Source organism: Podarcis tiliguerta, assembly GCF_965153285.1.
Source record: "Podarcis tiliguerta genome assembly, chromosome: 5".
In the NCBI taxonomy this organism is placed as follows: Eukaryota; Metazoa; Chordata; class Lepidosauria; order Squamata; family Lacertidae; genus Podarcis; species Podarcis tiliguerta.
Genome location: NC_139538.1, coordinates 74,804,101 through 75,261,080, shown reverse-complemented (window position 1 = coordinate 75,261,080; position 456,980 = coordinate 74,804,101). Strand labels below are relative to the sequence as shown.

The 456,980-nt window shown below is 43.4% G+C and overlaps 9 protein-coding genes and 2 long non-coding RNA genes across 77 annotated transcripts; 4 read left to right on the top strand and 7 right to left on the bottom strand.

Annotated features, from left to right (window-relative positions):
- The first annotated feature begins 21,541 nt into the window (after window positions 1–21,541).
- On the top strand, window positions 21,542–43,252 carry LOC310677299 (synaptotagmin-15-like). 2 transcript variants are annotated; one of them, XM_083440102.1, is made up of 12 exons: window positions 21,542–22,406; window positions 23,266–23,344; window positions 25,612–27,419; window positions 27,598–27,776; window positions 33,894–34,071; window positions 36,547–36,689; window positions 37,101–37,396; window positions 37,870–38,040; window positions 39,672–39,792; window positions 40,631–40,810; window positions 40,911–41,050; window positions 42,794–43,252. In XM_083440102.1, exons 4-11 carry the CDS (start codon window positions 27,770–27,772, stop codon window positions 41,042–41,044), a joined length of 1,230 nt encoding a protein of 409 aa, XP_083296228.1. In that variant the 5' UTR covers window positions 21,542–22,406; window positions 23,266–23,344; window positions 25,612–27,419; window positions 27,598–27,769; the 3' UTR covers window positions 41,045–41,050; window positions 42,794–43,252. The 2 variants fall into 2 exon arrangements, with proteins under 2 accessions (XP_083296228.1, XP_083296229.1); XM_083440103.1 differs by lacking the exons at window positions 21,542–22,406; window positions 23,266–23,344; window positions 25,612–27,419; window positions 33,894–34,071 and having other exon boundaries at window positions 27,426–27,776.
- Window positions 43,253–44,235: 983 nt separating this feature from the next.
- Window positions 44,236–75,266, bottom strand: SHLD2 (shieldin complex subunit 2). 13 transcript variants are annotated; one of them, XM_083439966.1, is made up of 13 exons: window positions 74,008–74,360; window positions 72,565–72,876; window positions 71,279–71,354; window positions 67,518–67,615; window positions 59,212–59,397; window positions 57,230–58,999; window positions 56,102–56,209; window positions 54,297–54,491; window positions 53,456–53,590; window positions 51,164–51,370; window positions 50,415–50,649; window positions 46,106–46,221; window positions 44,236–44,722 (listed from the first exon to the last, which is right to left on the bottom strand). In XM_083439966.1, exons 6-13 carry the CDS (start codon window positions 58,665–58,667, stop codon window positions 44,550–44,552), a joined length of 2,607 nt encoding a protein of 868 aa, XP_083296092.1. In that variant the 5' UTR covers window positions 58,668–58,999; window positions 59,212–59,397; window positions 67,518–67,615; window positions 71,279–71,354; window positions 72,565–72,876; window positions 74,008–74,360; the 3' UTR covers window positions 44,236–44,549. The 13 variants fall into 13 exon arrangements, 12 of the variants coding, with proteins under 12 accessions (XP_083296092.1, XP_083296096.1, XP_083296099.1 ...); XM_083439970.1 differs by having other exon boundaries at window positions 57,230–59,397; window positions 72,828–72,876; XR_014511019.1 differs by lacking the exon at window positions 71,279–71,354 and having other exon boundaries at window positions 50,415–50,527; window positions 57,230–59,397; window positions 72,425–72,876.
- Window positions 74,937–109,182, top strand: GLUD1 (glutamate dehydrogenase 1; the record flags this gene model as incomplete). Its single annotated transcript, XM_083440078.1, has 13 exons — window positions 74,937–75,384; window positions 87,898–87,978; window positions 89,059–89,114; window positions 89,762–89,825; window positions 93,025–93,119; window positions 97,219–97,398; window positions 100,079–100,216; window positions 101,945–102,082; window positions 102,216–102,296; window positions 104,621–104,744; window positions 105,381–105,472; window positions 106,955–107,017; window positions 107,790–109,182. The coding sequence occupies 13 exons, from the start codon at window positions 74,937–74,939 to the stop codon at window positions 107,907–107,909; spliced, it is 1,680 nt and encodes a 559-aa protein (XP_083296204.1). The 3' UTR covers window positions 107,910–109,182.
- Window positions 109,183–109,980: 798 nt separating this feature from the next.
- On the bottom strand, window positions 109,981–113,606 carry LOC310677319 (uncharacterized protein). Its single transcript, XM_083440151.1, has 3 exons — window positions 113,336–113,606; window positions 111,159–111,221; window positions 109,981–110,244 (listed from the first exon to the last, which is right to left on the bottom strand). The coding sequence occupies exons 1-3, from the start codon at window positions 113,397–113,399 to the stop codon at window positions 110,117–110,119; spliced, it is 255 nt and encodes an 84-aa protein (XP_083296277.1). The 5' UTR covers window positions 113,400–113,606; the 3' UTR covers window positions 109,981–110,116.
- Window positions 113,607–120,104: 6,498 nt separating this feature from the next.
- Window positions 120,105–125,355, bottom strand: LOC310677325. The gene is made up of 3 exons (XR_014511064.1): window positions 125,155–125,355; window positions 122,312–122,374; window positions 120,105–121,821 (listed from the first exon to the last, which is right to left on the bottom strand). It is a non-coding gene; the product is annotated as an uncharacterized lncRNA (long non-coding RNA).
- Window positions 124,537–126,960, top strand: LOC310677351. 2 transcript variants are annotated; one of them, XR_014511114.1, is made up of 3 exons: window positions 124,537–125,043; window positions 125,465–125,657; window positions 126,817–126,960. It is a non-coding gene; the product is annotated as an uncharacterized lncRNA (long non-coding RNA). The 2 variants fall into 2 exon arrangements; XR_014511115.1 differs by having other exon boundaries at window positions 126,814–126,960.
- A 2,548-nt stretch (window positions 126,961–129,508) lies between these two features.
- On the bottom strand, window positions 129,509–149,322 carry SNCG (synuclein gamma). Its single transcript, XM_083440145.1, has 5 exons — window positions 148,966–149,322; window positions 139,760–139,801; window positions 139,166–139,293; window positions 134,119–134,211; window positions 129,509–129,950 (listed from the first exon to the last, which is right to left on the bottom strand). The coding sequence occupies exons 1-5, from the start codon at window positions 149,084–149,086 to the stop codon at window positions 129,930–129,932; spliced, it is 405 nt and encodes a 134-aa protein (XP_083296271.1). The 5' UTR covers window positions 149,087–149,322; the 3' UTR covers window positions 129,509–129,929.
- A 10,595-nt stretch (window positions 149,323–159,917) lies between these two features.
- MMRN2 (multimerin 2) lies at window positions 159,918–184,362 on the top strand. Its single transcript, XM_083439951.1, has 7 exons — window positions 159,918–160,505; window positions 173,278–173,400; window positions 174,531–174,637; window positions 176,275–176,349; window positions 177,519–177,671; window positions 179,182–181,056; window positions 183,280–184,362. Exons 1-7 carry the CDS (start codon window positions 160,243–160,245, stop codon window positions 183,657–183,659), a joined length of 2,976 nt encoding a protein of 991 aa, XP_083296077.1. The 5' UTR covers window positions 159,918–160,242; the 3' UTR covers window positions 183,660–184,362.
- A 948-nt stretch (window positions 184,363–185,310) lies between these two features.
- BMPR1A (bone morphogenetic protein receptor type 1A) lies at window positions 185,311–247,787 on the bottom strand. Its single transcript, XM_083440080.1, has 13 exons — window positions 246,956–247,787; window positions 216,872–216,992; window positions 205,928–206,141; window positions 203,624–203,786; window positions 201,266–201,368; window positions 200,563–200,662; window positions 198,612–198,711; window positions 196,704–196,848; window positions 194,971–195,163; window positions 194,012–194,309; window positions 192,234–192,409; window positions 191,161–191,291; window positions 185,311–190,499 (listed from the first exon to the last, which is right to left on the bottom strand). The coding sequence occupies exons 3-13, from the start codon at window positions 205,992–205,994 to the stop codon at window positions 190,374–190,376; spliced, it is 1,602 nt and encodes a 533-aa protein (XP_083296206.1). The 5' UTR covers window positions 205,995–206,141; window positions 216,872–216,992; window positions 246,956–247,787; the 3' UTR covers window positions 185,311–190,373.
- Window positions 247,788–256,046: 8,259 nt separating this feature from the next.
- On the bottom strand, window positions 256,047–408,507 carry LDB3 (LIM domain binding 3). 50 transcript variants are annotated; one of them, XR_014511020.1, is made up of 19 exons: window positions 408,357–408,407; window positions 393,231–393,358; window positions 348,012–348,163; window positions 337,495–337,570; window positions 326,276–326,298; window positions 324,125–324,328; window positions 317,972–318,163; window positions 309,626–309,662; window positions 291,370–291,405; window positions 288,850–289,056; window positions 282,419–282,589; window positions 279,347–279,394; window positions 276,845–276,984; window positions 267,390–267,711; window positions 263,985–264,165; window positions 262,353–262,473; window positions 261,864–261,979; window positions 257,271–260,959; window positions 256,047–257,207 (listed from the first exon to the last, which is right to left on the bottom strand). XR_014511020.1 is itself a non-coding variant. In XM_083440026.1 (19 exons), exons 2-19 carry the CDS (start codon window positions 393,321–393,323, stop codon window positions 260,870–260,872), a joined length of 2,202 nt encoding a protein of 733 aa, XP_083296152.1. In that variant the 5' UTR covers window positions 393,324–393,358; window positions 408,357–408,506; the 3' UTR covers window positions 256,047–260,869. The 50 variants fall into 50 exon arrangements, 46 of the variants coding, with proteins under 46 accessions (XP_083296152.1, XP_083296151.1, XP_083296120.1 ...); XR_014511022.1 differs by lacking the exon at window positions 408,357–408,407 and adding an exon at window positions 393,489–393,534; XM_083440026.1 differs by adding an exon at window positions 323,065–323,079 and having other exon boundaries at window positions 256,047–260,959; window positions 317,972–318,141; window positions 408,357–408,506.
- A 7,609-nt stretch (window positions 408,508–416,116) lies between these two features.
- Window positions 416,117–455,424, bottom strand: OPN4 (opsin 4). 4 transcript variants are annotated; one of them, XM_083440073.1, is made up of 12 exons: window positions 455,033–455,424; window positions 444,749–444,891; window positions 440,602–440,735; window positions 439,765–439,968; window positions 436,621–436,792; window positions 434,874–435,035; window positions 433,221–433,328; window positions 431,749–431,926; window positions 425,974–426,129; window positions 423,043–423,078; window positions 421,098–421,136; window positions 416,117–419,252 (listed from the first exon to the last, which is right to left on the bottom strand). In XM_083440073.1, exons 1-12 carry the CDS (start codon window positions 455,165–455,167, stop codon window positions 418,968–418,970), a joined length of 1,752 nt encoding a protein of 583 aa, XP_083296199.1. In that variant the 5' UTR covers window positions 455,168–455,424; the 3' UTR covers window positions 416,117–418,967. The 4 variants fall into 4 exon arrangements, 3 of the variants coding, with proteins under 3 accessions (XP_083296199.1, XP_083296200.1, XP_083296201.1); XR_014511030.1 differs by lacking the exon at window positions 423,043–423,078 and adding an exon at window positions 423,129–423,175 and having other exon boundaries at window positions 419,182–419,252; window positions 455,033–455,404; XM_083440074.1 differs by lacking the exon at window positions 423,043–423,078 and having other exon boundaries at window positions 455,033–455,404.
- Window positions 455,425–456,980: the final 1,556 nt, after the last annotated feature.

The window sequence follows — 456,980 nt, the reverse complement described above, 5'->3', positions numbered from 1 at the left end:
GCTTTTTTCATGGTTACAAATTAGTCTGAAAGCCACCCTGACAGCTTTCTAAGTCAAAAGGTAGGATATAATCCCTTAAATTTATTAAGGTGGAACTTTCCTGCCATGGAGGCAACATGATAGGAGAATATTCACTTAGGAGTAAGATTAAATGTGTGTGTGTGTGTACGCCTGTGTGGAGACTACATTTAGTTCCATGGCTGACAGGTTCACAACCAATCGCAGTGTTATGAAACCAGTTTCCAAGCAAAAAAAATAATATTAACATTGAATTCACTCTTAATATGGTACTTATGTTTGGAAATCTGCAACAAATCTGTATTTGGGCACAGCAAACAGGAAACATGCAATTTGAAGTGGACATGTTATGACTTATGAGTACCAAAACATTAGACAAGCAGAAGAAGGATTAGGATAGAAATGGAATTAACATCCACTATTTTTGGCTTAGCTTCAGAAGCGGATCTGAAATGCGTTTGCTAATTGCACTGAACTGCTTTGCTTGAAACCAACAAATGCATGTGTGCTACTCTATGAGTTATGATTAAAGCAGTGACCTATTTAATGTACTAGTAAATATAGAATCTGAATTATTATTAGATTTTCTGTTTTGATTGCTGATGTTGATCTGGTGGCAAATTACTGAAATCCCTGGACAATCTTGTAAAAAAAAAGAAGAAGTTTTTTTTTATAGGAACTCTGAATAACCTGCAGGGTATGAATTGCAATTTGGAAAATGGAAAGTAGGTAGATGAAATACATAAGGATTTAATTAAATTATGGAGAATTGGGAGGAGATTTTTTAGAGCATGTGTTGCTGTCGACAAAGAGCTTAGAAAAGCCTAGCAATGCACCAGTGCTAATCTTTTATTCAAGAGTAAGCACTGGCAAAGTTCATCTTTAAAGAATTAAACTAAAAGTTGTATTTGACTGACGCTTCAGATTAAGAGCCAAGTTTTCCATCTTGACAAAAAAGATTAAACACAGTGGAACAAAAACAATATCCAGACAGCAGAAACCAATAAAAAACCCTTTTTTATTTTTAAGAAATAAATTTGCTGTATACTTTATAAAGTGTATAGCAGGGATTGGAACCTGCTGGTCTGGCTTCCAGGCGTTCAACTCCAACTCCAGTATCAACTTCATTCCAGCATGGCCAATAGAGAGGGATGGGGAGAACTGTAGACCAGCAACACCTGACAGGCCACCATCCATTCTTCGCCCCCGTTGTGTAAAGGCTTAGGAAATTTCATAGATAGGCCAAAGTGTTGGGTGGTGATGCCAGAAAGGGTAATAGACACCCATCTTCTCCTTGCCTTCTCTTCCTCCGACCCTGCCTTCCTTGCTTCAGCTTCTCCTCTACACAGCATCCCCCTCCATGCTAAATAATAATAATAATAATAATATGCTGCCAATCTGGCTGGGTTGCCCCAGCCACTCTGCGCAGCTTCCAACACATACAAAAACACAATAAAACATCAAACATTCAAAACTTCCCATACAGGGCTGCCTTCAGATGCCTTCTAAAAGTTGTATAGTTATTTATCTCCTTGACATCTGGTGGGAGAGCATTCCACAGGGAGGGCGCCACTGCCGAGAAGGCCCTTGTTATGTACTGAAGTTCTCACCCTGGGCCAGCAGGGGGAAACTGTAGATAGTTTCCATTCAGGTCCACATATGCAAATAAGGCCCGCTTCCCTGGTTCCCTATCCTATTCACAAGGACAGTTCATCCATCCTGATGCATTTCACACCCAGCTTAGAAGCTGGCTTTGGTAGAGAAGGCTTTGGGCTTGCCCACATCTGAGCATTTTTCAGCTGTTAATCCACTTTCCCTACATTCAAACAAGACCTGAATACTCCACACCTGTACATATTTGAATTCATATGTGATTAAAAAAAAATTAACAGCCTGTTTTATTTTTGAAACAGAGTGTGTGTACAACAATAAGTACAAACAACCCACAAAGCATTTGAGAGATGCACATAAAAAACAACAACACGTGGCTAATCTTTTGAGGTTCAGCCTGTAAGAACAGCAGATTGATCAAACTGCAAAGTCGTTGCTTTTTGAATACGTGCAAAGTCAGGCCAACAGGCTACAGACATTGGAGAGCTGGTTGCACAAAGGGAGTTACTTTGTTCTCTACGTTCCTTAGTCTTACCTCCCAAGCAGATAGACTGGCCTTAGTGCAGAATCTCCATGACCATCCCTATAGGATAGTACTTCCCTCTGTATATTGCATGGCACCACAGTAGTAAAATAGGCAAGAGGTCAGAGGCTGGTACAGATATTTAGGACAGAGCTTGGCAGGTCTCAAGAGTTCCCCCTCGTCCCAAGTTCAAGTAACTTGCTGCAAGTGTTGTTGCTTTATTCTGGAAAGGTAGGAGGGTTTACTATGGCTTCTCTAAAGTTATTTTTCTCTAAGCATGAGTTTCTTTTAGTCTTGGGAGCCCCACTGGCAGGGACTGGCAGGAGGACACTGACAAGTGTGCCATGGGGGGAAAGGGAGCCGGAGTCTGACTCACTAGAGGGGGGCAATGGCTTGTGGGGAGTCTATACCAGCCAAGAGGCAAGAATCAGAAGCATGGGACATGTCAGGGCTGGAGGAAGAAGAGACAGGCACACAAGTGAAGGGCTAGGTGCTTCCTCACCCTCCCCTGCACCACTGCCTCCCAGAGCCAAGAGAGAACTGAAGGGGGAAGAGCAGAGGCAGCTTCCATGTAGGCTTAGTCTCCGGCTACATGCGTGCAGCCCATTGGGGGAAGGTATATAAACCAGAGGAGGGGGAGTGGTCCCCAGTTGCTGCAACTGCTCCATAGAGCATGGACCTGGGAATAGCTGTCTAGCCATAAGACTACATACCCTCCAACATTCCTCGGATGAGAATGTCTTTTGGCGCCACACTCGTGTGAGAGCACAGCACCACTGCAAGCACTGGCTCATCTCCTCAAGCTCAGAGTGGGGAAATGGGACATTATGGGATCAAATCGGAAGCTGGGATGGCTTCTGTAATTCCGGGATGTCCCAGGAAAATCGGGATTGAGATGGGGATTGGTGTGTGTAGATATCCAAAGCTGCAGAAGCGACTGCAAGTCTTATCTTTGACAATAAATCGTTAACTATCTGCCATGTGCAGTGCTTTTGCTGAGAAGCACCCCTGACACCCACAAACAGAAACACTTGAGCTCTGAAATCTGGTTTCCCATCAAACTCTATGCCAAAGCTTCTGGGCTCCATCCAACAAAATGATCCCATTAGCTCAAGTTCTCCTGTGGGGTTTGGGAGTGAGTATCACTTAGCTGCCCCAAGCAACTGGTAGAAGATTGTGGCTTTAAATGCTGGGAAGCCCTCCAAATTTCAACCAATTGGAAATAAAATTTCCCCATTCCATATGAACCGAAAAAGTGTGGGAAACTCAGGTAAACAAAATGGTGGGCAAAGCCTGCTAGAAGTCAAGAAACCAGTACAGTGGTACCTCGGGTTACATACGCTTCAGGTTACAGACTCCGCTAACCCAGAAATAGTGCTTCAGGTTAAGAACTTTGCTTCAGGATGAGAACAGAAATTGTGCTCCGGCGGCATGGCAGCAGCAGGAGGCCCCGTTAGTTAAAGTGGTGCTTCAGGTTAAGAACAGTTTCAGGTTAAGAACGGACCTCCGGAACGAATTAAGTACACTGTAGTACCATTTTCAGCATCCACAGAGGATTCACAGGAACCTATTTGCCTTCCACATCTAAGGAGACTACTGAGACCTCCTTCCAGAAACCATTACTGACTTTATAACAGCAGTGTCCATGAGACAGAAATAATAGAGGGCAAGGAGCTCTACTTTTAACACCAAGGCAACCACATGCCTCGTTTTACACCAAGAAGGGCAGTGTGATTTTAATTTACTTATAAGATTGACTCTCGTAGAAGGCTGCTGTATCTAGGTTCTTATCTGTTCGTAAGCTCATTACAGACACCCTGATTACAACCAGCAACTTCTGGGAAGCATGGCTTGTGAAGAAAGAAGGGTGCAAAAGAATCCACAATTTGCGAACTGCACCGAAATCTCTCGATTATGCAAAACATCAGTTTCACCACTACTTAAATTATACATGGCGGTAGCAAACCATCTCTTCCAACACAAGTATCGGGGGGACAAGTATTTCTTGTGCTCTGGATCTGAAAATAAGAAAGTCTGCTCGACATGTATGGGGATTTAAAAACTTTCTAGAAACTACAAAGGGGGTGGGGAGGGAGAGAAGAGCCATGAAGTCCATTGGGTGGTGATTCCGTTCAGTTTCTGTAGGTCACAAATTGTACGTGCAGGGAATAGGGGCTAAGTCACACCCCACTGGTGTCAAAAACCAATTTAATAGCTTGTCCAGACTTCTATGCAGCATATTTACAGTCTGGACAAACTACTGAGAAGGGATAAACCATCAACAATATCATTTCAAGCCCTCAATTTAAAAATTATGAAACATGCCTCCTTCCCCACAAAAATCTGAATAATAAAACAGAAATTTAGTCTATTTTAAAACTGATCAGTACTTCACTACAGGTAACTTGCACCTTCTGGGCATTTAACTTGCGCACATTCAGCTATTTGCACTTGGCAAAAGAAATTGGAAAGGGGGGAAGGTACCTGGAGGAAGAAACTTTGGCAATCCTATATAATAATAATGATGATAATGATGATGATGATGATGATAATAATAATAATAATAATAATAATAATAATAATAATAATAATAATAATTTATTATTTATACCCCTCCCATCTGGCTGAGTTTTCCCAGCCACTCTGGGTGGCTCCCAATCAAGTGTTAAAAAGAATAAAGCATTAAATATTAAAAACTTCCCTAAACAGGGCTGCTTTCAGATGTCTTTTAAAAATAGGATAGCTGATTATTTCCTTGACATCTGATGGGAGGGCATTCCACTACTGAGAAGGCCCTTTGTCTGGTTCCCTGTAACCTCACTTCTTGCAATGAGGGAACTGCCAGAAGGCCCTTGGCGCTGGGTCACAGTGTCCGGGCTGCCAGTGAACCCAATGCACTTTGTCTGTACACAATTTTGGCTCCAGGTGCCATCTCCGGAAGGTAACCCCAGTATAAGTTGAGAGCCACCTGTGTACGACTTTGAAGGCTCCTTAATCTAATTGTGATTCTGTTTACTTAATCACAATAAGGGGATAAGATTTCCCACCCATCCACCCCAAGGTTTAATTCGTGTTTGCAAAGCATTCCCAATATCTTTCTTGGAATGTTATGTTTATACAGCGCATTAAGACAAGGCTGGAGGGTGGGGAGGGGTGATCTCTGACTAAAATCAAAGATAAATTCCCCTCCTGCTCCTGCCACAAGCTAATACAATAATTTCATCCTTCCGTGTTCATAATGAGATTTGGGCGACACGACACGCACAAAAAACTATTTGAGTTTTTGTTTTGTTTCATCAGCTATTGCCAGCTGCATATCAGCATATGGGAATCAGCCATCTTTTCTCCTTCCCTGTTCCTGACGTGTCAGGTGGGGTGGCTAATCCTGAGGATTTCGTACACGTAACCGAAAGGATTACTCAAGTGTTTTGTTTTTCTGACAGGTAATATAGTTTCTCTAATTTAAAAATGAAAAACAAAAATGACCTGCAATTTTGTCTCCAAATGCAGCTGCCTTTAAAATGTCCTTCCTTCCAGATGGTAAATTGCTACTAATCAAATCACTGCGCTAGGTTTTATTTAATGCTCAGACTGACCTTCCTCTTACTTCTAGCTGCACTTGAAATAATCTTGTTCGAGCAAATAAACCAAAGGCAATGTGTGTTTAAATGTAGGTCAGCAAGAATATTTGCCCGTATCCTATTTCAGAGCTTGCAGGCTTGTTTTTTTTAAAACGGCAGAACAAGCTTTAAACTGGAGGTTCCCAAATTGTGGTCCACAAGCTCCATTCAGGTGGGCTGCTGACAGGCTGGAGAGCAGCTGAGAACATTTGCACTTGGTTAAATTTTTCCCATTGACAGATATTGAGGCCGTTTTGGACAGGGCTGGGTTATCGGACAGGTCATCAAGGGCCCAGACTTGGCCCCGTAATTTTCATAACACAGCACACTGATTCTGCCCCCCCCCAAAAAAACCAGTTAAAGGTGACTGATGAACCTGACTTGACTTTCACCTCTGAAAACCCAGCCATATGCATCACACTAGATATAGTGTGTATAGGTATAAAGTGTACTAGGTATAAAGGCTGTAATTCAGAACTTTCCAAACGGTGTGTCGTGACACGTTAGTGTTTTGGCTGCAATGAGTAGGTGTGTCGCACGAACGCTCCCTGTGCTCCCCCCGAGGCTGGAAAGGGAGCGGGCAGCCTCCCCCCCCCCCCCCCCGGTTTGCTAGTAAAACTGAATTACTGTGTCGCGAAATGATACATGTCTAAAAAGTGTGTCCACAACATGAAAAGTTTGAAAAGCTCTGCTATAATTGTTAAAATATGGGTTATGTGTTCGATTTCTTAAACAAAACTGTTAACCAAGACCTCTAGTAACTACTCCATGAAAAAAGGGAAGAGAGACTTTGGCCTAAAGTTTTTGTTACACCTGGGCATCTCTGTTTGATTTAAAAAATTTGATTTAACACATGCTTCCTTCTTGTCCCTGCATATCATACTGTGTAAGAGACTGTAAACTGGGTATAACATGCATATAAGAGTTTCCTTCGGTAGAGCATGAGACTTAATCTCAGGGTTGTGGGTTTGAGCCCCACGTTGGGTAAAAGATTGCCTGCATTCTCTTCCAACGCTATAATTCTGTAAACATAATGTGACTGTATTATATCACACCACATGAAGCTGTTAAAATACATGTATTAGCTAATCTTGCCATATTATGCAAAGTGAGAAGGAAGTTTTGGAAAAAGTCAATTATGCAATGAGGGTCATTGTAAATAAACATAACAAAACACGAAAGGGTTTCAGCCATTATGGTTTGAACTAGAATTCCAACAGTTTCCCAAATCATGGGCATGATTAATGGAGATTCCTCTCCTTTTAAATGTATGTCGTATTACTTAAATCCTCTGAAGAGCTCTTTATTTTATTATTTTATTTATTATTTACTGAATTTATATACCACTCTATAACCAGAGGATGCGGGTGGCGCTGTGGTCTAAATCACCGAGCCTAGGGCTTGCCAATCAGAAGGCTAGCGGTTCGAATCCCCGCAATGGGGTGAGCTCCCATTGCTCGGTCCCACCTCCTGCCAGCCTAGCAGTTCAAATCCATGTCAAAGTGCAAGTAGATAAATAGGTACCACTCCGGCGGGAAGGTAAACGGCACTTCACAGAACAAAATCAAAATATAAAACCACAATATATATGATCAAAATAAACAACAACCCAATAACATTCCCCCCCCCAAAAAAATCCCCAAATCAACCATATTTTATTTTATTTATTAAATTTATATACCGCTCTTTCTGCTCACAAACTGAGGAATGGAGCATTCAGAATGAGAATGCAGGCTATTTTTTCTAGCCTAAACAAGCATTCTTGTTGGAATACAGGATGAACAGCCAGGGGTGGAGGGCGCAAAGTCCCATTTATAAACACAAATCTACCATGCTTGGCAAATTCTACTTTTAGAGGAGTTATTGGTGCATGTTAGAGGATATCTACGCTTTGTTGACTGGGAAGGCTGTGGGAAAGTTGTTAATTAAAGAACAGACAGTGAGCAGACGCTTACAAATATCAAGCCTCAGTTTTCATTTATCAGAACCTTTGGGGATTCAGAATGACCTAATAAAATACCGTATTCACTCAAGTCTAATGTGCCATCAAATTTAATGTGCACCTCAATTTTCAGAACCTTGAAACCAAAGGAAGTATTTGCTGGCGGATGTAAATGTGCCATTGAATCTAATGCGGTAAATGGCTCCTTAATCTGGGATAGCCCTCTTTTATGTTCGGACACTTTGTTGCATAAATTTAGCACCTGTACTAAAAAAGAAAAAGGAAAAAAGCTGTTTACTCGTGGTAAGATTCTCAATATTTTGAAGATGAGTATTATGAGTCAATTATTGGCTTATTTTTTTTGAAAGGCAAAATGTTTTGTTTGGGATCCTTTTTGGATGAAGAGTGAAGTACAAATACTATAAATAAAGAAAATAAGACTAAAGGTACCCTAGTAATTACTAGGCCAATAAGTTTTCTTGGCGGTTCTTTCAAAACTTTACCTGGACTTCTTGCTGAATAATCTGGAAGTTTAGATCAAGTTTAATATACTGTAATTTCAGAAGAACAGATAAGTTTAAGATGTGGGGAAAGGTTGACTGACCTTATATTCTCAGTTGCCATATGATTAAATATTCTGAGAGCAAAGGGAGCTTTTTATACAGCACTTGCTGAGCTTGAGGCAACTTCTGATAGGATTAATCTTCACAGATTATGCTGAAAGCTTTGGAACACAAATATTGACAGGTGGTTATTTATTCTTTTGGAAGCCTTGAGAGTGAGAAAGAAACAAAAGTTAACTGAGTTAATCCCCTCTTCAAGGTGTCAATGCCAGGGTTTTGCTTATTTTTAGATCTATATCTAAAGGGTGCTTTTCCTTTTTTAAACAATGCAATCCTATACATTTGCTCTGGTTGCAATGCGCTCCCACCGCTGGTTTTTGGATCTGTGTACACACATTACCCAGAATGCAGAGTTAGCCTGTGGTTTCTCATGAAATACTGCCGTTTGATGCATTTCCCCCAAGCCAGCTTTGATCCAACTTGAGAACTGCAGCAGAAAACTAACTAGGCAATTCACACTAGGGAGGCAGTGTGAGATGAGGGCTGCATGGGCTCCATCTCACCAGATTGGCCGCTACCGATTCATGTTTCTTTCAAGAAGGGTCATAACTGCAGATGACTGGTACTAAATGGTTGCAATTAAAGGAGGGGGGAGGGGCTTCATGCTGAAGCACCTGCAATGCTTGCATAGGGTCGCGTGTATGGTCTAATTGTGTGAGCCTACAGTCTCCAACGTGGCATCCACAGGCACCATAGTGCCCTCAAACATACACCTTGGTGCCCACCAAGGCCCCTGCCCAATTTTTTTTTTCATGGGGGCTTTTTTGGCGGCAGCGGGGGGATGTCATTGTTGGGTGTTGCCTGTTTTTTTTTTTAATGTTTCATTTGTTCTGAGATACGCGTGTTTTGCTTGGTTTCTCTTTTTTTATGACTGAGCATCACCAGCTTCTCTTCTGTGAAATGGGTATATTCTGGTGTCCACATCAGTTTCTTAGATTTGTGTATGTGTCCCCTGGGCCCCCAAAAGTTAGGGACCCTGGGGTAAGCAGTATAAACATCCAACCAGGATACTCATGCAATAATCATTGCCTGTGGAGCATAATGTGCTTTGGACACCCTAACACAACTTCAATGACAATTGTAACAGTCAACACAAGCTAGGGGACAAACTGCTTCTGTGGATGATGCTCCATCCAACTGTGGTCTTACATTTCCCTCCAAGTCAAACAAATTTGGGCATATTGTTCCCCTTAGCCCTGATGTTTTCAAATCCCCACCCCACCCTTGTCACCCCATTGTGAAATATTAGACTGCAGATATTTCAGTGCCCCTCCCTTCTGCTTACGCTACTCTGTAAAACACATTGTAGACTGCTGAAGGAAGTAAACAATTGGTGATGCCAGGTGAGGGGAAAGTCTGCTAACAAGAAGCCCTTTGAATGGGGTATATATCTATATAAACCCTGCTCCTTGCCACCCTAAGGAAGTCCACTGCACAAGAGAGAAATGACATTTAAGGGCTATAACTGACTGCTGATGCTGCCTCAGTGGAAAGGGAAAAGCCAACTGACAGAACCAACTTCTAGCGTCAGAGCAAAACAAAAAACAAAACACTGCCAACTTTCACTAGCCCTGTAAGAACGGGACACAGCAGCGGACCACAGGCAGGGGATCTTAAGAGATATTTCAAGCAGCCTATACCTCCAGAAAGTCAGTTGCACCGATATAGAATGTTAAGCGTCATGACCCAACAGCAATAATGAAAAAGACTCTGCTATCCATTGTTTGTAATCATGCAGGGAGGTAGAAGCGAAGCTGTGGGCGCTGGCTTGCTGTAGACAGCTAAGAATTAAATCAAAGTGCCAGGTATGCAGGGAGAACTGAGTTAGGATTGGTTGGAGAGAAGTGGTGGCTGTGGCAGTGAGAAATGCCATTTCCCCCACATCTATTCACCTGGCACCACTACTGCTTGTGGACGTTAAAATTGCCGATTGAAAAAGAGTAGAGATAGGAAGGGAAACCACAGATAAAGAAGAGCTTCAGTGTTGCTTAACATTGAGATCAATAAAGTCTGAATGTGCACGCACTTGGGTTGTTGTTGCTTCAAAAAAGAGAGACCTGCTAGCGTGCCGTTGAAGGGGAACACCTGCAGCCACATGAAAGACCTCTTCATCAAACTGTAATCTTTTTGTGAAGTTGTCTAGTTAATCCCTTGTGCAATTAGAAAAGTGGAACAGGAACAGGCTGAGTGTAAATTAAATTGACACCAGCTGCTGTCCAAGGCATATGAAGTGGTGTTCCGTAGCTACAATGAAAAGGGGCTGTGACTACAACTGTACAAAAGGTCTCTTAAATTGGATTAACAACTTTGTCAGTACTGGTGAAGTAGCATTAAGTTATATGATATATCTGGTTCTTTACTACTTGTGTTAAACCTATACTTTTGTACGACAAGGCTAAAGCTGCAGTCTAAACCCTGGCCAGAGAGCAAGGAGGGCACCACTGCGTCCATAGCCCTGCCAATCATGCTGGTTGGGGTGGAGGGGGCCAGTGGGTGGGGTGGAGCATGGAGTTGGTGCAATGACCAGACCCAGATCAGGCCCAATGACATCTCACTATGCCAGTGGGGCCAGCTCAGGATTCAGTGTACTCTGGGCTGCTGCAACCCCCTCCTGTACCTGTTTGGGGGTTTTCTATGGGCTGCTGCCAGTAGGAGTCCCACTGGAAACTCCAGGCCAGCAGAGTGACACCGGCGTCACTTTGCAGGTGGAAACTCTGAGGACACCTCTGCCCAATCCACACACACACACACCCCAACCTGCACAAAGGGGTTTTGGCATGCACTGCCCAGCCATTTTGCTGGGCTAACGTGAATTGGCAAGAATAGGTACTATCTATTAAGGAGGAGAGAACTGACAGAGACTTAATGGAAAGGCTAATAAATCTACACTGGAGACTTAAAACTGGTTTAACATTAACCCTTCTTCAAACGAACCTGTGGAAATTGTACAGTGGTACCTCGCAAGACGAATGCCTCGGAAGACGAAAAACTCGCAAGACAAAAGAGTTTTTCGTTTTCTGAGTTGCTTCGCAAGACGGATTTCCCTATGGGCTTGCTTCGCGAGATGAAACGTCTTGCGCCTTTTTTTTAAAACCGCCAATGCATTCCCATGGGAAACCGTCAATACGCAGTGGTGCTTCGCAAGACGAAAAAACTCGTAGAACGAAAAAACTCGCAGAACGAATTAATTTCGTCTTGCGAGGCACCACTGTACTTCTAAGGGATATCTGTCAGAATCCAACAACAATTCTTAGGATTCTTTGAGGGCAGGGGGCAGCATGTGTTCAACTTATATAAAACCAATCCAATTTTATTGTGTAGCCTTTGTTCTCAAAATAGTAAGTGAGACAGGACCTCCAGCTGGAGAAGTGGTTCAACCTCAGCCTTCTTTCAAATTTCAGCGGCCCCCTGTGTGAGGATAAAAGTTGATGCCCTCCCCACCTATTGCCTTATGCTCTGCACATGCACAACATCCTGGTTGCAGTGGCCCCTTCAGTGTGCGGGAACGGGTCATGCTGTTCTATATCCGCCCCTGCTTCCTGACTTTTCCTAAACTCTTCCCCATTTTCCCATCATTTCTACCAAATAAACGAAGTTTAGCAGATGCCCTTGTCTGAAATGCATGTGATAACTGAGTTTAAGCTCTGTGGATCACTGGTTTCAATATCCATGTGACATGCCGGTGTTGGCATTGGTTAAGGAAGCTGGTTTAGAGCAAAGGTGGGCAACCTTTTTCAGCCTGTGGGCTGCGTTTCCTCGTGGGCTTCTTTTCTGGGCACCACATGCCACTGGTGGGTGTGGCAGCCAGAGGCAAATGTGGATGGAACAGTGGGAGGCGACTGTTACTTTTACTTCCATAACAGGCCACTAACCAGCTATGCAGGCACCAGTAGTTTCTACACACTTAAACTCTCCATCTTCCACTTGGGCAAAAGCACTTGAGGAGGGTGTGTGCAGAGCTTGTGAAACATGAATTATGAAACCTGATTAAGTATTCAAGTACAAGTCTCTTATACTTGAATGCAGATGTTATTGTCCGGTGCTTAGAATGAAAAGGAGGAATGGTGAAAGTAACCCAGTGGGGAACCCCCAAGGGAAGAAGGCTCAGTGCTTAGGGATTGGTGGTGGGGCAACAATGAGAGGTCAGAGGGAGAAGAGAGAGAAGACTGGGAGGAGGAGGTATCAGAAGTTGAAGGGGTAACCTGGCTTAGTGAGCTGGGAGAGTCTGTGGCAGAGAGAAGTCCAGAATTAGGGGCAGAAGCTGAAGCAGGAGTGTGGAATTAGAAAGGCCAAGATGCAGACATGAGTCAGGCTGGTGAAGAGTCACAGGTGTTCCTTTTTGGACAAGGTTAACTAGAATTATAACATTCTCCTGTTTAAAACTAACTTTTCAAGCCCCGGTACTGTCAGATGAAGTGTGACTTTTTAGCAAAAGGGGTTTGACACTTGATTTTCACATGCAGCACAATCACGTGGTGAATGGACTGTGCTATTCAAAGTGCAGGTAGCAATTGCATATTTAAGTGCTTCCCCACAAAAAACGAACCACCAACGTCCAACATTCTGAACATAGAAAACTAGCATATCGTGGAGCATAGTTCTAGGCTGGCCTTCTCCCTGGTGCCCTAGCTTTCTATATACAGATATTCCCACCACAATAGTATAGTTAGGTGGTTGGAAACTATGTGACCTGGGACTCTGCTACATTAGTCAACCAACAACGTTTTGAATGTGTTATAAACATGCAACACCAGATGGCGGGGAGAGCAAAAAAAAAAAAATTGATGTGATTTTTACATAACGTTTTTTTATTTTGTTATAACAATTTAATTTCTGAATTTTTAATAGTGTCCCCCCCGCCCCCCGGTGTGTAGATTCATCCCTGATCCTGCTGCATGCACAGATCAGCTTTTAGCTGGTATCCAGACACACCGATTCTACTTAAACAATAGCTGTGCCCATATTAATTCCCACTAGTCCAGCACAGCAGTTGATGGGACCAATGTCAGTGTGGAAAACCCCACACAATTTGCAAACATTACTTCACTGTATTTCTGGATTAGCACTAATTTACTGATCCAGTGAAGTTAGAAACTCTTGTATGGGCATGGCTACAGTATGGAATTAGTAAGTTAAATGCTGTACTTATTAAACTTGGCAGGTAGGGCATTTAGGGCTTTGTAGTATGTTGTGTGGCATATGTCTTCCCACACAGCTGATCCCTGCAGTCCACATAGTTTAGAAACAATGTCCACACAGGTGACTGCAAGACCCTCGTAGGCTCTACAGCCTTGCCATCAATTTGTTTCTGATTGATTTTATGGTGAAAAGTTTTTAGAATGTTGGATTGTTTTTATTGTTGTTAGCCGCCCTGAGCCCGGCTTTGGCTGGGGAGGGCGGGGTATAAATAAAATTTATTATTATTATTATTATTCATAGTGTTAGCATTGGGAAATCTTTTAAATTCCTTCTCCTGCACTGCTAGGAAGGATGTGCACTAAAGCACTGCATTGCTTAGCCTTACTTTTAGACTTGGTGCAGGTGTGCACTTGAATACCATATGCGTGATGACTGGAAGTTGGATGTGTGCGCTGACTACGCTACCAAGTGTTATCTGAGACAATACGAAGGCTCAGTCTGCCGTGCTAGTGGCCTATTGACAGATCCAAGCCAATGAGTATAGCTGTCAAGAGTTGAGCGTGTATGTACTACCCCTTACTAGGGTGAGTCCAATACATTTTGGCACCTGAGGCAAACCACAAAATGGTGCTTTCCCCCTGCCAGGGAAGAAGGAGTAAGCGAACATGGGGAAGAATAAAGATCAACATTGGGAGCAAGAGGGTGAGTGAAGAAACAAGGGGAAGGGGAATCACGTCAATATTACCCAATGGTTGAAGTGGGGATCAAAGGCCATTGTGGTGGGAAAGGGGCCTGCTCTGAATCATGCCAGGCGGATGCAGAGCCTAGAAGACCCCCAAAGGGCAGCCTTCCACCATTTCTTCTCTAGGGGTGGGAGACCAGCAGAGCCTCCTATTTGCAAAGAAGCTGCTATAGAGGTGGCATGGGGGGAGGGGGCTGCCAAAGATGTGGCTGATCCAACCTCCAAGGGGCACACCAAAGCTATTGCAGTGGCAGCAGTGGCAGTAGCGGCAGCAGGCAATTCATTTATTGGAGGCTGGATCTGTTGGCCCTCTGGATCCTGGGCCTGAGGGAGTCGCCTCACCTTGACTCATGCATGAGCCGGCCCTGTCTCTTAACCACCATTATGGAGAAGATAGATATATACCATTGTTAAAATTAAAAGCAAGCCTCTTGTTTAAATTGACATTAGGTACAGCATCTTAAAAAGAGGAGACATCACCTTGCCAACAAAGGTCCATATAGTTCAAGCTATGGTTTTCCCAGTAGTGATGTATGGAAGTGAGAGCTGGACCATAAAGAAGGCTGATCGCCGAAGAATTGATGCTTTTGAATTATGGTGCTGGAGGAGACTCTTGAGAATCCCATGGACTGCAAGAAGATCAAACCTATTCATTCTTCAGGAAATCAGCCCTGAGTGCTCACTGGAAGGACAGATCGTGAAGCTGAGGCTCCAATACTTTGGCCACCTCATGAGAAGAGAAGACTCCCTGGAAAAGACCCTGATGTTGGGAAAGATTGAAGGCACAAGGAGAAGGGGACGACAGAGGATGAGATGGCTGGACAGTTTTCTTGAAACTACCAGCATGAGTTTGAACAAACTGCAGGAGGCAGTGGAAGACAGGAGTGCCTGGCATGCTCTGGTCCATGGGGTCACGAAGAGTCGGACACGACTAAACAACATCTATCTATCTATCTATCTATCTATCTATCTATCTATATCTATCATCTATCTATCATATATTAGCCAGAATGATATTCCAGCAAAGTTATAATGGAAGCATTGGAAAATAAAAAAGTTACTTTTTGCAAGCTGCTGTCAGGAAACCACATAACCACCACAATCCTCACTAGGATGCCCAAATGCAAAAGAAGAAGCCTCCTGTACCTTTAGTAGTTGTATAGAGAGGAGAAATTTTGGTGGCACAGCTCTTTTCACCTCTGAGCATTAAGCTGCATCTGCTGGAATTCTGCTATTAAAGGTGGCATGGAGAGTCCTGTCTTTCTTTGCATCTGGCCTCTCTAAACCCCAGTGGAATACTAATTGCCACCATCTTCTTAAAAATAATATCTATTTCCTGGAAATAAAAAAATGTATAGAATATACGTATTAAAAGTAGCATTTTTAAAAAATATGAAAAAATGATAATTCTGGCAGGGGGAGCATGATATTGCTTCAATCTTGACTTATTACAGGATTTTGAATACAGTGGTACCTCAGGTTAAGTACTTAATTCGTTCTGGAGGTCCGTACTTAACCTGAAACTGTTCTTAACCTGAAGCACCACTTTAGCTAATGGGGCCTTCCGCTGCCGCTGCTCCGCCGGAGCACGATTTCTGTTCTCATCCTGAAGCAAAGTTCTTAACCCGAAGTACTATTTCTGGGTTAGCTGAGTCTGTAACCTGAAGTGTATGTAACCCAAGGTACCACTGTATGTTCCACAGTGCAAGCTGAGTAAATACGCATATAATTTTGTTGTAATGGTAGCCCTTTTTCCACTTTTATATATGGCTTTCACTTCCAAGATGCCTCCTTAACTATCTGTTAAAGTACAGTTTGGGTGTCTTTATTATGTACTCAGTTATACAGCTGCAAATACAACATTTTAAGTGTGTTTTAAATGCATTATACAAATGTGACACTAGATGGTGCTGATAAACTAATGGCAAATTCCATATATACTTTACGTTTTTTAAAAAAAGGCATTTTCACAGCATTTTTTAAAAAAAATCTGTGTAGATTCAGCCTATTAGGCACAAAACAGCTGTAAGATTTGACCTAAAAATCCATTGGTTACTAATACAGGTATCTTTTGGAAAGTTGTCCTGTATGTTTTCCTAACGCACAAGCCTGTTGCATTCAGCAACGACTCTTTCCTATAATTTAACATTTCAAAGGTGCAATTTTCCTAAAGAAAACGTGTTTGACTTTTCTCCTGCAGTTCTCTAGTGAGCACAACACAAACTGCAAAATCTTGCAGTATTGCACCTTTTGGAGCAACGAGTGTGTGTGCATGCAGTGTATTCAAGAGCAAACTGCATGTAGGGTTGCCAACATTTTTACCAGCTCTGTGTTTGCAGCCAGATTAAGCAGATATGCTCTCTCCCACCATATGCTTTCTATGCTGGGAAAGCTCTGCTTGCTAAATCTCTGCAAACCACACTGCCCTTAAAAGCAGAGGAGCCAATGCTGGGCCCCAGAGGGATTCTCCTCCTGCTCCCAGATAACCAGTTCACACCCCCAACCCCCATTGTTGGACCCATGTATTTACAAAGAAAAGCATTTCACACATATTCACGCATCATGCATGCTGCTCTTTCTGAGCCCTCCCAATATTGTTTTTTTTCCTGGTTCCAGCAATTAAGCCAAAGCTGGTTAAAGAAACACACAGGGCAGTAACTGAATGCACACCTCCTGCCAGTGCACAATCAATACATTTTCCCAACTATAGTATCTGCCGTCATAGACTACATTTCCCCACCAGCAAAAGAACTCTCTCTCATTTAAAGTCAACAATACAAAGATCTCAGAGGTCCATCTCCAGATTGCCGTTTTAAAAAAGCACCAAAACTTTAGTGAATTCCATCTAAGGAAGAAACAATCTGGAAGTGTCAATTTTATTCCAGAAGGGGGCGTCACAAAATGTACAGCACTAATATTTGCACAGTGAATAGGTGCCAAGTCCCTGAGGCCCTGGGTGTCCTAGAACCACAAATTTCCCCATGAAGGAACCAGGCACCCACAAATTCTGGTGCCAGGGCCATGCACGCTGCACAGCACCCACGGCCCTGGGCACCCCCGATCGTGGGGCCACATTGGCACTCCTGGCACAGTGTATCTCTTGATTATAATTCTGGGGTGATTCAAAGGTTATTGGTTGCGACCTCATAGCAAAAAAGGGGAGTGCTTGTTCCCTCCCATTTCACACAGACCACACTCAACAGCAATAATTCAACATCCTATGCCCTTTTAAAATGTGCTTTTTGTGGTGGGTGCCTAGTGGGTTGTTATTGTTATCATGTATTTTGTGGTTTTATATCTTGGTCTTATTCTATGAACCACCCTGAGACCCTGGGGTACAGAGTGGTATATAAAGTCAATTAATAATAATAATAATAATAATAATAATAATAATAATAATAATAAACAAATAGAACAGGTAGAGCATATAACCCCCAGCGCCCCAGCTGAGCATCCCTAAAACATTAAAGAATGGAAACAAAATCACTATACAACACAAGCACAGCAGAGACTTGACTCCGGCCACATGGCCCAGCACCAGAGGGGTGTTAACTCAGTCCCACAACCTGTGTTTTCTGGAACCCTCAAAAGCAGACGTGGGTGCCCCTAAGCATGTGCAAAGTACACCCCCCCCCCCCGCCACAGTGGCCTAAGCTGGGACGAAGATAAGGACAAGAGGGGGACAAGTTGAAACGCACAAATCAAACTTTGGAAATCCTCCACGGGACGAAAGGGATAGTTAAGCAAAAGCTGGCACACATCTGGCAAGGGGGGTCGAGAAAAGACACTTGTGAATCCGCGTTGAATCCGGCGAGTTTCCTTACTGGCGTCTTAAGGGGCTCTTTTTTCCCGCCACCGCTGGGAAAAGGAAGCCCATCATGGCTAACGCAGTCACTGCTAGGTTTCCCTGGGAAAACCTCGACAGCCCCTTTTCACGCGCACGCTTTGTGTGATTCGTAAAAAAAAGAAGAGAGGTTTCTCCGACGAGGTTTCTCCCTCTTTGATAGAGGGCAGAGGGAAACAAGCGCCGGCCTCCGCAGACCTTACCTTTCCCTCCCAAGTCACGGAGGTTTCACATCCAGGCCGCAGACGCCTCCAGCTCTTGGGGGATTCCCACGAAGGATGAGGATGCTCGATAGGCGAAGAGAGAGAGGACCGGAATGGCGCGCGATCTCTTGCTCGAAGTCTCCCTTTGGGAACGGCCACCAGGGGATGAGGCTGAGGGAAGGCAGCAAAACAGCCCTCGAATCGAGGAGGGAAGAGGGCGCGCGGGAGGGGGGGGCGGATAAAATAATAATAATAAATAGTCCGAGGTGTTGTGTGTGTGTTTCCCCCCTCTTCACATCTCCAGGTGAGCCACTTTGGGAGTGCCTGCCACCCCAAAGGCTGTGAGGAAACAAAATGGAGACCGGCAGCCGAGGGACTAGAGATAATCCGGTTGCCTCATCTGATTACTGGGCCTGTGCAAGCCGAGGGGAGGAGAGAGGGAGGAAGGCAGGGAGGAAGAAAAGGGTCAGGGAAAGGATAAAGGGGCACATATTTGTATGTATATATGCATATATATAAAAGAAGAAAGGGGGTGTGTTTGTGTGTACGGAGGAAGCGGCACAGACAGGACCGGCTCTACCGTTAAGCAGAGGGAAAGGGCCGCCTCAGGGAGCTGATTTGGGGCCTCACCCAAGGGCAAGGACCTGCTTCGTTCTTTTATGTATTATCGCCTTTTACCGCCACCAAAGGGGAAGCCTCGTGCAGGAAAAATGTTCGATGCCGGCTCTAGGGATAATGAGAAGTGTTCCTTGAGAGACAGCCTTGTCCATATTCTCAGGAGGTCGCTGTGTTTTGCAGGAGAGCTCTTCTTTCAGGCCCCTAAAATATCGGAAGCCCGCTCCGTGGCAGGGCTTTTAGTCAGGGCGCCCATGCTCACAGAGTGGCAGCATCTCTGTGAAAAGGCAATGGGCACCCACGATCCCGTACTTTCTGGAAAGAGTCGAAGACTTTTTTTTGTTTTGACTAGCTTTTCCAGCCGGGTGGAAAGTTCTCTCCCATATGCAGTGCTTTTTTCTGGGGGGACGCAGGGGTACACATACCCCTAAACATTTTGTGAATCTGACCTCACTGAGGGGGCAGTATTTCAATATGAATAGGAAAATGAGAGTACCCCTAAACATTTTTTAAGGAAAAAAGCACTGGCTTTAGGTTTAAAAACAGCACAAAATGAGCAGCTGTCTTTAGATGGTTTTTTGCACCCTTTTAAAAACTATTCTTAGCCTTAGATATATTTGTAAATTGACTTGAGGTGCATGTAAAAGGCAATTCAAAATAATAATAATAATAATAATCGGGTCAATTCAGAATATATTCGGGTGGCTGGCTGCAAAGGACGTTGGCGTTTCATATTTGTGCAGAAGAGGCAGTTTGAAGGGCTGAGAGAAAAAGCAGGCCTCTCCTGAAGTTCCCTCTCCCATGCAATGCTGAAAGTTACACCTTCTTGTCTTCCTCCTTGTCTTTTCAGCCTCAGGGGATAGGTGGGAGGAAAGAAAATATTACAGTAGAGCAGAACTGAATTTGAAGGTGGAGGTAATTTATTTTATTGCATCGTACTCTTCTGCACACAGAGCAGCTAACAACGTTTGTAAAACCACGTTAAAAGCAAAATTTCCTAAACCACAGTTCACCATAAAATATGACAACTGCAAGTCATGGGGACACTCCTGCCATGCCCCAAAGGCTTGCAGAAAAGCCTCAATTAAGATAAAGTGAAGGACAGCTGGATCTGTAATGTCATATTCTCTTAATCTGAATCCTTCTCTTCATTCCCAGCCATAGGTGCTGTTGGAGTGAGGCATTTGTTAGTCTAAAACGCATGCCATAAAAGCAGGACTCTGTTATTTAGTTAAGACTATGGTGAAAATTCCCTAAAAATAAGGAACTGGGAAGAAAGAATATATAAATGAATAAATAGGCATTTTAAACTGGAAAAACCAGAATAATCAGGAATGGTAAAATGAATGAAAAGAGTTCACATGGTTATAGGGACGAAGGAGTCCAATGAGAAATATTTTAAAAACACCATTAAATTTTGGATTAGCTGCAGCCTTAATAGATGTGAGAGCATACCCACAGTTAGTTTCCCTAATCTAGTCATGCCATCCTTGTATGGTAGGTGGCTTTTCACTTTATCCCTCATTATTGGGGTAGCTTTGGGAGCTGCTGTATCACTGGGAACCAGAGCCACGCTGCTCCTGTAACCTAGGAAATGACTTTAGAGCTGAGCTACCTGATCTGCAGATTCACATGATGCATCTTGATTCTGGACAGTAAGTACCACTTCAGAATGTGAATGGGGGATGAAAAGTTTAAAAGTTCGTTTATGCAATGTACAGATACATGCAAAACCAGCACGATATGGAAAAGGCTAGCCTGCATCCTGTTTCCAAACATGCTAGTTTTGAGTGTGCACATTACACAGAAGCATTTTGACATGAGGCTTCTCCCCCACCCCCACCCTGACACCCGATAAAAAACTCCCCTCCAGTCTGAATAGTACATTCCAGTAATAATTTCACTATGTGATTCTTCTGCATGTGCAGATTGTTTTATTGTGATGGTTTAATTCTTGGCCTCACTTTGAAAAGGGACTACTTTCATCCCATTGATTGCCACCTGATCTTTGAATTTAATGGCCTTTGTACTCCAGCGTCTTCCCCTTGCATGCACTCTGGGTAAGCAGAAAACTTACTACCTGGTTGTCTCTTGCAAAGGTCATAGCAGTCATGGCCCTGCTTGTGTGCTGGCTCATGATGGCCCCAGGCTCTGTGATCTGAAGAGCACGGGAAAGCTTCTACCATTCACATTAGAGCCCAAACCCATTTAAGCTGGTAGAATTGCACTTGCACCACTTAACGTTCGCCTTGAGGCAGGCTTGGTGTGTTTTTAAAAAGTCTGGTTTATAAAGTGAAAATAATGTCGGCTTCCAGAAAAAAAAGAGATGCCATTTTGTGGGCAACATTGCTTGCTTGCTTGAATTCCACCTGCCACGATTAATTTTAATCAACTCCAGGAGGCATATTGAAAGTGTTTTAATGTTATTGTCAAAAGGCTCTGTTGCTAATTTTAACTTTATACACTTTGGAACATCTAGGTCCATTAATATTGCCTTGAGAACATCAGCCACACTGAACCACCACCACCCTATAGCCACAAGCCAAATGGGGACCCTGCTGGTTCTCATGCTAAATTTTGCACTGATAGGTCTGGGCTCTAATTGCAAGTGGTTAGGGCTACCATACATCCTGGGCGTAGCTGTGATTTGACCATTGGAAACTGTCTGGACGAAAATTGCTGAAATGTCTGGGAAAATCTGGATGTATGACAGCCCATGTCAGGAGTGTAGATTTTGGTGAATTTCCTTTAAAATACCTCAAAAGCTTCATGAGTCATAGCTCAGCGGGTCTGCATTGCATTCAGGAGGTCCCATATTCAATTCCCAGCATCCCCAGGTTAGAATCGTAGAATGGTAGAGTTGGAAGGGATCCCGAGGGTCAACCCCATGCAATGCAGGAATCTCAATTAAAGCTTCCATGACCGATGACCATAACAACCTCTGCTTAAAAACCTGCAGGGAAGGAGTGTCCATCACCTTCTGAGGGAGTCTGTTCAACTGTCAAACAGCTCTAACTGTTAGGCTGTAAAATACTCCTGCCCCCAAACCCTCAAGAGCCACAGCCAGGCTGTGGGAGGTAATATTGAGCTACATGAACTATTGGTCTCATTCTGTACAAGGCCGGTTCAGTTGAATAGAAATCCTGTGCTAGTTGGTGCCTTAAGGTTGCCAGGTTACACCAGGGAATAGCAGACAGAATTATTGGGGGTGGGGAGAGGAGACGCATAAAAACTGTAGCTGCCCCATCTCCTGATTCAGTAAGAGGCTGAAAGGTACAGGGGGAATTGAAGGTTGCAATTTGGCAACCGTAAATCCGTAGGCTGCATCTGTGTTAGTGCTCCTACACAAAAACCAGGCTGCCATCTGGACACACCCTAATGCACAAAGGGTCACACACACTGCATCAGATCAGATTTGAATGTTACTCCATGTAACTGAGTCATTCTCTTCCAAGGTCAAGTCTGCTACGTGTAAAATGGGACTACTCATTCAATAACTCCTAGAGACACTGTGAGGATGAAGCTGGTGAATTTTTTTTTAATGAAAGCACATTGTACTAAATAATAATAACAAAACAAATACAGTAGTAAAAAAAAAAAAAAAATTGTCGTAAATGATTAGCACAGCACTGCCACCCTGTGGATATGCAGAGCACAATCCAGCCAGACTTAGTCACACAAAAAACGCTCGGGGGGGGGGGGGGAGCACTAGGGTTTCATTGTGAATTAGGACCAAACTATGCATTAAAAGTGCAATTGCAATTACATGCCTTTTTTAAAGAAAAAATAACCTAGCATATTGGGGAGCGCAGTGCATAGGGAGGAGCAGGGAATTAACACACACACGCTATGGCCCCCTGGAAACTGCTATTTCCTCCAGAAGGGAGGAAAAATAATCAGCGCAAACAGTAGCTTCTGGAGAGGAATTTCCACTGGGACCATGGCACAGAGGAACAGGTTAATTTCAGCTTTACTCCTGTTACAATATTGATGTAGATCTGTGTACATTCATAGGAACCAATTTAAGTTCAGCATTTATTTGCCTTATTATACCTTTATATTTAACCATAATAAATAAATAGGTACCATAATACTCACCTTTAATTTTTGCAGAATCTTACCACAAGTAAATTGCCTTTTCTCTCTCGTGCAGGTGCAAAATTTGTGCAACGAAGTGCCTGAAGCAACATTTGAGGGCTATTGTAGATCCTTACATTTCGGGGATTTTTAATTTCAGAATCGATTTCTTTAACTGAAACCTTCAGTCCCATTGATTTCAATGGGATGTGTTTGTACATTATATTTTCTCGATGAGCAATTAAGATTAGTTCTTTTAAAAAATATGTTCACTTAAAAACTTAATGTGTGTCTTTATTTATTTACAGTATTTAAAAGTCCTGCCTGTCTTTGAAGAGTGGAGGAATGAACATGTCGCCCATCTTAGTCCCACAACAACCCTGGGAGGTAGGTCAGTCCAAGAGAGAATGGCTGACATCAATATTTTCCAGTGAGTTTTGTGGCTGATTGGGGTTTTATTCAATATACATCACTTCAATTAACCACACCTCTCTATGCAGCAGGGGTGAGAAACCTCAGGTCCCTGGAGTTGAATATGCCCTTCTGTGCCTTTCCTATCAGTGGCCTGGGGAGAGGAGTAATGGCCTGGAGAAAGTTCCAAGGGTTAGACAGAGACGAAATTGTCAGTTTGCATTTCTTAGTACAGAAAGTATTGATCTGGTGTGTAGAGATCTTTCCTGTTCTGCTTAGTTCAAGAGGGTTCTGGAAGGTTTCTTTCTATGTGAAAGAAGCAAGCAGAAGGTTCTTGTTTGGGTTATTCCTTCTGGGAAGCTGAGTACAGCTGGTTTAAATTGGTTCTGTTATACTTTGTGTCAAGGTCATGCTGACTTTAAGAGTCAGACCAGGAGGACCCTGGGTTTCGCACTTACTCTTTCTAACTCTTTGTTCTGGTGTGGTGTTCTGTTCTGTATGCTATAGTGTTAAGGTTTAGTCTTATTATAAGTTCTTGTTAAGTTTAAGATAAGTCTGATGCAACTGGATTTCTTATGGACAGTAGCAATCCTGAATGTATTGGATTTGTGACCGTTATGCTCATTTGCCTTCAGTGGCAGTAAAGCTCTGCCAGATGAAATACAATTGCCTCTGGTCTATCTTTTGGGAATCCTGCAATGTGTTTAAGCTTTCCTCTGCACAACAGAAATGACCTCTCTGGGTAAAGCATCTTCAACAGGGCACAGGTTGGTGCTAAATATTTTGAAGCATAACCTGCCTGTATCCCCAATAATACCAGTTCCAGGGTGGTATTATGCCACAACCGCCAGTGTGCCTCATCTTGACCATACATTTGCTGGTCAGTCATTTAGAGGTAAGAATGTTTCTTCACATTACAATGTGATCTGGGACTGCAAGCTGACCCTGGCCTGTGATAATCTGCAGGGTTGCCTCTGTAGCAGATTGAAGCGCAGTTAACTGCATTTATGCAAGCAAATCTTGCTTTAATCTATCAGTTTTATATAACCTCCCCTTACAATCATAACAGAGATTAATACATGATTATTATTTTTTAAAACATGTCTCTGTTCTCCTTTTGTAAGCAACGTCCCTCAGCTGAGAACTGAAATTCTTTGGCATGGGTGGAAGAAGAATAAAAATGAAAGTTATTGTGTTAAGGAGTGGACATCTCATCTTATCTCTGATGAAAAGGAAACTGGACACAATTGGCTAAAATTCAATTGGGCCATTATAAACCATCATGACCTAGATTCCACCTACTAAAGGAACTCAGAATTTGTCTATTATTTGACAGCTTTAGGTTTATTTGTATTTCTTTTTAAAGGTATTTCTGGAAGCAAGGCAATTTCCTTAATAAATACCTTATTATTGTTTAAGATAGATGATTTATGTCAGTGGCCCTTTGTAGTTTACTGTGACTGCACTCTCCTCTCACCATGCAACCTGACGAGGACATTTTCCACGTTCGTACAGCACCAAGCACTCTCCAGCTGGCCAGTGGTCAGGGTTGGCATGGTACTGAAGAGCCAGTTTGGTGTGGTGGTTAGAGGGTTGTACTAGGGCCAGGAAGACCAGAGTTCAAATCCCTGTTCATCCACAAAGCTCACTGGATGACTTTGGGCCAGTCTTTCTCTTCTGTTCTCTCTCAGTCACTCTCCCTACACCTACCTCACCTTGAGCTCCTGGAATAAAAAGGTGGACCATAAATGCAATAATAAATTATAGTCTAAGGTAAAGGTGACCCCTGACCATTAGGTCCAGTCATCACCGATTCTGGGGTTGCGGCGCTCATCTCGCTTTATTGGCCGAGGGAGCCAATAAAGTTTCCGGGTCATGTGCCCAGCATGACTAAGCCGCTTCTGGCAAACCAGAGCAGCACACAGAAATGCCATTTACCTTCCTGCCAGAGCGGTACCTATTTATCTACTTGCATTTTGACGTGCTTTCAAACAGCTAGGTTGGCAGGAGCAGGGACCGAGCAACGGGAGCTCACCCCGTCGCGGGAATTCGAACCACCGACCTTCTGATCGGCAAGTCCTAGGCTCTGTGGTTTAACCCACAGTGCCACCCGCGTCCCTTATAGTCTAGCAACATTTAAAATATAAACTCCCCACCACCAACTCTCTCTCTTTCTGTGTGTGTTTCCCTTGCTGCCTCCTTCCTTTTTAACCAGGGAGTCTCTGTTCTTGCTCCCACCACAGATTCTCCAAGCTCACAGCAATTTTGGAAGAACAGGAACATATATGCAAGCAGAGGAGGGAATAGCATCAAGGGAATAGGCAGGGAAAGGTCCCAGAAGAAAAGCAGGCACAGACTGAGCCTGGAAGAAGCTCACAGAACAATTGTTCAGCCCAGTGTTTCAAGAATGCCTTTTCTTAAATAATAGTTTTATTGACAGTAGCAATATCCTGATGCAGATTCCTAGCTGGCTATTTGTTAGGATCTGGCGGAGGAAAAACTGCCTGCTCCGTATTTGTTTGTTTGCTTGTTTTAACCCTCATTTTTGGGTGGGTGCAATATTTCAGAACGACACGAGGTGGTGCTGTTGGTACGTCTTCTGTACAAATGCCACTGTAAGGAGATGACTGTCAAGCTTTAAAACTTTACGAGGCTCTCCCAACGCTGGATTTTCCGCTGTGGATGCCTGATGTAAAAGACTCAGAGGAATTGCTCTTCCGTGGCCCTAGTCAGCAAGCCATTTTACTGGAGGGCCGCTTTGAGAAGGGAATGGGGGCAGCGGCAGGCCAAGGCGACAACTTCCGCCCAACTCCTTTTGGAGCAGGTGCTTCTCATTGGCCACACATCCCTTTTGCCTCAAAGGTTGGCAGTGGAGAGCACAGTTTGGCCCAAGCGCCACCAGCTGCCGATTTATAGGGTTAACAGTTGCCGGAGCCAGCCATGGAAGCCAAGCCATGCTCAGCTCCACACTTGGCTTCCACTATCCCTTGATTGTTTGAAACATTTGGGGGGGCTGCCCCCCCAAAAAAATTGGAGGGGAGCAACGTAGCCCCTGGTGTAGCATATATGACCTGCTGCCCTTAGGAAAGCCCAGCTGGGTCAAGTCAAAGGCCCATCTAGTCCAGTATCCTGTTCTTATAGTAGCTAACAAGAAGGCTTCAGAAAGGACTTGATTGCAACAGTGCTCTCTCTCCAATTTCAGTTCCCAGGAACTGGCATTCAAAGGCACACTGCCTCCAACAGTGGAGGTAGAACATAGCCGTAGAAGATGCTGTCCTGTCATCAGTGGATGTGATTGGCTTCTGCATGTAGAAGGCAGTGGAGAGATCAGAAGGTCAGTAGTTTGAATCCCCGCGATGGGGTGAGCTCCCATTCCTCTGTCCCAGCACCTGCCAACCTAGCAGTTCGAAAGCACGCCAAAAAGTGCAAGTAGATAAATAGGAACCACTGCAGTGGGAAGGTAAACAGTCTTTCCATGCGCTCTGGTTTCCAACACGGTGTCCTGTTGCTGGCCACATGACCCAGAAAGCTGTCTGCGGATAAACGCTGGCTCCCTTGGCCTGAAAGCGAGATGAGCACCGCAACCCCATAGTCGTCTTTGACAGGACTTAACTGTCCAGGGGTCCTTTACTATGGAGAAAGGGCATGGGAGGAAATCCTGCTTCCATTCCGCTTAGCCTTTAATTGGATCAAGGTTACGTCAAACCATCAAAGAAATCTCTTATTTTCCACTTACTTGAGAAAAACCAAACAGCATATCCCAAAAAGGCCTCGGGGGCTTTGTTTCAAAATACAAGGCAAGGCAAGTTACGCTTCTGGCAGTTGGCCCCTCCGTGCCAATGTTTTTTGTCAGGATGCTCTGAGGACGCCAACCCTGCGCTTTCCAGGAAGGAAGGGGTGGCTGCTGGCAGGGCCCACTTGCATTGTCCCTCTCTTAGATTCCTTAGACTTGCCAGGTCTCAGCAGCCTTTGAAATCTCAAGGAGCAACTTGGTGACCAGGAGGAGGAGCTGTTTATTTATTCAACATCCACAGGGAGACTAGGAGGAGAGGTAAGGAGCTGTGCAGCGCAACGCAGCCAGTCCTTGCTGCCTCCCTCCCTCTAACCTCAGGTGATCCAGATCCATGTGGGAAAAAGTTATCAGCTGGCACCTGAGGTTGTCAGGGAAGGAGAGACGTTGGGGGTTTGCTTGGGCTTTTATTTTATTTTTTATTTGCTGTTACTGCCAGCCCCAACCCAGATGCAACTACCCCAGAGAAGAGGGAGAAAAGAACAGCTGCTAGGAAGAAAGGGCTCCGAGAGTTGAAACCTCTGTTGGGTAGATGGGAATGATGAAGCTCTGGGCTGCACAGCTGGAACACCAGTGAGAGAGAGAGTATCGCTTCTGTATTCCTAGGACCCATGTCTGGTAAGTAGCAGCACGTGGAGCTGTGGTGCACAACTGGGGCAGTTTTGCAATTGGAGAAGGGGGGAAGGAAGAGGAGAGCGCAGTGCAACTTTCATAGAATTGTGGAGCTGCAAGGGACCCCAAGGTTCCTTCATTTGGAGTCATGAAAGTGTCACTGGCTTGGGCAATGCTGTGTTGCAGGGCTAGCAGGGGAGATCTGTATTTGCCTGTGCTTAGGAAATGCCTGGAATTTCAGCCAAGACAACCTCTTGGAGGTGCCAATGTCTCCCTGGTGGAATGCCAGCAGCCAGGTTTAATCTCCCTGTGCAACGATTAAGCTGCCGATCCGCTTTAATATGGTATGATATTGTTTCATTAAAGCAGGCACTTCTCGGTTGTCAGATGCTTTGAGAGCTCTTTGGCAGAAAACCGCCGCAATAACAAATACTAAAAGTTGCACGCCATGCGCTTTTCGTCTCTGTGGCCAGGCGCAACTTGCAAGGGAGGTGAGGGCTCCTGTATCACAGAGAGGTATGCAGAAGCAGGAAACTGATCAGAAGCATCTCTCCCCCCCCCCCCAAAAAAAAAACCATGACAAGCTGCACCTGCTGAAATTCCTGCTTCTCTACACCTACAGGAGATAGAGGCAATGGACCACTGGACTTTGTGCTTTGGAATTTTGTAACCCAGCTGTTACAGCCACAGTATTTCAGAGCAGCCTTGACAGATACATTCCGAACCCACCCGCTTCACCTGCCTAGGGTCTGGAGCATCCTATTTCAAGAAACCTGGCCAATGGACAGGGGTGATAGGAATTGTGGTGTAATGCCTTCTGGAGAGCCACAGGTCACCTACCCTTGGGTTAGAAGGAGAGAACCCCAGAACCTTTGCTGTCATTTTTGTCTATCAGGATGTTGCATCTGTATTTGAATTCTTGCATTGCTTTTATGTACACCGTTCTGGGAACATGCCTGAAGGGTGGACTAAAACACCCCTTTGATAACGTAGAACAAATAAAGCCTGTGCAGCTGCTGTAGTTTTCAATGCTACCTGTCCTTCTCCTTTGCATCATGGGCTGCCAGTGCTTTTTTTTTTCCAAGAAGAAAAGGTGCCAGAACTCACCTCAAATAGACCTTTGCACTACTAGTATAGGTGACTCCCCATTTACGTGGGGGTTCCGTTCCGGGCCCCTGGGTGCATACACAAAATCACTTATAATGGGCAGCACCCTGGAGAGTCCTAGTGGCTCACAAGGAGACCCCCCCCCCCAAGCCCAAAGAGGAGGAGAGAAGGGTCTCCTTGCCAGCCAGAGGCTTGTTGAGGCTGGAGATGCTTTTCTTGGGAGTGGGGAAGTGGGAAGGAAATCGTTTTTGGGTGGGGGAACTCTGCAGGATCCCACCCTTCATTCTGTAGGGAACCCATGTTTCACTCATTTCAGTGCTAAGACAATCATTTGTTTGTTAAGTTAAAGATATGCTTTAAAATGTCCTTGTCATTAGCAACGGCTTCAAAGCAGAGCTGTTAGGCAGAGTGAGATGGTTGCTCATGCAGCTGATTTCAGGTGTCATGACGAGGCAGCAAATTGTCAATGAGCTTGAGACTATGCAAACTTCAATTTATAGGAGTTTGGGATGAGAGACCAAAGCAGATAAATGAATACACAATAGATATAAAATTGTGGTGTGGATCATCCCAAAGTCCATGGCAAGGGTATTGCCGCAGGGCAAGAAACTGTGCAAACAAAATGGACCCTTTAAAATTAAAACAACAACAACAACACGTATTACCTAACAATTGCCTGGAACGGAGCAGAAACAGAAATACAGTATGCGTGCAAATTCATCCATAGAACTGCTAGCACCTTTGCAAAGCTAAGCAGGGTCTGGTATGGCTGCAGATTGGATGAGGGACCATATGTTGAAATTCCTGCATTGCAGGGGGATGGATGACCCTCGGGGTCCCTTCCAACTCTACAATTCTATGAAGTAACACACTATACACTAACAGTACAACCCTATATATGTCAACACAGACGTAACCAACTTCATGTTCAAGGGGATTTATTCCCAGGAAAGCGGGTATAGGGTTTCAGCCTAAATCAAGTGTGAAGGACCACTAGGGACCACCCCTCCTTACCTTACATTTCCTACCTACTCGGATTCAAATTCAGCTCTGGGTTCCACGGGATTGCTGGCAGAGACTCCGGTAGAGTAAGATGCAGCTGCACAAATTGGCATTAAAATGTCTTGCATCCTTTGATAAAACGATCTCTTGATGAAGGGGAAAGAGATGGCAACAGAGGGGCAAGTTGGAGCTCCTATCAAGCCAGAGATGGATGGAGAGGACTCCTGGAGGAGGAACCTGGAGGAGGAGTGACCTCTAGCCTTTGTGTGATGGAAAGAGGCATCCTGAGCCCATGAAGGGGTTAAGGACAAACAGGGAAGCAGATCTCAACCCCTTTACCTAAACCTTTGCTTACCTGCAAACATGGGACGGTCCAGGAAGGGAACATCAAGAGGCTTTCCACCTTCTTCATGCCTCCCTGAGAAAACGGCTGAGTCAGAGCTGCTAGGAAAGGGATGGCCGTGCCTGAACAAGTGAGGACTGCACTTACTATTTGCAGGAGAGCTTTTGAGAGGGTTCCCTGGCATGGACTGGGGTATTTAAAGTGTGCTTTAACACCTAATGCCTGATAAAAGCCGTTGAGCATTCCCAATTATTGTGTCCATTTGTATAGAGGAAGAGGAGAGTGGCGGGAACGGAAGAAGTCCCTTTGACATGCCCTGCCGTTGGGTGCCCAACATTAACCATTAAAACGTTTCGAACAGCTAGCATCCTGGATTACGAAGCGAGATGTTACGAACAGCTGTTAAGTGATCATATTTTATTTAAGCGAATTGCTTGCTGGTGCTTAATGATGTTTTCTCAATATCTGGAAAACAGCCCATTGTTCTTAATAGCTCATTAAGGTTGAAAACTGCTATCCGCCAGGAAACATCTCCCATGCATGGTGGCATTGAAGCTAGAATTCAGCAGGATGTGATAGGATAAAGTGGCAGTTTGGAGCTGAAAAGTGGTTTTTGACAGAATGGCCGTGCAGGTGAGCATTGCTTGAGGCATGAGCCTTGGTCAGGGACTCAGCCTTCCTCTGAGATTTAGGAGGAACACATTCTTCCCATGGACAGTATAAGACAGTTGTAGACAGATTTGCCTATGCTCCCCCATTTATGAAGACTTCTGATTGGTTGCTTGCTTTGTGACAGGTACAAAGTTACTTCCCCTCCCTTGGCTGGAACAATGGTGGAGGAGAAATTGGCACCAAATAAAGCACATTTTTTAAAAATCCAAACATTTAAACAGGACTTGCCAGGGGCCTGAAAACCCAGATATGATTTGAAATCAGATATGAGTGTTATTACAAGAGTGGAAGCATTGGCTTTGGTTGTTCGGTCAATCAGTATGCACACTTCTGTGTGTTCTAGTTGGTTTTGGAGGATTTGTGATCAGTGGTTTAGTGGAGCAGGAGGGGCAGGTGCAGAATTATTATTATTTTCACATTGCAAGACTGGTAATTGCCAGTGCTGTGACCTTGGGGCAGGGGAAAGGAAAGGAAAGGAAAGGAAAGGAAAGGAAAGGAAAGGAAAGGAAAGGAAAGGCAGGCACACAGTCCCTTGGTTAGGCAGGCTTAGACCAGTGGTTCTCAAAAGGTGTGGCAGGAGAGAATGGCAAGTGTGGCAGGAAGATTCAAGAACAATCAATATTATATCTTAGGAAAGAGTCATGTTCTTATGTAGCTGCATTGTTTCATACTTTCCAAATGTCCCATGATCATATTATAAAGCAGTTGTGTTCTATGTTATGAATCAAGCACTGCTAGGAGTTGTGTCTTTTTGTTTTGCAACGTATTTCTATTCAATAAAAAGTTCGGTGTGGTGTGAGCAAATCTTTATTCTGAAAGCGTGGCCCAGAGAAAAACGATCGGCTTAGACGGTGAGCGGGCCAAGCTCAGCCAGTGAAATTGATGGTTGATTTGGAGTGTGACCCCTGACATCCTTAAACACTATATACCAGCTCGTGCACATTTTTACTCTCCTTGGGGGTATAGCAATGGACTCTCACAGGAGAAGCTATACCAAGTTGGTCCATTGGTTCATTGAGCTCAGAACTGTCCATACTGCCTGGCAGAGGCTCTCCAGGGTTTTAGACAGGGCATGTTCCCAGCCCCCTTGGATATTCCAGGGATTGAACCTAGGACCTTCTCCATGCAAAGCATATGAGCTGTGAAGCCCTTCAGATGTTGTTGGACTGCAACTCCCATCATCCTCGACCATTGATGGTGCTTGCTGGGGCAGATGGGAAATGTAGTCCCACGACATCCAGAAACTGATGTTCTGCTGAAGGCTGCTGCTGCCTGTCTGCTCCTCCATGCCCAGTGCGCATATTTGCAAATAAACAGATGTTGCCAAATATTTTAGAATTCCCATTCAGAAGGAAAACGCAGCAATGCTCTTAGAACGTCGCTTTGCTTGGGGAAATACGCAGTGAATAATAAAACAATGCACTGTTTCTCAACAACATGCGGGTTTTAAAAAGAAGTCATGCCCATTTTCCTCTGCACAGAAGTTCCCACATCATATTTTAGTGCTAGCTGCCTTCCTGATTTATTTCCTGATTTGTATCGCCTCATTCTTGGATCAGATAGGGCAAGCCTGCTCTTAAAAACCAGCGAGCCGAATGCTGCTTCCATTGCCAGTGGCATAAATCCTAAGCACCTCTGTTTGGACTCCGCAAATTTACTCCGGAATTGCACCACCGTGAATGAAAGTGCAGCTTGGCCTTGAGCCACATGGGTGGGTCAGATATGTTTAAGGATATGATTAAGCTGTGGGCAAAGAATTGGTCACGTCACACTTGCGTAAATGTCAAGTTCTGAACCTCTTCAAGCGCACACAGTGCAGGCTGTATTATGCTGTACTGTCACAGATATTGTAGCTAATGGTACAGGCAGAGGAATTATTCCACTGCTCATTCTGTCTACCAGACACCTTATTACTGGTGTGTGGACTCTGATTTATATTTGGGCCCTCGCCTCCACCTGGAAAAGAAGACAGAGCACACATTTGCACGTGGCACAAAGTGTATGCAAATCTTACGTGAATTTGTGTCTTCTTTTGCAAGTGGCTAAAAAAATACTATGTAAAACTTGAAATTTGGCCATTGAGAGGCCTAAACAGTATCTTATTATTGTACATCAATCTACGCTCTCTGCTGGCATCTCCGAGTGGAAGTATACCTTACAAAGTTCTCTTATGCTCCTCCTTGATCACCATGCCCCTGAGGTTCAGCTGGCTTTCATGAGGGACTGAGCCTTTAGTGTGGCAGGCTGTGCCTTATGGGAACTCCCTGCAAGTAGGTGTCCATCATTAAACCACCCAGACATTTGTACTATGCATGGAAGGTGAACTGATTCTGCTACTGCACTGTTGTAGCTGGGGTTAAAGGTAAAGGGACCCCTGACCATTAGGTCCAGTTGTGACCGACTCTGGGGTTGCGGCGCTCATCTCGCTTTATTGGCCGAGGGAGCCGGCATACAGCTTCTGGGTCATGTGGCCAGCATGACTAAGCTGCTTCTGGCGAACCAGAGCAACACACGGAAACACTGTGTACCTTCCCGCCGGAGCAGTACCTATTTATCTACTTGTACTTTGACGTGCTCTCTAACTGCTAGGTTGGCAGGAGCAGGGACCGAGCAACGGGAGCTCACCCCATCGCGGGGATTTGAACCGCCGACCTTCTCATTGGCAAGTCCTAGGCTCTGTGGTTTAACCCACAGTGCTATCCGCGTCCCGTAGCTGGGGTTGGGGCCTTGCAAACAAGAGAACGAGCCAATTCCTGTGACTCTACTGCCATGCACCAGCCTGCTGCTCATTCACATTAAACCATAATTTGGTACTCTCACCACACAAGAAATGTTAACCAACTTTAATTATGCAGTCTGAATCTCCTGGCTTGTGAATGAGTCCCACCTGAAAATAGTGACAGTCTGGAAGTTCCATGTTCCAAGCTTTCATTGTAAAATGAACATCTGAAATCTTTTGCTCACTGAAGTGTTGGTGTGTGTGTGTTTTGCTCAATCAGAACAAGTAGCTGCTGTTGCTGGAGGTGTGGTCGGAGGCATCCTTCTATTGCTCCTTCTTGGGATAGCAGTATACCTCTTTTGGAAGAATGTGTACTTCAAGGCTTCTTATGAAGAACTTACTAATCCCGCTTCCCCAGTCCAGGCCCCAGTTCGCCTGCAGGAGCCAAATGTTGCAAGGTAAATAGTGTATTTTATTTTACAGTGGTACCTCTGGTTACAAACTTAATTTGTTCTGGAGGTCCGTTCTTAAGCTGAAACAGCTCTTATCCTAAGGCACGCTTTCGCTAATGGGGCCTTCTGCTGAGCGGCCGCCTCTGGCGCTTGATTTTCGTTCACATCCTGGGGCAAAGTTCGCAACCAGGAGCAGCTACTTCCAGGTTAGTGGAGCTCATAACCTGAAGCGTTCGTAACCTGAAGCCTTTGTCACCAGAAGCGTTCGTAACCAGAGGTACCATGGTACTTTATTTTTACGTCTGTTGTCAGTTATCAGATTCTAAACCATGGGGCAGAACATGCGACAAGAGACCCAGATTGTCAGTGGCTAACCCATTCCAGTGATCCACTGTTTATAGATCCCATGAACCAACGATCTTTCCCACTGGTTGTGTAGAACCAAATGGTGAAAATGTGTACCTTTTGATGTGCTTTATTTATTGTTTATGACTTTTGCTAAGTTGGTAATTATGTAAATCTTGTCATGCTGTAAGCCACCTTGAGCATTGTTTTTACTATGGAAAATAATGATGATGATGATGATGAAAATGTTCCGGAAGGCCTGCAAACGCCATTTTGGCTGTCAAGATAACCCTGAAACTACCATAATTGATATCAAAGCAAGTGAATAAATAAATATATGTAAGCTCATTCTTACATATATTGGAAAGAATATTTGAAATATTTGAAAGAATGAGCTTACATATATTTATTCACTTGCTTTGATATGTGCTTTGGCCTGCTTTGATGCCCTGCTTATCTGTGGATTTGGGAAGCTTGGCGATTGGCCTAGGGACAGGAGCTAGTCGTGAGATTTGGATACCTGCCACCTATGCCCTCATCAGCAGGTGAACTGATGGGAGGTTCTGGCCAAATTGACATAGGCTGTTTTTGTGCAAGGTAATGATGCATAGATGCTTTCTTCGGCAAGCTGTTACAACCTCTTGCTGCTTTGGTGTCTATCCTGATTCTGTGCTGTAAGTGCACTCCTTCTCCTAATAAAGCACTGGAATTGAGCACTTTGACATTTTATTTTATTTTATTTATTTTATATACCACCCTATACCCGCAGGTCTCAGGGTATAAATCAGAATAAATCAAAATGTAAAACCACAAAATACATAATCAAAATAAGAGTAGCAACCACCCAATAACACACACCCACACCCATTATTCCACTGCTCTTGGCATGACAATCCTACTTTCAATAAAACAGCAACATACATTTTTTAATGTGCTAAGTTGCATCTCAGTGTTTCACATTTGCCCATATAAGATGAAAGAGAGTAATTTATTAAGTGACTAATTCTTCTACTTGGGGTGGGGGGAAATACTACACTGACAGAACACGTGGATGTTGTTTCCTACTATTGCTAGTAGAAAAACAAACTAATACAAGAAACTTTTTTTTTTTAATGTGAACGCAAAATTAACAGGAAACTAACCAAAATATGTTTTATATAGAATTAAGACTAGAAGAGAAATAGGGATGTGTAAAGACATATTTTGTTTGAAACTAAACTGCCATGAGAGTTTATGAGGCTTCTCAAATGTAATTAAATGCTGTTATGAGTTGCTCATAAAGGCTGCTATGAGTTGACATCCTTTATGACATCCTGCTTTGGTATCCCTGCACCTCACTCACACAGGACCTCCTTTGGGCCTGTGGATCAGGACATTAGTCCCACCTCTGGCTCCAGCATCACTCGGGTAACAATAAGTGGATTCTTGCAGTGTGGTCCGCCTCCATTCCATTCCCCCCTCCCCTCAGGTTTCCATTCTTTCTTCCAACAGTCAGTTAGCATCCTGTCCTGAGCATGATCAGTCTTCATCAGGCTCTTCTTTGTGTGGGGTGGGGTCTTGCCCCCTCTTAGGTTCCCCCCCCCAAAATACTTTTGTTACTTCTGTACACATCAGACTTTCTCCAAGTATTCTCTTTTTTATGAGGGCGCTGTTTTCGCTGCACAAGAGCTAACATTTGAAGATCTAAAATGATAGATAGATAGATAGATAGATAGATAGAGTTCAAATTCTAAATGAAAGGTATTGTTTATGTGGGGAAATACCTGCTTGTCTCCCACTCCCTTTAAAAATTATTCTGATTTAGGGTAGAAGGGTTGCATAACTTACTGTGTTAACTGTTTTTCTTTTTAATTAAAAAAATAATTCCTTAAAACCAAGGAACTTTTTTTTATTTTAAAAACATTAAATTTGTTTACCATATTCTTTGCACTTCCACTAGATGTGTTCATGTGTATAAATGATAATGCAGCCGTAGAAAATGTCTAGAAAACAATGGTCACGTTCCATCTGAAACCAAGATCGTCTACCAATTTCAGCGGAGGAATTTAAGCGCACGTTTAAATCGAACAATGGGTTTATTTTACACCTTTTTTGCTAGCTTGATATGACTGACTCTGCTAGTTGTCTTTTCTGCAGGACGAAAAGCGTCCCCTTCATCGTCCCACCAAAATTTCACAGGCAAGCTTGGATTGATATGATAAATGGAGAACAAATTCAGGAGGATAGTGACCTCTATGTCACCCCTGACTCTGGGCCTCGATCTTCTTTCCATTCCTTAGGTAGGTTGATATTATTTGAATGAGTAAAGTGAATGAGTAAACTGGACTACAGAGTGTTAGAAATCTGGAAGCAGAATTGGAATTTGTCTGAACTACAGATGGGGTCTGTTGTGGGACCAGTGCAGGTTGTGGAGGCTGTATACTGTTGGTGGAAGGAATCATGCATAAAAGCCATCAAGTTTCCCCCTTATGAACCTAGTGTTGTTACAGTTTGAATCTAGACCGTTGTGCCAAAAGGTCAACACATAGTCTTACTCATGTAATTAATAATAATAATAATAATAATAATAATAATAATACATTCACTGTAGTTTCACAGTTTGCAGAGGTGTACAGGTTTGTACAGGAACATTCCATTTTGTAGATCTGATATTCTTAACTCAAAGGATCTGTTTCTTCCTCTCTGTGAAGCTGGCGCATACCTAGTCGGAGCCATCAACCCAGAGCTGTACAGATTTCCCGAAGACAAGAGCGAAACAGACTTCCCAGAGGGTAACATTGGTCGGCTTTGGTTCTCAGTGGAATACGAACAAGAATCGGAAAGGCTCCTCGTCTCCTTGATCAAAGCCAGGAAGTTGCAGTCTCCTTCCAGCTCCTGCAACCCTTTGGTGAAAATCTACCTGCTGCCCGACGAGAGGCGCTATCTGCAGTCTAAGACCAAGCGCAAAAATCTCAACCCCCAGTTTGATGAGAATTTTGTTTTCCAAGTAAGCTTTCATGTCAGTGGAATATCACATTGATGCTGGCCCGGCCCTCCCATGAGGCAAAGTGTGGCAACTGCCTCAGGTGGCAAATTCTGAGGGGCAGAGCATGGCTAGAACTGTGTGTTATGTTGTCTGTCCTACAACCCCCAAGCTAGCTTTCTACCCTACAGTGTGGTGGAGGACTTTGTTCCTTCAACCAGTGCTGAAGTAAAATGCAGCTACCAGTCTTGTCAGATTTTCACAAAATGGGGACTGCACCATCTTGTCCTTTGCCTCAGGCAGCAAAATAGCTTGCACTGCTCCTGTTTTGATGTGATGTTGTAGATTCTTGCCTCCCATACACCTGATAACTGAGATCCAAACTACACATTACTGTACACATACACTTCTCTCGCAGTGGTCAACTGGGAGAGTATTTACTGGGGGAAATGAGACCGTTTAACCTCATTTACAATGTTCTGTTTGCTACTATCCAGATTTCCAGTAGCGCCTTATACCAAAGGACACTGAAGTTTTGTGTCTACCATGTTGACAAACAGAAGAAACACATTCTCTTAGGCCAAGTAATATTCCCTTTGAAAAATGAATCCTTTACCGGTGATGGCAAAGTGATCGTCTGGAGAGATCTGGAAGCCGATACCCTTGAGGTAGGTGATTCATTAAAGCTTAAATCATTATCCTACCTTGAGTGTAGATAGGGGTGTTCTAGAAAACTCAGCACACACTAAACTGTCAGATGGGATGAGCTAAGAAAATGTAAAAACACAGGGCAATCCTACACATATGTACTTCCCATTGAGTTCAGTGGTACTTTCTCCCATGTAAGGAAGATTGCCACCTTGTGATTCCTGTATAGCCTGATTTGTGTATCTTAAGGGTACAGTTCCAAATGCAGATATTGCAATTGTCATTTGGCATGATCTGGCCAAGAAATGAGAAGTGTTTTATGGTCCCACCCAAGGTTCAGTTCCATCGAAGTCAACAGGATGGAACTGTTTCCTGGCTCACCCCTAGATAACCAGCCCTCACATGAATTCACATGGTAACTAAGCCCTTTCTGTGCTGCAAATTTAATCAGTCAGAATTAAAGTGAGAGCAGCCCCCTCCCCATAAATGAAAGCAATAACCTGAGAATAAGCTTTCAGGAAGCCAGAGATCCTGGTAGAAATATTTTTTCTTGTGCTTTTGAGGTTGAACAGCTCTATTATGAGTGGAGAGATTGTTCCTTAATAAATTTGAAATGGCAGTAGAGAGTGGGAGAAAAGGCTAGAATAAATGTACATTGTACAGTTTTGGAGCACAGGGAAATAAAAACACACCCTCTAAGGGAAAGAGATCTGCACAGATTTCCTTCCTGGATTGGGAGCTGTGTGCACAGTTTTCTGGAGCAATATTCAGATGCCCATCCAAAGCTGATACAGATCTGGTGTGAATCCATTTGCACTACCTACCTGATGTTATGAGTCCTCAGGGGCTGTAGGGGCTAGAACCCCAAACTTTTCTTTAAAAGCTCCAGATCAGGTGTGGGCAACTTTTGGCTCTCCAGATGTTGCTCAACTCCAATTCCCATTAGTCTTAGTAAGCATGGTCCGTGGCTAGAAGTGGTTGAAATATTTCAGCAACATCTGGAAGGCCAAAGGTTCTCCCCCCCACCTGTTCCAGATCAACTAGTATCCTTAATGCCCTTTCCTACTGGGAGCGCATCAGACTTTTCCTTTCTGCACGTGCTCAGTCTGTGCATAAACCTGCCCCTTGACAGGGAAAGCAAGGTGAGGAAGGGAACCAAACTCCTGGTGCCAATGACAAGCACTACATATTCCTTCTGCATTTGTAAATGATCGGGCATGGATGGCAAACCTCTTCGCCTTTTCCTAAGGTATCTCTAATATCTATTGGGCACTGTTGCATATCACTGCTCACATCCACAACATCCTCCTCCCTCTTCGCTCAGGAGGCTTTGCGGGGCTATCCTGAAGCCAGGAGAGCAAAAGGGATTGGTGCGCACCGATCCCTCTTGCTCTCCTGGCTTCAGCAATAGCTGCGCAGCCTGCATTCGCTCCATGAGATGCACACACATTTCCCCTTACTTTTTAGGAGGGGGTAAGTATGTCTTATAGAGCGAAAAATACGGTATGTGGTGTCAATATCCATGGTGTGGGAGAATAACCCTGCTCTTAAACTTAGTGGAGTAAGGAAAAGATTCGCTTCTTAATATTAAATTCTTGATAAAGTGCAGTTTTTACAATGCAGCTGACCAATATTCTTCTCCACTCCAAAGCTGCCTTCTGAACATGGTGACCTCCAGTTTTCTCTCAGCTACAATGACTATCTGGGCCGTCTCACGGTGGTAGTCCTGAGAGCTAAGGGCTTGAAGCTCCAGAATGAAAGACATGCTGTCGGTAAGAAACACAAAGCTTAATTGGGTTTTGTAGGAAATTAACCCTATTTACAGCACATTACTTGGGTCTCCAGCTGTTTTTGGACTACAATTCCCATCATCCCTGACCACTGGCCCTACTGGCTAGGGGTGATGGGAGTTGTAGTCCAAAAACAGCTGGAGACCCAAGTTTTGGAAACCCAAGACTGAATATTTGTGATATCAACACAGTTCCACTGTCAGGGACTGGGCAGAGGAGGAATGGTGGAGACCGCCTCTCCAGCCTGACCCTTCCAGAGAAGATTAAGACAGTTCAGAATTACAACAGGGGTTTGAGTGAAGTCACAGCTCAGAGGCAGATGAGGGGAAAAGCTGGGAAATAATGGGAAAGAAGGAACAAGAAGCACCAGCTTATGGACATAGTGTCTTTAGAAAGCATTCCAGACCTGCCCCCTCTCCCAGAACCCAGCAAGCACTGAAAGCAGGAGAGCAGAGAGCTCAAAGGCAGAGGGCACTTTTCAGCACCCGTAATGATGACGCATGGTGAGAGGGAAGGGGTGGAGACTCACTCGGGGCAATGCCATTATTCCACGAGGCTGCATTTCCAAGCTTCTCCCTGTGAATATTGAATAAAAAGCAGTTGGTAAGAACCTTTCCTTGTCTCATCCATTCCTGGCAACCTGCCTTGGGGATTGGCTCCTCTGCCGCCTGACATCCACTGAGATAACGAAGGTTGCATTCCAAACTGTAGTTCCTTGAGGTGTAACACTTGGAGAAGGGGGTGTGGGTTGTGGATTTGTGTTCCTCTGAATGCTTCCAACCTATATCAAGTGGTTTACAGCCTCATCCCCTCATTCCAGGTGTATTTGTCAAAGTGTCACTAATGAAGCATAATCAATTCATCAAAAGCAAAAAGACCACGGTTGTTCCTGCATCCTCGGATCCATTGTACAATGAGACTTTCAGCTTCAAGGTGGACCAGCAGGAGCTGGATACAGCAAGCCTGAGCCTGTCTGTGCTCCAGGATTCAGAGGGAGAAGGTAAGGAGCTGTTTTCCACTACTGCCATCTGGTTACCTGCATACTATTCTTGCATAGCAACGAATCTGGTGACTTTTCTTCTTTCTCCTTCCTGTTTTAGAAACTTCACTCGGCCGTGTGGTTGTTGGCCCTTTCATGTACACCAGGGGCAAGGAACTGGAGCACTGGAATGAAATGATCAGTAAGCCCAAGGAGTTGGTGAAGAGGTGGCATGCTCTGTCTCTTAGCACCTGAAAGGTGGTAAGCACTCTTGCAAGGGATATCTGTAGCAAAGAGCTTTCTGCTGTGCTGTCTCCGGAACAGGTTCTTCAGATGTATCCTCAGCTTATGCCCATCACAGATGTTGGGTGACCTAGTTATCAAGACAGTTGACAACGTTGCTAAAAGCGCTAGATTTCACCTCGGATCTGCTCAGTTGCAAAGTGGAATTTGATCCTTAAAATTAGGAGAGCTCCCAAATCAGCGCGAGAGTGTTGGCCACATATACCATAGAGCACTGAAATTTCATAGAATTGCAGAGTTGGAAGCGACCCTGAGGGTCATCTAGTCCAACCCCCCGCACTGCAGGAATCTCAACTAGATTCTGCATGACAGATGACTATCCAACCTCTGCTTAAAAAACTCCAAGAAAGGAGAGTCCACCACCTCTTGTGGAAGTCTGTGCCACTGTCGAACAGCTGTTACTGTCCGAAAACTCTTCCTGATGCTTAGTCAGAATCTCCTTCCTTGTAAATTGAACCCATTGGTTCAGATCCTAGCCTCTGGAGCAGGAGAAAACAAGTTGCATCCTATGTGACAGCCCTTTAAATGTTTGGAGATGGCTATCCTATCTCCTCTCAGTCTCCCCTTTCCCAAACTAAACATACCCAATTCCCTCATCCGTTCCTCATAAGGCTTGGTTTCCAGACCCTTTATCATCTTGGTCCCCCTCCTCTGTACACATTCCAGCTTGTCAATATCCTTCTTAACTTTTGGTGTCCAGAAATGGACACAGTACTCCAGATCTGACCAAGGCAGAATAGGGCAAGAACGTAAGATTCTGCTGGCTTGATCCCTGTATTTTAAACCCTTGGTTAGGAAGCACTGTGCCATTAAGAGTTTCCTTAGCAATATCAATTAATCAAATGTATTAGGAGGTACCGTAAGTGCATTAAGGATATAATTGAGCACAGAAGGCATGTTATGAAAGCTAGTTGGAGGCACCACATCTGCAGCGTTCTGGCTTTGGAATCTCTGGCCTCATTTATTAGAGCCATTTCCATTATCTCACTGGTCTGAGGCAGGTGGACAAAGCTTCTGTGCTGTTCCCTCTCTCTGAGAAGATGGATTCTGCTTCAGGTTGACTAAAGCATTGTTTCATCAGTCACAGGCAGAATGATAATGGATTATACTAGTGCGGGCTTCCTAAATCACCAGGCTGTGTGCATGTGTTGTGCTAATGCAAAATGGTGAAAAGGGGGGGGAAATGGAAGCATTATCCAAAGTTCCTGTTTGAGTCTAGTCTTTCTGTTTAGGTCAGGGGGGAAAAAATTCAAGCTGTGACCATTTGTTATGTTCTCCTAAAGTCGTGCGCAAGCCACTTTTTAAAAAATCAGAAAAGGTAATTTAATTTCAGTAACTCACTCGAGAGTTCAGCTCGTGATATTTTCTAATCATTAAATTATTCTTCAGTGAAGGAAAAAAAGAAAATGAGGAAATGAAACAGGCTTCCCTTTGAAGCAGGATGCAGTGTTAATTAATGTGAAGCATGAAAGCACCAGACTTCAATCTTGGTTTCCATTGTAATTCTGAGTTGTATCTGCCAGTCATACTTGGGATGTGTGCACATTGCAGCCAGACAATTTATTTTTTCACTTTGTTTTGAAGCTGGTTTTGGGGGGAAACACATCACATATATATATATTGTTGATTAAAACAGTGAACTAACAAAAACAATTAAAGAGGAGAGAAAATGAATAATAAAACTTTTTTAAAAAATTACAGACTCCATATATGAATGTGACCTCTACTGTTGGCAGCAAAATGCCTCTGAATACCAGTTCCTGGGAATCACAGGTGGAAAATGGGGTGTTGTGCTCAAGTCCTACTTTTGGGCATCTGGGTTGGCCATTGTGAGAACAGAATGCTGGACTAGATGGGTCATTCGCCAGATTCAACAGAGCTCTTACATTCTTACAAAGGAAGTGAAAATCAAGTTTATTTATGTGCTGTTCTTACCGACAGAGCAAGCTGAGAGCAGTTACTTGGTTTTTGCTTGAAATGAAGCACCGTCATGTCTTGGGGTCAGTTATGCTTTGGTTATTAGTCTGTAACGTTTTGCATTATGTTAAAACAAGTGCTGTGAAGCCTTAGAAACAATGCATTTCCCTTGTCCCTTTCCTGTGTCTATCTCTTGTTATATATAAAAATACATTTTATGTGATTAAAAACAATTTGAACCAATGTGTTATTCTGGTAACTGTAGTCTGCTTCTCATAAGATGCTAGGCTGTTTAGTGAGTTGGTGTCAGTTTAGGGCTGCTTCCTGCTGGTTCCTTATCATAGGACTGAGTTTGCCCTTAAGCACTGGCCTATTGCAACACAATTAATTGTGAGACCCACACCCACACCTTTGAGCGTTTTGAAAGCTGCCTCATGATGGATAGGAAGAATCCAATCAGAGACGTTTAAAGGAAACTCCTTGTATATTCAGGGAAACCACTCAGATGGCAAAAATTGCACGCCAAGTGGTTAACAGCAGCAAATAATTGCTTCTGATTGTGGTGATAAAGCTTCTCAGAATCTCGCTCTGCATTTTTCCTCAAGTTACAACACACACTCAAGGGAGTCATGAGACAGAGCCATTCAGTGTGTGAGAAAAGGTCTCTAGCTTAGCCCATGCTGACTTCTTGTTGCTTCAGTGGTGCGCATTTGTTCTCATGTGACTGAAATGTCGGTGGGCCACTACAAACCATCCAAAGTTCACAACAACTAGAGGTTCAAGGATATACTGGGGAGAGGAAATGATTGTTAAAGCAATTTAAGGCTCACTGGGGAGAGGAAATGATTGTTAAAGCAATTTAAGGCTGTAGTTTAGACATTGATCCCCCTGCCCCACAAAGAACAAGCCTAATAAACAGATCAGCTTTTGTGGTGGTGGTAGCAGCATGTGTTCATAAGATTTCTATTAAATGAAATATAATTTAAATTGTTTTCTTTCTTTCTCTGAATGTCACTATAGAAACAAGTGTTTGCTCTGGAACACGTCTGCAATTCTGTAGTGACATTTAACTTCAATCCAGGAAATGAGAGATTTCTGGTATGAATGCAGAAGTGTTAGTCAACAGTGTTATTTGATTTGTTAAAAAATAGCTGAAGTCACAATCTGCAAGTCCATGAAAGGCTCTTCAGAGGAATAAAGAAAGATCAGACTCTGAAGTATACATCTACTTTCAAAAGTGAATTTTATTATAAATATCACTGTACAATGGTAAAAAATGGTAAGAAAATTGGGGTTCATATGGAAGGGTGGAGTAGGGAAAAGTAGTTTCTTAGGTAAGACATTTAAAATGTTGACTGGATGTTTTCATAATGGCAAGAGCAATATTAGTCACAAAAGCTAGTTTCATAATAATTACCAGAAGGATCTTGCACAGAAATAATTGCTGCTCATAAATAATACAAAGGGTATCTATAAAAATCCAAAACCTGGGATATTTTATAAATCATTAAAAATAAATATTTCATTTCAGTATATATATTCAGAGATCAAGATGAAAATCCAGCAAATTAAAAGTCTTCTCCAAAGGGTAGCTATTTTCATCCAGTACAAAATGGCTCCTGATTTCCAAAATATAGGATGCTTGTGTGTCTGTGAGCAGCGAATGACACAGATCTGCTACTATCATGCCGTATGTAGTCTCTAAAGAAGGCGCTGCAAGAAACAATGAATGGTTCAAACATTATTATCACACGACTCCTTTCCAGTTTACACTCAAGATAAGCTATTCTCCCTGGACAAGCCTCCTCATACAAGAACAGGAAAAATGGGCCCTAACAGGGCTCCCCAATAATCTTGCCTTTAGAACAATATGAAGCATTTTGTGACTTTCAGTAAAGCAGGGTAATCCATTCACAACTATCTAAAATTTAAAAATATAAGTGTTCAAAAAGAGTGAAGCCTGCTACTGACATTGGATTCTTGGTCAGTACAGTGGCACCTCAGGTTACATACGCTTCAAGTTACAGACTCCGCTAACCCAGAAATACTGCTTCAGGATAAGAACAGAAATCGTGCTACGGCGGCGGGGCGGCGGCAGGAGGCCCCATTAGCTAAAGTGGTGCTTCAGGTTAAGAACAGTTTCAGGTTAAGAACGGACCTCCGGAACAAATTAAGTACTTAACCCGAGGTACCACTGTACTGAGGAAACCCCATGACTGTACAAGGGGGCACAGTGGATGTCTGCAGAATACTCACAGAAGCACCACCCCTCTCTCCTGTGGTTCTCTAAAGTAGAAGGGCTGATACACTGTTCAATGGCATTCAGAAGATGCAAAACTGTAGTTAACAATTCACTTAGCGAAGTAATCTACAGCCTGGTTAACACATAACATCAAACCATTGCTTGGACTATGGTTTGGTGCTTGTGAGTGCTTTACTCCTTCCTCATTTGTGACCACACCTCAAGGCCAAAGCTGGTTTGTGTGCTTTTGTTATAAAAGCAAGCCAAAGTAAAACAAGATAGCAGGGGTGCAAAGGGGTAAAAGGCAAATGTTGTTTTATACCATTTTTTCTCATGCTAGAGCCAATATCTGCCTACCAAGATATTGTGAAAAGCAAAGGAAAGAGGCCTGAGACAGGGATAAGCACAAGATAAGGGCTCTAAGATTGTCAGGCTGCAATATATTTAGAAAAGGGAGTAACATTCCCAATGGCCCAGTTTACCCTCCCAGACCACATAACCCTCAACTTACCTACCCATGACACCTGTGTTTGCATGTTGCAACAAGCCAGGCTGGTTTGTTTTCCCCCACACATGGCAGAGCCAGGAGCAGCAAACTACGGTTTAATGGAGCATGCAAACCAGGCCTCTGCCCCCAGGGTGGAAAAAGTTCCCAGAACAGTTGGTATGTCTGTCGGAGAAGCACCTGAATAAACCTCTCCCAGTTTAAGTTTAATGAGGATTTTTTTTAAAGGACTGGCATTAGGGAGAACTCCCACTTCACATAAGTAGAAGTTGAATAGCCACAAACGTTTGACCACTACGTTTTATCTGCTTTTTTTATTCAGTTACACAAATAATTCACAGTGTATTACCTATAGCCTTGTTCAGCCACTCTGCTGGAATATTGAGGAACATTTTCTCCATTAGTTCTGACGCCACTTGAACGGACACATCACATTTCCCATCCTCTACAGTCATCAGTGCAGGTCTAAAGGAGGAAACAGGAAAAGTGCTGTCAGTGCTAAGTCAAGTCAATATTTATTACGGCAAACAGTCAGCATATTAAACCAGATTTTCTGCATCATTTTCTACATAAACAATAAAAAATATCAATATGGGGTTTAACAATCAATATACTAATTAAGCGTACTTAAAATACGTGTCCTGTCAGTGCTTGTGCTTAATGGCTTAATTTTTCATGACACCTAATTATCACATTCAGTCACATACTGTTATCCATATGACAAGTTCTTTTTTCTTGCATTATCTTGCTTTAATGATTCGGTAAGGTACCTTGATTGAACAAGCAGGCAAAATTTGCCTCTACACAATATGCTAGTGTATTGCTTCAGTAGCCTTTCCTTGTATTTTAAAGTGGTATTTACAAGACACTTTAGAAGCGGAATACTTACAGCCAGAGTGACTGCAACACTCTATTCGGATATTCCAGACATGAGCAAGAGGGGAAACTATGATTAAGTGAAGAATTTTTAATTCCTTCTAGAACTCATGTACTTGAATATCAGGGATTTGGGCATTTTAAATCATAAAATACGTATTAAGAAGAACAGTGTTAAATTTCTAAAAAGAAAAGCCTCTGTTCAAAAGGTTGCCACGAAATTATAAGCTCATATTTTCAAGCCCTTGTAATTCCGGATGAACAAGGATCTGTAGGCACAAGCTCAACTGCATTGTTGCTTAGAGAGAAGATCTCTATACTGGAAGAATCTTTGGGGAAATGCAATTAATACCTTTGTTCTTTTGACTCAGCCTCTTGTATAGGGAGGGGAGTACATATATCTGGTTATTCTGAGGTATTATAAATTAACCACAATAAAATACAGTTTGGGGAGCTTATCGATTGCAACTGCCTTGCTCTAGAGAAGGCTTCCTCAACCTCGGCCTTCCAGATGTTTTGAGACTACAATTCCCATCATCCCTGACCAGTGGTCCTGCTAGCTAGGGATCATGGGAGTTATAGGCCAAAAACATCTGGAGGGCTGAGGTTGAGGAAGCCTGCTCTTGGGAATCCTCCAACCACACACTTGAGCGCTTATTGGGGGCTGCAGCGGGGAGAAGTTATGGGGCAGTTATACTGTTAGTTTTTAAGCTGTATTTAAATGAAACAGTTTAACTGTAGTGCAGTTAAAATCTTGAAAATGTCAAAGGACAGGCATCTGAAACTTGCTATGAATCTTGTTCTCTACCCTATAACTGAAAACTGAAATGATGATCTTGGAGACCATCCAGTGTCAAAGAGGGCTGTGCCTAAAGACAACGTCTTAAATTTCCCAAAGAAAATAGTATCACTCATTTATGAAGCTCTATACTTATGAACACCTCCATTTGTTGTTCAAATCCACAAAGGCAGAGTCGGGGGGGGGGGGGAGCAGAGCAATAAGACTAAGCTTTTTAAAATAAATAAAAAATAAATACATGTTTGCAGCTGACCCTTCAAACAGGTCATGTGATTCAGAATAAATTCAAGGAGGGGGGGAAGTATACTCAAGCATATCTAACTTTTGGCTTCTTGAGTCAAGGACATTCTCAGCTTTGAAGTTCCAAACACTTGACTAATGGTGGTGCTTAATCAGTTCGCTCTCTGTATGCAAGCAATTAAGGTGAACCAAATCGGTTGGCAGCTGAGCAGCTATTTCAGTCCCCCACTAATACTTTTAATCAACTACAAATAAATTGCAATTTCAAAGAGAAGCAGGTTGAGATGCTTAATTTTGAAATATACTAAATAATTAACACAGGACACTGGCTTCTAACTACAGCATTATCAGTTCCTGATAAGGTCACTGGGAAAGATTTCACCAAAAGTCATGCTCTTATAAAGTCAAAACCACTACAGGAAATTAAAGGCTTGTAGATGTAACTATTTGGATGCGGGTGGCGCTGTGAGTTAAACCACAGAGCCTAGGACTTGCCGATCAGAAGGTCGGAGGTTCAAATCCCCGCAACGGGGTGAGCTCCCATTGCTCGGTCCATGCTCCTGCCAACCTAGCAGTTTGAAAGCACGTCAAAGTGCAAGTAGATAAATAGGTACTGCTCTGGTGGGAAGGTAAACAGCGTTTCCGTGCGCTGCTCTGGTTCACCAGAAGCGGCTTAGTTATGCTGGCCACATGACCCGGAAGCTGTACGCTGGCTCCCTCAGCGCCGCAACCCCAGAGTTGGTCACGACTGGACCTAGTGGTCAGGGGTCCCTTTACCTTTAGATGTAACTATTATTTGGTTTTACTACAACAATCAGATTTTAACTATTATAATATTTTAAATTCCATTTTTGGGAGGAGGGAGGCGGAAGGCAGGATGTAAATTCACATACCCACACCTGAAATAGAAACTTGACATTAATCTACATACAGGGAGAGAAAGAGAGATGCAAGGCACACTTTCACATTCTGAACTGCCCGCCCTGCCATTATTTTCAATCGTTGCTGCAGAGTTTAAAATAAGCTGTAGAAACCCAAGCAGCAATTAAGTGGACCAGGAAAGAGAAATGTCATGTTAATTTAATTGTTTTATGCAGTTCCTTAAACCAGACAAGAATCCATAATCATAAATGCAAATCCGATCCAGTATTTGCCTTTCAACAAATCTAATAGGCAAAAGAAATATCGGTAGGTGATAAATTCATTTAAGAAACCCTTTCAAATAGGATTTTCATAATAGGCTTTCTATACTTCTCTTGCAGACAAGTACAAAATTATGTTGTACAAATTCAGTGTATAAGACTATGACAAACCTGCCATTTGCCTCGCTCTACAGTGAACTGTCTCCATGTGAATGCTAACTGCAGAGTTGCTACAAAGCCCTTAACATTTCTGAAAGAGACCACCTCAAATATCAGCTATTGCTATATATAACAAAGTCTGATGCAACTGTGGATTTTGTGGGGCGGGGGTTTCCCACCTGCATAAACTATCCACTACTGCCACCTAGTGTTTGTTGTGAGCTTTCTCTTCCAACAGAAGTTGCTGAATTATTTCAGCAAGGTAATTGGCTTCTTAAAACATGATGCTTTTTCTAGTTTTTAATGAATTGCTGCTCCAACAGTTTTCCAGGGGTCTCTGTGTTACACTGGTACCCATAAACCTTTTGGACTTCAGCCTCAAGCTCTGTCAGCAACTTTTATTACCATGGGAATCACCAAAACAGATAGATAAATATAGAGATTTCTATACAATGAAATCATCCTGTTTGTATATCCTGTTTCTGCCTGTGCAATGGAACTTCCCCACTCCTCCCCCTGCATGTATACCAAAGCTGTACTTGGGGGTTCCCTTTGGAAGAGAGGAGTGGAAGGGGAAGTTCTGTTGCACAAGCTGAAGTCCTTGTGTGACTGGGATGGACTTTGGTTGAAACAACCCAAAAATCACACTTTGTAATGAAGTAATAGCAATTTATACAAATATATGCATTAACACTTAGTTCTGTAATACTGACCAAACACAGTTTCTGTTAGACTGAGGCGTCTTTATCCTGTTGCACCACAACATTGTTTGCTTGGTAAGGTACTACGAGGGTGGAACCCCTTCAAGAAAAATATGGAAGGACATAAAAACTAAACTAATACTTTAAATGGGAACTTGATGGTCTTTTGGGTTTATACACCATAAACACGTTCAGTATTTAAATGGTGTAAACAATGCTTATATTAAAAGGTTGCATTTATAACCTGCCCTGCTAACCTCGTAATTCCCAGAAAGGGGTGTGAGACACTTGGCTCCTCCACAAGGTGCCCATTGCTATGGGCTGCAACAGGATAGGGATGCCAAGGCACACAGCTGTACATTTGACCTTCCATAGGATTTGTCTTCACCTACCAGAAGAATCTACTTACCCTTCAACCCTCTGTGAAAAACTCACATAAAGTATTATCAGTTTTTCTACTACCCATTCATACCAAAGCAGTAAGAGTAGGGTGACAGAAAACCACAAGCCTAGTGAATGTAATTGACTCAATCTGACCCTGGGAGCATTTCACCAGACTGGATTGATTCCCTTTAAAATAATGTTATGGAGAGAATGTAGAAGTATAAATAAAACATATCCCCTTTTACAATAATACTCCTGCGGGCCAGATTTATATGTTAACATGGCAGCTACCGTAAAGTGATTCTCATTCACTCTCACACATTCATTCATATATTCATTATATACACACTTTTTTACCTGTAGAATATCTTCACTTTATTAGAGGGTAAGCAGCTAACACACTGTCTGTAGATCTTGTTATCATCTATCTGTAGTTCAAGTCCACATTTTGCACAGCCCGCATAGGTGATCTGAGTAAGAGAAGCGAATATCTGCTGCAGTGAAGTTTTATAATCAAAGACAAGTTGTCCATGTGGAGAAGAGGCAACAGCAAACTTCAACTCTGAGATGCAGGCTTTCACTTGGATCATTCCTACGGAAACATAAAGGAGTTGTCTAGTCTCTTCTGCTGCCAAGAAAACAGGTAAATCATTATTGCCAATTGAATAATGGTAGCTACTTGAACTATCATGTAAACTAATTTTAATCTTGTTCTAATCTTAATCTTAGTCTACAGTAAACCCCATTGAGTTCAATTGGATTGTTTTTAAGGTGTGTTAGATTGCAGCCTAAACAGCTCTTCTTCACTGAACCAAATTAGACCAACAAGGACACAGGGAGTGACACTTGGCGTTCTCTTTTCCTAATGGTCCATATACTTCTTGAAAGAGCATTAAACATATTTCCCTTTGGGTTGGCATTCAATCACCAGGACTGCACAAATGTGGGACAACTCTAATTTAATTAGATACTTGGCATTGTGTGCTCCTTTTTTATTTTTAATTGCTGTCATTTGCCCTCTCAAAGCTCTTCAGTACAATTTAATAAAGGAGCAAGAGAATCCCACTCCCCTAAAAAGAGGGAAGAAAAAAGAATGAAAATCTCACCAGAACATTTCTCCTCCAGAAGTGCAGCAAGAGTAGTTATACCCATCAGTGATCTGACATCCTTATGAAACTTCTCTTTGAACTCAATAGCTCTTCTATCATCATCGAAGAGGCACTCCAAAGATGTCCATGGTGTTGTATGCAATTCGAGTTCACCAGAGATAGGACTGTGTTTTACAAATAGGTATTTGAATTCCCATATGTGGTCTAAGAAGAAAAGAATAACTCCACTTAGAATTTTAGATTCTAATTCCTTGTTAATAGCCACAGAAAACTTTGGATGGAATAGTGCACTTTCAGAGATGATGAAAAAGAGGAATACCTTCAATGCTGTGTGCAAAAAATAGATAGATAGCATTTTGAGTGTTTACAAACCAGATAAATTTGCCTAGTTTACACAAACATCTTGCTTGGGAGATGCTATGAGTGGTGGAGGAAGTCACATCAGGACCAACCCATCCTACTCACCAAATGCATCTGTCCCATGTATGAATGCAAAGCAGGGGTGGAGAAGCTGTGGCCCTCCAGATGCTGCTAGACCCTAACTTGCATCAGTCCCAGCCAGCACGGCCAATGACAGGGATGCTAGGAGCTGTAGTCAAGCAACATCTGGAGGGCCACAGGTTCCTCAGCCAATGAAAGTTTGCACAGGGCCAATGCCTTTAGAATGTTTGCACGGGGCCAATGCCTTTAGAATCCAAATCACATAGACCAGGGGTCAGCAAACTTTTTCAGCAGGGGGCCGGACTATATTTTGAAAAAAAATAATAATGAACGAATTCCTATGCCCCACAAATAACCCAGAGATACAATTTAAATAGAAGCACACATTCTACTCATGTAAAAACACCAGGCAGGACCCACAAATAACCCAGAGATGCATTTTAAATAAAAGCATACATTCTACTCATGTAAAAACATGCTGATTCCCGGACCATCCACGGGCTGGATTTAGAAGGTGATTGGGCCGGTTCCGGGCTTTAGTTTGCCTACCCATCACCATAGCTTTTCCCTTTTCTTGAGAGGAATCCTATTTGGAATAAGGGAATTTCCCTTAAAAAAAGGAAAAAGTTGACAGCTATGCCAATGACATAGACACATATCATATGGTCAATTCCCACACAGGTCACGTATTGCATGGTTTGCGATTGCTTCTATTGGATGACTATTTCATTATAATCAAGCTGAGAGAAGGCAACCGCTAAAGGTCTCCTATCCCAGTGTATTCATAGCTGGGAAGAGATTTCAATTTTCTGGCTTACAGATCATGACCAAAACTGCTGCCCAACATCTCTTTACAATCCTTGCAACAAAAGATAGTGGTATTTCAATTTCAATACATATGAACACTTCTTTATATTCAGAATAAATGTTACTGTATCTTCTGAGGAACGTGCTCAAGATTACACTCTCACATACTTAATATATTTATAATGAAATAATGGCTTGTAAATACTTTGATTTCCAACAGAAATGACCTCTGTATGCTGATCTATTTTCCTATGCTCAGTAGTACTATGAATGACCACCACGTGCTGCTCTATGGTGAGTTAGTCATAATGCTCAGTTGTCATGACCTACAGCCCTGGTTGGCATGAAGTGAACTCCTGATCCTGGTAGTCTTGATAGGAACATTTAGGATTTTTCAACAGAGATAGATATTTGGACAGTTAAGAACACAAGTCTTATCTTACCTTCCAGATATAGTCCTTTAATGATTAAACACAAATTGTTTGAAATTTCAAATTACTCACAAAACTAACTGTAGACTAAATTGCAAGGTTGAATGACAAAGAAGGGCACAATGCTAGATTTCTTTGCCTTAATTTAACAAAGCAGAGCTTGAAATAAATGCTATAAAAAGCAGTCAGCTACCTGCAGTTGTTTAAAGAGCAGAAATCTTAATATTTTTGCACAGGGACACACAAGATGAACCTGCAATATACATGGACATATATCACATAACGATAGGCAGTTTGCTAGTTCTAACGTAAGTCAAGACTACTGTGTGAATTTGTGTTGCTTAACACAAAAGCCTTTAACTAGTTAGTAACTATTTGGAAACAAACTGAAACAGTTACAAAAGTGATTGATATTGCTATTTCAGAAGTAAGAAATCAGCCATATATTTGGCAGGCATTTGTATTATACAGTATGAGATAGCCATTTCAAACAAAAAGGAGATTAGGGTCAAATGATAACATACTGTTTGCTCCCTTCTGTTGCCCTATGTCAATGGATTACACAAAGAATTCCACAAATATTGCATTAAACCAAGTAGTGACTTTTTACCTCTTTTCCTTTGAAGCTGAGGACAGTGAGCCGATAGAGCGCCCCATAACACCAAGCCATAATGCTGGTCCTTCATCTGTTCCACTGTTAAAATAATTTTTCTTTTTGTTTCTCCTTTGTAACTGTATGTAGATTCTAAAGATAAAATATTGCAAACGCAAACATGATTTATATAGAAGTTGAGGGGGGAGTAGTTGAGGGTGCTGATGTTAAGTCAAGCAGAATTTTGACACCTAAAATTATATGCAAGAGGGGAAAACTAACAATTCAGCTGAACGTGCACCAGGTGAAAGCTGGTTAACTACACCATATTAAACAATCATATTTTCAGAAACTATTATGAACCACAATTAGGAAATGGTACAAGTTAATGGTTGATCAACATTTCCTGAAAATCTTTTCCCAAACATTGAGTGACCTGGCCCCATCAAATATATTGTATTTATATGCTGTTTTAGACTACAATACAATGAACTACTTTTGGTTTTGACCTTCCCCCTTTGAACAGCAGATTTCCATGCCAGATCACAAGCTATGTACTTTCAAAGTCCCCTTGGTTTTGAAAGAACATGAAGGGATGTTTTTTAAAAACAAGTCTTTGGGCACATGGAATAAGCCATATAGTACTCTGCATCCTGGACATAAAAGCTTCCTTTCAAATATTTGTATTAACATGCTTAGTGGCTGTTTTCTCTCAGACAGGTAAATCGGAGGGAGGTATCTTTTCAAGTCGACTCTTAGGTTTTTAAAATCTGTAGCTAGGGAACTACCATGTCCACCTTATTCTTTTCAATCTTAAAATACAGCCCCAGTGAAATATAGGATTAAAAAGTCAACTCACCTGATAGCACAGTGATGTTGATAATTTTCACTATTGTGTGCACCAATCTATCTGGTTTGAGCTGATCTAGTTGAATATGTTGTATATTGTTCAAAGTCTGGGTCTGCCTTTGGGGGAGAGCTTGAAGATAGGCTTGCTTGGAAGACACATATGCCAGCAAATCCTGGAGAATATTAACATCCACTATATGCGAGACTAGAAAAGAAGATATATAAAATTTTTAAAATATCTCTAATTTTTGGGCAGGGGGGCTGTATGTTTCACCTTTGGTAATCCCAGACCAAAATATCACTTGCAAGCATAACTAGCAATGTTCTTAATTCAGAAATAATAATTTAAAAATTATGTACTACTTAATGCCAAAATAAGCTTCTAAGCAGTTAGAAATAAATTTAAAAGATATATATTAAATGCAAATACAATCTCAGAAGTGATAGTTAACCAAGTTTTACTCAGGGTAAGCCCATTGAAATTAATGGACCTTAGTCATGTTCGTGAATTTCAGCGGCTCTACTGAGTAAAACTTAGTTTAATACCACTCAGAAGGCACTCATAAGGGCACAATTTGTACATCAGGGAACTAAAACATAGTTTTGTTCCTCTCCACTAACCAGTGGGAGCAACAATCCATGTTGTTGTATCCAAGCTTATACCATAGCTTGTTTCATCCAAACAAACCTTGATTAGTAAACCAAACACAAACCTTGATAACACCATGGCTTGTTTGCTGTGGAAAAAATCATGATTCTCCAGGGATCATGGTTTGCTGCTACTGTTGGCTAGAGGGAAGGAATGAAAGAGCCTTCTGCACATCTGCCATGTGGTTTACCATGATGTGTGAATGTGTTTAAAAAAGGCATCATTTATCTGATGAGTACGGTGTGTTTATTCAGGATTTTTTTAAAATCACATTGGCCCTGTTCAATTTCTTTCTATGAGAGCATCCTCAGCTCTACTCAGCAGCAGACAGAAATTGATGCTCAATCACATCACCTGCACCCATGCCTTCCCTGAACCCAATGTCTGAATATAGATTGAAATTCAGGTAGATATTGGGATACAGAAGTATTATTGGGGACAGCAGGATAGGGAAGAAAGTAAGTGGACATGCATATAACATGCACATTTCATGTAGAAAAATGTTTGATTGAGCCATAGGTATGCCACACACATTCTAGTGCTCCTCGTGCATTCAATATTTGGATTAAATTTGTCTGAAGGGTATGAACTTTAGTAAAAGAAGTGATATTGTCAGGGAACTGCCATCAGAAGAGGGGCGGGAAACAGAGGGGCAGTTGTGTTACAGGGAGCCTCCGAAAATCTTGCGAAGCAGTTCCTCTTCCGGTGATGAGGAAAGCCCCACCTCCAGTGGGGAAGAGGTGAAAGGACCAGAGGATGCTGGTGGGAGCCTCAGTACCGCTCCTGGCCAAGCCGGCCAGGAAGGAAGCATGCCCCTTCCGTCACCCACCCTGCGCAGAAGTCTAAAGTGCAAAGAAGGAAGGAAATGGCTGGGCGTAATGAGACTTTTATGTTGGGGGAGGTCCAGGAAACAAGCACTCCCGGATTCTGCTAGCGATTGAGGTAGACATGAACTTGTGGCTCTGTACTGTAAATAGTTTGTACTAAAATAAAACCTGTAAAAGACAGGTCTGAGTCCTGCCTAGTTACTCACGAGCAACCACCACTGCCATCTGACAGATATTATGCAACCATTTCAAGAAAGTTTGGGAAATACTAGATTTAAATTATTAAGGAAATCATGAATTGGGACAAGAGTTCACTGTATGCAAAGTATTAAAGCTCACATTTGTTCGGATTAATAGTCGAGCAGCTTCCAAGATTCAATAACCGACTAGTGAACGTTGACTGCAGCAATATTTCCCCATTCCAGCGATTCTCATTTATAATCACATCTGCAATGAAGAGAAGAAACCTCAGTCCAGGTTACCGGGGGGCGGGGATGGACAACGATGACACAGACATATCCCACTTCAAATCTACAAACTGGACTAGCCCCTGTTCAAAAACTGAAAGCCACCACCAAGTTGTTCAAGCTTTGCATGACTTTTTATATATTTAGTCTGTCTGAACTGGGCAAAGATATGGTAATATTAAAAGTCCAGCTTTGAATCCAATTTTTGGCTTCAAAACACATTATGGAGAACCCTTCACCACTGCCAGTTTCTGTTAGGGTGACAGTAAATACAGTTCTGATGGGGAAAAATAATGATTTTTCAAAGTTGAGTCTTCGGAGATAGCGTAAGAGTTTTGCCAAGCCTCCAATCCATGTTTTTATGAATTGAGCCACCAACTGTTTTCTTTCTCCTCCATCATTGTGGCAAACACTGATCAGCACTTGACCTCCCAACAAAAATCAGAAACTCACTTCAAACCCTTTCTTTGGAGGGCAAACACTAAACGTTTTTCAATTCCAGTGCAACAGCAAATCATGCTTATCGTTAAGCTGCAAACTGACAGTGATGCCACATGCAAGGGAAGGAGAAGTGAGTGCAAAGGTTGTTTCTGATCAAACTGAGCAGATGCATGTTGAGAAAAGAAAAATCCCTTATTTAATTGTGCTCCAATTCAGTTGCTGCCTTGAATTGAGGCAGTATTAAAAACAAATGCGGGGAGCGGAGGGAAATAGATTATGCATTGTCATGATATTGTTTGATAGAGGTTTCTTGGATGTTCCTAACAGCTAGGAAACATTAATTGTAGGGTGGGGCTGGAGAGCAACTCCTCTACCACATCTTATAGCTGTAGTGTAATTTTTATAAATGTGCTTACAATAGGAAATTTGTTTCAGGAGACACTTAACATTGTACCCGAGACTCAGCAGAAAGGTATATACCATCAACCAGTTCACTATCTAAAATACTTCCTACGGAAAATGTCATAAATGAACTGATAAGCACCATTTTAACCCTCACCTGTGAATAGTACGATATCGCCAGGAAACATTGTAAGTGACCAAAATGCTGCTGCTCTCCACAATGCAATCTTTCGTTGTACTTCAGACTGATCAAAAACTACGACTGTGGCTAGGGGGACTCTTGAGGACAGTTTAGATCCTGGCTTTGTTTGTATTTCTTTAATATGGCAAGGATGTAGAACTGTGACTAAGACGGTGTACTTCTGACCTTTGCATAAACAGTCTTTAAGCAGGGATGGCTGTTTCAAAACTTTCTTAAACCCTGAAATTCTCAGTTGCTCTATTTGTGGAACTGCACAAACTGGAGAACAAATCAATTTGGCTTTCTTTGATTGCTGTTGGTCTCCAAGTGTAATGTAAGTTGCCGGTGAAATATCTTCAGATGTTTGAGATCTTTTAGCAGACTGGCTGACTTGAGAACACAATATTCCTTTCTTCCATGGTTCAATATAATGCTCCTCTTTCTTAGGTTTATCATCAGATGAACACAAATGGTCTGTAGGCATATCAGCATTTTCTTGAAAGCTATTTTCTCTCAAATACGAGTTGCTTTTCACGGTACTATCAAAGTCAAACAGTTCAAGAGAGCTATCTGTATCAGTGATATTTGCACACAAACCACCATTTTCATTTAACTGAATATGCAGTCCTGTGGATGCTTCATCTTCCCTACAAAGTCCATCCAATTCTGTTCCACTCACCTTTGTAGATTTGCTTTGTGTTTCATTTTGTCCTACAGCATGCCCTCCTGAAAGCAGAGCAACTTGGCTTGAAGTCAGAACACTAAGGAATTCAGTGTCTGTTGAAACTGGAAGATTTGAACACACATTTAGTGGCTTTCCAGTCTTTGATTCTTTCATTACTTGTGGGAAACATCCTTCCAAGTATTGATTCAAGAGCTGGTAATGAGCACACTGAACATCTGGTGGTTTATCATCCTGTCCTATAGACTCCAGACCTCTGCTAAACTTTTCGGTACTAGAAGCCAAGGGAGGAATAGGAAGGTTATGCATCTTACTGGTACCTTCTTCAGCATCTTCAGATTGCTTGCTTGGTTCACCTGTTTTTATATCTGTGAGAAGCTGCTGATATGCAAGGTGCTTAGCTTCATTGCTGAGTAATTTTACTCTTCCAGCACCAGCTCTACAGTCTGTCAAAATAACATCAGCCAACCCATATTCTTTTCCACCATCTGGGGGAAAGTCATCTTTGGACTGAGCAGTCAATTCTGTACCATTCGGTGTCCGATGATCTACATGTTCAAGACATATACATTTTCTAGTACAAAGTTTAAAAGTGTCCTTAGGAAACGAAAAGTAGAGTTTCTGCCATTTTTCAGCAGTAGAGGCTGAAAACCTCTCTTCTTTAGAAGTCTTTAATGAGGCTGGGAGGCTAGGTGCACCAAAGAAAATATGAATTTGAGGTGCTGCAGACATGCTGTTCTTTCAGTTTTTTGATTATGAAGAAAATTTTAATAAATATAATAGTTCATTTAACACACGGTGCTTAAAATGTGACTTATAATCTTCATTTTTCAAATAATTCATTAAAGGGTAGCAATATTAATATTTCATATAAATAACCCAAATAAAAAATTCCATCCTAATGATTTGGGAAGGTTGTTTAGTATCCCTAATAAAACATTACAAACTGAGATGTATCATACAACTGAAAGACTTAATAATAATGGTACAGTTTGTGTTTTAAAGAGCCCAGAACACTATGATGTCCAACAGCCATTTCTTACATGTGACTTTTATGGGATGTTCTTTATTACTTTTTGGTCCTCAGCGAAGAGTCACAGTGAACCTGGGAAACATGCTTCAACTGCATCAGATTTCTTAAGGGATACGGTACTATTGTCTCTAAAGCTGAGCTGCTTTTGTTAACTTTTAGTTAAATATCCAGGTTTATTAAAAGGCATGAAGACAAGGAGATGACAACATCACCAATGAAGTTTTTCCAGTCATGTTTCTATGCTGAAATATTATGATTTTCATATTATTCAAATCTGGATCTTCACTGCTACTTGGCACTTTGGACACCAGCTTCTGCTCACATCTGGCACTTTTTCTGAAGTGATGGCAAAACACGCACAATCATGAATGCGTCCACTTGAAATCAGGAGCCCAAGATCTCTGATACGTATTCCAGATTTTTGATCTCCTGTAAAATATTTTTAAAAAACAAGCACAACGCTCAATAAAATTATTAAGCATTTATTACTTAACACATAAAACAATTATTTATATTCTATTTTCCTTCTTAAAGAGGAACCCAGAGCAGGTTACAATAAGAAACATTTCCCTCTCATTTAACCCATATTCTTAGTTGCCAATCAGAGGTCACCAAATCCTTAGAAAACTATGAGTAGACTCTACATTGTAGCATGACTATATGAGGCGTACACACACACACACACACACACACACACTTACTTTATAATCAATCCAGTTCTGGAGCAATATTAAACCTACCCTAACATATTTATTTACTCTCTGCCCTAGTATAGACAAGTGTTTTATTTCAAGTGGAATCTAAAACTGAGATTCCTTTTTTTATGAAATAATTTTTTTATTAGATTTCAATTACATTCCAATAATAGCCTTTATAATAATAATAGCATTCATAACAATACCAATTTATATCCCAGCATCAAAGCCCCAAAATCAGGTAAAGGTACCCCTGCCCGTACGGGCCAGTCTTGCCAGACTCTAGGGTTGTGCGCCCATCTCACTTAAGAGGCCAGGGGCCAGCGCTGTCCGGAGACACTTCCGGGTCACGTGGCCAGCGTGACGAAGCTGCTCTGGCGAGCCAGCACCAGCGCAGCACACGGAAACGCCGTTTACCTTCCCGCTATAAAGCGGTACCTATTTATCTACTTGCACTTAAGGGTGCTTTCGAACTGCTAGGTAGGCAGGACAAAAATCAGGAGCTCACTCTAATTACCAAAGCAGTTCAGTTTAGGAAGAATCAGAACAAAGGGACACACCAAAAGTGAAAGGGGACTCTGAGATGCAGTGGGCAGGATCAATTGGGTATGGGTGCTTTAGGCACACATTATTTATTGTGGCTTCATGGAACTTGTGGATGAGCAACTGTCCACATTACACTTTAAAACAGTTCCAAGTTCAACAGCACAGTGAAGAACATGGGTTGATGACATCCAGCTGAAACAAAAAGAATAACCCAGTATTTATAGGTAATTTATAAAGAGAAAATAATGGCAAGGATGAAGTAGACAGAAGGTAAACAAAGAGAAATTGAGAACACTGTTTAGTGTTGCCTAATCCAAGGCTAAGGTTTTCAAATAACAGCTGTAGGATTAAAATGGGTCTGGTAAAAGAAAAAGATCAGCCAAGGTCATCATGAACCACAAACTCTGAGAAAGATGCAATACTGCTGGAAACAGCAGTGCCAAAGCAGAGATTAAAGGTTATGCAGTGTTTGACAAAAGGCATGATGAAACTTTAGGCACTGGCCTACTATCAACAGGATGGAGTTTGCTACCTCTGAGTTGTAGAGTTCAAAAGTGACAGAGGAATGACAAGAGTAAATAATTTGTTTAGGTCAACCCCACAGAGCATAGGTTTGAGACCACTTGCCCCATTTGTTCATTGGTATTACATTTAACTAACTTCTGTTATAATTTTATCCAGCCCTTCTTCCCATAGGGCAGTGTACACATTGTAAAAAAAAATCAAATCAATCATTTAAACATTTAAAACCAATAGCCATATAGAAGTACTATCAGTACAAGAGTTTAAATATACAATGAATTGTAGTTGGAAGGGATCCCAAGGCTCATCTATCCAAATGCCTGCATGAATTGCAACTACATCATACATGACAGATAGCCATCCAACCTCTGCTTTGTCTTACCCATAAAGAGAAAGTAAAATATACAAGTGGGAACTGCAACAAAATGTTGCAGTGTTTAGTACTACTATTCAGGGTTCTAGTCATCCAACAATGTCTCCTTTTGGGATTCTCCATTCAATTCCTCATCCAACTTTACAATTCTATGATTCTATGATCTCCTCTTGTTTTTGGCCTCCCAGACAACATACATGTAGCCTCCTATGGCTGCGGGGTGGCAGAGGGGGGGTGTTCCTAAAGCTTTCCCCTATAACTTTTACAAACCTAGGGGTTCCTCTAAACATGTTGATACCTTCTTCTTTCTCAGTGGCACCATTTAGATTACACAGCCATCATAACTCAGCACTTGAGAATACTATTAGTATATATAGCACTTCAATTCTTTGCTCATTCCTCCTAACTTAAAGAACTTCCTGAAAGTAGAAAACAAAATACCACAAACAATTTGAGATAGAGCCTCTAGAGCATTAACAACTCTGGAGAAGCTGTATTGTGCTTGATTCTGGAAGAAATTCATTCCCCCCAAATAGTAGGGTTATCATTATATTGAGGCACTACCTAAAGCATACTAACAAAAACAGGAGGAGCTGTACTACACACCGAGAGAGATATACTAAGCTACTTTCTGTAAACAGCAGGGAATGTTTCCCACTAAATTAAGTTCCTGCAAAGGTCAATTCAGAAATAGATCACCTAAGTAAAAAAAGCACTCCATGCTTGACCTGACAAAATCATCATAATCTCAGATTTCATTAAAACACACTGGTTTAATTTAATCTCTGATTTAAATTTTAAAAACCAAACCCTTTCAATGAAGGAACAGGAAAGGGGGAGAAAGAAGAACGCTGGATTCACTCAGCATTCCTAGAGGTTGATACCACCGATGGGAACAAACTTCTTCAGTGGGAGCACTCCAAATCACTGCTGACAGATGTTCATTCAGACTGCAATCTCTGAATATCAATGCCAAGATTGTGGGGCTCTCTCTCACATTAACTACCTGGGCTGAGGTTCATGCAATCCTTGCTATGTAGAAGCAGGCTACAAAAAATTCACCCACTCCCAAGCCATGTCTACTTTCAATGAGATTTTGTATAATCAGAGGGGAACTTTACATTATTTATAGCTTTGCATCTTCTACACAAAGACTGTAGCTAAATCTATACAATAATAAAAAGAAAAACTGTTGCTTTGGAATTAAATGTTTACAATCTGGGGATACAATCTTGCATCTAATGCTATGCTTTTAAACTAGGTGAGCACAGCAGAACTAAGTGTGTACAGTGGTACCTTGGTTCTCAAACTTAATCTGCTCTGAGAGTCCGTTCAACTCCCAAAATCATTAAAAAACCAAGGTGCGGCTTCCGATTGGCTGTGGAGTTTCTTGCACTCAAGCGGAAGCCGCGTTGGACATTTGGCTTCTAAAAAACATTTGCAAACCAGAACACTTACTTCTGGGTTTGCGGCATTCGGGAGCCAATTTATTCAACAATTAAGCCGTTCAAGAACCAAGGTACCACTGTATACCTGAATCCAAATAACTGGATTCATCCAAGAGACTGTTGATCCACCTGAGCATCTTGCCCAAAGATGATGAATTTGACACTGCACTATAATTGCCTAGATTAGAAGGAACAATAGTTGGTTTTTAATCAGACCTGCAAGTACTCACTCGTTCAGATTAGCAAGAACAGTTGAGTTTAGAAGTAACATTAAACCACAAGACATAAGAACAAACCATAGTTAATTTAAAACAGGAAACAATGCTTGAACATGTGACCATGCAGGAGGAAGAAAGAGGAGGGAGGTGCGTATGAGCTTGATGCTCACAGAGGCTCATTCCCATAATGCTAAGCAATGCTTTGTGTTTCATCTCATGGAGGCCTATGAGGCATTCATTGACCCTTGTTATAAAATCAGAAAGGACAAGTGTCAAGCAGGCACATCATGGCACTGACCCAGTCAAGCACCTTGCCCACACCCTCAGCTGAAATCGTCCGATATCCATCTAATCACCTGCAACAAGCAGAACTTAAGCTGCCTTTTGGTATAAACCCCAATATATAGCCAAGCCAATAACAATGCAAGTTACTTTATCTGAAAAATGCATTTTTAAGACAGGAATTATTTATGGAGCAATCCTAAAATTATTTGCTCAAATGCTTGTAAAGCCTTAAACACATTTCACCTTTCATTTGCTTTTAATATCTAATACACAGAAGAATATGGGATAGCAATTTTAAAATTATGGAAGAAGAGAATGCTACAGTAAGGCTGTTAATAAATGTCAATTGCCCTGCATTTCTATAGTGACATACGGCAATCAGTTTTTTGTATTACATTTAGATGCTGTACTAAAGTAAAAAAGAGAGATAAAACCTGCAACTGACATATACTGGTTAGAACTAAAAGGCCCATTTCCATTACCTTTGTTAATTATTACACCATTTCTTAATCTGTTCCACTATAAGTGGCCAATAGAACATTAGCTTTTTATCTCTGAGGTGGTCAGAGTCTTACTGATGGGTCAATGATCTCTTAAAATGTGACTAACCACATCAGCAAGTTTGAGCTTTGCTACGAGCTGCAACTGATTGTTGTAACTACACAATTAGTAGCCATGAAAGAAAAAAAGGGCTTGCACAAGCAACATAACAAGATAGAAAGTATTTTGACACAAAGCACTGCTATAATGTCTCTTTCTCTCTCTCGCACACACATGATAATCTGTGGGGGGTTCTATTTTGTCTAGCAAATTATCTTTCGTCACTTCAACGACCAAATTAGAGATCAATGTTATAGTTACTTCTTAGCAAAACAATTAAAAGCCTAATTCTATGCAGAGTTAGGCACACCTAAACTTAGGGAGGCCTAACTGGCTGTTAGGGGTTACTTATATAACGCTTACTGTTGTACACAGAAGAACAGCTAGAATGAAAATGTAGTATGTGCACAACCCACACATTTAAAATCACAATTTGAGGACAAGAGAAACACTTGGGATTTCAAGCTGAAAACTATTCAAGGCCTTATTTAAATTTGCATTCCGGGGGAGAAAGCAAGTGGGGTGGAAAGAGGACACGTGATTCAGTCTCCAAAATGAATTGATTTCTCCTAACCTATTTCTACTCCCAGCGAAACAACTGTCCCACCACATGTGCCAGTAAGTGCCAATCTCCTGGCAGTCCCTCCAGCACGTGAGGAAGGAGCTCAATGACATATGAGCCATCCAATTTGGTGTCAGGTACCATTAACATGCTAATACCTCCCTCACATTTGCCAACATAGAATGATGTTTGTCTTGTACCACAAGGTCATCCAATCCTGCGCTTCAAGGGTCAGCTGCAATTCTGTTCCCACCATATAGTTATGCCATATATATACACTTTTATTCCTAGGCATCAATCATGGGTGTGATTAGGTGCCTTGCAAGTAGTAGCAAAGATATGGACAACCTGAGCTGTCCAATATAAAGGCAGAAACTGAAAACCTTGGGCATTCCAGTTCATGGCTGAAAATTATTGCAGGTGTTCTCATATCAGGGGATACCAGCCTTTTCAGCCACTGACATTTTTGGACCCATCGGCACATTTGCAAACTGGACAATCTGTCATGGGCATCACAAACACACCATAACCTATCCTTCTCTCTCCTCGCCTGAAATAAGACTTCACAACCCAAATTTATAATTACCCCTTTGCTTTAGTTTCCAGCAAAGGTATATATTAGTGACTCACAGGAAACTGGTCAGGAAGAAACAGTTTTGCATTTCCAAGAATTCAGTGATGTGGAACACTCGATCTAAAATGTGAATAGACATCTTTGGTACAATCAGAAATGTTTACAGTTATACAATGTCAAGTGTTCTTGGTTAAAGTGTAATGCACAGTCAACTTACGCAATGGAAGTGCATTCTACTCAAGATAGATTTGGGACAGAGTTGTGCCCAGATGTGTTTTGGGAACAAACAATGGATAAAGATTACAGCATTTTGAATGTCAAGCCGATTGCTGTACTTGGGGTCATGAAATATTTTGCTCTAACAAAAAAATATTTTCCAATTTTAAGAGATGTTACATCCAGCATGCAGCATGTGTGAACACATAAACGTCCATATCTGTATGTGCTGCTAAGCTTATGTGCACAGGCTCCTCCCTTGGGAAGCATTTACTGCTTAGTGGCACCAGTTTTATTATGGGGCCAGCTACGTACAAATAAATTGTTTGTAGAGCAAAATACACTGGCTCCAACACCACTATCTAGAGAACAGAGTGGACCCCAAGAATACAGAATGGGGCTAAATGTTCCCTGAGGCAAGAACAGTGGTATCTCGGGTTAAGAACTTAATTCGTTCTGAAGGTCCGTTCTTAACCTGAAACTGTTCTCAACCTGAGGTACCACTTTGGCTAATGGGGACTCCCACTGCCGCCGCGTCACCACCATGCAATTTATGTTCTCATCCTGAAGCAAAGTTCTTAACCCGAGGTACTATTTCTGGGTTAGCAGAGTCTGTAACCTGAAGCGTCTGTAACCTGAAGCCTCTGTATCCCGAGGTACCACTGTACTTTCTTGACAGATTTTGTAACACTGTAATCTACATTTACTTGCTTAGCTTTTCTTTTTGCTGAATTCCAAATGTGGGTGGAAGGTCTCACTAGCTATTGACCTCTGAGATCTTCTTAAAATGAAGAGGTGTTTTGTTTCATTCTTTCTGTAACAACTTACTTATGAAAAAATCCATGCAGAATGTATTTGAGCTTCCCCTAGAATCGTAGCTTAAAGTACTCACTCACATTTAAATGTGAGGCAAATCTATGGAATACAAGGAATAAAGTTGGAATTGACTGCATTAATAGTTCTGAACAATATTTTTAAAGTTAGCTTGATATGTAGCTAATTTTCTACAATTTTAATGGACAATAAGCTTCATTGAACAGAATGGCTCACTTTAAAGTGAATACAGGCAACTCCCAATTTACATAGGGGTTACTTTCCAGGACACCATACATTTAAGTGAAATCACATATATTTGAAACACCATTGAAAAAGCCTGCAAACACCCCATTCTGCCCCCACCCGTTTTTGTGATGTTTTGGGGACACTTCTGGGTTCAACGCGATGTGCATATGAGGAGTTGCACACATATTGAACATGCTTAAAGGTGAAATTGTCTGTGTGTAGGGACAGCATATTTATTTACTTCATTATAGCCCGATTTTCCTCACAGGATGGACCCAAAGTAAGTTACAACTTCATAGAAGAACTCAAAAGTAAATCAATAACCAAAATTACCATAAAATTAATATTTTTTTATACTGTTTTGAAAATATTTTCTAACCCTTCCCCCCAAACGCCCTGATGTTAGTTTTCCTAAAACGATTCCAATTGAACCAACTGAGTCTTGTGAGCCAGATTCACAACTGAAGTGTCAGAAGAGGTTCTGAGGTTCACAGCCAGTCATCAGCTTGACTTCTAATACTGATGACATAAGGAGTAAGACCTCACCAAAAGGTGTGAAGCAGGCATTCCCATTTATATTTCAATCTCTATATCTACTTCTAGCCAAGGTTTTGATTGCTTCCAGACAACCTGTTTATTGAGGGTTCATTTTGATGTTTGCCAGGTTAGACAATGCTGTGCCAAGCAAGCACTATTCTACACTTTCCTGTACATTTTCCTGTCACCTTCCTTATCGCCACTGATATTCAACAACAACAACAATCTTTATTACGGTCCAGAGACCCAACAAATTGTTACAAAGCAATACACAATTCATACAGCCTACCTCCATGTTAAACAAGCATTTTGTTCAGAATATAGGGATCATTGGTTCTTGCAACCACCAATAAAAACTTTGCCACTGCTAATGTTCTAGCATTTGTCTGGTCTTCCAATAGGAACCTGACACAGCGAGCCTCTGATTTTCCCGGGAAAGGTACCAACAAGGGTAGTATCAGTTCAGCCCTGGCTTGCTCATATTTTGCACAGTGCAACAAAATATGTTTTATGGAATCGATGTCTTGAGCACACGAGCAAAGTCTGTCCTGGTAGGGAACAGCTCTCAACCTGCCATCCAACACTGCAGAAGGAAAGACACTTAGTCTGGCTTTGGTGAAAAGCCTTCGATAGTTTGGTACTGTCAGGTTTTTAATGTAAGATGTTAACTTAAAGACATGCCCATATTGTACTCCTACTGCCAGCGGACTACAGACTGCGTGTGATCGAGATACTCTGGTTTCTCTTCAGATCGTATAAATCTTTCACCGCTGATATTCTTGGAAGTAGTTTTGCCGCACAAGTCCTCCAAATCAGCTTTAATGGTGAAACCTGAATTTGCCAGCATGTGATTTAATCCTACCCACAATCTTGTGACAGTCTTGAAGCATCTCCCCCCTGCCCCAACTCACCTCACAGAAAGTTGAATACAATTCAGTAGTCACTGCAGCTTAACTCAGATCAATTCACAGGATCATACTGTTAAATCTTTTTCAAAAAGCCATTTTCACTGTAAACAAAAAATAAAGAACTTGGTTATCTACTTGCTTGTTATCGGCATGTGAATGTTAGCAGTTTCAACAAAATGTTCTCTGTTTATATAAACAGTTCTGCTAATTGTTCATTTTAAATAGGAAAGAAACCAGTCCACCACTACTGACTTCAGGCTGTTTCTAGCTCAAATGCCACTTATCTATAAGACATTTGGAATCAGCAAGAGCAATGTTGATTTCTAGAGCTGTTTAACTTTAAGGAAAAAATAATACATTATGTAGCCCTTCTCAGAGACATTTTTTACCATTCAAGTATTTCATGCTTTGGGTGACCCCTCATCTATGACACAACTGTGAAAATTAGCAATGTTATTTTCCAAGATGTAAAAGACCAGAACTACATTTTAAAAAAGAGTCAGCTATCATAACGCTTTAAATTCTTCGTTGGGTGGGCAGGGGGAATGGGACAAATGCATACTTAAGGCTTGCAGATTGAATATTCAGTGTAGGGTGAGGGAACCAGCATACCTATGTGCATGTCAGTACCTGGCAGCCCTGCTGACCTTGAGGCCTGCGAGTTTCCTCAGCTGGGGATGAAATATGTTAAGTTACTCAAAAGCCAGAGAGAGAGAATCTGTTGGCACATAGTGGGGCCCTCGTTGTATGAGAGACAAAGAGGAAGAGAGTGTGTTGCCGTGAGTAAAATAGAGTGGTACCTCGGGTTAAGAACTTAATTCGTTCTGGAGGTCCATTCTTAACCTGAAACTGTTCTTAACCTGAAGCACCACTTTAGCTAATGGGGCCTCCTGCTGCTGCCGTGCCACCGGAGCACGATTTCTGTTCTCATCCTGAAGCAAATTTCTTAACCTGAGGTACTTTTTCTGGGTTAGCGGAGTCTGTAACCTGAAGCGTCTGTAACCTGTAGTGTCTGTAACCCGAGGTACCACTGTATGGGTTGGGAACTATTGCTAATACCGTTGGTTGTTTAATTAGTTTAAATGTTTTGCTTGTTTTTACGTACATATTTGGTTAAACTTAAAATGTTAATTTTTGTTGCTGTAGTTTTGCTTGTTTAACTTATGATAGCATTGTTTATTGGTCCTGTTTATAATATTTTGTAATTTTTCTATATTGTTTTTCACCATTTATTTTTATTACTTTGTTCCCCACAGTGGGATTGAAAACACAACTAAGAGTGGGCTATAAATACTATAAATAAAAAATATAAATAAATAAATAACCCACACACCATCAGCAAACCTAGTAATAAGAGAACTAAGCAGATGGATCTTCTACACAGGCAGCATTACAGAAGAAAGAAAATGAATTCTAGGGGCTTATGGAGCTTAGCAGCTACTCACACAACAACCAGCTGTACCAATAAGCAAGTAAACAACTTGCTTCTTTATCTTGGTTAATAGAAAAACCCTGTCTCAGCTGCAGTTATCAAGTGCAATATTGTGCTGGTAAATTGTGCTCCAAAATTATCAACTCCCATTTTTTTTTTTTTTTTTGCAGAGAATAGTCAGTAGTTTTAACTGGAATTCAGCAAGCATCACAAGTAATAGTGCCTTTTAATATTTGCTTGAAGATACCAAATGACTCTGTACACACTCCAAAAATATATACTTCAATTACGTTTTTTTAGATATGTTCCAAAGGCCAGAACTAAAATCTAGTCAGTGCAGATTGTGTTAAGAAAAGCAGAAACAGATCCCTGGTTTTCATTAAGGATTGCTGCCATCTGAGGGCTGTTGCCTGCCTGCATACCATGTCCTTGAACTAGGGAGTCCTGTTGCAGTGACATCAGCACATAGTTAAAGTTAACTATGATCGCCCTTCTAATCATGGCTTGTGGTGGGTTCACAAACTATGCTTAAAACAAACCATGGGGGGCAGGGGGCAATGTCCCTTTGCAAACCATGTCCCATTATGTCTGAAACAGATTGAGATGGTAGAAAAAGAAGCAGTTTAGTTATTCAGTTTTGTTGTTATAGCAGCTCTTGCCTTTAAACCCCCTGTGTTCCTTTAAGTGAAAAGATACATTTTACAAAGTTTTTCTTGCTTGGGATTTGCAAGATGACTCATGGTGGAAGATGTGGTTTACTCATGCTTCAGTCAAATTGGCTTCTCTCATAAACACAGACTTCATTTGAAGATGCTTCCTCTGCAGAATCCACATGCCTTTAAGAACTCCCCACTGAACTATGGAAAATCGCTCTTACAGTGGAGAATATATAACGGTCAAGAAAAATATGGTCAAGAAATAAAACCATAGAGTGAGAGAAGACTTTGTCAGAACTAGGCAATATGAAGCTCCCTTTCATCTGGAAAATGTATGCAACACGCTTAAATCCACACATAACCAGAAAGTTGTAATGCCAAAAACTCCAGTTAGCATAACACAAAAAGAAAAATGTGTGTACTCCAACAACTCAGTCCAAAACACTCTTGAAGACAAATACTAAAAGGGCAAAGCAGCTACCGTATTTTTCGTCCTATAGGGCGCACCGGCCCATAGGACGCACCTCGTTTTTTTGGGGGGGAAATGAATAAAAAAAAATTATTTCCCCCCCTCAGCTGCGGCTGCCGCCCCAAGCCTTGCGGACACCCGCCAGAAGCAAGGGGAGCCCTCTGGAGGGCTCCCCGTGCTTTGGGCGGGAGGCTGCCGCCCCAAGCCTCGCGCGCTCGGCGGGACCTCCCGTCGGGCGCGCAAGGCTTGCGGACACGCCCCCGAAGCACGGGGAGTCCTCCGGAGGGCTCCCCGTGCTTCGGGCGGGAGGCTGCCGCCCCAAGCCTCGCGCGCTCGGCGGGACCTCCCGTCGGGCGCGCAAGGCTTGCGGACACGCCCCCGAAGCACGGGGAGTCCTCCGGAGGGCTCCCCGTGCTTCGGGCGGGAGGCTGCCGCCCCAAGCCTCGCGCGCTCGGCGGGACCTCCCGTCGGGCGCGCAAGGCTTGCGGACACGCCCCTGAAGCACGGGGAGTCCTCCGGAGGGCTCCCCGTGCTTCGGGCGGGAGGCTGCCGCCCCAAGCCTCGCGCGCTCGGCGGGACCTCCCGTCGGGCACGCAAGGCTTGCGGACACGCCCCCGAAGCACGGGGAGTCCTCCGGAGGGCTCCCCGTGCTTCGGGCGGGAGGCTGCCGCCCCAAGCCTCGCGCGCTCGGCGGGACCTCCCGTCGGGCGCGCAAGGCTTGCGGACACGCCCCCGAAGCACGGGGAGTCCTCCGGAGGGTTCCCCGTGCTTCGGGCGGCAGGCTGCTGCCCGCAAGCCTTGTGAGCCTGTGGGAACTCCCACAGGGCTTGCAAGGCTTGCGGATAGCTTCCTGAAGCCTGGAGAGCGAGAGGGGTCGGTGCGCACCGATGCCTCTCGCTCTCCCGGCTTCAGCGAAAGCCTGCATTCGCCCCATAGGACGCACACACATTTCCCCTTCATTTTTGGAGGGGAAAAAGTGCGTCCTATGGGGCGAAAAATACGGTACTTGCTTATATAACTGGCTCAGCCACATTATGGTTTGCATCAACCTATAGCAAGTAACATTATTTCAAAGGAGATTATTATGCATTGCACAAAAATATGGCCATTCATGCGTCATTGTGCTTCTATAGTTGTATAGTGCCTGAATATTTTACATGAATTGGTGAAATGTAAATGTGGTTATAAAAGGAAAGTTAAGATGTACCTTTTGTCACATAAGTTACTGACACATAAAACTGCACCCTAATATTTGTCAGTGGGAACTGCCAACATAATGTAACCTACATAACAAAATGGAGAACAGCAAACAACAAACTATAAAAACTCCAGCCATTAAATCACCCTGAACACATCATCCCACTCCTCTTTCTACGTACCAAGAGACAACTATACTTACTTTTTGAAATACAAGGCAATAGTCTAAGGATGCTACAGCCAACGTGTTGCTAATATTGCTTCAAAAGTATTTCCCATTGCTAAAAAGGTTATTTGTTTTTCATAAAATTGGTTAGAACAATCTCCCTACAATCATAAACTAATTTAAATGTGCACTGTTCTTTCCACTTCATATGTATTCCCAGCCCTGTAACCTTAGTTGATGTTGCAATATCCAGGCACCTGATAAAGAACTTTAAGGAAAAATATTTATGTAAAAGGCCATAGCAAGCAAGAAGCAGTAAGGGAGTACAGAGTGCATGAAACCAGTTTATGCTGGCCAACAGATCATATAAGCAACACAAGTTTAATGCAAGGGCAGTGTTTCAAACTGCCAGGTACAACATGTTGAGATTGATATTATGAGCTAAAATATAGGCCTGTAAAAGTCAGGGCTAAAGCATTTTATAATGGTCTAATGTTTACACATTACCCAATTGACAGAACTTTATTATAAATATAGTAAGAAAAACTAGTGCAGTGCTGATGGAGTTAGATTTGGAGAACTAAATTTAAATTCCATGGGTCAATTCTCTGGTTATGGCCAAGTTATTATTTCTCAAACTCTGGGACACGTGCGTAAAATGTAGGTCTTTCAGAACCAGGGTTATATGGTCCTGGCGGCTGCTCTAGTCATCAGTTTAGATGCTGCATTCTGGATTAGTTATAGTTTCAGAGTCACCTTCAAAGATAGCCCCATGTATAGCATGTCACAGTAGTCCAAGTGGGAGATAACCTTACACACACAGGGCTGTGTGCACAGTACAGCCTGTCATTCATAGAATTGATGTAAATAAGGCATCATTCTTATCTCCAATGTGGGCTACATTTTGCAGAACTGATATGGTGTCTCACACAGGAAACAATAATATTAAATTATATGGCAAACTCAAGAAATGTGGTTAATTCCAGTTACCCACTGAACAAAAGCAGTCACACATTCCTGCTTTTCCCAGGAAATGTGCTATGAATGGATGAAACACTCCTGGCAGCTTTCTTGTTGACATCTCTGAATAGGGCACTACTTCTGGAGTTCGCTGGTGGAAAGCAAATTACCTGATTGAAGAGGTACTTATTTCCCTTGGAACATTCCTTGTGCTGTTATTGTTTCAGTCTAACAGCAGGCTGGTAGGCTTCATCCTGTCCACTAGTAGGTGCCCCAGTCTGAAAACTGAAGCTCTTCCTATATTTGAACCACACATGAGACAGGATTCCAGCTTGCTGTTTCACGGCTAGATCCCTTCCTTTCAAGCCTTGGCAAGCAAACTCTAGCTAAGTCAGCAGTTGGAATGTCCAGGAGGCTGGCAAAAATTACTTACTGTCATTGCCCTCCCCTGCATCTCTCTTTTTTTCTGCTGTTTGTCTTCTCTGGAAGAGAAACAAGAAAGCCAGCTGTAAGTTATCTAACCTAGTGAGACAATCTTTCTATACTGTATTTAAGCTAGGCTGCTAAGGCTCCTTGACAGACAAAAAGCAACACCAGCAGCTGGAACTTTATTGTATATTTTCTTTTTGCTTGCTGAATTATTGATTTCATTTTCTTTGAATTTATTCCGTAAACTGCTTTCTCCACTGACCTCAACCTCTGTGTTTTGTATTTAATACTAAGTGGATTTTTCTTGTAAGCTGCTTTGGGCAAACTCAATGTAGAAAGGCAACATATAAATAATGTATTAATTTATTATCCATCAAAAGACCTATTGGTTCTAAGTAAGCATGCCAATCAGCTGTTTACTTGTAAAAATAATCTGCTACTCTCTTTGTGTGCACCATAAGCAAACATCACACCATAAGCCATCTGCCAAGGTATGGAGGAGGAAAAATAACCATTTCTTAGACTAGAAGCAGCTCCAAGAGAACACACAGTCTTAAAGGTGCACTGTCACCAATTTTGGTCATTTGCACCACAGGAAAACAGCGATTCTAGTCTATTTTCCCAAGGGAAGAATTTTTCCAGGATTGTTCCAGGCCTTCTCAGTAGTCATCTGAAGACAGCCCTGTTCTGATATTTTAATGTATTTTTAATCTTCTGTTGGAAGCCGCCCAGAGTGGCTGGGGAAATGGGTGGGGTATAAGTAATAAATTATTTATTATTATTATTATTATTATAGTCGAGCGTACACTGTGATATGCCCTCTCGTAGGATGTCAAAAAAATAAAGTACTCTGACTTTTAGAAGACATCTGAAGGCAGTCTTGTACAGTATAGGGAAGTTTTAAATGCTTGATGTTTTAAGTTAATAAGTTTCAGCAAAATTGAGTAAGAAGTACTCTGGATCAAAAAGAAAAGGGTCACTTGCAGTGGTTCTTTTGAGCAGGAACTCTGGGGAACGGAGTCCCTTTACTTTTTTAAAATTAATTATTATTATTTGTCGGGGGGCGGGGCTGGAACATGCACCCAATGCCTGAGCCAAAAATCCACCTGCACCCGTAATCAATTAAACTGTGGTTATTCCTAATCCAGATCATGGTCTGTTTGAGTTGATTAATCACATCTTACATTTTGCCACTGCCTCGCCCTGCGACTGGGCCCGCAATAAACAAAGCAAACTTCCTGGCGAGTTTCCCCCTACTTCCTTCCCCCCGATAAAAATCAAGAAAGCAGCGCTGGTCACTCATGGATGCGGTGTGCGAAGTGTGAGGCAAGACATTTCCAGGAGAGCCTGAGGGAAGCCACCGCCGAGCAGCGCAATACGGGGGAAGGCCTAAGCCCGGGAGGAGAGGAATGCAAGGCGGCCCTCGGTGCCTGTCAGAAGGACCGAGAGGCCAGCGAGGCCTTCCTTTATTTACTAAAGCGGGGAGCCTCACGGCAGCTACCCTCCCGCGCCCACCGGCTTCGCCCGGAGACAGCCGACTTACCACCCCCGAACATACACCCCAACGGTTAAAATACAACCTCCGCTGCGCGCGCTTTGCTAAAAAGGAGGCGGGACAAACCGGAATCCCTCACCCAATCAAAAAGCTCTCTCTTACCTCAGACCCGCTTTCCCTCCGCCGCCGCACCGCGCAGGCGCGCTTCCAAAAAAAAAAAAAAAGCGCCGCCCGAGAACACGGGCTCCTCCCACAGCCGCCGAAGGAGGTGGCGGTTAATGGAATGGGTGCGCCTGCGCAATGGCAGGAGGTATTACCACGACCCCTTCCCTTCCCCACCCTTTGGGCCCGCCCCCTGTTTGCCTCCCGCGGAGGGGCCCATTTAAAGGCAGCGGCGGGGGCCCGCTTGCGCTTGTTGTCGAGCCATAGGGCAGCAGCTTCCCTCCTCCTCCTCCCTTTGCTCCTCCCACCCCTTTTTCCCCGCCCTGCCGCGTCGACGCCCTTCAGTTTTCCCCCCTCTCAGAGCGGCGAGCGCCAGCCCAGCGTCTCCCTTGCCCTTTTGCCGCCGCTGAGGTAAACCGCCGGCCGCCCCCCGAGACCCTTTTCGCCGCCGCTACCATGTACCGCTGCCTCGGGGAGCTCCTGGCGCCCGTCCGCGCCGCGGGCTCGCCGGCTCTGTCCGGCGCGGAGCCGTGCGCGGCTGCCCTGCTGGCGGGGAGCGGTCCGGGGAGGAGGAGGGCGACGACGACGAGTCGGGACGACGGCGGGCGCCGCCAATACAGCCAAGCGGTGTCGGCGTCGGAGGACGACCCCAACTTCTTCAAGATGGTGGAGGGCTTCTTCGACCGGGGCGCCGGCATCGTGGAGGACAAGCTGGTGGAAGGGCTGCGCACCCGCGAGAGCCCCGAGGAGAAGCGGCACCGCGTCCGCGGCATCCTGCGCATCATCAAGCCCTGCAACCACGTGCTCAGCGTCTCCTTCCCCATCAAGCGGGAAAACGGCGAGTGGGAGGTGGTCGAGGGCTACCGGGCGCAGCACAGCCAGCACCGCACCCCCTGCAAGGGAGGTGAGCCTCGCCTCCCCGAATACCCACCTCCTCCTTCGCTTATTTCCGTGCGCGGCGTCATGTTTTCTCAAAACTTGGGTTCTTGTAGGACTACAGCTCCCATCGTCCCTGACCACTGGTCCTGCTAGCCCTAGGGATGATGGGAGTTGTAGTCCGACAAGAGCCGAGAACCTAAGTTTGAGAAACGCCAGCAGTGTGTTGTAATATGGCCTGGGGGACCAGAGTTCGAATGAGCCACGAACCTCGCTGGGTGGCCTTGCGTTTAACTGCTTCTTTGGGGATCACTCCTAGCAGAGTAGAATTGTCTTCCATAAACACGGTTTTTACAGCGAGTCCTACCTCACAGGGTTGTTGGAAGGAGAGGAACCGTGCACACCGCATTGAGCTCCATGGAAGAAGTGGTGGTGTACTGTATAAATAATAAAAACCACCTCGCCAAGCTGCTTGGTTTTCTTCCTCCCGAGTTGATTGATGCGCCTCCCTCTCTGAATGGCTCTACCTGAGCCCCAATGCAGAAAAAAAAGGCCATCTCAAAGCCTGTTCATTAAAACCAAAGAAAACAAGAGGGGGTGGGGAACCCTGAGTCACAATGAATGGGAAACAGCATAGTCCCAGCCAAGATAACTAGCGCTGTATTCTGTGTCCCAGCCAAAATGACTGTGTATCCATTGTGGCTTGGAAAGTGCACAGTGTTTGAAGTGGTGCATGACTCTTAGCTTTTTTTTCCCCCAGCAGTGGACCACTGAAGGGGGTAGCCCAGAGATGAGTTTTCCTCATCAGTAACTTTAGCAAAGTAAATGCCTTCCTACCCTCTTCCCCATCAACATAGTCTGGAGTTACCATATGCATTGGGTGTGTGTACACGATGTACTTTGCTACTGAATTAAACAGGTCTGCTGAGTGGGTTGGCTGTAATGTAGTCATTGCCCTCTTGAGAGCTTTCCCTTCTAATATGACTATTGTGGTTTCAACAGCTTAAAAAAAGATAACTAATCTTTTGTGCCTGTTTACTTAGGAGTAAGTCCCGTGTAACCCAAAAGAACTTTAGAGTAAACCTGCATATAAGATGAGGCTTCTTGGATTAGGTCACTTGCACATACGTGCTCAGCACTTAATTTACCACAATCAATTATTGTACCTGGGATGATTCCATTAGAAAGTATAGTTGTTAACAGGAAGTATCATAGTACTGAATTTGTATGTAACCTACCTTCCTGTGGTGTATGTGATCAGGGATTCCACTTATTTTTAGCTTTGTAACAGTATGTTAAAGTAGTTTGGGATGAGAGAGACTGACCCATGATCACCTGGTGAGGTGTGTGTGTTTTTGTGTCTCAGATTCTCTCATTCTAAATGTGTGATGTCTTCTTTGCATCTGCCAAGAAATGACTTGCAGAAGTCATCAGAAGCTGAAAGTGAAAGTGGGAGCAATCTCTTAACTGGTGAAGTTGGCACAGAACAAAGATGTGAAAAGCTCGCCTGCTAAATTTCTGCCGACCAGGCAGTTTTACACATGCAAAGAATAAAATACATGGCAACTAACTATTTTGTGCAGGCAAATGTGTGGCTAGCCTGGCTGCCATGTTGGCATCACTGGCATCATGAAGGGAATCTGCACCGCAAGCAGAAGGTCCGAGGTTCAATCCCAGGCATTTCAAAATAGGGTTGGGAGAAACTTCTACCTAAAATCCTGGAGGGCCACTACCTCTATAAGGCAGCTTCCTATGTTCCTATTTTCCACAGTGCCTTGGATCTTGCACTGTTTGGGGGTATTGTGGAAGAGAAATGGCACCCACCACAAAAAATAGTTAAGAATATTCGGAGAAACCTCTGCAGTGGGCTCTTTCTAAGCAGTGAAGGGAGGAAATATAAAAAAAAATCCCTTTAAAAGCTGAGAAATTCAGCTTTGCTGTAATAGTACATACCAAGAGTACATACCTTCTCCAGTTTTGAAACTCTCATTCTAGGCTCATTTTGCTACAATTTCATTACCCTGAGCAATTTCTGAATTCTGGGCACAGTACTACACCTAAGATTTCAGATTAAAAGTAGGAGGAAAGGAGGACCTTTTTCTGCCTCTCCACTTCCAACTACTCTCTGAAGACTGAAGAAGAGACCCTCTTAAGAATATTAGGGAGGTTGGCAGGAGAAGGACTAGACCAGGGGTCAGCAAGGTTACCTCGCCTGAACTGGTACACTCCAGCCAAGATCCCTCCGTGGGCCGGATCGCGTGAGCGCCTGTGCCAATGATGTCCTGTGTCTGTGCAGATGTCTTTTCCGGCATCTACGTGTGCGCAGACGCACAGGTGCAATTTTTGGTGCAGCGGAAGCATGTTCCTGCCCCGTGCTGTGCTGGTTTAGCGCTGCGTGCGGGGACTTGCCGAGCGGGCGGCTCAGTTCGGGGGTGGCTTGTGGGCCAGTTAAACAACCCCACTTGTGGCCCATGGGCCTTAGGTTGCCAACACCTGGACTAGACTATGTGAGAAATGAACATAATATTTTAGCTCCAGTTCATTCATTTTCAGCTTTGTATTCTTGTTATAAAAAAAGCACGCCTAGACATTCCGTTGTTGCGCCCATAACCTAGGTTTAAGGTGCCATTTAGCTCCTAGCTTTCATATCTCAGTTTCTAACACTGTTCTTCTTTCATACACTTCTTACAGAAATTGTTTTCTAGTTTGCTAACTACATAAAGTGTAGAATTCTTATGTGCTTTTCCATAATTGTTTCCATACCACCTATATAGTTTAAGTAATTACGATTTAAAAATTGCTCCTTCGGGAGTAGTTATATGTTGTATAGTAGGCAGTCTCTCCTGCAGAAGAACTCGTCTATGATTTACATACTCCAGCACCATATCTATATCCATGACACTGGGAGTAAATGTGCCTTGAGGGTATGTAAGATGGAAGTAATTGTTTGTGCCTTGGGAGGCAACACTTAATTTCTTTGGAGGAGGAAATGGAGGAGGAAATACTGTTTCCAAAGGCAAACTGTTGAGTAATCCTGTAGGGATTATTCAGTATTAGGTGCCTCACTCCACACATGAGAACATACGCTCATAGAAGACAGAGGAGTAGAGCTTTGGCATTTATCATTAAGTTAAATAAGTGCCTTTTAATTTTTTTGTCTGCTTGCTTGTGTGATCAGGGTAGAACTATAATGCAATCATATACATGTTTACTCAGAAGTAAGACTTTCAGCATGGCTTATTCTTGTGACATCTCATATGTTCCATGCAGATTAGCTGAGGAAGCCAAGGATCAGAAAGGGGACAATTTGCATCCTCCTGAGGAGGCTTTGTGGAGAGGTTTAAACGTGTCTGCCCAGTACTGAAACTACTTTAATAAGAAAAAAAAGATATTTGGGCTGCTGTAGCTAGAAAAACGTAATTGGGGTGGGGGGCAGATTAGACCATAATGCATGTGGCAGTCAGTTGCCTAAGGGCAAATCCTGCAAAAACTTAAGAACTCTAAAAACATCCTTTCTATGGTATTCTGTGCTCCTGATGAGGTTACATTGGTAAGGTTGTTACAAAGGCTGTTAAGGTGCATTTTGGCAATCAGAGAATTTAATCTCTTGTTCCGAAAGAAAATCATTTCAACATTTTCCCTCATCTCAGCCCTATGACAACTGAACTTCCTCCAAATTCTTGCAGCAGCTCACCACAAACTTCTTTCCTGTTGAGTTTTATAAAAAGATCCTTTGTGGAGTAGAGGAACTTAGTGTACAAAGTTTCAAAGAAGCTGGTTATTTATTGGGATTGTCCTCCTTGAAGCTCCTGTGATTTTTGCTTAATCTACAGTGGCTGTATCAGCCTCAGATACAAGTACAAGAGCTGTTTGGTATGCCAAAATCATGCTCTAAGTTTGGTAATACAGAACAGTATGTATGTATGTTCTTCAGACGGTGGAGTTTACAAAAGAAATTGAAACATCCAGATAAATGCTCAGTAAATCTGAATAACAAATGGAAAGGAAGTCCTATAATACAGCATATAAATACTAGCAGAACCATATCTAACGTAAATCTTTTCCAAAATTGGTTAACATCACATGATTGTACGAATAATAGTGAGTAAAATAACTACTCCTTTGGAAGGGAACTGATTTATCCTTTAGTGACCAGATATTATGGTGAAGATAACCTAAGAGATGCACAAAGCAACTGCTGTATTCTGCTTGCAGCTCCTATATCTTGCTGACATAGTAGTTTTGCAATATTAACTTTTATCAGTGTTTTATTGAGTAGCACCTAGTTACCAATAGAGCATACAGTATTGCACAAGAAGCTCGGTTAGGTTGGATTGGCTTATGTGTAAATGCAACTGAGATCCTAAAATCCCCATTCTACACTTTAGTGACCTGCTCCATACTCAAGTTTCCCCGGAGTTGGGAAGTCACAATTCCTATGATTTTCATGCATTAGTTCAACAATTTCTATGTAGAGAAAACAGTATTAGTGGTAGAAAGTCAGCTGAGAAGTAGTGATGTTGCATATATGTAGCTTTGTAGTGACTGCTGGAGGTGGTAACCAAATTTATATCATCCCCTGGGTAAGTTTAAGTCATGCCCCTAGCTCCCTTTCCCTCCAACTCTTTGTCTGCTTCATTTGTTACTTATTTGCAATTATTAAAAACTTAGTAAGTTTAAATTTAAAAAGTATATGGAAGGAGTGGGATAGTGAGCTATGTAGTGAGTATGACAAAAAGCACAAATCCAGTTGTTTGTGCCACCCATACAGCTGCCTCTTGAGATGCGTAGTTTTCCCGAGTTAGTAAACTAAGCTCCAGATGTCCATAATGTGCCCTAGAGTGGGAAGTACCTAATACATTTGATAGGCTTGCTATGAAAGCTTGTTGCTGCTGGTTGACTCCTTGAAAAATAAAATCTTGCATCCCAGAGGAGACCTCTTTTGTAATAGGATCCAGACAGATCCTTTAGGGGCTTCCAAAAGTTTGTGTGCATTCAGGGAGATTTGGGACAGCTGTGAATATCTGACCCTTTCCCCACATCAATACTACTTTTTAAGAAAAAATAATAGTGTGGGGTTTACTAGTAGAAAAACCCATGCCCAAATAAATCCTCACTCTGTTCAGCTAGGGATGGGGTTCACATCCTGTCTGGACACCTTACTGCAGAAGTCTGACCGTTATATCCTAGTACTTGGAAAAGCTAGAAGCAAAGCTTTTTATAACTTCACTGCTGTATACTGACAGATGTTCTTATACTGATTCTTGATACAGCATTGATAATTTAAGGAAGATTTACTTAGAAACACCAGTATTGGGGCCTACTTATGATTTTAAAAAATAAACATGCTCGATCCTTTGGGGTAGATAGGATAAAGTAAATGTTTGAGCTTCAAGTAGATGCTTGGATACTAAACAAAATTTGGCTTTGGCTGTTTGCTGTCAGCATAGCTGAAAGAAATCATTAATCTAGGACGGAACAACTACTAAGCTGAAAGATAAGACCTGCTGTTTACCAGGATCAGTGTTAAATACTCAGAAGATTAAAGTCAAAAGGTCAAAAGTGGTGGATTTTTTAAAGGTTTGCATACATTGAAATGTTAATCAGTCAAAGGATTTTGAATTATTTTTGTTCTTTACTAAGGTTATGATGTCACACGTTCGGTGAAATTTAGAGTGCTTCACTTGTTAATTTTTCTAAAAACAAAGGTTTTTTCAGCTACTTGAGGCCCTGTAATTGGAGATTCAAGGCCACTGAATTTGGAACATTCTGCATGCAAAGCATGTGATCTACCATAGAACTGTTGCTCTTTTAAGTAGCTCATACTGAGCATTTATGTAGTGCTTCTAGGGAAGCAGTTTTGAAGCTCTCTTTTGTTGTTGACAGCTTGGTAGTCTTGGTGGACCACTTTATAAACATTTTTCTTTCATACCAACATCATTACAACCAGTGCTGTAGTATGAAAATTACAGCTTGGACCAAGCTGCTGAGAAGGTCCCCTTCTGGTAATTATTATTTTTTGTTTGGCAGAAAGTAGTAAACTGCATCAAAGGAAAATCATAAGCTCTAGGGGAGGGATAAGCAACCTAAGGCCCAATTGCCTTCTCAGTCCGGCCCACAGACAGTTCGGGAATCGGCGTGTTTTTACATGAGTAGAATGTGTGCTTTTATTTAAAATGCATTATTTGTGGAGCATAGGAATTCATTTTTCTTTTCTTTTCCAAAATATAGTCTGGCCCACTACATGGTCTGAGAGATGGTGGACTGGTCCATGGCTGAAAAAGGTTGCTGACCACTGCTCTAGGGGCTACAGTGCCTTGTTTGCTTATTGGATAAATTTGTCCCTAGACACCCTGCTCTACCATACTTGTGGTGGGAAGCAGACAGAAACTGCTGGGTTCTTTTTTAATTCATAGTACTGCTTACCTGCAGGATAAGGGAAATGCTCTATATAAGTGACTAATAAAAGAAATCCTGTTTGATGTAACACTTGGCACATAATGTAATTCATTAATACAAATAATATAATTTATATAAAAAGTCATCATTTATATAAAGAAATGCAAAAATTTCCCAATATCTCACACTGCCTGTTTGACTGCGTGCTTCGAGGCGGTGCTTAACGGGAAACTACAGCTGTTCTTGTTAATCATATAGACAGCTGCCTAGAGAACTAAATGTATCCACTACAGGAAGTAGAAGTTAGCAATGTGCAACAAACTTCTGACTCTGTCTGTACTTCTCATAGCAAAAGCTTGTTAGACCAACAGATTTTGGGCCTGAAAGTAACTCTTGATCCTATAGTGATGAACAAATCTGTGCTGATTCTTGTGTCAGCAAAAGTAGATGATTGACTTCGGATCCTGTTCAAACAGGGGATCTTAAATCCTGTCAGCCTTACATATTGGTATGTAATATATTTAAAGTCGTAGCAGTTTTAACCAATACTAGATTAATAACTGCAAGTGTCTCTGTTGGATCACAACATAAAAATTAAACTACCTATGGTTACTGGTTTCTAACTACATAATTTTATATCACTTGCTACCTTTTGAATTACTGCTGATATTTAAATTTCAAATGCTGTTTGTTTACTCAGTGAACCATATATTCTTTATAGTGTGCATAAAACAAAACAAATTTGGAAATACTAGTATAAAGGTCCTCCCATGAATCTGCTCAACAACTAAATCCTATAGATTTCTAGTATGGGCCCTAGCATTGTGAACTTTTTGCCTTCTCATCCATTCTTAAATTGAATTTGGCCACAATAAAGTGATGCCCGTGTATGTTGGCAGTCATGTACTTTTCATATTGCACTATACAGGTTTTTTAAAAAAATGTATATAATAGGGAAACTCTAAAGACAATTTCAGATTGGCAGACTCCAGTGTGATTCTTTAATTCACTGATGACACGACTTGTCCTTATGTGCTGTGGGGTATTTTAATGCCATTTCTTACCTGTTGCCTAACAAGATGTTGGCTGTCCCTTCCCTAAGGCTGTGTAGAGGCTGCTGCAATGGACAATAGTGATCTGACACTGCGTTAGCTTCATACAATTAGTTTCATATGGTTATGAGTGGTAGTGGTACTTACGGAACATGAGTCATAAATTAGTGATAAGTGTACATGGGACTTTCTGTATGAAAAAAACAAGTCCAAGAAAGATTCATCTTTTGAGACCTTGAAGAGCTGTTGCCAGTCAGAGTAGATAGTGCTGTGCTAGATGGTGCATTCGTCTGACTTTGTATGTGGCAACTTCATTTGCTTATGTCATAAACATAAGCAGAATGGCCCTGCTGGATCAGGTTGAAAACCCAACTAGTCCAACATCTAGTTCTCACTAGCCAGATGCCTATGGAAATCCCACAAGCAGAAACAAATTGGCCAACTTGTTTTGTCCTTTGTTCATACTTAGAAGGTTCTTATTGTCAATGCAACCATCTTCACTTTTCCTTTCAATTAAGATTTTATTAAGATTTTATTACTAAAAAATGCCTAATGTGTATATATCTAGCAATGTCTAAATAGTATTAAATCCAGATCACTCAAGTGTGGCTTGGTGTTGTATAGGGAAACCAAATACAGTGGTACCTCAGGTTAAGTACTTAATTCGTTCCGGAGGTCCGTACTTAACCTGAAACTGTTCTTAACCTGAAGCACCACTTTAGCTAATGGAGCCTCCTGCTGCCACCATTATGTCCCCATCATTGCCATTTATTGTCACTTAAACTTGGTTACCTTTTAAATGAGCCCTCTTTCTCTACTTTCTTATGTCTGTGATGTGTGTAGCAATATATGTTACTTTTAAAAAAATCTTTTCCTTTTGAGAGTAGCTAACCTAGTTTGGGTGTGTTGATATGGAGACAGCCATAGGGGGGAAAATATGTGAAATATATATTTTAAAACTCTATAGTTTATTCTTCCTTTCATAAGCAGAAGTCACAGGATTGCTCTCAAGTTTGCTGATGATTCCAGAGTAACTTTCACTACTGTTCCATTGCAAAGGAGATGAATCAGTTGTTAATAAATCACAATGTCTTTCTTGCATTTTTGGGTGTGCCAGGGAAGGAAAATCCCTAAACAAATAAGATTCTTTGCTGGTTCAAGTGGAAAGTATTTTGCATAGCTATGAGTCATTTAAGTCTTTTACAGAATAGCATCTTGTCTCCTCTTCTTTGAGTTTTAGGAGTTATAACAGTATTGTGCACAACCAAATAAGAAATGTTAACTTTGCTGTGTAACTTCCATGTAGGGGCCTTACCCCTGCCCTTCAGCACTTTTCCAATGGAGCTCTTTGTTTAGCTTCATGAAACAGTGGGTAGTTTTCATAGCTTACTTGATTAAAAACAAAGTATCAGTGAGCTATCAGTAACAAAGATCCTCCTGCCATTTAGTTTATTTCTTTTTAGTCTTCTGGTGTTCCGTCAAACAGATACTGCCAAGATACAACATTTTAACCTTTTTGGTATGCTGATGCAACAAATTGGGCTGTTTAAAATTACATGTCATGTTGATAAACCTAGATGCATTGCCAAATGCATACAATATAGTTATTTCCCTTCTTTGCTGATCGGGAACAAAGACTGATACCTTCACCAGTGATTTGACTGAGAGGTTATTTGAACCACTGTCTCCCCTAGTCCCAGCTTGACTTACAGGTGATAATTTTGCAGGTACTTTGAGATGGTGTTGCAGAGCTAAGCTGCTCATTGGCGCACACGTTCTTTGTGGCCCATCATGGTCTCTTGTCAAACTAGTGTGCAGTTTTCAAATGGGAGTTGAGAAAAGCCATAGCAAGCTCCTAGCAGTTGTTACCACTACAATCTACGGGGGTGGCGGTTTGCTGTGGAATCTTACTCAGTAGCTGAGTTGAATGGGTGAGTAGTGATGATGATGATGATTTATATACCACTCTATGCCCACAGGCCTCAGGGTGATTCACAAAATAAAATTGCAATATAAAAACATAGACTACATAATCCTAATAAAAACAGAAACCAAATAACGCCCCCCCCCCCATTTTTTAAGGGCATCGGATGACAATCAACCAAAGGCCTGGTTAAAGAGGAATGTTTTTGCCTGGCACCTAAAAGTGTATAATGTAGGCACCAAGCGAACCTCCCTGGGGAGAGTATTCCACTGCAAACAAAGGCCCGTTCTCATGTTGCCACCCTCCGCACCTCTCAAGGAGGAGGCACACGAAGAAGGGCTTCAGAAAATTATCTCAGTGTCCGGGTAGGTTCATATGGAAAGAGGTGGTCCTTGCGGTATTGCAGTTATGAACAACTAGCTTCCTTGCACTGAATACCTGAAGCAGTTTTCTAGGCTCTTTTAAGTACAGTAAAGTCTATACTTGCTGATATTTATACATCCACAGCACTTTAAACATAAAGATATGTGGCTACTTAACTCCTACATATCAATGCCGCGCCATTTCATTATTTATTGTCCATTTCCATTTTTGCTATATGCACTACAGCTGCATCATATTCAATAATATTTTATTCGTTTTACTTAGAGATGGAATTGATTGCACAGAAGCTGCTTGCACTCTGGACTAGTCAAATTCACCACTCCACTAACTTGGGAATATGACTCCAATTGCTAATAATGGTCTTTACCTTCATGCACTACATCTGTAACCTACTATTGCTGAATTAGCTCCAGTTCCATAGTAGGGTGTAACAAGAGTAGCTGCCAGACAGACATTACATACAGTCTTATTCTATTGAAGATTAGTTGTGTTCTGTATTATGTAGTGCACCTAATTGCAGATGGTCCAAAGCTGAATGGATTTTGTCTCAAATTGCAATTTATGAAACTCCTTCATTTATTGAAGTTTGGTCATTTAAAATAAATGAGATAGTTCATGTAAGTACTGTATACTTATTTGAGAATTAATTTTAATAGGCTCTAGCAATCCTGAAGAATCCCTGATATTAAGTTGTCTAAATACCAAAGAAATTGAAGGATCCCCTCCCCCAGGTCTTTAAAGGATTATCAACTAAACATCTGATTCTAGCACCAAGCAGCTGGAAATATTCCAGCCTTAATTGTGATTCAGGAGAGCTACATGTACAAGAGGGCTTGCACTAGTTCAGCGGGTTTAGAAAAGTTTTTTAATGTGGGGTTGGGGGTGGGTGAATGCTCTACCTCTTGGAAATGTCTTTTGAGCTCACATACTACTCCCATAGTTCTTTGGGTCCTAGTCTTTGGTTCCAGTCAAACTGGAAAGAATAATAAGTTGACTGAAAACTAAGACTGAAACTTTATCACTATACTCAAATTAATATGTATATCCTTATCTAGGGTGCCCAGGTATTGAGTGATTCTAGTGCATATACAGTGTAGTTTGGGTTCTCAAGTATTGAATTTCTGCTTATGCTTTCTAAAGGTGTTGGTGGCATTTTCAGTACAAAGCAGTACAGTATCTCGCTTAAAAAAAAAAAGTGCCTTGTGGATCCAACGTGGTAAATTTCTAACTGCTGGAATGAACTTGTCGTGACAGTTACTGAACTTGCTGCCTTGCTCAGGGGATTGGGCAACCCTAAGCGTGCTAGCAGACAGCAGGCATGCCTCCGATTAATGTGCTTCCGAAAGACTGAAATGATGAAATGTTGACTCCAGCTAGAACAAACACTGCAATACTGTATGCCCTTGTACATTCCAGGCATGTTACCATTAAAAAGTGGTTCATCTCTTTCCTCCATATGCAGTTACTAGCTTGGCTTCAGAAATGAAGGCGAATGTAAACTGAAACATTTCTGCTCCAGCAAATGATACCAGAGTTGTCAAGGGAATACCCATATTCAGAATGCAGCAACTACACAGAACAGTGTGGATGGCTCTTGTTTCATTGTACTGTCTCAACTAGCAATGGTCCTGCACTTATATTTTCTTAATGGCAACAACATCACAACTTATGGTTCAAGTAGTTCCTTGAGAAAGGCAGCATGTCCTGTCTTAACACTAATTTTTCATGTATTATAGTTAAACAATTAGTTTACATTCTAGATTCAGAATTGAAAGAGGAATCATTTGAGCTGATTTTGTGTTTCTTAAATACAAATGGAGTTGCTAGAAGCCACTTTTGTACAGAATTGAAATCTCATTTAGCTGACCTTTCTTTGCAGACTTTTTCTAGAAATATATATATTGGCTAAAGTGACACCTTCCAATTGTTTGTTTCTCCCAGAGCAAGTGTATATCAAGAGGAAGTAATTCATAGGTCATTGCTCAGCCCCTTTCACAAAAGGCAAAGGATAATATATATATATATTTTTAAGATTCTGTTAAGTCACTGTAATATCAAAATGAAGGGGGATAATTCTTTTTCTTTAAAGTAGAAATTATTCATATTGTGGCTTCAGGTATTCCAAGCAAACAAAACTCGCCTCTTGAGCAACAGCTTCCTGCATATGGTAGTAATTTCCAAACCACACACTAACAACCAAATGTGAAGACAGCATTTTGCTCCAGTGCATAAGGGCTAGAATTGGAGTATACCAGTTCTTTGCCTGCAACACTGCAAAACAATGGCAGAATTGCAGGGGTGTTAACCAATAATAATAATTTTATTACTTACATGCTGCCCATCTGACTGGGTTGCTCAGCCACTCTGGGCAGCATCTAGCAAAATACTCTAAACAGTCAAACATTAAAAACTTCCTTAGCGTGGGTATGTATTCTAGCGCAAACATTCAGGACAGATTGTGTCAGTAAGTTTCTTGGCATATTTATTAATTGCTACTAATCAAGGAAGGGTATTCAGTTTTAGTCCTTGAATACACACACAGCTTTATTGTGGTCCATAGACCCAAAGTTTGTAGTATTTTAGTTCTTGGATACCTTTGCTGCATACAAATTTGGGGTGTTTTTTGTCTGTCTCCAGAGAACTGAAAAATTGCTTGTGTGGGACTTTTTCACAGTGATTCTTTTGCAATGCTTCTTGTGCAAATGGCACTTAATTATTAGCCTTTGAGGCTTGTTTCTACTTGACTATGAAAACTTAAGTTGGCTTATTGTTTTCCTTACAGGTATTCGGTACAGTACAGAAGTGAGTGTCGATGAAGTGAAAGCTTTGGCTTCTCTAATGACATACAAATGTGCCGTAGTGGGTAAGTGATGTTTGTAAAGGTCCATGTACGTTCAGTCATTGCCAATGCTATTTAAGAATCTTGAGGCCATGTCAAACTTAAATCTCAAGCATTACATTAGAATATGAGATGGGCTACTTACGTATTTATTATATATAAAATATTTAATTCCAACTGTTCTTCATTTGATGTTTTCAGTGAAGCAGTTATCTGCTTAAAATGAGAAGGGATTTAGGTTTAGCATTGAATTAGCATAGCCTTTATTTAAGCACTTGCCTGTTAGCCATGGGCAACAAAGAGTTGCATGCAGCTAGCGAAATTGGCTTGTGGAGAGAAGATGGATCACTTCAACCCTTTTCTGTGCCCAGCATGGAAACCAAGCTGACTGCCAGAGAATAAAAGCTACCTTCACACCCAACCTAGAAATATAGCTGCTGCAGGAATGACAGAACTCATCCCTTCTCTGCCATATCCCAGCAGTCTAGTAAACATTATTTGCCAGTTATTAACTTTTGTGAACTTTCTAACAGGGCTAAATTAGTGGGATGTGTTGGCAGCAGAGAGTGTTTATATGGGGAATAACCATATTTACTGATTAACAGGATTTGGGAACACACCAAATCAACCTACAATTTATATAGTGTTAAAGCTGCCTGTTAAGCCCCACTAATTCATAAATCAGACTTAATTCATTGTTTTAAAACACACACATAGGCCAGTTTAGGTGTTCCCTTCTTAAAGAGGGATTAGGATTATACCTCAGGGTCCTGTAGTCTTTCCCCTGCTTTCTTTCCCAGCTTCGAAATGTTTGGGAATTTGGGCTCAGCAAAATTCTTCAGTTTCTATGATTTATCTCCATATATATGTGATTTAGTGCCAGTAATAATCTGCATTGCTTGTAAATGCTTTTTATGTTGCTGTACGCCACCCTGATGTTCTGCAAGGGGGGGTATATATATTATTTTGTTAATCAATAAAAATAGAAAATGCCAATACTCATCACCAGTAGTGGCAGGTTCTGTTTTCCCCATCACTTACCCCTACTCTTATTTTGCAAGTTTTATATTCTTGTTTAACTTAAGCACAAACATTTGTTTTCAGACGTGCCGTTTGGTGGTGCAAAGGCTGGTGTAAAGATCAATCCTAGAAATTATACAGTAAGTTCCAATCTGACAGAAATCTTTTAATCAGCATGTTTAGGTTGGGTAAGTTTGAGCAATTACTCTGCTATAGTAGGGCTATTGTGACAGTGGGGTGGAAATCTTGCATTCTGTAGCATGTTGAGGAATGAAACATAGGCAATGTATTCGCAATTTAAGGTTTTAAAACAAGTAAGGTGTTTCAGAATCTCCTATGTAAAAGGTTACATTGCTTAAATTTATTTACAGGGGTCCACAGATTTTGGCTGACCTTGTTAGCCAACCAAACATTTAAACTCACCAAGACACTGCTCCCCCCCCCCAAGAGCTGGATGTTTTCACTGTTCCTCAAATTCATTGCAAAGTTGGGGTCAATCCCATGTCTCCTTCCTGCTGTTCCAAGTTTAGATCCAGAGATTGGATTAAGAGGTTACTCCTGTAGTTGCACTGCATTTACAAGGTGCTTGGAATGTTTCAAGCACAATGTAACTGAGGGGAGCACAGTTGTAACTGGAGGGGGGAGCAGAGTTGTTGTAGTATGACTAAGAGCACATAAGCAATGGAAGCACAAGTATTGTTGAATGTTTTTCTTGATAAAATCTTTAACATATGACATTAATGGTTGATGTCTTGCGACCTGGACCTTCACTGCTTTTTTGTTATAGGATAATGAATTGGAAAAAATCACAAGACGGTTTACCATAGAACTCGCAAAGAAGGGCTTTATCGGTATGTTATGCAGCAGCTGCTGTAACAATTGCTATGTGAAAGATGGCTCAGCAGCATTTTCTGCCTTTATCTCTCCAGAAAGTTTTTAGCAGTTGCTTAGCATGCTTTGAGTAACTCATGCACCACAGTGTAATTGTTGCATTTATCACCTCTAGGTACATGCAAAGTGCTTTGTTTCTTTATTCCAACCAATCTATCAAGTTAGACTGTGTCTGGGCTGCACCACTTCTGATTGCAGACTCTTGTGACTGAATGCTGAGAAGAGTTTTAGCTTCTCTTTGACCTGCTGGTTCCCTACGCACAAAGAGTTACTGTTTATGGAAGTGTACCCAGCCATGCCAATTCCCCCATATGGTTTGAAGTGATACAGCCCAGACACAGGTTTACTTCCCCAGTGAGAATTGAGTGACTTGCCAGATAACACCTTCCATCCAGTCACTGAGTAGAGCTCCCATATTTATAATACAGTGCAGTTTTATTTAGTAACCTGTCCAATATTGGGGCTCTCCTTTATCATGTGGGATGGAGGAAAGGGCATGCTGGAAAAAGGGAGGATGGGAATCTTTCGTTCCATTAACTTACTTTCAGATTTAACCCATTATCTGTTCCTTTTGAAACACCCCTTGCCTCTTTTTTCTCTAAGCTTAAGCCACTTGGTCTTTACTTAAAACAGCGATTGCCAATATCTGAATCCAAGAGGTTGACTTTATACTTTAGCCCAAGGTCCATAGTATATTGCACTGACATACACACATCTTCTGACCCACTCATAGGCGATCAGATTGTACCATAAGAGCAACATAACTTTTCTAGTAAGGGCTTTGCCGTGTGATATTTGGGTAAAAATTTACTGAACCTTGATTAAATTTTAGTGGTGCCAGTTGCAAAACTGCTTTATGGCTCAGAACTAGTTGCTGTTGGTCATCTCTACTTGAAAAGAAAGATGTTGGCATACTCCAGAGTATTTACCGTATTTTTTGCTCTATAGGACGCACTTTTTCCCCTTCAAAAATGAAGCGGAAATGTGTGTGTGTCCTATGGAGCGAAGACGCTATAGCCCCGCGACCCTCTCCCAGCTGGAGAGGTGACACGCAGCTATGGCAGGAGCCTCTATAGTCGCGTGTCACCTCTCCAGCCGGGAGAGCACTCGCGGGGATAAAGCAGCCCCCCGCGACCCTCTCCCGGCTGGAGAGGTGACACGCGGCTATGGCAGGAGCCTCTTTAGCTGTGCGTCACCTCTCGGGAGAGCGCGCGCGGGGCTAAAGCGGGCTTTTGCGAGAGGTGAGGGAATTCCCCCACCTCCCAGGAAAGCCAAGAGAAGCCGTGCAGCCCTTTTAAAGTGCGCGCGGCTTCTGCTGGTTTTGCGGGAGGTGGGGGAATTCCCCCACCTCCCAGGAAAACCAAGAGAAGCCGTGCAGCCCTTTTAAAGTGCACGCGGCTTCTGCCAGTTTTGCGGGAGGTGGGGGAATTCTCCCACTTCCCAGGAAAGCCAGGAGAAGCCGCGATCTCTTTAAAGGGGTTGCGCGGCTTCTGCGGGCTTTTGGGAGAGGTGAGGGAATCCCCCCACCTCCCAGTAAAGCCAGGAAAGCCCTGCGCAGCGTCTCCTGGCAAGGAGAGGTTGCGCTGGGCTAAAGAGGAAGCCAAAACAGAGAGCGGGATCCATCCCGCTCTCTGCCTTGGCTTCCTCCATAGCTGTGCGCAACCCCTCCGGCAAGGAGAGGCTGCACAGGGCTATGGATTCTTTAGCCCCACGCAGCCTCTCCCGGGAGGGAGAGGCTGCACGGGGCTAAAGGGGAAGCCAAAACAGAGAGCGGGATCCATCCCGCTCTCTGCCTTGGCTTCCTCCATAGCCGCGCGCAACCCCTCCAGCAGGGAGAGGTTGTGCGCAGCCTGTACGCTGCTCTTTGGGGCTGGGGGGGGGGAAATATTTTTTTTCTTGATTTCCCCCCCTAAAAACTGGGTGCACCCTATGGTCCGGTGCGCCCTATGGTGCGAAAAATACGGTAGTTGCTTTTGTATATTTAGTTGCTTTTTGTATATCAACCTTTTTGATGTGGTTGTGGCCAGGGTTGCACATGTTCGCATGTAGATGTAGCATAGACTTGTTCAGCAGCTGTCACTTATTTTTGCTTTCTTTCCTAATAATTCTGAACACTGTATTTGCTTTGTGCAGAGTTAATGCTTTCGTTCTGTGGTCCCAGAATTTCACCTGAGTAGCTAACAGCTGTGCAAACGTAGCAAAATAGCTCTTCTTAACCTGGCCAGTTTGCTATTCAGAGCAATTTTGTTACTGTTAGCTTTTTCACGCTGGTCGAAGTTGTGCCAGTTTTAAAGGAAGTTGAGGAAGGAAATTGAAGCTCCACCTTGTAGCAACCAAAAAACAAGGCTTTGTCATAGCATTCCAAAATAACCCGATGGTTTCAGAATGATTATCTTCTACTGTGTTTTCCAGCCTTTACTAATGTCCCTTATAAGTTGCACTAGTGCGTGAATTGTTCTGTTTCCAGTGTTTAGATGTGAATCCCCCCCCCATAAAATTTGGAATGGCTTCTCATAATCAGACATAACTCTGTAAAAAGGGGCTTGTCCCTACATGAGGAATACTGCAAAGAACTGAACTGCTTCTGGTCTAACAGGAAAATACTTCTGGAAATGAATTATTGTTATCTTTGCCTTGTTTTCCTGCTTAAAGATATTTCTTAAAAAAAAACTCTGTACAGTGATTCTAGGCTGCCATTAATCCTAAATGCACTTTCACGCCAAAACCATGAAGAAAATTAGACGAAAGCATTAAATACTTTTTCCCAGAGTAAACCGAGTAACACAAACTTGTTCCTGAGTCATATTAACTTGAGAGACAAACATCTCAGTAATGAGGAGCACGTGAAAAGCCAGGAATGGTTCCACTTTCCCTTAACCTCACACGTGGCTCTAGTATACAGTGCTGCTGCATTGGTGTATAGATGATGATGATGATAATCATCTGATCCAGAAGTCTTCCAAGCAGCCTCCAAAATGTGGGTGCATCATAAGAAATATTGATTCATTGTTTATAAAGCACAAACCAGTACTGTACTGTACTGTAGTTCACAAAACAGTATAAGAGTTGCTATGATATTGATCACTTAAGGTTGGCTGTAAATTGATACAATTGAGACTGGTGTTTGAATTGTGTTGATGGTTTTAATCTTGCCTGCAGGGCCTGGTGTTGATGTGCCTGCTCCTGACATGAGCACAGGTGAGAGGGAGATGTCCTGGATTGCAGACACCTATGCCAATACCATAGGACACTATGTAAGTTCTGAGTGAAGGCACACGCTTTAATCTAGGTAGAATTAGTCAACCCATTTTGCCAATTGTGCAACATTTACCATTTCTATAACCTTAAGCACTATGACTAACAGATATGTGATACTTCACATGTGCAAAACAATGCAGAAGGCTTGTATCACTTTTTAACAAGCCGGCACCACAGTCATTTGTATTGCTGCTTGAGTCCTATTCCTGATAGAATTTTAGCGTTAATTTTGAATGTACAAAACTAGTAAAAGCTGTTATAGCAGTTGCTTGATGCTTTTATACATTGCAGAGTAAAACAATTGTAATTTCCTCTGTTTCAGTACATCTTTGGGCTGTTTAATTCTAAATTGGTGGTGTTTAAAAAAATTGGGTAGCTTCACACATTGATGAAGTTAGTGTGGCTACATTCTATGAACCATAATGTTCCCATAATATACATCCATACTTGAGTTTTTCTATTGCATGTACACATGAGAAGCTTAAGGCCCGTTGCAGCCCCAGGAACTTGTACATACGGTAGTAGAACCTGTTCCCCCAATCTTAATTCTTGCATTATAGAGTCATATACCTAATGTTACTCTAATGCAGTGCCTTCCAGATGTTGTTGAACTATAACACTCATAATCTCTGGTGAAATTATGTCCCATGCTAGTGGGACTGATGGGAGTTCTGAGCCTAACAAGGGCACCCAGTTGTCTACCTCTTCGGTAATGTACAAACCAAGGAAAAAACATGCTAAGAAAAGGCTGGGTCAAATCCTGTTCTGTTGTATACTAGTTCTGTGTGTTAGGGAGCCTCTTGAATATTGCTGTTCAGGCCTATTCATAAAATGAGATTCAGGCCTCTGAGCTACTCATACCTGCAACCACCAACTGGAACCAGTCAGACAATAGTAGCTGGGGGTCACACAGGGAATCTTGATTATTGGGATGAAATCATTGTAGTGATGGGGAAGGCCTATTCCTGAGATTTTGTCCAGCTGCCGCAAGTTGGAGTAGTACTGGCCAGTGGTCAAATTCACTCTAAAGCTGTCTATACAGTGGTACCCTGAGTTATAAACTCTTCAGGTTACGAACTCTGCTAACCTGGAAGAGCTACCTTGAGTTGGAAACTTTGCCCCAGAATGAGAATGGAAATCGTGTGCCGGCGGCGCAGTGGCAGCAAGAGGCCCCATTAGCAAAAGCACGCCTCTAGTTAAGAACAGTTTCAGGTTAAGAACAGACCTCCGGAATGAATTAAGTTCATAACTAGAGGTACCACTGTATATTTTTATTCATTGTAGTATAACTAGAGGTAGACCTTAGTCTCTTAATAGAAAAATAATTGTGGTGGTTATACGTCCTGGCTTTGTTTTGCCTCTTTCCATTTAACACTTGCTCATCTCTGAATAACAAGGCACGAGAAAACAGAAGTATGCCTCTTGGTAAAGCTGTTTGAATTCCCTGTCAGAATTTAGACCGCAACAGGAAAAGTGTTTCTTTTTCAGGATACAACAGGCTGGCCTTTGAGAGTTCTTAATTATTCATGCATGAGAAAGCTTTTGAATTATTCCACAGCTCCTTTGGCTAGATTGCTGTGAGTTAGCATTTTGCTTGTTCAAGGTGGCTATGGAAACAAGTTTCTGGAGCAGCTTCTTCATTTGACCTGTTACATTCAATTTATACTTTGTTTGCAAGTTGAGTGGCAAAACAATAAAGATTCTAATAAACACAAAGTAGAAAGCAATGAGAAGTGTTAAGACTTAAAATCTTTCTTGGCCCACAAGCAGGTTGCTGTGATTAAATTCTACTGTAGCAAACTCTTTAGTATTCAGGGCAGTAGACCAGTGTCCCTGTACAGTTTTTGTTTTCCTCTTTTATCTTGTGATTCAAGGCACTACTTCTAAGAGATTTTTTGTCCCTGGGAATGTTTGCATGTTAGTTCTGGGCATCAGATGCCTAAAAACAGGCAAAACATAAGCATTGGTGTAACTTAGTTAATAATTCTCTGCAAACCTGCAGGTTTTAAGTGTCAGTTGAAAATCTCTAGCTCAGTAATTGTTTCATGCAATGTGTTGCCCTAGGAATTAGTTTGAGACTTGGTATTTCAAGGTTAGTCAAATTGAATTGTAAACCCAGTTCATTTTCAGTTCAAGTATTGCCTAACTTTTTGAAGCAACAGTGTAGCATGCCTCACGTGCATTTAAAGTGAAAAAGCTTAGTTCTGTAGTCTTGTATGAACTTCTGCTTTCAAAAGTGCATAGATAGGCATGCATGAAAGTGTTTCGTGGGGTCCAAAAGCTTGCAATAAGTAGGAGTTGGCAGAGTTGTTCATTGTATATTCAAGAAGAGTAACTTCCCATTCCCAAAAGCATGAGTGACATCTTAGCTGTAAGACAATCTAGTTGACTTTCTATAAAACATTCTGATGGTGATCCTCAGATGTTTCCTGCTGTAAAATCACAGTCCTTTCCCAATTCAGCACAGACACCTGAATCTTGACAAGCTAGAAATGGCCAAGCTGCTCTGCAGCACCCATTGATTCTGTTGTAGGTGCAGCAGCTCCCAACCAAAGTGTTGGGTGTCAACCTGCCTATGATGCCACAGCTGCTTCCAGACCAGTTGAGCCATGCAGTATCTTGTCCCTGTTCATGCCCTGCACTCTAGGTGTGCCAAGCACAACACTCCACACTGTTTATGGACTGGGTCCTGTGGTTGTGGGATTGTAATCCCAGATGCACTTGCAATGAGAAAAAACACTAATGCTCACTTGTGAATGAAGCAATTCTTATATGAGTCATCAGCAAAAGAAAATAGTTTTATGCTGTGAGTCAGATGTTGTTCTAAGGCGTAGCAAGAAGAAGAATGCTGCCGAGAGTTTTAAGGGGCTCCTGCAAAAAGTAAATTTAGAGATAAAGAGGCAGTTGAAAAATGGAAGGAAATGGAAGTTTGTTAAGGAAGTTCAAATTTTCCAGAACGTTGGTAATATGGGGAATAAGCTTTCCATCTGTCATTTGTGGGAGGTGTTCCCTCCAGTGGCAGCCCTGTGTTATGGAAGCACACAGTGAACTTGACACCAGACTGCCAGCTTTTCGTGGTGGTCCTCATGTTTAACTCACCCTTTGTGTAATGAATACACATGTGCTAAACTACAAATTAACCAGCCAGCCCCTCTCTGCTTTGTTTTCATTGAGGGAGCAGTGAAACATGCTTCAGCTGTTTTTAAGGAGTCTGAAAAAAAAGAAGATGAAACCAAAAAAGTGCAGAAAGAACTATATAATTGGAAGAGTTACCCTGCTATGCATAGGCTCGGATATCTGCCTGGGCTTTTAACAAATTAAAGGATTATGCTAATAGTTTTCTAATAATTGTATTTTATGTTCCCGTTGCCAGATTATTTTAAAGGTGATTAAACAGCTTTGGCTGATTTAGTTGTAAACTGCCCATAGAAGGTTCAGATCCTCTTATGTGCTATTGCAAAGTCGACAAAGTCTACCCAAAGTGGATAATATTTTAAGCATAGTTTAATTGGGGTTTCTTATAAGCTTGTTTTAATATAGCAGGGTAGCAAAGCTAGACTAACATGCTTTTTAAGATACATTGAATCAATAAGTGAACTATGAGGAAGCTGTTCCGTTACCTAAAGGGTGCAAATGACATTTATGAACCATTCAAAACTTGGGTGTACCCATTCACAGAAATCACTGGTGTGTGTCATTACTTGTCAGGAAACCCTGCTGTGAACCAAATCCACCCCTTGAGCAAATGCACACTGATGTAAAATCTAATTAAAAAGCTGTTTAAAAATATGTCAAGGTGATCTTGAGTATCTGTTCTTTCTGGCAATTACATTAATATTTCTGCTAAATTTACTACATGGCACTTTGCTGGGCAGTAAGCAGATCCTCAAGGCATCCTATGTCATGCAAATGCCTTTAAATTGGTGAAAGTACAGTATTGTGATAAACTGATTTGTTTGCAGGAGCAACAACGAGATATGTTGACTTCAGTGAAGCTAAAACTCATTAGACATCATTAACACATAAAAATTCAGATGTTTTGACAGATGTTTCCCATGGGAATGAGCCTAACTAAATTTTTTTATTACTTTTTAGGACATTAACGCCCATGCTTGTGTCACGGGAAAGCCAATAAGCCAAGGTGGTATACATGGTCGTATCTCTGCCACAGGCCGTGGAGTCTTCCATGGAATTGAGAACTTCATTAATGAAGCATCCTATATGAGTCTGTTGGGAATGACTCCAGGATTTGGGGATAAGACATTTGCTATCCAGGTAATTTTGTCTAGAATAGTAACCACACTGGAGAGAAAACCTTTCAATGATAATATGCATCTCATGGGATATTGCTAGAACCTTAAAGACCAGATGTGGCACACAGTATGACATTCAGATTCTGCTAAACCAGACACTGTACTTGACATTGGTAAAGAGGTCTCACTCCTTTTCTTTTTGCCTTTTGTATTGTGTCAGATCATAAGCCTGTAGGAACTGACTTCATAAAAAATCTTTGTGTAATGCTTAGAAAAAATTGTGTGCATTATATATCAATCATGTCGGAAGTAGTATCTTCTGTAGATAGGCCCTTTTTGGTAAAGCAACCTCCAGTGTATGGGGGTTTCATGAACATGGAGTAGCTGCTGTACTGCATTCTAGGTCCTGTGCCACCTGCGTAGTCTGAAAGTAGACTACTTTTTATTCATTTATTAAAAGCATTTATAGCCTACCCTTCATCTCAGTGGATTCCAGGGTGCAGGACAAGCTAGTTTCCATCAAATTTCATGAACAGCTAAGCATAATAACATAACAATAAGAGCAACTAAAAACATGGAGCTGGGTAAATGCCACAAATAGTACTTCTCTTTCTAATATGATTGTATCAGAGTTTTGAATTTTACAGTTACCTAGAGTTCAGAAACTTGTATTGCTTGCTAGAATCCTTTATTTAGAGCTACGTAGAATCAAATTTTAGATTGGTTAAAAAGGAAAGTTGCCCTTACTAAATATGGGGTTGTACTAATGAGTTACTGTATTTTTGCCAATTAATAAGCGAGAGGGGAATTCTGACCTGTGAAAACAGAGGGATGCCAACACTGCCGCTCTGGAATGCTTGTGTTGGCAGAGCTGAAATGGGGTGTGCCTGTGCCCAAACAAACAGGGAAATAATAAGGGGGAAAATGGAGACAGGCAAGCTTTGTCCTTGAATAAAGCTGGAAGTAGGTTGCATCCTTTTCTTTCTGAAGTAACTGATTTAAAAATTAGCTGAAACAGCCTGCACAGACTGCTAAACTGTCAGGGCTGGTCAGCAAAAAAACAATAAATCAACTGAAGACAGTGAAATTATTTATTCAAGGAAACCAACCACAGCTCTAGCCTACTGGTCTCTGAAACGCTTTCTAGGAGGTCTTGCCCCGATGAAGCAGTTGCGAGGACTGAAGGTCCCCACCTTCCCAGTGCCCACTAGGGCGGCTCCTCTCCAGGGTCTTTCCTACGCTGTCTTGGGCTGCATCTGCACACAACCACCCTCTGCTCTGTTCGTCTCATTTCTCTGTGGGTTATAAAGACCAGGTGGGAGGGAAGCTTGTCGGAGCAAGAGCGGAATACTCACTGGCTTCTGCCTTGGAGTCTGAAATGTGCCCTGCAGCAGCCTCTTCCTGTGCACTAGACCCTGTCACCTCTTCTGCTTCTGACACCGCCTCCCAGTCTGCCCCTTCTCCCTCTGACCACTCATCGTTGTTCCACTAGGCTCCGATCCTTCTTCCCCGGGGGATTCCTTAAGGGTTCCCCATTTGGTGCCTCCCAACACTCCTCCGCATCCAGCCAGGGCATGGCATATGCTAGTGCAAATTTACTTGCATCCTAAGTAGTCATTCTAGTGCAAACATCTAGGATTGGGTTCCAAAGCCATATGAATTTTCCTCTAGGAGGATCCAAACCTCCTTTTCTCCAGCTTAAAGAGTTTAGCATCAGCATTCCAAACTACTGGGAAGAGGAAGAAATATTCTTGAAACTGAGTATCTTTCAGTGTAACCTTTGTGAAAACTAAACACATTGCTTTAATGGGTGATGGTGAAATCTTTCATGGACTTTCAGCTAATTTCTTATATCCCCAGTAACAAACATGGCATCCCCTGAAATGTGAATACCATACCTGACCATAAGACGCACCTAGTTTTTAGAGGAGGAAAACAAGAAAAATAATAATCTGAATCACAGCCTCCTCGGGAGGAGCGCAATCCCTGCAGAGGCTTGGGACACTTGGGGGGAAGCTGCGCATCCACCAGCCATATGGTTGATGGGGCGCAGCTTCCATCCTAAGCCTCTGCAGGGATCGCTCTCCTCCTGCAGAGGCTTGGGAGCCTTTCCTTCTCCCCACTTTTTTCTCCCTCCCCAAGCAGCACAGCCCCCTTTTCCAGCCTCCTCCTCTCCATCCCTTTCGCCCAAACTCCTCAGGCAACGTCTGCAATTTCTCCCCTTTGCTGCTGCCTCTCCTTTGCCCTCTACCATGACTCTCCACTCGCTTCTCAGTCCCCCTCCTCTCTGTCCTATTTCTCCCCTCTCTTGGCAACTGCCTCTTCCCACCATCGTCCAGCCAACATCCCTGGAGCTATCAGGGGAAAGGGGAGGCAGTCGGCAAAGCCTCTCTCAAAGAGAGAAGCCCAGGAGCGCAAGGCAATGTCGCACAGCTTGCCTGCCTCTCCCAAACCTTCCTGGGGTTTCAGGGGAAAGGGAAGGTTGCCGGCAGCCTGGGAGGGTGGGGCAACAGCACGCATCACACTCAGGTGATTTGGCTCCAGGGACCACACATCCACTCCATAAGACGCACAGACACTTCCCCTTTTTAGGAGGAAAAAAGTGCATCTTATGGAGTGAAAAATGCGGTAGCAAAGGTTTTGAGATCTCCCGTTTATTTGTACAGTCATCTTGAGCCTAAATATACTTATCTTCTTAACAGGGATTTGGCAATGTAGGATTGCATTCTATGAGGTATCTTCATCGTTACGGTGCAAAATGTGTTGCCATTGGAGAAAAAGATGGTGCAATTTGGAATCCTGATGGACTTGACCCAAAGGAGTTGGAAGATTACAAATTGGTATGAAAAACTGGTTCTTGATTTCATTGCAAATTTGTACAGCAAAATTAAACAACATATTGGCAATGGAGAAGGTACACTGAGTATTTTGATCAATAAAACAGGGAAAAAAGTGTTCCATAAATTTGTGATAGGACTACTCGATATACAGAATTTAACCGTAGATTTGTATTTGGAAAGTATATCTGCTGACTTTACCATTAAGGAAATTTCCTTAGAGATCCATATAGCATCGATCCGACTGCTCTACTGATGTATTTCTGACTGGAAAGTATATTCTCTGTCTAGTGGGTGTTTAAATCTCCAGGCATCAATTAAATTTAAATTTTCAATCATTGCAAAGAAGGTTTGTGGTAATTTCCCTTCTTTTGACTCTGATTTCCTTATTGTTCTGACCATCTCTAAAGAAAATACTCCATTCATATCTCCTAACATAATAATATTTTGGTTCATGTACTCCATTAGCCTGTTTTCCAAATCTTAAAAAAAATCAGCCTTCTTTTCCTTCGGGACGTATATTCCTACAATTACAACCTTTCCCCCTGTATTGTAATTTGTGTCACAATCACTCTTCCCAATTCATCTTTAAATAATATACAAAGCTACTCCTCATTGCTTGGTGCTGTCTGATGATACAAATTCCAAACAAAGTCCTTTGTTTATCAGTAATCTATGTCTTTTAGCAATATGTGTTTCTTGTAAACAAATTACAGTGGTGCCTCGCAAGACGAAAAAAATCCGTTCCGTGTGTCTCTTCGTCTAGCGGTTTTTTCGTCTTGCGAAGCAACCCTATTAGCGGTTTAGCTGCTATTAGCGGCTATTAAAGGCTTAAGGGATTAGCGGATTAGCTGCTAAAAGGCTATTAGCAGCTTAGTGCCTTAGAAAAAGGGGGTGGGGAGCGAAAAAAAATCGCAGGAACATTTTCGTCTTGCGAAGCAAGCCCATAGGAAATTCGTTTTGCGAAGCACCTCCAAAACGGAAAACCCTTTCGTCTAGCGGGTTTTCCGTCTTGCGAGGCATTCGTCTTGCGGGGCACCACTGTATATCTAAATTTTGTTTCTTTAAAATATGTGCTAATTTATTTCCTTTTACTTTTCAATTCAATCCATTTACATGCCAGCTTAATATTTTCATATCTGCCATATTGGTTAGGTTTCAAAGTCTTGTCTTGTCTTTTTTACTTTTCTTTTTCTTCCAATTTTTATCTTCTTCCTCCTCCTGACTGTCTACACTATCCTCTGATTGTTCTGGGTCCTGTCCTCCTACTGCACCTTCCAGAGCGGGGTCTGTACCTCTAAAATCTTTATGATACTTCCTACAGAATTTCTCTACTTCCTTTTCATCTCTGATTCTATGTTTATAAGTTAAAGAGTTACCTTCTGGGTACTCCCAGCGGTACCTGGTGTCATTTCTTCTGAGAGTACCTGCAAGGTCTTTAAATGGGGCCCTTTTTTTAAGGAGACGGGGAAGGACTTCTTTATATAAAATAGTTTCTCTCCCCCCAATTTTGAATTTATTATTATGAGTCTGCCATATTTTGTCTTCTATCCACCCCAAATTTAGGTGTATCAGGCAGTCTCCAGGCCATTTTTGGCCCTTGCTTGTTTGGATCTAATTCTATACCTAATTCTATGGAATTTGATATAGAAGCAGATTGGATTATTGAAACTTCTGTTCTATTTGAATTCACTGGAATGAGCCATTGACTTCCCTTTTGTATCCAAACAGCAACATGGATCGATTCTCACCTACCCAAAGGCACAGCCCCTGGACTGCCACATTCTTGAAGCAGACTGTGACATCCTCATCCCAGCTGCCAGTGAAAAACAGTTAACAAAGGCCAATGCCCACAAGGTCAAAGCAAAAGTAAGAGGAGCCTGCAGAATAAATGCTTGATAATGGATCCAGAAGTTGTGATCCTCTTGCTATGGAAAAATTGTGTTATTTTTGATCACAAGTTTTTCTATATTCAGCTGTAATATTTTATTTTATTTTCCAGATAATTGCTGAAGGTGCTAACGGACCCACAACTCCCGAGGCAGATAAAATCTTCCTGGAAAGGAATATCATGGTTATTCCGGTAAGGTATATAATACCTCCATGCCAAAATTAGCATATTTTTTTTTAAAAAAACCATACCTGATTTACATGCCAGATATCTTCTGGGAATATAAAACTTGCCAGTAAAAAAATGTGCTATCGTTTTGAAGCGCATTGAAATTTTTAGCAAAGTTCCCAGTGATTTTAATGGAGCTGGATTTGTACCCTATGAATTTCCATTTTCTCTATGGCAAGGATGGTAAGGAATGTTCATTTGGTACAGGGGAATACATCACAACTTGATGCATAACTTTGTAAATTGATAGTTAAAAAAGAAAACCACAGAGTTATAAAATTACTCAAGGACTCAAGTTGAAAATGAATTTTGGGCAAGGGATCCATCCTGGTTGAAGATTAATTGTATCCCACACAAATAAGCCTACTAACACTGATCAGATTTATCTTTCCTTTCACTTCTGTATTTCCAAGCTGTTACTCATAACAGAACGGGGTGTTTGAAGGCTTTTTCAGTGGTGTTTCAAAATATACACGATTTCACTTAAACGCGTGATGCCTTCGAATGTAACCCCAGTGTAGGGGGGGGGGGTGCCTGTACTGTCATTTAGCCTAGTGGGAATGTAAAGGGAAAGAAGTGCAGGCTTTTAGTGCAACACCCCATTTCTCATCACTCACAGCCACATTCTCACAAGCCCCTAGTCCGCATCCAAAGGTATGGGGTGCATCTATGCTGCTCCTCCTCCTCACTGTGGCTTAACTTGGAGCAGTGAGGGAGCACTTCTTGGACAGTGCCAGCCAACCTTAAAGTCCCACAGGCAGATGATATATATGCTAGCCCTCTATTCCCTCCCACAACACACACAACACTATCAAACCTATAGTTACGTAAATCCAACTAACAATAACACCCACAACGTGACTGGCTGTGTTTTAACTATGTGAATTTTTTGTACATCACATAAACATACCTCTTTCCACATTATCAAATTAAGTAGAAGCCATTAAAGACTCAACATTTTGAACAGAAAATACAAATAGATCAGTTCTTATATACGTAATGTCCAAATAGAAGCTTTTTTGTGTTCCACGTATGTCTTTACGAATACAGATGTCAGACGCGACAACTTAAAGAAGCAGTACTTGCAGAAAATGAACTTGTTGTTTGTAATGTTCCACATATGCCTTTGCAAAATATAGTTGCTGTATGCAGGTATCAGACGAAAGAACTTAAGACAAGGATTCCCGGAATAATACCTTGTTTTGTTCTGCCGGGCTTCGTCAGCCATGCATACTCTAAATAATTGCTTCTACTTAATTTGATAATGTGAAAAAGAGGTATGTTTATATGATGTATAAAGAATTCATATAGTTAAACCCTCTCACAACCCGGCAAGAATTCTGGCCTTTGCTGGCCTTTGCCTAGGTAGCAAAGGCATAGCTCCTGATTGACTCTACTTAAGTCACTGCATTCCAGTTGTTAAGACAACTAACAACTTGCTTTATCACCTTGGGGTTTCCATCTGCTGTTGGTATCTTTTTGGCTTCCAGTACATCAAACATTGCACAGCTGCAGGAGGTATGCCTGAACAATCGTCTTGATTTTAGGAGTAGGGGGGAAATCCCCATGAGGGGTAGTACAGGTGGCAATGTCATGGAAGGGAAAGCTCACATCTGAAAATCCATTATGAGAGAGTCCAGCAATGGGGTGCAAGAAACCACCTTGGGGTTTTTTTGGTGGGGGGCACTTAACCACCATCTGGCACTGCCTGTGCCCGTAGCATGTTAGCAGCCAGTGCAAAGATGTTATACCCTCCAAGGTCTGCTTCTGACTGCTGCCTCCTCAGCTCCCTCTGCTTCAACCCCCCACCCCAATTTAAATGCAGTCAAGATGAGATGGAAGAAGCTGCAAAGGTGACACCCAGCAACTGAACCCAATATGAAGTGTGTTATGCTCAATGAGTGTTGGTATCTGTAATAGCAGCTAAACTGGATTTTTCAACCAGCTTTATTTTTCATTTTACAAAGTGGTACTAGAGTTCATGATATTAACAATTTCTGTCTGTTGCAGTGGCGTAGCGTGGGTTGTCAGCACCCAGGGCAAGGCAAGTAATTTGCGCCCCCTAACCCGGTAGGGGCAGAGAGCTGCGAGTGCGAGCGCGCCTCCCCAGATGTTGCGCCCGGTGCAGCCGGCCCCCCCTGCACCCCCCACGCTACGCCACTGGTCTGTTGCAAAGCGTACCTTTCCAAATTACCATATTTTGCAGTTTTGAAGTAGACTTTACATTGCCTACAATGCATTTTCTTACCAAAAACACACACAAAACCTTTCAATCTTGTCCTATTCAGGATCTCTATTTAAATGCTGGTGGTGTAACTGTGTCTTACTTTGAGTGGCTGAAGAACCTGAACCACGTCAGCTATGGTCGCTTGACTTTTAAATATGAAAGGGACTCAAACTACCACTTGCTAAGTAAGTATAACAAGTACTGCACACTTTATGCAGATTCAGTAATAAATTATATCATCCCATCTACTAATAACAAACTCACTTTCTTTAGAAGATTTCAAGTTTTGTGAATTAGTTTATGATACATTCTGACAGAACCTTTTAGCAGAACTTGTTTTTGTATGGCATAATGCAATACATAGAATAATATTGCCAAAAAAACCCCTATGTAAATACAAATTAATAATACTGGAGAATCAGATTTTCTGTTCTATAGTGAAAGTTTATAGATTAGTGTCTGGCAATACTGAAAAGCAAATTTCATCTTAAAAGTGGAAGTAGATACATTTTGCATTAATCTAGAAGTCTCGTCACCCAGCTGTCTGTCTTTGAATTGCTTCAGAGTTCTGTCTTCCTGCAGCAGAATTGCTTCAGTTGAAATATAGGAAACTTAGAAGTAGCAAAGCAAGTGCTTCTGAGTGAGACTACTGAAACTTGCCTTCTGAGTCAGCCAGGGCTGCACACTCATTGAATACAGCAGGATTTACTTCTGAATAAGCAGGCATAGAATTGGATTGTAACTGTCTGGACTGAAACTTGCTTCATTTAAGAATCATGCATAGGAAAGCAGCATGACTTATTTATTTCTCCCTCCTTCAGTGTCTGTCCAGGAAAGCTTGGAAAGAAAGTTTGGGAAACATGGTGGAAGTATTCCAGTTGTGCCTACTGCAGAATTCCAGGATAGAATATCTGTAAGTAGCTGCTGCAAGATTTTGCTCATTGCATACCTGATGAATGTCTATTGCAAAAAAGAGAGAAACCAATCTGTGGGCACAACAGACTAGAGTAAAATACCTCACTACTTATAGTATGAAGGACATAATATGTGTTTTGTTTAGCTTCTTTCAGTGGGTTATAGTTCCAGATGTTGCTGAATTTTGGAGGGGAAATGCAGTTTTTTTTATACCTACCCACAATCTTTGTTAGTCCATGGCAGCTCATGTTGAACATGTCGTGCTGTAACAAGCCCCAGCTGGGTACTAGAGGTGGGAGCTGGCAGACTCCCTAGATTGAAACAACTTAAAAGTCAGACCACATCAGTATGGCTGCTGTTGGTGGGTTACCAGTAGGTTGACCCTAAAATGGGTCTCTACTTTGGAGGGGGCGGGTCACACAAGTGTAAGGCACTACCTCTTGATGCTTTCCTTTTGGTACCAGCCCAGATGAATGTATTCTGACTAGTGTGGAGGAAAGGCAAGGAAGATATTGAACACAGTATGGGGTGGGAGGACTGCACTTTCTAGGTGAGAGATAGAGTGGGGGCCCTGAACGTTTGACAAAGTGCTGACACAGAGATGCAGCAAGATGCTCTTGTGCTTATCGACTCTGTGTACTTTGTTATGCTTGAATTGATACCATGGTACTGTGTGCCTTGGCAAAGTTTCCATTGGGGAACAGGAAAGAGTGTGAGTGCCCCATTCCAGTGATCACAGGCAATGGGACAGTTGGCAAAAGTGTATGGGGGTCACTGTGGGAGATGAGACTATGGATACCTGCGTCCCATGCCCCATAGCAAACTTCTCCCCTGTCCACAAGTTCCTGGTAGTTGTTTCACTGTGCCTTCTGACTTTGTAGTGCTGTTAATTAATGCTAGTGATTTATCCATGATTTTTTTGTGGATGAATGGGCTGACCTGGGATGTATTGTGGAGACCTTGGAGGGTGGGGTCGGCAGAGTAGATCTGACTCCGATTTGTCCTCCTGGATACTCTGTGCAGCATCCACATAGACTGGGGAACCGTCTTGCTCACCACGAAGGTGCGTTTCCTTTTAATGGTCCTGGAAGGCCTGCAGCTGGGACATAGAGACAGGCTGGGAATTTGCAGCTTCCCATAATTGTTGTCCAACTTTGAATATTTACTGACACAGTACTCTGAAGTGTACTGAATTACATGCATGTTATATACATCCGGGATAATTTATTGCTTGGCTTCCTAAATAGAAATTCCAGAGGGAATAGCCTTGTTAGTATGTCAACTGAATATAAACTGTTAAATTAAACACATTTAGGTTGGTTTGGCTTTGGCTAGTTTCCCTTTCTATCCAGGAGTTAAAGGGGAATACAAAAAGTGGCATAATATATCAATCCCTTAAGCACTAATATTAAAAAAAATACAAAATGGGGTCTGTGGCTGGTTTCAGACTGACTACTCATTGCAATTCTTTTCAATATAGGGTGCATCTGAAAAAGACATTGTCCATTCTGGTTTGGCCTACACCATGGAGCGTTCTGCTAGGGTATGTATTATGTAACGTGGAAGCTTTAACTTGTGTTGACACCTTATCTCCAGAGGTAAATTGTAGAGACACATAATAGGGTGAAATTGTTCCTCCTCGCTCCAGTTTCTGGGTTGCATTGATCAGCATTGGGTAACCTACACAGAACATTAAATGAACTCTATTATTTTTCTAACTTGCTGATTAGCAAAAAAAATATTCTACCTATAAATATAGCAACAAGTAGTGGAGTCTGTTCTGCCTGGTGAAGTACCTGATTAGTGTTGCCTTAGGCTGCCCTGTTCCCTGTTGTAAGCTCAATAGTAAGCCCTTTTGAGCAGAGTGTGTACATGCATATGATTGCACTGTCTGTCTCAGCTAAACCAGAGTGAATACACTGAGGCAGCTCCTCATTTCTACCATCTGTCTGGAACGGCAGCTGACTTAAAACGGTTTGCTCTGTCATCAGTTCTGTGGTGTGCCTCTCAGCCTCTTCCAGGATCAGAGTAGCTGAATGTCAATGCCCCAACATTTAGAAAGAATGGGTAGGTCCCTGTGCTTAATAAATTGTAGAAGTATTCAGTTACCACTTTATTGGCTACCTTGTGCCATTTAGAAAATGAATATGAAGCCCCAACTAATTAAGGAGCATTATATTCCTTGTTCAGTATCAGATCAATATTAGCATTGTATGTGCTAATATAAGTCAGATCAATATTAGCATTGTATGTGTATTCAATAAGAGCTCAGTAAATATTTTGTACTCACATTGTAACATCTTTGTATTCTCTAGCAAATCATGCGTACTGCTATGAAGTACAATCTAGGTCTAGACTTGAGAACAGCTGCCTACGTCAATGCAATTGAGAAAGTCTTCAAGGTGTACAATGAAGCTGGCGTGACCTTCACATAAACGGATAGTCATCTGCCAAGGTCTGGCACCCTGTTGCATACCCTCTTCAGAAAGCGTATTTCAAGTTTACATATAACCACAGAAACCCCTCTTTTCTCACTTAACTATAGCGGATATGATTCTCTGTTGGCTTCAGTTTGAGTTAGTCTTTCATCATTAAAGAAATAAATAAATCTGGGGGTTAGTGCTTCATGCCGAAAGATATCTAAAGATAACCAGTTCATATGCACTTGTTTTGGGGGAAGGGGGGAGGTTCTAAGTATTCTTTGCCATGAAACTTTAAAAAAGGTACCTTTTTATTGTATGAACCTGTGGTCTAGCCACAATAAGCAACCTAGCAAAGCTTCAGATCACACGAGTGTGTGCTATTGGAGCAAATAGCCAACTATTCATGCACTTTGGTTTTCAAACAATAACTCCCCCAGCTTTGGCACTTTGAATAAAGGCCTTGGATGATCAATGCGGTGGCATTATCAGCGACAGAACGGGCCTCCTGCAGGGAATATCTTTGATAGGATTCTCATTTTTACACTTAGCAGCATCATATACCTGGTTCCCCTTAGGCAATGTGTGTTTCTTTTTATAATCTGTGCTCCTGTTACAGGGATGCCTTTAAATCATGTACTCATCCTCTACTCAAGCACTGCAAGGTGCACGTAAAAAGATGGGTTCCGGGAGCTAGTATTTTTATAAGCTGAAGCAGTATCATTGTTGTACAGGCACCCAGCGAAATTATCTCTTGTGTTTAATCTTATCGCAGCATATTCATTAAAATTGTTTTTTAAAATAAGAATTGACATGTACTTGAGCATAATCTTAGGTAGTCCAAAGAACTTGTGTAGCCTCTTACTCAGTTGTGTTTTATTGTCTGAGAGCTTTTAGCGTTAGCTATTGCCTCAATGAACAATTAAATCATTGGCAACAAGGAGGCAAGCTGCTACTACAAACTTTGTGTAGTGTCCTAACATGCTGACTTTGTTCTCTTTTTTTTTGGCGGTTTGCATATTCTGAACATAAATAGTTTAATACAGAGAGGGCCTTGAAGCCAGGACTCGATCACAGTTTTGAGGATTCTTGAGGATTCTTGATAGGTATTTTGTCCAGAGGAGTCCTATAAAAGTGCCAGGTGTATTTATGTAATGAATATGAATGTTTTTTTTAAAAAAAACCAAACCCAAGCCTTCCCAGAACTCATGCTTTTTTCTAGCGACTTTGTAACTCATGACATAACATGGTAACAAAAGCAATTATTAAAAGTTGACCTTTCCAAACATATGCTGGTTTGTGTTTTTCATAGCTTTTCGCAACATCACGAGAGCTGAAACGTTCAGTGTAAATAGAATGAAGCTGGATTTGGAATTAGACAGAGAACTTTTCATGCATCTTTCATAGTACTGGTAATCAAATTTGTACAATGTGTAAACGTTCCTTGGTTTGAATTGGGATGCTACAAAGGAGTTACTGATGCATTTTATTCCTGACGGCTGTTCAGCGTATGCAAACTATTTTTGGTGTTATAGATATCAAATGTTGAGCAGACGTGTGTGAACAGTCCCTTGAGTTTTCTGAACTGTCCCTTTCCTTAAACTTTGCATTTCGTCCTGAACCCTTTCCTCCCCCTTAATGTTTCAGTTCTTATACCCTTTCCACTTCAAACTGCTACATTTCTTGCCAGTGACCAACAGTTCCCTAGTTCGTCCAGCCAAAACTCTTACAGCTGTGTGGCATAATCATGCTAATACATAGTTTCCCTCAAAACTTTGAAGTTTTTCTAAATAGTTTTAATGAACTGGAGTTTCATCTGAGCTTTGCACACAGGATCTTCACAGTGGGGTGGGGAGGGTCCCCCACTCACATAGAATGTTGTGTGGGACCTGAGGAGTATTTAGTTAGATGATGCATAGTTAAAGCCACATATTACATTTTATGTGTGTGCCTACATGCTTATGTGTGCACTCGAGTCTCGCATAAAATGTATATGCCCACTTAACACGCCCTAGCACCTTCTGCGAAACCAATCTCATGAACACTTCTCAATACAGTCATATTGAACCACCATGTAAAAAAAATGCACCTTGTTAAAGATTAATTTAATGAAATGTATAGGGATTTATAGCTTCACTTTTAATGAAGGTGTAAAGAATATATGCCAAACACCTGAATAATTTTGGTCCATTAAATATATAATAAGAGAAAACAGTATAGGTTTAAGTTGAAACGTTCTTCTGTTCTTCGCTTTGTCCAAAGGCTTTGCCCCAGGCAGTTACCTGGCTTGTTAGGCTTTGTGCAGCCTTTTCTCCAGTATCCTGTGCAGCCTTGCAGGTGTCGTCTACCACTTCAAAACAAAAAGGGAAACAATTTAAGGAGGTGAGAGACAATGGCTGACTACATATGTGGTTTGCTTTTTCCATAAGATGTAGGACTGTATTGGAAGTGCAAGTGTGCATGTGGGAAGGAAAGTCTACATGCTGTTTAAGGAACCCGTTCACCAGATGAAGAAGCTGGCTTGCAGCAGTTCAGATCTAGTTCACTATTGTCTGCGCTTGACTGACAGTGGCTCTGCAGGGTCTCCACCAATGGCATTTCTGATTACGTTGGTACATGAACCTTTTTTTTAAGCTAGATTTGCCAAGGGTTACACTTGACATCTGCATGCAAAGTGTGTGCTTTTCTGACTGAGCTTGGAAAGGAGCTACAGAATGCTTTTTGTGTAGGCTGCTAACTTGAACACTAGCCACCTGGGCAGGCTCAAGGTAATATTTAGCACAGTGGAAAAGAGCTAAATTGGATTTTTGAGTTTTCGGTCTCCTGATACATAGAGTTGTCATATTTAAAGAGGTAAAAATCTGGACACAAAAACTTGTAGAGCGTTTTTTAGGGCAATCGCCCGATAGCCCCTCTGCCGCCCAGGTCGCCCGAGTATGAACCAGAGCAGTCCGCACACACAAACCCCCTCCCAAACCCAGGACATTTGTTTAAAAATGTAAAATTTCCCCCAGATGGGTATGTAGGACCCCTGAAGGACATGTCAAGAAATTCCTGGATGTATGGCAACCCTATAATACCAGTTACTTGAACACAGATTTACTATTTGGAACAGAAAAACTGTTCCCCACTTAAGTCTGTACTGGAGGGGTGGGGGAAATCTGAATTTAGAAGGTATACACCAAGTCTTTTCTACATGTATAAGCCATCCAGGTACCACACATTTTGAGAATTGCCCAGGTTATTAGAAGGATGCCTCCTTACCTTTCTGACCAGCTTCTGTAGCCTGGTCCAGTGCTTTCTGCACAGCCTGACCTGCTGAATTAACTACAAGTAAAAAATAAGAATAAATCACAGAAATAGAAAATTTACAATTCTCTGAATTGTACCGAGCACGTGAATGGTGTATCTTACATATTAATACCAAACTCATAGTTGGTTCTTACATAGCCAAAAAGCATTACCCCATCACACAATGGAGGTATCAGCAAGCCTTTATGGACTCCCAAGGTTTGCAGAAGGTAAAAAATATATAGGAAAAACCTAGAAGAGTGGAGGAGGACCCCAGTAAAAACTGAGCATGCTTAATGGGTCAACATGCTGGCTTTGCTGTCGGAGGACGGAAATAGAAATCCAGAGGGAAAGACTATATAGAACAGAATCCTGGAAGACACACTGGCTGGCTAAAATCCGTAACAGGAGCAGTTCACAATGCAACATTTTGTTGTTGATCCCACATGTTGTCGTAAATCATTTTCAGGAAGAGAAACATAGCTTATTACACAAGGTCTGCTGAGAGATTTATTTGCTTTTGGTTCTTCTGTATCTCACCTGGCAGTGGCTATTTCATCAGTCTATCAGAACTGTTCCTATCCTAGCTGGTCACTCTTAATTGTAACTTGATGAGCTGATGTCTGAGATCATTAACATTTTAAGATGCATTTCAGTTTTGCATTTCTGTGGTAGTGAAAACACACTGTTCAAGGAACTTGCATAAATCCTCCATGTTGCCCCGGGTCAGAAGATTTGCCAACTGCTTTTTGACCAAAGCAGAAAAATCTCAGCTGAAGCATTTCCTGGCAGGTTGGGAAAACTCCGTTTATGGAATTTCTGTTGGCCACAGCAGTCCAGCTCAAGAAAAGAAAAGAAAAGCGAATCCAGCATTTCGGAGAGAAAAAGCAATTTACGGTCTCCATCCAAACTCTTTAGAAAGACTGCCAGTTTTTCAAGCAAGCCATTGCAATAGCTTGAACAGAAGCTGGATTTCTAGACAATAGCTGGTGATATTTCGCCACATACTGCAGAAAGTGTTGCCTATTGGTTTTTTGCCGGCCAGGCTGTTTTTGGGTCAGTTGGCAAACCCTGTTGTTTATATAATGAGTTTTATTTTGGAATCCTAAAATGACGTTTTGTGCCTTGATTACAAGCCCTGGCATAAACACTTGCATGGAAAACCTGAGCAATTATGAAACAGAGGGGTCTTTGTTTGGCTTTCTAGACCCATGCCCTTCCATAACTTTTATTTAAAGGTCAGGATAATTACTGTAGGCGGTACATTTCTTGACAGAAAAATCAAACCTTTTTTTGTATCTATAAATAATAAATCCAATTTGAGGTATTTTGAATTATATTCACACATTTTTGTTAAAGCTCTACAATGCCAGAAAATATTTTTCCTCCATTGTTTCCATTTTCAATTGTAAAATAAATATGGGCGTAGGCAGGGAGGGGCAGCTTCCCCCCTTAAATCAATAGAAATCAATAAAAATACATATCTAACTGAGGTTCTGCCCCCCCGCAAATCCTTGCTAAACTCATGTGGGCATTGCTGTATGGTACACCCCCCATCCCCCCTTGTAGGGAAAATACAGACATTAATTTTGTGGGGAGGGGTATTTTCTCAGAAAGGCAAGATCCAAAGTGCCTTCTCATGAAATCCAAGTTATTCATGCTTGGTTTTTACCCCACCGTATTCCAAAGAGGCTTACTAAGGCAGAAGAAGAAAGTTGAACATATATGGTAACAAAAATAAAAATAGGTCCCAGGGTGCTTTGCTAACATACCAAGAAAAAAATGACCCGATCTGCTCTTGTGCAATTAATACCCTTGCAGCCTTTTTTCCTATTACACTGGAGCATGATCAGCAGGTAAAATAATTGAAAGTTGTCTTACATGAGATCAGACTACTTTGTCATCAAGCCTAGTGCATTTCTGGACTCCTGTGACTCAAGGGTTTCAGACAGAGGTCGTTCACCTCAAAGCTATTAACAGCATAGAGAATAAATTGATAGTAATACCTGCACATCAAGTTGCTGTTAAGACAACAACCCACCCCAAGTCTGATGTTGGCGTTACTTAAGGATAGATCTTTCTGTGACTGAAAAAGTAGAATATAGACTGGTGGTTTTACAAGAACAAAGACATAACCTCAGTGTCTTTACCTGCAACCTGGGAAGCCATCCCGGTCAGTCCTTTTCCTTCATCTTCAAGATTCAGCTTAAACATTTTTGCTTTTGTGTGGATGAGATTTCCTGCTCCCTGATTTGTAGATCCCCAATCGGTTGACGGACTGTCACTTTCTCAAATGCAGTCCAGCCCTGTTTTGTTGCTTCCCAAAGAGTTGGCTCTTATAGACAGGCAAACTCCTCCCAGCTAGGATCCAGAAAAACCCACAGAGCTCTGTTAGTCACCAAACTCCTGACTTCAAAGGAAGTGGAGGGATGTTTGGAATTACTGTATTCTTCCTCGCAAGGGAGAGGGTGGGGTTTGGCACTTTTAAAATCTTTTTTAAACCAAAGTAGTTTTCCACAGCTGCAAAACAAGAGTGGTTGTGGACTGGACTGGCCAGCCTGCTGTTATGAAACGTTTCCATAATGATGGCTTTCAGAAGAGCCGGAGGTTTTATAAGGCCGAATAACGGTAAATTTCAATGTATGGGAAGGGAGAAATGACACCAGTCCAAAGATACTAATTACTGTGTTTGAAAGCACATAAACTTGAAATCAAAAACCTGTGACCAAACTGGATGCAGCTGTGCAGGAGATTAATTCAGCCTTCTGTTTTTTTGTGGCACACCTGAGAGTGCAAAAATGGCACCAGGCAAGCCTCTGATCTGTGACCGACAAAACCATGTTCAGTCTGGTGGATCACAAAGTGTGCCGACCTGCTTGAATTTTGCCTTTCTGGAAAATGCCCTCAGTTGGGTTCGTCGGATGGAAGGACTCCTCCAGGGAAGGAAAGAGATCACTCTGCGTTAGACAATATTTTGCTTTCAGAAGGTTCTCCGCTGAGGACCAGGTAACAGCAGGTGTGCACAACCTCTTGGTGGGGAGCCGCTGCCAGTCAGAGTAGACAAGACTGGGCCAATAGTCTCGACTCTGGTGTTCACATAAGGCAGCTTCCTATGTTCCTGTGCTGAGGCTCATTGTATGGCAGATGGATTCTGCCTTTGCAAATGAGTGGCTTCACACAATCCACCATTGTGACAATGCTATGTGATGAACTTCTCGCCTCCATTCTAGTCAAGGGTACCACTTGTGTGATGGGAGAGTTGGGACTGTGACAGGTGATACCTGTTGGAAGATGGTGCTGAAAAAAAGATGATGAGCATTATGTATAAGAGGATGGGCAATGACTCATTGCAGTTATGCCACTGTTCCAGAGTTCTTGAACTACTTTGGTTGCATTAAGTCTCACCATTCACAAACTGGCCCATGGGGGTAGCCAGTTGAAGTCTATGGACTTTTCCATCTCTAACTCTTGGTTGTTTCTGACAGCAACAGCCAGCTGGCAGAAACAGTTACCAGGATACCTCACCCTTTTCCTGCTCCAGACACAAAGCTGCAGGCATAGAATGGAAAGTGCTCCATAGTCAGTGAATCACTTCCTGCCTGCCTGCCAATTCTCAGTTTCTGGTGCATTGGTTTTTAGTGCCAGGGCTTAAGCCAAACAAATGGTTTTTAGCATAGAAGCCTTATTTCTGAATCTGTTGTTCTCAGGTGCTCAGAGGGCAGAATTAGAGAGCTAATGGGTGGGAAATGAAAGGAAGCATATTTCAGGTAAATGTTAAGCTTCCTAAAGGTAAAAACTATTCAGCAGTTTAATGTTCAGTCCAGAGTAGTATCCATTTATTTTTCCTTCCGCTGATGTTTTCCCAATGTTCAATCCGGGCATCTTGGGCTCATACCTTTTTCTTTCTATCCAAGAAGTCAAAAAGAGGTTATCCAATTATACCAAATCTATTATTTGGGTTGGTGGGCTGCACATCAATCAAAGATTGATTATTCCAGTAGTACCACCATCTCCCCCCCCCCGTTTTCAGATATAGAAGAACCCAATTGTTAAGGGGTTGTTCAGGTGGGGACATTGGCTGAGGGGTTGGGGAACAATAGCCAATACATGTGGTAAAATGTATCTTACGTTTCACACTGGGAAGCTATTTTTGTCTCCTGAACACCTTACATTCTATGCACATGCATTCCTCCGGCAAGTCTTGGATTTGAGACAGGGGAAAAGACTAGAAATCTCAATAACATTAAAAATACCTATGAGAAGGTAGGCATTTTGTTCTCAGAACCCAAAGTTTCATTGCTCTTTATTGATGCTTGCTTTCTATGTTGCTTTCTATGGTGTCCAAGGTACACTTTTAGGCAATGTTAGGTATGCGTACCAGCCAGCCAGACAACATGCCATATCACTAAAACAACAGCTTATGCTTTTTTAAGAGTCCTTGAGGTAGGCTGACGGGCAAGACAGCCTCTTAACCTTTTCCAGTTTTTCTAGTTTTATGTGTACTGCCAGATGGCAATCGGATGCCCTGAGAGTGACAAAATGCACATTTCATACCTAAAGACAAAAATGGGGAGGAGAAGAGAAGAAAACCCCCCCATACTTCCACAGTTTCAAAATTCAGCATTCATTAACAGTGCACTCCTAATACAGAAATAATATACTGTATTTTTTGCTACATAGGGCACATAGGGCGCACCTAGTTTTTAGGGGGGGATAAAGAAAAAAGAATTATCCCCCCCCCAGCCCCAAAGAGCAAAGAAGCCAGGACAGCGAGCGGGATGGATCCTGCTCGCTGTCTTGGCTTCGTTTTAAGCCGCGGGACTGGGGCGGGGGAAGCCCGAGCTTTCCCCGAACCCAGTCCCCAGAACAGGTCCAGGAGCAGCGGCAAGGTTGCATGCAGCCTTGCCGCCACTCCTGGAGCATGCGGGGCTGGGCACACACTCCTAAGGCTTGCGGATAGCTGCCTGAAGCCCGGGGAGCGCAGTGGGAGTTGACGCTGCACTCCCCGGGCTTCAGGCTGCAGGCTGCTATCCGCAAGCCTTTGGAGTGTGGGGGCAACTCCTGCTGCACTCCGAAGGCTTGCGGAGAGCTGCCTGAAGCCTGGAGAGCGAGAGGGGTTGGTGTGCACCGACCCCCTCGCTCTCCAGGCTTCAGCGAAAGCAACACGAAGCCTCTGGCTTCGGAGGCTTCCTGTTGCTATCGCTGAAGCCAAGGAGCCTGCATTCGCTCCATAGGACGCACACACATTTCCCCTTCATTTTTGGAGGGGAAAAAGTGCATCCTATAGAGCGAAAAATACGGTACTCAGAAATAAGATCTAATGAGGCTTTTTCCCCCAGCCAAAACTCACTGGAACTCAGTTCCAGCACCTCTCAGGTGGGCGCCATTGCCATTAAAAGAAAACAAGGGAGGTGCTCATGGTGAGTTTTCTAGAAAAATAGCCCTACTCACTCCCCAAAAGAGCAATTCTCCCAGTCTCTTAAGGTGGCAGTTGACAAGCATCAGTAATTATTTCTACAGTTTTGGATGAAGAGAAGAGTTTTATTTCGTGTTTACAATGCATATTGGACAGCATATCTGCTCAGCTTGGTATGGGATGTGGTGATAAGGGCCTTTTAAGTGTTAAAAAAAAGGGAGAATTTTGACAAGTGTCATTTCTCTCAGTGCCTGCCGCTGTATGGGATGAAGCATCACAGAACAGCTAATACAGTGGTACCTCAGGTTAAGTACTTAATTCGTTCTGGAGGTCCGTACTTAACCTGAAACTGTTCTTAACCTGAAGCACCACTTTAGCTAATGGGGCCTCCTGCTGCCGCCGCACCACCGGAGCACGATTTTTGTTCTCATCCTGAAGCAAAGTTCTTAACCTGAAGTACTATTTCTGGGTTAGTGGTGTCTGTAACCTGAGTCGTATGTAACCTGAGGTACCACTGTACAGCAGAATGTTGTGTGGGTGATCCAAAATAAGCCCACCACTCATGCACTATTATTATGTCAATGACATGTTGTGTCGTGCACTATTATTGAAACAATGACATCCCCTGCCCCCCCCAAAACCCTAAAAGCATTCTGAAGTAGGCACCTAGCTGCTGTCTTCTGTGGTGATGCTGGGACCCAGTCCGACCATTAGGCAAAATGAGTGCTCCCAGACATGATTCTGGGTGTCATGAGAGGGCAAACAATAGTTATTTGATTTTTCACCACTCTCTTTTTACTGTCAGGGAAGCGAGAGCTACTTGCTTGGTTTTTGGGCTCTGCTAGCTGCCCAAATATCTTGCCTTGGTTCAGATACAGTAGTACCTCGGTTTACGAATAATTTGGTTTACGAACTTTACCTCAGTCTACAAACGGAAACCGAAGGGTGGAAGGGCACTGGCGACGGGAGGCCTCATTAGGGAAAGTGCGCCTCGGTTTAAGAATGGACTTCCGGAACAGATTAAGTTAATAAACTGAGGTAACACCGTACTTTGCACCTTGATTTGGGAATAGGAATAGAGGAATCTGTCCATTTTACTTCTCTCAATTTCTCTTTTTTCTCATCTTAAATTCAGTTTTCCACATTTCTGCACCGATTTACGGATTTTGAAAAATGGAAATTCACCAGTGTTTTACTACAGATTTATCCTAATGCATGTTTATATGCAGTTTTGACTAATGTACACATTTTCTGAAGGAGCTTTCCCTACTACAACGCATGATTTTCAGTAATACACATATTTTTATTCACTCCCCCCCCCCCAAATATATACATTTTTGTAAGCATTGCTTGGGTGGAGAACTGCACTGCAAAATTGAGTTGTGTTAATTTTGAAGGATCGTTGTGTTTTGGTTCTTGTATTGTTTTGGGAAGCACGGATTAGGTATGTTTGCCTTTCTATTCAAACTGAATTGTACTCTTCCCGCTTCCCTATTTAGGAAGGGAGGAACTGCCATTTACTGCTCTACCTAGCAGAATGCCTTGGGCTGACTGTGCACTTAGAAAACACATTCTACTGTGGTCAGTTGTCTTGTTCCTACATGTGCCTTAATCTCTCACATCAGCATGCACTGCTTCACAAGCTGTGGAAAGAAAACACGGCAAACCCTGAGAATTATATTCTTAGGCTTCTACTCCACACCGTGGCTGGAAAGAGAAACTGCAGTAACACTGACATGTTATGCGAAAATGTGCATCAGTGTTGCTTAACCTGAGGCTGTTTGTGGAATCTGCAGGGCATCATCACACACACGATGATCTGGTCAAAGAGTGAGAAATTGACATGGGTGAACTTCTCCTCAGTGGCTTTGTATACCACACAGAGGGGGGAAATTGGGTCTGTTACAATCGGGGCTATTTGTCCTGGGCATTACAAAATAATAACCTGTCTAAAAGTATCTCAAAATTTTGCACCACAATAAATGATGCAGATTTACCATTTTGGGTGTGTGCTGTGGCTCTCTGGCCTTCCCTTGTCACAGCTTAGTCTTTTAACCTCTAACCCAAAACTTGCCTCTGAAAAGAATTGATCTCTCCGTCACTCACACCAATCCTCCAATCCCTGCACTGGGTCCCCATCGCATCATGCATCCAGCTCAAACTCCATCCTTGGCTTTAAGGCCCTGCCCAGGTTGTCCCACTCTTTGCTATTTGTACGCCAGCATCCCCACCTGCAGTGGGGCAAATATCAGATTGGGGAGTCCTTAGATGGACAAAATGTTGCAAAGGGAAAATGTTGACGCTCCATCTCCCTTTCTCTGATCAGAATGGTGACTCGCCAGGGCTGCTTTGAAGGTGTTTTTGATTGATTGATTGATTGATTGATTCAAAGAAAAACACATACACCAAAAGACTGGCAGATCTAAGGGCCTACCTTTGGCATACAAGGTGTCATGAACTGGCAGGACAACAGGGAGGTGGAAGAGGATCCTGGCGAGGGGTGTAGCCGGGACTGGGACATACCAGGGCAAGCTGGGGATGGGGAAGGAGAGGTTCATGTAGGAAGTACTCACAGGGTGATGGAGGATGATGAGAGGATGTGAGCCAGTGCACAGGAACCAGAGCAGCAGGACCCATCACCAGAGCCAGAGAGGCCCCTGTCTCCATGAACACGGTGGGCTCTGAGGCATAGGGAGCAGCAGCACTCTAGGAGGCTGAGGCAGGCCAGGGCCCCAAACCCAGCTTCCTCACTGGCCAGGTGAGGCTCGCTAGCTCTCAGTGTGTGATTCCTTAGTTGGAGTAGGCTTGGAACAGGTGAGGGTCATATGCCTCGTCAAGCCCAGATGCTGCAATCAGCATGCAAAAAGAGAAGCAAAGCTGAGGGGCTGTGTCTGCTCAACTGACCATGTTGATAGACCTCAGCTTGGATGCTCCAGGATTTTTGTGGGACTGTGCTTCGGACACGTGGATTGACCCTGGACTGACTTGCTGCCAGGTAGGCCAGGGGTTCAGGATGGAAGGGTTGCTTTGCATACAGAAGGGCCCAAGCGCAACCCCTTGCTTCTTTAGGTAACTGCTCAGGGAGTAGGTGATGGGTGAGATCTCTGCTGGAGACCCTGGAGAGCTGCTGGCAGTAAAAGTAAATGATTCTGGGCAAAATTGCTCAGTATAATTCAGCTAGCTAGATCCATAAGAAGCTATATCTTGATAGTGGATCTCCTGCGCCGTGCCGAATTTATTTTATTTATTAAATTTATATACTGCCCTATAACCCGGAGTTGAATGGCTGAAGTGTGGTTTAAATAAAACCAGGGACTTCCTTGCTCCATGCCACATGATGCCCAGTCTCAAAGTGCCCCTACAGTGAAAGGAGGTAGGCATGGAGGGTTGGGTGGCTTGGACAACCACTTATTCACCTGTGATTTTATCCTTGCAAGTTACTGTCAACTCCCATAGTGGGGAGATGCAGCATAGAGCTCAGTCACATGTAAGCACCCAAAGAATTCAAATTGTCATGCATATTTATTATTAACATTCAAGTCAAGAAAAGGAAAGACATGAAAGGTAAAACAACAAATAGTACTTCTGCATTAACAATTATGCTTTATGAGTATTGCTATGACCTGTTGGTTGGTTGATTGTGTTTGCTTGGAAGAGAGCGAACAACACAGTGTTCCATTGCTATCCTGCACCCTCCTCAATAAACTTTGCAGTTTTGCAAAAGTTGCCATTGACTGCCTTAAGAGCCATTCTTATGACTGCCTTAACATTGCGTCACTGCAGAGTTTTCAATACAATTACAGACTACTCTGCTAAAGAAAGCAGTCTGTTTCAACTAAAAATAGTGCAGCCTGGAAGTGCACAGTACAATTGTTGAGATCTCAAAAACTGATCCCAGGTGGCAATGGGTTTTTCTGCACATTTGTGATAATGCGTATCAGAAATGGTGGTAGTTCCTCTGATTGTTTGATCCTGCTTGGAGAACTCACAATGCAGTGTTGCACTGTCAGGTTGCACACCTCTAGCTCCGTGGTGGAGCAAACTAACACAGCATTAGAAACCATTCCACCTACTGTGTTTTAAACTATATATAGATGAAGCCCATTTCTCAGATAACGACCAAGAAAGGAGTTGATCTATTTCAAAATACATCCACCAGAAAACCTTCACAGGTTTAGTGGTAAAAGACATTATGTGCAGAAGTGCACACGAGGTGCAGGTTGGCTATGCACAGTGCAGTTGTTCAGATCTCAGGAAGACAAGCAAAGTTGCACATTGATTGTTATTTGTTCAGTAGTGATGGCAAATTGCAGTTTATTTGTGGTCCTATAGGGTGGAGGGCTAACAGTGCAGTGCTGTATTGCCAACCCACATTTTCTTGCAATGGGAAACATTCCAAGAAATGCACTACATGGCAGGCTCCTGGAGCCCAACAATTTTTTGGACAGGGAAAATCAATATGAATAACTTTGGAAAATAAATCCCTTCTCTTCTGGGTCAACAACTAGTGTTGCCAGAGGGGGACCACTTTAACAAGAGAGTAGAAGCATGGCACAAAGCTTCACACCTTAACTACCGAAATGGCTTCCTGCCAAAATCCCTCTGTCACTGATGCTGCTCATTTCCATTCCTCTTTCGCCTCTAGGATTGGAAATTAGGAGGGTCATAAACGTACTGCTTAATTTGGCCCAGGGGCAGGCAGTTGACAGCTATTTTTTGAGAAAGCAGACAAAAGGTGAGTTAATTCCATCCTTGGAATGACTCCTGATATACTGGTGGTAGTATGATGTCTTGTCTTTACAAGAATGAGGCGTGAGACTGGCAGGGGATATAAAAATCTTATCTCGGGGGCAGCCCTCTTTTTTCATGCCATATGACAATCACAGGTGCCAAAATGCCTCGGACTAGGCAGTTAGACGATTCAGTTGTCCAAATCTGGCACGTTTTTCCTTCTGAAGGAAGGTGGCGATATGATCCTTTTCTTTCATTTCTTTGGACTGCAAATCTACAAATCAGAAAAGGGGGCGTGGAGAGAATATATTTCATGCTTTCCGTAAGGATAAATATTACGACAGAATGGAAGAGGGAAGTGTGAATCTGAGGATGCCAAACATTCTTTGGTCTGATTTCAATATCACGATGGCCATCATTTCTTGAGTCCAATTTTTTTCTCGAGGTCGGTCACACCATCTTGAGCTGCCTTGTACACTTGGTCCACAGCTGTAAAAAGGGAAGGAAGGATGTTACTAATTGGGGTTTCCCAAGCACTTGGTTCCTAATGTGTAGCTTCAATGTGCTGCCCAGTCTGAACAACCACTGCCTGTAAAAGCAGAATAGCCCACTTAATATTCATTGACTTCTCATGCCCCAGCTTCCCCTTTCCCTAGCCAGTCAGAGATTAGGGATGGGATCTTGCTTTGAGGTCAGTTGTGATGTTGCTGCGTTTTCCCTGCACTTGGCAGAATTCCAGTGTGCGCGCCTTCCTCATTGGGATGACACTGGCAAAGACTGAGTCAGCTGCCGTTTTCACAGAGCTATAATTTTCAGAGTTCCCCTGGGAAAAGGCGTTATGTTTACAAAGCAGATGCTTGGCTACCGCTGACCTTATGCAACCTACCAAGGGTTGTATACCCATATCATAAATGGAACAGGCACAGATCATTCTGAATTGACAATCTGCTTTTAAGCTAGTAGCAATTTTGAGTCCTACCTTTCTGACCCGCCTGAGTAGCTTGGTCCACAACTTGCTGCGTGGCCTGTCCCACCTTGTTTACTGCAAGAAAGAGGAAAAAACAGATTTATTTAATAGTAAAAAAATCAGTTGTACAAAGGAAAGGGACTAGGAAAATCAAAGGGCAATATTTATTTTATTTTTATTTACATCATAGGTTTCTTTCAGGATGTATTCTTCTCCCAGAGCAGTTTATAATAAAACCTGTGCAAACTGTAGGGGTGAGAAAATCTGTAAATTTGGGTTCTTTCAGTTGCTAATTTTTCCCATCTTCAGTTCATTTGTAAAAATTTGTAGAAATTTTGAGATCAGTTTGCAATTTTTTTTAAAGTCCTCATGATAATTCACCATTTTAGTGTGATTTCGCCTAATGTACACATTCTTCGAATGCAATTTTGCTTAATATGCATATTTTCACAAGCAGTCCCCCTTATATAACATTTTTGTGCATTATTTTCACCAATGCATATATTATTTGTACACTTTACAATCGCATAGGCATTTTTGTACATATTGCTTGACCGGAGAACTGTGTTGCAAAATTTGAAGAAGTGGCAAATTTTGAAGGATGGCTGCATTTCGGTTCGTGTATTGTTTCAGGAAGTGCAAATCAGTTTGGCTCACCTTTTAATCTGATCTGAATCACATTTCTCCCCCGCCCCTAGCAAAGTGTAACCCCCACCAAGCTGAAAACATCAGCAATACTCGAGGATCATCTGGTATCCATGGTGTGTTTTTGCAGCCCCATGCATGCATGCAGAAGCCCCCAAAGGGTTTTAATGAATCCCTGGCACATTTTCCGTTTGTAGTTGATGGGTTGTGAGATGCTCTTGGTGGGTCCACAAGCTGTGTGGTCCTGCATCATGAGGTTAGACTCGTGGTTCAGATTGATAACTTTATCAGACACGCATCAGCAGACAATAACAAGATGTTCTTTGAGTGCACGCTGAGTACATAGATATCATAGGAAAAACAAGATCTTCCTTATCACAGCACCTGGGTGAATGGCTGTGACCTAGCAGATCAGTGGCATCTGAGGACATGAATGTACATGTTTTTCAGAATTGCGTTGTTTTTAGGAGAGAGGAAAGCAGTGACATCACAAGTAATGGGGCGAGCAGGAAAGGCTATTTAACTTTGGTACAGAAAAGAAATCTCATCATTCCTCTGAGCGTACTACAGTGATGGCTGGCTCACACCACTCCCCTAACTGATGTTGGGAAAGATTGAGGGCACAAGGAGAAGGGGATGACAGCTGACGAGATGGTTGGACAGTGTTCCCAAAGCTACTAACATAAGTTTGATCAAACTGCGTGAGGCAGTGGAAGACAGAAGTGCCTGGCGTGCTCTGGTCCATGGGGTCATGAAGAATCGGACACAACTAAACAACAACAACAACAAACAAACATTGATGCTTGCATTGCCATTCCATCTCTCAGCCTGATCTATCTTACAGCGTAGCATAAGAGCCAACTCCTAGGGGCTGAGGTTCTTTCGGGGGCCTCCATAAAATATTTGAGGGCCTCCCCCCCAAAAAAAATTGATGGGCATTGCCATTCAAATGGTTTGCGTGTGCCACTTCATGTGATCATTTATGTGGGGTGGGGCTCACTTGCCCCCCCCCCCCAATTTTAGTCAACTTGGCACCCCTGCAGCATAGTCATGAGGATAAAATCGAGAGTGGGGCACATTGTTCTGAGCTCTCCAGAGGAAAGGCAAGAGACAATGCAATAAACGTAATAAAAGTAGGCTGCATCCACTTTAACGCTCAGGACTATTAAGCAGACCGTATAATGTCAATCAAGAAATGCCATTGTTAGATCCCTGTTGCTGAAGGGCTAACCCTTCTTTGGTGAAGCTCTTCCTCGACTATTCCACTTCAGACTGCACATGGGTGGGGGTTTTTTTTTAAATGAAATTCAGCCTCCTTCAAGCATTTAAAAACAACAACAGCTTGTTTATAGAAGTCTAAGGCTGCATTCAGCAGCACAACCTTCATCTGCCCCAGCTGCAACAAAGCATGTCTCTCCTGTATCGGTCTCTACAGCCACAGCAGGCACTGTAACCTTCCAATATTTTGGCATCACCCCCAAAGACGCACTCCTCCATTGTCTCCCAAGACAGACGGATACCAACAATCCTAATTATAATACTAGCACTTCTACCCCAGATTTTAATGTTTCTTTTATACTGCCTCCCCTGTTGCATTATGGAACTGTGGCTTGTTGCTCAATATACCACCATGTCGTGCTAAATTTGATATGGTAGAAAAAACTGTATGCTTGAATACTGCCTGAAATTTCTTCACCGGAGACTACAACACAGAACTCCTGCAATTTGCTGAGTTAACTGGTTGTAAAATTGCCCCCCCCCCCCCCCCCGGAGCCAAATAACCTGGAAATGTACACTAAACTTCTGCTAGATTTCGCTGTTTTTGCAGAAGTGGCTTTTACATTGTGGGAAAGATTGCATAAAGTGTGGAAATTATCAGATAAGGAAACTTTGTGAAAATGGAATAAAAAGCTGTGTGGATGCAGCCTAACTTGCTATGCCAAAGAGTTGTAGAATCATAGAGTTAGAAGAGTTGGTTCCTAGAGTCATAGAATCATAGAGTTGGAAGTGTCTTCAATCTTCAAGACACTTTTTCAGAGGGGTGCATTCTGGTTTACAAGAAGCAGAGACCAGGACGGAAGCTTGATGCTACTGAGAATGTATAAACCAGCCCTGAGAACAAAACTCCTTTTCATTGGGCATCTGAAGTGAAACCAAGATAGATGATAGATAGATAGATAGATAGATAGATAGATGATAGAGTTTCTTACCAGCATCCTGCACAGTCCCTTCAGCTTGTTGAGTGAAGCCCTTAAAACATGGTTGCTTTCCAGACATGGTTGTTTTCAACAGCTTCCGTCCTTAACCAAATTTAAAACATCAGCCTTCTAAACATTCTGCTGTAGTGTCTCCAGCCTATGCTGGTTTTATATACAAACCAAGACACCCCCCCCCCCCACCTTGATGCTCACTGGGCAAATATTTTCAATAGGTGGAGCATTCAGGTGGCTTAGCATTTTAAGACCAGATAAACGAAACTGAAGGCACGTGTCAAAATGCCAAATTCTTTGCCTTTCTCAGGTGGGAGGTGTGTCTCAGCAAGCGTTTTCTTTCTGCATCAGTGGGAATAATGCTCATCCCTTCTGAATAGAATCTCGGTGGAAAATAACTGAGCAAATGGCGTGCACGTCAGCACAGAGCAACACAGAGGCAGTTGTGTGAGACAGGCACCAATGTCCGTTCGTATCTGGGCCTGTGTATCCACAATACTGAGGTAATCAATGTGGTGCCCCCCCTTCCAATGTTGTTGAACCACAACTCCCCTTCACCCCCGACTATTTGTCATGTTGGATAGAGTACACCACATTATACACCAAAGTACACCACATTGGCTACTCCTGCCTTTGCAGAAGTGTCCTCAAAGGTTGCGTTCTGATTTTTTGCTCTGGCATATGGATTTCATTTCTATTGCACTAAACATTTATTTACAAAGTACCATCCTTCGAAAAAGGGTATAGGAAACCAAGGCCCTTCCTCCTTGTCCTAGGCCTCCAAGAACACAACATACTGGTGCTCAGATGTCTCTGTGCAGGCCCCTTATCCTCCTTTGTGCACCATTCATGGGATAGATGCAGTATCTTAAATGGCATAGGTAAAGGTAAAGGTACCCCTGCCCGTACGAGCCAGTCTTGCCAGACTCTAGGGTTGTGCGCTCATCTCACTCTATAGGCCGGGGGCCAGCGCTGTCTGAAGACACTTCCGGGTCACGTGGCCAGCGTGACAAGCTGCATCTGGCGAGCCAGCGCAGCACACGGAACGCCGTTTACCTTCCCGCTGGTAAGCGGTCCCTATTTATCTACTTGCACCTGAAGCTGCTTTCAAACTGCTAGGTTGGCAGGCGCTGGGACCGAACGACGAGAGCGCACCCCGCCACGGGGATTCGAACTGCCGACCTTTCGATCGGCAAGTCCTAGGCGCTGAGGCTTTAACCCACAGCGCCACCCGCGTCCCTAAATGGCATAGGTTTGGTTAATTCATTTAAGTCTTAACAGTCTTTTGTATGTACACCCTCTTTAGGCAATTTGTGCATATTACTTTACTTGCTTCCAAACTTGTTCCTTTTTATTGATTTATTTAACAGAATTGGTACACCATGAAATGCAAGAAACTACTAAAAACCACTAAGCCATCTTTCCCCGTTCTGGTATGGTGGTGAGCCGAGCTTTATTTAGTGGTTCTTCTAATCCAGTCATGCAGCCAGCAGAGTTTGTGTCAATACTTACCGTTCGCGGGATCACCGGTATTGACTCTAGCAATCGTATTGCCAAACTAGTGTGTTTTAGTAAATGAGGCGTGTTTTGCTCACCATTTAATGCAGCGTTGGACAGGCCATTAATGTCTCTCATCTCTTGACTCGGAATTTTAAAAAGCAGAGAGAGCAAACAGCCACCTGAAGCCAGCAAACAAATATGAAGTACAGTCCAGATGTGTCAGGTGGCGAGGAAAGGAAAGAACCCGTCAGGCGATGCATGGACTTCTGAGAACAGAAGACAACAGAAACAGCTTGCTGCTGGCTTAATAAAACACACAGATGGGGTGTTAAGGCACCATTGAGGCAGCTGTCTTTTGTGTTGACCTTGAGCTGAGAGGTTCCTTGGAAGCTAAAACAAGGCCTGGCTTTGGGACATTTGCCCACTTTGGAACTTGGGGAGACATGAGGTGATGAAGCAGTTATATGGTAGGGAGGAGCCGTGTCTTAGCAGCTGAGCACATATTTTGCATGGAAAAAACACCAGGTTCAAACACTGGCATGTCAAGGTAGGGTTGGCAGTGACTCCTGTCTGTCTATACAGTTGATACTGAGCTAGACAGACCAGTGGTCTGACTTAGGCCACATCTGCCCCATTTATTTGAAGCAATGCTAAAGCATTTTAACAGTCATGGCTTCCCCCAAAGACTCCTGGGAACTGTCGTTTGTTAAGGGTGCTGAGAGTTTTTAGGAGACTCAATTCCCCTTCCAGAGCTATAGTTCCCAGAGTGTTTTAACCATCAATTCCTCTTCCCGGGGAATAGTAGATATGTGAGGGGAATAGGAGTGTCCTAACAGCTTTCAGCACTTTTAATGAAGTTCAGTTCCCAGGATTCCTTGGAGGAAGCCATCATGTGGTATAATTGTGCATGCACATCACACATACAAAGAATTCTGTGAACCATAGGCTGGCCTCAACCAGAGCCAGGGCTTTTTTGGCTGTGGCTCCGTTCTGGTGGAATGCTCTGTCACAAGAGACTAGGGCCCTCCAGGACTTGACATCTTTCTGCAGGGCCTGCAAGACAGAGCTGTTTCACCAGGCCTTTGGCCAGGGCACAGACTGACTCCCTCCTTTGGCAATCTTCACAGAACTCTAGCCCAATGCTTGCCATTAATTTGATTTGAATTAATTTTATAATGAAATGATTTTAGAATGTTGTATTATTTTATTGTTGTTAGCCACCCTGAGCCTGGCTTCAGGTGGGGAGGGCGGGATATAAATAAAATATTATTATTATTATTACTACTACTACTATGGGTGCTGGGACGCGGGTGGCGCTGTGGGTTAAAGCCTCAGCGCCTAGGGCTTGCCGATCGAAAGGTCGGCGGTTCGAATCCCCGCGGCGGGGTGCGCTCCCGTTGTTCGGTCCCAGCGCCTGCCAACCTAGCAGTTCGAAAGCACTCTCGGGTGCAAGTAGATAAATAGGGACCACTTACTAGCGGGAAGGTAAACGGCGTTTCCGTGTGCGGCTCTGGCTCGCCAGAGCAGCGTTGTCACACTGGCCACGTGACCCGGAAGTGTCTTCGGACAGCGCTGGCCCCCGGGCTCTTTGCGTGAGATGGGCGCACAACCCTAGAGTCTGTCAAGACTGGCCCGTACGGGCAGGGGTACCTTTACCTTTACCTTTTTACTATGGGTGCTGGGAATGGTTGTCCTGTTAGGGACAAACTATAATTCCCAAGATTCTTGTGTTTTGAATTTATAGTGTGTACACACTCTTAGTATATGGCAGCTTCCTGTGTTTTGGATCTGTGTTGAGCACCATACCATGTGTCAGTGGGGTTTCATTGTCCTGGCAAAGATGGTGGGACAGTACACAGAGACCAGGCAAAGAAATGCCTGAGGAACCCTAATTTATGTTGCCACACCCAGAGGCTTTTCTTTTGCAAGAAACACCACCAGGCACACACATCTGGCTCAAGGATTATTTAGAAGTGTGCTTGTTTTTAAGTTGCAAATGAGAGGAAATATATGACTCATACTGCTTGTTCTGGATGGTCTGTTTTGTTTTAATCCTTGGCTCCACCCAAGAGCTACTGAGCAAATCACATCAAATCAACTGTGAGTGGTCCCTGTTAAGAGATGAACACTCCCCTGGCTCTGCTCTTGCTGATTTGCAAAGGGAAGAAACATTTCGCAGAAGCCTCTGCCAGGAACATGGTGACTTGTGCTTATCTCAGGGATGTAAGGAAAAGACAATGGATCCAAATGACATCTTTGCATCCTCTTCGAAGTTTGCCTTCTATATTCTACCTGCATAGATAGCTTCCTGGATGCCACTGGAAATCCCTTCTCTGCCAGTCTGAGGATTGCAAAATATATGAAAGAGGCCCTCCCCACTTCCTCAGCTGTATCACAAGCAAGGCCAGCCAGTGTTTGCATTTGGCCTAGACCTCAAGTTCAAAGGGGGCCTCAAACGCAGACAATTGTTAGTTGTTTGGCAAGCTCAGCATTATTATTATACAGTATTTATATGCACCAGACCACAATCTGATACACTTGTCTTACAGCTGCAAATTTAAGCAAATTTGAGATACGATTTGGAGGAAGGCATACTGATATAGATTTTGTCATATTCAAGAGTTTAAAGCATTCATAGATATTAATGAAAAGGGATCAGCTCTGGCGGCACAAGATTAGACTGTGATGCATGTGTCCTCTTCGATCAGCTGATAATGTAAACCAACCACTCACTCATTTCCCCCCATCTCTCTATTTTTTTTAATGCTGGTATGGTATGCCTCTTATTAACTATTATAACCAACAAGACTCACAGTCAGAAAGATGAATAAACTGAGAAGGTGCAAACGAAGACTTAGTTGAAACAAGTTGTTTTATTTTGTCTCTCTTTTTTTCTTAAAAAAAAAAAGTCCACCATTTTTAGGGATCTCAAGTGCTGATGCTAATGGGCAGAAGACATTAACCAGCAATTCCAACCACGACTGTGCTATATCACGGCTACCAAACCACACGCTCAGAAGGCTTTGAAGATGGGGAAGGAAGGAAGCCACAAAGGAGATGGGGGGGACGGGGACAGACAGAGCTCTGCTGCACACAGTTTCCCTAAAACAGATGGTCAAGAGTCTGCTAGACATCTATGATATGTCGGTATGAGGCAAGTGAAAGACTGTAGTGCTGAATGAAGTTAGCCTAGGGGATGAGTGATTTCCCTGCTCTGGTGGCAGCTAACATTTCTGCATTTACTCCTGGGATTCCCACTTTTCACACTAGGAGGGTTAATTTCCTTCATTTTCGCCCTGGGAAGAAGAGAAACAAGAAAACAGGTTAATTTGCCCCCCACCAAAATCCAAGTCGACTCCGAAGCCAGAGGGGAAAGCAAGATCTCTATACACATGCAGAAAGTTTTGAAAAGGAGCAGTAAACATGCCTCTGAATGAGCGGTCATCAAATGCAATGAGTAAGTAGACCGTAGGAGGGGTTCCCCACTCTGCCAGGCAACATACATGTTGATATTTATGATCAGGCATGTAAGTGGTTATTTTAGTGGCGCCATAGGAATAAACAAACAATAAAGTGTGCTGAGTAGACACCCTCCTCAGCAAAAGTCCCAATGTCAGAAAAGAGATATTTCACCCTTTGCATCAACGAGAAAGAATATATTTGTTATGCAGAAAAATGAAAATGTGGAATGACCCTGAGAAATCTGGAGGTGCATGTGTGTGTGTGTGTATATATTTATATGTTACCGTGTGTGCCTGAAATTTGCTGAATGCGGACATCCTAGATACATTTCCTCTAGGGTAGCTTGGCTCTTCCATTGAGCAATTGCCTCAGACAACAGATGCTGTTCCTCCTGAACTCCTAGGCAATCCACCTTGTATGAGGACAGGGCTGGGTGCATCACACAGCTTGTCCTGTACCCCTTACACTAGCTTGCTGCCCCCAGGTGTGCTAGAGCAGGGGTTGGGAACCTAAGGCCCTTGGGCCACAAGTGGCCCATGGGGGGGTCATTTAACCAGTCCCCGAACCGAGCCACCCGCTTAGCAAGTCCCAGTGCGCTGCGCTAAACCGACGCAGCGCAGGGACTTGCTTCCGCAGTGCCAGAAATTTCGTCTGCGCAGATGCGCACCCGATCCAGCCCACAGAGTGGTCTCCCCTGGAGTGAATCAGCCCAGGCGAGGTCAACCTTGCCAACCCCTGTGCTAGGGCAAGGCGAGCAGTATGGCTGCACAGCCGAGGAGGGCACCTTCTCAAAGTCTGGTAAGTACCGTATTTTTCGCTCTATAGGACGCACTTTTTCCCCTTCAAAAATGAAGGGGAAATGTGTGTGCATCCTATGGAGCGAAGACGCCATAGCCCCACGACCCTCTCCCGGCTGGAGAGGTGACGCGCGACTATGGCAGGAGCCTCTCTGCTGTGCCTTTCTGCTGCTCCCTGACCTGCTCTTTGGGGCTGGTGGTGGGCTTCCCCCCACCAGTCCCAAAAAGCAGGTCGAAAGTAACCTGAAGCCTGGAGAGCGAGAGGGGTCAGTGCACACTGACCCCTCTCGCTCTCCAGGCTTCCAAGGTAGCCGCCTGAACGCACCTTAAACGGCACCTTGTTTTAGAGCGGGAAAACAAGAGGGGGAAAGTTCTCCCCCTCTCTGTGCAGCGCCTCCCCCCTCTAAAACAAAGTGCGTCCTATTGTCCGGTGCGTCCTATGGTGCGAAAAATACGGTACTTGCTTGGCTGCAGGAAGGAGTTGTGAGAGCTCCGACAGGATCCTAGAATCCTTCTGCCTCCTTCCCAAAGCTGGGCAAGCACTTACCAGACTTTGAGAAGGATGAAGGAGGCCTCTAGGACCCTGTCAGAGCCTCACACTTCCTTCTCAAAGCCTGACTTAAGCCAGAGCCAAGAGAGCTGGGGAAGGAAGTCAAATGCTGGCCTTTCACAGGGTGGCGTATTTCCAACCATGTTTTCTATTGCCAGTATTGAAGGATGCTTCAAATGCCATTCCTGTCAGGTTTTTGTAAATGGAATGGGTGGGGTCAGGGGAAGGGCATGTTGTCCTTTGCCTCAGGCAGCAGAATGTCTTAGGTCTGCCCTGGTGTTGACTCACGGGATGCGTCAGTCGGGAGTCGGGGCCAACAGTGGGTGGGACAGAGTAACAGCGTCGTATAACTTTCTTTGGAAATCTGGCGTTGAAGTTGGAGGCTCCTGCTTAGGCAGAATGTGTTTCTAAATGAATGATCAGTGAAGAATCACAGAGCCATTCAGCTACCGTTCAGCGGATACAATTCCCTTGTAAACAATTCAGTTTGCAAATTAACTTTGTTTGAGGGTTCTGTAGATGTAGACTGGCTCTGCACCACCATCAGCAACTAGTCCCTGCTCTGCAGCAGCTGGTTGTCTTATGCTCTGCTACTCACTTGCTCTGAGCTATAGCAGTGAGCGGAGGGCAGCTGCTGGAATCTCCTCTGATGATTGGCTGGCAGACAAGGCACCTACCCACATTCCTGGTTTATTTCTCTTCTTTCCTTTTTGTATTTATGGGATTCTCCACTGTCCTCCTTCCTATTGGGTTGGGGTGTCAAATGGAAATCACCTTCATCTGTCTCTCCAACCTGGAAGGACACCATCGGCGGGGTCCCCAGCTGAGGACTAACATGAGGACTTGGTGTGCTATCACTAAGCAAGCTCTTGGGAAGAAGGGCACACACAGAGACACACCCAAAAACCCACCTTAATTGGTGGCACAGGATGAGAAGAAGAAGAAGAGGAGGAGGAGGAGGAGGAAGAGTTTGGATTTGATACCCCGCTTTATCACTACCCTAAGGAGTCTCAAAGCGGCTAACAACCTCCTTTTCCCTTCCTCCCCCACAACAAACACTCTGTGAGGTGAGTGAGGCTGAGAGACTTCAGAGAAGTGTGACTAGCCCAAGGTCACCCAGCAGCTGCATGTGAAGGAGCGGGGAAGCAAACCCTGTTCACCAGATTACGTGTCTATCACTCTTAACCACTACACCACACTGGCGGCACTACCTGATCAAGAAATGGTGTGGCAAAACAATGGGGACAAGCTGCAGTAAGCACCCGAGATACCTGAGTTCATTTGCTTTATTCAGTCACGGAAGGGGGAAAGCTGGCAGTTCAGATATTGTTGGACTCCAACTCCCATCGTTTCTGGCCATCAGCCATGATGACCGGGACGGATGGGAAATGGAGTCCAACAAATCCAAAGAACGCCACACTAACTTTTCCTGAGATGTACCATTCCCCAAAATGTGCTGAAGGTACCTTCTGAGCTTTGCATCAGCTAACGTTATTGGCTTGTACTAGGGATCCTATGAGCTAGCCATTTTCCCTCTGGTTAACCTTCTAGGTTTTGTTCTCCTGGAACTTAGGTCCACCAGAATGTGACTCAGTTAGTTTTATAGGCTATAATGAACCTGAATTACAAATTTTCCTTCCTTGCAAAGTATTTCTTCTAACACCCTTTTTGGTTAAAGTGATAGATTTGGTATATTCATATAGGATTCGAATGGAGTTATGAATTATATCTGGAATTTCTTACCTGCCCATGGATGAATGATTTATATTGTGTGTGTTTGTAGTTTGGAAAAAAGTTGCATTTGAAACTTAATTTTAAAAAATGGTTTTAAAAAATGAAATAGTGAAAAAAGTTGATATATGCTAAGATTTAATATATGCACAAACAAATACGCCCAGTGCATTATCAAGGGGTCACTTGGTCCAGAAAAAATGCTCCATCAAAGTCAGCTCTTAAGCTACAAACTACTCATTCTAGAATCATCCCAGTAAGTAGTTTGAGGTTAGTAAGCAAAGACTGGAAACAGATAGTCGTTCTTTTTTGACCCCACCCCAAGCTGCAGGCAGTTTGTGCTATGTACACTGTTCTACTCTTAAATTTGATAGAAAAGTTAGGGTTTTGCATCATTTGAGAAATCTGTAAAACCCATTTGCCGAGATGCAGCACTGGGGCTGCATACACACCATGCATTTAAAGCACGTGAGTTTCCCTGCAAAGGATCCTGGGAACTGTAGTTTGATAAGAATGCTGGGAATGGTTGCAGTATGAGAAGTAAACTACAGTTCCCAGGATTGGGGGGGGGGGTATGTTTTCACAGCCTGGGACAAAGTAAATGTGCATGTATGCAATGGGGAGAAAATCTGACCCACTTCCAACTATTGGACAGGGCATTATTTTTATTTTATTTTATTTTGATGACAACTATCTGCTTCCAGCCAGACAGGCCAGGAATGGGCTTGTAGCTGGAAAGACAAACGAAAGGGGAGTATTTTTGGCATTATGATCAGCAGAGAAAAGATCTGAAATCACCTGTATGCAGAAAAGAAATGGAAACCAGCTCAGCACAGAGAAAGTAAGGAAAGAGCAATAGATGGCGAGAAAAACCCCAGACCAGCCAAGGATTCTGGGGTTAGCTGGGCTGTGGCTGTGCTTTACCTCTGCACTGATTTCTGTGGCTTCCACTGGGGCGTCATCTTCAGCAGTGGCAGCAGGTGGCTCTTCAAATTCCACTGGGTGCTCTAAGTCCTCCTGTGGGACGTAAACCACAAGGCAAAGCATTAGGAGGGCAAGAGCAGACCCTCCAACATTTCTCCGGTGAATCCATAATAATGATAATTTATACCTCATCCATCTGACTGGGTTGCCCCAGCCACTCTGGGCAGCTTCCAACATATATAAAAACACAATAAAACATTAAACATTTAAAAAAAAAAACCTTCCCTATACAGGGCTGCCTTCAGATGTCTTCTAAAGTTTGTATAGTTACTTATTTCATTGGCTTGGTGGGTCACATAACTCTATACCCTCCAACATTTATCCGGTGAAAATAAGGACGTCCTAAGGAAAAGCAGAACCTTCCGGGATCAAATCAGAAACCGGGACGGCTTCTGTAAACCCGAGACTATCCCTAGAAAATAGGAACATACTGCAGAAGCATATTGAGGAACTATTGCAGAGTTGTTTGTTTTTTTATCAGCAGGGAAAAAAGGCTGAAGTGAGACTTCTCTGGATCCAGATCTCAAAAGATCTCTGCCCACTTGGCCTCACTGTCTCTCCTTAGCAGGGTTATTGCTGAATCCCTTTCAAGGTTATGCAACGTTCTTGCGACAAAAATGAAGTCTGGCAGCTTTCCAACCAGCTTCCACCATCTTGCTGTGCAGACATCAGCCAGGCAAACTGTTTACCTCCCCACAGTGTCACCTGCTGATTTCTGAATGCCAAGCTGTTCAGTGTTCAAGAGCAAGCCAGTCCATTATGGCGGCAGCGGGGGGGGGGGGAGCAGGGGGGAGTTGGCAACCTCAAAGGAAAATCAGGCTGGCAATGGAAGGCATTGAACCAGCTCCCCATGACCAGACCCCCAGGCAGCAGCAGACCTGGCTAGCTGGGCTCACATACCCATTTCCTCTTCCTGCTTGGATGCATATTCATTCTTTTACCTCCGGCGAAGGGGCACTTTGGTGACTAGCAAGAACAGATGCTCTGTTCAGCTTGGTCAGAGAGATGACATAATAACTACAGGAATTTGGACTGTTCTAGAAGGTTTCTGATGGCGCTCGAGTGGGGTGTTAGGGGCAGGGGAATGGATATTTGCCAAACAGAAACTGTTAGAGCCTGTGTTACAATCCTAGATTAGTTCCATCTAGTTCTCACAGCCCCTATAAATAATGGTCGCTGTCCCCATGGTGTTTTCCCCTTCCTCAAGCCAGTAGGTCAGTATATTTATTGTTTTGAGAGTAGGTCATCGCCAGTTGTTGAGCCACCAGGGGGAAGCTTGGCTATTGTGCCTGCTTCCTCCTTCCTCCCCTGCTGCTCCTTCCTAGCACATCCTCCTCGTCCTGTTCTGTTGCAGCTCCTATATCTCTATATATACATAGGTAGATCTGAGACACAGGCAGACTAACACACCACAGGGAGGGTCAATGGAACCACTCGCAATTGCATTGACATTCCTCTTTGGCTCCTGAGACGTGCCACACATTCTGGTCAATTCTATGGCCTTTTAAATGTGTGTGGAGTGTGTGGCTTCTTCTTCTTCTTCTTCTTCTTCTTATTATTATTATTATTATTATTAGCATTTTGTTCCTTTATGTTGTAACCCCCCTCCCGTGATGTTTGGGTGAAGGGCAGTATATTGATTGATTGCTCAAATACTACGAAGCCTATGAATCAGGGATGGGGAATTTGTGGCCCTCCAAATGTCGCTGGCCTACAATTCCCATCAACCTTGTCCGCTGGTCATGCTGGCTGGGGCTCATGGCAACTGACGTTCCGTCTGGAGGGCCACAGCTTTCCCATTCCTGCAATGGAACTTTAGTTTTCAAAATTAAAATGGGGGTTTATCGAGAAGCCGGGTCCCAGTATCCCATTCTGTGCTTTTTCTGGCGGTTGCCTACAATTGTGTACTGCATACATAATTTCCCTCTAACTGGACCTTGTATGTTTACTGTTGAATTTTTGAAACGTATGGTTTGTGGTGGGTTTGTGGTGGTGATAATATGTATTCAAGTAAAGAACTAGATAGATAGATAGAACCCGAAATATTCAGGTTCAGAAATGAAACATGCACACTGATAAATTGCCTCATTTGGAATTTCAAATTTGAATCTGAACACAAATTTGAAGGCTGGTGAGGACTAGACTGAGGACACTGAGGCTGAGGATCAGTAAGAAATGTCACTCTCTGACAGGGCTAAGCTGGGTACGTTGGGCAACTGCGTATTTTAAGCATTCATTCCTCTGTAAAGCCAAGGGGGTTTGAAATGCATTTGAAAAGAAGGAGCATGTGCTGGTGGAAGAAGAGGAGCAAAACCCATCCTATGTCTCCTTAATGTGCTTTTAAGCTGTTTTCCCCAGATAGTACTAGTGAGCTGGGAAGAGAGGGAATTGCTTAAATCTATGGAGCACAGCAAGGTAAGGAAAGGTTTTATACTTTTCTCTTACATGCTCCTTTTGGGGAAATCTCTCTCTCTCTCTCTCTCTCACACACACACCCCCCCCACACCCACACACACCCTTCTTTATATGGGAACAGGACAAGTGTGTGTTTAAAATGTCCCGTTACTGGGTGAAACCCATAATGCAATGGCACATGTTAGAGCCTCCTCTGTAGTGGCCCCTCTTCTATGGAACCCCCTTCTTTGGATGTGCAGCTGACACGATTTCCATCAGGCTTTTGAACCTCTCTCTTCCATCCAGGCCTTTGATTCAATAAGGCTAGTGAAATTAGCCAATGTCCATGTACGGTTCTTGATTTTTTTCAAATACGTTTTACACAAGTTGGGGCATTTTGTGGTTTCAGTTCATCAACCTTTGGTATGGTAAACCACCCTTGGGAACAGGGTTCATGGAGAACGGCTTAAAAAATCAAATTAACATATAACTAATTAATCAGATGCCTGCGATTGCCCAGCATGCTCAGCTCGTATCTAATGATGAGTGACGTGCTTGAGAATCTTCTTCTGTTTGTTTCTCAGGCCGCATTCCGCACACCATGATTTTACTTCTCTGACTCACCAATCTATTTTTAACCAGGCAGGAACAAGCCTCTTGAGATTTTCTCTTTCTCTGAACTGGAACAGTAGCGTCCGACACATTTCCAGGATGAAGGAGTGTCAGCTTGCATAATATATATTTAATTTAATTCCTCTCTCTCCTCTCTTCTCTTATAACTTCACAAGTTTTCCCCGGTTAGAAGCACAAACTCCGAACACGACAGGGCAGTGCCTATGGTTGTATCAAACAGGAGCCTTTCCATCATTCCTTTATCTTCACATGCCCTCCCAATATTTTGCACTGGCTGTCTGCAGACTGTCACTATTTTGCGAGAGGGATTCAGGCATATACCAAAAACTTAGGGCTGTGGAAGTGTGGCTGCCGATTTGCTGCATCCTGTGTGGGCATGCTTTTCATGTTGTCCTCATCCAAGTGGGAGCCAGCACTTCAGTTGTATCTCAAAAATAAAATACAAAATTGGCCACGTCCACAGGTAAAAAGGATACCTGAATGCGTGCCCATGATGGACCTCAGTTTTCTGAGACTTGGTGAGACCACACGTGTAATTTTTAAACATTAATCCACTGTTTTGTTCAAGTCTGGTTTGGTGGAAAACTTGTGTCTCAAAAATTGTCCACACACACTAATACCAGAGCTCATGCCCACAGTGGAACTTCCAGAAGTGGCAGAGGATGGGGGCAGCCACAATACACACACATTTTTAATCCACTGAAGAGTGGCATTTTTGAAGATGGTGAGAATATGTTCCTTTGCCTCTGATGTTGCTATCTTTACACAGGCAATAAGATAAGATAGTTGTCTTTGCTCTATGTCTGCCACTGCCTGCACCATGTGACTTTTAAATGCGATCCATAGCTTTCAATGCTCTGCGAGGAAAAACTCCAGCCAGTTTTGTTTCAGGGCTATGTCACAGAGAATCTACTGAATCAATTGTTCTTAAATTGTATTTTAGGATATATATGTGTTATCGCCGGGTGTGTTGTGATTTTATCACCTATTTTTTGACGTGTTCTGGTCTTTGGCTTGAGCCTTAATAAAACTGTAATGGAACTGAGGCGATGCAGCAAAACAAGGCCAAGCATCTGCTGTCTGCCTAATTGGTCCAGCGTCCGCTGCTCAGTTACAAATTGAGCAAGCATTGGCTGGTGAATGCGTGGTCGGTGCCTGCATTGCAGCAAGCAAGCTTTGTGCCGCATCATCTGAATGGAAAAGTTGATCCCCGTTCTGAGACGAGAACAGTTAAATGGAGGTTGTTTGGCACTGAAATTCACACATGCCAGGGCAGGAAAGAAAGGCTTTGTGTTTTCCCTGAAGCACAAACATCTTCTCTGTCAAGATGCTAGGCAGAAAATGAAGACTCTGTAAGAGGAGTGTGTAAGAACTCTGGGCAATGATGGTGCTCTCCTGCCCCCCCCCCCCAAGAAGATGCATATAGCCATCCTGGGACTGAGAACACCTGTTCTTTTCCCCCATGTCATCTAAAGCTGCTTACACACTAAACCTTCAAAGCACATCTGAAGGACTTTTTCCTCCCTCAAAGAATTCTGGGTACTGTAGTTTGTTAAGGGTTGCCAGGAATTGTAACTCTGTGAAGGATAAACTACAGTGCCCAGAATTCCTTGAGAGGAAGAATGTGCTTTAAACTATAGTGTACACAGCCCAAGGACATTTCCCAGAGTGCTAACTATCTATACCAACCTTCCTCAGCCTGGTTTTTGACTACAACTCCTATCAGCTCCACCCAGACTGACCAGTGGTCAGGGACAATGGTAGATGTTGTGTGAAGTATGTGGAGTTCACCAGGTTTATTTCTCAGATGACTGGAGGATGAGAGGCGAGGTTGTTAGCGGTGAGGAGTTCTTCATCCATCTGGCCTGCTTACTTTCCCCTACAAATACCCCACCATGGGCTTTACCTGGCAAGCCCAGTATGGGGAACATGTGTTTGTGATGCTTAAGTTCTGGCCTACCTTTTGTACAACCCCAGTGGTGGTGACAATGGTCTCTGCTCCTTCTACGGTCTGCTTTGCCACAGTGTTGACACTGGCCACTACAGATTCCCCCACCAGGTTGGCTTGTTCTTTGGTCTTCTCAGCAACTAAACATAAAATAGAAATAGGCAGATCTGATGAGCTACAGTGCAAACTATTCTCCCATTAGGGGGAGACCTAATTATAAACTTTTGGTAAAAGTCTTGCCACTTCTACTGAAGCAAAAGTAAGTGGCTTGTTGATATGGTTGTTGGTGCTGCCTTTTTTCAAAATAGTGGCTTGCTCCAAAAGTGGCGATGTTTTCTGTCAGCTCTCACAGAATCTTATAGAAACATAGAGTTGGAAGGGACCCTGAGGATCATCTAGTCCAACCCCCTGCAATGCAGGAATATGCAGCTGTCCCTTATGGGGATCGAACCTGCAACCTTGCCATTCTGTTGGGAACAAGTGTAGTCAAAGAGTGTAAGTGTAGTCACAGGTATAAGAAAAAAAGCCACTCATGGAAGTGAACCGAAGGCATAAAATGGAAGCTGCTAATTCAATACATAACGTGGAAATTTGCAATGATCTTACCTGAAGTGACACTCTGCACTACGCCCTCTTTGGTTTTGGTCCCTGTAAAATGGAGGAAAAGGTATTTTCAGGCTTGTTTTCAGTGATCCTTGTGCTTTTCTTTTTGTAAAAAAACAAACGGGGGGGGGGGGGCGAGCCCCTTCAATTGACATTCACAGTAGCATGACAGTATGTACAGCAAAGGCATACTTAGGCAAAGTGCAGATGAGTCATTCATCCCCACACAAAGGGATCAGAGATTCCTGAATCCAAGACAATAAGGCACTTCAGATAAGTGGCATGGTGAGAGCCCGTACAAATGTACAACACAAAAGCCTTTTAGAGGGCATTTTTTTCCGTGTGGGGAGGTGGGAATAGAGAGGAGAAAGGGTTTTGGGGGGGGGGGGGAGGCGTTTCTAGACAGTTGCTATTTTGTAGGGAGGATTCGATCGCATTCCAGAAAATTGCGGTTGCCTAATTAAAATGGATTTGGCCCACTTGCACAACAAACCCACCACCACCCACCTCTTCACCTAAGCTGGACATTTTGTTCTTTGGACTTGACTTCGGGTAGTTTTGCATAAGAGGTTGGTACCTCCTAAATCAGCTAAGTCTGCATCCACGCTAGGGAAAGTGGAAAAGCTTGGTTCAGTTTGCATTTTGGGGCAAACTTACTTTGCACCTTCTGAAATAATACAAGAACTGAAACACAGCCATCCATCAAAATGCACACCTATTCTGAATTTTGTGGTGCACATAAGCCAAATAATGTTGACATACATCCACACGCTGAGGTAAAAGCGTCCATAAAAATGCATCAATATTTGTGAAGATAAGATACAAAAACACACCAATTTAGGGAATTTGCTTTGTTAAAATGTGTGTATTAGGCAAAACAGCATATGAGGGGAAATTCACATTCAAATACTGGTGAATTTTCGTGAGGGCTTTTTAAAAAAAAATCACAGAAATTTGGAGAACTGAACTTAAGAATGGAAAAATGAGAAAAGGAGAGAAACTGAAATGGACAGATTCACCCACCTCTAGTTCACACTAGGGGATTCAATCAATCAATCTTGATTATGATTATGATCACAGATCAGTTGCTATCAAATAATTCTGCATATCATGTTGCATATCAGTATGTATTGCAACAAACTAGGTCTAATGTAGCATGAACATTTTTTTTTTTTTTTAGCAAACAAACAACTACTGGGAGTGTGCCTCAAACAGCCAGCTCATTTGGAACTGATCCTCAAATCTTTGTTGTTGTTTTGTAATTATGTTTTCAAGTGACCTGTTTCGCCAGAATTCCAAATATCCCTTGATTTGTTAGGTAGAGGCCAGTAAAACTTGAAAATAGGTATTTGTGGGAGAGGGTTGCTGTGTATCTGTGTGGCGTAACTGAAAGTGTGGACTTTCAAGTTTATCCACGTATTAAATAAAAGGAGTCTTTGGACTGTATGAAAGTGGTATGGTGTTAGTTTTTAAAATAATAATAATGGAGGGGAGTATGAATACTATCCACAGAGTGGTATGAAATCTTCCACCACAGATTTGCTTGGTTGTGTTAACACAAGCATAGTGTGATTTCCTCCCACTGCAACTACACATTTAAATGCAGAGGTAGCCCTTCAAACATTGGTCAGCTATAGACAAGCTCAAACTTAAGGTATACTGTTGTTGTTTTTCAAAAAGAGGTAGTGCTGGGGATTTGAATTTGCTGCCAGTTGACCGCAAAGCCAAAAATCATCTGGCCAGGCAATTTTTTTCTCCTTGTGCCCAGGGTGGGTACGTGTCTTTGCGCATGCGTGCCAGAAGTGAGGTGAGGAACGGAGGAAGCCCAGCCTGCCCAGCTCTTGATGCCTCTGGACAGCTGTTGCATCCTCATGCCAGGCTCCCTGAGTGGCTTTGTGAAGCTCGGATCTGAGGAGGGTGGCATGGAGAAGGGCATATTAGCCATGTACCTCTTGATCCCAGCCTTGCCACCTTGTGTGGCCGGGGTCAAAGGGCATGTGGCTGCTGCATCCTTCTCAGGCCGCCCTCCCTGAGGTACTTTGCAAAGCTGAGATCTAATCAGATCCCAGCTTCGCAAAGCAGTGAAAGGCTGGCTCAGGGAGGGCGGTGGGAGCAGTGGCACCCCCCCCCAAAAAAATGCACCCAGAGCATTTGCCCCAGCAGCCCTCCCCACACTGTGCCCCTGAGTTGACAACAAAGCTGCACCCGTGATTTCTCCTCCACGTTGCAACCTAATTCTGGGGTCGTTAATTTAATGAAGGGCAGGCTAGAAATGGAAATGACAAATAAATAAAGTGGGAAGGGGTGGTGCGTGGATAAAGCTAGCTCAGCCCTCAAGGAGAAGCAGACCACTCACCCCCCCCCCCGTGCTTTTTTTTTTTTTTTGTAAGCCTGGAAGGGAAACTAAGCCTGTAGGAATAACAAAGGAGCATAACTAGCCCTAGCCTGTCTGGTGAGTTGACTGAAAACGGCATTGTGAATCTGTGTGCATCATTTGATTCTCTTTGAAGGTTTTAAAGAGCATCTAAAGGTTAGCACAGCCACACATGAATGCCGCAGCCTCGATCCCCTGCCATCCATAGGAATTTAAACCCTTGATGAATGCCACGGCCAAACGAGCGCTGTGCGTAGCCTTTTAAAGGGTCCAGCAGGGCTGGTCCACCCATGAGGCAAGGTCAGGCAACCGCAGGGGCCGTGGATCTGGCCTCCAAGCAATGCCTTGCCCCATGCGTCTTGCATTTTGAAACAATGCACCAGAGCCAGAGTAAATGGTATTGTGTACATGGCCTTACTGGCACCATCATCTTCAGATGGGGACTAGCAGCAGCAGTGATTAAGGAGTCTCACACAGTTACCGAGTTGAAAGTCCCTGCAAAAGCCAGGAGAAGGCAGCTCTGGTGTTGCTATTCTGAGCTTGTTTGGTCTGCTCTGTGTTCTTTAAGGACCACACCCAGTGAGTCAGGCTTCACGCTCGCCTTATGCATGGCATGAAACCCGACCTGCCAGCACAAAGCTTTGCCAGCCAAGTACAGCTGTTGCCAACCAAAGACAAAATGGGTGTTGTTCCAGCAGCTTAAACTTTTGCCTGCAGCTTGGGTGTATAAGGTTACAAAGTCAACCCATTCCCCGCCACAGCTGGCTGTCAGAAAGCATGTTCTCTCTTCTTTCTTTTTTTCATAAATGAACTTGGGGGGGGGGGGATGCAAAACATCACACGTGCAGAGTGGAGCCATTTTTGTGTGTGCTAGGCCCGAAAACCTTAGGCAGCTGACAGCCATTTTGATTTCCCATAATGCTGCTGGTATAGCGCTGATCTGGGGCATTGTGGGAAAATTTAAGAGTAGGCCCAAGCCACCTGGTGCCCATTGCAGCTTACATAAATGGATAAGCACACAGGATCTCAGTGATACAGGAAGGCTCCCCCACAGAATGGTACTTGGCAGAGATCAGACTCAAACCTGGAGCCACCCCTCAAAGAGATCCTCAGAATGGGTCGAAACCAGGGTCTATTGATGAAGGAGAATGAGGGCTGTTCCCACATAACTTTACCCTGTGGTAGCATTTCTGCTCTCATCTTCACTGTATTATTTCTCAGTCTGGAATTTCTTAGTCCTTGCTAGCTCTCCTTTTCCAGAGATTCTCTTCAAATTTGGCCCAGGCCAAAAATTCAGCTCTCAGCTCTCCCCATTGTGCAATCAGTTAAGTTGTGGGTAGACATGGCAGACGACACAGCGATTTCTCCAAAGCTGCTCTTTATTTTGTAAGCTGGAACAGAACTGAACAGCAAACAGCTCAGCCGGCCTGCTTTTATAGGCAGCCGGCTGTCAACAATGTAGCAACAACAAACCCAGGGTTTCCCGCCTAAAATAACTGACGTGGACCTGAGTGAAAACTATCTACAGTATCCCCCTGCTGGCCCAGGGTGAGAACTTCAGTACATAACACAATCTGTCTATAAAACTTTGCTCTTCCATCTTTATATTTTTGTTATGATGAGTTTTGGTCTCTGTGAGTCCCTTGCTCTGCAATTGAGATGTCCTAAAATATAGCATGGGTGGAGAAAGGGGTCTCAAGAGCCTTAATGGTCCACAGGAGAGGCATCTCTTAATCCATGCTTTAAACTCTCTGTTTCTGCTCACCAGGTAGGAACATCATTTGGCTGACTAGTCTCTGGTGGTTAAGGAACAGAGCATGACAATAGCAAGTACATGCTGCCACTGAGGGGAGATATCCTGGCTACATTATCTGAATTGTTCCTATTGGATATTATAATCATAAAGTTGTAGAGTTGGAAGGGACCATGAGGGTCATCTAGCCCAACCCCATGCAATGCAGGAATCTTTTGCCCAGTGTAGGGCTTGAACCCATGACCCTGAGATTAAGAGCCTCACATACTCTCCAACATTTCCCAGATGAAAATAGGGACATCCTCTTCTTCTTCTATTATTATTATTATTATTATTATTATTATTATTATTAACATTAAACATTTAAAAAATCCCTATACAGGGCTGCCTTCAGATGGCTCGAGGGTCGGATAACTCCATACCCTCCAACATTTCTCCAATGAAAATAGAGACGTCCTACCATACCCTCCAACATTGTGAAAATAGGGATATCCTAGGAAGAATCGAGGCATTCCAGGATCAAATCAGAAACTGGAATGGCTTCTGTAAATCCAGGACTGTCCCTGGAAAATAGGGACACTCTGGGGAGGCTCTGGTCTCATGCTCTAACAACTTCCAGAGCCTATCAGGTGAGCCACTTACCACTTGGCAGAACGAAAAAGGCCAAGGCCTTGTAAACAGCACCACAACTCAAGCTGCAGTGCAGTCAGATTTGTGTTAACCATGTGAAGCAAAAGCAACTCAGCTTTGCGTGTGTGCCCTAGGGGCGGAGGATGCAAGTTAGGCAGAGAGATGCTGTGTCCTCCTGCAGCAGCAGCAGCAGCCTTTGCTAGACCAGCGGCTGCTCTTCTCCATCTCTGCAGTGACTCATCAGTATTGCTACTTGTGCATAGTCAATAGGGATCTTGAGGGATATGCCAGAAATCCCTTTCAGTGCAGCAAAAAACTGGCTGCTAATAATCGGCATGATTTGATGCCAAGGCCAAGAATATCTCCAGGCAAGGGACTGGTTTGCTAAGATCCCAAGGAAAAGAGGGACCTTTCCCTCAGATTGGATCAAAGAGCTTCTCCAGGTTAGGATGCAAACCCCACTCCCAGTTTGCAATTCTTCAGTGTCTCAATGGAAGTATGTTGTGCTAAAATTTTCATAGATGTGGCAACTTCCAAGGTCAGACTTAGCTAGTTAAGATTAAATCAGAAAGAAGCAGCATATTTTAAAAGCACTAGTTTTGCGGCTGTTAAAACGTGCAGTTAAATGTTATCTGCACAGATTAAAGTCACCTTTTTTTTAACGCAAAAGTATTTGCACCCTTTGGCTACTACATGGGCCTGTTTGTTTGGTTCACAGGAGCCACTGGTACAATTTCTCCCATTTACTTTAATGTTTGATGTTTTATTAGGTTTTTGTATTTGCAGCCACGCCATGCTCATAACAGCAAATGAGGGGAGCCAGGCAGGAGAAGCCAGAGATGCCTTATTTCCTCCTTTAGAGGGAGATTTAAAAGTCTGTGGCCTGAATCCCTGAACTGTCCACCTCCATTGTCGGAGGCAGGTTGCTCTCAAATGCCAGATGCTGGGAATCACAAGTGAGGCGAGGGCTCTTGTGTGCAGGTCTTGCTTGCTGGTTTCCCACAGGCCTCCGGTGGGCCCCTGTGAGAACAGGATGCTGGACTAGATGGGCCATGGGCCTGATCCAGCCAGCTCTTCTTATGTTCTTAACCCTACAGCCAGTGATATATAGCCTGACACACAGCAGGAGGCTTGTACTGCTTTCCTTAAAAGATGCCCCTGGCCTAAATGCAGGGCTTTGTCATGGTCATTAAAAAAACCCAAATACTAAGCATTGGATAGGCAGATGAATCTTTGTCATGTTGGGAAGTCAGCTAGATCCAGAAGCATCCAGAGTTCCTTCATGCACCTTCAAAAGTTGTGCAGCAGCAGGAAATTTGTTAGGTCATGCAAGGCTGAGGAGAGCTGCCCCTGTTAAAAATCCCCTTGTATAAAGTTGTGAAATATACAGAAAAAAATTTGCCAGCATCTGAAGGCAGCCCTGTATTAGGAAGTTTTTTAAATGTTTGACGTTTTATACTGTTTTTATATGTGTTGGAAGCCGCCCAGAGTGGCTGGATGGGTGGGTTATAAATAATAAAAATAATATTGTAGGTTTGAGAAAAGACCATGCTTTTGGGTTACCCCTGCCAGACACATAGCTGACAAGAAAGGCGATGCGGACAACAGTGTGGTGACCACTGCAGTTCTGATAGGATAGCTGATATTGCAGAATCGGAATCTTAACACATGCGTCTAGGCTGGCCCTAGCATTACACAGAGTGAGTCAGCTGCCTCTGGCAACAGATTATGGGTGTCATGAAAGGGCAATGCATTGTTAAGCGATTCTGTTCGTTGTTATTGTACTTTTCCTCCCAGGGGGAGGTGCTTGTGGGGTTTCCTGCCTCAGGTGCCAAATAACTTGGCTGGTTTTGAAGAATACTATGCATCTTGATGGGGTGTGTGGGTGTGGGTGTGTGGGTGTGGTGTGGGTTTGCTGCTCCATCTTAGGATGCAAAATGTCCTGGGCCAGCCCTTATTGAAACCAAACCACAGTAAGGATGCACCACCACTGATCAAGTCTGATGCTTTTGCTCAGAAGGATGCAATTACCATGGCTGAGCAGGGAGGATATAGAGCGCCTGTAATCAGAAAAGGCAGCCTACTGTGCCCAAGAGGTCTGGAAAATGCTTGATAATCTACCGCTGACAATCTTGTTTTAAGCTTCCTGATGCAGCTTCAACATCTCTCACAGCTCTTCGCTCTTTCTCCTCCAATAGCCCCTCTCTGGCACTTTTTAGTACTGAAAAGCTTCAGTTACGAATTACTGTTCTTTGTATTTAAAACGGACCATTTCCACCCGCAACAATGCATCACTCAGGAGCAGCTTTCAGAACTGGTGGCAGAGCTCTATCTCTAAAGGCCACGCCAGATCACTGCAGATCTGAAGGGCAGAGATGGCAAACTTCAGAAGCAAAGCTGGGAATACAAGCCTTTTCCATCCTCGTGAAATTTTCAGCCTGAATCTGCAGAGCTGAACGGAGAGGCTTCACCTGGGCATTGGTTTTCAGCTGTTGTTTCTTGACCTACAATGTGACCATCTCCCTCCCATTCCACATGACTGTAATGAAGCAAATGTGTTTGCCAAGGTGATGAATGGGCACTTCCGCTCTAAGAGGATGAAGAGGGGAGACGAGAGAGGGGACCAAAACAGAGAAAGGAAGATGGATGCCTGGGCGTCCAGAGAGGGGAGTTGAACCATAATATCTAGATTGACAGCTTTCATTTAAACCAGCACTTGTACATCCTGAGATACGAAGCAAAATGCACACACACTGTTCCTCTTGTTTTGTGTGTGAAAAACTAGCTTGCTCTCTTTTGGTGTTCAAATTTTTCCCTCCCCCACTGGAAAAATTTTTTGTGGACACCCAAGGAAGAAGAATGGAGATGCCTCAAATATAAAAAAGTGGATCTTGGGAGCATGTGACTGAAGTGATTGAGGACTACAGTACTAGAGTAAAATCACCAGCAGCACTGAGAATTTGAGAGGAGCCTTTCATGTCATTTTTCAAAGTGTTCTGTGAAGTCTTTAAGGAGGATGTTGTAGCCTTAACATTTTGCTTTTGAGCTGGGTGACCTTATTTTCTATTTTGCTTTGAAATGGAAGGAGCCAGCTCTGATAAGCTATTGACTACCTTTCCAACTCTAGCCATTGGAGATCCTGGGAAATCTGCTGCTATCAGAATTACAAGTGGTTCCAGCTGAGTTTCAGAATACTGGTTTGTCGCAGTTTCTATGTGCTTTCAGACATGCTCATGGCTTTTGGAGGGTGAATGCTTCTATGACAGAGAATAACACCCTGCACCCTTCTGGGGAGCATCGTAAAAACTCCCTGTGGAATGGGAAACATTGAAGGAACTTACAGTGCAAACTCATGCATGTCTAGTCAGAAGTCAATTCTGTTGAGGTCAAAGTGGCTTACTCCCACAGTGATGAGGTTGCAGCCTTAAACAAGGTTACAAAAATGGAAAACAAATCCCTCATCTAGTCTCAGACTGTGGCCATGTTCACAAATGCTTCTCCACCGTGTGCCTGGCTTCAAGGGCAACTTGGCTATCTTCCTTGCAGGGCAAATTGAAGCCAAATTCCACTGAGTTTCTAGAAAGAACAAGAACTTCTGCAGCCCTTAATTGATAACACAAGCCACTACTTTGTTGTCAGCCAATTAAATGCATCAGAGCAGCTCCTTTTGCTGGGAAAATGATACACAACTAAATGCAAAAACCAAGGCAAGGCTGAAAAGCACTTAAAAAAAATAAAATACAAAGCACCCACCACCCACCGTGGCAGCCAATTGACCCTGGCAAATCTTCCTAATTGCAATTTCAAGTGTATCCTTATCGTGTTTTATGACTTCCTTGATATTGTATGTGGGCTGGAACTGGTCTGACCAAAATAATAAATTCATTAATTCATTCATACCCCTTCCAAATCTTTGGGAAGACCGGTGCATCATGAAAGGGATGACCTATAATGACTTAAATGCTGAATCATAAATGATCTACCTCAGGTTTGCCACCCGTTTTCCTACCTCTGCTCCTAGAGCAGAGGAGTAGCAGGCGAAGCTTTCTCCTGGAGCGGAGCTTTGCTTGCCTGCCCCTCCATCCTTTGCAGAGGTACCCAGAAATAAGTCCTGCTCCCTGGATGTACTCCAAAGGAAGTGCATACAGAAAACCGCAGCCTTTACATCAGTGCATTTCAAAGCCTTGCTAAAAGCACAGGTCCAGGGGAGGTTGGCATCACTCTCACCATGCCATGTGCTTTGTATTTCCAAAACTAGTTCATATTATGGGACACCTTCACTTTACCCTCTTTGAAATATGACTACCTGCCCCTGGGGTATGGAAAAGGTAGCATCATTCCCCAAGGTCACCCAGCAAATGTGGATTTCTCTCTCCCCCCCCCCCCGTTGCATTGCAGCAACAGCCGCTCCTAATAGGAAGAGATCTCTTAGTAATAGGAAGAGACTCTTACCTACATACATCACCCCTTCTTTGGTCTTCTCTGCAGCTTCGGTCACTCCCTGCTTGGTCTTTTCGGCGGCCGCCACCACACCCTCTTTCGCAATGGAAAACCCTTTCTTAAAGACATCCATGCCGGGCTGCTCTTGCGGTACCTGCCGAGAGGTTCCCCGTAGAAAAGCTTTGGGAGATGGAGTGGTACTCTGCCGGCTCTCTGCAGCGCCACTCTCGTGCTCACTTTCTCTAGCTAGAGCCTCCTCCTGCTCTTATCCCTCTGCTAGACGAAAAGAATGCCTGGTGGACTGTATCGTCCTTGCCAGCTCTTATTGATGAGCTACGTTGCAGCGTAGCCAATGCCTGCGAAGTGGCTGGTGCTGAAATATTAATGATATGGATTTGCCTGGTAAGGTTTTAGAGTGGTGTTGGGGGTGGGGGGAAAGAAGGATGCCGAGGTAAGTGAGAGACTTTTTGGAAAGCATCCAGATCATCGCCTTTAAAGATCTGCTGCAGTGCTCACTCAAGGACACTCTGTAGATGCTTTTCAGCTGGAGAGGGGGGGTTATTTATTTATTTCTGCAGCCACGCTCCCGGGAACCAGACTTTTTTTTTAAAAAAAAGCAAAGATCTTGAGGGGCTTAGCATGTGTAGCAAATAGGAGATGCAGAGAGTGCCTGGATTCACAGCAAGCAAGCAATCTGTCTCATCTTTCAATCAGGGTTGTATCTGAGCCAGGGATGGCCAGGGCTTTTAGCTGCAGAATTTTATCATAGTGCCCAAAGCTTGGGAAGGCTCTACTGAAAGGCTCATAGCCTGCTATCAGCCCAACTTCGGATTAGGGGCGAATGAGGATTTCCAGATCACAGAGCAAGGCCTCCAAGCAGGCCTGGCCCACTTCTCGATTCAGAAGCTGAATGCTGCTCTTAGCACCTGACAGGTCCCCTTGCCTCTCTAGCCTCTTCCCTCCATGCTGGCCCCACATCCTCAGCCTTTGCACATTGGACAGATAAGTCTGGAGTCGTAGAGGAGGGGGCATTTTCATGCATTTGCTGAATACACATAGAATTTTCCCAACAATCAGGAACCCTCGTTGCAGGGAGATTTACAAGTGCATTCAGCCCAACTTGCAGAATAATCTCCCTTTGGATCTTCGCCCCAATATGTGACAGTCTGGGGCTGCAGCTAGCATGGATAAGGGCAAGGGAAGCAGGGCACCACTCAGCTGATTGTGTTTGTGCGCCCCATTTGTGCAAAATTAGCACACTTGAATCAACATAATGGACGTCAGGGATGAAGACAAAGGTGATGGGAACAAGCAGACAAGATCTTCCGCTGGGCTCTTTTGGGGGAGGAAGGGAGGGATATTGATTGAAATAAATAACTAAACAGCAATTGCATGCATGTGTTGGCTAATGGGGTCAGCTTTAGATGGGGGAAATTTGTATTCCTTCTAAATCAGGCTTCCTCAGACTTGGCCTTCCAGATGTTTTTGGCTTACAACTCCCATGATCCCTAGCTAGCAGGACCAGTGGTCAGGGATGATGGGAATTGTAGTCTCAAAACATCTGGAGGGCCGAGTTTGAGGAAGCCTGTTCTAGACCCAAGCCCTTCGACCCGACAAAAGACTGGATAGCTCTGGTGTTTCAGTGACATATTGATATGGGAGCCAAAATGGTCCAAGAGGAAGCTAAAATGGTTGGAGGAGAAAACTCATCCAGACTCCTCCTCTAGCGTGTGTGTGTGTGTGTGTGTGTGTGTGAGAGAGAGAGAGAGAGAGAGAGAGAGAGAGAGAGAGAGAGACCTGGTTCATGCACAATGTTGAACCATAGTTTGCAATAAACTATGGTTTAATGTGCACAAGTGCTTTGATGCTACCCAGCTGATGCCCACCCTTTAGCAGTGGTACTGCTGTCAATCACTCGCTGTAGTTGCTGCTGTTGGTGCACGCTCTGAGTGAGGAAGCAAGCAACAAGAGGAGCAGAAACCTGAGCACATCTGGTTGTATCTCCAGAAGATGATCCAACTGGGAGAGGGAGAGCCAAGCAAGTAGGCAGCAGCAACTGTGTGAAGGAGGAGAAGGTCCCACTGTGAGCATCTTGATCAAGGGCCCACTCCCAAGGCAAATCTAAAAAAAGCTAGTATAAGCACTGATAACTGGGAAACACTGGCCTGCAAGTGCTCCAACTGGAGAGCTGCCTTGACCAAAGGTGTCTTGGACTTTGAAGAAGCACGAACTCAGGACGAAAGGGAAAAACATGCTAAGAGGAAGGCATGCTTGGCAAACCTTCATCGTGATCAACTCCTGCCCGGAAACCTATGTCCCCACTGTGGGAGGACGTGTGGATCCAGAATTGGTCCCTATAGTCACTTACAGACTTACTGTTAAGACCATGTTCATGGAAGACAATCTTACTCGGATACGAGTGATTGCCAATGAAGAAGAAGACTAGGACCCACTGGAAGATGAACCAGTGCTGCTTGAAAAACACTTCACGTTTCAATTCAGGTGAAATTCACTCTGTGTGCAGAGGAACACACTCTGTGTCTGAGAAGCTTTATTTTGGGCCACCTTGAAATTCCTCAAACATTCTGCCTGAAAAGGAACACCCTCCCTCAAGCAATTGCCAGAGTCCCAGTGGTGCAGACCCTCTGCCTCCCTTTTGAAAAAGTGACTGGGTACAGGAGCAGCCATTTAAATTTCCCATAATGCTCCAGAGTGATGCTTCATAGGAGTCATTGTGGGAAATTTAAAGGGTGGCTCCTGGACCCAGTTTGGTGCTGCCACAAGGTAAGCCAGAGGAGACCCACTGTCACTGAAGCAGGGGTACTTCTCAAGCTCTCTGTTCATTAGGGCTTCTGCGTGAAATAAAATTGAACAACAGGAGGTATAGCAATAACTACCGTACTTTTCCATGTATAAGACTAGGTTTTTTTCTTTTAAAAATATGCTAAAAAGTGGGGGTTGTCTTATACATGGATAGTGCATAGGGTGGACGTTTGATTGGTGGCTGCCGTGGCTGTCAGCGGCTATTGGGCGTCTTATTGGTTGCTGCGTCAATGGCTGGTGTTGATTGGCTGACGCTGCGGCAATTGGGCGGGTGATTGTGTACAGATGAGAGGCGGATTTTTGGACGCGTGTGGGTGAGCGATTTTCGGCAATCCAAGCTCAAAAACTCTGGCAATCCTCCCCTTAAAAAGCTCAAAAACTCTGTCATCTCCCACCATTTTCTTGAGACGGAAAAGTGCGGCAATCTCTTTTTTATTATTAGGCTTCCTTAGGTGCAGAATAAATAATTGGGTCCTTGAAAATGTGGCTTCTCAGAACTGGACAAAACTGGAAGTGTTAGCAGAGAGGCCTGCTAAGGAATAGAGAATATGCCGCAGTATCATGAAGAATAATGACCCATAAATCACTTGCGCAATAAACACGTAATAGGAGTTTGACTTCCCGGATAGCTATGAATTCAATCTTTTGCTGCATCTCAACAGGAGTCTAAATGAAAAATGACACACACACAGAGAGACGACTCTCATGCCTATGCTGTATGAGCGATATTCCCCTCTCTCATATGAACAGGTTGAGCAGGGTAATATATTAATGGACAATGGCATCTTGTACAATGATGGAACTCTCTCCTTCTCTAGTGACCTTAAGGAATTTGAAAGCAGAAGTCCTGGAAGGAGACCTGTGGTGAGAGGCCCACTTCTAAAGGTCTGTCAGAAAGACTGTGGCTCATCGGAAGAGCTTCTGTTTTGCAGGTTCAATCTTCACCGTCTCCAGTCAGGACTGAGAATACACCCTGGCTGAAACCCTGGGCTAGATAGACCAATGATTTCATAGAATTGTAGTGTTGGAAGGGGCCTTTAGGATCATCTAGTCCAACCCTCTGCAATGCAGGAAGATGCAGCTGTCCCATATTGGGATCGAACCTACAACCTTGGCATTATCAACCAAATGAGCTGGATGGAGAGCTCTACAGAAGCTTCTTTTGTTCCTAAAGGAATCTTTTTGCAGAACTTAGGCCAGTTCGTTAACTCAACGGAACATAAGCTGAATTGACTTGGTCTGGATCCAAACCAAGTTTGTGGACACATTATTCCAACAGGTCAAATTCTGTGGTTTCCAACTACAAGATAGAATTTGGAAGTTTGGTCCTGAATACGCATATGCATTTTTGCATTTGAAAATCCCTCCTCTTTCAAAACACTAAGGAGGAAATGAGCTGAACATTATATTCTGGACACCAGGCAAAGAGTCCTCTGTGATAAGCACAGAGAGAGATGAATAAATAAAATATTGATCCAAGTTGAGATTAGAGCTGCAGTCCACTAATCGACATATTGTTACTGACACAATTAGTTTAAAAGGGTTTCCCTTTCCTTAATAGTCTTTTCTCCTTTTGACCTTCACTGGCTCCTTAGAAAAAGTCATTTGAGTTTTCAGGCATGGTGTGCAGTTTTCTCAGGAGCTAATAACCGAGAGAAAAATCTGAGTGTATCAGCAAAGCAAAGATTTCAGAAAACACTTCTGAAAGCCACCCCTGAATTCTCACTATCAATGTTACACCCAAAGCAGAGACTCACAGGGGAGTCTGTAGGAACCCAACTTCTGCCCTGTTGGGTTTGCCCATTATGCAGTGACTTCTATAAACAGAGGCTGTGGAGGCAAGGCAGATTACCTGGTTTCTGCTTACGTTGGTGCTGCTGGAAGAAGGGACAAAATACCAGATGGGTCACGTGAATCAGCCCAAAGATCTTACATGCAAGATCCATGTGCTTGGGGGGATCTTGGAGCACATGTTGACAACAAATGTTAGACGTGTTGATTCAGAAAAACAAATGGTCTTGCATGAGTTGGACATCCGAGTTGACACAGGTTAAATGACTTCTATGACATTTGCTGCCTGAGTACAATCAGCCTTGCGCATGGAGGTTTAATAGTAATGTTTAGCATTTGCGAGTGGGAACTGCAATGAAATGTTGCAGTGTGGAGTGCTTCTCTCCAGCGTTCTAGCAACTCCATTCCATTTTCCCCTTCACTTGTCCCAGACTGCCTCCAACAGTGGAGTTAGGACAAAGCCATCGTGGCTAGTAGCCCTTGATAGACTCCATGAATCTGTCTCATCCTCTTTTAAAGCCATCTCTCCCTCTTTGGGGAGTGGATTCAGTCATGTAACCATGCACTGTGGGAAGAGCTTCTTTCTCCTGTCTGAAATCTCCCAACTTCCAGCTTTGTTGGGTGGCCACGATTTCTAGTATTATGAAAGGACGGAAAAACTTCTCTCAATCCACTTACTCTACACCAGGACTTTGCTTCTCATTTCCACCTCTGTCTGCTGTTTACCTGGACCAAGCATAGGAGCCAACTCCTAGGGGCTGAGGAGTCTTCACCCCCCCCAATAAAATATTTGTGGGGGCCGCCACCTCCAAGTTGATGGGCATTGCCACTCAAATGGTGTGTGTGCACCACATCATGTGATCAATTATGTGGGGTAGGGCTTACCTGCCCCCCCCCATTTTATTCAAGTTGGAAACCCTAGGACCAAGCCTGAGATTATTTTATATGGCGATTCTGTAGACAGAAGTTGGGATTTTCTGCATGCAATCTATTGCTCTACCAATGAGCTATGTACCTAGTCCAGGTCATAAGGTAATGGGACCCCTGATCGTTAAGTCCAGTCGCGGACGACTCTGGGGTTGCGGTGCTCATCTCGCTTTAGTGGCCGAGGGAGTCGGTGTTTGTCCGCAGACAGCTTCCAAGTCATGTGGCCAGGTTGACTAAGCCGCTTCTGGCGAACCGGAGCAGTGCACGGAAACACCATTTACCTTCCCACTGGAGTACCTATTTATCTACTTGCACTTTGTGCTTTCGAACTGCTAGGTTGGCAGGAGCAGGGACTGAACAACAGGAGCTCACTCCATCGCAGGGATTCGAACCGCCAACCTTCTGATCGGCAAGTCCTAGGCTCTGTGGTTTAGACCACAGCGCCACCCGCATCCAGCTCATACCCTTCACCAAAGGTGGAGACTATGTGGTCCTCCAGATGATTATTAGTCTTCAACTCCAGTCCTTCACTGGCCATGCTGGCTGGCACTGACCATCTGCCCTGGACCATCCTTGGTCTGAAATGGATCCAGATCTGCAGACAACAAAATGGCATTCCTCACAGACATCTTCCCTCCTGTGCCTGAGTTCCTGGAAGCTTTGCAGAGAATTTTTATCCATGCGCTGATGACTGCCACTGGGGCTCAATTGATTTTTGGAGATGGGTGAAGGAGGATTCTTGCTAATGCAACTTCCATTGGATTTGCGATAAAGGCTAATTACAGGTCTTCATGCTTGCATATTCCTGTCATTTGCTTGGTACATAAGAGAGCCAAGAGTTTTTTAAAGAGAACTGACCTGCTGCACTTAGCACAGTTGTTGAGTTGAAGTCTTGGACTCTGTTTGGCCATCTAAATCAGTGGTAATGAAACCATGCTACTTAAGGAGGGGGAAGCAAACATGTTCTGCTCTGAAGAATATTGAAATTATGCACCTAGGCAGTCCAAATTCTGCCCCAAGAAAGCAGGATTCTGTGAACAGTAAGAAATATGCCTATTGAGCACATCTGCATAATTCTCTTTCTTTGGATAATTTTTATTTTATTTTATTTTTGCTGTTTGCTTTGTGATGCATCATAGCTGCTGGGAAATGTTATATGCTTACAGCTTCTGAGATTTCTCTACACACTTTCAAGCTCATTTCCACACTAAAAGGACTAGAAACTTAAATTAATATTAAGCAATGGATACCCAGATTCTTAGAAAGCTGAATTCTGAAGCCAGTCCTGCATTCTGCTCACCCAGTGGATGGTGTTTTGTGACCCCTTTCTTTGATGGATCCCTTTCTTTAAAAGTCTAGATTGCACTTTACAGGGCATACAAGCTGGAAAGTTAAAACAGTAATACCTATTGTTTATACAGGAGTTTCCCTAAGTGCTAGGGATCGTCACATAGACTTCCTTGAACTATCTTTACAACAATTTAGTAAATTGTTGTAGCAGGTGTGGGGTCAGAGCTGTGAAAACGTGCTGTTTAAGGGTACCCAGACATGCCATATCCTGAGGTGAAATTTGGACCAATGACTTTAAAGCTCATTCTTTCAACCATTAGACTACATGCAGCAAGTGGTGTGCTGTTGAGCAAGATCTCAGCCAGCAATCTTCCCCAGCCCTGCTACCTGAGACTATTTGAGTTCAAATTATCTACAGCATACATTTAAAGTACATTACCAGACCCTCCAAGTGTCCCTATTTTCCAGGGACGTCCCTGATTTAGAGAAGCCATCCTGGTTTCTGATTTGATTCTGGAATGTCCCGCTTTCCTTAAGATGTCCCCGTTTTCATTGGAGAAATGTTGGAGGGTATGGAGTTATCCAACCCCCTGAGCCTTCTGAAGACAATCGTGTATAGAGAAGTTTATTTAATGCTTAATGTTTTATTATGTTTTTTTATATGTTGGAAGCTGCCCCAAGTGACTAGGGCAACCCAGTAAGATTTGTGGGGTATAAATAGTAAAATTTTCATTATGGAATGGGATGAACCTATTTTCATCAGAGAAATGTTAGAGGGTATGCCCTCCTTCAAAGAGTCCAGTAGTTTCTTAAGGGTGCTGGGAATTGGGGGGCTCTGTGAGGGGTATTCCCTCAGGATTCTTTGGAGGAAGTCAGGTGATTTAAATATGCTTAAAGTGGATGTTAGTGAGTGAGTGGGAAGGAAGGAAGGAAGGAAGGAAGGAAGGAAGGAAGGAGAGAGAGAGAGAGAGAGAGAGAGAGAGAGAGAGAGAAGAGAGAGAGAGAGAGAGGCAGGCAGGCAGGCAGGCAGGCAGAATGAGTCCACACTTTCTAATTTGGGTGTATAGGTGGTAAATCCACACAACATTCCTATATATTCACCGAGAACAGCCGAATCCTTGTTCCAGTTCTGTGAGCATAAAACTCCTTTAAATTATTCAAACTATATGCAGAGAAATTGTGACCCTGAGGAATTGCCATCAAAAATATGTCCTAAAAAGATTCTGGCTGGTAGGGCTTTTTGGGGGGGCGTTTTTACATCTTTTTCTCCCTGACCTTATTAGCAACAGCGATGTAATAACATCCTTTGTGTATAAAGAACTTGCCATGCTTTAGCTTGTTATAATCCTTACATCATCAGCCCTGCATGGCAAATCGGTATCATTCCCCGCACCCATTTCACAGACAGAGGAGACTGAGGCTGAGAGAAAGACTTTCCTAAGGTTATTGAACTAATGTTCAAAATTGTATTTTTTTATGTCGTTGTAACCTGCCCTGCAATCTTCTGGTGGGAAACTCTATAAACAAAAAGCAAGCAAAATTTAAATGGGGGGGGGGGAGTACTAGCCATGATGCCATACCTCCACTATCAAAGGAAGTTCACCTCTGCAGACTAACTGCTGAGATGCACAAGTGGGAAGAATGCTGTTGTGCTCAGATTTAGCTTGTGGGCTTCCCCTGAGCATCTGGCTGCAGTGGCGTAGCAAGGTCAGCTGGTACCCGGTGCAGAAAATTTCTTGTCACTCCCCCCCCCACCACATTGAAATTATTAAAATAAGGAAAGATACAGTTGCAAGTGTTATTTTATGGTTTATTTACTTGTGAACACAAGCACTTAAAACCTTTCCCCCCCCCCACGATAATAATTTCTTATTTTAAAAACACATATTTTTGCCATTTTGTCACCCCCCCCCTCCCCAGTGATGACACCTGGGGCGGCCCGCACCCCCCTTCCTATGTCACTGTCTGGTTGGCCACTGTGAGAACAGGATGCTGGACTAGATGGTTGAATCCTAGGTTGGAGAGCAATGAACCAGGGATGGTAGTGTCTGAGAGAGAGTTGTGACTGGGCTGGAAGCTGGAGACACAGGCAGCCTTGACTTTGTCTGTGGACTGAATCCCAAAGCTATGGCTTTGGTGGCGGTGAAGTCTTCACTGGAAACCTAATGCGGAAGCGAGATCTGTTGGAGTCTTAATGCCGGGAGCTCATCCATCCTGCACTCAGGTTAAAATAAAACCATACACCCAAAAGACAACATAGGCTCCATGGACCTTCATTCCAAGGAACTGAACCCTGGAGTGGGGAGCATGCAACATGTCAGTTGGAGTTGCCCTGTTCCTGGTATCCACTTCCTGTTCCTGGTATCCACTCCCTCTCCCAGGCAGGGCTCCAGAAATCCTGGAAGGAGGAGGATGCATTTCAGTTTCTAAGTGTGTTAAAAAATGCGGGCTCAGGGTGGCCACTAAGACATGACATAATGCACACAGTGCATCATTTCCCAAAGAACAGCTGATCAGGTTAGTGTTGAACAGTTGTCACGGAAGGAAACACTATTTAGGAAGCTAGATAAGAACCTTGAAGTCTCTCTCTACAGACAGAAGAGCAACAGAAAACTCCTGTGTCTAACCAGATACAACTAAGTCCAGCGCTGCCTAGTGGCCAAACTATGTAATGGCATCTACACTAGGATGGTGGCAATTTTTAAAATTTTATTTATTTATTTTTATTGAACAGAAGGAACTTAGGCAGACATAGGGTGGTAAATGAGATGAAGCAAAATATCAAGCACGAGAAAGCAGCAGCATCCGTACAGAGAACTGTATAATAGTTGACAACGCAATGCAAATTGAGGGATGTAAAGTATAGCTTGCAATAAACAGAAGATGGTGGATTATTCCTGGAGAGATTCATTTGTCCCAAATGTCTTGTGAAACTGGGGGGTGGCAATTTTATCCTAACAACTTCAAATCCCCAATCTTTCTAGCTTCTATATCAGTGTGAGCCAGACTACTTTAGAGTAAATGAACAGTGCAGCAGGACGAAGAGAGTTTTGTCAATGTGATAGTATGGATGGGCAGCTCAGGGAATAATCTTTCCTGTGAGAATGGCATGTTTTAAATGTGCAAGAGTTTTCATCTTTGAAATACTGAAGGTTGTAAGATGGTCCTGCGATCAGCGCCAGATGTAGGGCAGTGTGGGTGGTTCCCCCATACAGGGCCCCTAGTTGAAGGAGAACAAATTATTAGTAAAAATAATAAAACCTACATTTATATGGTTACTTGCTCAAAGTTAGGGGGCGGATGCCAAATTTTGTCCTCTCTCAGGGCGCCATATTGGTCTGTATTTGGCATCAAAATCTTGAAGCATTCAAGCCATAATGAGGCCACCATCTTGCTAAAGCTAAGCAGGTGTGGGTCTGGTCAGCCACCCTGGATGGGAGACAGCCTGAGAACTACATGTAGGTTGCCTTGGGTTGCATGATGAAAGAAATGTAGGATATATAAGGTAAGGAGATAAAGAAATAAATTGTGGTATTTGCTGTAACCAGCTTGTACTAGTCTTTAAACAAGGCTGTGTGTCCCCACTGGAGTTCAGAAAAGGAGCAGAGAATATGGCAATGGCCACAGAATTCAGTTTTCTGAAAATGTCAGCCTTCGCTTCTAAAAAAAAAAGCAAGTTACTAGACCTCATGACTACAAAGATATAGCCAAAAATATGTAAGCAATAGCAGCTGGATGATTTTGACTATCTGCTGTGGGATTTCAATGCCCTGCATAGCTCCTTGCTCCTTCCCATGAATAGCAAAAACAGAAAGCATTATGCAAAACCGTATTATGTATACAGGCTTCAGGATCTCGGGTCCTGTTTTCTTGGTGCAGAATTTGGACATCCTGGGCACAGGATGTTAATATGGTTGAGTGCAAAGTAAATGCAGCCCTGCTTTTATGTCACAGCAATTTCCAGCCTGTTCTGTGGCTGCATCGGGCTGCTTAGTGTGTGGCATGCAGCTTGGGAAAACTGCTCCATCACTAAATATTTTCTTTTCCTTGCCTCCTCATGAAAGCTAACATCCTTTTCCTGCTCCCCAGCAAGAAGGCAGCTGATAAAAGATCCAGTTCTTGTCTGTTGATAGTTTCAGAAGCTAGTAAGGAAAACACACCGAAGTCCCCGTCCCCCCGCCCTTAAATCAACCACAACCACCCCCTGCCTCTCTCCTACACACAAACTCACACACCACCTCCCCGACTGAGGTCTTCAGGGCCCCCCACAGGAACCCACATTGTCTGATGACCTTTAACATTTCCACTGTAGCTGGGAGGGCCGATAGCGTTGCTTCCGTTCTTTGTTACGTGCCATTCCTTTTTCCAAGCTTGAGCTTAAGGAATGGTGCAAAGGGGATTGCAGGAGCAATTTGATTTGAAGTGCAGGGAAGTGTAAGAGCACCAAGGAAGGAGCCCATGATGATAGCTAAGGTCTTCTTCCTCTGTGGCACCCTAGTGCTGGCGGAGTCAGACCTGCATTCAAGATACCCTGGGCATCCAGATCACAAGCAGTGGCCCCAGGACCGCAAGATGCTAACAGACCCACAGCCATCTTCTTGGCCAGAGGAATATTGGGGGGAGGAACACATCAGTGAAGAAGTCCTCCACCCGGCTGCCACCATTGTGACCGATGATGTGAAGGATTATGATGATGCCAGAGAACATCAACCTCGTCATGAGTAAGTATCGGCCAAAAAGACTTTCTGTGACATCTATGTTGCACCCCATTCATGAGTAGACACATAGAAGGTCAGCTTCACTCAAAATAAGTCACATTCACCAGGGTAAGCGTGTATAGGATTGTATTCATAAGGAAATAATTGTGGAATTAGAAGGATAGTTGGAGATTCTAGATATACATTCTAGGAGGGGGTGAAGTTTATTATAGAACGTCACTGGACCACACAGCCACGGAAGCATCCCATATTTTTCATTATTCTTTTCATTTTGTAAGCCTATTAGCAACTGAAAGCAAACAAATGGGTATTAATGGTAGCAAGGGAACAAGATGGTTTGTTTCTGTTCAATGTTTTGACCTAACTCATGCAAACACGTTAATTTTTACAGCCATTCACCTACAGTTTAAACAAACACACACAAAACTAATGACTTGAAGAGCTAGCCTTGCTATTATTTGTAATATTTAGTGAAACTGGAAATGTATTTGTTATAGTAATTTATATTTCACCTTTTACTCGAGGTGGCTCACCATTTGAAAATAGAAGCAATCAAATTCGGAATAAAGCAAACAAGAAATTATTAAACAGTGTCAGTGTAAAACAGGGGCAGAAGAGGCAATGCTTCAATTAAATGTGCAGTAGGACCTGGAGCGTTGTTCAGCTAGAATCAATTACTGATATGTCTTTCATGTTGACTTATTCATCAAAATCAATGGGATGTGCCATGTAATCCTATACATGTCTACTCAGAAGTAAGCCCCTTGGAGTTCAACGGGATTTACTTCCAGACGGGGTTGGTCCACCCATAAAGTGAAATCCCATGGGGCTGCACCCGTATAGGAGCCCTGCCACTGCCACAGAAGGAGAAGCTGCTGCGGCAGCTCCTGGCAAGGTCTCGTGAAATCTCAGGGCTCCCCAGTACATTTCAGAGATGTCCAGAGCATGTAAAGAGGTCCTTGGCTGATGAGATATAAAAGCCAATGTAGAAAGCTTAATGAATTTTTCATTGCAATACCTCTTAGTGCAGAGCTGTGCCTGCAGCAGCAGCCGCAGCAACAACAACCCAACTCTTTATATTTACAACTCTGTGCTGCTAATGTTTGGCTCCTTTGCTTTGAAAGTCTCAGTTACCATAGGTAAGCACCCACCTTAGCTGACAAATGTGGAAAGGGATGTGTGTTTGTGTCTCTTACCATCTTAGCTTACTGGATCTCCAAAAAACGTGGTCTCCATATTGTGTTCATTGTGCTCCATTGTGCTCTCTTCCTTCTGAGGTATGTTCAACATGGTGCCCCTTCTGTGTTTGCTGAGGGTTTAAGGGTTCTCAGAACATGGGCTCATGGGAGAGGGTCGATAGGACATGGGACTCTTAATCTCAGGGTTGTGGGTTCCAGTCCCATGTTGGGTGAAAGATGGGGGGGGTGGGTTTAGAGATGACTCTTGTGGTCCCGTCTGTTGAAATGTACGGCAGCCCATATGAAGCACTCGGGAGTCAAGCTGCATTTTAAGCAGGGCTTTATTCCAGTTGCTGTCTTGCATTATCATAAAGCAGTCTTCTTACATCCAGGAATCAGCATACACAGGTGGGATTACATACAGGGGAGAAGTCAACCATACCTTTTTATACTAGCTGGCTATAAACCAGTTAGGCAACACCCCGTGTCTCCTGAGGCCGACCCATCACACGATACTGAGTCAGCATTTCCACTTAGCACAGCGTGTTAACTCCTTGATATTCACTCCAACACTCCAACTATGATTCTACGAAGAGGCACAATGCAGCCACTGGTGTGCAGAGAATAAGCGTGCCAAGTTCTGAAGGAGAAATTTAGCGCGTGTGCACACAATCCACACATAGGCTGTGTCCGCACATCATATTAAGCCATAAACTATCGCTTAGCGTGCATGAGTGAAGCGCACCTACTTCATTCCTCCCCGCTCATTCTGAAAGGAAACAAACCAAGATTTCTGTCTTGGCAGAGATTGTGGTTTGCTTTGGGTCATCTCATCCCATTGATGAAACGCTGGGGTGTTGGGAGTAAAAGCAACAAAGTTTGTAGTTGTTTACCTGAACTAGGATGGGTCTATAGACAGGCAACCTGTTTTTCCTCCTGTTGGTTCCTTCTTTGGTAGCTACTTGTTGGCATGTACATTACTTCTTTTCAGGCTTATACTTCCTCCTCCTTCTCTAGTCAGTCTTTCTTAGCTTGTCCTAGTGTTCCCTTAACCTCATGACTCCATAGTGGACACACATGAGCTTGTGCCCAGGATGACGTTTGCAGGAGTTAATAGAAGTTAACTTCCTTTTATTCATTCAGGTAGCAGTCTTACCAGACTACTTTCTGCACACAGCTGCAGTATATTTACCAAACTCCAACGAATGATACACACAATGTTTTTTCAAGTTGGTTGGCCAGGGGTGCCTCAGGACTTAAAAGAAATCCAATTGGAAATCCATAACAATATAAAGCTACCTATTGGTTCATCCCACTGAGCTATTCCAAATGGCAGAGTAGATCTAAGCCTCCAAGGCACCAGGTAGATATTTCTGGTCCTACTACCTGATATATTTTTACCCGAGAAGCTGAGGGATGAAATGCAGAAGTCTGTGTGCAAAGCATGTACTCTATTGCTGACCAAAGCCCCTTCCTCAAGAACTGCAGCACCAACCTGACTTTCGTTTCCTCTGATGATGTAATGCATGTTACATGCTGCGGTTGTGTTGGTGCTGCAAACCAGAATTATTTTGATGACATTTTGCTTGTTCATGCATGTGATGAGCTGTGAATCATATTGGCTGCTGATCTTTGTTTATCTTCACGGCATGATGAACAGGGCAGTTAGCTGCGTTGACATCTAAGTTACCCTGACGGAGCATTTGAGACACTCCCTTCTTAATGCGCCCGGAGTGGCTGACACCTGAGGACTGCAGGGCAGATTCCTTGTGGGGAGATCAGAATCAGTTAACCTCAACTGTAAGGACTCAGCTTCTTCCTTCAACCCATCCACAACTACAACAGAGAAGCCACTTTTTAAAGAGATGCCAGTACCCAGTGTCATGAAACTAGCGCAGACTCAACCCTGAAGGTGCAATTGTTTGTTGAGGCCAAATACTTGGTGACGTGTGACACATGGTTTGAGCTGTTCCTAATTGTTTTATGACAAGTTTCCTTGCACATGCCGGTGCGCACACACTCCCTAATCAGAAATGCCCAGGGCATTCTTGGGTTGAAGACTGAAATCGAGAAGGCAGCCAAAGGGGGAAATGTCATAGTAATGAGTGATTTATGTAACTCTCACATAAACTGGCTACATGCCTGTTCTGGTTACCTCTGGTAACATTTATATGCACTCCTAAGTACTGTGCCCTGGAACAATTGGTCATGGAACCAATCAGAAGGGAGGCAGCCCTGGGCTAGATAACCCTCATTGTCTCTTCCAGCTCTACAGTTCTATGAGTCTAACACTGGACTTAATCTTACCTGGTGGCACATGTAAGCATTGTTGAACTGGTTGGAAACAGTGAAAAGAGACCAAATATCTAGACCTTACTCACAAACTAAAAATGAACAAATCACTGGGTCCAAGTGGTGTCTACCCAAGAGTTCTTAAAAAACTCAAAAGCGAAATTCTCAACCTTCCAAGCAAACCGCACGACTTCTCCCTAAAATTGGCTTCTGCATCTGATGACTAGAAAGTGGACATCAGTTTTTGAAAAGGGATTTGAGAGGGGATCTGGAAAACTACAGACTGGATAGCTTAACGTCTCCTCTGAGAAAACTGGCCGTAAACACTGGACTCCAACTCCCATGAGCCACCATGGACCAAGGTCAAGGATGATGGGAGCTGTCCCGAACCTTTGGCCTGACCTGACGGCAAGTCAGTATGTCAAGTCCCCAGTCCAGAGTCAATCCACGTGTCCAAAGGAAGCACAGTCCCACAGAGATCCTGGAGCAGTTGAACAGACGCAGAACCTCAGCCCTGTTGCCCTTTTATACTTTGAATGCTGATTGCAGCATCTGGGCTTGACGAGGCATGTGGCCCTCACCTGCTCCAAGCCTACTCCAGCTGAGGAATCACAACCCAGAGCTAGCACGCCCCACCTGGCCAGCTAGGGAGCTGGGCTGTGGGCCCTGGCTTGCCTCAGTCCCCTAGGGTGCTGCTGCTCCCTATGCCTCAGAGTCCACTGTGTTAATGGAGACAGGCCCCTCTGGCTCTGGTGATGGGTCCTGCTGCTCTGGCTCCTGTGCACTGACCCCCATCCCCTGTCATCATCTGTCACCCTGTGAGTACTTCCTACATGAACCTCTCCTTCCCCATGAACAGCTTACCCCAGTGTGTCCCAGTCCTGACTACACAACCTGCTGGCATCCTCTTCCTCCTCTCTGTTGTGCTGCCAGTTCATGGCGGGAACTATCATCTAGCAATATCTGGAGGGCAACAGTTTCCAGTTCAGTAGGAAAGAGAGGGCTCTTGTGCCACTCTAAAAACTGGGACCACCAGACAGTGGTGTCTTTGAGGGTGATAGAGAATGGCCATCCTTCACTTCTATGGGGAGAAATTAAGTGCTGCTCTAGGAAATAGCACTGAATTGTGGGGGGGAACATGCCCTGTGTTCTGTAATGAACTTGCTTCTGTGTTTACCATATTTTCTGTTCTGGGATTGATTTTGTATTTCCCTGCCCCTCCTTGCTCTTCCAATTTAGTTCTACTAATTGGAATTCATTGCTTTGATAATTTGTCACAGAAGTGGGAGGCGGTATATAAATTCTCTAAATAAATAAAAGGTACGCACGCGTTCCCTCACGTACGCATGCGGCGGTTGTGATGCTCTCCGTGTGGCTTTTGCACATTTTCTAAGTTGAAAGGGCTTTCCATGTTGGAAATGCGCCGTGTCTGAAAAGGCCTCAAGTGTAGGCGTGAGAGGAAACCATTTCAGTTGCCAGATGGAGACATCCGTCGGCTATATATAAATCTATCCCGGCCTTTGGATGTTTTCCCACACAAGGTCATATACAATGTTATACTGTCGGCTCATGTCTCACAACAGGTGGTTGGTTCAATGTATGTCTGGAGGAGGAGAATCTGCTATTTCAATACATTTTCCGGTATTTTGCGATGGCTTTGTCTAGTTACAAAGAAGATATGGAAAGGAAGTTTGGTGATGTGACCGGATACAAGTTCTAAGATCAGGAAATTTTGGAACTCCCCCCCCCCCCTCTTTTCCTCTAAATCAGAAATGGCTGTGCAGGCCCCAGACGAGTGTCTAGACACAGCGGTGGGCTGGATGGGAACTAATAAACTGAGCCTGTATCCTGGTGAGGTGGCATCTCCGTGGGTGAGAGGGTCGCAGGTCTGGGAGGTCATGAAATTGCCTCTCTTGAATGGGGCCACACTCTTCCTGAAGGAACTGGTGCGGAGTCTGGGGGTGTTCCTAGATGCAGCACTATCACAGTGTGGCCAATGGTCAGGAATGATGGGAGCTGCAGTTCAACAGCATCTGAGAGGCCACCAGTTCCCCATCTCTGGAGGTTGGCTCTTGCTCAAAAGAGCAAAATGCTGGAATTGTGTCTTACGATGGTGCATTCTGATGAATTCTGGTGTCATTCATTATTTGTATCTTGGGTCTTATCCAGATGATACATTTTTCAGTTGTGGAAGCTGCATACTTCCTGAAAGACAATGCATTTTGTCACTGGACCGTTGTGGTTTCCGGGATGAGCAATCCTGACATACTTTCACTCTGTTACCTTATTTGGCCCGACTCTTGTCATCAATAGAAACAGGGGCTAGCAGGCAGAGGCTGGAACTGGGCAGTGAAAATCGTTGTATTAACCTGAGAATCACATCTAGAAGAAATTTTGCCTGTTCCTTAGAGCCACAGAAGGGGCTGTGCTGGGGGTGATAGCATTCTGAGAAACGATGTGGTGTCAAGAGAAAACCATCTCTAAGCTTTTGTTCACAGTCTTCCCAGGTGTTTCAACAATGGGGAATAATGGGTTGTAATATGTGCGCTCAAAGGCTTTGGATAGCTGACGATTACTTGTTGGCATCCATCTGTCTCAGGAGACAATGGAGGTGATTTCAAGTAGCACCAAAGTGACCTCTCCGGGGTGCAAACTTGGGCAGTGTGGATGGAGGTCCTGGGCTGCCCAGATGACAAGACTTCACTCTTGGCCTCTGCGGTGTGGTCCAAGGAAAAGCAGAGCAATACGTTTGGCACCAGCTTGGCTGCAGGAGTTGCTGGAAAGAGATGTACCAGGCACCATCCAACCGTTTTAGGGAATCCACTCTGAATTTGTGCGGGGTTTACTCCTCAGCCTTTTCTTCTCCCAAAGATGTCCTCCAAGCCAGAGGAGGTTTAGGATCAGTTTTCCTTCTCCTAGACAGGCTACCTTCCCAGGTTGATGAGCCCTGATGATTATGAGGTACCAGCATATCTCACCTGCTTGGGAGAGGGGAGATAAACAGCTGGGGAGTTGGTTCTGAGTCTGAATTTTTATAGCTGATGCCACTTTATAAACTAGCATTGGCAGGTTGGTAGCCTGTCCCCTACTGCAGCTGTGACAGGCCAGGGAGAACATGAACAAATGTGTTTTCATTTTCTCTCTTCTCTCCCCCAGTACAGTAAAATTCCTTGGGAGGGGGGTGGAATATTACAATGCTATAGGGGTTTTGAGGGACACAGGTGGCGCTGTGGTCTAAACCACAGAGCCTAGGGCTTGCCGATTGGAAGGTCGGTGGTTCAAATCCCCGCAACGGGGTGAGCTCCCATTATTCGGTCCCAGCTCCTGCCCACCTAGCAGTTCGAAAGCACACCAAAAAGTGCAAGTAGATAAATAGGTACTGCTCCGGTGGGAAGGTAAATGGCGTTTCAATGCACTGCTCTGGTTTGCCAGAAGTGGCTTAGTCATGCCGGCCACATGACCTGGAATCTGTCTGCAGACAAACGTCAGCTCCCTCGGCCTATAGAGCGAGATGAGTGCCACAACCCCAGAGTTGTCTGTGACTGGACTTAACTGTCAGGGGTCCTTTACCTTTTTATAGGGGTTTTGACAGTGGGTTTTTCAGTTTTATGTTTGTTGGCCTACACATCCTTGGGCTCAATTTGAATATTGAAAATTGCATAACTGCAGAGCTAGGCTAGGAATGGCTACAGGTCTCCAATAAAGTCACCTCATAGGAAATGGACCTTGGTGTGACCATGAGTGCTTGTCACTGAGGAGGGAAGTAAGAAGCCATGAAGCAAGATTTATTTCAGGTGCGGCGTTGTTATCACACACTTGCACACAGGCTTCCCTGCTTTCGATAGGCTGGCCAGATCTTTAATATAAGCAGCTTCTCATTTCCGACTGTCGTGTTTGGGTGATAAATGGGGGGCCGCAGGAACTCTCCTAAGTGCTGGAAGCAGATAAAAGCAGTGCGAAAATCCCCACTGCTCTCCTTCTAGGGAAGCCAGAACAATGCTCAGGCTTAATTGCTTGTTTGCTTTGCTTGGTTGTACCGGAAAACATTTGTAGTTCTAATCAGGCCCCTTTTTCAAACCGTCAAGTTTGCACCAAAAGTGCTAAAAAAAAACCAAACCAAACAAACCCCACCCCTGTCTCAGGTAGAAAAAAAACACACCACAGACACTGTGATCTATGTAATCTATCTGTCTGTTGTTATTTTTTAAAAATCTTGCAACATTTAGAGGAAGAAAACCCATCTGGCATTGAGTCCCTTGAACTTCAGCAGGGAATGACTACAAGTCAGAATAAGGCCCAATGCTGTGATGGGGTGAGGGGTGGGGTGCAATTGAGGCATGGCTTTTTTCAGCCAGAACTCAGTTCCTGCACCTTTCAGGTGGGCTTCGCCATTACAGTGGTACCTCGGGTTAAGTACTTAATTTGTTCCAGAGGTCCGTACTTAACCTGAAACTGTTCTTAACCTGAAGCACCACTTTAGCTAATGGGGCCTCCCGTTGCCGCCATGCTGCCGGAGCCCGATTTTTGTTCTTATCCTGAAGCAAAGTTCTTAACCTGAAGCACTATTTAGCGGAGTCTGTAACCTGAAGCGTATGTAACCTGAAGCGGATGTAACCCGAGGTACCACTGTATAAGAGAAAAAGGGCGGTGTTCATGGTGAGTTCTGGCACCTCTTTCTAGAAAAATAGCAATGGGTTCAGGGAATGGTGGGCCACTTGAAATAGCTCTGTGGGCCTGATCCAGTTTATAGGCCGTGGGGTTCCTTACTCCTGGAGTAGGCGGAAATCATCTCCACCTGGAGACAGACAAGGGAGAACTTGAGAAGAAAAGCCAAACTGCTGCCATTCCATGGGGTATCGGCAGGTATAACATTGCATGAAACAGGGGTAGCCACACTAAAAGCCCAGCTCTGAGTTGCTGTGGAAATTTGGGGGACACTGAGGAGAAATTCTCTTGCAGAACATATGTAAGGGATAAGCAACCTGGTCCTTATATGTTTGTTCTGAAACCTTGAACTTGGCTTGGTAACAGATTGTCTACAGGATCTGCCAAAGTGTAGCAGTTTTTCTCCAGAAGTAGCCCCTGTCTTTTGGACGAAAACATACTTAAACAACTGAAGACCTCCTCCTCCTCCTCCTCCTCCTCCTCCTCCTCCTCCTCCTCCTCCTACTTCTCCTCCTCCTTCTTCTTCTTCTTCCTCTTCCTCTTCCTCTTCCTCTTCCTCTTCTTCGTCTTCACAACTGCCTTCCAAAGCTAAGATTATTTGGCCCTTTGAGATTTATGTTGATTTGGCAAAGGGGCATCATTGATTGGTGTGATCCCTGAAGGGATGGTTTCAGCCAAGTCATAGAAAGAACAAGCTCTGATGACAGTGGTTTAGAAGGAAACATGGAGTTGTTCAATTATTCTAGACAATGGCTTTGGACTTGCCTGCACAGGGTAGCTAATGTAAGGGAAATCTGAAATCTAAGCTGCAGTTACTACAGCGGACGATCCCTTCGCGTAAAGACGAAACCAAAATGCAAACCACTTTCTGAATTGGCTGTACCTCTTCTGTTGCGGTGGCGATAATGTGAATTAAGTAGGAACAAAAGATGCTTTCAGAAGAGAGAAAACATTTTATCATTGCATTAATCTAGTGCAGGGAAAGTCTTGGAAACATCTCAGAGGATCAAAAATCCATTTTCAGCCTGCCATCTTCTGACCTCGGCTTCCCGTAATGCTTCTGAATTGGCGCCTTTGGACTTTGGTCTAATGAGAACGTTTCCCATTAGGAGACGGTGTCATAAAATGGGTGATCTCATCCAACTACACTTTCGTAGTAGAGAAACCCCATGAAACCATCACCCCTCGGGCTGCCCAAGGCAAAGGACAAAACGGAGTCCACCGCCAATCCTGTATCTCACACGCATTTAAAGCCATAGAAAACCTCAAACTCAAGAACTTGAGAGAGCATCTTCTCCCCTATCTACCTCCCCATCTCCCTAGATCAGCAAAGGAAGACCTCATAATGGTCCACGTGTTGGATGAGATATGAGGTGTGGGTCCCTGGGAAAGGGACTTTTCTGTGGTGGCTCCATGTCTATGAAAGTCTCCTGGCCCAATTCATTCTTTTAGACAAAAGGAAAATATGTACCTCTTCCACCAAGTCTATGGAAGTGGAGCAAGGAGGGTGTATGTGTGTGTGTGTGTATTTGGGTTTTCCATGTATACACCCACTAACAATATTTCTCTAACAATTTTCCATATTCCCCCCCCCCTCCTCCCCTGGACTTCCCTCATATTCCCATTTTGTTTTATTTCCAGATTACCCTGTGTGTTTCCCCCCAAAATTTTCCCAATACATATAATCTTACTTTTTGTTATATACAATTGTGTTTGTTTATTCTAACCTGGAGGGTTAGGATCAATGTTATGAGTTTCCCCTTGATGTACTGTTGTTTTATAAGGTCTTAAAATCAATTTGGTATAGTTTTCCTTAAGTTTGTACTCCTTTTGCTTCTGTATACTGCCCTATGACTGTAGGATAAATCAGGACTCATATAAATCTGTGAATAAATGGAGGTTTGCCTGACGCCTTCAGTATACACTTTCAGGTGCCAGACTGAAACGTTTCTCTTCAATCAGGCTTTGGGCTGACAAACATCCTATGTCCTTCTATGTTTGTGGGGGGGGGGCATTGTTTTGCTTTGCTATTATTCTTGTTTTCATCATGTGTTTTGCGTTTTTACCTTGTGTTTTTATGCTGTGAACCACCCTGAGATCTACAGATGAAGGGCTCTGTACACATTTAGTAACTAATAATAAAATAATGAATAAAATAATGCAGGTGCCAGGCAAACCTTTCTGGGGAGCACATTCCACAACCAAAGTGCCACCACAAAGAAGACCCTTTCCTGTGTTACCACTTGCCTCTCTCTCTCTCTCTCTCTCTCTCTCTCTCTCTCTCTGTGTGTGTGTGTGATTTATTAAATTTATTAAAAATTCTGTTTTACAGTTTAAAATACTCATTTTACATCCTTAAGATATCAATGACTTCCCTTCTCTTTCCGTGGTTCATTTTACATATCATAAATCCCTGCACATTTTACAAAAACTATACCATTCAGTATTCCATTATTGCATCCATCAAAACTTATTTACACTGTTGAACTCATCTTAATGCAGCCAGAGTTTTCAGCTGTGCACAATTATTTCCCATATATTCAATAAACATTTTCCAATTTTCTCTAAACGTACGCTCTTCTTGTTCTCTTACTCTGTGTGTTAAGTCTGCAAGTTGAGCATATTCTGTCAACTTAAGTTGCCATTCTTCTTTGGTTGGGACCTCACTCGTTTTCCATTTTGGGGCTAACAAAACACAGGCCGCAGTTGTAGCATACATAAACAACCTTTTCTGACGCCTGGGAATTTCAGTCTGAATTATCCCCAAAAGAAAGGACTCTGGGTTTTTTGGGAAGAAAGTACTTTTAAATGTGCTTCACTTTTGGCTGGATTGCGACCCTTGTTTTCAGGGCTTGCTTTCCTTGGTTTCCTGCCTCGGTGTACTGGTTGCTAAGTTCCCGCTCCTGCAAGTAGTGACCTCAGCCTCCGTTCTCCTGCTTTACGCACTTTCCCATTGTTTCTGCCACTCTGCCTTACAGCAAAAACTTTCCCATGTATGGCGATTATCAGAGATCAGTTCCCACTGGAAGATATAAAACTGCAGCTAAGTCCAGCCATTATTTCGTAGGTGTGAGCTCTCTCCACGCCAACAGAAAGCCGCCCAGTTTCAATGCAAATCTGACTACAACAGCTGAGGGGAAAGGTCTCCTGACCTTTCTGAATTGCCTGCATGGCGCTGGTGGCATTGTGTGGAAACGTTACGTTTTGTGTTGTTGTCTGCTGGCCTGCGTACTTCTCGGGAGAGAGAGGGATATTTATATCAGCACAATGTCGTTTCTCAAGAGAGCTCATTCGCAACCTGCGTGCCAGCACAGTTCTATGTGCAACAAGATGGGAGGCCCCTCAGCAAACAGCATTTTGCAACATTGCACAGGCAAAGGGCAGCCTTTTCCATGTTTGTAAAAACGCCAAAGCATAGTCTGCCAACTGTTAGTTTCAAGAAGGTGAGCTTTGGGACCAGATCACAACGCAGTCTTCACCAACTCCAGATGTTGTTGAACTACAACTCCCATCATTCCTGACCATTAAACCATGCTGGTTGGGGATGATGGGAGTTGGAGTCCAGAACTTCTGAAGCGCACCAGGTTTTGAAAGGCTGACCTGTGGATAGAAGAGGAGAGGAGGAGTTTGGATTTGATATCCTGCTTTATCACTACCCTAAGGAGTCTCAAAGCAGCTAACAATCTCCTTTCCCTTCCTCCCCCACAACAAACACTCTGTGAGGTGAGTGAGGCTGAGAGACTTCAGAGAAGTGTGACTGGCCCAAGGTCACCCAGCAGCTGCATGTGGAGGAGCGGAAACACAAACCCGGTTCCCCAGATCACGAGTCTACCGCTCTTAACCCCACTACACCACACTGGCGCAGGGTAACCAGAAGCAAACCAGGACAGGGGTTTTGTGACTTTAACAGTGCCTTTGAAGAGAGGATTTTTTGCCACGACACACGGGAGACAGAAACCAGAGGAGGAAGCATTTGGTTAGAAGGATGATGCACTGATTGGAAAAGCTCCCCCTGTGAAATTCTGCCTGCTGTGCACTCATGAAAGGCACATAGTGGAGGGAATGTGGACCACTGGTACCAAAATGTAGGAGAAACCGACCTATTAGCAAGGGGACAAGCAAAGGAGGATGCCTTCAGCCCGGTGTGGCTAGCCTTTATTACGAATACAGCACAACAACACAATGACCTACTCCCCCACCCCAGCATATGACTCAATATGGTTAATCTGATTCAACAATCTCCCCCCCCCCCGCTCCACATTCAAGCAAACCAACCAAGCCGAATGGACCCCCCAATCTTTCGCAATACCAACAAATTATATATATATATCCAGCCCTGTGATGCTGTCAGACAAACCCTGCACAAGCACTACGCAATAGAATGAAAGATCAATACCCCCCATCACTCTCCCCCTCCTCTTTCCACCCCCCCCCCAATTATATAATGCCTATGACAACAATGTCTCATACCAAATGTAAACAAATTGTGAATGAGAATCTGTGAAGGTGATATATGTACTTTCCTTTGTTTGTTGCACAATACAATCTTTAATAAAAACTGTTATGTTTGCCTGATATAGCATGTTGCCAATGGTAGCTGTTCTCACAATTCCTGCCTGCATTTCTCTCTTCTCCTCTAGGAACTGGTGCTCGTTTCCGCAGTCCCGCCTGGTCACGTATATTGCTGTTTGCAAGACAGAGAAATACATAATTAAGTCTCAGCAACCATGTCCAAATGGGACTCCAGATTGCCAGAAGATCATGTAAGGATGACAGCCTCTTTAATGGGGTTTCGTGATAACTTTAAGGCCTTGCCTGCACTATGAATATCCTGGAACTGGGAGACCCCTGTTCCCCTCACATTGCTATAGTGCCCAGGTTATTTGCTTCTAGAGGTGACTAGAGGGCAGAGAAAGGGCAGGTTGCAAGCTGGATGCGATTCTTAGCCCAAGCCACTTGCACTTCCCTCTTGATGTGCAGAGGCTGCTAGGATGCTCCTAGAAAAATATCCCAACACTCCTATGAGTCATAAAGAGATCGTTCAAGTTATCTAGAAAGAGCTCGGAAGTGGGACCTCTCCTCTTGCGTGCATTCCTGAATGCTATGCTTTGCTGCATGCCAGCTCCCACGAGGATGAGGCATTTTCTACCAGGTTTCTCATGGAAGTCCCCCCCCCACCACCACCACCATAGGCTAGGTTGGTGTCATGGACTGGTTGGATGCAGAGGAATGGCGGGAGGAAGCAGCTGGGGAACTACCAAATGAAGGATCAGAGCCCGAGGACGAGTTGTGGGACAATGGTGAGGGGTCAAAGGGAGAAGACAAGACTGGGAAGAGGTGTCAGAAGCTGGAGGGGCAACAGGGCTTAGTGAGCTGGGAGAGGCTGTGGCAGAGAGAAGTCAAGAATCGCAGGTAGAAGCTGACGCAGGTGAGGTGGAGGAGGGGAGGCCAAGATGAGTCATGGGTGTCTCCCCCTCCTGTTGTGATAAGCTCCCCTCCTCCAATCTCCAAGAACCAGAAGAGGGCTGAAATGGGCAGAGCAGCAACAGATTGCATGCAGGCACAGTCTCCAATTGCTTTGGGAAAGCCCTGGAGAGGAGGGGACTTAGATGGCTATGGGGAGGCAGGGCGTTTCAGTCTCAGCAACTGTTTACATGGAAGAAGACCGACAGGGACTGAATCGCAGTGCTCATTAGGCCTGACGCTCAGCTAAGTCAGTAGTGGTCATGTTTTTGCTAATAAAGCATTGAATTCTGAATTGCGGTTGATTTACCAACTGGTACGCTCTGTGACAGTCGGCATATTTCTCTATTAAGAAGCCAGTATACCCAATTTCATCATCTGAAATTTTGTTTGCCTGCTATCTCTCAAGTGTTTGCTTTCCTACCTCTAGGTACAGAGCAGCTTTGAAGCCCATTTACCAGGTTAAACAAAAAGTCAAGAACATTTTGCATTGGAAGTGCTGCCCGGGCTACTTTGGCAAGAACTGTGAACATCACGGTAAGCAAAGCCCTAAGGTGAATAAATGTTAAGGCTGGACACAGCTGTAGTGATATCTCATAAAATATACGGGGCACTTTATAGGATGCATCTAGTTTGTGCTGGGCATGCGCTGGGCTTGTTCAGTCGGCGTGGGATGCGGGTGGCGCTGTGGTCTAAACCGCTGAGCCTCGTGGGCTTGCCGATCAGAAGGTCAGCGGTTCAAATCCCTGCAACAGGGTGAGCTCCTGTTGCTCTATACCAGCTCCTGCCAACCTAGCAATTCAAAAGCATACTAGTCCATGTAGACAATTAGGTGCCACTGTGGCGGGAAGGTAAATGGCGTTTCCGTGTGCTCTGGCTTCCATCACAGTGTCCCGTTGCACCAGAAGCAGTTTGGTCATGCTGGCCACATGACCCAGAAAAGCTGTCTGTGGACAAACGCTGGCTCCCTTGGCCTGAAAGTGAGATGAGCACCACAACCCCATAGTCACCTTTGACTGGACTTAGGTAAAGGACCCCTGGACGGTTTTTACCTTTTTTATCCCAAGGCCCCTTGGGTCACCCCCCCTTGCAATGTGGAAGTCACTGCAGTGCAGTCTGCTCCTTGCTGCACTGCAAAGGTAACAGCAGTGAGTCTTGTTCAGATGGGAGAAGGAAAGGGATGGGCAGAGAATCATAAAATTGGAAGGGACCCCAAGGGTCATCTAGTCCAACCCCCTGCAATGCAGGAATCTCAACTAGATCATCCATGACAGGTGGCCATCCAGCCTCTGCTTAAAGACCTCCGAGGAAGGAGAGTCTACTACTTCCCAAAGGAGTCTCTTACCACCAGAAAGTTCTTCCTAATGTTTAGTCACAATCTCCTTTCTTGTAACTCGAAGCCATTGGTTCGAGTCCTACCCTCCAGGGCAGGAGAAAGCAAGCTTGCTCCATGTTCCATGTGGCAGCCCTTTAGATATTTGAAGATGGCTATCATATCTCCTCTCAGTCTCCTCTTTACCAGGCTAGTATTACCCATTTTGGTTTTTTTCCATTTTTCAAATTCAGTTTTGTTGGTGGTGTTAGCAAGAAAAATAATAAAAATTATCAGCATTTGGTGCAAATTTCTCCTAATAAACACATTTTATGTTGACTAATATACATGTTTTCAAGCCATTACCCCTGATAGAATGCGTATTTTTATGTGATTTCCCCACAAAATATGTGCATTTTCATACGCACTTTTCTTTTTGCATTTTTGTCTTCTTCTGGTAGAGTAGGGGGATGAGATTGGCAGAGGTTGGAGAAGTTGGTAAAGTTCCTATTTTATTTTATTTTTATTTTATTGCATTGACCTTAGCCTATGTGCTTTGGTCTCACTCTGCCCCAACTGCTGCAATATGGGGATAATATTGGCCAACCTTACAGGGCTGTCGTAAGGATTCTCAGAATGATTGTGAAGTGCTCTGAATACTCATAAAGTACTATACCAATGGTAATTATGTTTAGTTATATATTAGGTGCTATAATTCCAATTCACCAGCATGTCTGGAAGCAAGAGATTAATGTTAGGGATGCTTTATGAATCCAGACTCTACCTAAATGAAAAGAAGACCCTCCCCCACAGTCCTGAACTGCAATAAGAAAATCACTGACTTGGCAAATTTAATTTGCAGATCCTAATTTTCTTCCGGTGTCCACCAATCAGCCGGAAAGCTGGGAGGAAGAACGAGAAGAGTTCTCCAGCCAGAGTACGTTTTAATTCAATATATTGTTTCACCATTAGAATAATGCATCCCTTAAACCATTTATCCGTCTGCATGACATTTCTTCATAGGACAGAATATTTTTGCATTGTATGGTGTTGGTCTAGGGGACACGGGTGGCGCTGTGGGTAAAACCTCAGCGCCTAGGACTTGCCGATCGCATGGTCAGCGGTTCGAATCCCCGCAGCGGGGTGCGCTCCCATTGCTCGGTCCCAGCGCCTGCCAACCTAGCAGTTCGAAAGCACCCCCAGGTGCAAGTAGATAAATAGGGACTGTTTACTAGCGGGAAGGTAAACGGCGTTTCCGTGTGCGGCTCTGGCTCTCCAGAGCAGTGATGTCACGCTGGCCACGTGACCTGGAAGTGTCTCCGGACAGCACTGGCCCCCGGCCTCTTGAGTGAGATGGGCGCACAACCCTAGAGTCTGTCAAGACTGGCCCGTACGGGCAGGGGTACCTCTACCTTTATATGGTGTTGGTCTATTCAAGCAAAGCATAGCTGCCTGAATAATAATAATAATAATAATAATAATAATAATAATAATAATACAGTGCAATCATGTGTGTCTTACTTAGAAGTTAACTTCACTGAGTTCAGTGAGACTTACTCCTAGGTAAGTAAGCATAGGGTTGCAGCCTAACAGAGCTTTGCAAATGGATGAGAAACTAATGGCCCAAATCTCCCTTAAGTTAGTCATACGTCTTGTTACATTAGGTTCAGGTTACATTCTTTCAGGATACATACCACGATGACCCGGAAGTAACGGGTTACTTCCGGGTTTCGCCACTCGCGCATGCGCAGACGCTCAAAATGACGTCACGCGCATGCGCAGAAGCGGCGAATCACAATCCGCGGGCGCACAGGCGCGGTTTGCATTCTGCTCAGATTGCGAACGCGGCTCCGGAACGGATCCCGTCCGCAACCCGAGGTACCACTGTACTTGAACAATGGGTGTTGTAATGGTTCTCCCTGACATTTTCCCTGGTCTATAGGGCTGGGGGTGGGGCAGGGGGCAGAGTGGAGCAGGCAGCTGTTAGCTGTGTGCAAGGGTGCTCTGCAGTGTTTTCTAATGCTTTCCTCCAAGTAATGCTACCTTCCAGGCTGAGGTACGTTGTAAATGGTTTCATTTGTTTCTCCCCATTGTTTTTGGGATCAGGAGATATCGCAGAAGCCCAAGAAAGCCACGAAGCCCTGCTGGAAGATCTGCAGAACGATATTCACCAGGCCACGAGCAACTTGGGAGTCTTACAGAAGGTGCTTCATTATAACGGCAGCAGCACAAGGCGAGCAGCAAGCCACAACCAATCAGGTGAGAGCACAGCCACCAAAGGGTGGGCAGAGTTGGGTGCACAAGTCATTGATGGGCAGGACTCTTGACAAACCGGAGTGTGAGTAAATGAGGGCACGTTGGAGATCTGGAAGCCAAGCCCCATGTAGAATGGTTGGAAGTGTTGTGCGTTTAGCTTGGAGAGGTTTAAGAGAAGGCATTTGTATTTTCAAGTTTTGACATACCTCTTGCACTCATAGTCCTGGCTCCAGCCCAGAACCAGATAACGGGTGTGTTTACTTGTACGTAAAGAAGTATACTTTAAGTAGAGCAGCCTAAATGTACGAACTCAGCAGCTGGAAAAAGAGCAGGGTATAGTCAAGATGTTCTTGCAAGGCAAAGGAGCTGCAACAATAAATCCAGTCTGAGAGCAAGCGCCAAGGTTCAGGAGTCTGAGAATAGCAGCAAGGGTTCAAAGACTGCACGGGAGCTGTGAAGTCGTTCCAGCAAGTTTTGCACCTTGCCACATAGTCTCTTCCTCCCCTTCTGAATCCTTGTCCTTAAGTGCCTTCCGCTCCTGGTCTGAATCAAGGGTGCTCAGAGGGAACCATGACACAAAATTACTGGCCGTAAAAATCTGCTTCAAAATCTCCTTCCCCAGATCAGTCATCAAGCTCACTGTCTGAGCTTGGATCAGCCCGTTTTTATGGGTTACTGTGATGATAAAATGGGTGTGTCGAGCACTCAAGTCACTCTGAGCTCACCGAAGGAAGGGTGGCAATTAATTGTATTACATAATAATTCATGTGCTGCTTGCCCTGCCCTAAGTATATTTGCCCTAAGTATATTGGCCTGAGCATTCAGGATTGGTTGAGCTATGATTCCATCATCGGCATCTAATGATTATTATTAATTGTATTTATGAGTCACTTTTTCACAAAAAAAGTGGCCCAAGGTGATGTACAAAATAGTATAAGCATTAAAACCAGTTATAAGAAACTAGAACAGAATAAAAACCTAGAATCACATACATCCCATCCAAGTAAGAGGCCACAGATATCTAAAACCCTCCAACTTAGGGGTTGAGGGCCTGGTTTAAAAGAAATGTTTTGCCTGGTGGCTGAAACTAAAGATGGCACCCTGTGTGCTTCCCTTGGGAGAGCATTCCACAAGCAAGGAGTCACCACTGAAAAGGCCCGTTCTCATGCCTCCTCCTTCAAACGAGGCATGGGCAGAAGGGTCTCAGATAATGACCACAGAATCTGATATGGTTCATGTAGGGAGAGGTGGCCCTTGAGCTATTGGGGTTCCTCAGTGGCATACGGTTTTATAGGTCCAAACCAGCACTTTTGAGTTGCCTTGGGCTAATTGGTACCCAATGCAGTTGTGCCACAATAAAGTGTTATCTTCTTGCACTGTCTTGCTCCAGCCAGCAGTGCGGCCATTGAATTCTGCACCAGCTGCAGTTTCCAAATTGACGTCAAAGGCAGCCGCACAATTCTAAAGGAATAACTGCCCATGTTACCTTATATTGTTTTTATTTGTGTTTCAGAAGTACAGGAGCAATTCCTCCAGCAAACACTCTTTCCCCATGTGCAGAGTTTCTTGAAGGAACATTTCGACCCAGTCTGGGCAAGCTTCAATAAAAGTCTACAGGATCTTTCTGCTGCCGTGAAAAATCTCTCAAAGAATGTCGAGGCCAATCGGAAAAGTATAGAGAGGTTCCAAGAAAGCACTGTGCCCAAGAAAGATTTTCAGGAGTTGGGAACGAAGTTTGAATCCAAGGTTCAAGCCAACATTTTGAGAGTGGACCATGTGAAGAGAGAAATAGAGAGTCATTTACACTCCCAGCAGACAGCCTTACACTACAATCTCACCATGATCAAAGCAGACACTGATCTGAAGCTCAAGAGACACCAAAAGACACAACACTTCTATTTGTCAGCCTTAAACAGCAGCCTGACAGACATGAGACAACAGCAACACAAGCTTGAAGATGAGCTCAAGACTCTGAATAGAAATTTAGCAGTATACCCAATACAATTTGGCAGCCAAAATGAGGCATTTATTGAGAGGGACATTCAGATCCTCAATGAGACCCTGGCAGCACATGCACAGCAGCTGACCAAAATTTTTGATGAGTCTGATGAGGACTACACAGAACTAACCGATTCCATTGCGAACTTGAAAGCCACCTTGAAGCACGACCTGGAGGAGTTCAGAGTTGATTTAATAGAGAAGAGTCTTATAATAGAGGAATACAGGGATGATCTGGAAAGGAAGATTCTTGCTCTCAACGACACTCTGTCCAGTATTGAAGACAGCCACTGGGATTTAGAGAGGTCTCTGAAAGCATGTCATTGCGAAACACCATCTTCACATGTTGTTACAGAAGATCTAGTGAACATCACTCAGGTCAACAGAGAAGAAATAAAGCAACTTGAGGCACGCTTAAAGGATCTTAATGCAGCTTTCCCTATTATACATCAGGTTCTGGAAAGCCAACAGAAGCAGAGTCAAAAGCTGGAAGGTGGCATGTCCCTCCTCAATTCTCATGCAGAAAAGCTGTCTGACAATATTGGCATCCTGGAAAAAAATGATGAGAAGATGCACGGGCATATCAAATATCTCAACAGCTCTTTTAACTCTTTGTTGTTTGATGCAATGAGACATGAGCTAGCACTAAAGGCCTTGCTTGGAGAAGAAAACATGGAGATCTTGTTGGAAGAGGACTCAAGTCCTGTAGAATTATCCATAGAGCAGCTTCAAAAGACTATCAGGCTAATCTCTGACGAACTCAAGGAGCAAAATTATACACTGGAATATCTTATGAAGACAATTCACTCTTTGGAGATGATGGACCATGGAGACAACCCCAATGTCCATATATCTCTTAAACATCCTATGTTGGAAAGGAAAACAGAGGACACAGCGCAGGAGGTTACCACCCAACGCAGTGGAGTGGAACACATGGAGCCAAACCATGAAGCTGCCATGGAGGATGCTCTGGATAACCCAGCATATCACGATATCATGACTCTGAAGAAAGAGATTGGGCACCTCAGCAGGGAGATGCATAAATATAAGTTGCAGAGGGATGGTGCCAATTTCTGCTGTAATTACACCATAGCCAGCCTAGTGGAACCACTCAGTGGCTCAGTGGAGAATTTGAGGGAGGACCTTGCCTCAGCCCAGCAAATCCTTGAAGAGCACCTGCAGATCTTTCAAAAGCTGTTTGGAAGCAACAAGGAGTTAGCCGCTGCAAATGTAAGCTTGGATGTCACAAAGATTCAGTCGCTGGTGGGCAGGAGGATGAGGAAGCAGCTTCAAGAGGGGCAAAAAATGAGAGACAAGAAAGAAGCCAGCAGTCGTAGGGAAGGTACCTTAAACGGAAGAAACAAGATACATGCAGAGATCCTGGAGACAGGTACGTTTCTTCCATCAACCCCCTATAATAACCTCATCATGATTTACCCACCTGAGGCTCTCTAGATGTTTTGGACATCAGGCCCAGCCAGCTTGGGGAAGTTTATTATATTTCAAATATTTCTTAACCACCCTTCATCAAAATGTTCCAGGGTGATGCAAAAGAAGTGTAAATATTTCATTGACAGTGGTACTTAGGTTGTCGAACGGCTTGGCTCCCAAACAAATCGGCTACCAAACGCCGCAAACCTGGAAGGAAGTGTTCCGGTTTGCAAACACTTTTTGGAAGCCAAACTTCCAATTGAGTGCAGGAAGCTCCTGCAGCCAATCGGAAGCCGCGTCTTGGTTTTCGAATGGTTCTGGGAGTCGGACTCCCGGAATGGATTAAGTTCAACAACCAAGGTCCCACTGTACTTATAAAAGTATTTATATACTGCCCTCTCACAAAACATCAGGGTGGTGCAGAAAGGAAGTCTCCAAGAGATGCCTGCCGAATCTCTGCTGGGTGTTCTACAGCATGGGAAGCCCTGGTTAGAAAAGAACTAGTTCACACCCATGAACAGTTGCTGCCAGGCAAGAGTAGGCAGTTGTGGGCTTGGGCAGGGAGTCCTGGGACCCTCCATATGCTGCTGGACTCCAGCTCCCATCAGCCCCAGCCAGCATGGCCAATGGTCAGGAATGATGAGAGTTGGAGTCTAGCAACATACTAGGCCAAAGATTTCCCCATCCCTGGCAGACAAATAACCTGACCTAGCATAAGGCAACTTCTTAAATTTCAATTGCATTAAAGCATATGATATTGTTGTTGATTATGATGATAATACCCCACCCATCTGGCTGAGTTGCCCCAGCCACTTTGGGCAGCTTCATGTCCACAGGAACATCTAGATCTATTTCATATTTCCTCTCGGCAAACTCCACTCTTATTCTGAACTATTGATCAGGAAGCTTCTGGACTCCATCAAGCCAGTCCTGTCAATAAGTGCAGAAGAGAACATTTAGTCCGCTACACTCTGAATTTTGACGGAACACATCCTAACAAAGGCACAAGAGCCATTATGATGCCAGCACTTTCTGAAGCTTAGCATCAAATGAGCATTTTCAATTTAAGCCAGAGTTTGCTTGGAGCGTGAAAAGTAGGTAATCCATTGCACAGAAAGAAAATAAGTATTTAAAAGTTGTTGAAATTCCCTCTTCTATAAGAGTGCCACTTTTGCCATGCCATATGCTGGCAAAACTCTGTGATAAAATTCAGTGAGATTTATAAATGGCTTACAGGGGTGGGTTTGCATGGAACAAAAGGGCACATAAGATATTGTAAGTTTCACAAATGGGGGGCAAGGATAATACTGAGTATTTTAAAGTCTTATCCTATCCAAACGAACCTTAGTTTCCACTTGAATTGTTTTGAACTACTGTATTTCCTGAAAGGGCGGCACGGGTGCCGTGAGACGGCCAATTATGTAAAACGGTGAAGAGAATAACTCAGGGAGTTTGCGCTAAAGAGGCACAGAACTCAACAGTGGTTTCTTGAATTAGTTTGCTCATTGAATTACAGTGTAGCTCCATCTCCTGGCAGAACAGTGCTTTTGTTTTGTTTTCTCTGAGCTGTAGTCTAGAAAGGTGTGTTTCAACATTTTGACAACTGGGAAAACCCATGCAAATTTCCAGAGCCAACCTGCAGATTTGGTATGATGGTCTCGCCACCCCACTGCCCCCCCCAACATCCCCTCCCTTCTCTTTACCTAGTGGTAGCTATAACAAATGTACACTAAGAGGTCCCCCCCCCCAAACCATTATCCTGTCATAGTTGCCAACAGTGTGCCATGGAATATGTAGTTTTTCCCATTACAGAAGCCCTTAGAGCAACTACCGCTCCCGTAAGCCCAAACAGCTAGTCACGGAGGGAAAGAAAAATACCTCTTGCCACCCCAAACGTTCCCCTCTTGCCTCATCCGAGTACCTGGCAAAGGGGGAATGTGGGGCAGGGGTGGCTTTGTAATGTGAGACAGTGACAAATCCAGGAATTCTGCAGCTGTACTCAATATCCAAGCAGGGAGGAATTTGGGGAAATGGAAGACTTACCTCGTTTTTGAGATGGAAGCTCACCTCAGCGCCTGGCCTGGGAGACACTTGAAAGCATCTTGCCTGGTAAATTGGAAATGTTCTGGGACTTTGGATAATTTTACCCACTGTATGTAAACTCTCCCTCTCCCCCATCTAGGTACCTATGTGGCCTTTTATGTGAAGTATTCGGAAGCCAGAGGAGAGCTGAGCCTCAACGGAACATATCTTAATTACGGAGGGGGTTATTTCCCTGAACACGGCTACTTCAAGTCTCCTCATACTGGGGTTTACCTTGTTGCCATCAGCGTGGAGCTTGCGCCAGGACCTGCTTTGGGGCAACTGGTCTTCAGCAACCGGCAAAGAATGACGCTCATCGACACCAAAAAGAGAAAGGCAAGTGGAGGCTCTCTGGCTACTTTTGCACTTGTGGAGCTCAAGAAGGGTGAGCTCATGTGGTTTGAACTGGTGCAGGGCACTGGAGCGAAGCAGAACCCAGCTGGATTAAGCATGGCTGGATTTCTGATATTCAAAACTTGAAAAATAAAAGGTCCCAAATGATACTTTGCTATACACACACGGCTAACCTGTACTAGCCCAAAGACGGCGAGTTTTGCTGTGTGCACTTTTAAATGTAGTCCCAGCCCTTGATTCGCCTCAGTGCTGCTTCCTAGAAATAGTTCAGTCGTTGCTTAGCGGTGTCACAAATGAGGAAGAAATGGAGTTTGTATGTTGCAAAGGCTTTGTGAAAGACATTAGAGCAAGGATGGGTCACTTGTGGCCTTCAGCTGCTGCTGGATTCCCAACTCTTCTTGGCCCTAGCCATGATCAGTCAGGGATTATGGGAAATATCAGGAAGCCCCAGGTTTCCCCCACTCCATCCCTTTGATACTTTATCATGCATTTGATTCTATTCTTCCTCAGACTAAAAATGCTCCCCTTGTCTTATTTATAAGAACATTGTTCATTCTTCACCGGATATAAGTTTCCAGTGGAAAATCATTCATTTCAAGATTTATTTTTTTATATAAAAAAAATCCAGGACAGGCCCTCCTACTTAAAAAAAAACTGGCATGGTGTCATTCTCTGTCATGCTAGCAATATCAGAAAACACACAGGAGGGACTTTCAGATGAACAAAATGAGGCATTTCTATTCCTAAAGTGTTACGAAATTATGGTGTCTATACTTACGAGGACTGTATCACTTTGCATACATTCTCAATAAATACTCTTTGTTTTGTACACCTGGCTGTAGTTTTGCTTTGCACATTTTAATAGTTCAAGTGCAGGAATCATAAAACTTCCACTGATAAGCATTTAACCCAGTTTCATGTAGATGTGCAAATACTGGACATCAAATGATTATTTCAAGGCCAAATTATTGTGAATAAAACTCCTCATATGCATGATTCCAGCTAAGTTCCAAAACTGCAGAAAGATAACTGTGAATATACATTATCTGTATGTACTTTGATAAAACTAAACTATGTGTGTGGTTTGTTTTATAAATGCTACAGAAAAAGGTTCAGCAGACAGGGGAATCCTAAGGTTCATATGCATATGCTATGTACAACTTGAGGTAAGCTGTTTCACATGCTACAGGGGAGATGGAAGAACAAAACAGAAGGGGTAACATTTTTAACAGCAGCCTGATGCTGTGTATGAAGTATAATTCTGCACCCAGATTCAACAGATTTTTCTTGTAGAATGGTGGAGGGAAACTTCTCACAAGGTATTTTGGACCTTGGTTTGAACACATGGGAGTGCACATTGTTGGAATTATGAATGGCCTGTTTTACTTTAAAAATACACAGAACCAGTGAATGATCAATGCCTGGGGCTCCACTTTTGGTGCATCTGAAAAGTTACCAGGAAAGACTGAAGTAAGGAAGCAATTCGTACCTTGGATTCCGAACGCCACAAACCAGGAAGTGAGTGTTCCGGTTTGCAAATGTTCTTTGGAGCCTGAACATCTGATGGAGCTTCCACAGCTTCCGATTGGCTGCAGGAATCAGAAGCCGTGCTTTGGTTTCAAACGTTTTGGAAGTCGAATGGACTCCGTTTGACTTCCAAGGTACGACTATACTGCAGTACAAATTACTTGTGAGTCATGGTCTTCAGCATACAACCATGTGTGTGGATGTTTGATCACCAATATGCAACGGTTAACAAACAAATATATTACTAATGTTTACTAAAATAAGGTTATTTACTTAAAAATGATACATTGACATAAATTTGTGTACAGAACAAAGCAATTCATGGTAAACTTAAGGCACCTTTTAAATCAGATGCTGTACAAAAAGACACTTAGCCTGTTACAATTAAAAAACATTCTAAACTTGTGGTATATATATAACAAAATGAGTATAATCATACTGCTTCTTTCACCCTCTCCTTTTTATTTACATCTTCTATAGGTTAGCTACATTATTCTTTCTGTATACAATATAGTACATTTTTATACTGGGCATGGGTAAGTCAGAGCACAAAACATGAATACAGTATGTGGGCATCTATATTGCATTCAGGGGTACTATACAACAAGGCAATTGTTCAATGAGATGATCATTTGAAGTATTGTTAATTCCACATTTGATACAAGAAGTAAGTCTTTCATTTTGGGCACAATCCACCAGAAATTTTAACACCAGTTTAGAATGAGTGGGAGTTGTGCAAGAACACTCCTGTTTACACAACAAATCTCCCTTGTAGTAGAGAAGTGTCTGGTGACCTGTCCCGTCTCTTTTTCTGCAAACTTCTGCAATCCACCAAAATGGGTTTGGGAGACATGATATAACTACCATCACAAGATGAGGCAAAAGGTACATAATTACTTTTCTAAAAGACCAGCCAAATCTGAGTCCTCTTACATTGAAACTGGGCAGAAGACTCAGTATTTAAATTAGTATGCAGCGTGAAAATAATGAATTTTGTTCTAGTATTTCAGATCACACCTTGACGTCAGACAGCATTACTGAAGAAGGCAACCTACAAATTTGTAGTGTGTCAGCTTACTCTATTTAAACAGAGAAGTTGTATGGGGGAAATGGAAAAGTCTGCTTCCCTTGCACTGGAAAGGTACAGATGCAATGACAGTAGTGTCATGAGGCCAATGACAAATAATGTTTAGAGCTGAGAAGAGTATCAGGGGAAAGCATTTATCAAAATAGACATGGGAAACCGACACAAACAGGCGTTATGGGTTCATAAAGAGGCTGATTCTGGGAATATGAAGGTGTTACATCAAGCAAAAGGTGACAGCGACCACTCAAGAAATGTATTTATGGAGGTAGGCATTTTTATGGCATAAGAAACAAATAGGTTTGGTTTTTTTATGGCACTAGTCAAAACTTAGTGAAATGATGGCTTTTTGCTTTTTTTAAAAAAAGTGTGATATTCAAAATATATACCAATAGTCTTGGCTGATTGTTATTAGATAATTAATAAGTTCTCTCAGATGACAATGGTTAATGGGAGAAAAATATTTTGCAGAGCAGAAAACACCACCCAATTTAATTATAATATTGGCTTTTAGGAATATTTTAGAAAACAAGCAAACAGAATTCCAAGTGGAGATTTCCATTCATTCTCGTTCCTCTAGTATTCCTTACTGCAAAATACATTCAGCATTTGGGTTAATTTCTTAACACTAACCAACCTTCCTTACAGGCTTAAATGGAGCTGCCCCTACTGCTTTCAAATTCCCAAGGGTGGCACAGCTTTGCAAAATGCTGCATCTTCCTTAAAAAAGAGGGAGAGTTGAAAAGTCCGCTTCATAAGGAACGGAGCAATCAAACCATTATACTTTTCATTAATCTAACTATCATGATACTCTCAAAGCTTCAAGGTACACATTCGTTTGCAAGTGGGAAATTATTTCAAAAGCATACTTCCAAGGCACAAATGCGCTGTTGATGCACTAGTGTTATAGTACACAATGGAAGACATAAGCAAGTATGTGTTTTTAAAGAATTGACACACACACATACTAAACGTAGTCTAATAAAAGATAACATTAGTATGAAATGAGTCTGTTGGCGTTATGATAAGGCAATAATGTTAAAAAACATACCAATTCTCTTGACAATGGTATAATTCAATTTTGCCACATTTAAGGTCACTTCTCACTCTTTGGCTGTGATGTCATGGCCACTTGAAAATGCCTCTGTGAGTGGCCACATCCTTCACGTTGTATTGGCTCACCAGGTGAATCAGATATATGTCATTTGTCTGCAAGCTGCCACCAGGAATATTTGGTGGTAGCCTGGAGATAAAACCACACTGCAGAAGCTCATACTGTGAGGCTGTTTGGCCACCAAATAGTAAGAAGGATTCTACCACACATCAAGTGCAACCATATAGCAGAATTGCTACTTGCATCTACTCCCAATTGAAAATTAATTTACAATCATGAATTAGTCAAACATTTTTACAACTGCTGTATTAGTATGAGTGCAACAAATGACTTCCAAGCACAGCTTTGGTCAGATCAATAAGGTGACAGAGGTGTTAAAGATGCCATTAAAAAACAAACCCCAATATAGGTGGGACAGTCATACAACTGGTAGAAGGGATCCAAAGAAACAGGGACACAGAATGATTAGTACCATGAAGAAGCCAGAGTACAATTTCTCCCCTTGCTCTTATGTAAAATTGCCAAGGGGTGGAGAGATCAAAAATAAAATTTACTTTAGTAAATGAGATTTTGAATCTTACTCCCATGTGATGAAATCAAGAAGAAAAAATTAGCAAAGGTCACAGTTGAGCTAGCTAAAAGAACAAAACTTTTCATAAACATTATGCTAATAGTACTAAATTTTGGAAGGAAATTATTTCAAAACTTGTTTAACAATCTCAAGTCCTTTTGAGGCAAATTTCATTTCTACTAATTGCATAGCTGGAAGGAATGTGGCGCTTCCAATTAGAAAGTGAAATGCCAGACATCTGTTGCTTCTACTACAAAATGCAGTGTATTCAGAAATAACGGGCTATTCCCTCTGCTCTAGCTAAAATGTCTCCTAAGAGAGTATCAGGGACATGAAATAGCCCATAGATATGTCTGGACTCTAGGAACAATGGACTAAATCCAAACCATGTTAGTTAAACTTAGGTTCCACTGAATTCAATGTGAAAAGTTAGTCATTACTAAGTTAAGCCACATTTTCTCCCAATGAGAACTAAGTGCAAATAACTTAATTTGGATGCAACCCAGTGGCTCTGAGATAGTATTGGCATTTGCTTTATTTTAGATTCTCAAGTCAATATTAAAATTAAATGTCAGCATATAATGCACCACTTAAAAAGCTACCCAACTTACATGGCACTTAAAACAAGAAAACAAATATTCCATTCTGGATGATGGAAAATATACACCTCACCAACTATTCTGACAAAACTCGTAAACATGTATTTGTTAACATTGTATTTTAATATAGCCTACATCAGTTTTCTATCTGCACTCCCAGGAATCCTGGGGTTCCTCAAGAGATTACGTCAGAGGTGCCTCAAGATGATCAGTAAAAGGAGACAGGCTTCCCGAGACCACTTGTCTACCACTACTGATCTTCCTCTGCTATTCAGAGCCATAGTGGACAGCTGAAAGTGTCCTAGAGTATATACTTTGCTTACGAGAATGTAATATTGAGGCCAAACAGGCCCAGCAAGTGGATTGAGTGTACCTACAAACAATTCTTGAATCTTCAAAATACTCTCTGACAAACAGCAATCCATGCAGAAGTTCTTAAACACGTCATTTAACAGTGGAAAGCGTTCCCTGAAAGCAGTAGTCTAGTGTAATAATTTGATTTATGGCAAATATTTACCAGCTACCTGTGCAAAACAAAACAAAAAGACATTTTAGAACATCAGCCCAATTGCTTTCCTGGTACTGGACGGAAAAGAAATGACACACCTTTGCTCAAGATCCGTGGCACAATATTGTCTGACTTGTTGCATTCAAAATAAATTAATTCATAGCTTATGTATCCCGTGAACTGTTCAGCTGATACTAATACTTTAAAGGCATCACTGAAAAAAGCAATGATTTAAGGAAATGTTAAATAAGATTTGGACATCTATAAATAAAAAAAAAAAAATACTGCAGTCTTTTGCCTGACCATTTACTGTTTGCAACCTATAGAACAAAATTTTAACACATCCTCACACTTATTTGAATTCACTCTAATATTGCATTAAGGGTCTTAATGAATGCCTCTAAAAGGGAAATTTTTATATCTTTGTAGTATCCATGCACATACTTTGACAGACTATCCAACATTTCTGCAAGTCACATTCACCTTGAATATGATTATTAAGTTTCATTATTTTCAGATGTGAGTATGTTATGTTTACACATATACAAAAGAGCAGGTATGTAGCAAATAAAAGTACACTGAACACTATATAAATAACTTCCCTTTTTTAAAGCTAGCTAAGATACAGTTTACAGTACAAGATTACAGGCACTTAAATTATCGGAGACGTTTAACTGTTCCATGTTGTGTGCTCAGTCTTTGGGGAATTCATAGCACTGGGAGTATGAATTGTATTCTGGTCTGTTCATCACACTTGACGGTGACTTACTGCATAGGTTTATAGTAGCCGTTTTGGTTTTTGGTCATGAAACGTATATAATTTTTCCATGCAGCACAGAGGAAGGCAGAAACTGATTTTCTTTGAAATCCAAATAGGTTCCATATGCTGAGCCAAGGCATTGCAAAAGAAAATAGTAGTTTTGCATGAAATTAAATGGCTTCTTAGGTACTCCAAATGGCATCAGAAAAATCCTGGCACGGCCACACAAAACCATAAAAGGCATAAGGAATTTGTAAATTATTTAGTGCCCCAGACTGCAGGCTAATCCACCAAGACTTGATAAGGTATCATCAGGTAGGCAAAAAGCTTATTCCCCCCCCACCTCCGCTGTTTAATTCATTTAACTTACGGCTTTCACAGAAAGCACTATCATCTGAATATGAAATTCAGAACTCAATGAGTTTTAGGGGAGTTTGAAAGTGTGAAGAAAATCTCAACGCAGCTCAAAACAAAAACAAAAAAAGTAAAATGAGGCTATCCACATGTATACCATATAGTGTACGTGGATACCATTTTCTACAAAGTACTGAAAGATTTAATATTAGCAGCCTGTAAAAGTGGTGAGGAAGGGGGCTGAAAATCAGACCCAGCCCCATCCCACCAGACCCTATACTTGCTTGAGTGAAGAGGCATAGCAGTCCAATGGAATTTCTTGGTCAAATCTTAACGTCTTGAGATTCTACCATCTTGCCAAGTGTCTTCTTAATCCTCAAAGCTGTAAGTCTAGAGGCAGGATTGTGGGCCCAGCATTCACACATTAATTTCAATATTGCTCTTAAACACTGAAAATAGAAAAAGGAATTCTTGCATGAACAATTATGTATTTAACAGGATTTGTACACTGCTATACTAACAACTGTTGGCTCGTTTTTCTAAACCACTTATAGGCTTTTATAATTAAATCAAAGCTTTTAAGCGGTTTACAAAAATGAACCAACAAGCGAACTGCAATAGAAATAAAGTCAAATGTTAAAAGCAATGACTTTAAAAATGCAAAAGATAACTAAAACCATCAATTTAAAAAAGATACATAATCGAATACGGTTATGTTTTAAAAAACATGTCAAATTTACATTTCTGGGAAGGTTTGCCGGAACAAAAAAGTTTTCTGCAGGCACCAAAAACAATATAGTGAAGATGTCTGCCTAATATCAAATACAAGTGAAATGCTGCTTGGAGTTAATTATTGTTAATGTGCACAGCAGATAAGTAAACCTTTTCTAATAAGAGAAGAATAAAATATTGGTAGTGTTCCTGCATCATGATAAATAATACTAAAAGGTTTTACTGGTAAAAGTGAAGACGGGGGGGGGGGGGAGAGAATTCTAATCAGCAAACAATGAAAACTTCTAAGTTAATGTTTCCCTTCAAATCTAAAATTTATTTCTGTAAGTGGGGCAAAAAGAATTGTCAACTAGATTCTCCTTCTTTCAGCATGCTTACCTCATCACTATTCCATCTATTAGATACTATAGGGCGCAGGTGCTTAACACATATGACCTCTCTCATGTCCTCGTATGAAGGATCATTCGGCACCATGTCATAATAGGGTAGCTGGTACTCTTCAACAATACCTGCAAATAAATGATATAAATTTAAGCATGCAATTCAAAATTATCCCATGTGCTGCAGACAAGACTAATATACCAAACCTGCTTCTGGCCTTAGGCCATTACAGGACTTAAGAGAGGCTCTTATTTTTGCATTTCAAAAGGAAATATTCCACCCTACTTGCAAGCAGTTCGGGTGGGGGGCATACATAGAGGCTGAGAGACCTGCACATTCAAGGGAATAGGGAACAACAAAGAAAGGAGAAACTAAAGAGAACATTCATGCTGATCTCAACAGATGCTACACTTGACAGAATAGGCAAAATAGAGACAGGTTGCTTTGTCACAAAACCATATTGCCTTCCCCATTACCCATGCTACACCCCAAGCCCCCCACAAGTTGGGTTGGTAGAAAAAGGGAACGCTGGGAGTAGCAGCACTTAATGTACAGAGCAACACTAACTTTATAAATAATCAGAGTCACCGATTTCAATTTCTGGAGGCCATGTTGCTGGCAAGAGAGATTGTGGCTGCAGCACATACACTTATCAGTCAGGGGATTGCCTGGCAGATCCCCTGATTGTTAAGACGGCGGGGGGGGGGGGGGAGTGCTAGGGGATTCATGGAGAAAAGGAAGAGTTGCGGTTAGAGGCTTTAAGACAGCTCCAGAGCTGCTATTCCCTCAAAAGGAGGCACAGGGATTTCTTACAGCCTTTTACAAATCTCCCTACGAACTCAGAGACTTAAAAGGGAAGCACAAAGAGACCTGGAAAAGGCTTTGTGAATCTTCTCTTGCTTCCCCTCCTAAGTCCCTGTGATTTAAGTGTAAGGGATTTTGACACCTATTAAATTTGGCCCATGATGCAGATCCTGGTAAGGATTTGGCCCATGAAGCAAAAAAAGGTTCCCCACTCCTAACTTAGGACATATGCATTATCATATTTGAAGACTAGATGTAGGCTTTACCTCCTGTGACACAACGCCGAGCCATTTCCCAAATGATCAAGCCAAAACTGTAGATGTCAGCCATAATGTATGGCTGGAAATGATTTTTATTCAGACTTTCATCTAGGACTTCTGGAGCCATGTAACGCTTTGTTCCCACTCTGGTATTCAAAGGGACATCAACTTCATTTGTATCACTGAAATTAACATAAAATGTTGTATGGCTGAAATACTGTAAAACTAGCATGCAACAAGAAGCAAGTAGCTACAATAATGAAGCTTTTCCCTTCAGTTGTTAAACTAGTGGGGTTTTTTTAACAGTGTAACACAGCCTTGATACTAAGCCCCTAGAAAATATCAGCTTGCAAAAATGTTGGTTTTATGAGCAATAAGCAGACTAATAAAAAAAAAAGGGTGCCGGCTAGAAGCACTGCCCACTGCAAAAGACTGGTCCATGAGGCCCACAGGCACTCCTAGCAAAGGAAGCAGGTGGCAGTTGCAGAAAAGCTGATTTGGCTAGCGGGGTGCTTTGCTTCCCCTTTGCCAGCCAGTTTGGCTTCTCTAGTGTCCACAAAGGAAGGGATGCCACGTACTCTGCAGGCAGCATAGAAGCTGACTGGGCTGGTGAGAAGAGTGCTGTGTTGCTGCTTCAACAGCCCCAAACCTGGGTGGAATTCCATGCACTCACTTCCTGGCTGCCAATGGCTAGCACATAGATGACTGACACACAGAATAGATGCTTTTGGGTGGTGGCCCCGCAGTTGCGGAACTCAATACAGTGGTACCTCTACTTACGTTCACCTCCATTTACGTATCCTTCGAGATACATACATGGCAAACCCGGAAGTATTTTTCTGGGTTTCGCTGCGCGCGCATGCACATAAGTGCTAAACCACGCCGCGCACATGCGCAGAAGCGGCACCTCCGATTGCGAATTCCTCGGGATCTGACCAGAGCTCTGGAACGGATCCCGTTCGCAACCAGAGGTACCACTGTACTACATGATAGCAGCAAATCTCATCCATCAATACTTTCAAATGGGCCTTTAAGACCCACCTCTTTGCCATGGTCTTCAGTGGCTAATTGTAAGATGAGCCATAGAAATGGTGATATGGTCTTTTTTTGGTACGCTTGTGTTACACGGGGATATTTGTTATTTTTGTGATGGCTCTGAATAGAATTACTAGGAAGATGTTTTAAATCATTTATTGCATTATATTTTATTGGTTATTTTTGGATGTGTACTTTGCAAGCTGTCTTGTTCAGAAAATATCTTAAGTAGTGGGTTAAAAATCTGCTAAATAAAGACTAGCATAACCAACCTGCCTGCTAATGTGAAGATCACAGGAGTAAGGAGTCTTTTAAACAGCCTGCATGGAGAATTTTTATGAAGTAAACTATTTGTAGATGAATGCATATTGGATGCAATTTATAGCTGTCAGTTCAATTTGTTTCAAACTGAGCATTAAAGGGAGTGAAGGGTCTGAAACTGCCACGGAAGAATAGAACGCTGAACGGTAACAACATTTGTCTCCCTCTTCTTTGAAAGCAGGGTAATTTATTTTTGTGTGCGTGACATTCCGAGATCTCTAGTCCAAGAACATTTTGTGGCTATACCTTGTCTCAATTATTCTTTCCCAAGTCCACTTTTGCAAAGAAAATATTTATTCTTTCGGGAACATTCCTGTTACGCACAAAGATTCTGCAGTTGTGAACCAGCCAAATGAATCTATCACACTTTTCAGATTTGCGCACAGAGACCTCCATGAGTTTACAAAGGATAGGATTGGATTACCTACCTGTTGAATTTGACAGCTAGGCCCAAATCAGCAATACAGCAAGTCCCATTTCTCTTTATCAAGATATTTTTACTTTTCAGGTCTCTGTGTGCAATAGCAGGCTTGCCTTGCGTTCCATAGATCTCTGTGTGCAAATGGCACAGGCCACAAGCAGCAGAGTAAGCCAGTTTGAGCAGAGATCTGTTGTCCAGAGTGGTACACTTCAGGAAGTCATACAATGACCCATTTTCATGATAATCAGTAATCAAGTAGAGTTGGGTCCAGGAGCCTGTGCCTTTAATATCTGCTGCTATAAAACCTGTGGAAGTTAGAAACATAGTTAGTGCTGAAAGGTCCCACAAATAGTGAAATTAACACTGTGCCAGGGATGGATATTGAGTAGACGTTTCTGTGACATGGAGTGGGGCTTTTTCCACCATTCCAACCCATTTAAACATCTAACTCCCTGGCAACAAATCAGAAGCCTAAAAGACGTGGTCCTTTAGGAAGAGAATTAAACATATCAATCTGCCAGGTTTTGTTTTTATTACAGTCTGACTTTGAAGAGGCAATTTCATAATCTGCTGTTGAATTGTTTTTATTGTTTGATAATGCTTTTTGCATTTGTTCTGTTGCTTTATGTTTTCAATTACTAGGGCTCCAGCTTAGTCAGGAAAGTAGGGTATACGTGTGAAAAAAAAATAAATTACACATACTACAAATCTCAGATTCCTAACTTAGCAGTACTTCTGCTGAGGATAGATGGAGTTTTGCCCTGGAAGTGACTGGAAAATACTACAGAGTTCAGTTTCCTGCCTTTAGAATCATAAAAAACAACCCTGAAAACACCCATTGTCATCCCTTTCAATTAACAGGATTTCTACTTTGCAGATGAACTACATTAATAGATTTTAGCAGGTTTTGTCTTTCTTCTCAGAATGACACTACATCTTGATCCAAAAACAGTTTTCAATACTTACCGAGTATATTTTCATGGCGCATGAGAACTGTCTGGTAAATCTCAGTTTCTCGAAACCAGCTGGCTTCTTCAGTGGTGAAAAACACTTTCACTGCCACTTTTTCACCCCGCCATTTACCCATCCAGACTTCACCATATCGCCCTTTTCCAACTTGCCGCACCATCTGAATTTGTTTGGCTATTGTCCGCTGGACCTGAAGAAGAAATCTGAAATCACTGAGTGATTCTATGAATGCTGACCAAGGGCTTAGAAGCTCTTATTCTGACATTGCTTTTTCACAGAAAATAGTGGATACTCAAACAATTCATTAAAAAGGAGCTGTTAAGTTAAACAAAAATCTGCCACTAATTTAACAAGCTAAATCATAACCAGATCAAGAAATGAATTCTTTCTTATTGTTGCTTATGGAACCAATCCACATATTTGAAATATTTGGTCTTGGGTCAACACAACATGAAATGAATTTCACTGGAACTGTGGCAAGACTCGGTGTGCAGAAAAACCCAGTTCTGACATAAACACGTCATCAACAATCTAATGTTTATCTTTTAACCTAAGAACAAACTGTGTGAGGTTTTTTGTTTGGGGTTTTTTTTTTTACCCCATAAAGAACTGGTTTACCCACTTGACCAGAACCTGTATTCTAATAACTTGGCTCCAGGAACCTAGCTTAGAATGAGTGAGGGACAGGAGACATTCACACTCACCTCTTTTCCATCTATAATTGTTCTAGTCAGTGTCATATGTGCTTCCCACACCCTGAGTACGGTACTTTGCCCTACTTATTTAAGGACCATTGCTGAGGCAGTCCCCAAGGACTACCCATCTGACTGTGACAAACTTCTTTCACCGATTCCCCATAATCAGGGGCTGAAATCTCTGCCCTCCGGGAGCTGACTGGACAAGCTATTTCCACCTCTTCTCCCCTTTTCCCCAAACCAGGGAAAAAATAAAGCCCTTTTCTGTATAAAGATGTCAGCTGCTCCTTCCTGAAACCTGAAAGGAGGCGTTGACCTCCCATGATGTTTTGCACATGCTTGTAGTTTAGGACCTACCCGAATTTTCCAAATGTACAGGAAAAACTAGCAGAAACTATTATTTAACTTTATAAACCTGTCTCTCTTGAATACTTTCTCTGCGTATCCCAAATGGTTTGACGATGTATTTTGACTGATGAATCAGTTTCCCAGAAACCTTCCCCATTTGTCTCTACTACACAGTGGGATTAAGGAGAGAACCGAGGACAGACTAGCTGAAGACTTGCCCAGCAGGGACTGAGGAGATAGTGCAGGCTCCTTTCTCCCACCCAGGGAGTCCATCTTCCACCTAATGTGGCTTCAGCCTAGGGGACTGAAAGATCTGGGGACAGGGTCCACCTCTCCCTTATAGGTTCTTCAGATTTCTTTCTAAACAAACAAGTTGTGTATTTAAATTTCCACACACACCCCTCAAATAAAACTGCCTTCCCAATAAGTTGTGTGTTGTTGTTTTTTTAAAAAAACTAGCATGCTAGGAGACTAGTAGTGCCAGGCAAGCACGGAGGAGGGGAAGTACCGTCCTCTGAAGACAGCATAGAAATTCAGTAGGCCCAGAGAAGAAAGACTGGGCAATCTATCCCACCTTGCCAGCCTCCTCGCTCAGCTTCAAAAAACTCCAGGCAAGTTGTTAACTACATGACTGCTGTAAAATAAAGAACTCTCAGCTGAAGAAGCACAGGTAAACCACAGGCTTACCAACAGAGGAAGTCCTGAACCACTGCCAGAGCTCTGCGATTGGTCAATAAGATCCTTAAGTGACTCGCCAGACGGAATAAAGGCTTCACCCTGCTCCAGGTCACGATTATAACATCCTCTCTTTGCTACCCACTTGCAATAATGCCTGGGGGGGGAAACACATCTTGATATAACATGGTGTTATTTTAAGTAACTATGCATACAGTGTCATAATTACCAAAATATTGCGCACTGGTTTTTTTTAAAATCAATTTTTGCATCAGTGAGCAAATGTTGTCTATATAGTTTGATTTCTTGCTTTTCAATTTTGCCTGACAAATGCAAACTGCACACAGAAATGAATACCTGAACTGAGGGGCCAATGTCATTTGAATTTGTGGTCTCCTTTATTATTATTGGCTCTGGATATTAAACCCACATATCAAATCGTTGGATCTCCCAGTTTAGTTCTCTGCATGCTAAGCGGAGTGGGAAGAAGAGCACAAGTTCAAGGTCCCCTTCTGATTTTACTGTGTACAGAGTTAAACTCAGATAAAACGGAACAATTCCTAGCTAAATTAGGACGGTGGCACCCTAATCCTGAATATGTGTGACAATGAATAAGCTGTGGTGCCACTGTAGCCTTTCTGCAATGCTGGCACTGAGGCAACGTTTCATGACTGGTGGGTGGGTGGGTTGCATAGCTGCTGCTATAATCCATTCTAAGCTCTCCAGTGCTGATGCAGCAAGTGACTGAGCCAGATTGCAACTTTGCTTTAAAAAACAAAACCAAGGTGAGTTACAAATGGCAAGTTTCAGAGGTAAGACACTAAATATGATACAAAAATAGTATCATGCTAAGAGTTGCCTAATTATAGGGTTTAAAAATGCCAATGTCACATACTGCTCAGATTGCTATCGTTACTCTGTATTAGGTCAATAGTGCAATCGTCTATATGTCTACTAAAAAGTAGGTCCCAATTGAAGAAGAGGAGGAGGAGTTTGGATTTGATACCCCGCCTTTCACTCCCCTTCAGGAGTCTCAAAGCGGCTAACATTCTCTTTTCCCTTCCTCCCCCACAACAAACACTCTGTGAGGTGAGTGGGGCTGAGAGACTTCAAAGAAGTGTGACTGGCCCAAGGTCACCCAGCAGCTGCATGTGGAGGAGCGGAGACGCGAACCCGGTTCCCCAGAATACGAGACTACCGCTCTTAACCACTACACCACACCACACTGGCACATTGGGCTTTATCTCAATTAAGCGTGTATAGGATTGTAGTCTAAGGATCAGTTCACAGAGTCCTCTGGTGCATGCATAGGATGGAGCACAATACTGAGTCTCTTCTGCTTTCCCCATTCTCCCTCCTTGCATATGGAACATCAGATCATAGAATCAAAGAATCATAGAACTGTAGAGTTGGAAGAGACACCAAGGATCATCTAGTCCAACCCCCTGGTATGTATGTATGTATGTATGTGATATGGTATGTATGCAAACACAACCATAAATAGACTCTGACTGCCATAGAAAAGGGTATACCCCAGATCACATGCAGTACTCTAAATCAGTCTTCCCCATCTTGCTGACATCCAGATGTTTTGAATCATTAACTACGTTAGCAAGGGCTGATGGGAGCTGTAGTCCAAAAATACCTAGAGGGTGCTAGATGCAGGGTGGGGACAAGGCCATATGCTTGAAACACACCCCTATATTCCGGTATATGTAGAGTGTACACAATAGTGAGCTGTCTGTGCCAAGTTTCACGTCAGATTGGTTTCCATACATATGACTATTTTCACAGTGATGCAAATCAAACCGTGTTTGATTCTAGAATACCTCCAGACATTCTTAGTGATCTAACTAGTTAGCAACAAATCTGCAATACGCTATGCCTGAAAAATAGGATATCACCCAACAAGATTTTTACCTGTAGCAGAAACAGCTAAATAAGATGATCATAACTATTATACAGACTGCCATAGAAATAAATGCAGCCATCCAACGTATGCTGCCATCAAAGATGCCACCTACATAAGGAACAAAATATTAATACAATTAAAATGAAAGGTAAATTTATCTCTGGGAAATATGAGACAAACTTAGGGAATATTGGAAAGCTATCCATCCCCACACTGCCCGTTGCAACTCTTACATAGCTACATATATAGCAATTGTGTGGAAGGCCTCCTTTGAACCAGTAGGCATGCGGGATCCCCAAGGATAGGGCTCCTGTACTACTTTTATTTTAAGAATTCACTCATTCTTTTTAATCAAATGCAGTAAGACTTTGGTGCGTGATTTACAGGACATTTTCCACTACCACTCCTCTGACAATCCAGCTTGGTTTAGCTTCCTCTGATGAAACACAACAACTATTGAAAAACAAGTTTAGAGAAACGGGGGGGGGGGGGGGTTAAGGTACAGATTATGCTTACTACTTTCTTATTACTGCACCAGGAAATAAATACAAGCTTTTCGGGGTGGGGGGGTGAATTAAGGCAAAGTTGAGACTGGTGAAAAATCAGAAAAGTGGTGGGGAGACTGCTGAAGGCAGCAACGCTGATGACTGTGATGATAATGATCACGATAATTAACATTAGCACTTTTAAGTGGTCAAAGCACTTCCCATGCATTATCTGAAATCCTTACAACAAACTTGTAAGTCAAGTTAGTACTATTAATTTCCATGTTGCAGATGGGAGGGAAGATACCAAGAGTGAGTTGCTTGCCTAAGGCCACCTAGTGAGTTCATGACAGAGCTGAAATTTGAACCAGGGACTTCCTCATTCACAAATGAGCCCGAACAATGCTGATAGCTTGGGGGCAGGTCCTCACGCAGATCCATAAAAATGCTTTCCAAACAGCAAGCAGCATCCTAAATTTTTAATGATCCTCTGGAGCCCCTTGAGAGGGCTGGATATTTTTTTTGGAAGCCTAATGAGAATAGCGGTAGTGATCTCTTGACTGGCAACATGTCACTGTTTGCCTGTCAAGATGCTATAATGACTTTAAGGTCTCCAAGCTCCTCAAACTTGGTTGGGGTGATGAACAAATATGATAGTCAATGCAAAGTATCAGCATGGGCAGAACAGCAAACACAGCTAATTTGGTTCTATCGCATCTAAAGGAAGAAAGAGCAACTTGGTCTGTACTGAGATCCCCATATGAAATGACTTTTATATTTAGTTGTAATAAATATAGTACATAAACTTACAGAGGGCTGGTTCTAGAAGGTGGTGCAGTGTGACTAATGTTTGACTCTGGCATTTATGCTATGGGGCTCCAAAGGGTTCCTTTCTGCCACCCCCTTTAACATCTACATCAGGAGTGGCGGGGGGGGGGGTATTTACCCCAAGGGTAGCATTCCCTCATAACCAGTCTTCTGTCTGCCTGAGGCTATGCAGCTGGTAGTTGGGGAGAGGGATTTATTGGCTGTGACACCCTGTCTTTGGAATTCACCCAGTATCTATTCCAACATCTTTTTGGTGCCAAGCAAAGATAGTTCTATTTCCCCAGACTTTTTATCTCCCATTATGTTTATGCTGAAATAAACCAACTTTTTGATGCTGTATGCTGCTTTGGGTTTAGCTGCTGCAGTCAAGGGGACTAGTGGGAAGGGTTTGTGACAGAAATCCTAGTGCCCATGCAAAAACCTGGTTCACATCCCTAAGGATCCTGCCTGTGGAATATTTATTCATTTTCTTCCATTTATGGTCCACATTTTTTTCTGCTGCAGAACCCAAGGTTGTGTGACATGCATTTATTTCCCAGGTGGACACTCATCCAGGCACTAACCAGATCCAGCCTGATCATCTTCAGCAGGTGGTGGCCTCACATACCTTCAAACCATACTCTGGAAATACTAGGAAGCACCATACCTGGACTTATGGGAGGAGGTAATGTGGGCTGCAAATCTCGATTGCAGAAATCTGTCCGACAGCATTCAATTGTCCGTCGTGGTTGTGCTTTTGGAGAGTCCTATAGAGAAAAAGAAATGATGCATATTTTGTCACAAGCATTCTCTGAACAACCCTCTATAGCTACATAAGTTACAACAAAGGGAAAGATTAAAGTTATGTAGATTTTTGCTAAGTAGATTAGATCAGAAGAAAACTGACGGATGGGATCTGCAGCAAAATGTTCTACCACGGAGTGCTTAGGTTTCCAGAAAGCCATGCCTTTTCCCAGGATATTGCATTCTATTCTTATCCCCTGCACCCATTTTCTGTTCTGCCCATTCAAAACACACACACACACACACAGAGCAGAGTGCTCCCCACTTAGTGCCCCACCTATTTTTTGTGCTTCTACAAACAATTCAGGTTCATACAATCCTGTCAGGACCTTCTTATGTCTGCCATTTTGGTATGCCACTCTGAATCAGTCTCTCATATACATTATGGGGACAATAATATTGAACTTTACAGCTTTGCTGTAAGGGTTTTAAGACAAACTATTAATGTTAGAAATGATAAAATTGGCAAAGAAATAATCCACCAAATTATTGCATGAACAGCAAATATTGGAATTAAGTGTGGGGAGCTGCCTGGGTTCACATGCAACAGAAGACAGTTGGAATACCTTGCACTGGAAGTCTGAGCCTTCATACTTCATGCAGCCTGAAGCAAGTGTAATTTCGCCATTTTCTTCTTCTTCGATTATGGCAAAGCAATGTCCATTCGTTCTGGAACAGATGAATTGACTTCAATTCTCCGTGTACTGTTCTGCATTCAACCAACCTATTTATATCTATTAGATTATTGTCTTGTATTCTTCCTTCCAGTATAATGGACACATGGCACTCATGATACTGCACTCAAAGGAAACAAGGGACTTCAGAACAGATAAAACAGGGTTGGATTTACTTGATGGTGTGGGAAAGTCATGGTAGGTACTCCAGGGAGATGAACTGTTCCTGAAGACTACATTCCAAGATTAATGCTAATTATGAAAAAACCTTTAAGACTCCTCCTATACATTAGTCATGCCTATCATGTGACACTGAAAATATTGTACATACCCATGGAAAATCAATCCTCTATTGCCTGCAAAAATCAGCACTTAAACCAATTCTTATTCAAGGCCTAGTAATTAAGCAAACACCAATTCAATATTTTCAAAATCTGGAAGCTTCTCTGACTGCATCTCATAATTTGAACTGTTTTTAAGAGAAGCCAACTGAAATACAGCTCTTCAATTACTCTCAAGCACAAAATTAAATAATGAAGTCTAGATTAATCTCCCTCAACATATGTGCCAAGATCCAAGTCTGCTCCACCAAATAGATATCATTAAAATTTGGTGCTATAGAACTTTTCCCTCTTTCTTTCTTCTTTTTTCACTCTCATCCTATCCACACATAAACAGGTATCATTGATTTCAATAGATTTTGTTTCCCATTAGCTGTACTTGAGATTTCAGCCTTTGAATGCCTGGAGATTCAAGGCAGCTAAAGGTAAAATGGCCCCTTCGGGTCAATAATAAAAAAGTAAGAAATATTTCAATTCAGTATTAATAACATTTAATAGGACATTTATGATCAATCAAAACATATGCCTTCAAAATTATTTGATGGGTTTTCCATCTTAAAAATTATATCTACTAGATTTATCAACTACATGAATGTAATATTTGGATATAGAAACTATATAAAAAACAAACACTAGAGGGCAATAAAAAGCAACAATTCTAATGTGACCGACGATTTGACCAAATCAGATCCCCTTATGCTATGCAAGAAGAACAGGTTGTTTAGCTGTACCTGTAGTCCTCTGAGTTGTTATTTGTGCAGACACACATGTGCAGACATGTAAGCTAGTCTAGAGATTTGGCAAGTGCCCCGCCCCCACCTTCCATGCTCACGCATTCAGGGACATAGCTCCTGCATTCTTGCTCCGTTCAAAAACCACAGCCCTATAGGAAGACTATACAGGAGATAACAACCATACTTACATCTACCGTGGGGAAAGGGAGTGGGTTGTGCGTCTGCACAGATGACTATTGGAAAGTCTCAGGTTACAAGTAAGCAACCCGTTCTTCGTGGTCTCTGTGCTATTGCACACATACGGGTAGTAAAGCAAGCTAGCTTACTAGAGGCAGGAAAGATACGATTAGGTCAAGGACGCAAGTGCAGCCCTTCCAAAAGACATTGCTCAGTTCCATTTGCCTTGTAATCAAGCAGATTACAGGTGAAAACCAAACATTGTAGCCAAGTAACAGCATGGTGGAGGTCCAGCAGTAGACCTTGGAGGAATACCATGGAAGTCACTACAGCTCTGGCTTCACTTTGGAGTAGGGAACTTTGGAGGTCTGTAGGCATAGGCACAGGTGAACTATTGAAGATACTAGTGGGTGAAATGTTGGGTTTGGCACCCTCATAACAAATAAACAGATCCAGACTACTCAAGAAGCTTTTGGTTCTGGAAAAAGAAACATTCAAAACTCTGAAGCTAGGTTACGGAAGACAATGGCCTCATTGTGGTGGAACGAAGAGGCAACCTTGGGAAAGAACAAATATCTGGTTTCAGTACGACTCTGATCTGGTGTATGGGATTCAAATATGGGAGCTCAACACTTGGAGCACACTTATAACTCACACTCATCATCACACTCCTCACCAATTCAACTGCCACTAAAAAGGTACCTTGGAAGACAGTAGGTTTCCTGAATGAAATTTTCTGCAGGTGCAGAAACCATGATGGTGTCTCCTCAGAGGCCACAGACAAGGTATAGCCAAATTCTAAGAAATATATTAAAGGCTTTTAACCAATCCTCAATTCAGAAAGTCATTTCACCTGACCATAATAGTATATGAACTGAAAAAGGGTGGAACAAGGGAACTGAGAAGCAAGAACAGACAGTGAAAATATTTGAAACCTCTAACCTTACTATAACTTGTACATATGAGGAAACAGTCTTTATTCTGCCCACAACACTTACTTGCATGTATTGTTAATGGCATTTTCTGGACAGTGCCCTGAGCAGTAGCACTGCAAAAAGGGCAACGTGTCCTCTGGAGCTAGGGTGACTCCATCTTCCTGCTTTTTCTGATCAGGATCAGTCTTCATCCCTGTCCCATGGAGCATGCTGTCTAGATTCTGCCCTGTATAATGTAGATAATAATAATAATGGTTTGTTTCAGAAGGCAGGGTTACACTGAAGGTTTAGAACTCTCGGCTGCAGTAGCCTCTGTATAGTCCTTCTGTTTTCGTCCCAAAGCAACCTGGAATGCTCATTTGCATACTTAAAACCTAACTTGAAAACTTATTTACCTGTAAGTGAACCACCACAGATTTCTTTTTAATTTTTTAAAAATCTGACTTTCAAATTAACAAGCATAAACACAAATTAACGTAGGTAATTGAAATATCAATGTTAACATTCTGATATTGCAGGCAGCTAAGCATAATACAATAATTATGTTTTAATAACATAAATGTTAGTTCTGTCCTGATAATTATATGAAATTTAATGGAAATGAATTCCAAATGCATTTCTCTTTTTTTGACATTATCTCAAAAAGTAAGGTGTTTAAAATTTTCATTTGGTTGTTGAGTTTTTATTCCTACTAAATTTGTACAAACTTCTACTTTGCTAGGGATCATGCGTAGGAATACTTCTATAGCAGGGGTGAGGAACCTGTGGCATTCCAGATGTTATTGGACTACAATTCCCATCATCCCTGCATAATGGCTGCACTGGCTGAGGCCGATGAGTTGTAGTCCAAACATCTGGGGGCACCAGGTTGAGGAAGGCCACATCTCTCAGATTAAACTGAGATTCCTCTAACACTTAAATATTCATAAAATCAGAATATTATTTCAATTACTATCCATAATGGGCACAGAATCTAAGTTAGCCTTCACCAACATGGTGCCCTCAAAGGACTGAGCATGCTCAACGGAGTCCAGGAGCCAAATAAGGTTGTTACTGCTTCTTCTAAACAAACAGTTGCATTTCCATTTTATTGTAACTTTTTAAAATGATGCCTGTTGTGATATTCTTTTGTGAACCACTTAATGAGGTTGAACTGAGCAGCAGTATTTAAATACTTTAAATAAATAAAACAGGCAGGTATCTTTGGATATCTCTAACATCTTTGCTTTCTCGCTTAAATGAACCTTCGTCTACGCCTATAAATTTCAGTTGATTGACTTTTTCCATGACTCAGCTCACAGTTTACATAGTCTTCTGGGTGATTCAGAGAGACCTATACCTGAATAATGACTTTGCAATTAGTCTCAAGTAATTAGTCTCATAAAAACAGCCATATCTACCCTGATTCCCTCCTTGTCAAAAGGAGGCTAGAAGACTCTTCTGACTAGCAGCGTGTGCACTCACTAGGTAATCTTCCCTGTGTGAGGAAAGAACTTGATAACTTAGATTCCTTAAGTGCACTGTGTCCTTTTTCCTTTAGGGTCTTTCGTCTAAAAATATTATAGCCGCCACATTAACTCAGAAAAATCTGAAGATTTCACTGAATAAGACTGTCCATAGAGGTGGAAATTAGTCAACAGATGCAAATGCTGCACCATTCAAAATACAAAGGAATTTTATCATTGAGTTTAGTATGAACTGCATAAATAATAATAACAACTTGTTGTTGTTGTTGTTAATAAGAATATTATTATTTATATGCCACCCATCCAACTGGGTTGCTCCAGCCTGGGAGGCTTCCAACAAATTAAAACATCAAACAGAACCTGGAAAAAATTTTATAGCAAAATCTTAACATGTCAATGAAGCATGTACCAAATCAAAACATTTTCCAGCTTTCAGTACTAAGGTCTATTATAGTTAGCCAGCCCCCCCCCCCCCCCCCGTACTGATTTTGAAATAGAAGACTAACCAAGAAAGCCTGATTCTTGGTAACCAGCTCTTATATATTACCAATAAAGTGGGATCATAGTACTAAAAGGTAGGCAACATGTCTACAGACGGTTTCATAGACTCTCTATGAAAATTATGTTCGAAATCTCCCTTTCTGTAAAAATGTAACTGATGTTTTTTGTTTCAAACCAGAGGGTTTGAGAGTTGCTGAAAATGATGGAAACCATTTTCAGGTGTGCACAAAAAAGTCTTCCATTTCAACAGCTTCCATGTTGTTTCTATGTTTCAAAAACTACAGCAGCTTATCTGCATCTATTTCAGACTGCAGTTAAAACATAAAATGTTGGCTATGCACATGAACATTCCATACATCAAAAACTTTCTTTTTCAAACGTTTTACAAGTATGACTTTACCTTGAACTTGAGAAATGATGACTGCATAGAACCCCAGCAATCTGATGTAAACTTTCAGACAAATCATTGTTCGAATATAAATCCTTCCTGTGCACTGTCAACTTTGGCAAATTGCCCTGCTGCTTGACAAGTTCTAAGCTGGACTGTTTAGCAAAATCTGCTAGAAGACTTGGTGGCCAGTTGAAGCAATGGCTTAATTATTCCAATTTGTTTTCTGGAAAAAAGAAACGAAACAAAATTGCATTTTTGAACAGATGAATAAAATTATGTAAATTCCCCAAACCCTGAAAACTGGAGGGGGGGTATCAAATGGACAAGATACAGTAAAAGCTTGAAGTGATAAAACATATACAAGTATATTTAAAAGACTAAAATATGACCTATTTGTATTTTAATCCATTGGATAACTATACAACATTTTAAAATTAATAGTTGACAACTAGCTGATTGATAACACCTATGTAGCTAAAAATGTGAAATTGCTGTAGAACTTAGAATTTTAAAAGAATGATAATAATTCCATTCTAACACACCAGTGCACAAACATGTACTAGAAAAAAAGACTTTTCTTTAAATACAAAGCTGTCTAGAAAACACTTTTCCAATGTTTGCTCAACTGCATAAAAAGGAAGGCAGTAAAATTTGCTCTACCATTTTGAAGTACACTTCAGAAACAAAGTGGGCAAACATGGTTATATTAAAATGTAGCAGCTTTTAGTAATCTCACAGTGATGTTTTTGAAATGATTAATAGGGCCTAAGTAGGTCTCAGAGGAATAAACAGCAATTTGGACACCTAGGTAGTTAATATAGACAATACAGATTCTGTGTTAAGATGAACAGAACACTGTTTTTGCCTTTCTTTGGCCTCTTGTTTGAGTGGGCTTGACCTCCTGACCCCTGTCAGCCTGGCGCTATTCTTGAATGAAAAAACTTGTATTTGTTCAAGGATGTGCTGCAATTACTGTTAGTGGCTGCTTCTACCATAAATAACTCAATCTGTCTGTTGGCAGGACCCAAGAACTTTTCATTTTAATTACTGCTTCATAGGCATTTAACATGGAGGCAAATTACTGGCAGAGCATAGAGGTGTCTGTCACTTTCAATTTGCGCATGCAGGGGGCATGCAGCCTTCGACCTGTGGCCTACTTTTCACACATCTGTGACTTCTTAGTAATGAAGAAACAAAGCAGCTTCCTCACTACAAGAAATAGAACCATTGCAATGGAATAGCCTATCTGTGGATACAGCAATTGATGTATATTCAACGTTGGGCTATGCCCAGAGTATAATAGTTGTCCAGAATATCTCCACCTAAAACTTCTTTTAAAAGTCTCAATGACTATTTTAGCCTTTAGGTCTCGGATAGTGTTGTTGTTTCAAAAAGTCTTCAGCTTTTATTGTATTGATTTTACATTTGCTTTATGTCATTTCAGACTGTACACAGCCCTCAATATTGTCACAGAATCACAGAATTGATTCTCCATTAGAAAACCTTTTTAAAACGTGACCTAAAGTTTTTATATCCCTGAATCACGTTTCCATGACTGGCAGATTGTCTCCTTTCAGTTCCAGAATAATTTTCCCCAGTCAAAGTTGTTGTGCATGTGTAATGGTCATGAATGCACAATGACCTCAGATAACAATTAAAAAGTTAATAAGTTGGGCTGTACGCCCCGCCATAAGTTTTGAATCATCCCAAAATAAGCATTCAAATTTCTTTTATAAGATGGTATTTGCATCCAGCCCAACACTTTCCTTCAGAGCAAGTCAGTGTCAAAATATAGCATTCACATGCCAAATATAGTCCAAGAACGTAGGAATGACTAAGAAACTTTGTGTGTGACCCCAAAATATTTTTGGGCACCATACATCATATACCCACAGATCCAGGACAGTGTCCTCAACAAGGTGGCATTGAATCACATCCAGCCCAAAGCTTTCCTTGGGTGCAAGACATTGTAAAATGTGTGAGCTCACACAAATCAGCACAAAAGACTGTCAAATATGGAGTCCCCACACCAGTAATAGTCAACATTACTGGACTTTCTCCTAGATGTGTGAGCATTTGACTTCTGATGGCCCAAAAACAACAGGGCTAAAAGGACCCAAGTATCCAAAATTAAGGTGATTATATATAAGGGATGAGTTTATCTAGGACCAAGTGTAAGAACCTAAGACAATGACCATGCCTTTAAGATTATTTTATTTTATTTTTTACTTTCTTTTCCCCCTTGAAGAATCAGAGATTGCAGGCAGGCAAGCAGGCAGGCAGAGCTGCAAATCCTGCTTTCATGACCCATATCCGGAGCCAGGTGGCAATTTTCCCTGGGGATCAACTGGCTGATGATCTGGTGTTTTTTCACCTTACCACATAACTTGTGGCACAGCTAACTTGCATAAACCACTAGGATTTAGTTACACTAAGCTTATGCTTCTAGAGTGGCAGACCTTGGTCATTTGTACTTCCTGTATGTAGCATGCTAACTTACTTGATTTTTACCTCACCCTATCAACAAGAGCTAACACAAATAAACCCCTTGCTTATCCTGGCCATTTAAAGCTTTTTTTTCTAATACATCCTGAAAGATACTCAGACATTTGAGTTCTCTGAGAGCCAGAGGAAAAAGTGTTTCAGAGTTGTTTCAATGCCATGTAATCATTGTAATAAAAATGAAAATGAAGTAATTAAAAGTGCAAAAAATGAGGCTATGTTCAACAAAGAAATACTTTGATTAGGAGAGTTTCTGGGTGTAATTTAAAGAACAAAATGAACTGGCTTAATGTTTTAGGATCAGCTATGTAAGATTTACATGCACTTGTTTAATATTAATAAAATGCATTACAGTTTGCCTATAACAGAGGACTGTGTATTTCAGAATATTTTAAAAGATTTTAAATTGCCATGTTCATTCATAACTGGAGTGGCCAATGTGATACCCCATGTGACACACAACAGTGTCCTATCCCTAGCTCACTACCCACTTTGTGATGAGGGTGGTTACCACACCACCACCCCTCTGAAGGTACTAGAACTTAAGAACAAAATTAGAAGAGTGATGCTCTTTTTCACTTCCTCTTTCAGCTCTATATGATTTTCAATTATCAAATCAGAATTTGAGTAACTGGAAAGTGGAGTAACTGAATGAGGAGGGAAAGCGGAGGGGGAAAATGAAGTAGAAATGAGTAATAGTAATAATAATAATAATAATAATAATAATAATAATAATAATAATAATTTATTCCCCAGCCACTCTGGGCAGCTTCCAACCAAATATTGAAAACAATACAGCATCAAACATTAAAAACTTCCCTAAACAGGGCCGCTTTCAGTTGTCTTTTAAAAGTAAAATAGTTGCTTATTGCCTTGACATATGCCGGGAGGGTGTTCCACCGGGCACTGTGCTACAAGCGTCAGGAGAGGGAAAAGGAAGAAAATCAAGAAAGAGAAAAAGAATGTGAGTGTAAGTGCGCATGCCAGATTCATTAGAATAGTCTGAACACTACGTACTTTTTTCATGGTTTCTTTCCCCACTCATCAAATTTTGACAAAGGAGCCACTGAAAACCATCACCAATTTGTGACAGCTGCATATTCCTGCACTGCAGGGGGTTAGACTAGATGATCCTAAGGGTCCCTTTCCAACTCTAAAATTCTGTGATCTATTCATATGTCACTTCTGTGTCTACAGACGTGTTCTGTGATTTGTTGGTGGGTTTACTGTCATCCAATGTATAAGTTGCTTAGACAGGGGGTTGTCATACCAGCACCGACAAAGGTGTTCCTTGGCATCCCCAAGGCAACCTGTCATCACTCAGCTGTTGCTGCCCACCAGCCACATGGAGTTAACACAGCTGGCACTCCTTTTGTCTCAAAGAGGATTTTTTTCCTTAGTGAGGAGGGTGGGTAGGAGGCAAGAACAAAGAAGATAGTGCTGTTCACTAAACATGGCTGCCTGGCAGCCATGCAGAGCTGGAGAGGCACTTCCTTTGCCCTGTGAAGGAGCTTTTCTCAGTGAAGTACAGTGGACACTTCGGTTGCGAACATGATCCATGCAGGTCACAATCCATGCGCCGAAACCCGGAAGTAACCTGTTCCGGTAGTTCCGGGTTTGGCACGGTGCGCAACCGGAAAATGCACAACCAGAAGCGTCTGTAACACGAGGTATGACTGTAGTCAGGGAAAAGGTGGCAGAGAGAACTTCCATTCGCTCAGCTTTGTTGCCCAGTGACAGATAACTTGTGAACTTGTTGACTAGAAGCTGCAAAAGCCCCTCACTTCATAAAATGCAATACAGTGGTACCTTGGGTTACAGACGCTTTAGGTTACAGACTCTACTAACCCAGAAATAGTACCTTGGGTTAAGAACTTGGCTTCAGGATGAGAACAGAAATTGTGTGGCGGCGGCGCAGCAGCAGCAGGAGGTCCCATTAGTTAAAGTGGCACCTCATGCTAAGAACAGTTTCAGGTTAAGAACGGACCACCAGAAGTTCTTAAACCAAGGTACCACTGTACATACTAAAAACTGAACACGTAAATAAAACCACCAAAATAATCTGCTACAGGTTCATATTTATTTATGATCCTTATACCTCACCTATGGAATTTAAACAGCCCTCCCTTTAAAGTATGGTGAATTGCCAACTGCCATTAATAAATGTTAGTATTATGTTGCAGAATGAGTTCTCCAGGTGCCCACTTTATTGCCCCTTCCTTGGGTAGAGAAATCATAGCGTTCAAAAAAGGATGTTAATTTGCTATACAATTGGTATTTCTTTTAAGAATTCATCATCTCGCTTTTACTACCTAGTATTAGCATACTGAAAAGATAATAAGCCAAGACGAAATGCTTGCTATCATTCTTCAGCAAGACATGCAAGCTGATAACTTTAGATTACAACATTCATTCCTTCAGGAATAGGTAAGCCACTTAAGTAGAACTCCAGCTGGATGGTATGCCTCATTTCTAACTGTATAGTGTGTGCAGATGAAGGTTTTGAAAGGTTGAGTATGAATAAATTAAATAAAACACTGCCAGAAGTTAAATATAAAGGCAATTAACAGAAATGGGCATTTTGCTGGTCAGTGATTTGTGTGATCAGATATTTTAACCATGTGAATCTAACAAAATCCTGTTCAAAGTCGGCATCTTCTCTTAAAATAAGCTTTTTGTAATATTTATAGTTTTATGTCAAAATCTTTTCAAGCTGAATTTGAGGTTTCAATTGCAGCCATACATTAAATAAAGCCAAAGCTAGGGTTTTAGTCTATGAGAACTGAAAAGCAGATTTCAGAAAACTCCTTTCTCTCATCCCCCTCATCTTAATTCTCTCTGTCTACGTAGTAAGGTTCCTTTCTTTGGTCATCTGCCAGTTCCATAAAATAACTTGGAGTAAAGCGCTCCCCTTTTCTTGGGCCCCTCCCCTTAAGCAGCCCTAGGCGCCCTGTCTCATATGCTTTTCAAGGCGTGCTAGACTACACAGCAGACTTTCTGGCTCCACTTCCATTGTTTGCATGGCTGCATTGCTCCTTATCCACAGACTGGATTAGCATAAGAATACTGTCTTCTCCTTCAGTAAGCAATCTCCCCCTCCTGCCATCCCCTACAGACAAAACAGTGAAGGACTTTATTTAAGGATAAAATGTTAAACGCCGTTGTTTTGCAGTTCAGTGTCGCTATATAAAATATTAAGTAATTCAGAAGAATGAGGCACACAAATTCTTGCATACCCACAGTGCAAGAAAACTTGGTGTTACAACTTTCAGCCTTCTTGGTATGCCAGCGACATTCCAGACAATTAAACAAAGAACTATCAGAATATTTAAGGGAAACAAATATTTTGAATTAGATAGGGCTGGGTTTTGGAGGGGGTGTTTGGGATGAAGAGGAGAGAAATCAATTGATTGTCAACACATTTTTAAGGGTGCAAGATATTAAAAACATAGGGCATGACCCCATGTGCTCTGGAGATTTTAATCTGTGGAACTGGCCTCTAAGATTCTGAATGGGGTAGATGTGACATATCTGCTGGGGGGGGGACCCCAGCTATAGTTATGGGAAAGTGTTTGAAGAGTGAAAGTGTAGAATGATAAGTTAGACCATACAATTTGTTAAATCATGTCATCTCCGGACTTACGCAGATGAACTTTGGGTCAGAAGATTTGCCCAACGCTTAGTATCATTCATTAACATTTGTGAATCTAACACTAAGAATGTAGAGGGGCAACACCAACATTTCAGATTCAATGCTCTTGGTTGCTTCACAATAGTTAAGTAATCAGAATCAGAGTGTGGAACTTCCTCCCTTCCTCTCTACCATTAGAGGGGGGTGGGGGAGTCCAAGGAAGTGGGAAAAGAAATACATGGAGCTCACTCTACTATTCTTGCATTACTAACTGCTAAGCTAAGAGTAGTATTACACAGAGCCCTAGCATTTATCAACACCAGGCTGTAACACACTTTTGTTTATAATTATGATCTAATTCACAGCAACTCTTTCTCATTTATGCACAAGGTAATTAACACACTCATTTTATAGAGTGAGAACTGAGGAACTGATGATTCTAAATTGTACAGGATGGTCAAAACACAACACAATTGTGAAGAGCTCCAAAAGGATTTCTAAAAGTTATGTGAATGTCAAAAAGCAATTCAATGTAAACAAGTATAAAAATGATGCAGGGGGAGACGACTTAATTTCGCATAGGATACATGGTCTTGATGTCTGAACCGGTGGTAACTAACAAGAGCAAAACCTTGGAGTTCGGAGAGAATAGCTTGATGAAGATACCAACCCAGTGTGTGTGGTAGCTGCAGAAAAGGCAGATGAGCCACTGGCTTGATGCAACAGGCTCTTCTTATATTTTTATGTTGCACATTTATTAAATGTCCTTATGTTTGGAGGTGCTATTTGCACCGCATATTCTGTTTCCAAAGGAGCAGATTTCCCCCGATTGGTGAAAAGAGGGTAGTATCTCCATTTGTCTGGTCAGGAAAGAGTACCCACAGCCAGAGTGAGCAAACTACAATGGTACCTCCAGTTACGAACTTAATCTGTTCCAGAGATTCGTTCGTAACCGGAAACCGTTCATAACATGAGGCATGCTTTTGCTAATGGCGCTTCCTGCTGCTGCTACCGCCACGCCGCTGGAACGCGACTTCCGCTCGCATCCCAGGGCAAAGTTCGCAACAAGGGGCATCTACTTCCGAGTTAGCGGAGCGCAAAACCTGAAGCATTCTTAAGGGGGACGGTACGTAACATGAGGTACCACTGTGCTGTGGAAGAACAGAGTCACACAGGAGTGTGAGTTAGCAACAGTGGCATTCATGGATCTTTCCCTGCTGAAGAATGGAGTATAGTGAGGCATGGGCATAGCTGGGGGGTGGCGCCAGCAGATGTCTTTTGGGGGATATTTCTACCAGTGATTTCCTCTCAAAAAGCTCAACAACTTTGGCTGATCCCCTTAAAAACTGCTTTGCCTGCCCCCCTAACGAGAAACCTAGCTACACCCATGCAATGAGGGCAAAAGGATTGGCAGAAACTACTTATTCAGTGAGTTAAGGACTACTGGAATGAAACTAATGGTCAAAGCAGATGCAACCTTTTAATGTGAGGTGAAAAATACTTTAAGACACATTCCAGAATGTGTGTTCAAACCATTCCCACTAAACGCAAATTGTTCTCTCTCTCCACTCTAACAGAAGTAGATGGAGGGGGACTCTGAACTGGCCCTTTCAGATGCAGTTATCTTAGGATCACCATTTAAACTGAAAAGATCTAAAGTCAATCCAACAATTCCCAACATCAGGTTTGTGCGCTGTTTTACCGCTGGAGTGCTTCATTATGAGAAGTCTGAAGGAAACAACACACAGGAAAAGCCAGGATCAGAAACCATGGATTGATTCTAACTTGTTCCAATAAACTAAACTCTAGAGTAACTGTAGTGACAACCATGGTTATTTTAACCTGAAAGCAGATTCTTCCAATCTCATTTTCATGCCTGAACTACAAAAGAGAGGGCAAACCCAAGGCTCAGGTCCAGATTCATTTATATAATACTGAAACTATGGGTTAAGCATGATGTTCAAACTCGGCCAACGAAACCTACAGTGGTACCTCTAGTTGCGGACTTAATCCGTTTTGGGGTGCCGTTTGCACCCCAAAAAGTCCACAACTAGAGAGCCTCTTCCGCGCATGTGTGAGGTGTGATCAGTCGCTTCTGCACATAGTGCGCAGGTTGCTTCTGTGCATACGCGGGCGGCGAACCCGGAAGTAAATACTTCTGGGTTTGCCACATTCGTAAGCTGAAAGTCCATAAGAAGAGCGGAACACAACACGAGGTATGACTGTATTTTGCACTGATTGGAATGCAATGAGTGCATTGTGAGCAACTGTCCTTAGGAACTATGGCCAAAGGAGTTTCAATAACAGAAATACCAGAGTTTTCAGTGTTGCCCACAAAGGGTATCAGAAAACTATTAGGCTGAGCAGAACAGTTGGCTGATAAGTAGAGGAAGTTGTGGAGCAACATTTAATTCAAGTTTGTAAGGACTCCTGTTTTGTCTCTCTTATCAAGTAAGTGGTTGATTTCAAGTTAGAGCAAGATAAACAGGCAACTATGTATTTTTAGGTATCATAAATGTGTTATGACTAAACAACTATGGACACATTCTTTCACAAAAATGTATTCCCTGAAGCTCAAAACAAGGTAGTTCTAAAAACAGTTTCAAAACAGACTCTAAAACCAATCTTAAAATTTCAGTAGATGAACAAAACAGAGTACAAAGATAATGTTCACACTTCAATAGCAACCGACTGGTATTTTCCCTTAGTTTTTTAAAGTGTTAAAATATGGTTGTTTCATGGTACCCCCCAATTCATGAAAATCAATGCTAAACAGTGTTGATATGGGGGGGGCGGCTTTTTATGAGGAATCCCAAAGTTTCTTAGAATAAAATTATAATGTGCTTGGGAAGGAAAGCAAGTGCTTCATTTCTGTGGAAGATGAGTGAAAATTTTAAAGGGACACAGATTTTAAGGAAATGTTGCTTGGGATCATTATATATTTTGCCATGTACACAATATTTACCTAAATTCCCCTATGATGCATTTTTATGAATCTTTTGTTATGTTTCTCCACAATTTCAGCATTTGCAACATAAAAGCACAATTTAAAACTGAATGTGAAATAAAACTAGATACTGGATCAAGAACTTCTCACAAAAGTAAGTACAATGAAAGCTATCTGAACAGAAACAAAATCATAATTTTAATTATTGAATTATCTCATTTTAATAGCAGGTGAAAATTACAATAATACCAAGCTAAATGTTTTACTAGAATGGGTTTATTCTACTTGACACTCACCATTATGTCCCAAATTTCAATATCATAGATTATTTTTTTCATATCTTTCCTTTAAGTTGCCCTGAATTTTTCCTGCTATTTGTTCCCTTGGACTTTAGTTACTATTACTTCATCAGTATCTTCAGCAAACTCCCTCTTATGCCTTATCCAGTGAGAGCATTCTGAAGGGGATAAATGTATCCAAGCCTATCTTTCAAACTAGAGAGTAAACAGGACCTTTCTCTTAAAAAACACTCACAAGTATAACTTTGCCAATAAGATTTCATCACCATTCATTTAAAACAGTGGTTCTCAGAGGGTGTGGTGCACCACACAAGTGTGGCAGGAGAGGCTGGAAAATGTGCCGCAAAGATTCAGGGACAATCAAAGAAACATTTTAGTGTAGTATAATGTAAAAATATTTTTCTATTTTCAAAATATGAATAACTAGCTTTTCAAAATGAGACTAGGAGCATCAAGTGATACTGCAAGCTCACACCTCTCATTGAGTTTGTATACACACTTAACATACATGTGTAAGAGGCTCATTTAGAATTATATTTTGGAAATGAGTCATGTTCTTATGTAGCTGCATTGTTTCACACTTTCTGGATGTCCCATGATCATGTTATGAAGTAGTTGTTTTCTATATGATAAATCAAGCACTGCTAGTAGTTGATTCTTCTTGTTTTGCAATGTACTTCTTATCAATAAAATAATGTGGTGTGGTGTGGTCCAGAGAAAAAAGTTTGAGAACCACTGCTTTAAACAATGACATACTAATGTCCATCTATCTGGGCCAGTTTCTGCTGAGACTCATTATTATGTGTCCAACCATGAACAAACTTCTGCATGTAATGATAGATCAGATATTGGACCAATTTTACCCCATTAACGGAACAGATATCAAAAACATCTGAACTGAGGTAGACTATTTTTAAATATCATGTGCTAAACCAGGCTTCCTTCACCTTGGCCCTCCAGATGTTTTGAGACTACAATTCTCATCATCCCTGACTACTGGTCCTGCTAGCTAGGGATCATGGGAGTTGTAGGCCAGAAACATCTGGAGGGCCGAGGCTGAGGAAGCCTGTGCTAAACTATTATTTTTCTGCCAAGGGTTAAGGCACCATCCCTTTTGATCTTCTCAGCCACTCTGACCAGTAGGATTGGTTGATAGTTGGCCTTGAAGTTTTACAAAGTGTCTGAAAAGGGATTTAATCAGCCTCTCCAACAAGGAGAGCCAACAGGCATTTTATATGATATTTTCAAATATGAAATACAATGGACGCTGATTGTCAATTATGTTTCAAGTGCCTGTAATGAAACTCATGCCCTCCTGCTACAGTGAGGACTAAAAAACCAGCACAGCAAGGAAGGCTGGTTCATGTTTTTTGTTTTGTTTTGTTTACTTGCAGCTTTGAATCTGACCAGGAGATATATTATAGACCCCCCTCCCCCAGAATTTTGCTAGCCACCTTGAACTTTTAAGATAGGCAGGATATTGGTGCTTTAAATAAAAGTTAACATTTCTAATCCAACAGCCCATACGAATGTTATATTTGAATTGAGCCCATTTTTGAATGGATGTTTGTTACCTTTTGCTGATGAGTGGGATGAAATGGTGCTGTAGAGCTGATATCCTGCAAACTTGTTTCATCTGTATTTCCACTTCATCAATTCCAAAATAAAATTGTAACAATGCATATTTCTTTAAAGCTGTAAGACAGGAAAAGAGTTGGAATTTAATTTCAAACAGGCTTTTTAAGAACTAGAAAGATGTGTATGTGTTTCATCCTACCAGCTATAGAGTATTTGTGCGCATAAATGTTAGTGTGCAAATAACACAAACTAACACTACACAGCCTCTCTGTACTGTGTAGCAAAGTACTTTGAAGGGGCTTTCAAAAGCAGTCTGTGATAACACCATGAATCCCACCAGGCATGCCTGAGTTGTTGGATATGCCTAAAGTAGTTATTTGGATGCTCGCCATCATCTGTAATGATGCACAACAACACAATTCTTCAAAGTGTTACATACATACAGGCTCAATTTTCATATTCAATTAACTGTATATAATTCAGGATGACAACCAACAGACTTCTATAGTCTTGGCATAGTCAAAAACAAAAACAATTGAAGTGGGGATATAAAACTTGGTGTAGTAACTATGTTAACTTAGGGAAGGACTGGAAGAATCTTAACCATCTGGTTGCTGAGGCTTCTAAAAACGCTATCACTCAGGAATTTAAATATTCTCTCAGTTTCCTATGTGATCTAGTGCCTTAAAGAACCTGTAATAGTTCCTAGCTTGGCCCTCAGTTTTAAATAAATTGTTGCCATAAATAAGATCTATTTTGACAATTCACTCCCCAAAATTGCATTCCCATCTCTTTTTAAAAAAAATAAAAAAGCAGTTCTATGGGGAAAGGCAAGTGATTAAAACGGTCAAAGCTGGCTTTAAGTTAAGAGGAGAAATCTTGCATTGTGAATACGTATTTTGGAAGGTGGGGTAGTATGCTGGCTCCTGGACTCTGTATAGCAGCTATATGGCTGATAGGGTGTGGGAGAAGTGGAAGAGGTTGAGAAGTAGGTTTGTATAACTACAGCAAGCCACTCCTGAAAAGTAGGATAATTATGCTGGGCTGAATCTTTAGAGGAACACTAAAGATGTTCTCCCCACCTTCTGTTATGCCATCAAGTTACGAGCGTATTTTGACACCAATTGATGGTTGCTCTTCACCTCCAGTGGGAATGCAACATGGACTGCAGCATGCTCCTACCAGCTGCCAGAAAGGCTGCATGACTATGCAATAAATTATGCTACTTCAATACTATTAAAAAACACTACAAACATAAAAATGATGCTGTTGCACATGATTGATATGTAGCTGGGCAAAAATAAGGGTTCTAAATCCTAAATCAGGAGTGGGACATATGGAGAACCACAGGTGCCCCATTAGTGCTTTAGGATTCTGAAGTCGATTTTTGTCCAACTACATTGTGTCAGCATGCAAAGTTCAAAATCTTGAAGGCCTGGCTACCTGTGGTCCTTCAGAGGCTGTTGGTCACCATCTCTTCTCAGCCCCCACCAATGTGGTCAATGGTCAGGTTGCTATGATTCTATTACGAGAACTGTAGTCCAAAAGCAATTGATGGGACACAGGTTCCCCAGTCCTGTGCTAAAGAAAGACTTCCACATTGTCCATAATGTTCTGGTTAAGCTGAACACAGCAAGCTAATGAGCCTGATTCAAGCTAATTCCAAAGGTTAACACGTGCAGTTCTGCCTTTGGCATGAGCAGACAATCAAGACCTCAGCCCTCAAAAAAATAAGTTTCAGGATTGCTACCTCAAAGCTTCATAATAACCTTTGTCATTACAAGAAGGTCATAATGCTTCTGCCTCCATGCACATTTGTAAGTATTCCTATCACTGGTTTAACAGGCCTTGGGAATCAATAATAAATTTGTGTAAAATGGAGCAACCCGAAACTAACTCAAATATCAGATAACACCAGTTCTTAAAGACTGCAGTCTTTGCTGAATAGACAGGCTGACATTAAACCTCTTTATCAAACACTCTTTTTATATTTGGAAAATTCTTGTTTTTTTCCACACACTATAGAATATAATTGTAAAGCCAAAACATAAAGTGTTTTTCCTACGCATTTGCTGAAATCTCATTAATCTTGTTAATGTCTGTTGGAACGCATATAAACCACTGAAAATAGGAGCATGGTTCTTGCTGTACTGACACCAACAGAATATCTGCTATATCATTTTTCTGACAAACCTACATGTCCTATTTGAGACCTTATTAAATTTCCCACAGCCACAATGTGTGCGAAAATAACATCCACAAACAAGCCCAAGGTTTAGAACAGATGGAATCCTGAGACGTTTTGTGGAAAACTGTGGGGCCAGTCAAAGCCCCACCCCACCCCAATGAGACTTCAGAAGTGATTCAATCCTTGATCAAACTCCCTCTCCTATTGCCACACCTTATAGCTAAAATCACTGACTTGATCACCTTCTGCAAGAAGAAAATGCAGGCTTGTGGGCAGGGCTGCTTCAGAAATGCAGACCCATAGGCTTTCATGGTTTTGACCAAACTGCGGGAGGCAGTAGAAGACAGGAGTGCCTGGCGTGCTCTGGTTCATGGGGTCACGAAGAGTCGGACACGACTAAACGACCAACAACAACAACATCAACAACAAGGCTTTCATGGAAGAGCGGCACAAACTTCAATGAGCTATAAGGAAGTTCAATGAACTTCACAACAGAACTGATGTAAAGCAGCCTGTGTTAGTTCAGAGGGCATATAACACACAGGAAAGTGAAGCTTCTTCCACTTGAGAAGTAATAGCAATCAAGATGGAGGAGCGCTCCAACAGTACCATGCCGCTTAATTTGTTAATAAGCAAGTTCAGTTCATCTATTCTTTCCTCCAAAATACAAAAAAGATTACCAATCCAAAATATTAAGAATTCCTCCCCATGTTTTAAAAATCTGCTTAAGACCTATTTCCATGATTGCATGATTTAGGCATGCAGAAAGAATCAAACCTCAATTCTACCTCTCCTGTATTAAGGGTAAACAAGGGAGAAAAATGCTTGCCTAGGAATTTCAATGCCTTAAGGCTGATCTTAGGAAGAGAAGCAACTACTTGTGTTGGCTTCATATAAGAAGCAGGTGCTATTGTAGTACTGCCAGGGGGGGAAATAGGGGAAGAAAGTTTTTCAAATGTGAATCAGTTGTGGAATATAAACTAGAGGCTAGATACTGCAACTGAATTGAACTGAACTGAACTGGCCACAATTATTCTCTTTCCCCAAATTATGGCAAGACATCTTGATCCCCACCATTTTTCCTGTGGTTATGTCTATGGATTACATATTCTGAGGGATGTTTCAGAAGCTGTTTACTAACTATACATGCCAATTTCATTACTTCTGTAATTTTTCCAAACACAGAAACTAAATACTTTACAATAGTGTGTGTACATCCCATCACAGGGCTACAGTGGTACCTCAGGTTAAAGACGCTTCAGATTACAGACGCTTCAGGTTACAGACTCCGCTAACCCAGAAATAGTACCTCGGGTTAAGAACTTTGCTTCAGGTTGAGAACAGAAATCGCACAATGGTGGTGGCGCGGCGGCGGCAGGAGGTCCCATTAGCTAAAGTGGTGCTTCAGGTTAAGAACAGTTTCAGGTTAAGAATGGACCTCCGGAACAAATTAAGTTCTTAACCCGAGGTACCACTGTACTTCACAAAAATACTGTAGCCAACGACTTTAAAAGACTATAGAGTTTTTGCAGGACCACAAGCAGTTACAGCAGTCTGTGACAATACTTTGCTAAAAACTGTGAGAGCCTTTTTTCCAACTCGCAACTTGAGAAAGAAATGGTCAGAGAAATCTCAGAAACACGCATTTCAATCTGGCTGAGACTTTTACACAGTGCTTCCTGTGTATATCCACACTTGGAGTATAATAAAAGCAGGCTTTTCAGTCACTACATCTTTAACTAGCAATAAACTGATCAGAGGTATCATTCTTTTTTTCACAGTTCTGTTGCATGCATACAACTAACTGCACGAGTTAAAAATAGAAATTCCATATTTTGCATGTCTGCAAACTAACATCACATCTTTGTGGAACTCAATGTACTAAATAGCCATGCAAAACATTATTTATTTATTTTAAAGGCAGGTATTACTAGCTATAATAATGATCAACCTAGTATAAACACAAAAAGTTGAGACAAATTTTTTAGCAATGTTCCATTAAAGTTAGACATATTTCTTACAAATGTATTCATGTAAGGCAACCTTTGATTTTTAAGTAGCTAACTGCATGGATAAAATTGTGCATTTGCTTATGTAGTCCCAAGATTAAAGGCAAGTGGTGCATCACACAAATAGTTTGAACTGGATTCCTCCTCCCCTCCCAACTAAACTGATTGAACCACCATCTGTGTGTTTCCAAATTCCAGGTGAATGGCAGACATCTTTCAATCACCAGCTCCTATAAACTTAGATTGATGTGCCTTTCCCACCCTTGCTTTCATAATCTGCCCCATATATATTAATCCTCATATGGTCACATCAATCTCATAAATGTGTCTGAAAAGGGAGAAGTCAAAGATGTGGCAGCTATTGGCATAATGGGAAACTTTAGCCTCTTGAGAAACAAAAATCATGATTTGCCATTGCTCTTATTTTGCTTTACATCATAAGCTGTGATCAAGACCAACTCTTTTTCTACCAATGTCCCTGATCAGCTATGGGAAACCAGCAATATTGTAATAAACGTAACCATCTGATCACCATGCTTGCCTCTCTGAATCAACCCCCCAAAATGTATGACCCTTGCTGATTAAGCTGTCGTCTCTCTCCTCCCACCCCACCCTCCTGCAGCCTCCTCTCCACCATTAAGAGGTATGTTCTTACAGGACGTGGCCAGGACAGGAGCATACTGTCCTGACTGCAATGAAAAATATTGAGGGAGTGAAGGAAGAGGTACAAGCCTTTCCTGCTTCATTTGATTACAACTGAGCTGAAGAGCTTTTTGAGCATAAAGAGAAAATACAGGTCAATGTGTAACTATTACTAGTGGTTCATTTCTTTATGTAAGAGTGCATGCAGCCTTGTGAGAGAAAGTCAACAAGCAATTTCCTCCATTCTTTCTATAACGGAACACAGAATTAAGAATAAAGTACCACCTCGTGCACACAGTTATCAACTAGTTAGGTTAGTTTTTGTTCACCCTGGAAAAAAAGTAAAGGGACCAAAACTTTCTTACGCGTATAAAAGTAACATTTGGCGAAGTAATAACTAAAAACACGACAACTGTGATTATATGATCAGCATAGTAGATGATATGGCAGCTGCACTTAAAAATTCCTGGAGAAAAGAAAAATTGTTTTCCCTTTCCAGGCCCCCTTTAAAGAAAATCTCTTTTGGTCTTTCCCCTGAGTGGGGGCAGGGCTAAAGACGACTGGCAACTGTGTATTCTAGCCAGCATGTCTCCAGCCTTCAAGTGTAGTGGTAGGCTCTGGAATGAAGAATGAGTAACTTGATCTTTTCCCTTCCCTTCTGCTTCACAGCAACATTTAGAAAGTAATTTAACCTCTTAAAATGGCATCTCAGCACTGGTTCATAGAGTTATTCTGCTGAAAGCGGGAAATATTAGGAGTTTTAAGCTTTTTTTCTTTTCTTTTTTTAAAGAAGAATTTTAGAAACATTTATTGAAGCATATCTATTGATGTATGTCTGTTTTCAGGAATTGAGGCATCTTAGTTTCACAATAAACTTATAGCACAATGCTGAAAATGTTTACTCAGAAATGTTATTGATTTCAGTGGAACTTGTTTACGATTAAAGTCTGTGATCCACAGCACTTGATAGTGTAGCTCATATCTTGAATTATCTGCAGTGCTCTCTACATGCGTTACTTTTTTGCTTAAGCTGAACAATTGTCATTAAAGTCACTTATATTCTGAAGATTTCCTCTGCTCTGCTTTCTAGGGAGGCTGCTGTCTTCTTTGATGCAATGGATATTCTACCAATTACAGGGGAATAACCAAGATGCAAACAGTAAAATGGATTTGTTATTGGTTATACTGTGTATATATAAATGGCACGCACCCAATACAAATAAGCAAACTGTGCAAATGATTCCTGGACATGGCTGCAATTACATAACAATTTCAATACCGCTCTTTACAGTCCATTAGTACATTAACCATTATAAGAGCCACAGCAAACTCCATTTAAGTTCTGTACAGATACTTGGTTCAGATATTATATGGTTTGGTTATTGGGCTATACCTCAGGTTTGTGTACTTTTATTCTCTCCCATCCAGGTTCAGGGTAACTACAGTGTGCTGTTAAATCTAATCAGTTTGCCTGCAAACCAGCATTACAAGCTCACTTCAAACAATGGTTTCTCATTTTGGTTTGAAAGTAAACAATGGCTCACAGTAACCACAGCTTGCCTCATTCAGACATAAAGGTAAATTATAGTTACCATGAACACAGAACTGAAAGGGGGAACTGGGAGTGCAAAAGGGGAGAAGAGAGCATCTTATTGTATGGTATGGTCAATGTGTCTCAAACAAATGTGAAGTGGAGAGTCACTTATGTTTGTTATACACCAGCTGGGTTCACATGTAACACTAAACTATGGTTCAGTGCTGTATATGTTAGCGGGAATTAACCCAAGCAAAGCTTACTCCTCCCATACAACAGGGAGCTCTTTGTCAGTGTTTACTTCCAGTTTCTCCTAATCTTGCCTTATCATGAACTAGAGAATCACAGAATCATAGAGTCGGGAGGGAGGGGAAACAAATCAGTTTCATAGCCCATGGTTTGAAGTCGGTTTGATTTGAAACCAATTATTTCATGATAAATTATGATCCCTAATTTGCTTACAATAACAAGTTGAGTGGGGCAAACATAAAAGTAAATACTGGCAAAGTCCTTCTCATTCCTGAACTTCAAGTTAAACCAAACCATAGTTTAGCATTATGTGCTAGTGAAGCAAATGTAAAGCACAGACAAATACAAAATTCATTTCAGTAACATGAGCTGTATCTTACATGTACATTTTATTGTTCATCCACGACTTCCTAAGTCCAGGAAGGCTGATTCACACTGTAACAGGCATGGGTGGGAAAACCTTACTCTGGCAATGTTCTGATGAGCCAGCATTTCTCTATAGGACAATAAGCTTTAAGGACAGGGATACAGAAATACTTATTACCCCCCCCCCCCAGTAAATCTCCTACTGTTGAACACTAAATTAACATGGAAGATATGTTAAACTGAAAAAATGTAGCATCAGAAGACTAATGTCAAAATTATTTGGCATCCTAATCAGCATTTGATTTTCACCAAAGAATGAAGCAATACAAAGCCCTAGCTATAGTCTCAGCTCACATTACCACTATGAAAAAGCAACAGTACAGCATCCTTTATGCACTTTCATAATGTCTCTGCTTTATTAGGCAAAATAGTCTCCATGCACTCATTCTGGCATCTTTGAAAATAAATTAAGAGAAAACAGATGCATTGGCAGAGATGCATGGAAAGCACTCAAACTTCAACCATGTCAGGGATCTATTGTGCTATAAATATAACAACATGCAACCTAAGGAGGCTTCTCTACTGATACACTTGTCTTTTCCATAGCAGCAGTAAGCAAATATGGATTAAACGCTTCATGAAAAAATGAGAATGCCCTTTGTTACTTCTGTAACACGGTCAATGACAACAGATTTAGCTGACAGAACCACAGCTATATAAAACAACACAATAGTAACCAGTACAGTAATAAAAATGTATTAAGCAAGCAGTAAGCTTCTCTAGTATAGCAACTAATAAAAGAGCGTATAATCGATCCCAAGCTAAGCTCCTTTAGTTATTCTGATTCTAACATGATTTAAGCTTCAGTGCTACAGTCCCTTATCTGGGAGTGCTTTGGGAGGCAGAGGTGGCCTCTGTTGCATGGATTTGTTACCCGCTTAAGTGAAATTTGGAGGGTCGCAATGAGAGAGGGGGCCCTCTCAGTGGTCACAACCATCCATAGGAACTATCTACGCCAGGATGCTTGCCTAAGGCATACATTACAATCCTTTTAACCAATGTGGACTTGCAACTGAGTACAGTACATGTGCATAGGATTGCATTGTTTAAACAGCTAAACTTGGTTTGATTGCACTCAAAGAAGGTTCATGCAGAGCAGCCCAATTCACATTACCAAGTGTAAAGAGTAGTTTAAACACTATGGACTGTATCCAATGCTACTACTCCATTTGTGCAATGTAACTTTCCCCTCCTCTCCCCCTGCACTTCAAAATTTGCTCCAGACCATTGTAGTACCTCTGATATAGATTTGAGGGTTGCATGGGCAGAGAAGATGGGAAGACCTTGTTGTGTGACTGGAGGTTGTTCATGCAGCATTGAATACATTCCTTAATTGGGAAACATTTTCTTTAAAAAGTGTGTTTTACTGCCTTTCCTTTCCTTTATATCTTTATCTGATCTGAGAAGGAAGTGAGGGTAGTTACCTCAGCTTGAACAACACATGAATCATGACCGAGCTGTATCTTGGGGTAGAGGAGATAATATGCACCTGCAAATGTCCTCCTTTTCTCCTATGACAGCCATACTTGGAATCCTTTGAAAGCAGGAATGGGTAAGACTGATTAAAACTACTATATAGGATAAAATGATCTAGAAGAATCTATCACTAACACTACTAAAATGAATCAATTTAAACCTAGGTCAAACAAACGTTTATTTCTTTATTACATCTATATCCCACTTTTCATCCAAGGAAGTCAAGATGTCATACAAAGTTTTCCCCCTCCTCATTTTATCCTCACAACAACCCTGCAGGGTAGGTTAGACTGAGAGACTGTAATTGGTCCAGGGTCACTCCATGAGCTTCATGACTGAGTGGAATTTCAAGCCATGGTCTCCCAGGTTATAGTCCAACACACTATTACTAGATCACACTGGCTCCCATGAGATATTTCAGGTATCTATTCTATAAACATGCCGATTGATTTTATAACCATGAATGAGGTCCATCATATCATGAGCAGATACCCACTCACAAAACAGGCCTTCATCTTTTCTTCCCCACTACAACTCCCCACAACTTCAAAATCTGCTCTTGAGTCTTGGGGGATCGTCTGGAGCAGATTTTGGGTGTGTGCAGGGAGCTGGATGAGAAAGAAGAGAAACCAGAAATCCAGTTGCACAAGTGCATTTCCATTGCTAAGTGGCTGGACATCATTCAGTACCACTCCATTGAAGCCCTTCTCACTCTCTCACAACAGACAGAGGTAGAGGTGGGATGTTTGTGCAGATTTTATTTCCCCTAATGTCCGAACACACTGTCAGCACACATATGTGAGCTTGGGCATGTGCAGGAGGAAGGTAAACAGAGTTCAGGTGGGCCCTCTCAGAATTCTTGATGAGCATGTGCTGCATATCACACTCACTTATTTACCACTCTATAAAACCATAGGTATCTGACAGCACACTTTAGAAGTAGACCATGCGCACTTACAGGAGCAAGGGCACTCAGGGTCCTTTACTTGAAGTCTCAGTCCCCAGAATTTTTCCAGAGCAATAGCTGGTAGTGAGCACCCACCCCTGCCTGGATGGGAAGTAGGTGCTCATGTCCGGGTTTCTATCTAAAACTCAATTGGCTGGTATAAAATTGGAGTATAATCACTACCCAGCAGTGTTAGAAACTGGGGTAGAAAAGCTAGGAGCCTGTGGGCACCAAAACAGAATGTCTAGTTGCCATGGGGGGGGGGGGTCAGCAACACTTTTTATTTATTATTTTGATAAGCACAAACTAATACACAATTCACATAAATGACACATTGTTAATATCACATTTTAGTAGAAATTATGTTTACAATTTTCAAAACACTCTACTCTTTATTGTTAAACTCCTTAACATATTGTCTATCCTTAACATATACTTCGAGGCTTCAAAGCACATGCATTTCAGTAATCCTTGAGTGTCAGCCAGGCACAAAAAAATGGTACCCAGCCTTTTTGAGGTGCTCACAAATGAAGAATCTTTAGTCTTTAGGCACGAATCTTTAGGCCTGGCACCGTGCTAATTTCGAACCCTGCCACCCAGATAGACACAGTAGATGACCCAATGAAACAGGATGGCAATGATACAACGGCTTTCTGTAAAGCTGATTCCTCTCATCCCTTTTTGCTCACTCATGTATAACATTTCAGCAATGTATTTTTAGATTATTTCTTTCACAGTTGTACCTCTCTGCAGGCCTCATGTGCAACATAGGCAAACCTACTCTCTGTTGGAATTCCTGCTCCGTGATTGCAGTCATGGGATTGTTGTCTTTCACATGACAGTGTATGTTTTAACTCCACAGTGTGGGAAGTGACGGAGACAGGATGTTTGTGTTACTGTGTTCCGTGAAGTGGGACTATTGTCCTTTGTTCTTTCTTTTTGCTGTCCGATGCTAGAGAGAGAGGGAGCCATGTTGATTAGCCAAAATACTGAGTTGCTGAGTTCTGTTACTCAAACTGCGAACACTCTGCAGATCCCTAAGTGTGTCAATGTCTGTTGGCATCGGTCACTGTGATGTTCGGGCAGAAGAAAGCTTTTGACGCTTCCAAACAATCGACCAGGAGGGAGAGAACATGCCAATCAGGCATGTGTCTCTACCAGGGTCCTACTCGAGTGTAGGACAAGCTCCTGACACTATCTACTGAGCCAGTATTTCCTTGATAAAAGTTATTTTACAGTGCAATCCTATGCCTAACTCAGAAGCAAAATCCATTGAACTGAATACTGAACAGTGCTTACTCCCAGTTAAGTGGTTATAGGACTCTAACTTTAATGTGGGGAAAAATCATGTTAGTGTTAAATTCCCCACTCCCATGCCATTCTTATACACTGCAAATACCAAGTAGATTTTAGCCTTCACAAATAAACACACACACACACACACACACACAAGCATTTCAGGAAGCACATTTGGATTTTAGAACAGAAGATAGACTGCAAGTCAAATCATATGAACAAAGAAGTTTTCTAGTATATCCTGGTACATTTGGTTAGATGTCAAATTCTCAAGCGAAGGCAAAGCACTATAGCAAAATAATTTTAATCTACAGTCTGATGTGCTAGAAACATCTCTCATAACAACCCAATTGATGGGGCACTCGCCTGGGTCACAGCAATGGCTGGAACTTGCTTTTTTTAATAAAAAAAATCAGTATAACATATTAACTAAAAGGATGCCCCTAATCAAACTGGACAGCAGGATTTTTTTTTATTTACAATGCTTATAAAAACCTCAGGTGCCAACCAACTTATTCAGAGGCATTCTCCCTTCTCTCAACCACAGGAGGAATGCCTTTACCAAGATTATGCCTACAAGGACAAATGTGTGCATCTCTAAAAATTAAGTAAACATGTTTCATGCTTCAGAAATAATGTTTTCCCCATACACAAATTTAACTGATTCATCAGTTATTTAATTCAAAACTGATATGAGTAATCCATTAGAAGTGGTTGAGGGGCTGTAATCCTAAAAATATTTAAAATTTTGAAATATTTGGCATGCCAGTATAGTATAGAGGTGTCCAGGCAAAAATGATTTTTCTTTCTCTGCTCGAATCTGTGGTCACTGCACTGGCAATGAGCGCCAGTCCCAGACCTAAGGTACTATAGCCATAGCTGCTGCTTAAACACCCAGCAGCTTCAGTGCACAACTGCCTTGCAAAATCATATTCATAATATGTGATTCAGGCCAGCTATGGTTCAGCTTTGCAGCTGCAACTCAGGAAGGAGCAAAAGGTATAACCTATTGCCCCCTCCCAATCAGCTGCCCCTGTTCTTTTTCCTTGAATTGTGGGGGCAGGGGGTGAGCAGAAAACAAAGCGACCCCTTTTTCTCTTGCTTGTCTGCTTCTGTCTCTACCTACTTTGCTCCTGAGCCACAGAGGCAGACAGGTACATGCAAGTGAGTGGGTGAGGAAGCAAAACCTGTCTCTCAGCTCTCACTTTCTCCTTTATTTCTTTGCTTCCTGCTTCTTTAATAGCACCCTGATTGTCAACTTTTAGCTCACTTTACTCAACTTAAACTTAAGTCACTTGGGAGTAGGGGTGATGTGATAGATTTATTTCTGTTTGGTAAACAAACCTTAATCAAAAGTATTCAATGTTCATTTTACATGCTGCATAAATATTAAATATTTTACAAAAAAACAGAAGCATTTAAATTTATCTGAGTGGGGGCAGTGATCAATAAAGCACACTTGGGTAGCAATTTGTTTGGAATTTGTTTTTATTAGGATATGTTAGTTAAAGTTTAAGAAAAAGTTAAGGTACTGAAATTGTATGTAGGCCTGTGTGCAAGTACTTCCTAGGGACAATCATCTGGAAAAAGTTAATTACAACATTACAACTAACAGCTATTTGATTCATTATGTTAATGATTAATTTTATGGGGAAAATGTATTTTTAGGAATGGAAAATATTGCACAGAAAAATATAACAGTGGAATTTTTTCCACTCGAAGTCACTGTGGGTGGGTGGAAAATAGGGCTAGGAATAAGATTTTTTTAAAGAGAATTTTATTATTTTCATTAAACATTACAAACAGCACACAGACTTATTTCAGTTACAAACCTGCACAAAGCAAAATAACTTCGGCCCAGTATACCTGAAGGAGTGTCTCCACCCCATCATTCAGGTCCTCCTCCGAGGGTTTTCTGGCAGTTTCCTCACTGCGAGAAGTGAAGCTAGAGGGAACCACGCAGAGGACCTTCTCAGCAGTGGCATCCTCCCTGTAGAACGCCCACCCATCAGCTGTTAAGGAAATGAACAACTATCTGACTTTTAGAAAAAATCTGAAGGCAGCCCTGTATCAGGAGGTCTTTAATGTTTGAGGTTTTACTATGTTTTTATATGTACCGTAAGCCACCCAGAGTGGCTGGGGAAACCCAGCCAGATGGGTGAGATATAAATATTATTTTATTTAATTAATTAATTAAATTAATTTCTTCTTCTTCTTCTTCTTCTTCTTCTACTACTACTACTACTACTGAAGCAAGTAAATGTAATATTACTCATGCATTTGGAGATTCATCCAGATCCGGCCCAATCACCTTCTAAATCCGGCCCACGCACGGTCCAGGAATCAGCGTGTTTTTACATGAGTAGAATGTGTCCTTTTATTTAAAATGCATCTCTGAGTTATTTGTGGGGCATAGGAATTCGTTCTTTTATTTTCTTTTTTCAAAATATAGTCTGCCGTCCACCCTCTAAGGTCTGAGGGACAGTGGACCGGCCCCCTGCTGAAAAAGTTTGCTGATCCCTGCTATAAAGCACAGAGGCTGGTCCCCCATCTTGTAGATTTGTCCCCTACCATAGGGATTTGCTGCAAATGAACATGCCTGAGGCAGCTACAACCATGTAAACAATGTACCCTACAGCAGCACAATGACAGCCTCCTTCTTAATGACTTGTTCTCCATATAGTACGTCACTAATTCTATAGACTCCCCTAGATTCCCAGGCCTGAAATTACTGATATTTAAAGCAAAGTGATCCAATATTGAGGTGAGCGGTGGCACACCTGGGGCCCAAACCAAACTCCACTCACTCCATGTCAAAAGGGTTGCTTTCAAGAAGAGGTTACAAATTTTCCTCAGTGCTGCCCTGGACAGTCCCAGAAAGAGATGGAGGGGAAGACTCAATCTGTACCCAGGGTGTCTTCCAGGAGCCCCTAATAAGGGGAATTAGTTGCTTAACCTGAAAGGCAACTGTCAGAGCTGGCTCCGGGTCCCAGCTCACCAAGGACCAACGCTAGCCGGTAGTACAGTATCAAAGTCTTTATTGAAGAATAGTCTCCATTTACAAGTCTCAGCGTCCCAGCTCTACGTCTGAGCTTTAGACCGGCGAAGCTCTATCTGGATCTCCGCCCCCTGTGCACCAGCTTAAAACTCTAATCTTACTCCACCTCCTCCTTCTCTCTCTCTTCCTCTGGGTCTTACTACCCCCCGGGGTCTCTTCCCTCCTGGACTCTTCTGACGCAGAGCTGGACCCCTCTGACTCCTCCCCCTCTCTTCGGCGTGCTTTAGGACCTGGCTCCCTACCCGGGCTGCCCACCTTGCCGCCCTCCTGTACATTTGAACTTGGCGCGCGCGCGCGTTTAACTTTCCTGATGACCGTTTCCTCGCTCCCTGACGAGGGTGTGGCCACTCCTGCCTCACGCTCTCCCTCTGCCTGCGCGCTCCCTGATCCCGATGCCTTGGACTCCTCCCCCCTACTGCACTCTGGGGGGGAAGCTGGTCCGGATTTCCAGCTGTTACTCTCTGAGTCCCCTCTGGCCCCTTCTTCCCGAGGTGTCCCCCTTGCCCTGACCATGGGGGCCCCTTTCTGTGAATCCTCCGAGTCACTGGAGAGACTCAGAGACCTCGGACTACTGTTGTCGCTGACATTTCCTTCCGACTCCTCCCCCTCGCTCTCCGTTTCCTGCCTCTCCTGTGACTCTTCTCCTGAACCCCTGACATCCATCCCCCCCTCGAAGCCCCCCCTTCCCCCCTCCCCTTCCTCCGGCGGGGGTGCCGGGTGCTCCATCGTTGTGGGGGTAAATGGTGGATACAGTTCGTCCCCCGTGGCGTGCATCCAGTTAGATAAATCCGGCTCGTCCTCCGTGTCTTCGCCGACCTCGTTCTCCTCTGCTTCCATCTCTGTGCCGCCATGCTCGAACCCCACGTCCTCCCCCATCACGTCCATGTCCCTCTCACCCTCGTTCCCCTCTGGGTCCGTTGCCCGCCAAGGGCCCCTCAGCCACCTCTCCTCTCCTCGATTGTCCCACCAAAACGAGCGGTCTGAGGCAAACCCCGAGGGCGAGCCCTCCGGTGAACGTGTTTCTAATGCTGGTTCTTCGTCCGATGTGAATCCCTGGAACGTGCTGGTAGAAAGCGTGGGTGTGAAAAGCCAGTCGTCGAAATACTCGGCTGGCATGGGCCTGTGTGGGAACAAGGCATGAAACTCCTCTTTGAGGAGAGGCTCGTCCAGGGCATAGTCCGGCACCCAACTGTTGGCGCTGGCCGGGGTACCTTCCCGTGCGAGAAAATATTCTACTCCCTCTTCCCCCCATCTCGAGTCCAAAATCTCTGTGACCTGGTTGATGGGTTCTCTTCTTGGCGACTCCCTCCTTGGGGGGGCCTCCCTATACGGGTCTGGTGCCGTGCCCTGCGCCTGAAATCGGTGAGGTGCTTTGTAGGGCGTGAGCACCGACCTATGGAATACTGGGTGCATTCTGGATCCTTCCGGAAGTGTCAACCGGAAGGCCACCGGATTGATCTGTGCTTCAACTCGGTAAGGTCCTAGTTGCTTATGTCCGAGTTTCTTCTTAGCTAAGGATCTGGTCGGCACTGCGTGGGCCGCTAACCACACCCAGTCTCCCACCTGTATGTCTTCACCAACCCTCCTGTGCTTGTCAGCCTGCAGTTTGTATGCGTGCTTTGCAAGCTCTAATTGCCTCCTAAGCTGCTCTTGAACTTCCTGCAATTCCGCCGCCAAGACTTCCGCTGCCTGTGGCTTCCCCTCCCCCAGTTTCTCTAATCCCGGGAAGGTTCTGGGATGCCTCCCGTTGTTGGCGAAGAACGGCGTCACCCCTGTGGACACGTGCTTCGTGTTGTTGTAAGCGAACTCAGCGAGCGGCAGGTAGTCCACCCATGTCGTCGGCTGTTGATTTGCATAGCATCTCAGGTACTGCTGCATGATGGCGTTGACGCGCTCCGCTTGTCCGTTGGTCTGCGGGTGTCTCGCCGACGCTAGGTTGATCTTGACGTTCAGGAAACCCATCAGCTTCTGCCAGAAGCTCGAAATGAACTGGCGCCCCCTGTCGGACAAGATAGACCGTGGCAGTCCGTGCACCCTGAAGACGTGGTCTATGAACAGTTTGGCGGTCTGTTCTGCCGTGGCCACCTTCGCGCACGGAATGAAGTGGGCCATTTTAGTGAACATGTCCACCACCACTAGCACTGCCGTTTTACCCCTCGAGCTGGGTAAATCCGTGACAAAGTCCAGTGCTACCCTCTCCCACGGTTCGCTCGGGGTCTGCAGCGGTTCGAGCAGTCCTGCCGGAGGTTTGTGCACTGACTTGGCCCTTTGGCAAGTGTCGCACCTCGAGACGTACTCCGCGACTTCTCCCCTCATCTTGGGCCACCAGAAATCTCTGGCAACGAGTTCCGCCGTCTTCTCCTTGCCGAAGTGCCCGGCGGTTGGCGCGTCGTGCAACTGCTGCAGTACTTTCGCGCGGAGCTCATCTCCCGGTACATAGAGTGCTCCTCTGCGGATGAGCAATCCGTCCCGTATTTGGAACTCGTCGTTTTTCACCGTGCCCTTGCGCACCTCCTCCATCTTGGCTAGAGCGAAGGAGTCCTCCTGCAGTGCTCGACGGACCGCATCCAGATCCACGGTTGCGGAAGCGCACGCCCACGCTTTCTGGGCGAAAATGTGCTTGGCCGCTGCTGGCGCCGCTTCTTCGAGGTATTGCGGCTTTCTGGACAGTGCATCTGCCATGATGTTGTTGTCGCCTGGGATGTATTCTATGCTGAAGTCGAAATCCGCAAAGAACTCCGCCCATCTGATGTGCCGCTGGTTCAGGAACCTTGCCGTGCGCCAGTACTCCAAGTTCTTATGATCCGTGCGAACCTGCACTGTGTGTTTGGCCCCGATGAGGAAGTGCCGCCACGCCTTGAATGCTGCGTGAATGGCCAGCAACTCCCTGTCCCAGATGGTGTAGTTCTGCTCTGACTTGCTGAGCTTCCTAGAGTAGAAGGCACACGGTCTCCAGTCCCCATGCGGGTCCTCCTGCAACAGTACGGCGCCCACGGCTCTGTCTGAGGCGTCCGTCTCAACCCTCAGCGGTTTGCTGGGATTCACATGCAGTAGCTGCCCTTCGGACGAGAAGAGACGCTTGAGGTTCTGGAAGGACTGCTCCGCTTGCTCCGTCCAGATGAACTTCTTCTTCTTGGAGCTGAGCGTGTCGGTAATGGCCGCTGTCTGCATCGCGAACCCCTTGATGAACTTGCGGTAAAAGTTGGCGAACCCCACAAACCGCTGGACCTCCTTCCGATTGCGCGGGCTCTTCCAATCCAACACCGCGCGAACCTTGGCGCTGTCCATGGCGAGCCCCTTGTCCGACAGCTTGTAGCCCAGGAAATCCACCTCCTTCCTGTCGAACTGGCACTTCTCCAGCTTTGCGTATAGCCGATGCTCCTGCAGTCGCTGCAGAACCTCCTTGACGTCCCCCTCGTGGGTCTCCTCAGATTCTGAGAATATCAGGATGTCGTCTAAGAAGCAGACGCATTTCTTGTAGAGAAGACCCGCCAGGACGTGATGCATGAACGCTTGAAAACAGTGGGCGCCATTTTGTAAACCGAAGGGCATAACTCTATATTCATATGTGCCCAGGGGCGTGAACATGGCAGTCTTCCACTCGTCCCCCTCCCGAATACGGATCAGGTTGTACGCCCCTCTCAGATCCAACTTTGTAAAAACGCGTCCTTTCCGCACCGTTGCCAGAAGGTCATCTATTTTGGGCATTGGAAAGGCTGTGGGCTTGGTCTTTGAATTTAAGAGCCGAAAATCCACTACAAGTCTTTTTTGGGGCGTGTCCTTTTTCTTCACAAAGAATACAGGACTGCCCCCCGCTGCTTTCGACTCCCGGATGAAACCGCGTTTTAAGTTGAGGTCTATGAACTCCTTGAGCTCCTGCAGCTCGTCTTCAGACATGGAATACAGTTTCCCGGCTGGCAGCGTCGCCCCTGGCAGGAGGTCAATCTGGCAGTCATAGGGCCTGTGGGGAGGCAGCTTGTCCGCTTCCTTCTCGCAGAAAACCTCCAAAAACGCTGCGTACTTGCGTGGCACTGCTTGCAGCGTGCTCAATTGTAGCTGCCTGTCTTCCCCTCCTTCTTCTTGGCTACGAAGAATGCAATGTTCCGCGCAATAGGAGGAACCGAAGGTCAATTGGCGTTGGTACCACGCCAATGCTGGACTGTGCCTGTGCAGCCAACTCATGCCCAAGACTACCGGCGTGCCTGACAGTTTGGTGACGTTGAAGCTGATGACTTCTTGGTGATTTCCAATCCGCATCACCATTGGTTGCGTTTGTTGCACCACCTGCCCCCCTAGCAAGTCCCTGCCATCCACTGTGACAACCTTCAGGGGCAGTGTGGCTGGCAGCAGTGGTATATTGTGCTGCTGAATAAAATCCAGTCCTATAAAGTCGGCGTTGCTGCCGGAGTCAATGGTGATCGGTACTTCCAGAGTGCTTCCGTTGGGCAGTTGGAGAGACGCTGTAAGCTGCACCACTGGTTTGGGTGGGAGGGGGTCTGTGGGCTGCGAAATCTCTGGGGATTGTTTCATTGATTTGTCTGGCTGGACCCCAGTACCTCTTCCTCCAGCCAGACTCTGTCGTTTCCCTGCTGCGTTGCTTCTGTCACTGTTGCCGATGCTGCAGTGTGCTTGTGGAGCCTCTGGGGACACTCTTTCGCCATGTGTTGAGCACTGTCGCAGATGTAGCACTTCCTGTTCCCTCTAGGAGGCTTCGTCTTGACTGCTCCCGGCGTCAGGGCTCTGGTAGCTGACTGAGCCCTGGCACCTCCGAGCTCCATCGGTTCCTCTCCCCCTCCCTGCGAGGGCGTGGACTGCGCACGCGCTGCTTCTTTGGGATAGAAGGGAGGTGCTCTGGCTGGTGCCCTTCCCCAACGTCCTTCTTCTCTGTTGCAAGGACGTTCCTCCAGATGCACCCCGATCTCCAGAGCCCTCTGGACCACTTCCTGGGTGCTCCTTGGCCTCTCCCCCCTTCCAATCTCGGCTTTTACTTCTGTATTCAAGCCCTCCCAAAAGAGATCTCTCACTGGCGCAGACGCTTTGTCCCATCCCAGTGCATGAACCAGTCCGAAGAAACGCGTATGGTACTGACGCACGCTGGCTTTGCCTTGCTTAAGTCCATGTATGTCTCTCCTGGCAATATCAACGTCTATCTTTGATAAAAAACACGAGTCCATAGCTTTAATGAAAGCCTTCGCGTCTTGGAGCGCCGGATCATTGTCCCTCCATAAATTTCTCAGCCACGTTTTGGCTTCACCATGCAAATGGGATAGGATAAACCCCACTTTCTCTCTTTCATCTCTAAAGTCTTTGTCAAGCAGATCCAGCGCAAACAACAGGTCTGCTCTAAAGTTGGGGTACTGCTGTAAACTCCCGTCAAAATGGGATACAAGGCTGCCTCCCCTCTTTCCCAATCCAATGCCCTCTGCTTTGGATCCAGGTGGCCCCTGTTTGGAAATCACGTCCAATCTTACTTGGAGATCCCGGTAGGCGCTACTCATTTCCTCCTCTCTTTTTCTGGATGCAATTACCTCCGTGCTGAGTCGTGTCACAGCTTCTTGCAGGGCTGATATCTGCTCTTCCGTCGTCATCTTGCCTGAGTTTTGTGAGCTCTGGGAGCACCCCTCCTCTGCCCTCGCTGCGTCAACTCACGTGGCGAGGTTCTTGGTGCCAAAACTTTAAAAAATGGAGATAGAGCTTACTGTCAGAGCTGGCTCCGGGTCCCAGCTCACCAAGGACCAACGCTAGCCGGTAGTACAGTATCAAAGTCTTTATTGAAGAATAGTCTCCATTTACAAGTCTCAGCGTCCCAGCTCTACGTCTGAGCTTTAGACCGGCGAAGCTCTATCTGGATCTCCGCCCCCTGTGCACCAGCTTAAAACTCTAATCTTACTCCACCTCCTCCTTCTCTCTCTCTTCCTCTGGGTCTTACTACCCCCCGGGGTCTCTTCCCTCCTGGACTCTTCTGACGCAGAGCTGGACCCCTCTGACTCCTCCCCCTCTCTTCGGCGTGCTTTAGGACCTGGCTCCCTACCCGGGCTGCCCACCTTGCCGCCCTCCTGTACATTTGAACTTGGCGCGCGCGCGCGTTTAACTTTCCTGATGACCGTTTCCTCGCTCCCTGACGAGGGTGTGGCCACTCCTGCCTCACGCTCTCCCTCTGCCTGCGCGCTCCCTGATCCCGATGCCTTGGACTCCTCCCCCCTACTGCACTCTGGGGGGGAAGCTGGTCCGGATTTCCAGCTGTTACTCTCTGAGTCCCCTCTGGCCCCTTCTTCCCGAGGTGTCCCCCTTGCCCTGACCATGGGGGCCCCTTTCTGTGAATCCTCCGAGTCACTGGAGAGACTCAGAGACCTCGGACTACTGTTGTCGCTGACATTTCCTTCTGACTCCTCCCCCTCGCTCTCCGTTTCCTGCCTCTCCTGTGACTCTTCTCCTGAACCCCTGACAGCAACATAATATAACTTTGAATGGAACACATGGTCTAGTCCTCCCCACCTCAATGTACTCTCGGAAGACTAGAGAAGAGACCCTCCTAAGAATATTAGGGGGCTGGGCAGGGGAAGGACTAGACCAAGTGAAAAATGAACATAATCTTTTAGCTGCAGTTCATTCATTTTCAGCTTTGCATTCTTGTTATGAAAAAGTGCACCTGGACATTCTGTTGCTACGCCCATAACCTAGGCTTAAGGTACCATTTAGCTCCTAGGTTCCATATCTCAGTTTCTAACACTGGGCAGTCAGTGCATTTAGAAGCTGCATCCCTGCGGGCATTTAGGTAGCTACCCTCAGGGGACTGGGTTTGATGAGGGAAAGATCAGGCTACATGGTTAAGAGACAGGAAGCGTTGGGGATAGTAGATATACATTTATTGGGAGCTGGGTTTCTTGTACAGTGGTACCTCTAGTTACGGACGCTTCTGGTTATGAACGCTTCAGGTTATGAGCTCCGCTAACCCGGAAGTAGCTGCTCCTGGTTGCGAACTTTGCCCCAGGATGCGAACAGAAATCGCGGACCAGAGGCACGCGCACAGAAGACCCTATTAGCAAAAGCGCGCCTCAGGATAAGAAGGGTTTCAGCTTAAGAACAGACCTCCAGAATGAATTAAGTTTGTAACCAGAGGTACCACTGGTTACAGACACTTCAGGTTACAGACTCCACTAACCCAGAAATAGGACTTCAGGTTAAGAACTTTATTTCAGGATGAGAACAGAAATCGCACAGTGGCGGCGCAAGGCCTCATTAGCTAAAGTGGTACCTCAGGTTAAGAACGGACCTCCAGAACGAATTAAGTTCTTAACCCGAGGTACCACTGTATTGAGTATCACAGAAGCTTTGGAATGAGAACGGGAAAGGACACTGTGACTGGCAGGGCTCATAATGGTTGGGTTGGCTGCATTGCAAAAGGTGAAAGAGTGGAGACAGTTAAATGGGGATTTATAGTTTGATTGTAAACCTTCAAAATAGGATGGAATATAAATGTAAAGAAATAGAAGGTGTAATGTGCCACATCTTAGAATTTAAGACAGACAGATATCCACAGCTGCCAAGCAGATGTTTAATTCCACATTTTGATTCCCTTTCTTCTAGTTTATTTTTATTGGACAATCTCAGACTTCAAAGCTGACATCTGTTGTTTGACTTTCCACAATTTAATTTACACTCTCTCTTCTAATTCCTTATGCCAGAAAATTTTTCAGCATAATAGTTTCACATTAAAAAAAGGTGTGACCCGGAAAAGCACTATTAAGAGTGTGGAAGTCAAGAAGTAACCTGATTAATACTACTTTAAAATTCATTAACAGAGCATTAAAAAATCCACACTAAGAGCCATAGTTTCTGCAGAATACAGCTCTAGGGGCTTAACATATCCATCCCAGTTTACAAAATGTAAATTAGGGGTTTATTTGGAGTAATAAGGTTATGCATATTATCAAACAGTTTGTATCTGACAGCAAACTGTATTTTATTAAGTAAAAGTATCAAATTTTAATGCATCTAAATAAAATAAAAAGCTATATTGGAACCCATAAAACCATACAATAAAAACTATGCAAAATTTTAAAATCAGAAATCAGCTAACTATTATGAAAAGATGCAGAACTCTCTAACACAGGTGCCAGGAGCCCTGAAACTAAGGATGGAACCAGCGTAACACAATGCCTTGGATAACCATCCAATTGAGTCAGTCCAGGAGGATACCATGGTCAACAGTATCAAAAGCCACTATCAAAAGCCACTGAGAGACTGAGCAGAAATAACAAGGTCACACTCCTTCCCATGTTTCTCTCATGATAAAAGTCACCCATCAGGGTGACCAAGTCTGATTCAGTTCCAAGGCCAGGTCTGAACCAGCTTGACATTATAGTAAGCTTAGCAACAATACCATTGCTTTCGGCAGCTACTTGTCCATATTATTTTTAGCGACTGTCTAGGTTTCTAAGGCAAAGTTGTTGCTTCAATGCAAGCCACCTTGTAGAAAGAGCTTTACCTCTGGCAAACATAAAATTTGTATGAGGCAGTCCACCTCATTCTAGGATTCATCTGAACCCAATGCACATCCCTAACATTTACAGTGCAATCCTATACATTTGCACTCAGAAGTAAGTTCTATCGAGTTCAATTGACTTTATTCCCAACTGAATAAGAGATTACAGGTTTATACGATCAGTCAAAGGCCCTGGATACAGACTTCCCATTTTTTGAAGAAGTGCTGTTCTATTAACTACCAACCCTTGCTTCTGAATAATTCTTAGCATGCTGTCTTCAAGTAAGTGCTCTTGCTTATTGTCCTTATTAATAAAGTTGAATAAAACCATTAGCAACTGTGAAGGCTTTCTGTCTTTAAACACATACAAATTCTGTAGTGCAAAGGGCATGTGGGCTGCATAGTGCTTAGTATAGCTAGGCCACTTTATTACATTGCAAAAAACAAACACAGAAAACATTTTGTTTTAGCAGCCAAATGGTATGCGTGCTGTTCAAGAAATAGATGGATTAACATGGAAAATGTGGTTCACAATCTGTTTTTTCAGTGATTAAAATCAATCTTGTCTCAAAAATCTCTGTTAGACTGACACTTTTTGCAGAAAGCATTTCATAGTTCTATTCAGTCAATTATAGTTTGGCTGAAAGATTCAGCTGGCACATTGTGAGAGAGATTACAAATCACAGTCTAGACTTCAGAAGAGATGTGCTGCTGCTTTTATTATATGCCAAATTAATGATCAAATGCATATTGCTTTAAGTTATGCAATACTGGAACACTTCTGGGGATTCTTACATTTCAACTTGAAGCTCAATACACTTTGCTCTGAATTAAACATATCTACTACCAGGTCCATTAGTAGAAGTGTGCAGTCATACTATCTGTGGTTGAGGAAACAAAATTTTTCACATTTAATAAATCCTTTTTAAAACAGCAGTTTCTTAATACTGTATTGCAGGAACAGTTGTGGAACTGATCACTTGCTGGTAATATAGTAGTATGTAAAAGAGTCTTATTTTTGGAGCAAAGATTCTAGAGCAGTGCAACACATTGCTGTATGCAGCAGAATATTTTCCTATTTCTGGAACACAAGTATAATCCTAGAATATCACAATACACACTATCATGACCATGCAAAAACAACAAACCAACCTAGGCTTGCCCAGCTGCAAATAAGAATTGTCTCTAAGCAACTAGATAGGGAATCTTTACAAAGACTGGTTCTTTTAATTTTTATTTTAGGCCAGATACAGGTATATGTAGGCAGGTGGGTTAGTAATTGCTTTGTGAGCTAATAACTTCAGTAGGCTTGTTAGGTTAAACAGATGTGACACACAAGATTCAAGAATAATCTAGAATAATCAAGCCAGATACCTACATTTTGCACCTACAAAACTTTTTTTTTAAATCAAGAATTCAACCTTGCCTTTGACCTGTTTGCCACTCACTATTAACACTTCAGTTTGCTTTCTTAGTGATTACTAATTTTCAAACTGATTTGTGCTCACCCTGGTTTCCTAGGTTTTAGATAATCTAATTTCAGTACTGTGAACAACAGTAAATGTAAAGTTCAAACAAGTATGCATTCCCAGATATGTATCCCAGAATCCCTCGTGCACACTGCAGACATCACTTTGGAATTTTTCCAGGCCATCTGTTTATAACGCAACAACTGTTCAGTTGTTGCTCATGTGTTGCAAGGAAGCCAAATGTTTTCCCTCAGGGAAGTGCTTGTATCTCAGGTATAATGCAATTACTATATACTGTGGCTGGTAAAAATGTGATTCTTTAGCAACCTTGCAGCACCCTTCCAATGAGCAGTTCTGTCTGGAACATACTGCCTAAGTGTCCAGGGCATCTACCTGACAGCCAGGTCTTGTTTGCAGCTGGAACTCACCGGAACTCAGTTCTGACACCTCTCAGGTGGGTGCCATTGCCATTATAAGAGAACAAGGGAGGCATTCATGGTGAGTTCTGGCACCTCTTTTCTAGAAAATAGCACTACTGACAGCACCCATGTGGTAAATAACTTCCTCCCCTTCATACTTGGTGTGTAAGTGACAACACACTACAACAGTCTACTTCAGGCATGTCCAAAGTCCTCCACAACTTCAATCCTAAAAAAAGCTCAACAACTTTGGTCAGCCCTCACGGCCCTTCACTTCATCAAATCTGGCCCCCTTTGAAAAAAGTTTGGACACCTCTGGTCTACTTGCAAAAGAAAAGAGGAAAAAGAAAACAAAACACAGGAGCTGAAAATGAGCTATCACAAGGATATATGAAGATATGTCCAATGCCAGTTCTCTACACTACCTGGGAGCAAATCTTCACACTTAGTGCAGGGGCACACCATACCAATACCTCGGTGAGCCACTTGTTATTTTAACACAGTGTTTTCTTTTTAGCCTATTCTATTAGTCCCTTTTTGCTCTGTTCTACCACTTCTTTGAATACTTCTCCAATAGCTTTCCCTCCTTTTCTTTCCACATACCATTCACGCTCTCTTCTCTCTCTGTAGTATAGTGCATCTGTCATCCCTACCAACACAGCTCTTTTTTTCAATCATCCATTCTTTTTGTTCCTGCAACCCATAGAGCAGGTGAGGGCAAACTTTTCAGGATTAAGAGGCACAATCAACAGGGGGAAATCGTTGGGAGCCAAATTTTGATGGTGGGTGGAGAAACCTCTTTTCTGCCATCCATATCATGGTGGTACAATATCTCAGAACAAATGGGCCGCAATAATACCTCAACACAGAGCCTAGGAACCACACGTTGAATTAAATATCCATATCATAAATTAAAGTGTTCACAATATATTTAATAATATTTAATATACACAACGCTTGTTCACAGACACCTACCCACCCCATCAGTTGGTGCACCCCAAAGCTCAAACTTCTCTGCACTATGGTATCTTATAGGCTACTAACAGAAGCAGGGACTAGGAGGAGGGGAAGAGGCGATATCTTCTTCGAAGCTACAAACATGAAGAGTACAGAATCCAATATATGCACATACGCAAAAATCAGGAGCACCAAGTCCCTCTGCCAAACCTTTCCCTTTTGGGTGGGATCTGCAAGGCAACAAGAAGGGGAAATGAAAGAGGTGGACTAGCCCAGCTTGCAGTGTGGCTCTGAACTATGAGCAAGGCTTCGAAAAAAGGAGAGCCTTAGCTTGCTTGCAAAAGCCCTCTCCCAAATTGTGCAGCTACTTACCCAGGGCCTTTCAGAAAGCAGTATGAGAGAAGCACAATACTGATGGGTAGGGCAGCATGCACATGCCTAACTCCCTATGCACGGCACATTCACCTCAATGAATGTGAGTAATGAAATGCAGTGATGAGGAATGTGGGATTTTAGTGGCATCTTGGGACACCCATGGATACTGCACAGAAGGCCTCTGAGGATCATATGTACCTCATAGGTTGCTCACATGTGGCATAAAGGTAATGTTTCAAGACTGCCAGTAATGACTGGATTATCTGTGCTTTCTCTCATGGCTTTAAACAGCAAAGATAGGTACCTAGATTGTATGGGGGGGTGCCCACATGGAGTATCCCCAAGAGAAATTTACTTACCGGAGGACCCTTGCTACCTGCCTAAGGTAAGAAAAAGTGGCAGCTTGTAATTGATTTTAATGGATCAACTTTCATTACCTTCAAATTTAAGAACATCAGTGGGCAAATATTTATACAGTGGTACCTCGGGTTACAGACGCTTCAGGTTAAAGACTCCACTATCTCAGAAATAGTACCTTGGGTTAAGAACTTTGCTTCAGGATGAGAACAGAAATCGTGTGGCGGCGGCATGGCAGCAGCGGGAGGCCCCATTAGCTAAAGTGGTACCTCAGGTTAAGAACAGTTTCAGCTTAAGAACAGACCTCCAGAACGAATTAAGTTCTTAACCCAAGGTACCACTATATACACTGCTAATTAATATACATATTACATGAGAGAAGTAACAGCACAATCCTACACACGTCTATGTGAAAATTGGGTCCTCAAAGGTCAATGACAGTTATTATCTGGGATGTGCGTTAGCTAGACATATTTACTAGGGAGTAAGCTCTATTAAACACACTGGGACTTTCTTCTGAGTAAATATGTGTAGGAATGAACTATAAACAACATTTCTTACTCATGAAGTACAGTATTCCAAGTAGCCCAACTGAAATCATGGAACTTTAAAAAACAAAAAACGCCAAGTTCAGTGAATTTGTTTAGAATGAAGTTACATTGCTAGAACATAAAGTTACATTGCAGCAGGCAACTTGCTCCAAAGCTTACAAAGGCTCCTAGCAAACGACCAATTATATACTGAATATTTCTTTCTTCTACTTAAAACCCATTGACCTGCAAACTAAATAGTCTTGAGGATGGCCTTCAAAAACATACCCCCTTAATCTTCTTTTTTGTTATGATGAAAATACCTTTAATCTCTCTCACACACACTTTCAGCCTAACTTTTATCCTGCTTCAGAGGGAGCTTTATCAGAAGGAGTTGCAACTTCAGAATGCACAATTTAAGCCCAAAACAATGCTAGTCAGAACATTCATCAGAAAACATGTTTAGCCGTTAAGATCTCATTCCACTGCTTCTTCAGAACGTTCAATAACTAATACCTTAAAAAACTTTGTGCACTTGAAAGTTATTGTCAAGAAGCTAACATTCTGCAGTAAGAAAGCTTCATTTTCTACAGTATATTTTTAATGTAAGAACACTAGTTTTGTGATCATAAGATGACAGAATGAAACTAATGGGTACTTAGTTTCAGCATAGGGGTACTTTTGTTCAGGATTTGACCCGAACAACAATTCTCCCAGAATGCTCCATTTCTTTCCTTCATCACCACCCCTGTTAGCCAGCACTGACTATCCACTGACCATGCTCCGTCCTCATTGGGCTATTTCGGGGGTTTCTTCCCAGGCCCATTTGAGCTAATGGAATAATGCCTCACCAAACCTTGGCTCCTCTCCACCCCTGGAAGCCTGCTGATACCTTCCTCTTGTAAACAGATGGGTGCTGTTTGGCCTACCTGAAGGATCCACACTTGAGAGAACTGAGTTTATTATTAGAATTTGGGATTCACAGTGGTTCTCAGGAACTGATTCACAAAACTGCTGTTAAAAAATTAATGATATGTATTGGCCATCTGAACAACATGCCTTCACATACAAGAAACAACATGTATCAAAACCAAGCCCTAGGCAACTACAGTTGGTGCATTTTTACATATCAGATCAATACAAAGACTCTCATGCTTCTTAAAACGAAGGAAAAGATATACAGATGTGATGTAGTATTTACACAGTTCAAATAATTGAGCATAGTTGCTAAATGCATGAAAGGTAGAACAATAACCCTCAACACCTTATTTAATTTCAAGGAACCAAGCTGCAGTCTTTAAACTATTAGGCATATATAACCCTAATTCACGTACTTGGAGGCAAACTACATTCAAATTAACTGGGCACATCCAAGTCTAGTGTGAAGGAGCGTAATTAGTATGAATGCTTTTCATAGATTTCTGCATTACAGTCTAAATATGAATAAATCACAAAATATATTGATCTAGCATTCAAACAACTGAATCCACTGTGTGGATTTAGTTTGGGGTTTTTTGCACCAATTTGTTTTGAGCTTGGAGGAGTATATTTCAAGAACTGCAGGACCCAAACTTAATAAATGCAATTGTCTTCTCTGTTAACTTCGCATTGATTTTTAAATCCTATATAACAGAGAACTAGGATCAGGACTTCTGGTGTGGTGCCAGTTCAAGGCATCTGCAAGTCAAGTCATGTATTTGGAATAGAAAATACACCTGTTAAACTCTCATAACTAACTGGAGAGTTCTAATTCACATGAATTGTTATGACAAAAATGTAAAAAGAAAATGCTACAGTGGATTTAACACAGTGGTGGCCAACCAACAAACAAGTTCACTTGGTGGACTTTCCACCTCTTGTCTAAAGAGTGAGTGCTAGGCAGGGAGGCAGAAGTGCACAGAAATGCCAAAACTGGGCAAAAGGACCCAAGTACATCTTAACATCCCACTTCCTAAACCACTTTTGGAACCCATGTTGCAGACTGGCTATCCAATGATTTAGAACATACTTGTGAAACATTTAGCTACAATAGCTGTCTATTATAAACTATTTTCTTTCCTTGTATCATAAAACTTTCATTTTATAGAACTGTATTGGAAGACAGGAGTGCCTGGCATGCTCCCGTCCATGGGGTCAGGAAGAGTCAGGCACGACTAAACAACAACAACATTACCAACCCATTTTTTTACTTTTTTTTACCTTTTACAGAACCAATGAATACATCATCATACTGGATTTATCAAACCAGATGTAGCAATTTTCACCATACAAAGAAACAAACAAAAAACAGCTAGTCACAAATGAATGTCTTGCCTTATTAAAGCTAATTTATTCCTGGATATGCGACTGAACAAAACAGGTGCTCCAACCACCACATTCAAACACCAAAACCTAAAACGTCCAGAGACACTGAGGTTGCAATCCTGCAAGTAAGCCCCATTGAATTCAAAAGGACTTCTGAGTAGACACAGCCACAACTGCACTGCTGCACTCATTTTAGTAGATTTATACTTTACATTTTATAAAATTTCATTTTTCAAAAACTGGCAGTCCACTGCTTGGAACCAAGGCCCACTGATCTTATTTCCAACCAAGTCAAATGTGCCAACAAGTAACTGCAACTGCTACTGGGTTACCTAGTCACTGTAATATTGAATACACTGCAGAAAAGTAGCACACACCGCACTACTGGAGCTTGATTAACACTTCTAATTATGACGGCTATCAACTCCTTTAATATTTATTGCTTATTTTGGTGGCTGCAGTGGAAAGGATATTAAGTAATTCTGTTAATTAAAAAGCAACACTACAAATGAAGGGCCTCTCCCCTACATAAGTAGCACCACTCACCTCCAGGAAGACAACCAAGCGCAAAAACTTACACCAGGATCGGAAACGGAAAGGTGAGAAAGGGCAACTTAAAAGTGCCAAAAGGCTCCTAGCAAACGACCAATCCCAGGACCCTCAAAAAAGAAAAAAAGACCACCTTCTCCAAATGGTAGCAGGCAGAGAAGAGAAGCAGCAATGGAAACGACCTATTGTTAACTTGGCCATTTCTACGGCTAGCAAACTGCTCAGGCCGAGTTATTTAATTACTTAAACCTGGGGCTTATTTTTTTAAAAAAGTTATGTAGTGAGACACAGCGGGTCGCTTTTCGGGGGGGGGGGGTGGAATTGGAGGCGTCGATTCTCCGTCGACACCAAGAACCCCGGGACCGGCCGACTTCGCTTCTCTTCAGCAGCCCGATCCTATACTTAATCCGGAGTGAATCCCACCGAGCAGAACGGGGCTCACTCCCGAAGGAGCGTGCGCACCACCCGCTTTAAGGAAGCCTTTCTTAAGTTTTAACCTTTTGTTGTGCGAGTGGCTGGGGCAACCCAGTCAGATGGGTGGGGGTACAAATAAAAATGTAGTATTATTAAATTCAAGACGGGGAGGGCAGCCTTTCCCTCAGGGCCACCGGCCAGGCCTCCTCTGCACCGGTTGCAAGGGGGAAGCAAACGCACTCACGTCCACACGTCTCCCCTTTCAGACGAGGAGGCGGGAGGGCGAAACCCGAGGGAGGCCTGCCTGCGGACTCCACACCTTCCCCCGCCGCCATTTAGTTGCCTCCCTCACCTCTCTCCCCTCCTTCCCCGCCGCCACGCACCGCGCCCCACTCACCCGCGTCGGGGGCCCGTCATCCTCCTGGCCAAGGGGTTTCCTTTCTGGCCCCCACCGGAGCGGTCCGAGCTTGAGAGGCGGGTAAAGAGGGTCGTCGTTTGGGGAGGGGAGAAGAAGGCGCCCTCCGCCTCCTCACTGCCGCTTCGGCCTTGCGTCGCGGCTCTGGGCTAGACGGCAGGAGGCGGGGAGCCGAGAGGCTGGCTAGGCTGCCCCACAACACACAGGCGCGCAGGCCTCTCTCTCTCGCCTCCCGCTCACTCGACGCCCGGGCTCGCCGTTCCCCTCAGATCCGCGCGCGTGCGCATGAGAGTGCCCTAGGCGCGCGCGAGGGTGAGAGAGATATATATAATTGGGCAGAGGGGTGAGCGAAGACGACGAAGGGGCTTCTCGGGAGCGAGCGAACGCCCGGATTATTCCAATCACGGCCGCTGCCTCTGAAAGCAGCTCTAGCAGCAGCAGCAGCAGCCGCCACGGAACGGGAGGCGGGGAGAAGAGAAGAGAGGCGGCAGGGCGTCCAATAGGAGGCCGAGGAGGGTGCGCGCGCTCCCTCGCGCGCGCGCAGGGGAATAAAAAAAAGGAGGTGCGGGAGGGGGAAAAGGACACGGACGCCGCCGCGCGCTCTTTCTCCTCCCTGGCAGGCACCGTCGAGGTGTCTGTCTGTCTGTCTCGCTCTGGCTCCCGTTCTCTCCTCGCGTTTCCTCGACGGAAACCCGCCGAATAAGACCGGCCTTAGTTCGACGCCGCCCGCTGCCCTGTTGTTACTTCTTTTCCTTGCCTAGTACGGGCAGCAACCTGGGCTCGTTCGGCGGCGCTCGGCACCTCCCCGCCCCTCATCCCGAAGGAGCGGCCGAACGCGCGGCGGAGATTGCCGAAGGGCCCGAGGCGCTGTGGAGAAGGGGGGGGCGGGGGAACATTCCTCCGCCATCTCCCTTCCCTGAAAACCCTCGACGGGGGTGGGGACGTGTTTCCTGACTGCACCAAATCTCCTCACCTACCTGATACGTGGAGAGGGAGTGTCGGTTTTACGTATAAGCAAAACAAGCTATAGTTTAGGACCCCACTCTCTTGGGCCCCCCCCCCAATTTTTTTTAAAAAACAAACCTGGGTGTACATTTCCAAAATATAAGATAAAAAAAACAAATAAAATAAAACCAACATACAGCAACAGTGTTTTGTGTTGTGTAGGCTCCTATGATGTAAGTAATGGGCACTGCCTGCGCCCTAAAATATCACTGGTTTGCTCATTTCTATATACAGTATAGGGTGCCTTCTCATGGGCTGGTTGCATGGCAACATGTGCAAAAGCTTTAGATTCCTATTAGGTCCATAAATGACCATATAGCATATATTCAACGCAAAAAATAAATAAATCAATTTGTTTTTGACAAAGGAGAGCTGGACATAAAAAGGGCCCCATTACCTTCAGTAGCTTAGGGCCTCATCAAACCTAAATCTGGCCCTGAGTCTCCTTGAAGTGATTCAGTCCAATATCCACCCCCCCACCCCAACTTGGTATTACAGGATGCAGAAAGCGTTGACAGCGTGTCTGCCGTCATTTGTTGAAGCCGTGCTTCCTATGAGAGTTGTGAGTGCGAATGCTGCCCTTCCACCTTGTTTGCAAGGTGCTGCCAACGCACCTGTACGCATATAGGATTGTAGAGTTTGGAAGGGGGCACCCCAGAGTCATCTAGTCCAACCCCCTGCAATGCAGGAATCATTGGGCCCCATGTGGTGCTTAAGATCCACAACTCTGAGATTACTAAGAGTCTGATGCTCTACAGACTGAGCTATCCCAGCTGTCCCACCCTGTATAGACATTTCCCCAACTGACAGATAATGCTCTGTGTGTAGGTGTGCAATTCCGGTCACCACACCTCAAAAGGGATTTGTGAAGCCGGGAGATGTGCAGAAAGCAGCCCAAAATGAGGGAAGCAAGTTAATTCCCCTGTGAAGGAAGGAAGGCTGTTCTGGCCCTTTCAGCTTGGAAAAAGCAGGAAATAAAAGAGAGCCTAGGAGCCAATTCCTAGGGGCCGAGTTGGCTCTTTCAGTCCACCCACCCCCAATGAAATATTTGAGGTGGCAGGGCCCCCACAATGTTAATGGGCATTGCCATTCAAATACTGTGTGTGCACCGTATCTTGTGATCAATTTTGCAAGGCAGGGCTAACTTGCACCCCCACCCCTATTTTATTCAAGTTGGCACCCTTGAAAGGGAGGGCAAGGCTTGGCCAGAGGCATAGAAAAACGCTGCACAGTGTGAAGAAAAGTGAATTTGAGATCCTGGAATAAGGCCTGGATTGTCCAATGAGGTTGAATGGTGGGAGATTCTTCATGCAGCCCATAGTTGAACCTAGAAATTGCTGTCACAAGATTTAGAGACGAGCCACCAAAACTGTTTTTTAAAGCACCATTGATGTTCCATCTGTTGCTGATAGGGTGGTACAGTGGAACTCAAATTTGATCAGTGAGACAAAAGTCTCTGAGATATGTAAGACCCACATTATTAAAGGTTTATAGGTCGATAACAAGTGCCATGAAATATTCTTAGAAGCCAAGGATCTTTTAAAATATGGAGTGGATTCCTGGGCCATGGGTTGTCAGTGATGTCAAGCAAAGCATTTATGTATTATTTCCCACCCCCTCTTTCGTTATACTTATGACATAATGTTGAACTCATTATAAGAAAACTCATTACCCCAGAGTTTGATTAATCCTATCTTACTGGACTAACTTCTGTAGGACAAACAATTATCATTAACGGCAAAGCTTGCATCCATGAGACCCATTTCTGGTTTGCATTTACTGTACCATATATTACCATTTTTATGTATATTTTATGTAAGCCGCTTGGGGTTTTGATGATTAAGTAGTATACAGTGGTACCTCTGGTTTCGAACGGGATCCATTCTGGAGGCCCGTTCGCAACCTGAAAAGAACGCAACCCGCGTCTGCGCACGCGCGGGTCACAATTCGCTGCTTCTACACATGTGTGTGACATCATTTTGCGTGTCTGCGCATGCACGAGCGGTGAAACCCAGAAGTAACCCGCTCTGGTACTTCCAGGTTGCCACGGGACACAACCTGAAAACACTCAACCTGAAGCAAATGTAACATGAGGTATGACTGTATAAGTAATAAATTAAGTCTTCTCCCACTGCGCCTGCTTTTTCTTCAAACATTATGGCCAACTTGCAGTGCAACTGGTTCAAGGGAAGGGGAGGAAATAGGTATACATGCACACATGTGCATGCAAGGTTGATATCCCAGCACAATGGGGGGGGGGCGCTTTCTCTCTCTTGCCTAATGCTCAAGAATGGTTGTGTCTAGCTGCAAATATAGCATTGCTCTGGGGGTGATGGGAAATTAAAATTGCCTTACTCCCAGCTATTTGGAATGTCACCAGCCAATCACCCACCCCTGACAGGTAAGCTCACCAACAGATGAAGGGACCTACCAGAGGATACTTTGCATTTGCTCCTTTCAAACCTGGTGTCAGCCATGTGTTTGCAATCTAGAGTGGAAAAGCTTTTTGGCTCAATGGGCCAGATATGTATCTCCTCCCACTCCACTGGCCAACTTAACAGATGTCGTGATGGCAATGTACAATCCTTTCCCCTCCTACTGCTCCCCCGCCCTGCAGTTCCCCTCCCCAGCCACATTTTCCACAGTGGATGTCCCTAAAAGCGTACCCCAAAATCCTGGGCGTGGGAACTGCTAAGTGTTAAACTTCTCCTCTGCAAATGCCAGCCCTGGTGCTGCCATTTTGCGGCAGAGAAGCATCTTTGCTGCCAAACTAGTTTCATCCCTTGCAAGTTATTTGCGCGGGTGTCTTCACTCACTTCAGTGAGGGGGGCAGTTCACACAGTGCTCTCATGGTCAAGCCAACAGTGTTTGGGATTGCACAAATAATCCCATTTAGCAGTTTTAAGGTTTCTAGAGTGCATTCTGCGTTCCGGGGCAGTTTAGAGGCACAGTCCTCTTTGTGTGGGTGGGTGTGGAAGAGTTGTTCAGATTATCCTGAACTGAGATAGTATGCTGAAGAGATCTTCTGTATCTTCAAAGTAAACTAGGTGTGTTTCTAGTGCTAAGGGGGCAGATCAATGAAAGACAAAGATCAATTCCTGTTGCATTGGGTGGAGGTGAGGTTTATTTTTAAAAAAAAAAGGGGGAGGAGGAGGAATAAAGCAGAATGAATTTGGGTAATCAAGTGACCTTTATGTTTAGGAATGTTATTTTATTATAGAAGAGTTCTTTCAAAACACGACAGTTCTATAAAGTACCACAAGACGCACCTAGTTTTTGGAGGAGGAAAACAAGAAAAAAAATATTCTGAATCTCAGAAGCCAGAACAGCAAGAGGGATCTTATAGAGTCTTATAGAGCAAAAAACACGGTATTTCAGATCTCCCTGGCTTGATAATGTCCATTGAAACACCAATTTCAAATGGTTTGTTCCCCTACCACATTAAAATATATATATATATTTTGACAAGCCTCATGAGGGTATGCTGCAGACAGCATTATAAAGTGTTATTGCGGTTTTGGCAGCAAATGTTGTGAAAGCGAGTTGCATTGTCTGTGAAATCTACTGTAGAAGAACTCTTGGGTTGTGCTAACATGCTTTCTCTTCTCCTTCGCAACTGGCTAGAAGATTGTTGTCCAGGACATAGTGGCACTTTCTCATGGCAGAGTGCCCTCTTTAGTCGAGCGATTTCTAAAGGGTGCCTGATTGGGAATAAATGCTCGAGGCACTTAAAATTGGCAGCTGGCCTCCAACAGAATTCTGTGGGAAACACTGGCGTATATTGTCAGAGGTCCAATCCAATATTGTAAGCTAGCAGGCAGAATGAAGAGCTGCTGCTTCAGCTGGGGAGATGATAGCTTTGGCCTTGAGAGCAGTACTCTCAATACAAGAGTGTTTGAAACACTTCGTACATGCTGTGTTCTCAGCAACTCCCTACAGTTCTATTCATTTTATTCTGTTTGCAATTCTTTTATTATTCTTTTACGACGTATTGTTTTAGATGCTTCAAGCAGCCTGGAGAATCAATTACCAAAATACAGGGCAAGGATGTTTTAAATAAATAGTTAAATACAATAAATAAATTAATATCACACTGTAAGAAAGTCCATATCTGTTATGTACTGAAGTTCTCACCCTGGGCCAGCAGGGGGATACTGTAGATAGTTATGCAAATAAGGGATCGAAAGTGACATTCAGTGATTGGATAGTTTTAGAAAATTGTTACAGTTACGTTGTACTGGAGCTCTATATAAGCAGGCTGACTGAACCCTTCAGTTCAGTTCTGTTCTGGCCTGTGAATAAACAAGAGCTGTTTGAAGAATTGCTGTGTCATCTGATATATTCACCCACAACTTAATAGTATCGCCCCACGTTGCAGACTGGGTGGTGGGTGGGTGATTGCTGAGAGTTCGTGACTGAGATGAGATATGAATTCATGTCTTTATGGCTCACAGCTCACACTCTTGCCTGGCACCATTTCTACTGGATCCCCATTTCACTCATCAGCTAGTACTAATTAACACAGAATAATGTTTCGGTATGAATCTTAGCTAGGGAATGAGGGGACTTTGTGACTGGCCATTTTTTCCTCCTTGCATTGCTGGTATCATTGAGTGGTTGCTTTACACATTACAGCTTTCTTATATGGAGGGGGACTGGAAGCAAAAAAATAGAAGCTTGTGTTAGTATACAAAGTGGGTTGCAAGTATATATGCATTTAAAGGTGAAGTTACACCAGTCAAGATACTGTTTCCTATAAATACACCAACTTCAGGAATAGTCTTCATGCAGAAAAATTGTAATGTGTAAACCAGTCCTGAAATCCAAGCACAGGAGAGTAAAAGCAAGCATGCAGCAGAGGGAAGGCAATGATTATTTTATTTCCCTTTTGTTTATGTGGGGAGGGTGTGTGAGGGGGTGGTGAGAGAGAGAATGACTGAAAGAGACTTGTCCAAGGTCACTTAGTGAAGCATGGTGGAGGTTAACTCAGATTCCAGACTTCCCTGTTGCAAGTCTGGTACTATCTGTAACAAAGAAAATGCCAACTTTAGATTAAGGGTTTTGCATTTTTTACATTCTGTTTTAATATGGATAACAGATTTAAACAATAGAATGGGAAGTCTGTGTTATCTCTCCCAGACAGTAATGTGAAAAGTCTTTTCCTATGAAGTGCCTCAAATGGTAGAATATGTGATGGGCAAAAAAGAAAAGAAAAAGAAAAGAAAAAAGGGTGTGGGTGTGTGGTGTGTGTTAAAACAAGTTCAGTTGTTATTCTTTTGTAAACCAATGGTTGCCCCAGTTTGACTGATCCCACAAACCTCTTATTTCTTCATGAAGAAGTGTTTTTGCTTACCTATCAAATACCTTTTTTAACAAGTATGCTATCTTAAACTTACTTACTAGGGAGTAAGCCCCATTGAAGGCAGCGGTGGTACATGCTTAGAAAACATGCTTAGGATCGCACAGTTAAATGCTTATCTTTTTTCTAATTCTAAATGCTATCAATTGAAAACTTAAAAAAATGTTGATGCACTGAGTGTAGGATAACCAGCCTCATATAACCAAAATGTTTATGTCTAATTCATGTATGAAGGGGTTAACGCCATAGAGTAAACTGTCCTGCCAGGCTTAGCAAGGTCATTCACCATCACCTTGAGAGGAATGGTCTATGCTAGATGAAGTGGGAAACTTTGGAAGGGATTTAGAAGGACATATTTTAAAGGTCTAACAGCCTATATTTCCATTCTTTATTTTGCAGCATATTTTTGTGATTTCAAATCACTGCTGGGGCTCCCCAAACCTGGATCTTGCCATCCAGAGAATTCTCTTTTTATTTACCTATTTCCTTGCCAGCCAACACTGAGTTTATTTCCAGCTTCATAAGCCCTATAGGCCTTGCTCGTTTTAAGTGCTCCAGTTGTCCATTTTACAGTTAGCATGTTGGATAAATTATTACCAGCTATATGAAGAAAGTGATATAATTGCTTAATAGCAGGAGCAAAAATTGCACGAGTTTTTTTTTATATTCCAATCAATTAAGTTTTATGAATCAGTTTGCTCTGTTAATAACTACCTTAAAACCTGAAAGCAAAGAATCAAACTTATTTTACCCCTTTGCTTTAGTGCATGCATGCTTGCACTTTCCCCCATTTACATGAGCAGAATAGTGATAAAGCATTGTCAATGAAACGCTCAAGATTTTAAAAAGCGCAGCACAACCGCTAGAGAAGTTTATGACACGATCCAAAACCTTAAACAATAGTTTCTGTTGCAAACGCAGCCACAGGAAGCTCAGCTGTGCTTCTCTTACAATTAATTGCTTCCGCTGTATATAAAATTGAAAGTATTGGGCACTCTGGTGCGGAAAAAGGATATCCTCATACAGTGCTCCTATTTCCTTACCAAGGGCTATTACTGAGCCTTTCACCATTAATCCATTTATAATAAATTATCCTGTGATGACAAAAGAGAGGCTGAAACAGAAGGCCAACTATGACCCTTAGCGTTTTGCATTTTTGTGCTCTTTTCCATTTGGATCATATTTACAAAGTGCACCTCTGTAGGTGTTTACTTTTAGGACTTCAGAACTTTAGAAAGAACAAGGGCTTAACTCTAATCCCAGGATTGCCATCAGAAACATGAACTTTGGGGATGGGGCAGAGGGATAAGCAGCCATGGAATGGGAAATGGGGTAAGGGTTACGCACTCCTCCCCCCCTCTCTTCTCTGCTCAAAATGGCCTCAGAAAGCTACTTTTCCTTACAAAAAGGGCTATGATTATACATTTGTGCATAATTTGGAGTTTGTCCCTTAGAGCAGCCTGCCTTTGGAATAATCGCTACAAATTCCCGCTTTGTTTTTAAATGTCTTTATACTGCTATTTTATTGGTTCCTGGTTGCACTTTTGTTTTATTTTTAAATGTATTTTTTATACTGTACAATGCTTAGAGATTTTTTAAAAAAAATTAAACAATTTATGATGCTTTAACAAAATAAATAACATGACTTGAAGGAGGCATGTGTATAATATCCGTGACATTTCCTCCACCCCCGATTCTGTGTCTGGAGTAATTCATATGCATCAACCAAATCTGTAACTCTTTAATAGGCATAATCCATTTAGCCTCTGCTACCCAGGGTTCTCTGGGACACAGGTGGCGCTGTGGGTTAAACCACAGAGCCTAGGACTTGCCGATCAGAAGGTCACCGGTTCGAATCCCCGCGACGGGGTGAGCTCCGGTTGCTCAGTCCCTGCTCCTACCAACCTAGCAGTTCGAAAGCACCTCAAAGTGCAAGTAGATAAATAGGTACCACTCCGGTGGGAAGGTAAACAGCGTTTCCGTGCGCTGCTCTGGTTCGCCAGAAGCGGCTTAGTCATGCTGGCCACATGACCTGGAAGCTGTACGCCGGCTCCCTCGGCCAATAAAGTGAGATGAGCGCTGCAACCCCAGAGTTGGCCATGACTGGACCTAATGGTCAGGGGTCCCTTTACCTTACCCAGGGTTCTGAAGAATTCTGAATTTTTTATTTTGCAAGGGTTACAGGATGGGAGGGAAAATGCAAGAGAAATGGAAGAAATGCCAAAGGTTGAATATTACCTGCTTCACAAATAACAGTAAACCATGGCTTTTAAAACTATGGTTTACCAAACCATGGATTAGTGTTATGTGTGAACTCAGTCCAGCAACTGAACTATGTCTTATTAAATATGTGTAAAAGTCACTCATTAAGCAAGGTTTGTAGTTGGCTCCTAAATCTTAGTCAATGTTAACCATAGCTTAGTGGTACAGGCAAGCCCAGACCTCCTCTTTAAATATGTTTAAGGAGCTGTCAACCACCCAAAGGCTACACAGCCATGAATGAAAAGAGGCAAAAAATCCAAATGCCTCAGCATTTTGGTTAATGTTAACCAAGTTGTAATGTTATGTGCGAACCTATGTATCTCAGAACTACTTTTCATAAAACAGTTGAAAACAGAAGATGGCTTTTTTTAATGAGAGTATTCCTGGCTGATAAATTTTCTTTCATTCTCTATAAAGTTGAGAAAGAATTTTCACAGCGTTGGGTCCTTTTTCTTTTTTCTTTTGAAGGGTGCAGAATATTTTATTTGTGTTGGCACATATAATCCATGCAAAGTATATTCACTCACACCTCACAAATCACACATTACAATGAACATCTGAAATAAAAACCTAGGTGTTCAAAACCAAACCCATATGTAAAAGTAAGGTCACTTGTGGTGTCAAATCAATATTTCCATACATTTTAAAAAAGCAAGATGCATAGTGTGATTGCTGCAGAGACCAAATCACTGAGCTGCAAATGCTAATAACTTTCATTTTTTTACAAAATTTCAGCACCTATTACCAGGCCTTCCTATTTAAAATTACGTGACCTAGCAGCAGATGCTATTTTTTTAGTTACTGCTGCAGCATCCATGTTACTGAATACAGAGCGAGCTTTGAAATAAATATTTCATCCAAGCTACTGACCGCTGAAGGACCAAACCTGTGCCATTTGCTTGTGTGTATTGGTTTTATTTTTGTAAACTTGATTTTTAGCATGCAGTGGTAAATTACACGAAATGCTTTTCTGAATGTCTATGACTTACGCAACATGTATTGTCCTTGAGGCAAACAGATTAAAAGCCAACTACAAAGGGGTTGCAAATCCAGATGGAAGGTTTGCCATGTGATTCAACAGGATGTGGATTGCACCCAGAAAGTTTTAAATAGATATTGGTGAGTTTCAACTTTAGAAAAAATAAAAGTTATAGTGTTTACTTAAATATCATTTGATATAATTTATCAGATCCCCTAAAATGATTTAATGCAACTTTCACCATTTGGTCATTCACAGGTACAGTATTTGACTTCTAGGAATAAAAGAAGCAAAAATAATCACCACTCTTGCTAGTGAAACAAAACAGGAACAAAATTATTTTAGTAGGTAATAGTTACAGGTCACAAAGACGGTGAGCAGCTGAACCTGCCTAGTGTTTTCCTTCCCTCAGTAGTTAATTTTCTACTTGACTATAGGCCCTACTCTGTATTACACATGCATATTCTTTTTATTAAAAAGAGTGGTCTTGGCAGGGCAGATATGTGAGATACTACGTAAAGTTAACTCTTTGATGCTAGATACATTTACTGAGCGGTAAGAGCCACTGCAGATGCTACTATCAGGCAGGCATGGCCAAACTTGGCCCTCCAGATGCTTTGGGACTACAACTCCCATCATCCCTAGCTAACAGGACTAGTGGTCTGGGATGATGGGAATTGTGGTCCCAAAACTTCTGGAGGGCCAAGTTTGGCCATGCCTGCTCAGGGCTTTACATGTGAGAATTATTTATTTATACCCCACATTTTCCTGTCTTACAGATAAAACAGGAACAAGATAAATGGATAATGAAAATGGCTGACTTTGCATGAGTCATGTAACATGGAAAGAAAAAACCCTCGTGGGAGATCTTATCCCCTTATCTGCAATGGTTTTCTAGTCGCAGAAAGGCAGCCACAATCTCCCATTTGTGCCCTCCTGTATTCTACTACTCATTGGTGCAGAGCAGCTATTTCTGCAGGTAAACTAGTTACAGCAACACCTGCCCTGGCTCTGAGCAGCCACCAGCATCAATGGAACCCTTTTCAAGTTAAACGTGTTTAGGGTCACACTCTACAACTACCACCTAAACATGCAGAGACTTCTGGCAGAGACGTATACAATAGGGTATTTAAATAATGGCAGGATTGTGGCAAGAAACAAGGGGGCAAATGCATCTACCACTTAGGAACAGCGGAGCAGGTGAGAGATGCTCACTCTTGTGGTTTTAGTCATCCAAATGTTACTGGGAGAGCATGGGATCTAGTCGCAGGGCAGCAACAGCAATGCTACCCCTGCAACTTAAGAATGGGCCCTAAGTGACAACTGAGTGATTAATGGCAGAGTTGTCACAGTGCAATCAACCCATGATCTATTGTAGGGTTTGTCATTCTGTTGTGAAGCAATAAATGTGGCTCGCTGTCATTTTATTGGTAGAAAGTGCCCGCCAGAGATAATCTGAAGTGGAAAAAAGAGCAGTGTGATAATTGAGTCCTATTTGTGCGTGGTTGACTTCTCAGATCACAGAAAGTTTCACTGCCACCAACTATTCTAATTGTCTCCGGTTCATAAGATGTAAAGAGAAAACCAGCATGACTCGTATATAATTTTTTTTTTTTAAAAAAGTTTGACTAAAATGCTAGAGATTCTTTTAAAAGAATAATTAACCACACAGTTCTGCAGTCCTTGTTAAAATGACAAGACCAAGAAGTATTAAAGTGCTGTACTTGCATATATTCTGGAGGTCAGATATGCTTAACTATCCAACATAGAGACTGAGGAAAAGGAGCAAAATGTTGCATACAAAAACATTAACCTTGTGGTTTGTCCTCCAGTCTAAGGGAAAGGGGAAAATCAGAGCAGGATCCTGCCAAAGTTGAGCACCTTTAAGTCAAATTGATTTCAACCAGATAGCAAAGCATCTGCTAAACCAGGGTTTCCCAAAACTTCAGTCTCCAGCTGTTTTGGGACTAGAGCCCCCATCATTCCCAGCTAGCAGGTAGCTAGTGGTCAGGGATGATGGGAATTGGAGTCCAAAAACAGCTGGAGACCCAAGTTTGGGAAACTGTGCTGAACATTCTCCTGCAGAAATCAAAAGTGGTCTTAAAAGTGCATTCCATAACTTATTTCTTTTAAAAAGGCATAGTGTTTGAGAGCAAGATAAAGCAGGTCCCCCCCAATTTTTTGACATCTAGTAATAAAACACTACTTAAAAGGGGGTGCTATTTAAATACTCAATAGTCCAATAGTCAACATCCTTAAAATCAGATGGTTCTTTTCCCTTTTCATGAATGCTAAGTATGTGTTACTATAACCTTCAATTCCAAAGCTATTTACTGGAGGGTATAACACTGGGATGATTTCAAAGTAAATGGCTTCAGATTATGACCATTTTGCGCACTCAGATGTTACTAACACTGACATACTCCTTCCATGCCTAGATCACAGATTAGAATGCTCCTCCGAGTAGACAGTTGCTTGATACTAACTGCTTAAATATCCAAACCTACAGACAGAATAAATACATGCTGCCAGTCTCAATAATACAAAAGCTACAATAAGTATACTTGTTCAGATATTGTGCATGATTTGTTCAAAAGGTGTTACACTAATAACTACTCTAATTGCCAAAAGCTTCGTTTTCTTGCAGCAGCAAACACAATCACACTTCAGAGGTGACGTTATCTAAGAATCTAATCACAGTTAGAACTGAGCATGCAGGTCATTCCTGGCTGCCCTGTGAGCGGTATCAGTTTTAGCAGAAATAAGGGTTTGAATTGCCTCTGGCTGCTCTGGACTCCATTGTCCTTTTGGGAGCTGAGATTACACTATCTATTTTCCCTGCACCCATAAGATGAGAGGACAAGCAAGAGGAAATGTTTCTCAGCTACACAGAGAAATACAGAGCGGATCCTCTTATGTAGCAGCAGACGGGGGGGGGGGGGGAAACTGGTTCCCTTGTGATGCTCTGAATGAGGTAATCAGCTAAAACTCTTCAATGCTATATGCTCTCTGTTGCTTCTCCTCTTCTCAACAGGAATTATAGTTAACCAGCTTATTTCCTCCCCGCTCGCTTGCTCGCTCTTCCTACCAACCACCCCAACAGACAATTCCCTTCGTATATATCCAGAGCCTTGTGGCGACAGCTTCTCTGTGGCTCTATCCCACAGGACTGCTTCATGCATGTGAACACCGTAACAACTTGGGCAAAGCTGACTGCATGGTTTCCCTCCCTCCCTTGCACGATCGCTACACTAATGCCACTCTCCTTTCTGGCGGGAAGACTCATGCAATGAGCCCTGTACATGTGGTTGTGGTATAGACACGCATGTGTCATGGCCATAGCATCACAGGGAAATGGCTACCATGCAACTTTAGGTATGGGCAAAATAGGCCTGAGTTTACTCCACACTCTATCCCAACTAATATCAGGGCCAATTCACAGTCATGGCAGCAAGGATGCTGCTGCCCCAAGGTGGTCTTGCGTTGCTCCAACAATGCAATGAGATGCATGGGAACCCAGGATGTGGCTTATTTCCATTCAAGTATTCACCAGCTGGGAGGGAGCACAATGCTCATGCAAGGAAAGGACCACATCTCTGGTCCCGCCTTCCAGGATTCCTCCATATTCAGTTACCAGGGTCATGTGGAACTGCATATACTAGAAGGAAGACAGTTCCACATTTGTGTGATGAAGTGTGGACATGCCCTTTGCTGTGTTCTGATTGCAAACCTTGCTTACGTAAACCAATGGGGTGTTTTTAGTTAACGCTATGAGGTTCATAAAAGTCATTCTAGAGTCTAAACTGTGTTTGTTTTGTGAGGAACACTCAGTTGGCCTATCACTATCGACTATAAAAGTTATGCTACGCCTACTATTTTGACACTTTTGAGTTGTAAAGTAATACTAATAATGGTGGTTTTTTAAAAAGCACTGTTGTGTAGTATAAGCTTTAAGTTTACGGTGCTGAACACACTAGAAGATATTCAGTATTTGTAATTTTATGCAACCGTTTTATAAATGATTCCCCCCCCCCCATTCATTTTGCTCAAACCTTTGCAGCAATGTTTCACTGTCAAGTTTTGAATATTCATTTCCTTTTTTAATATGAAGTATGTAGGAGAAAGACCTGCACATAGAAAAAGCAGCTGAATTCAACGTCAGAAGGTTCAAAATTCATTACCTCCCCTGACCCCTCCCGTCCCGGTCATGAGAAATCCAAAACTATCTATATTTCGTTTGTTGAGCCAACTCCTAAACTTTTCACTTTGCCTTTAGCTTCTAGTTCTTCCTTTAGACGTTGATGGCGTGTGCATGCTTCTTGCATAGCGGCTTATCCTTCTTCGAATAAAATGGTTGGCCTTCCAAATTCACATGGCACACCTGAAAATTAAAAATATAGGGATATTACGTGTAATCAAAGAGGGTGAAAGGCAGCATTCAAATTTCACGAGTTCAACAAAATGGTGTGTGAGTCCACCCCTAAGAGAAGAAGAAGAAGAATTTGGACTTTATATTCCGCCTTTCACTCCCCTTAAGACAGGGATGTCCAAAGATCATTTTGGGGGCCTAATCGTGGTGTAAAATCCCAATTTCCTGGTGTAAAATCCCAATGAAAGGTCAACAACTTTGGGGTAAAATTGTAAAAAAAAAGTCAACAACTTCAGTCTTAAAAATAGGTCAACCACTTTGGCCAGCCCTCACGCATGTTCACTTCATCAAATCTGGCCCTCTTTGAAAAAAGTTTGGGCACCTCTGTGAAGGAGTCTCAAAACGGCTCACAATCTCCTTTCCCTTCCTCCCCCACAACAAACACTCTGTGAGGTGAGTGAGGATGAGAGACTTCAGAGAAGTGTGACTAGCCCAAGGTCACTCAGCAGATGCACGTGGAGGAGTGGGGAAGCAAACCCGGTTCACCAGATTATGAGTCCACCATTCTTAACCACTATACCAGGCTGGCACTAACCTAGGCAACGAGAGAGAGTTGCACACAAAAGCATAGACAGTGGTGGCAGGTCCTTTAGGGTGTATGGGGCACTGTCCCGCCACCTCAGTCTGCCCTCAGGAAGCCCCTATCTGCACCAAGTGAAAAATGCCTTGGAGGTAGAAAACTAGTGCATCAGGAAGAAGACTACCCTAGAACCCTCCTAGATAGCGAACCTCCCACCCACTGCAGTCAGAATGCTACAGTCCAGAAAGAAACTGAAGTGCCACGAATTTGCTGCACGGGAAGATTAGGAACAGGAGGACTGCAAAGCCCCAGCATGTTTTGATGCAAGAAACCTACAGCACAAATGAAGCAGGTGTCATGCCAAGTGTGTCCAAGGGCTTCAATGAACTTGTCTCCTGCTTCGACAGGGAAGTCGCACCCATGGCATTTGGTGCTGAACAAGGCCACATAGTCTAGAAACGGAAACAAACAAACAACATTTAGAACGCAAAACAGCTAACTTTCTTCCAGATCTGCTGGGTTTATTGTTGCTTGGAATACCGTTTTTCCGCCTTGCAAACTTGTTCTGGAATGGCTTATTTCTCTCCTTCTGCCACCTACCCAAAACATCTGAGGGCAAATCCATGTGCAAAGTGTGGGCACAGTTTCAAATGGGAGGGTTGGTGGGGAGAATAGGTGCAGTGCCCAGTTATTCCATTCTCTTGGGCAGCCACACTTTTTGCTTGCATGCAGAGGTTTCCGAAAGAACAGAGGGCTGGGGGAGCATAAGACACTGAGCAACACTGCCCGTAAGATTTCCAGGAGTGTAAGCTGGGTGTGCAATACCTTTCTCACAGTAGGGCTCTCCATCCTCCATATGGAAGAGGCTATTCCCAAATGGCTTCCTGCAGGCAGCACAGACAAAGCAAGTTGTGTGCCAAGTCTGCCGAAGGGCATGCATCACTTCCTGAAAGGCAAGCAGAGTAGCAGATGTATTGTTCACCACTGAAAGGGCATTCACGGAGAGAGAGACAGATGTGTCAGGCCAGGGCAGTGAAGGATAGGAGGATGATATGTTCCTCCTTAACTGGAGGGAAGAAGCCTTGGGCCAAGTGGAGTGGGGAGGGGGCTAAACCCTTCCCTCGCCAAGTGGCTTTCTCCTGCAAATCTGCTCTGCCAAATGTTTTGCCACAGCTGACACAGATCTGGAATCTCGGCTGGGGGGCAAATCAGCTGGTAGGGAAGGGGTGTGCGTGGATTAAACATCTCCCACCCGCCCAAAACTTCTCTACAACACATCTTCCTAGGCCCTATTTCCCCAGAAACACTGTGTGGGCTTTAAGAGCACAAGATCAATGTGGCCTACAATCTGAGTTTAAAATAATCAAGTTCCTCCCTCCAGGTTTCGGCATCAGCTCAGATGTCTTTTTTAGATGCGAGAATACAAGCCTAGGCTGGCACTTTTTATTTTGGGGAGAAAGCCCAGAGCCCCTTAAGCAGATGCTGTTGCCCCACAGGTAACAATTAAGGTTGGGGCTGTGAGAGGATATTTATGGAGCCCAGAGCCAATGAGACAAGGTCCGCTGACAGAGACATAATTTCATATTTCTGGGATGGGCAAGAGATTTCAGTTATGGTCCAAGACCCTGCTTTTGGACAGCAGCCATGGAGGACCCCAGTCTCAACTGGAGCCCAGGCTAGTTTCTTACCAACCCCCTGCTCTGAGGGTGGGGAGGGGGAGAGGGGGGATGACTTTGGGCAGAAATCTGACTTGGCATAGCTTGGGGTCCAGCATGGCTGCTTTTCTATCACAATAAAAATAGCCAGCTTAAGTGCACATTTTAGAGAGCGTTTTTAACAAATGAGAGAGAAAAGGGAGAGAGAGAGAGAAAGAACACAGAGTAATTTATGCACCACTCTGGCCACAGCTAATTACATGTCAGGCAATTGTTTAAATGTGCAGGTGGTGCTATAGGAAATGCTTCCTCTTTTCAGCTTTTTAATTCATACTTACACAGATATTATGCAATTTGATCTGATGCTCTGCCCTTTTCGCCTAGCGCCGCCAGCCCACCATCATTTAGGTCAGTAGCATGTCTCATTAGTGAGTCACTGTTAGCAAGTTTAATTAAATTTAATGAATGCGTTGCAAAACAACCCAGTAAATGAGCTGAGATTAAGTTATGGAGTTCACAGCAAACAAAATTCAGGTTGCGAACAGAGGCATGTTTGCTTACTGGCTTAAAGAAAAACCCATCAGTCATGGGCAGCCTGTGCTACTTACAACCTGATCAGAAACTGAACCAAATGGAAGGCAAGACAGCACCCTCAGGTTGACAGGCCCGGAAACTGCCTGATCTCTGGTGCTGGCAAGGTCACAGTCCATCCTTTTTGATTGCTACCTTGCGGGCCTAACTCTGCCAGAACTCTGCCACACGTCTTCTGCTGGCATTTGGCTGTGTTTGCTTGCAGACTTACCCCCATGATCTTGGTGTGGCATCTGGCACAGGTAGGGGCAAAGAACTGCTCATAGCAACGCTCACAGTACACACTGTTCTGCTCCTCAACAAAGCCGACGTCAGCCAGGGATGCCTTGCAGTAAGCGCAGTAGAACTCCTCGGGATGCCAAGAACGACCCATGGCTACCAGGAAAGGACCCCTGTGAAACACAGCCAGCGTTTAAATGGCAGGACAAAAACATCCAAAGTTTACAAATGCGAAGGACAGATCTATATAACAACCTCGCATTGCTTTTATATCACTTCATTTGCTCTGGCTTTCCCCACTGAATCCTGGGAAATGACGGTTTGATGGGGGTCCTGAAAAACCGCCTCCCAGAGGGGAAGTTTTGTCAGTCTGTTGCAACAAAAAGAGTCTTTAAAGGCTAATATATTTATTGTGGAATAAGTTTTAGCAAGGCCCAAGACTTCTGTTTGGTGGTCTGGCTCTACGGCCACCAATGGAAGGAAGAGCATCTACACACATGGAGATTGCACTACTTTTCCATGCTCTCGAAAAAGTCAGACTTCCTGCAACCTAAGAAAAGACAGAAGAACCACAGGGAAAACGCAGGGCGACAATGACTGGGTGATGGTGCCATGTAGGTAAAGGTAAAGGGACCCCTGACCATTAGGTCCAGTCGTGACCGACTCTGGGGTTGTGGCGCTCATATCGCTTTACTGGCTGAGGGAGCCGGCGTAGAGCTTCCGGGTCATGTGGCCAGCATGACTAAGCTGCTTCTGGAGAACCAGAGCAGTGCACGGAAACGCTGTTTACCTTCCCGCCGGAGCGGTACCTATTTATCTACTTGCACTGGTGTGCTTTCGAACTGCTAGGTTGGTAGGAGCTGGGACCGAGCAACAGGAGCTCACCCCATCGTGGGGATTCAAACCGGCGACCTTCTGATCGGCAAGTCCTAGGCTCTGTGGTTTAATCCACAGCGCCACCCACGTCGGCGATGGTGCCATGTAGATGCCCCTTAAAAAGTGAGTGAATGCATGGCAGTTTCATGCTAGATACTTGGAGCAGGAAAACCCTAAGGCGCCACAACAGCCTTTGCTCAGAATTGTCTGTTAAAATATTGCAAGCATCTCTCCCAAACTAGGATTCCTAAAAGCCGTTGCAAAGAAGGGATCACTTCTAAGTTCAAATCTGTAATGTAGAAATGCCCCAAGCTGAAAAATCTGAATGACGCTGACCTAGTGTTGCTATCAGGAGAATTAGATAAAGTAGGCATAATTAAATATGCTGTTTCTTTATATTCAGCCTTGGATAAGAACAGTTTGTACTCTCAACCAGATAAGTAGAAATGACACCCTGCTACATAATATGCTACAGAAATGACACCTTGCTACATAATATGCCCTGCATATGCTTCCACTGTCGTTAGTGATTCTTAAGTGCATATAAGTACCTAGTTTTGAATGCATACCAGCTCTGAAGAGTACATAAGAACAGGGCAGATGGTGATATATTCCTACTGAGTATAGACAATGCATAGATAGTCTTATTTCCCAAAATAATAATAATTGTTTGGTTCTCTACCATGCTGGCAGGCTGCTGGATACAAAAGCCTGGAAGAAATTCTACTCCAGTATGGCCTATACCAGGGGTCAGCAAACTTTTAGCAGGGGGGCAGTCCACTGTCCCTCAGACCTGGGGGGGGGGGACTATATGGGGGGGCGGCAAGGGGGGGGAGAGAACAAATTCCTATGTCCCACAAATAACCCAGAGATACATTTTAAATAAAAGGACACATTCTGCTCATGTAAAAACACGCTGATTCCTGGACCATCTGCGGGCCAGATTTAGAAGGTGATTGGGCCGGATCCGGCCCCTGGGCCTTAGTTTGCCTACCCATGGCCTATACAAATTATTATTATTTCAATGGCTTCAGTGTGGTTTCCTTTGCAAGGTAAGGAGACTAGCAGCAGCAGCAGCAGCATGAGAAAGGTGATCAATTCCATGGATCACCTTAACAGAGAAGATGTTGTCTGCCTTGTGCATAGAGCTTAGCTTTGGGCAAAATCCAATCAAAATCCCATTGCAACAGTGTGCCCCAAGGCCAAATTTAATCAGAGTGACCAACAGCAATTGCCTCTGCAGAAGACAATCTTATCAGGGTGGGGAGCATCCTGACCATAAATGCAGAGTGAAAAGAGGCACAGGAAATTAAAGGCTGTCTAGGAAGGAAGGACACCTTCCCCCCAAAGGTCTAAAAACTGGGCTTCTAAGACCACTCCCAGTTTCCTTTGTGTGGTACCACTCTTGCTGCTGGGTCACTTTGCTGCTGAAAATCCCTCCTGCTGACAGCCAGAATCCAGGCTCTGACTCCATCATCTTCCCCTGCTTTTCCCTCACTGCCTTTGGTGTTTGCACCTCTGGGTCCCTGCTTGCTGCTAAGGGTTCAGAAGTCCTTTTCAGGGCTCTCCTTCGGGGCTTGTCTACACGCCCGCTTGTCCCATGCCTAAAAAGCATGTGCCTGAGCGGTTTTCCGCTTGTGTCGTGCTTACTAGGAATGGGTCCAACCGGTTTTGCCTTTGCCCCACCGCTATACCCAAGGAAACCTCCTATTTAGTGCTAAATTGGAGCAGACATCACTCTGGAGAAAACCTGATTGATGCTTGCTCCTCTGTTTCTGCTCCTCCAGGGTCCTGCTTGCTGAAGCAGAGATCCTTGTTCAAAAGTCCTTTTCAAGTCTGCTTTCCTTCTTCATCCTGCCTGATCCAGGTTTTTCAGTGCACCCCAGTTTTGCTGCCCATCAGGGAGGGAAAGCTAGCTTTATACAGTCGTACCTCGGAAGTCGAGCGTAATCCATTCCAGAAGTCCGTTTTACTTCCAAAATGTTCCGAAACCAAGGCGCGGCTTCCAATTGGCTGCAGGAAGCTCCAATCGGAAGCCACATAGGACATTCAGGTTCCAAAGAACGTGCACAAACCGGAACACTCACTTCCGGGTTTGCTGCGTTTGGGAGCCAAAACGTTCGACTCACAAGGTGTTCGACTTCTGAGGTACAACTGTACTGTCTTCCAGAGATCCTTCCACTACAGATTGTAGCTGCCACACCAGTTCTATCATCATATCTCTACATGACTGTGTGTTCGACAAGTATTTTAGCCCTTCCTTAAGTCAGCCTTCCACAAAGCTTGTGCTGGCTGCATGTAGCCAAGGCCTAGTTTGTGAGTCCAGGGAGAAATAGCAGTGTCTCAACAGCAGCAGCAACACATCTTTCCTCCTGTCTTAAGGGAAGCTCCCTCCCTGTTCCTGATCTTCATGGCCAAAGCCCTGCTCAACCTCACAGGAATCCTGGCCCACTGGTCTGAATTGCTCTGCGATGTGATGCTTTCCCATTCCCCCTCCCTCGGAAGAGTCCCACTGGCATACCTGATGATGCTATTACAGTGTCCGCACAGCGGAGTCCGGCTGCTGGCTGGGAAGCGCTCAGCCCTTTGAATCGTTCCCCGGGCAACTGCCGGAGCCTGGGAAGAGGCTGGGATGGAAGGAGGCGGGTACGTGGGGGCCGAGGCTGGCGGGGGTGGCACCGGAGCCCCCCGTGGCAGGATATGCTTGGTGACAGTGGTGGTGCTTTTCCCTGGAGCAAACTTCTGGGAGAAGGAGTCGTCCGTGATCCAGGGAGGACGGCTTGAAGGCTCCGCTTGGCTTGGAGCTTGGGTGTGTACAGGCACTGGGGCTGGCGCCGGAGCTGCTGTTAAGGAAAGGAAACAGTGTTCATTCAGCTGCCTTTATTTTCGCTATTGCAAGCCGCAGTATTGACCAGAACCTCCTTCAAGCCACAACGGCCTCAGGTGACCCCAACTGCCGCCCAGCCCATTATCACAAATCAAGTGCTGCGCAGCTGATCCAAGGATATCAGATAAGCCCCTGTCTCTGGAGCCAAATCAACGATAAAAGCCACTGCCGGGTCTCGGTTTGGCTATGATTATCAAGGTCACCTACAGTAACATTGCAGCAACAGCAGCTAGGTTTTATTCAGGGAGGCTAGAGGGAGTAAATACATCCAGTGCATTTGGATAAATGCAGCATGCTACTGATATATATGCAAACCTGAAGGACTTTTCTTATCCGCAGCAGCAAAATATGGAAAGTCCTTGGGTTGTGGTGGCCTATAGTGCAGTCAGAAGTTAAGACCCACTGTTTCAAGGGGGCTTAATTCAGGTAGGTGGGCAAATGTGTGCGCATGGACGTATATCGTTGGAGACTGGTTAGGGTGAATGCGGAACCTCAGCCAGCCCCCGCCTTCCTGGCTCCTTATTTATATCCAGTCTAGAGTATGGCACTGGCTGTTTTGCTTCCTCCTCCTCCTCAAGTCTCAGTGTTGTCATTATATAACTTGGTAGGGAGGAGGATGGGGGCAAAAGTTGGATCTGCCTGGCATTGGCTCTGGCGCCACCTACTGGTGGTCTCCCTGTCTTCCACCCAACCAGTTCCAATAGGTGCCAGCCAGCACTGTAGAAAACACACACACAAAAAACAACAGCACCTTGGCCAACTGTAATTGAAAAAGGGTGCCAGACATGGGCATAGCCAGGCTTTTTTGGGGGGGGGCAGAACCTCAGATTTGTATTGATTTTTACTGGTTTTTTTGGGGGGGGCAGCAGTCTCCCCTGTCTCCCCGCCCCCTTGACTACGCATGGTGCCAGCAGCTTTATTCCAATTTGGTTCCTCTGAACCAGGCAGAAGCTTTGTGTTCCTGTGCAACCAACAAAACAGCAACTTTTTTCTTCCTCCAGAAAGAAACGTGTCTGGGCAAATTCCCCAGAAAGACAGGCTTGCAACTCACAGTTCTCATGCATTGCACTGCATAGTTCTTTTGAATGGAGGACAGCTGCAGGGACTCCCCATTCCCCCTCGCCCAGGAATGGAAAGTATTTTTGTCTCCATCATAACACTGTTTCCTGACTCTTACCCCCTCCCCTTAACATCCCTCTCTACTTCTATTAAAAGTGTTGGGGCTTGCCTTTCTTCCTGAAATGCACTGCCTCCAACCCGACCTCCCTGCTCCCCCCTCCCCCTATTTGTTGCTGGTTCCCTTCCAAGACTGCTCACTTTTCCAAAGTGTGAGCTTGATCTGATCTGCTGGCCACAGCTAAATTCCCTAGTACTTCTTGACGCACAGCTGTGGTATTGTTTGGTGGCTTCCTGACCTCTCCCCTCCCTCCCTCCCTCCCTCCCTCCTACATACATACATACATCCATGCACACCGATCCATAGGGTCCCTCCTGAAATCCAGCTGCCTTTTGAGAATGCCCCCATTGTGCTGGGCTCTAATATTATGCTCCGCCTTAGGTATAATGCCTCCATTCACAAACAGCTGTAATGCCCTAGGCAGCAGCAATTAACCCTTTGCAGGCACCAAGGAATCAGGATATCTTCCTCCCTTCCACTCCATAAAAACATAGGAAGCTGCCTTAAACAGAGTCAGCCCTTGGATCTGTCTGCAACTAAGGGAACTAGCAGAGGCCCTGAAGGGTTTTGTACAAGGGGCTCTGCCAGCCTTACCTGGTGCAGTCATTCTATGAATGAACCCTTCTCTCATCTATTGATTAGCCATGCTTTCATTCTCCTTGCACTCTTGCCAGATAGGCATGTGTTTTTATGGGGTGCATTGAACTACGGCCACAGCAGTTCAGTTGCGTTCTGACAAATCAAGAGAGCTCAGCTATAGGATCAGCAGATGCCTGTGATGTTGTTTCTTACTGGACTGCCACACTTCAGGTGGGAGATGCCGGGTGGGGTCATTGTTTTCAAATGCAGCCGCCCTGGGGTCCCTGGGAAGCTCACAAGGCAGGGCAACGACAGCTCTCCGCTGCTGGTGTCCGTGACACCTGGTAGGCTGCCCCTGAACATGGAAGTTCTATTACACTATCATAGGTAATAGCTGTTGAGATGGCCCTATGCTTTGAGAGAATGTGTCTAATCCTTCTCTAACACCATCTAACCCAGGCACCAGGCTTGATTTCAAAAGCTGCCTTCTGATGATCAGCTTGGACCTCTGGGCAAGAGCCACCTGTCCTCTTCTGTGGCAGCCTGCTGAGCTGGGGTGGGGAGGGAGAAGGGGTGTAGCGGGCAGGGAGGAGAGAGAGAAAAAGAAAAAGAAAAAGAAAAAGAAAAAGAAAAAGAAAAAGAAAAAGAAAAAGAAAAAGAAAAAGAAAAAGAGAGAAGGGCTTGTGTGTGTGTGTGTGTGTGTGTGAGAGAGAGAGAGAGAGAGAGAGAGAGACAGACAGACAGACAGACAGACAGATAGAGACAGAATGGGGGTTTTATTAGGAAGGAGAAGGGAGTGAATTTGTGAGTAAGTGAGAGAAGGAGAAAGAGGAAGGGAGGAAGGAAAGATGACAGTGCCCACTTTTTGCTACATTCGGAACATGTTCTTTTCCTCAAAGAATTCTGGGCACTGCAGTTTGTTAAGGGCTGCTGGGAGCTGTAACTGTGTGTGGAGGAGGGGGGAGTAAACTACAATGCCCAGAATTCTTTGAGGGAAACCGTGTGTTTTGCATGCGCTTTAAAGGCACGGTGTGTACATGTGCCAAGTCTGATTCTTGCTCTGTCAATAACAAGCTTGTTTTAGATAAGCATTCTTGACAGGCACCCAATAAAATCTTGTCTCACGCTCTGTTCTTCCTTCTCGCCCATATTTTAAAAACAAAAACCCCTTCTGTTTGGTTCCCCCTCCCCATTTCCCCAGCAGCAACTACAAATATCCCTGCTTCACAAGCAGGCACCCTCCACCTTAGCTCCAGGCTTCATCTTTTTCATGCGGTAAAGGTAAACAGAGTTTAAAGATATCTGAATCAAATCCCCTGCCCGCCTGCCCCCCCATCACAATCACCCTAAGCCCCAGGGCCCTGCTATTTCTGTCTCATGGTATTTATTAAGTCAGTAAAAATTAGAGGGCGATATTTCATCTCTAATTGCCAAGTTCAAAAGCCTCCCACCTCCACGCTCTGTAATTAAACAATGTGATTTTCTTGAGTTGGTAGCGTTCCTGGTTTCCCCTCCCTCCCTGCCATCACCTCCAAGAATCAGTGCTCACTCATTTGAACATGAAATCATACCTATATCTCATTGTGTCATTTATGTATACACCACAGTGTGGATCCCCTATCACACATTCAACGTGGGGGGTGGGGGTGGAGGGAGGAGCAGGATCATGGCAGCAGCCCCTGCTCTCCCGCCAAGTGTGTTCATTTCAGAGGTGTGCACACAAAGGGTTCCCTTTCCACAACCACAAACCCTGAAAAAGAAAATCAGGGTTCTGGATCCTGTGAAAACATCTCTACGTGCATGCAGTGTGTGTGTGTGTGTGTGTGAAGGTTCTCCCTTGGCCTGTGTACAAGCTATGCCTTTAGAGCTCCTTTGAAACACATTATTTCCCTCAGATTCTGGGCACTGGAGTTTACTTTTCACAATTACATTTCCTAGCAACACTTAAACAAACTATGGAGCCCAGAATTCTCTGAAGGAAAGAATGTACTTTGAAAGTAAAATGCAGACCCTCCAAGCACACCTATTTTCCAGGGACAGTCCCGGATTTACAGAAGCCGTGGTTTCTGATTTGATCCTGAAATCTCCCACTTTTCCTTAGGATGACCCTGTTTTCACTGGAGATACGTTGGAGGGTATGGAGTTATGCGACCCCCAAGTCAAGGAGATAAGTAACTATACAACCTTTAGAAGACACCTGGAGGCAGCCCTGTATAGGGAAGGTTTTTTTAAAAAAATGTTTAATGTTTTATTATGTTTTTATATATGTTGGAAGCCGCCCAGAGTGGCCGGGGCAACCCAGTCAGATGGGCGGGATATAATTTTTTTTAAAATTATGATTATTATGATTATGGAAGAAAACGTCCCTATTTTCATCAGAGAAATGTTGGAGGGTATGAGAATGTGCACACAGATATATTTAAAGTCTTTTAAAAAATGAATGTATTTTAAATGGGGTGAAGGGTGGGACTATCTAAATGGCACTCCTAGTGTGGGAGAGAGAGCTCAACTTTCAGGCCTAGTCTTGACAAACTTTGGTCATCTGAGTAACTATGTGAGGGGGAGAAGAGATGGCCTCATCATATCTATCCACATCCTAGGAAAAGGGTTGCCACCTGCCCTCTTTTTCCAGGACACGTCCTGGAAGTTTTCAGGGGAGAGTCGTCTTAGTGATCAACAGTTTAAAGTAGAAGTCGGCAAATAGGTCCTCCTTTTTTGCTCTTCAAAATATGGCAACCGTGGCATTTTTTCAAACTCCGAACTAGCCCCACCCACTCAGGCTGAACATTAAACCAGAAGTGTTATGAAAGGTTTCTTGGGTCAGCTGGGCTCTTGCCTGCGCTACGAGCTCTTCCTTGCTCATGTGTGCTTTTTTTGTATTCATTGGTTCACCTCTGACTGCCGCCACTGGCTCCGTCTTGACAAACCATCACATTGTGGAGCAGACTGCCAGATTCCGTGCAGAAGCTCCTGGTTTCTGGTTAATGTTTTAACTTGGAGAATAGTGTTGCTATTGACTATGACAAATGCCTTTGTTCTCTGAGCATTCCAAGGCCCAGCAGCCTAAACTTGGCTACACAAGGACCTGTAAGGAACACATTCCTGTATGAAGTGCTCTTGCATAGCAATGCTTCCTTTAGAGTTAGACCCATTCCACTTTAGCTGCATCTATCATCTATATCATCTATCTATCTATCTATCTATCTATCTATCTATCTATCTACTATCTATCTACTATCTATCATCTATCTATCTATCTATCTATCTATCAATCTATCAATCAATCTATCTATCTATCTATCATCTATCTATCTATCTATCATCTATCTATCTATCTATCTATCTATCATCTATCTACTATCTATCATCTATCTATCTATCTATCTATCTATCTATCTATCTATCTATATCATCTATCTATCTATCTATCTATCATCTATCTATCTATCTATCATCTATCTATATCTATCTATCATCATCTATCTATCTATCTATCTATCTATCCTTGAAGAAGGATTTCCTACATTCTGATTATACAGTAGTGCAACCCCTCAGCAAGTTTAGTCAGAAGTAAGCAACTGTGTTCAATAGGACTTACTCACAGGTAAGTGGATTTTTTGGCTTAAATGTTTTTCTTTTCTTTTATCCACTCCCAGGTAAGTTTGCTAAGAACTGCAAAATAGGATGGGTGGTTTTTCTTTTCTTTCTTCACATATCTAATTTACTTTCAAATTCTCTCACTTCAAAGCATTTCAGACATGGGGGTACTTGGATGGCAGCGTCTCAGACTGCCCACGAGGGGTGGTGTTGGTGCAGAGCTGCTTAATTTCAAGTGCCCTCATGTCAAAATCTGCCCCCCCCCATGCAGAAAAGTCAGTTTGGTTTATACATGTGACAGGGTGGCTGGAACGGATTATATTTAGGCTGCAGGTGAGGGAATGCCATTTTTAATCCTCCCCCTTGTAAGGAAAAATACCCTATAAATAAAAAGCTAGCAAGTAAGCGAGATCCTGATTATCCTAGCTTTCTGCTTTCAATGAGGTTTTAAAAATAAATAGGTAAGAGAACACTTTAAAATATGATCCCCACCTAGGGCCTTAAGTGAGGTTCATCCTATCCTATTATTATTATTATTATTATTATTATTATTATTTCAGTTTCTAGCGCACCCTCTTTTGATTCACAACCCTAAGGCAGGTTAAAGCACGACATATTAACAACAATAAAAACACAGTAAGTTAAATGTAACTGCTGAAACACTAACTAAAATTCTAACTCTCTTGTTACAGGCCCTCCAACTATCCCATTTTTACGGGTACATCCTGGAATTGCAGAAGCCACCCTCACTTCTGATTCAATCCCAGAGTATTTTACCATTTCAGCCAAGGGGGACCAAAAGAGTGTGGAACCAAAAGACGTGTGCTTTGGCTCCACACCTTGCCGCTGCTGGCCGGCACACACGGACAAGGAGGGCCGCTGCTTCGTGAAATAGAGCGCTACTTCCAGAAGTACGCCGCTGTGGCCCTCCTCATGTGTTTCTGGCCACAGTGGCGGGTGTGCGGCAGTGTGGGGTGCTGTGCAGTGGCGGGGCATGCACACACTTGAGTTGGCAAGGCAGTGGGTGGGTAAGATTTGGCAGTGGATTTTGGGGGGTGCAAGGATGCGAGCGGTGCAGTGGCAAAGGACGAGTCAGGGTGTGTGTCCCCCGATTTCTTCTACGGAAATGTTGGAGTGCATGCTATTAACAAGACAGACAATAAGGGGGAGGGGGATCACAAGCTCATTTCAAATGACTCCAGAGTTATTTTTGTTTTAAGTATCCATTTCAGCCTGGTCAGAAATACGCATAGCTACCCACGGAACGAGGCTGCCTGCACATCTGCAACCGGAGCTCGTTCAGACAAGTGCAAAGGCTTATGGGATCCTCCCTTCCTTTTCCTGGCAGCTTCTCATACTGTACTGCAAGCAGCTTCTCAAATTCTTCCAAGAATACAGTACAGTGTAAGAATGCAGTACAGTGGAGTTGCTTGTCTTTCCTGACAGCGACCCACCTCCGGGGAAAAGGCTGAAAGGGACTGTCACCTCTTTCTGACAGCATGTCAGGCCCAGTCCTGACATCTGAATCTGCTCCAGTCCTACTGCCTGGGAGTTGAAATAGCAGTCAGTCTGTAGATTGCTCAGCGTTCTGACAAAACTGGAAAAAGAACTAGGACATCCTGCCACCTTGTGACTGGATTCGGAAACGGCAACCTGCAATCCTACGACAGATTTCTGAAAAAGTGATTAGGTTCCCTAAAGCATGCTGAGGGTGTCTTGTTTTATTTTAAAGTAAACCAAAGGACATCAAACGATTGCTAAGCTATGTAAGAATTCTAACTAGCAATTCGATACCACCAAGGAGCCACAGGAATCATTTGAAGTGAAGCATAAGAGCATTTATATTTCAAGGCAGATTTTCAGCTGTTGCCTGTAAAGCTGCTATTTTTATGTTATTTTCACGTCCCTCCTCTTCCTTTCAAGGAGCTCAAGGTGGCCTTCACCGTTCTCCCCTTCCCCATTTTATCCTCACCATGACCATGTGAGGTAGGTTATACTACTATAGGGCTACCAGACGTCCCCGGTTCCCGGATCCAGTCCCTGGATTTGCAAATCTGTCCCCGGACAAATTCCGTCCTTGGAATGTCCCCAGATTGGCAAATCTGTCCCCGGGAAACATGGCAGTGGCAGCCTCAGCAGCCCGGAGCCAGCCTGGTAGCGCAGTTGGCTCTGGCTGGCTTCAGGAGCTGCTCGCTGCCGTGGCGCCCACCATTTCCCCTGCACCATGGCAGCAAGCAGCTCCTGAAGCCAGCCAGAGCCAACTGCACTGCCAGGCTGGCCTCTGCTGGGCAACGGCCGCCCGCCTGTGACTCCTGTGACTCGCCTGATCTATCAAAACAAAGGGGGAAGGAGATCGGGGAAGGCTCAGGAGTCACGGGCAGGCGGTGCACTGTTGCCCAGTTTTTTTAAAAACTCTGTGCATTTATGTTTCACAGGGTGCGAAAGAAGGGCTTTGCACCTTTATACAATATGCATGTGTGCCTGGGCCCAGGGTCTTTTGCCTCACCATCCAACACTACTGACTCCCTGTTGCTACTCAGTTATTTTAAAAAAAAGTGTCCCCGGATTCATTGAAAAAAATTTGGTAACCATATACTACTAGAACGTGACTGGCCCATGTTTGCGCAGTTTGCGTTGTGGTGGAGTGGGATTTGAACCTGGGTCTCCCCACAGTCCAACACTCTGGCTGTCTCTGTTAGTGGAACAGATGTCCTGCAGGCACAAAAATGGGAGGGGGGGAGTGAAGGACTGGCAGCCTTTCTCAAACTTGGGTCCCCAGATGTTCTTGAACTACAACTCCCATCATCCCTGACCACTGGTCATGCCGGCTAGGAATGATGGGAGTTGTAGTCCAACAACATCTGGGGACCCAAGGTTGAGAAAGGCTGGATTAGAGGGATATGGGCAAGACACCCAGGATGTGAAGAAACTCCTCCCAACCCTGTCAACAGGGCAAGGCAAGGCAAAGGCAACATTCCCTGGCTGTTCTTTCTGAGCTCCTGATAAAATAATAATAATAATAATAATAATAATAATAATAATAATAATAATAATAATGTATTACATCTGTATACCACCCTTCATCCAAAAAGAGTTCTGGCACCTCTTTTTCTAGAAAAATAGCACTGAAAATGGGAATACAAAATACATGATAAAAAACCCCACACAATTTCACCTGTCTGCTTCCAAAGGAGATCCAACAACAAGGCCCATTCCACTGGCTTGCCTCATACCAATTGCCATTTGGCTCCCTCCTTCCCAGAACTATCTGCCTCAGTAAAACCTGGTCATTTCCCCAGTTTTGAAACATGTTGTATGAATTCGTACTGAATGTTCTTATTTTCCTCATTCCTCCTCCCGTCCCCCCAGTTTTATACCATGCTTATCTGCCATTATTTTAAACTGTAAATGACCTTGGCTGTATCGGTAGAAAGGCAGCAGATAGGAAAGTAAACAAAAATCACAGAAAATGTGAGTTGTGGACCAGTCAAGTACCTGACTCACTATGTTGATAATGCCTTCTAAGCAAGCTCTCTACCAGTGTTTCTCAAACTTGGGTCTCTAGTTGGTTTTAGGCTACAATTCCCATCATCCCTGACCACTGGTCCTGCTAGCTAGGGATGATGGGAGTTGTAGTCCAAAAACAGCTGGAGTCCCAAGTTTGGGAAACACTGCTCTGTAGTATCTGATGTAGCAAAAGGCAGCCCCTTGTGTTAGCAGTCCGAAGTCTCCTTACCTGGCTGATAGACCGAAGGCCTGATGCTGGCAGTGGTGACCACTCTGGGCTTTGAGGCAGGAGCCGGGGCTTCGCTGTAGCCTGGGTAAGGAGCAGGGCTGTGGGAAGCTGGAGCTGATGTGTAAGATTGGCCTGGGCCTCTAAAACCAAAGCAAAGCTGTGAGCAATTCATGCATATATACCACAGGATTAAGACCGATGAAGCATCTGTTGAATGGTGGCTTCCATAGAAGGTTGTGAGAGCCTACCAGAAAGTTCCAGAGGCAAGGAGGGAGAGATTGTTACCTTAAAACTCAGTACAGCCAGCATGTACTTCTAATGCTGGTGTTTTAAAAGACTGGGTTGAAAACACATTTAATAAAGGAGAGGCATTAGATTGCTCTTAATACATCTGCAAAACATTACATAGGAGAACTCTTAGGGCTGCTAAATATGGCTAGCCCCATACAAAAAGGTGAGATTTCAATGGGGAAAATGGTCCATTGCTTCAGATTGCAGGGAAGATGGGTAAATGTGGGGTGCATTTCATAGAATAGTAGAGTTGGAAGGGACCCAAACGGTCATCTAGTCCAACCCCTGCAATGCAGGAATTTTTTGCCCAATGTGGGGCTCAAACCCATGACCCTGACATTGAGAGTCTCATGCTCTACCGACTGAGCTTGCCTTGTGACTGTTCTTGCCGGTTCACTGAGTTGGGAATGCCACGTATGGTGCACATGGGAGACGGTGATTTAAAGTAGTTACAATAGAGTTTCTTAAAGTGGAGTGGGGGGAGCCATTTCAACTGAACCCATTGTAGTGGGAACAGTGAAGCCACCAAGGAAGATCTAGAGTAGCCATCTTCCTGGCATCGAATTGTTGTTCTTGTTGTTAATACCATACCCATCTGGCTGGGTCTCCCCAGCTGCTCTGGGGGGCTCCCAACAGAATATTAAAAGCACGACAAAACATCAAGCATTAAAAACTTCCCTATACAGGGCTGCCTTCAGATGTTTTCTAAATGTCAGATAGTTGTTTATTTCCTTGACATCTGATGGGAGGGCATTCCACAGGGCGGGCGCCACTACCAAGAAGGCCCTCTGCCTGGTTCCCTGGTTCTTGCAGTGAGGGAACCACCAGGAGGCCCTCGGTGCTGGACCTCAGTGTCTGGACTGAATGGTGGGGGTGGAGATGCTCCTTCAGGTATACTGGATGGAGGCCGTTTAGGCTGCACCCCACTCCAGCAGTTTGGTCAGGGAATGTCAGGCTACATCCTGCTGCAGTTGCACTTTGCTCGGATTGAAGACATTGACAGGCTCCCTTTCAGAGTGGAAGTAAAGGATGTTTCTGACCAAGAGACCTTGAAGCTATCCTCTCTTTTTGCACTGGGGGTGGGGGTGGGGTGGCAACTGGATGAGAAGCAGTACCTGGCAGACTTCAGATCAACAACTAACAAGGTATTGCACTTTGTATAAAACAAAGGTGGACAGCTTCTGTAGTCACTGCCAGGGCCATTTAGTTGTACAGACAGGGGTCAAAAGGGCAGTTTGTTACACAACCCAACCTCTACACAGGTAAATAGACTCATTTTTTTTTTTAAACCACCCTCAGAGCCGTCTAGCTGTAAGGGTGTCATATATTGCTTAATTACATAGTGTAATTTTAAATTTTTTTAGTGTAATAAATTAGGTTACAGTGTACAGTCGTACCTTGGAAGTCAAACAGCTTAGTTCCCAAAAGTTTTGGCTCCTGAACATCACAAACCCGGAAGTGACTGTTCCAGTTTGTGAACTATTTTTCAAAGCTGAACATCCGACAGGGCTTCCACGGCTTCCTGCAGCCAATCAGAAGCCGCGCTTTGGTTTTCGAACATTTTGGAAGTCAAATGGTCTTCCGGAATGGATTCCGTTTGACTTCCAAGGTACGACTGCACTGTTTATATAGGAAATGTACATTTCCTCAAGAAAATTAAAAAGGGAGAAAAACGGTGTTATACAAAGACAAAAACTCCCAGCATCACAATTCATATAATAAAAAAGATAACATCCAGCAATACAGCCAAAATAGGAATGCGGATTAGAATTTGCTGTGACGAAGAGGCTCCTGAAAGAGAGAGAGAGAGAGAGAAAGAAAAGCCCACTGCATCATTAATATAAAAGGTTTTTTTTGCAAATTTAGGTCAGCTGTAGGAAGGTATCAGTTGGCATTTCTGCTAGAGAAAGTTAAAACGTTGATGAGGGACTGTGGTTTTTTTTTTTTTTTTGAAGAGAACAGTTTAGATACTGGTGACAGTTTCAAAGAACAGCTCAGCAACACTGAAAGCAACTGTGATTACATCTGCGGCAGACTGCAGCAGGTTTAGACAGCATGTACAGTTGGAAACTATTAGTTGTCAGAGAAAAGGAAAACCACTGCTGAGACGGAGAAAATTATTTAGATTAATGCTTTGCTAACCATCAACTGGCAAACGGAAAGCAGCGCACTAATTGATTAGCATCTGCACAAAGGCGGCGCACTTTATACCTCTTTTTGGACTGGCAGGTGATGGAAGTAGAAGACTGGTGACTGACGCTAAATAAAAAAAAGACAAAAGTTGGTGTGTTTTTTTAATGCAATGGAAAATAGGTTCGAAATTTGGAATAATCTGAGAGAACTGGGCAAGTCTGACTGTGCATGGTTTCCAGGTAAAAAAAAAAAAGCGCAAGGTTTGTTAAGGATGTCAATATTGTAAAAAAAGATTAAAGTTTCTTAAATTCATGATTCCCTTTCCACGGGAGTATGTTTAACTGATGCTGAGTCAAAACCTATTTAGTACACTCAATCTCAGGAAGTCCATTAAAGCCTTGCATTTAAAGCCAATTGATTATTAGCCCACATGGGTGTTTTCATTTTTCTATTTCAGGTCTGTTAAGCAGTGCTCCCCCCCCCCCAAAAAAATGTTTAGGGGCACTCTCATTTTGACTCAAGAAAATCACCATTTTATAGTTCAAATTGGGAAAAATAAATACAGTAAATGGACAAACGTACAAAGATTCACAAAATTTTCAGGGGTATGTGTACCCCAGCGTCCCCCCAGAAAAAAGCACTGCTGTTTAGTATCAACTTTCCGTAAATGTCAGAAGACAAAAGTATTGCCTTGTTACTATGACTGAACGCCTGACATTACAAGGGAGAAAAAAGCACATGTGGGGTCAAGACTAAGGGTTAGAATGATTATGAATGATTCAACTAGAGAAAGGCCCTAGCTGGTACAGCGCTATTGTTTGACTCTCCATAAAACTCGAATGCAGTGTTTCCCAAACTTGGTTGTTTTTGGACTACAACTACCATCATCCCTAGCTAGCAGGACAAGGGATGATGGGAACTGTAGTCCAAAACAGCTGGAATTCCAGGTTTGTGAAGCACTGCCCTTATGGCTCAGGACATATCATGGCTGTTCCCTTACTGTGCAACAGGGGAGCAGGATCCAGATGTCAGGTGTGAGATCAACAGGACAGGAGAACTTTATTAGAAAGTAGTTCACATGGCCTTTGGTGTATGGTGTGAGATAGATTCTTTTCCATCCAGACTCAAAATGTGCTTGTGGTGAATGTGGGGTGAGCCAAGCAACATGGTCAGGTCTTCTCCTGCACCTCCCACCTGGCGAGTACAGTGGTACCTCGGGTTAAGTACTTGATTCGTTCCAGAGGTCCGTACTTAACCTGAAACTGTTTTTAACCCGAAGCACCACTTTAGCTAATGGGGCCTCCTGCTGCTGCTGCGCTGCCGGAGCATGATTTTTGTTCTCATCCTGAAGCAAAGTTCTTAACCTGTAGCACTATTTCTGGGTTAGCAGAGTCTGTAACCTGAAGCGTATGTAACCTGAAGCATATGTAACCCGAGGTACCACTGTACATTGTTTCCCCTTGTTTGTGGCCAGTCCCAGCTGAAGTCCTGCTTGATACAGCAGGTGGAAGAGAAGGCCGGAAGGGAAGTTCCGTGTGTGGAATGGTGTTTCATGCTTAGGGTAGGAACTGCTACCTACCAACTCAGGCCATTGGTCCATCTAGCTCAGTTTTGTTTACACTGACTGGCAACAGCTCTCCAGGGTTTCAGACAGGGGACATGTCAAACCCCACTGGTGGAATGAACCTGAGACCATCTTCATGCAAGGCAGATGCTGTGCTACTGAGCTACAGCCCTTCTCTCTTAGGTTTGCTGTGAACACTACTTGAGCACTATCCCTTTGCCAGAGCTATAGGGAAAAACATACTGTATTTTTTGCTTTATAAGACTCACTTTTTCCCTCCTAAAAAGTAAGGGGAAATGTGTGTGCGTCTTATGGAGCGAATGCAGGCTGCGCAGCTATCATAGAAGCCAGAAGAGCAAGAGGGATTGCTGCTTTCACTGTGCAGCGCTCCCTTTTGCTGTTCTGGCTTCTGGGATTCAGAATATTTTTTTTCTTGTTTTCCTCCTCCAAAAACTAGGTGCGTCTTGTGGTCTGGTGCGTTTTATAGAGCGAAAAATAGGGTACATATTTACAGTCCTCATAGGAACCAGCTGCTTTTAAATTAACAATTTCTTGCTGGAACTGCCATGCAATATATCCCTCATACCTCACCAGTTGCTGTTATTTCAGTTATCCGCCTTGGAAGCAGATAACACTGAAGTTACATTTAAAAAAACACACAAAAAACCCCAAATGGGTTTACTACTTATATTCCACTTCTACAAAAATCTCCTGTCCTGGTTACTTAATGGGTCAGTGCCCACTTATTTTCATCAGCTCTGTGTTTTCCCACAGCATCTGCTGAACTTGGGGAGAAAGAGAATTTCAAGCCCCTCTGATTTGTTTTGTTGCTCTGGATCTAAATTGCTTTCAAATGATATTTCCTTGCTCACAGAAATGTCTATGCCAAGCCAACGAGGCCTGTCCTACACAGACATATACTGTATTTTTTGCTCTATAAGACACACTTTTCCCCTCCTAAAAAGTAAGGGGAAATGTGCATGCGTCTTATGGAGCAAATGCAGGCTGCGCAGCTATCCCAGAAGCTAGAACAGCAAGAGGGATCGCTGTGCAGCAAAGCCTCTTCAGGGCAGGGAGAGCCTTCATCCTGCTGCCCTGAAGAGGCTTCATGTGGCTATCCCAGAAGCCAGAACAGCAAGAGGGATCGCTGCACAGCAATCCCTCTTGCTGTTCTGGCTTCTGGGATTCAGAATATTTTTTTTCTTGTTTTCCTCCTCCAAAAACTAGGTGCGTCTTATGGTCTGCTGCATCTTATAGAGCAAAAAATATGGTAGTTTAGTTACCTGTTTTGGTTTTACTGATTTTATCTGTGTGTTTTTGATGATTGTTCTGCGTATATATTTTTAATCTGTTTTGTGGATTTTAAATGTGTTTCATCTATGGTTTTATTACGTACTCTGCTCAGAATGTGCTTTGATTTAAGCACTTCATAAATCTTACAGATAATTTGGTAAATAGTTATCTCCCCCCAGTATCCTCCAAGAGAACGTTTTCTTCCTCTCTTTCCCCACTCCTCCTCATTCTCTTCCCAACCATGTTACACACATCTAAGCCAACAGGTGAAGCAAACAGGCACAAAGTATTACCTTTGGCAAGAAGACGAGATGGAGTCGTGCACCATGGAAGTGGCCGCGGCTGACGGCAGGGTCATCTGATGAGCGGCACTGTGAGCGGCAGCAGAGGGCTGATTGGCTGAAGCAGGCAGCACAGCAGAAGGGGCGCAGCTGGTAGACACTGGCGCATGCTCAACAGGGGTACTGATCAAAGTTAAATGGGATAAAACAAGGTTGCGTCTTTAAAAGCTGCAAGCTATTTTTTCTTTTAACCAAGCCAAGACCTGTTTTGCTCGGGCCTGAAAGGTACATACATACATACAAAGAGGCGAGCAAAATTACTATCAGGTAATTTTGAAGCACGACTTAAAAAATCACAGCATTTAGGATGCTTGTTAAGCTGAGGCCACAGTTAGAGCTGAGGCGAAATGATTCGGCGTTCTCGTTGGACTGGGTCCCATAGCCAAATTTCAGAAAGGGGGGCAAAAAAAAGGTTAGTGTGAACTGGGCGATACACATGGGACACATCAGCAGCCATCTTTGCTGGGAAAAACGCAGAGACGATATCGGGGACGGGATCACCAAAAGGGTTTTCTGGGGCCATCACCAATTCTGCATCCTTTGCAGGCCTGGCTACACAAGCTCTAGGGAGCAGAGGCACCGACTTGCTGCCCCCCATATTGAGGGGGCCGGGTGTCACATGACCTGTCCCGCCCCCACAAAGCAGGCCAGCCCATCGGTGGCAAGGAGCACAGAGGGTGAAAATTGCCCTTGGTGTCCCCCACCTGGTGAGCCGGCACTTGCCCATTGGAGGCAGGGGGTGGCAGCCCCCCTCAATATTGGGGGGTGGGTGGGCTCGGCCCCCTGTCCAAAAATATTGAGGGGGCTCAAGCCCCTTTTGCCCCCTATAGTTGGTGTCCCTGCTTGGGAGGAAACACAGAGTACAAAACTTTAGCAAGCTGTTGAAAGCAGCTAACATGTGCAAAGGGGGGCGAGTACTTCTATATGCACAGATAGGTTAGAGCTGGAGCAAATTCAAAAACTCTTCCTTCCCTCACCTCTGCTTCTAACTCCGATACAACCACAGACAGAAACATGCGTTTCCAAGTGGATATAGGCCCCACACAACAAGTGCATCTCCCTAAATACCTTTTCCCCCACTTGGGCTGTCACCGAATTGGTTACTGCTTCATATGTGTATCAACCAGTTTGTTATGTACTGAGCTGAATAGGATCCAAAATGCAGCAGTCTGATTGGTCCTAGAACAATAGGATCCAAAATGCAGCAGTCTGATTGGTCCTAGAACAGTGCAGCAGTATGATTGGTCCGCAGGAGCCGCCCAATCCAGCTCCAGGTGAAAGTAAATCCACAACCTGATTGGCCTACAGGAGAATCCCAGAACTAGCCAATCACATGCAGCCCATTGTGTAAGTAATGTAGATAAAGCAGATATTTTGGGGGAACATTCATTCCTCCTCACCACTATGAGCTGAATAAAGAGCATGAAATCCACTCTCGACTCCGAGTATATTTTACGGTTCACATGAACCTTTCTTAAGCCTACATAGTTATGAATGTGCAAATATAATTACATGGAGAATTGTGTGAATGAGCCCTGTGATGTAAAGTGGAAGCCCACTTGCCCTCAGCAGAACTTTACAACCTATGCAGACTCCCTCCACTAGCAAACACCCTTCAAGAGGCAGAGTTTGCACATGGTGGTCTCCCTTTGTGGAACTGCACTCATTGCTTACGTCATCCTCTTATGGCACTATGAAGGGTTCTATCTCAGCCATCTCCCGACATGCTCATTTTCTATATGCAGGGAGTTTTATTGTTATACAGGGGTGGGTGAGCATTCAAATGTGATTCTCCACCTGCAGTCCAAATGGTGTAGCCTAACAAGAACTTCAGCATGTGATTTTCCTGATTCGGTTTGTACAGTCCTGTTGCATAGTGCTGTGGTGCACCACATCAAACCCCAACATCGACGATCTGGTGCCCTTGTGCTGGCATTGGGACCTGGCCTTGTTCAGCTCATGACCAGCAAAAACACTCCTGTGCCAGGATTTGACTGCTTCCCCACAATCTAGATTACAGGAGTGCCATTAATAAGCAGGATTTACGACAACAGATCCACAGAGTTCCTTTCGCAGTGTTCTAATGATTGTTTAAGCCCTGAGAGAACCTGAGGAGATATGAGCAGGTTCTCCTGAACTTTGACAGAAACATGGTTTTCTGAAGATACAAAAATCCAATTAGTGGTCCCTTGACATGCTCATCTTGCCTGTTTGCTAGCTCTAGAACCTCGCCAATGGCCAGGTTTCCTTGTCTGCCATTACTGAACTTCCCATTGAAAGCTATCCTGATGGATCTTCTGCAACCTTTTCTAGTTTGAATCACTAGCGTGTATTTTTGCCTGTTCACAGATATTTCAGGGTTCGGCTCCCCTCCAAGTTGTTCTGCCCACCAAAAACCCACTATTCTAAAGCGCCACACATTCTATTTCACAGATGTTATGGGTGTCCCCCTAAAATAACAGGAGTTGCTGTTCCATCTTACTGGTTTGCATGGAAAATACAAAAGTATATATGCCAAACAATTGGGTGTAAGAATATCACAGGCATCAGTTGTGTGTAAACACATCGACCAGGGATGGGGAACCTGTGAACCTCCAGATGTTATAAGACCACAAATCCCAGCTTCCTTGATCAGCATTAGATGATAGTAAACTTATGCAAACCAAGTCATAGTTAAATGATCGTGAGGGCAAATTATGATGATAAACTAAGGTGGTTTAGAGCAGTTGGTTGCACTTAACCAAAATGATTAGTCTTGAAGGGCTATTGGGGGGTGGAATAATCAATAAAATGAGGAGTCGGAAGAAAAAGGAGGGGAAACAGAGGTAGAGAGGAGGAGGAAGAGAAGAGGGGAGGAAAATTGGGTTTTTGTTTTGTTTTAAAAGACTTCAAGAGTTTTAAAGGTGTTAAGATATCATTCCTAGAGATTACAACACTCTCTGAATGAAGGATAAACTGACTGAGCATATACATTGACTTCATTTCTATATATTCCAGTTAGCTGTATCAAATGATTACTTTATGTATGAAACATCTATTCATTGCAGGAGTGTGTTCCAGCGAAGGTGAACAAAAAAAGCTGCAGGGGGAAAAATCAAATAAGTTATTTACCAACTCTCCTTTCCCTGTTTCACACAAAGGACAATCCCTGTTTCTTACCCAGTATTTCTATGTCAAATGTACACCATGCCATTCTTAACAAAAGTTTTAGAGATGCAGGGCACGGATGTTTTGTAGATTCTATCTGGATTCTAAGTGCCCACATATGGAAGGAATTCTGTCCACAGCCCAGGACAGAATTCAAACTCTATACCTTGTTGAGCTTTGAAAAAAGCTATCAGGATCATCAGTAAGTTATCAACATATATATATATAAAACAGTGTGAAAATGCTGTTTTGACAGCCCTTCATGTGGTTTTAGAATTATTACTGATGTACCAGAATTCATATGAGCCATTAGATTTTATACAGAACACTATGCAAAAAATTAATATCTTATACTTCACAACAGACCCAAACATTTGTACTGGCCTTCAAAAGCAGCCTACTATCATATTATGCGACAGTTGCACAACAAAACCTTACATCGGGCCATTGGATGTTTTCATGTTAGCTTCTGCCTGTAGATTGGCTGGTTCATACATGCACATCAATTGTGGTGGTAACGGCAACATGAATGGATGACCTACGTGTGTTAATGAACCATCTCAGAGTTAAAATGCAGAACCACAAAACCTTCCTTCCAACACAATAGTCCACAGCAGAGGCAGTGATGCATCTGAACATGAGTAGCCTGAAATGGTGTGTGTGTGTGGAGTGTTATTGGGCTCAGATCCTGCTTGTGGGTTTCCCAAAGGCAACTGGTTGGCCACTGTGAGAACAGGATGCTGGACTGATCCAGCGGGCACTCCTTACTTTTTGTTGGAATCCATTCACACGGTCAACTGCAAGCCATCGAGTGTTGCGGAAACAAGTGGTGAGACGTAGTGTAAAGCACATGCATGTGTGAACCAGCCAAATCCTCTTGATCGTTCTTCCTATTCCACCAGCTTCTATTAAATCCCATATTTAGAAGGGGAACTTCAGAGGAAATCCAAGTTTCTTAACATACAACACATAGCAGGATAGCGCCATACAGGTGAAAATACAGACACACACAACTTGTTGGCAGGTTTGATGCCTTCTCATACAGAATTGCACAGTCCAGCACACGTTAAGATGGTGAATTTTTTTAAAAAACTGTGTTTAAAACACACAAAACCCACACTGAAGCTTTTAAGCACAAAGTAGGGAACACACTGGTAATATGGAGAATAATGACCAGTCATCATGTGTGGTCTTGAAAAAGAACACATGATGGACATCTGTGGTTATTCTCTGTTAGGAAACGCACAAATGTATACTTGCGCCTAGTTCTCAAGTAAAAATCTAAACCTGGTAAAGGTTGCAAGCTGTGTATTGAATGGGAACTTGGACGGAAATGAACATAGTTTGGAAACTAATATGGAAATGTTTTTGATCTTTACAGTTCAGTTCAATGTGTCCCCGGAGGCCCCACTAATTTTAGTAGGATTTACTCCAAAGCACAAGTAGCAAGAAGCTTGAACTAAAACAGATTGCAACTTGACTAAATACGGATGGGCAAGCAATTTAGGCAATCATTTAATTAAATAAATTGATATTTCTCCAGGGGTGACTAACTTGTGGCTCGCTAGATGTAGTGGGCTCCAACTCCCATTAACCACAGCCAGGATTAGCCAATGATCAGGATAATGGGAACTGTAGTCCAGCAATATTTGGAGTGCCACAAGTTAGCCAACCCTAATGCAGAGATTTTTTTTCTTTACTCGAATTCAGTAATTTCTTGCAAGTGTGGTAATGGTAATACACAACTGGTTCCCATTAATGGGAACTCTATTCATTTCAGTGAAGAAATCTGATTGTGCATCCCTTTGCACAAATGAGACTGTTATGTACTGAGCTGAATCCTAGAACAAGAGGATCCAGAATGCAGCAGTCTGATTCGTCTGCTAATCCAGCTCCAGGTGGAAGTGAATCAGTGACCTGATTGGCCTGCAGGAGCAGCCTGGAAGCCAATCACGTGGGGCCCATTGTGTAAATAATGTATACAGTGGTACCTCGGGATGCGAACATAACCCGTGTCGGCGCGTCACGTTTCGGCGCTTCTGCGTATGCATGTGACATCATCTTGACGGTCTGCGCATGCGCGCACGGTGAAACCCGGAAGTAACGCGCTGTGTTACTTCCAGGTCGCTGCGGAGCGCAACCTGAAAATGCTTAACCTGAAGCGTATTCATCCCGAGGTATGACTGTATATAGCTAGACGTTTTTGGGAAAGTTTCATTCATTGCTACTATGAGCTGAATAAAGAGCATGAAATTCACACTCGACTCCGAGTATTTTTCCAGAAACTGCGCCCTCTGCCAGTGGCGTAGCGTGGGGGTGCAGGGGGGGGCGGCCGCACCGGGCGCAACATCTGGGGGATAGGGTTAGGGGGCGGAAATCCACGGGTTAGGGGGCGCAAATTACTTGCCTTGCCCCGGGTGCTGACAACCCACGCTACGCCACTGCCCTCTGCTAAAGTGAATAGGGGAAATCTCACGCAGGAGCTCCAATTCTGGGCGTAATTTCTCTCTGTGGCTAGCACAGCCTCGTATTTAAGCACGCACTTTGTAGAAACTGCATGCCAACGAGTGAGTAAGCTAGTGGAGGAGGAGCTGAGAGCTTTGCCCCTCTGAGCAGATTGCAGGAGGAGGGAAACCCAAGCTCAGGAGAAGGGATGCTGCTGCCCACCCCTTCTCTGGTAGCCTACAGCAGGCTAGTAAAACAACTGTAGACTAGCAACCTCTGTGAGCATATTTACAAAGGCTGGGCCAACACATACCTGTGGAATTGTTTTTTTGAAGCAGAATTAGTTGGGGCAAATTCCCTTTATAAGTGACAGCTGCAGTTATTGTGCAATAATCTGGAGACGTGAAGCTGCTGTAATCATTTATTACGGACAATTATCTAACAGTGAGGTAAGATGTAACATTTAATGTCTCATATTAAATACAGTGTGTGTGTGTGTGTGTGTGTGTGTGTGTGTGTGTGTGTAGACTGTATAGAGCAGCCTTTCTCAACCTGTGGGTCCCCAGATGTTGTTGGACTACAACTCCCATCATCCCTAGCTAGCAAGGCCAGAGCTCAGGGATGATGGAAGTTGTAGTCCAACAACATCTGGGGACCCACAGGTTGAGAACCGCTGGTATAGAGAGTCTTTAAATATTGGAATGTTCCATTAGAAGTTAGAAGAGGTTATTACAAAACCCAAAGCAAAGATCCAAACCAGGTCAGTCATGGAGTTGCATGGTGCAGTGTACCTTTGGTTACTGGAGAAAGCAGGAGGGACTGTCTGGCCAGCACTGTGGCAGCTGGCTTCCCTCTGACTTGTACCAGTCCCAAATCTCACGGACCCTTTGGAGGCCATTGCTCTAGCTCTGTCAGTGTTGGCATCTGTGCTGCAAGACTTAGGGCAATGCCAAACACTTGACGTCGCATACTGTACATCGTGAGCAGTACCTGCAGTGCTGGGCAACAGAGATTACAAGGGTGCATGTGCATAAGAGAGGTCATTGGGTGGGGAATCACATCACCTCCAACTTAAAGAACAACCAAGACCTTGGCAGGGGAGGGACGGGGTTGGAATCAGGCCAAACAAGGAGCTGGCATTTAAACGACATAGATCTACATGGCCACTATGTAAATCTACCGTAGGATGCAATGCTTTGAAACGTTTTTGCATCCCATTGTAAAGCTCTCATGTAGCAGGGAGGAGATGCACACAGAAGCAGGTTGCCGTGTGTGCAGGCAAGGCGGATGCAGTGTGCATCTCAATGAACAACCGTAGTGCACTGGTCACTGTCATCCTGGAATGACAGGATGCAACTTTTGATGTGGACTCACATCCGCATTTGGGGCCACTAGTTTTTATGCAGAACTAGTTGCATGGGAGTATAGCTGCCTCAGGGTCACTATTTCCCATGTGTTAAAGAAGAACATTCAAGGATACAACCCACCCGGCATAATTCCCATAAAAGTCCTCTGAATTTCAAAGGCTTTTGTGAGAGAGAGCTCAACGAGTTGTTCCTTAAAACAGAATAATAATAATAATAATAATAATAATAATAATGCCAAGATATTAGGTGTCCAAATAAAACTCCTGGATTTCATGATGAAGACTGTGGTTTTTCTGACATTTTTGTTGACATCATAGATACAAAAGCACCTGAAAATATGCCATATTTCCATGGTAAATACATTCTACTAGTGGGAAGAGAAAGAAAATAACCACTAGCTTTGTTTTACAATCCCTTGTCCAAGAGTGCACATATTATAGTGCTTAAAGGGGTCGATTCTATAGCAGTTCTCACACTTCCACTTGCTCACGAAGTTGTGTAAACTCCTGGACATTTTATTGTGCGAACAGGGGGGGAAAAATAGGAGGAATGAAAAAAAAAGAGATTTTTTTTTATGCCACAAAGACAGCTAGAATATTAATAGCTAGGAATCGGAAAAGTGAAATAGTAGCAACAAAAAAGGAATGCCAGGATAAGCTATTTGAATATCTCGAGTTGGCAAAAATGACAGATGCAATTAGGAGACAACCTAACCAAAAATTCCAAAAGGAATGGGGAATCTATAGAGATTATGTAAAAAAACCAGTGTCCCCAAGTAAAAACTTGGATTTGCTTTGATTATTTTTCGCAAACCACAATATGGATTATTAGTATGGTATGTGGAAAATAGGAGAAATGAAGAAAGGATAAAAGGAGCAGTTCAAATAGATAAAATAGACCCGCTTAGAGGAAGATGGAAGTCTATTGGAGAAGACAAAGAATTAGGATTAAAGAATATGGTGACATAAGTGTACATAAGAACTTATGGATTTGTAGTTGTATGTATGTTTTTGGTATTTTGTTCATTTGTTTTTAATATATCTTCTTTTGTTTGCAAATGTCATTTTATTAATTTGGTGACTTTACTGTTTATGTTTGTCTATTAAGTAAGAACATTAATCAAAAGCAAATCCATATATATGGATTTGGTTTTAATTTTCTTGTGCAAGGCGTGAAAACAGAACTTTCATGAGCTGAAGATGCCCTTTGCTTGCAGAGATGCACTTATGGATCCAACTCACAGCCTAGGAGTGTCTTCAGAGAACTGAGAAATCTAGAAACTTGTTATAAATTTCTTTAACTGTCAGGTAAAATGGGAGGTCCAAATACTGAAAAGCAAGAGATTTAAGTTATAAAGCAAAACAGTGAGTCATGAATGGAGGAGATGCATGGTGAACACAGGCCAGCTGCACAGTGATAGCTGAACCAACCATATTTCAGCAGTAACATGTGCTGTATAGTGCAAAAAAATAAAAAATAAACAGGGAAATGGGTGTGACTTGCAAACACCCCTATTACGTGTCCCCTCCTAATTCAGCTGTGAAATTTTCGAAGAGAAATTTAGAATGAAAGCACAAGAGAAGAACTATTCTGTTACTTGACCAGAAAGTTTTTTGGGGGGGGGGAATGTAACTAAAAACACTTCTAAATAAAATGGTGCATAATTCCAGTGAATTTACATTTGAAACGTTAACATCTCTCCTGATTGAAACCAAGACCAATCTCTTTCTAGAGGACAGTTTCCCAGGTGCAGACATGTATTCTAATCTTTTCAAACAGTTCATAAATCAAATAACCCCAAATCTAGGATAAGGTTAAGAGGACTTCAACCCACTGATGAGCAGGATTTAAAGGCATATAACTATTTGCTGGGTGTGACCATTCTGTGTCCGAGGGAAAGCATCTGTAATAAAGAGGGGAGTCAAGTCTACAAAAACACATTACCTGTTTTCGGGAGATCCAGCAACATTTTTCTTGCCACTGTGGAAGGAGGGGAATATAGTATGAATACAATTAATGATTCTTCCTGTGGTGGGAGAACTATTGAATTGTGCTGAAAGGTGGGTGGTGCATGGCTGGCTCCAGCGGTTCGCAAAGCGGGGAGGGCCCTTGCTAGGATAAGGGGCTCCCTGAGAACGCCAGGGAAAAGAATTGAAAATGCAGGCCTAATTTCTCATCAGGTGGTACACCTGCATCTGGACTGCGCCACTTCAGACTGCAGGGGAGCTGGGAGCTCCGACAATTCAATGTCTCTCTGAACAAAATATTAGTAAATCCATGCACTTAGAAAGCTAGATTACAAGGGCTCTAATCTAGCCTTCTTTCTGACAAGCTAGTTTTCTATGTGGAGGGTTGAGGATTTCTTTGGGGAGGAGGGGGCAGGTTGTATGAAAGAACATTCAGTCCCATGAGTCCCCATCTGCAGTGGGAACTGAAAATTTAATGGATTGAAATTCCAGTGAGAACTAGGCATAAGCACCCCATAAGCTAGTTAAAGGAACCCCCTAGATATCTATTGCCATATATTCTGTCTAGTGTAAGAATTAGGGTTGAAATGTTTACATTCACTGCATGTTTGCAGAGAAGTACGACCTATTGTGATCAGTGGGGTTTACTGTCAGGTAGGTCTGCATACTGTAAGTCTTAGTCGATAATTAATCAACCAATTAATTAATCATTCAATCAATTCAAAAGGTGCCCCCCCCCATTAAGTGGGAAACACTTTTTCTTTCATTTCAAAGGCTGTTAATTATTTTAATACAAATTCCAGGTGGCAGGCATGGTCTTAGAAGATGAGTTCCCTCCGCCCTTCTCTCGTAGAACAAAATGCCTCATAGAAGATAGTAACTGCTTGCTATTAGGGATGGACAAATTTGTCAATTTCAGTTTCTCTCAGTTTCCCAACTTTAGGTTCAGTTTGCCCCATTTCTGCACCCATTTGCAAGTGTTTCTTTAAAGCCTACATTAAAAATATGTCTTTTCATATGCATTTCTTCTAATATGTGCAGTCTTTGTAGACAAATTTGCCTAATATACACATTTTCGCAAGCAACTTCCCCTACCACAATGCGGCTTGGAATGTTATTTTCACTGATATATGCATTTTTGTGCACATTTTTTGGGTGGAAAACCGCTTCACAAAATTCGGAGAAGTGTAGATCTCGAGGGACAGCTACATCTTGGTTCAGGAAGTGCAAACTAGTTATAGATATGCATCGAAATGCAAGCTGAATGAATTTCTCCCCCTGAATGATTTTCTGCTCTGTTCCTAGCTGCAATACATGTATGGCTAATCTAAATAATGTGTGGGGAACCTGCAGCCCTCCAGATGTTGCTGGATTACTCTTATCGTTCCTGACTGCTGGCCCTGCTGGCTGGGGTTGATGGGAGTGGGAGCCCAGCAAAATCTGGAGGCTGTGAACATTTCCCGTATTTTTCGCTCCATAAAACACATTTTTTCCCTCCTAGAAAGTAAGGGGAAATGTGTTTGCGTCTTATGGAGCAAATGCAGGCGGGAGGCTCTGCTCAGCGCTCCCTTTAAAGAGCCGTGTGGAGCGTGTGTGCTGCTCTTGGGGGCTTTTCCCCCGAGGAGGGAGTAGGGCAGCCCGTCAGTCCCTTCTCCCCCCTTGAGGAAAAGCCCCCAAGAGTCGCACACACGCTCCGTGCGCTCTTTAAAGGGAGTGCAGCTCTTGGGGGCTTTTCCAGGAGGTGGGGGAAGGGACTGACAGGCTGCCCTCTGTCCCTTCCCCCAGCAAGAGCCAGCAAGAGCCGTGCGCTCTTTAAAGAGCCGTGTCTAGCATGTGTGCAGCTCTTGGCGGCTTTTCCGTGAGGTGGGAGAATGGACTGACGGGCTGCCCTTTTCCCTCCTTAGGGAAAAGCCCCCAAGAGCTGCACACATGCTCCGCGCGCTCTTTAAAGGGAGCGCAGCTCTTGTGAGCTTTTCCTAGAAGCCAGAACAGCAGAGGGATCGCTGCGCAGCGATCCCTCTTGCTGTTCTGGCTTCTGGGATTCAGAATATTTTTTTTCTTGTTTTCCTCCTCCAAAAACAAGGTGCGTCTTATGGTCTGGTGTGTCTTATAGAGCGAAAAATACGGTAATCAACAGCAATAAAAGACCACTACTGTTATGGGAGCAGCTAAAGAGAAACTTTGGTTCCCTGTTTCTGATGTACTTATGTACTTGGTCACTTAATTAAAATTGAAGTGTTTATAAATCAGGTACTTTGCAGATATCCAGTAGGATAAATAGACATATGTATTTAGATCTTTAGTTTTGAGAACTGTCAATCCTTTTTTTTAAATAGACTGCCATTTTGTTGTTTGTTTATTTTTAAATACACACCAGTAAACCCCATGCTCTACCAATACATTGACCTAAATGAATCACTGAGCCATTGCGGTGGCACCCAATTACTGGGGGTATAGTATTACATTCCTCCAAAATGCCCATCCTTTGTGAAACACCTAATAGTTGAGAGACTCCATACAGATTTCAGAGTGATTTATGCCCAGTTGTGTACTAATTGCCACTGACGTCCAACTCTCAGCTTGGTTTCCAGCTCTTGGAATAATTGCGTAGGTGCAGCAGTTTACATCTTTGGATCTCTCCAGAATTGAGGATCCTTCTTGCTTTGTCAAACAGGCACTTAAAGGATAAAGCTTTTCCTTAGGAGCTCTGACACGTGATATCAAACACAGGGGAGCTGCACACCTGACAATATCCCACCAATCTATTACTATTGAGAAGATCTACTACTATGAGAAGATGGTCACTATGCCCGTGAGCTAGCTATGCTATGCATTCTTCATTTTGAAGCATGAGAATGGAGTCCCCAAATCAAGCATTACTCATTTTCCATTGAAGCAGGGGCATTCCAAACATGGAAACAGCAGTACTTTGGCTACACCAAACCCTTCATCTGTCTATCCTCTGAAACTGGCCAGTCTAGGGGAGGTGAGATTTGTGTTCAGCACAGATGTATCAACCAGCCCCGGACTTCAAGTTGGGAATAAGAAATTCTGACCAAAGTTGCCTATCCCCTGTTATGCAGCTATAATATACCACATAAAAGCTGTATGGGCAAGCCCAAGTTATCAATCCACTTGCAAGGTTACATATAGAACAGCAGCCAGGCTCGGTGGTGTGCAAGTGTGTATGTTAGACAAAGTAGTCTGTGAACGAAAAGAAGTGTTAAAATAATATACCAAGAACCAAAGGGCATGCAAAAAAACATTTTAAAGATAAACTTCCACACCCATTCAGCTTGGGGGTGCGAGGAAATCTGAAGCAGTTTATTTCCAACGTAGCCAAATTTACAGCAACATAAAGCAAATGATCCAGATCAAAGACAAGACCAAAGATTAGGCTTCTAGCAGCATTAGGCCTCTAAAATTATGGAAAAGGCACCGGGGGGTGGGAATCATTGTAGGCTATGCTAGCCTGAAGGTGAATTTGTTTTAGATATCTGTTGCTCCTGTTCCAATGAAATTTTTGGCATCACCCTGTAACAAGGTCCTTATGGAACTAGTCTGAATGGTGACAATTCCAACTTGATTTTCAGCCTTCCGCTATGTATGTGTGGCTTTGATGTTTAAGCTTGGGCCCAAGGATCCCGTGAGTAGAATTTTGCTTACAGGGGATCCCTGCTAGAAGAAGAGGGGTGGCCATTTTGGCTGATTCCTCCTTCCCCCTACAGCCCCCCCCAAAGGCTGTCCTGTAGGGTTGCGGGGTCTGGGACCCTCCTGGAACAGTGTGGGATCAGTGAAAATCACCCCCTTCTTCCAGTGGAAGCCTCTGTTGGATCTCAGTCTTTTCTGTGACTGTCAGAACGTCAGGTTCCTCAACCCTTTGTGGTGGCTGCAGTGACACCCAGGTCCATGTGCATCTAACTGGAGGAGATCAATAAAATAGGTGTGACCGATGACAGACAACTGTTTAACAAGTGCACTCAGTAAACTGGTCCTCTGCTTACATACCAGCTCTGCCCACTGCAAGATGATGAGCGAATATAAACGATAATTTATCACTTAGCAAACTGTCGCAGTGCAATGGAACTTTGCTCCGTATGCTAGTCATCTGTATCATCCTAAGAAATAGTAAGGAATTTTTTTTTGCTACTCTTTTGCACTTAAAGCTGGAAAGGTAGGCGATTGGCATGATTGTCTACCCCACCCGGCAGGGTGATAAAGATGGCCAGCTATTTGAGTAGCAACATTCATTCATTGGCAACCATCATCTTGCAGTGGGGGAAAAGTGAATCTTACAGAAACTGTTCTTTTAAGTGTCTGTATCAAAGGAGCTACTGAATGATGACGGCAGGGGAGTTGTGAAATTTAAAATGAGAGAGAATGGCATGAAACAATGCAGGGGGGGAATACAGTCCCTTATAGCAATGCAGAAGAAAAGGAAAATATTCAGAGTTGTGACAAAAGGAATCAGCAAGTGCAGATCTCAAAAACGAGTTTTTAAACTTTACATGTTAATCTTTCTCGATGTGCTAGCAATGGGCTATATTAGACGGTTGAACGGAAGGACAAAAATTACTGACTATAAACCCAGCTACCGAGCTATAAGTGCTTTCTGGTGCAGATATCAAGGGCCAGTTCACACATGCGTGTTCATCACTTGATGGTTGGAGAGCACCAAGGGATGACCCGCATATGCAAATAGGCCATTAAAAACTAATCACCACAGGCAGAACTTCCTCGTCACCTCAACCACAGTGCTTTTCAATGGTTTGTTCACACATTCAGCTGACTGTGTTCAAATACTGAACAATCAAGCATATGAGAACCAGCCCATTTGGCTGCAATTGATCTACTTGCTACTGCCATCTATTTTCTGATTTATTATGCACTGCTCCCCCCCCCCTTGGCTCTTTATCATGACAAAGAACTCACCTAGACTGGTAAAAAAAAGTGTTTTATATGCATTGTATATGCATTATAACACTGTGACAACGCGTTTAACTGAAACGCTTCTTTGATGTGTCTAGATCCAGCCAAAGACTACAAACAAGACTTTAGATAATGTTTGGGGATAATGATACCTAGCCTTGTGTTAAGTGAAAATAATGGGCCAAGCAATCCCTAGTGAAATTAGTGAAAAACCTTTGAGCCTAGTAGTCAGATATTACGTTATGAGATTGGTACAGGAGAGAGAGAATGCTTCGGACAGTATGGTTTTATTTCATTAGAAGCAACAATTAGCTTGCTGTTATATGTGCAGAATGGGACTCATTCTACAGAGTTGTGGCATTATCTCAGGGCCAGGGCCAAATGTGGCCATCCAGGCCTCTGTATCTAATGGGACTCTCCCTAGGACATCTGCCTCTCATGCACAGCACCCTCCCTCAGTGACCCTGCCCCATTCCCTCTTTCCGCCCCCATCTAACTAAAATATGTCATTGGCTGCAACTGATCTTGCTTGTTTGGGTAAGGAGTGGGGCGATGCACACATGCAAATGAAGAAACTTCTGACTTTTGTGTGGGTGTACAAAGGCATCACATTTCTTGGTGCTCCACATAGCTGTGCCTCTGGCCCCTCTGATAGGCAGCACCCCAGGAGAGACTGAGAGAATGCGTCTTTCACACTTTGAAGGGTTACCCATCACTGTTCTAATGGGCAGAACCTCAGGCAGAATGAGACGGGCAAATGCTGGATGGTTCAACTGCAGGCAGTAACTGGTAGAAGACAGAACCCCCCTGTTTCATTTTGCCACCTTACTCTGCATAATGTTGAGATCAGGGAAGGGGGCAGAAAAGTCGCCCTTTCCCCTCAGGCATGAAAAGTTAAGAAACAGAAGCAGCGCTTGCCAAAATGAACAACATATATTTTGCCACAATATTAGCTTGCAAAGCCGACTTTTGTCAGAAGGCATTGTGGTTAGTGCAGATGGAAAGACAACAAAATGCTACATCGGAAACAAAACAATGTGGCAGAAAACTACTATAAACTCACGTGCTAACAGCCAGCGATAAGGAAAGCCAGTCAACTCAACTCAATGCCAGAGATTCATTTCTGCAACATTAATTAATTTAGTCAGGGCTGTGTGCTCTTTATTTCTGGTTGTTTTTTAAAATTAAAATTCTACTCCAAGATCGCTGGAATTTTGCTCCAAGAAAAATGGAAGGCTGCAACCCATACCAATTTATGTACATATGTATTTGCTTATTTTCATAATCAGTCGTAGAGAATGCAGGGTCTAAAAGCTTTAAAGGATCTGATTCTTGACAATGGGAGGCACTAAGTAGCCTCCCCCTTTTGATCTGATATTTCACCAGGCATTTCTCACACTTTTTAAATTAAAAAACAAGCCCAAATCTATACTCACATGGGCCAGAAAATTGCCTTTTTAGGAAAAATAAAAATAAAAATGAAGACCAAAGTTCTCAGGACACTTAATTTGATACTCTCTATAAAATTTGGTGCCCTTTCTGCATTTCCACAAAATGAAGAACTTACACAGCCCTGAATATAATGTTAAGGCAAATGAAAGCACTGGCTTGATGCAGGCCAATAACGAGGGTATATATGTAGACAGATTAAAAATGGCTAGGGAACCCTAGGGAACTCTAGTTCTGAGAACAGAGAGATCTCAACATCGCCAGCAATTGACAGTTCCCAGGATTCTTTGGGAATGGGGTGGGAAGCCACAGTGGTGAAACTGGTCTAGAAAATAAGTTTATAGTGTAGGTATACCCTGAATGGTTTGCTTTGGCCAGCGGGATGCATTAAAGAGAAATAGGTTTGGCTTTCAATCTTGAAAGCTTCAACATGACACAGAAACAATCCTAGTGGAAGCCTTTTCCACTGGTCCAACCAGGAAACAAAATTAACAATGTAGGAAAGTACCTGAACTCTCATCCAGGACTCTGATCCAGAATCCAATAAAGACTTGGTATAGAGTTGTAGAGATGTCTGGCTTGATCCTGATAGCAATAATCCCTCCTCTTGGTAAGAACTACCAAAGCTGCACTATTTGTCCCCGTGGAAGCAATTGCCTTTTCTGTATACTTTTAGATCAAAAGCCGCAAGCGCTTCCTCTCCTGTGGAATGTTTGCAAGGTAGTCTTTACACCAAAGCAGCACCATCTTCCTAAACACCGTGCGCCCTCAGCCCACAATTGAGCTTGCGATTCAAAGACATACACCTGAAGCATCCATGATGTCCACACTGGGGTTTTCTCAGAAAGCCTTTTCTCTCAGCAACAGTCAGCACAATCAGGGCTGGTCCTAAAGGGGTGAAGGGCCCAGGGCAAATCACACTGTGTGTAGTCCCCCCCATTGCCTTGACCTCCCCCTGCCTCTGCCACCCCTCTTCCTCTCCTCACCTCCCCCCCCCCAGCTAACATCTCCCCCTTTCCTTCTGCTTTAGTGGTGAGAATGGCAGTAAGGCCCCCCCACCTCCTCCCTCCCTGTCTTGTTTTAGGAACTGAGAAGGCAGAGACCCTCCTTGGGTGGGTGAGAGACAGGTGGGCTGCTGGCTGTGGCACCCAACATGCCCCCTCCCCATCCAAGCACAAGGCCAGGTCTGACCCAGCCCCTCTCCCTGGCCCAGTCCCACCAGGGATGTCCCCGACCACAGTGGTCTCTCAGGGTTCTGTTTTAGAACATTGACCGCAGTGTTTTATCATCCACTGTCCAAGCATGTGCCATTTTTTAAAATTAACTTATCAGCTAAATTTCTACCCACGCTTCCTCCCGAAAGAAGCCTTGCTTAACTGTCATGGCTACAACTGGGCCTTGTAACTGGCAAGAATGCGAGAGGGAGAGGAGGGGTGATTTGAAATGCAACTGTGAAACTATCATATTTAATTTCCCCTATGGAAAAGGCAAGGTGTGGGGGATAAAAAAAAGCACAATGGGAGAAAAATGAGGCGCACAGAAAGGTTCTTAATAGTAAAGGTAGAAGCTAAGAGGTCACCTTAGTCAGACCACTGGTCAGACAAGTTAGAATAACAGAATTGCAATGCCGGGATCTTTCACCCAACATATGGCTTGACCCCACAACCCTTAGATCACGAGTCTCATGCTCTATCGACTGAGCTATCCCACTTGGGTTGATCCGTATCGGCCACAAGGACTAGCTCTGGTTTTCCATGGTTTCAGACAGGAGTCTTTCCCATGGCTATGTGGAGATGCCAGGGAACCTAGGACCTTTTGTATGCAATGTTGGTGTTGTATGACTGAGCGGTGTCCCTGTCCCACTGAGCCATGGTTCTTCTCCTGGGCTAGAGTTGTGGAGATGGAGAACATGGGTCTGCAATGAAGCACAACCCAATAGAGGTCTTTGCCCACACAAGTTCGTCCCAAATAGCACAACTGGCTGTTTGCTAGGAGCTCGGAACTACCTCTTCACCCCTCCCAACCCAAGTCTTTCAAATATTTGGAGGGAAAAACAATAGAGGTTCTCTTCTCTTTCCCAAATGGGCACCTAACCTTTGGTTGTTGTTCCACTTGCCCCCTCCCCAAGAGTTCGGGAACAGTTCGGGGAAATGAACAGAGAAAGGCAAAATGGGAGACTTCTGTCCACACCAATGACAGGAAGACTTGTGCCCCATTGATGAGGACTAAGCTTCGGTGCCAAAGAGCAGGAAGTGGAGTGCTAAATACTCACAGACGAAAATAAATAAGGAATCTGTACTCAAACAGGCAGAAAAACTGCAAAGCCAATCTCCAGTACAGATTGAGTCATTGTGGGAGGGCGGAGGGAAATCAGTGGTTGTAGCAATGCATTTGTACATATGTTCAGCCATGGGCATAGCCAAGGGGGTGGGCAGGAAGGGGCAGTTGCCTTCCCCCATCAATAAAAAATACATAGTTAACTGAGGTTCTGCTCCCCACTAACAAGAGGCCTGCTCCCCACTAACAAATATTCTGGCTACGCCCATGCATTCGGCAGCTCTGAACTCTGCCAGCAGAAATTGGCTGTTGTTGTCAACACAGCTTGTCTAGCAAGAAAGAGAGATGGGGCAGGCCTAAATGGAGCCCCACGTTGTCTTCTCCAACAGCTGTTTGGCACAATGCCTTATCTTTCTGACTGGTGGTTGTGATGTGCTATACACACGTAGTAGCCCTGTCTGTGTGCAAGTTTCCTTAGCCTCCTAACTGGATTGCTATTTGGCTCTGTCCTTTCATATTTACAGCAATTAAGGATAGACAATAAGAAGACAAGTTCTCTAATGAAGGAGACTTTGGATGTTACGAAGCAAGGTAACTTAAGGTAAAAAGGCACGTAAGGTCATCTGTTTTTTAGAGTCTTTATTTCAGGTCAGCCACACTGCTATATACAGAGAAAAGTGGGTTTCAAAGCAACTGCAATACAGAACAGGCAAAGTTTTGTCTAAAAGTTATGCCATGCTTTTTAAAAATCCAGCGTACAATTTTTCCTCATATTTCCTCCTTTCTTCCAGGCCAACATTACAAGGTTTTGCTATCTTGTGCCTTTTGCTTCTCTAATTCCTGAGCTACCACCTCCCACTTTACACTCACAGCAAGGTTCAGGTTTCAAAGGCGACACCTTAAGCCTCAGCGCTTAAAGATATGCCACAGACAAGGAAAAAATAAATTAAACCCTGGACATCAAATGTCTTATCTAAAATGACATCACTGAACTACACCAACTAAGAGGTCTACATATTTGGCAAGCCCAAGCCCTAGGCACACTTTCCATTCCAACTTCCTATTTCCAGTTTTATTTAATCTGCAGGAACATACTCTGGAGCTATTTTATATATAAATATACTGGCTCGCAGAAATCTGCCCATCTCCCTGTTTCATTTACATTAGTTAAAAGCTAGAAATTATAATAGCTAAGCCAGTCAGCATTTTCAAGCTACACTATACGTGTGGTGAAGGCCAATCTAATCCATTTTACAATTCAGAGAACTTACAGGATGGTGGAGGGAAACCAGCAACAGAAAACAAAAGACAAGAACTTTGAGAAAAACAACAACACCCAGTGTTATGCCTCCCTAGTGTATCAATATACGGAATACTCCTAGGCGCTAACTCAGGAGAGCAGTTTATTCTTTATAGAGCAGGTCTGTCTTGCACATTTGTTTACTATTCATAGGATTTATTTAGCTTTTGACATTAAGGATTTGCGCCGAAAGGCCGTGATGCCAGTTGCGCAATTTCGCAAAGCGTGGGCTGTTACGTTCCGTTTCAAACCTTTCCCTGTGGCATGAAGAAAGAGACAGAGGGAGAGAGAAGGAGAGAGAAAGAGAGGGAGAGAAAAAGGGAGAGGAGGAAGAAATAAAGAAAGAAAGGGGTTAGGGACAGTGGCTACCGCTCCCGTGCCTTACAACTAGGGCAATGGCAATTTATTTGGATTTAAGTTGCCTCAAAAATCAGTGCAAAAGAGAAAAGAAAAGGACAAAAAACACCACCAACGAGCCTTTTGAAGAAAAATTGGGGTAGTTTTTCATTTTAAAATGTTCAGCTTAATTTAAACAAGAATTCCTGCCCCTTAGTCTGAGTTTGGCTTGGCTTGACAGGGCTGCTTTTGCTAGGAACTCATAAGTGTATAGCCTCATCATTTTCCTGCCAGCAAATTTCCGTCTGATTAGGCGGCAGAGGTTTTACAGCATGCAAGAACAAAAGCAAACAATTTAAAGCATTCTAGCATCTAAGTAAGCGTACAGTAATTCGTATCCAACGCACACCAAACACAAATCTCAGCAGCTGTTTAACAGATATTTTCCAATTTCTGTTATTAAAGTGTGACCAATTAGAACAGCCTTACACCAACCTGGTGCCTTCCAGCTCCCATCAGTCTCAGCCAGGTTAGGGATGGTGGGAGTTTGAGTCCAACAACTTCCAGATGACATCAGGTTGGAGGAAGCTAGACCAGAACTAGCACAACAAGCTTTGGGTAAGCTCAGAGGCAGAATATTTGACCAAGATGTTTTGGCATCTAGGACAGAGAATCCAAAGGCATCCCTCTTGCAGTAGAAGGGAAGATAATATATCAACAGTGCAATCCTATTCAAGTTCCATTGAGCTCAATGGGCCCTACTCCCAGGTAAGTGAGGATATAGGGTTGCAGCTGGAATAACTTGCAATTTGACATCCAAAATTGCAGGCCTGCTTCACTATGTACAGGTATAATTCTGCAATGTGTCTGTTAACCCCTATGAGATTCAGGGGATCTCAGCAATCTTTCCACAAATGTTAAAAATCCACAGAATCTGCCAGGCATCCTACAACTCTGTGGACTGATCTGCGCCAATAGTTTAGTGGGACAACCATACAGAGCTGGAAAAATTAAGAGAGACAGGTGAACAAGAATGAAGAAGAAGAAGAAGAGGAAGAAATAATTCGTATGTTAATCTCAATGTTTGTTTATCTGTTAGTAAGTTGTTTAAAAAGAAGAAGTCCCTGGAGCCCCAAAATATCCTTATTTTGATGCAGCACTGGAGCGTGAAACTGGCAAGATGAAAGAAAAAGCACACCCCTGTTCATATGTTATGCTTTCTCCTGATGGGGTTCAGTAAAACATGATGAAATGGAAAGCCCCTTGAATTGAACTTGGCTTCCTTTCTTTTATTTTGCCGAAGAAGCCAGAATTGTGGATTTGAAGGGTTAGGAATTTGTAGATGGGTTTGCTTTCCCCAGAAACTGGAAATTCTTGCCCTGTGTACAATCTCCCTGAGAGAGTTCTCTCTAAATGAGCAATATGGTTTGAGGTGGTCTAGGTACTTATCACAGTCTGCTATGCTATTGAGGTAAGATGGACTTATGCCCCTTTCCCTGTATCTCGACATCAGATCTGACATGTTGTTAATTGCGCAGATATAATTAACTGGTATGCTTAAAAACAAATGTAAGCAGTAGCTGCACTCCTAACCTAAAACTAGATAACAGGATAACAGCCACAGGGGTGTTAATTGTGTGAATAAATTGATTGTGCTCAAGCAGCAGCAGGGTGGGGGTACAAATTGCTGTGGTCCAAATAAAAACTGTCCCCATTGCCAAATGTCTGTATGGAGAGTAGCCTCCATTGGCACCTATGGAGGCTATCCCACTGATGCAAATGGCAGCTTGAGGGATCAATTTCCATTGAGATCATGGCAAAGAGGGAAGTTCCCCTTCTCTATAGTACAGCTTGCTACCATGCCAATGGTTTCTCCTGGGTCCTAGTGTCTGCCTTTCTTTGGCTGCACACAGAGGGCTGACAGGACTGAGTGGAAGCAGCCAAGAAAGCTTGCTGGTGCCTCCCCACATATGACCTTCAAACTCCCCCTCCTCTGGCATTCGGCTGACATGCCACAGCTTTGCCCTTAAGTCTGTCATGGCAAAAAAGTGTAGGAGAACATGCAGGATTCTAACTGGCTACCACTCTGCTACAAGAAAGTGGGTTCATGATTCAGGATTGGTGGCTTGTTTGTTTTTTTAAGTTTCCAAGTAACATATGAACAGGACCTTGGTTACCGTCGAAGCTGAAAGAAGCACAGACAACAAGCAGAATAAACAGTGGAAATCAGCCCTTGAAAAAAGGCTTTGCAGGCAATACACAAAGCACAGGCATATTGTGGGGTTCTACTAATGTACCATTTCCAAGGCATGACTCCCCATCCTAGTAAACATGGAATGCCCTCCAAGTGGTGCCATCAGGCCAGAACTTTAAGGTAAAGGTAAAGGTACCCCTGCCCGTACGGGCCAGTCTTGCCAGACTCTAGGGTTGTGCGCTCATCTCACTCTGTAGGCCAGGAGCCAGCGCTGTCCGCAGACACTTCCGGGTCACGTGGCCAGCGTGACAAGCTGCATCTGGAGAGCCAGCGCAGCACAAGGAACGCCGTTTACCTTCCCGCTGGTAAGCGGTCCCTATTTATCTACTTGCACCCGAGGGTGCTTTCGAACTGCTAGGTTGGCAGGCGCTGGGACCGAATGGCGGGAGCGCACCCCGCCACGGGGATTCAAACTGCCGACCATGTGATCGGCAAGTCCTAGGCGCTGAGGTTTTACCCACAGCGCCACCCGCATAGGGCAGCCCAACTCAGCACTGGAGGGTCTGCAAATGCAGCATGGGCTGGCTGACCACATTTGGAAGAAAGTGAAGGGATGCACAAAGTCACCTAAAGGGAAGAGCCTTACTGCCTCCCCTGTGATACCACTATGTCCAGAAACTTACTCAACCAGTAGAGGCTGGTCCACCTGGGGCACTACCCCACCAACCTCAGTCTGCCTCAGCCAGTATCCACCTGCCTAACCACTCCAGGGGTGGTTCTGCTGGTCAGCAGAGAGACGGGCATGGACAAAACCAGAATTAGCTGCCTCTGCCTGTCTCTGGCGCCACCTACTGTTAACCTCCCTTCCCAAGAGCTGCCAGCCAGCATTGCTGCGGCCTCCCATCTCAAGTATCCTCTTCACCCTTTGTGTCGTTTCATGGTGTTCTGGAGTTAAGCTGAGCTTTTCCTCACCTGTAGTCGGTGGCATGGAGTAGGGGCAGGGAAACGAACAGCATAATTGCACCCACAGGATGCTATGTATCGAGGAGGGGAGATGGGAACTCAGCACAGGCCTGTCCCATGAGCCTTATAACAAGCAACTCTGCCCTTAGATGTCTCCAAAGCTTCAACAGTCCATGGCTATCTGCACATCATACCTTTAAAGCATGTTCAAGGGACATCCCTCCCCCCAAAAAGTATTTGGGGCATTGTAGTTAACTAAGGGCTATTGGGGTGTGAGGGGTGAACTACACTGCCCGGTATTCTTTGAGGGAAAGAATGTGCTTCAAATGTGCTTTAAAGGCACAGCATGCATGCGGTCTGTAGGTGGGAGGGTTGGCTGAAGACCAGAGGTGCCATCTTCTTAACGGGATTGAGGGGGCCCCATGGGCAACACCATGTGATGCCATGATGTCATGCACATGACACCCTGACGTCGCATAATGCAAGAAGCCAGGGGGCAGAAATTGCCTTGGCCCTTGGCAATTGTCGTCCATATGCCAGTACCTCTCCTGCTCCACTTGCCCTCACCGGCAGCCCAGCTGCCTTTCAGCAGCCTTCCCTGGGTGGGTGCAAAGCTCTGGCTGGCTGCCTGCCTAACAGCGGCACAAAAGAGCCCACAGTGGACCCAGAACTCCCCAGCCTGCCACACCACAGATGCTCCTCGAAAAGCAGAGCTGGAGGCGCATAGCCCCACCAAGCTGCCGCTCTGCTTTGCTTACTTCCCCATTCAGACAGGCTCCACTCTGGTCCTCCCTGTCTGTGCTGCCAACTCTCAACCCTGGACTGGCAGAGCCCACAGCAAAAGCATCCTTGTGACACTGCAAGGAGCCAGGGGCAGAGCCGAATGCCCCTTGAAGTTGGGGGGGCGGGGTGCTCTGCTTGCTAAAAAAATATTTTCTTTGGGGGGGGGGTGTGTGGAAACTGCCTCGGTCCCTAGGAGTTGGCACACCTGCTGAAGACCTGCTGAGGCAAAGGGCAAGGTGGTGCCTCCTCCAATCATTCCATGTGCAAAAGCAGTATGGGTTGGAAGCTGACTCTTGCTTCAACTTCAGCACAGAAAAATACCCTCCCCTGCGCCTGAGAGCAACAGACTGGCTTATGAGGTGTAGAACAGGTTGTGTGGCAAACAGAGGTCTCTGTCCTCCAACTTGATCTCCCTGCCACACAACTCCTTCAGCACAGGTTAGCTGAGCACCTGCCTCATTCTCCCTAATGACTCTCTCTCTCTCTCTCTGTGGCATTTATTTAGTGCACAGTTTTCTAGCTAGGCTGTTCCAAATCAAATTAATAGGAGTCTCCCAAAAGACAGCATTTTCTTTTAGAAAGAAAAACTTACACACACACACAGCCCATGTCAAGATATCTCCCTCTGTCTCGGCATGATAAAGAATTCAAGAGATGTCATTAGAGAAAGGCAAACTACTTCACAATTCACTGAATAATTCATGGCAACCCCATAACAAAGGAAAATATTACAGTAAATGGGAACTTTACAATCTGAAGCACCACATACTCTCATTCTGAGAAAAGGCCACACGTTAACAGTGGCTGGGGCTGGTTATGGAGTGACAGTCCCCAGACCCAAGAGTGAAAAATGCAGCTATTTTCTTTTTTTACTCTGGAACTCCAGGGTTTTTGAGTGGAAGACTATAAGGAAACAGGGAGCTCCATGGAGAATCATCCAGCCCTTCTGATTTCCCACAGTGAATGAAGTTGAAATACAGAGGCGACACAGCAACAGAGAATAGTATTCATGTGCTAATTAGCAAGCAGATTGTCTCTTACACTGACAGTCTGAAAGGACTTATTTTGATTTTTTTGTTTTCATCCATCTATGGCAAGCTTCCTCAACCAAATGCCCTGAAGATGTTTTTGGGCTACAACAACTGCCTGGGGCTAATGAGAATTGCAGTGTAAAACATCTGGAGGGCGAGGCTGGAGAAGGCTGGCACAAGGGCAGGTCAATTTTGAAGAGCCACCACAAGGAGGCATCACCCCACAATTGTTGCATGAAAGTCTACCTGCACAGCCTGAAAGAAGCAGAAAGCAAACATTTTCCAAGATGGGAGAGTATTGCATGGACGGAGACTTTTGCAAGTCCATTTTACTAGCTGAATACTGATGGAATATATATATATATATATATATATATATATATATATATATATATATATTAAAAAAAACTCATTAGTGGTCTTAGGCCTCCTCTCTGAAGACCACATACAGTGAATACTGGAAGAATTACAGATTGCGGTTGCCGCAGGCTCTCCCACAAGCCCATTGCTTTGGAGGCCATGTTGTACAAAGTTAAAGACTCCACTATAACTATACTACTAACAGCATTTGGGAGTTTGACACAGCACTCCATCTTTGTCTATCCAACTTTTTGGAACGATGGGTAAATGTGTCTGGTAGTCTATGTTGGATCAGGGCGTAGCATACCACTGCAGCAGCCCCTTCTTCTATGGTATAAAAACCTGCTACTTTGACCACAGATCCTTCTTGGTCATCTTTTAAAAAAATGAATCTGCAGGCTCAGGAGAGTACTGACTGAATGTGTAAATGCCTACTTTAACCTTCTGGCCCATCATGCCCAAAGTCACAATGTTCACCAGAGGCTGAGCACCCCTGGCAATCATAGTTTGAGAAACAAGTGACATGCACAAGGCTGACAACATACAGCACATGACGCATAGAGTATTGTTACATACATTCAACAAATTACGCAGTCTTCTATAAACGGATGCATCTGCCCATTTCCCCTTCTGAAAACAAAAACTATCATTCCTGGCCTTACTTTCAACTTCAGGGGTTTAAACCAAACCTTTCCTTTGTTGGCCAGTGCAAGCTCTTTGAGGAATATATTTTGCCTTCAAGGGCATGCAAAGGAACAACAAACAGACTCATATTAATGGGTCAGATTGTGTTACTTGTGAAAACATCTCAAATCCTGGGGAATTGTACAGAATCCAAAATACTTAACTGGTGCAAAAGCCATTGTCTTAGTTCATACAGGAGTCATAAACAGAGGCACTACATGGTAAGAAGCCTCTAAGACAGTGGTTCTCAACCTGTGGGTCCCCAGATGTTGTTGGACTACAACTCCCATCATCCCTGAGCTCTGGTCTTGCTAGCTAGGGGTGATGGGAGTTGTAGTTCAACATCTGGGGACCCACAGGTTGAGAAAGGCTGCTCTAAGGTGACTGCTTCTACAGTCCCGCTCAGAGTCCTCATTCCAGCACTACTGCCCCCTTGAGCACCCTGTTCTCCTTCCTTGCTACTGGAAGGAGGTGGGTGGTTTTGCCAAAAGAAAGATGGAAGGAAGCTTTTCTTAGGTGGCTGTAGCAGTTGTCGGAGCTGCTACAGGAACCCAGAGTGTTCTCATTATGCAGAGGCTTTATTTAGGGTTCCTGTGCGAACCAAGTCAGAAATGAGATGTTACAGTAAGTCAGCTGCAATCAGAATATCATTCAGCAGAGCTCCAAGGGATGTGCATTTTCTGATGCTACCCAGCACATATACAGCAAGTGTAGATGCAGTGGAAAAAACCACATGTGTGGATGTCACACATGGCAATCTACATGCAGAGATGGCACACTGATTCTTATGGAATGCCTTCCATGTGCAAATTTTGCAACATGTGATGCAGTTCTCTAGCCTGTAAGCATTCTGCTAAAACAGAAGAAGCCAGTCTAGAGACCTTAATCTTAGACTAAGCATCTGAGAGATAAGCAAAGCTCCAGTTTCCTAAACGCCTGGCACTGAAGGCGAATGGCAGCCAAATGTACCTGCAAACATACATCTAAAAAATTTCTGGTGGGTGTGTGCTTTAGAAATGGGGATATGCATGGAAGAATCACAGGGATGAAACACCAACAAAAGCAAATCTGCAGCAGCGCAGTGGGAACTCTGGCGAGGCAAAATTATAAAACCGATCACAATCCCAAGACCCCACTAGAAGAATATGCTCAGGGAGGGAGAGCTACGCAAAAAGAGAGTAGACTAGGATCCAGAATTATCTACTCCAGACAGCTACCAATAAACTGAATGTAGGAAGAAGGTGAATCCTGTAGCCTATTCAAGCTAGACAAGCACAAGTAATGGATTAATATTTGAGCTTCTGTGAGACAGAATATGTGAAAATGGACAAACACTTTACTCTAGTAGCAAAAGCAGTCCTGTATGCTCATACTGCATTATTATGAGAAGAAACAAACCAAATAATCTTGGGTGAGTTGGATTTTTGCTTTCCCCCGCTTTAGTTTCCATTAAAACAAACTTTAGGTGTTTTATTCATATCGTTGGGAACAACTCCTGTACCGTGATCATCTGTGCATCTCCATTGAAACAAGTGCCAATCACAAGGTCATCCAAATAAATTGCTCATTAAAATTTCAAGACTAGCCACACCATCTTATTACATTTCCATCCACTTAACACAATTTAGGGCAGTCACATGCACACTGGCTCATGGGGGGCTGTCACACAAAATAATCCCACCACAAACAAATGGGAATTCCTTGTGCAAAGACTGGGCACGCCCCCTGGAATTAGGCCACTTCCCCATCTATTCCACCTAGAGACTCTTTGTTAAGCCAACAGCACTTTCATTTTAGTGGTTTGAGTAAATGTAGTAGGCTTCTTAAGAACTAAATTTTCATAGTGTTCAAATTAATGCCAGTTTAGAGCACTAAATATTTGTTATCAGTAAAGAGAAGGCCATAGTACTTGCTGCTAGTTGCCTACCTTGATCTCCTCAGGGCATCTTCATCTGGATCTTGCACTGCAGATGAGAAATTGACTCCATTAGAGAGGAAAAAACAAACAAGACAACTAGGTGGAGATTACAACCTAAGTACAAAGGGAGCAGGAACTGGTAATTCAGGTTCTCTAGGGATCAAATGGCACTTTGCATGGGAGACCTGTGATTGGCTCTCCCAATGCTGGCAGGTGTGAATTTCTATTCAGTGGTTTGAATTAAAATAGAAAAAAACCTACTTTGAATTTCTCTTCCTTTCTGAAATCTGGTTAAAGTGTTAGTTTATCTTTCCTGCTTTAAAAAAAATAAAAATCAGTTTTCAACTAGAACACCATTTAGGATTTTCTATTTATGTGTGATTTCAATTCACATTGTCACAACTGGAGCAGGAATAAATTTGTTGGTCTTAATATCTCTTAAGAACCAAAGAAAGAAATTGCAGGATGAAAGGAGGGCTGACCATGATTAGACTTGTCTCAGCAGCAACTTCCCCCCATTGCACCTTAACTTTACGTTTTGGAACCTTTTTGTTACACTGGCATTTCAGTCAGCATGTTCTGTCTGAAATGTTAATGTTTTGATTTTGTAAACTATCCTTCACTGTCCCTTTACCATCTCATTTCAGGTTTGCTTTTGGGACAGACACAAAACTGATAGCCCTGCTGGATGATTCACACCCAGATACCAAGAAGGGATAAACTTTTCTGCTGACCTTGTTCCTATCTAAGGCTACTGCCTGGCATCATGCAGTTCTCATGGACAACTGGAACATCAGGTCACTGTGTCAGGGCTTCCTTACCAGTGATTTTATTTTCATCTGTCCAATCAGATGCAGAGGGTAACCACTGGAGAGGCTTGCTAGACCCCATGGCAATTGGCATGGGACACTCCTTAGGCTCCAGATATCTTTAACTCAAAGATGGCTGAGGAATTATCTGGACCTTTGGAGTTGGTTGTCATCAATATATTGATGACACCCAGCTCAATACCTGGGATGCTAAGGCAAGTTAACTTAAACAAGGTCATGGAAGTAAGATTCCCAGTCCTATTCTCTGAGTTGCAGCCACCTGCACTCCTGAAACACTTCTCCAGAGAGTCAGGGGCCCTCTTGAACAATGAAACCAGTTGGGCAAACCTCCACCCAATTTTGGACAACCTTCCCTTCCCGAGCAGATTGCCAAAGTGAATTATTTGTGCCCTGGGGGAATTAAACATGCTGACAATCAATATGATGGTTGTCATGCCATCAATGCAGGCTCATGGCATTGGTATTATCCTGCATCCTTTTTCATATGTTGGTTGCTATGCTTCTGCAACAGCATTATGATAGCTTTGTCTTCTGCACAGACTGTGTCCCTTCTTGGCAAGGACCCTGCCATGTTGATACACACTTAAGTACCTCCTAGGCTTGGCTACTGTAAAACATTTTGTGTGGGACTGCGCTTAAAGATTACTCTAGTGTGGTGTAACATGCTATAGTCCAACTCTTATGAAATGCCAGGAGATGGGAACACACTCAGCCTTTGTTTTATTTTCCGGCCACGCTGGCTGCAGTTCTGCTTCCATGCCCAATTCTTTTTTTTTTTTATAAATTTTTTTATTGCGTTTCTTTCCATAATTTTATAGGTTTATAAACAAATAAAGTAGTTACAAGAAACAAATTTTCTCTTTTTTAACAACAAAAACAAAATAAAACTTGGACTTCCCCACCCCTTCCGATTCTGCGTTCTTTGCATTAACAATGTCAGCATTTTGTTACCTTATTTCATACCTTGTTGTAACTTTCGAATGTTATGTATCCAAATACAATATATTATATCTCAATTTCAATACCTTTAAAATAAACATAACATATTCAATTTAAATTGTCTCCTTTTCTCTTTTGTCACTAATTTTACCATTTACTTAATCATATTCGCAGAAGCTTATCGTTTCCTAATCATGCACTTTCTTAGGATTCATACAGCTTATAATATTTTTTCAGATAATCTTTAAATTTTCCCCAGTCCTCCTCAATTGTTTCTTTGTCCAAATCTCGGATTCTGCCGGTCAGTTCAGCTATCTCCATGTAGTCCATCAACTGCGTCTGCCAGTCCTCCAGCGTGGGCAAATCTTGTGTCTTCCAACTCTTTGCAATGAGTATTCTTGCTGCTGTGCTAGCGTACATAAACAAAGTTCTATCTTTCTTTGACATTTTCTGGTCCACCATGCCCATCAGGAAGGCCTCTGGTTTCTTAGGAAAGGTATACCTAAATACCTTTTTCAATTCATTATAAATCATTTCCCAGAAGGCCTTCACTTTTGGGCAGGTCCACCAGAGATGGAAGAAAGTCCCCTCTGCTTCCTTACACTTCCAACATTTGTTGTCAGACAGGTGATGCATCTTGGCTAACCTGACTGGGGTCATGTACCACCGGTATATCATTTTCATAATGTTTTCCTTCAAGGCACTAGATGCCGTGAATTTCATTCCGGTGTTCCATAACCTTTCCCAGTCTTCAAACATAATATTATGTCCAACATCCTGTGCCCATTTTATCATAGCAGATTTAACTGTCTCATCCTGTGTGTTCCACATAAGCAGCAAGTTATACATTCTAGATAAATTCTTGGTCTTTGGTTCTAACAATTCTGTCTCTAGTTTCGATTTCCCCTCCTGGAAACCAACCTTTTTATCCATTTTAAAAACCTCTTGAATTTGAGCATAATGTAACCAATCTCGCACCTTGTTTTTTAATTTGTCCTGGCTCTGCAACTTCCAACCGTCTCCAATTTTTTCAATTAATTCCCAATATTTCGGCCAATAGGCCTCCATATTGGGTCTTTTTCGAGCTTTGGCCTCCACCGGTGATAGCCACCTCGGTGTTTTACTCTCTAATAAGTCTTTATATTTCATCCAGACTGCAAAAATCGCTTTTCTGACAATATGGCTTTTAAACAATTTGTGAACTTTAACCTTGTCATACCATAGATATGCATGCCAACCAAATGCATTATCAAAACCTTCCAGATCTAGGACGTCGGTGTTTTCTAGCAAAAACCAATCTTTCAGCCAGCAGAAGGCTGCAGCTTCATAGTACAACCTCAAATCCGGCAGGGCAAACCCCCCTCTTTCTTTTGAATCAGTTAATATTTTATACTTTATTCGGGGCTTTTTGCCCTGCCAGACAAACTTAGATATATCCTTCTGCCATTTTCCAAAACATTCCTCTCTGTCCACGATCTGTAGGGTTTGAAACAAGAATAACATTTTCGGCAATACATTCATTTTAATTGCTGCAATCCTTCCCAACAAGGAAAGTTTCAATCTTGACCAAATTTCTAAATCCTTCTTTACTTCCAACCAGCATTTTTCATAATTGTCCTTAAATAAATTCAAATTTTTGGAAGACAAATAGATCCCTAGGTATTTCACTTTCTTTACCACATTTAATTCTGTTTCTCTCTGAAACCCCTCTGTTTCTGTAAGTGTCAAATTCTTGGTCAAAACCTTGGTTTTTTGTTTGTTCAACTTAAACCCCGCCACCTGACCAAACTCAGATATAAGTTCAAGAACTCTTTTTGTACTGGATTCTGGCTCCTGCAATGTCAAAACTAGGTCATCTGCAAAAGCTTTAAGTTTATATTGTTTCACTCCGACCTCTATCCCTTGTACCAGCCGGTCCTCCCTTATCATGTTCAATAGCACCTCCAGGACTGAAATGAATAAAAGAGGGGATAGAGGGCACCCTTGTCGTGTCCCTTTTTCAATTTTGAACTCCTCCGTCACCACATTGTTCACTATTAATTTGGCCTTTTGCTCTGAATAAATTGCTCGTAACCCATTTTCAAACCCCCGCCCCACTCCCATCCCTTCCAAGTTTTTCTTCATGAACATCCAAGATATATTGTCAAATGCTTTCTCCGCATCAACAAAAATTAACACCGCCCTTGTGTTCCTGTCAGTTTGTAAAAGTTCCAAAATATCGATGATGTTTCTGGTATTCTCATATAAATGTCTACCAGGGAGAAAGCCTGCTTGGTCTTTGTGAATTACTTCAATTAAAACTTTTTTAAGTCTACTTGCCAAAATGTCTGCAAATATTTTGTAATCCACATTCAGGAGTGAGATGGGGCGGTAGTTCTTGAGTTGAGTCTTTTCAGATTCTATCTTAGGTATCAATGTGATGAACGCTTCTTTCCACGTTTCTGGTGCCCTCTTCCCATCCATGATCTGGTTGCATACCTCCAACAAGGGTTGTGTTAAATAGTCTTTCAAAGTCTTGTAGTATTTGGAGGTAAGCCCATCCGGGCCTGGAGATTTGCCTAGTTGCATATTCTGAATGGCACTTTCAATTTCCTGGGTGGTTATTGTAGAGTTCAAGATTGATCTTTTATCTTGAGTTATTTTTGATAGTCCATTTGTCTTTAAAAAATGATCTATCTCTGATTCTTTCTGAGGCCCCTGTACATAAAGTTCTTTAAAATATCTGTGGAAGCACTTCCTAATTTCCTCTGGTTTCTGCACCGTTCTTCCTTCAATCTCTAGATTTGTAACTGTGTTCAACTTTTGTCTTTTTTTCAGCTGCCAAGCTAGCAGCTTTCCACATTTATTTGCTGATTCAAAGGATCTTTGCTTCATCTGTTTTATTTTCCATTCAATCTCCTGATTAATCAATTTTGAATATTCTGCTTGATGGAATTTAATTTCTCTCAACAGATCCTTTGACTTTGGTTTAGTTCTCAATTTTTTCTCTCCTTGATGTATTTTCTCCAGTATTTTATCTTTCTTTCCATTCCAGAGCTTCTTCTTAATTGTATTCTGTTGTATCAGAAACCCCCTCATGACAGCTTTGCTTGCGTCCCAGATGGTTCTTTTTTCTACTGTAGTATTCAAATTTATCTCAAAATAGTCCTTTAATGTTTTTTGGGCCTTTTTCACAATCTCTTGATCTCTTAAAAGAGTGTCATTCATTCTCCATCTGAAGGAACCGGTTTGAGTAAGTCTGAGATCTAATTTCAGAGCGTTGTGGTCGGAGCATGTTTTTGGGCAGATTTCCACCTTTTTAGTCTTGGGTGCCAGCCCCCTGGAGGTCCAGATTTGGTCGATCCTTGACCAGGACAGGTGGGCCTCAGAGAAGAAAGTTCCTTCTTTACCTAGGGGGTTCTTTGTCCTCCATATATCAATCAAATCCAGATTGTCAGTCATTTCAAAAAAAGTTTTAGGCAGTCTGCCGTCTGATGTTAGATTTTGGTTATAAGACTTATCCATATGTGTAGACACCACTCCATTCATGTCTCCCATCATTATGATGTTAGCATAGTCCAGATAGTCCAGCAGCGTCTCATGCAGCTTCTTGAAAAATTCTGATTTCCCGTCGTTTGGAGCATAAATTCCTAGTATCAATATTTTTTCTCCTTGGGTCTGGATTTCAATTGCCAGAATTCTTCCATATTCATCTTTGAATAAAAATTTAGGTATCAGGCTCTCCTTAGCATAAATCACCACTCCTCTTTTCTTTACCTTGTCTGAGGAAATAAACTCTTGGCCTAGTCTTTTGTTGACCAAAAGTTTCCTGTGGAGCCTGGTCACATGGGTTTCTTGTAAACAAATAATATCCAATTGTTCTTTCTTCAATATATGAAACAGTTTCCTTCTTTTCTCCGGGGAATTTCCGCCATTTATATTCCAACTGAGTAGCTGCAGAGACATCCTGAACTATTCTGTTACACCTAGAGCGGTGTATCTTCTTTTTCCTCTAATTCCGAGGATTTAGGCGTCCCTCCGCCTGCTGGCAGAGTGGGTCCTGGTTTAAGTATAGGCCAAAGGGCTGCTGCTTCTTTTTGGAGATCTTCTCCGTGGTCGTGCTGGAACTTTTGTAGATCCTCTGGTGATCTTATTTTAACCTTCTTCTGTTTGTAAGTAAATGATAGTCCTTGTGGGAACTCCCACCTGTAAGGGATTGAGTTAAGTCTCAACAACTTAGCCAATTCTGAATAGGTGGCTCTCAGATCCAATAGCTGTTTAGGAATATCTCGGTAGATTTCCACCCTTTTCTCTTGTATCTCAATTGAGTTTTTGAAGTGTAGGCCTAATATTTTGTCTCTCTCCTCTCTTGATCTCAAAGCTATTAGACAGTCTCTAGATCTATCTTTTCTTACCAATCTTCCCAGTCGAAAAGCCGATACTATTTTAAAATCACTTTCTTCTTTTAAGCCCCAGAACTTTGAAAATTCTGTTGTCAAAAATCCAATCAAATCTTCTTGTTCGATTTCTGGGACCGCCCTAAGCCTAAGATTAGTCTCCCGGTTTTTCAGTTCCACCAAAGAGAGATAGGTTTGTTGGTCCCCTATCTGTTTATGCAGAGGCTTGACTTCTGCTTTAACTTCCTCAACCTCTTTTTTAGCTGATGTTGCAATTTCAACGGCTTCCCCTGCCAATTTACGGTTCTCTTCCGTTGCTCCTTGCAATTTTTCAATTGCTTGGGTGTGTTGGGAAACCTGATCTGTCAATTTCTGGATCGAGGATGTAGCTTGGTCAATTTTTGTTGATTGGTTATCAATTTTTTGATTTAATGTTGACAATTGTTCCAAAACTTGTTTCAGTACTGCCTCTGCTCCTCCTGATGCCATATCTTCCTCTTCAGATTTTTCAGGCTTTTCACTTTCTACTTTTTGTGTTGCAAGCACAGCAGGCACTGATAGTCTACGTCCCTGAGTTAAAGTTGTTTGCAAAAGCTGTGCCTGCTTTTTTGCTTTTTCTTTTTCCTTAGCTTCCTTAGCTTTGGCTGCTCTTGTCTTTCCTGTACCACTCATCAGTCAATGTTCAAGGTCAGATGTTGTAATCCCATGGGAAAGACAAGTCCAAATTTATAAACAGTCTGGAGAAAGAAAGTAAGCAAAAAAACTTTTCCCAGGCCTTTGTTATCCAATGTCCTCTAGGGGGAGTGCCACCAAAAGTTAGTAAGAAGAAGGTAACTTTTCCGCCATTAAAGTTTCCGTTTTCAAAAACAATTTTAAAAGCAAGTTAGTTCCAAAACACTAAGAAAAAAGTCCTGCAGAGCACTTTAAAACGTTTAACAATGTTCCAACAAGGTGCCTGCAATTGTATCCACTCAAACTAAGTAAGCCCAAAAGTTGCACTTCAGTTACAAAAGTATCTGGAAGTTTGTAACAGTTCCGCAGTCAAACAGCTTCACCCGGCCACCCGAAGATTTGGGGTTAGAGTCTTCCCTCGCCCCATGGGGGACCGCTCCAAGTCCAATTTAAACTGTATTTTTTCTTCCTTTAAGAATAGAATTTCAAGTGTGCACGAAAGTCCCACTTTAAAGCCTTAAAGCTTCCCTGTTCACAGCGCTTTCCGCTCTTTAAACAGTCTGCTTTGATCTTATAAGCAGTGCCGGAAGACGGACTTCCTCTTTCTCGTCTCCCGGTTTCAGCCAAATTTCTTCAAGTTATTGTAACAAATCTTAAGTCCTTACTCACGGGTTTGCTGTTTCAGAGTAGTATTTTTTGGAAGAAAGGTCAGCGCTCATCCGTGACAGCCGCGCGGCTTCGCCTCCGCAGAAAGAGCGATGAACTCACAGCACCGCTCCCCCTCCTTCACTCCGGAGCCCCTTACGGGGTCCCTTCCGCGAATTTGGGGTCGCTCCAGGTGCCCGCCGAGTCCCACGGCCACGGACTCTCTCTGTCCGTGGTTTTTCTTAATGGGTTGCCGCTGCGCCGTAGCGAAACAACCCTTTTCTGCGGTGCCCCTCTTCAGAGCTCGAAGAGGTCCGCCATCACGGTTTCGCGCCGCCTCCGGAAGTCGTGCTTCCATGCCCAATTCAAGGCACATAAGAAGTTGTATATGGCATGGAATCGACATACCTTAGTGATGGTATCTCTCTGTATCCATCCTCCTGCAATCCTTCAGCATCATCTCATGCCTTCCTTCAGATTTCAGATGCCATCTATTCATGAAATCAGGCCTGGCATCTGAACATGGCACCCTCAGGCAAATGTCAAGGACCCAAGCACATTGGAAAGCCCACCCTGGCTGATGCTAGCACCTCTTTAGTTTTTTTTTTCACCCTTAAAAATGTTTTTAGGAACCAGGGTTGAGAGAATTGTTGGGCTAGGTAACTGTTGTTGCTGCCGCCACCATCTTAATTCCCCCCCATGATGCCTCTGGCACAACACTGTAATGCTGCAATGTGATGCCAGTGGCATTGAGAGGGAATTAAAATGGCTTCCCCGCTTAAGCACAGAACTCCACCTCTCATATTACCTTATGACTACTGGCCGTTGGTATACAGAGGGAAAACAAAGAATTCCATCAAAGACGTGAACTGGGGCTTCCCAGCCTGACTTACTGTACTCAGTTCCTGTCATCTGAGCCAGGATGCGGAAGGACCTGGACTGCAAGTGGGAAGAACGGCGACTCCAATCATCAAGCTCATCTTCAGGCTTGTTCTGAGTTTTAAGCACAGCCTGATACACTGGAGAGGCACTGTCTACATGAGGATCTTTAACAGGGAGGCTACTGCAATGCAGAAAGAGGTGCACTGTAAAATGGCCAATGCTGAATTTGTCCTCCCCTCCCCAACACCCTTCCTGCTGCTTGCCTTCAGATCCCCAGTTTCCACTTAACCACAGTTCAGTGAGATGATGCACTTGTGATCAATGTAAATGTTGGCCAGCAAATGTAAGGAGACTAACAATTCTGACTTGCATTTGTTGTCCAAAGGATATTTGTGGTTCTGGTGGTGATGGAATGGAGCCAGACTAAGTCCCATTGAAATCAGTGGTACTGAGATTAGTCACGATAAACTTTTTCATTTTGGTTACAATGGGAGCTAAGCGCAACCAACAGTTGTCTGTATCCAACTCATAACCATCCATATATCTATATCTCTATATCTTTATATATTTCTATATATCTATATCTATACAACTTTGCCCATCTTCTACTTAAGAATGATCAGTACGTGGACCTATTCCAAACTATCAAATAAATCTACCAACAGGCTAAAATATTTCAACTCATTTATCCAAATGGCCTGCAATTGTCCAAAATACTTCGATATTCAGTTCAGATAAACTCTTTACAAAGAACTACAGGGAGCGGTTTTTCTTCTTCTTACACCATGATGGATTTTCAGAGTAACAGATCTATTACATTATCTAGGTTCCACTTTCCTCTATTACCATTTTGCTGTAGAACTATTATATCCCAGGCTTCTTCAGCCTCAGCCCTCCAGATGTTTTTGGCCTACAACTCCCATGATCCCTAGCTAGCAGGACCAGCGGTCAGGGATGATGGGAATTGTAGTCTCAAAACATCTGGAGGGCCGAGGTTGAGGAAGACTGTTCTATCCTATATGTAGGCATATTGAAACCATACGTTGCTTGGCCTTTATCCCACTATCTTATCCACATCCGTGTTAACAGTTTTTTTTTTTTTTAAATAAGCCTATAAGATAGATAAATAAATAAATAAATGCTCAAACTTTTATGCTGGTATATCTGCCTTCAACGACACCATAGCACCATGTTTTGAATATTGTTGAAAGATGGCAACTGGTGAGTGCCATTTGAGGAATATTTGCTCATATTATAAGGATATCAATGCTGATCAGAGGCAGCTCACTAAACAAAATTATGTGCATACATAATCATGGAATTAAATTCACTTCCCTTATCACTAGTAGCATTGTATTGGGCATGTAATGGGTCATCAAGGAACTTTTTTTTTTTTTTGCTTTCAGGTGGATAGCTTCAATTAACAGAGATGGACACTCTTCAATTTATATCATAAAAAATAGTCATACATTAAAACCCCCCCGCAGGCATCACAATGAAATATATCACCAATGCAAACCTCTTGGAATGGGAATCCATTTGATCCCAGTCTCCTGCTTACAATCTGTGGAGTAGACCAGCTGCTATAGCCTTGCTGAATCTAACCAAAGTTCATCAGGCCTAGCATTTTGATTCCCAACAACAGCCAGACAGATGCCCCTGGAAGCTCACAAGCAGATCATGAATGCAGTGTTTTTCCCCATGGCGTTTGTTCCCAGTTATCTAACAATTACATAGCACACCGGCTCTGAACACTGAAGACTTGATTTACCTTGCATGGCCAATAGACCTCTGCTCTGTTAATTTATCTAATCCCCTTTTCAAAGCTGCCAAACTCCAACAGCCATCACCTTGTGATAGTGAATATTCTTCTTATGTGTTTTATGAAGAAATACTTTCCTTTGTTGCTACTGACCCCAATGTTCAAAGACAGAACAAAACCCAAGAAAAGTTTTCAGAATTTGGCTCCTCGGGTTAATTGTGTCATTGAACTTTTATGATTTGTATTAAACTGGACAGCTAATAACTGAAATCACGACACACCACAATGACAGAAATCCAAGGAACTGTAATCTGTATCTTGTTATCAGGTTCATTCAAAGTATATCTGAAAACAGTTTAGGATTTTTGCAGTATAATCCAATGCATGCCTACTCAGAAGTGAGCCCTGTTACTGTGTTCACCATGAATTACTCTCAAGTATGTGTGTACAGGAGTGTAGCCTAAAATGTTATTCACTTCCTTGGCATTCTAGTCCATTTCACTTATTCAGTGGTCATTCATTTATGTATAGTTCTGCAGTGACGATCCCTTTAAACAGGGGCAGAAACAGAATGATAAAAGTTTATGGAAAGAAAATTCATTGGAATATGCATGAAAAATGAAAAGGCAAAACTATCTTGTCTTGGTGTATTATGAATTAAACAGAAGATTAGGGGAAGAAAACCCCAAACTTATCATCGTGAACAATATAAATACAACTGTCTTCCTCCTCCCCACCAAAGTTATAAGTAACTCCTGTATACAGGTAGGACTTCCTGGAACCTCATGTAGACCACTTTTGAGTTTTGATGGAAGATAGGAAGATAGGATTAAGATGCATTTAAAAAATCTGTGCCAAGGATTAAATCCAAGAGACACCTGCAAAGAACTGGCTCACTCCATTTTTTAAAAAATGTAGCTGATATGAACCAGAAAAATGCTATGTGCATTAGAATCCAAGTGAATTTGAGAATAGTCAACATAATTTCACATCTGACATGCACAGAGCTTTGCCAAAGCAAGCCTGTCTGTGGACTTAGAAGGGTGAAACTGAAATGCATTCACATATAAAGCACAGTATAACATCTACTGGGAGAAACTAATATTCTGCAGGTGAAAAATTAGGAAGCTTAAAAAGTGAAAAGGAGCAACAACAAGAGCTGTGCAGCACTGAACGAAGCACATTCAGAGGGCTCTTAGTTTAAAAAGAAAAACAAAAAACCAAACCCCCAAAACACATAGAAACATTGTGAACAGAGCCCAGCTCTAGTATGGAACCGTATACTAAAAGTATATAAAGAAAAAAATTAATTGTGAAACTTTATGTATTATTAAAAATGTGTCCCCCAATTTTATGAATTTACGGATGCTGCCTTGGGAGGGCTTTTTGCCCAGAAAGGCAGTGTAAAAATATTTCAGATAAAAATAATAAAATAAAAAATATGAAAACCGTGTGTCCAAAACATAGGACACAACATGCGTCTATGGAGTGTGTGCTTTTAAAGAGTGACTTGGTGTTTGAGGTAACAGGGAAAATATTATAATGGGCATATACATTCTGATAAAGAAATAAAGTCAATTATTTCCCTTTTTGACACCTTTCAGATTCTTGTATTTGTTCTTACTGCAGATTTCACTGGAACAAAATCCATTCCCCAGAATCTGTCTTTCTGCATTTTCAGTCTGTGTGATTACTTTTTTTGCTTATTTTCTGAGTGGTGGGGGAGTCAGTAACTTTATAGTTCTTAATTTATGTATTAGGGTCTTTCCCACGGAAAACCAGTACACATGTGTTGTAGAATCCACATGTGGAACAGTTTCCCAAGGACTGTACCACTTCAGACTGAAATTAGCATGGTAAAGGTAAGACTAGCTCAAATCTCTGTCTTTTTTGGGGGGGTTTTACCAGCAGAACATTGTAACATGTAATTCCCATGTGCAGTCTAAAGTGGTACCATCCAGAAAGACCTGCACCACATACTTCTACTGCATGTGTAAATCACTCTAAAGCCAAAATCCCTTACAATTCATAGGTAAACCCCTTTGATGAGATTTAACCACAATGCAGAAGTGTGTCTTCTATTTTCATATGTTTGGTGCTATTATACCGTGACCTATCTGGACTTTTCTGGAGGACATGGTGGCTGTATTTAGTGTTTTGGTGTTACAATAACGAGCCTAGCCTGTGCCTGGGCTCACACGCTTCCCCTCCTCCAGCACACCATTCAGTGATCAGAAACTTCCACTTCCATTTTAGATTAACCATAATTTAGTGTGTTGTCTAAACCCTAAACTGTGGTTAATCTTAACTATGGTTAGAGAAACAAGTCAGCTTCACAAACCATAATTTGAAGTTGACTTCTTTCCTTTACCTGTGGTTAGGTCCAGTGGGTTTGGATGGCATGGCAAGCTGCAGTTAGTAAAAAAATGGAAGCCAAAGATTTTGAATTCCTGCTCATAACCATGCGAAAGGAGGTGCGAGGAGCCTTTAAACCCAAGGAGAGGATAAGCTCATTGTTGCAACCCTAAACAATGGCTCCTTCTTGAGCAACATTCTACTGTAAGAAAAGATATGCTGAATTGACTGTTTAATTTTGTGTGATCAGCTGTTCAGAAGATCCCACTGAACTGCCATCAGCAAAATACTGGCTCAGTTCAGACCCTACCTGATTTCTCACAGGAGACACCAGACTCCCATATCTCCATGAACATTGCAAGAGGGTAGCCTAGGGGGCCAGAGCTCCCAGCATTTTATGCTGGGCCCTAGATCCCCTGTCCCCTTATTCCCTTTTTAAAAGAACACACTTTGTAAACTCTGCTAACAGGGCAGCTGGGTAAGACGCCAGCCACACACCACTTTTATATGCCCAGGGGCTCCTATACATATAAACCAGCATATGCAGATTTCATGCAAATTTGTTTGAAGTCCTAGCAAGAACCCTGCTCCCCTTCCCCGTGCAGATTGTGTCCCAATGATGTGAGTGCTAAATGGGAGCACCTAACTGTGCAGATGCCTGTTCACATAAGGCGTTCCCCAACAAAAGAGTAGAGGTGATTCAAATAGGGCATCATCATGACTGGGTGTTCATGTGGTGCTCCCCCTACCACCGAAAGGAAGTTGTGGACTTGGTAAATATCTGAACTAGGCCAGTAAAATTCTCTGCCATGAAAGTATTTTTAACATTCGTGAGTCTGCCTTATATGTCTTAATTTAGCACCAATACATACTAAATGTTTTTAAAATCTATAAAATTGGAAAGAAGTGGGCCATACATAAGAGGAAGATTAATTTCTACTCTGCACTTCTTTGGTTCTATAGAGTTGGAAATATAAATCTACTTACGCCAGTGGAGATTCACTGTGAGTCATAGGATCAAAACCCAACAAAGAGTATTGAGTGTTTGGGGTCCATCATAATGGAGAGTTGGGATGTACACAACAGAGCAACATTAGTATGAGAAATTAACGAAAACCCACAAGGAATGTATAAAGGGGGGAAAGAAAGAGAAGAAATCATTATCAATACACGGAGTGCAAAGGAGTAAATTAATACATCAGCAGTTGGAAGAAGCTTGCTAAAGTTGTTAAACCTAGGGTAGCAACGTTGCTGTTCTGTAACTTTGAATGCATTCAAAATTTTGCAATCTGCACACGAAGCAATATAGATATATATACGCATCATAAGAAGGCCATACACATATAACTTCCATCAGGATACTGGAGTTGCACAACTGAGAGTTAACTCCTAATCGACACAGGCAAATATCAACAGTCTTGAAAAAGCACCCATGATTTCATTTGTTAAAAATGTACTGCGAGAGAGAGAGAGTAATATTGGCACAACACTCCTGACCTGACTTTGTTCTTTCTTCTTCTTTTTACCACCCATCACCCAATATTTGGGAGATGTTCTGAAGTGCAGCAAGGGGAGGTGGATGGAGGAAGCTGAATTCTTCCCCACACACTTGCTTTCCCACCCTAGGCATTTTTTAAAAACCACTGTTGTTCCACTTTTTAAAGGAAGTTTTCTTCTAGTCTCAGAACACCACCACACTGCTTTAAAGGGATTTCGGGACAGACCTGCACACAGCTCTGCCCTCGTAACTGGTTGGGTTTTAAGTGTATCTGATAAAATATTAGATTTCTTTATCTTTCAAAATGAAAAAGCAAAAAAGGCAAACCCTACAGCCTTGGGGAAAGGGGGGGTATGCAAATATGATGGACAAATAAAACAGAAATTCTAGATTTATCATGTCAAACCAACCCTTCCTCCCAGTTTCCCAGATCCTGTTGTCTCCAGCACTTTATTCCACAACACGGCACTTAGCAGATTGCTCAAAATGAAAGAGAGGGCAGTGTAGCATGCAGGGAGGAACCGGGGCACACAAAGGAAGTTCTCTTACCCAGCAAGTTCACCACCTTGCGCCTGGGCCTGGCCTGCAATGGCATCCATGATAGCATCTTGAGAATACATGCTTATTGGGGTGTTATACTGGGCGTGAATGATGGTAGCCTTGCCACCAGGCCCTTTCACCTCAATGGGTTTGTGCGTAGACAGAGCAGAATCCTTCAGGACGTTGGGGTTGAAGCGCTCCACGTACTCTGTGCTGGGATGGGGGAAGAGTGAGGTTACAGAAAGTGAGGGAAGAAAGAAGAAAAGAGGCAAGGAAGCGATGGTGGAAAGGGAGGGAAGGAGGTGCGTGCACAGAGGAGCATTCAAGGACATCGTGCACAAGTAGAGAAAGCTTTTGATCAGACAGAATGGACTTGAAATACCACGGCAAAAAAGGGCAGGACTTGCAGCCATTCCAGAGAATGGATGACCTGTCGATAGCTTCTGCTTTTGTGGAAGAAATGCTACAATATCCCACCATTAGAAGCACAATGTTTTAATTCTGAGAAAGTGTCTTTCTTCCCTCAGATAGGGCACCCACTGGCACTGTGACAGCTGTTGGGAAAAGCCTCTGTAATACGAGTGTAGGGAATATTTGGCCATGCAGATGTGGCTGAGCTGCAACTCCCATGATCCCTGCCCATAGGCCATGCTTGCTGGGGCTGTCCCTTGTACAGTGGCCATATAAAAGTCAGTGGTTTATAAACGCATCTCTGTCTCTCACACCTTCACTCTGGCAAGCCAGGGGGATTATCACAGGCCAAGGACACATTTCAGCCTGACAAAAGCACTCAAGGCGGCTGGAATGTGTCCTTGAAATGGACACATCCTATGACGTAGCCTGGGGGCGAGGCCCAAAGGTCAGGCAGAGAGGCAGAGAGAGCCGTCCTTGGGCTTGAGGTTACTCACTCCTGCTCTAAGGGCATCAGATATCAGATTTTCTTTCTGATGCATATGGCCATATGGAATTTTTTCAATAATTTCCTAGAAAACCCACACCACTGCTTCTGGGGGCATGAATGTCAAGTTAGGGACATAAAATCCTCCCAATTTGTTATTGTTCCTGAAGCCCAGTCCTATTGAAGTTGACTCAGAAATAGAATCAATGTGGGTTTGCTCTCTGGTAAACATATATAGGATTACAGCCTTAGCAGGCTATTGATGCAACTCTTGCTAGGTCATGGTATCAGAAGCTCTCCCCCTTTCTTTATTTCTCAAATGATAAAATGATATTTTATAAGATACCTTTGTTGAAAGTCTGCCATGCAGAAATAGTTAATACAAAACCAGTTGTACATAGCTGCTGGATTGCAAGAGGGACAAGACTGTCTTTTTAAAAGCTCTGAAGCAGAACAATACTCGACTGATGTAGATGTTCCTGTCGCGGCAGCAGTTTGACAGGAGAAACGGCGCCTGACCTGTGGGATGTTTATCTCCCTGAGAGCTATCAAAGGGGTGGGAGCCTTTGGGGAATGTATTTTGATGAACTACGGAGGGACAGTTATAAAACAGATACCAGGATTCAAACAACACAGTACATGCACAGATACTTCGAGGGAACAGAAACCTGCCACGACATGAACACATTAACTAACATGCGTCACAAACTAAAATGTACATTTATAGTAACATTTGACTTCAAATGGTTTGAACCTCTTAGCAAAGTATTTCACGGCAAGAAGCCTCCACACACTGGTTTCAACAGCCACCACAGGCATCTGTAGCTAGTAAGCCTTCCAGCCTAGCCATGCCATGCTCCCAGAAAAGGAAAAGCCACTGCCATCCACTCACTCCTACTCTAATACTAGTTATCAGACTTTGTGGCCAGTACATGAAGATCCTCTGGGAGCCACAACAGGAACAGAGAGGTCTTGTGGCAAACCTTTTGAGTGGATGCAAAATAATTAAATAAAGCCATTCCAGACAAAGTAATGCATTTGCAGTGGCACCATAATACTATGTAAGGAGGAGGAATATTCCTAGAACGGAACTACCAGTAGAACACACTAGTGCCATTTTATGCCTGCCACACCACTGAGCTCTTGTAATGTGCATCCCACTTGCAAGCACACGCACACAGCAGGAACAAACAGGTTCATGCTACCCCAGGAAGTGGGGACATAGTCAAACATGTAACACTGGCACACTGTTTAATACTAACTTGGCAGCAGTGTTCGCTATGACCTGGGAGGGAAGAGAAAGACAAAAGGAGGGGAAATCAGACCAACAGATTTAAAATAAAATAAAAAGAGCATGAGGCTAGTAAGTATTAACCAGGCTTTATAAGGCTTTTGCAAATTCCTCTACAAATAGGAACAGAAAGCAGCTGTTATGTCCCAAACCTCCCAATGTGATTAACAGAGGGAAAATGTAAGGATTACAGTTTATCCACCAGGATTTATGGAGGTACTGTGACATTTTGCCTGAACATGAACACCAAGTTTTTATTACTGTAACATTGCTTGGCATACTGCTTGGCATGCAAGGGCAAGAAAGCAAACTTTTGAAAGTCGCTTTGGAAAGTGACAATTAGATAACAACAGCAACCCATGTGAACACAGTAGATGCATCAAAGAGATAACGCATCTCCCCTCCACAGTGCTAAGCACTCTGGGATCAAGCACCATTCTTTCTCAACCTTTTCTACTGCTAGTGTATTGACATCTTGCTTGACCAAGAACATCCAAAGCAAATATCAAGAAGATGCACATGTCACAAACCCTCCTTCCCAGGGTTCTGTCACACCACCACCATGGAAATCATGGCAAAGCTCTGAAGCGAGAGGCCAATTCAGTTCTCAGTGACTCCCACTGAGCTCCGCAGGTTAAAGTAAATGGGTTTTGGTCTGGAACACAGTTGAGAGGGGGCAAAACCTGTCCACAGGGATTCCAGAATGCACCTCGTTTTCTTTCTCCTATATAAATGAATGGCTTCTATTGACCTCATAGAACCTATGGGAAAAATTATAGCAGTTACACTTGCAAACTGCACTGTGGTGGGAAGACACCAGGCACTCCTGGTAACTAGGGAATTAAGAGAAAGTGTTGGATCCAAGAGATCCTCCTAGCTGTGTATATATATATATATATGCTCCTACAGGGTCAGTGCAACTCCATCTGTATCAAACTCTCCCAAATTGCAAGAATTCCTAACCAACATAACGTCTTATCTGGATTAAGCTTTAGCTTGTTTAGCCACCCATTTCTGAACACTGACCTATCACTTTTATTGCCACACTGGTATTAGATTATGGCAAGAGTTGTGCGTCACCCACACATTGACGACCCCTCCGCTCAAATCTCCAGACGACATCCCAGTAGTTTCATATAGGGGTTGAAAGTATGGAAAACAAGATGGAACTCTGGGGCACTCCGCAGGTCAAAGGCTATGAGATGAAACAGCAGTCTCCCAGCATCACTTTCTGGGAGAGCCTCTCCATGAATGAATGGAACCACTGAAGAACAGCGTTCCACAAACCTATCCCCACCAAACAGCTTAGGAAGGATACCATGGCTGATTGTATCAGACACTGCTGGGAGGTCCAGGAGACGCAACAGGACAACACTCTCTCTGAGCATCTCATAGTGAAGTCAGCTTCAGTTGCAAAACTAGGCTGGAAGCCAGATTACAATGGTTCCAAAGAATCCAATGAATACCTACAGTTGGAAGCTTGGTGACCAACTCAAGAGATTCTGGTGACTGATAGGATCAATATGTCACCTGCTATCCACTGATGTAGGCCAACATTGGGTTAGCTCTGGAATGAATGTTGTCTTATTAACGTTTTCTGCAGCTCAGTTCTTAGGACCATTTCACACATTACATAGCAGCAAATGGGTCTTTCCACTGCATTTATGCTCAGTAGGGAGCTGCTGCTAATTCCAGCTCTTTGACAAATGCACTTATGAGACACAGGTGTTTTTGCAACAATGTTTTTGTTCCACTTACTCCTGCCACATTTTTAACTGCACACTTAAAGAAAATGCAGGTGCACAGATAATAATGATGTCGCCTCAAGTGCAATCTGGGAGGAGAAGCACTTGTGGACTGGCACCGTCCTTCAGCCAGGCCCTTGAGTCAATCTGAAACTTATTCTGCAAGGAACAACCTAGAACCTTGACCATCTCATCAATTTTCAAGGATCAAGCACTCTGCCAGATATACCCCACAGATCCCTGTTAGACCTTGCGTGAATATGAATTGTAAGCCCCTTTGGGAGCTAATCTTGGCAGGGTGTAATGGAAGGCTGTTCCCACTGTCCTGAGAGGTGAACCAGGCTGGAGCACTGTTCCTAGATTTATTTTTGTTACTCCCCCCCCCCCTTAAAAGGCCCAGATCTGGTTGAGGAAGAAACTCAGGTTTATGTTTTTTAATTTATCAGAGAAGGGAAGCTTCTTAGCAAGCCGTTCAAGTTGCTACTAGCAAGACTCAATCCACGATTCTTCTGGTAGCTGACAAAGTTAATGAGGGAAGGGATTTTCCTGTGGATCCAGGGGATCAGGTTGCTGTGATAGTCTTGCACACTTCTCTTTAATGGACAACAGGGGTCTGGTGGCAGACACGGAGATTTCTTAAAAGAAAGGCAAAGTTGCATAGTATGAATACATAGATGTACTGTTTACTCCACTGCTTGCTGTCCAAGTTTTAATGGGGGAGGGAGAAAAGGAAGGGGGAAAACACTGGTTGCCAATAGAGGTTTTCACATCAGGATAATTAAAAGTTTCCTACTCCATCTTGTTTCCTGCCCTTCAGTTTCTCTCACTCAAGAATATTCTCCCACTGGCTTAGTAAACTGTGCTTTAATCCAAATATATCTGCCTGTTACAGAAACTCACTGAGATATATTAGGAACAAGTTGTAGTCAGTAAGCAGATCAGTGATTCTATATCCATTTTAGGAATGTGCAGGACAGCTGGGCATCTGCTTACTGAGAAACACGGTGTAATAGTATCATTTTCTGAAGTGGATGCTGTTGGCTATACTAATCCTCTAAGCTATGCCCATGCACGTAAAACAACATTTTAAAGTACGGCATAAGCCTTTAGTGATATACCCCTTGAAAAAGAGGGGAACTAACTCTTCCGCAGTATCTGATTGGACTTTCAAAACACATCAAAGGCAGAACGCAAACTCTTCACATACCAGCAGTCATGAAAATGGACAACTGACAGACCACATCTAACATATCCTAATGAAATTGGTCATGAACCCTGCGAAGCAAAGATGGCAGCCCAGATCTTGAGAGGGCTCCTGTATCTTTAACAGATGAAGAAGAGTGATGCTTGTCAGGAACCACCACACCTGGTGGAATGCTCCATTCTATGCAACTCTTAAAGGTGTATGAACTTGAGATCTTGCACTGGTTCCCAAACTTGTGTTTGAAAATGAGACCTCCATGCGGGTCCATTTTCTACCCCTGCCCCTCCAGCCAGTTTGGTGCCTGCATTCCATTTCATCTGTATATTGTCAGCTTTTGTGACATCCATATATTTTCCACTGAGATTTGCCATGTGACAAGAGGGCTTGAAACACTCTTTGTTGGCCCCACCTCCCCGTTGGGTTTCCCAGTGGACTGGGAAAGGGAGAGGGGAAGTAATGGACATCAGTATAGCAATAGACTGCCTGTGAATTAATTTGCAGTAGTTTAAAATAATAGAACGTAAGACAACTTTTGCTTATGCAAAAGATGAGTGCTGCCAGGTCCAAAAGAGGACAAGAGCGACTTTGTAGAGCTTGTATTGCCACAGAATCTAATATACTGATCACTGACCACTAAACAAGGTTTTCTCATCACATCCCCATTGATCTCATCCAAGGAGGCCTACAAATGGAATGACCATTGAATGCTACACTTTCACAGCTGCACAGACCTGGCACAGAAACACTTGTGTTGAATGGCAGAGTCAATCTGTGACATGGGTGGAATTTTATAACTATGGAAACAGTGCTCCCTCCTAAAGGCAAGCCTCTATTATGGGATGAATTAAAGGAGGACACATGAAATTTGATAATGACATGGGAGTTGTCTTGGAGCATATTCATGCCAGACGCGGACTATCACTGTCAATAGGCATCAGGGATGTGAATGTGCTCATGAAGAGCTAGGCGTCATGTTCGTACTAATGGAGATCCTTAAAGAGGAAGCACAATATGGGCCAATCTCTTTCTTTTATTTGTCTCTCTACACATACTAGCTTAGGGCTCATCCACCCTGATTTTCCTCCTTGCTTTCTTGGCACACCCCCACTCTTTTCTGGTCTGTGCCTGAGCGCTTGCTCTCTCCAACTGCAAAAACCTGCTCTTTAATGCTTTTGGAAATCCACAGTAAGGTTGATGGTGAATCCTTTCACACTAAGGAAATAAAACCAGTTGGGGTCAAAGCTTTTTGTTTAACCAAATCAGCAAGAAAATGGACTACCGTAATTTCTGATGCAACATCAATTTCATACCAGAGCAGTTCTAAAGAGGTCACTGTGATTCGATTGCTAATTGTGTGTCACCTAGGATTAAAAGTGCCGTTGAATGGAAATCCAGATATAAAGAGGATTATCTTAGATATTTATAGCTATTAAAGTATTAACGAACTGATGCTCTGTCCAGATGGAAACAATTGATTACTCTTCATTTTACCCCCTCTAAAATGCTGGTGCTTCTTGAATAATTTCTACTTAGTTTCCCTATCATTTTCCCACAGACTCCTCACTCTCTTCTGATTTGAAAACACATCTGAATGAACAAAAGCCTAAGAGTTTTGAGACACAAGATTTGGAAAAAAATCAGAGGATCCTACTAATTATTCCTCAGACTCCATTTAATGCCACTGGAAGTTGTTCACTGTGATGGATAAGGGGGAGAGTGAATTTAAATTCTCTGTAATTTGTAGATGCTCTATAGATCCTATAGTATCTACCGTAGTCATTTTATGTTGTATGACACTAGCACAAGCCAAACAACATCGTAATTCAAAAGCCCAATGGTTATTTAAAGAACAGTGACTTTCAGGATCTATTTTTCAGGAAATCATTTAGAAAAGTTGGCTAGGATTCAGTAGTAGTCATGTCACTCATTACCAGATGTTTAGGACAAAAAAGGAGTCTCTGTAACCATCATACCCTGCTTGTGAGCTTCTCAAAGGCACCTGGCTGGCTACTATTGGTTTAGGAGGACTATGCAAGGCGAGCTCTTATGTACTTGATTTAATGATGGATTCAAGACAAATGCACACTCACTACCCAGAATGCTTCCAATGAGCTGTGTATGGAAATTGGCCCATTCACCAAACTATCTAGAATGCATGATCAGAAAACAAGTTTATCACATTTACATACCATCTAAGAAGTCCACCTTCTGAAGCCCTTCGTGTGAGACTTAACTTATGCATCTCAGCCATTTCCCTTAGAGTTTCTGCTGAGTAAAGGCCAATGGGGTTGTTATATTGCCTTGCCGGGCTTAGCTGGTGTTTAGGGCTATTGCCATCTGTGATCGCTGAGCTTGTTTTGGAACCTAGGTCACTTTTTGCTGGCGAAAGGTCAGATGCCACAGACTGAGAGGACACTGAAGATCTAATGTTGACAGTCTTTAAGAAGGAGGAACTATGTGACAGGCTCATCTCTTGTTTGCTGAGGTAGCCTGAATATGCTCCATTGCTTGCTAAAATGCTACTCATGGACCCAGCCGATGTGCTACTTAGAGGATTGATGCTTGCTCGGTTGCCATTGACTTCCAGAACAGTATCCTGTAGAAGCAAACATGCAGGCAAAAGAAAGAAAGAAAGAAAGAAAGAAAGAAAGAAAGAAAGAAAGAAAGAAAGAAAAGCAATCATAGAACACATGCAAAAAGAAAAAGTCTACAGCTCTGGAATTCTACACATATCTGCAAGGTTGCCAACCTCTGACTTTTAAAAAATAATATTCTCCTTCTGGAAACCAACATGTCAGGGACAGAATCTTACATATCAGAAGTGAAGCCAGGTGGTTTTAGGACAGATTCTGGTGAAATTTGGAGATTTCTGGTTTTTCAGATGCCACTAGCAATTGCTTGACAGAAACACATAGTATTATGCATCAAGTAAGACCTGTCTGGTTGGCAACCCTACATATCAGACATTTGCAATAGAACAGATGTATGCAACCTTCATAGCCTTGCATTAGTCAAGCGAAAATATTAACCACATCTTTTCCCAAAGCAGCATGTTTCTCAACTCAAGATGCATGTCAATAAAGCTTCTCATCTGAACAACTGCTGATATTAGTTACCATACATGGTTCAACTGCCCATTTGTTCTTACAGAAAGGATATGGGGTTCTTACATAAATTTGGCTTTTAGGATGGCATCTAACTACACCTACAACATATGCACATATCTATATCCATGTTGTTATGTAGATATGGGAGGGCTAATATTTGGACAATCGCGCCACATATGATTAGTCTCAAAATTAAGGGCCACTGCCAGCAGAGGCAGAAATTCATGCTAATAAAGGTCGTGCAATGTGGTTAGCAAAATAGGCTGTAAAGAAGATTCTATTAATAGACAATCTCTCTGTACACTTTGCATTTGGAAAAGTGGAACATAGCCATGTACAGCCAAGGAATCTCCACTTCATGTTGACCCCCCCCCCAGACTAAACAGGAAGAAATTAGGCTGCTGTCAGATATCCTTTCCATTATTGATATCCTGCTAATTTGGTCAAAATGCAGAATAAAGAGAAAAGACTGAGATGTTTGAAAAAGCCAACACAAAGCCAACATTCTCCTGGCAGGACCAAAACTTGAATTCAAAGGAGAAAGTGTATTGATAGACAGGGATCAAACAAGTGGCTCCTAGAATCCAAAGCAACTATTCTGCAGCACATCACTCCAATTTCACCACTGATTACCTTTGATCTGGGAACATTCGATGACAACACGCAATACTGTAGCACGATGACTTTTTCAACAGTACGCAAGTGCTCACTGTTTTCACAAAGCACAGGTGTATAGAAATTGCTCTCCCTTCCTTTCTGTTTTTGCGGTCCCTGCCAATTTTCTGAGAACTCTTCCCTGTCGCTTCCGCCATTCCTCTCCCCCACAAGCAATTTGGGAATGATGCTATGTAAGATGTTCCAAACAGACTTCATGGGTGTGCGTGAAATAGTGATTGCCAGCAATAGTTTTGTTGGGGGGGGGGGTTTGCTACTGGTGCCCTTTGCTACTTTGTCCCCTTTGGTCCACATTTAAAGGCTTTTCCACCTACGATGCTTAGTACCCAGGAACACAGAAAATGGCTAGAGCATCTCTGAGTACTAGTAACCAATAATCTGTTGGTTTGTATGTGTTGCACTAAATCACAAGGAGTGTGTGTTATAAACTAAATTTTTTTTTGCATCCAGTCAAGGGCACAAATTCTTTGCCAACTGTTTCATTTCAGTTAATACAAATTAGAGATGCATGACTAGGCAAGAAGGAAAATTCTGATCCTAAACCTTCGCTGCCTTGTGGGATATCTTCAGGACGAGGAGAAAAGGCTAAGGAATAAACCCTACACAAATCTGGAGTGGAGACAGTTGGATGGCATCTTGTACGCCTCCTTGCAGCAACTCCTGCAGCCCAGCTGGCACCAAAGGTATTGCTCTGCTTTCCTTTGGACCACCTCAGCAAGGATGAGAGGTGGGGTTCTGTTATCTGGCTAGCCCAGGACCTCCATATACACTGCCCAGGCTTCTGGCCCAGGGAGATCATTTTAGTGCTGCTAACACAGCAGTTTGACTTCACCCCCAGAGGTGCACCCAATGTCTCCTGAGACAGACAGATGCCGCCAACAACAAGTTTATACCTGGTGAATACTGTCTACTCTGGCAGCAGGTCTCTATAGCCTGCCACCTGCTCCACCTGTCACCTGCTCTTTTTAAATGGAGATGCCAAGAATTGAACCTGAGGCTTTGGCATGTGAAACATGGGCTCTCCCACTGAGCTTTGTTCCCTCGGTGTAGCTTTCTCTTTTCTGTCTCTCTGGCTGTCCCAGTGTGGCCTTAGGGGTTACGAAAATGAGCATTATTTTTTCCCTGGCAAACCTACTGTAACTTTTCTTGTGGCCAGAAGAGGAGGCTGTTATCCTGAGCATCATCCCTGGAGACATATTACTGTCATCTTGCTAGAACACCTTATTTCATGGCTGAGATGGAGTTGGTCTTTCATTCTGTGGCTTCTAGCAACATTGTGATGAATGGAGAATTCAGGAAGCAGGAGTCGAATCTTACCCAGTGATGCCACGTAGGACATAACTGGCAACACACACACACACACACACACACACACACACACACACACTCATTGCATCCCCTGACTACACTCTTTTTACATTTTTTAACAGAGTGAAAGTGCACTCCCCCCCCACCTTAAATATATAATTTTGGGGAGGGAGACGGAAAAAGAAATCTATGATGAAATGGCTTATACCTAGCAATGTTTTATGCACAGATACCTGAGCCAGCTACATTTCGTACATTTACTCTAATGATCTATTCCCATGAGCAGTGCAACACTGGAGGAGTGAATTGGCAAAAGCCCACAGATCAGCTTCCTTAAGCTGTGTGGTACATTGTGACTGGGAACCCCTGCCCAGGAGAACGACTCTGCGATCCTTGCACTGATGTTATGCTGCTCTTGTAAGCAGGCCACTTGCACAAGCCCTTAATTGTCCAGACTCAGCCATATCAGGTGCAGTATGAACTGGCTCTCACCATGCATCAGAAATGCAGCCCTCCACCCGTGTCCTCCTTAGGGACATGATTTGGAAGTTTAGGGACAGTCACTTATGCTTCCTCTCTTGGCACTTGCTTCAAAATCTGAAGCAGCCTGGTAGCAACATCAACCCTAACATCCAGAGGCTCTTGGTTGAAACTCAGCAAAGCTCTTATCCAAACCTGTTCCATGAAGCCCTTTATTTAGAGATGCTAGGACTCACACGTGAGGTACTTGATCAGTAAGTTTGCTGAGCAGGCTTTCTGAAGGGATTTGTTTTTTGTTTTTTTTTAATAATTTTTTTATTGAGTTTTCAAACAAATCATACATACATCATAAAAAATCCAAAAAGAGATCATAACATACAAATAGTGCCACAAAAGAAAAAGAAAAAAAAAGGTGAAAAAGAAAAAGTACTTCCCTTCATCTCGGTCTAGGTTATTTAACCATCCTATCTTTCAGCGGTCTCCATTCTCTCTCTGTATCTCAGCTTCACAGATTTTATGTATCACCTACTGTAATTTTAATATTACCTAAATTTGTTTCTGTATATGTTAAGAATTTATTCCAATCATTAATAAATCCCTTTCTGAAGGGATTTGTGTTACTCCTGTGACATGCTTGTTGCCCTCCCATGGTTCCCACAGAGATGCAGAACTGATGGTAATGGTATGAACAGCATCACACTTAGGGCTCATACAGACTTGTGCTGGATTCATAGAATTGTAGAGCTGGAAGGGACCCCAAGGGTCATCCACTCAATCATAGAATTACTGAATTGTAGCATTAGAAAGAGCCTTGAGGATCATCTGGTCCAATTTCCTGCAATGCAGGAATATGCAGCTGACCCTTATGAGGATCGAACCTGCAACCTTGGCATTATCAGCACCACACTCTAATCAACTGAGCTATCCAGAAGACAGGTTTCCTGCTTGTCCTGTGCTTTTTATGCATGAGTCTGAATGGTCTTGTGCTTGTGCCACCACTTCCCCCAGGAAAACCAGCTCTTTAGTGATAAATCGAAGCAAATGTCGATCCGGAGAAATCCCGATTGAAGTTTGCTCCAATTCATCAGTATAGATCGGGTTTCCATGGGGAAAAGGGCGTGGCAAGGGCAAGCCTGGATAAGCCCTAAGTTAGTGGGGCTGAGCTGCTGCTGAAGTTCAGGTGTCCCTGAATTCACCTGTGCCGTAATCCAGGTAGCATTGTAGCATCCTCCCAATTTGTGAGGTCCCTCAAGGCCTTGCCACCTGCACCTCTGCTACTTCCCTCTCATTTGGAATGTTATGAGGCCTTCCTAGGGCAGAGTCAAAGCCCCCTGCACCCCCTCACCTGCCTCATTGGATGTAACCCTGCATCCTACAAGCACCACCTTGGCCCCATGTAATATCTAAAGGACTTAGATACCTGTATTACAGCTTGTAGCATGGGAACCAGCCACAAGCAAGCAGAGCCAGCTCTGCAAAGGTTAACCTAAAGCAGCTCTCCATAGGATGGGCCCAGCAAGCAATTGACACTGGTCCAGTCTTAAATAACACGTCTTGGTTCCCCCACAGTGAAGCATGGGGGGAACCTGCCATTTTTGTCCAGAGAACTGCAAACTGGCCTACTTTTTCTGCTATGGACTACAAATGAACATTCTAAAAGGTGTCCAGGAGAGAGAAACATTTAAGACTTCACACAGACCTTTGACCTTACTCGCTCCTGAGATGCCAATGATAACGTCAAAAATTTGTATTTCTAGAGTGAGGGCTCAAACGCTCTTTGCAAATCAAAGAGCAGCGCCACAGCATTCTGTTGCAACTGGTAACCGGAATAATGAGCTCAAATGTAACATTTATTTATCTGAAACTTTTTTTTTATCCCATCTTTCACTGGCAAGGTCCCTGAGGCAGCATGATAAAGGCTGCTATCTAGAATACAATCAGATGTCAAATCTTCAGAGGTCACTGGTCTTTTCACCTACGGGCAATTGCTCAACCAATGTACCTAAGCTGGAGCTGATAGATCTATTCTGGCAATAGCTGCCACTTTAGGCCAAGGTGTCCATAGTCTTATTTGTCAAGGCTAGGACTGCAAGCTTGCTTAGTTTCTTCAGGAGGGTAATCAAGTAAGGTTGCAAACCTGCACCCAGGTAGGCTATTTGAACCCTAACTGCATAGAGAGAGTCCTATGTGCTGTGCATACAGTTGAACAGGTTCTATGAAGACAGTCATGAATTGGCATAGGCTGAGAGGATGGAAGATGAGGAGTAAACACACACACATAACTCAATGTGGAAAAGAAGCTATCTCACTGGCTTTGACTGATTCTGAGGTATCTCGGTATGTGCTTGCTCATTCTTTACAGTTCATCTTGTAAAACAACTCCCCTCCCGCAACTGGTCTGTTTGATCTGCCTCCATGGTCTTCACCGTCACTTGAGCTCTAATCTCCACCATGCTTATGAAGTGCATACACAACATCACAGTTTTTATTGTGAATTGCTTATTATGGAATAACTGCTACCACCTCATTTTCTATCACAGATGGGGTGCGAGCGAATCAGTGTGTGGCAGGGGAAATGGCCATGTATCAGGTTGCTGCCAAAAAGAAGCCGAAAGGTACACATCTGAAATATCTGGTGTGATGAGCAGCAGGAGTTTTCCAGAGCACCTACCTTTTGATGAGGGATCACAGGCATTGGAGAGTCAATTCTTGGGGTGGCTGTAGGAACTGGAGCAGGACGTTTTGATCTGGAATGAATGCAAATGCAAAGGTAATTGAGTAGCTGGAATTTCTCCCCATGACTTAAAGATAGCACTGAAAAATACTTCAGAGAATATAATGGTGGTTCCCCCCACCATCCCTGTCCCCCAGATCAGCCTCCCTCCTTCTGGTTTGGTAACAGTAGGATCCACTTCTTCTTTTGGGTCTCTTTCTCTCTATACAAAAGCTTGTTGCTGACTGTCCATTACACAGAAAAAAACACAACCAGGGCGGGGCTACACAGACGTTGGGCTACAGGGAAAGAAGCAGCCTTGGTCCTCTGTGGCAGGAGTCACTGGGAACAAGCTCAGCCCTCAATTAAGACTCAACCAGATTTCTTTTGTGCTGTTTCTCTAGGCACAGGGCCAGGCTTTAAAGTTCTGTATCTGAGAAGGGCGTTTTTTGGGTCCAGGCGCTTTCCCCAAGAAAACCGACATTTTACCACTGAATCGGAGCAAACTGCAACCAGGTTTTTCACAGATTGCCATTTGCTCCAATTTAGCAGTAAAGCACGGGTTTTTCTTAGGAAAGCACCAGGACAGAAAACACAACATATTGGGACACAGAGCTTTAAAGTGCGGACCTGTACCTGGAAAGTGCAGTACAAAAGTATGTCTGGATGAGCCCTCAGTGATATCCATGCTATTTTTCTAGAAAAAGACATGCCAGAACTCACCATGAACATCTCCCTTGTTCTCTTAGAATGGCAATGGCGCCCACCTGAGAGGTGCCAGAACTAAGTTTTGGTAAGTTCCAGCTGAAAAAAAAGCCCTGGTGATATACCCACTGAAGCATTTGGCTGTCAAAATCTGCCCTCCATTCCTGGCACTGGGTGGCTTTTGTCTTCCTAGTCCTAAAGTAGGTTACAAGGCCTCTTCATGTGCACAGAACCCTGACCACAAACACACCTCCTCTGTCAAAACAACAGGTATTTGTTGCTCACACACATAGCACAATACCTTGAATTGGGGACATGGTCCTTAATTTTTTTATACTCCTGGCTAGGGGTGGGCAGTATATCAACATACACTATGTAAAACAATGAAAGTTTACTACCCCCCTTTCTCTCCCCCCTCTCCTACTCTCTCTCCCCACCTCTTTCCCCCCAACCTTATACGGCATACAACACAAAAGTCTCACATTGAATATAACCGACCCAAAGAAATATCTTTATGATCTGAAAACAGAGACGAAGTTTATAATATTGTAACCCAATAAATCCTTAATAAAAACAATACTAAATAAATAAATCACCTGAAACAGACCTAAAGTTCAGCTTGCGATAACCGTTTCTCCAGAGGGAGCTTTAAAACAGAGCATTCATGCCCAGCAAGGGGCCATCACTGGGAAGGGCATGCTGGACAAATCACTGGGAACAGCTGTGAGGGGCTATCCCTACTCTTGCCTGCTCACTCCCTCACTGGGAAGGACCTGCCAGAGAGCGCGGTTGCGATCACTCCTCCTGCCCACCCCCTCCCTCCCTCTACATCCCAGGACCTTGACATCATGATGTATTGCCATATTGCGATGGTTAGCTTGTGATATATCATGATGTTGAGAACCAGATATTGCCCAGCCGTACTCCTGGTTGTGAATTGTTGGAGGAATTTCTACCACAACCGATCCTGTCCTTGGCCCCCCAAGGGACTTCCATGTGGATGGGCTTGCACCCAAGCTTCTTGCAGTGAGGCAGCACAGCCAGAGGTGTTACAGCAACCCGTGCTCTTCAAAGGCCTTCAAAGCCATGGGCCGCTATGATGACATGCCCCACGCCTGACTGATATGCTGCCATTGTTGCTGCCATTGTTATTCTTGTGGAAGCTCTCTTCTAACATTAGCTTTTAAAGGAATTTCAAGGCACCACACTAGACACATAGGCTTTACGGATAATTCTTGTCTTGAGCATCTTCCGCGGTGGCATTTACAACTGAGCATGAAAGCTCACTGCATTAGGCATACAAAGAACTGAAGGGGAGGGCAGCAGAGGTGAAATCCCTCGAGGAAGAATGAAAACATGATTTATGCAGGGGCCATGGTCTCTCAAGGGCTTGTCCCTTCGTTCAGGGACACAGGTTTCCTGGAGCTCATTCTTTCACTGTCAGGGTCAAATCTGAACAAATAAATTCAAGGTTCTTTCCCCCTAAAGTAAAGGAACTGCTATTGAAAGAGGAAAAATATGTAAGGCTGTGAACTGTTTATTGCACAAGCACTAGGGAAAGTTTTCATTAAAGAAGTGCAAGGTTTCAAGCCATGACTCATTCCCTCCTTCCTCAACCCTCTATCTTTTTGGTCTTCTTAATGGGCATGCTAATGTAATTTCAGAAGTTTCTTGTACATGCATTTTTTTATGCTTCCCGTTTAATAGTGGAAGAAGAAATTTGCACCTCTCTCCGTGTAATTTCCAAAGCTGTCATGCATCCAGCCCTCGTGTGATCTCGCCAGGTCACTCCACACCTTGCCAAGCCTGCTCCACACCCTCCTGGAATATTTTCACCTTGCTGGAATGGGTCATTTAATTATAATGATACCTCTTGCCTACCTGGGCTGAAGATGTATACGTGTACAAAACGTACTGATTCTGTGTGGTTTAAATGTGGCTTATTATACAAAGGTGAGAGTCATATCCATTGTTCCACCCACTTTCCCCTATGGCCCTCCCCACCAGTGGAATGTGGCCTGGAAAGGCTGTCCAGGAGAGTATTTGACCCTTGATCTGAAAAAAGGTTTCTAATTCCTGCACTACAACGAAATCACTTTCTTCAATCTAGTTAACATACGGGCTGAATATTGCACTTGGTTAGTGACATGTGTGGGTCCTGGGCTACGGGGAAAATGCAGGTGGGGTGTGCATTGCTTTAAACTCTTGAAGAAAGGTACAAGAGCATCAAGGCACACTTCCAGCTTCCCTTTGGTGTGTCACAACAAACGATTTCACAGACAAAACTGAAAAGGTTGCGTCTGTCATCTTGCATTTGTAGCTCCTTGGTGATCCTGGAGCAGGAATGCCATTTTATTCTTCAAGTTACTGATTTGCATCCTGTCATATCGCACCACGACACATAACCTCCCTATGTTCTCTGGAGCTATACTATTCAAACTATTGGGTTTGCTTATATTTATTCTTGCATGAGAATCTAAGAATACAGCTGCCAAGTCCTCAGTGGCAACCACAGATTCGGTTACGGTGGGCAGCTGGAAATCCCTGAATCTTTTTCTACATCTAGAATAATGCTGTTTTTAAAAAGTTGCTAGCAACCCAGAGAGACAAAGAATGAGAGAAACAAACCTCACTGGGTGTTAGAAAAAACAACTGCCTGCCAAACCACATTTGGGTGCCTTCGCACTGCTCAAATCAAAACGAATATTCCCAGCAATCTGGCGCAACACACGTTTAACATCTACCAACAACACCCTGTTTCTCTGTTGTTTCACCTACATTTCTCATGGGTTCTGATCTGCTGGTAGCTGGTATCAACCAGGCACATTGGCAAGGCAGGTTCTTGATTTTAGCACTATAGACAGCTCCTAGCAAGCAACTTGCTCCAGTGAAAATTGGAAGTGAACTGAGGCCTTACGAGCCTCTGCCTCCAATGTACACTTTCACTTGATTGAAGAATGGAGATTGTTAACAGGTCAACACTCGTCTCTTCTCCCCAACGCCTAGTTTCCCAAGCACAGGGGTTTCTTTTAATGTACGGAGGAACGTTCCGCAATGCAACCCCAAGCCCCACCTGAGGTCTGAATAGGTATATCCTAGATGCAGGCCTACAACCTCAATGAGAACTAGGCCTTGGCCTGCATAACAAAGTACCAACTACATGGTGCTCACAAGCCCTGATCCATGCTTCACTCCTTCCTTGATCACTAACCCACAAGCACTTCCCTGGTTCCTCATTCTGAGAGTCCAACTATCTGCTCCTCTTGCTCCTCTTTCCTCTTCTGCTTGGCCTGCCTCTCTGGAATTTACCTCAGCTTTCCAGCCAATGATTTCCTCTTACCATTCGGTCAGATCGCTTAGTGCAAGGGTGGGGTGGTGCCTGCAGCCCTTCAGACGCCATTGTACTCCATTATCATTAGCCTCAGCCAGCATGGGCAAGCGTCAAGGATGATAGGAATTGTAGTTCGGCAAGATCTGGCAGGCCACAGGTTCTTATTTCTTTAGAGGCCATGACTCTACTGATAGCAGATGGGGTGGGGGTAGTGAATGGAGATTTCCAGAATCACACTCAGTCCAGTTATTCAGGGCAGGGAACAATAACCTAAAATCGCACAGCCCCATTTACAGTGACTAAGCCAGACTTTTCTCAGCTTTTAGGTCTGGAACTGCATTAAAAGCAGTGGTCAGGTTACTTACAGCAGTCTCAAACACACCTGTAGTTTCAAAGCAGCCCACTTTCAAAAAATCCTGTTCTTTTCATTTCAAATTCTGATCCCAAATTATATTTTTCAGGTTATTAATGCAGCTCTAATATGCAGAAAACAGAAAGGAAAATAATCACATGCTCCGATAGCCATGTGAGAGCTGCACTTCATCCGATTCAAAGGATTTTTGAATTTTCTTTCCATAAAGAGCCACTCATCAGAATGAGTTTCATCTTTTCCCCTTCCTATTCATTTTCTCTGTGCATTGAAAGACAGAATAACCAACATTTGTGCTTCTGGATGAATGAAGCAAATGTTGACAGTTCCAGAGAATTACTTAACTATTTTATAGTGCTGTCATACAACCACACTTTGGTTTCTTTAAGTATTAATGTGAAACCAAAGCCACAATTGCAGTGGCATCTTCCAACAGCTGGAAGCTATCTAGCCAAATAGCATTCAACACCCTGTAATGCAATCTGGTTGCCAGATCAATTACACCTGAAAACAAAACAAAACAAAAGCATCAGCCACTGAATCAAATATCAGTAGATGCAAAAGAGAACAGATCAAGTATACTCACCCAAAGCACACTCACTACCTATCTACTTAAGCGTACAAATCTCACCTCTGAAGAGGATGAAAACAGTCAGTAAGACCACTTGCATCGAGAAGGTTGCAACATAAGACAAGGGAATCAATTCGGTATTTTTAAAAGTGGTTGCCGAACAAGATCTCCCAAACAAATATACCAGAAAAATAAGCAACCTACTTGGAAAATACCACGCAGGCACAAAGAGGTGAAATAGCAATGCAAACCACAGCATTTATAGCTGCATCACTGCGAGTCCTTATATTTCACTTTAAATGTCTCAATCCTGGCCCCTCCTGGCCCAATATAGGTCATTTTAGCCTATGCCTTCATAATTTGCTGCTTATTTTGTCAATTCTCTAAGCTAATCAGCACTAACCATAAGCAGAAGGTAGCCTTGTGGCAGATCTAACCTGTAATAACTCTTTATCATGGCTTTATTCAGTCCGTGTCAAGCCATCAAGTGAGACAGAAGACCATTAATGCCTGGTGTGACCTTTACACGGCGAGCACAAAGTAATGTTGCAGAAGGAGATTATCTTCAACAACCCACCCAGGAGATATATACCCCAGACAAATGTGAAGGTTTGTTTTCACATTACCTTCTCCATTGGTATTTTGGGAGTGGGGTTCTGGGTGAGCAATGTACATTCCGCAAGAATCTCTAACCGCGAGGTAGGTTCTTCTGAGTAATAAATACTTCTGTGCCCTTTAAAGACATGGCATTGATTGATGGTCTACTGGGTCCAGTGAAGCTAACAGGGTTTATGTGATGCATTTAAAACTGAGCTCTCCTCCACATGCAACGCAACAACTGACAGTCTCAACTTATGCATGTCTACTCAGAAGTAAATTTTATTGACTCCAAAGGGGCTTGCTCAAAGACAAGCACATACAGGGTTGCCATAGGAATTACAATGCACTCTTAATCTAAGGCAAATAAACACACATCCCTCTCAGCATTTTTACTATATATATCTCCATGGGAAAAACAGCTAGTTAAAAACAGTAAAATAAAAATAAAAATACGGACATCGCCTAGCCAATGTTAAGCACCTTTAAAACATATTTTAACTTTCCATTTGAAATCAATGAGTCTTAATAGAGCATAACCTTGTCTCTGTTAATCCCACAGGATAGCCTATAATATTACCAATAGACTGCCCCACAATTACAGATTCAGTTTTATGCCAGCAGTTGTCTGGCTGATTAGTATTTGACTACGGGTCTGTCTACAGTTCCCTTGCTTCACAATTTGCTATGGCTTTGGCTCACATAATTTAAATTCAAGTCATTTTCTTAGGTTATCTGCTCATCCAGGAAATTGGTGCACATTTTCTTTTGCATGAAGTCTTTGGGTTATGCTAATAAAACGAGGTCAGCTCTCTGAATATTTGGTTTCATTTAGAGCAAAGTCCTGAAGATAGGTTGCATGCAAAAACATTAAGGCACCAGGTCATCCCTGGGCACAAGTAGGTAGGACTTACTATTCTGCCCCTGTTCTGGCAATATTTTTTTAAGGCTCTCAGGTGACATGTGCAATAGAACACCAAATCCTGGGCTAAATTCTAGAAAAATAAAGTTCTGGGTTCTATTTATTTCTTGGATGCTGATAGTTCTGTAGCAACGATGGGCACCTACAGGCTAGTTTCTGTGATCTCACCAACACACACACACACCAATTCACAGTGAATTTTTTCCTTAAATTTCCCCCCCTTTTCATAAGGCTATGGATGAACACATATATTATAAAGCACACCCTACCTTTCTGAGCTGTGAGAAGATCCAAGGTTACCTCTGCCTGGGTATGGCTTCCTTTTAGAGGACAGATCACTGGAGACTTAGATGTTTTCATGATACTTTACATACATTCACACACAAATAGAGTACAGGTGGAGACAAAGAGCACAAGCACTCCTGGTGGGCAGCAGGCCTCACTCTCTGTTCCAAACTGCTTCTATTGCTACCGCTCTTTCACACATACAAATCTGTCCCTCTTGAGCTTCACGGGGAGTCACCTTCCCCAAACTGATGGCAATCTCCATTCAGAACATCCCAGAAAAAAACAGCTAATCTTTGCTATCCATTAGGAGACATTTCCCTGGCCACTGTGAGACATTAGTTATTAAACTGCTTAACGCTAGGCTCATGCCTGCACTTTTAGCACCATGGATAAACATACAGTGGTACCTCGGGTTACATACACTTCAGGTTACATACGCTTCAGCTTACAGACTCTGCTAACCCAGAAATAATACCTTGGGTTAAGAACTTTGCTTCAGGATGAGAACAGAAATCGTGCAGTGGCAGTGCGGCGGCAGCAGGAGGCCCCATTAGCTAAAGTGGTGCTTCAGGTTAAGAACAGTTTCAGGTTAAGAACGGACCTCTGGAATGAATTAAGTACGTAACCAGAGGTACCACTGTATTTTACTTTGAAAATATATCTAATCAATCAAACACACAGCAAAAGAGGCAAAGATGGGGATTGATTCATGCGCTGATCCAGCATTCAACTTCTTGGTGCCTACATTTCCGCCAACAACCGCAAAGCCAAGTTCTCGCTGCAGATGAAGAGCCTGTTGTTGAGATCATTTAAAAAATGCTACATCTGTCTTCACCCTAACTGCATTTGCACACATCAACAGGGACACAGACCGGGGGTGGGCACAAGCACAGGCATTTACTGTATGCGCTAGACAACTGCGGTGCCCAAATCACAGCAACCTTGAGCAGGGAAACAATTTGAATCATGCTACCAATGCTTTCTATTACGTCTGCTTCAGATGCTGTCACCACAGATGTTAAATGCCTGATTTATGACTGAATCTGCTGCAAAAGAACATTTGTCTCCCAGCAAACTGCCAAGGCTTTTACAACTGGAATCAATGGCAGTTTAGGAGGAGTGTCTGCACTGGAAGTGAGTTATGTTAGAGGCAGTTGCTTAGACTGGGAAGATAATACCTTATTTGATTTTTTTTTAAAAGTCTCATAGTTGTTTTTTTCTTACCCTTAATCTACCAGGTTGCAACAGCATAAGAATTCTACACAAGTTTTTATGAGGTCAGTAAATATTGTATGAAGATCCCCACCACCACCTGCAAATATCTATCACTATCTGGATGTGGTGTAGAAGCTTCAGCTGCAGGTCAGAAAACTCTGGAGCCACTGATGTATATTATAGTTGCTGTAAAGGGAAGCACATGAGACTTGTACTTGAATAATGAAAAATGAAATCATCTGTGGTCAAAGCGAGTTCATCCGTTATCACAATAATGAACACTACAGAGATCATGGATCATTTAAATTCGAGGATTAGTGTCTATACCGGTAAGTTGAAAGAGGTACTATTGAGAGCTAAACAGTGCATGCTGGGCTGTATCACTTCAGACTGTCGGCACAGGATTCCTAGTTTGAGTAGTCTCCAATCTCATACAGTGGATGCTCGGGTTGCGACTGTGATCCGTGCAGGATGCACGTTCGCAACCTGCAGCGTTTGCAATCCGCATCTGCGCACGTGCGGGTTGCGATTCAGTGCTTCTGCACATGCGCAAAGCACATTTCGTGCTTCTGCACATGTGTGACTGCCGAAACCCAGAAATAACCCATTCCAGTACTTCCGGGTTTCGGCGGTCTGTAACCCGAAAAAAAGCAACCTGAAGTGGCTGTAACCCAAGGTATGACTGTATTCATATATATCCTGCAGACAATGGAGGAAGGAGGGTCTTCAGCTCTAAGGCTCTAAGGCTCACTTCAAGGGAAGTTTTTACTCTATAACCAACCCTCAGTACTTGTTTTTATCCCTCTCTTCCGTTTTATTTTTTAACTTCTTTTTCCACCAATCGCTCAGAAGGGGTTCAACTCACCCTACTCAGCGTTTCATCTCAACATTCCATAAACTGCTCTTATACCATAAACTGGCTTCCTTTTCTCCCTCCTTTACAAATCACCCAAGACAAGAGATTATCCTTATTGCATACCCATCACAAGCCAGGGCAGTGCCAAGTTTCAACCTTTCCCTATAGCAATCAACCTACATCTAGGCAAAACCACTGCAGATAGCCATGCAGAATCACCCATAGGGGTAGGCAGAGAGGGAACTCAAGTTGCACTGCTGTTGGGATTGCACTGGTGTCAAAACCTCACAGCCTCTTCATTAGGTCCTCTTGACCATCATATTAAGGGCACAAGACCCCTGTGAAAACTCAATGCATATTGATGGCCACCTGCCATGCATGCTTCAGTTGAGATTCCTGCATTGTAGGGGCTTGGACTAGGTGGCCCAAAACATCCTTAAAGAACATGCCTAGTAACACTTGACTCACATTTATTCCCATTTTTAAACCACTATGTTGTTAATTTTTTAAAACAAACTTGGCCATCAGTAAAAAATAAATAAATTGAAACAGCTTATGGTATATAACGTCATCCAACTTGAGATAGTCAATGGGCTCAAGCTAAGGTCACTAAATATGGATTTAGAGGGGAAGAAGACAGGGCAGGGCCTAGGAGGTAGAGCTGCAACCTTAGCAGAATCGTGAAGGGCAGTGATTGAACTTGGTAGGTTGAGGTGGAACAATTTGCCACAATATCAGGATGCAACAACAAGTTCAGAACAAGTGGGAAAACAACACACCTCTAGTACTGAAATGTTTAAGTCCAGTGATATACAGCTGGTAATTCTGCACAGAGTTCGACTTTGCTAACAACATGCAAAATAAAATAGCATCTGACACATATATGGGATTTTAATTTTGATTATAAAGCAACTTGAGCTTACTTCACACAGGGGGGCAGGGGGGCATTGGCTGCCTGAAAATGCATCCATGTAGAGCAGCATAAGCAAGTCTCATGTGGAAGCACCAGTTATAGGCCTTGAGCCCAGTGGCTACCCAGCGCATGCCCCAGGTACTCCTGTGGGGTGATTGTTCTCCTTGAATCAGACCTACAACCAAGCTTACACAGCATTTGGAATTTCTATCAGATTTCATCATCAAAAGTGGCTTGGGAAGCTGCTTTAGATGCTGCTACCTTCCTATACAAGAACAGGATGTGCAAGTTCATAACGTTTTCTGTCCCCAGCCCAACAACATCACATCCAAAATGCAGCCTTTGAATTATTTTACACTCTGGTGTGTGGGTGTGGGTGTGTACGCGCGCGCATGCACATGCAATACAAAATTGGCTGATAACGCCAAGGTTGCAGGTTTGATCCCCATATGGGAAAGCTGCATATTCCTGCCTTGCAGGGGGTTGGACAAGATGATCCTCAGGGTCCCTTCCAACTCTGCAGTTCTATGATTCTAAAAAAGGCAGGTTTAAAGGCTGCATTTACGTCATGTGCTTGCACAGGGATAGGAATCATGAGGAACCAGGACACCCTGCTTCTGCACTACAACACAATGCCCACAGCAGCACTCTTAAGGTGGTGCCTTTTAGCCATCTCCCCACAATGGTAATAACTTATCTCCTCATACTTTTGAAGAGTAAGAGACAGGTTGTAGCTGGCTGATTTTATCTTGTTCTGGGCCTCTAGGTGGGTCATGCCATCTGTGTTGACTCCATCAATTGCTACCACCAGGTCCCCCTGGTTCATCTGGGACTGAGCTGCCTTGCTGCCTGGCGTAATCTGCAGGAGGAAAAGAATGAGAGAGATAAACAAAGGCCGTCAAGACAGAGCACAATTCATCTACATATATGCTTGCATCTACTGACCCATGTGCTCACAGTCACCTACAGCTGGCAATTCAAAGTCAAATCAAACTGATATCAGAGGGATGCACTGGATTTCCCTGCTCTATCCAAGATCATTTCCAGAAATCTGCACACTGCAGTGAAGATCTACTTCTCAGCCCCACTCATCTAAATTCCTGCTAACAAAGGTGTTTTGGGGAATGAAACATACCTAGGTATTAAGTTAGCTGTTCTGCAGAGAGATAGCATGCAACAAACATTGCACAAACTCTTTTCACAAGATCCTTTCCTTGCTCCTTGGCACAGGGATTAAGTTCAATCCTAAAGGTCTTGTTTACACTAGCAGGTAACAGGTTTAAATAGATGCATCACTGTTTGAAATAAGATGAGTATTAGCTCACCTCTAGTGCACTTTGAAATTTACAAACAAAAACAAGGTCATTTCCATTTATTCCCAAAGGTGACTGAAAACAGCACAAAAGGGCTATTTATCTGAACTATCTGAACTTGTTTCAATTTATCTCTCTCTCTCTCTCTGACAGAAGATGTTCCTTCATGTATAAGGGCTACTGTCTGTGAATTGGACCTTTGTTCATTCTGAATGGTAGCTTCCATCCATTCACTAGCATTTGTTCAGGATAACTTATAGGTAGATTATGCCCATTTTGGGATATTTATAGAATAATACTGCCATATACTGCTCAGCTTCTCACAACCAAGGGTTATTTTAGATACACAGGAAGCATAATGTTAGTCTTTGAGCATATGCAGTTAAGTATAATTAAGTTCCCTCTCTGACAACTAGGGTCACAAAGGAAGGTTTCCAGGTTTCCAGCCCCCATCTGCTGCTCCTCCTCCCTCCTCCTCCTCTTCAGTCTGGGGCTGCCAAACCATGACAGATCTTGACAGAGCTGAGGGACTCATGACCTTGTCCCCTGATTCAATAAGCACCTCAACCGCCCCCCACCATTTTGTATCTCAACAGCTTCCCCCCAAGACTATGTTTATTTCATTTATTTAAGAGACCCTTAGACCAGGGGGAGGGGAGGGAACTGTCTTCCAAAATGGGTTACAACCATTTCCAACACATATCCCATAAGAAACAGACTTTAAACATTTAAAGTATCCATAGCCATGCAGAAAAATGCAAACCAATTGACCTTAATACAAAAAGCAACCACCACACAGCCTCCAATATACAGAGCCTAATTAGTCCCCAAAGGCAGGGTTAGTTTAGATACGAATTAATAATGATAATGCAGGTCTTTAAGGTCCATTTGGAAATAATGAGGGCCGGGACTTGCCTGATACCACATGGAACTGAATCACTAGCCAAGGAGCCAGATGCGGTTCCTAACTATCTTGAATGCACCAGGTAGGAGGCCAAGGAATGGAGGAGGGCCCATTTTCTGGCTAAAGCATTAGCCCTTTAAGGACTCTAGTTCTCAAAAGCAGGTAGAACCTAGGAGAAGTTGACTGGACATAAGAGGCTCCAACTCTCACTCAGAGCTCTCCATGGTGCTGCAACCCCTGATATGTCAATGTCTTGCTTTGTAGGGTCCTCTACAAAACCAGACCAGGACACCACCCAAGAAGACTCTTTAAGTCCAATTTCTGGGCCCTGTGAGAGTACTGCCCTCAGCTGCTGGCTTCTGTATGTGCAAGGCAGAGGCAAATGGTGATGAGAAGCCTAAAGGAAGGGTTCTGCCACAGAGGAAGGGGCTACAGAGCCCTTTGCCTGTGCCTCTGTTTTGTGCAGAGGACTAACAGGCAGAGCAAACACTGCTGTGATTCAGCCCTTGTTCAGTTCAATACATGCCTCTTGGTAAAAACAAAAACTATATCTACAAAAAGTTTATATTAACGAATGCAAAGTCTGTGATGAAAACAAAAAGAAGCAAGGGTTTGAGTCTGGCTAAAATGAGCTCTTTAAAAGAAAAGAAAGACATCTTTAGCCGTCACCTCTATAAGACTATACATTTCCCCCATCTTGAAACATAGATGCCCATCTTGTCATAAAAATGTTAACTACTCTGTTCTGCTGACATATCTGCATTCAGGAAAGCTGACTCCTAGTGCTTCACACCTGCTTGTACTTATCAAGAGTGGAGATTCATTGCTGAGTCCTGACTCCCTTGCTGAAAAAAGCCAAAAGGCGGCCTAAATTTGGAATTCCTGCTCAGCACATCAGCCTCGCCCCCTTCTTTCTTTAACATCACCCCATGAACTCACAATGAATCAAACACTCCCAGAAATATATATTGTAAACTAGACTTCTTTCTGTTTCCCTAATTTTTGCAATGTTTGTGTGCAGGTGACGCCAGACAAATACATCCCCTTGTGAAATTGAGGTGGGAAGGACCCTGTAGGAAGGCTGTTCCCTTTTGGACATGCTAAACTAGAATGGGAACTGGTTCATTTTAAAAAGGAACTTTCCAATCTCTGGTGGGAGTGAGGGTGAAGAAGAATCAGGGCGTCGATCCCATAAAGCAATGCTGAAGCTCCCTAGGAGCCCTGGACAAACTGCTCTGAGATTCACCAGCATATATCTATATAATAAAAGACCTGTGTTTTTAAATTCAATCTTGCTCCCCGGGGAAATGCGATGACTTCTCAGTACTCCGATAGCAGTGATAAGAGCTGTACAACAAAGCTGGATAGAAAAGCAAACCTGCAGAGCTCTTGAAAGAGGATGTTCTTTAACCAAGGTTTGTGAGTCCAAAATGACTGCCTCCTCTCAAGGGCTGAAGTATAGCTGCTAAAATTAGATGCTAATTGGCCTGCACAATCTTACTTCCAAGAAAGCTAAAAGCATGCAATTGGGACCAGTGCAGGGGACACTCCGTTATCAAAAGCAAGCGACGTTTCAGTACACCGTGACAGATAAGGTGAAGCCAGCTCTGAAGTGTCAGGGAACATGGGGGAACTATCTTGTTCCAATCTAGGAGCAAGGAACGAATTGAAGTGCCTGTGTCTGCTTACACAAGGAGCTTGTGCACTGCAGCTGACCACAGGTCAAGAGGGCCCAGAACTGGTTCTTGGGACTGGCCACCTCTGCCGCATCTAAATGCTGCCAAATTCCCTTAAATGGGTGGAACAAAATGTCACGAGGCACAGCTTTTGCTGGGCTGCACCATTTCAGACTGCAGGAGAGGGTTGATGTCTTTAAATGGTCACCTGAATCAAAACATTTTTGAGAATATACTGAACTGGCAGGCAACAAATAGGAATGCTCATAAACGGTCAGGTACACAGTGCTAAATATTGCTGAACGTTGCCTGCGAAATCAGTCAAATATTAAATACTGCTACATAGCAACAAGCACTGCTTTCACAGAGAAATATCAAATACCAGCACAGCCATAAACAGGGCTAGGGGAGATCAGCTTGACCCTTTCCACCAGCCAGTGAAGGAGAAGCTGTATGTTTTAGACTTCTATCACCATTCCTTTTCCATTTTGTATCATGTGTGTGGGCAAGGAATTACCTTTCAGTATCTAGACAAGGTTTAAAATTTTCTATCGGAAGCAACAATGTCCTTTAGTGGGTTGGGACCTGTACTGCTCATCTGTTGTGTGTGGTTATTATTGGCTGTGTTGGTTGTAACTGGTTTTAGTGTTTACATTACATTTGTAAGCAACTTGGCATCATTTTTATAAGGAAAGCAGCTAATAAATATCAGTAATATGAGCAAGACACAATCCATTGGCTTTTGAGGCAGATGGATGCCAACAAGAATAATAAGAATGATTATTATTGCCAAATATCAAATACTGAACTGAAGGAACATTAGAGGTCAGATGCCGATATAAAGTATTCATTGAACAGGCAGCAATGCTGTGTATATTCCACATAAAAATTAGCAAAGTTTGAGCAAATTTATTTGAAACCTGATCATACAATCGATCTACCTCAGGCTGGGGTTAGGGGGTCACCTGTGTCATCCTGCCCAATGGAGGATATCAGCACACATTTGGCCCAGACGTGTGGCAACACATCTCTTTTAGTGCGGCCCTTGGTGGGGCATTCTTTTATATGTGTTAAAATCATGCACAGGGTAGGTGCAACACAGCACATGCTGTTTTTGACCCCTGCATCCTCATCCCTCCACCCTGACCTTCCTGTGTTGAGCAGGAAGATCTGAAGGGATATTAATGTGCTTTTATGAGTGCATTTAGAATCTCCCCTGGGGTCAGGAACTCTTATTAAGGGGAGGCTTATAAGCAGGCAAAGAAGTTGGAACTGGCATGTGCCGCCACAACCCCTCCAAACCATCACAGATTTATTAATCACCTTCTAAACCAGCGTGTCAATGTGATCTAAGCATAAGATAACTGAGAACAGTTAAAAGCACAAAAAAACCCCACAAAAGACAAAACTAAAACTAACAAACAGACAATATCATCATGGGCTTCCAGTATGTTTCCGAGCACAATTCAAAGTGTTGGTGCTGACCTTTAAAGCCCTAAGCGGCCTTGGTCCAGTATACCCGAAGGAGCATCTCCACCCCCATTGTTCTGCCCGGACACTGAGGTCCAGTGCCGAGGGCCTTCTGGCGGTTCCCTCCCTGCGAGAAGCCAAGTTACAGGGAACCAGGCAGAGGGCCTTCTCAGTAGTGGCACCCACCCTGTGGAATGCCCTCCCACCAGATGTCAAAGAGAAAAACAACTACCAGACTTTTAGAAGACATCTGAAGGCAGGCCTGTTTAGGGAAGCTTTTAATGTTTAATAGACTATTGTATTTTAATATTCTGTTGGAAGCCACCCAGAGTGGCTGGGGAAACCCAGCCAGATGGGCGGGGTATAAATAATAAATCATCATCATCATCATCATCATCATCATCATCATCATTTATTTATGCCTCCACATCCACTTTCAAAGCCTGACAGAGGTGTACCCACTCACTGTGTTCATTTCTCTTCCAATTCCAGTGAGTTCCAAGTAGAAAATATATTAAAATTCTCTTCCAATTCAAAGAGCTGTGCTGTGTTTTTGAGAGACATTTAAATCTTGTTCATTGATTATGAAGCCCCAGGCTGTTCAAGATAGTTATTGCATTTTTGCCCCATTTTGTGATGTTCTAAGCTCCATCTTCTTCTCCTAACCTTGGCAAAAGCTAATCATGTTTATTACTGTTTGTACACTAGTAGTTTCAATTGGGGATTTTATTCCTTTTACTTCTGGCAATTGCACTGGGATTACTTTAATTTACTGACTCCCCCTAGCCTGTTCTGTCTAATGCAGCTCAATGAAAATAATGTAAGTGCTTCATATTTTCATGTTGCTCCAAAGGATTTTTTTTTTCCAACCTATTCAGCATATCCAAGCTGTAAAGTCACATCCTATAAGGTCACTCAAGACAATACAAAGGGTTTTGAATGCGATACCCATCGACCTGAAGTCCCTTTTCATATTCAGCTGCTTAAAATAGCATTGACTTTGAATATGACCTGATGTTCCAGGCACTGCCTTGCTGCTCATGTGACTGCTTTTATTGCCATTATTATTTGGTCAAATGAGAGTGTACACTCTTATTCCATACATATTACATGTAGTCTCTGAGAATCAAGTTTTCCATTAGTTTAAAACATTTAACTACCCTAGCTCTGTTTGTATATGAAACACAGACCAAGAAATAAGCAATATAACTTAAACTGTGCTTTATTCTTTTTGCCATTTGGGGTAATCATAAGCTATATTTCCTTAGCTTCCAAAAAAGTGAGAGGGAGGGCAACTTCCTCTGCAAGCGGTAAAATTCTGGATGTCAGTCTACTTTAGCAAAAAGTATCCCCGACCCCCCACCCCACCCCAAGATTATTGCTACGAAGGTTGCACACCAACACCCAATCTCTGCTGAACAATTGCAAGATTCCAAGGTGTTCCAAGCACCTACCCAAAGTCATGTTTCCATTGGGAAACAATACATGGCAGAGACTGCCATGTCTTTAAGAAATATGGTTTCTTTTACATATGTTTATACCTGAAGCCTTCAATGGAGGGGGCACAGAACATTATGCCCCAAAAGTGTCCCCCATGGCTCCTCTCTTCAGCAAGCTTGGGCGCAAAGCAGCAGCCAGTCATGGCTCCCAGTTTCTCAGTGCAGCCTCCTCCAGCCAGCGCCACATAGAGTTCTTCCCACTTCCTCCCAGAAAACCCCATGCCAAGTAGCTCCTCCCCTTCTTCCCGCTATCCCAAACCAAGTTTTAGAAGGTGGCGATTTACCCACAGCCTACGTCATCGCTCAGCGTAACCTTGGCAACCTCCATTGGCACAGGCCCAAGGATTTCCCTGCGATGCGCCATCAATACTTTTTGTCATACTTAATGGCTCCTATCCCAGGTGAGGCCCTGGCCTGGAAAGGGAGCTTAGCTTGTATTTTGCTACTGGCCTGGCATCTTCCCTTCAATACTCCAAATATGAGCTCAATCCTACCCCTTTATTAATTTCTAACATTCACTAACTCTAGCAGTTATGGGTGCCCTTGCACCCCCAAACTCTGTTGCCCCAGATCTGCAGCAATATTTTCTCAAGTTTTACAATGCAATTCTGCATATCACAAGAAGATACTCATAATAATAATAATAATAATAATAATAATAATAATAATAATTTATTATTTATACCTCGCCCATCTGGTTGGTTCCCCCCAGCCACTCTGGGCGGCTTCCAACAAAACACTAAAATACAATAACCTATTAAACATTAAAAGCTTCCCTAAACAGGACTGTCTTCAGATGTCTTCTAAAAGTCAGATGGTTCCTTATTTCCTTGACATCTGATGGGAGGGCGTTCCATAGGGCGGGTGCCACTACAGAGAAGGCCCTCTGCCTGGTTCCCTGTAACTTGGCTTCTCGCAGGGAGGGAACTGCCAGAAGGCCCTCAGAGCTGGACCTCAGTGTCCGGCAGAACGATGGAGGTGGAGATGCTCCTTCAGGTATACTGGACCGAGGCCGTTTAGGGCTTTAAAGGTCAGCACCAACACTTTGAATTGTGCTTGGAACCGTACTCTATGGCATACGTACTCTATGGCATATGCTGGGTAGGGGGAAGGAACCACAAGCCCAAGGTCCAAATGTGGCCCCCAGGACTCTCCCCCAAGCCTCATTGAAATGAATGGGAGCTGTACGAGAGCATTGGGGCAGCTCCCACTCATTTCAACAGGGCTTGTGTAGAATAATTTCCCTGTTGGGTGTTACCCTCTTCAATAAAAAGAGTGAACAGAGAGGAAAAACAGTGTCTGGCTCTGGAATTACTTCCATTTGTCTTTATTTTGCACCTTGGAGGAAGATAAAATACAAGTGACTTCCAACCTGAAGTCAGCCATCCAGAATGCTATTTGCCTCCTCTGTGTCCTTTGTCCTGAATAATGGAAAGTGTAAATATTTCTGAAACTACAGTTAATCTTTCCTCTCTCTCTCTCCCTCCAAAGACAGCTATGGTTGATATTTTTGGCTACCATCTGAAAGAAAAGAAAATTGCAGCACAAAATGCAGGCCTTATATTTCAGTCAGCAGAATGTTTAACCAGCAGGTGTTCCATTCAAAGCATTTTGCAACTTTGAAGAAACCTTTACACACGATTTTTCCAGTGGAGAAAAACCAAACCAAACAAACAGAGAACAATAACCATGGAAATCCAATGTACAAATGCTTGAGGCACAACAAATCTGTTGTATCCATTGTTGACTGTGCTGCACATCAAACCCCTAAAAGTAAGAAAGAGTTCTGTCTTCCTACCCTATGGATATGCTAGGACCCCTTCCCCAAACAATCAGTTTTTGTTTTTTTAAAGGACATTTTTTACCTACAGTGACATAGAGAAAAACATGCAGACCACATTTTACTTAGCTGCTCAGCAAGAAGTAATTTTGTTCCCAGCTTCCAGTGTCCTGGCACTGGGGTGAAAGACAAGCAATGTACACTTCCTTTTAATAAGCAATATATTTCCAAATATAAGAAATGACATTAACTTTGGTTTTTGGTGCTTCACATTTACTTACAATGCCCCCTTCACATCATCCCACTTTCTGATTACAAAATATCTGCTTATAAACTTAACAATGTTCTTTTTTATTTTAAAATAAAATAAAATAAAATAATTGAAACTTAGAGGGAGATCCCCCAAAAAGACAAGGGTAGGAGGTAGGGGAAAGATGCATCACCTGTCACTAACAATATGACAGTCATTATCCTAGAATACTGACTTGGAATGATTGAAAAAAGGATATGCCCCTACTTAAACCCATGAGTGAAAACAATGAATACGGTAAGTGGGGGTAGAGGGCTCCATGGTCTAGTCTCGTACCTGATGTCATGGATGCACTGCCCCCCCTCCCCAACACCCACACACTGAAATGGGTGTCTAGAGAGGGGGAGACTATCATATAAGCTTCCCACCATCAAAAGTCTACACCAGTGCATAGAGGTCAGGAGGCTGGGACAGGTGATGTTAGGGGCAGACCAAGCTAGCATGGACCCTATCACTTGTAAGATAAAAGCCAGAACAGAATTCTTGTGATATATATTCAACAACCAATCAACAAAGGAGCATTTATTGTTCAGAATATGGATTGTGCAGAAAGGCACTAAATGGGAATCCAAGTTCTTTAATTTAATGTAGTATCCATTTTGCACCATTCCCCCCTAATATTGTCATAATGATCCTGGGCAGCAGCTGCAGATGAGTGGCAGGCACAAGGTCATCCCGTGTCAGGACCTACTGGTGCTAAAACAAGGAACATTCAGATGCAGAGTCTGCAACCTATTGAGCTCATCCACTAGAACAGAGCTGGCGAACTTGTGGCCTGTGGTGCAAATGCACCAGCAGGAGTGCTGGATTGACTCCACCAGTGTGTTTACACTGCACCAACCTTGCCCCTCCCTACTCTGGTGCGCAGCAGTGACACAGAGTAGAGATACTATATCGAACAGATGGAAAGCTCTTTAATTTGAGTAGGCTGAAAGCAAAGAATAAGGTTACAATAACTTCTATCACAGAGCTTCAGTATGCTGATGACAATGTAGTGTGTGCACACTCAGAGGATGACCTCCAAACCATTCTAAATATCTTTGCAGAAGCTTACAAAAAGCTTGGCCTATCGCGCAACATCCAAAAAACCAAAGTGCTGCACCAACCCCTATGCAGTGCCACAAATCCAACTCAATGGTGTAACATTGGAAAGTGTCCATCACTTCTCCTACATCGTTCCACAAGGGCCGACATCCATACTGAAATCCAGCATCTCCTGAGCTCTGCAAATGCAGCTTTCTCCCGATTGAAGTGCAGAGTGTTTGAGGACCGGGACATTCACAGGAAAATCAAAATGCTTGTTTACAAAACTATTGTACTACCAACCTTACTGTATGCTTGCAAAACATGGACCACATATAAAAGCCATCTTCAACTACTTGAAAAATTCCATCAACAGTGTCTCCCCCAAAAATTTTACATATCACTTGGGAAGTCAGGTGAATTAATGCCAGTGTATTGGAATAAGCAATGATTCCTCAACATCAGCTTCGTTGGACTGGTCATGTTGTTCAGATGCCTGATTATCATCTTCCAAAGCAACTACTCTATTCTGAACTTAAAAATTAAAAGCATAATGCTGGTGGTCAACAAAAGAGGTTTAAAGACTCTCTCAAGGCAAATCTAAAAAAAAAAAAAAAGTAGTATAAACACCAACAACTTGGAAACTCTGGCCTGCGAGCGCTCCAATTGGAGAACAGCCTTTTCCAAAGGTGTCATGGACTTTGAAGATGCTCAAGCTCAGGACGAAAGGGAGAAATGTGCTAAAGAGGAAGGCACATTTGGCAAACCCTCACCATAATCAACTCCCACCCGGAAATCTATGTTCCCACTGTGGAAGGACATGTGGATCCAGAATGGGCCTCCACAGTCACTTACAGACTCACTGTTAAGACAGTGATCATGGAAGACAATTTTACTCTGCTGTGAGTGAAGAAGAAGAAAGAAAGAAGAAGAAAGCAGAAGTGCCACAGTTGGAGGGAGGTCAGGAGAGCAATGCAAGCACAGCATGCTGCCCACTACTGCTAATTATATCCTACCCAACCCAATAGACCACAAGTAAACAAAGACACAGCATAGCATGGCACCAGTGCTACATTTATTGCATAGCATGGCAGAACAAGCCCAAAGAATAGTGTGTTTTCCTGCAGGGCATTTTCAGTGGGTATGAGTTGCCTAATTAAAGTCAAAAGAATTTTTGAGGCAATATTTGGTCTGAATGCTTTTTGAACCAAAGGACCTTTTCCCCCAGTGGATGCCCACCTGTAGTTCTTCCTGTCACAACAACATGCAGAGAAACAGCAAGTCAGAAAGCTATTGTTCAACAGACAAAATCATTTTTGAAAGGAATAGAAAGAGCTGTCTGACTCTTCTCCTCCTTTCATCATCTGGTGTGAAATGAATAATTCAAGGCTGGCAAACAAATCAGACGACTGAGCGAGCACAAAGTGGTTGTGTTAATTTGGGATTTCTCATGCCTGCAACATGGAGATCACATACATTAATTGTAGTAGGGGGTGAAATCCGCTATTGATAGTGGAGGAGGGTGGGGTGCAATTAAAAGCCGTTTTATGCACCCTTGGCTAAATTTCTATGGGAAAGTGGGCTTCATCCATTCATTCCTGCAGCCAAATCACACGCTTGTTAAATTAAAATGACATTTTTTGGGTTCATCAAAGAAAGTCATCGTGAACGAATGATAACCACGGCAGTGTATGGAAGGGGAAATGGATCAGTGAAACAGATTTCATATTGGGTCTAAAGCAGAAAAAAGCCTTATCCTCAGGACAAAAACATCAGTGTTGTTAGGTACTTAGATCCTTTGCCAATGGGGGAACCAGGATTTTGGCCAGCATGAACCGAATGGACAGGAGTCAGGTGGGTTCTGCAGCATCCAGCTGCACAGGGTGAAGACTTGGTGCTAAATTCATTGTGAATGGTGAATGTAATTAGCTGCCATTCCTTCTCCGGAACTGAGACTGTAGCATTGACCTGACTGTATGGCACACTTTCAGTTCTCCACTGAAAGCCTTTTGAAAGCTCTTTAAACAGCAAAAGTGTATCAAAGATGCTTGGGGAAGGGCTGTGGCTCAGTGGCAAGGCACCTGCTTAGCATCCAGAAGGTCCCAGGTTCAATCCCAAGCATCTCCAGCTAGGGTTGTGAGGGACCCCTGTCCAACCAGAGCCGTAGCCAGTCCATGCTAACAATACTGTGATGAAGAAAAATGCACATGATGTCAGGATGTCAGAGGGGCCGGGGTTGGAGCCAAGTGTGGTGGCAGTACAGTGGCAGCACAGATTCAATGGCCGCAGGTACTCCTGCTGCTGCTGCCACTAGCTGGAGCTACTTCCTGCCACCTTTGGACTGGGGGGGGGCGCTCCTTCCCCCAAAACGCTGGGGGTGCCAAAAGGGCTCGGCTCCTAGGAGATGGCACCCCTGGATTCGGTATGTCAGTTTTCTATGTTCCTGGGGGACTCCATAGTATGTTTCATTGTGTTACTGTGTCAGAGTCACAGACATGACAAACTGATTTAATACCTTCAGTGCTTTTCTGATCAATCTTCATATTTCTACGATATGAAGCAACAATACAGGCTGAGGGCGGTGTGCTGCTAAGGGTGCTTCTTGATGCCTCTGTTAAGACTAACAGTAGTGTAAACAAAGCATTTGAAATTATATCGTTAAAGGGGTACTTCTGGTTTTAAGATTTCGAAAGACTGTTTTGGAGTGATGATAAACTCTAGGCCCATGTGCCGATCCTGGAAGCTCATAGGGATTGCTTCTTTTCATCCACTTTTCATCAGATCAGCCCTCTGAAACAGCATGCCAGTCACATACCATAATGTTACAACACCACGCTGGCAACAGGAAACAACCTTAACCTGTCAGTGATTTAGTTGTTTGGCTGAAACACACCAGCCAAAAGTTGTACGTGGTTGGGTTCTATTTTCATCCCCTGCAGTTCAGGGTATTGCCCATTAACAGTTGGCCCATCTCCAATAATAATCATTAGCAGCTCCTGCCACCACCCCAGTTTAAAAGCTTTTTAGGTTTTAAATGCTGTTTGTGTGGCTCAGACCCAAGATCCCTTTAAAACAAGCCTGTCTTCGTCGGAGGCCTCACAGACACAGCAGTCCTTGCCTTGCGATAAGGCGGCTGTTTTATCAGATGATGCCTAAGCTTAGGAAAGGGGTGGATTTGAGGTTAGGACAAAGCTTATTTTTAGTCCACAGTTCAGCCAAATAGCCCCTAAAGTGGCTCGCAGAGGTTCTAAGACAAAGTTACAAGATTAAAATACCATAAATCAAATCAACCCCAGGAGCAGTAAAATGTTCAAATCCAGCAATACACAAAACAATTATCTTAAAATAGTGGGTGATACATAAAACGTGTGTGTGTGTGTGCTGGGCCCATAATAAAAATCCTGGTGGAAGCATATGGTCTGCGCCAGAGGTGGGGAACTTACTTCAGGCTGAGGGCCACCTGGGAAATCTTCCAGGGGCCACACGCCTGTGGTTAATGAAGCCAAGAGAGAAAACGTAGGTAGGGGCAGAGACAACAGTGGGCAGCGCAGCACATGGGACTTTCCCCTTTGCGCAGATCACGAAGTCGCACACAAGCCAGAGGTCCACATACACAACTCCATCTTCTAGCTAGGCAAGCAAGAGGCATTATCCCAGCTTTGAGAAAAGCACTTGAGGAAGCTGCAGAGCACAGACATTGGCCTAGGGAGAGTCCTGAGGGCCCCCTCTGAAGATCTCAGCAGGCAGGCAAGATCCCAAGGGAGCAAGGGGGTTGGGTTACATTAGACCTGTGCTTTTCATGGCACAGTACTTTTATAATCCTTTTAATAATATTCATAATTTAGTTGTCTTTATTAATTTTTAAAGCATTGTTGCCCATCTTGAGCCCAATGAGGATAGGGCACATCAATAATAAAACATGCAAACTAAATGACTACATTTCCATAGCCTTATAGTGTTTTGTTTTGTTTTTAATGGCAAAGCAACATGCTAACAACTGCCCCATTTTTCAGATTATGGAGGTAGGTTGGCACAGGTGTTTTAGACAGACATAATATTCTAGGAGAGGTAGAAACTAGAGAAATTCAGTAGGTGATGATTTTCCCACTATGCATATGCCTGTCAGAAGCAAAAACAATGGTCTTCTGACATCTTAAAAACTAACCATGTCCACAGTGGCGTGAGTTTTCATAGGCAATAGCAAATTCCATCAGACAAAATTGCAGTGGTGGAGGTGGCTGAAACAAGCACAGATCGCATGAAAAAATATCTCTTAAGTCCCTTGCTTATCAAAACTCTGGCAAACCCCTGTTTATTCACTGAAGCTTTTAAATTGCTTTTTTAATTTTAAAAAAAAAACCCATACTAATAACTAACGTTGATTGCTCTTTTATTTGCTGCCTCATCTTTTATTTGGAGTTTTATGCATTTGCAACTGCTCAACCTTGTAAATCACCCTGGAGTAAATTTTGACGATGGGAGATATAGAAATAAACAAAATGAAAATGCCACAATACAATTGCTAGTCTTCCAGCTGCCATGAAATGGAAAACTAGGGATAGACAAACAGTTGATTTTGGTTCTCTGAGTCTCTCATTTTTCCAATCTTAAATTCACTTTCCCACGTTTCTGAATGGACTCTTGGGCTGGGGAACTGTTTAAGTGCAGGAGTTTGTTGCTGTTATTGATTTTTTTAATATCTCTATTTTTAGATCTTATTATGGTTTATGTCCTATGTGGAAATAGTTTGGTTTTGCTGTGTAGTTTTTGACATGTTTTATTTATTATGACAATTTCTGCTTTGTTTGTAATTCTGGAAACCTTTTCCTGTTGCAAGCTGCCTTGAGCATGGTTTTAACTATGGAAAGGTGCCATATTAATAAAATAAGAAAGATTTCTGCAGCACTTTGCTTTCAAAAAAAAAGTCCTCATGAAAATTATTCAGCATTTTAGTTCAAATTTATTCTAATAAATGTATTTTTATATACAGTGTTGACTACTGTACACATTTTTACAAGGAATTTTCCCCAATACGGAGGTACCTCAGGTTACATACGCTTCAGGTTACATACGCTTCAGGTTACATATGCTTCAGGTTACAGCTAACCCAGAAATAGTACCTCAGGTTATGAACTTTGCTTCAGGATGTGAACAGAAATCGTGCTCTGGTGGCGCGGCAGCACCAGGAGGCCCCATTAGCTAAAGTGGTGCTTCAGGTTAAGAATAGTTTCAGGTTAAGAACGGACCTCCAGAACGAATTAAATACTTAACCCGAGGTACCACTGTATACTGCATTTTTGTATGTTATTCACAAATAAATTCATTGTTATGCACTTTCCCCTAATAGATGCACTTTTCTGAACATTTTTAGAGAACTGCATTGCAAAATTGAGGTAAGTGAGACAGCTGAAGTATGGCTATGTTTTGGTTCTTTTGTTTCAGAAAGTGCATAAGTGATAAATTCACGTTTAAACATGAACTGCTTGATAGTGGCAATGATGCAGGAATGTATCTAAGTGATATAAGTAAAAAAACTGCCAAAAAACTGTGGCCCATTCTTAATATTATTTTCTAAGTACTATATTATAAGTATGTATATCTGTATGTATATGTATGGGTTTTTTTAAAATTACTGAAGATATGCATGTATTGAAACTTCTATGATGTCTTAAGTGTTTCCTTAATAATAATTATTTTTACTGTATTTATCTTGATTTTGAGCATGCTAATTTCTTTTCTTTTTGGGAGTTTGGGAGTTTAAAGGAGATTCAAATGCATACTGACTATGAGCTGTATCCCACTAATTTGTTTTGTCAGTGCAAGGTTTTCTGCTTGCACAGAGTAATGCTCCCCCCCCCCGTACACCCCTAAATCTGTTCTGGGTCCCCTCTTCTACAGCAGATTTGGGGAGGCTGTAAGGCAAGCACAGGGAGAGGAGGTTGGTCTCTGTAAAACAGGTTCAGCAAAAAGCTGGCAGTGGAGAACATCAACTGACAAGCACTCACGATGTCACAAAGACACCTCCCGACAATCCCTGCAGCAGTTTTGTATTTTTCGAAAATAAAAAAGGATGCTTTAGTTGTTGTTGTTTTTAAAAAAATTCTTTGCAGAGGATGAACATATAAGTGGATAACATCAGTGGCGTAGCGAAGGTTGTCAGCACCCGGGGCAAGGCAAGTAATTTGCGCCCCCCCCCCGCTGCACTGTCCCTCCCCCAGATAGTCCCTCGCTCTCTCTCCGCACTGCACCGCACGCCTGGCACCCTCCCCTCCACAGTGGGCGGCGACCCGGCGGCTCGGATCAGATTCGCACAGCCAGCACTGCAGTGAGAGAGAGAGTGAGCCAGGTAGGGGCAGAGAGCTGTGAGTGCGAGCGCACCCCCCCCAGATGTTGCGCCCGGTGCGGCCGGGCCCCCCTGCACCCCCCACGCTACTCCACTGGATAACATCCCAATAGTACTTACAACAGCTGCTTTTGCAAACTACAGGAATGGGAAATGAGTTGAACTGCACATCCTGCTCCCTTTATTTTTGTTCTCTTTCTATGCATGTGCAGTAAATGGAACCTTCTCGATTCTGATTAATCGGTAGGGGAAGCTTCCCATTACTTTTTTCAAGGAGACCCTGGTTCGCTGTCCTCTGAATATTAGCTAACCCTTCCGACAGCACGGTGTCCAGCTCAGCATTCCTCAAGGGTGAAAATGAACTATTAGCTAACAATGTGAATTCAGAATGGCGTCTTCGAAAGGGAGTGGCAGGGGAGACTCCCGGGAGACACACACACATATCAAACGGAGATGTATTAATAACTTGCTCGCAGCCCCATGATGACTCAGTTGCATGTACTTCTAGAATTACAGGCTCCCCAAAGGACGGTAAACTGACACACCCTCGGTGTTGAAGAAGGGTATGGATTAGGCTCTGCTTGGAATGAATTGGCCAAGGGCAACTCAGGATTAAGAAGAAGAAGAACATAACTGCTTTGGATCACCTTTCTAAGGAATTTACAAGGCTGGCTTGTACCTTCTGGGTTTATTTTTAGCAAATGTATTCTTTATCCAAGTTTAGGATACTTTTGCATGGAAAACAAGATCTGGGTCCAGATTGAGGTAGAAACAGGGCCAGCTGCCCTTTGCCCTTGCAAACTAAATATAGCCCCAGTCCTTGATCCTAACCAAACTCGATTCCTGGTTCCATAGCTCAAACGTAGCCCTGGTTCTCTCTGTGGTGCTCCTCAGAACAAATTGCATCAGCACCAGAGCAGTCATCTTCCTTGGCTGTCTCCCATTAAAATTCACTGCATGTGCACCCAAGTATACTGTACTTGAAATGACAGAGACCCTCTCCAGTCCTCAAAAAAGATGGCCCCTGTGAATATTTCTGCAAATTCTCTTTGGTATGCTCAATCAATCAAACTGGCATCAACACCACAAGAGGATGTCCTTCTTGCAAATGGTCAAGTACAGGCATACAGCTGCTTGGAGAACTGGCCAATGGGAGCATTTCCCCGTGTGGCAAAGGAGGGCTATTTCACACCTAGTCAGAAATGGGGGAGCGCACTATGCCAGCAAATGCTACAGCTGATCAACTAGTTCCCCTTGTGGTGGCGCACCAAAAGTGTGGTAAATTGCCACAGCCAATGGGGTGGGTGGGGTGTATTCACTCTTTCTTAAATAAAGAATATTTAACCATGTACAAGATGGATCCTTCCTTCCAGTGTACTGCAGTAGACCTTCCTTCCTTCCTTCTTATTGGATAAACAGTCACCTGTATGTAGCCAGAGTTAGAATCTTTGGCTATTTAAGACAGGCCTGCCTTGATCTGGGCCCCTGCAGATGTTCTTGGCCTACAACTCGGATCAGCCCTGACTATGGGAAGTTAGAACCCAATAACTTCTGGAAAGCTGAAGGTTGGGAAGGCTGCCAAAAACCCATCAGAGGACAAAATATCGGCCTTGGACCTGGAAGACCAGTGTTGTTCAGCTGCTACTCTCTCTCTCTCTCTCTCTCTCTCTCTCTCTCTCTCTCTCTCTCAATAGCCTACTTCACAGGATTGTTGTGAGGATAAAAATGAATAATTGCATTTCCACCCCATGATGCTCCTCAGAGGAATGCTGGGAAACAAATGTGATAAAGCAAAATAAATAAAATTTATGTTGTGAAGACCATCAGTTTAAGAACCATCTGTTTTTCGTGTGTTTGGTGGAAGCTGCTACAATTCCATCATCTTTGCACTGAAGCCTGCGGGCTTCGTTCCCAGTGCATCAGCTGGATAATGGCTGAAACCTTGCAGACAATAAGTTATCAGTCACATCCCTGATCAAGGCCCTTATCTCTGTTTGCTTTTTCTGTCCTGCATGACCCTGTAAGAATGTGCAACACGATAGCCTGGGAAGACGAAGAAAAAGTAACAGCCCACCAAGCTGGCCTCTTTTGGCTGCCATCCAGCAATGATAGGGATTCATGCTTGCCATATGTAAAGGCTGATAAAAAGGTAGTATTCTACTTATACTAAGGCTCCAGGCAACAAAAGGGCATGTGCTTGCAAGGAGGAGGCATGCAGATAACAAGGCCCTCCACCTTTCTCCCAAAAACCAGGAAGGAAAATAAAAGTTTCAGTATTAAAGCTAATGCCCTATTTCAGCTACCAGTGTATATTGTTTCTATAACACTTTAAAAAGCATTCAAGTAGTTTGGCGAGGTACTGATAATTCTCTTTTGGACATCACCCCTCTTGTTGTTGGCATCCATCTGTCCCGAGAGACAATGGAGTACGCCACCAGGGGTGAAGTCAAACTGCTGTGCTCGCAGAACCAAAGTGGCCTTTCTGGAGTGTAAGTCTGGGCAGTGCGTATGAAGGTCTTGGGATGCCCAGACGACAAGACCCACCCACCCCTTTCCACTTGTGTACACAAGGATAGATTATGTTTTCATGTGAAGGTATATATAACTGCAAACTGCTACATAAAGCTGTACTATTAATAAACAACATTTGTGTGTTGCAAAGGATGTTGCAACAGCCTTTGTGCTTTGCATTTGTGTGTTGCAAAGGCACACAGCCTTAGTCTCTAAAATTCCAGAATAATTCGTTGCTTTTTGCTGCAATAGGCTAGCACAGATGTTGGGTCAATAATTTATCTCTGTCTAATCATTTCCGTGTGCTGCTCTGGTTTCACCAGAAGTGGCTTAGTCATGCTGGCCACATGACCTGGAAAAACTGTCTGTGGACAAATGTCGGCTCCCTCGGCCTGTTAAGCGAGATGAGCGCCACAACCTGAGAGTCGTTCACGACTAGACTTAACTGTCAGGGGTCCTTTTCCTTTTCTGTTTAATCTACCCCAAAGTTGTTGTGAGGCTCAAACACTACAACCTCAGTTGTGTTTCCTTCAGGCTTTATGGGTGGTAATATTTCAGTCAGAAGAATAATCAGCTGACAAGCTCCATGCCTTCCCAGCATTGTAGTGAAAACTACCGGGTGATATCCAGCAAAATAGTTCCATCTGCACAAGGACTTTTAGCTGCATAGTAGAAATTCCACACTCTCTCTTCTCCCTGCATGCGCCCCTGCATGTACTGTAAATCTGCTCCCAAGGGTTGACAGGAACCACTTCTGAAATAATCTAAGGGCCACATTCCTTCATGGGGAAGCTTCACAGGACCAGATGCCAGGAGTCATGACAGAGGCTAAAGTGGGTTGGGCCACGGATGTGATGGTTGTCTTTGTATGGTAGGCTACACTCCAGCCACAAAATCCAGAGCTTCTGCATTCACAAACACCTCTTTCCATCCTTCATCCTGGCAAGCGAGGGGCATCATCACTGTTCAAAGACTTATCCTGCCAAGCAAAAGCACTCAAGGAGAATGAGGAGCATGGCCAGTGAGGAGTGTGACCAGAGAAGAGGGTAGGAGGCAGTTGTGTAGCGTGGGTTGCCAGTCCCCGTGGCCATGCAGAGGGAGTGGGGTGGGAGGGAGGGGAATGGACAGAGTATGCATGCGCATTTAACTGCACAACGGCATCCGTGTCACCCAGGAGATAGCAGCCACAGAGATAAGAAAAGAAGAGTCATTCTGTTGTCTGGAGAGGTCGCTTCCTGGTTCGCGTGGAGAAGCCGTTTTCAGTTCAGCCCAGCAACGGAAGCATGTAGCTGAATTGAGGCAGCACCAGGTGTTGAAATTTTGCACCTCTAACGATTTGGGAATTTGGAAGGCTGCAATTTGGCCCAGGGCCACAAATTTCTCCACTCCTGCATTTCATGCAGGTTTTTACAGTAGAGGTAGGGAAATGTTTCTAGCCCAAGGGCTGCATTCCCTAGTCTTGGGCAAGGGCAGATGCAAAGTGGGCAAAGCAATGAATATATGTATATTTTTCCTTTGTACCACTTGAGGTTCTTCTTTAATTCAGAGGCTGGATCTCCTGAATAAGATTCCAACTAGTTCACCCATTTTATCCTGACTGCACTCTTTGATGCTTGAAATTCTGCCCTGCCTATTGCGGATGTCTTATTCTTCTTGCATCCACTACAAAGAAACCTGTGGCACTCTTAAAAGACCCACAAATGTATTATGGCATGAGATTTTGTTCACTTCATCAGACATATCTATTTGCATTTGCTAATGCCATCTCCTGCACAGGGTATAACTTTGGAAACCACACACTGCTGTGATTAGAAATAGCAGAATCAAGAGACACTGCCTTTCTTTTTAAATGCATGTGCTTGTGGGACTTCAACTACTTAAAAAGACCACTCAATAGAAATGGAGTTAATTATAAATGAAACACGTTCTCTGCTCTGCGGCATTTAGAAGCCCTGGCCTTCCTTATCTGATTTGCTGCATGATCTGAGGTGCGCTGTCGGCTGAGGAAATGAAAAGACAGAAATGCACTCATTTATACAATATTGTGAGCATATAGGGTGACGAGGGAGGAATGAACAAGGAGCAGCACTGCACATTTGTTTTTCAGATGCCAGCTTTCAGATGTGATTGTGCTCACTGGAGAGTTGTGAAGCAGATGGGACCTAGCCGAGTTCTGAAGTTCCCCAACCCATGGCGGCACCTGGTTACATAAATACAGTGGTGCCTCGGGTTACAGACGCTTCAGGTTACATACGCTTCAGGTTACAGGCTCTACTAACCCAGAAATAGTACCTCGGATTAAGAACTTTGCTTCAGGATGAGAACAGAAATTGTGCTGCGGTGGTGCGGCAGCAGTGGGAGGCCCCATTAGCTAAAGTGGTGCTTCAGGTTAAGAACAGTTTCAGGTTAAGAACGGACCTCCAGAATGAATTAAGTTCTTAACCCGAGGTACCACTGTATATAAAGAGATCAGTGGGTTTCGGATTGGAAAGCAAGTGTTTTCGCAACTAAACCAAAATCCTCCACATATTAACCTACATCCACATTCTAGAACTCAAGCCACACTATCCTGCTAACAGGTAAAGGCTGTGTTCACTCTCTGTGCTACAACACATACATGAAAGTCCTGCACCAAGAAGAGGTGAATCCTGGCATCCACCCTTGATCCCAGGGGATAACAAATGAGGTACCATATTAAAAATAATGTAGTATTCTCTGGTTGTGAACTGCCACTAGACCCAGCAATCATTCTTCTATGTTATCATGAAGGCAACACAGAACATTGTAATCTAAAATGCACGATGAATTGGCTGTGCACAGTGAGTATTGCAGATAGCTGGGGACAAGTGCACTGCGGCTTTATGACTAGCTGAAGAAAATATGGCAAAGTGCTGCAGTGATAGGGCTGGGCTGTTACATCAATGTTAGTGAGGACTGCTCTCCACCTGACAGATTGCAAACCACCATTATTTGTCTGAAAATTGCATCATCCCTTAGGATGATGCACATAATGAATTTGGAATTCAGAATATAGCACACTTATATTAGATCTCAAAGTATTTGGAAGATTGTTTCCTTGGCTTTACTCTTTAGCATGACCTTCCTTTCATTGTACCCATTTTTCAGTCTCCACCCACCTGCTCCTTTGACTTCCTGAACAACCATGAGACCTCAGGATAGATCTCACTTTTACACACGCTATCAGCTGACACGCAACGAACCATTTTCAAAATCTCTTGTAAAATCAGCAAGCAGTGAATCCTGGGAATGAAGGCTCCCTAAGGCAACTGGCTATGCAGCCAGTTTATAAACATGGCAGCGCATGGCAGCAGTGGGATGTGGGAGAAGGGAGTATGAAAGATTTGCAAAGGTTAATATCTGCTAGGCCTACTTGACAATCAGCTCAACAGAACCCAAAATGTGCTCCCCTAGGTAATGTCTAGGCATTGTACACAAAACAGAATAATATACAGTACTAATAACTCTAACAGTATTTGGATACTGGTTACATGTATTGCATCTGGTATAAATCTGTCTTGTTCTGACGCTTCTTCTTCATCATCATCAATTTATTTGTAAGTGGTTGCTGTAACAAAATGTCACAGTGCAGACTAAGGTGCTTCCTGTTCAGGGTTCCAGCCGCTCCATGTTTTTCATCCCTGGTTTTCCATCCATCCATGTGTCCCACTCATCCCATCAGTCACTATTCCATGGCCACTGAGCATGTGCAATCTGCACTGGGCAATCTGGAGAGGAGGCCCTCCCCTTAAGGTTCCCCCACCCTCAAGATTGATGGCACATCTGCAAACCTCAGAGTTCCCCCAAGCCTGCTGATCTCTTTTCTCGTGTGATGGTGATGTTGTTTTACATACATAAGCAACAGTACTCATAGGGTGGATCTAGACACAGGAAAAAATGCTATGAATAATAAGTCAGAAATTAGATCGTTATAACAGAAGGAAAAAAAATCTCTGTGGAAAAATTGTGTTTTGCAATTTCCTGCTCTCTTGCACCACCTGGTGTCCCATGTTTATAGTGCATTCAAATCACTGTTTCTTTACTAATGTAGCTGAGTTCATAGTCTGTACTCTGGGCATTGATATATATCCAATGCACAAGTTGCTTTATAGAACAACATAAAAGAGACAGATTTCTTCCCTGTGGAACTTTATAGTCCATGTCTTCTGTTTACAATTGAAAGATTCAATCTCTTGATTTCAGGACTTGGCAAAGATCTTTTTCAGAATTTACCTAATTTTTACCTCTTCCTTGACTCAGTTTCCTTCAGCTTTTTCCTAAACACATCTTGAACACCAGAGGGGCCATTTCCAGTAGGCAGGGAAAAGAGATTTTATTGGATCAGGCAGTAAGATTCACAGCAGGGAACAAAGGCCAGTCCACCGCTTGCATATATTCAAGTTAGGCAGATTAATCCCTAGATAAGAAACCTCACCAGGTTCAATTCAGTTTATTTTCAGAAGGATTGCAGCATTAGGGTGGAATATTATATATATTTATTTGGGAATAAGCTGCATAAAAGATAGCAGGACACACTCCTAGGTAGACAGGCATAGGACAGAGAGGTTAATTGCCTGAAAGATGTCTATTTTAAGAACATTTGTGGTGGTTACTCTTTAATACCATCTAAGGCAGGGATGGGGAACACATGCATTGTGGGACTCCTGCTCTCACCAGCTTTACTCAGTATACCAATAGCCAAGGATGATAGTTTATGTTGTGAACGACCCTGAGATCTACAGGTATAGAGAGGTATACAAATTTAATAAATATATATATATAAACAAAAACAGAAACAAAACAAAAAAACAGTCCAGCAACACCTGGAGAACCTTGGGTTTCCTATTCCTGACTTAAATGGTACATCTGCCAAAGCGTAGAACTGTCTTCTTGTTCCTAGAATTCTACAGACCAATTTTCAGTCAACTACACAGAGGCTAGAAGAGTTATTCCAGGGCAGGTCCTGGTCTCCCCACCTATCTATCTATCATCTATCTATCTATCATCTATCTATCTATCTATCTATCTATCTATCTATCTATCTATCATCTATCCATCTATCTATCTATCCATCTATCTTTCTATTTACACCCTGCTCTATTTGTAAAACGTTTGCCTGACCTTTGCTGTACTTCTATAAACAGACTTTGCCTGTCAACGCCGGCCAGCGAGATCTCAAATAAAACAGAAGTTGCTGGCCCTGCACAGAAATTCCAGGAGAGTCCGTTGAAAGATTGCCAACAATAGCAGCTTCCTGTGACTCTCTGGAGCCCGTGTTGTTGATAAGGGATAGAAAAGAGGAACATCAGGTACTGTACACGGACAAGGCATTTCTGATCTGGTAGGTCAGGAAGGTCTGGGCAAGGCCGCCCAGGGCTTTCTCTACAGGCTCTAGGGAGAGGTGATTGTTGCAAAAGGAGGACTGGAAGGCTGTGCTGAGCCAGCCAAATGACATAGCCCCACCAAGTGCTTCCATTGCAAAAGAGAGAGAGAAAAAGATAATGATTTATTAGCACTCAGATTTGCATCCCAGTATGTGATCCTGGAGCAGCACTGCAAGCAAGACTGCACTAGGTCGTTCCTATAGGAGCAGGTTGTGTAATCCTCATGAATTTCCTGTTGGAGGGCACCTGTGACATATGATGCAAGGTAGCACAAGTCTCTTCCCCTGTGCCATTTTGAAGAGTCCCCACCACCACCCTTGAGCTCTATGCAAACAGTCTGACTCCTTCCTCTCTCAGAAACATCAAAGGCCACACATCCCTGGAGGAGAGAAGTGTCACCAGTATGCTTATGACACCCAGCTCTAATTCTGCTTGTCATCTGAGTCAGGTGAAGCTGCAAAAAGGTTTAACCTGTTAATGGGCTAGATGAGGCCACATACACCAAAGTTTAGACCGGACAAAACAGAGGCACTTTGCATAGGTGGTTGTCTAGTTCGAGGTGGCGGTATTCAGCACTCTCCCCGAAAGAACAATTTGGAAGTGCTCCTCAATCCAGCTATATTCATTTATTTGCAAATATTTCTATACTGGCAATATTTTAAAAAAATAATATCCGGGCAGTGAACAACAGAAAACATAAGGCAGAAGACAGGCTAAACTCATCAATAAAATTACACCAATAAAAACAAATTAAAAATAACAAGCCAATGAATCTTGAGTTGCTATATTTCAAAAAGTGAAAATACGGACAAAAAAGTTTTTCTTCTTTTTTTTTTTTGCAAAGTTGTTGATTAATAACTCAAGTTAACTGGATCACACTTCAGGGAAAGCCTTGGATAGCAAATGGGTTTTAAGCAGAAGCCTAAATGCATCTGGAATTGCATTCCAAGGAGCAGGTGCCACAACACTAAAAGCCCTGGTTTTTGTAGGTAAACCTTAGAAGCATGCAGCACAACTAAGAGTGCCTCACCCAAGGAGTTTGTGGATTGGGCAAAAGCTTATTATTATTATTATTACTACTAATATACCACCCTATACCCACAGGTTCACAGAACAGAATCAGGTAAGGCAAGGTGTTCCTCAAGATATTATGATTCCAAGTTGCTCAGAGCTTTATAGGCTAAAAGCAAGACCATGAATTAGGTCCAGTCATATATCAGCAGCAAATGCAGTTTATTTACCAATAGCATCATGTGCTGCCAAAGCATGCCCCATCTCGCTGCAGCATTCTGCACCAGCTTTGGCTTGTATTAAAAAGTGTGGCACTTACTATAACAACTTCATGGTGAGTACCGGCACCTATATTTTCAGAATAAAAGCACTGGGTGAAACTGAACCCACAAAGCATCCTTGATAGCAGTTTGAAGGAGCACCATCTCCTGGACCAGCCTGCCTATGCACTGCAGTCATCTGCAGCTGATGCCCTTTTCCAATTATCAATTCCATCAAAGGTGAGGTTAGCCACAAAAAGATGGAAGAGCTTTTTTTTTGGTAGTTATGCAATGCGTCTTAAGGGAGGTACACTTGGCACTAACATTGCTATCTTTTACATGCCAGGCAAAACTTTAAATACTATAGTAATAATAATAATAATAATAAGCAGCAGCACCAGCAGCAGCTCTCCAGGAATTGAGACAGAAGCCTTTCCCAATCCCTACCTGAAAATGCCAGGGATTGAACCTGGGATGCTCTGCATGCAAAGCATGTGTTACACGGCTGAGTTACAGCCCTGACAGCTGCTTTAAATCTCTGTGCGCACACCAGCTCCATGCCCAGAGCTATATGCAGGCACAGAATCAGGCTGTCTGTGGTTTGTGCAGCAATGACATCCATGCAGCCCAGTTCTTCAAATGGCACCAGATTATTCTGCAGTTCTATAAATGGCTCCTGTGTCAGGACCTGGCATGCACAGCCATTTAAAGGGTCCATTCTGTGCTCAAGGGTCATATAAAAAGAAAATGCAAACTAGGCTATCCACAGTAATCTAATGAGCTTGATGGGATGATTCACATATGTGCATGCTGATCCCTTAATCACCACAGGACCAAGGGGTGACTTGCACATGTAAATGTGCCTTCACAGATCTAACACCACAGGCAGAACTTCCATCTCATTTCCCATCACCTAAAACACAATGCATTTCTTTCACATATCCCACTGTGGGTCATATCATGGGTGGGTGCTCATGTGCTTTGCACTATGTAGGGTAGTGCAAATGTGCCCGTCCTGTGTCTGCTGCATGGAGAGCCTCACCTAACACATCTCGCTTTGAGCATCGTAGATGAACGCTTATCTGGTCCTCTAAAATGTGGTGTGTGGGTGGCTGAACTAATTGTCAAACATCAGGAAATGCATCGCTCCCCACAAAAAAGCAAATGAAGTTGTGGATTTGCATAAGATTCGGATATGCTCATTTGTGCATAGATGCCAATGTGAAAATATATTTACAATTTGTATCTGTACAATGTGTGTGTGTGTGTGTCTATCACATCACCACAGTGGGAGAGACGGTGGCCAAATGACCTGTGTGTCTGCTCAGTCTACTGTCCAGGTACTAACTGCTGATGGCCCCTGCTCTCCCATCTCATGGTTCCTTATCATTGGACTCAACAGGCATTCAAACAGAGGACACCTTCAAAGGGAAGGCTGTCCTCTGTGAAGCATGACACATGGCGACTTTGATCATTGCACGCAACTCCATCTGGATTGGAGCCACGTTACAGAGCTGCTGTGAAAAGGATTTCTACTGTGAATGCCCTTTTCAAATCTGTGCCCGTTCCCCTTCAGCTTTGAAAAATGTCTCTTCCAGCTAGCTGTGAAGGGCTGGTATTAGTTCCACCCTAAATCCTGCCACATCAGTGAGCGCAACGAAGTCTGCAGGTGGATGAAAAAGACTACCGTAACCTCCACGTCTGCTTCTTACAGAAGATGTATAGAAAGCAGATCTCCAGAGGTGGGGCTGGAGGTAGCATGGCTTCCCTCAGAGATAAAGCCCTGTAAATGCTTCTCATGTCACAGTGGTATTTTTTAAAAGGTGTTTTCATTCTCCATCTTCAGCTGCAAAAAAATAAGTGTGGCTGCATTTGCTCATCACCATGGCTTGTTATGGTTGCTTCTCCTGTTCCTCTGCTCTCTCGCCACTGTCAAGCCTTCCGATTGCAATCTCACGGGGGCAAGGACCTACTGCTTTTCCTGCTGCTGCAGAGCACCATGATGAACATTGATGGTGCCATATAAATGAATAAAATGTAAGAATAACAATGTGCATGTGTCGTCAAGCACAAGTGTGAGGAGAAGCACGCATGCCTTAGAAAAGTAGCACGAGGAATTTAATTGTCTAATACCTTCAAAAGATAGATGCCACTTATATTTTTTAGGTAATCTCACAGTAGCTTCACAGGCATCTCTCTGACTATCTCAAGTATAAACTGCAAGGCATATAAACAACCACACATTAAATATAAACTGAAAAAAATAAAAAGAGCTTTTGGGAAAGCCTAACAGGCATGGAGGACCAATAAGCTTTCTGCCTGACATTCCAAAAGAAAACAACATTGAGGCCAGGTAGGGCCTTGAAGGAGAGAACACCATATAACGCACTAGGGCTCAGCAATATATCGCTATATTGCCCAAAACTGGTTTGATGTTCATATTGTGATGTTGGTTTGACCTGGCAATATATCGTGAATCATGATGTGCGTTAGGGCTGGGCAATATATGGTCCAAAACCAGTTTGAAGTCCATATTGTGATACTGATTTCATAATTTTTGAGCTGGCAATATACCATGTATATGATATGTATGAGTGTGAGTGTGTGTATGTGCTATGCAAAAATCATGATGCAGGGAAAACCATGAAGCCAGCCAATGCCTCCACATAGCTCCATCCTTATTTCAGGCATCATGAGATCTTGGTATATCGCAATGCTTAGCTGGTGATATATTGTGATGTTGAAAACCAGATATTGCCCAGCCCTAGCAGACACCCTCTTTAGTGTGAGTTTTCCATAATTTTTTGAACTGGAAAGACTTCCTAGGCAAATTAGGTTCCACTTCAGCATGTTTCTTTTACCTGCATTTAATAAGGGAAGCCAAAAACTTTGGAAGTCCCAAGCTTGCCTAATATTGGATTTGCAATTGTCATCCATTCACTGAGTCTAACCATTTTGAATTCATTCATTTATTTACGGTCCAGTAGTATATTCATTTCATAAAATACCGGTAAATATAACAAATACCGGTAAATGATTGCCAATGAATTTATGAAAATTTTCTGCGCGGTATTGCTGGTTGCCACCTGCATCACTTCTGTCAGAAGAGGTACTCAGAAAAAAAGTAGAATCAAAACTGTTTGGTTGGCTGATATGGGAGAAGGCACTTGGGTCTCAAGTTTGAGCCGAGTGATCCTAAATGTGCCTGCTCCCAAAAAAAGCTTCATTAAATCTAACTGGACTTGCTCTTAATTGCAGCCTACAAGTCAGTACCAGCCCTTTGAACTGAGTCTGGAATCAATCAAGAACCCCTCAAAGAAATCCCAAAGCAGTAGAAGTAGTGGGGTGATCATAACACTCTGACCAGCTGCATTGCTGCTTACTCAGAAGCATGGGTTACACCAGCGAGTTTGCACCATGCTGACCACACCACTGCCCTCCACTCTCCTCTGCTTCCCAGCAAGCAGCAGCAATGTGGCCTGCTGGAGGTCAGGCCATCCACTCCTCTTCCAAAAGGGGTCATTTTTCTATTTTTCATGGCCCTTCTTTGCAGTTTTTGGGAACTGTTTTCCTTCTGCCTCTCAGAACTTCTCAGCTTCATCCCTTCCTTTCCCACACACTCTTTTGCAAAAGGGTCGCCACCTCTCTCAGAGGGGAAAAATTGTGAATTGATTTAAATGCATGCAAATGGAATTTGCTATGGCCTAACAAGAAAGCCAGGGTAAAAAATAAATAAAAATGGGACAAGAGGCAAGATCCCCAAGGAAGGAGCAATGCTGCATTCATGCCACTCATGCGCCAAAGCAGATTGGCTACGGCCTAGGTAATTTGTAAACGTTTCCACCATGGCAACAACAAAGAACCCCTTCTTCTTGCCTACCATTGCATTTGGAAAAGTTTTATCCAGTGAGGCTGTTCTGAGTTGTGAATGCCCCAGTATATCTGGGCTGACTTCACCCGTCAAACTGAATTCTCTTCAGCCTTTCGGCTGAGGCTTCACAAATTGAATACAGTCAGGAGTTTGAGGTTTCAGATGCTCAATCCTGTCTTCCCTGTTTGGGCTAATTTAACCTGTCCTTTTTACCAGTACAGTGGGTGATGAGAAGGTAAGGTAAAGGTACCCCTGCCCATACGGGCCAGTCGTGTCCGACTCTAGGGTTGTGCGCCCATCTCACTTAAGAGGCCGGGGGCCAGCGCTGTCCGCAGACACTTCCGGGTCACGTGGCCAGCGTGACAAGCTGCATCTGGTAAGCCAGCGCAGCACACGGAAACGCCATTTACCTTCCCGCTAGTAAGCGGTCCCTATTTATCTACTTGCACCCGGGGGTGCTTTCGAACTGCTAGGTTGGCAGGCGCTGGGACAGAGCAACAGGAGCGCACCCCGCCGTGGGGATTCGAACCGCCGACCTGACGATCGGCAAGTCCTAGGCGCTGAGGTTTTATCCACAGCGCCACCCGCATCCCTGATGAGAAGGTGGCCATGTCCAAATGGAAAACCGTTGGTGGGCAACTAAATTCTAAGTCTCATTTGAAATGTTTGAGCAGTTAAACACTCTGTGCAAGGCAACTGGGCAGAGCCAGCCAAATCGAAGCATATTGCGTTGCAAGGTCCTTCAGACCTCCCTGCTGCAGATTTTATGGAAGAAGGACCATAGCTCAGTGGTAGAGTAGGTGCTTTGCATGCAGGTCACTTGTTCAATCCCTGGCACCTGCAGGTAGGACTGGGAATGCCCCCTGACTAGTACCCTAGGAGGGAGAGAGGGAGGGATCTGTCAGTTCTGGTTCTCCCAGTTACTCATTTCTCCAATCTTAAATTCAGTTCTCCATATTTCTGCAGTATGAAAATGCACCAGCATTTTAGTCTGAATTTCTCCTGTCACACACACTTTTTTCTCCTGCTCCGGAGGGTAGGACTGGAACCAATGCCTTCAAGTTACAAGAAAGGAGATTCCAAAATAGCTGGAGGGCTGTATAGTCAATACAGAGATTTATAAACATCAAGAATAACTTTCTGACAGCAAGAGCTGTTCAAAAGCTGTGGAACGGTCTCCCCTCAGCAGGTTGTGGACTCTTCTTCTTTGGAGGTTTTTAAGTAGAGGTTGGATGGTCATCTGTCATGGATGCTTTAGCTGAGATTTCTGCATTGCAGGGGGTTGGACTAGATGACCCTCGGGGTCATTCTAACTATACATTTCTATCAAATATCCACTGGTTTGTTTTTCAAAATAACCTACTTACCGGTACATACAGAAAACAAGCTTGTCAGGAGGGAGAATCCTAATAACCCTAACCACACAGGGATGAGAAAGTTGTCCCTGCTCAAATTCTACCATTTGCACAACTTTGAAAAAAGTGCTAAATGTTTCCATTGTGTCATCCTGTCTACTATACACACACACATTTTAATTAAGTGGAGTGTTTTCTATTGAGTGGCATAATATTTAAGAAAAATATACAGGCTCATTGTGATGGGTACATTTGGGCTGCATGTTTGATATTTCTTTTTTATGCCTTTTGGGTAATTACCAAGGATATGAAACCGAACCCGAGCTGAAAATATACCAAGTGCGTTTAATGTCAACACGCGACTATTTGCATCCTCCAACTATTTGCAAGCTTTGCTGTCTTTCCAAACAAAAGTGCTTTCACTTCATCTCAAATTCCTTCCTCATGCTTCTGCAATAATAAATCCATGAGCTTCCAGGAGGTATTCTATTGCAAATTCATATGATCAAGTGTGTTTAATTTCCTGGCCTCTTCAACGAGGCCCACCTAAGGCTTTGTAGATCTCAATCAGAAAAAAGGTAATAATTTATCGGACAGGGAAGAATTGTGACATCATAAGGATTTGATCTGGTTAATAAAGCCTTGGTTTTTTGCATGTTAATTGGACTGAAACAGCACAGGAGCATTTTTGAAAGATGTCTTCCTATTTTGCAATTGTACAGTTCTCTTTTCCAGGCACCAGACATGCTCTAATCTCTCATTTCTTCTTTCTGGAAAAAGCCCCCCAAGCAATGTTGCTTCCAAACTGGGCTTGAAAAGACACACAGGGGCTGAACAATTTGGGGTGACTCTATTTTGGGTAATGAGTACAGAGCAGTGGCTTTTCTGTGGATGTATCCTCAGATAGAATGTGCTTCCCACAGAAACTTATCAGGCCCTCAATTGATTTTGTTCTGTTGTCAAGTGAATACTGTGCCTCAGGAAGCTGCTCTCTGATCATTGCAATGGTGGGCACATAAGTGAAACTTTAAATTAGCTGCTGTCAAATATTACATGTAGGCCTGATTTGATCATTCACTTCAGTAGTTATTGTAACTTTATTTTTCAAGAGGGCTGTTATTATCATGGGCTTCATGTATTTAAGTTATAGTATATATGTCTTTGGGTGCTGAGAGCCTGGCTTCATAAGTAAGGCTCATGTATATAATTAAGGAGACCCCCCCCCCTGCTGAACTGCAGGTGCTTGACAAAAACTTTCCTATTTAAGCAGGCATCTTAGGGTGATTTTTGGTTTCTGTGAAAAGTTTAATTGCCTTTAAACTTTGGAAAAAAATGCATTTTATGTAGACAACATAGGCATTCTGAATATTAAGTTTTTTAAAGAAAGAAGAAAAGAGAAATACATGGTTAGAGCAATCCAACAGACACACCCCATGCTGTGCTGGGCCTATTTATTTATTTACGTATGTATTTATATTTATAAAAATATTTATATACTGCTGTAATATAAATTTGTGTTGATTAGGCAGAGATATTCCAGAAGAGACACCCGTGTGTGTGTGTGTGTGTGTTGATTAGGCAGAGGAAACCCAACTCTCCCAGTTCAATTGGCCTTAAACCGCCCTCAGCAACCCACCCACTGTTTACATTGAATTTATAAGCTCCTTGGACAAAGGACTTTGCCACACCCCCACACCCCTTGTTTCACACTGTGTGCAGCACTGCTACTAGGCAATGATGTTGATGGTCATGAGAGCCCACAAAACCAAGCTTCAGATCCATATTTAACTGAAGCAATCTCTTCTCTGCTATGCCTGACCTCAGAGGCACACCTGCAGTGCTGGAAACCAATGCTGCCATATTTAGCTTGCTCTGGATCAAGAAGTTCCCTCACCTTGCCCCATGGTCACCGCACAATCTGTAGTTCCCACCACCAACCTCTGCATTAAATACCACTATCAGGGAAAACACTTTAAAATTTAATTCGTGCAAATTTCATTTGGATTGCCTTGCTTTAAAAAGAGAGAGAAGAAGACAAGCACTATAGTTTTTAATCCTGTTTCTTGTTCTTTTCTGTTTTTTGAGGTATGATTTGAACAGAGTCCGGTTGATCTCTTGCTACACTTAACATATAGTTAACTGACGGAAGAACTCTGGCTACATCCTCTGGGATGATCTGACGTTCATTTCATTTTGGAAAATGCCATGGAACAATGCGCACCTGGTAGCTTTTCTGGTAAAGCTGATTGAAAGTATCAACCTGCAGGGTAGTGCATAAGAAGCTGGGTCTGAAATAGTTACCATACAGTGGATTTTTAAAATGGATTTTTAAGGTGGGGCGACCAGGATCACACCAACCTGCCCTGTTTTTTCACTGGTATCTGCAAAAAGGCTTCCCACAAAGGGGATGGGGGTGGAACTACAACAGACTATTGGGCTTATATAGACTTTACATGTGTGGGCAGGGGTGCCAACGTCAATAAAATACTGGGGGGGGGGAGGGCAGGTAAGCCCTGCCCCACATAACTGATCACATGATGCAGAACATGCATACCATTTGAATGGAAATGCCCATCAATTTGGGGGGCCCCGGTCCCCTCAAATATTTTAGGGGGGCGAAGGGACCTCAGCACCTAGGAGTTGGCTCCTATGTGGGGTGCTGCTGCTGGTAATGCAGTCAATACAGGTAGACTAGCTGGATCCAAGGGACTGAGAAGAGCCCAGGAGGTGGGCTGATCCTAAATCAGCCCACAGATTTAGGATCAGTGTATTCCTTCTCCAAGATGGGCTACCTTCCCAGGTTGACGAGCCCCATCTGCCCCGCAAGCACCAGCTGATCCTATTCTTGTGCTTGGCGGTAATAGCACTGGAGGAGGAAAATGGGACATTCCCAGTTGAAATCAGAAGCTGGGATAGCTTCAGTAATTCCATGAATGTCCCAGGAAAATAGGGACACTTGATGGGTACAGAACTAGGGCCTGTAAATGAATTCCTTTATTTTATTGTAGGCATTCAACGGCTTCCTTCCACTTCACCGCTTCCAGGGTGGCTTACATTTAACAATTAAAATACATTATTCTGCCACCACAGCCATCACTGCCTCAGAGGCAGATCTGAAATGCAGCCCTGTGCTAGGCAGGGTCTGGTCTTCTGCTCCAGGTTAGGACGCAGTGACCCAAAGGAACTGTGGGTGGAGGAATGTTCACATTACAGCTGGCCGATTTGCACCTGTTGAGGGGATAAATAAAGCAACGCTCTTCTAGTTTTTCATTCACAGCCAGCCCCTTGAGTTGCAGGGGAATGGAGACGGCATCTTCTCAGCCTGTCAAAGTGGAAACATTCCTCAAGTATGATGGAAGCAAAGCTCGCTACTGCTCTGTTTAGGCAGAGGTGGCAAACTTCACTAACAGCATGCTTTTGTGTTGTCAACCATGCACAATTCCAACATTGTTTTTCAGCTCTCTCTTCTTTTTCTGGCTATTGTGCCTTTAACAGCAGACTTTGGACGCAGAGTTTTAACAACCACAATTTTCCGTGGCACGAAGGTAACATTTTCGCAGCTGTCCTGGAGATAGCCCCAGCTTTCTAGTACCAGTTCTGGGAAAGCCACTATTCCCCATTTGGTCTTCTTAGAGAATACCTTTCAAAACAATTTGTTTGAGTCCCTAGAACTTGCCATTATTCCAACTTCAGCTCCTCGGCAGTGCAGGAATCTCTAGGGATCTCTGGGGGGGAGGAGAAAGTGGATACATCTTAACAGTGGCGTAGCGTGGGTTGTCAGCACCCGGGGCAAGGCAAGTAATTTGCGCCCCCCCCCCTGCTGCACTGTCCCTCCCCCAGATAGTCCCTCGCTCTCTCTCTGCACCGCACCGCACCGCACGCCTGGCACCCCCCCCCCACAGTGGGCGGCGACCCGGCGGCTCGGATCGGATTCGCACAGCCAGCACTGCAGTGAGAGAGAGAGAGTGAGCCAGGTAGGGGCAGAGAGCTGCGAGTGCGAGCGCGCGCCCCCCCAGATGTTGTGCCCGGTGCGGCCGGCCCCCCCTGCACCCCCCACGCTACGCCACTGCATCTTAACTATATAGCACGCTCACATGGACACACGTCAGCTCATGGCTTCCTTTCCACACTTTCCGCAGCCAAGACTGGCACTGAAATTGCCAGATGGGTTTATCTCCCCTCTCCTGCTCTGGGGGTTCTCTTTCTTCTTCTGCATCTGGCCACCATACACAGGATCTCTCCCATCTCAGAGAAAGAGATCACAGAGAGCATATTGTTAAGCATCCTCTGCTTCCCAGAGTGGTGAGGACCTGTCCAAGTACAATGTGCAATCCTTACTGTGCAATCCTATAATCCCACCTACTTAGCACTAAGTCCCACTGAGTTCAATGGGCCTTATTCTGAGCAAGTGGGTATAGGATTGCACCCTTAGCTTCCTTTAGACAAGCAGACTCCTAAAAAAGGCAGAAAACCCACTGGTTCCATATCAGATTCCCAAGAACAGGGGAGGGCGCCGACCCTGGTCTGCTTCTGTCTAGCTAAATTCACAATTCTTCTTGCCTCTACATAACCTTTCTCTAAATTAAAACTTGCTTTTTACTCGTTACATTACATAATTATATTAGTATTTTGCCTTTTCTCCAAGTGGCTCAAGGCAATGGTCCTCCCTGCCTCCATTTTATCCTTGTAACAATCTTGTGTGTTAGCTTAGGCCCAATAAAGGCTGAAGGCCAACAGTGAGGTTCACAGTGGAGCTTCTCTGCCCCTCCCATTACCCTGGATCTATATTATATTCTAAGCACAGAAGAGGCATTGTAGAGTTGGAAGACACCCTGAGGATCATCTAGTCCAACCCCCTGCAATGCAGGAATATGCAGCTGTCCCATATGGGGATCGAACCTGAAATCTTGACATTATCGGCACCATGCTGTAACCAACTGAGCTGTCCAACCTCCCTGGATCTCCTCAATGAGTCAACTTTAACCACCTTCTGAGAAATCCCAACATCTAAACAAACAAACCATCGCTGCAAACTGTTCTTGACAGAATACTCTGGAACTGGCCACCCACTTTGGACCCGGCTTATGACAAGATGTATGTTGGACGTTCCGAATTACTTGCCTTACCCATACATTCCAGGGGTGTGAAGCAAGCACTGCATTAGTTCCCGATCAAAATGCCTTCCTACATTACAGGGGACTTTAAATATAGAGTGTCAATCCATGGCTAGGCTTCAGAGCAGCATACGTGCGATCCAGCGCAGGTAAAGATTATATAGCCCTTCGCTATTGTCATTTTATGTGGCATGCAGACACAGAGTAATTGCAGCCCGGGCTGGCTGTACATCAAAGGGCTATAGGCTGTTAAAATACATTAAGAGTCGGGAGCCAACAGCCTTTTAAAAAGAAAGGGGTTTATATCAGTATTTAGGTCAGCAATGATGGCTAATCAGCAGCACTGAAGAAACGAAGCCAAAATAGTCCAGCAATTGCTATTTGTCCTCCCAAGTATGGCAAGATGACATAGCTCCATGATCACGAAAGGCAGAGTTATTTCCAGTTCTACCAGCTGCCCCTTGCCAAACACACCAGTACTTGCAGAGGACCATGAATATGAATTAAATCCAAATGTATGTAGGAAGCTGCCTTATGCAGAATTGGACCCTTGGCCCATTTGACTTGTATTGTCCACACTGACAAACAGTGGTTCTCCCGGGTTTCAGAGTGCTGACATTTCCAGTCCACATGGAGATTTTGTCTGCGAAATGGCCCCAATCTCCCTTCCTCAGCAACCCAACAGATGGCCAGGGGAGGGATGGATAGATCCCTTTGACAGATGTCTGAAGTGGTAGCTTGCAAGGGGCTCCCACCACACACACCTCCTTCCATTGCTCCATCTGCACACCCATTTACCCCCTCCTTGTTCTCCCTCCAGGCTCGTACCCCCCCATTAAATTATGTCATGAGCCATATGTTCCCCAGCTGTGCTCTACATGCCCATATTTCCGTAATAGCAAAATGAAGTATTGGTGCTTATAAAAGTGGTCAATGAGTGAGAGCCAAAGTGATCACTAGGGAAGTCTGGCAATACTTTCAATTTTTTCATGGATATTATTATTTAATGAAAGTTTCTGGATGTTGATGGAGCATGCAAGTTACAGGAAGCAAAAGAGGTCATTCTTGACGGCTCTATTCTGATCAGAGGCACTAGGAGAATGGAATTGATTTAATCCAGCTTCTTAGATGTTGCAAAGGAATTGATGGAGCGGGACTAACATACTCGGAATCCATACGCCCCCCCCCCAAATTATGGTTGCTCTTCTTCTTTTGAGGGATATTGCACTGTACTAAAAAATATAATAGAAGCACGGAGCATAAGAATAGTGGGGAGAAATCCATTTCTCACATGACAATACCCTAATGATTTGGGGAAGGGGAATACTGCTCACTGAATAGCTTCCACAGCCTTAAATCATGTGAACTGCAATTCTTCTGGCATCGAGTTCGCAGGGTTGACTGAAATTTTGTACAAGACAGCAGGGGGACACAGCGCCTAAGACTAAGAGCTACAAAGCTGCTTCTTCAAATCTTACCTCTGTCATTTTATTATGGGGCACTGGCACTACTTTTCCCTCCCACCAAGTATCATAATTGCTCATGAAGATCTGCTGTCTCAATAGACAAGATGCTGTTTTTGCACTCGTTCAATATCCTGTCTCTTGGCCTTTCAAATACATGCAATTTCCCTCTTTGATAACCAGAAACTTTCCTGCAATTGCTAATTAAATTTTTTTATCAATGGATATTTAATGCCCATTTGTTTGTATGCACTGTCCTTTCACTTAAATATTTCCTGTGGTCAAGCTGAATGGGTTCATTGCTACTATATTTCTAAAGGCCAGAACAAAATGCCAGATGCATCACCTTCACTCAAAACATCCATGATAGAGTAACTCAAGTCGATTATGAGCAAGCCAAGTAATGTTATCCCACAATGAATTCCGAAAAGGCAATAGGTAATAAAGAACATGTAACTGATACAAAAAATGGCAGGTGTGAAACACCTTTTTCAACTTAAACAATATTTATTTGCCACTATGCAGTGCCTGCTGCTGGTACAGGCAAAGAAACACACATCATGATGCCAGAACTAACATCCAGAACCCTAGATGTTGCTGATAAAGACACCTGCCATTGCTGGGGTTCTAAATTCCAGTCATACAAAAAAACCCACATTGGCAGTGCACGTGGTTGGCTTCAAACACCCACCCTGCCCTGCAAAAAGATGAAGCAGAGTCGTTTTGGAAGGCAATATGCTTAAAATTCCCCAGGAAGCAATAGCAGTGAAACCAAAAGTCTTTTTAAAAACCATCAGACTGCTGCTTCATTGCATACTAGCTCTGACATGCACACCTGCCAAGGGGATAGAGAATGCCGCCTGTTGATTCAGAAGGGCTTGCTCAAAACTCTGCCTCTGGGCCATTCAAGGCCCACCGTGGAAAATTACTCGGCAACTAGCTTTCCTTGGGCCTACTTAGAGCAAGGTATTGGCCCATCACCTCCTGGCAAATAGAAGGGGAAGAAATGGAGGCAGTGAGAGATTTTACTTTCTTGGGCTCCATGATCACTGCAGATGGTGACAGCAGTCACGAAATTAAAAGACGCCTGCTTCTTGGGAGAAAAGCAATCGCAAACCTAGACAGCATCTTAAAAAGCAGAGACATCACCTTGCCAACAAAGGTCCATATAGTTAAAGCCATGGTTTTCCCGGTAGTGATGTATGAAAGTGAGAGCTGGACCATAAAGAAGGCTGATCGCTGAAGAATTGATGCTTTTGAATTATGGTGCTGGAGGAAACTCTTGAGAGTCCCATGGACTGCAAGAAGATCAAACCTCTCCATTCTTAAGGAAATCAGCCCTGAGTGCTCACTGGAAGGACAGATCCTGAAGCTGAGGCTCCAATACTTAGACTACCTCATGAGAAGAGAAGACTCCCTGGAAAAACCCCTGATCGAGGGCACAAGGAGAAGGGGACGACAGAGGATGAGATGGTTGGACAGTGTTCTCGAAGCTACCAGCATGAGCTTGACCAAACTGCGGGAGGCAGTGGAAGACAGAAGTGCCTGGCGTGGTCTGGTTCATGGGGTCACGAAGAGTTGGACACGACTAAACGACTAAACAACAACAAGAAGAAGAAGCAATCTTTCCACTTTGGAAGGCTACATACCTTTGGGCATAAACTATGTGTCAGTACTGTAGTGGGAAGAGTCAGAACGAGGGATGGGGGGTGCCAGAGACAATAGTGTTCTGCATTAACAGAAGAAAGACTATCCTGGAAGAATACTGATCTTGAAATTTTAAAAAGTTATTATTTTATCAAATACAATACCACCCCTTCCAATTGTTCTGAAACGAAAAGCAAAGAAGGAAAATATGGAGGATATGAAGAGAAAGGAAGGAACTCTGATGAGAGGAAAGAATGGGGCAACCTCAGGAGATGTTGGGGGCTACATAACATAGGCTACAGGATGCCCACCTGTGACTTAGAAAAATGGTTGGCCACTCTTTGGCTACATGGAGATGGGGAAAGGACAGGCAGGCAGGATTCTTCTGATTTGGTTCAGAGGTTTATAATATCTAGGGAGGCCCACCTTCTTATTGCACTGGGAAAGTTTTCAGATAAGATCATGGTCACCTGTCAAGTCCGCACACACCATTATTTTGGCTTCCTTCCCAACTTGGCAGCAAGCTCCACGAAGGAAGCTTGTGGAGGAGCCCACAGGGACGAAAGAGAAAGGCAACCGAGCTGTGTTTGTGGCCCTGTGTCAACAACACTGGGCTACAGAAAACACCGAAACTGCTTTTCACACCTGCTTGCAAGAAGAAGATATTCGGTTCCAGAATTTCAGGCGCTGGAAGCTGCAGGGTGACCTTAAAATCTCACACGCCTGCTTCTCTTTCCTCGCTGCCACTTATTTTTAGATAAATGACAAGGCGTTAAGCACAATGCTCCATTTCATGGGAACACAAAGATATGCCTTCACCTGTCACCCTGCTGATTGACTGCGGCTCCTGTGCTGCATGCTTTTGAAGACGCAACAGAGATCAGATCACCTGGACCTCCCAGAAGGGAATAACTGAAAGTTCTGCCAGCCATCAATTAATTTCTGAGCTTTTGTTGTTATTATTTATGTTGGAAGCTATTTAGTTATGTTGGAAGCTATGTAGCTATTACATATTACGTTGAATGTTCAGTTACGTCGACATAAATATGGCAGATATCCAGGTGTTGTGTTTTATATGAGACCTTTTGTGTGAGGATATGTGATGCCAGTTGATAACTGATCTTTTTCAGTATTGCGGGTCTGTACAAATGTACCAGTGTGAGAACGGCAAAGGCAGTCGTGGTGCTTTGCAAAGAGGTTTGCTTCTGTCCCAAAGCGAGCTCTTTAAAAATGGGTCAGAAAGGGTTTTTAATGATATGGAGCCACTGGTCAAGGGACTGTATTATTGGGACTGTGCCGTCACAAACACACAATTGTATCAATTCCTAGTTCAGTTTTGAAGCTGCTTCCCCCCCGCCCCAAGGCAGTTTGGTTTTTTTAAAAAGAAATGAGGTGGAAATGTATAACTGAAACAACATACCTGTGGCAATATTTTTTTTTTTAATGGTTTGTTTGAAGCATGCATGGGGAAAGGGTCAAGACTGCTGGGTGAATTATCATTTGATATAGTAGCATGAGCATCTGACATGCAAATTCCAAAGCCAGTAACAAGCCAGACTCACACCACAAAGTTAGGAACCCACTCTTGACTTAAGCCTTCTTACACCATATATTTTCTTCATCCCAATATTACCAGTTCTTTGCTGTAATCTGTAACTTGGATAAATGAATAATCATTTTTAAAAATTCCCCATACCAATGAACCACCATAAGATAGATTATACACACACACACACACACACACACACACACACGTAAGAACAGAAACCAGATCTTCCATTCTCACTGTTTAAAAATACCATGTAACTAACTAGACTCCTTGACATATCTGCATTTAGCCAAGATACTGAGTCTGAGTTGACATTTTGGTGATATGAACATTCCAGCTGTTGTGTTTGTGGTCTGGGTTCGCCCCTTTCATACATGCTCAGTTGCTGCTACAGTCAATGAAGTATGAATATCCATCTAGGACACAACAGTTATGTCATTTACATTAAAAAAAAGTCTTTTTCTTCCTTGCCCCACAAGTCTAAGGAGAGTAACCGTTTTTCTCTCATTTATCTTTACAAAATTCTTGTGTGTTAAATCAGGCTGAAAGTGACTTATCTAAAGTGGCCGGATTTGGACACAACACTAAAAAGTATGATTTAGAGTTGTGCTAAGGAGTCCTAGGTTTTTACACTTTCCATTCTCTTTTATCCTCTGGTTATAGCTGCGAGGAGGAGATTGGGAGCTTTTGCTTGTTTTTAACTAGCTACATTTTGGCACCATGTCCTAAATCTAGACAAAGTGTATCTAGCGTTAATTACAAATTATTGAAAAGAGCCGATTCAAAATGCAATTCATGAAGGTGGCTTGTTTCAATAAGCAATGCTTAATATTAACCTCAATTAACTGGTATGAATTAAAACGGAAGTGAAAGCTTCTGTTCTCCAACTCAGCCATGTCAGAGAAAGAAAGGAGAGAGGAAGTTCACAATCCCAAGTCTCGTTCATATACTGTAATCCTAAACCAGGCATGGCCAAACTTGGCCCTCCAGCTGTTTTGGGACTACAACTCCCATCATCCCTAGCTAACAGGACCAGTAGTCAGGAATGATGGGCATTGTAGTCCAAAAACAGCTGGAGACCCAAGTTTGGGAAATGCTGATCTACAGGATGCCACGTTAGCTACCCTTTGGTTTAGCACAACATTTGAATGAGGTAAATGAGACCATTGCAGAAGAAGTATTCACAGCTGGACCTCTTTTCTAAAGTTGAAATGCTCTGCCCTGATGGTGATTTATATATATGCATAAAGATGCTTACACCAGAGGCTACATGTACCTGGTAGTAAAAGTCCCACACAACTTACCGGTAAATTGTAAGAACTATTCCTGATACAGTGCCTAGGTGCCACTTTTATTTGTAATAAGGGTGATATAACAAACAGCCCATAAAACTTTATTCCTGACAAAAAGGAGCTTCTTGTCTGGTTTATGACGCTTTTATAGAGAGGACAGTATAAAAGTGAGATAGGACAGTATTGAAAATTACAGCTTTGTGTGATATCATCACTCAAATGGATAGCTGGTTGGATGTTCTGAGAGCAGCTTCCAGGTATCTCTTATTTCCTTATTCCCCATGAGCAAACAGTCAATTATCATGGCAAGAAAAAAGCTACAGGAAAGTTGAGAGACTCCCGAAAATACTCATAAAAAGATGAATAAATGCATATAAGAAATAGGAACAAAAGTGAAAGGTTGATATGCAATTTCCTAATAAAAGTGTTAAAACATGTATCTACAAAAATATTTTTTAAAGTATATTCATGTTTGCAAATCAGTCTCAACAATGGATTCACTGTGTGTCATGAATAACACATCTAGCTCTTGCTCTGTTGCTCATATGCTGGTCTAGCATCTATTTCTGGATTTGCCTTATCCTAACATGAATACTAAAGCCAAGTTTAATTTTTTCTGACATTAGCACAGCAATTTAGTGCTCAAATTTTGAAAAATACTAACCCCAAAACTTTCCACGGCAAATGCTAGGGCTGATCATACCCCCCATCTTGCAGATATTAATACACACAGCCATAAGAAGTCTGGCACCAACTGGTATCTGAAAACCACTTACTATGTTAATTTTTTGCCAACATGAAATGATTACGATGTTCTTGTCTGTATACACATAGTTAATGAATACTCAAGACTGGATCCCTAACATACCCATGAACTGTAAAGCTCCAATAGGCTCTTCACAGATTTTGGGGGAACAAGGCATTTGTATTATTTATATATACACAAAATTATACATGCATGGAAGACAAGGAGTGACTCGTGGGTGTCTATGTGCAATACAACTATTACTGGACTTTACCACTTCAAATAACAGATGGGAGCATAATATGTTTTCATGCTTTCCTTAAAAAAACAAAACCCCCAAATATCCTAGAAAACTAGCATGTCAGGAGAAACGTTCTAGCTGCTTCCCTGATATGCTAGCTTTGTATGTGCAGTGATACTTCTTTTTTTGCAATATACAGAAGCTTTCTAATCTGCAATCCCATAAATCACCTTCCACCTTTGCCTGCTCAATGCAATAAACTTCTATGGGACATTTCCAGCTTCATAACTATCACCAGGGCCCCAAACTTGGAAGATCTACACCAGGGGTAGTCAACCTTTTTATACCTACCGCCCACTAATGCATCTTTCTTGATGGTAAAATTTCCTTACCGCCCACCAGTGCTCGATGGAAGGAGGATTCAGCCTATGTTGTAGAACCCCCTACCGCCCACCTTGAATCCTGAAACGTCCACTAGTGGGCAGTAGGGACCAGGGTGACAACCCCTGATCTACACTGTAGCTCTGGATTTGGGTATGGATGTCACAACCACAGCCTAATCCTGTTAATACTTCTTTTCCCTTAGAAGATTCTTATATAGTACTTTTCTCTCTGAGGAAGAAAAGCCAGGTAGAAGAGAGAAGGGGGGAAATCATCTTACTTTGGAGTGAAAAACCTTTGTGACCACTGCAAAACAGAGAATCATAAGCACAGTCTGGAATCTAGCCTCCTCCCGGCAGAAAGCGTCACAGGTTTTAAATCCCACCATGAAGTTTTTCATGCACATTCCTCCATAGGTGCTCTTCAACAGAGCTAAAATGCCACAGGGACAGTATATGCACCTGGATCATTCAGAATTAAACATGAGAAGACTGGGATGGGAGGAAGCTTGGAAAACAGGAGAGGTGCCAAGCACAGTGGAGAAGACATAGTAATTAAGAGCTTTTATAGTTTGTTGCTTAGACTACTTTAGTTCATTTTAGTGGTCTCCTGCACTCCTAACAACTACAAATCATTATTCATATTTCCCAAAGAACCACTGGGTGGCACCCAATTTTGCACAAGGGGGCTTCCCCCTTCCCCCTGCTACCACAGTGCCCCCCTCCTTCAAAATATGCTCCAGAAGGTCCCCAAACTATCCAGAATAATTTATGGGAGAGAAGTAAAGGATAGAGATCCCATTCTGCAGGAGAGCAGACACTGCTGGATTTCACAAATGGTTGAGGACCACATAATATAGGGAAGGAAATTTAAACATCCATGCAGCCACACTTGTCTGGATATCTCTTTTATTTCCAGTTATCTATCTTGCTGCTACATCCAAAGCATTTAGAATAAGCATACTGATAATTCATTTTCTCTTAGGCCTACCCAGCTCACTTCTATGCATGGAAAAATTGCAAGTTGGCTTTTATCTCACACGCTTCTGCCCTGCTCCCCAAAGGTGGAAATTATGCTTTATCATGGATATTGAACCTGTAGTAGAAATAAATTTCAGAGTCCAAGGTACAGTTACTCTTGCCTCCAGATAAATGAAGGCTCTCCTGGTTTGAGGTTCACTTCTGAGAGGAGGAGAGGAGAAGTGTTCAGACGTGAAGCCCACTCCTGATCTCACCACACAGCGAGTTGAGGCAGGCAAGTAACAGCTAAACAGCCCCATAGTCTTCAGCAGGATTTCTGTGGCCCGGTCTCAAGAGAAGTGGTTCATCTCTTTAACAGCCCTGTGGCTACAGGTGAGAAGTCAATCTGTGGCCTTTCCCAAGCCACTTTCCCCTTGATCCTGCAGCTGACCCACTCCTCCAAGAAACCCTCTGCTGCAAGGAACACTACTCTCATGGTGCCCCACAGCAGCTGAGAGGGATGGGTGGCCTACAAGACTAGGTACAGAACTGTAGCTTCTTCCATAGAGACAGGATGTTTGGGTCAGAACCTACAATGCATTTCTATACATGTCAACTCAAAGTAAGTCCTATTGTGTTCAGTGGAGCCTATTATGCAAGTTGGTGGGTAAAGGATTGCAACTGGCCACCAAAATTTCTGAAATTTATGAGAAATTCTCATATTCTGATTTTAGACTATTCAAATACATTGCAAATACATTTTTTTTGTTCTGTATGCTTCTAAATAATTGGAAGGTACATTTCAGGTAGCAGTAATAAATAAACCCAAGTACTTAACTCCAAAGGGTACATTCTTTGTGTCTAATTATATAGGTAAAAGGAAAATTGACTGCAAGCACTATTAGGGAGTCAGAGTCGTCCCCCGTCCCCCAATTATCTTGATCCTTTTAGGAAGTCCCTGAAATAGATGGCGCACTAACAGCAGGCCTTCCTCTGGTTAGGTCGCCAATAGTTCTTAAGGAAAGTGGAAGACTGGAATTGCAATAAATAGAATAGTCAAGGCTAATTGCACCAATTAAGGAATGCATTACTTGAAGCAGAAAATAGCAGGTACCTTTTTAATGCAAGGCATTGTTTTTCACACCACAGAGGCCTACACTACTGGATTTAAACATATCCTATTAATTTGAAAAACTTTGCTGGAAAAGCACACCAGTGTCTTTTTCAGATGCTGAAAACGTTTCAGCTCTCTCTCTGGCACTGACAATTGCAAACCATTCTGGTAGCTTAACTATTTTATCTGAACGCAGGAAAGGAGGAGATAAGCCTTACCAGGATGAGATACAAGGGGAACAGAAATAAGAGCTTGGTGTGATTGTTATTATATTTTCTGGGTAAGTCATCCGGTTTGCTAACACTCAGCTCCACCCACACCCTTGCCGATGTGGACTTTTAGTTTGCAGAGTATGGGCAACGTTATGCAAAACAGAGTCTCTTTATCGCCAGTTCAGAAACACTTTTGCAGACAGAAACATTTGTGGGGAGAGGAAGAGAGAAGATCCGCTGCTAAAACATGCTTGTTCATATTTTCTCTGAATCAGAGAAGGCGCAAATGCAGCACACAATTTTTTTGGGGGGAGGGGTAGCACTGTATTAATGCTATCTTCATAGACACCCCCTCCCATTTTAAACCAAATACAATCTCCCTCTCTCTCATATCTGCCCAGGTCAGATCACACCATTACAAGCAGGTTTGCTTCCTTATCCAAGCAAATCTCGAGAGGTATTTTGAGTTGTTAGCACTTACTCTGGAGATGGTGAGAGGCATATTGAAGTCCTTGCCCCCTTGCAGTCGGAACCCCCATGGTCCGGGTCCGTTGAGAGTCACGCTGTAAGACATATTATCTCTCTTTTACGCCAGGAACCCCAGAAGCTCTGTGAAACAGAGGGAGGGGAGGGGGGACACAGGTGGGTATTTTGGTTTTTAAAAAAGGAGATATTCTTTTCTCTCGCTCTCTCTCTTTCAATTTAAAGCAGAAAAATAAAGATCTTTTTTGTCTCTTGCCTGGTCAGTCCTGCCGAAGTGTCACCTAAGAATAGATAGGAGTTATAATGCGGATACTGATATCCCTGATGAGGGAGCCCATAAAAGGCTTGTAACCAAACACCGGCTATGCAAAACCTCTGTGACTCAGAGGTCTAATATAGTCCCCCCCTGGGAGGTTAGCAGACCTTTCTAGGCTCCTCAGGTCCCCTCCTCAGACTCAAAGCCACTTTTCTAAGATAATGAAGAGGATGTCGTTTTTTAAGCGTGTCAGTCGCTTAAACAACAACCACGTCAAAAGGAACCTCTGGCCGATATCCTCACTTGTCAATCGCATCGTTCTCAAGGCTTCCCTAGTGTACAGTCCCTGACCTATGTCAAATGTGTTTCTGTGACTCTGTGTGTGAAAGAGAGAGCATTAAATGCACCATTGTGTGGTTCTGTTTTCATACGATTAGGGTTTCTGGAAAATGAGGAGAAGCAATAAAGGGGAAGGAAGGGGGACTGCACCCCTGTTTTAAAACATGTAGTGCTTGAAATGTTAAGGCTGCACAACCTTAGGAGTTTGCCCCCTGGCTGGGGAAGCCAGGCCTCAGGATATTTTGCTGCCTGAGGTGAGCAGCCAGTGGTGTCCCCTGCCCCAAACCAAGGGGTATATAGCCCCTAAGGCATTCAAGGCATTTTGTCAACTGAGGCAAAAAAATACACCAAGCCCCTATATCCCTGGTAAAACAAACAAACAAACAACCCACCATCAGCAACAAATTGAATAACTATTTCCTTCCCTTTTGTGACAGCCTCAGTCAGCTGCCTGAGGCAACTTCCTCCCTCTGAGGCTTGACCCTCCTTGAAGGCCTCATTCTCTTCAATATTCATGCAGACGCTTCTTAGATACTGGAGAAAATGAAGCAGGCCTCCATCATGTTGCACACTGTGTGTGCATTGGGGGCCTCTCGTGTTTAGCATCCCGGCCATAGGCTCCATATTTATTGTGTTTATATCCGATGTTTTCTCTAAGGAGCTCCAGGTGGCATACATGGTTCACCCCTTCTCATTTACCGTAATCCCCACAGCAACCCTGTAGACTGAGCATCAATGGCCGGCCCAAGGTCACTCAGTGAGCGTCATGGCTGAGTGGAGATTTGAACCCTGGTCTCCAAGGCCCACCACACCACACTGCCTTTCATCTGCACCATATATTTAAAGCACATGGCTTTCCCCCAAAGAATCCTGGGAGCCATCGTTTACCCCTCACAGGGCTAAAATTCCCAGCACCCTTAAAGTTTATTTAAATGTGCTTTAAATTTATAGTGTAGATGTGACCTTTGCTTATACAGAAGGTTTTCTTTCTCCTGTAACACACCAGAATGAATGCATCTTGGGACAGAACAGTCCTAAAAAACCTGCCCACTACCAAACCAAATGCAACCCAGCAGCCATGTTCCAGAGGTGCAGGGGCTGGTGTTGCGCATGATGGCACGCATAAAACGTCCCAATATCACGTCAGGACCTCAGGGGAGCCAGGAATGTGGCTCCAATGGCCTGAAGCTCCTCCTGCTGCTGCTGCCGCTACCTGCCAGGGGCTGCTTCCTCCCTCCTTCCCCTCCATGGCAGGAGGAGGAGTTGGCTATTGAAGCTGCTCCATGCTTCGCCCTGATTTTTTTGGAACATGGGGGGCCAAAAGGGATGGGCCCCCAGGAGTTGGCGCCCCTGCCATGTACAATGGCCTACCAAGGCTTTGATAAACCTCCTGGTTTTACTGCAAAAACGAGGGTTGTCTAGCAACACCTGTCAGGCAGGAATGTCCAACAGCTCTCTGTGTGTGCACCCCAAATAACAAGATAAATTGGGGTGGTGTGCAGCAGATTTCCATGTCCCTAAGTTTAATCACACCATGTCGAGGCAGATCAGGGAGTCCCCAACCTTCTGAGTAGCTCCTTTGCTGCCCCCCCCCCAAATACACTACCTTCCCCTGTCTTTTTCCGTTTTGAGTGGGGAAACACCCAAATCTTGGAGGAGAGGGGGTGGAGAGGGAAGGGGTGGAAAGTGGGGGGAGAGTTTTTTCATTCTGATGGGCAGGTCTAGATTTAAATCACAGTGAGCTATTTCCCCAGGGCACTCAATCACAGTGATGTGGGAGGAGGATGTTGAAGCAAATAAAGTGTTGTTTTCAAATGGGTTGTCATTGGCCTTCGATTTTTGGCTGTGACAGCAGAGCTTAAGTGGTGGCGTTAGACTTCTTTCCCAATCATTCTTTTCCCTAACATTTTTTTTTTAAATCAGCAATCTTTTTCTTCCAGTTAGAACTTTATAGCCTCACCATCTAAATCAGCCAACTCACCTCTGGCTGCCCAAATTCAGCTAAGATGGCCAAGGATCAGGTCATGACCTCACATCTCTTAAAAGCTCTATTCACGTCATTTGGCTGCATACAAAAATAATTAACCTTATCGGCCTAGTTTCTCCTTTCTCCTTTTTTTCTACTTGCCAAGGAACCTGTGTGTTTCACCTAAGAATGGGGGCAGACTTGAGTAACAGCAGTTCTTTTGTATTTTCCGTGTTTCACCTTCCCAACCAGTCTTGGTGCAATCGGATACCTCATTTGCATGTCTGCTGCCTCCTCCATCTTAAGACTCTTCCATTTAAATAATAATAATAACAACAACAACAACAACAACAATAATAATAACAACAACAATAACAATAATAATAATAATCCAGCCTTAGGAAGAGTTCTGTAGAACTTAGAAAGCTTACACACAACTTTGTGAAATCTGGGTTGGGCTAATAGAGGTATTGTCTAAAATAGATTTTGATATTTTTCTTATGGGACAAACAACACAGCTATCATCCCTCTTAAAAAAAATAAAAAATCTGCAGAGTGCTTTTGCCAACCTGTCACACAAGACTACCAAACAGTTCTCTGTAACTCCCTATAGCCTTGATGTAACAGGGCCTCATTACACAGAACAATTCCCAATAGACCACTCTGAGCAGCTGCAAAAAAATTTAAGACTTCTTTCCTGCCATCCCCTGCTCTTTAGATCCTCGTCTATCCTGGCTTATTAGAGCTAGATGGAGTGGGTTGGCTGATTGCTGGTAAAAAACAAGAAAACTTGGCATCATAGGGTGTTACCCTTTGCCTTTAAAGAGGCAGTTGTGTATCCACTTCTTTAGAAGCCTACTCTAAACCCAATGGTGCATAATAGGTAAAAGGTAAAGGACCCCTGGACAGATAAATCCAGTCAAAGGCAACTATGGGGTTGCGGCGCTCATCTCGCTTTCTGGCTGAGGGAGCTGGCGTTTGTCCACAGACAGTTTTCCGGGTCATGTGGCCAGCATGACTAAACTGCTTCTGGCACAACGGAACACCGTGACGGAAACCAAAGCGCACGGAAACACCGTTTACCTTCCCGCCTCAGCAGTACCTATTTATCTACTTGCACTGGCGTGCTTTTGAACTGCTAGGTTAGCAGGATCTGGGACAGGCAATGGGAGCTCACTCCGTTGCGGGGATTTGAACCACCGCCCTTCCGATCGGCAAGCCCAAGAGGCTCAGTGTGCATAATAACTATAAACCAATTGCCAACTGCCAACACTCCTTTCTTGACAAAGCTGGTGGAGAGAGGATGGTTGTGGAGCAACCGTAGGTATTCCTGGATGAGACTGTTTAATTGGATCCACTACAATCTGGGTTTATAGCTGGTTTTGGAACTGAGTCCACCTTGCTCGCCCTGAGAGTTGATCTTTATTGTGAGAGAGATGACCTAGTTACTTATCCTTGATCTCTCAGCAACTTTCAATACCATTGATCCCATGATAGGCATCCTCCTAGGTCAACTCTGTGGGGTGGGTATCGGAAGCACTGTCTTATGGTCATTCCATTCATATCTTCAGGCCGTGCGCAGAGAGTATCACTGGAGAGTACTCATTGCAAGTTTTAGATCAAGGTTTCATCAGTATACTGATGATGCACATCTCTATTAACATATGAACCAGGAGAGGTTGTGAAAGCTTTGGATTATTGGCTGAATGCAGTGGTGGATGGGGACTCAGCTACATTAGTAAAAAAACCATGATTCAACTGCACTATAAACACACAACACCAGATGGCGCTAGAGAGCAGAAAAAATTTTAACACGGTTTTCCATAGGGGTTTTCTTCCTTTTGTTATAACAATATAATTTCTGACTTATTTATAATGGTTTTTCCCCTGTGTGTAGACTACCCTGTGTTTGAATTCTAGGAAGATAGAGGCTCTATGGGTGGGTAGTTCTCATGTCCGAGATATATGCAGGTTACTTGTTCAGCATGGGGTCGCACTCCCTCTGAAGGAGCAAGTGTGTCACTATAGACCCAAGTGTCCTCTGTTACTGGAGTACCTTTTACCAGTTCTGTCTGGCTCACCAGCTATGGCTGTTCCTGGAGCTATTGATAGCATGACCACTGCAGTCCATTAACTGGTAACTCTGAGACTAAATTACTGCAATGCTCTCTCTGTGGGGCTGCAGTTTAGGTCCAGGGTATATTAGTAACTGCCTGAACACTTGTATCCCAGCTGGATTACTGAGATCTGCGGGTGTGTAGCTGGTTATCCCCTGAGTTGGTGAAGCTCATCTGGTAATAAGAAACAGAACAAGGCTATTGATTGCGAAAAATTGGAAAAGTGGTACTGTACCAACAAAGATAGAGTGGCTTGCCAAATTATTGGAGTACTACAATATATCCAAAACAATGGGAGAAATTGGAAGGATCTCAAAAGAGAAGGCAGACAGGGACTGGAAGGTGTTTAAAAGATACTTGCAAAACTATATCAAAAAATCAGAACTCCTATTAGAATAAACAAGTTTCGTTTCAAATATTGGAATACTAAATAAGATGGATAACAATGTGTAATAGAAAAAGAAGTATGAAATTAGGTTAAATTAGGTTAAAGGTGTGTGAAAGAAAGTAATAGAAGTGGAAAGAAATTGCAATTGAGTAGATTGGAAGTCTATCACAAAGGGTGAGGGGTGGTGGATAGTGATGGGAATTATCTGTGGGATTGAGTGTAGGTATGTTGTAGGCATGTTGTATGTATGTAGGTATGTTGTATGAAATGTATGTTTGTATGTTTGTATGTGTATTAATGTTGAATTATTTTAACAATAAAAATTTATTTAAAAAACAAAACAAAACAAAACAAAACAAAAAGAACATTTAGTTTTATTGGCCCAGTCCTATGGAATGCTCTGCCAACAGAGATTCAGCAGGCACTTTCTGCTTTAAGCTTTAAAACTTTTCTATACTGCCAAGTGTATACAGGCAGCGGCCATTTTAGGCACATCCAATTGACACGCAATCACTGACGCATGGGTCCTTTTGGACCCGGAAGAGGGCGGAATGGGCACAGGGCATAATGGAGCAGGAGCCGCTTATGCATGCTCTGCCGATCTGCGCAGGGGCTTGGGAACAGAACCCTCGTGCAAAATGGTCGCCGCCTTTACTGGCAATTAAGAAAATATCCTGGTATAATAGTTGATCTCTAATTTCAAATTTTATATTGTTTTTTACTGCATGGTTTTATGTATTATTGCTGTGAACCACTGTAATTTCCTTATGACTAGCCATATCAAAATATTTTAAATAATTCAAAACAGTACCATTGAGCAAGTCCTAAAATGGATTCTGAACTGTAGTTGATGAAATGCATCTCATGTGGTTCACCATTGTTTTAACTGTTGTCCTTTCCACACCATCGGATTCCCAATAAACTCAAAAGCTAATTATTTACTAGAGATAAATCATTATTGAGCAACAATTTCTTCTTCTTCTTCATGTTCTCTTCTGTGCATTTTAGCTAAAATAATTTTAGCTATAATCTTTGCAGGTGAAGGAGGAATCTGTCAGGGGTTGTTTTAGTTTTGCTTTGCTTATGGTGTTCTGTGGAGAGCTAGGCATGCTCTCGATACTATATAAGGGAACAGAAATACTGCAGATGTTTGGACTGAGAGACGGAGTCTCGCCAAAGGCCACTGTTGGGTGAGTTTGCATCAGAGATGCAAGTAGCCTTCTAAAAGTATGTAGGTACCTGGAAGCTCACACTGTCCCACAAGGTGGAGTTCTAGTTCTTCGACGATGACCCTATCGCCACAGACTTCAGTTTCACATTTCCCTTAAACAAAGGAACAGTCGCTCTCCCTTCAAATAGCAAGGACACCGAGCCAGAAAAAGAAGGTCAAAGGCTTTGGAAGCAGTATTTGTTGAAATCATTTCAGGGAACAGGATGAGATTCTCTCTCAAAGCTAGATACCAAAATGACCAAAGTTCACAAAGCCCCAGTGAATTCTGCCCTTTAGTTGATTGCTAAAAACAGTCCTATGAAGGGAGGTGTTGGTAGAATGCGAACAGCAGCACCGTCCCAATTATATGCCCGGCATGCGAGGGAAGGAACGAACACCTCAAGGTAGTGGCTCAGAATAGGAACACCATCATGCTTCGACAACTAATGTCAAATCCGTTGCCATGCTGGAAACAATTCATAATGAAACAGGATAGGGAGTTGTCGTATCTCTGCTCACGTTAGTCATCGCTCTCCTAAGGATGTTTTACAGCGAAATTATAAGGCATAGTACTAGTATGAATAGATTATTAGCAGAAATGGTGGTGGCAGGGTAAGAGAAATTATTGTTGTTGTTGTTGTTGTTGTTGTTGTTGTTGTTAATAATAATAATTTAAGCTTTATACCTGCAGGTCTCAGGGCGGTTACAACACAAAATCACAATATAAAAACACAAAAGACATAATAAAAACAAAAACAACCCAATAACGCCCTCCCCCCCCATTTTTAAAGGGCATTGGATGTCAATTCGCCAAAGGCCTGGTTAAAGAGGAACCTTTTTGCCTGGGGCCTAAAGGTGTATAATGAAGGCGCCAGGCAAACTTCCCTGGGGAAAGCATTCCACAGACGGGGAGCCACTGCAGAGAAGGCCGTTCTCGTGCTGCCACCCTCTGGACCTCTCGTGGAGAAGGCACACGAAGGAGGGCCTCAGAAGATGATCTCAGGGTTCGGGTAGGTTCATATGAACAGTGGTGGTCCTTGAATGTGTTGCAGTCCTGAGCCGTTGATAACTTCGTCACAAAGGCAGGAGGAGACAAAGTGCAGGATTTGGTTTCGGGAGCAAAATTTAGCTTCCTAACAATTTCAGCTTTTGCTTTCTTTTTTTGAAAGCTCACAGAGACCGAAGGCCACCTTAGGCCAGCTGATTCTGGATGTCATGCAAAGGCAAAAACTTGTTAAGACACCGAGTTCATTATTGTTGTATTTTTACTGCTGGGGAGGGAGAGAGGCACTTGTGAGGTGTTCTACCTCAGGTGTCACAATAGCTTTACCAGCCTGGGATACTTAACTCTGTGTGTCTTTGTGGTGCGTGCCATTTGCTGTTCCACACCAGGCAGCAAAATGTCCCCAGCTGGTCCTGCTCTTCCAGTTGTAGGACTTCCAGAAACCAGAAGTGTTTCTGATTGAGATTCACAGTGACAAGGCGTCAAGTGCCCTACTTAGCTCTTTGTTCTGCAGCAAGAATGGTGTGGCAGGGAGCAAATGCCACAGCCACCCCTCACATCACTTTCTGTAGCTGCTAACAGCTTTGGGCTTGATACGCCTTGACTGGCTGCCTTATGAAAAGCCAGCTACAGGTTACGAAGACCACACATCCCGGGTTTCCTAGCAGGAGAGGAACTATCTCTTTCATCATGGCAACGCCTCCTGTCACCTTGCTTTCCCTCTTGGTCAGTGTTAACTTTGGCTCTGCTGCCCACGCCACAGGGGGCATTGTTGTCCCAGCAGATGTCACCATGCATCACATGTCCTGGTAATTTGTGAGGGTATCCCATCATCAGCCTGGATCATGGTGCCGTCATTAGACGACACACAGTCTCCATTTTAAGGTGTGTCCCCTCCTGCCAGCGCTGCTGGCTATTAGGTTTTTGTTTTCAAGCGTGTGACGGGTTTCAGGGTTTGGTAGGCAATCTTTAAAATGTCACTATAATTTGAAGAGAGCACATCTGGGAAAGCACCTCTGAAACAACACTTCATATGTGTATTAAAAGCAAAGCTTCCCAGAGCAACTTGCTGAATGTAGATACCTTCTTGACCAACTCATTCCTCCATCAGCAGCCCCTATGCCATATCGCGAGGCTCCCACACCCAATCCCCTTCAGTGGCAGATTTTTTTTATAAAGAGGTGCACAGGACTGCAGAGGGAAGGAGGAGATGGAAAATCTCCATCCCACAAATGTGAGCTCTTTTCTATTCATAGAAGGAAAATTAGGATCCAAAGCATTACAACAAACAAACCATCACCATACAGCTCATAAGTTCATACAGCCCTCATCCACAGAAGCTACACCTTGACCTGGTCAAAATTTAATGCTCATTAGTAAACTCTGTCCTTTTTTCTAGAAAAAGAGGTGCCAGAACTCATCATGACCTCCCTTGTTCTCTTTTAATGGCAATGGCGCCCACCTGAGAGGTGCCGGAACTGAGTTCTGATGCGTTCTGGCTCCATGTTAGAAGTCGACCGATTTCATTACTTTTGTTCATAATATTAAGTGCTTCATTTTGAAAGATATGTCAGATTTATGGGAACATAAGAGAAATGGGAAGTTGTACAGTGACACTGTCTGGTTACACAGATTTCTCTTTCTTTGTGCATAGATATGTTTTTAAATGGAAACAAGAATTCTGTTTCGGGAGGTTTATTGCTTAGCTTCCTTCTGAAGCCATGATCTTTTATAGGGGCAATAACACTAGATCTGCCACAGATACTCCAGGTCACAAATATCAGCTATTTACTTCAAATGCAAAATAATCAAAAGGACCAGATGCGGTTAGGAGAACAAGGATACCCTAATCCTTTAATGCCGTTTGACAGATACAAAGAGGACATCACTATTGAGCTTTGTCATAAGATCAAAAGCTTTTGCCAGGTGTTTTAAAAAAGCAAGGCCTTTTCAGCCAAGAACCCATCCATAAAAATTTAAATGCCGCTTGACAATGGCAACAGCTTTGGGTCCTTAAATAATACTGACATTGTCCCATTAGATCACTGCCTGGCAGGAAGTCATAGCAATGCGTCAGTTTACACTGGATTTCAAATGGGAGCTAGCAGTGATACAAGAAATGATTCGGAGTCCAATCCCGTGGTTGTTAGAAGAAGGGGAACCGCAAGATGACGAAACTGAAATGATGAAATTTCCTTTGACCCGAGTGAAAGGTGGACGGGCATCGAGCTAAACAACTTGTACCAGCAGCTTCTGATCTCCTCTTGCTCTTTGGCAGCACGTAGGCATGTTAGCACTTACAATGATACAAAGAGGAAGAAATGCAATCGCCCAGTCCAGGCATATAGCCAGTTTAGAGTGTGTGCACAGAGGGAGGGAGGAAAGGAAGGAAGGAGAGGTTTCTCCAAAGGTACATTGGGGCAGCAGCATTAGTAAAGGCAAAATGAGGAAAAGCAAAATAGAAGTAGTCGAATTTAAATTTTCCAAGTACCTTTTAACGTTTTAGAAAGTGAACCTGGAACCCTAAGAGCTAAGTGCCCAGTCATCTCAACACTTTTGGCCAAAGCACCGGAGAGTCACAGGTTATTTCTTCCCAGCAGACCCGGCTACTGTGCAATTAAGGGTGAAACGAGGCAAGGAGAGATGACCTTTGCTCCCCATTAGATGCCCTAGATGTTTCAGGCCTGAGTACACTGCAGGGACAGTAAACGTGTCACCTGCAGGGTCACGTAAGGTTCTTTAAAAAATAGTAAAGGAGAGTAAAGGGCGGGGGTCGACTTTGAATGTTGGGAGGCAAATGGTAATAGCTCAGAGGGAGAGCATCTGCTTTGCAAGCAATCCCTGGCTTCCCTAGGTAGGACTGGTGAGAGGGGGGCAGGGGTCCCCTGCCCCAAACCCTGGAGGCTGCTTCTGGTCATCACTGACAATCCTGAGCTAGATGGCACAATGGTCCGACTCAGTATAAGGTAGATCCTATGAATTAGGGGCTACAGCATGTAGGGAGGGGAGATGTAACCCTTGCCACCCAACCCTCAATCATGAGCAGAACCTCCCACCACACCCTCCTATTGGAGCAGAAAAGCCCAGGGCTGGGTGATGTAGTGATATATCGTCCAAAACCAGTTTGAAGCCACATTTAAACCCCTTGAATCATGATGTGTGTGTCTGTGTGCTATGCAAAAAATCACAATGTGGGGAAAGCCAACCAACGCCTCTCCATAGTTCCATCCTTATTTCAGACATTGTGAAATATCACGACGTTGAAAACTAGGTATCGCCCAGCCCTACTGTTTGCCTCCACGTACATAGTTCTTAAGAGAAACAGACATACATGTTACAAAATTAAAACTGGTTCCTGTGCTGCAGGCTGGAATTAGAGGCAGGCCCTGGGTGCAAAAAGATTGAAGATGTGTAGTCTAAGGGATGTGGCTGAAGAGCTGCCACCCACGAAGAGCAGCCCAAGTTAGACCAACACGCTGCTATTTACAAAAAGAGCAGAAATGCAAGTATCCCTGATGGAGATAAAGTTCGGGATTTTTGCTTTAAAAAGTCAAACACAATTATGTTCCCACGAGCCCTCTGGTCACTTATTTTTAGTAGTTCAACAATGGAGTGCAGCTATTTATTAGATTTTGTTTCAATGATGTTTTTTTCTTGAGCTGGTTTTTATGGATATTTATTTGGATATATTTTTTTTTATTATAAGCAGCTGGAGGCTAAGTGCAGATGGGCATGTGGAGGTGGGGGAAAGGCCACCCTATGGGAGATGAACCACCAGACCCAAAGTCCTGCCAGACGCATAGACTTTAAGAGTTGGAAGACACCTCAAGGGTCATCTAGTCCAACCTCCTGCAATGCAGGTATCTTTTGCCCAACATGGGGCTCAAACCCACAACCCTGAGAATAAGAGTTTCATGCTTTTCCAGCTGAGCTATCCCAACAGCCATTTTCTTCCCACTGAGAGGGAAAACAGTACATTGGTCCCAAGGTCCATGTCCATTTCTTCCCATTGCCATGGAAATAGGAGGGTTTTGGGTCCACCACCAACATGAACCCAGAATACCGTCTTTTTACCTTCTCCACCAGATCACCAACAGCAGAGGAGCAACAACAATGGACCTGAGCACAGAGACAAGCACAAGGTGTCCGAAAGGGAACTTCTCACTATCAATGGAGACAGAGCTTTGCAACAAAAATTCCGGGTCATGTGGCCAGCATGACTAAGCCGCTTCTGGCGAATCAGAGCAGCGCATGGAAACGCTGTTTACCTTCCCGCTGGAGCAGTACCTATTTATCTACTTGCATTTTGACGTGCTAGGTTGGCAGGAGCAGGGACTGAGCAACAGGAGCTCACCCCATTGCGGGGATTCGAACCGCCCACCTTCTGATCAGCAAGTCCTAGGCTCTGTGGTTTAACCCACAGCGCCACCTGCATCCCCACACAAGGCATATCCACACACACACCTCTCTCTCTCTCTCTCTCTCTCTCTCTCTCTCTCTCTCTCTCTCTCTCTCTCTCTCTCACACACACACACACACACACTCTTATGTAACTGCTTAATTCTTCAAAGAATCCTGGTTCTAGTTTGGCAAGGCTACTGGGAATTTTGTTAGAGCTCATCCCCAGAGACTACACTTCCCATGGTTCTCTGGGGCTACTGAGGAACTTCCAAGCCAGTTTAGGCCTATAATATAGGGGCCCTCCCTTGATGGGAGGGCCCCCACCAACATAAACACCACCCCACTTTTGCCTGTTGGATTTTGCATTTCAGAGCAAAGCTGACCATTTGAAAACAAAACGTTTTCCTCAGAATAAAATCCAACAGCAGCTGTTTAAGAGGTCAGCAGTTTTAGGCTGCTAAATTGAGACTTGTCAGCGCCACAAAAAACTGGAAAGCGTTTCTCCCCGGTGCCAGCATGTAACTCAGCTACTAAAGAGGCAAGGTTGGGTTGGGCTGGTCGCTCCAATGTGCTATAAGAGAAGCTTTTTTTTGTTTGTTACTAAGCCTGAGAAAAAGGGTGAGAGTGACTTACTCATTGCTTGTACTGTGTAGTTCAGGGGTCAGCAAACTTTTCCAGCAGGGGGCTGGTCCACTGTCCCTCAGACCTTGTGCAGAGCTGGACTATATTGGGGGGGGGGAAATGAACGAATTCCTGTGCCCCACAAATAACCCAGAGATGCATTTTAAATAAAAGGACACATTCTACCCATGTAAAAACACACTGATTCCCAGACTGTCCGCTGGCCAGATTTAGAAGGTGATTGGGCCTTAGTTTGCCTACCCATGGATTGCTAGAGGTTCCCTGCACCTGGGCTATATACCTTTCAGAGGCACATGATGCCATCAACCACGTGCTGATGGCTAAATTTCCTCTGCAGGTGGGGGCAGAATGGTTTAAGTGGGTGGGTCCAAAAGCCAACCCTTTTCTCTCTTGCCTTAGCCTTCCCCAGCCAGCTGGCTGCTGGGGGAAGGGACCTACAGCTCTTGCCAGAGGCCTGGCCTGAGGACTTGCAGAGGGCTTCTGAAATTATGCCAAGGACCAAATGTGGATTTAGGATTGCAGGTGGCCCACCCCAGGGACAACTGGGAGAGATTGTCTCAGGATCCGGAGTGCATTGTTATCAATATGCTGATGACCTGCACCTCCTTTACCTTTAATACCAAGGAAACTGTTGGCTTAATCACCACCATCACCACAATTTTATTATTTATGTGCAATTAGTTACATGGGCTGGGTAAGGGCTAATAAACTGAGACTTAACCAAAACAAGACAGTGGTGCTTTAGCTCAGGAAAGTGATGGACTCCAGAACAGGGGTCCAACCAGTTCTTGATGGGGTGGTATTCCCCCTGACGAATCAGGTCCACAAGTTGTCGGTATTCCTGGATTCAGCCTCGCCCCAGGTGCCCATGTGCCCATGGTCAAGAGCAGGCTTCCTCAACCTCGGCCCTCCAGATGTTTTGAGACTACAGTTCCCATCATCCCTGACCACTGGTCCTGCTAGCTAGGGATCATGGGAGTTGTAGGCCAAAAAATCTGGAGGGCCAAGGTTGAGGAAGCCTGGTCAAGAGTGTCTCAGCCCAGCTTTGACCAGTGTGCAGGCTGTTACTGTTGAGGTCAGATTTGGTCATGGAAACAGACATGTCCAATTGCAGCTGGACTTGGTCACTGCCATGGACCAACCTTTGAAGAGGCTTCAAAACCCTCAGAATGCAGTAGTAAGGATGCTCATGGGCACTTGCCCATAGGATCACATTACATCTGACCTACAACAGCTGCATGGTTTGCCATTTGTTTCCAGGCAAAATTTGGAGTGGTGTTTCCTTACCTGTAAATCCCTAAAGGACTTGGGTCTAAGTTTCCAGAGGGACCTATTTCTCCCATACGCATTATGATCTAGCAGGGAGGGCCTTTTCAGACAAGAGTCTAATGTTGTTTTTCTTGTCAATTTCTTTCTTATTGCTGCTATATATTTAATTTGTGGCTCCTAAATTACGGTTTTAATTGCTATAATCTGCCTCGTGTAACAAAAGTGTATTAGAAAAGGTGGCTATAACTTTTTATGTAAGTAAATAAAATAGAATGGTACATTCAAATATCCAGAAAAGAGATGTAACAAAGTGTGAAATGTTTAGTATTTATTCTCCTTTTGTGTGAAACGTCATGCAAACTTTTTTGTTTTGAATGAATCTCTTATTACAGCAAGAGGACATTATTCTGAGAATCAGCTAGAGGTGAACTTTAAAGTTTAGAAGCAAATCTGTAGAACTACTGTCAATATCCTACTTCTTGGCTTGAGTATCAGTTCTGCGGAGATGTCTATTAAGCGTATTGTTTCAACTTTGAAATCTGAGCTGTGACATGGTGGGGGAGGGGCAAACATATCATCTGGCTGAACTGCAAAGAAACCAATGCAGCACAACTAATTGTTTAAAAGTGTTTTAAAATAGCAATGCTGTGCACACTTACTTGGGAGTAAGCCTCACTGGCAGGCTGGATTTCTGAGTAAATATATGCAGGTTGTCTGTGTGTCATCTAATTGTCCAGTCACAAAGGCCATGCTGAGTCATCAATAGTTTCAGAGTGCTTTTCTACAGAATATTGTAATCCTTATTTTAATCTGAACTGAACAAGGGCTTTCCACTTAAAAAATAAAGGAAAGGAAACTACAGTACATACATTAGTGGTTGGACAAGCCGCAAGAGACTGGCCTGAGCCTTTTTGCACCCATGTCTCTTAACCAGCAGCTTATGTGAGGGGTAAAGGAGACGGAAGGTGGGGGAGAGAATGATAAATATATAATGTGGCTTGGGATATGGGAGCCATGCGGAGGAAGAAGCCGGTGGACTCTGGGCTGTATTAGCAGCTCTGGCTGGGTAGCGGGTCACCCTTGTTGTGGTTTGCAAACCAGAAAGGTGGGGTAGCAGAGGAGGAAGAATAATAAAGAAAAGGCTGATCCGGTGTGATTAGTGAGCAAACGGCCTGCAGCAGATCCCATCTCGCACATCCGTTTGATTAATAGCCCAACAGGCGCAAGCAAGAAACGCAGACAACAGGACAGCAGCCTCAGTAAAGAAAACGAGCGTGGAGTGGGGAGTGGGAAGAAATGAGGGGGCAACTCTCAGAGAGGAGAGGAGCAATCCTAGAATTGTAGAGTTGGAAGGGACCCCCGGGGTCATCTAGTCCAACCCCCGGCAAGGCTGGAATCTTTTTGCCCAGCGTGGGGCTCGAACCCACGACCCTGAGATTAACATGCAGTCAAGTTGCAAGGTAGGACAGAAGAAGGTTAGTGCAGCTAGACAGGTGACAAGGAAGGAGCTGGAGACCAGCCGGTCGCCTCTACCTGGGAGCAGCTCTGCAGATCCGCGCGGGGCTTCGCGTGGTGCCTCCTCCGGATTCTTCCAGCTGCACATTTATTAGTTGATCTCTGCCATCCCCGGTGACGCTGCCCACTCCAGAGCGGCGGCGGGAGGAGGAGGATTTCCTTAAGGTGGATCCCTTAAAGCTACAGCTGGCCACTGACTTCCATCTTTCTTTCTTTCTTTCTTTCTTTCTTTCTTTCTTTCTTTCTTTCCCTGACTTTATCCAGCTTGCTGCATTTCTCGTGCTGGAAAGGAAAACGACAACTGCAAAATTAGTTTCTGCACCCCAGGCAGCCAAAAATTCTAAGTAGCAACACTACATCGGGAAATAAACATTCGGTATTAGATGCTTTTAACTCCGCTAAAAGAACAAGGGGAGAAAAGGCGAGTTCGGCAAAACTGAAAAGTAAATAAAAACGAATCGCTCAGCTGATAATGGATGAATGGGAAGAGACGGCAGAGGGCTCTCTCCGTTGGCTAAAATGGAGCTATTTACATGAATAGAATCAGCCACTGAACACTGACACATTGTGCTGTTGTTTGCTTTCAAATGGCAAATAAGAATGCAGATGAGTCGCCCTGTGTGATTTCTGTGATTCAGCACAGAAAGGGAACCACAAGCAGAGGCTACACATGTAAAACTGTCATGTTCAATAGGTGTTTCAAACTCCTCCAGGAGTTTTCACCTCCAGTACCAGATTTCTGCTGTTGTCTTTTGTCATTATCTCCGTGTAAGAGTTCTGCTTTCTGTTGTTGTTGTTTAAATTTGACGTCCTCACAGGTGCCAATAAAAGCTCGGAAATATGAAGAGTGAATTGGAAGAACGCCAGAAACGGAGCCCAACATTGGCAAAACAGTAAAACTCGAATGATTTTGGTAGCTGTCCCTATAAAATACAAATTTATTTATTTTTAAAAGAACCCAGAAACATTCTAGCAGTGACATCTCCTGTTAAGGCTGTGACAGCCAAGGTGTCTATGCGCATTCCATTCGCATCACAATCCATAATATTTATCACATACTTATCACATACAAAACCACAAACCAGGAGATCCAGGTTAATTTCTGGACATCTAACATACTGGATTAATGACAGAAATGACAGCTGGCTGGGCTAGGCTGGGATGAATCTCATCCATGCTCGCTAACTAATACCTATTGATAAATGTGTCCTCCATTGATTTGTATAGCCCAAATGCTTCTCAGAGATGCTATTAGTACATCATATTCTGTTGGGGGCCTGGAAACTGGACGGTATAATCCAGTGTGGGTACCATTCAGCTCTATGATGCTAAAGGAATAAACAAGACCTTATGGGCCAGTCTGATTCCCTGTGTAACTCTCAGTATCACTTCACAAGCCTTACAATTTTCTCCAGGCACAACTGCACATGATGCTCAAAATACAGACAGCTTTAATACTTGGCTTAGCATTAATCTCCTTAAGAGTCTCTCCCCCCTCCCCTCCCCGCATGTGCAGTAAAAGCTAACTGGGGGCCAAACAGGAGGAAGAGCACTAACAGCTTGGCACCTATATGTGAAGTACAAACAAGAATTAAAACAAGAATATACAAAAATTGAAAGATTGCCCTGTTACACGGGGCTTCACAGTTTACTCCTTCCTTCCTTCCTTCCTTCCTTCCTTCCTTCCTTCCTTCCTTCCGGTGGAATGAAGCAGGAATAAGAATGAAAAGAACCTTTTCCTTAGTTAAAGACATTGACCACAAAACCCCTTCTATTTGTCCTCCAAAAAATATTATCAGCACTCCCATGGCCTTCTCCACATGTCTCCGGCTGAATAATCACCAAACGCCTCTAGGAAGCTCACAAGCTGGGCATGAAGTTGACAACCATCCCATGGCGATTGTCCCAGACACCTAGGGTCCAGAGGAGGAAATGCACCTTCAAAAAAGAGGACAAGAGAGCATTTGGGTAACATCTGCATATGTTCGTCTTATATGCAAGTTTAGATGGAAATACAGTACGTCTCACTATAGCCGTGAAGACTGTGACCTGTGTGCTTGCTCAATCTGTTATCCAGATACTAACTGTTGAGGGGCAACTTCAGGGCTCCTGCTCTCCCTTCTTATGGTTCTTGATCATGGGTAGGCAAACTAAGGCTTGGGGACCGGATCCGGCCCAATCGCCTTCTAAATCCGGCCCATGGATGGTCCAGGAATCAGCATGTTTTTACATGAGTAGAATGTGTCCTTTTATTTAAAATGCATCTACGGGTTATTTGTGGGGCATAGGAATTTGTTCACCCCCCCAAAAAAAATATAGTCCGGCCCCCCACAAGGTCTGAGGAACAGTGGGCCGGCCCCCTGCTGAAAAAGTTTGCTGACCCCTGTTCTTGATCTTTGGACTGGATAGCCCTTCAAACAGAGGACTCCTTCAAACAGAGGACTACCCTCTGTAAGGCAGGACACATGGCCAACATGCTCTAAGCATGGAGATTCCATTTAACTTCAAGAGTCCGAAATTAACCTCCTTGCACCACTGCCATTCCTTGGTTCTGCTGATACCAGCATTCCCTACTCCCTGGGGAATATGCCCTGTGGGGGTGTTGACATTGTGCAAATTTGTTTAAATTCAATCAGTCAATTGGTTCAAAGTCTTCTATCAGATTACAGCACAATCCTGTGCATGCCTGCTCAAAACACCCGGGAAAGATGTTATAGGATAACAGCCTAAAATGATTTGATTGATCAACCTAAAACTATTTAACTGGTTGACACTTAAACTAATTTGTTTTGTTTCTGAAAGTGGCTTGATACTGCATCCAAAGGAAGAAGGTCCAAAACTCCAGCTCACTAGAATTCTGCATAGGCTGGTAGCATGTTGAGGCCTCTCACTTGCAATTCCACATGCTTGCTTCAGTCCTGACCTACTGCAACCTCTTGCCATTCCAGGCATCAGCCCCTCTCTGGGAGCGCCTGCCAATTTGCTGAATTGTGACAGAGCGCCGAGTGATTTTTTTTGTACTTGGGGAAACAAGGCCATCAAGCACATTTTCACTTGAGCAACCTGAGCTGAAATTTGAACTCAGTGTCTCTGGAGGCGAAAAGCTCGTGTGCCACCCGCAGATAATATCTCCCAAGGACAGCTGTTTTAGTGCAAAAAGCCAAAGTGAAGCACCTCAGCTCACACCCTCTTTCAGCCTGAACACATCCTTCAGTTAAATAGGGTGCCCAATTTTCACAATGCATCATATTTTGTGCGTCATTTGGAGACGGGTTCCAAAATGTATGTTCTGTGAAGGATACATTGACAGCCGGAACAGAGACATAAGCACAGGCCATCCTTATGAACGATATCCTAGTGGAGCCATTGACTTTTTTTAGGTCAAAGATGCTTACATTTCCAGGCTTTAGAATGATGCATCTCAGGACGTTTTAAGTCACCTGTGATGGATATCGAGTGAAACCAAGTCAGTCTATAGCCTGATGGGATATGTCTCTATTGCTTTTATGGAAAACGCAACCTCATTCTGTACTTATCAGTAGCAAACAAGGTGCAAACTTTTGTGAAGATGAATGGATTAATGAAGTTGAATCGAATTTGGTTGGGCCAAATCCCCCTTCAGATGACCAGAGACCATGCCTCTAATTATTATTATTTTCTACACAGGTAAATTCACCTCTGTCACTACATGTCAGTGTAAACAGCACTGAGCTAGTTTTATGGCACACCTTCCTGTACATTTCTCCCATCCCTTTCCTTATTCCGAAAAATCCAGACTTTGGGGGAAGTCGGTTTGGTGCGCATGACCTCTCAATCCACTGTAGCAGCACGACATGAATTTGCCGGTCAGTATTATAGCTCTGTGTGGGGTAAAGCTACAGAGCTCAGGATTCACTGAGGGAAAGAATGCATTCTGAATGCTTTGCTGGCATCACAGGTACACAGCCCAGGTCTTCAAAAAGATGGGAGGACAAAAATAATCATAATGCGACAGTCTGGCAGTGATGTTAGTCTAGCAGGCCTGAGTGAGCAAATAATAGGAATTCCAGAGAAAAGGACAAACTAATCCAGAATGCGGCAGCTAGACTGGTGACTGGGGGCGGCCGCCGAGACCACATAACACCGGTCTTGAAAGACCTACATTGGCTCCCAGTACGTTTCCGAGCACATTTCAAAGTGTTGGTGTTGACCTTTAAAGCCCTAAACGGCCTCGGCCCAGTATACCTGAAGGAGCGTCTCCACCCCCATCGTTCTGCCCGGACACTGAGGTCCAGCTCCGAGGGCCTCCTGGCGGTTCCCTCATTGCGAGAAGCAAAGCTACAGGGAACCAGGCAGAGGGCCTTCTCGGTAGTGGCGCCCGCCCTGTGGAACGCCCTCCCAGCAGATGTCAAAGCGATAAATAACTACCTGACATTTAGAAGACATCTTAAGGCAGCCCTGTTCAGGGAAGTTTTTAATCTGTGATATTTTACTGTATTTTTTGTTTCTATGGAAGCCGCCCAGAGTGGCTGGGGAAACCCAGCCAGATGGGCGGGGTACAAATAATAAATTATTATTATTATTATTATAAATGTGGAAGCAACTCCTTTGACCCCTGGTGGAACTTCCCTCCTGATGTAAATAGCAGCGCGGGAGGGGGGGGGGAGTCAGATTTTAAGCAGGACCACACCAGGGAGGAAAGAGTTAAACTTTCTCTTTCCCCGCCCACTGCAGTTCTAAAACTTCCTCTTTTAATAAGACCCCTGGTATGGATTTACCCTGAGTGCTTTATGTCATGGGTAGGCAAACTAAGGCCTGGGGGCCAGATCCGGCCAAATCGCCTTCTAAATCCGGCCCGCGGATGGTCCAGGAATCAGTGTGTTTTTACATGAGTAGAATATGCCCTTTTATTTAAAATGCATCTCTGGGTTATTTGTGGGACCTGCCTGGTATTTTAACATTAGAATGTGTGCTTTTATTTAAAATGCATCTCTGGGCTATTTGTGGGGCATAGGAATTCGTTCATGCCCCCCCCCATATATAGTCCGCCCCCCCACATGGTCTGAGGGACAGTGGACCAGGCCCCTGCTGAAAATGTTTGCTGACCCCTGCTTTATGTGATTCCCATCGTATCTCATGAAGCCCCAAACCTTTCTGTAAGCTATGTCGAATTGTAGCCTGGATTGGTTTATCTCATGTTGAAGTGTGGAGATTTGTTTGTTTGTTTGTTTAAAAAGAGGAGAGTAGGGAGGAGGGGACAAGTTTTCACACACATACAGGAGACTTCAAATGCTGCGGGAGCAAGTTATTCGCTAATTAACAGTTGCATTTCAATCCTCTTGTAAGCAGACACGTTCTAACAGCTGAAGTTCTTTTTATAGCAGCAGAATCTTCTTTGGTACACGCTGAACATTGCACTCTAGATTCAGAAGGCATTACTAGCCGGCAAAGGATTTCCTCACTACTCACTGTAAGCAAAGTTGTACCAGGGGGATAAAGAATATTATATATGCCACAGCATATTAAACAGCAATAAAAGCCAAGAGGCGAAGGAAGCAGTTAATGGGCACTTGGCCGCACTGCAACATACAAGGTGCAGAATAGATTAACCCACTACTTTTGTTGTGCACCAAAGTCCTGCAAGCTTTCAAAGTTCCACAGGGGCTTCAGTCACTGGGACTCACATTGTGTTTATTTATAAGACTTATTAGATGCCTTTCAAGGGCAAGTAAGGCAATATACCACACATATTTATCAATTGGAGATGGAGACCCTAGACTCATTCACACTTCCCTTTGTCTCATGATATCTTCCGTTTGTCGCATGATTTCTAGGCAAGGGTCTGAGAGGTTTTTCTTTGGTCTCCCCACTCAACTTGGGAAAACACACCATTTACAGCTAAATCAGAGCAAATGCAGACCTTACAAGTGTCCCTGTTTTCCAGGGACAGTCCCGGATTTACAGAAGCCGTCCCGGTTTCTGATTTGATCCCAGAATGTCCTTCTTTTCCTTAGGACGTTCTTATTTTCATCTGAGAAATGTTGGAGGGTATGGAGTTATGCGACCCCCCAAGCCAAGGAGATAAGTAACTATACAGCCTTTAGAAGTCATCTGAAGACAGCCTTGTATAGGGAAGGCTTTTTTTAATGTTTAATGTTTTATTATGTTTTTATATATGTTTGAAGTCGCCCAGAGTGGCTGGGGCAACCCAGTCAGATGGGAAGGCTATAAATAGTGTAGTAGTAGTAGTAGTGATGGTGGTAATAATAATAATAATAATATTAATAATAGGATGTCTCTATTTTCACTGGAGAAATGTTGGAGGGTATGCAACTGCCCACCTGCAGAAATAATAATAATAATAATAATAATAATAATAATAATAATAATAATAATAATTTATTATTTGTACCCCGCCCATCTGGCTGGGTTTCCCCAGCCACTCTGGGCGGCTTCCAAGAAAGATGAAAAATACACTAAAATGTCACATATTAAAAACTTCCCTGAAAAAAACCCAACTGACGTTTGCTCCGATTCAGAAGCAAATGGCAGGTTTTCCTGGGGAAAGCGGTAGGATGACATGAAAAGCCTCTTGGATCCATGTCTAGAAATCAGGGGACAAACAGAAGCATGGATGAGCCCTTAGATAGGAGAAAAATCCCACTGGACTCAAAGATACTTACTTTTGAGTAGGCGTGCATATGACTGGGCTGGGGGGACTTTAAACTGCCCTTTGGTCAAACTTTAATCAGCCCTTTGGTAACTACAATACATAGATACAATTGCAGTGATGACGTGGTTGTTGCTGTCTCGCCAGAGTGAGAATACTAATGGTCGGTCAGTGCTCAGTTTCCCCAAATTAGGAAAGAATCAAAGCTGATATATTTCTGTCTGGGTGCACCCAATTGTTGCTGGTGAAGATCCCAAGAGCAGCAATGGCTGGTTTCCCCAAATTAGCATTTTAGCATTTTAGGTACACATGCAAAAAAAAAAAAAAGTTCATGAGAATGTGGGCACTGGCTCATTAGCAGAGCAAGAGTGCACATTTTGGGACTTTCAGAGATTTATAAGATTCCTGTTTATTTGGTTTTGCAGAGAGTGCATATTTCATATATTTCATATTGTTCAATGTTCCGTATAGATTATAGAAAGAGTTTACATTGATATTGCATTGTTGTACTTGGTCATTGTGTTGCCTTGGATATTACTGATACTGTTTGCAACACAGGGGTTTAATTGTTTGGTTACTCATTAGCAGATCTGGCAACAAGCCCTTGACTGTGGTGTGAACCCCGTACATGTTATTGGTGCTGCAACAAACAAGCCAACCTAGATTATACTCAAGAGGACCTTCCTAATCTCCCTTATCAGCCCTGGGAAAGAGAAGAACCCATGGTATGTGTCTAATAGAGGCCCTAAGGGGGTAGATTAGGAGGTCTGGGAGCATATGGTGGCGAAGATCCAATTCTCTGGATCGGCATTGTGAATCGGTGGAATTAAATTGGAAGCCTGATTTGGCAGAATGACATCTAATATTTTGTTATTAGACTGTCTGTTCAATCAGTTTAGTATCTATCAGACCCTCTGCCTTAAGTCAATATCCTGCCCAGACAGATGAAGGGAGGAATTATAATCAATCTCTTTCATCTTTTTATTTAGCTTCCAAGAAGCCATCCTGGTTTCTGAACTGCGTATTCCCTTCTTTTCCTCATTGACCTCATAATCTTGCTTTCTACCTCAAAGCAATAATGGGGAGTAATAACATCAGAAATCAAGCAGCCTAGATATCTGGCAACAGGTTGTGGATATTTATATATACAATTTTTTTATTGTTTAAAAAGAAAAAGTACATCGAGATACTGAAAATCATAAAATATTGCAAAGTACATCGCCATTACATTATTTGTTCCCAAAGACAATGAATTCGTTCCAATTTCCAATAAAACCTACACTGTGTTTTCTGTTATGATACTATTTTGCATCGGATATAGGTTGCGTGAAGTTCAGGTTTGGGGCTGTGTGTGGAGGGAAGGAAGGAAGGAAGGAAAGAAAGAGAGAGAGAGAGAGAGAGAGAGAGAGAGAGAGAGAGAGAGAGAAGCAAAATCCTCTGGAGGGCAAGCTTGACTCAAGTCGCTTCTATATGGGGCAAGATGTACCACATGATCTCCTCTTGCCTATTAATGAGAAGGTATTTCCTTGTTCTGGGTGCTGGTTACACAGGTTGAATGTCTTCCTGCCATTCTCAGGAGAGGGCAGGTTGTCATTCTCAACCCTATTTCTGTGACTTTACTGTTTTTGATGTTGAATTTTAAATTGTAACCTGCTCTGGCACTTGCTCGTCATGGGCTGGCAATAAAGTTATTTGCTTATTTATCTGAAAAAGTGCCAAGTTCAGGGCCCAGTGCAGGCGCAAGTCCTGACATCTTGTTGATAGAAGCCTAGAATACACATTACAGTTATTACACAGAGAGACCTTCTCTGTCCCCATGTTTGCAATATATGGACATTAAGTATGTTTACAGATTTGCCTGAAGATACAAACTTTGTATCTGGGCAGGGGGCATGCATAGAAGCAGCCCTGTGAGTGTTGCACCCTGCATGTTCAGTCCCAGGCATCACCCCTGTGCTCAGTGGGAAAGTTCTGCAGAGGGTTCCTACTTATGAGTTGACCCCCTCGGTGCCACTGGGGACCCTGAAATAGCAGGATCCCTGATCAATTATGTGCGCCCCCTGCTTGATGTGGAGACATTCAGGAATGCGGAGGAGCAGGGGGTGGGGAGCAACTTGCATGAGGACATTGGAGGCATGGCTTTCATGCACGCCCCACCCCTCCATCCACACTTTGGAGCATTTGCATGTTCAGCTGAATGCCTGGGCATGCATCCCATCTTGGCACTGGTACCTCCACATCATCCATTAAGTGCAACTTGGTGATGGGTGTAGACGGGTGTCACACGGTCTTCCTGTGACACTTGTCCCATGTGGATTAAGCACAGTGCAGATGTTACGTTTTCCATGAGACATGTGCATAACCCCCATGCCTTGATCTTGACAGAAACATCTTATTTATACATTTATAAATCATCATACAGTAAAATGGCAGGCACCACTTTTTCCCCTCTCCAAAGGGCTCTAGAGTCCATTTACACATGATCTACAGTTGAGTTGAGTTGAGGTGCAGTAATATGCTATCAACTTGTATCCTTCAGCAGAACCTGTGACAAAAAGACCATGTAACTATGCCTGAAAGCCCTATGGATGAGATATCATCCGCCAAAAATGGTATGGACTGGTTGCACGATGGGATTGATATGCACATAGGCCTTGTCATGGAAGGCTGAGTGGACAGACTAGTCAAGGAGCTAAACGTTAACTTTATTGTCTCTCTAAACAAGAACAGAACAGCAGCAGGAACCTCCTGACACCACTTAGCTACACACACAAGCCCAGCGCCACCTAGTGACTAAGCTATGCCATGACACTATCCACGCAGGCCTTGAGTCACACACCTTGGTACCAAGTAGCTGTACAGCTCAAACTAGGAACTTTGCAACACCAGGTGCCAGTCCTCTTCTCTTGGCACCAGCAGGGCTGCTGCGTGAAGAAGGAAACTGGAGGTAGTTTAAGGCAGGAGGAGACTAACACCACAGATGAGAATACTCCTGGTCCCAGGAATCAGGCAATTGAGGACATAGGAAGCTACCTTAGACCAAGTCAGATGGTTCGGTCAATTTGGCTCAGTGTTGGGACCTTCTGCAACAAACCATGTGCTCACCCACCATGGAGCTACAGTTGTTCCCTGTTCTGGAGAGCCTATCACAAACCACTGCTGGCTGTAAGGCTTCAAAATCCCTCCCTTAATCCAGGCATCTGTTTGTTGCAAGAAGAAGCCACTAGGCTATATAGCCCTTTGAGCTACCAGGCTACGGGGCCACCAATGCATGTGCCCACCAGGATCTTCTACAATACTTGTGAAAGGTCTCACTAAATATCCCCTTAAAAAATCAACAACGCATGAGGGACAGTTTGCTGTTTCTTTTCAGTTTATATTGGCACTGCTTTGGCTTCTGTGTTGCACACATGCTCACATTTCATTGGATGGCAGGACTGGACAACCAAACCTCCCTTCCATTCAAACCAAGAGTGAGCAAGTGCAGTTGTGGCTGATGTAGGTGCTCCCTGCTCCCCATTGATAGGGGAGCTGATGCAGGGAGGGTGCCCAAGCCATCTTTGGTCCTGCCTCTTTCAGATGTGGTGGCCATTTTGTGTTATGCCACACCATGGCAGCCATTTTGCGACTGGCACATGCAACACTTTCTCAACATTCCCCCCATTGGTCAAAAAAGGTTGGGCATGTCAGCCGACTTCCTGCCTGCTGCCTCTCCAAGCTGGACATTATCAGGGATTGCCTGCCTGACAGTTGCGATCTGTGGATGGCTGGGTGTAGACTGTCCATACAAGATTCATGTGTGAGCCTGTTCTCAGGATAAAACGGGCTACTGCCTCTGTTTGTTTTAAATGCTCAACTTATTGACACAAACATTGTGGAGAACGCAATCAACATGTAAAGCAAATTAACTATTGTGGAGCTGTTTTTGAATCTTTACAGGAAAGCTGGCGATTTTCATTCTTCTGCCCCCTCTTCCTGCTTCAGTGATGTTTTGGAAGGTTTTCTACACTAAGCTGACACATGTGTGTCTCTGGCGTAGGACCTAAGGCACTATCCTGGCACAGCCACTCTAGCCGGCTGCTGGAGTTCCTCTCCCAGCTATAGCCACAGTTCCTGGAGCACGAAGGGTCAGAGTTGGATTGAAAAGGCAGCTCCATTCGCTGGACGTTGCTGTAGGTTACCACAATGCTGGGTATCTGGGCTGTAGATGAGAGGTAGCAAGAATCTTCTGCCCTCACGCCAAAAGTGTACTGATCGTCACCTGTCTTAAGAAAGTACGAGAAAGAAGAGGTTAATACACAATGTGCCTGAGTTGACAACAGCCTATGGGGTGGGTGGGAAGCGATGTATATTTGCCACATGCATTGGGAGAATCCACCCTTTTCAAGTCAAAACAGGCCTCAGAACAATGTGCATGTCAAGAGAGGAGTTCAGTGTTTGTCCATCCCCACAATCAAAGAAGCAAGGTAGATACAATGCATGCAATACCTGCTAAAAAACCCTATTTTTTGCAACTGTTAAAGGCACAGCCTCTATTTGGCCACATTCCACCACTTTGGACTGCAAGTAGGAGCTACAATTTTCCGGATTCTCCTGCCTGCCGGAAGAAAATGAGCTCACCAGAGAGAATGGCTCTAGAGTCTAGAATGGTTTTAGTAACTATGCTACTTTCCTACTTGCAAGGAAGGTTTTCTTTTTCATAGTCAAGCATTAAAAAGTGACACACACATCTTGCAGTCTGAAGTGGCACAGTCTATTCTAACACCTGAGGACTCTTGACACCTCATTCTGCTGCATGCAGAGACCTGTTCTCACATTCATGCTACAGATTTACAACAGGGGTTAGCAACCTCCAGACCACATGCCTAATTAGACCTGGCCGGCTCCCCATTTGGACCGCAAGCCCATTTCAGCCAAGCCAAGCCCCTTGCCCCATGTATGACATCATATATGATGTGTGGGCAATCTTGCCACTATGGAATGAGCATTAGGTAGCACCTGTAATGGTGCCAGTCACTCTGATTGACGCACAGAGTGGGCATACATGGGTGTAAGGCGAGCCTGCAAGCAATCTGGTCTCAAGCCATTAAGGGTTTTATATACTAATGGTAACATCGTGAACTTGGCCCGGGAGCAAATTGGCAACGGGTGCAGATCTCTGAGCAGAGATGTAATCTGTAGTAGGGTTTCACTCCCATCAGCAGTTGTGCTGCAGCGTTCTGCCCTAAATGCAGCTTCTAGATCGAGCACAAAGAGAAGCTGTGCAAAGAGGCATTGCAGTAATAAGCCTTGAAGTCACCAGCGTGCTACTTGAACTACTTGTCAGTTTTCATTTCTTGGTACAGAAAGTATTGATCCAATGTGCTAGAGATCTTTCCTATTCTACTTAATTCAGGAGGGTTCTGGAAGCTTCTCTGTGTGAAAGAAACAAGCAGAAGGTTCATGATGTTTGGGTTATTGCTTCAGAGAAGCTGAGTACAACCGGCTTAAACCTCTTTCAGTCAAGGTCATGCTGACTATAAAAATGGGGCCAGAAGGAGCTTGGGCTTCACTTTCTCTTTCTATCTCTTTTCCTTCTGGCGTGGTGTTCTGTATATTGTATGCTTAGTGTTAAGGTTTAGACTTACTATAAATTATTGAAAGTTTAAGTTAAGTCTGCTGCAACTGGATTTCTTATCGACAGGGCCAGTCCTGAATGTATTGGATTTGTGACCATGATGCTTATTAGCCTTCAGTGGCCGTTAAAGCTCTGCTGGATGAAATATTCATTGCTTCTGGTATATTTCTGGGGAATCCTGCAATGTGTTTTAAGTTTTTACTCTGCTAACTATACATTGGAATCTAATCTGGATAATATTGAGTAGAATTTCAATGACACTACTGTGGTCAAGCTCTCCTGGCGCAGGAACATCTGTAGCTGTCGCACCACTTACAGCTGGCGAAAGGTGCTTCTAGCCAGAGGCTACCTGGGTCTCCAGCAACAAAGCTGGATTCAGAATCACGCCAAAACTACATACCTGTAAGTCTGGCTTCATCATCAGCCCAACACTATGGGGAGGCCACATTGTTCATATTTCCCACAGATTATTGAAAGCTGGATGGCAACTTACCAGGCTGTCTCCAAAGATGTAGTTTCCAAAGGCTAAGTCCTAAAGAAACAATATAGAGAATTGTGCAAAATGTCCACAATCATGTTTCCACATAGGTCTTGAACTGGTTAAACCGAAGAGTCATTTTTAAATCAGGGGCATGGATAGAGTGGCCTGTTGCAAAGGAAAACAGGGTCACTGCCCCACAAAGAATCCTGTAGAAGAGGGCACTTCAGCAAGTGCCACTGGCTGTGTAAGCTGCACCTGTTGAATTTCCCTCTTCTACACAATTCTCAAAGGTGCAGGAGCCTTAAGCACCTGTTCACTTTACATGTGCATTAATTCACTGGCTTGTCCCCAATGCATGTTTACTCAAAAGTAAGCCCCATGTCAGTGCATAGTAAAGTGTATTCTTCCACCTCTGTCTTATGCATGTTTGCTCAGAAGCGCCACATAATATTTAAGGGTGCATTAAGGTTAAAACTTTCATTGCATGTACATGTACTAAGGACTGCGGGTTGATTTCAGCAACAAGACTCTGAGCTTGGCAATTTCTTCTTTTTTTTACAGGGTGAGAATGGAGGCTGTGAAATAGTGGATTGGCCCAGGCTTGCACCCTTCCAACTAGCAACTCACCCATCCCAGCTATGCAGAGTGAAAACCGATCACCTGCTAAGTAGCAATAGATGAATGCAGGAAGAGGTTTGAGCTAATGAAGGGAGGAAGCGACTGCTAAAGATGCGGGAGAATTTTGTGCTTCCTGAACCAACATGTGAATTAAAATGCATTGAAATCCATATTTTTCTCCATTTTCTGATGCAGCACTCTAACCAATAATTCTGTCTGAGACAAAGCATATATTATGGGGAAGTGGACACAGAAACGTGTATATTGGTGAAAGTACTGTTCAAAACCGCATTATATTAGGGAAAATGGCTTGCAAAAATGTGTCTATTAGGGGAAATGGCATATAAAAGTTGTACATTGGGAGAGAGGGGCAGACTTTTAAAATAATAATAATCGCAGACTGATGCAGAAACCAGGCAAATTGAATTAAAGATTGAAGAAACTGGGATGAACAGATTTACCCAGACCTAGATACTGTCCTAGAGAAAGGAGGGCAGACTTTGAGATTTTTAAAAAAGAAACTAAGCACTTTTGAGTCTCTTTGCCTTATGGAATATGCAGTGGTGACTGGACTATGCTCCCTATGCAGCATACAGAAGATTTACAAAGAGTGGCAAATACTGAGCAGTGAAATATAACAATATGCATCCCTACCACTACCATATTACAGGTGAGAAAAGAACCAGTGAAATATTTGAGCTATAGCCAGGGTGCAAACTATTAGCAGTATCAGGAACTGTTGGCAGGGAAAGGCGTTCTGGCAGTGTGGTCATAGAATTGTAGAGTGGGAAGGGACCTTGAGGGTCATCTAGTCTAACCCCCTGCAATGCAGGAATCTCAACTAAAGCATCCATGACATATGGCCATCCAACCTCTGCTTGAAAACCTCCAAGGACGGAGAGTCCACCTTGAGCTCCTTGGAGGAAAAGTGAGATAGAAATGTGATGGATTAGACCAGTGGTTGCCAACCTTTTTTGGGCCATGCCCCACCTAAGCATATCTAAAATCCTGACACCGCCCCCCCCCCCCGGTGACATATAATTCTTATTTTTCAAAAAGTGAATTCCTATGCATGTGGAGGAAGCCTAAAAGGCCATTAACTTGGTTTAAACAAGCTTCCAAATTGCCCCCCTTAAGAATCAAATTGCACCCCCTGCGGGGCATTGGGAACCACGAGGTTAGACGGACAGACAGAGATATAAATAAATTTGAGCATGTCAAGTGGGAGGTGTTTGATATATGGCATGGCTGCATTGCTTTCCCTGAACATCCCCATCCCTGAAAGAATCACATGAAATGTTCACACTATGAAAAGAAACCAGCAATCTGGGATATTCACCTCTGCCATAGAAATGTCATCTGCATCCACTGATGTCTACAAAAGAAAGGAAAGAAAGAGTGTGTAGCAGTGCAGACAGTTCTTACCCCTGGATATGGAGTTGTCACAGCATGGTCCTATCCTTCTCTAAGTGCTGCGTGAGAAGGATAATTCCATATGTAAGTTATGATTGCACCCTCTCTTAATAACCGTGCAATATATTGTGCCCAGTGCCTGGTACAACTATGACCTGGCCAAATGAGGAATGAGGGGCGACCAATTATTAGGTATTCTTTTCTGCCATCTCCCATCCTGGGGCCACCCGTTGCACAAGTGCTGTGCTGCACACGATAATATATGCCCAAATATACTGTTAAAAAGGTAAAGGGACCACTGACCATTAGGCCCAGTTGTGGCCGACTCTGGGGTTGCGGCGCTCATCTCGCTTTACTGGCCGAGGGAGCCGGCGTACAGCTTCCGGGTCATGTGGCCAGCATGACTAAGCTGCTTCGGGCGAACCAGAGCAGTGCATGGAAATGCCGTTTACCTTCCCACCAAGCTGTACCTATTTATCTACTTGCACTTTGACGTGCTTTCGAACTGCTAGGTTGGCAGGAGCTGGGACCAAGCAACAGGAGCTCACTCCGTCTGGGGATTCGAACCGCCGACCTTCTGATCGGCAAGTCCTACGCTCTGTGGTTTAACCCACAGCGCCACCTGCGTCCCAAATAAATATACTGTTATGCCCAGTTTAAAGGACCATCCCATCCCATTCCCATCTTGCAGGACCAAGAGCAAATGAGATCAGAGGATAGGACTGAGATTATTCCAGCAGCCAATCACAAAACAGCAGCAGGCCCATAGAAGCTGTAGCAGGTGAGAACAGCTCCCTGATCCAGAAGGGCACAGCCTGGGGCCACAGTGCTGAGCTCAAACGCCTCTGGGGGTGTGAATGCAGGAGAGGAAAAGCAGGGGAAATTGTGATGGGGTGAAGAGGTGACAAGCGTGGAAAGGAACCACTTGCACACACAAAGGCACCCAAGGAAAGAAAGGTTGCAAGCTGAATAAAGTGTGTGTTTTGTGCATGGGGGTGAGGCTGATGGGGGGGGGGGGAGAAGCAACATTGGCTGGACACAATGTTGCTTTGTTCCCTCCCAGCCACTATTTATAGAAACACATTATTTATGGGACACGACTGCGGTCACAGGGAAGCGAAACAGTATTTTGGATTTTCCATAACAAAAGGCACCATATAAAAACAAGCCAAAATGCCAGAGAGAGGAAAAAAGGTGCAAATATTCTGCCAAAGATGCCCTTCTGAGGGCAACAGTGACAGAAAGTGGTGGAGAGCTGGAAACAGAATGCCCGGTGTTTATTTTTAGGAGGAGAGGGGCGTCAAACTAAATTTGCCAATTCCCCAGTGACTTTGGCAGCAATCTGATGTGCAGAATGGAAAGGACCAACAGCACTGTGCACATCCCAGCAATGGAATGTGATAGGGAAGCATCCCCCTGTTAGAAAATGTGAATGCCAGGCTGCTGTCAAAGGCACAGAAGGAGGGCCGGTGCAAAGACAGAAACGGTAGCCCTGGTTAGAAACCAGCTTGAGGCAGATCTACATTAAAGGGTATGTGTTTATGCATGGCTATGACAGATCAGTAAACCAAAATGTCTTCACCTATCATCATCAGCATTCACACATACAGTGCACATAATTTCCCTTATCTTGGGTCCATCCCACCAGTTTCCACCCTTAGAAGGAGCACTCAGTGGCACATGCTGGACAGGAGAACAATACTATGGGGAATGCTCTTCAAGGTGAGTGCTGCTCCTCTTTGTGTTCTCAGATGTGGGGAAGTGTCAAGACTTCCACTAAGTGTTCAGAGACTCATAGGATCCTAGAGTAAGAGTTGGAAGGGACCCTGAGGATCATCTAGTCCAACCCCCTGCAATGCAGGAAAATGCAGCTGTCCCATATGGGGATCAAACCTGCAACCACGCTCTAACCAACTGAGCTATCCAGTGTTCATCAAACGACAGGGACTGGGCACGAAAATGCTGCATCAGGATGGGCAAGTTATGATACAGGCAGCAGAGTTTTTCTTTTTCTAAAATGCTCTGCCCAGTGGCATAGCGTGGGGGGTGCAGGGGGGCCGGCCGCACCGGGCGCAACATCTGGGGGTTAGGGTTAGGGGGCGCAAATCCACGGGTTAGGGGGCACAAATTACTTGCCTTGCCCCGGGTGCTGACAACCCACGCTACGCCACTGGCTCTGCCCAATCTTATCTTCCACTAGCCTCACAATTTCTTTTTCAGCGGCTTTTGAAAGATTCCTTGCTCCCCACAGCACATTCTCATCAGCACTGCTCTCCCCTGCTTATGTTTGGCTTGTGCTTTGCATAAGGATTTCCGTACAGTTGCCGGGCACACAGCATTTGCTGTTTTGTGCTGCGGCCAGCCCTCCCCTTCAACTGTTAGCGACACAGGATCTCCCATGCTGCAGAACTGGCAAAAGGAACAGCACACGTGAAAATCGTAATTAGTGGGAGTCGCTTGACTGCCAGGCATCTTTTCAAATTAACAAGATGAAATAGGTGACAGCTGCTTGTGGGCTGGTGCTGGAGATTGCGATCGTGCCAATAGGTGTGAGAAGAGGAAGGAGATTAGAGTGGTGTCACAACCGAGCCAGGATATGTGCATGGACTTGTTGTGGTTTCTATAGGGAAACACTCTTGTTTTTAAAAGGGAAAGCATATCTCACAAATGAAATGGACAAACTATTAAGTTCTCCTCTACTTGAGTCTCCTAATGGCAGCTTTCTTATACAGGTTACTGAAGGCATTTGGGAGGAGGGGATGGAAAGAGAAAGAGAAAAAATTACTGACATGGAATAATACAAGCTGAGGCAGAGATCTGCAGACCTCTCTGTTCTGAGAATAGGACGTTTTGTTACCTTTTCGAAAATCCCTGAATCGTGGCTTTTCAGTTTAGATTTGACTTTGACATCGTTCATTTCTGCCGTGGTGTCTTCACCCATCTCGTACGAAACTTGCCCGCTAGCACCTCTGGAGTTCAGACTAGAGATATCTGCCTCTGTGTCAGTCCATTCCTGCAGCGAAAGGCCAGCATGAATTTTTTTCAGAGAGTCTCTTTGGGTTTAATGACTTTCCCTCAATCAGTTCAGTTATGTGCCAAATGGCTCTCATTAGAGAAAAGAGCCAGAAATGTGAAAGAGACTCCAACAAATCCTGTCTTGGGGCCAGTTTAGACAATCTGCAAAATCGGGGGGGGGGGGGGCTGTTCCTAGACTGCATCTGTTCAGGCTCTTTCTCTCCCCACCCACCCCTCTTTTTAAAAAGCAGACTTTCCTACTGCACAAATGCCCTGTTGGACACCCTGCACAAAATTAAAAAGCCCAATGAACACACAGCATTCTTTGCTCCTTGCTTACACCCTATATCAGTGATGTTATCTCCAAAGGAGTCAGTAGTTCTTATCTACTTTACAGTGATAATTCATTTATGGCTCTGCCTTGTGCAGTAATGTTACCCGCCTAGAGAAGAGGAGGGTACAGTCCAAACGAAGGTGTTTTAATATGGTTTGGGTAGTTTCAAGTATGGAAATGGAGTGCATTCTACCCTTGTAGCCCTGTGCTTAATAAACACATAAGGACAACAAAAGAGGATTTTACAAGCCCTTACAGTTGCTAAGAGTCTTATACTTTTCTGCCTGGAAAGATAAAACACCCACCAAGTATTATGCAATGGTTTGAGGACCTCACGGAGCTACTTACATTTGAACATATGTCATATAAACATCATTTTTGTGTGGATACCCATTTGGGCACCTGGAGGGCTTGTATCAATTTATATATTCTACATTAGATGTACATACTGATGCTTACAGCATCCATAATGTGAACTGATGGTGGGTTGTTGTTGTTGTTACTATTAGTATTGCTCATATATTATTTTTCTTTTTAATCAAATTTACCGGTAACTATTTTTTCATTAGCAATTTCATTTAATTTCTGTAATAATGTCCCCTCTTCCTTTTCTTTGTTAAGTTTACAAATAATTTTTTTGTAAAAAACCCCCAGAATAAACCTGTGTCTCCCGCATGCTCTCATTTTCCCAAGTGCACATTCTGTGTCCCACCACATACCAACCCCACCCTGCTTTCATAGTACAGTGGTACCTTGGCTTAAGTACTTAATTCATTCCGGAGGTCCGTACTTAACCTGAAAATGTTCTTAACCTGAAGCACCACTTTAGCTAATGGGGCCTCCTGCTGCCGCTGCGCTACCAGAACACAATTTCTGTTCTCATCCTGAAGCAAAGTTCTTAACCCGAGGTACTATTTCTGGGTTAGCGGAGTCTGTAACCAGAAGCGTATGTAACCTGAAGCATATGTAACCTGAGGTACCACTATATATGCTGCAGATTTAAGTGCTCCTTGACTGAAAATAATAAACATTCTGTACAACATTGAGCATATCAGGGACATGGTTAGACCAGGGTTCCCCAGACTTGGGTTGTTGGGCTACAACTTCCATCGTCCTTGACCACTGGTCCTGCTAGCTACAGATGATGGGAGTTGTAGTCCCAAAACAGCTGGAGACCCAAGTTTGGGAAACCCTGGGTTGGACCAAACCTTTCCCCCCAATATGCTTGATTTGATATCTATTACCCTCAGTCCTTGGCATTGGTCACTAGCCCCCATTATAGTCTTGTTGTGACAGTGAACAGGTCCAAGCAAGGCCAGGGCCAGACTTCAGGGGACACTATGCATGATTTAGCTGATGGGACCCACCCCACAGTCACCAGTGCCCTGCCAGAGCATCCTCCTCCCCAGATTTTGTTAAAGGCCTAAAACAAATTGTGAGTTTTAAAAGCCTTTGTAGCTGCAAACCAGAGCAGCAGCACAGTAATAATAATATAATAATAATTTATTATTTATACCCCGCCCATCTGGCTGGGTTTCCCCAGCCATTCTGGGAGGCTTCCAACAAAATATTAAAATACAGTAATGCATCAAACATTAAAAGCTTCCCTAAACAGGGCTGCCTTCAGATGTCTTCTAAAAGTCTGATAGTTGTTCTTCTCTTTGGCATCTGCTGGGAGGGTGTTCCACAGGGCGGGTGCCTCTACTGAGAAGGCCCTCTGCCTGCTTCCCTGTAACTTGGCTTTTCGCAGTGAGGGAACTGCCAGAAGACCCTTGGCGCTGGACATCAGTGTCCGGGCTGAATGATGGGGGTGGAGATGCTCCTTCAGGTATACTGGACCGAGGCCGTTTAGGGCTTTAAAGGTCAGCACCAACACTTCGAATTGTGCTCGGAAACGTACTGGGAGCCAATGTAAATATTTCAAAACCGGTGTTATGTGGTCTCGGTGGCCGCTTCCAGTCACCAGTCTAGCTGGTGTGTTCTTGGCCAGCTTATTTGGAGGTGGAGCCAAACAGTTAGGTGGCTGCTATGAATGGAAGCTGAGTTTGGCTCCTAAGCTGTATCCACACACCTCCGCTTGGGCCTGGCAATAAGTGGTGGTCTGAGCTGATGAAGGGCCCTTCTATGCCCTGGGCCCCTAGTAGTGTGGTAGGAGAGCTGGGGGGAAAATTCACATCTGGCACCAATGTACCCCTTTGGTTTCAGATATTATATGGGTAGACGAGTCTAAAAAGCCTGGGCACAATTTTTTAGGGCCCTCCTACGACTATGGTGGCTCATTTTCCAGAAGTAATGTATTAATCATTAACTCTGGAAGTGTATACTCAATTCTGACCCCACTAAGCCTTCTCGTGTATGTTTTGCTCTAGGGAGCTTAGTTTGGTCAGAATCAAGTATACACTTTCAGAGTTAAAGCTAAATAGAATACTTCTGGTAAATGAGCCACCATAGCTGTGAAAATTTGTGTCCCGGGCTTTTAAAGACCCGTCTACCCATGTCATATCTGAAACCAAAGGGACGCATTGGTTGCCAGATGTGAACTATATTGGCATTATTTTCAGCAGGGAATGGCAACCAGGTGGCAGTATACCATAATAAGGTAAAGGTAAAGGTACCCCTGCCCGTACGGGCCAGTCTTGCCAGACTCTAGGGTTGTGCGCTCATCTCACTCTATAGGCCGGGAGCCAGCGCTGTCCAAAGACACTTCCAGGTCACGTGGCCAGCGTGACAAGCTGCATCTGGCGAGCCAGCGCAGCACACGGAACGCCGTTTACCTTCCCGCTGGTAAGTGGTCCCTATTTATCTACTTGCACCCGGGGGTGCTTTCGAACTGCTAGGTTGGCAGGCGCTGGGACCGAGCGACGGGAGCGCACCCCACCGCGGGGATTCGAACCGCCGACCTTTCGATCGGCAAGTCCTAGGCACTGAGGCTTTTACCCACAGCGCCACACAGCTTGCTATTGTGCTCAGGGACCCCAATCAGAACAAAATCTACCCCCTAACCCCAACTGAAACCCATTTTGAGGCTCAGGAGAAGGAAGGGAAGGTTTTCCTCTCCCTCCTCTCAGACGTCTCACTGACTGCGACCTACTTATTTTCTCCCACAGAAATCAACAAAACTCTTTCCTATCTCAATAATTTTGTTGCTCCTTCATCACATCAGAGTGTGAAAAAGAGACAGGAGCTTAAAAATAATAATAAATCTACATGATGCCATCATTTCAGACTAATCATTCTGAAGTATAGAGACACCTGAGAGATTTTGGCCTTGCTGGAAAGAAAGGCCCGTTCTGAAAAACAACAGGGAGCCACAAAAATAATTCATGGAAAAACTAAAATATTTATCTTGTCTCATGTAGAAATGTGTATGTTGTACGAACATGGGCATTCCCAAGTTGGCTTTATTTTAGCAAGATCTGCTTTGTTGTATTTTTAATCAGGGATATAAAATAGATGGAGTGCAGAACCCACACAGCTCCGAAATCTCCTGTAAGAATTTGGAGCATGTCAGCCTCCCCTAAAAGCACATTAACCTAAAAACGTAACAGCTTAGGGGGCATAATAGCATTTTTGTGTTTTTAGAGCTCGTCTAAAAAAATAAAAAAACTGGTTGAAAAAGAACACATTATTGTGCCTTGGATAGCACAGAAGGAAAGTCTCTCAGATTCCAAAGTGAAGAACCACTTCCGGCTTCTTTGCAAGTAACCACTAAGTACTTAGCAGTGATACAGCAAGCTGTTGAGAGCTTCTGGTTGCTGGGAGGGTGGGGGGATCCGTTGATGGATTTGTCAATTTGTCTAAATCTGCCAGCAAATCTCTTTCTAAATTCAGCCTGCTTCACCCTACAGAAGCATTAGCCCTCACGTCACAAACTCGTTTCCTTCCCCCTTCCCCCGTGAGGGCTCCATTCTATGTTGTTGCAAAACAGTACGATCACATCTTGCATGCAATTAGGTTGCACTATTGCAACCTTGCACAGCTGGCTTGTTGAAACGGCACAAATTAATTACATGCAAGGTAGAGAGCCTGGCACAGAGAGAGCTTTTAAGCTCTCTGCCTTGCTCACAGGGCTCTGGGATTGTCTCGTGGGAACTTGGATGGCCCTGTGAGATCTCGTGAGAGCCTCTTGGAGTGCTGTAAGCTAGGTGGAGAGCTTAAAACCTCCCTGCCTCTCTTGGAAAACAAGGGCGGTTATGTGGAGGTGGTTCAGGTATATGCGTTTTTGCATCCCCAGAACACACACAAGACATGGCCTCCCTCAAGTAATAAAGGTAAAGGGACCCCTGACCATTAGGTCCAGTTGTGGCCGACTCTGGGGTTGCGGCGCTCATCTTGCTTTATTGGCTGAGGGAGCTGGCGTACAGCTTCCGGGTCATGTGGCCAGCATGACTAAGCTGCTTCTGGCAAACCAGAGCAGCGCACGGAAATGCCGTTTACTTTCCCGCTGCTACAGCCAGCCAGAGGCTTCTGATCACATGGAAGCTCTTTTGGGGCTTAGTACGGGGTGAGCGCCCGTTGCTTGATCCCAGCTCCTGCCCACCTAGCAGTTCAAAAGCATGCCAAGTGCAAGTAGATAAATAGGCACCACTCCGGCGGGAAGGTAACCAGTGTTTCCGTGCATTGCTCTGATTCACCAGAAGCGGCTTAGTCATGCTGGCCACATGACCCAGAAGCTGTCTGTGGACAAACGCCAGCTCCCTTGGCCTATAGAGCGAGATGAGTGTGCAACCGCAGAGTTGTCCATGACTGGACCTAACGGTCAGGGGTACCTTTACCTTTAATACAGATCTGTAAACCTCCAGAGAGATTCCAGAGATTTTGAGCTCCGTTTGGGTCTCAGTTATAGAATCATAGGGTTGGAAGGGACCCCGAAGAATGCAGGAATCACGACTAAAGCATCCCTGTCAGATGGCCATCCAACCTCTGCTTAAAAACCTCCAAGGAAGGAGAGTCCACCACCAAGGGAGTTCATCCCACTGTCGAACAGCTCTTACCATCAGAAAGTTCTTCTAGTCAGAACCCCCTTTAATGTAACTTTGAAGTCATTGTAGAACAACAATGGAGTCGCATCCATTGCTCCGCTATTGTTTGCCACTGACTGCATCTGCTGCTGGCATGTGGCCCCAGGAAGGTTCCTTACCAGTGAATGTGGCCCTTGGGCTGAGAAAGGGTTCCCCACTGACGACTTAAGCATGGACACGTCTAATCTATGCCCACCAGCTTGCTGCACACCCCTTTCATTGATACTGTAGATTAGACAATGTAGATGAAGGTTATCCTTACAGATTCACTGTCTGAGACAGAGGAGAGCCGTCTGTTTCCTCTTGGCAGCCCATTCATATCAGAGGACTGGCTGGTGACAGTGAAACGTCTGGTGGAAGGGAAGCTGTTAGATCTGGAGTCCTTATGAGAAACCCTTAGCAGAGATCCAAGGCAGGGAAGAAATTTTGCAATCGCCTTTCTAAGGGATAAGAAATTAAGCCCATCAGTCTTTTTTCTACCTCTGCAAGCACAAAACACAGACTAAAACATTTCTGTCCTTTCCGACACAAGCTAAAAACGTACATTCATTCAGAGAGGGAGAGGGGAAGAGCGTGAGAGAGGCCATATTGCATTAAAGACCTTATTGGACTATAAAAGGATATGACTGCACTGTGGAATCCAGTTTACAGTTTTGTGTATCAGCCCATTCACAGGCAGAAACACATGTTGACGGTGTTCATTCCCACCAGTATCAAAACATAGCAGGAAATCTTGATTGCTATCTGCATCATGAAATGTGAAAGGAAGCTGCTCAGATGAATGTGCACTCTTTGGGTCTGCAGATGTGGTTCGGGGCCCTGCGTATGACATGTAAGCCGCCTCCAGTCAGGCATCACCCTTGCTAGATTAGGAGTGTGTCAATACAAAAAGGAATGGACAATACAAAAAGGAATGGACGCTTGCATTTTCATTTCAGCTGGCAGAATCTCCACATGGTGGGTGAGCAGTCCATGTGTGGCAGCTTGACACCGGGGACCCCTGCTGCTACTCGGTTTTCTCCTAGCGAACAACAAAACTATCTGATCTTAAATACCGACATGCCTGCAAACTTCACCGGCATGCATACCAGTCACTGGTATGCATATATACTCATTGTACAGTCATATGATCTTTACCATTCAAGAACTGTCAAGCAAAGAGACTTCATCAATTCAGCAAAAACAACTCATTTTGCCTGGGGGGTTTTCTGACTTTGCATTTAAGATGGAGACGATTTGAGGAGCCAGATGCTGGGATTTTTGACAGCTGAGTATAGCTGAGCATAAGAAGGGGGCTGTCAATGGGTGCTGCTTGTGAGAAAAGCTGCACCTGCTTAAATCCCCTGCATGTGCACTTGTAAATTGTTACTAGCCTGCTGAGATGCTAGCATCAATTTCCATGCATGACATGGGGCCAGAGTGGCTAGTAAAACAATTTTTGCCTTTTCACTGTGGACTGGTGGAGGAGGGATGGGTCTGATGAATGGGTTTTCCTCCCTCCTTAGTCAGTGTAGAAACCAAGCAGACTGGCAGAGGAGGAAGAGAGAGATCAGGCCCTCCTCCATGAGCCCACTCGCTCATTGGCATGGAAACCTTTACTGCCGACACCTACCAGGTGAGATGTTAAATATAAGATAGTGTTAATATGACAGAAGTAGCATCCCGCATTGCTTGCGGTTGCCCTAAAAGAAGACCTGTTGCAAGCCCCAGTTCTTTACAGAAGGTGAAGCTTACCTGTATTTGGGGTGGGCAATGGCGTAAACGATTGGGTTGTAGATGGATGAAGCTTTGGCAATCACTGCAGGTATTGTGTTCATTAAGGGAGTGAGCACATGGGAGTACCTAAAGCAAAGCAAACACACTTTCTTAGATTTAATTCTGCCAGGGTATGGCTACTGTCCCTTTCCCCCTTTTACATAACATACTGTACTTTTGAATGCTCCTCCACAAAGTTCTTCAAAGTGCTAGTCCACACTGGATAAATTCAGACACGCAAAATCTTCTAAATGATGCACCTCGGCTGAACTTAGGAGCACATTCACATGGAAAACAGATTTATCAGCCTCCTCCCTGCCCAAAGGCATGCATTCAAAATAATGAAAAACCTTGATCTGAAGCAGCAACTCAGCAACGGCATAATTAAATAGATAATTAAGTAGATTAAAAGCAAGATCCTCTATTAAAACAGCAACATCACCTGTCCAACACTGCAAAACAATGCACACAAGCAATTAAAAAAACAAATCGCTGAAGCACTGCATCAGCAATTGAAAAAGAACACTGTGGCCATTAAAAAAATTCAACAACAAAAAAGTGGCAGCTGGAGTAAAAGCAGGAAGAGCAGGAAGGAATGCCCAACAAGAAGTGGAATCAACAGCATCTGCCTTGGTAGCAAAAGTGTTTTGAAACGAGAGCATCTTCACCTGTTAGCTGAGAAGTGCTATGGAACTGGTCATGTGGCTTTCCACTGGTAAGCTGTTCCATGGTGTATGAATGATGAAGAGGAGGCAGCCATGACCTTTTCTAATTTTATTGGGGGACAGTGATATGAAGGCACATAAGGCCACCATATCACTGAAGTACAGCAAGTCTGGATATGGTTAGTGTCTGGGTGGAACAACCTATGTGCCACCAGGGCTTCCACGACTGAAGGAGGGATGGGTGGATGACCAGGCAAAAACCTTCCCTGTGATCTCGGAGAAAGAGGACCACAAGGAACTTATGGCAGTTGTGAAGCCAAACTCCAGCTTGTTTATTTATGGAACTAATATCCTGCCATTCCTCCCCAAAGCTGAAACGCCAGCCAACATTCCTGAGCTTAAGCTGGAGATACATTTCTTTTGTTTTGCTCTGATCAGAAACTGCGTTACAGAGTTCTGCACCAGTTGAAACTTCCAAGCCAGCTTCAAGAGCCATCCACAGATATGATTTGAGCTTTCTGGAGATGACTTCTGCAGCCACAACAACGACATCTTTTTCAGCCATTAAGAATATGGGCTTTCCCCCCAGGTAGCTGTGACTTTATCTGTGTTACAGTCTCCATGTCAAAGCATCCCTGGGGATGGTGGGACAGGTGGCATCATGTGGAGAAAGTTTAGGTTCGGGGTTTGTTTGTTTTTTGCATGTCTGCACTGGCCAATATCCTCAATTCCAGGTAAATCTAAAAAAAATGTGTCTATAAGATCAAATACCGGGAGTTGGGTGGCTAACACATGTCACATTTATAATCTCCCCTACTTTGGTTACGGCTGCCGAATATAAGGAACTTCCTGCAGTCAAGCACCTGGATTCATTGGTTGGCCATTTGTGGTGTGCTTCATTCACTGTTTCTGTTCTCATTTCATTTCCCCCAGGCCCCTTGCAGACATAACAAGATTTTTTGATTACCCTGCAAAAGCCAGCAAAGCTACCATCGAATATGGAGACCAGGAGAGGACATAAAGCAAGATGATAACCAGGGCTACTTTGGCCATTTTCCATTCGTTCGTCATCCTCTGGGACAGCCTTTGAGATTCTTTTGTACCATCTGAACTGATGGTTTGAACAGCCCTGAGGAAAAGAACAAAACATGAATGAAGGAACAAAAGTGAGGTCTGCTTACGCAGAATGCCACTTGTTTATTTATTACTGGGTCAACACCATTGATATCCAAAGGTCCACTTTCATGAATGGAAGCACATAGATGTGTTTGTGTTGTCAATTTGCCCTTTTCACAGATGCAGCTTCAGCAGTCCCTGAAAAGCCATTTGGGAGGGTTAGGGGCTCTCAACATAGGAAGCCAACTTGTGCTGAGTCAAGCTGTATGTGCATCAAACCCAGTGTTGTCTCTGACTGTTTTGGTGGCTCTGCAGAGTCTCAGGCTGGGCTCTTTCCCATCATCAGCTTTTTGATATTTTACCAGAGTTGAACTTTGAACCTTCCACAGGCAAAGCACATCCGCACTGAGCCATTATGGTCCCTCCTTCTTCTGCTCTGGAGCAGAATGCAACATGATGGAGGGAGGTGCGTCTGGGGCAAAATCACAAACTCCAATTATATGAGACTGCTTCTGCTTCTACATGTGGATCTTTGAGTGCAAGCATGTGGTTTTCTTTCCCCAATATAATCAGTCACAAGATTCTCATCCACAAGAAGCAGCTGGTAAATCGGGCATGAAAAATTCAAATCTTCGGCATGTGCTGCCCAAACCTTCATTATCTTGCCAGGCTCATCCATCAATACAAGCTCAAAACTGTTTCAGAGATGTTGATTTGTTATCGTTACCAATAAAGGGACCCTGAGAATTACAGCTCTGAGACAATGAGGGTGCCAGAGATCTCTAATATTAGCACCTTCAAAAAAACTACATTTCACAACTTCAACAGGGCAAGAGATTTTCAGTGAGGTTTAAGCCTGCAGTGTAGAACTGCCCATTGTGTATACCCCTCAACCTGAGTGTGCAGTGTGCATGCAATGCCATTTTCAATCTGATCATGCTGCAAAGGTGTCAAACTTCTACCCTCCCTTCTTCCTGTATCATTCTTTTTTCACTTAACATGCCTTCTCCCCATCTTCAGCTTTATGCAACAAAAATGCAGGTGTCATTTCTTATTAGGTGGGATAGCACAGTTGGTAGAGCTTTCAAAAGAATACATTAAATAAAGCAAAATCTAATAAAAAAGATGGGAAAGGGGGACAGACACAAAAGAAGAGATAGAACCATTGGCAGAATTTATACAGGTTGCAGAATTTTGCTTTCCATGTTCGTTTTAAAGCAAAGAGTACCAACAGCTCTGAATTAGATTTACCTTCCATCCAATACATCATGTCAGTTCTTAATTGCAACCCTGGTTTTCATTCATCTTTGTAAATTAGACTCAAGTAAAATCTGATTCGTCTCTGTCTGTTCCAATCCTCGGATAATTCATGGAGCGATTCTCCAAATCAGACACCCTAATATCTCTCTGAAATCTGATCCAAGTGCCTATCAAAATGATGCGGGAACTTGGTGCAGAATCTACAGCCGTTTTTGCCTGCACTTCATGTTCCTGTTTTGTTTCCTACTGGCTGGAGGTCACAACTTTGTGGGGAAGGGGGTGGGGGACAAAGTAACCTTCCACTGACGCAAACAATGGGAAGCACATGCGTGACTCACCTGTTTGTATTCCGGATGGCTCTGAAAATGAAGAAATAGCTGTATATGATGGCAATTAGGGGAATGAAGAACACAAAGCAAAAGAGGAGCATTGTGTAGGCACGGACCGATGGGGTGAAGGTAATGTAATCCCAGGAGCAAGATGTCAGGAGGCCTTCCGGAACATAAGCACCTTAGCGGAAAGACAAGGGGGAAAAATAAGCTTTTCCTCCAAAAGTTATTGGAATTTAAATTTAAAATGCAATCAGAAATTTAATTTCAAGCTTACTAAAGCTGTGCAATAATGCTGTAATCCACATTTCAGAGGGTAGCCTTTTGTTTGCTTGCTTTAGAAAGTCTGTAGTTAACTCATAGGATTCATTGCCGCGTAATCTTGTGGCAATTTAACAACTAGCAAATTTATATTCTGGACTACATTTTTGTGGACTACATCCCACCTTATCAGATCCGTGAACTGTTTTCCTGTGCTGCAGATCAGCAATAGCTAATACTGAGCTGGGTGGACCAAGACTAGATGTCTCTGTATAAGACTGTTTCCATAGGAAGGGAATAGTGAAAATCACCAGTATGCTGCACATGTGCAAGTGAGTTGTGCTTGCACAAGAGACTTCCACTTACGGAAGAGCACCTTAGGATGCAAGCTATTGCACTGAGGTGATTAATATCCTGAAACTGAATAAAGACAATAATACTGGTCCATTATGAATTTGTGTTACAGTGTAAACAAGTTCAGTGCAGCTCAGATCTGACATTGTCCTCTCCTTGCTTCAGCTCCTAGAAGACTCCTGGTGTCCCATTACAGAGATGGTTTTTAATTTATCAACCTTGCTCTGGCCACAAGCTAGATTGTGCAGACTAACACCTCACTATTCCCTGCTGCTAATGGAAGAAGGTTTATTTGATTGGCTTTGATGAACAACTAACACATCTCCTTTTGTTGGCTGAAAAGAACCATACCTCTTGTGACCAAGCACAAGATGAAACAGATTATTAAAGCTCTCGCTAAAACCACCAGCAGAATAGAAATTAATTTGGTACATATAATTAAGTTTGCGGTTAAATAAACATTGTTTTTAAAGAAACACAAAAGAAATAGGAACTATTCTCCTGATGGATGTTGTGTAGGAATGCAATTAACTGCGGACATTAAACTGCTGTAGCCTCAGCGATTCCCACCATTCCTACCAATAACTTCTATCTTTTCTGCTTTGGGAAATGTCACACCAGATGTTGAGCCCAGCTTTCCCTATTGGTCCCGTGAGAGTGCATATTTTGGATACAATGAGAATCTAATTATAAACCAGTGATTCTAATACTCTGTAAGTGATTATTCTGTCTCATCAAATTGTGCCTCTTTTTGAAGTGAGCTTTCTCATATTGCCCACTTAAGCTATTCGTGAAACGAAAGAGTCTCTTGTCAAAGCAACTGAAATTTGCTTTTGGTGCATCTTGCATGGATAACGCATATTGAGTTGGTTTTTATGAGGCCTCAGCCCTGGTCAGCTTGTTAGCCACACAGAGACCTTTGCCACAGGTGACATGACAGGAAGGGCAGGAGATTTGCAGGTCCTCATTGGCCAACAAATCAATCTCCACCATTTGGCACTCCAGGAAGACTGCAGTTGCTGCAGCAAGGTATTCCATAGCCCTCCTCCCCATGCAAGAATGCTCGCTCTGAGCTGAGATGTCCTCAGAGTCTGCCTGTGCCACTCCTGTTTTCCCAGAGCAGAGATAACAGTAGTAAACAAGTAAACTAGTAAACTCTTAAGCTTATTATTATTATGATTATTTGTAGTAACAGCCCGCCCATCACCAAACAGTCCCAAGGCAAAAACATAACAATTCAAATGAGTACAATTAAAATCATAAAATAAAACCCACAAACACAACCAATATCAGAGCAACAAAGCAGCAACACAGAAATGCAATGCACAGCAACGTAGGATAGGGGAAGATGTCCACTCAGTCAAAGACCTGGGCAAAAAGGCACATCTGTCAATAAACATGTGCTGATAGTGCAAGGCACACCTGATTCAAGCTATTTTCCATGTGCTCCCTCCCAACTGTGGACTTTATTCCGAAATGCTACGTCAATTAGGATACGGTATGGAAATTCTGTTTCACAACTAGATGGATTGGAGGGAATTAGCAGGCCAACTCTTCAATTAGGTTAGGAAACAAGCTCTGATTGCCCTGTAAAACCTATCACAATGTTATCCTCATATTATTTCTACTCCGTATGATTTGCTATGTGCTTTATTGCTTCATGTTGCTATGCTTTGATTAAAAGCTCAGAACATCATTCTCTTTCGCATGAAGATAGTAATATGCTTTGAATGGCACATTGCACATCAACAAATCAAGAGAGCTGTTTCAGTTACAATTCTGAGCTTCTGGTTTCTATCTATGCTCTACTCCCTGTCTTACTGGGTTGCTAACGAGCAATTTGAACTTTGATTAGAGGACCCAATTAACAGTAGGGCATTGGCAGGGTAAACCCTAACACTGATTGGATCTCCAAATTAACACCTGGGGGGGGGGAGAGGCAATGAATACTCAATTTTACTGCCCCCTCCCATAAACTTGCACCTAGCACCCCATCTCTTTGACACACTGTGAAAACTTAACCTTAGAGCACAGCAAAGAAGTAAAATGTTGGGAACTGGATCAAACACACACACTATTCCATGTCATCAAGGCTTTCAGTATGGCCCCATTGTGAACAATGAATCTATATGAAAATCAGGAAAATATCCTGTATTTATTCATGCCTATTATTTATGCTGTTCAGCTCAGCTTGAGTGCAGAAGGTTATGCAAATGTTATGCAAGATGCCCCCCCCCATTATTTTTCATCCCTGATTTTATCTCCTCTTTTCTCTGTAATTCGCTAATGAGTTTCCCAGCACAGGCGTCACTGCAATGTAATTGAACGGACCGTAAGCACTACAAAGCTTTTCCCCTTGGTTATATGTCTTAGAGATTTGTTTGCTCCGAACCCGTCTCCCTTACAGAGAATTTCTTCCTGTTAAATATGTAAATCCTCTTTCATCTGTCACAAGCTCTAAAAGGCCCATTCTATAAATTCCTGCTTTTCCTCTCAGTATCAAGTAATCAGATTTTTAAAAAATTCTGTCTCACTTACTCCATCCAAAGAAGGGAGGAAGGCTCCATGCTAAGGAATACAGCCAGACTCCTAACAGGATTAGCAAAGCTTTCTTCTTAGACATTACTCCAATGGAAGCCAAGGGTCGCGTAATCACAAAGTACCTGTCCAGGGCTATCACTGTTAGAGTGATCATGGAAGCGATGCCGAAAAGCGCTCCGCAGAAAGCGTACAGCTCGCAACCTTTCCAGAAAGAGGACAGCAGAGTTAGCGGGCAAATCAAAATGCACACTTATATTACTTGATTTAATCATATATACTAGGTGAGGGTAGGAAGGGACTTATTCGCCATTTCGATTTCTCTCTGTTTTCTGTTTCTCTCGCTTTAAATTCACTTATCCACATTTCCACAGTGTTTCATGGTGATGATGATTATTTTAAGTTCTCATTTGAGATTTGAAGCACTTGAGATTATTTTCTCCTAGTATGCACATGTTGGGAAGCAATTTTCACTAATGTAGAGAATTTCTGCAAAGCAATTCCCCCTAATATAATGGGTGGAATATAAGAAATATTTAATGGAAGCCACCCAGAGTGGCTGGGGCAATATTAATCATAATCCTCCTCCTCCTCCTCAGGTTACAACAACAAGGGGAACATCACCTTCAAGTCCCAAGAATGGCTTTTCTTGACCAAAGAGGCAGGGTGTGCGAAAAATTGGGAAACCATCAACAAACTATTATAAATTCCTTGTTAAGTCTTCAGTGACAGTTGATTAAAAACAACAACAGCAGCAGTCCCACTGGCAATCTGATAAACTTCCAAGCCAGCCTGTTCAGTCTAAATGATTTGGGGGACAATCTGTTTCTAACATACCCTTTTCACCAAATACCCATCGTTTGTTGAGACTGCTGGTGAAGAAAACTGGACACTGGGTGACGGCCATTAGGAAATCACTAACAGCCAGGTTGATAATGAACATGTTGGCGGGAGTCCGAAGGCCTCTGCTCCTGTGAGAGAAGAGAGGAGAATGAATGCAAGTAACTCTTAAGAGGGTGTCAGGGCTACGGCCTCATCTGCACCTTACATTGAAAGCGGTGTCACACCACATGACTTCCTCAAAGCATCCTTGGGACTGTTGTTTGTTAAGAGGCCTCATTCCCCTCACAGAGCTCCACCTCAGAGTGGTTTAACAGTAAATCCTCTTCCCAGGGAGCTCTGGGAATTGTAGCTCAGGGTTAACAACTCTCTTCACCCATAAGAAATGACATTTCCCATAATTCTTTGGAGGAAGCCATGACTATTTAAAGTGGTATGACAGTGCTTTAAACATGCAGTACAGACTAAGATGTTCAAAACAAGCAGCAAGACCCCCCCCCCCCAAAAAGGTAAGCAACTTACGTTACCTGTGTGGGCAGATTCGTATTTTCACACACACACACACACACACACACACACACACATACACCAGAAATTGAATTGGAGCCCCATCTTTACAGCAGGGGTAGCCAACTTTTGTGTTTTGGGGTGCTTCTGTATTCTGAAGATATTGGTCCAAAGGTCTGAGGTAGATTTTACCAAGGCAACTGAGATGATCACGAGTGAGGGCTTCCCAAGACACAGGCTTTCATCTATCAGTACAGCCTTCCCAGTTATAGAGAAATGCATTCAGGCAGAGCATTGCTTACAAATAGGTATATTTGCATGATATGTGCAAAGGAAGCTCATTCGTAGAGCATCTGCTTTCCATGGAAGAGGTTGCAGGTTCAATCCCCTGTTCAACCTCTCCATGTAGGGCCGGGAATGTCCCATGGTTGAAGCCTTGGAGAACCAGTCCCAGCCAGTATAGATAATATTGAGCTGCAAGTGAAAGGGTGGTGCTGTAAAATTTGGTAGGGCCACCAGTTGGTAGTGGTCAACTATTCACAACAGAATGGCGCACATGGACAGGCTTTCACCACTAGCCCAGTGACACAAATAGAATGCCCGCCTCTCTGAATGCTCTGTCCTACATTTCTCCGCTGCTGGTGATTAACGGGAAATTAAAGCAGATGTACTATGGATTTTCTGCATCTGGGTCATATTGTATAGGGAGGCCATTTTCCACTGCTGGCCAGATTAGCAGCAGTTTCCAAATACAGGGATTAGATTCAATGGTTTTGTATGTGTTTTAATCACCAGCAACATTAATAACTGCAGAAGGTCTCATCTTTTACTTTATTCTGCTGGCAACCTACACTATTTGAGGGGGAAAAACAAGGAGGAAATGTCATGGCCCCAGACCCTGAGCCCTCAATTCCTGAGCAGTCATAGCACCAAGGTGGAAATGGATGCACACCTAGCTCATCCTGGGTAGACCTGGTGTGTCACCAGATTCCACACCTCACCCCCCAAACATCAAGGATGTACCTTCATCTATGGACTCCGAAGAATGTTCTAATGACCCCTTCAAGGATCAAGGTAGTATCCATGGACCAAGTCTGTGAAACCCCAAAACTCACAGCCTGAAAGGAGCACCAAAGGATGCTTGTCCTTTAACTACCCATAAGCCTTCAGTGGACCCTTGAGAACAGACCGCAATGCTCTAGCACAGGGGTCCCCAACCTGCAGCCCATGGGCCAGAAGCGGCCCACGGAGGCTGTTTAACCGGCCCACAAGCCACCCCCTGAACTGAGCTGTCTGCTCGGCGAGTCCCTGCATGCTGCGCTAAACCAGCAGAGCGCGGCACGGGGACTCTCTTCCATGGCTCATGTCCGCTGCGCCAAAAATTGCTTCTGTGCAGGTCCGATTTCCGGCACCGCGCTGTGCTGGTCTGGCCCACAGAGGATCTCCGCGGGAGTGATTTGGCCCATGCCTGGTAAGCCTTGCCAAGCCCTGTGTCTAGCAGTTGCACCAAGCTTGTGCTTCTGTAAGAGTGCTAGCCATGGTCCTGAAACTCTTGCTCTTGAACTCTGACCCAGCACCCTTGGCACCCATAGAAATGTAGAGTTGGAAGGTACCTCAAAGGTCATCTAGTTCAACTCCCTGCAATGCAGGAAGCTCAGCTAAAGCATCCATAACAGATGGCCACCCAACCTCTGCTTTAAATCTCCCAGGAAGGAGAGTACACCACCTTCTAAGGGAGTCTGTTCCACTGTCAAACAGCTCTTCCTGTCAGAAAGTTCTTCCTGATGTTTAGCCAGAATCTCCTTTCTTTTAACTTGAAGCCATTGGTTCATGAGAAAACCTCTGGATCGGAAGAAAACAGCCTTGCTCCATCTTCCATGTGACAACCCTTTAGATATTTGAAGGTGACTATAGTATCTCCTCTCCCTCTTCTCTTTTCTAAGCTAAACATACACAATTCCTTAACCATTCCTCATAAGACTTGGTTTCTACACCCTTGATCATCTTGGTCAGCCTCCTTTGCACACGTTCCAGTTTGTCAATATCCTTTTTAAATGGTGGTGCCCAGAACGAGACACAGTACTCCAGGTTTGGTTTGACCAAAGCAGAATAGAGTGGTGCTATTATTTCCCTTGATTGGGACACTATACTTCTGTCTATGCAGCTTAGAATGGCACGAGCTTTTTTTTGTCGCTGCATCACACTGTTGACTCATGTTAAGCTTGTGGTCTACTAAGAACCCCAGATTCTTTCCACATGTACTCCTCGCAAATTGGATGTCACCCATCTTATATTTGTGCAGCTGGTTCTTTCTGTCTAAGTGTAGAAAATGACATTTGTTCATACTGAAATTCATTTTGTTAGTTTGGGCCCGGTTTTTCAATCCGTTAGGGTCATCTTGAATCTTGTGGCATTGAGTCTTCTGCAGCATTAGCTACCCCTCCGAGTTTGGTGTCATCTGCAAATCTGATGAACATCCCTTCAATTCCGTCATCCATGCCATTAATAAAGGTGTTGAACAACAACCAGCCCAGGACAGAACCCTGTGGCACCCCACTTGTCCCTTTCCCCCAGGATGGTGGTGATCCATTAATTAGCACTCTTTGGGTTTGGTCAGTCAACCAGCTACAAATCCACCTAACAGTTACCTTGTCCAGTTCACATTTGACCCACTTGATATTGGGCAGCATGTGGATGAAGAGCCCCAGTAGCAATAAATATCAAGTTGTAGCAAGCTCAATCCCATTACTAAAATGAGACCATGCCACAGTTGCTTTTTCCTGGCTTACTCTCATGAGATCTTGACACTACACATCCATTGCTTAATATTCTATACAGCCTCTGGCCTAGTTCCCATTGAGGTGGTTTACCTTAATCTGAGCTGAAACCCTTAAGAATATAGATGACAACTGAGTCCAGCCATACAAACATGTTTCCTGCACGTAGAAAGCTATCATGACAGGAAAAGGGCTGCGTTTGGACATTACTCCTTGAAATCAAGTTTTCCAAGCAGAGGGAATTTTTTTTTCCATATCACACAACTACACAAGCCGGGGGGCTACACAGCTACACAACCCTCAACCAGCATTCTGCAATACTGCCCAGATATAGGTTAATACTTCATTGAAAAAGTAGGCCTCTGTCATTCGCTTTAAAAGCACAATTAAGAAAGGAAGCCTGTATAATAAATGTATGGGTACACACACACACACACACACACACAGCACTAGGGACACACAAATCAAGATGCCTTGAAAATAGTGGAACATTCCGTAGGCATCAACAGAGAACCGATTTTCTGTCAAGGGCACCTCGTTTCAATACCGTTAAGTTTGTCTTGGAATGGAAACATTGATTCCTCAGGCTCTTTTCCTAACTGTTTTCCTTCAAGCAAATGCACACTGTTTATACAGTTTGCCATTTCAAGAGCTTCCTGAGAACTCACCATGCAGAACAGTTTAAGGAACAAAATGCAGTAAGAGAAAAGTGCCCGGTTGAGATTCAGAATTACTGAACTAGATGGATCAACAATCTACTAGGATTGTTTCCTAGATACATCCCAATGCCCTCTGGTGCTGCTAGCATGGAAACCTATCCCGGGTAATACTGCGCAGCAGAAAGTAACTGTGTTGAATACCTGCAGAAAGCAAAGATGACCAGGAGGTTACCAAGAGTTCCTGTGATCCCCACTGCAAGAATGACAGCCCCGATGGTATAGTGGGTGTGGGCTGGGACGTTCACTGTCGGGAAAGGGTGTGGGGGATTCAGCATCGTCAGCTCCTAGAGGGGAAACAGAATGGCAGAAATTCACAAAGGCCCCATTGTCTTTCACCCACCAGAAGGGCAGGTATTCCGATGTCTCCTGGCGAGAAAGAAGAAAGTCAAAATCCGGGTGGAGCAAATATTTCAGAGAATATTTTCCAGCCAGATTTGCTCATCTTTCAAATGTAAACACTGTAACTATGGATGACGGAGCTGCTTTGGTTTGCATTCACTAAGCTTTAAAGCATGGGGGTTTGTGCAGAAGTAAAGCTAAAAGGACCTCCTTGCCACCGGAAGAGAAAAGAATCCACATGGATCTGTTTTATGTATTAGCTACACCATAAACTTATATCAGCTTTATACATCTCCTCCGCCCCCGAGAATTCTGGAAATTGTAATTTTGTGAGAACTCACTGTTAGGGATCTCTAGTCCACCCTTCTTGTTGCAAAACAATTCCCAGGATTCTCTAGGGAGAAGGAATGACACACATTTTAGCATCTGGTGTAAATAAGGCTCCAAGGAAGGTAGTAATCAACATCCAGTGAGCTCCATGCCTGTGCTTACTCAGTGATGATAATGATGATATAAAAATAATAATACCCAGGTAATTCAAATACTGTGCCAAGAAAAGCTGTCACCTGTATGTATTCAAATTCAATGGATTTGAATGATTTCAGTACTCTCAGTGAAGGGGACAGAAAATAAGCTGTGCATGGGGTGGGATCCCTGATCCACCCACTGGAAATCTTAATTTAGCTATACTCAGCCTGTTCCCCCACAACTAGCCCCCTTCTTTTTATAACTTGCAGCTTGATGCCCTGGGCTCCTTTGAGAGGAAGAGCAGGACATCCATTCAATGAATGAATGTAGAGTTCTGGAGAACTCAAAAGCTTGCTTGCTATTATGTGACATTTTGGCTGGTCCTAATCAAGGCTTTGCCTAACTGTGGATTTTGGGAATACAGTGGTACCTCGGTATTGGAATGTAATCCATTCCGAAAGACCATTCAAATTCTGAAACGTTCAAAAGCCAAAAACTCAATAGCCAACAGCTGGGCCTCAGGATCTTGCACTCAGCAGAAGCTGCGTTTCATGTTCGACTTCCGAGGCGTGTTCGAAAACCGAAGCATTTACTTCTGGGTTTACGGCATTCAAAAACCGAAATGTTCATCAACAGAGACAGGGTTTACGGCATTCAAAAACCGAAATGTTCATCAACAGAAACAGGGTTTACGGCATTCAAAAACCAATGTACCACTGTATTATTTTAGTTCTATGCATCCTCTATGCTCCTCTATGCATCCACCTCCTGCTTTTTGTAACTTCTAGTTTGACGAAGAGCACAAGAAAACTTGACAGCTTACTCAGTTCTCTATCTTGTGACACTTTGGTCGGTCAAAACAAAGGCATTGCCTTACTGTGGATTTTGGAGGTGGTGTTGTTTTCCCCTTACAGGCCAATGTTGTGTGTGTGTGTGTGTGTGTGTGTGTGTGTGAGAGAGAGAGAGAGAGAGAGAGAGAGGATTGCAAAAACACCACAATTCATTTATGTTTAATGCCACACTCTTCAGAAGAACACCATCAATTGCAGAAATGCATCAAGCCCAAAGTGTTCCATCAAGCCACTGAAGAATGAGGTGCAAAAAGAATCTTGCATCTAAGGCTTCAGGCCACTTGGTGCCAGTATACTTTCATTGTATTGCCAGGACATGAAGGCAGCATTCAAGCAACAGCACCTTCAGTATAAGAACCCAAACCCCGCTTCATGCTGCTACTGAAATCAACTGGGGATAGATGTTTTCCTCTTTAGGAACATCGACACAATTCAAATCGCTCGTGACAATAATGAAGGAAAATGCAAAGAATGTTCTTTTTTTTAATAGGCCTTTCTCATGCAGGTCCCTCTGGGGACCCTTTTGAATGAAGAGGGGTCCTTCCTCACCTGCAGAAGGACAGAAAGCAGTTCGCTGAAGTTGCTGGAAGGCAGGCACAATGGCAACCTATCAGGATCCCTATCCTGGGAGTCCAAGAAGCTGTGGCTTAGAGTGTAAACCTTAGATGATGAAGAAGAAAAAAAGAATGTGGTGGGGTTGGGGGTCTAGGATAAGGCAGGTATTTATAAGATTTATGCATGGAGTAACGGAGGAGTCCCCTCCCCTACATTTCTCATGGCATGAGAATCGATGCAACTGGCTGGCTACAGCATCAGGGCAGTCCAAAGGAAGGACTTCTTTGCATAATGCACTTTTGACTTGATGGATTCCCTCCTCAATCCAGTGTGGTGTAGTGGTTAAGAGCGGTAGTCTCGTAATCTGGGGAACCGGGTTCGCGTCTCCGCTCCTCCACATGCAGCTGCTGGGTGACCTTGGGCCAGTCACGCTTCTTTGAAGTCTCTCAGCCCCACTCACCTCACAGAGTGTTTGTTGTGGGGGAGGAAGGGAAAGGAGATTGTTAGCCGCTTTGAGACTCCTTAAAGGGAGTAAAAGGCGGGATATCAAATCCAAACTCTTCTTCTTCTTCTTCTCAAGAAGGGGTGGTAACAGTCAGTTTGTTTATTATTATTATTATTATTATTATTATTTTGCTTTAAACAAATACAGATAAATATGAGCAACTGAAATCACAAAAGAAAAATCCTTGATGATAATAATAATGGAAAAGGCTAAACAACTACAAAAAATATCAAAGGACATGGCACAGAACATAAACCATTTTGGGAAAGAAAAAAGAAAGAGGAAAGAAGGAGAAGGAAGGGAAAAAAGGGGGGGATGGGAATGAGCCAAAACACAAGAAGGCTCGTCTATTGTACTCTTCCATCGAGGTCACAACAGATCATTATTCTTATCAATTCTCTCTATCTGCATTCCATAGAATCCCTCATCTTGGTATCAGGGAACATTTCCCTATGCACTTTTGACTTGTTGGATTCACTCCTCAAGATGGGGTGATAACAGTCAGTTGCTTAGATGGATAGATTACACAAATTCTCAGGTGTCAGGCCAACAAATAGCTAAATGGAACTTCCATAGTCAGAGGCAGTATACCTCGGAATGTCAGAAGGTGGGGAGAGAAACAGCATCGGTGGGCTGCTGGTTTTGTACTCTGCTTGTGAGCATCCCAAAGACATAAAGCTGACTGTGACTGGAAACAAAACACCCAACTACTCCACCCCATTGTTATCTACTACTCTTGAGGGTAGGACTTGAGGCAATGGCTTCCAAGTTACAACAAAGGAGATTCTGACTAAACATCTGGAAAAACCTTGTGACAGTAAGAGCTGTTTGGTGGTGGACTCTCCTTCCTTGGAGGTTTTTAAGCAGAGGTTGGGTAGTCATCTGTCCTGAATGCTTTAGCTGAGATTCCTGCATTGCAGGGGGTTGGACTAGATGACCCGTGGGTCCCTTCCAACTCTAAGGTTCTATTATTCTCTGATCTGGGAGCTTATTCACCAAAATTGGGGGCAAAAACTCTTCAAATACACGTTTAAATAATTTTAAAGTACAACAACACAGAGTTTTAACAATCTAGTAAAGCTGATCAGTGTACCTCGGCACACTGGGAATATATTTCCCAAACCTGATGTCATTTTCATAAGTGATAGTTTAAATCAGCCCCCCCCCCATCTCCCACATTTGAAATTCTGTTGTAAAACCTACATAGGCTTGGAATATACTTTGGGCTGCTCTACATTAGCATCCAGAATTGACGCAGTAAATACTAAAAGGCAGAATTGCATATGACAACACTCTCAGATGTTAAAGCTCTTTGCTGAACAAGTGAACTGCGCATTTTAAAGCAGCTTAAATCACATGAGCAAGAAAATCTTTGTTTATCTCTTCTGGGCATATATTCCCCCATTTCATTTTTTTAATGCACAGAAAATGAAATGTCAAATCCATCCAGTGGCCAGAAGGGAAATGGTTGCAAAATATCCTGACCCTACTGTGTTTGCATCACTGAACATTCTCCAGTTTCCCAATATCGACATATAATCCCCTGAAAATATTATGGAGCAAGCCAAGTTACTTTTCACGGGCAACAATCCTGTTGTTAGAGATTTGCTGACTTCTAAAAATAATATACCAATTGCAGAAAACTAATTAAACCTAACAACATGCAAAGAGGAGGCAGGGCCCAGGATTGTCTCTCCATTTTTCTATGAAAGCAAATAAAGATCTTGTCTTGTCCAGCAGTCCTATAGAAAGAAAAGAAGCAGGCTTGCTCTAATGTTTATACACATGCAAAACAATCCATGAGGAAAGAGCAAGACTGACTCCAAGTCTGAAGGGGCCTTTGGCAAAATTCTCCTCCAATCTCTGGCCTGCGTGGCTAAAGGTAAGGAATGAAGGCAGTCACCATCCAGAAACCTATGTTCAACATCACTTTGACCACATCTGTTCTATGGCAGCCTTCTTCAACCTTGGGAACCTTGGGCTCCATTAGGGTATGTTGAATTTTTCAACTTTCAGATTCCAAAAATGAGGGATGATAAAAGTGTTGCAATGGTAGTAACAGCATTTGTGTTTGTAGATGTGTGTGTTTTTTTGTTCAGGATAGTGAACGAGAGTTTTCTTTTTCTCCTTTTCTCTTTAACAAAAACTAAGCTCCTGCTCCAAAGGGACACGGGTGGCGCTGTGTTCTAAACCACAGAGCCTAGGGCTTGCTGAAAAGAAGGTCAGTGGTTCAAATCCCGGGGTGAGCTCCCGTTCCTCGGTCGGTCCCTGCTCCTGCCAACCTAGCAGTTCGAAAACATGTCAAAGTGCAAGTAGATAAATAGGTACCACTCCGGCGGGAAGGTAAATGGTGTTTCCGAGCACTGCTCTGGTTCGCCAGAAGCGGCTTAGTCATGCTGGCCACATGACCCGGAAGCTGTACGCTGGATCCCTCGGCCAGTAAAGTGAGATGAGCACCACAACCCCAGAGTCATCCATGACTGGACCTAACAGTCAGGGGTCCCTTTACCTTGGTGAATAAGTAGTAGCCCCCCCCCAAAAAAAGCAGTTCAAATGAGAAGGGTTTCTATAGACCCCTTCCACCATGTGCTGAAAGGAGCTGATCAGAGCACTAGCTAAGACTGCCCCAGGTGTCTGAGGCCTCTTAACCAAGTCCAAGGCTGCAATCCTGCCCACACATACCTGGGAATAAGTCTCATTGAACCCAGTGGGGTTTACTTGGCAAGGAGCCATGTGTAAGGGTTGCACTGTAAGGGTTTTTAAAGGTTGATTCATCCACACACTTCCATCACTTGGTGAGTTATTACTTAAGTACTCTTAGCCAAGAGGGTGAATAAAGGGACCACTGACCGTTAGGTCCAGTCATGGCCGACTCCGGGGTTGTGGCGCTCATCTCGCTTTATTGGCCGAGGGAGCCAGCATACAGCTTCCGGGTCATGTGGCCAGCATGGCTAAGCCGCTTCGGGAGAACCAGAGCAGCACATGGAAACGCCGTTTACCTTCCCGCCACCTATTTATCTACTTGCACTTTGAGGTGCTTTCAAACTGCTAGGTTGGCAGGAGCAGGGACCGAGCAACGGGAGCTCACCCCGTCGTGGGGATTCAAACCGCAGACCTTCTGATCGGCAAGCCCTAGGCTTTGTGGTTTAACCCACAGCGCCACCCACATCCCTAGAGGGTGAATAGTCTCCCTTTAAAAGAGAATTGGGTTTTGAGTTGCCTGTGGGTGTAATATGGCCTTTCAGTCTGTGGGGTTTAACCTGCAGTGGGTGATTCACACATGCAAGTTATTTACTCAATGCTACCATCTGTACTTTTGGCTGGAGTCAGTTCACCCTTTCAAATGTCAGGTGTGGAGAAATACATCTCTATCTGTCTATCTATCTATCATCTATCTATCTATCTATCTATCTACCTACCTACACACACACACACACACGTTGAAAACAATTATGAGTTGCAGAGCTGTGGGAGGTTTCCACAAAGGGTGTCCCATAGCAAGTCCTGTAGCATCTGTGTCTTCTCCCCAATTTGAGTCTATACATCACATTAAGCAACACATATGGCCACCTTTAAATGCCACACTTTTGCATACTAAAAAGCACTGGTAGAAATGTAGAGCTAAAATAAAAGGCACACAAGTGACGTAGAAAATATACCTACAGCTGCACATTGTAATCTCAAAGGTCTGCCCTTTCCCCCATTTGCAAATGACATCCCCATTGGACTGTCAAATTTGGGCCACTTTCCACTAATCCTGTCTCTCTTTCTCTCCCCCCCCCAGCTGTTGCCATCTGCTATCCATTTTCATGATGAGATCCAAAAAACCCCAGAAATATATGTGTTCATATAGCACCTAACACGTTCCTTCTCTAATGAACTCTAGCCTAAGTACGTGTAACCGCATGGTCACGTAGTTCCAATTGCAGGGAATCACAAGCAGGGAAAGTGCTTTTGTCCTCATGTCCTGCCTTAAAGAATCACAGAATCATAGAGGGGACCACAAGGATCATCTAGTCCAAACCCCTGCAAGGCAAGAATCATTTGCCCAACGTGGGACTTGAACCCATGACCTTGATATTAAGAGTCCCATGCTCCTCCAACAGAGCTATCTATCCTTGCTTGGTTGGCCATCATGACAGCAAATTGCTGGACTCGACGGTCTCCATGCATGTTCTCATTCTACTTGCTTTTACCTTTCCTTCTCCTCCCCTGTCTGCCACTGTCTCTTGCTCTCTCAGAAAAGACACTGTAAGCTCCTAGGACCTGTTTTTGCAGGTTGACTGGTTGCTTGCATTATTCTGTAAAACACCATGCACATCAATGCTGCTGTGTCAATACATTTCAAAATAAATCCTCATAGTCAAATCCCACTATTTTCCCAAGCTCTTGCCTGCATGCAGTTTGGCACTGTTATTTATCTCTTTTGCATAAAGAGATTTTGTTTCATCTTTTGAATGAATAAATATTACCAGGGGGACCTGCAATAAAACATTGCTTTGTAGAGCGTTCTGGTTCAGCAGTGCAGGATTTGGGTGGTGCGGGTTTTTCCCTGTACAGAGCACTGAGCCGAAGGGTTGCAAAATATTATTATTAATAATAGTAATAATAATGAAACCTATATTTATATGGGTACCTACTGAGAAGAAGCATAAAAAAGCAACTGCATGAAAATGAATTATTGTGAAAATAAGAAGTATTGCCATATTATCAAAGTCCACCTGTGGTTCCAGTTACCAATCTCCTTTTCCTAGATGCTATGTTCCATTCCTGCTCCCACCCAGTTAAGGCAGTGAAGGTCCTGTGTAAGTGTCTGGAGGCAGCTGGAGGATGGATGGTGGGTAATGGATTGAGGTTGAATCCTGACAAGACAGAAGTACTGTTTTTGGGGGACAGGGGGCGGGCTGGTGTGGAGGACTCCCTGGTCCTGAATGGGGTAACTGTGGCCCTGAAGGACCTGGTGCACAGCCTGGGAGTCATTTTGGACTCACAGCTGTCCATGGAGGCACAGGTTAATTCGGTGTCCAGGGCAGCCGTCTACCAGCTCCATCTGATACACAGGCTGAGACCCTACCTGCCCGCAGACTGTCTTGCGAGAGTGGTGCATGCTCTGGTTATCTCCCGCTTGGACTACTGCAATGCGCTCTACGTGGGGCTACCTTTGAAAGTGACTCAGAAACTGCAATGAATCCAGAATGCAGCAGCTAGACTGGTGACTGGGAGTGGCCACCGAGACCATATAACACCGGTCCTGAAAGATCTTCATTGGCTCCTATTATGTTTCTGAGCACATTTAAAAGTGTTGGTGCTGACCTTTAAAGCCCTAAATGGACTCAGTCCAGTATACCTGAAGGAGCGTCTCCACCCCCACTGTTCAACCCGGACAATGAGGTCCAGCGCCAAAGGCCTTCTGGCGGTTCCCTCGCTGCGAGAAGTGAGGTTACAGGGAACCAGGCAGAGGGCCTTCTTGGTACTGGCACCTGCCCTGTGGAACGCCCTCCCAGCAGATGTCAATGCAATAAGCAACTATTGTACTTTTAAAAGACAACTGAAGGTGGCCCTGTTTTTAATATTCAGTTGGAAGCCGCCCCGAGTGGCGGGTGGAAACCCAGCCAGATGGGCGGGGTATAAATAATAAATTTAATATTATTATTATTATTCTTTCCCACACCCAATTCCCAACCCACCATCAGAATTCTATTGCTACCGAGCATGCTCCATCCTCACTGGGCAGTTCTGGGGCTCCCCTCCCACGTTGGGATTTCCCCCCCTAAAGGTTGTTTTGACTTCTGCAAGCCTCTGGTACTTTTGCAAACAGACTCTTGTGTGTGAGTGGTGCCGGTTGACTTACATAAGGACCAGCACTAGCAGAATTGAATCAGCTATCATAAGATTGCTATGCATTTTTGATCTTGGGTTGTATCCAGTGCCGGAGTAGACCCATAGAAATTAATGGACATGACTAACGTAGTTTCCTTAATTTCAATATGTCAACTCTGAGGGGGACTTAGTTGGATGCAATCCCTCATATATATCCTCCATTTACAATTAACACGCACATGATTTAAACAGAAAACTAATTACTGTACGTGTTGTATAGTGCTGGAATTGTTGTAACCTACCCTGGAACCTAAGGGCGTAAGACAGGTTAATAGTAATAGTAATAATACTGAATTCACCTAAGACAGTGAAAGATTTTTGTACATTTTGATCCTCATGCAAATGATCATCTTACACAACAACATAATGTCAGAGGAGAGAATTCACAGAAGATGCATGGAGAGGTCGCTGGGCTCAGAAGCCCATCTGAATTTTTCAGTGTGTTTTCTCCTCTGAAGTTATGTGAGCAGACCACTTGCATGAACAAGACGGCTGCCAGAAGTAATAGACGACTTGGCCCTCAGAACACTAATTTCACTGATAGCTGTGCCAAAACCCATTCACAAAAGTTAGAACTGAAAGATTGCAAGAGGCAGTTTGAAAGATGGAAGTAAATTATGTGCGGCAAACTGTGACGCATGCCCATCACTTCCGAAGTGTAGCATAACACCAGTGTAGTTAGGGCAAAGCGAACCATACAGTTTTAATTCACGGCATGCAATAATCTCTCCACCAAGCCTTTTCACAGCATCCCACAAAGGAGCCCACTCCCTGCTTAATTTGAAAGTAATTCTTCGTTTTGTTTGTTTCAACTTTAAAGACTATTTAAACAGTGGACAAATGTTACTAATCCCCTGTCCAAAGTGAGAGGGTGAGAGATGGGGCATTTTACTTTTCAGAACTCCTGTGATAAATATGCTCCACTCGTTTCCTTAAAAACCAGCAAAATGACCACAAGGTTACAGGTAAAAATAGAAATGGCAAAATGTTGGTTTTTTTTAAAGTCCTTTCCTACTTTATAAGGATTATAGAGGGTGTATTTGTAGCAAGAGCTTTGATAGAAAAGATCCACATTTGAAGCAGAGCCACCAATTCTACTTCCTACAGAAGCTCACGCTATAATAAAGCCGTGTTTCCAAGGTGCCACAAGGCAACTGCTTTTGCTGCAAGAGACCAAGCTAGCCGCCCTTTCGGAATTTCATGAAAGCATTTCCTCCCTATTGAAAGTTTCTTAAAAGGCCTCAGAGGAGGACTCACTCAACAAGTGAATAAAAGCACCACGACCATCACCCGGCTGCCTACAAATAGCAGCTCTGACTCAAGAGTTGCATTAATTGACACCCATGGGCTGCCACTCATTTCTCCAGTGGAGTCAACCAATTGTTTCAGAACAGGGAAAATAGTTTTGAACCTTGCAATTCCGTAGTCTATTTCTGTTCGTGTGACCCTGACCACATTCTGAACAATGTTTCTCTTCTTCTACTGTAAAATGCCGTAAAATGGCAACCTGCGTTCTTCTTCCCGGTGGAGAAATCACCAGTTTTAGCACAGACAGGTCACCCACCTTCTGACTACAGAGGTCTATTTGCAGTTCCACTGGTGATCTTTAAACAAATTCCGTTCCTGCTCCCCTCAAGTTTTCCTTGAAGATGCTCATTTGTGAACTGCTAACTTTACACAGGTAAAGGTCACACAGTCTCACACACACTCTTGCCTGACCCAATAGTTCCTGCACAGTTCCATTAAAATTCGGCACTATTACCACCAGTCTAAACTTTTGCTATATAGGCTTAAATCACCGACGAGCAATTTCTCGGTCGCACTTACTGTCGGGGTTAATGGAGCCAGGTCCACCAGCTTGAAGGCATTTGCTTCCGAGTCATTCAGGAAATCGACGACTCTACTGTGGTAGGAGTCCGTAGGTGGGTATGAGGTGTCTCTTTGCATGGACTGCGTATTCATATGGGTAAGGTCAAAACCATTTACCCAGGAAATGCCACCAAAACGAAAAAAAATCCCTCTGCGTAGGGCGCTTTAATCGATCGGCACAGTTTCACCCATTTTCAACTTCTCAAAAAGACTTGTCTGATTTCTCTCTCCCAGTCTCTTCTGGAGCTGTACACAATCCAATGGTGATTTTTCCCCCTCTCTGTAAAGCCTCAGAGTCCCTCTTTCGGTCTCTAAGCTCAGCAAGAGGCAGCAGCGATGGAAGCAGCTTTTCTATTTAAATATGAGAGCCTGCAGATTGTGCACATGCCCAGTAAGATCTTGATTTGTCCCATGCAAATTCAAGGCAGCAGCGTAACTATTTCATCAAACCAATGGGCATTTCAGTATAATGTCTCTTCCTATCGTCCCTTGGGCGAATTTGAGACATGGTGAAAAAAAAACTCATCAGCTTAATATGATGGGAAAAATAAAAGGAGAAGACAGGTTGGTCTCATTATAAGCTGGCCTCACTTTTTGTCATTTTAAAATGTGTGTGTGTGTGATATTCATGCATCTATTCCTTTTGCAGCCCCGGCACATTAATTAGTCTATACCTGATAATAAGATGTACTTTGAATACAAAAGGACATGATCCAGCTAATAAGCAATTTTTACAAGTACTACTGATATTTCAATGGGAAAGTGTTAAGCATGTCGCTCAGGCAAATTCCCCCTGAAATCACTCTCTGGCTGGATCAGGCCCCAAGGGTCTAATGGATTTAGTTATGAATCTATCTATATATGTGTTAATGGGTTTGCTTAAAAATCTAGGTCAAAATTAATAATTGTCCTACTTTCAAGGGACAAAGAGAGAGAGAAAGATGAGAGACTTAAATATCATAACATTAAAGCAAATGCAGTTTGTGTAGCATTGAGGTCCCTTTGGAGTCTTGATTTAAACACAGACAGAAAACATACTTTAAAACAAATGCTAAAAGACCAACTGTATCCTTCCTCCCCCATCACATCCGCCAAGGGCAAGACTGTGTACCATATACTGAGAAGTGCGTACATGTAACAAACAGAAAGGATTGCCCCCTAGAGATGAATTGATTTTGAAAATGCTGTCCTGTTATGTTATTAAAATGTCCTGTGCAACTTTTGACCTGCTAAGTCAAATGAGCCTGAAATGCGCTTAATATTTCCCCTCATTTTTTGTAGCCACACCAACCAGCAAATAGTTAATTAATATCCGTATGTGGCAGGAACCAGTGGCAGCTAGTGCCCATTGGGACTGGGAGAGGGAGGTCAGGGAGGCCAACAGAAGCTGGCGGCAGAACCACCAGGCAGAGCCCACTAATTCTACCTTTTGTCCCCATCCTCCTCCCTGCTGAGTTCTACAACACTGAGACCAAGGAGCCTGGGCAGGCCATAGGCCTGGGCAGGCCAGGTCATCCTCTTATATACCTGCTGGGATTGACAAGGCATCTGACCCTCACCTGAATCTCATAGCTCTCCTGGTGAGTGCTTTGGTCTGTCCATCAGATACCAGGCACTCTACTATTCAAATTAGGCCACAGTGTTTTTGTTACAATCCCCTTCTCAATTAAGTAATCAATTTTAATTTAGAATTTAAATTCTCAAAACTTTCTTATTTGTCAATTCAAGCAGTAAACTACTGCTCTCACTTCATTATTTTGGAGCTTTATAATTTAAGAAGACTTTGGAAGAAATGATTGACAAGTCTTATCAGTTGCTGACATATGAACGGATTTTATTTGCTGCTATTCTGGGCTTCTGGTGCACCAGGGTTTACACCAGCATAATAGAGTTGGCCAGGATGTCA

What these genes read in the sequence shown, in the direction of transcription:
- LOC310677299 (XM_083440102.1), top strand. An exon ending in ATCTTCTTTCCATTCCTTAG is followed by an intron (nt 36,690 to 37,100) that starts GTAGGTTGATAT and finishes CTCTCTGTGAAG; the next exon opens with CTGGCGCATACCTAGTCGGA. An exon ending in ATGAGAATTTTGTTTTCCAA is followed by an intron (nt 37,397 to 37,869) that starts GTAAGCTTTCAT and finishes GCTACTATCCAG; the next exon opens with ATTTCCAGTAGCGCCTTATA.
- SHLD2 (XM_083439965.1), bottom strand. Translation starts at nt 58,667, where the DNA reads ATGTCTGCAGCACCTCAAATTCATATTTTCTTTGGTGCACCTAGCCTC. An exon ending in CAACATCACTGTGCTATCAG is followed by an intron (nt 53,591 to 54,296) that starts GTGAGTTGACTT and finishes TTTTATCTTTAG; the next exon opens with AATCTACATACAGTTACAAA. An exon ending in TCAGCTTCAAAGGAAAAGAG is followed by an intron (nt 51,371 to 53,455) that starts GTAAAAAGTCAC and finishes TTTTCTTCTTAG; the next exon opens with ACCACATATGGGAATTCAAA.
- LOC310677319 (XM_083440151.1), bottom strand. Translation starts at nt 113,399, where the DNA reads ATGTTTAAGCTGAATCTTGAAGATGAAGGAAAAGGACTGACCGGGATG. An exon ending in GATGGCTTCCCAGGTTGCAG is followed by an intron (nt 111,222 to 113,335) that starts GTAAAGACACTG and finishes TTTTACTTGTAG; the next exon opens with TTAATTCAGCAGGTCAGGCT. An exon ending in TACAGAAGCTGGTCAGAAAG is followed by an intron (nt 110,245 to 111,158) that starts GTAAGGAGGCAT and finishes TTTGTTTTGAAG; the next exon opens with TGGTAGACGACACCTGCAAG.
- SNCG (XM_083440145.1), bottom strand. Translation starts at nt 149,086, where the DNA reads ATGGATGTCTTTAAGAAAGGGTTTTCCATTGCGAAAGAGGGTGTGGTG. An exon ending in CCACTGGGGTTGTACAAAAG is followed by an intron (nt 134,212 to 139,165) that starts GTAGGCCAGAAC and finishes TACGTCCCACAG; the next exon opens with GAGGACTTAGAGCACCCAGT. An exon ending in CCACAGAAATCAGTGCAGAG is followed by an intron (nt 129,951 to 134,118) that starts GTAAAGCACAGC and finishes TCTTCTTCCCAG; the next exon opens with GGCGAAAATGAAGGAAATTA.
- MMRN2 (XM_083439951.1), top strand. Translation starts at nt 160,243, where the DNA reads ATGATGATAGCTAAGGTCTTCTTCCTCTGTGGCACCCTAGTGCTGGCG. An exon ending in CAAGAACTGTGAACATCACG is followed by an intron (nt 174,638 to 176,274) that starts GTAAGCAAAGCC and finishes TTTAATTTGCAG; the next exon opens with ATCCTAATTTTCTTCCGGTG. An exon ending in TGCAGAGATCCTGGAGACAG is followed by an intron (nt 181,057 to 183,279) that starts GTACGTTTCTTC and finishes TCCCCCATCTAG; the next exon opens with GTACCTATGTGGCCTTTTAT.
- BMPR1A (XM_083440080.1), bottom strand. Translation starts at nt 205,994, where the DNA reads ATGATTTGTCTGAAAGTTTACATCAGATTGCTGGGGTTCTATGCAGTC. An exon ending in GCCATTAACAATACATGCAA is followed by an intron (nt 201,369 to 203,623) that starts GTAAGTGTTGTG and finishes CATCTGTTCCAG; the next exon opens with AACGAATGGACATTGCTTTG. An exon ending in ATAGATGGAATAGTGATGAG is followed by an intron (nt 190,500 to 191,160) that starts GTAAGCATGCTG and finishes TTCTATTTTCAG; the next exon opens with TGTTTAAGAGCAATATTGAA.
- LDB3 (XM_083439993.1), bottom strand. Translation starts at nt 393,323, where the DNA reads ATGTCTTACAGCGTGACTCTCAACGGACCCGGACCATGGGGGTTCCGA. An exon ending in TGCCTCTCACCATCTCCAGA is followed by an intron (nt 348,164 to 393,230) that starts GTAAGTGCTAAC and finishes TTCCTCCTGCAG; the next exon opens with ATTACGCCAGGCAGCAAGGC. An exon ending in AGAGCCCTACTGTGAGAAAG is followed by an intron (nt 261,980 to 262,352) that starts GTATTGCACACC and finishes TTCCGTTTCTAG; the next exon opens with ACTATGTGGCCTTGTTCAGC.
- OPN4 (XM_083440073.1), bottom strand. Translation starts at nt 455,167, where the DNA reads ATGAATACGCAGTCCATGCAAAGAGACACCTCATACCCACCTACGGAC. An exon ending in GTCATCTTTGCTTTCTGCAG is followed by an intron (nt 440,736 to 444,748) that starts GTATTCAACACA and finishes CTTCTCTCACAG; the next exon opens with GAGCAGAGGCCTTCGGACTC. An exon ending in CTGTCTCAGACAGTGAATCT is followed by an intron (nt 426,130 to 431,748) that starts GTAAGGATAACC and finishes CTTTCGCTGCAG; the next exon opens with GAATGGACTGACACAGAGGC.